Source organism: Ovis aries, chromosome 3 (assembly GCF_016772045.2).
Source record: "Ovis aries strain OAR_USU_Benz2616 breed Rambouillet chromosome 3, ARS-UI_Ramb_v3.0, whole genome shotgun sequence".
In the NCBI taxonomy this organism is placed as follows: domain Eukaryota; kingdom Metazoa; phylum Chordata; class Mammalia; order Artiodactyla; family Bovidae; genus Ovis; species Ovis aries.
The window spans coordinates 121199916-121776631 of record NC_056056.1 but is presented as its reverse complement, the minus strand read 5'-3'; the positions used below and the strand labels follow the sequence as shown (position 1 = coordinate 121776631).

General features: G+C 37.3%; 3 protein-coding genes and 1 non-coding gene across 10 annotated transcripts; 1 reads left to right on the top strand and 3 right to left on the bottom strand.

Annotated features, from left to right (window-relative positions):
* Nucleotides 1–261088: 261088 nt before the first annotated feature.
* Nucleotides 261089–284852, bottom strand: ALX1 (ALX homeobox 1). The gene is made up of 4 exons (XM_015094560.4): nucleotides 284573–284852; nucleotides 281191–281495; nucleotides 278048–278176; nucleotides 261089–263726 (listed from the first exon to the last, which is right to left on the bottom strand). Exons 1-4 carry the CDS (start codon nucleotides 284796–284798, stop codon nucleotides 263406–263408), a joined length of 981 nt encoding a protein of 326 aa, XP_014950046.1. The 5' UTR covers nucleotides 284799–284852; the 3' UTR covers nucleotides 261089–263405.
* A 16575-nt stretch (nucleotides 284853–301427) lies between these two features.
* LRRIQ1 (leucine rich repeats and IQ motif containing 1) lies at nucleotides 301428–531748 on the bottom strand. 4 transcript variants are annotated; one of them, XM_060413990.1, is made up of 27 exons: nucleotides 531381–531748; nucleotides 528913–529057; nucleotides 526758–526869; nucleotides 520629–520720; nucleotides 519029–519146; nucleotides 518048–518271; nucleotides 513132–513206; nucleotides 507259–508887; nucleotides 499778–499930; nucleotides 497298–497448; nucleotides 461619–461812; nucleotides 460977–461104; nucleotides 455962–456035; nucleotides 450076–450169; nucleotides 431971–432150; nucleotides 426939–427388; nucleotides 422187–422397; nucleotides 412904–413023; nucleotides 398955–399044; nucleotides 398192–398313; nucleotides 397574–397669; nucleotides 397236–397318; nucleotides 387055–387156; nucleotides 334351–334483; nucleotides 331624–331684; nucleotides 324338–324458; nucleotides 301428–303182 (listed from the first exon to the last, which is right to left on the bottom strand). In XM_060413990.1, the coding sequence occupies exons 1-27, from the start codon at nucleotides 531392–531394 to the stop codon at nucleotides 303040–303042; spliced, it is 5115 nt and encodes a 1704-aa protein (XP_060269973.1). In that variant the 5' UTR covers nucleotides 531395–531748; the 3' UTR covers nucleotides 301428–303039. The 4 variants fall into 4 exon arrangements, with proteins under 4 accessions (XP_060269973.1, XP_012029413.3, XP_012029422.3 ...); XM_012174023.3 differs by having other exon boundaries at nucleotides 531701–531748; XM_060413992.1 differs by lacking the exon at nucleotides 301428–303182 and adding an exon at nucleotides 320605–320844.
* LOC114114175 (U6 spliceosomal RNA) lies at nucleotides 436844–436947 on the bottom strand. The gene has a single exon (XR_003589013.2). It is a non-coding gene; the product is annotated as a U6 spliceosomal RNA (small nuclear RNA).
* Nucleotides 531749–531810: 62 nt separating the features above from the next.
* On the top strand, nucleotides 531811–563287 carry TSPAN19 (tetraspanin 19). Of its 4 annotated transcripts, none has more exons than XM_042246575.2 (10): nucleotides 531811–531868; nucleotides 536922–537002; nucleotides 540248–540339; nucleotides 540427–540499; nucleotides 542762–542886; nucleotides 548188–548262; nucleotides 552910–553020; nucleotides 558729–558872; nucleotides 560172–560255; nucleotides 562449–563287. In XM_042246575.2, exons 3-10 carry the CDS (start codon nucleotides 540274–540276, stop codon nucleotides 562515–562517), a joined length of 747 nt encoding a protein of 248 aa, XP_042102509.1. In that variant the 5' UTR covers nucleotides 531811–531868; nucleotides 536922–537002; nucleotides 540248–540273; the 3' UTR covers nucleotides 562518–563287. The 4 variants fall into 4 exon arrangements, with proteins under 4 accessions (XP_042102509.1, XP_012029428.2, XP_004006282.2 ...); XM_012174038.5 differs by having other exon boundaries at nucleotides 531811–531893; XM_004006233.6 differs by lacking the exon at nucleotides 536922–537002.
* The last annotated feature ends 13429 nt before the right edge of the window (nucleotides 563288–576716 follow it).

Here is a 576716-nt window from a genome sequence, read left to right as displayed (position 1 = left end):
ATAGGACCCATTGAACCACAGCTTATTATAATTTCCACTGAACAATAAAAGGTTTCTAGATATTATTTGGAATTTGGAATACTTAAAATTGTTTCATCTTGTTGCTATAATTTGTTTATTCAAGCTCAACTTCTGATTCTTTCACATTCAATCCAATCTCCAGGGTTGTAGTAAAAATTCAGTGTTGTCAATTTATCGAATCCCAGTCTATCTCCTGATTCTATTCTACTTTAAAAGCTTGTTTATGTTCAGACTACTTGGTTTCATAATGCTTTCTTATTCTTTTTTGCTTTTACACATTAATTATTTTTGCCACGCTGAGGTTCTTTCTTCTTCAGAGTTTGATTGGTGAAAAATCCCACAAAAATAACTCTTCTTTCCAGCTGTTTTGCTGACTTTTTGTTATATCATTATTCTTTACATCTCAGGCTTATTCCTAAGTTTATAAGGTTATGTAGGTATTGCAGAAAGGGGGACCCCTTCCAGGGCCTGAAATTGGACTCCTGTCTAACACTCCGAGGAGACACATGTGCTGACAAAGCAAGAGATTTTACTGGGAAAGGACACCCAGGTGGAGAGCAGTAGGGTAAGGGAACCCAGGAGAACAGCTCTGCCACGTGGCTTGGGTTTTATGGTGATGGGATTAGTTTCTGGATTGTCTTTAGCCAATTATTCGTCTCAGAGTCCTTCCTGGTGGTGCAGCCCAGATGGATGCCAGCGAGAAGGATTCTGGGAGGTGGTCAGACATGTGTTGTCTCCGTTTGACCTTTCCTTAACTCCTCCAGTTGGTGGTGGCTTATTAGTTCCATGTTCCTTACCAGGACCTCCTGTCATAAAACAACTCATGCAAATGGTTACTATGGTGCCTGGCCAGGGTGGGTGGTTTTAGTCAGTGGGCTTCCCCTAACATAGGGGCTTCCCGGATGGCTCAGATAGAGCAATTTGTTTTAAATGGAATTTTTCTGAGTCTTTATTTTCTTCTAGATTAGAAATTTGAACAATTTTCTACTGATCTCAGAGTTTCCCAACACCAGGGAGAGTATTCCTGCTTATATAACAGTCTTTCCCAGGAATTTTCTCACCATATTGATAGGAGTTCATGAACTTTGCTTTACCTCTTTTTTAGCATGACAGAAAACTAAATACTGAGTTAAGTAATTTTTCCTTAAAATGCATACATGAGGTTTATGGGAGCCAAAGTCTTAGTATCAGCCCATCAAGGAACATCACTCTACTGCAACAATTAAATTTTCCAGAGTTATCTAGTTATGCTTTAAAAAACAAATAAATGGATTTAGAACTTATGTGAATAAAGGAATTCTTTCTTCTTTGAGAGATGGAGAGGAACAGGTTTTGTTCTTCTCTCACTTTCACAGAAAATTTCTGATATTTAATTCTATCTTTTATCTTCAGATCAAGGCAGTAAATGGGGTTGTTGTTGTTCAGTTGCTAAGTTGTGTCCAACTCTTTGTGATCCCATGGACTGCAATACACTGGGGTCCAGTCCTTCAGTATTTTCCAGAATGTGCTCAAATTCATGTCCATTGAGTCAGTGGTGCTATCTAACCATCTCATCCTCTGCCACCCCTTTCTCCTTTTGCTTTCAATGTTTCCCAGCATCAGGGTCTTTTCCAGTGAGTGAGCTCTTCACATCAGGTAGTCAAGCTATTGGAGGTTCAGCTTCAGCATCAGTCCTTCCAATAAATATTCAGGGTTGATTTCCTTTAGGATTGACTTGTTTGATCACTTTGCAGTCCAAGGGGCTCTCAAAAGTCTTCTCCAGCACAATTTGAAAGTACCAATTCTTTGGTGCGGGGGAATCATAAAGATGAGGTGTGTGTGTGTGTGTATATATATAATGCAATATTACTCAGCCACAAAAAAAGAATGAAATCTTGCCATTTGCAAAAACATGGATGGGCATAGAGGGTTATGCTAAGTGAAATTAAGTCAGACAAAGAAAGACAAATACTATATGATTTCATTTATATGTAGGTTCTAAAAAACAAAACAAATGAATAAACATAAGAAAGCAGAAACAGACATAGATACAGAGGTTACCAGAGGGACGGAGTAAGTGGGGATGCAAAAAATCAGTTCAGTTCAGTTCAGTTGCTCAGTAGTGTCTGACTCTTTGCGACCTCATGGACCGCAGCATGCCAGGCATCCCTGTCCATCACCAACTCCGAGAGCTTACTCAAACTCATGTCCACAGAGTCGGTGATGCCATCCAACCATCTCATCCTCTGTCATCCCCTTCTCCTCCTGCCTTCAATCTTTCCCAGCATCAGGGTCTTTTCAAATGAAGGTGAGGGTTTCAAGAGGTACAAAATTTTACCTACAAAATTAATAATTCACAGGAATGTACAGTGTGGAAAATATGGTCAATAATAATATGATAATTTAAAATAAACAAAAAAACCACACTAAAATGGTGTGTATCTGCCAGCAGATATTTTATAGCTTTCTGTGAAGGATCTCCCTGAAGGAAAGGTAAATGCCAGAAGGGTCAGTTCAAACTTTCTAGGGAAGAAAGTGTCATTTATTTTAAGTTACATGGATTTTGATGCTTTAAGATAAATGAAATTATTCTTTCATAATCCAACCTATAAAAAAAAAACATATAAAATGCAATTAGACATCTGACTGGTCACATTTATAATTTAGTCCATTAAGCAAAAATAACTGTAGTAAAATATTCCTTTATTTAATTCTTAACAAGTAGACCAAATATAGGACATTTTTATTTGATTAAATATAAAGCTAGTTTACACTAGTGAAATGTGATTTTTATATGTAGCTAGAGAGTTGTATATTAATCTTTGAGTTGTTTTATCTTAGCTGTTTCTTATGGAAACAATAAAAAATACATCATATACATAAACACATCATATACATGAGCACCATTGAGCATTTGTCATAAAAAATGTAACTTTCAATGATATTTCAAGGAATGATATCTGTCTGCATAGTAAGTCCTGTACTCTCCAGAGAACTAAAGCAACACAGATAACAGGTTCCAGCAATCATTTTGGAACTATCTCTATAATATAATTGCCTCTTAATTTATAACTGCTGCTAAGTCGCTTCAGTCGTGTCCGACTCTGTGTGACCCCATAGACGGCAGCCCACCAGACTCCACCATCCCTGGGATTCTCCAGGCAAGAACCCTGGAGTGGGTTGCCATTGCCTTCTCCAATGCATGAAAGTGAAAAGTGAAAGTGAAGTAGTTCAGTCGTGTTCGACCCTTAGTGACTCCATGGACTGCAGCATACTAGGTTCCTCCGTCCATGGGATTTTCCAGGCAAGAGTGCTGGACTGGGGTGCCATTGCCTCCTCCGTAATTCATAACTAGATTATAGAATTTTTCTGTAGCTTGGAAAATGCCTCATCAGGTTGTTCATGTAAGGAAAACTAAGTGACAAGCTGCATCTTTGACATTTGTTGAGAATTCTCAGCTCAAATTTATGATGTGGGAGTTAGCAAAAGAAAAGAGCCTGTCAAACTCTACTGCAATTTGATGAAGTCAGGAGAAAGTGGAAATTTATCTCTAACTCTTTGATCTTTTTCATCTATCCAAGTCAAAATACCATGTCTGTTAAACTAAGGAAACCTTGTCTTTTTTCTATTCAGTTTGAAATTTAACAGAAAATCTTGACATAACATACTTTAGTTTTACTTCTATAATTCTCTCCTGGGAACAATTTTATTTAATTGGAATTAATCCATAAGTTTTCCTCAGAATTAGAAAGATTGATTAACAATTGGTAACACACAGAAAATGTTAAGACTGCCATTTTTATGAAGTAACTGATGTGGATCAGCAATATAGAGTAAACAAGAATGTGGGGTTTTTTTTATAATTGTAAATATACTACTACCTTGGACAATTAAAAATCTCTTATACTGTCCTTGTTTGGCCCACTTGAAAATAGAGAAGCTAATTATATAAGCTCATACATGCTTTCCATGTCTCTTATTTATGATGCTACGGGTTTCCTCACCATAGTAGTTCCAAAACAAAGGAACAACTCCACAAGCACCATTAATATTGACTTCTATTTGATTTTCCTCTTCAAGAAAGATGTAATTTTCTTCCATTCAGCAAATCTTCATTAATCAATGGATTTGTCTTTAGATCTTGTGTTTTATTTATTTAATAATTTATAAAACAGTTCTTAGTTCATAGAACATAATATTTGGTTCTTGACAATGACATCAATTATGGTTTAGAAGTAAATGTGACAGCTTCTCTCTATGGAAACCTAATAGCCTACATATAATTATCTGAAAATGTGTAAATATCAAAATTAGTTTAATAGGCTAAATGTATTTAAGGAGATAGATATTTATGTATTCTGCAAGGAATAAATAACATAGAGAAAATGACCAAAAATAAAAACATTAGAGAAAAAAGAAAAATGTGATCAGCACTAAATGAGAAAGAAATTATTTCTCTTTCCTATATCCACAAAGGTCTAGCAAATGCCAAGTAGCAGAAGTCTTTCCAGGGTAGAGTTCATTTACAGTTAAAGTAAACTGTTGTCTCAGCATTGTATGAAACTGTCCAACAGCAATTAAGAAGAGAAACAAGGGTCCAATAAGAAAAAGAATAGCAAAACTCTTGGTGAAGTATTGCTAGAAGACTGAGAAAGTTTGCATTATTGCTGGAATAAGTGACCAGTGGGCCATATGTTAATTCTTTAACAAATGTTTGATTTTTTACAATTTGCCAGTTAACTATATTAATTGCTATACTTGTAATAGTGAGCAGAAATCTACGTAGTTACTTTCTTATTTGATTAAGAATTTAGAGAAGCTAGACACTGGGGCAAAAAACAACAACAACAACCCAAAACAGACAAATATTGTCATTCAAATGAATATAATTCTTTAAGAAAACATGATCAAGGACCACGACTGGGACCAGTGTGGCAGAGCTGGTCTTTTTAGCTGAGAGCTGAAGGATGATTAAGATTGAACAGGGTGAAGGTGGGTCGCAGTAAGGGTAGTTACACAAGGCAGCAAAGAGAACATAGCAAAGGTTCTGTGAATAGATGGATTATGTGAGTTTTACAAAGTTAAAATCTTGGGATTAACAGGTACACACTCCATATATAAAATAGATAAAAAAACAAGGACCTACAGTGCAACTCAGGGAACTATATTCAATATCTTTTAATAATCAATAATGGAAAAGAATCTGAAAAAGAATATACATATACATGAATAACTGAATCACTTTCTGTACACCCGAAACTAACAAAACTTTGTAAATCAACTATATTTCAAGTCTTTAAAAGACTAAAAAAAAAAAGAATGAAAAGCAAAATAAGCAATAAAAATATAAAAAGTTAAAGTGGATGAGAGCACTGAGAGTGAAATACATGGTATAAGATGGTATTACAGCTTCACGCTGCAGAGCCTCCTAGACCATGTAAGGAGAAAGAGCTGCTCTGTACAGCTGTTCCGTAAGAGCAACTGGAAGTCATCAGTGTGCTCTAACCAAGAATATGAAGCACAGTCACATCTGAGGTTTGAAAAGATCACTCAAGTTCTGATGAGAGAACTTGGAGTAGATTTAGGGAGCACCATTAAGAAGCTACTTCAGTACTGCAGCAAAGAACAGAGCATAAAGGGAGCCACAAAGAAAAAGGCAAATCTATATATTCTGGGGGTAGTCAAGAGATCGGTACTGGTAGACTCAGTGAGAAATGGGACAAGAACAAGGAGGGAGAGGGAAGTGTCCAGGATGATTAGATAGATGGATTCATGCCATTAACTGACAGAAGACACAGTGAAAGAAGATGGAGACTGCGAATTCATTGTTGGATATTTTCCCTCCTGAGATATATTTGAGCCACCCAGATAGAGATGTCAAGTGGACAGTTAGATCAAAACAACACACACAGGTTATCAAGTAATTCAGAAGAGCTTATGGTGAAAAGTAGTGGTTTTGAATTTTGTTCTTTCCCTCTCCTCAAATAACCTTTTCTAACCATTTACCATAGTGGTGGTTGTTGTTTTTAATTAATTCTGGTGTTTTAACCCATAACTCCAGAAACTTAGCTCATCTTTCTTTTCCTTGATGTATTAACTTCAGTTACTATTAATATCTACTTGCAACTTAGGTAAGAGAAAACACTCTTCTCATCTCAGACTGATACTTTTATTTTTTATTTCCCCAGTCTTACTAGAGGCTTATTCGTAATTAAAGGTGACAATTTTCTGATTTATTCTATTTGTATTTTTACCTCTGTCCAAATTGCTCCTGAGTCTAATCTATTTAATTAATTCTGAGTTTAGATTTCCTAAGTTACTTTTCTTACTACCTTCTACAATTTATATATGATAAGAACTATTTCAGGAGTAATGAAAGCATATTACCTGAATGGACAGGCTACAAATGCATTTTCAGTTTTCACTGATAAGAATTTCTGGGTATGATTATATAGCTAGATAAAGATATGAAGAATATGTAAAATCAAGGAAGATATCTTTTTAATCTGGTGAAGGAAATGGCAACCCACTCCAGTATTCTTGCCTGGAGAATCCCATGGATGGAGGAATATTTACAAAAGGTATGGCCCTCATATTAGAGAAAAAATTTAAATACAGAATTCCACTAACAGAAACACACACATAAAGTTGAAAGTGAGGATAAAAGAATAACATTTTGGTATGAATTATCAAAGTCATTCATTCATATATTCAATAAATGTATACAGACCAGAGATTATTCCAAATGCTAGAGTTAGTTTTAATGAATTGTTAAGAGAGTAAACAAATGTATATGTTTCCTTTCTGATACTTCTGTTTTCTATATTCTCTTAAGTGTCAGTAATTTTACATATAATTACTCTCTCAAAACACTGAGAGGGCTTCCCTGGTAGCTCAGAGGGTAGAGAATCTGCCTGGATTGCAGGAAACTCAGGTTCGATTCCTGGGTCAGGAAGATCCCCTGGAGAAGGAAACAGCAAACCACTCCAATATTCTTGCCTGGAAAATCCCGTGAACAAAGGAATCTGCTGGGCTACAGTCCATGGGGTTGTAAAGACTCAGACATGACTGAGCTAATACTTTCAAAACACTGAAGCTTTCTTCCTATAAATTATGATTTTATAATAATTATATTAACCATCATTGGAAAAGACTCAGCACCAAATATGAAAGAGAATACACCACTCTCCCCTATTACAATCTAATACTGAGGAATAGAATCAATCCTCAGTATTTAGGTTTTATGTGTTCTAACTAGTTAAAGTGTTTACATTTCACTTGATTTTTGTTTGTCTTATATGAAACGTTCATAGTAATATTACTAATAATACCTGTGCTGAACAGTATGGCCTCTACTTTGTGTGCATTTTCTCAGACTTTGACTAAATTATACTATATTAATCTGCAATCCGCAAATCTTAGCGGTATAAACCAGCAAAATTTATTTCTTGTTCTTTCTTCATATATGCTATTGTTTGGTTAGGTGCTCTGTTGACGTTGTCCTGACACTTAAAACCAGGCTGACAGAGGATACACTACCAGGAACATTGAGTGTGGCAATTTATACACAGGCTCTTAGAGCTTTTAAGTGGAAGTATCAAACATCACTTCTACTTGTTGACCAAAATAAGATATAAGTCCCAACTAGATTCCAGGGGACTAGGAAGAACAATCCCATGACGTGTAATGGAAAAGATTTGGAATTGTTTGGTTGTTGGCATTACGAAAAATTCTAAATTAGATCTTTACTAGTTCCATTTTGCAGATGAAAAGCTATGTTTGAGGTGGTTTGGTAAATTTTTTGTCAAGGTCACACAATATTCATAAAATAGTGAACTATCTTATAGCAAGAGTATTTTAATTAAAAAACTGTTACTTTATAGTAAAATAATAAAAGCTGGAAAAAAATCAGCTTTTAAGGGAAATTATTCTGAAATAAGTTTTATTTTCACATGTAAATAATTCTGTTGCCTGCATTTTACAGAGTTTTTTGTAATTACTACTAGATATTTTACCCTTGGAGCAATATAACCTGTCAATCTACCATCGTGGCCACAAAATTATAACCATTAATGTTGACTCTTTTGAGCAATGTAGAAGAATTTCCATTGGAATAGGAAAACATTGTAATATATTTTATTAGTTACAAAGAATTATACAATTATATAAATACATATAAATATGTTTTCAAATGATATCTATCAGTATGTAACTATTTGGAGAGTCTTAGATAAAATCCATTTGAATGCAAAGGGAAGCATAAAACTGTTAAGGTCCTTTCTAGCATTATGATTCCATGAAAACATTAACTTTTCAACTAATTTTAGCATTTAAAAGAAAACTAAAACAGATAAGGGTGATTTGATGAAACTGAACAACATTCACTATTTAGTTTTAAATGTTAATACCAGGAATCATCATCAATATTCATGCCGTTGTCTATCTTATCTGTCCATTCCTGCATCAGAGAGTATTGATCATTCTGTAAATTGATTATTACTATAAATAAACGTATATGTCTAATAGGTAATCGGAATAAGTAATAACATAAATAATAATATGGACACGTTACAATAATAAATTTTTTTAGGATGCTTCACCATTTCAATATAAGTGCAGAGAAGGGGAGAGATTATGGATGTACAAAAATCCATGTCCCTGTGCGGCAAAAAACCACCACAATATTGTAAAGTAATTAGCCTCCAAATAAAATAAATAATTTTAAAAATGAGTATAAGAAATGGCTTTTGTCTTCAAGAGGCTAAAATTCCATAAGCAGAGAAACATTTACAAATCATTTACAAATGCATTTACTTGCAAATCTTTTACAAGAATGAACTAGATTATAATGAACTGATAAAATGTGTGGTTCAGAGAATGCAGGAAGATGTGTATAGTTAACAACAGCTACTTATTTGTCTTGGGGCTTAGTGACTTTTATCTTTTGTGACAAGTGGCTGATTCAGCACTCTAGAAGGGATCTTCATGTCCTTGTTTCAAAACAGAAAATCTTTACATTTCTTACTGAAGCCTTTAAATTATTTAAAAACCATTTTAAATATGAAAAATTTGGAAATAAGTTCTAGAAAAGATAAAATTGTACATTTTAGTACTGAAAACTGTCAAGGGGATGTAGGACCATCAACATGACCTCATTCACCTTCCTAGGAGAATACTAGCTGAACTTGAAAGTATCACCTAATCCCCAGGCACCTGACATCCCCGCCACTCAGGTAACTCACAAACAAGAGCTGAACATTTGCAATGATATGGCTGATGACTCTGATCCAGAGCATCAATTTTTGAAACGGTAATTTCTGATAATTACCCATTGACACAAGTTTTGAATACATAATGTATTAGAAAGAGACACTTGAGGATAATTATCCATCTGCTAAGCTATAAAACCCCATCAAGCTTAATTCATAAATACAGAGTGTGATTCTGAATCAGTGATAAGCTATTATATTCAATCATTCTATTAATCAATTTTAGCAATTTTTGCAACAATTTATATGATTAGTCAAAATGGCATTAATATTTATATTCTAGTTACACGGAATTTGTTACCTTTAAGATATAAGAACAACAAAAAAAGAAACCAGACATGGAATTTTTTAAAAACACATTTGATTAGCATGCTCTATTGTGTATCCCTTCCAAGATAAGCATATCCTCTCTTTCATTTCATAAAAATAAAATTAAATGCACTAGGGAGATATCAAAAAAGTTTTCACTATAAAAAGTTATCAGTCCTTTTGTTTCTAGTGATGTTCTCCTCACCCTGTAGGTCATAAATTGATTCAATCTTGAATTGAGTCACAGAGTCTAAAATATTTCTGCATTAAGTATAGCAGAGAATCGTGTTTCATCAACTCCAGAACCAGGGTGTCCACAAGGGAAATGGAAACATTAGACACCCAAGATGGAGAAGCGGCACAAGACACCCAAGGTAGAGAAGGACTTACCTGAAGGAGATCTGTGAGAGGGGCTTCCCACTGTCTAGTGTAGTGGATTACCAATGGATGAATATTAAAACACCCAGAAACTACAAAGGATTAACATATTAGCTTGCACTGGAAAGGTTAGGAACAGTACAAAATGCAAAGAGGGTCTTTGGACGCCTCAACTTCTACAGGTAGGAACCAACCGAGAAAACTACATGGCTAAAAATAAAGGCTAAGGAGAAATGACTTAGAAGGAAGAAGATTCAAAGAGGTATAGTCAAGACCTGTGGGGAATCAGTCCTAAGAACATCACTGGGCTATGATTAAGGAAATAACAACATGTACCTCACTGGATTTCAGAAGTGCTCGGAATCTATGTTTGCTGAATGCCCTTCTTTTTAAATGGAAGTATCTAAATACTGGGGGCTTGCCTGGTGGCTCAGTGGTAAAGAATACACCTGCCAATACAGGAGACACGAGTTTGATCCTGGATCGGGAAGATCCCTTGGAGAAGGAAATGGTAACCCACTCCAGTATTTCACCTGGGAAATCCTACGGACATAGGAGCCTGGCGGGCTACAGTCCATGGAGTCAGAAAAGAGTTGGACATGACTTAGCGACTAAAGAATAACAACAGCAATGATCTAAACATTACAGCTATATTGTGCCTATTTAACCACGTTTACTGGGTGCTTGTGGAGTAGCTAACAGGTCTTCCCATTGACAAAAAAAAAAAAAAGAAAAATGTTCCCAAGGAATTGGCCCTGAGGTGTTTCATCTACTCCTCAATCTAGTTTAAATGATAAAATTTGAGGTCTCTATTTTAGTCTGATGCTAAAATAAAATGCAGCTTTGGGTGTGTCTTTGGAGATAGTGAATATATTTTACACTTAAGATTATACATACTTTGTAGCCAGGGTACAGATTGTGGAAGTTCAAAAAAGTATGTAAATTAGTTGTTATTCCTCCTTGAAGAGGTGCTGTCTCTGACCCTTCCCCTTGAATAGAGGCATCTTTGTATTTGACCAATAAGCTATGAAGGGAATGAATCCCTATTACTTCAAAGTTAGGTCATGAACCATGCAGCTTCCTAATGGATCATTTGGTATACTCACTCTCCAGATGCTTCCTTTTGAGATCTCCCCTCTTGGAAACTATGGAGCCCAGGCCATATGGACGGCCCACTATAGAGGCTCTGGCTGACAATTCAAGCTGAACATAGCTTTCAAGTCATAGTATCCTAGGCACTAGAAATGTGATTCTAATGCTTCTAAATGATTCTGGAAATCACCAGTGCCTTCAGCTATTCAATCTTCCTGCCTAAGATTCAAAACATTGGAAAACAGAAACGTCACTCCAACATTGCCCTGACAAAATGTCTGACTCAAAGAATATGCGGGTTTTATTGTTTTACATCTCCTGACTTTGGATTAATGAATATATCAAATATATTGAACAATGCTACATGATCTCACTTAATATTTCTAAAGACCTAAATTTATTTTTAGAAAATTGCCTGGGTGCTATCAGTGTTATATTATATTTTGCCAATGCTACAAATAGTATGTATTTATAAAATATAAATCTATATTCCATAGCTTAGTCTTGGGTCAAACTAAAATGCAAAATTTTAAAAATGAGTAAGAAAATGAGAAGAACTTAATTTTGAACATTAGAAAGATCAGGTCACTGAATTATATAGCACTCAACAACCCTTTGCTTTGGAAAAGAAATACCTGTGTAGATATAGTAAATCCCTGGCTTCAATCAGAGGATTTGGTGAAGATGTCCCATTTGAGGCATCAGTAGAGCTACCAGGAGGGAGGAGAGCTGGGGGAGTCAAGGAAAGCAACCTCAACTTACTTTGGTCTCTTACCATATGCAGTACAGTTTTTGGAGACTCCTGAGTTTTGTAGAAATAGGCCTGTGGGGCTGTGTAGGCCACCATAGGTATGAGAGGATAGGCCTTGGATTACAACCACATGGGTCACCATGAGCAAGGTTGGTATGGGGCTGGCAAAATGGGTAGAGGACTTTCATGGGTTCACTAGGGACAGTAAATCATCCCTCTCAACTCCATGGACAATAAAGTAAAACGATGACATATATAACAAGTAAGCAAAATATTAGAAGTGATTATTGAGCAAGGAACTCAGTATATCTTAGACAAAAATTTAAGGCATTAGACTGCCAATTGATCTTTCTTCAAAGGTAATGACATGAAAAATAAGAAGATAACACGAGGGCAAGCTAGCTGTAATGCAATATCAAACTCTGAAATACTAGACACTGAATGATTTCATATACTTTTACTACTTTTAATGAAGCCTTAGAAGGGAGAAATGCACCACCAAAGTGTTTTCACTTAAAGGAAGCTTCAAACTCCAGCAATCAATTCCCCATATGAAAAGCTAAGTAAAATACAATTTAGTTTTCTTATTCCTGGAAACTGAAAGATACTTTTGTTTCATCGCAATTTTCAGAGTTTAATAGCACTGAATTGCTTTTCCTTCTTTATTGTGTACTAATTCAGGATTGAATATCACTTCTCAGTGACCCCGTCAGATGGAAAATGAACACAACCCTACAGTAGACAGCAGCCCAGTGCTTCTTACATATTCGAAAATCATGCGTCAGTTCTCTTTCTCAACTGTATTTGCTTCTTCAGAAATAATCCTCAAAGAAGACATTTCATTATTCAGCCTTCATTATACCCCGAATCTTCCAGGCTTGTTTGTAATATTACTAGCATGTTGTATAGAGCCTAACTACATGTCAAAAGAACTCTAACTTGAATAATTCCCTTAAGTGAGTAATGTTATTGTCTTTAATAGATGAGGAGAGAGAGCACAGAGAGGTTAAAAAATTTCCCTAGGTATCTGAAACAGAAAGTTCATCTCCAGGGCATACCCTCTTATTACTACCCTACAGAGTTCACAGTTACCTGTGCTTATGTATACATGTTCTTACGTTACAGATGCATACTTTATTCATATGCACATAATTTACATGCCACTGAAAGTTTTTATTTATTCAAATCATTCAGTGAGAATAAAGACCTAACTCCAGTGTTACACACCTAATAAAAATTATTAGAATACATGAATTAATCACTTCAATGATGGTAGAGAAATTTTAGGCAAAGGGACAAGAACATATGATATTTCTATTATATATATGTCATAGTAGAATTTGTTCTCTTCTGTGTTAGCTGTAAACTTATGGCTGGCGCAAGCGGCTGCAACAGCCGGCGCACTCAGCGTAAGCAGCTGCGACGGCTGGCGCACTCAGCACAGCCAAGAAGAGCTACCCCACATCGGAGGTCAGGGGCAGCAGCCGAGCGCCAGGCTGCAACGGCACAGGGACGGCCGAGAGGAGCCACCCCGCATCCGAGGTCAGGGGTTGTGGCTGGGAGGAGTCATCCGGCATCCGAGGTCAGGGGCAACAGTCTGGAGGAGCTACCCTGCGTATGAGGCCAGGGGCAGCAGCCAGGAAGATCAAACAACGTCCAAGGAGCAGTGGCTGTGCTGGCACAGGAGGGCCTAGAGGAGCTATCCCACTTTGAAGGTCAGGAACGGCAGCGGTAAGGAGATACCCCTCATCTGAGGTAAGGAGCAGTGGCTGCGCTTTGCTGGAGCAGCCGTGAAGAGATACCCCACGCCCAAGGTAAGAGAAACCCAAGTAAGATGGTAGATGTTGCAAGAGGGCATCAGAGGGCAGACACACTGAAACCATACTCACAGAAAACTAGTCAATCTAATCACACTAGGACCACAGCACTGTCTAACTCAATAAAACCAAGCCATGCCTGCAGGGCAACCCAAGACAGGCAGGTCATGGTGGAGAGGTCTGACAGAATGTGGTCCACTGGAGAAGGGAATGGCAAACCACTTCAGTATTCTTGCCTTGAGAACCCCATGAACAGTATGAAAAGGCAAAATGATAGGATACTGAAAGAGGAACTCCCCCGGTCAGTAGGTGTCCAATATGCTACTGGAGTTCAGTGGAGAAATAACTCCAGAAAGAAAGAAGGGATGGAGCCAAAGCAAAAACAAGACCCAGCTGTGGATGTGACTGGTGATAGAAGCAAGGTCCAATGCTGTAAAGAGCAATATTGCATAAGAACCTGGAATGTCAGGTCCATGATTCAAGGCAAATTGGAAGTGGTCAAACAAGAGATGGGAAGAGTAAACGTCAACATTCTAGGAATCAGTGAACTAAAACGGACTGGAATGGGTGAATTTAACTCAGATGACCATTATATCTACTACTGTGGGCAGGAATCCCTCGGAAGAAATGGAGTAGTATCATGGTCATCAAAAGAATCCAAAATGCAGTACTTGGATGCAGTCTCAAAAACGACAGAATGATCTCTGTTCTTTTCCAAGGCAAACCATTCAATATCGCTGTAATCCAAGTCTATGCCCCAACAAGTAATGCTGAAGAAGCTGAAGTTGTATGGTTCTATGAAGACCTACAGGACGTTGTAGAACTAACACCCAAAAAAGATGTCCTTTTCATTATAGGGGACTGGAATGCAAAAGTAGGAAGTCAAGAAACACCTGGAGTAACAGGCAAATTTGGCCTTGGAATGCAGAATGAAGCAGGGCAAGTTTTGCCAAGAAAATGCACTGGTCATAGCAAACACTCCCTTCCAACAATACAAGAGAAGACTCTACACATGGACATCACCAGATGGTCAACACCAAAATCAGACTGATTATATTCTTTGCAGCCAAAGATGGAGAAGCTCTATACAGTCAGCAAAAACAAGACCAGGAGCTGACTGTGGCTCAGATCATGAACTCCTTATTGCCAAATTCAGATTTAAATTGAAGAAAGTAGGGAAAACCGCTAGACCATTTAGGTATGACCTAAGTCAAATCCCTTATGATTATACAGTGGAAGTGAGAAATAGATTTAAGGGCCTAGATCTGATAGATAGAGTGCCTGATGAACTATGGAATGAGGTTCGTGACAGGAGACAGGGATTAAGACCATCCCCATGGAAAAGAAATGCAAAAAAGCAAAATGGCTGTCTGGGGAGGCCTTACAAATAGCTGTGAAATGAAGAGAAGCGAAAGGCAAAGGAGAAAAGGAAAAATATAAGCATCTGAATGAAGAGTTCCGAAGAATAGCAAGAAGAGATAAGAGAGCCTCCTTCAGTGATCAATGCAAAGAAATAGAGGCAAACAACAGAATGGGAAAGACTAGAGATCTCTTCAAGAAAATCAGAGATACCAAGGGAACATTTCATGTAAAGATGGGCTCGATAAAGAACAGAAATGGTCTGGACCTAACAGAAGTAGATGATATTAAGAAGAGGTGGCAAGAATACATGGAAGAACTGTACAAAAAAGACCTTCATGACCCGGATAATCATGATGGTGTGATCACTCATCTAGAGCCAGATATCCTGGAATGTGAAGTCAAGTGGGCCTTAGAAAGCATCACTATGAACAAAGCTAGTGGAAGTGATGGAATTCTAGTGGAGCTATTTCAAATACTGAAAGATGATGCTGTGAAAGTGCTGCACTCAATATGCCAGCAAATTTGGAAACTCAGCAATGGCCACAGGATTGGAAAAGGTCAGTTTTCATTCCAATCCCTAAGAAAGGCAATGCAAAAGAATGCTCAAACTACTGCACAACTGCACTCATCTCACCCGCTAGTAAAGTAATGCTCAAAATTCTCCAAGCCAGGCTTCAGCAATATGTGAACCGTGAACTTCCTGATGTTCAAGCTGGTTTTAGAAAAGGCAGAGGAGCCAGAGATCAAATTGCCAACATCTGCTGGATCATGGAAAAAGCAAGAGAGTTCCAGAAAAACATCTATTTCTGCTTTATTGACTATGACAAAGCCTTTGACTGTGTGGATCACAATAAACTGTGGAAAATTCTGAGAGAAATGGGAATACCAGACCACCCGACCTGCCTCTTGAGAAATCTGTATGCAGGTCAGGAAGCAACAGTTAGAACTGGACATGGGACAAAAGACTGGTTCCAAACAGGAAAAGGAGTAGGTCAAGGCTGTATATTGTCACCCTGCTTATTTAACTTATACGCAGAGTACATCATGAGAAACGCTGGACTGGAAGAAACACAAGCTGGAATCAAGATTGCCAGGAGAAATATCAATCACCTCAGATATGCAGATGACACCACCCTTATGGCAGAAAGTGAAGAGGAACTAAAAGCTTCTTGATGAAAGTGAAGGAGGAGAGTGAAAAAGTTGGCTTAAAGTTCAACATTCAGAAAAAGAAGATCATGGCATCCAGTCCCATCACTTCATGGGAAACAGATGGGGAAACAGTGGAAACAGTGTCAGACTTTATTTTTTGGGGCTCCAAAATCACTGCAGATGGTGACTGCAGCCATGAAATTAAAAGACGCTTACTCCTTGGAAGAAAAGTTATGACCAACCTAGATAGCATATTCCAAAGCAGCGACATTACTTTGCCAACTAAGGTCCGTCTAGTCAAGGCTATGGTTTTTCCTGTGGTCATGTATGGATGTGAGAGTTGGACTGTGAAGAAGGCTGAGAGCTGAAGAATTGATGTTTTGAACTGTGGTGTTGGAGAAGACTCTTGAGAGTCCCTTGGACTGCAAGGAGATCCAACCAGTCCATTCTGAAGGAGATCAGCCCTGGGTGTTCTTTGGAAGGAATGATGCTAAAGCTGAAACTCCAGTACTTTGGCCACCTCATGCGAAGAGTTGACTCATTGGAAAAGACTCTGATGCTGGGAGGGATTAGGGGCAGGAGGAGAAGGGGTCGACCGAGGATGAGATGGCTAGATGGCATCCCTGACTCGATGGACATGAGTCTGAGTGAACTCCGGGAGTTGATGATGGACAGGGAGGCCTGGTGTGCTGCAGTTCATGGGGTCACAAAGAGTCGGACATAACTGAGCGACTGAACTGAACTGAACTGAAACTTGCTCTCATAAAAGAACATTTCCTGGAGAAGGAGTGTGGATTCCATGTATGTATCTGAAATAAATTTTGAGGAAACTGGAAAATAACTAGAAAAAGACAAAAGAACGTATCAACTGCTTTCCATACTATGCCACTCAGAGTACTTTGGCTCCTTGAGTGTGAGGCTGGGGTTGCAATTAGGGAGCTAGTCAGCTTTTTGAATAGACTGAGATGGACTCTGAGCTTGCCTCTACCCTTTCAACCAGCACAGGACTCTTTCACCTACTTTATACTTTCAGGGCATGTAGCCCTGTGACCAGGAAAAAAGATGAGCTGTGAGTATGAAGGTATAAGTCCACTACCTACTCTGAAAGCAGAATATCTAGCAGGTCAAGGATTTAAGTTTATAAAAGTGTATGTTGTTGTTGCTGTGTCTAGCATCCCTTAATCTACAAAGATACTCCCAACATACAAACTCATTTAGGAGCCTCTGAGAAGCGATCCATAGGTCATAATCATTTATAATTTAACAAGAGATTAGAGACTCTGGGAATGTATCTCTCTCTCTTTTTTTTTTTTTAGTTTTGAAATTGTTTTAAATTAATTAATTTATTTTAATTGGAGGCTAATTACTTTACAATGTTGTGGTGATTTTTGCCACGAATGTACATGTGTCCCCCATCTCGCACCCCCCTTCCTCCTCCCTCCCCATCTCATCCCTCTGGGTTGTCCCAGTGCACCCACCGGCTTTGAGTGCCCTATTTCTCGGGGCCCCTCTAGGGAAAAGCTCTCAGGACCAGCCAACTCCTCTTTCTGGAAAGGAAAAAAAGGTGGTTAAATGATCTCTGGTCTCATCCCTCATTGAAAAACTTACTTTTAGCGTCTGACAATTTCTCCGGATCCAAGTCCACAACTGAATTATCTCTCGGAAAGCTAAGCAATAAAAGGCTTGAACCTTTCACAGAAAATATTTTTAAAAATATAATTATAGTCCTGGTGACAGCAAAAACAAAAAAAGGAAGAAAGAAAAAGAAAACTTCCTCTTTATTATTGTACTGATGTCAAATTATCAACAAAACGACTTTATTATACCCATTGCCAGTCTCACACTGTTCTCAGTTCACTTGGATGGAAATGCACAATTAAGGTCTTTTCCAGAGTCATTTAAAGGAAAACCTGAGGGTGATGTTGAACTAATTAGTCATATTTGAAGATGAGCAGTTTAACGATGCTCCTAAATACTTTTGATTCTTTTTTGAAAGGTAAGTGGGTGTTAAATTATACATAGAAATTGCTTCTCATGAAAAAAATATTTTATAAATTTTTTTTAAAAGTTGGATACATTCTCATAGTCAAATTTCATAAAAGAAAAATCTGATAAAGAATGATTTAAAATTTATAGTTGTTGGAAAGAATAATATTTTATCAATTAATTTTTACCAGGTAAAAAATCCAAACAATACATTTGAGGTAATCTGGGGGGAAGTAATTTTATTCATTTGGGAAAAATATTATATTTTGTAAAATAATTACAAAGAAATTGCAATTATAAAGAAAGTTGATATTTTTCACACAAATCTTCAAATAGCTAAAGGGAAAAATGAAATTTCAAGGCTAAAATTTCTTGGCATTGACAGGATTGGGGGAAAAATCTGGACATATTTTCAAGCCAAATCTTGTCCACAAGGATTATGGTAAAAATCCTACTGTCTCAGAATCTGCAAGTCAGTTTTCTCCTTTAATCTAATCACATTCATCTCTAAACCCCTATACTTAAAAAAAAAAAAAAAAAAAAACCTGGACTAATAAGCACTAAAATTACAAGGGCTATTTTCTGAAATAATTTTCTATTTCATAAAGAGAGGCCCCTTTCCAGGTTTTACTTGGAGATGGGGTTTTAGTGGGGTAATAAATTATTGAAATTAACGAAACAAATATGTTTTAGGAAGTGCAATAGTAGGGATCAGATCTTTATCCTATTTTACCTGTTTTGTATAAATTCACTTCTGCATAACAGATGTTCATTTGCCACAATTGCAGGCTACAGTCCATGGGGTTGCAAATAGTCGGACACAAGTGAAGTGACAGCGTGCACGAGGTTTAAGAGAGAAAAAGGTAGAATGCCTTTTAATAAGTGGAGGCAGGAGGAGAAGGGGACGACAGAGGAGAAGATGGCTGGATGGCATTGTCGACTCAATGGATACAAGCTGAGTAAACTCTGGGAGATAGTGAAGGACAGGGAAAAGCCTGGGGTTGCAAAGAGTTGGACATGACTGAATGAATGAACAACAAGTATTATCAATGGGGTAAACTGACTAAAGAAAAACAAAAAGAGAGGGTTTTTTGTTCCCCTGTTAAATAGGGATTTAAGGAGAAAAATATTTTGTTATGTATTCAAAGGTGGGTGCTAGGTGCCATACCCCTGTCATTAACAAACTTCACAAAAATTCTGACTAGAGTACATGACTAGATGAGATTATATTAGATTTTGTAATGGATAAAACTGATTATTTAAGAGAGATTAAGTAACTTGCTTAAAAGCACACAATTATGATGGGAAAGCTCTGACTTGACTCAAGGTAGATCCCATACCACTCAAGTTGCCATGCTGTGAACCCTGCTTCAGAAGCAGATAAATCTGAACCTCTCAGGGCATTTAGGGGTGGGGCCTTCCAAGTGTCAGAACTGAGGCTTCCCTGCAATTTATAATGCTTATTTTGCTCAGTGATGGTTAATCTCTCAGTCATGCCCAAATCTTTGCGACCCCATGGACTGTAGCCTGCTAGGCTCCTCTGTCCATGGAATTCTCCTGGCAAAGATACTGCATTGGGTTGCCATTTCCTTCTCCAGTATTTGGCTTAAGTTTAAATTTTTTAAAAATTGGGAATAAAATCACCACAGAACTTTATTGTCCCAATAGTCTGATGAATGCTAAAGAACTATGAGTTTGATTTTTTATATATGTGTGGCAAAACCAAAATTTCCTAGGAACATATTTAAAAATCACAATTATCACAGTCACTGTGCTCAGTCGTGTCTGACCCTTTGCGACCCCATGGACTATACAGTCCCCTTGTAGCTCAGCTGGTAAAAAATTCACCTGCAATGCGGTAGGACTGGAATGGGTTGGGAAGATCCCCTGGAGAAGGGAAAGGCTACCCACTCCAGTATTCTGGCCTGGAGAATACCATGGACTGTATAGTCCAGGGGATTGCAAAGAGTCGGACACAACTGAGAGACTTTCACTTTCACATTTTTTTTTCAATGTAAAGATGCCTTTTAATGCAGATTGCAACTAAGGATGAATGAACTTTGGTTCTCTGGGTTGATATGAACATCACACCTTCACGCTGGCAGGACTTGGAGAAGGCAATGGCACCCCACTCCAGTACTCCTGCCTGGAAAATCCCATGGACAGAGGAGCCTGGAAGGCTGCAGTCCATGGGGTTGCTAAGAGTTGGACACAACTGAGCGACTTCACTTTCCCTTTTCACTTTCATGCATTAGAGAAGGAAATGGCAACCCACTCTGGCGTTCTTTGCCTCGAGAATCCCAGGGACGGCAGACCCTGGTGGGCTGCCATCTATGGGGTCGCACAGAGTCGGACACGACTGAAGTGACTTAGCAGCAGCAGCAATTAAGGATGAATGAACTTCGGTTCTCTGAGTTGATATGAACATCACACCTTCACACTGGCAGGACTTATTCAGTAGAAGAATGACATAAAGCTTATTTTTAATATTGCCTTTTTAAATTAAAGATCAGCACAAATTTAGGTTGTCATGACTAAGAGCTCATGATAAAAGACTAAGAACTAAGGCAAACCAGAGTTCAAATCTGTTCTTAAATGATTAGTGATCATTAACAGTAGCTTCCTTGTACTATACCTGTTTTCTCATTTGTATAATTGGGGCAGGATTAGTTATTCTACAGCTGGTCTCTGTACCTTTGAGAGAATAGAGTTGTGTTCACTTAAGCCATTCAGTTCATCATAATTTGTTGTGGCAGCCCTCAGAAACTAGTACAGAGAGAAACTAGATTTTCAGCTATTTCAAGAAAAGATGAATTCATGGAAAGGTCAAGGATGTGAATCATAGCTAACACAGACATGGAAGGTGACAGACTTGGCCTGAAAAGTGAGGAATCGATTTGTCTGAGTGATCGTGACAGAGAGGAGGTAGTATTAAGGAAGATCCCTTGACCCAGATCAGCAATTTTCCATCACAGGATGTCCAGTTTTAAGAGTCATAAGGAACATGCAAATTAGTCTGGGAGGAGCTAATAGAACCTGGAGGCTCAGCTGGTAAAGAATCTGCCTGCAGTGCAGGAGACTGAAATTTGATTCCTGGGTCAGGAAGGTGGAAAGGAAATGACCAACCACTCCAGTGTTCTTGCCTGGGAAATCCCATGGACAGAGGAGCTTGGTTGTCTACAATCCATGTGGTTGCAGGAGTCAGACACGACTAAAGTGACTGAGCATCAACATTCACTTAGAATTGAAATTTTAAATACTTTGTCTAAACTCTTTTAGACAAAGATCCTCAGGATCTAGCAGAATTCAGTGTTAGAGTTGAATTACAATCTTGGATTTTCCACAAGCGTGTTACATGTCTTTGGAAATTCTTTACCATCCTTGAACCTCATTTTCCTTACTTATAAAATGAGAATGATATTAACTCTTGCATAAAGTCCTGAAGATTTATACAGTATGGCATATGTTCAGTCCTTCATATATTACATTCCACATAATGAAGATAGAGTAATTATCAGTTTGCTGTGAGATTGAAAATATGTAAAATACATACTAAGCTCTCTCTATATGAAAACAGTTATGTAAAATTTGCTTTTCTTCTCCCTTCCCAGGTTTAATGATTAATTACAGGTTCCAGGAGAGAAGGGTGGGAAGCTATCAGCTACACCAGATATGCCTGTCCAGGCAGTTCATTTGAGTTTCGTGACCCACCACTTGGAAAACACTACTTTAATGTATTGTCACAGGAAACTCTGAAGGCAAAGTGTTAGAACATTATAACATCCACCTTTCTTGAGGTGTGGCTAGTTCAGTGAAAACGTGCTGACATAAAAGTATATTATTAATAACATATTCTTGGAACATTACTGTATTTTGAGTCACATTTTATCATTGCACAAGTGTGTACATACAAGTAATACCAGATTACTCATCCTGAGAAATATTCAAATCATAAACACTCATGCACTATCTCTGATTTCTTACTACTCCCAGGTGTTCACAAACATTAATTTAAAAAATGACTTTAGGTAAAATAAAACTTTCCTGATAATCTTGGATAAATGACTGATAGCAGATTTACTATTGCTTAACTATATTCTCTATAGATAAACATTATGTCTATATTAAACAGTTCATATCTATGCTCTATGCTCTTATTTTTCTCTTAAGTTTTGGACCAAACGCACAATGCTATGGCACTTTTGTTGGAGCAAATAGGCAGATGGTACAGAATCTGTCCACAATGCAGGAGACCCAGGTTCAGTCCCTGGGTTGGAAAGATCTGGAGGAAGAAATGGCAACCCACTCCAATATTCTTGCCTGGAAAATCCTATGGACAGAGGGCCAGACACGACTGATGACTAGCACACATTGGAGCAAATATTCACAAGTATGTTGGGCACTGAACTATATCAGATTTGTTTTTCCCATTTCCAGGACTTCTAATGCCTTTCATTTTTTTGTTCAAGAATCAATTGTGGGCAATGACCGTATTCCCCATCCTGGTCGAGGTGCAGGGCTACAACTGCACACCAGCCATCGACATCCTCACCCTCATGGAGATGACACTGATGGAGCGAGGTTGGGGAGTGCTGGCTGAGAAGACAGATGAAAATCAAAGAAACAAATGTACAAATGAAAGAAATGCAGTAGATCATTACCAAAAACTTAGGTGATGCCTCTCACTAACAGAATCTACTAACACATATATATGGAATTTAGAAAGATGGTAATGATAACCCTGTATGCAAGACAGCAAAAGAGACACAGATGTACAGAACAGTCTTTTGAACTCTGTGGGAGAGGGAGAGGGCGGGATCATTTGGGAGAATGGCATCGAAACATGTATATTATCATATAAGAAACGAAAAAAAAAGTTGAATTATTTTACAAAGTCTTAGAGGAGGAAGAGAGTTGGAGGAAAGGTTTTCAACTGAAGATCTGAAACCACAGAGACCTGGGGAAAGAGTGGCTTGTGAGAAGAGGGTGAAGAAGGCTGACCGGGCAAGAGTGCAGAGCACAGCAGAGCGGCGGGCCAGTCAGGCTGGAGCCATATAATGGAGGTTCTCTAGAGCATAAGGATTTTATTGTAAAATTTTGGCAGGTGAAAAATAAAGAGTTTTATGTAGGGGAGTACATGATTGATTTATAGCTTAACGATTAATTTGCCTGCCCCATAGAGAAGAAATTGTATGGGAACAAGCAGGATCAGTTACATAATTTGCAAGGTGTGACGCAACACGAAAATCAGTATCCCTTTTTCAAAACAAGGAATAATTTCAAATGAGTGACAGCAGAGCATTAAACCAATGGCAGGGCCCTTCTGTAGGGGGCTGGGGGGGTCTCATGTGATTAAACAGATTTCACTTCCAGGAAGCCAGCTTTGGGTTCTTTCTCTTGTTTTTTGTTTCTTTTCTCTCTCCCCATTTGCCTTACCCTCTCTTGATTGCTGGTCTATTCTATTTACTGATAGTTTCTACTTCCCAAAATTAAGTTCACCATCAGTATAAATTCGTCTGATTTTGCATTGTTTTAATTTTAGAAGTCACAAGCATCAACTTACTCCTGAAATTCCCAAAGAGAAAATACAGTACATTCCTCATCTTCTAATTGATAGTCCTATCATGCATTGATCCTCTCCTGTTAAGGTTAAGTGAGAGTATTAAATAAGGCAAAAATGACTACCTGGACCTGCCTTTGGAGAAGAAATTTCTTCTCTGGGGGCAGTTTTTATTGAAGATGTGGTTCCAATAGGAGTTCCAAAATATATCTTGACCCACATCTGTTTTCCAGAGAAAAGTACACATTTTAATGCAATAAACCTAAGTGTTTGACTTGGTCTTTAAAAACTTCATTGTTATCTCTAACCTAAAGTAAATAATTACTCTGGAAATGTTTTTATCTCCATGATATACAATCAATAAAATGGTTAAATATTTTCGAGAAAGAAAAAGTAATAACTGTTGTTTCTGTGCTATTTATCATTGTTGAGCGATATTGGGAGAAAGCAGTAGCGATCCACTCCAGTACTCTTGCCTGGAGAACCCCACGAATGGAGGAGCCCGGTGGGCTGCAGTCCATGAGTGATATTGATGCATTTACTTTAAAATTGCTTGTATGCAACTGAGGACACAAGGCAATCAATAATTACTAGCTGTCATATATTAACAGAAAAGTACATTTAAAACTAATCGCTAGTCAAACTGAAGATTGTCAATGTATATTATATAGTAGGACCATTACATCTTATTTTTGAGCCAGAATGTGAACCGTGTAAATGTACAAAATGAGAAGTCTGTGGACATCCTTCTTTACTGTGCACCCTGATATCACTTAATCATTCCTTAACTGGTCATCAAAAGACTGGTGTCACTTTCCATACCTCAAGTACAACCAAGGGCAATGAATTTCACTTCAGCATATTCTGATTCCCGCAGGCCAAGTTGATAACAAAGATCCCAGATGACTTTGAGAAAGGAGCTCATCACATCAGCCACATTTATAAAACAGCATGGCAGCTATTTCAAACAGAAGAGTGCAGCCATCATTTTTTGATTGGATAGAGCTTTAACAAATTTTTAACATACAGTATTGGCATGGGAAACTAGTTACGCATTTTTGAACGTGACAAAATGGTCTATTTTTAAAAGCCATTTTTGTTGCCCAATTACGTGTTTGATTTTATATGCTAAATTTTCTAGTTTGTTATTACTTAAAGTATAGTACACAAGTTATCTTCATCAGAATCATGGGGTGATGGGTGGTGGGAGAGCTTGATATTAACATAGATTCTGAGCCTCACTTGAAGTATATTTACAGAATTAGAACATTTATGTTACCTTCCACTCCCTCCTCCCTCCATAACTACCACCAGAGATGAGCCAAGCATGATTCATAGTTAAGAAATGGCTCACCCTCCCAGGTCCCATCACCTAACATCAGTTTAAAGTCTGTTCTCTGTAACCCTCTTTTTTTTTTTTTTTTTTTTTTGAGGGTTTGCATTCTCCAAGATGATTGAGAATGGAAATGCTCCGTGCCTGCAGGGAAACCACAGGATTGGGATCTTTGGTTCTGACCTCATCAAAACAATTAATATCAGAACATAATACACAACCTATAGCATTCAAGATACTCAGAGTCATATAACCAGAGACTTGGTCTGCTGCTGCTGCTGCTAGTCGCTCCAATCGTGTCCGACTCTGTGCGACCCCACAGACAGCAACCCACCAGGCTCCCCCGTCCCTGGGATTCTCCAGGCAAGAACACTGGAGTGGGTTGCCATTTCCTTCTCCAATGCATGAAAGTGAAAAGTGAAAGTGAAGTCAGTCATGTCCAACTCTTAGTGACCCCATGGTCAGTTCAGTTCAGTTCAGTTCAGTCGCTCAGTCATGTCTGACTCTTTATGACCCCATGAATCGCAGCACGCCAGGCCTCCCTGTCCATCATCAACTCCCGGAGTTCACTCAGACTCATGTCCATCGAGCCAGGGATGTCATAGAGCCATCTCATCCTCCGCCTTCCCCTTCTCCTCCTGCCTCCAATCCCTCCCAGCGTCAGGGTCTCTTCCAATGAGTCAACTCTTCGCATGAGGTGGACAAAGTACTGGAGTTTCAGCTCTAGCATCATTCCCTCCAAAGAAATCCCAGGGCTGATCTCCTTCAGAATGGACTGGTTGGATCTCCTTGCAGTCCAAGGGACTCTCAAGAGTCTTCTCCAACACCACAGTTCAAAAGCATCAATTCTTCGGCGCTCAGCCTTCTTCACAGTCCAACTCTCACATCCATACATGACCACAGGAAAAACCATAGCCTTGACTAGACGGACCTTAGTCTGCAAAGTAATGTCTCTGCTTTTGAATATGCTATCTAGGTTGGTTATAACTTTTCTTCCAAGGAGTAAGCGTCTTTTAATTTCATGGGTGCAGTCACCATCTGCAGTGATTTTGGAGCCCCCCAAAATAAAGTCTGACACTGTTTCCACTGTTTCCCCATCTATTTCCCATGAAGTGATGGGACTAGATGCCATGATCTTCGTTTTCTGAATGTTGAGCTTTAAGCCAGCTTTTTCACTCTCCACTTTCACTTTCATCAAGAGGCTTTTTAGCTCCTCTTCACTTTCTGCCATAAGGGTGGTGTCATCTGCATATCTGAGGTGATTGATATTTCTCTTGGCAATCTTGATTCCAGCTTGTGTTTCTTCCAGTCCAGCGTTTCCGATGATGTACTCTGCATATAAGTTAAATAAGCAGGGCGACAATATATAGCCTTGACGTTGGTCAGGGACCCTCAATTCCAGGTTGAGCAAAACAGAAAGCCAGGTCAAGTTTTCCTGGGTCCCCAAAACTACTATGTGTACATCCTGTATTTCAAACTCTAGCTAATCTCCTTCACTCTGCACAAGTGAAACCAAGTATATTTCAGAACCACAGTGTTGTGTTAATACATTAAAATAAACATTCTTCCGCATTTCACAAAAACCAACAGCCTGCAGAGTCTCATCCCAGATACAAACTACAGGCAATTAACACAATCAAAAAGACACAAAAATAGGATCTTGCCATTTTCACTATGTGTAATGCATAGTACTTGTTTTATATTTCTGAAAATAAAGAAAAAAAAATTTTCCCCCTGAAATTTTTTCCCAAAGGTAATTCACATCTTCACTTCTTGGAAGAGAGTAAGTTTATAGCTTAGAAGGGAGAGTTTTTGCACATTGCTTTCCTGAGGGTTAAAAATAAATAAAAAGTTTGGCTTAATTTCCACTGAGAGCATTCATATTATACTATATATATAATATATATAATATATATAATATATATAATATATATTATATCTATAAATATATATATTTTTATATATATTTAAATATAGATAGAAATCTTTTTAGAATCAAAGTCATGTTAAATTATAGGTGTGTACTCAACTTTTCTTGGTCCTTCTTTCACAAACATTTCTAATGTTATTAAATATCAATACTAAATATAATTCCAGGCTTCCCTAGTGGCTCAGACAGTTAAGAATCTGCCTGCAGCGTGGGAGACCAGGGTTCAGTTCTTGGGTTGGGAAGATCTCCTGGAGAAGGAAATGGCTACCCACTCCACTAATCTTGCCTGGAGAATTCCATAGACAGAGGAGCCTGGTAAGTCCCAGTTCATAGGGTCGCAAAGAGTCGAACAAAACGGAACAACTAACACTTCCACTTTTTAAACATAATTCTAACAGTTTCACATTTATCTATTATTTGGTTCCGTATTCATTTAAAAATGTTTAACAGGCATCCTCTATATGCAAAATGCTAAGTCGCTTCAGCCATGTCTGACTCTTTGTGACCAGATGGATGGTAGCCCACCAGGCTCTTCTGTCCATGGGATTCTCTGGGCAAGAATACTGGAGTGGGTTGCCATGCCCTCCTCCAGGAATCTTCCCAACCCAGGGATTGAACATGCACCTCCTGAGGCTCCTGCATTGCAGGCAAATTCTTTACCTCTGAGCCAACCCAGAAGCCCCTATATGCCTTACAGTGCTACGTTAATAGATCTTTGATTTCAAAGACCTAGCAATCCATATCTCTCATGTTCTTGGAGTAGTTTGGTCTACAGAAGATGATTGAGAGGCTATACTTTGAATATTCAAATAAGCTATTTATAAGCTAATATTAAAATTTAGTCTTTTAGCATTTCAATTGTCTAGCAAGTATTCCATCATTTAGACTTAGTTAAACCTTTTATGTCTTCCAAACTAAAATTAAAATTCAGAATCATTCACTAAATTATAAATGTAAGATAAATATGTTAGTATAATATGTAAAATTCTCTCAAACATTAATTACACTTAAAATATGAAATATGTACAGATTACTCCCATAAGTAAAAATCAGTTCCATGGGTATGATTTAATATATAATTTTTATTCTTATTCTTGCCTGGTGGCTCAGATGGTAAAGAATCTGCCTACAATGCAGGAGGACCCAAGTTTGATCCCTGGGTTGAGAAGATCCCCTGCAGAAGAAAATGACAACCCACTCCAGTATTCTTGCCTGGAAAATTCCATGGACAGAGGAGCCTGGCAGGCTATAGTCCATGGGATCACAGAGTTGAACATGATTGAGTGACTAACACTTTCACTTTTCATACTTATTCTAAATATTTCTAAAAATATCCCAATCCATGAAAATTAGAAATTCTATGCTAATGCGCTGAGCCTCCATATAAATCCTTAAAAATTCTGTTCACATCACAGGATTGTCTATGACCTTAAAGTCACATGCTGAGCCCATTATTGGTCACACAAATTACGTCTCTAAAACTTAAAAAATAAAGTCCATGTCCTAATGCAAACCAAATTGTTACCTGATTCTTTTAGCTTTTACTCAGAGAAGTCTGAGGTCCCACTGGTTTTCCCATTTCCTTTGCCTGCTCCATTTGCATTTCTTTGCTTCTCTTAAAACATTCATGCCTCTCTTATGTCTATAAAGATTTACTAACGGCATTTGGCAGAGTTATTTGTGTCATTCTTTTGTAATTTATTGATCCCATCCTATCACTGGAGGGCGCACACTTCTACAATTTGTTGTTGTTGTTTTGCTTTTGTTGAGGTTTTTATCGTTTTGTTTTTCTATGTCTACCACATTCTACCTACATAGTGGAGCCACAACTCACAAAGCTGTTAAAATGAAATCAGGCCGAATTACTTTTACCTTACGTAGCTTTGTATATTTCTGTTGTCATAATATTCATCATGCTATTTATTTCTTTCTCTGTCCTGACACCTCCAGCCAAAACAATATTCTTCATAGACTTCCACATTTCAGTAAATGCCAGCTTCATCCTTCCATGTGCCTAAGTCCGAAAACTTAGAGATTTAGCTTAACTCTTTCTCTCATGCTTCCTCTCATATATCCAATTTATTAGTAAGTTTCTTTAGATTATGTCTTTGAAATGCATTTGGAATCTATTTCTTATCACCTCCACCACTAGTTGCCACATCCAAGCCACTAAATTTTCCTTCTGGGAGGCTATTACTGTTTTAGGCCTCTACCATCACCATTACTACTTGATAAAAAGGAATAAAAATGTTTTAAATGCACCAAACTTGATACAGATGACATCATTCTTTTGACAAAACCTTCCACTAGTTTCCCATCTCACTCAAAGTGTTTACAGTGGCTTCCAAAGTTCATGATGATGATCTGGCTACCAGCTGCTTCTCTAATTCTGTCTCCTTCTGTTTACCCTTTAGTTCATTCATTCTTCTCAGCCATAAGTTCTTCTTGCTTTTTCTCTAGCTTGGCAAGCTCATGTCTGCGTCAAGTCTCTGCCGTTTCTCTTCCCTCTGTCTGAGCAGGTGTCTCTCTAGATATCGTCATAGCTCATCTTCCCACTTAGTTCAGACACAGTTCAAGTCTCTTATAGTGAAGATTTCTATAGTCACCTGAATGATACAGCTCTGCTCTGCATTCCCCTTTATGGATTGCCTCACTTAGCCACCTAGCTTTATTTTTCTCTGTAAAATGTATTTAGAGCTCCTGTAGTAGCTCTGATGGTAAAGAATCTGCCTGCAATGCGGGAGACCCAAGTTTAATCCCTGGGTTGAGAAGATCCCCTGAAGAAGGTAATGGCAACCCACTCCAGTATTCTTGCCTGGGAAATCCCTTCGAGAGCGGAATCTGGTGGGCTACAGTTCTTGAGGTTGCAAAGAGTCAGACACGACTGATAAAATGTATTTAGTTTTTGAGAAATTCTACATGTACTTTCATTTTTTTTTAATTTTTTTAGTTTTTATTTTTAAATTTTAAAATCTTTACTTCTTACATGCGTTCCCAAACATGAACCCCCCTCCCACCTCCCTCCCCATAACATCTCTCTGGGTCATCCCCATGCACCAGCCCCAAGCATGCTGCATCCTGCGTCAGACATAGACTGGCGATTCAATTCTCACATGATAGTATACATGTTAGAATGTCATTCTCCCAAATCATCCCACCCTCTCCTCTCCCTCTGAGTCCAAAAGTCCATTATACACATCTGTCTCTTTCCCTGTCTTGCATACAGGGTCATCATTGCCATCTTCCTAAATTCCATATATATGTGTTAGTATACTGTATTGGTGTTTTTCTTTCTGGCTTACTTCACTCTGTATAATCGGCTCCAGTTTCATCCATCTCATCAGAACTGATTCAAATGAATTCTTTTAACGGCTGAGTAATACTCCAATGTGTATATGTACCACTGCTTTCTTATCCATTCATCTGCTGATGGACATCTAGGTTGTTTCCATGTCCTGGCTATTATAAACAGTGCTGCGATGAACATTGGGGTACATGTGTCTCTTTCAATTCTGGTTTCCTCGGTGTGTATGCCCAGCAGTGGGATTGCTGGGTCATAAGGTAGTTCTATTTGCAATTTTTAAGGAATCTCCACACTGTTCTCCATAGTGGCTGTACTAGTTTGCATTCCCACCAACAGTGTAGGAGGGTTCCCTTTTCTCCACACCCTCCACAGCATTTATTGCTTGCAGATTTTTGGATCGCAGCCATTCTGACTGGTGTGAAGTGGTACCTCATTGTGGTTTTGATTTGCATTTCTCTAATAATGAGTGATGTTGAGCATCTTTTCATGCATTTGTTAGCCATCCGTATGTCTTCTTTGGAGAAATGTCTATTTAGTTTTACATGTACTTTTAAAAAGTAGTTTAAGGTTCTTTCCTCCACACCAGAATGTTAGGTCCGTAAGGATAGGGGCATTTTATTTACTACTTCCTCTATACCCCAATAACTGTCTGGTATACAGTTGAGACATGTGAACGAATGAATGAATTCTTAAAGATGATGTTCAAACCAAGTAAATGATTCAAAAATTTCTACTATTACTTCCATGTAACTGATGCCAACTAAACCATTCTACTGATCTTTCCCTTAGAACACTGAACTCTCTAGCACTGCAACATGTCCCCATCCCCAGCTACTTGAGCAGTTCCTCAGGAATGTTGCTATGTTTAACAAGTGCAGCGTATTTTAGGAGTAGAGCACTGACATTCTTCTAGAGTCAGATTCATCTTTAAACTGAGCACAGCTTTCTCTGTTTCTCAAGGTTGTGATATGCTTCAAATGGGATGACATAGGCAAAACCTAAATTCCATAAAAACTGAAGTCATCAATTTTTAGTATGGTGATATTTTATAAAGCATTATACTTGGCAATGGATGAGAAAAGGGTAAAACAATAACAAATCAAATTTAATGATGCATGTTTTGCTATATACAATGACGTTCAGTATCTAACAAAGGAATTTTCTTAACTTTTCTTCTACCTTCTTTATTTCTCATAAACTGAAAATAATACCCAAGACTTGATCAGAATCAGACTAAACATTTTTTGATAATAATACTCCACGTAATATTGTGTACCATATTTTGTACCATGATAGTAAGTGCATAATGCCTGCCTGTGTCACCACTGGCAATGCTATGATTTATTACAGAAAATCTACTGTCAGCCAGATTTTCCCATTGTTCTGTGCTAAAAGAACAATGGTTACAAAAAGGTGAAAAGGTTTTTCTTCTCTGAATTTTTTTGAGCTTTAACTGATTAAACAATTATTGCAATTTGCTTTTCATCCACTGCTGAGCCACAACAAGGGAAAAAGAAAAAAAGAAACATTTATGATTCTCTCAGGTGTAATTATTATGCAAATAATTACTTATATTAACTTAAAAGCCTCTGTGAATATTAAACGGTTTGCAATTGAATTTTTGGGAAAACATTTTATTAAATAAAATAAAATAGAAGCAGAAAATTATGTAAGAGTCATATTCTTCAAAATGTTAAAAATTATATTTCTGAAGGCAATGGTTTTTCACCAAAAGTTCAGATTATGTATGTAATTTAATGGATGTCATTTTGTCTGTTTCAATCACATAATAAATTCAACTAGGTACACAGTCAGTTTATCGGTTTCTCATTGAGTCACAGTCAGGCATATATTTACACCTACTTTATATATAACTGGCAATTCAAAGAAGTAAATATCCTTAGTTTTGTTTCTTTTTCTCACTCATCAACATATAAGTGAAAATGTAAGTCAAATTTCAAAAGAGAACTGGTGGCTTAATAATTTGACTGAAGTAAAGAAAATTTTAACGTTAAGTACTATTTGCCTTAAATAACATAAACAGAGTATCTCAAGAAAAATATAATTCTATCACCTAATATACACTTACACTTCAATGACTTTATTTCCAATTTCCATCTTATTAAAGCATTAATTTAAAAGTCAGTATTCAGAGAATGAGCATACAGAAATAATCTTTTGGCTTAGTAATGATTCAATGAGTTAGCCTGAATATATTTATTATTGACTGCCAATTAATTTTAAAGAAGAGGTCAAATATTTTTCTTCCCACAAATCATCTTACCTACACCTGCTATTATCTTCAGTTAAGCATTTGAGTGAAGAGTCAACATTTAATTTGAAATTAGTCTTATAATAAAGTTGTAGTAAAGCAATGATGTATCTGTTACTAATTTCAACAGAAACTAAGTGCTTTTTCCTTCTAAACTCCACAACCCCTCTCCACACTCTAAGTATACAAATATTAAACAAACATTGCGAAAACTTAGCTATTCATCTTAGAAATTTTTTAAAAATCACAAATTAAACAAAATTTGACCATTTAGACCTACTTAATTAATCATTTAAAAGAATTCTTGTGGGGCTGCACTAAAACAAAAACTCCACTGCTGCTTAGGTGGCACTGTAAATTATGTGCAGGCATTTGGCCAAATTGAAAATTATATAGCTCTTATGTTTGATCTAGTTATTTCAATCAAAAGAATTTCTATTAAGGAAATAATTGAGAAGATGCAAAAATGTATATATTAAAGGTATTGACTGTCATTATATGGCACACAAGTAGAATTTAAATTTCTAGGAATTTAAATTTCTAGGCATATGGTCAGTAAACTTTTTGTTATCCCAAACCAACTAAATTGCTATGAAGTAAATCTCAAAAATTTTGTATATACATAAAAACTATTTTTTATTTTATATTACATACTGTAAAAGAACAAAAATGCCAACATACCTTGGTTAAATTCTTATACATTGCAGATGCATTTGACATGGAAAAATGAATACATGAAGTTAAAGAGTTATAAACACAGTAATTTTTTGGACTTTGTTTGCATAATAAATAGTTTTTTTTAAAAAGGAAGGAAAGCTATTTGCCATAGCGAATTTTACTTCTTTGATGGCTAATATTACTTTTTCATGATACTTATTTTGTGAACACACATATCACCATTGTATAAAATATCTTATATCTCCCAGAGTTTTGTAACAGTTGAATCAGAAAACCAGAATTGAGTACAGTTATAAAAAGGCAACCATAGCAAAATTATAAGTCATATAACTAATCAAAATCTATATTTTCACAACATTTTAACTCTTTCTAATAGGCTTATAAAAATACAAAATTAATGAAATAAATTACAAAAATTTATTCATTGGTAATAAGTAGGGTTTGACATTATCCAGTGTTATCCCCTATCAGATAAAGGAAGATACTAGCATAAACATGAAACTGTGGACTCCTTTCTTTTTAAAGTATGGTCCCATTAGGATCTAATATATCATGCCTAGAAATTCTGCAAAGATTTCAAGAACATCACTACAAACCTGTTTAATTTCTCTCTTTGTGAAAAATGCTTATTTTATGGGTAATATTTTTAGGTATTTTCAATTAAAATATAGAATTATATAACATACTGAACATTTCATTTCTAAAATGGAATAGCTTTTATTTTTTTAGGGCACTTACTACCCCAACTGCTGTCTGTTTTACACATCTGGATACCAGTGTTCTCTTCATACCATTTATCTTTGTGTTCACAACCATAAGTATAGTTTAATAGAGCCTGGAATTAAAACTTTACATTCTATTTCTTATTCTGTCACTGAATCAGTAAGTATTTCTATTCTGGTAAAGAAATGTTGCAAATTAATGTTGCTGCTCAAACAATGGGCTTTACTTGGCTGACGGCCATTATCAACACAATTTTCTCCACTTGTCATTTAGCCAAATTTTCAACAAAGAATATTTTAGTCACTGGTGATATAGGCTTAGTCAAATGAAATTAGACCTAAAAAAATTCATGTGTGGCAGTACAGACTAATGACTTGTTGATTATACCCTTTATGTAAGTAAAGTCTGTTCTGTTTACTATCTTTTTTCATTCTACTGTTCTCCTTCCTGTCCCTTGCACAGTTACAGTCTCATCTTTCAACTGTGAATGTGTTGATTTTAGCTGACAAGAAATGGTTAATCTGTGCCTTATAACTGACATATAATTTACGGTCTAAACTAAGACACTTTGAAAGTGAAAGACAGTTACAAATAACTTGAGGACAAGTGTTCTGAACTGGACTGACTGAGACTCAGACAAACTGAGATCCATGTGGTTGCTCTGCCTTTGTGGTTTCTACACACTTTGCTCCATGGACTTCAAACTCTCTGGTCCATAATAATGTTTCAACATCAAAAAACACTACCTACAATACCTCCAAAGTTAAGTATCAATCCCACAAAAGGATACCCAGGCTAGAATTACTGCTTATATTGATTTAAACAGAAAAAGACACAAATAGTGTGTCTAAAGTTTTCTAGTTAATTAGGTGATACAAATCTTTATAATTCAATAGGTGCTGTGCTTCACCCCAGATGGCACCAAGATGCCACTAGAAACTCAATGTTGTTTTTAACCTGGTTATTCATTAAGAGAAGACAGTCATTTTGTTTAAATGATCTTTTAAGAGTATTACATTTGAGGTATTTGATATCACAGGCTTTTTGCTAAACTTTATTCCATACAGTAAGATGAAAAGGCTTGCTGTTTCTGCTGCTGCTAGGTCACTTCAGTCGTGTCCAACTCTGTGCGACCCCATAGACGGCAGCCCACCAGGCTCCCCCGTCCCTGGGATTCTCCAGGCAAGAACACTGGAGTGGGTTGCCATTTCCTTCTCCAATGCATGAAAGTGAAAAGTGAAAGTGAGGTCGCTCAGTCGTATCTGACTCTTAGCGACCCCATGGACTGCAGCCCACCAGGCTCCTCCATCCATGGGATTTTCCAGGCAAGAGTACTGGAGTGGGGTGCCATTGCCTTCCCTGGAAAAGGCTTGCTAGTATTCTATAATTTAATAACCTCATTTGGATTTTTTTTTTCTTATTCAATTTCAGAACTTAGGGAATCCATTGGAGAAATGTGGCTAATTATAAATGACCAAGAGCCTATGGCCTTGTGTTAAAATTGGTAAGACTATGCCTCAGGGGAAATAAAGAATGTTCTCATGTCTAAGAAAGAAGTGTTTAGCTTTCACTAACCTGGGAAGAGTGTAAATTGAGATGACCTAGAGAATTACTGGTATTTCAGTGACTTCATGGAGTACCTTGGCAGGAATGTCTCCCATTGTTTTGCTGTGACAGCTCTACAGAAGACTCAGAAAGCTACTTTAACTTTACAAAAAAAGTGATGGAAAAAAATACCTGAAAAGACTGGGAAAATGAGGATCCCAAAAGAAAGAAAGGTACATTCTTAGCTCCTAAGCAAAATCTTCCAGTATTTTCTCTATATTGGAAGTTTTAAAGTGAATAAAGTATTACAAGTTAAAACTTAAGGTGAGCATAAGTCATATACAAAGTTTGGAAGGGTAGCACATAGAAGAGAAACATATGACCCCATATGCTTCTTTGTAAGAAGAAGGAGGCATACCATCCTGGGAGGTAGTATTCTTAAAGAAACTCACCTTAAGCTTAGGCACTATAAATAATACCATTTACAAAAACAAAATTTGATAGATCGGAAATTGAAGGTTTAACAGAAAGAGAACTGCCTGTCCCTTTCATATTATATTGCTCAATGCTACCAAATATATCTTTGATAATCATTAAAATTCCTAATAAGTCACAAATAAGTGTACTTGCAAAATACAGTGAATATGGGGACAGATATTCTCTGTTGATATTCCCAGGTTTAATATTTATTATATATATATGAAACAAAAAATGAGAACACTGATAAAAATTTCAATTTAGGTTTTTTACAAAAGCAATGGTTAGCCCCCAAAATGAATCTTATATTCCACTACCTTTTTTTAGGGTTTAACAAAAAATGGGACAGATAGGATGTGTGTAAGCACTTCCTCTTTAGAACAATTGGTGAACTGATCAAAATCAGCATGGGGATCGTAGTCCAGAACTAGTTTATGAGCTTACCCTCATCTAAGTCCTAGAGATTCCTAACTTTGTCTCCTCAAAAGTGAAAGTGTTAGTTGCATAGTCATGCTCACTCTATGCATCCCTCTGGACTGCAGTCCACCAGGCTCCTCGATCCATGGAATTCTCCAGGTAAGAATATTGGCGTGGGTAGCCACTCCCTTCTCCAGGAGATCTTCCCAATTCAGGGACTGAACCTGGGTCTCCTGCACTGCAGGAGAGTCTTTACCGTCTGAGCCACCAGGGAAGCCCCTTTTGTCATTAAATATGCTGTCAAGTCCCAGAGCCATTATTTAATCTTGGCAATGCCTGGTAACTCTCTGACCAATTTTAGACACTCACTACCTACTCTCCTGCCTCATGTAACATTCATTCCATCACAACAACTAATCCTGGTTATACAAATCACACAAAAGCAGAGTTCTTACAATTTCATGCCCATCATTAGAAACATTTAATGATTCTGCTTATTAATAAATTAAATATCTTTTTTTTTGGAAGGGGATGGAAGACTTGGTTAGCAACACCCAAACCTTTCTTCTAATCTTCTTTGCCAAACAACTCCAGCCAAATCCAATTCTCCAATGTATTCAATAGCACCCAGCACCTCTTGCCTTTTTGCATGTTCCACTTCATTTTTACTTATAGATTACTTACACATCCTAGGATATTTTAAAAAATCATTTAGTTACCTTTCCCCTTGTTAAAAATAAGACAATAGGCTCCAGATGGAGTCACTTATGCTAAGCTGCACATGACCAAACCAAGATGTACTTACAATTTCAGCTCTCCTAGAAATGGAATGTTATACCAGTTAATTAGGAATCTCTTGATTAGAAGTGAGGAAATCTGCCCAAAAGATCCCAGTCAACCCCTGAAGGAAAGTTACCTTGCAATAACCACTCAACTTTTGCCTAGTATAACTTTTTGGCTTCTGCTCCCTTCTGCCTACAAAATTCTTTAATTTTGTATAGCTTCTCAGAGCTCCTTTCTATATATTAGATTGGATGCTGCTTGATTCAAATTTATCTCTGAATGAAGAGACAGAGCCAAAGTAAAAACAACATCCAGTTCTGGGTGTAAGTCCAATGCTGTAAAGAGCAATATTGTGTAGGCACCTGGAATGTTAGGTCCATGAATCATGGCAAATTGGAAGTAGTCAAACATGAGATGGCAAGAGTGAACATCGATATTTTAGGAATCAGTGAGCTAAAATGGGCTAGAATGGGTGAATTTAATTCAGATGATCATTATATATATATATATATATATATATATATATATATATATATATATTATAGTGGGCAAGAATTCTTTAGAAGAAATGGAGTAGCCATCATAGTCCACAAAAGAGTCAATGCAGTACTTGGACACAGTCACAAAAATGACAGAATGATCTCTGTTTGTTTCCAAGGCAAACTATTCAACATCACAGTAATGCAAGTCTATGCCCTGACCAGTAATGCTGAAGAAGCTGAAGCTGAATGTTCTATGAAGACTTACAAGATCTTCTAGAACTAACACCCAAAAAGAGATGTCCTCTTCATTATAGGGGACTGGAATGCAAAAGTAGGAAGTCAAGAAACACCTGGAATACAGGCAAATTTAGCCTTGGAGTACAGAATGAAACAGGGCAAAGGTTCATAGAATTTTGTCAAGAGAATCCACAAGTCATAGCAAACACCCTCTTCCAACAACACAAGAAAAAACTCTACACATGGACGTCACCAGATGGTCAATACCAAAATCAGATTGATTATATTCTTTGCAGCCAAACATGGAGAAGTTCTATACTGTGAGCAAACACAAGACCAGGAGCTGACTGTGGCTCAGATCATGAACTCTTTATTGCAAAATTCAGGCTTAAATTGAAGAAAGTAGGGAAAACAACTAGATCATTCAGTTCAGTTCAGTGGCTCAGTCGTATCTGACACTTTGCGACCCCATGAATCGCAGCACGCCAGGCCTCCCTGTCCATCACCAACTCCCAGAGTTCACTCAGATTCACATCCATTGAGTCAGTGATATCCATCCAGCCATCTCATCCTCTGCTGTCCCCTTCTCCTCCTGCCCCTAATCCCTCCCAGCATCAGAGTCTTTTTCAATGAGTCAACTCTTCGCATGAGGTGGCCAAAGTACTGGAGTTTCAGCTTCAGCATCATTCCTTCCAAAGAAATCCCAGGGCTGATCTCCTTCAGAATGGACTGGTTGGACCTCCTTGCAGTAAAATGGACTCTCAAGAGTCTTCTCCAACACCATAGTTCAAAAGCATCAATTCTTCGGCGCTCAGCCTTCTTCACAGTCCAACTCTCACATCCGTACATGACCACTGGAAAAACCATAGCCTTGACTAGACGGATCTTAGTCTGCAAAGTAATCTGCTTTTCAATATACTATCTAAGTTGGTCATAACTTTTCTACCAAGGAGTAAGCATCTTTTAATTTCATGGCTGCAATCACCATCTGCAGTGATTTTGGAGCCCCAAAAAATAAAGTCTGACACTGTTTCCACTGTTTCCCCATCTATTTCCCATGAAGTGATGGGACCAGATGCCATGATCTTCGTTTTCTGAATGTTGAGCTTTAAGCCAGCTTTTTCACTCTCCTCCTTCACTTTCATCAAGAAGCTTTTTAGTTCCTCTTCACTTTCTGCCATAAGGGTGGTGTCATCTGCATATCTGAGGTGATTGATATTTCTCTTGGCAATCTTGATTCCAGCTTGTGTTTCTTCCAGTCCAGTGTTTCTCATGATGTACCCTGCATAGAAGTTAAATAAGCAGGGTGACAATATACAGCCTTGACATACTCCTTCACCTATTTGGAACCAGTCTGTTGTTCCATGTCCACTTCTAACTGTTGCTTCCTGACCTGCATACAGATTTCTCAAGAGGCAGGTCAGGTGGTCTGGTATTCCCATCTCTCTCAGAATTTTCCACAGTTTATTGTGATCCACACAGTCAAAGGCTTTGGCATAATCAATAAAGCAGAAATAGATGTTTTTCTGGAACTCTCTTGCTTTTTCCATGATCCAGCAGATGTTGGCAATTTGATCTCTGGTTCCTCTGCCTTTTCTAAAACCAGCTTGAACATCAGGGAGTTCACGGTTCACATATTGCTGAAGCCTGGCTTGGAGAATTTTGAGCATTACTTTACTAGCATGTGATGACCTAAATCAAATCCCTTACGATTATGCAGTGGAAGTTACAAATAGATTCAAGGGATTAGATCTGATAGAGTGCCATAAAAACTATGGACAGAGGTTCATAACAGTGTACAGGAGGCGGTAATCAAGACCAACCCCAAGAAAAAGAAATACTAGAAGGCAAAATGGATGCCTAAGGAGGCATTACCAATAGCTGTGAATAGAAGAGAAGCAAAAAGCAAAGGAGAAAATATACCCATTTGAAATGCAGAGTCCCAAAGAACAGCAAAGAAAGATAAGGAAGTCTTTCTCAGCGATCAGTGCAAAGAAATAGAGGGAAACAATAGAATGGGAAAGTCTAGAGATCTCTTCAAGAAAATGAGAGATACCAAGGGAACATTTCATGCAAACATGATCTCAATAAAGGACAGAAATGGTAGGGACCTAACAGAAGCAGAAGATATTAAGAAGAGGGGCAAGAATACATAGAAGAACTATCCAAAAAAAAGATCTTCATTACCCAGATAATCACAGTGGTGTGATCATCAACCTAGAGCCAGACATCCTGGAATGCAAAGTCAAGTGGGCCTTAGGAAGCATCACTACGAACAAAGCTAGTGCAGGTGATAGAACTCCAGTTGAGCTATTTCAGTCCTAAAGATGATGCTGTGAAAGTGCTGCACTCAATACACCAGCAAATTTGGAAAACTCAGCAGTGGCTACAGGACTGGAAAAGATCAGTTTTCATTCCAGTCCCAAAGAAAGGCAATGCCAAAGAATGCTCAAACTATGGTACAACTGCACTCTTCTAACAGGATAGTAAAATAATGCTCAAAATTCCCCAAGCCAGGCTTCAACAGTACATGAACCGTGAACTTCCAGATGTTCAAGCTGAATTTAGAAAAGGCAGAGGAACCAGAGATCAAATTGCCAAGATCTGTTGGATCATCAAAAAAGCTAGAGAGTTCCAGAAAAAACATCTATTTCTGCTTCATTGACCATGTTAAAGCCTTTATGTGGATCACAACAAATTGTGGAAAATTCTTAAAGAGGTGGGAATACTGACTTGCCTCTTGATAAAACTGTATGCAGGTCAGGAAGCAATGGTTAGAACTGGACATGGAACCACTGACTGGTTCCAAATAGGGAAAGGAGTACGTCAAGGCTGTATATTGTCACCCTGCTTATTTTACTTGTATGAAGAGTACATCATGAGAAACGCTGGGCTGGATGAAGCACAAGCCAGAATCAAGATTGCCAGGAGAAATATCAATAACCCGAGATATGCAGATGATACCACCCTTACGGCAGAAAGCGAAGAAGTAATAAAGAGTCTCTTGATGAAAGTGAAAGAGGAGAGTGAAAAAGTTGGCTTAAAACTCAACATTTAGAAAACTAAGATAATGGCATCTGGTTCCATCACTTCAAGGCAAAAAGATGGAAAAACAATGGAAATAGTGAGAGATTTTATTTTTTTGGACTCCAAAATCACTGCAGATGGTGACTGCAGCCATGAAATTAAAAGTTGCTTGCTTCTTGGAAGAAAAGTTATGACCAACCTAGACAGCATATTAAAAAGTGGAGACATTAATTTGCCAACAAATGTCCATCTAGTCAAGGTTATGGTTTTTCCTGTGGTCATGTATGGATGTGAGAGTTGGACTGTGAAGAAGGCTGAGTGCTGAAGAATTGATGCTTTTGAACTGTGGTGTGGAGAAGACTCTTGAGAGTCCCTTGGACTGCAAGGAGATCCAAACAGTTCATCCTAAAGGAAATCAGGCCTGAATATTCATTGGAAGGACTGATGTTGAAGCTGAAACTCCAGTATGTTGGCCACCTGATGCGAAGAACTGACTCATCTGAAAAAACTCTGATGCCAGGAAAGATTGAGGGCAGGAGAAGAAGGGGACAACAGACGATGATATGGTTGGATGGCATCACCAACTCAATGGACATGAGTTTGATTAAACTCTGGGAGTTGGCAGAGTTTACTCATGCCTGGGAGGCCTTGGTGTGCTGTAGTCCATGGGGTCACATAGATTTGGACATGACTGACCAACTGAACTGAACTGAACTGAAATAAACGTAAAAAATTTAAATATGCCTCCTAAAAGCAATTCATAGCTTCCCATTTGAATATGCATTCTGCTTTTTCTTAACTTCTTAGTTTTCTTTGATTAAAAACAAAACTGTGCTTTTATTTTAGTAATATATTCTTGAAATAAGGTCTGTTTCTTATTCTAAACATGCTGAGCTGAAATTTTAGAAATTGTTTTTAATTAAATTAATATGTTTCTGTTTAACTTAAAAATGATTGGAACATGGACAGATGCTACTCATAGGTAGATTAAAAATTTGATTTAGTATATTCATAGTTTAGTCAGCAAGGAGAACACATTGTCTGTGCTGTGTCCATGCTTAGTCGTCCAGTCGTGTTCAACTCTTTGTGACCCTACTGAATGTAGCCCACCCGGCTCCTCTGTCCATAGGATTCTGCAGGCAGACATACTGGAGTGGGTTGCCATGCCCTTGTTCAGGCATCTTCCCGACCCAGAACTTGAACCCATGTCTCCTGCGTTGCAGGTGGACTCTATGCACTGGGTCAGCCCTTTTTTTATGCACTGGGAAGCCCTTTTTTTTTAAATTATTAATAAAATGTTCCTATACGTTTTTTGAAGAGAGCTGTTAGATGTTGCAATTAAACATAGCTTTAAATCTAGCATTCAATGACAGAATATGTCAAGTGCCTATTTATTAAAAGTCCATGATTTGACAAGTGCTGTTCTAGAAAGTGACAATAGAGCATGAAACAAGACAGAATTTCCCTTTGCTTACAGATGCTACAGTGAGGAAGAGAGACAAAAAGCCAATAAACAAACAAGGTAGTTTCAGAGTGTAACAAGTGCAATAAAGGAACTAAAGCAGAAATTAGAAAAATAGATAATATGAAATTAATTGTAAATCAATATATATATATACCTGCTTTGAGGTAGTCTGTCTTGATTAAGAGTGTTTACTTATTTTTTTAGAATAATTAAGATATGCTAGTTGAGAGATAATTTTATCTTTCCATTATACCTGTGTGATACACAGCTAAAAAGATAGTTGTGTTACATGTCAATGACAATTAACCAGCCAAACTGGAATAGCAGGTGGTGCAATTAAGTATGATATTAAGTTAAGAGACCACAAAATTTTAAAAAAAAAATCTCCATGCAATTATGGATTATGAGTTTGGAGTACACACTGAAACATCAGTTTAAAGGTCTTTCATATAATAATCTGGAAACCCATACAATTCATTACATTTCATTAGTGAAAATTAGCAATATGTTATAAGCTTTCTAATATACAGGGATAAAAATTATGGAGGAGCAGATGATTCAAAAGATCATTAGTGAACGCCTCCACACTGAGTCAACTCCAGTGCTTTGGGGAACAAATGATATTACAAGACAACAACTGTTTAGAAGTAATACAGAGAAGTGTTCTTGATTTAGTAACTAATAAAACCACAATTTATATTTTGAAACCAACTCTAAAACTTGCCTGTGCTTTGTTTAACGACCCTCAAAGATAAACATCCTCAAAAAAATATATATATATATTAAAAAGTGTAGAGATTGTAAAAAGTGATTTTCTTTCTTTCTAGTAAACTCAAAGGTATTAGTGTATAAAGCAACAATAATAGCAATTTATCCCTAAATATTTTAGCAGATTCACATTTACAGATCAGGGATAAAATGTTACTCAGTAAAATCAGTGAAGTTACCTGGAGCTGATTTCCAATCCAGTAATTATTTCATTGAAAAAATATTGTATTCTCAAGGGAAATGTTGGTTTTAAATCATTTATAAATTGTACAACATCGGAGAAGGCAATGGCACCCCACTCCAGTACTCTTGCCTGGAAAATCCCATGGATGGAGGAGCCTAGTGGGCTGCAGTCGATGGGGTCGCTAAGAGTCGGACACAACTGAGCGACTTCACTTTCACTTTTCACTTTCATGCACTGGAGAAGGAAATGGCAACCCACTCCAGTGTTCTTGCTTGGAGAATCCCAGGGACGGGGAGCCAGGTGGGCTGCTGTCTATGGGGTCGCACAGAGTTGGACACGACTGAAGCAACTTAGCAGCAGCAGCAGCAGCAGTACAACATAATTTTTATTTAAATCATTCATCAAAGGAAAATGCAAAAAAAAAAAAAAGGTACGCTAAATTTAGGGTCCCTGTGTTCACTTATATAAGTTACAGTAACTTTTTTTTCCCATGAACAAACACTGAAAATCCTTAGCACATTGACAGAGACACAAACCGGGCTTTAAATTGCTATGTATACAGTTCTAATTATTGCTTAGTAGCTTTCTAAATATGTTATAAACCTATTTATTATATATAATAATTTTTAAACTCTTCTCCCATCTTGCCTCCCACTGCCTTCCAAAAATAGTTGACTGAAATAACCTTGTTCAGTTGGTCCTAATCAATTTAAACTCTGTGCCCTTACTTCATTTTAGATGCTGTGATATATTTGTTAGTAAAATTTTAACACCTTACTATCCTTACTTGTATTCTATAGCAGAAAACCACAGAAAGCTCTGCATAGTTCTTACATTGGCCCTTTTTTATCAGGTGAGCAGACACTGAACTAAACAGTACTTTTCAACAGACATTATTATTGGCGAGCAGGACCTTTAAAAGTCAAGTATTTAAGAAATCCTAATCTCTACTCTATACATGTAGCAAGCACCTTTGAGATACCCAAGGCTGTGTACATTGTTTCAAGAAGTTCTCATGGTTTTCCTTGGCTTTCTGGCCCTAGTTCACTGTAAGGCCCACTTACATCCTGGATGTGACCAACCATATCAAAAGACAGGATGATAACAGAGCTTTATGGTGAGCCATTGACATAGCACATAGCAAGGATTGGAGAAGGGAGCAATTCCTGGGTGGGAGTTAAGAGAGAACTGTTAAGAGAACATTTCATAATGCACAGAGCTTGGTGATGACAAGGGACATTCCAAACAAAGAAATGGGAGATGGGAATAGCAAATCCGAAAGACATTTAAAATGGACTCATAATAGGCTCTGGAGACTGGATGGACATGGGTAATAATTGCCCAATTTGCTTTACTCCCTGCCAGTCATATTATGACTCACAGTATGAACCCATCACTGCAAGTGGGTTTGTAGCCTAACTCTCTCTGCTCACCTTACCAATTACCACCCCCATGATGATGCATATTTACTTCTAATGTGCCTCCCTTTCCCTGCTTTCTACTTATTTTATTTTTATTTAGTTTTTCTGTACTATGAAAATCATTCTTCCTCCACAAGCATGCCAAATAGCTTCACTGATCTCTCCCTTTTTGAATTCAAAAATCAAATAGAATCTGTATTGGAATACATACTGACTTGTCAGGGGTATTGCCGTTCTCCTTGATATAACACTCTCTCCTCTACTTTATTCCCTCTCTCCCCAAACTTCTGCCATTTCCTCCCCAAAACAGCATCTCCATTTATACTTTTTTCACTTCCATCACTCTGCTCTCCCTGTCTGGGGTCTAGTTTCCTCACACCTGAGTGACTATACGAGCTACCTAGCAGAACTCCCTGGGCCTAAAATAAACAGAGCTTTCAGAATTTCAGATTTGCTGCAAGTCACTATGCATCAGGCTCTGAGCACTGCCACTGAAAATCCTCATAACAAGCCCACAACCCCATCTTACGTGTGAATAAGATGGCTGAATTCTTCCATTACAGTATGAAGGAAGCATGGTTTAAGTCAAAAGGCCTAACCATAAATCTATACTATTCATCCTATATATAGAACCATCATCCTTTCAAAGTATCTTGCACATCACTTAAGACTAAATTTGAAAAAAATTCTTTCACTATATTATAAGAGGAATAAAAAACAGAACAAAACAAAAGCAAACCAAGCATAGCAGAATATGCCTTCTAGAAGAGTGATACAGTTCCACTTATGAGTTGATGGGCCTATTTTTTGAATAAAAGAAACTGTTTATCAGATAGACAAGGGTGAAACAAAGAGAGCCTGTCTTTGTTCTGCATAACAGAAAGGGAAAATATGTTGGTTTCAACCAACCAAAGGAGAAAAGGAGGAGGAGGATCTACAACATAGAGACAGGTAAAAGAAAAATCTGTAAGGAAATGATGTGCCTAAACCAGGACCTATGAAAGGAAAGAAAGTGTAACTGTTAGCTGCTCAGTCACATCCGACTCTGTGACCCCGTGGACCGTAGCCTGCCAGGCTCCTCTGTCCATGGAATTCTCCAGGCAAGAATACTGAAGTGGGTAGCCATTCCCTTCAGGGACTGAACCCAGGTCTCCCATATTGCAGGCAGTTTCTTTACCATCTGAGCTAGTAGAGGATCACCTATAGGAAACTTTGTGTAGAGAGTTCATGAATTTGTATGAAATGGCATGCTTAGAATTAACTTTTGAAATTACTTCTTGCTTGTTTTATAATTCTATGGTTTCCCCAAATTTTTCCATAAAAGACAAAATATATATGGCAGTGTTGAGTTGGTGGTGATTTGCAGAAATAATCATAGATCTCAAATTGCTATAAAGAGAGAAAAGCCTCAGATTCAAGAGTGCTGTCAGGAGACCAGTGAACTGATGGCTAGCTTTCCTCCAAATACCAGTAGAAGAAAGCATCCCTTGGAAAAGTGTGTGTGTTTAGATCTTCTCATTGCAGAGGAGTGTGAACATTATAAAGTTTTCCAAGAGTTGCAGGAACTGAGTTTATCCAAAAAATTGTTATTATACAAACATATTTCTCTGCTCAAAATTTCACAAAATTCCCTTTTTGTCCCACTGAATCTAATTTATTGGGTGCATTTTTAAACCTCTACATAATATATTTAACTATTTGTTTATATGTTCATTCATTCATTCGCATTTCAATCAATAACCATTTTTTACACAGATTGCCTATGAAGATACCTGCCAGTATAAAAAGAACATCTCCATAAACTTCATAAACTAGACATCTTCATAAACTGTTTCCACAGTCCAAGTATTCATTCTAATTCAGAAATTCAGTTCTATAAACTGTCTTCTCAAGATGCGCCTGTGTTAATTTTCCTGTCCTTGCTATGCATTTTTTCAAGTTTTGTCCAAATTACTTTTTTTTTTTGCATTAAGCTTAAATGAACTAAATGTTCCAAGTAAAAGGATGAGTATCAGACTGAATTTTAAAAAGCAAGACTTTACTACTCAGCCATGAATAAAGATGAAGTCTTGCCTTTGAGACAATAGGGATGAACCTGGAGAGAATTATGCTTAGTGAATGTCAGAGAAAGATGAATATTTTATATTAATACTTAAATGTAGAATCTAAAAAATAAAACACGCTAATCAATACAACAAAAAAGAAACAAACTCACAGATATACAAAACAAACCCGTATTTTCAGTGGGGAGAGGAAACAGGGAGGAAGGAAGAAGATTTGGGTAGGGGATTAAGTTATAAATTTGTTGTTACTGTAGTTCAGTCTCAATAGTATCCAACTCTTTCAACTCCATGCACTGCAGCATGCCAGGCTTTCTTGTCCTTCACTATCTCCTGGAGTTTGCTCAAACTCATGTCCATTGAAATAGTGAGGACATCCAACCATCTCTTCCTCTGACATCCCCTTCTCTTCCTGCCTTCAATCTTTCCCAGCAATCAGAGTCTTTTCCAATGAGTTTGCTTTCTGCCATTAGGGTGGTGTCATCTGCATATCTGAGGTTATTGATATTTCTCCCAGCAGTCTTGATTTCAGCTTGAGCTTCATCCAGCCCAGCATTTTGTATCACATGCTCTGCATAGAAGTTTAATAAGAAGGGTGACAATATTCAGCCTTGATGTACTCCTTTACCAATTTTGGACCACTTAGTTGTTCTATGTCCCGTTCTAACTGTTGCTTCTTGACCAGCGTACAGGTTTCTCAGGAGGCAGGTAAGATGGTCTGGTATTCCCATCCCTTGAAGAATTTTCCACAGTTTGTTGTGTTCCACACAGTCAAAGGCTTTAATGTAGTCAATGAAGCAGAAGCAGATGTTTCTCTGGAGTTCTCTTGCTTTTCCTATGATCCAACAGGTGTTGGCAATTTGATCTCTGGCTCCTCTGCCTTTTCTAAATCCAGCTTGTACATCTGGAAGTTCTTGTTTCACATATTGTTGAAACCTAGTCTGAAGGATTTTGAGCATTACCTTGCTAGCATATGAAATGAGTGCAATTGTGCAGTAGTTTGAGCATTCTTTGGCACTACCTTTCCTTGGGATTGGAATGAAAAACTGACCTGTTCCAGTACTGTGGCCACTGCTGAGTTTTCCAAATTTGCTGGCATATTGAGTACAGCACTTTCACAGCATTATCTTTCAGCTTAGCTGGAATTTCATCACCTCCACTATCCTTGTTTGTAGTAATGCTTCCTAAGGCCCACTTGACTTCATACTCCAGGATGTCTGGCTCCAGGTGAGTGATCACACCATTATAGTTATCCGGGTCATTAGGATCTTTTTTGTATAGTTCTTCTGTGTATTCTTGCTGCTGCTTCTTAATATCTTCTGCTTCTGTTAGGTCCATACCACTTCTGTCCTTTACTGTGGCTATTTCTTCATGAAATATTCCCTTGCTATCTCTAACTTTCTTGAAGAGATGTCTAGTCTTTCCCATTCTATTGTTTTCTTCTATTTCTTTATATTGTTCACTAAGAAAGGCTTCATTATCTCTCCTCTCTATTCTTTGGAACTCTACATTCAGATGGGTACATCTTTCCTGTTCCCCTTTGCTTTACACTTCTCTTTTCTCATCTATTTGTGAGGCCTCCTCAGACAACAATTTTGCCTTCTAGCATTTCTTTTTCTTTGGGTTGGTCTTGATCACTGCCTCCTGAACAATGTTATCAACCTCTGTCCGTAGTTTTCCTGGCACTCTGTCTCTCAGATCTAATCCCTTGAATCTATTGTCACTTCCACTGTATAGTCAAAAGGATTTGATTTAGGTCATACCTGAATGGCCTAGTGGTTTTCCCTACTGTTTTCAATTTATGTCTGAATTTTGCAATAAGGAGTTCATGATCTGAGCCACAGTCAGCTCCCAGTCTTGTTTTTGCTGACTGTACAGAGCTTCTCCATCTTTGGCTGCAAAGAATATAATTCTGATTTCGGTGCTGACCATCCGGTGGCGTCCATGTGTAGAGCCTTCTCTTGTGCTATTGGTTTGCCATGACCAGCACATTCTCTTGGCAAAACTCTGTTAGCCTTCGCCCTGCTTCATTCTGTACTCCAAGGCCAAACCTTCCTGTTACTCCCAGTATCTCTTGACTTCCTACTTTTGTATTCCAGTCCACTGTGATGAAAAGGACATCTTGTTTTGGTGTTAATTCTTATAGGTCTTCATAGAACCATTGAACTTCAGCTTCTTTGGCATTAGTGGTTGGGGGCATAGACTTGGATTACTATGATATTGGATGGTTTGCCTTGGAAATGAACCAAGATCATTCTGTCATTTTTGAGATTTCACCCAAGTACTGCATTTTGGACTCTTTTATTGGTCATGAGAGCTACTTGATTTCTTCTAAGGGATTCTTGCCCACAGTAGAAGATATAATAGTCACCTGAACCAAATTTGCCCGTTCTGGTCCGTTTTAGTTCACTGATTCCTAAAATGTCGATGTTCACTATTGCCTTCTCTTGTTTGACCACGTCCAGTTTACCTTAGTCATGGGCCTGACATTCCTGCGCAATAGTGTTCTTTACAGCATTGGACTTTACTTTCGCCACTGGACACAACCACAGCTGGGCATCATTTCCACTTTGGCTCAGGCTCTTCATTCCTTCTGGAGTTATTTCTTCACTCTTCTCCATATTGGACACCTACTGACCTGGGCGGGGGGTGAGGGTGGGGTTTCATCTTTCAGTGTCATATCTTTCCGCCTTTTCATACTGTTCATGGGGTTAGTTTTCTGTGATTGTGGTTTTCATTCTGACTGCCCTCTAATGGATGAGGATAGAGGGTTGTGCGAGCTTCCTGATCAGAGGGACTGGCTGTGTTGGAAAACCGGGTCTTGTTCTGGTGGGCAAGGCCATGCTTCCCAGGTGGCGCGAGTGGTAAAGAACCTGGCTGCCAACGCAGGAGACGTAAGAAATGTGGGTTCAATCCCTGGGTTGGGAAGATCTCCTGGAGAAGGGAATGGCACCCCACTCCAGTATTCTTGCCTGGAGGATCCAGTGGATGGAGAAGCCTTGTGAGCTACAGTTCATAGCGTCACAAAAAGTCAGACATTACATAGGTCAAGAAACGAAAAGCAGGAATGGTTGCTTTCTTAGTTAAACTTCATTAATTCAAGGATGAAAATGAATGAGACCCAAAGGCACCATGAACAGGGAGATTTTACAAACAACCTTGTATAACATAAATAAGGTACCTGACATAATGTACAGCACAAGGATAATAGCCAATATCTCAGAATAACTACAAGTGGAACGTAACCTAAAATTGTGAATCACTGAATTGTGCACACAAAACTAATATAATATTATAAATCAACTATATGGTCAATAAAAAATTTTTAATATAAAACCAAAAAGTTTCCACTGGCTAATTACAGAAGTGTAAGTGAGAGGTTTGAAACCCCAATGTTAACTTGAAGAAGCAGGTGGTCATATGGAGAGGACCTGAGGATGGCCTCTAGAAATTCTTTAGGAGGAAAAACTTCAGGATCAAAGACTATAAACTGCACAGAGCTAGACTCTGCCAACTGTCTAGATGTGCTTCTAGAAGATTCTTCCCCAGCTCCTCCTAATTAGAAATCGGCCCTGAAGAATACTTGATTTCAGCCTCATAACTGAGCAGAGAACCTAGCCCCATCTTCTTATAATTTTGATACAGAAAAATTATGCACTAATAAATGAGTGTTGTTTTAAATTTCTAAATTTGTGAAAATTTATTATCCAGAATTGGAGAGGGAAATGGCAACCCACTCCAGTGTTCTTGCCTGGAGAATCCCAAGGACAGGAGAGCCTGGTGGGCTGCCATCTATGGGGTCACACAGAGTAGAACGAAGCGACTTAGCAACAGCAGCAGCAGCATTATCCAGAATTAGAAAACAAATACAATGACTATTTAAGCAGTGACAATAGTACATTCAGGCTTCTATAGATTCAAAATTAACTCCAAATTACAAAAATGGGTAATGTTCTCATATATGTTCAACACCTTCTAACCTTCGGTCTTAATGATTTTTAAATATTCATTAAAATATCTTGTTATTCTATATTAGCATTCCTTTGAAAGCAATTAAATTTCTGTATCATGTGTTATTAGTGTAGAAAAAGTGATTAATGTGCAATTACAACTCACCAAGGAACCCCTCTCTAAATTACATACAACCTCTAGAAAACAATTTTGCCAATAATAAGTCAATGATCATTGCTGTTTGAAAAAATGAGTCCATGTACATACAAAAATGTAATCACAAAATAGATATACAGTATATGGGAGAGGAATAATAAACATGCATGTTAATGGATGGGTAATTGTTTCAACTTTCAACTGAGCTGAACACTGGGTTCCTTGGAAATAATTCCTTTAAAATGGGGAGACTGGCACAATAATTAGGAAACAACCACATTGGAAAAAGAAATTTTGAACAATGTGGAAGATCTGTATGGAAGACTTCCTTCCCCCTATTTAGAACTGCAAAGATCTAAAATATCCACTAGCCTAATTATCATGAAAGCCATATTTACATCTGAAAAAAAGACCACATTTCCTGCAATTATACCATAAACAAATTTGAGCAATTTGTGTGCACAATACAGTGATTCACAATTAGGAACAGAAACTGAGATAAAATTGTAATATAGGCTCTAAAATCTGCATACTTGTAACCAAGATTCTATTCTTTAAGGAGCAGTTTGAGGGAAAAGCATACACAGTAATACAGAAAGAACAATTTTCAGAGAGCACATTACCTGTACCGGCAAAGGAAAGCCAAGCATATAATACAGGTTGGAGATACTGAACCAGCATAAAGGGAAATTACCAGGACAGGATAAAGGCTTTACCAGGTAAGTTTACGGAATTACCTAAAGCTATTACAATCTTCCTGGTTTGCCCATTTTAGTAGATTACTATGTTTGATTTTATAGTCTAGGTTTTTAATCTTAGTTCACTTTTAAGAGCAGCATCCAACTCAGTTATAAAAGAGAACGTGAAAGTCACTCCATCTTGTCTCTTTGCGACCCCACGGACTATACGGTCCATGGAATGCTCCAGGCCAGAATACTTGAATATGCAGCCTTTCCCTTCTCCAGGGGATCTTCCCAACCCAGAGACTGAATCCAGGTCTCCCGCATTGCAAGTGAATCCTTTACTAGCTGAGCCACAGGGAAGTCCAAGAATACTGGAGTGGGTAGCCTATCCTTGCTCCCTGGATCTTCCAGACTGAGGAATCGAACCGGGGTCTCCTGCATTGCAGGCAGTTTCTTTACCAGCTGAGCTACCAGGGAAGCCCAAAAGAAAATGAAATAATGCCACTTGCAGCAATGTGGATGGACCCAGAGATTACCAAACCAAGCGAAGTAAGTCAGAAGGAGAAAGACAAAATACCACTGTTGTTCAATCACTAAGTCATGTCTGACTTTCTGTGACCCCATGGGCGGCAGCACACCAGGCTTCTCTGTCCTCCACTATCTGCCAGAGTTTGCTCAAATTCATGTCCACTGAGGCAATGCTGCTATGTAACCATCTCATCCTCTGCTGCCTTCTCCTATTGCCCTCAATCTTTCCCAGCATCAGGGTCTTTTCCAATGAGCCAGCTCTTCACATCAGGTGGCCAAACTATTGAAACTTCAGCTTCACCAACAGTCCTTCCAATGAATATTCTAGGTTCCTTTAGGATTGAAGTGATCCACCTACAGTCCAAGGGACTCTCAGCATCACAATTAGAAAGCATCAATTGTTCAGCACTTAGCCTTCTTTATGGTCCAACTCTCACATCCATACATGACTACTGGAAAAACCACAGCTTTGACTATATGAACCTTTGTTGGCAAGGTGATGCCTCTGCTGTCTAATACACTGTTTACGTTTGTCATAGCTTTCTTTCTAAGGAGCAAGCATCTTTTAATTTCATGGTTGCACTCACTATCTGCATTGGTTTTAGAGCTCAAGAAAATGAAATCTCTCACTGTTTCCACTTTTTCCCCTTCTATTTGCCATGAAGCAATGGGACTGGAAACCATGATCTTAGTTTTTTGAATGCTGAGTTTCAAGTTTAAAATACCATATCACTTATATGTGGAATCTAAAATACGACACAAATGAACTTATCTATGAAACAGAAACAGACCCACAGACATAGAGACTTGTGATTGCCAAATGGCAGGGGCAGGAGAAGGATGCATTGGGAGTTTGGGGTTAGCAGATGCACACTATTACACACAGGATGGATTAACAACATGGTCCTACTGTGTAGCGCATGGAACTATATTCAATATCCTGTGATAAACCGTAAGGAAAAGAATACAAAAATGAATGTGTGTGTATACATAACTGAATCACTGTGCCGTACAGCAGAAATTAACACAACGTTGTAAGTCAACTAATTTCAACAAAGCAAATTTTAAAACAAAAATAATTTTTTTAAAAGTGCAGCATTCGCGATAGATAACTAGCCCTATAGCCTTGGTCAAATTGACTTACCTATCTCTGCCTCTGTTTTCTCACCTATAAAACATTCCCTGCAGTTTGCAATGAGAGAAGCTAGCTCATAGGATGTGGTGAAGGTCTGATGAACTAATATTTGTGAAATATTTAGTATAGTATAGTGTTGGTTGCTCAGTCATGTCCAACTCTTTGTGACTCCATGGACTGCAACCTGCCAGGCTCCTCTGTCCATGGGGTTTCCCAGGCAAGAATACTGGAGTGAGTTGCCATTTCCTTCTCCAAGGGATCTTCCTTACGCAGGGATTGAACCTGGGTCTCCCACACTGTAGGCAGATTCTTTACCATCTGAGCTATCAGGGAAGTCCCTAGAACAGTATAAGCACTGCATAAATGTGGGCTACAACAATGTATGAATGCATTAACACATGCATTAACAGATGTTTTAATTATCTGTTACCTGGTAGACACATCAGATGTTATGAGTGAAACAGTGGCACACACAGTCTATTTTTCAAAAAGCTTATAGTCTAGAATGGGTAGGTTGATAAATAACAAAGAAATATCAATATTCTGTGAGAAGGGATCATAGGAAATTATAAAATTGACATAATAATAGAAACAGGCTTCCCAGGTTTATTCCCTCATAACTCAGTTGGTAAAGAATCTGCCTGCAATGCAGGAGACCCCGGTTCAATTCCTGGGTTGGAAAGATCCCCTAAAGAAGGGATAGGCTACCCTTTCCAGTATTCTTGGGCTTCCCTTGTGGCTCAACTGGTAAAGAATCTGCCTGCAATATGGGAGACCTGGGTTAGATCCTTGGGTTAGGAAGATCCCTTGGAGAAGGGAAAGGCTACCCACTCCAATAGACTGGCCTAGAGAATTCCATGAACTGTATAGTCCATGGGGTTGCAGAGTCTGACACGACTGAGGGACTTTCACTTTCTCTCACTTTCCCAGGTGATGCTAGTGGTAAAGATCCCACCTGCCAATGCAGGAGACATAAGAGATGCTGGTTCAATCCCTGGGCCAAGAAGATCCCCTGGAGGAGGGTATGACACCCATTCCAGTATTCTTGCCTGGAAATCCTATGGACAGAGGAGCCTAGCAGGCTACAGTCCATAGGATCACATAGAGTTGGACATGACTGAAGCGACTTAACACACACAATAATAACAACTATTTCTAAGGTTACCACAAAGTATCTTTGCGATAATTCCTGAAAATATTTTAATACAATTCTTGGTATACAGTAATGACTCAATAAAAGTTAGCTCTTATCGTTGTGTTACAGTTTTTTGTTTCATTCCACCCTTGTCTTTCCATGGGAGCATGAGTTGTTCTGGGTGTGGGGGATACTCATCCCGCCTGCCAATGCAGGAGATGTAAGAGACTCGGCTTCAACCCCTGGGTTGGGACGATCCCCTGGAGGAGGCAATGGCAACCCACTCCAGTATTCTTTGCAGAGTTGGACTGCAGCACTCAAACACTGTCCATCACCAACTCCCAGAGTTTACTCAAACTCATGTCCATTGAGTTGGTGATGCCATCCAACCATCTCATCCTCTATCATTCTCTTCTCCTCCTGCCTTCGATCTTTCCCAGCATCAGGGTCTTTTCAGATGAGTCAGTTCTTCACATCAGGTGGCCAAAGTATTGGAGTTTCAGCTTCAGCATCAGTCCTTCCAATGAATATTCAGGACTGGTTTCCTTTAGAATGGACTGGCTGGATCTCCTTGTAGCCCAAGGGAGTCTCAAGAGTCTTCTCCAACACCACAGTTCAAAAGCATTAATTGTTCAGTGCTCATCTTACTTTATAGTCCAACTCTCACATCCATACATGACTACTGGAAAAACCATAGCCTTGACTAGACAGACCTTTGTTGACAAAGTAATGTCTCTGTTTTTTAATATGGTGTCTAAGTAAGTAAAGTCACTCAGTCGTGTCCGACTCTTTGCGACCCCATGGACTGCAGCCCACCAGGCTCCTCAGTCCATGGGATTCTCCAGGCAAGAATACTGGAGTGGGTCTGCCATTTCCTTCTCCAGGGGATCTTCCTGACCCAGGGATCGAACCCAGGTCTCCCTCATTGGAGGCAGATGCTTTAACCTCTGAGCCACCAGGGAAGCCCAAATATGCTGTCTAGGTGGGTCATAACTTCTTCCAAGGAGTAAGTGTCTTTTAATTTCATGGCTGCAGTCACCATCTGCAGTGGATAATTGGGGTACCAGATTTTGGAGTAACTTACAATTGAAGATAAAAAATTTTAGATTGTATACAAAGACCAGTATGGATCCATGTCTCTTGACTTTGCAAGCTGGAGTTCCCTTTGTTCTTAAATTTCCATGTACTGTGACCTTCATAAAGTAAGCTTCAACTTTAGGAGAATCTTCACTATGAAAGATCACAGGGTCTCTTAAGTTTGTGCCTGGACCTGACTTTAATCTCCAGTACTGTGCTTAAGCAGTATTTGTGGAATTATTTGGAAAGAATGAGCTTAGTTCAAAATTGTTTCTTACTGAAATCACAATGTTGTTGTTGTTTAGTCTCTAAGTCATGTCTGACTCTTTGTGACCCCATGGACTATAGCCCACCAGATTCCTCTGTCCATGAGATTTCTCAGCAAGAATATTGGAGTGGGTTGCCATTTTCTTCTCCTGGGGGTCTTTCCTACCCACATCTCCTTCATTGGCAGGCAGATTCTTTACCGCTGAATTGCCAGGGAATCCCAATAAAAAATCATATGTGTTAAAACAGTCCAGTGTTAAATATATTTAAACCTGTATTCTAACATGTTCGTGTGGGCTCAGTTGCTCGTCATGTCCAGCTCTTTGCAACCCATGGACAGTAGCCCAGGGAAGTAGTATGTTCCTCTTGGGTTACCAAATCCTTCCCTAGGGAATCTTCCCAATGCAGGGATCAAACCCGTGTCTATTGAGTCTCCCTCATTGTCAGGCAGATTCTTTACCACTGAGCCACCTGGGAATTCCATTCTAACACAAGAGTTCTGTTATCCCACAGGCGTGATTGTTCTAACCAGGAAAGTGAGTTTCAAACCATTTACTGTCTTGAGAAGAACTGAGATGGGATCTTGAAAATTGGGGGCAGATTTTTCCCCCATGGCAGATGAGCTCTTCCCACCATAAAGTTCTTTGTTTAAAGTATCGAGAAGTAAAAATATTTTGATCCATTCCTTAACTTTATGTCATAGAAGAAGATATTAGATATGTAACTGTTAAACATGTGACAGTCAGGATACATTGCCATGAGTTTCTATTTGTATTTGGAAAGTCAACTGTGCAATTGGTTTTGAACTGATTGATCATCAAACTAGGAAAATGAGTCTAGAAAATAATCTAAACTTGAAAAACAAATAGATTTCTTTTCTTCACCATAACTTCCCTAAGAATCTTTCCTAAAATATTTTCTTGAACATTGAATAAATGAATTTGTTATCTAGTCTTATAAGATCACACTGTATTTGTAATCTATTACTTGGTCAATACAGTCTGAATTATGTAATGGGTATGTTTTGGTATATAGTAATTAAATTATGATTAAGTAATTTTAGATGAGTATCTCCTAGTGTTTATGTTTAATTTGAATGTAATCATAGTGTTAGTCACAGTACTTGTTAGGCACACCAAACTGCCAAATGAGATGTTTTTATTAATAAATGATCACTGAAAACTATAATAAAATTCATTCCTAGCAAAATATATAAGTCAAGTCATGAGCTCTACAAATGAAGACAATTATTTTGAACTACATGTAAAGAAGCTTTTCCCCTAAAAATTATGTGCTTCAGGTGCCACTGTATATTTCTTGTACTTTCTATGACTTAAATTACTATAGACAAAAGTCCAATTCTCTGTACCCTGAGTTCATTTCTGTCCATGGGTGAGGCAGGCAGGTGAGAAGGAAAAGTCTACTTCCTAACACTGCCCATTTAATTGGTTGATTTTAAATAGAGGGTATCTCCCCAGTGTGGATCTCCACTCTTGTTGTGGTGAAGGGGCTCAATTAACCCAGTGAAGGTATAAGCCACGCTGTGCTTTTGACTATGTGGCTCACAACTGACTGGAAAATTCTTAAAGAGATGGGAGTACCAGACTACCTTACTTGTCTCAAGAAGCAACAGTTAGAACCAGACACAGAACAACTGACTGTGTCGAAACTGGGAAAGGAGATCAACAAGGCTGTATTTTGTCACCCTGCTTATTTAACTTCTATGCAGATCACATCATGTGAAATGCGGGCCAGGGTGAATTACAAGCTGGACTGAACACTGCCAGGAAAAATAACAGCCTCAGATATGCAAATGACAACACTCTAATGGCAGAGAGAGAAGAGGAATTAAAGAGCCTTTTGATGAAGGTGAAAGAGGAGAGTGAAAAGGCTGGTTTACAGCTCAACATTCAAAAAACTAAGATCATGGCATCCAGTTTCATCACTTCATGGCGAATAGAAGGTGAAAAAGTGGAAGCAGAGACAGATTTTATTTTGGGGGGTTTCCAAAATCACTGTGGATGGTTACTGTAGCCAAGAAACTAAAAGGCGCTTGCTCCTTGGAAGTAAAGTTATGACAAATCTAGACAGTGTATTAAAAAGCAGAGACATCACTTTGCTGACAAAGGTCCATATAGTCAGAGCTATGGTTTTTCCAGTAGTCATGTATGGATATGAGAGTTGGACCATGAAGAAGGCTGAGTGGTGAAGAACTGACGCTTTTGAACTGTGGTGTTGAAGACTCTTGAGAGTCCCTTGGACTGCAAGGAGATCCAACCAGTCCATCCTAAAGGAAATCAGTCCTGAATATTCACTGGAAGGACTGATGCTGAAGCTCCAATACTTTGGCCACCTGATGTAAAGTATAGACTCGTTGGAGAAGACGCAGATGTTGGGAAAGATAGAAGGCAAAGGGAGAAGGGGGTAGCAGAGGATGAGATGGTTGGATAGCATCACTGACTCAATGGACATGAATTTGAGCAAACTCTAGGAGATGCTGGACAGGGGAAACTGGCATGCCACAGTCCATGGAGTGACAAATAGCTGGATACAACTTGGCAACTTGACAACAACAAAAGAGGGTATCTCACTGTCTATTTTCTAAATTGATGGTTTCTCATCTTGTAGCCACTGTCTGTAGAGTCCAGAGGGGTTTTGTTGCACATATCCACACCCAACTGGGGGATTTTTATAAATTTGCCTCCATGTCCACTTAGCCACTACAATGTAAACATCTTAAGTGATAGTTATTATTTATCTATATTTACATAGTTCATAATTTTTTTAAAGGCTTAGCATTCAGGAATGGAAATCTCCTAATAATAAAATGTGCTTTTCATCAGTTTTATCCTCTGGTTTTTCAGTGCAATCTTTGTTTGACGATGCCCATTTAGATTTAGAAACTTCATTACATAAAATTTTCACCAATCTGGAGTAAAATGAAATAAAGGCAGCTATTGTCTCTTTTTTTCCCCTTCTGTTTGGCCAAAAAAAGCTATTTCATACTGTGATTTATAGTTCATGTCATCTAATGGCCAGTTATATAAACTAAACAATATATATGATACACTTAGGCTTACAGGAGAATAAACTGTGAAGGGAACTGGGAAAAAGAATCATTTTGTAAACTCTAAAAAAATAAAATTTGATCTTATGTCATATTCTGAAAGTGATAATAGACTCATGTCCAGTAATTTGTCTCCTTGGGGATGTTTTGAAGACTTTTGTAGGAAAAAAAAAAATTCTCTTGGTTTAAAGCTCTTTATAAAATTTATGTTCAGATATTCCCTTGATAGCCACATTGAATTGCAGTGACTGGAGCTCTTCAGTGAGTCTTCTGTCATCTGTGTTTTGGTTCTTACAAGTGAGAAATGGAAGAATTTTTGCTTAAAGAGAATTCTTTACATGATGGCAGCTTGATTTGTAGTCCAGACCTTTTAGACTGTCAAGACCAACAATTCATGTGAACAGTGAAAGAAAAAAATGAATTTCCTCACACAGACAATCCTACAAAGAATGTCTGGGTGTTTGTATTCTAAATGAAATGATGCTATAAATACAATGACCATTTCCTGAGGAACTGAAGTTTTCCTAACAGAATCTTTTATCTTTTGTCTTTTATCAATATCAATCAATATTTTAATCTTTTATCAATCTTTTATCAATCTTTTATCTTTTATCAATCTTTTATCTGAACAAGTATATAATGTTTGCATAGGCTAATCTGAGATGCTACATTTACCAGCCTTGATTTCATTTTTATTTATTTTCACATTTTTAACCTTTCAGGTATGGATTCTGTGTGATTTACTGTCCTAAGGAGGAAACTACTAAAGACATTTGGGACACTGGAAACAGGAATAAACTGGGACTGTCCTGGGAAAACCAGTTATATGGCCACACTTTCGGGGGACCAGTGAATATTCTGAAATAGTCTAAACTCTGTTTTTGTACTTCTGTGTGCATTGAGGGATCAAGGGAGAACATCCAGAGCTTCATACAACTTTTAAACATGTCTATTTCCAAAGAACTGGACTTTCAGGTCAATGCAAGAAACACAAGAGACACAGGTTTGATCCCTGTGTTGGGAAGATACCCTGGAGTAGGAAATGGCAATCCACTCTAGAATTCTTACCTGGAAAATCCCACGGACAGAGGAGCCTGGCAGGCTATAGTCCATGGGGTGGCAAAAGAGTTGGACACAATTTAGTAACTAAACAATAACAAACTTCCAAAAAAAAAAAAAGGCTAGAAACTCTTGGTTTGAGCTTTTCTGTGACTAAGAAATGGAGGAATATTGTAACACCAGGGAAAATAACTGGGGAAATATGAATGACTTGGACAGAGAAGCTGTGCAAATCATTGATTTATGAACACATTTATATGAACTATAGAGATACTCTCAATATTTTATCAGTTCTATCTACGTATCCAATTGATCAGTTACTGAAATTTCATCAATGCATTTATGTGTGGATATTTAAAAATCTCAGATTTACCAGCTTTGATTTTAAATCTCTCAAACATGGAGCACTGACTTCTCAGGGCTTTCATAGGTTAGAAATAAAAGAGATGCTCTATATTTTATTTACAGAGTCTACTTTTCTTTCTTTGAGCTCAAAAACAAGTGCGACAATGGAGGTGATGCAAGGTGCACAGAAATATATTCTATCATCCTCGAAAGTTATCTCACAGAAGCAGGGCAGATTGCAGAACATAATCAATGGCTCAGAAATTACTGGCAAAACATCCCTTTCCTGTGTTTCAACAAGAATCTGGCCCTAGGATAAATTATTATAGGTTACATTCTCAAGGAAACATATGCCCCAGACATTCCAATTCTCCTCAGGTCCCATATAAGAAAAAAGGAGAGGGATTCTAATCCCCTTCTAAGGCCAAACAAGGACACAGAGGCAGAGCTGATTGACAAAAAATGGCCCATTTTTCCTTCATGACAGGAAAATTATTCTTTCCATTCTGGTTTCTTAGTCTGCTTGGAATCTGTAACATGTTCTTACTCTTCCTTATGCTACAGTGACCTTTATCTTTTGAAGTCTCCACTTTTCAAAATTTGTTGTACAGTTTTAAGAAATAGCACACAGTTAAATTTCTACAATATGCCAACATTACCTATTAGTGTTTTCTCACACGCCTCATTCATTTTCCTAAATCCTGGGCAAAAATCCCAAAAGAAAATGTCAGCTTATAATGTTTCCTCTTTGTTAATTTTCCAATACTGAGAATGTCAATAACCTGATAAAGAATTCTCTTCAAAGTACACCACGGCATGAGGAGGACTCAGTCAAGACTGAACTTTTTCTAGAGGGTTATATTATTATTTTGGTTATTATATTATTATTACCTTTGAAAGTAATCACTGGATTTACAATTAGATTTTGTGACAATGACTGAAGTTTCCCAACCCAAAATTTGCCAGAAATCTCCCTCTCAAAAAACAAAAAAGAAGAGGAGGCAAAAGAGAAAAGTTATTTTAGACTTTTATATAGATTAAGAAAGGCTGAAATATTTTTCATCTACTATTCTCACCCTTCATAGATATTACACACACAGAATTGAAGGGAAAGAATTAAAAGTTTTAGCAAGCAAAAGCGAGCTATAATACAACTGTCCCTAAGAATTCTATTAAGATCACAGTAAGAGAAGCTTTCTTTGAGCTTTCAAAATTCTTCTGGACCAACAACCTTGCAAAGCTTTGGAGAGAAATGGAAAGATAGGAGAGAGGGTCCTCATTCTTTCTAAAAATGTTGGCTTTCCAGGAAGAAAGGTGAAGAATATGAATGGGTTACACCCATCCTCTTCCCTATCGTTGCCATTTTCTCTGAGAGGAAGTGGCTTGAGTGGCATCAGAGATGACAGAACTAAAACAGCTGGAGAATGTTCAACTCCAGCTATCTCCGGATCCGGCATCTAGCCAGACAGTGTCCCTGCAAGGTGGAGGGATGTGCAGTGTACGCTCACTATAACTCTCAAATGTTTCTAGATTCTTTTCGGGGCCTAATGAAAGCACTGGTTGAAGAGCAAGACTTTGACACTTCTTTTCACTGTGGATTCTTTTCCTGATTTCTGATCCTTATTCATATTTGAACATTTCTCATTGCACCTCTCCTCAAAGTAATACATACATCATTTGAAAAGAGTTCATGTCATAGACCGAAAATCACCCCTTTGAGGTGGTGGCAGTGGGTACTGTCTAGGTCAGTGGCATTGAAATGATCATTTCCCCAGCTTATCTCATCCCTTGCAACAATCGTTTTCTCCCCTGCCCCGGGGGTATTGTCCAACTGTTGACTTCCGGGGTTTGCAGATTTCACAAAGCTTCACAAAGCGGTACTACCTTTTCTTTTTGTCTGTGGGTTATTTCTTCAGAGAAAAGGCAATAATTTCCTAGAATTCATACAAATGTGAAGAGGAGCAGTATGTTACAGTTGTTGCTGTTGTTTTATATAGTGCAAAATGAAAAGAGCAAAAACAAAAAAAAGAATGAAAGAAAAAAAGGTGTTTTTTGAGGCCTCGGCAGGAATGAATGGATCATTCTAGGAAAACTTGTGTAGAGTTAAGCTTTCCTGGTAGCTCAGATAGTAAAGAATCTGCCTGAAATACAGGAGACCTGGGTTTAGTCCTTGGATTGGGAAGTTGCCCTGGAGAAAGCAAAGGCTACCCACTCTGGCATTCTTGCCTGGGAAATCCCATGGACAGAGGAGCCTGGAAGGCTGTAGTCAATGGAATTGCAAAGAGTCAAACATGACTGAGTGACTAACGCATTAATGCTATTTTAAGAGTTTTTGTATGGGATTTTGGATTCATGGGCTTCTATAATGCCTCTTAAATTAAGATGTGTCTTATTTTAAGATATTCTTTGAAGACTGGGAGATGCCCGTATAAGGTTAGAGGATATGTCATAAAGAGTTATCTGCTTGGGTCTGACTCTCCCAGGTACTTTCAATGTAAAGAGGTTAAAAAAAAAAAAAAACAACTATAGGGCTTTGGGGTTTAAGCAATAAGACTTTTATGCCAGAATTAAGAACCAACAAAGAGTACAAGAGAGTTGGAGATGAAACTGGATGCTTATTACAGATAAAATCTGGACTGGACTACATTGCTTAAGTATGTGGTCAAATAGGCTTGCTAACACTCAGTCGAGAACTTGGAACACCACCCAGCCTCCCATCTGTGGAGAAAACACATGCTTCCCTATGAAAAGGAATGACTAAGAAGCTGAGCAAGGAAGAGGAGTATACTCTAATGGAAACTGATTCCCAGGGAACAAGAGGTTGGGAAATATTTGTAAGCGTTGCTCAAGAACAAAGAGGTATCTCTGAGTTCTCCTTATTGCCCAAATCATGTTAATAGGGTAAGAAAGTTGCACGAGGCACAGACAGACCGCCAAGGAAGAGACAGTGTGCACTTTACTTCTATCTTACCTTTGCTGTAGCTCTTAGAAACCTAAAAATTAGAGAAGGAATTGACATAAATTTGGACTTGGTTTCAGTAAATTCCCAATGCATCCATATTTTCTATGAGCTCTAATACCATCATGTGTCCTATGAAAATAAAGATATTATGATATCCTGTAATAGAATTAAATGCCGTTTCATTTATAATTTCCCAAATTTCTTTGAGCGTGGGATATTTTGTTTTCTATGCAGCTGATGTTTCTCAGATTCACAGACTCAAATTGTGCATAGCTACTTGTTTCATAGAATACTCCAGAGAAGATGCTGGCTTTGCGAACTACACAAATACACTCAGCCTTTGTGTCACTCATGAGAGAGAAAGAAACCACGATTCTGTTTTTTCCCCATTAAAGAAGAACATTTCTCCTAAAATTACAGCATGCTTTAAAAACTTCAGATTGGCACAGTTTAACTAGCAGCACTTTCTCTTTCCTAACTCTGCAGACAATGATATGTCCTAAAACAATGGCATTTTATTGAATGAAACATCAATGGAAAGATGGGACAAAGAAAGTCTCAGTTCAATTCAGTTCAGTTCAGTCTCTCAGACATGTCCAACCCTTTGTGACCACATGGATTGCAGCATACCAGGCTTTCAATACATCACCAAGTCCCAGAGCTTACTCACACTCATGTCCATAGAGTTAGTGATACCATCCAACCATCTCGTCCTCTGTCATCCCCTTCTCCTACTGCCTCCAATCTTTCCCGGCATCAGGGGCTTTTCCAATCAGGTGGCCAAAGTATTAGAGTTTCAGCTTCAACATCAGTACTTCCAATGAATATTCAGGACTGATTTCCTTTATGATTGACTGGCTAGATCTCCTTGCAGTCCAAGGGACTCTCAAGAGTCTTCTCCAAAACCATAGTTCAAAAGCATCAATTCCTCAGTGATCAGCTTTCTTTATAGTCCAACTCTCACATCCATACATCTCACATCCAAAGCATCATGTATGGATACTTTGAGTAGATGGACCTTTGTTGGCAAAGTAATGTCTCTGCTTTTTAACATGCTATCCAGATGGGTCATAACTTTTCTTCCAAGGAGCAAGTGTCTTTTAATTTCATGGCTGCAGTCACCACCTTCAGGGATTTTCGAGCCCCCAAAAGTAAAGTCTCTCACTGTTTCCATTGTGTCCCTATCTATTTGCCATGAAGTGATGGGACCAGATGCCATGATCTTAGTTTTCTGAATGTTGAGTTTTAAGCCAAAATTTTCACTCTCCTCTTTCACTTTCATCAAGAGGCTCTTTATTTCTTCTTTGCTTTTTGCCATAAGGGTGGTATCATTTACATATCTGAGGTTATTGATATCTCTCCCAGTAGTCTTGATTCCAGCTTGTGCTTCATCCAACCCAGCATTTCTCATGATTTACTCTGCATATAAGTTAAATAAGCATGATAACGATATATACCTTTATATACTCCTTTCCCAATTTGGAACCAGTCTGTTGTTCCATGTCCAGTTCTAACTGTTGTTTCTTGATGTGCATACAGATTTCTCAGGAGGCAGGTCAGGTGGTCTGATATTCCCATTTCATGGAGAATTTTCCACAATTTGTTGTGATCCACATAAATAAAGGCTTTGGCATAGTCAATAAAGCAGAAGTAAATGTTTTTCTGGAACTCTTGCTTTTTTGATGATCCAACAGATCTTGGCAATTGGATCTCTGGTTCCTCTGCCTTTTCTAAAACCAGCTTGAACATCTGGAAGTTCATGGTTCATGTACTGTTGAAGCCTGGCTTGGAGAATTTTGAGCATTACTTTACTAGCATGTGAGATGAGTGCAATCGTGTGGTAGTTTGGGCATTATCTGGCATTGCCTTTCTTTGGGACTGGGATGAAAACTGACCTTTTCCAGTCCTATGGCCACTGCTGAGTTTTCCAAATTTGCTGGCATATTGAGTGCAGCACTTTCACAGCATCACCTTTTAGGATTTGAAACAGCTCCACTGGAATTCCATCACCTGCACTAGCTTTGTTCGTAGTGATGCTTCCTAAGGCCCGCTTGACTTTGCACTCCAGGATGCCTGACTCTAGGTGAGTGATCACACACCATCATTGTTATCTGGGTCGTGAAGATCTTTTTTGCATAGTTCTCCTGTGTATTCTTGCCACCTCTTCTTAATATCTTCTGCTTCTATTAGGTCCATACCATTTCTGTCCTTTATTGTGCCCATCTTTGCATGAAATGTTCCCTTGGTATCTCTAATTTTCTTGAAGAGATGTCTGGTCTTTCCCATTCTATTGTCTTCCTCTGTTTCTTTGCATTAATCGCTGAGGAAGGCTTTCTTATGTCTCCTTGCTATTCTTTGAAACTCGGCATTCACATGGGCATATCTTTCCTTTTCTCCTTTGCCTTTTGTGTCTTGTCTTTCTCAGCTTTTTGTAAAGCCTGTTCAGACAACCTTTTTGCCTTTTTGCATTTCTTTTTCTTGGGGATGGTCTTGATCATTGCCTTCTGTACAATGTCACGAACCTCCATCCATAGTTCTTCAGGCACTCTCTCTACCAGATCTAATCCCTTGAATCTATTTGTCACTTCCACTATATAATCGTAAGGGATTTGATTTAGGTCATACCTGAATGATCTAGTGGTATTCCCTACTTTCTTCAATTTCAGTCTGAATTTGGCAAAAAAGAGCTCATGATCTGAGCCACAGTCAGCTCCCGGTCTTGTTTTTGCTGACTGTATAGCGCTTTCTATAGAAAATCTATGTGTTCTTTTTTCCTGTGTGTGCCCAACACAGCATTTCAAGTCAAGGATATGCCTATCATCTAGCTTAGTGCCTGATACACAATAAGTACTCAAGTTTTGGGTAAAATTAAGATAAGAAATAAAGACAGGCATGTGACCTCTCTCACACTTTACAAAGAATTAGAATGTCATAGGGTTTCTGATTGGACTGGAAATACATGGTTTGTCTGAAATTGGGTAAGGTTTCCATGGCAAATTATTTCTTTCTCGCCTATGTAAAGAATGTATGTGGCTCCTCTTCTGTTGACATTAAACAATGTCATTTCTCAATTTCTATGCAGCAGAAGTTCACTGTTGTCAGTTTAGAATAGCTATGCATTATAAATGTTTTTTGGTTCCTGTCCACTTCCCCTGTATATTTTGGTCTCGGCCAAACACATTTGTGGAATATGTTTTAATTCCAAGGTTCCACCTAATTTTGATGGCTTCAAATTATATTAAAAATGCAAGAAAAATTATATTGTAATTTTCTTTTTAACTGGATGGCTGATTGGTTCAGTATTAATTTAATACCCTAGCTATGTAGGGCCATTATTAATAAATACTTTCTGTTGTCCAACAGTTGTTACAGTGGTGAGTTTCCAAATAATGGTGGATTTTCTACTATCAAATACAAACTAGTCTTATTCTATATCATAAAAATGTTCTTGTCAGTATTCAGATTCTCTTAGATCCCTAGCTGGAGATTCTAATATTTCAGATAAGTAGACAATCTTAATTGGAAGGGATGTCAAAGAATAATTTCATTATTTTTAAAAAGATAATGAATTAGATAAGCAATATGAAAGATTATTTGCTAACTTCTTATCTAAAGAGACAAGTCTTTTTTAAGATCCCCCAAATAGTGAGTTAAGATCTCTAGATTTAACCCATAAGTCCCATTGGTTAGGCCCTACCTCACCTTTCTTTTCCTTATTATTCTTTAGTTTCCATGTTGGAGGTTCTCAACTCTTCAGATTCCGGCTAGAATAAAAATTTACTTATTTTATTTTTTTTTTTTTCAGGGAGAAAGTCACATATGTCCAGTTTATTTTCCCACGATCCTGAAGATAGAAACCTTTACACAAATAGTCACTGAGTCTAAAGGTAGAGAAACCAAGAATATTAATCTGATACATAAAAAATACTAAATATATGCTCTTCTATTTGAAATAATATCAGTGCTTTTTTTAATTTTTATTTTTACTTTATTTTACTTTATAATACTGTATTGGTTTTGCCATACATTGACATGAATCCACCACGGGTGTACATGAGTTCCCAAACATGAACCCCCCTCCCCCCTCCCACCCCATATCATCTCTTTGGATCATCCTCGTGCACCAGCCCCAAGCATCCTGTATCCTGCATCGAATATAGACTGGCGATTCATTTCTTACATGATAGTATACATGTTTCAATGCCATTCTCCCAAATCATCCCACCCTCTCCCTCTATTTTATTAAAGGCTAACCAGCTTACCTCATAGTGTAGGAGCTAAATCTCTTATGCCATTTCCTATGTATATATTATATTGTCACAGAGGAGAGTCTAGGAAGAGGAAGGAAAGTGTGAGTCATCTAAATGACCCTCATTAGAGAAGTGTATTTCTTTTTCTCCTCTGTTAAAAATTATGATAGCTATATGTGGCTGAAATTTTTTTATCATATGCTTTTCTAATATATTCATTCCAAGATCATTTCCTTGGGTATACAATTGCAGTTCAAAGCATGGTTACATAGATGACTCATCAACACAGCAGAAATGAATGACTTCCACTTGAGAATACTTGGGTTTGATGGATTAATATACACCAAAGGGATAATGAAAGAGTTCAGGTTATTTCCTCCTGGGACAGCACATAAACGGCTAATTTTCATAAATACTTCAAGCCAAAAGAATCATGTTCAGACTAGATTTCTTAAGGAATCTGCTACAGTGCCTCAGTGAACACTGGATCATAGATGAATGAAGATTAGGCCCTAGAACAATTTTAGGACAACTTGACAAATATTTGGAGGGCATTCATGCAATAAAGGAAGAAAGCCTCAGTTTTGTTCTGAATCACTGATGTTCCAATCTAAAGTGCTAACATAACCAGTTCCTCTGCCAATGTGAAATACATCTTTATTCTCTCCTTTGCTTTCTATGTTGCAATTATGTCTTTCCCTCACTCAGTGTACTAATGAAAACAGCATTGGTTTTGGAGCCAGAAGTATCAAATATTTTATTAGACTTTAGTACTGGACTTGAGCAAAGCATTAAGACAGACAAAACCAAACTCTACTTTACTGTCATTTCTCTCATTGTTCCTTCCGCTGTCCCTCTCCCAAATCTCTGCCTTACCTAGCCTTTCCCTCATCATCCAGGAATTGAGAAGCCCCAGTTCTCTGTCCAAAGCCTCCTCAAAATGCACTAAAAGCCCACAATACCTTTCCAGGACACTTGAGGGGCTCCCGGCTCAGCTCATAACCGCCACCAGATCCTCTAACACACGTACTTTTCCCACTGTAGTAGACAAAAACCAAAGATATTTCTGAGTATTTTTAATTATTATTATTTGAATCATCACAATGGTCTATACTAAAAGGTTTAACAGAGCTGTCCTTGTCCCTGTTACTCTCTGCTCTGGGTTCCTAGTGGTCATCGTTGTTGTTCAGTCGCTCAGTTGTATCCAGCTCCTTGAGAGCCCATGGACTACAGCATGCCAGGCTTCCCTGTCCTTCACCATCTCCCGCAGTTTGCTCAAACTCATGTCCATTGAATCAGTGATGCCTTTCAGCCATCTCATCCTCTGTTGCCCCCTTCTCCTCCTGCCTTCAATCTTTCCCAGCATCAGGGTCTTTTCCAGTGAGTTGGCTCTTTCCCTTAGGTGGCCAAAGTATTAGAGCTTCAGCCTCCAATGAATAGTCAGGATTGATTTCCTTTAGGATTGACTGGTGTGATCTCTCTGCTTTCCAAGGAACTCTCAAGAGTCTTTTCCTAGAGCCCAAACCAAACCCAATGACTGCTTTCCTGGTGACTATCTTCCCATGCTCCTCAAAATTCTTCCCAAATGGAGAAAAGCTATATGATGGGCTTATGGGGACATGAAATGCTGGTCCCAAAGAATTTTTTAAAATTTTATTTTTTTATTTTATATCTTCCTATCTTATCACTAGATATATCATGAATTTGTAAGAATAAAAGACTCAGACATCGATGGTTTTCTGAGAAAAGCACCTCAGATTTAGAGGCTACAGCCTCAAACCATTGTGAAGAACAAGTTCTAGGTTAAAGAGAGGCAACCCGGAGTTCTCCCACCCTAGAATTCTCACGAGTGAGTCTTCTACATAGTTATATCCAGGCTAGGATCTCATAAAGATGACATGATAAGTAAGTCACACATTTTAACTTTCATACCTTACTTTATTAAATCTCACTTATCTCTTTACCTATATGCAATTCAATGCAATACAATTTATTTTCTTCTTTTTCAGTAACACCTTTATCACTAATATCTCTAAATGCGCTTCCAAAGCCTGTTCAAATATCCCCTTCTTGACAAACCATTTTACTACCAATCTGGGCATCTTTTATCAACCCCTTCTCTATTTCATCAGAATCATATTTCCAGTGTAGAATTTATAGTGAATAGTGTTTGTCATCTTCATTAACTATTAATAGCATGGTGCCCTCCACACAATAGGCCCTCAGTGATACCATGGCTGGGCTGGGTGAAGAGATAAACAGATGGTGAGCTGATGAGGCCTATTTTCTAATGGGCTGAAAACTCATTATAGGCTTGGATTCACTCCTTGACTGAGCAGGTGAGGGTAAGTCTATGATCACAGGCATTTTCTGAATTAGGGCAGTCTTGGCTCAGCACCAACATCTTGACCTCAAAGCCCACCTTACCTCATTACTCCCTTCTATTAGGTTATATTTTGATGATATCTCTTGGTCACAGGATAATTGCAGTAACATACGCAAAGTGCTAGAACAAAGATCAATGTGTATCTCTCTACCAGACTTCTCAGTTCTTGAGAACATAGTGCCCTACTGCTCCTAATTGTGCTGATTACCTGCTTATGCTTTTAACTGCAGTCTTCCTGAAATGTCCTCACCCTTCTCCTTACAGTCTGTTATTATAATCTGTAATTGTTTACAGGGTATTTTTATAAGAATGGAACATATACAATCTGGATACGCATGACAGTAATATTATCTATGAATTGGTAAGAGATGTTCTGTAGGACCCAAAATTTCGAGATGATTTTTCTGAGGGTTGAGTTACATTTTTCATTAAAGGATAATAGGAAATTTTCTGAAATGTGTTAGTGTTCAAATGCTTATGTGTAATCTCACTCCCAGATAGGTTAGTCAACTTTAGGAAAATTTTATTAAACATTTAGTTTACATTTTAAAGTTTAATATGTTTTCATATTTCTAAAGGAATATATAATGAATAAACAATATATTATTTTTTTCCTTCAAGTAGTTCCTTTGAAGAGATGGGTGACTTTCTAATATGGAGCTCCATCTAGTGGTACAACTAACAGTGTATCAAAGGCAAGCACTTTCTGGAAGAAAAGATACATTATTGCCAAATACCCTCTGTTTTCTCTTATATATTTGAAATATCCTCCAGTGTTTCTGTATGTGTTCATTAAAGCAAAAAGTTAGGAAGTAAAATTCAACTTCCCATATGATAACAATATTTTTGCGATATTTTATAAAAATGGCTGCACCAAATATTGACACACTGGTGATACTAGTGGTAAAGAATCCACCTGCCAATGCAGAAAATGCCGGAGACACGCATTCAGTCCCCGGGTGGGAAGATCCCCTGGAGGAGGAAACGGCAACCCACTCCAGTAATCCTGCCTAGAAAACTATGAACAAGAGGAGCTGGCGGACTACGGCCCATGGGGTCACAAAGAGGCTGACCTGACTGAACACAAGTGCGCGCCTGAACAAATTTCAGACTTCTTAATGCGTGTGCTCAGTTGCACATTTACTCACTTACTTGATTTTTGACTTATTTCTTATGAATACTTGTATATAGTGTACATATCAATACCAACGATAAGGGAGCCAAATTAATGAAGAGCATTTTTTAAAATCCCCAAAACACCACATTTTCTTTTTAAGTTGAATCAGTTGAAACAGTTCTTAACAATGAGTTCTGACCTTCTAAACTGGGTCCAGATAAGTGTTCTAAATCCTGTGGCCCTATTTTCTTTTCTTTTTTTATTTTTTCTTGCCAGGCAGAATTCAAGTCCATAACACAGAACATCAAAAGAAAGGCAAGTGAACTGGACCAAGGAATATAAGAAAAATAAACATCGGCCACTTCTCAACGTTTGTCACAACAAAGCTAAAGAATATACTTTATAGTCGGGGCTGAAAATGTCTTATGAGTCAAATCACACATGGGTATATAAACTTTGCCTTTTCAGAGCTAAGAAAGATGGTATTTTTTTAGCTCACACATGATCCACATAGAGACGGAAGTCTTTGCTTCATGTTGGTTTCAATGGGTAGATCCGTTCCCCTCATCAATTAGACTGCGACTAAATTGAAGATAAGGATCATATTACAAATATTTTGGGAACATATAGTTCTGTGCTTAGTCACGCAGTCATGTCCAACTCTTTGCAACCCCATGGACTGTAGCCCGCCAGACTCCTCTGTCCATGGGATTCTCCGGGCAAGAATACTGGAGTGGGTTGCCATGCCCTCCTCCAGGGGATCTTCCCAACCCAGGGATCAAACCGAGGTCTCTCACATTGCTGGCAGATTCTTTACCGTCTGAGCCACCAGGGAAACCCAATATATGGTGAGACGTCAATAATACTGTCAAGATGAGTAAGCCTATCCAATAGACCTGGTGATATACTTTAAGGACATGCAATAAGAGGTCACTTTACAGGGCCTCTTCAGAAGGAAACGGATTTATGAACAGCAACTTTTCTAGAAACAAGTATATACTGTAGACCATTTTCATGTGAATTTAAGCTCCTATTTTTACACCAATCCCAATTTTATCTCTTGGATATTTCCTGAAATGCTGTTTTTTGTTGAAATTCAAGAATAAATAGGTATCTAAAATTCCACTAAGAACAAAGCTATGATTTCTAGTATATTTCCAATTAAGTTCCCCATGAGCTATTCAACATGAAATTCTTTCAGAATTCAAGCAAACAGTAAAACTAAATTTGCCACTTAAAACTAGTCAGCTGAAAACTTCAAATCTCTCAGGAACCTGTCACATCTAAATCACTGCTCTGGCTTGGGAGTGAGCGTGAGACACGGTGACTGTGAGTTTCGAGGTGAGATATAGAATCATACTTCATTTCTATTTAAAGGCCTTAAATTTCTAACTATACCCACTGGAGTGAATCATTAGTTCCAAGCATCAGAGTAAAACTCAACTAAAAGACCTCAGGGTTTATTCATTGTAAGTCATCACAGTGTGATATTCTAACACTTAAAAGCATGGGTTTCCAAGCAGGCTTTTTGACAGTCTAAAATTTCCTGATAACTTTAATAGGAATTATTTTGTACTGTGATCCATAAGAAATTTGTACACTGCTGTGACAATTTTCCCTTGAAGATCACATTACTTGGCAATTTCACTTTCTAGTTCTGGGAAAAAAAAAAAAGACTTTTGTATAAACTACCTCAAACTATTTTCATTTCTGTGAGTTGAGGCTTTTTCATTGTTAATGAATTTTAGTAGCTAAAGGAATTTTATGGTTAGTCTTCATATGAATGATACAAAATGCAAAAAGGAAAATTGGAAAAGCAGTAGAAAGTATGCCTATGCGAGTAGATTAGACGTAAAAATCCATTCATATCTGATTCTAAACAGAGTGTACTTGCCACTGAATGTTACCTCCTTGTAGAAAGTTATAATAATCTTACTTATCACTGGATTCCCAGCACTTATCACAGAACCTAATCTAAAGTAGAAATTTAAGAAAATTTTTAGATAAATGAGTTAATGAATCAACAAGGGTTACCTTCCTAGTAAGCCCAAACTGTATTTGGGAGTAGGATTAACTATTATTGTTAAGGTAGAATTAATTTTTGATTTATGTAATTTTTTCTAAATGCAAGTCGAAATTTCAATGTTTATTTTTATAATATCATGAGATTTTAATCGTCTCTTTCTAGAAAATACGTTTTTTTTTAGCGTCAGGGTCAATTATAAATTGTGAAATTTAAGATTAACTAGATATTATAAAATGTTTCCACATCCATGGTAATGCCAGTCTAACAAAAAAGTGTTCTCACATATCATTACTCTCTTTAGGCCCATTATTTTAAAAGGGACCTACAGTAGGAAATGGCAACCCACTTCAGTATTCTTGCCTGGAAAACTCCATAGACAGAGTGGCCTGGTGGGCTGCATTTCATGGCATCATGAAGAGTCAGACCCTGGTGAGTGACTTGGGCACATTTAGAAAGGGAGGGGCAATATACATCAAATTTAAATAGTAAGTAATGAGAACAATGACCTTTCTCTTGTCCCCTTCATATAATCAATGGTTTTAGTTACTGCTTGCCTCAACAAATTTAAAAAAAAAAAAATCTTAATTCTGAAAGTGGAGTTTGGTCTTCAGTTTATCACCTCTTTCTCAGTTTGATAAGGTTACCCTGGTAGCTCAGCTGGTAAAGAATCCGCTTGCGATGCAGGAGACCCTGGTTCGATTCCTGGGTCAGGAAGTTCCCCTGGAGAACGGACAGGCTACCTACTCTAGTGTTCTCAGCTTCCCTAGTGGCTCAGACGGTAAGGAATCCTTTACCCCTTGCAATGTGGGAGACCTGGGTTTAATCCTGGGTTGGGAAGATACCCTAGAGGGGGATTTAATTTGATACTCTCCCTTTCTTTCTTCTCTCCCAAGAAAATTGACTTTTCCTTTTAATTCTGTTTCCCATCATCATGTCCTCTTAGTTGTTTTTTTTTCTTTTTTTCTATTTCTGTTCCTGGGATATTTTATAAGAGAACAGAATGAATGAAGAAAGTTAGAGTCCACTAGTTAGGTTTTGTTTAATCCTCAAGACAGCCCCAGGAAGTACACACAGGAAACTTCAGAGTGACTTAGCACTGTATCGAACATTCAGTGATTTTCAAAGTTGAGATTTGAAAACAGATTTATCTGACTCTAAGCTACTATAACAACCCATCTCTCTATTGGTGATGTTTTGGGGTCTAGCAATAACCTCCATTCCATTCTCTAAGGAATTTTTACTTTAGGCAGCCTACTAATATTTAAGTAATATATATACAGCTCCGAGGAAGTACAAATAATGTTCACGAAAGACTTGCTTTGGCCCAGGAGCTTCTTGAAAGGGGCCAACCTGTGATACCACAGGGGAGCAAGTTTGGACTTGAGAGCCGTGATGATGAGAAACCTGGAGCTGGCTACCCTTCACAGTAGCTGTCTTCCAATACTTTGGCCACCTGATGTGAAGATCCAACTTATTGGAAAAGACCCTGATGCTGGGAAAGATTGAGGGCAGGAGGAGAAGGGGACGACAGAGGATGAGATGGTTGGATGGTATCACCTACTCGATGGACATGAGTTTGAGCAAACTCTGGGAGATAGTGTAGAACAGAGAAGCCTGGCGTGCTGCAGTCCATGGGGTCACAGAGAGTTGGACACAATTGAGCAACTGAACAATAATCTTCAAATTATGTTTGTTAATGAGATATATTATGTATGAATTGTTTTTAGGATATTTGTTATGTTTAAAAGGAAACAACTCCGAAAGGGTTCAGAATTTCTGTTGGTTCATGCTCTTCTTAATATGAAAACTTTCTTTTGAAAAATTGAGCTGAAGAGAAAAATATTTAGAAGCTGTCCAACAGTGTAATTTGGCTACTATTCAAGAACTCAGGAATATCTACTACAGTGCTCCTAGACAGCAGTTTCTTCCACAGTGATACTAGGGGTACAGAGAAGCCTGGTTAGCCTTTCAATCAATCTCTTCTCCAAGAGAATTCCCTATATAATCCAAAGTATATTTTATGCAAGGAGATCAAACCAGTCAATCCTAAAGGAAATCAACCCTGAATATTCATTGGAAGACTGATGCTGAAGCTGAAGTTTGCCCACATGATGTGAGGAGCCGACTCACTGGGAAAAATGCTGGGAAAGATTGAGGGCAATGGGAGAGGAAGGTGGCAGAGGATGAAATGGTCAGATAGCATCACCGACTCAAGGGAAATGAATTTGAGCAAATTCTGGGAGATACCAGAGGACACAGATAGGGTCCTCTGTGGAGGACAGAGGAGCCTGGTGTGCTGCATTCCATGGGGTCTCAAAGAGTCAGACACAACTTAGCGACTGAACAACGAATCAACAGCAGTTATGTGTTTATGGTTTAATTATGCTAAAGATTCACCTATGCAACACTCTCGTGAATCATGTTACATACACAGACCTCACGTTGAAGAGCTTGCTACTGTATTAGATAAGTAAGCTGACAGTTAACTGACATGTCCAATTCGAACCAAAGGTCTCTTTCTATACTCACATACCAAGAGATGAGAGAGAAGGAGGATGTGAGAATAACAGAGATCAACATTCCTTTCTTCTCCCTTCCCCTCTTTCTCCTTTTTCCTTTCATACTTCTCTTTTATACTGTTATTTCCTTCCATCCTTCCTTTCCACTCCCTACCCTCCTTTCTCTACATCTAAGCAGATGGCCATGGAAAATTAATAAAAAGGACTACACACACATGCTACCTTGAAGTTTAATGTGATCGATCCAGACATAAGTATAAAGCCCTAAAAGTTTCTAGATTAAAAATAAATATTCAATCAGCCTTATTAAATTTAGCATTTAATTTAGGATTGAAATGTAAAAAACGAGGCACGTCAGAAGACACTTTTAAAATGAATATGGAGGAAGATATCAAATGTTTGTAATGGTTCATGTTTCTCTAAAAGTTTTATTTACACCATGGCTTACATGTAAATGTGGTGCTCATTAATATTTATACTTCTTATTTTTAATGTTATCTCTAAAACTGAAAAGAAAATTGGAGAACTGTCTCCACTATTAATCATTTTTGTAAGTAGTCCAGCCTTTAAGACCCAAACGATAAGGAATGTGCAATTACTGGCAGTTACTGGCAAAGTTTCCAGGAGAAAAGAAACATCAATACTAATTTTGCACTCAGCAAAAATTACAGCCTTCTCTTGGATAAACTAGAAAGGTTCTTTCTAGTTTTACTGTCTACATTCTCTCATTTGCTTTAAATCTGACATTTTTAAAGTTTAAACCATAACAGTAAAACATTTCTCATATTTTTTCATAGCTCTGCAAAAACTCATTCAAGACAACTGAAGTTTAGGGAATTTCTTTTTTCCTTGTACTTTCTCCATTTCTGCTGACTTCTGGCCTCCATAAAATTTACAGATTAGAACTCTGAATACATTTAGCTTCAGTGCTCATTTATCTTGATTCCAGTAGATGATTTTTACAATTTATTCAGCAAATTAATAAACTAGATGAAAAGAATTTTGCTTCCATAAATTGCCATTAATTACACTGTCAACGTGGAGGGCATGTTCACGGAGGACTCATTTGAGTGCTCAAGCCTGTATTTTAGAGTTACTGTTTCTTGTTGAAGATACATACACTATCAAGTTGCCTGGTTTTAGGGGTGTTGGGAATTCAGAATCCCATAAAATGGCCAGAAATAAAGAAAAGGAAACAAGTTCCATCTTTATGGCAAGAGGCACTCTGCTCTTTCTGGCTCTTTGGTCTGCTGCAGCAAAGAGCTGGGGAGCCCAATGGAAGCATGCACCAGCTTATTACGGTTGGCCTGCATTTTAATGTGCCCTGTCCAGTATATTACTGTGTAATTATCTCAGATTATCTCAGATTCAATATTACAATGCACAGCTCAATTTCCAAAACAAGGTGAAATATCTTAGTCCTTGTAATCAGCCAAATAAATCACAAAACATAAACCATGGCTCTGTTCCTGTTGCAAGGTGAAACTCAATCCACCGCCTCCTAGGAAACGGAAAACAAAATTAGCCTAACAGTGCCATCTAGTGGAGAGATCTAGTATGACCACAACAGGCTACTAAATTTTTCTACATGTGTGCTGTGCTCCGTCCTGACTCTTTGAGACCCCATGGTTTGCAGACTGCCAGGCTCCTCTGCTCATGGAATTTTCCAGGCAAGAACACTGGAGTGGGTTGCCATTTCCTTCTCCAGAGGATCGTCCCGACCCAGGGATCGAATTTGGCCTCTTGCGTCTCCTGGATTGGCAGGTGAATTTTTTCCTGCTGCACCACCTGGGAAGCCCCAACTTTACCCAGGCTTTACACAAGAGAATAATTCGAAGAGAGCCTGTTGTCCAGGAAAGTCCTCGCTGATACCTGGCAACTAAGGAGAGAAATTGAAACCTAGAGACTGAGATAATGGCTAGCATTTCCTTTTCTCTCCTCTCTTAAAAAAAAAAAAAAAAAAACAACTACTCCCTGGCTTAGAGGGAATAAGGAGCAGGAAGAGGCCTGCTGTGTGTCAAAAGAGTTGTACATACTTGTGCTCAGATTCCCGGGAGGGAGGGAGTGGTCTCACTGGGGTGACTACTGTGAGAGAGAAGAAATGACAGAAAATAACCAGGGGTTGGAAAAAAAAATGCAACTCCCTCAAGAAAAACTGACAATAGTGAAGATACGGCTTCAGTAAAGCGAATTTTAATCATGGCTGTTAGGGACTGTACAAGAGAAAGGCAGCCTAATGGGAGCCTGGAAGTCTAAAGATTGCCCTGAGGGTGGGACGCGAGAGGAGTGCAGAGACAAAGATCATTCGAATTCCAGTTCTACCGCTAAGATTCCTGCTAGGGGAAGGAGTTTGGCAAGCCCCCTGTGTATAACTATAACTTGGTTCTTTATTAACATGAAAGCCAAAGTGTTCGTGCCTCCCACATAGTCCCGAGTCTCCCACATTGCAAGCAGATTCTTTACTGTCTGAGCCACCAGGGAAGCTGATCTTTATTGGCATAAATGCCTATATTTCCTAAATAAAGATGAGTACGCTAAAAAAGAAGTGAAAGGCTTTTGCTGAACACTGTCTTTACCTAAACTTGGTAGAAAATGGGGCTCTCTTGAGCGACTCTATAAATAGACTCCATAAAGAAATAGAGCCCAAATCTCAGTACATCTAAATCTTACGGGTACTTTTAGAAAAGAGGGATTCCAGGCCTCATCTACTGAGATTTGGGGATTGATCTGAAATAGGACTTAGGGATTTGCAGTACCATTCCCATTCTGCTACAGGCGGTCTGGGACCACATTTAAGAACTTAAATGAGCCGAGACTTCCTGCCTCCAAGGAAGCAAAAGTAACACCGAGAGGCGGTGAAGTGCAGTCTATGCTGCTGCTGTTAGCTGGCTGTCCTAGGAGACCATCAGGTTCTAAGTGGACCGCCTCACCCATACACCCAGGATTTCCATTTTATTATGTATTTACTATTTGGGTCTGTGCTGGTCTTCATTGCTAGGAGGAGTCTTTTCTCTAGTTGTAGTGAGTGGGCGCCGTTCTCTAGTTGCATAGGCGGGCTTCTCATTGCGGTGGCTTCTCCTGTTGCAGCCTTCAGGCAGAGGGTGACGGCCTCAGTAATTGCAGCTCCCAGGCTCCAGAGCACTGGCTCAGCAGTTGGGGCGCCCCGGCTTCAGTGGCTCTGCAGCACGTGGGATTCTTTCCAGACCAGGGATGAACCTGTGTCTCCTGCTTTGGCAGGCGGATTCTTTACCATTGAGCCACCAGGGAAGGCTTGGGATTTCCCAGTTTTAGGACTGAAGTTGCCACACCTCGGGAGAACCTGCAACTCCAAGCAAATTGGGATGGCTGGTCTCCTCACTGAATACACCATCTTAAAAGAGTTGTATACAAGGGTAGCTACCGGAAGCAAGCTCGGCAAAGAGTACGACGGCCTCTTGAAGTCTTATACACTGAGAACCTCACCACTGGGGAATACCTGAGAAGTCACACCGATATGAGGACCTGGAGCAGCTGCCTTTGCCAACAGGAAAAAGCTGCTATGCAGAGTGCTCACTGGAGCCATCTCAGGAGCAGTAGATGGCCTGTCCTGCTAGAACCAACATTTTTTTAAGCTTTAGTATTCCCCACCCCATTTTTTTTTTTCTGCAAATCAGTAAAATCAACTCACAATAAAAGGTAGAGAGGAAATGAATTTGGCATAAACTTCTATTAGGAAAGCCACCCATTTTGATTTGAATAAGGTAAGCCTGAACTTGGTATGAAGGCTTCTGAAACCTCCAATTCCATTAACATGTCGTCCCTTTGCATCCCAGAAACAGATTAACTCTTCCTCCCAGTTTTTCAGTATGGCCCATGTATCCTCAGTCATGTTCAACCCTCTGTGACCCCGTGGGCTGTAGCCTGCCAGGCTCCTCTGTCCGTGGTTTTATTCTGTCAAGAATACTGAAGTGGGTTGCCATTTCCTTCTCCGAGGGAATCGTCCCAAGCCAGGGATCAAACCTCGATCTCCTGCAGCTCCTACATGGGCAGATGGTGGATTCTTTACCACTTAAGCCACGTGGGAAGCCCAAAAATCTCATTAGGAACTACGGCAAGTTTTGAGACCTAACAGTTCAAGTCAGTTTTATAGACCTTGACTTTACTACCTAGAGCTAAAATTGTCAATAAAGAATATGATAGAAGACAAGGATAGAAGTGCTTGACTTTTTCCAAGCACAAAAAGTGCAGTTAACATTTTATAAATTCTCTGTTGCAAATTATATCTATTTGAAGATACATGGGTTTGATAGCAATAGCCTCAATTTCACTGAGAAAATGCATGTCTACCTTTTGAATTAAATCCTAGGAAACTGCCTAACTAGACTTCCCCTTGGAAGATCAAAGGTTTCTTAAGAGCTGAGTATAAGATACTCCTTTCTTGTGCCAGTGGGAATTGAATGAGCTTGAATGAGTGTGGTAGAAATAGCCAGTTGCTCACCAAATCTAGGAGCACCTCTTCTTCTTGGACACAGAGCCAGACCATGCTTCCCTGCCTTCCTTGTACTTAAGTTTAGCCATGTGATGGAGTTTTAACCAATAGAAGGGAAGTAGAAATGATATGCACTACTCCCAAGACGAGTCCATGAACATTTACCACACAATCAATGTACATTTCCCTTCAAGGTGATAGGGATGGTGGCCCCGTAGCATATCCTCAAAAATATTTGTTGAAGATGAAAGAAACTCTGTGAACCTGGAAGCCTGGATGACCACTGAGGAGGACCTCCTATCCCATCACTCCTCTGGCAGGTAATCTATGTGAGTATTGTGCAAGAGCGATTATATTCTTTGGGGAGTACTAATAGCAAACTTATTCTACTTTCACTAATTTAAACAATTCCCTAGGACAGGCTGCATTATAGAACTTTAGAACTTTCTGTAAAAGAAAATATCCAAGGACTTCCCAGGTGGTCCAATGGTTACCTGTCCATCTGCCAAAGCAGGGGACACAGGTTTGGTCCTTGGCTCATTGAGATACGACACGCTGCAGGGAATCGAAGTTCGTGCGCCACAACTAATGAGCCCCTGCTCTGCAGTTCCCGAGCCACAACTAGAGAAACCGGCACACCTCAAGCCGGTGCTCTGAAACAAACGAAGCCACTGCAATAAGGGGCCCACACACCTCAACTAGAGAGAGCAGCCCCCCTCGCTGCAACTAGAGAAAGCCCACAAGCAGCAAGAAAGACTCTATGCAGCCAAAAATAAGTTTTCTAAATTAAAAGAAGATATCCAAGGGATGAGCATGCATTTCAGTGCAAAAGTACTTCTAAGCCAGTACATTTCCCAGCTGAGAGTGCAATGAAGGGATATGGTAGCAGGCAAGCAAGAGTTCCCTTTAACTCACTTTTGCTAAAGTAATAAACATTATAGTCTCATAACAAATGAAAAAAATTAAATTACAGTTGAAAAGGAATATCATGCTGCTATTTAACATTTATTTCCCCAAATTGAAATTCTCACTGAACATAAGTTTTTAAGTCGTAAGTTATTTGAAGGCTTCTGAATATCGTCTCCATATTTAAAGAAGTACATATGTCTCCCAAGGCCCCATAAATTGGAGAGTGGGCCAAATGTGCCAACAGCTTAAGAAAAGGAAACCCCTTAAGTGAGGGAAGTGCTGCTAATAAGTGGAAAGGTTACATTTTATTGAGTATACACATTTCCAGCCACAGTTTTAAGTTTCATTCAAGCAGCATTGCCAAGACTCAAGTTTATAATTAAATCCCCATTTTACAAAGATGTCAGTTAGTTTATTCAGTGGTTTTATGATTTAATTAATGACTAAGACAACTTATTTTAAGCCTGAGTAGTTTTAATAGTAAAGTATAGTTTAGATTACTAACTTGATGTTCCAGAGGGACTGCTCCCTTGTGAAAGAGCAATTCACTGTAAGACTTCCCTACGTTCAAACCTCTTCTCTCTCCATGTAGTGCATTTTATGATTCAGTCATGTGGTTTACACACAACTATCTTAACAGTAGCTACTTCCCCGTCCAACCCCCACCACACACACGCACACACACACACACACACACAGATGCACACGTTCTGACTTACAGACTTATTTGTATTTGTGGTGAGACTGTAAGAAGAGTGACTAAACTCCTACACACGGATGGATAAAGATGCACCTTGTCTAATGAATACCGTGAGTGCTGCTTGTCACAATTTTGCAACATGGACACACCAAAAAACCCCCTAAACTAACGAGATGTAATGGATTAGGAAAAAAAGGAAGGTAGATCCTAAAAACACGCAAAATGCTTTGTTACACTGGCCTCTCAAAGAGATTTATCTTGATGTAGGAGATGTGAGAACTTGTCCCATACATATGACTGCCTTTCCTACTACCAAGGAAAACAAAAAGAAGGAAGGTGATGGGTCTGACTCATATGAATTCAGGTGGCAGAGGAGAGTCAGAAAATCATGCAATATGTTATTAAGATCTAACATTTAAACACTTATAAAGGCTTCCCCCAGGCTCAGTGGGTAAAGAATCCGCCTGCAATGAAGGAGACACAGGAGATGCAGGTTCCATCCCTGGGTCAGGAAGATCCCCTGGAGGAACAGTATGGCAATCCACTCCAGTATTCTGATGAAGAATCCCAGAGACAGAGGAGCCTGGTGGGCTACAGTCCATGGGGTTGCAAAGAGTTGGACACGACTGAGCAACTAAGCACAGAAGCCAACACTTGTAAGGATGCATAAAATTCCTTAGAAGAATTTATACTGGGTATACAAAAACTTCATGATAAAAGCTCTTAAAAAGAGAGATTTCCTCAAGAGTGAACCCTGATGTCCTACTGTAAACTATGAACTTTGGGTAATTATAATGTGTCAACATAAGTTCACCAATTGTAACAAATGTACTGCTGTAGTGGGGATATAATGGGCAAGGCTAGGCATGGGTTGGGGGAGGTCAATGGGAAATTTCTACCTCCATTTCTTATTGAAGTATAGTTGATTTACAATGTTGTGCTTGCTCCTGCTGTACAGATTTAGTTTATATATATATATATATGCACATATATATATACACATATATATTCTTTTACATTATTATTTATTACAGGCTATTGAAAATACTTCCCTGTACCATAAGTAGGACCTTGTTGTCTATCTATTTTATATATAGTGGTTTGTGTCTGCTCATCCCAAACTCCTAATTTACCCCTCCCCTCCCCTCTCCTCCGTTCAGTAAGCACTACGCTTGTTTTCTATGTCTATAGGTCTTTTTCTCTTTCATAAATATGTCCATTTGTGTCCTATTTTAGATTCCACATAAGCAGTATCATATGGCATTTGTCTTTCTCTTCTGATTTACTTAGTATTTACCACCTCCATTTTACTGTGAAACTAAAACTACTCTTAAAAATGAAGTCTTCAATAAAAAATAAACAAATCATCTACTAAGTAAAAACTTGAAAGCAGGGTACCATACACGCAGAGATCAAGAAAGAATAAAGAAAGCGGGGGTAGAAAAGATGATGAAGAGAGAGCACACACACATAATAGCTCAGATTGGGCTACATATTTGCAAGATACGCAAGTATGGGCCTAATTTTCAAGAAGTTTCTACCAAACTGGAAAGCAAGACTCATGCAATGAGATAATAAAATGCTACCAAAAAGCAATATGTGATTAAATATCAAGACAAAACAGCATGCTACTGAGGAAAGAGCACTGTCCTGCGTTATAAAACCTGGAGACGCAAATTCTCATCACGGCTCTGCAGTCACCAGCTGACAATGACAATTTCACTTAAGCTCTTCAGACCTCACCAAAAACATGAACCACGTGATCTCTTAAAAGTTCTTTCACTTCTACATTCTAAGATTTTAAAGATAATTAGAGTAGGATGAGAACAAATGTGTTTTCAGGGGATACTGAGAGAAAACAGAACTTGAAATGGGCCTTAAAGCAAAAGCAGTTTCCAGAAAGTGTCCAAGAAACACAAGGAAGATATCCAAAAATTGAAGAAAATAAATAACACAAAATAAAAATGGAATACAGTGACTGGTATGGCATACCCATACAACCAAAAGACTTAATCTGAGTGGACAGAGAGCCATGTCAGAGACACCAGACACCAGATCATGAGGAGTTTTGAAAGTCAAGGTAACAATTCTGATAAAGCAACTTTAAAAGACAGTAGGAGAAACACAATTAGAGGGTATCGGAAAGAATCAAGTGTTAAAGAAGCAGCTGTGGAAAAGAAATGAACAGAATTACACAGGGAATCAAAAGGCTATCTTAATGATGACGGCTACTGTGCAAAGGGCTAGTTGGCCAAAGGATATGTTTTGAAAAAATTTATACACATAGTTCCATAAAATCAGGTTGAAATATGCTGGTCCTAAGCTGCTCCCAAGACAAAAAAAAATTGAAATGTAAGATTGTTCTGTGTTTGCTTATCTCATAAATAAAAAGTAGATTCTTATAATCAGTTGTACTTCTGGTCCTCATATACTCTGTTCAGGGAAAAAGCAAGCACTGGTATTGCCAATATTATGGGAAAAGAATAAAACAGAATAACCATTTGCATTGTCTTAATGTTTATAATTAACGAACATGAATTATAATGTTTATAATTAACAAAAAATAAAAGTAACTTTAAAAAGTGAGTGTTTAGCATAAGTATTCATTAAAATGTTGAAGTACATGAGGCCACTGGTAACCATACTGTTATTAGTAAGATATTTTGTCCTACAGACTATGAAAGTGAACGTGTTAATCGCTCAGCCATGTCCGACTCTTTGCCACCCCATGAACTACAGTCCACCAGACTCCTCTGTCCATGGACTTCTCCAGGCAAGAACACTAGCATGGATAGCCATTCCCTTCTACAGGGGGTCTTCCCAACCCAGGGATCAAACCCACGTCTCCTGCATTTCAGGCAGATTCTTTACCATCTGAGCCACCAGGGAAGTCTTCCTATGGACTATAGTCTCATTTTTAACATTTTCAAATTGCCCATAGCTTCAAGTATAAAAGGATCACTTTGTGTGTATTTGAAAAAGGAAGAGGGAAAGATTCTCATCACTACGCCACAGAAATTTATTAAGTTTGGCCCAGTCAGAGACAGTTCAGTGAAAAATGGCATGTTCATGTACAGCTTATGGAAACAAAAAGAAACAAGCCTAGAGAAACATGAGTAATCTTACACAGAGGAGCTAAGAGGAAATTTAAGAATTTAGCACTTCCTCTTTGTGAAAAACTGGTAGGCCAAAATTGGCTAGCAGTGGTTGTGTTAGGTAGACAGGAAGCAACCATGCACCTAAATAGCACCATGCTATTAAGTTAAATGTAAGGAAAGGTTCATTTACTCTATGAATTGTTTCAGAATACAGGAAAGAAATACAAAACATGGAGAAGTTAAGTGATGAGTTTTCATAGTTGTATTTAGAGAGGGCAAAGTTATCTCAGATGTGTGCCTGTCAAAATGCAAAAGGACAGATGAGTGTTCAGAGATTTAGATGAGAAATATTATTTCAGTAGCCTAAGAGAGTGACAAATTGTGAAGAATTAAATGAATATTGAATACATGGTTATAATTAAAATGCTGCCCTCTAAGAAATTATGATAAACAGTTTGTGTTAATTCTTATATCCTCATTTAAAAAAATCTAAACCATGCAGAAAACAAGAGTTTAATTAAGTTTAATTGCACTTTAAGCTGCAAACAAGCCACATAGATTACCACTATCTAGAAATAACCACTTTTATCATTATGTAAACATCATTATAAATATGCTTTTACTTATTTAATATACATAAATTTTTCATCATTATTGAAGTATGCTAGTCAAAAAGCAACAGTTAGAACTGGACATGGAAAAACAGACTGGTTCCAAATTGGGAAAGGAGTACGTCAAGGCTGTATATTGTCACTCTGCTTATTTAATTTATATGCAGAGTACATCACGCTAAATGCTGGGCTGGATGAAGCACAAGCTGGAATCAAGATTGCTGGGAGAAATCTCAATCACCTCAGATGCACAGATGACATCACCCTTATGGCAAAAGCAAAGAGGAACTAAAGAGCCTCTTTAGTTGAGGCTCTCAAACAAAAGTTAATGAAAGTGAAAGAGGATAATGAAAAAGTTGGCTTAGAACTCAACATTCAGAAAACTAAGATCATGGCATCCAGTCCCAACACTTTATGGCAAATACATGGGGAAACAATGGAAACAGTGAGAGACTTTATTTTGGGGGACTCAAAAATCACTGCAGATGGTGACTGCAGCCATGAAATTAAAAGACGCTTACTCCTTGGAAGAAAAGGTATGACCAAACTAGACAGAATGCTAAAAATCAGAGACATTACTTTGTCAACAAAAGTCCGTCTAGTCAAGGCTATGTTTTTTTCAGTAATCACGTATGGATGTGAGAGTTGGACTATAAAGAAAGCTGAGTGCCTGAAAAAATTGATGTTGTTGAATTGTGGTGCTGGAGAAGACTCTTAAGAGTCCCTTGGACTGCAAGGAGATCAAACTGCTGCTGCTAAGTCACTTCAGTCGTGTCCAACTCTGTGCGACCCCATAGATGGCAGCCCAATAGGCTTCCCCATCCCTGGGATTCTCCAGGTAAGAACGCTGGAGTGGGTTAGGAGATCAAACTAGTCAATCCTAAAGGAAATCAGTCCTGAATATTCATCGGAAGGACTGATGCTGAAGCTGAAACTCCAATACTTTGGCCACCTGATGCAAAAAACTGACTCATTTGAAAAGACCCTGATATTGGGAAAGATTGAGGGTAGGAGGAGAAGGGGACAACAGAGAATGAGATGGTTGGATGGCATCACTGACTCGATGGACATGAGTCTGAGAAAACTCCAGGAGTTGGTGATGGACAAGGAAGCCTGGTTTGCTGTAGTCCATGGGGTCACAAGAGTTGCATACAACTGAGCGACTGAACTGGACTGAAATACAATTATTACACAATAAACTGAAATTATTTAAAATATACCAAGTAATGAATTTGCTATGTGAAGACACCCCATAAAACTGTCACCACAATCATTACCTAATGACAGATAAAGAAAACTTTGAAGATAATATGTATGTTCATTATTTTGATTGTATATTTAAAAACACAAAAATTTTAAATAAACATTAACTCTTGTAGTTATCTTCAAAATCCTAAGAAATTGATATTATTTTTATCCCCATTTAAAAATAAGAAAATTAAGGTATAAAAGGATTAAGTAAATTCCCAAGATCATACAACTAGTAAGCATCAATCTGAATTTTACCCTTGGCATTCTGGAATATAAATTATACATTTAAGTATGATATCTATATGTACATACTGGTCGAAAGATAAAATTTCTTTTGCAAAATAATGTAACCACATTAAAGTCACATTTCAAAAGTAGTCAATTTTATTTTACTTGGATTTAAAAATATATAAACAGAAGTAGGCATGAAGGAATCATTGAACTTTAAATAAATTTTCCTTCACTAGAGATGTTATTTCTGCAAGATCCCTTAAGTTTATAAAAATAAATTATTATAAACATTAGTAGAATAAAGGGAAATTGTGACTCTAACTTAGTTTATTTAGCATCCCTTAAGAGCTTGAATGAAGATATTACTTAACTTTAATGGAAAGACTATGTAGCATATTGGTTGGGTATGTGTCACCCTCTGGGAAGTTATTTCTTTGGAAGTGAGTTTAACGTGACACAATAGTGAGAGACAAAGGGAGAAAAAGGGGGAGACAGAGAGAATGTGACACAGAGCACACAGGGAGAAATTCTCAAGTCTAAGTCAGTGGTTGAAACAAGCAATGATTTTGTGTCTCAGGGAACATTTCTCAATGTTTGGAGACATTTTTGGTTGCTACAGTTTGAGTATTTCTGGCATCTAGTGGGCAGAGGCAGGGATGCTGCTAAACATTCTACAAAGCATGGCATCAGCCTCCTTCTAACAGCAAAGCATCATTCGGCCCCAAAAGTCAATGCTACTGTAGCTGAACGTGTGTGAGAGAGAAGTCATGAGTGAGTCAAAGCGAGGGACAGAGCAAAAGGCCGCAGGGGCTCCTGGGCAGTAGAAGCTGTAACAGTAAAAGCCAAGCCAAGAGGGAAGCTAAGCACCTGCCCACAGTAGCGGAGCTCTTACAGGGGATAACAGAAACTAGAACCCTACTTCTGAGACCACAACACAAACTGTCGTGGAAGAACCCGGTCTCCGCAATGATCCTGAACCTTGACTCACATTTGAGTTTCCCCTAAGACCTGCTGAGACATGTTTCCTTGCTTTATTTATAGGTGAAACTGAGAAATAAACTTCTCTCTCCTGCTAAGCATTTAAACATTCCTTTTTATTTCTTGAAAGCTGCAAGAGACCTAAAAGCAACTCCCAGTTTGATGAATTACATATTATAGCCCTATGAGCTTTGGTATTGAAATATATATAGCTTCAAATCAGGAATTTCCCCCAAATCATTCATTCATTTCACCAAAATGAGTTCACACTGGTTTTCACATATATTGCTGTTCCCCTCTACATGACAAAATCAAACTTATGTTACTGGTATGGTCTGATCCTTTAACAGAATCTTTAATAACTGCTTGGGGCTGGTGCATGGGGATGACCCAGAGAGATGTTGTGGGGAGGGAGGTGGGAGGGGGGGTCATGTTTGGGAAAGCATGTAAGAATTAAAGATTTTAAAATTTAAAAAATAAAAAAAATAAAAATAAAAATAAAAAAAACTATCGAGTTAAAATAATTAAGATTATTTAATATTAAAACAAAGAAAGATTATTATCTCCTACTATTATTTTAATATTATTAAAGAATGAAAAAAATCATATAATAAAACTCTTCACAATTGCAAACAAAATTATGACTCTCTTGATAAAATTGTTATAATTTCTAATAAGAATTTATAACAAAAATCCATACTTTTAATATGGTGCCACTTTTCTGATTTTTTTAAGCCTGTAATGAAATTACACAACTTTGGTAAATTAAATGTTTGAACAATCTCAGTTCTCCTTTTGAGATATGTCTGCCTAATTCTTCCATATTTGTTTATGGAACAATTGACACATTTACTGTGACACAGTAATTTTGAATATATTTGAAATTATAATTTAGCATTATTATGAATGTTATTGATAAATATAAAAATTTATGGAATGGGATGAGAAATTATAATTTCAATTATAATCTACTATTTATTAAATGTATTATTAAATAAATAATACATTTATTATTAAATGTATGAACAGAGAAAATTATAAAATTATAAAATCTCTATAAATGTTAAGATTTTCTAAAAAATGGCAATCATAGGGGCTATGTCATAGCTGTTATATTGAAATAAGGGACATCGAATGTGCAACAGGCATGCATGCTTGCTAAGTCATTTCAGTCGTGTCTGACTCTCTGCGACCCTATGGACTGTAGCCTGCCAGGCTCCTCTGTCCTTGAGATTCTCCAGGCAAGAATACTGGAGTGGACTGCCATGCCTCCTCCAGGGCATATCTTTTACATCTCCTGCATTTGCAGGCGGGTTCTTTACCACTAGTGCCGCCTGGGAAGCCCCCAAATATGTGACATAGTTACTAACAAGTGCGAAGTGCTCCTAAGTGTTAGTCGCTCAGTGGTATCTGACTCTTTCCGGCCCCATAGACTATAACCAGCCAGGCTTCTCTGTCTACAGAATTCTCCAGGAAAGAATACAGGAGTGGGTTGCCATGCCCTCCTCCAGGGAATCTTCCCAACCCAGGGATTGAACCTGGGTCTCCTACATTAGTGGCAGATTCTTTACTATCTGAGCCACCAGGTAAGTCTAAGGGCTCATAAATGTCAATGATTATTGTTGCTGGCATTTTCATTATCATGATATCAGAAAAATAATTTTTATTAAGTCTAAAGTTCACTCAGTGCAATGAAAATAGCCACAAAACTACTTATTTAGGGCTCCAACTAATTTAATGCTGTTTTCTAAACCTACAGCTTATTTTAGATTTGACTCATCAATTGGGTAGGGAAAAAAAACACTTCCAAAATTGAAAATAAGTGACTTACTTTTAAATATCACTCCATTTACCTACTGAAAGCTTGGGAAATGAAGGACCAAATAAGAATCAATTCTGACAACCTTTCTTTTCAGTTTGACAGCAGAGAAGAAATTAAGCCACAAAAGTGCAACCGTTAATGATGGTGGAATTCAAATTTAATTTCCATATGACAGAGAGAAGTGAAAAAGTGCTTGTCTCTAACAGTAAAATTTTCACAATAAAGTGCGTGTGAAGGTAATTGCTCCAAACACTATGACAAATTAAGGCACTACCACCGATTACTACACTGGAGACGGAGAATAAGCTCTAATTACTACCAAGAGAAGACTTGAAAAACATTGAAGTCAACTGTCATAGAAATGCCAACCCACAGGCTGAGCTGGACTTCCAGTTTTAGAAAGCAAGTACAATTTTGAGTCATACTAGGATGTCAGTGGGGACCACAGATACTGCTCTAAAAATTTCCAATAGAAATATTGGGGATCTGAGCTTAAGCCTATGAGTTAAACAATAAAGTTTTAGAAGACTTTTCATTTCTTTATGACTCCATTCCTTTAGGGTCTATTTTGTGATCTACAGAACCATAAAGAAAATTAAGGTTTTTCTATGATTTTAGCCAGATGAAAATTGTGGTTTATTCAGATTATTTGGCAAGTCAGAGAAAAAAAAAAAAACAATTCTGGCAATTATGTTTTTGTACTGTTATTTCAGTATGATACAGCTTAGTGATTTGTTTTTTCCTCAAGAACTGGGTTTCTTCTCAGTGGAAATAAATTGTTCAGCGTGTTCAATGTAATGGTCAGGTAATTATGTTATTTTAAATCTTTCAGAAGGTGCTCTCCTGACCAATTTAACAATTTAGGAGAAAAGTTTAATTTCAAGCTCCAGATGAAACTGTTATAACTCTAAAAAATTTCAATCAGATCCAAAAAGACAGTATAATTCTTCTTGTTGGCAATGGAGATCTTTTAAGGAAGGTAGATCTCCCTATATCCTGAAGAATGGATTAACTGGACAGGTCAAGCTAGGGACAAGCCCAGCAGCCCAGTGCCCCTTTGTATTTCTGTTTAACACTGTAAGTATATGTGCCCTAAAAGTGATATTGATTAACCAGAGAGAAAGAAAGAAAGATTTTTAATATTTCAAAGAAAGAAAATATTTAATTTTTTTTATATGTACTGCTTGCATGTGAATTTTGCTTCAGTTGTGTCCGACTCTTTGCAGCGCGACAGACTGTAGCCCACCAGGCTCCCCCATCCAGAGGATGCCCCAGGCGTGACTACTGGAGTAGGTTGCTATGTCTTCCTTTGGGGGGTCTTCCCCACCCAAGGACTGAACCCATGACTCTTGTGTTACCTGCACTGGCAAGCGGGTTCTGTACCACTAGCCCCACCTAGGACGCCCTTATGTGTACTACTTGTTTTTAATTCTCACTCCATTCAATAATTGATCTAATCAGTCAAGTATTTTTGAATCCCCAGTACATGGCCTCTAATATTTTACATTCTAGTCAGCAATGGGAAAAATTCAATATAACAAACGTCTATAAACAATGTGTTGAAATAGCTATTTACAAAGTACAACAGTAACTTTGAAGATGGAGTCGTTAGATATTTCTAGTAAAATAAATGATGTTTTAATGAAAATGAATTTGAATTTTGCCTGATAAGAAAACAAGTCATTCAGACATATAAGAGGGAAGACGACATTCAGTTTATTGAAATGAAGGTAATCCATGCATTCATTCCAAATGTGTTTTGAACACTTACCACAAAGACAAACTGTTTGTGGTGCAGGGATGGTACACAGAGTAAAGTCCCTGTTCTCAAGGAGCTTAAATTCTAGTAGAGGAAAAGAAACAAGATAATAAGCAAGACACAAAATTATTAGTTGGTAAGAAAAGCCCTGAAGTCCTAGGAAGTAAAAGAAAACAGTAAGGGAATAAAGAGTGTCTTAGGGAGGATTGCTGTTTTAGAGAGTGCAGCCGGGGAGGGCCTCTCTAATAAGGCAGCATTTGAGAAGATGCCTGAAGTGAGAGCACTCTGTGCAGACAGCGTATGTGGGACAAACGCATTCAAGAAAGAGAGAAAGGTAAGTGTGAAGACCCAGAGTTGGGAACGTGGGTAGACATGCTTGCGGAACAGATTGTACAGATTAATGAAAAAGATTGTGTAAATTGAGTCTGGCTGAAGAGTGGTCAAGACAGACTGGAGGGAAGGCTAGTAATGTGTACTTCAGGTAGACTGAGTAGCATCTCTCTAAGGTCAGTTCAGTTCAGTTCTTCTCCAGTGAGTCAGTTCTTCCTATCAGGTGGCCAAACTATTGGAGTTTCAGCTTCAGCACCAGTCCTTCCAATGAATATTCAGGACCGATCTCCTTTAGGATGGACTCCTTGCAGTCCAAGGGACTCTCAAGAGTCTTCTCCAGCACCACAGTTCAAAAGAATCAATTCTTTGGTGCTCAGCCTTCTATATAATCCAACTCTCAAATCCATACACGACTACTGGAAAAACCATAGCTTTGACTAGATGGACATTTGTTGGCAAATTACTGTTTCTGATTTTTAACATGCTGTCTAGGTTGGTCAGGAGAAGGCAATGGCACCCCACTCCAGTACTCTTGCCTGGAAAATCCCATGGATGGAGGAGCCTGTTGGGCTGCAGTCCATGGGGTCGCTAAGAGTCGGGCACAACTGAGCAACTTCACCTTCACTTTTCACTTTCATGCATTGGAGAAGGAAATGGCAACCCACTCCAGTATTCTTGCCTGGAGAATCCCAGGGATGGGGGAGCCTGGTGGGCTGCTGTCTATGGGGTCACACAGAGTTGGACACGACTGAAGTGACTTAGCAGCAACAATAGCAGCAGCAGCTAGGTTGGTCATAGCTTTTCTTCCAAGGAGCAAGTGTCTTTTAATTTCATGGCTGCAATCACCATCTGCAGTGACTTTTGAGCCCCCCAAAATAAAGTCTCTCGCTATTTCCATTGTTTCCCCATATATTTGCCATGAAGTGATGGGACCAGATGCCATGATCTTAGTTTTCTGAATGCTGAGTTTTAAGCCAACTTTTTCACTCTCCTCTTTCACTTTCATCAAGAGGCTCTTTAGGCCATAAGGGTGGTGTCATCTGCATATCTGAGGTTATTGATATTTCTCCCAGCAATTTTGATTCCAGCTTGTGCTTCACCCAGCCCAGCATTTCACATGATATACTCTGCACATAAGTTAAATAAACAGCGTGACAATATACAGCCTTGACATACTCCTTTCCCAATTTGGAACCAGTCTGTTATTCCATGTCCAGTTCTAACTGTTGCTTCTTGACCTGCATACAAATTTCTCAGGAGGCAAGTAAGGTGGTCTGGCATTTCCATCTCTTTAAGAATTTTCCACAGTTTGTTGTGATCCACACAGTCAAAGGCTTTAGCATAGTCAATAAAGCAGAAGTAGATGTTTTTCTGGAACTCTCTTGCTTTTTCTATGATCCAGTGGATGTTGGTGATTTGATCTCTGGTTCCTCTGCCTTTTCTAAATCCAGCTTGAATGTCCAGAAGTTCACGGTTCACATGCTGTTGAAGCCTGACCTGGGGAATTTTGAGCATCACTTTGCTAGTGTGTGAGATGAGTGCAATTGTGTAGTAGTTTGAACATTCTTTGGCATTGTCTTTCTTTGGGATTGGAATGAAAACTGGCCTTTTCCAGTCCTGTGGCCACTGCTGAGTTTTCCAAATTTTCTGGCATACTGAGTGCAGCACTTTCACAGCATCATCTTCCAGGATTTGAAATAGCTCAACTGAGGGAAATATGATCTTTGTTTTATAAAGAAAACTGGTGGTAATATAGACAGCCAAAGTGGAGAGACCAAATATAAGCCTAGTAAAATGGTTCAGGTAAGAGAAGATGACGGTCTAAAGTCAGACAGTGGTCACCAGATGGAGAGATGTAGGAGGCAAAATTATAAGGATGGTCATGAATTGGACTTGCAGAATGAGGGAGAAGGAAGATCCAAAGAGATTCAAAACCTTATGGCTTTCACAACTAGCTAAATGTCACTATTTGCAAAAGTTTGAATTACTAAAGGACGGTTGTATGCAAACAAAAAACAATGAGTTGTGTTGCACCCAGTGAATTTCAGGGTCCTAAATAATATCCAGAGAGGGAGATTCAGTAGGCAAAAGAATGCCTGCAACTAAAAAGAATACAACAAGCTTATTTATTTTTAAATCAGGATTTGGGCTCCTCAGGTGTTTCAGTGGTAAAGAATCCACCTGCCAATGGAGGGGGTGCAGATTTGATCCCTGGATCAGGAAGATCCCCTGGAGAAGGAAATGGCAACCCAATCCAGTATTCTTGCTTGAAGAATTCCATGGAAAGAGGGGTCTGATGTGCTACAGTCCATGGGGTTGCAAAGAGTCAGATACTACTGAGCAACTGAGCATGCATAAAAATATAAACACATATGAAGGAAGACCAATGACCGATAAACAAAACTTTCATTCTATCCACGCACTTGCAGCCCAAGTTGTCGCTGGCCTGATGGAGCTGTGAGGTTGAAGGGCTGGGACAGGGCTGCCAAGGTCTCTCACAAAACATTCTCAATTTCTGCTAAATCTAGACCTTTCCTCTCTCCCCATCTGGAACTTCCATCTCTCCAAGAGACACTTGTTGATAAAGAGCTATCCAGCATTCCTCTAGTATTCAATTACTACTGCCTCTGTATCCATCACTCAGTCCAACAAAGGAAGAGATAACAGGATCCATACTCTTCAGAGAGCAGAGGAGACTGGAGTTATAAATGCATATGTGTTAATAATTTTGCCCATCCCAGAAAGCAAAGCCGTAACCAAAATGGGATAGAGATAGTATCTTTGAAGGAAACAAAGAAGATAAATTAGCTATTGCTTAAGTACTGCTTTTTGATTCATCCTGCATCTTTCAAGAGTTCTTAGATTATTTTTCTTGAGACTATTTGCCATTAAATTTGCAACTAAACTACCTGAACCTCTTTCTAATTATACTGTTGGAAACTGAGTAAATGGAAATAGTAGCTTATAATCACATTACTTTGATTTTGGATCTTTAGTAAGGTTTACTTTGAAACCCCTTGAGGACACTTAGAAACTGTCAAGCTTTTAATTTAATCCCTTAGACTGGAATGCCACAGAAAAGGTCAGAGAAACAGAAGGAATTACTCTGTCAAGAAATTAAGTCCTTTAAAATGGCATGAAACTTATTTGTGTAAATGAAAAATAAGAGGCCAACAATCATATGGTCTTTCCAGAAATTATTTATGTTCAAATCCATTTGCCTAATTTTGCTTAATATACTTGCTGTAATCACAGTATTAAAGGCATAATTGTGCCACCAGGGTTGTTAAATACCTATTCGAATCATTTTTCGGAAAGGCCTTCCTATGTCAAGGTTTTCCCCCATTTTCTCCATATTACTTATCTTGCTATTTATCTGCTACTTCTTTAAAAAAGTAATTTGACTGCTTTAGGAAAGGGAACAGGAAGTAGGCTAAAGCGGCAGTGGCTTTATTACCAGGAATACTTTTAGCTTCACATTTTCTGCATTGGAGCTTGGATTAAAAGGTCACATCTGAGAATTATAAGAGCAAAGCTGTCATCAAGACAAGTCTAAAATCCATTTCTATCTAAGTATATGATTAAAACACCCATAATTACGGGTTCCCATGGGACACCTGAACGTAATAGAACTCTGTTAAAAAAAAAGTACATAATAACTAGAATGTCTCAATTCCTTTTTTGCTCCAATATGACAGAAATGGCTGGCTTTCACAGACAGTAGTTTTCAAGTGGCACAGTAGTAAAGAATCTGTCTGCCAATGTAGGAGACAGAGGAGATGAAAGTTTGATTCCTGGATAAGGAAGACCCCTTGAGGGAGGAAATAGCAACCCACTCCACGATCCTTGCCGGAAAAAATCCCATGGATAGAGGAGCCTGGCAGACTATAATCCACAGGGTCACAAAGAGATGGGCGCGACTGAGCACATCCACAGATTTTTCAAACAGCTGCAAGAAAGGAAATGCTGGTGGCTGACAGAGGGATGAGGAAGCTCAAAATCTGGGAAGTAGGAGAGGGTAAGACCCCAATATGTGTAGCTTGATAAAATCTCTCATTCCCATTTGGTTGTATGAATAGGGTCATCTCCTTTATTTTATATCAACTTGTGCAGGGCAATGCTAAGTACGTAGCTAATGCTGAATAAATATCAAGTGACCATACAAAATATATTGTTTTATTAAATATATTTTGCAGCCTGATATAGAGGATATTCTGTTAAGCATATCTAAATATATAGATATAGCTGCAATATAGATATGAATCCTATCTAATCAATAAACATATATCATTTTAATGACTTCCTAGTACCAGCCAATAACTTTTCTGTTTTCTGAATATTGACTCCATTAAATATTTTTGAGTTAGATATTTCCATGCTAAGAAAATTTTGCATTGGAATTTGTTCGACATAGTCCCATAAATCTTATCCCCTTTACAAAGTCCATAAAATTTCCCTCACCCAAATTAGATTGATCTCAGCTTATTATATCAAAACATCTGTGTTCCTACTTTATTGCATTTGTGGATGTCTTTCATTGTTTACATTTATCTTTCCACTCCTTTTACCACTCCTGAATGCTTTCTTCTGTTAAAGCAAGGTGGAATGTAAGGCAGGTTTGCTGAATTTAATTAATGCAGAGGAAATAGCTATCCTAGCAAGAAAAACAAAGTAAATGCTTTCAGAATTTTCTCTACTAGTGAATGAGACTTTCTTTGCCAAGTGTAGATAGAAGTTAGGAATCAAGAAGGTGGAAGGAAATCCATTCACAGATAAATTACTTGAAAATAATTTTGAAATTACTGAATTATCTAAATAAAAATTTAAATATCAACGTGTAACTCCAATGATGGGATTCATCTATTTTCAATATTCCAGTTGAGAAAAAATTTTCTGGAATAATTAAGGATTTAGATATAGTATACAACTGAATATATATAAGAATATTCAAATAACAAGAATATAACATTGTGTATACTATAAAATCTTAGTGAACGTAAATTTATACATTGTTATTCAGAAGGTATGTTATGGTCTTTCAGGTTTATAAACCACATTTACAGATTATATCACATCTTATTTTTTTGTACTTGAGATGAATATTTAAAGTCAGTGAAAGCCTAAAATCTTTGAAGTAGTTAAAGCCTAAACTTTCATGTCATTCAAATATCTTATTTTAAGAACTAAAAAGTGCCCTGAGAATTGATAAAGTCAAAAAGTTGGTTAAAGTCAGAAATGAAAGCCAGGCAAGAGATGAGGTCAGAAGATTAAAGAAATGGAGTGTGTATTCCCCAAGTGAGTTGGAAGACTGTGCTTAAGAAGGCTGTGAAAGTAAAACCAGAAGGCGGCAAGGACAGAGGACTGACAGTCAAGTCTGGGTTTGCAACCTGCCTCCATCATATCTTAACTTCGTCAGTTTGAGTAAATAACACGGCACTCTGTAAATACTGGTTTCAATGATCAGTGTACTTTTATAGCCTATTTTAAAAAGAGATAAATGAGAAAATTTATAATTTCTTTAGTCTGAAAAATATGCAATCTATTAAAAGGCTGAAAGAACTCTCACATCTTTAATTTAAATTCACCAATTAGATAAAAATTTACTTCATACATAGATATAAATGTAGATAAAAGTATAGATATAGATACAGATAGACATACAGAGATTTACCTTTTTCTCCAGAAAAATCTGAGAATTACAGGTACAATGAGATCCAGTGAGTCTTTCTATCCCTAAGCATTTAATTCATTGCCTCCTAAGGACAAGGACATTGTCCTGTATAATCACAATATTATCAGAAATTGAACACTAATGCAACAATAATCCTCTAACATTAGAAATATCCCCAAGTAGTTCAACAGTGTAGTGTAGTTAGTTTTTTCTCCTCTGATCAAAGATCAATTATGGGGTTATTTTTTAGTAGTTTTAAAATTTGGAAAGTGTTTGCATAGTTCAAAATCAAAACTACATAAAAAGTTATAATCATTGAAGTCTCATCCCCTTTCTCTTTCCCTTCCACTCTCCTCTTAGCAAATACTTCACTCATTTCCGCTTTATCCTTCCCAGGTTTCTTTTTTTCCAACACTAAGAGCCAGGATTAGCTATATGATGCTTGGTAAGTTACATGCTGTTTGTTTTAGTATTTTAAAAATCCATCTTATTAGGAAATTATTAGATGTATGTAGTGAGCTAAATATTCTCTATACAAGGCAAATACGAGTATAACAAAAAAGTAAAGTGAAAAGATGAGAACAAATTGTTATAAGTTTTCTATCCTAATACAATTTCAAATAATATGTCATCCATGCTCATGTACACAACAAAAACAAATTTTACACACTTTCTCTCTTTTAACAAAATGTTGATGAATGCCTAAAGCAAACCCAATGAACTCAATTTGAAAATCACTAGTTTAAACAAAAATGTTGACTCATAAATAGCTACTGTATTATTATTACTCAATTACTGAGTTACAAAGTTTCAGTTCAGTTCAGTTCAGTCGCTCAGTCATGTTCGACTCTGCGACCCCATGAATCGCAGCATGCCATGTTCCTTAAATTTTAACAGGTAATAAGTTCATTTAGGTAATAAGTTTCCTCAGGACAGAGATATTGATTTATATAATCTATTTGGTTTCTCATTGATCCTGGTATAATTATATAATGAAAATGTTTTTAAAAGCTATTGGAAGGATGACTATATGAATGAATTATAAATAGAAGTCTGTCCAGACTGCAAAATTTACACGCTTTAATAAACTAATCATATATGCATATATAGTCACTCCATCTCCTACTTTAAAAGTTACTATTTACAGTATAATTTACATAATTACTCAGAATTCTTATAAGATAGAAATAACTTATTTGATTGGTATTTATTTGAATTACCCAGTTACCTGATTTACAAGTTTTGTCAGTTATTCTGGAACCTATAGACACAGTCTTATGCAAAAACACTCAAAATTTGTGTGAGATTTCAAAGTATCAGTAAATTATTTCAGAATTCAGTTCCTTTAGAATGCAAAAAACGTGCATTTTTCATAGATTTTTCTAAAGATGTGTGTATATTATTACCCACAAGATGGTGCTATTTTCCCACCAGCAAGCCTATGACCAGTCATGTGAGACACACACATACACAAACACACACACACAGCTATAAAATACAATATACAGGACAGAGGGGAAATAGTTTTATTTAACGGAAATCATGAAAATGCTTCTGAAACAGTTCTTAACATTCTGCCTTCTCCAAATAGTCTTTTATTAGAATAAGTCTGTTTGCTGATACCTTAGCTTCCTATATACAACTAATTGCTCAATGTTCCACACAAATGTGTAATTCATCTCAAATTCAAGTCCAAAACTGAACGCTTGATCCTCTTCATTGCCCTCCCACCAAGCTTTCACGGAACTATTGCATCTTCCCTGTTCCTTGGGCAAAAATCCCTGGACTCACACACACTGCTCTAGTTTTTTAATTTCTCCCTCTGTCCTCTCTCTCTCCTCCTCTTTACCCTCTGCCCGCCTTTCTGCTCTGTCCTCTCTCTTTTCACTTTTCCGGTCTCCCCTCTTCTCCCCACCCGCTGTCAGCTCCATTAGCAAATCCCACTGACTCTATTTTCAATGTATTACCAGAATCCACTTCTCCACACCCAGATGGCGCTCATCGTCTTAGCCATCGCATCACACAACTGCCCTCCTTCCTTCAGGCATGCTGCCCTACAGTTTCCTCTTGACCCGGGCAGTAGTCACTGGTTTCATTACCACTCAGATCACGCCACTGTCCTGCTTGAAACCTATAGTCTCCCCATTTCACTCAGGCTGAAACTCAGTCTTGGTTCCCAGTTCTCCCCCTTGCACCTCAGCTCCTACAGCTCCCCCTTCTCTTACTGGGCTCAAGTCACATGAGCCACCTTGCTTTTCTGCAAACGCAGGAGACCCACCCAGTCATGCCTCTCTTCTCTGTTCTTCCCGTCACTTGGAATGATGTTCTGCAAATTATTAGATAGATGCTGCCACAACATTTTCAAGCAGCTAATCAGATGGCACCTTCTCAATGAGGTCTAACCTGGCCCAGCCACGTTTTAGTACTTTCCTGCCACTTGATTTTTAGCACACTACAAAGACTTTTAACTTAACATTGTTAATATCTGTTCTCCCCCACGTTTATGAGAACAGAAATCTTGTTTAATTAATTTAAACCAAAGTTCTAGAATAGTGGTATTAGTAGGTGCTCAATAAACACTTGAATGAATAAACCATACTCTAGACATTAATAACTAGTATTGAGATAGTGAAGGACTGGGAAGCCTGGCGTGCTGCAGTCCGTAGGGTCACAAAGACTTGGTCACAACTTAGTGACTAAAAAACAACAGTTTGATCAAAACAAATTTGCTTTGCTGTTTGCAGGAAGTTTTTCAGATAGAAGTATGAAAAAAAAGCTAAATAAGTAAGGTGTCAAATTAATATTAAATTGGTATTAATCTTAATTCAAAAGATATTTACTTACAACCTATAATATAGGACATACTTTCAATAAATGGCTAAATGTTAACCAAAATGGGCATTGCTAAAGTTTGCAAAAGCTCCCTTGACATTACATACTGTCATTTGATGTAAAGCTTCCTTCTATAGACAAGATATTAGGAGGATGCAGTAAGCCAAACTACATTTCCCAGAAAGTATATTTTTATAACATAAATGCATGTTAATAAATGCACACACATTTTTATACTGACCAGTTTTTGGCTTTAAGTGAGAACATTTTAATATGGCTTTTATGCCTAGTCTGCACATGTGTAATTGTGGTAGAATCAGATGTGGCTGAAAAAGCCAGTTTGTTTGATTCAGTAAGACGTCCCTGTGAGAAGCTGTTCCAGAATACTCGATTTCTAACATTTACACCAAAAATGGGGCCAGGGATTCCAAACCAAAACAACTTTTGGTCACACTCAATTCTGTCACAGTCTTTTAGATATGATATGAAGCTAAAACTATGTGTTCCACCAGTTTGACCATTTTTCTTAGTTTTACTAACTACTTTGGCTAAGCATACTTGTTATTAGTAAGTTATCTGACTAAATTGAAAAATAAGTAGTTTGTAAGCTTGAAAATTAGTTAAAATGTCAAAATGAATTATGCAGACTCGGTGCAAGGCTCTTTACAAAAATTCGTGTTCGCATCTCTATGTGTAACTTCGCTTTGTAACATTTTTCCCCCACTTTCATAATCCTAGTCACATCCTTCACTATGAGAGTTATCATTATTTCAGCAGGGTGACTGAATGACTTTATCAAGTATTGTCAGTTCATAATTTTAAGATAAATTTGCCATTTATGTTTTAAACTGTGAAAGTTTTTAAAGTTAAAAATAAAAAAACGAGTTTATTTTATTCTTGTTTTTAGTGACCTATACCGCTATTTATAAATTTCAAGCTTTCAAATTGATCATTCCAAAGAGGGAGAAAGAGGAAGGAAGGGAGGGAGGGAGGGAAGAAGGATGGAACGATCTTAAATAACTTGGCAATGTTACTGACAGCTGATGGTTGGGGTTAGGCTAATAAAGTTAATTCAAGACACTTTGCCTTCAAGATGATATTTTCTGATCAAGCCCTGTTCTTTTATATGAAGGGGCTCTCTGCTGCTGCTGCTGCTGCTAAGTCACTTCAGTCGTGTCCGACTCTGTGCGACCCCATAGACGGCAGCCCACCAGGCTCCCCCGTCCCTGGGATTCTCCAGGCAAGAACACTGGAGTGGGTTGCCATTTTCTTCTCCAATACATGAAAGTGAAAAGTGAAGGTGAAGTCTCTCAGTCGTGTCCGACCCTCAGCGACCCCATGGATTGCGGCCTTCCAGGCTCCTCTGTCCATGGGATTTTCCAGGCAAGAGTACTGGAGTGGGGTGCCATTGTCTTCTCCAATTCTTCATTCTAACAGCTGAAATAAACACTACCTAGTATAAAATTACTTCAAAAATAATAAAAATAATAAAATTTTTACTTAATGGTAAAATTGTTTAGTTCTCACCACATGTACTTTGCCTCTTTTTCAGTTGCAGAAAAGACAACTTTCATGCACCCTGCAGGGCCAGGGGACAAGTATTGGCCAAATGGCTGTGAATCGCTGTCAATGTCTTATCATTTCCAGCCCACACTTTTTAGCAGTGCCTGTGAGGTCCCCATGCCCTCTCTCTTTCCCTGCAGCAGTCACCCTAGAAACCAAGCCTTGAGACAGTATGTCCCAATAGAGTGGGAGAAGTCACCTGGAGTCCCTGAGTTACTTTCTGGAGCAGGGGTTCCCAGTCCCTCAACCATGGAATGGTGCCAGTCCCCTTCCTGTTAGGAACCAGGCCACACAGCAAGAGATGAGTGACAGGTGAAACCAAAACCACCCCCCACCCCCAGCCCCAGTCCGTGGAAAAACTGTCTTCCGTGAAACGGGGCCCTGGTGACACAAAGGTGGGGGACTGCAGACGTAGAGCGATGACCTCAATGACCTCATGAGAGATGCATTAACATTTGGGAGACAGATGCGTAGTGCAGCATAATCTAGCCAATAGTGAAAAATTAAACAGTAAAGTAAAACAGTAAAATAAGGTTTATTTCTAATAAACTCATTCACTACATCATCACTATTCATCCCATGGCTCTTAATATCTTTTACATATTATCTTATCCTGCAAAATTTTAGTACTGTAGTCCCACTTGAAGGAGGCGCCTGAGTTAATTATTCAGTGAACAAACACACAGTACCTATCTGCCAAGTCACGTTATAGGACCGGGAGAACAAACAAGGGCAGTCTCAGCTCCAAATGAGTTTAGACTCTGTGGGGGAGAGAGTTGATAAACAAAAATATATATCAACCTAATCATGACAAATGTTAGAGGAAGAGTGGAGGGCAGTAAAGGCGTGTGACCTAATCTGGGAATTTAGGGAGGACTGGAAAGGGAGATCTTAGTAAGAGCTGATACTTGATGTTTGAAGCTGGGATCAAGAGCAATTTCAGAGGACTTGACCTTTGCAGAGATGGCCATCTTTCTAAGGAAGTATATCTAAAATTGCATCACTGTCTGGATCATAAAAACATAGATAATTTGTAAGCAAAAATTTTTAACTGCCAAAAACTTGATCCGGGAATGAGTACTCTAACTTAACATTTTAGAAGGGGAAAAAAGTTTATTTTCATGCCTATAAATAGAAGTCTAAAGTTGGAAACAAGCATGAGCACAGAAAATTCTCTCCCACCAACTGAAAAAACTCAAGAAACTGCATATTTGGCAGGAATATTCTAAACAGCCTACAAGTGCCAATATCAGAAGAACAATCTTTACAGTATGTAGAAAATTGCTAGTTAATCCATCTCCAAAAATTTAATTTTATAAAATGAAAGCATGTTCTATGTCTCAGTAATAGTAAACGAGTATATAGTTCTCTCAGATTGCTGGAAAATGTAAGCAAGATTTCAAACAAATTATTTCAAACTGATTTAAAGTGCAATCTTCCTAATATTATACTTCATCTCTTGTATTTAGAGGGTGATTTAGACTTTCCAAGGTATTTTTATATACATTATCTCATTTGATTCTAATGAAATATATATAATTATATATAAAAATATAAAACTCTGACAACTGTACAACCCTCAACATTTAACATGAATTGAAAATAGACCCAACCTGTCTGGGGCCAGAGTAAGCAAAATGAATTGAGATTTCCGATAGTATTAAATGGCAAAAGACAAAGTATAAAGAAAATGAGAATTGGAAGGAACCTTTATAGATCAAGTTCAAACTCTCCCGTTATAATATGATAATAACTTCATATAGTTTATAAGGCATTTTTAAAATTATGCATGAGACTTTTAGATTATAAGTCATAAGTGATGCATCAACATAAGACAATTTTTTTCTGGGCTTGCATCCTATAACCAAATGACACTTTTTAACAAGGTTTTCTCCCTTTGGTCCATAAAATGTCATCTAAATGCCTTGAAAACTATAAGCCCTTAATTAAAAACAGGATGATACAATGGTACTTTACCTTTAGGAACAGATGTTACCCCACCATCAAGTCTTACTGAGATCACCCTGTGATCAATTTACCCTTGGTCCCTTCATTCTGTTTTCAAAACAGTAGTTAGAACGATCCTGGGGAAACATTATTCAAGGTCATTTAGGGTCATACAAGGTGTATTGCTGCATTATATCCACAACTTCTACCCCTCCCCCTCCTGCTCACTCCTCCCTAATGATGGATAGTTCATTACTATTCCCCTGCAGGGCCTTAAGGACAGTAGTGGCAAAATAGAAATGCAGGCCCTCTTGTTCAAACTTTATTAATAATTTCAAGGTGGTGTGTGTCTTGTGCAAAGGATCTGGGCAGTAGCCCTGACCACACACCAATGAAGCCAGCTGTGCATAAAGGATCTGCATTTACTGTACCTTCTGTGAGGACACTCTTCCCCACTCCTTCTGGCAGAAAGTGAAGAAGAACTAAAGAGCCTCTTGATGAAAGTGAAAGAGGAGAGTGAAAAGGTTGGCTTAAAACTCATCATTCAGAAAACTAAGATCATGGCATCCGGTCCCATCACTTCATGGCAAATAGATGGGGCAATAACAGAAACAGTGAGAGACTTCACTTTTGGGGGCTCGAAAATCACTGTGGATGGTGACTGCAGCCACAAAATTAAAAGACACTTGCTCCCTGGAAGAAAAGTTATGATCAATCTAGACAGCGTATTAAAGAGCAGAGACATATCTCTGGCCATGGGATTTCCTAGGCAAGAATACTGTAGTGGGTTGCCATTTCCTTTTCCAGGGGATCTTTCCAACCCAAGGATCAAACCCGTGCCTCTTATGTCTCCTGCACTGGCAGGTGGGTTCTTACCACTAGCACCACCTGAGAAGCCCCAGCAAGAGTCATATGTAGTTTCAAACTCAAGCACAATGTAACAAATCCAGGTCTTTTTCATACACAGGAGCACAGAAGCATAGTGCCTAGCTTCTCCCTCCCAGAACTTCACTAAGAACTCACAAGCATCTCAGCACAACATTTTGACATGGTAAACAAAACTTAGTTTCCTTGCAACTTTTATTAAGCCCAGATTAGCCCACTGGACCATCCATCAGATGGAGCAACAAGTCTCTGAGGACAGTTGTATTCCTAGAGTCTGATCAATCTTGTTTTATTTGCCAGTTAAATCTGAGTTAAGATCACCATCTGAGAGTGAGAAGACTGTTTGAAGTTTGTCCAGAGGGGGAATAATGAGACACTGCTCTGAGAAAAGGAAAGAAACCATACTGACGCAGTGCAATGGTCTGTCAAGGTTAAGTGCACAGATGACGTGCTTTTGAAGGCCTCCCATCTCTTTTCAGCCATCTTTTCTTTCAGGGCCTCAGGCCACTTTTTCAAACCTATTTGAGCTTTTGGGAAATCCTATTGGGTAAAATCAGGTATTCATTTCTTGCTGGGACATCTTCGGCTAGAAGTAGAGTCAACTCATACGATATGGTAATTTTCCCTTTAAGATTCTGCTAAATTCTACTTCATCAACTGTTGTTGTTAAAAGTGCAGTTCAGAGGCAAATTGGCACAGGAAAATTTATGAGCTTGCAGGCTCAGCAAGTTTGTGTTCCTATCTCAGGTCTGCTTTTAGACAACAACGTGATTTTCTTGTATCTAGTCTAATAAGTTGAGACTATATTCAGTTAAGAAATATTTGTTGAGTGTCTCACTATATGTCTGTCGCTATTTCTGATACTAGGCATGGAGTTGTAAACAATATGGGCAAAATCATATGGGGCTACACAATTTGCTCGTAATGTGTGCCGTGCTGTGCTTAGTTAGTCGTGTCCAACTCTTTGTGACCCCATGGACTGTAGCCTGCCAGGCACCTCTATCTGAGGTGATTCTCCAGGCAAGAATACTGGAGTGGGTATCCATGCCCTTCTCCAGGGAATCTTCCCAACCCAGGGATCGAACCCAGGTCTCCTGCATTGCAGATGGATTCTTTACCATCTGAGCTACCAGGGAAGCCCATTGCTTGTAATAAATTTCTTAATTTGTGTCTTGCCTTAACCAATCTATTGAGGACATCTGCATTTCTTCTTATAAAAGGAGAGAGTAGGTCAAATGTAGACAAGAGAAATAAAAGACACATAAAGAGTGAATTGTCATCAGGAAAACAGCTGGAAGGGAGCTTACATTCTAATCGGTGTAGACAAAATGTAAGCAAATAACCAATTTCAAATAGCTGCAAGTATTGAGAAGAAAATTAAACTGAGCTGGTGGTGAAGCATGGAATTAGTAGGGGAGATTAGCTAGTTTGGGGAGATGTCATAAAGATTAAGTATACCACATGGTAAGAAAGATGGGTGCTGAGCAGAATGCCTGAAAAACTAAAGAAATATTGATGACCAGCAACTTCTTATATAAAATTTCATTCTTTGGTCTCTATTTCTAGTAAATGTGTCTCACAGAGAAATTACATAACCACACTGGCAATTTTCTTCTGGATGAATCATATATTGATATTTACAGGGAAGAAAAATCAGTGAGATCAAAAGAAAATTGAGGACAAACTACCAAAAGGTCATTTTGTCATTAATAACACATCTTTTCTCCCCAAATCTCCGGAGAACTATCATATACGTATATTCCATTTTTATATTTTACCTGTTATTAGAATGAGAGATTGTGGAGAGTAGAGAATATAGAAATCATTTTGATATCCTCCAAATGAACTCAGAACTTCAGAGTTAGAACCGAAATTCTTAAGCTCTTTTATCCAGGTGGTGCTATTGGTAAAGAACCCGCCTGACAATGCAGGACTTGGCAATGTTAGAGACGGGTTCCATCCCTGGGTCAGGAAGATCCCCTGGAGAATGAAATGGCAACCCACTTCAGTATTCTTGCCTGGAGAAATCCAAGGACAGAGGACCCTGGTGGGCTACTGGCCACAGGGTCACAGAGTCAGACACAACTGAATCGACTGAGCAGGTAGAGGTCAAATAAGTTCAGAAAAAAAGAAAAAAACTGTCACAATTTGACATGTCAATGCTGCTGCTGCTAAGTCACTTCAGTCGTGTCTGACTGTGTGTGACCCCATAGACGGCAGCTCACCAGGCTCCCCCGTCCCTGGGATTCTCCAGGCAAGAACACTGGAGTGGGTTGCCATTTCCTTCTCCAGTGCATGAAAGTGAAAAGTGAAAGGGAAGTCGCTCAGTCGTGTCCAACCCTCAGCGACCCCATGGACTGCAGCCTTCCAGGCTCCTCCATCCATGGGATTTTCCAGGCAGGAGTACTGGAGTGGGGTGCCATTGCCTTCTCCAATAGACATGTGAAAAACTTCAGATAAAATACAACTCACTGAACCCAAGCACTTACACGAGCCCTAAACTTCAGAAATCATGAAGTTTATTGGTCTAAATGCTTCTCCCTTCTCAAGTACACCATTTTGACTTATCAAAAGCAGTTTGCCACCACTAGCTTTCAAGCCTATATTTGGGAAGAGGACACTTGTTCCAGTAATAGGTCAGGAATCTTTCATCTATATCGCTGGCATTTTCAACTAAGCCATGCCGTGTGGGGCCACCCAAGATGGGCAGGTCATGGTGGAGAGGTCTGACAGACTGTGGTCCACTGGAGAAGGGAACGGCAAGCCGCTTCAGTATTCTTGCCTTGAGAACCCCATGAACAGTAGGAAAAGATGAAACGATAGGATACTGAAAGATGAACTCTCCAGTTCAGTAGGTGCCCAATATGCTACTGGAGATCAGTGGAGAAATAACTCCAGAAAGAATGAAGGGATGGAGCCAAAGCAAAAACAATACCCAATTGTGGATGTGACTGGTGATAGAAGCAAGGTCTGATGCTGTAAAGAGCAATATTGCATAGGAACCTGGAATGTCAGGTCCATGAATCAAGGCAAATTGGAAGTGGTCAAACAGGAGATGGCAAGAGTGAATGTTGACATTCTAGGAATCAGCAAACTAAAATGGACTGGAAAGGGTGAATTTAACTCAGGTGACCATTATATCTACTACTGTGGGCAGGAATCCCTCAGAAGAAATGGAGTAGCCATCACGGTCAACAAAAGAGTCGGAAATGCAGTACTTGGATGCAATCTCAAAAACGACAGAATGATCTCTGGTCATTTCCAAGGCAAACCATTCAATATCACGGTGATCCAAGCCTATACCCCAACCAGTAACTCTAAGGAAGCTGAAATTGAACAATTCTATGAAGACCTACAAGACCTTTTAGAACTAACACTCCAAAAAGATGTCCTTTTCATTATAGGGGACTGGAATGCAAAAGTAGGAAGTCAAGAAACACCTAGAAAGTGAAGTCGCTCAGTCGTGCCTGACTCTTTGCGACCCCATGGACAGTAGCCTGCACCAAGCTCCTCCGTCCATGAGATTTTCAAGGCAAGAGTACTGGAGTGGGTTGCCATTTCCTTCTCCAGGGAATCTTCCCAACCCAGGGATCAAACCCAGGTCTCTCGCATTGTACACAGACACTTTACCGTCTGAGCCACCAGGGAAGTCCAAGAAACACCTGGAGTAACAGGCAAATTTGGCCTTGGAGTACAAAATGAAGCAGGTCAAAGGCTAATAGAATTTTGCCAAGAGAATGCATTGGTCATAGCAAAACACCCTCTTCCAACAATACAAGAGAAGACTCTACATATGGATATCACCAGATGGTCAATACCAAAATCAGATTGATTATATTCTTTGGAGCCAAAGATGGAGAAGCTCTATACAGTCAGCAAAAAACAAGACCAGGAGCTGACTGTGACTCAGATTATGAACTTCTTATTGCCAAATTCAGACTTAAATTGAAGAAAGTAAGGAAAACCACTAGACCATTCAGGTATGACCGAAATCAAATCCCTCATGATTATACAGTGGAAGTGAGAAATAGATTGAAGGGCCTAGATCTGATAGATAGAGTGCCTGATGAACTATGGAATGCAGTTCGTGACACTGTACAGGAGACAGGGATCAAGACCATCCCCATGGAAAAGAAATGCAAAAAAGCAAAATGGCTGTCTGAGGAGGCCTTACAAATATCTGTGAAAAGAAGAGAAGCGAAAAGCAAAGGAGAAAAGGAAAGATATGCCCATTTGAATGCAGAGTTCCAAAGAACAGCAAGGAGAGATAAGAAAGCCTTCCTCAGTGATCAGTGCAAAGAAATAGAGGAAAACAACAGAATGGGAAAGACTAGAGATCTCTTCAAGAAAATTAGAGATATCAAGGGAACATTTCATGCAATGATGGGCTCAATAAAGGACAGAAAGGGTATGGACCTAACAGAAACAGAAGGTATTAAGAAGAGGTGGCAAGAATACAGAGAAGAACTGTACAAAAAATATCTTCAAAACCCAGATAATCATGATGGTGTGATCACTCACCTAGAGCCGGGCATCCTGGAATGTGAAGTCAAGTGAGCCTTAGAAAGCATCACTACGAACAAAGCTAGTCGAGATGATGGAATTCCAGTCAAACTATTTCAAATCCTGAGAGATGATGCTGTGAAAGTGCTGCACTCAATATGCCAGCAAATTTGGAAAACTCAGCAGTGCCCACAGGACTGGGAAAGGTCAGTTTTCATTCCAATCCCAAAGAAAGGCAATGCCAAAGAATGCTCAAACTACCACACAATTGCACTCATCTCACATGCTAGTTAAGTAATGCTCAAAATTCTCTAAGCCAGGCTTCAGTAATACATGAACCATGAACTTCTAGATGTTCAAGCTGGTTTCAGAAAAGGCAGAGGAACCAGAGATCAAATTGCCAACATCCGCTGAATCATGGAAAAAGCAAGAGAGTTCCAGAAAAACATCTATTTCTGTTTTATTGACTATGACAAAGCTTTTGACAGTGTGGATCACAATAAACTGTAGAAAATTCTGAAAGAGATGGGAATACCAGACCACCTGACCTGCCTCTTGAGAAACCTATATGCAGGTCAGGAAGCAACAGGTAGAACTGGACATGGAACAACAGACTGGTTCCAAATAGGAAAAGGAGTACCTCAAGGCTGTATATTGTCACCCTGCTTATTTAACTTATATGCAGAGTACATCATGAGAAACACTGGGCTGGAAGAAGCACAAGCTGGAATCAAGATTGCCGGGAGAAATATCAATAACCTCAGATATGCAGATGACACCACCCTTAGGGCAGAAAGTGAAGAAGAACTAAAGAGCCTCTTGATGAAAGTGAAAGAGGAGAGTGAAAAAGTTGGCTTAAAGCTCAACATTCAGAAAACGAAGATCATGGCATCTGGTCCCATCACTTCATGGCAAATAGATGGGGAAACAGTGGAAACAGTGTCAGACTTTATTTTGGGGGGCTCCAAAATCACTGCAGATGGTGACTGCAGCCATGAAATTAAAAGACACTTACTCCTTGGTGGGAAAATTATGACCAACCTAGATAGCATATTCAAAAGCAGAGACATTACTTTGCCAACAAAGGTCCGTCTAGTCAAGGCTATGGCTTTTCCAGTAGTCATGTATCGATGTAAGAGTTGGACTGTGAAGAAGGCTGAGCACCAAAGAATTGATGCTTTTGAACTGTGGTGTTGGAGAAGACTCTTGAGAGTCCCTTTGGACTGCAAGGAGATCCAACCAGTCCATCCTAAAGGAGACCAGTCCTGGGTGTTCATTGGAAGGACTGATGCGGAGGCTGAAACTCCAGTACTTTGGCCACCTGACGCGAAAAGTTGATTCATTGGAAAAGACCCTGATGCTGGGAGGGATTGGGAGCAGGAGGAGAAGGGGACGACAGAGGATGAGATGGCTGGATGGCATATCCGACTCGATGCACAGGAGTGTGGGTGAACTCCGGGAGATGGTGATGGACAGGGAGGCCTGGCGTGCTGCGATTCATGGGGTCGCAGAGAGTCGGACAGGACTGAGCGACTGAACTGAACTGAACAGGAGTAGGATATTGAAGAGTATAACTAAGACCCATAAGCACATACTCTCTCACAACCAAATATGTGCTAACTTCCCAAAACAAGCTATTTACTTGCTGACATGAAGTCAAAAGAAATACGCTTGCTGATACTTAGCTCCAAGAATTTAAAAAAAAAAAAAATGAAGTTTAACCACAAGAAAATATTTTGGACTACTTTCATATCCCTATATACTTCTAAGGGAAAAGACTTGTGTTATTTATTTTTCCTTTTAATATTCTATCTATAGAGCATATAGACATTCATTTCACCATCATTATCATTTAGCATTATATCCACCAAGATCCACGCTAGTTCATAATAACATAGAAAAGGAAAAACATTCCTCTTTCAGAAAAAAAGGTAGGAGAGTGCCTACATAATCTTGCAGTTGCTCAGTATTGCCATTAATAAATAGCAGTTACCTGTGTCAACTTCAGCATTAGAGACCTTTTTTTAAAAAAATAATTGTTATATTAGAAAAGCTGGGTAATCAGTGTTAATTCATGATAGAGGAGAAGAAAAACATTATATGAGTTAAAATCACAGAGAAAGAAAGATTTTCACAGGCACAAGAAATCATAGAAAGGTGATTATCAAAAATCTGGAGGAAATCTGTACAACCATAATTAAGATAAACATTTTTGCAGAAAACCTGGTAAAAGAGATTGGGATCAATATTTCTTTTTGATTCAAAGGTAAGGGTGACCCCTGGTGATGTCTGAATGCCCCTATTCTATATTTTTTGTTCATGATACTTATCACTGTAATTTAAAAATTATTCAAGTAATGTGTTTTTGTTTAGAGTCTGTCTCTCCCACCAAACAATAAGTTCCATGAAGGCAAGACTCACTTCTCTTTTGTTCATTGTTATAATATCACCATCAAAACTCCCCCTTTCATGTAGTAGGTATTTACCAATTATTTGTTAATGAATAATGAAAAAATTAATTATTATCCTGACTAAACTGCAGAGATCAAAGGGCAGTATATCTTACTATCTTTTCAACTCAATCTATCACAATGCCATACAAATAGGTTTTAAAAATGCTTATCCTTGGTGACATCAGCCACCATCTATTGAGAAGCTGGAGAAGGAAATGGCAACCCGCTCCAGTATTCTTGCCAGAAGAATCCCATGGACAAAGGGGAAGCCCGGTGGGCCACAGTCCATGGAGTCGCGAGGAGTCAACTGACAACTTAGCGACCGAACAACATTGAGAAGTTAGCAAACCATGAAGTGCTTTGTATGCTTGATCTAACTTAATATATTAATATAAAACCACCAGTTACAGAGACTACTATTCCCACTTTCCAAATTAGGTAATGGAAATATGGAGATGGTAAGTAAATTATTCAGTATCATACAATCTATAAATAGTAGCATGAACTTTCTAAGCCAAGTCTATGTTATGCCCATGTTCCTCTTCTCTCAACTATACAACAGGTGATGTGCCATAAGTTCAGAGAAAGAGACTCAAAAACAGTATCACCTACTTCACAGCTGTGTATTTATCTGGCTCTGCTGCTGCTGCTAAGTTGCTTCAGTCGTGTCCGACTCTGTGCGACCCCATAGACGGCAGCCCACCAGGCTCCTCCGTCCATGAGATTCTCCAGGCAAGAGTACTGGAGTGGGTTGCCATTGCCTTCTCCGATATCTGGCTCTGGATAAGAATAAAAGGTTCTAGAGGCAGCTAGAGTTTGCCCTAGGGGTGCCCTACCTACCCTAGTATGTTGCAATAGCCAAGAAATACCTAAAATAGGATTTTCACAGTAGATATACAGAAAGACAGAGAAACTGATGGCTAGAATGAAGAAGAAAACACCAACCTGGTAGGCTAAAAACTGAAGTACAGATATAATAGGAACTTCAGCCACACTCCATTAGAATCTAAATCTCTACACAAGATTTCCCGTTTACATTCAACAGCTTATATAGCACACAGCAGCTGAACATTCTTAAATTGAAATGAATGTGCTATATAGTTCCCAAAATTCCAGCTCCAGAAATAATTAGGATTGTTTGTAAGAGCTGTTACAATGGACCATACATTGCAAATCAACTATACTCTAATAAAAATGTTTTTAAAAATGGACCATAGTCACAAAGTACTATTAAGGGAAATGGTATTTTTCTTAAAATTTTGAAAGACACTTGGGACAAGAAATATCTTCCTTAAAAACTGTGAAAGATGTTGGGGGGAAAAAAACTGAATTGTAAAAAATTTATTGTGATCATCTGACCATTCTATTCATATGTTGATTAGAAATTTTTATTTTTCAAAAATTTCAGTTTACCAGCATAGATAATGAAACTCTGTATCTCAAAAGTTTCTATGCACTCTATGAAGTAGGATTCTTATCGATCATGTAGCATGAGGTACAAGTACAGTCAGAGTATATGTGACACTGTAACCTCAAAATATGATCCGAAGAATAGTTCTAAATTAGTCCATTTTAAAAATTAGATTTTCAGTTTCCAGGCTAAGCTGTCCTCAGCATTATGTCCTCTGGCGCCACCCAGTGGAGAAATGCACATAGCCAAGTTTTAAAACGGTGCGTGCGGTAATTTTCCTTTAAGTCCTAGATTCGCTATTTAAATATATAACCTCATGAACATCTGGGTGAAATCTCATAATGGGAGAACTCAGATTTTTCGTTTTTTCTGAAGCCTGGGAAGCCAGTAGGACACCATGCGGGCACCCTAGAGGAAACCTCAATGCCCTTCTGCATGCCTCCATATGGATAGAATCAACGGGCTCACCTAGCACCCGCTTACAACCAGGGACACGTATATGAACAACATGCAAGCAATCACATTAGCTCTGGGCTTCACAGTCTGCCTTTGTACAGCGTGCTCTTTACACCTCATGGAAAAGGTAGGTTGGACGAGGGCTAATATTTCTCTCCCCAGTGAAGACAGCAGGACTGCAGCTGAAGTGATGTCAGAGCTGCCAATTCAGCTCCTATTTTCAGTGCTTGAGACCTCTGCTGTAAATATTAACGCTATTAAAAAATACATATTTCGTTATATTGCATCTCAGGCCAGGAGACCATTCTTATTAAATGGTCTTGAAAAGAAATTAGATTGAGCATCACAATATTCTGCTTTTGGAGGAAGTGGGAACAAACAGAAGAAGGGATAAAAGAATTCTTTTTCTAAATTATGATGTGTGTGTGTGTGTGTGTGTGTGTGTTTAAATACCTTTTGAGAAAATAGCGGGAGGAGTCACAATATTGAGCTGGTCCAGCCCCTCTGTCAGACTTGACTCCCTGCCTATAAGAGCCTATCGAGTTATTCAGATTACTATAAGGCTACACAAGGATTTTACTCTGAAAATCTGCTCAAAGCAGCATTTTCCAGTTCTATCCTAATTGACACAAGCAAGTAATTCAGAAAATATGTTTGAACAAACAAACAAATGCCCTCCTCAGCCTGCCTGAGGTCACTCTCACTCTCGAAGTCACGACTGAGGCAGATTGAGGTTTCTGTGGTAAGGCCTCTGCCCAGCAGTACCTGTTACCCTGATAAAAAAGCACTTCAGTCTTCCTTGTGGTCAGAAAAGTTGCAATTCTGCGTACTCAATTCATTTGGGGAAAAGCCCTTTTTTTTTTAAAGATGGAGAAAACTCAGCTGTCTGATCAAGGCCTTAAATTCTCTTTTGCATGATCTGCAATTTGCTGTTTAAAATGGGGTGGAGAACCTCAGATTCCTAACTGAGGATTAAAAAAAGAAGAAGAAAGAAGAAAGCAGAAAAAGAAAACCCATGACTGTAGTATTAGGCCAAAAAAATTGTGTGTTTCTGGCATGGAAACTGCTCTTTAACTTGTGAAAACTTTTTTTTTTTTTTTTTTTTTTGCTGGATTGTTAAAGAAATAGAACAGTTAGGGGATTTTTGATGGAAGGATTTACAGCAAGAGCTAACTTGATATTCTGGGTGGATTTATTTCAACTTTTATTTGAAAAGAGAAAGAATATTTGTCATATATTTAATTTGTTTTATAGTATTAGGGCCAAGCCACAAGCAGACAAAAATAATTACATTCTAAGATTCATGTCTAACATGCTACCCAACCCCACCTCAACCTCAAGAATACCAGAGTACCCAACATAAATTTAAATTTCCTGATTTGCAAAGAAGGATGTTAGCCCTGGTGTCATCTTTATTTTTTCCTCCTGTCCCCCTGTATTTCCTCACACCCACCAATGAGGCTTATAGAAGGTTTGAGTTCTTACAAATGTGTTTTGTATTTTCATATCATTTATTTTTCTCATCTTTCTAAGCACCGAAGAATCTAAATAATTTTACATGGGCTCATGATAATGAAGGCGACCAGGGAAGACTGATTCAAGACTTCAGACGTAGGGCAGGGAGTTGGGACACAATACTTATCATCATCTCCCTGAACCTCCGACGTTATCAGTCTGCGAGCGAAATTTAATCTTGAACATAAATTGCATTTCCTAAAAAAACATAATCTTGCCTTAAGACACCAGCCTCCCTGATTACAGGGAATGTCTGTGTTTACACATTTGTAGTGAGCATGCTGACTGTATTAGAGTCCTAGGAAACAAACTGTGCGGCTCAGTCACAGACCTGCTGCAAGCTCTGAGGAGAGAAAGAAAGAGAAATTTTGAAATCAGACCCCCGATCTCTAACTCCTTTCAAATTCCTGAAGCACATTAGCTTTACTACTGCATGATGTGCACGGTAGTATTTCTTCTAATGAAATCTGACTAAAAGTTTAAATGAGTTTAATGCATGAAATGTATAAATAAAATGTGGCCTTGATTAAATTTAGACTTGATACATAACTTAAATGGGTAGCACAAGAACAGCTTTGGTATCATGTGTCCAGACTATTTTGGGCTTTGCAGAAGTTGTTTGGATTTTATCAGTTAACGGAGAGTGCTTTCTATCAGAAGCACAATATCTGTGCAGACTGGAATATGCAAAAGTACGGTGGAGAAAATACAGTGCAACTGAAAAGAGGGAAGAGTGAGGAAGTACAGCAAGAGACGAATAAAAGGAGATCGCAGAATGGAATTCTGAACTGTTGATTTGCAAAGAGCAATTTACACAATAAAGGATTTGATTTGAAGTTTTTTCTGGATGTCTCTTAGTTTCATGGCTTTGAGAGAATATCTTAATTTCATGGAGCCTCGGTTTTCATCATTGGTACAAGTGGATTGGGGTGCCTTATTTGCCTACCTCCTGGTTTGCTGGAAGGCTCAGAACACAAAAGGTCTCTGTATGCAGTGCTTTACAAATCTAAGGCATGATCATTAAAACGGGCTTTCTTAACTATAGAAATTTCCTATTCACATCTAAGAGTTACAAAATAAATACCCCTTCCTGCTAGTATATAATATATAATGCCATTACATACCGTGGTTAGGGTTAGAATCATTAGTAAAGGATAGATGAGCATTAAAAACAAAAAATCTCAGGAAAACCTCAACAACTATACAGGAAATTTCGTAAAGTAGTAGTAAAGTCTTATGGGCTTTGAAGACAGACATCCTGGACTTCCACCCTTCCTCTGCCACTTCCAAGCTATAAATAACAGTATGCAAAATTGGGCAAGCTACCACAACTTCATAAACCATTCCTTTATAACTTACAAAATGAGCAGAACAATACCTGCTTAAGGATTTTGCTCTGAAAATAATATGACACGTAAAAGTTTTATACTCTCAAGCTTGGTATTTAATAATAAGTATTCAAATAAAAATTCCACCTTCTCTTTCATGTTTTATATACCATACAAATACAATAACACACATCTCAAGGAGATCACACTCGTAAATAAGTGGAAATGATGGATCTTCAAAAGAAGATCAAAGAATTACTCTTCATTAATTTGTTAATTGGAAGACCAATACTGATGTCTCCCAAACTGAAAATAAAGAAAAACAAAAAGATTAAAAGTTATTGAAACATGAGGACAGAGTGACAGAAAATTCTCTTAGACCTCATCAGGAGGAATGTTTGAGGATTTTTGGCTAAGCCATAGCCAAACTGATTTTTTTTTTTTTCTATTTTCAAAGATTGCACAATGCCACTCAGTTTCAGGCATTTAATAGAATGAAACCAGGTGAGTTTGAGCCAATTTTGCCTTTCATTTTTCAAGTTTGTTTATTACTTTACTTAAACCACAACATTCTGAGATCTCACAAGAAAATCTGTTTCTGTGAAATTTTCAGCCTTATTTCCAAACCAGAAAAGAGGTTCAAATAAACTTGGGTCCATTTCAAAAAAGCATCTGAGATTCTGGATGTTTATTTGAAGCAATCTGGACTCCTGACCTTTTGAGGTTCCCCCACCACCAATAAAGAGAGCCTACAATGAATTTACTGTGCTAAGATCTAGTGCTTCAGCCTCTGAATGGATAAAAATCCTATTGGTATCAAGGAAAGCCACTTCCCAACACATGTGGTAGAATCAAGCCATAAGCAGAAATATTGATACCCTCCTTTTAGGAAAATGTACCAACCAATCGGTGTCCTAGCTCAGAAAGTCTGTAAATAGGTTATTTATCCAATATGCTTTATAAGTTTAAAAAATATTCCTAGGTTGACACTGTTAAGAAGGACTCTTGTTGGAGTGGGCAAAGGGTTTAGTATTTCCTGGAGCACTATAGAAAAATTCAGACCAAGCTGCTCTCTACCATACAGAGCTGCCTTTAACATCACTGTGGGACTTTAGAAAGTATGCCAGTCCTTCCCAAGTTCTTGAACCTTTTCAAAAACTGAATTCTACCACTTTTGAAACGATGAACACTGAGAAATTGGATTTGAAACCGCAGCATTAAATGCTTAAAATCCGATCCTTCTGTCAGGACCTGGGATAAATTAAACTGATGTACATTATTTTTAAAGAAAGGAAAAAAATATGGGAAGCGGATTTTGAAGCCTGAAGGCATAGAACAAAACAAGTTATGCAGGTGATACAAACCATCTTAGTTTATTCCTATAATGGCTTTCTACTTCCATATGGTGACCCTTACTGGAAATAATTCTTGGGAAAACAGGTTTGTATGTGATAAATAAAACATTATTTTAGAGATTCCTCTTTTTATTTTTCAGAGTATGCTACTTTTCAAATTCAGTGTTCAGACTGCTGTTGGATTTTTTTTTTTTTTACTTTGGTATTCGAGTTTATTTTTACAAGGAATAGTAAGTAGAGAGCGCTGAGAAGGTACATGAATGACAAGGTGAACAGTTATCAAGTGTTTCCATCAAATGAATTCAGGGCAGCTGGATGATATGTATTAGGATTCAATCAAAGCTTCAGGAATTTAAATACAAAATGGGTTCAGTTTCACTTAGGCATATTTTAGAGGTGTTGGTTACCTTGTTATTATTGGTAGATTTTATTAATTTCTGACACCAAATAATAGCATTAGTCTAAAGATAAATCCATTGTTAGGAATAAAAGCCTCTACCTTATTAATTTTGGTTACTGTCTCTGGAAAGATTTTATTTCATAAAACAAGGAGTAAACTGATTAAAAGCTTCCCAATTTAGAGAAATCTTTTAAAAAGGGCACTTCCTGATAATGATCCAGGCAGTAATGATAAGGCCAGTTCAAACATCAGAAGAGATTGGGTTATAGATAACCATCATTCAAATATTTAAAAAATCTAACAGTTTAAGTCTTCTGCATGTGTTTCTGCCAAAGAACATGTCTTGGTTCTCTGTCATACATCATTCTGATGGAGAGTATAAGCTTTTTTTTTTTTTTTTTCATATCCTGGACATTTGCACAGCAGGAAATAAAAAAAAAGAAGATGTCCGTCAATTTTCATTTTAGAAAAGATGCATGTATACATATACTTCAACACTATTACTAAAAAGAGCATAATTTGTCAATAAAATTATCATTTAAGTGAACTTCCAGATTTAGTGTGGGTTTTTTAATGTTTTCATGAATTTCAATTAAATGCCTTATTATACTGTTTAATAAAATTATTAAAGCATGAATTGACTATGTATTATAGACTTAAAAAATAAGACATTACAGAATATAAACAAACCTAAACATCCCCTGAAGGCAACAGAATATTTTGGAGAGGATATATAAAAACTGAAGTGGACATATTAGATAGGAACTTGGAAAAATGAGATGAGACAGAATTCGTGAAATATATAATCTGGACAATGAACTCTTCGAAACAGAGTACTTTATTAACTTTTCACACAGACCTTTTTATATTTTCTCAAAAATACTCCTAGCACAAGACCCAAATATCAGAGGTGGAACAAATGAATGCTTACTGGCAAAGAGAAAACTAGTTTAGGCTGTGAGCTGCCACACCTATGGAACCGCTCTTTTCAGTCTGCATTCCAAACTGCTGCATTTGATTTTACAGCATCAAAAGTGAGCAGAAAATGCACTCTCATATCAATTAACACACCATGCAATCTTTTTATACCTCTAATCTTAAATAGTGTCTGTGAACTGAAGCAAAATGTAAGGCAGATTTCCATGATTTTGACCTCTATAAGCAGTCATCAGTTAGTCCAAATCATTCAAGATATTATATCCTCAGGCTTATGATGTGTAGCATAAAGCAGTAAGATTTTTTTCCATATTACTTCATTTAATTGGGCCCGAGATTCAGGGAAAAGCTAATGAATGCTACAAATCTGAAGACTGTAAATACTAGTGTAAGACTAGATAGTTCCTGGTAGAGGATGCTTTGCGGGATTTATACTTTTGAGTCAGCTAGACTCTCCACTCTCATACAGATTGAACCTTGGTTCAAAGGGCATGCTCCTTTAAGAGGCAGCTTATTTATCCATATTCTCTTCCTGTCTTCCACAAGTGACAGATAGAGGCTTTTAATCAATCTGTGTTAATTTGTTTACTTTTTGCTAATTTATTGAAATTTAAATTTGCAATATATTGGACACATTGAAATTTTTTAAAAAATAAGCATGATAAACTACAAACAAATAGATTCCCCAAATTTTTCTCATATATGTAACGTTAAAGTGCAGTTTACATACTATATATAGGACTCACTTGATAAGACATGATTAATCCCACCTGTTATTATCCATTGCCTGTGAGAATGTACTGGGTATTTGCTATAAAAGAGGATATGTTTCAATGTATTGTATATCTAAAATCATGTGATAAGTTTCCATTTTTAAATAGCTTATCCTGAAGAATGGCATATGACTTTCTTATACACTTTCCCACAAAAGTATTCTCAAATATTTGTCTCTATGGAAGCATTAAACAGTCTTCATCTGAAACTTTTTCTCCATTGAATTTATTATTTCAGAACTGAAAATCATCAGAACTGAATACTTCAGTCTACCACACAGAAATCTATTCTCTGAATCCCTGAAGGGCTGCCTCACACACTGGGTGTTGTTAATTAACTGTTAGCTGAGGGAAGAACTATTTTTGTACTGTTATAATTTTTATCCAAAAGGGACTTTCAAAAAGTGCTTTTCAAGTTAAGCACTACCATTAAGCTGAGATGAAGCCACCCTGGAGAGGCTACGTGAGCTGTCAATCACCACATGGCCACTACCCAGATGATGGGAAACCAGCATACTTTGGCAACTATGGTAAGAACTCTTTTCATACCAAAAATACAGTGGTGTCTCTGATCTCTTAGAGCAAAGGCAAGACTGGTTGGCTTTTTCCTCAAGGATTCATCCAAAAATCTACAAGACCAAATCCATTAGTCACACAAAACCTTCTCTGGAGTTGACCACATGACATAGAAAATAGACCTTTTCAGAAACATTCAATAAGGAATTTTCCTTTGGTGCTAAAATTTGAAAAATTCCAGAGAAAAAAAAATTTTTTTTTTTTACTGGAATATAGTCCTCACCAAAATTTATGTTCATCTGGTCTCCCAAATGCTACTTTTCAATTGAAACTTTGTTTTTTTGCTGATAGTTCTCATTAGTGTTCCATATATTTGTGTGTGTGTGTGTGTGTGTGTGGTGTGTTACTAAGAAGTTAGGAATTTCTAAGAACAATGTACTTTTAGAAGCCAGGTGTTAATTTCTTGATTCTTTATAGAGAATTAAAAGGATTAAGGTCCTTCTAACTAACTGATTTTTAAATTACGACTTTAATTCTTTTTTTAATTCCCAGTCTCTAATGAGAAACACAGTAATTCACTCATTTGTAATTCTCTCATTTACTATAATAAAGGCTGTAGACAATATGGACACTGGAAAATTATTAACGCAGCTGAAATATTTCATGAGTCTGGCCTTTGTTCAGCTTGACTTTGGATCCCAAACAGGGATGAAAGTGAAATTAATTTCAAGAGCACATACTATGTGTTTGGAACTGAGCCAGAAGCTTCCCTTTCCTTCTCATTTAATCCACCACAACAAGCCTGTGAGCCTCATGGTAGACTGTAGGATTGTCCCCAATCGCTCACTGCCCTTTCCTGTGAGACAATGACACCTTCCTACTCCATACACAAGATGCCTGGGTATGTGACTTCCTCTGGGCCATCTGAAGGTCAGTGAAGGTGATGCACAAACCATCAAACAGACCCTTCTAAAGCCATCCCATGATTCTTGCATCTCTTTCTCCTCTGCCAAGAGGCAAACACATGCCAGAAGGGGCAGTTCCTCCCACCAGTAGACAGCAATCAGGGCGCAGAACTGTATCTGATCAGAAAAAGATCTGCAGTGCAAGCAAGAAATGGACCTTTGTTGTTGTGAGCCATTCAGATTTGACAATGTTTGTTGTCACAGTGTAATTTAACAGAATGCAGGTAAGTAACAAATACTCCCTTTGCAGAGGGATGTGTTAGGGATCAGCAGAATTAAGAATGATGCCCAAAGAAACAAAGATAGCAAACTAAACAAGGAGGAAACGAATTCAGAGTTGCCCGGCTCTGTATCCCATGTTCTACCTTACAGTACCTTAGGAGGTCAAAACGCATGCCAACTCATTATCCAGGTGATTCCAAATTCAACTAGATATCTGAACTGAATTATTGTTATCCAACTTAATGGCACAACTCTCCCTGGGGCGGGCCTTACCAGTGCTAGACCACCAGCTGGAAAATCTACTTTCTTCTCTTTCCTTTCCTTTCTGTTCTCTGTCATTTATCTTCTGCTTACGGTTCTTCCAAGATTAACACACATAATTTTACTACTTTCTGCATCTCAACTCTATAATTGGTTCAACCCTAGTCAGCCACATATTAGCTATTTTGCTGTGAATGAGTGAATCTGTGAGCCACAAGTCTTTGTATATATAATGGGATAACATCTTCTCACAGTCTTTCTGTGAGAATAATCTGTGAAAAATGTATTCATGGCAGGCACATAGCAAGCATTAAAACTTGTTTCTAATATAATTTCTTTCCTTCTGGTAAGGCAACATTCTCTCTAGAGAATGTTGGCAAGGAGTCATCCATAGCTGTATCCTTAAAATATTCAAATAACATTTTTGAAACCAAACTAGCAAACAAAATAATTTGCTTGACCTTAATTTTCTTAATTTTATACCTTTTAATCTTTAGTGAACTCCAAAGAGACAAACTTTTTTATTTTTGCTTTGCTTTTCTAATGAGCTTTCTAGATTATTTTATAACAGCAGTAAGTTTAGCAATATTTTTGTTTCCATTAAATCAAAAAAATCAGATCTTCTATATTAGATTCCATCGGGCATTCTTATGTCTTTATTCCAGTACATCCTATAACACAAGTGAAAACTACTACAGTTTCTAACTATAGTCTTTTTAAAATCTAATTATCAGAATTTGGAAGGTAATTTCTGTCAGCATTTTCAACATTCTTTAAGAATAAATTCAGAGTGACAGATCCATCCTTTATTTACTGCTAAACTGTTTATCTTTACATTAAGTTAGGGCATCAGTCATTATGTCTTGGGTCACTTCAACAAACTTCTAATTTTATGAGAACCATAAAAAGAAAGAATAGTAGGCCACAAGTTCAAAACCTGGGTTGAAATCAGGAATCTATCAATTCCTAGAACAAATCTGAGTCTCAATTTTCTTTTCTGTTAAATGGATAAAATAGTTTACTTTTAATGATACACAGGTATTTTTGAGTTTCAAATGAGGAAGCACTAGAAAATCGTTGTTATTAGAGTGATATTAAAGTTCTGAGAATTTTTCCTGTTGCATCCAAGTTAAAAACAGCCTTTTTTTCCCAATGCCCTGTATCATCTCAGCAATTAAATCCCAGTATTCTAAAAATATATTATGCATGCAATACATATATATTTATATATGCACATATGATACATGTTTTTAATTTGCAACAAAGTGAACTGATTTCTGTATTTACTTAAATCATATTGTTAATAGATTGATACAGGAACTACTTAATGATTTCTTAAAATGGAAATAACTTACATTAGAAGATAAGAAAAGCTTTGTATGAGTTGAGGGTATTTTAAAAACATAATTGAGTAAGACAATCTCATATTACAACTTCCAGTTGTAAATCTCACACACACACACACATAAAAAATACAGCTTTTCTGATCTTTTACCTTGTAATTCAATTTTACCTTTTCATTCTAAGATGTCCATATTATGTTCAATTTCCTTTTCCATCCTCTATCAAATTTAGTGTCTAGGTTATTTTCATTTCTGTAATTCATCACTATTCATCAGGTATTATTAGTGCTAGTATTTTCTGCTCAAACAAATGTGAAACAAATTTAAAACCAAAGGAGCTGATCTTGAAGTAATCCTAGAAGAAAACATGTTTTTAAATTCTCCACAGCCTGCACAATAAATTAGACTGAGGACAGAGAGACTTTTTACAGAGAAATGCAACAACATGTGTAGAGAACTTATATTTTTGCCTGCGTGCTCATGTTTCTAGGTTGTTTTTCCTCTAAAGCTAATAAAATGATACTTGATTTGATCTGAGCACTTTGAACAAATGGCTAGATACCAAATGACAACTTGTCCCCTCTTTATATATTACCAGATACTGTTGGCTCATTTCTGCATTTTTTTCACATACCTATAACAATGCTTAATCAACATCTCTTTGTGATTTAAGTGGTTTCAAGTATAAACTCACAAGCAAGGAAATAATTATACGTTTGTTAGTATTTCTTAGAGTCTACCAGGTTGGAATTCACCTTTTAAGTATCGCAGAACCTTGTCTTTGTGGTTGTTCAAAATGAAAGTAACGGAGTTCATAATCTTGGCTTGCCATGCTATCTGTCCAGGGTCTTTGAAAGATGGCATATTTTCAAATATCCCAGGCTGGCTCACAAATGCTGTCATACGTCACATCGGATTACCTTAGCCAGCCTGTGTTATGTTACATCAAGGATGTCACTAACATCAACCACATGTAATGCAGTAGGGTAATGCTGTCCGCCAGATGAATTTCAAAATGGTATGGTTTTTAGAAACCAGGATTTAGAAATTTCTGGTCATTAAGGGGGAAAAAAAGGAGAGATCTTTAAATTATTTTAAAAGATATTTCTTTTTTCATTTTCACTTTCAAAGGAGTTGGCCGTTGTAAGCAAATTACAACTTGCCAAACTGAGTATTCCAGATCACAGTAAAGCAGCAAAGAAACGCTAAAGTTTATATCAAAAGCATTCTATAGTACAAATAATCAAGTGAAAGTGAAGCGCAAGTACTTCAGGAAACACTGTTCAACTGACTATCTGTAAATGAAGAAAATGACTTTAATGAAAAAAAGCACAGATATTGTACAATTTAACTGTACTTTAGCCTCCACTAGTTTCATTTTATAAAATGATTATGTATTGATATATTTGTGAAGGAATAAAAGGTATACTCACCAATAAGATAATCAGAGAAATAACACAAATATTTCTAACATTCATCATCTGCTGCTGCTGCTGCTGCTGCTAAGTCGCTTCAGTCATGTGAATAGACGGCAGCCCATTAGGCGCCCCCCATCCCTGGGATTCTCCAGGCAAGGACACTGGAGTGGGTTGCCATTTCCTTCTCCAACGCATGAAAGTGAAGAGTGAAAGTGAAGTCGCTCAGTCATGTCCAACTCTTAGCCACCCCATGGACTGCAGCTTACCAGGCTCCTCTGTCCATGGGATTTTCCAGGCAAGAGTACTGGAGTGGGGTGCCATTGCCTTCTCCTTCATCATCTAAAGGTATGCAAATAATAAAAACCATTTAAAAATACCGTTAATAGTACCATGTAACTAATAATGTTACCCTACAGGATTCAGCAGATTTCCCTGCTGGCTCGGTGGTAAAGAAACTGCCTGCCAATACAGGAGACCTGGGTTCGATCCCTGGGTTGGGAAGATCCTCTAGAGAAGGAAATGGCAATCCACTCCAGTATTCTTGCCTGGAAAGTTCCATGGGCAGAGTTGCCTGGTGAGCTATAGTCCATGGGGTCACAAGAGTCAAACATGACTTAGCAACTAAAAAAAATAGGATTCAGCAAAGTCCTAACATTCTACTAACTCTCAAGGATATTAAGATTCTCTGTGGAGCAATTAAATCATTTTCAAAAAACAGGACCAAAAACTCAAATGGGAGAGATTCTGGTCTGATCAATGTCCATGTAAACACTGGAGATACAACCTTGCCCTGCTTTTTCTGAAAATAGGACCAGCAAGAACATTGTCTCTCAGTTAAGCCTATGCATGGATATGCAGGATTAACCAACTACACAAAGATGCTATACCACCGTCAGTTTAGAACTTATAGCTATTTCACACATTTATGTCTGGTAAATCTCATCTTGTACCATTTTGAATTTTCTAATCCTTCTGGCTTTATTTCTCCATCTACTTTGGACCCTACTTTGACTTATAACAGCATGTACAAATGCATTGTGTTCTTGTTATCTACTCCTATACCCACGCAGAATAATTATTCCAATTAAGGGAAATTGCCGGAGCCATGTATTTTGGAGCCAAATTATCGGTCTCAATAGGGTTCGATATTTGTCTTCTTACTCTGTATTCTGTTAGTTACTATCATTTAGGCCAGTATTTCTCAGTGGGTTGATTCCCCACACTCATGGAACATCTGCACAGTCTGGAGATACTATTGGTTGTTATCACTGGGCTGGGGGAGATGCTACTTGGCGTCTAATGAGTAGAGGCTAGGGATGATCTGAACACCCTGCAATGCACAGTACACCCCGCACAACAAAGAGCTACTGGCCTGAAGTGTCAGTCATGCCAAGGCCAAGAAATTGATTGAAACTTCACCTATACCACCTACAGAACTATGCAGTAATAATTTACTACAAATAGCTCCTTTAAATTGTTGATCTACACATCCAAAGGTCTATATAACCTTACATCTTTCATGTCCCAAAGTCACTCAAGCTCAATTTGTCGCAAACTAATTTCAAGGTCTTTCCTAAAAATCCACAACCCTAGTCATTAGTGTCATTACCAACCACTGCCTAGGGTCATGGGCTTCCCAGGTGGCTCAGTGGTAAAGAATCTGCCTGCTAATGCAGGAGACACAGGAGACGTGGGTTTGATCCCTGGGTCAGGAAGATCCCCTCTAGGAGAAAATAGTAACCCACTCCAGCATTCTTGCCTGGAAAATCCCATGGGCAGAGGAGCCTGGCAGGCTGCAGTCCATGGTGTTGCAAAGAGTTAAACATGACTGAACAAGTACAGGCATGGGTCCCTAGATGGGTCACAAGTCAGGCCCTCAGAGTCACCTTCATATCTCATCCACATGTCCAAACCATTGCTGAGTTTTATTAATACCATTTCTACAGGCCTAATATTCTCAAATGTAGCAATTTCTCTGTACTCTATTGCCAAAACCTCACTCTGCATTTCTTAAGCTTCTTTAATAGCCTAACTGGATTTACCACAACCACACTTAGATTTTTGCAGTCCATTCACCAAAATTCATCCAGAGTGATTTTCTTTTTTTTTCAGAGTAATTTTCTGAAAGTTCAAGTCTCATCAAGTATCCCTACTTTCCAACATATACGTACTTCCACAACACAGATAAAGGGTCTGCCTGTTTAGCTCCCTGCTCCCACCTCAGCCTCATTCCAAGCCTCTCCCCTCCCCCTCATTCTCTTCACAGAAGCCTTCATTGTGTCTTCCCTCAAATTCTCCTTTAATAATCTCATGCTTCGAATTTATTTCATTAATTTGACAACACACATTATCTTACAATAGCTTTTCTTAATCTTTGAATTATTTTGGACTAGTATTTGTAATTATGCTTATTTTAATAAGCATAATTACAAATTAAATTTATTAAATTTATCACTGTCCTTTTTATCAAATGTCTTCTTCATGCTTAACTTCAACTTTTCAAAGCATATCTTCATGCGTTTTTCTAAATGAAGAATTAATACTATATTTTCCAAAAAACTACACATATAAACATGCCTTATACATTAATCCAGTGATCAAATTTATGACCACATTTTTTACTCTCTTTTTCTTTTTTCTTCCTGGTATTTAAGTACTGAGCCAAGACTTTTTTTTTGGTAGAGAACTTTTTCCCTGTTTCCTGGGCTTCTTTTAAGAATTATTAAATGGGTAATTATACATATCTAAAATATTTTTGCAATCTATATCTAGTTGTATATCTTTTCTAATACTAAAAAGATTATGAGTATTATTATTAAGCCCTCAGTATGAATCAGACACCAAGCTCAGTGCTTCATATATAGTATTTAACCGTCACAGTTACCAAATGAGGTGATCACTATTGTTATCCCCATTTTACAAATAGGAAAATTGAAACTTAGAAAGTTAGGTAACATTCCCAAGGCTGTACAAATTGAGCTTGCAAAGTCGTGTCTGAGTCTTTTTTGACCCCATGAAATGCAACCCGCCAGGCTCCTCTGTCCATGAGATTCTCTAGGCAAGAATACTCAAGTGGGCTGTCATGCCCTCCACCAGGGGATCTTCCAGACCCTGGATCAAACTCGCATGTCTTATGTCTCCTGCATTGGTAGGTGGGTTCTTTACCACTAGTGCCACCTAGGAAGCCATAAATTGAGCTTGAAAGTGAAAGTGAAGTTGCTCAGTCGTGTCCAACTCTTTGCGACCCCATGGACTGTAGCCTATCAGGCTCCTCCATCCATGGGATTTTCCAGGCAAGAGTGCTGGAGTGGATTGCCATTTCCTTCAAGGCAAGATCATATGACTAGTTCTTACTAATGGAATGGTGGAAAAGTGATTCATCACTTTGGGAACAAAATGTGCATGTCTTCTCCACCCTCTCTTTCACCAACTCATCAAGTGAATGCTGATTTCTGGACGACTGTGGAAGCCATTGTTAAACAGAGCAGAGCTTCCATGAACCTGAGTCCTTGACTTCACTGAATAAAAGAGAGGGACTCCTCAATCCCAGCCAAAAATACCTACGTGGGATCTTAAGGTGAATAAAATACAAATTATTATGCTAACCAACTAAACTTTTAAATTTGTTTATGTATTTCTTTCTAAACATTTACTAAAGTTGTCAAAAATTAAAAGCTATACATGTAAACTCTTCTAAATAAAGTGTATTCAGTAAATGATATTTTCATGTGTATTTAAAGAAAATTTTCATGTCAAAAATTAATTCTGTTGGATTGACATTGGTAAAATACCTGTTCTGATTTGCCTAGTGATAGTATAGATATAGCAACACAATGTCTCTAAATATAAAAATTAAAATACAAAATATTTTCAGTATTAACAAGTATATTCATAGCTAACTACCTAAAAATCAAAATTTACTGAGGAGCTGATTGATTAAAACATTTCTGTATATAGTACACTCATTACAATTTTTAAAAGTATACTATGCTTTATAAAAACCTTTAAATGCTTAAACCTGCTGATCTCAATTTCAATTTTAGTTATATATCAAAAACAAATTCTGCTAATCACATTAAAAAGCTATGCACAAAAATATTTCAGTTGTAAGATTGGTTCATGTAAAAATTAGGCACAAATGAATTGCTCCAAAGCAAGAATTTTTACCAATCAAGTAACTGATAGTCTCTACTTTGGCAGCTTAGAAGCTGAGAACCAAAATTTGGGATTGCTTCTGGCACATGTGCAGGGCTTTGTGGGGCTCGTTTTAGGTTCTAACTTACACCTGACACATTCTCATTTTTAATCCTTATTTTACTTTCTCCTACTTTCATTGCCTATTTTCAATTTATTTTACATAAGCCTAATAGGAAAAGGAGTACGTCAAGGCTGTATATTGTCACCCTGCTTATTTAACTTATATGCAGAGTACATCATGAGAAACGCTGGGCTGGAAGAAGCACAAGCTGGAATCAAGATTGCCAGGAGAAATATCAATAACCTCAGATATGCAGAAGACACCACCCTTATAGCAGAAAGTGAAGAACTAAAGAGCCTCTTGGTGAAAGTGAAAAAGGAGACTGAAAAAGTTGGCTTAAGGCTCAACGTTCAGAAAACTAAGATCATGGCATCCAGTCCCATCACTTCATGGGAAATAGATGGGAAAATGGTGGAAACAGAGGCTGACTTTATTTAAAGGGGGGGGGGGTGCCTCCAAAAATCACTGCAGATGGTGACTGCAGCCATGAAATTAAAAGACGCTTACTCCTTGGAAGAAAAGCTATGACCAACCTAGACAGCATATTAAAAAGCAGAGATATTACTTTGTCAGCAAAGGTCCATCTAGTCAAGGCTATGGTTTTTCCAGTAGTCATGTATGGATGTGAGAGTTGGACTATAAAGAAAGCTGAGCACAGAAGAATTGATGTTTTTGAACTGCGGTGTTGGAGAAGACTCTTGAGAGTCCCTTGGACTGCAAGAAGATCCAACCAGTCCATCCTAAAGGAGACCAGTCCTGGGTGTTCATTGGAAGGACTAATGTTAAAGCTGAAACTCCAGTACTTTGTCCACCTCATGCGAAGAGTTGACTCATTGGAAAAGACCCTGATGATGGGAGGGATTGGGGGCAGGAGGAAAAGGGAACAACAGAGGATGAGATGGCTGGATGGCATCACCGACTCAATGGACATGAGTTTGGGTAAACTCCGGGCATTGGTGATGGACAGGGAGGCCTGGTGTGCTGCGGTTCACAAGGTCGCAAAGAGTCAGACACGACTGAGCAACTGAACTGAACTGAACTAAACTGATATGGGATTATGGTAGCATCCACTTTGTACAATAAAAAAATTAAGAGAGGAAAAAGCAATGTCATTTGACCAAGTTCACTCAACTAATAAGAAGCGAGACTACAAATCTAGGCAGCATGGTTTTGGATTTAAAGCTCACGTTATGTTGGTGTCTTAGAAAGTCACTTTAAACTTTTTTGTTTTTCCTAACAAACTAAAATATGGACACAATGCTTCCCAGGTGGCTTAGTGGTAAATTTTCCACCTGCCAATGCAAGAGATGTGCATTCGATATCTTGGATAAAAATATCCCTTAGAGAAAGAAATTGCAGACCACTGCAGTATCCTTGCCTGGGAAACCCCACAGACAGAGGAGCCTAGCAGGATACAGTCCATGGGGTCGCAAAGAGTCAGACATGACTTAGCAACTGAACAACAACAAAATACAGACATATGCCCAATTAAATAAATAGGTTTGGGAATGGAGAAAATTACTTTTACAAATTAGAAAATAGCCACTTTAAAATGAAAAATAATTAAAAGACGCTTCCTACTTGGAAGAAAAGCTATGACCAACCTAGACAGCATATTAAAAAGCGACATTAAAAGAGACATTACTTTGCCGACAAAGGTCTGTCTAGTCAAAGCTATGGTTTTTCCAGTAGTCATGTATGGATGTTAGAGTTGGACCATAAAAAAAAAGGCTGAGCACTAAAGAACTAATGCTTTTGAACTGTGGTGTTGCAGAAGCCTCTTGAGAATCCCTTGGACTAAAAAGAGATCAAACCAGTCAATCCTAAAGGAAATCAGTCCTGAATATTCACTGGAAGGACTGATACTGAAGCTGAAGCTCCACCTGACGCAAAGAACTGACTTATTGGAAAAGACCCTGATGCTGGGAAAGATGGAAGGAAGGAGGAAAAGGGGACGACAGAGGATGAGATGATTGGATGGCATCACCGACTTGATAGACTTGAGTTTGAGCCAGCTCTGGGGATTTGTGATGGACAGGGAAGCCTGGTGTGCTGCAGCCCATGGGGTCACAAAGAGTCAGATACAACTAAGTGACTAAACTAAATGAAACTCCACAGCAAAGGAAACCATCAACAAAAGTAAAAGGCAACCTACTAAATGGGAGAAAATATTTTAAGTCATATGTCTGAAAAGAAGTTAATATCCAAAATATATTAAAAATACATATGACTCAATAGCAAAAAAAAAAAAATTATCAGATTAAAAATGGACAAAGGCTCTGAATAGACATTTTTAAAAGATACACAGACAGCACATGGTATGTGAAAATGTGCTCAACATCACTAATCAGAGAAATGCAAATCAAAACCACAATGACATATCAACATACACCTGTTAGAATGGCTAGTATCCTAAAGATAAGAAAATATTGGGGAGAATGTGGAAAAAAGGGAAATCTGTGCACCATTTGGTAAGAATTTAAATTGGTACAGCTACTATGGAGAACAGTAAGCAAGTACCTCAGAAAGTTAAAATAGAAATACCATATGATCCAGAAAGTCCACTTTTAGGTATTGATCCAAAGAAAACAAAAACACTGCTGAAAAGACTGAAAGAGTGAAAACTACTGAAAAGACATCTCTGCTTTCACTCCAGCATAACCAAGATATGGAAGCATTCTAATTGTCCATCAACAAGTGAATGAAAATAAAGAAGACGCGGTACACATATGTGTGTATATATGTATCTAAATACAAAGGAATATTATTCAAGCATAAAAAGGAATGAAGTCTTGCCACTTGTAACATCTATGGACCTTGAGGGCATTATGCTAAGTGAAATGTTTCAGACAAAGAAGCTCAAAGACTGTATGGTCTTATTTACACGTGGAATCTAAAAAAAAAAGGAGCTCATAGATACAGAAAACAAATTGGTGGTGGGCGGGGGGGGCGGTGGGGAGAGTGGTGGGGAATGAGTGTGCCTGAATGTGTGCAACTCGATGTGACGCTATGGACCTTTTCCGCCAGGCTCTTTTATCCATGGAATTTTCCAGGTAAGTTTTTTATCCATGGAATTCTCCTGGCAAGAATACTGGAGCAGGTTGCCATTTCCTACTCCAGGGGATCTTCCTGACCCAAGGATCAAACCTGCATCTCTTGAGTCTCGTGCACTGGTAGGCGATTCTTTACCACTGAACCACCTGGGAAGCCCATGAAGAAGGGGTGACGGGGGTCAAAAGGTACAAAGTTTCAGTTATAAAATAAATAAGTCATGGGGAGATGATTTTTGAGAGTCCCTGGGACTGCAAGGACATTAAACCAGTCAAGCCTAAAGGAAATCAACCCTGAATATTCACTGGAAAGATTGATGCTGAAGCTAAAGCCCCAGTACTTCGGCAACCTGATTCGAAGAGCTAACTCATCAGAAAAGACCTTGATGCTGAGAAAGACGGAAGGCAAAAGGAGAAGGGGGCAGCAGAGGATGAGATGGTTGGATATTATCAACAACTCAATGAACATGAATTTGAGCAAACACTGGGAGACAGTGGAGAACAGAGGAGTCTGGTGGGCTATAGTCCATGGGGTCACAAAGAGTTGGACACAACTTAGTGACTGCACAACAAATTGTACATTTGAATGTTTCTAAGAGTAAATCTTAAAAGCTCATAAGAAATAAAAATTTATAACTACGTTTATGGTGATGAATGTTTACTAGGCTTAACTGTGGTGATAATTTTGTAACATACACAAATATCAAATCATTACGTTGTATACCTCTGTAGGGGAAGAGCAGATTAGTCAAGATGGCAGGGGTCAGGCTCTCTCACCCGCAAGCCCTCTGGCTCTCCCCTCACGTTTTGTAAATAATGATTATGTAACAGCTCAGCTTACTTATAGCACTCCACATGTGCGTCTCGAAGTACTCACTTGGACACGGGCTACTTTTGTTCTGTAAACATATAGAAGCTCCCCCTGAAAAGGCCCTTGTGGCCATTAGGCTGAGTTATGGCTATGTCCGCTGGGTCCACTGCAAGAGGCGAGCTTACAGCCTGTCCGCTGCTACAGCTGCTGTGCCAGCAGGACAGAATAAACATGTCTGCAGTTTCTACGGCTCCTCCTATCTTTTTCCAGCTTTCCTGCCTGCACCTGGCCTACCATGGGTTCTACAACAGTGTGCACCATGAGATACAAGACAACCTCAAAGTAATATATTGTTAGGTCAATTATATCTCAGTTCTTTAAAAATGAAATTGACTCACATGTACCTGAAGAGTTCATGAGAGGAGTCCAAAGCTGTGACTGGATCCAGGTATCTGACAATGTAAGCAAGCATCTCTCTGTCTCCTGTCTGCTTTGTTCTCTGCCAGTTTCATTCTCAGGCGCGGTTCACTGCCCTCAGAATGGCAAGGATGGTGGATGGAAACTCCGGTTTCCCTTGGCCCTTACGGCTCCTCATCTCAACAAATAGAGATGACCTTTCCCCTACAGCGTGTGTGTGTGTGGCGGAGGGTGGAGGGGGGCGGAACTGGAGAACTCTGGGAAAAGATCTCATTGGTCAATATGAGATTATGTGTCATCCCTGGACCAATCATTATAGATGCTTATTGGCGGAGCCTGGGTCTGGAACCTACACTTAGAGCTGGAGATGTGGGATTAGTCCCAATGAACCACAAAGACTAAATTGGAAAGGAGTGGGTTTTAAGGAAGGAAAAGGACCACAGAGAAGTTAAAACCACAATTGTACATAGCTGACACCTCAAGCCTAACTAGCCTACTCCAACTTCACATTTCTGAAGAAAAACAAGTACTAAAATTAAAATAAAATGAGAATATCAATGGTTAATCCAACTGCCTATGATGTCATATTTATTTTCTGCTAATATTTATTTACTTTTTCTTTTGTATAAAGAGAAGAGAGATAGAAATACATCCAAATTCTTTAGAACTTACTTTATGGGATTTGAAACCTCAGCTTTTTTCCTCTTTAAATGGAGTGATTAAAATTCCTTGTTTTTAAACAGTATTTGCATAAAAATCACCTGAGTTATCCTGTTAAAGAGCATATTATGATTCAGTAAATCTGGGATTTGCTGCCTGAGATTCTGCATCTCTAACAAGTCCCCACTGATGCTAGTTTATGTGGTTGACCAGCCACATGAGAACATCAAGGCTTTAAACAAATGAAAAAGCAGATGACAGCACCCTTAAGGCAGAAAGCAAAGAGGAACTAAAGAGCCTCTTGATGAAAGTGAAAGAAGAGAGTGAAAAAGCTGGCTTAAAACTCAACATTCAAAAAATAAAGATCATGGCTTCCAGTCCCATCACTTCATGACAAATAGATGGGGAAACAATGGAAACTCCAAGAGACTTTATTTTCTTGGGCTCCAAAATCAGTGCAGATGGTGCCTGTAGCCATGAAATTAAGACACTTGCTCCTTAGAAGAAAAGTTATGACCAACCTAGACAGCATATTAAAAGGCAGAGACATTACTTTGCCAACAAAGGTCCGTCTAGTCAAAGCTATGGTTTTTCCAGTAGTCATATATGGATATGAGAATTGAACCATAAACAAAGCTGAGTGAGGAGAACTGATGCTTTTGAACTGTGGTGTTGGAGAAGACTCTTGAGAGTCCCTTGGGCTGCAGGGAGATCCAACCAGTCCATCCTAAAGGAAATCAGTCCTGAATGTTCATTGGAAGGACTGATGCTGAAGCTGAAGCTCCAGTTCTTTGGCTACCTGATGCAAAGAACTGACTCACTGGAAAAGAACCTGATGATGGGAAAGATTGAAGGCAGGAGGAGAAGAAGATGACAGAGGATGAGATGGTTTGGTTGGGTGGCATCACCGACTCAATGTACATGAGTTCGAAAAAGCTCTGGGAGTTGGTGATGGACAGGGAAGCCTGGTGTGCTACAGTCCAAGGGGTTGCAAAAAGTCGGACATGGCTGAGCAACTAAACTGAACTTAACTGAGGCTTTGACTAAAATTGCAGCACTATTTAAGCTGATTACACTAATACCTGAAGGAGTTAATGATACTCTCAAAAGTTTTTAATTTGTGGTCTAAGAATACTTTCGGGAACAGGAGATTCTAGCTGTAAAGCATGTTAATAGCCACGCTGAGAAACAGATAGGGGTTTTCATTCATTGTGTACTTAGATTTCATTTATTTCTCTCAATAAATTATTTTAATCAAAGCTGTGCCTTATCTTGCAAACTATGGTTCTTAGAATCATGAACCCCTCTCCTGGATGACACATAAGACCAAGAAAGCTTGCATGAAAGATCTTTTTAGCAGAAATATTTGATTTTTTTATCTAAAATGGAACAGGAATTAAATTTTTATTTGTATCTTTATTTTTAGTGGAAAAGGCAAGCCACAGACCCCAAACAGATAGCTTTAGCCTGGATTCAAGTCTCACCTCCACTGCTTCATAGTTGTGGTGCTTAGGAGAAGCCCTTATAAAGCCACAATTTCCTCATCTGTAAAGTGGGAATAATATTAGTATCCACCGCAAATGTATTATGTGACGATTCAATGAGTTTAAAAAAAAAAAAACAAAAAACGGAAATGTTTGACAGTCTAGCACTTTATCACCACTATATGTTTTGTTATTTTTCTCCTTGCAATTAAAAAGTCATTTCAATATACTTGATATTAGCTGGTAATTAGGAAATCATTGATTGGTACAGACTCAGTTTAAGAACACATAGTAACATTGACTGAATCTAGAGAATTAGCCCTTATCTTCCACCAATTATAAATCATAGTTGAGGTTACAGTTTAAACACTAGACACTAACTATTCCTCACAGCGGGGGAGAATAGTTAGTAAAATCTGCAATTAGGGCTTTGTTTATACTTCCACTGGGAGGGATGATTTGTTAGTTTAAAAGAGATCTTTTGTGTTGATTACAGGTGTCAGCACATCCAAGTTTTAGCTGTGCTTGAATACCTGCTGTGAGATGCAAGACACAAGAAAATCAAATCTAATTGTTTTAATTCAAACATATCTTAATTTACAGCTGTGCTGATTGCTTTAACCTAGGCTGAGTAATTTACGTGAAACAAAACTTTAAAAATCTATGTTTTTAGGTGGCTCCATGGCACAATGGATGGTGCATTGGACTTCTAAAATCTATATTTTTAACAACACGAATAATTTGACCTTTATCAATGAATTTTCTTGTTGCTTTCTCTGCTCCTAAAAAATATCTCTGCTCCTAAAACAATCATCTTTAGTAATTAAATGACAACAGATTATTATATCCCTCTTATGTAAACAAAGTATAAGTTTAATTTTACCTTTGGAAGGGACCCGAATATATTTGTGCTTGATGATATAATCAGAATATTTTCAAAGTCAAAGAATTCAGGAATAAATAAATCAGACTCTGGCAGAAATACATTCAAAAATATTACCAAAGATGGACAAAAGAAACTGATATCATCTTACATTCATTCAATGTAGTCTCTACTCTCAGATATGAGTGTAGAGACAGATTTGAGGGGAAGATAGATACTTTCATGAAAAAGGAAGCTAGATTTCAAATGAAATCATGATTTCTATGAAATCACAAAAAGTCATTATAGGGGAATAAATGTCCTTAAAGTGACCTTACAAATATATACACAGTTATGTTCGCTTTATAATTTCACAATATGCTTAAGGTATTTAATAGGAGCTTTTTGATCACAAGCTCCTCACGATGTAACTTCAAATAACAAAATCACCCAAACATTTTGGACTTCATGACACTGATACAAGCTATCAGTTACTGCTACTATTTATTGAATGACTAGAAACAAAATATTAGATAAGTGAAACATGGAAGAAAACAAACATTTTTTTAACTTTCAAAAAAATGTCTTTTATCAACCGTAAAACTTTGGGACTCTTAGCTCAGGTTATAATAAAATAAACAGCCTAAGACTGTCATCCCTGTCGAAGTTAATTTGAATTAGACAGACTATTTACCTCTTCTTCAGATTCGTGTGACTCAAGGTTAGCCTATTTTGGAAAGCTGAGTGAGGCAAACCTAATCCTTTTCTGAAGCTCATTAATTGGAAGCAGGACCACACTCTGCAATAGCCTTTTCAAAACTGAAGGGACAAATTAAGAATTTAAATAAGGTGAAAACTCTAAAACAAGATTCTCGCAGTGGCTTCTGTTTATACAGTTACACTCTAAATATAAAGCTGACACCATTCGTGTTAAATTTCACTAGTTCACTGATAAGCTAGAGCAGAGAGGAAACTTAGCACTCTGGGTAGTCTTGTCAGTCACTCTGAGAGAGCTCGTAAATAATGCAGGAGGATTTTTACTTTATTGGCAAAACCCTTTCTTTTCAAATCCATGGATAAATGCATAGTGAAGAGTAAAATAGATAACTACATGAGCTATTTCCTGAATTACTCTTCAGCATTACTATCAGATCTTGAAGATTTTAAATATTATTTAAACTTCTCCAAGTGAAGGACATCTTTTACTGTTTCTACAGAGATCTGGAATGTGCAACCTTGCTCGTAATTGTGTGACTGAAAACAATGTCACAATCTACACTCTTTCAGCTGTCTCCACAATGAAAATCAAATTGCAAATTACAGCAGGTTGGGTAATGAAATTCTTACATTTGTATTTTAAGCCTTGTCTAGATTTTTAAAGTTGCCATTAACCATCAGATATTCTTTCATCAGTTATAACCACTCACTAAATTGCTCAAAGGTTGAGTTAGTTACAAAACAACTTTTTGACATGTTTCATCTATAGAAAAGAATAATTCCAGTGCAAATCTTTGTCCATCCTCAGTACTCAATATACATTTTGATACTGAAAAACACCAATATCCTTTATGCTGAAGCACCTTGAGAAGGGATCAGAAGCACAGGACAACCCACTTCTGAGGAGGCAGCATGGTATAGCAGAAGGAGCTTTGGCCTCAGTCATGATACCTGAAATCTAGTCCCTGATCTGCTATGAGCCAGTTGGCTGTACACAGGCAATCAACTGGTCCATCTGCCCTGCCTCCCTCACATGCAAAATGATGGTGTTAAATGATCTCTTTTGTCCCTTCTGTCTTGACTCTATGAGATCATGTTGTTTGAATGACTTTGGCATAAACAGAGAAGTCAGAGTTATACCCTTTACATCTGGAAGCCCTACCTTCCCTCTCTTTACGTTTACTCTCAAAATTCCCAAAAGACCAGTCTGCACACACTATCTCCAAAACCACCCTCTCTTACCATATTCTGTCCCTTTCAACTGCAGAATAAGATAGAGGTTATAAATTACGTACAATATTATGCAAGACTGTGGTAAATGCTTACATGTGGTTTAGGGAACAAGGGCCAAAGAGTATCATTAGATTTTCAGAGGAATCCATGGCCCAAAAAACAATAAGAATTTCTACCCTAGTGTCTCTCCTCAGTCCATCTATATATTCTATCACTAAACAATTCCATCTCCTCCTACACTTTCAAATATCTCTCTTTAAAGGAGATTTTCACGTATTCAAATATTCATAATATTTTAAATACCCACAAAATAACTGAGGGTTTGGAGTCAAAAAGAATTTGATTCAAATTCCAGCCCTAAAACCCTTTGAGAAATTTATTTAAGCTGCAAGGTATTCATTTTCAACATACAGATGAGTCTTTATGATTCTTTGAAATATTGAATATTCATTAAAAGATATTTGAGCACCTGCTATGTGTCGGTGATGAAAATGAGAGGCTTTTTGTTTGTTTTGTTTTTATATTGGATGGTTAAGCATGATCACTTTGATCAAGTGAACAGTTAAGCACGGACCTGGAAGTAAACAAGGGTCACACTTAGAAGTGTAAATTCAGGGCAAAATAAATAGCAGGTATAAATTTCTTGAGGGTAAATTCTGCTCATGAGTTCCAGGAATAGCATGAAATGAACCCCTGGGTAGGACGAGGGTTAGAGAAGTTATAGGGAGTTGGAAGGCTCACTAGGCATCTTGGTAAGGATTTTGGCTTTTTTTTATTTTGAGGATTATTAGCAAAGGAGTGGCGTAATATGACATATGCTTTAAAGGAACAACTCTGACAATTATATGGAATGATAGGCTAAAAGGGGGCAAAAGTGGAAAAAGGCCATTTAGGAGGTAATTGTATTAATATATCATATTAATATATATTAATAATAATTGTATTAATATAGTGAGGCATGATGTTTCTTTTTTTTTTATGATGTTTCTTTATACCAGTAAAGGTATAAAGTAAAGGTAATGACAAATAGATGAATTCTGGATATATTTTTAAGGTAGAGCTTACTGGATTTATTATGGATTGGCTGTGAAGTGTAAGAGGAAAATCAGGGTGGCTCCTGTTTTGTTTGCCTCAGTAACTGGATGGATAGGAAAGAGCAGAAGGAAATGGGAGTGAGAAAAGTGAAATCAAGACTTCACCTTTGGCTATATTAACTTCAAGATATCTATTAGGCGTACAAACTTCAGAGAATGTATAGCCTGTGCACTTAACTTAATGAAGCTTGTGCTTCAAGACAAGAGTGGATGCAAGATCACTTAGGGAACAAGTGTAATTACAAGAGAAAAGAGGGTCAAAGATTGAGCCTTGGAGCATTCTTTCTCATGTTTAGAGGTCAGGGATGTGAATTAAAATCAGTCAAGGGAAAAAAAAAAATTAGTCAAGCAGACCAAAAGGTGTCTCAGTGGGATATTGTGAGAATTTACATAAACTAAAGGGTATAAAGGACAGAAATGGGATGGACCTAACAGAAGCAGAAGATATTAAGACGAGGTGGCAAGAATACACAGAACTGTACAAAAAAGACCTTCATGACCCAGATAATCACGATGGTGTGATCACTCACCTAGAGACAGACATCCTGGAATGTGAAGTTAAGGAGGCCTTAGAAAGCATCACTACGAACAAAGCTAGTGAAGGTGGTGGAATTCCAGTTGAGCTATATCAAATACTGAAAGAGGATGCTGTGAAAGTGCTGCACTCAATATGCCAGCAAATTTGGAAAACTCAGCAGTAGCCACCGGCCTGGAAAAGGTCAGTTTTCATTTCAATCCCAAAGAAAGGCAATGCCAAAGAATGCTCAAACTATCACAAAATTGCACTCATCTCAAACACTAATAAAGTAATGCTCAAAATTCTCCAAGGCAGCCTTCAGCAATACATGAACCGTGAACTTCCAGATGTTCAAGCTGATTTTAGAAAAGGCAGAGGAACCAGAGATCAAATTGCCAACATCCACTGGATTATGGAAAAAGCAAGAGAGTTCCAGAAAAACATCTACTTCTGCTTTATTGACTATGCCAAAGCCTTTGACTGTGTGGATCACAAGAAACTGTTGAAAATTCTTCAAGAGATGGGAATACAGATCACCTGACCTGCCTCTTGAGGAACCTATATGCAGGTCAGGAAGCAACAGTTAGAACTGGACATGGAACAACAGACTGGTTGTTGTCAAATAGGAAATAGGAAAAGGAGTACATCAAGGCTGTAATAGATGGGGAAACAGTGGAAACAGTGTCAGACTTTATCTTTTTGGCCTCCAAAATCACTGCAGATGGTGATTGCAGCCATGAAAGTAAAAGACGCCTACTCCTTGGAAGGAAAGTCATGACCAACCTAGATAGTATACTGGAAAGCAGAGACATTACTTTGCCAACAAAGGTCCGTCTAATCGTTTTTCCAGTGGTCACGTATGGATGTGAGAGTTGGACTGTGAAGAAAGCTGAGTGCCGAAGAATTGATGCTTTTGAACCATGGTGTTGGAGAAGACTTTTGAGAGTCCCTTGGACTGCAAGGAGACCCCCACCAGTCCTTTCTAAAGGAGATCAGTCCTGGGTGTTCTTTGGAGGGAATGATGCTAAAACTGAAACCCCAATACTTAGGCCGCCTCTTGTGAAGAGTTGCCTCATTGGAAAAGACTCCGATGCTGAGAGGGATTGGGGGCAGGAGGAGAAGGGGACGACAGAGTATGAGATGGCTGGATGGCATCACTGACTTGATGGACATGAGTTTGGTTGAACTCCGGGAGTTAGTGATGGACAGAGAGGCCTGGCCTGCTGCAATTCATGGGGTCACAAAGAGTCGGGCACGACTGAGCAACTGAACTGAACTGAAAGCGTATATAAAATTGTGGAGCCTGTTTTTTCTTTTTTTTTCCTTCCAACAATGCATTGTATACCATAAGCCATCAATAAATAAAACATGTTTCATTCATTGTAACCTCTCTGACCTTAAGCTTATTCTAAACATTTTTAAATTAATTTAATTTTTATTTATTTATTTTTTTAAGCTCTTTAGGAAAATCTTTTTTTTTTTTTTAATTGAAGGATAATTGCTTTACAGAATTTTGCTGTTTTCTGTCAAACCTCAACAGGAATCAGCCATAGGTATACATATATCCCATTCCTTTTGAATCTTCCTCCCATCTGCCTCCCCATCCTACCCCTCTAGGTTGATACAGAGCCCCTGTTTGAGTTTCCTGAGCCATACAGCAAATTCCCATTAGTATCGATTGGCCAATGGCCATTTGTATTTGATTGTTTCACTAGCACCTTAAATTCAACATGTGTAAAACTGTGTTTAATTGCTTTCCCTGTCAACCAGATAATCCAATTGTGTCCTTGACTTTGCCTTCAGTCTCAGTGTTCTCCAGGCTAGGTAGAGTAAAATTAACTTCCAAAAAAGATTTTTCATATTTACTCCGTCGTTAAGTGCAGAGTTTCATAAAGTTGCTTTCTGAAATGTGATTCTATAACACAAATCCAAACTTCTTAATGATGGCATTCAAGACCATCTGGGATTTACACTGAATTTTCCAAACCCTCCCTTGTTTTTAATAGTTTGCTCCAGTGCTATCAAACCCACTCTGTGTACTGTTGCCAGGTCACCTCTATTTAGATTATCTTTTCCCCATCTGTTTGGTCCTTCTGAGGTACTACAGGCGTGACTCAGAGGGTAAAGCATCTGCCTGGAATGCGGGAGACCTGGGTTCGATCCCTGGGTCAGGAAGATCCCCTGGAGAAGGAAATGGCAACCCACTCCAATACTCTTGCTTGGAGAATCCCATGGAGGGAGGAGCCTGATGGGCTACAGTCCATGGGGTTGCAAAGAGTGGACAGGAAATGAGCAACTTCACTTTCACTTTCACTTTGGTCCCTTTATCTTTAGACTATGTGTTGCCACAACAGTAGGCCCCACCTTACTGGAAGCCAACCCACCCCTCAAGGGCTGAATCCCACGAGATGTTCTTCTCAAGCTTCCCATTCTCCAGTCAGCAGGGATCGCCCTGTCCTCTCAGAGTATTTGGCTCTTACACTGCATATAGTATGTCCTACTTGTACCTAGCATGCCTTTAAAATGATTTATGCATGCCTTCATCTCCCTTCCAGAGTCTAAACTTCTTGAGAGACCCTGAATTTCATCTACTGTTTAAGTAATTAAATAAAGAGGCCATTAGACTGAGTATGAAGCTTTCCTACCTTCAGGAGCAAACTGAAACCTAAGCCAGAGCCAACTCCTCTGAAGGCACCCGCCCTGGAGAGGACAAAATTTAAGAATAACTCAAGCACAAAGCGGAGAAGGCAATGGCACCCAGTACTCAGTACTGACAATGCCACTCCAGTACTCAGTTCAGGTCAGTTCAGTCGCTCAGTTGTGTCCGACTCTTTGAGACCCCATGAATCGCAGTACACCAGGCCTCCCTGTCGATCACCAACTCCAGGAGTTCACTCAGACTCGTGTCCATCGAGTCAGTGATGCCATCCAGCCATCTCATACTCTGTCGTCCCCTTCTCCTCCTGCCCTCAATCCCTCCCAGCATCAGAGTCTTTTCCAATGAGTCAAGCCTTCGCATGAGGTGGCCAAAGTACTGGAGTTTGAGCTTTAGAATCATTCCTCCTAAAGAAATCTCAGGGTTGATCTCCTTCAGAATAGACAGGTTGGATCTCCATGCAGTCCAAGGGACTCTCAAGAGTCTTCTCCAACACCGCAGTTCAAAAGCATCAATTCTTCGGCACTCAGTCTTCTTCACAGTCCAACTCTCACATCCATACATGACCACAGGAAAAACCATAGCCTTGACTAGATGGACCTTAGTCAGCAAAGTAATGTCCTGCCTTTGAATATGCTATATAGGTTGGTCATAACTTTTCTTCCAAGGAGCAAGCGTCTTTTAATTTCATGGCTGCAATCACCATCTGCAGTGACTTGGGAGCCCAAAAAAATAAAGTCTGACACTGTTTCCACTGTTTCCCCATCTATTTCCCATGGAGTGATGGGACCGGATGCCATGATCTTCATTTTCTGAATGTTGAGCTTTAAGCCAACTTTTCCACTCTCCTCTTTCACTTTCATCAAGAGGCTTTTAGTTCCTCTTCACTTTCTGCCATAAGGGTGGAGTCATCTGCATATCTGAGGTGATTGATATTTCTCCCAGCAATCTTGATTCCAGCTTGTGTTTCTTCCAGTCCAGCGTTTCTCATGATGTACTCTGCATATAAGTTAAATAAGCAGGGTGACAATATACAGCCTTGATGTACTCCTTTTCCTATTTGGAACCAGTCTGTTGTTCCATGTCCAGTTCTAACCGTTGCTTCCTGACCTGCATACAGATTTCTCAAGAGGCGGGTTAGGTGGTCTGGTATTCCCATCTCTTGAAGAATTTTCCACAGTTTCTTGTGATCCACACAGTCAAAGGCTTTGGCATAATGTTTTTATGGAACTCTCTTGCTTTTTCGATGATCCAGCAGATGTTGGCAATTTGATCTCTGGTTCCTCTGCCTTTTCTAAAACCAGCTTGAACATCTGGAAGTTCATGGTTCATGTATTGCTGAAGCCTGGCTTGGAGAATTTTGAGCATTACTTTACTAGCGTGTGAGATGAGTGCTATTGTGTGGTAGTTTGAGCATTCTTTGGCATTGCCTTTCTTTGGGATTGAAATGAAAACTGACATTTTCTGGTCCTGTGGCCACTGCTGAGTTTTCCAAATTTGCTGGCCTATTGAGTACAGCACTTTTACAGCGTCATCTTTTAGAATTTGAAATAGCTCAACTGGAATTCCATCATCTCCACTAGCTTTGTTCGTAGTGATGCTTTCTAAGGCCCACTTGACTTCACATTCCAGGATGTCTGTCTCTAGGTGAGTGATCACACCATCGTGATTATCCGGGTCGTGAAGATCCTTTTCATACAGTTCTTCTGTGTATTCTTGCCATCTCTTCTTAATATCTTCTACTTCTGTTAGGTCCATACAATTTCTTTCCTTTATCGAGCCCATCTTTGCATGAAATGTTCCCTTGGTATCTCTAATTTTCTTGAAGAGATCTCTAGTTCTTCCCAATCTGTTCTTTTCCTCTATTTCTTTGCATTGATCACTAAAGAAGGCTTTCTTATCTCTTCTTGCTATTCTTTGGAACTCTGCATTCAGATGCTTATATCTTTCCTTTTCTCCTTGGCTTTTCACTTCTCTTCTTTTCACAGCTATTTGTAAGGCTTTCCCAGACAGCCATTTTGCTTTTTTGCATTTCTTTTCCACGGGGATGGTCTTGATCCCTGTTTCCTGTACAATGTCACGAACCTCATTCCATAGTTCATCAGGCACTCTATCTATCAGATCTAGGCCCTTAAATCTATTTCTCACTTCCACTGTATAATCATAAGGGATTTGATTGAGGTCATACCTGAATGGTCTAGCAGTTTTCCCTGTATTCTTCAATTTGAGTCTGAATTTGGTAATAAGGAGTTCATGATCTGAGCCACAGTCAGTTCCTGGTCTTGTTTTTGTTAACTGTATAGAGCTTCTTCATCTTTGGCTGCAAATAATATAATCAGTCTAATTTCAGTGTTGACCATCTGGTGATGTCCATGTGTAGAGTCTTCTCTTGTGTTGTTGGAAGAGGGTGTTTGCTATGACCAGTGCATTTTCTTGGCAAAACTCTATATTAGTCTTTGCCCTGCTTCATTCCACATTCCAAGGCCAAATTTGCCTGTTACTCTAGGTGTTTCTTGACTTTCTACTTTTGCATTCCAGTCCCCTATAATGGAAAGGACATCTTTTTTGGATGTTAGTTCTAAAAGGTCTTGTAGTCTTCATAGAACCGTTCAACTTTAGCTTCTTCAGCATTGCTGGTTGGGGCATAGACTTGGATTACTGTGACTTGGTTTGCCTTGGAAACCAAAAGAGACCATTCTGTCGTTTTTGAGATTGCATCCAAGTACTGCATTTCGGACTCTTCTGCTGACCATGATGGCTTCTCCATTCCTTATGAGGGATTCCTGCCCTCAGTAGTAGATATAATGGTCATCTGAGTTAAATTCACCCATTCCAGTCCATTTTAGTTCACTGATTCCTAGAATATTGATGTTCACTCTTGCCATCTCTTGTTTGACCACTTCCAATTTGCCTTGATTCATGGACCTAACATTCCAGGTTTCTATGCAATATTGCTCTTTACAGCATTGGACCTTGCTTCTATCACCAATCTCATCCACAGCTGGGTATCGTTTCTGCTTTGGCTCCATCCCTTCATTCTTTCTGGAGTTATTTCTCCACTGATCTCCAGTAGCATATTGGGCACCTACTGACCTGGGGAGTTCCTCTTTCAGTATCCTATCATTTTGCCTTTTCCTACTGTTCATGGGGTTCTCAAGGCAAGAATACTGAAGTGGTTTGCCATCCCCTTCTCCAGTGGACCACATTCTGTCAGACCTCTCCACCATGACCCACCTGTCTTGGGTTGCTCCACAGGCATGGCTTAGTTTCATTGAGTTAGACAAGGCTGTGGTCCTAGTGTGATTAGATTGACTAGATTTCTGTGAGTATGGTTTCAGTGTGTCTGCCCTCTGATGCCCTCTTGCAACACCTACCATCTTACTTGGGTTTCTCTTACCTTGGGCATGGGTATCTCTTCACGGCTGCTCCAGCAAAGCACAGCCACTGCTCCTTACCTTGGATGAGGGGTATCTCTTCCCGCTACCCTTCCTGACCTTCAACATGGGATGGCTCCTCTAGGCCCTCCTGCGCCCGCATAGCCACCACTCCTTGGACCTGGGGTTGCTCCTCCCGGCCGCCGCCCCTAGCCTTGGGCATGGGGTTGCTCCTTCCTGCCACCACCCTTGGCCTCGGGCACCGCCCCTGGCTTTGGACGCGGGGTGGCTCCTCTCAGGCGCCACCCCTGGCCTCGGACGCAGGGTGGCTCCTTTTGGCCATTCCTGTGCCGTCGCGGTCTGGCACTCTAGGCCGCTGCCCCTGACTTCGGACGTGTGGTAGCTCTCGGCCATGTTTAGTGTGGCGGCCACCGCCAGTACTCTTGCCTGGAAAATCCCATGGATGGAGGAGCCTGGTAGGCTGCAGTCCATGGGGTCACCAAGAGTGGGACAGGACTGAGCAACTTCACTTTCACTTTTCACTTTCATGCATTGGAGAAGGAAATGGCAACCCACTTGAGTGTTCTTTTTTTTTTGTTTTAATTTTTATTTTTACTTTATTTTGCTTTAAAATACTGTATTGGTTTAGCCACACATTGAAATGTATCCACCACGGGTGTACATGAGTTCCCAATCCTGAACCCCCCTCCCACCTCCCACACCATATCATCTCTCTGGATCATCCCCGTGCAACAGCCCCAAGCATCCTATATCCTGTATCGAACATAGATTGGCAGTTCATTTCTTACATGATAGTATACATGTTTCAATGCCATTCTCCCAAATCATCCCACCCTCTCCCTCTCCCACAGAGTCCAAAAGTCCATTCTATACATCTGTGTCTCTTTTGCCGTCTCGCATACAAGGTTATCATTACCATCTTTCTAAATTCCATATATATGTGTTAGTATACTGTATTGGTGTTTTTCTTTCTGGCTTACTTCACTCTGTATAATAGGCTCCAGTTTCATCCATATCATTAGAACTGATTCAAATGTATTCTTTTTAATGGCTGAGTAATACTCCATTGTGTATATGTACCACTGCTTTCTTATCCATTCATCTGCTGATGGACATCTAGGTTGTTTCCATGACCTAGCTATTATAAACAGTGCTGCGATGAACATTGGGGTACACGTGTCTCTTTCAATTCTGGTTTCCTTGGTGTGTATGCCCAGAAGTGGGATTGCTGGGTCATAAGGCAATTTTTTAAGGAATCTTCACACTGTTCTCCATAGTAGCTGTACTAGTTTGCATTCCCACCAACAGTGTAAGAGGGTTCCCTTTTCTCCACACCCTCTCCAGCATTTATTGCTTCTAGACTTTTGGATCACAGCCATTCTGACTGGTGTGAAATGGTACCTCATTGTGGTTTTGATTTGCATTTCTCTGATAATGAGTGATGTTGAGCATCTTTTCATGTGTTTGTTAGCCATCCATATGTCTTCATTGGAGAAATGTCTATTTAGTTCTTTGGCCCATTTTTTGATTGGGTCATTTATTTTTCTGGAATTGAGCTGCATGAGTTGCTTGTATATTTTTGAGATTAGTTGTTTGTCAGTTGCTTCATTTGCTATTATTTTCTCCCATTCAAAAGGCGGTCTTTTCACCTTGCTTATAGTTTCCTTTGTTGTGCAGAAACTTTTAATTTTAATTAGATCCCATTTGTTTATTTTTGCTTTTATTTCCAGTATTCTGGGAGGTGGATCATAGAGGATCCTGCTGTGATTTATGTCAGAGAGTGTTTTGCCTATGTACTCCTCTAAGAGTTTTATAGTTTCTGGTCTTATGTTTAGATCTTTAATCCATCTTGAGTTTATTTTTGTGTATGGTGTTAGAAAGTGATCTAGTTTCATTCTTTTACAAGTGGTTGACCAGTTTTCCCAGCACTGCTTGTTTAAAGGTACCATTTCACACCAGTACCTCATTGTGGTTTTGATTTGCATTTCTCTGATAATGAGTGATGTTGAGCATCTTTTCATGTGTTTGTTAGCCATCCGTATGTCTTCGTTGGAGAAATGTCTATTTAGTTCTTTGGCCCATATTTTGATTGCGTCGTTTATTTTTCTGGAATTGAGCTGCATGAGTTGCTTGTATATTTTTGAGATTAGTTGTTTGTCAGTTGCTTTAAAGTCTTTTCTCCATTGTATATTCTTGCCTCCTTTGTTCCATTGATCTATATGTTTGTCTTTGTGCCAGTACCATACTGTCTTGATGACTGTGGCTTTGTAGTAGAGCCTGAAGTCAGGCAGGTTGATTCCTCCAGTTCCATTCTTCTTTCTCAAGATTGCTTTGGCTATTCGAGGTTTTCTGTATTTCCATACAAATTGTGAAATTATTTGTTCTAGCTCTATGAAAAATACCGCTAGTAGCTTGATAGGGATTGCATTGAATCTATAGATTGCTTTGGGTAGTATACTCATTTTCACTATATTGATTCTTCTGATCCATGAACATGGTATATTTCTCCATCTATTAGTGTCCTCTTTGATTTCTTTCATCACTGTTTTATAGTTTCTTATATATAGGTCTTTAGCTTCTTTAGGTAGATATATTCCAAAGTATTTTATTCTTTTTGTTGCAATGGTGAATGGAATTTTTCCTTAATTTCTTTTTCTACTTTATCATTATTAGTGTATAGGAATGCAAGGGATTTCTGAGTGTTGATTTTATATCCTGCAACTTTACTATATTCATTGATTAGCTCTAGTAATTTTCTGGTGGAGTCTTTAGGGTTTTCTATGTAGAGGATTATGTCATCTGCAAACAGTGAGAGTTTTACTTCTTCTTTTCCAATTTGGATTCCTTTTATTTCTTTTTCTGCTCTGATTGCTGTGGCCAAAACTTCCAGAACTATGTTGAATAGTAGTGGTGAAAGTGGACACCCTTGTCTTGTTCCTGACTTTAGGGGAAATGCTTTCAATTTTTCACCATTGAGGATAATGTTTGCTGTGGGTTTGTCATATATAGCTTTTATTATGTTGAGGTATGTTCCTTCTATTCCTGCTTTCTGGAGAGTTTTTATCATAAATGGATGTTGAATTTTGTCAGAGGCCTTCTCTGCATCTATTGAGATAATCATATGGCTTTTATTTTTCAATTTGTTAATGTGGTGAATTACATTGATTGATTTGCGGGTATTGAAGAATCCTTGCATCCCTGGGATAAAGCCCACTTGGTCATGGTGTATGATCTTTTTAATGTGTTGCTGGATTCTGATTGCTAGAATTTTGTGAAGGAGTTTTGCATCTATGTTCATCAGTGATATTGGCCTGTAGTATTATTTTTTTGTGGCATCTTTGTCAGGTTTTGGAGTTAGGGTGATGGTGGCCTCATAGAATGAGTTTGGAAGTTGAATTTCTCTCTGCAATTTTATGGAAGAGTTTGAGTAGGATAGGTGTTAGCTCTTCTCGAAATTTTTGGTAGAATTCAGCTGTGAAGCCATCTGGACCTGGGCTTTTTTTGCTGGAAGATATCTGATTACAGTTTCAATTTCCATGCTTATGATGTGTCTGCTAAGATTTTCTATTTCTTCCTGGTTCAGTTTTGGAAAGTTGTATTTTTTTAAGAACTTGTCCATTTCTTCCACGTTGTCCATTTTATTGGCATACGACTGCTGATAGTAGTCTTTTATGATCCTTTGTATTTCTGTGTTGTCTGTTCTGATCTCTCTATTTTCATTTCTAATTTTATTGATTTTATTTTTCTCCCTTTGTTTCTTGATGAGTCTGGCTAATGGTTTGTCAATTTTATTTATCTTTTCAAAGAACCAGCTTTTGGCTTTGCTGATTTTTGCTAGGTATCTTTTGTCTCTTTTGCATTTATTTCTGCCCTAATTTTTAAGATTTCTTTCCTTTTACTAACTATGGGGTTCTCCATTTCTTCCTTTTCTAGTTGCTTTAGGTATGGAGTTAGGTTATTTATTTGACTTTTTTCTTGTTTCTTGAGGTATGCCTGTATTGCTATGAATTTTCCTCTTAGCAGTGCTTTTGTAGTGTCCCACAGATTATGGGTTGTTGTGTTTTCATTTTCATTTGTTTCTATGCATATTTTGATTTCTTTTTTAATTCCTTCTGTGATTTGTTGGTTATTCTGAAGCGTGTTATTCAACCTCCATATGTTGGAATTTTTAATAGTTTTTCTCCTATAATTGAGATCTAATCTTAATGCATTATGGTCAGAACAGATGCTTGGAATGATTTCATTTTTTTGAGTTTATCAAGGATAGATTTATGTCCCAGGATGTGATCTATCCTGGAGAATGTTCCATGAGTACTTGAGAAAAATGTGAAATTCATTGTTTTGGGGTGAAATGTCCTATAGATATCAATTAGGTCTAACTGGTCTAATGTGTCATTTAAAGTTTACGTTTGTTAATTTTCTGTTTGGTTGATCTGTCCGTAGGTGTGAGTGGGGTATTAAAGTCTCTCACCATTATTGTGTTTTTGTTAATTTCCCCTTTCATACTGGTTAGCATTTGTCTTACATATTGCGGTGCTCCTGTGTTGGGCGCATATATATTTATAAGTGTTATATCTTCTTCTTTGATTGATCCTTTTGTCATTATGTAGTGGCCTTCTTTGTACCTTTTCACAGCCTTTGTTTTAAAGTCTATTTTATCAGATATGAGTATTGCTACTCCTGCTTTCTTTTGGTCTCTATTTGCATGGAATATCTTTTTCTAGCCCTTCACTTTCAGTCTGTATGTGTCCCTTATTTTCAGGTGGGTCTCTTGTAGGCAGCATATACAGGGGTCTTGTTTTTTTATCCATTCAGCCAGTCTTTGCCTTTTGGTTGGCGCATTCAACCCATTTACGTTCAAGGTAGTTATTGATAAGTATGATCCCGTTGCCATTTACTTTATTGTTTTGGGTTCAGGTTTATACACCCTTTTTGTGTTTCCTGTCTAGAGAATATCCTTTAGCATTTGTTGGAGAGCTGGTTTCGTGGTGCTGAATTCTCTCAGCTTTTGCTTGTCTGGAAAGCTTTTGATTTCTCCTTCATATTTGAATGAGATCCTTGCTGGGTACAGTAATCTGGGCTGTAGGTTATTGTCTTTCATCAATTTAAGTATGTCTTGCCATTCCCTCCTGGCCTGAAGAGTTTCTATTGAAAGATCAGCTGTTATCCTTATGGGAATCCCCTTGTGTGTTATTTGTTGTTTTTCCCTTGCTGCTTTTAATATTTGTTCTTTGTGTTTGATCTTTGTTAATTTGATTAATATATGTCTTGGGGTGTTTCGTCTTGGGTTTATCCTGTTTGGAACTCTCTGTGTTTCTTGGACTTGGGTGACTATTTCCTTCCCCATTTTAGGGAAGTTTTCAACTATTATCTCCTCAAGGATTTTCTCATGGTCTTTCTTTTTGTCTTCTTTTCTGGGACTCCTATAATTTGAATGTTGGAGCGTTTCATATTGTCCTGGAGGTCTCTGAGATTGTCCTCAATTCTTTTAATTCGTTTTTCTTGTTTCCTCTCTGATTCGTTTATTTCTACCATTCTATCTTCTATTTCACTAATCCTATTTTCTGCCTCCGTTATTCTACTATTTGTTGCCTCCAGCGTGTGTCTGATCTCGTTTATTGCATTATTCATTATATATTGACTCTTCTTATTTCTTCTAGGTCCTTGTTAAACCTTTCTTGCATCTTCTCAATCCTTGTCTCCAGGCTATTTATCTGTGATTCCAGTTTGATTTCAAGATTTTGGATCATTTTCACTATCATTATTCAGAATTCTTTATCAGGTAGATTCCCTATCCCTTCCTCTTTTGTTTGGTTTGGTGGGCATTTCTCCTGTTCCTTTACCTGCTGGGTATTCCTCTGTCTCTTCATCTTGGTTATATTGCTGCATTTGGGGTGGCCTTTCTGTATTCTAGGGCTTCCCTAGAGGGAAAGCATCAGAGGTTAAAGCATCTGCCTCCAATGTGGCAGACCCAGGTTCAATCCCTGGGTCGGGAAGATCCCCTGGAGAAGGAAATGGTAACCCACTCCAGTATTCTTGCCTGGAGAATCCCATGGACGGAGAAGCCTGGTAGGTTACAGGCCATGGGGTCGCAAAGAGTCGAACATGACTGAGCGACTTCACTTCACTTTCACTTTTCTGTATTCTGGGAATTTGTGGAGTTCTCTTTATTATGGAGTTTCCTCACTGTGGGTGGGGTTGTATCAGTGGCTTGCCAAGGTTTCTTGTTTAGGGAAGCTTGTGTCAGAGTTCTGGTGGGTGGAGCTGGATTTCTTCTCTCTGGAGTGCATTGAAGTGTCCAGTAATGACTTATGAGATGTCAGTGGTTTTGGAGTAACTTTGAGCTGCCTGTATATTGAAGCTCAGGGGTGTGTTCCTGTGTTGCTGGAGAATTTGCGTGGTATGTCTTGCTCTGGAACTTGTTGGCCCTTGGGTGGTGCTTGGTTTCAGTGTAGGTATGGTGGCATTTGATGAGCTCCTATCAATTAATGTTCCCTGGATTCAGGAGTTCTCTGATGTTCTCAGGATTTGGACTTAAGCCTCCTGCTTCTGGTTTTCAGTTTTATTTTTACAGTAGCCTCAAGACTTCTCCATCTATACAGCACCAATGATAAAACATCTAGGTTAAAGATGAAAAGTTTCTCCACATTGAGGGACACCCAGAGGGGTTCATGGAGTTACATGGAGAAAAGAAGAGGGAGGGGGTAGTTAGAGGTGACTGGAATGAGATGAGGTGGGATATAAAGAGGAGAGAACCAGCTGGCCAGTAATCACTTCCTTATGTGTGCTCCACAGTCTGGACTGCTCAGAGATGTTCATGGAGTTATACAGGGAAGAGGAGAGGGAGGAAGCAGACAGAGGTGGCCAGGAGGATAAAAGAGAGAAATGAAAAGGAGAGAGACAGATCCAGCCAGTAACCAGTTCCCTAAGTGTTCTCCACCATCTGGAACACACAGAGATTCACAGAGTTGGGTAGAGAAGAGAAGGGAGAGGGAGGAGACAGAGACAACCTGGTGGAGAAAAAGGAGGGTCCAAAGGAGGGGAGAGTGGTCAAGCCAGTAATCTCGCTCTCAGGTAAAATTGGGTACTGAAGATTGGGTTTTTAAATGTACAAAATTGACAACAAATACCAAAACGCAAAGATTAAAAATCTATTAGGCATGACCTCCAGCCAGAGGAACGAGGACCTCTTACCTTAACTGGAGGTCTTCTGGGATCTGAGACTGGGCCTCATGGGCTTTCCGCTGTCCCGGTTTCCAGAACGATGGGCCTTGCCTTGCGCTGGATTTTCTTCCGCCTCTACCGTGGGAGCTTCACTGAGTTAGGCTCCGGCTGTGCTTGGCCTCTTCCACGCGGAGGTTGTTTCAGCCAGGTTATATCTGAGTCACGGCACCATAGATGTCACGCGAGTGTATGTTCCTCGATTCTTTGTCTTGTCACAACAAAGATTTGGAGTGATGGACATTAAAGCCCCCTCAGTGTGTCACAGCTCTCAGGTCTTGGAAAGACAGTGTTATAGCTCTCAGGTCTCGAATGGACCATGTTATAGCTCTTAGAGAAATCAGTGTTACAGCTCAGTGTTACAGCTCTATTTTATTTAGAAGATAGCAGGAAAATCCATCTTCAAGGCGTGAGGGCATGTCGATCTAGAGACACGAGGAGAAGAGCTCCCCAGCATGTGGGAGAAAGAGAGAGCCACTCCAGTGTTCTTGCCTGGAGAATTCTGGGGATGGTGAAGCCTGGTGGGCTGCTGTCTATGGGATCACACAGAGTCTGACATGGCTGAAGTGACTTAGCAGCAGCAGCAAGCACAGGCCTTCCAAATAAGACAACCACTTAAGCTACAGCCAATCAAATAATTTCCTTGTTTTTCTCCTGCATTTACTTGTAGGAGGTGATCTAGAGCCACAGGTTCCCAATCTTTTTGGCACCAGGGACAGGTATCCTGGAAGGTGATTTTTAAAGGGAGGATTGGGGGAGGGCGATGGGATGTTTTCTGGATGATTAAAGAGCATTACAGTTATTGTGCACTATAATTCCATTACCACAGCGTCAGCTCCACCTCAGGTAATCAGGCTTTAGATTTCAGAGGTTGGTGATCCCTGATCTAGAGGATATGATTCAGAGTTGATGGGGGAGGTAGACCAATGCAGGTGCTGGGACCCCTCCGCTGTCCTTGGAATGCATCTTCTGCTCATCATGACAGTGGCTGGAGCCATTTTCAAAGTCTCAGCCTTGAGAGAGCACTGAGTTCTGAGACCATGTGGCTGGTATAGACTGAACCTCTGTACAAAATGGTAAGACACTGGCGGGCAGGTGGGAAGGAAGTGGAGATCCACACCCTCAGCTTGCAGCGCCAAGACAAGCCTCTTAGGTAACTTCCCTCGCTTATTAAACCAGCCACTTACCAGTCTGCAGTGACTGGCTCTAGCTGTCCTTGCCCTCCTTGTGCTGCAGTCTGGTTTAGATTTCACTGGGGAAGCTGCCTGAGATTTCCCGCCAGCAGTGCTCCATAAAAGCCTTTGCTGGCTCCGACCAGAGGAGTGCGCACCCAGGCCTAGCCACTTCCGGTTTGCTGCTGTGGGATTTCTATCAGTGTATGTTCAAATAAACTTGAACGTGTTAATGCCCCTCAGTTTATCTTTTAACACTTCCACCACTTTCTTAAGTGTCTTTGTGAAAAGTAACCTTCCTGGGGCTTCCCTGGCAATCCAGTGGTTAAACCTTCAGGCTTCCACTGCAGAGGGGTGCCAAGTTTGGTCCCTAGCGGGAGAACTAAGATCCCACATGCTGAACAGTGAAACCTAAAAAAAAAAAAAAAAAAAAAATTTTAAACACTGTTTTTGTAACCTCAATATTTGTTGAACTGTAATCCCTGATGGCTCAGCAGTAAAGAATTTGCCTGCAATGCACAAGATGCGGGAGACTATGGTTGGGATCCCTGGGTAGGGAAGATACCCTGAGTCAGGAAGATCCCTTGCAGGAGGGTACGGCAACCCACTCCAGTATTTTTGCCTGAGAAATTCCATGGACAAAGGAACCTGGCCGGCTACAGCCCACAGGGTCGCAAACAATCAGACAGGCCTGAACAACTAAGCACAGGCAACACACACATTCACACTACACCAACAGCCTTATTTTACAAAATGAAGTGCTGATGCCCAATGAATTTAGATACGTACTGAAGGGCACACAATGATCTTAGCAGGATTATTAGACTTATGCTCAGTTTATTTTCTTCTACTATGACATCACAGTAAATATAGATATTAAATAATCATATATTTTATTAACAGAGAAGAATTTAAAAATTTTTAATGGAGAATAATAGTGCTTGATTATATACTATCCCAAATCAATATTTCTGTCTGTTCTTGAAAAAAGGAAATATGTATTGTCAAATTGTGTGTGTGTGTATGTGTATATATATATATCTGGTAGCTCAGCTGGTAAAGAATCCACCTAAAATGCCAGAGACCCCGGTTTGATTCCTGGGTCAGGAAGCTCCCCTGGAGAAGGGATAAACTGCCCATTCCAGTATTCTTGGACTTCCTTGGTGGCTCAAACAGTAAAGAATCGCCTGCAACGTGGGAGACCTGGGTTTGATCACTGGGTTTGGAAGATCCCCTGGAGGAGTGCATGGCAACCCATCCCAGTATTCTTGCCTGGAGAATCCCCATGGACAGAGTAGACTGGTGGGCTATACAGTCCATGGGGTCGCAAAGAGTCAGACATGACTGAGCGACTAAGTGCAACACAACCCAGATAGATCCTAAGAAAACCAGTAGCATCTACCTTGTAAAGTCCTTGCAAAATGTCTTTTCATCAAGATTTTGCCTTCTTATTCTTTGACTTAAAACAAAAAAATTATTGAGTTATAATTGACTCCGAACATACAGCATATATTTAGAATACAAGTTTTTAACATATGGTTACAAACATGAAACCATCACCAAAATCAAGATAGTGAATATATCCATCACACTCAGAGTTTTCCTCAACCCTTCCTTCCTGACCCTTTCCTCAACTCTTTAGTACTCACCCCAACCCCAGCCATGCAACCATAAGGCTAGTTTCTGTCACTGTAAGAGAATTTGCATTTTAACAGCAAATTAATACGGACTCAAGCATGTACTTTTTTTATCTGGTTGCATGATTATTTTGAGATTTATTCACATTATTGCATTTCTCCATAGTTCAGTCATATTGCTGTAAGTAGTATTCCATTGTATGGATATACCAGTTTATCAATTTACCTGCTGATGTAAATGTGGCTTGTTTCTCCTTGGGGGGTATTAAAGTTGCTGTGAACATTGATGTGCCAGTTTTTGTATTGACCACCCTTATGGCAGAAAGTGAAGAGGAGCTAAAAAGCCTCTTGATGAAAGTGAAAGAGGAGAGTGAAAAAGTTGGCTTAAAGCTCAACATTCAGAAAACGAAGATCATGGCATCTGGTCCCATCACTTCATGGGAAATAGATGGGGAAACAGTAGAAACAGTGTCAGACTTTATTTTTGGGGGCTCCAAAATCACTTCAGATGGTGACTGCAGCCATGAAATTAAAAGACACTTACTCCTTGGAAGAAAAATTATGACCAACCTAGATAGTATATTCAAAAGCAGAGACATTACTTTGCCGACTAAGGTCTGTCTAGTCAAGGCTATGGTTTTTCCTGTGGTCATGTATAGATGTGAGAGTTGGACTGTGAAGAAGGCTGAGCCCTGAAGAATTGATGCGTTTGAACTGTGGTGTTGGAGAAGACTCTTGAGAGTCCCTTGGACTGCAAGGAGATCCAACCAGTCCAATCTGAAGGAGAGCAACCCTGGGATTTCTTTGGAAGGAATGATGCTAAAGCTGAAGCTCCAGTACTTTGAACACCTCATGCGAAGAGCTGACTCATTGGAAAAGACTCTGATGGTGGGAGAGATTGTGGGCAGGAGGAGAAGGGAACGACAGAGGATGAAATGGCTGGATGGCATCACGGACTCGATGGATGTGAGTCTGAGTGAACTCCAGGAGATGGTGATGGACAGGGAGGCCTGGAGTGCTGCAATTCATGCGGTCGCAAAGAGTCGGACACGACTGAGCGACTGAACTGAACTGAACTGAACTGAACCATCTAGGAATGGAATGGCCGGGTTGTATGGAAGTATATGTTTAATTACTTAAGAAACTGCCAAACCATTCTCCAAACTATTTTCCATTCTTATCATTCTTTCACGTCTTTGCCTTGACTGACTTGATTTGGTTAGTTTTTAAATTTCATCCATTCTCATAGGTGGTTCACCCTTGAATTTTTAAAAATTTATATGCCAAGCATTGGCTGCAGGGATACAGAGATTAATGATATATATGCCTTCTTTCACAGATATGGCAGCCAATGAGAAAATAAATAAACATAATTTTAGTATGTGGTAGATCCTTTAATGTAGGTATATAGAAATTCTTCCAGGAACACAGGGAAGAGAAGTCAAAGACAGTTTAGGGTAGACTTTTAGAGATTTGCTATTTGAAAGATACCTTGACATTACCCAGCTGGAAAAGAAGAAAAACAAAGACACAAAAGTACAAATACAAAAGATCACGGCATTTATAGAGACAGGTAAAGGCATGTATGCATAGAGCATGAGTGCTGGGAGCAGAGTTGGAAAGAAGAGTAAAGGGTGGATTTTAAAAGAATTTTTCCACCATGTTAAGACAGTCAAGTATCTTGAGTCTGGGGACAGGCACCTACAGATCTGTGCTTTTGAAAACATAAAACAGGCAAAGCTCTGAAGAATGGGCTGGATGGAAAAGAGGCTGAGCAAAAAGACACTGAGGAGGCTAATCAAAAGAAAATGATGAGGGTCTACATTCATGTTCTACTTTCCAAATAAAGAAAAGTTCAACCTGATATATTTTTGAAAACTATAATAAAAATTAAAAGTCTTCCTCCCTCCCTCTCTCTCTTCCTCTCTTTCTCATAAAGACATTGATTTCCCAAAGGACCGTATTCTTTATTATTCACTTACAATGGAATCCTCTGAGAGGGAAAGTTTTTGAATGCTTAACATCCATTTATTCTCCTAGAGATTTCAACTGCTATTTAGTCTTTTAATAAGAGAAAACCCACAAAACTCAAAACTCTTGGCACACGCCCTTAGAGAGTTTACAGAGGGTTTTCATTAGATTACGTATGTCTTACCATCCAGCACCACATTCTCTTCTGTAACTCTATTAAGTAGGAATAATTATTCTTGCAGTATATTTGAAAGTTCCATAGGGCAAAAGCCACAGCATATGGTTTTGACTCTGATCACTCCTCTTAATAAAAAAAAAGTTTAAGTGGTGTATGGTATAAATTTATAAGTAATATTACTGCCTGGGATATATAAAAATTCTATCGTTTATGACTAAAAATTGCAAAAAGGCCCTTTTCACAAATTTTATTTTTCCATAAGAATGAGCAGTAATTTCACAGTATAATAAAATGGCTACATGTATGTATTTCCAAATCCATCTTAATATGACCTGTATGCTAGAAAGAGCAAGAACGAATTTCAACTCTTCATTTACACGCATTCTGAAGTATGTCATAAACATAATCCGAAATATGTTTCCCATACATTAAATAGGATATGTTGTCCTACAGCGATGATTATTAACCAGTTTTGGTATAGAAAAGAATAACTACATGTGTCCTTTTACATACAGAAAAAACAAAGGAGGGTTCAGGAACAATTATTGCATTTTACCTGTTTGTTAATGTATTTACTCAACAAATATTTCCCAAGTTTCTACAGTGTATAAGATAATTAATGGAACTTCCCTGGTGGCTCAGATGGTAAAGAATCTGCCTACAATGCAAAAGACCCAGGTTCAATTCCTGGGCCAGGAAGATGCCCTGAAGAAGGGAATGGCTACCCACTCCAATACATCCTCTTGCCTGAAGAATTCCATGGACAGAGGAGCTTGTGGGCTACAGTCCACGGGATCTCAAAGAGTCAGACACAACTGAGCAACTAACACTGTTGTTTGATAATGTATTTAGTTAACAAATATTTACTAAGTTCTACAATGTATAAGACAACTAGTAGCTGGATAGACCTAGGCCCCAACTTCTTAGTGCTTAACGTATTTCATCTTTAAAGCACTCTCCCATATTAAGGTTCCTTAATGCTTCTCTACTCCAGAGTTTCTCAAATTTCTACTATGGACAACCACCAAAATGTCTCCAGATATTACCACATATTCCCTTGGGGACAAAATCAACTCACAATGAAAATCATTGCTCTGTTCAAACAAGAAGAGAGAACTATGCTTTTCACTTTAAATAATGCTGCTTTTTTTTTTTCAGGAAATTAATATGTGATATAGTATTATTAACTAACACACAGACTTTGCTCAAATTTCACTAAATTCTATTCTAGAGTCCATGGTTTTGATAACCTTATTCAAGATTCCACATTGTATTTAGTTGTATTGAACAGCTTCAGCTCCATGCAACAAATTCTGATAAATTCTTTTTTCATTTTTATTCTGCTACAAATATTTTCTAATTTTCCTTGTTATGGCTTCTTAGATATACCCATCATTTAAAATTTGACATATAATTTTCAAATATATGGGGTTTTTAAAGTATCTTTGATATTATCATTTTGAGAAATTTCTTGGTAAATTTGATAAATTTAATTTCTCACTTAAATGCTTTCTTCTCTTCCATCGCCCTCTGTGTTTTTTCAGTCTTTTAACTTTACTGAGGCTTTCAAAGGCTAAGTAAAGTTCTCTCTTGGTAAATGTCACACTGCACTTTAAAATACGTGGGCTATTTTCAAATACCTTTTGATACTAATTTCTAACATAATTCAACAGTGATAAGAGAACAGAGTCTGTATGATTTCAAAACCTTTACAGCATGAAATTTTTACACCTTATTTTATGTCCCTACATATGTTCCAGTGTCTCCCGGTTTATAGTCTACGGGAACACTTGAATAGAATTTGTATTCTGCTTTTGTGTGAAAACTGTATAAATCTTAATTATGTTGAATTGATTCATAGTGCTTTTTAGGTCTACTATATCCTTCTACTTTTCTGTCTATTCATTCTATTAATTTTTGAGAGCTTGATATTAAAACTCCAACTAAAAATCTTAATTTATTTACTTTAAAAAACAATTGAAATATATAGTAGAGCTATATGTAACTTTTTTTTGTATTTTCCAAATCTCCTATAAATGTGTTATTATACTTTCACAATATAAAAAATTAAAAATAAATAAAAAATGCTGTTTTTTAAAAATATTTAGCTGAATTTGAATTTAATACTATTTCTAAAGAGAACCAAAATCTGAATAAAAAGTAAAATAAAATTCTATCATTTGGATACTTCACAAAATGTCAATGTTGCTTAATAGCTTGATATTTATTATATGGTCATCTAAGTGTTAATAGCTTGATATTCATTATATAGTCATCTAAGTGTTACTTAGATGACTGAATATTCCATTTTCATGTGGAAAAGTAGTAAGTTTTCTTTTGAAATGTCATTTTTCATGTAACTGTTTAAAAAGATACATCTATTTATTTATTTTCCAAAATCCCATAGCAGTTTAACAGTTGTAAATCCAAGTATGTATTTCATAAACATGAACTGCTCTATAATGCAAAATCGCTACACTGAAGTCAAATTATTTTATTCAGTTTATTTGAATCTGGACAGACTGTGAGTAATCATATCATAAAGATGTGTCAATTTTGATAGAGTAACCAATGCATCTTTCCAAATGTGAACCCAGCTTTATAGTGGTGGAAAAATGCAGCTTCCAGATTTCGCATAACATGTATCAAAAAGCTCATAAAATTTTTTAAACATCAGATAAGAGTTTCTGAAAACTGAATATAAGTTATTTAACTGAATCTAAGGTATAAAACTTTCCAGTAACAAAAGTGGGAAATTGATAATGAAATTTTAAGAAAATAGAAATTATATTCTGCAATTCAAAACAAAGCATAATTTTTCATCCCCCTTTTCCTATCCTTTTAAAGGTTAATTACAATGTAATCTGCTTTTCTATATAGGTGAAGTATTATATTTTTAATTTTACCCTTAGTGCTAGCGACTCAATTGTGTCTGACTCTTTGCAACCCCATGGTGGGTAGCCCTCCAGGCTCCTCTGTCCATGGAATTCTCCAGCCAAAAAATACTGGAGTGAGTTGCCATGCTCTTCTCCAGGGGATCTTCCCCACCCAGGAATCAAACCCAGGTCTCCTGCATTACAGGTGATTTCTTATCATCTGAACCACCAGGGAAGCCCAAATTTTTTTTCCCCTTAACCTATCTAAAGTGGTTATTCTCTTCAGCCCTTCTCTGTTTAAAGTGAAATTTATTTTGAAATCAGGCATTGTTTGATTCTTCCGCTACATGCTAATACAGAATACAGTTAACCTCTTAGTAGGCAACTCAGTTTTATAAATGTATTGACTGATGAGCATCCTTACAGCTTCCCTATGAAAATCAATCTCAAATTGTTGATTTAGAAGTAATGTCTATTTACCTCAGTGAGCTAAGGTCATAATTAGAATCTAACCAGCAAAAAGGATAATTAGGTATCATAATTTATTTCCTTTAAGTTTAAAGTGATTCCTGGCATAATGCAACAAAGAATATGCACAATGGATTTTCAAGAACTCTAATTTCAGGATGTGTGTCAAAATTGGTCTTCATAGATAATTTATGTGCATTATTTTCTTATGCTTTTATTATCTTATGTAGCCAAGGAGGGACAGGTGATCAAGAGGGATATAGTTAGACAGGATCAGTTCATGATCTGATCCAGTCTGCTTTGGCAGTTGTATGATTCTATAGCTATCATTTACTGTAAATTAGGGAGATAATGACTACCACAAACCACACTGTATTCACAAACTGGGTGCAAAGCTGTTATCTATAGACTTATACTGTTTGAGAAGGTGCTATCATAAATTGCATGTTATTAAGCATGTAGCATCCATGGTACATGAGAAAAGAAGCAAAAGGCAAAGGAGAAAAGGAAAGATATACCCATTTGAATGCAGAGTTCCAAAGAACAGCAGGGAGATATACGACAGCCCTTAGCACAGAGAGATAAAAAAGCCTTCCTCAGTGATCAATGCAAAGAAATAGATGAAAACAATAGAATGGGAAAGACTAGAGATCTCTTCAAGGAAATTAGAGACACCAAGGGAATATTTCATGCAAAAATAGGCACAATATAGGACAGAAATTATATGGACCAAACAGAAGCAGAAGATATTAAGAAGAGGTGGCAAGAATACACAAAAGAACTATACAAAAAAGATCGTCATGACCCAGATAACTGCGATGACCTGATCCCTCACCTAGAGCCAGACATCCTGGAATGTGAAGTCAAGTGGGCCTTGACTTCAAGGCCTCCAGGTTCATAGGAAGTATCACTATGAACAAAGCGACTGGAAGTGATGGAATTCCAGTTGAGCTATTTCAAATCCTGAAAGATGATGCTGTGAACATATTGCAGTCAATAGGCCAGCAAATTTTGAAAACTCAGCAGTGGCCACAGGACTGGAAAAGGTCAGTTTTCATTCCAATCCTAAAGAAAGGCAATGCCAAAGAATGCTCAAACTACTGCACAATTGCACTCATCTCACACACTAGTAAAGTAATGCTTAAAATTCTCCAAGCCAGGCTTCAACAGTATGTGAACCACGAACTTCCAGATGTTCAAGCTGGATTTAGAAAAGGCAGAGGAACCAGAGATCAAATTGCCAACATTGGTTGGATCATCAAAAATGATAGACAGTTCCAGAAAAACATCTAATTTTGCTTTATTGACTATGCCAACACCTTTGACTGTGTGGATCACAACAAACTGTGGAAAATTCTGAAAGAGACGGGAATATCAGACCACCTGACCTGCCTCCTGAGAAATCTGTATGCAGGTCAAGAAGCAACAGTTAGAACTGGACATGGAACAGACTGGTTCCAAATAGGGAAAGGAGTTTGTCAAGATTATATGTTGTCACCCTGCTTATTTAACTTATATGCAGAGTATATCATGTGAATTGCCAGGTTGGATGAAGCACAAGCTGGAATCAAGATTTCTGGGAGAAATATCAATAACCTCAGATATGCAGATGACACTACCCTTATGGCAGAAAGCAAAGAACTGAAGAGCCTCTTGATGAAAGTGAAAGAGGAGAGTGAAAAAGTTGGCTTAAAACTCAACATTCAAAAAACTAAGATCATGGCATCTGATCCCATCACTTCATGGCAAATACATGGGGAAACAATGGAAACAGTGTCAGACTTTATTTTGGGGGGCTCTAAAATCACTGCAGATGGTGATTGCAGCCATGAAATTAAAAGACACTTGCTCCTTCGAAGAAAAGCTATGGCCAACCTAGACAGCCTATTAAAAAGCAGAGACATTACTTTGTCAACAAAAGTCCATCTAGTCAATGCTATGGTTTTTCCAGTAGTCATGTATTAATGTAAGAGTTGGACTATAAAGAAAGCTGAGCACTGAAGAATTGATGCTTTTGAACTGTGGTGTTTTAGAAGACTCTTGAGAGTCCCTTGGACTGCAAGGAGATCCAACCAGTCCATCCTAAAGGAATTCAGTCCTGAATATTCATTGGAAGGACTGATGCTGAATCTGAAACCCCAATACTTTGGCCACCTGATGCGAGGAACTGATTCACTGGAAAAGACCCTGATGCTGGGAAAGACTGAAGGCAGGAGGAGAAGGGTCAACAGAGGATGAGATGGTTGGATGGCATCACCAACCCAATGGACACGAGTATGAGCAAGCTTCAGGAGTTGGTAAAGGACAGGGAAGCCTGGTGTGATGCAGTCCAGGAGGTGCCAAAGAGTCAGACACCACTGAGTGACTGAACTGACTGAACTGAACCATGGTACACATGAACAGGAACACAACAGCATATTATTAACCATCATGCTGTACTTCTTTCTTTCCTGGTCTCTTGAAATAAGATCTGATATTTCATGTTCATATTTTATTGCATTTTTTAAGAGTGAGGATGTCAACACTGGTTACAATAGTAACATTTACCTATTGATATTTCTGTCTGTTCTTGCAAGCATATACTGGAGTATTCTTTGATGTTGATGCAAAGATCCCTAGTAGTTGGCAAAAAGAATAAATTCATGGCTAAAAGGACAGTTTAGAATTGTAAAACAGATAGACACTTTTTTGTTAGAAAGGATGTGGTTCAGATCTTGGCTTCCCTACTTAGCAGTTGGTCAACTTATTGACTCCATTGGAGACTTCCTTTCATTATCTGTAAATGAGAACATTCTACTTTGCTTCATCCTTTTGTTAAGATGAATTGAATCTGCCCCAATTATCATTATAATATTATTATGGCTAATAGTTCTTTCTCTAGCTATTATTATTACTATTGTTGTTGTTCAGTCACTAACTCATATCCTACTGTTTGCCATCATGGACTGCAGGACACCAGGCTTCCCCGCCCTTCACCATCTCCCAGAGCTTGCTCAAACTCATGTCCATTGTGTGGATGATGCCATCCAACCATTTCATCCAAGTTAAGATTAGTTATTGAAGGTGTATTTATTTCCTTAAATATTTATTATGATAAAGGAAGATTTCATAAAGGAGATATATATAGCTTGTAGATACAGAAGGGTAGGGAACAGGGGAAAAATAGCATCTCAGGGGCCAGAGGCAAGGCAGTGTTCACAGAATACATAAAAGACAGATTACCCAAAAAAAAAAAAAAAAAGGAAGTTTATCAGCATTCCATTAGATACCCAAACCACTTTCCTATTCAAGGTTGTCTGACATAGCCTCCCCTACAGCTGTAAGAGTGATTAGAAGTCAACCTCAAGTGTTGTTCCCTTACAATATGTTTTCTTCAAGAACAGATAGAGGGATTTTTTCTAAAAAACAAGTCAAATTATATTACTCCAGAGTTGAAATCTTCTAATGGCTTTCCATCGCAGTTAAAGAAACTCCAACCTCCACGCCCTGCCTGTGAGGCAGTTTTTCCCATCTCCTCTCACACCTCTGGGACTTCCCTGGTGTTCCAGTGATGAAGATCTTCGCTCCCACTGCAGGGGTCTTGGGTTTGACCCCTGGTTGAGGAACTAAGACTCCCACATGCCACACAGCACAGACCCTCCCCCCCCCCAAAAAAAAATGGCCTTCTCACACCTTTTCTGCCCCCTCACACTAGAATCCAGCCATGTGTATCTTTATTTCAGCTTCTCAGGCATCAAGTTTATTCCTTCAGAGCTTCTGCATTCTCTACCTGGAATTTTCTGTACAGATAATCTGCTACATATGGTCATTCAGATCTCAACTAAAAACTCACCTCCACAGGGAGATTTATCATTGCCTAATGTTTTTCATTATTTCTAATGTGCTTGTTTATAATCCATTTCACATCACTAGATGTGTAAGCTTCATGAGAACGGGTTCATGCTTGCTTTATTACTACATTTTCAGGACCTAGCATAATGCTTCAGCATGCTAGGTGCTCAATAAACATTTACTATAAAGAAGTGAATGAATGAAAGCCAGGAGGGCATCAGTTCAGTTCAGTTCAGTCGCTCAGTTGTGTCCAACTCCTTGCAACCCCATGAATCGCAGCATGCCAGGCCTCCCTGTCCATCACCAACTCCCGGAGTTCACTCAGACTCATGTCCATCGAGTCAGGGATGCCATCCAGCCATCTCATCCTCTGTCGTCCCCTTCTCCTCCTGCCCCCAATCCCTCCCAGCATCACAGTCTTTTCCAATGAGTCAACTCTTCACATGAGGTGGCCAAAGTACTGGAGTTTCAGCTTTAGCATCATTCCTTCCAAAGAAATCCCAGGGCTGATCTCCTTCAGAATGGACTGGTTGGATCTCCTTGCAGTCCAAGGGACTCTCAAGAGTCTTCTCCAACACCACAGTTCAAAAGCATCAATTCTTTGGTGCTCAGCCTTCTTCACAGTCCAACTCTCACATCCATACATAACCACTGGAAAAACCATAGCCTTGATGGACCTTTGTTGGCAAAGTAATGTCTCTGCTTTTCAATATGCTATCCAGGAGGGAATAGGGACCTTTTAAAAACCACATTCCTTTGTAATGGGAGGGGACAAAGTATGTTGCTGATTCACTTTGTAGGTCTGGGACAATTTCAAAACACAGCAAAATATTTTACATTTCTATTATTTGTTTCAAACATTTTTGACCCACAAAATGCAAAAAAGAAATACAACAATCTCTTTGAGCCAATTATTTACACTTTCCAGCTCTTAAAGCTTAACCAACATTTTTAGATATCCACATCCGGAACATTTTCGTCTAGTTACAATGCACAGTATTTTGAAAATTATTGGTCAAATACTGAAGGTATGGATACAAGGATAGGTCATATAATTAAAATAAACAACAACCAAAAAATATCCACAAATTGAGGACTGCTTTTCCTGTAGTAGAAAGCAACATCATAACTTATTAAAGAGAAAGGTGTCTTATTACAAAACCTATAACTCACTTCCTTTGCAACATTAACTGCAAAGAGTTTTATTTCAGCACATGTTACAACACCCTCTAATTCACAAATCCTGTTCAAGTTAATAAAAAAGAAGGTTTGAAATTCCATGATTATGACTGAGCACTCTTTCTTCTGATACTGCCTGTTTGATTATCTTAAATTGGGTTTACTGTAACAACGGAAAGTGTGACATGGTGGGATCTTTGTTCTTATGGCCCAGGACTTTAATTTAACTGTGTAGCTCTGACACGTCATTTTACTGCTTTGAAGCAAAGAGGACAAGTGAAGTCATTTACAAAGAAAGAGAAGAATGAAAAAAAAAAAAAACCTAGAAGTTAACTTGTAGTAATAAAGTGAGGAAGAAATTTTTTCGTTTTTTCTGTCCTTAGGCCTGTCTATCCTCACATCATCACATTTTCAGGAAGAAGGATTGGCTGAAAGCTGGCTCCAACTAAATCCTTTTTAGTGCTGTTTCACTGAAGGGCTGGAAAGTGACAATTCCTATCAAGCAGCTGGTTTTTTCTTCCCCTGCCAGACTCCAGGGCATTCATATTAAACTGAGAAAAACCACAACTCAATCCTTGGTCTTCCACTTAATTTTTCATACAAATTTAAGGTCAGACTGTGGCCTAGCAACCAGAGAGGTGCTTGTAACACGTGAAAAGTTGCACACCAGGCAGCTCCTCTGAATATGGTCACCACGTTACCTGACAATTAGAGAATGTTTCTAAGATGCTCATAGAGAAATTATTCAGTTCCAAGATGAGTTTTGAGTGCTGCACTAATTCTTCTAAATTAGTTTTTACTTCCTATGGATTGTGAAGCTTTGCCAGTAAGCAGAATTGAAAAGTTTAAATTTATTTTTATAAAAGCATTCATTTCTTTTTCAAATATTAATAATAACAATCAAATACCTATCATAGATAATTGTAGGCAAGTTATGAAGGCTGGTGGGCTACAGTCCATGGGGTCGGAAAGAATCAGACACAACTGAGTGACTAACCTTTACTTATAGGTATTTAGGGAATAAGAAGATAGCAGGAGAACTATGTATGTTCTTGAACCTGGAATTTCCATTTAAAAGCAAACTATTGTGTTGTTTCTGTTCATTTGCTGACTCACATGCTTATTATTTTTCAGTAATTGAATAAAAATGGTCCGTATGTTGTATGACATTTTTCTTCAGGAAACATTCATTACTTGCTTACGTTTTTGATAGAACCTCGAGTACTTTGATATTTTTCAACTTGATAATTCTTGTTCCAATTACTCATCCGAAGGGAAATGCAAATATTAAACTACATTCATTATGAGTCAGCTCTTCAGTTGCTCTCAAGTCTTTTGGTTAACATCTTCTATGAATTGACCATGTGATGCCTTAGAAAGTCCTGAACTCTATGTTTTTCTGATGACTAGATTGGCTCCTCAGTAACATTTGCTCATCATCAATATTCTATGAATGAGGTGGCATTTCATTGGAAGAAGCAGATTGAAAACTTGTGTCTCCTATTCTGTCACATCTGGGTAAAGCTCCCAATGCTATTGTTTTTACTTTCTTTTAATCTCACAAAGAAATGTTAAAATTGAAGGACTGACCCTGTGTTCAAAGTTATTGTCAGAAACAGTGAAGTCATAGGCTTCTGTTTTTAATAATCCCTCATAAAACACAGAGCGTCGTTAATCATAAATGACTGCAGATTCCCTAGATCCTGGCATTGCTATGGGGCCTGAGCATTTTTAAGTGTCTTATAAACTTGATCAGACAACAGCCTCATGACATTGCATAAAAATTTGGCTGTGACAGAAAGATGAAACAGTTGAAAGCATTAAGATACTTAGAAACTGAAGATAGTTTTATTACATTTCAATAAAATATGCCTAATTTTCAAATACTCTTCAACTTTCATGTTTCATTAACATATCAATCAACAACTATTTATTGAGTGAATACAATGTGTTCAGCACCATTAAGCACTGTAGGGAATACAGAGACTTATGAGAAATTTATTCATTCTTGAAACACTATTTTCAGCATCCGAGTGCAAGGCTCTATCCTGAGTGCTTTGGAAATACTCTGTGCTTCTTGAAGATAAGGTAGACATAATTCCTTTCTTCAAGAAACCTACCTCCAGTTGCTGCTAAATCACTTCACTCGTGTCCGACTCTGTGCGACCCCAAAGATGGCAGCCCACCAGGCTCCCCTGTCCCTGGGATTCTCCAGGCAAGAACACTGGAGTGGATTGCCATTTCCTTCTCCACTGCATAAAAGTGAAAAGTGAAAGTGAAGTCGCTCAGTCGTGCCTGACTTAGTGACCCCATGGACTGCAGCCTTCCAGGCTCCTCCGTCCATGGGATTTTCCAGGCAAGAGTACTGGAGTGGGGTGTCATTGCACACATAAGATTTAGGAAGGTTACAGGAGAAGCTAAACACACTGAAGTTCTGATAAAGAAACTCTCTTTCTGCTTTTGTTTTGAGTGAATATTACCTATTTGAGATGGAAACCAACTTGGGTCTTCAACTTGGAAGTCAGGTAAGAAGAGAGAAATAGATGAACGCCATGCTCTGAGTGTGCATCTCTCCACAACATTCCTGTGTCGAAATTTTAATCCCCAAAGTGACAGTATTAGGAGGTAGAGCCAGACCCATCTTCTTCCCTATTAGATTTAGCTGCTTTTTAGCTTCAATGGCTAACCTCTGATTTTCTTAAAGGGCTAGAGAGTAAATGTTTTATGCTTGGGAGCCATCCATCTCTGTCAAAACCAGTCTCCATTTCAGTGCAACAGCAGTCATAGACAATACATAGAGGAACAAGCAAGGCCCAAATCTAATAAAAAACCAGAAAGCTGGTCCACAGCCTGTATTTTGCTGACCTTGGCTCCAGACAATCAACAAAACTATACATTTTGACCCCTGTTTTGTACTTTTTTCCCATTTTCAGGGTGTAAATATTCCCACAATGGTAATTTCAATCTACCAAGTTCATATTCTTGCATGCACAGTTAATGAGATGCAAAGTAGCATTATCAGTATTTCCACCATTTAGATACAATATATGCAAATAACCTCAAGAGCATAATGGTAAAATATAGTAAAATGATTAAGATGTGATGAATTTTTAGTATTTATTACCTTTGTTTTTAATAAGACTTTTAATTATAAGTTTATATAATTTATTTTTAATGGCTGTTTGACAATTTACTAACAAAATTGTTGAAAAACTAATATTCACTCTTGGGAGTTGGAATAAACTTTCTCTATTGCCCACAAAACTTGTAGAAGGTCTTGAATGTCAAACTGAAGGGACAAGGATGTAATCCAATAGATAAGATAGAGTTCTTGAAGAGTTCTGAAATTGTGAATTGCATGATTGTGGCTGTGCTTCAAGATTTATCTGAAAGCATTGTTACCGATGAATTAACCTGGGACAAATTGAAAAACAGAACACTAATTAGGAAGTTTTTAGAGTGGTTAAAAAATATTATGTGAAAGTAACTATCATGGAGACAATAGGAATAAAAAGGAAGACACTAAGGTTAAAGACTACAGGGAAGTAAAACCAATATATCTTGGCTATTGATTGGATCTGTAGCAGGAGGCAATGCGTGGAGTTAAAGATGACTTCAATTCTAAGATTTTTTAACTTGTGTGATTATAAGTAAATTGCATTGATGAAGTTAGGATAGTCAAATGTTTATGTGCAATTTACTTTAAGATAACAAGTTTACATACAGCAAAATTAAAAAATCTTATATAAAAGGAAAAATAATTATTTTCTCACATAAATTGATGATCAAAAAATTTTTGTTACTGCTGCCCCAGTAACTAACTGAAATTAATTTGAGCAATGTATTTACTCTTTTTGGACTATAGCTTTCTCAAATTGTAAAATAAAAATTATAGTAGTAATCCACCAATAATATCCCCAAGAGGTTGTGAATTTTAAATGAAACTATTCAAATTAAGGAACTAGAACAGTGCTTGGCACAAAATAAGTGGTAAATAACATATGATATAAATGGTTATCTTTTTGTTAGCAAAAGTAAACACAAATGGAATATTCAAGACATACGCCATCTTGAAATTTTTGCAATTCATAATGTATCTATGCTCTGTCTGTTCACTTGGCTGGTTCCTCATTCTCCATCTTTTACCTTTTATTTCCGACTCTGAGAAAAATTCTCTGACTACCCAGTCAAAAATAGGTCTTCTGTTACTTTTTATCTTTTTTCTCAATTTATTCTATGATAGCATTTATCACAATGTTTAACTCTTATTTATTTGACCACCATTTTAGTCTATCATTTCTAAGTGACTGGACTTCCATGAAGGAAGAACCACTCTCTTTCTGACTAATCATCTCTCTGGTGTATCTAGGCCTAGTGAAAGTGAAAGTGAAATTGAAGTTGCTCAGTCGTGTCCGACTCTTTGCAACCCCATGGACTATAACGTACCAGGCTCCTCCTTCCATGGGACTTTCCAGGCAAGAATACTGGAGTGGGTTGCCATTTCCTTCTCCAATCTAGGCCTAGACTAAGCACAAATTGGAGAAAACCTACAAAACAAGAACACAGATTTTTTGCAATAATGTGCTATGTAGTTTCAGCAATACACAATAAGAATTTTAAAATAAAATGTTTTAAAATGCTCTTTATTAGACTTACAAGCTGAAATCTTCTAAGTCTTACAGGTCAGCATCACTTTCTATGCAATCCACAGGTAATTATTCATGTATATTGTGTGATTGGTACCATATTAGGAATTGAGATAAGTTTAAAAAATATTACACATGGTCAAGATCTTATTGTTGGATCAGAAGATAGACTTATAGAAAACAAATTGCAAATAATATGGATAAAAATCACAGGGGCAAATGAATGATGTTCATTCAGCAGTTGCTGAGATAAGCTTAAGTGCCAAAACAATAAGAGCTGTGGGTCATCATCTCCACTCAGTGAGGAATGGCAGATTCCCAGATGGCTTTAGTTTGGTGTGGCTCTGAAACACAAATATTGTACTCTTAAAGGGAAAATGATATTTCAGCATTTCTGTTCCCATGGAAAAAAAAATGAAGAATTATAATTCTTTGAAGAGGAAGTTCATTTTCACCAAGCTTTTAACCTCAGTTTCAAATGGCAAAAATAAATCCACTTTATGTTTGGATAAATATTTATGTTTCCATTCCAACAAATGACAATGAAATTAGATTTTAAGTTTGTCTCCTTGAAAAATTATTTAAATAAAATAGCTATTTCTTAAGCAAGTTACTGAAATACAGTAGCCAGAGAACATAAATTTTGGCTTTCATTCTGTCTTGTGAGCTGCCAAGTTCAATTTCATAAATTACCCAAATTTTCTAAAGTGTACCCTGGAAGATATTTCCTTAAAGTGTGTATAGATTATTAATAAAGTTTATTAGCAAATGTCTTATTTCTTAATATATCAAGATGACACACTTCTACATGATGAACTAAACAGGTACATAAAATATTTTCACATGATTATATATGTGAGCTAGAATGAAGTTAGCTATATTTCAAAATCTATTTTTTCAATAAAGAAAAGTAACTTTTTCCACTATAGTGAACAAGTTGATTTTATGTTTACATGTATTTTAAAATTTACAGTTTTAATTTATATTTCCTTTATTTTTATTGGTATAACTAAGCTATTTGAACATGAAATATTTAAAAATCCTTTTATCTATTAAATGTATGCAAATATGTTTTTAACTTCAGGATGCATTTGAATGATTAATGATTTCATACATTAGTCAAAAATGTGTAATCTTTAATCTCATGATAACTGTACTAATATTGTCCACTATGCTGTCATAGTAAAAAGACAACACATGATCAATAACCTTTCCCTAAAAGGGCTCAACATCAAAAGAATTGTTCATTACTTAAAGCCAAGGGTCTTGTTTGTGCTGTCTCTGATGATTGATATTTTTAAGATGATATTCCTCCATCTCTCTCCTAGCATCTGTAAATTTCCATTCTTTAAGATTAACAAATATAAAAGAATTTCTTTATGGAGCAAGACAAAATTGCTATCTGCTTTCTGTTCAAGTCAATGAGGTTGAGGCCAAGAAAAGTTCATAGAATTATCGAGGCAAAGTTTTAGCTATTCAGACTGTAACATTTATTTGCTTTCTGTGTTTATATGTATGCAGCAAGTGAAGCCATCCATTTTCTAACTTCTATAGAACAGTCAAATCAGGTCAGAGAAAAGCTAGAAAGAGAATTTCCATACTCTGTATGTTCATTATATAAGCAGAACTGTGCTTGATTTTTTCTTCACAACAAACCAGCGACATAAGAAAAATTATACAGAGACCATAGATTTTAAATGAGTTACAGAAAGAATTCTGCAGTACTTAAAGGGACAAGGATCCAAGACTGTAAATTTGAAAGCTATTCTGGCCCTTTCCTTGCATTCCCATTCCAGCAACAATCCACCACCACCACAAACACACACACATAGAAATCATCTGCTCATAGTTAACCAGATAAATCCATTTCTTTTAAATATAAATGTTAAAGGGTAATTTTAAAAAATACGAAGTTAAAGTTACAAAAACGTTAAACAAGAGAAAAATTCACTAGAATAAAATTCTCTAGGGAAAAAAAAATAGCTTTGACTAGATTGACTTTTATTAGTGGTGTGACGTCTCTGCTTTTTAATACACTGTCTAGGTTTGTCATAGCTTTTCTTCCAAGGAGCAAGCATCTTTTAATTTCATGGCTGCAGTCACTGTCTGCAGTGATTTTGGAGCCCAAGGAAACAAAATATGTCACTGCTTCTGCTTTTTTCCCTTCTATTTGCCATGAAGTGATGAGACTGGATGCCGTGATCTTAGTGTTTTGAATGTTGAGTTTTAAGCCAGTCCTATAATCTTGGGTGTAGGAAATGTCAAACTCACAGTCATGAGTTGAATCGTGTCCCCCCCACCTTCAATTCACTAATCCTCAGTATCTCAGAATATGACTGTGTTTGGAGATATGTCCTTTATAAGAAGAAATTAGGGTTAAATGAGTCATAGGAGTGGGCACTAAACCAATATAAATGGTCTCCTTATAAGAAGAGGAAATTAGGACAAAGACCATCTGAAGAGAGAGAAAGAATACAGCCATCTACAAGCCAAGGAGAGGGGCCTTAAAAGAGATCAATCCTGCCAATGCCATCTAACTTCTAGCCTCCAGAATTGTAAAACAATAAGAATCTAAAAAAGTGGCTAATCATGACAGTAATGGGCAGAACAGATGGAAAAGCTAAATGTAAATGTATTATTTCTGTACTGTTCTGATGTTTGAACCATATGGATATTTATACAAAAAATTACACTAACTTTTAAGAAGAGTGACTGAAAGCACCATAAGAATTTTCTACTCTAAATGCACTGAAATTTAAGAATTTTGGAAGAAAAGTATGTTCTATTGGCAAAAAATACATGGAAAAGACTAGCTTAAACAATTGAGGAATTCTTTACTTCCAGGTATTTCAAAGAATTCTGTAGGCTAGTTATTGCTGTTAGTAACCAATAGGTAGTTATTATTTGACAGCATGTGCCCAATGTATCCTAATTTAGTTTCCTCTTTTTCTTTCTTTCTAAAAGCACCTATTAACACTTGATAAACCTTATTCTATACATTAATATGGCATATTAGTAAAATGTTCAACCAAGGCAGCAACCTTGGAATACTACATTTTTGTGGTGATTTACTTAAATTGAAGCTTAAATATGTGGCATTCTTCTACAGATCTGTTCTTTTAAAGACGAGGTAAGGGGCTTTCCTGTTGGCTAAGCAGATACAGGATCCATACACAATGCATGAGAACAAAGGAGATGTGGGTTTGATGGAGGGAATGCAACCCACTCCATTATTCCATGGACAGAAGAGACTGGAGAGCTGCAGCCCATGGGGTCACAAAGAGTCAGACGCAGCTGAGTTGCTAAGCACAGAAGTGCAGAGAAGGTAGTAGCCTTTTTAGTTAAGGTGATTAGAAAAAGATTATGTGTAAGAGTGTGAATCAGCCCTTGAACTAGGGTAATGACTGAACCAGTGTAATGAATGAAAGCTTCAAAAACGTCACTCTAAGCAATAAACTGTCGGAAACACAGTCACAAAATGGGTGTTTTTCTGAGATCTTACAAAGAAATCTGTTAGCCATTTTTTTCTTTCTCTGCATGAACCAGTACTATACCATCTTCTTAGTTCTGACATTTGCTATTACAAATCCTTATTTCCTGGTCATCCTTAGAAGTCTCCTAACTGATCTTGGACATTCTACCAAATTCCCTGAAATCTTTTTTTTTCAGTTATTCAGCTGAGTAACTTTTAACCAGATTTATCTGGGACTTCTCAGGGCTTGTTTTTAGTACTAATCAACATGCCGTGCAGTATGACACAGTGGAAAGAGTCATGGGTCTTCTCACCCTCTATATTTTCTACCCAGATGAAACTAAGTGATGTTATCTTTAAACTCCATAAACCTCTGATTTTTCATTTATAAAATACAGATAGTAGCACTTATCCCATAAAGTTGCTTTGTGAATTAAAAGTTATATAAATGGTAAATTTATATACCAGTGGAAGCTTTGGTTATTTATTTTTTTATATCCAATATGTTTTTTTAAAAAATCACAGAAAGATAATTCAAAGCCCCAAGGCAGTTCTTGATTCGGAAGTGTGTGTGTGTATGTGTGTGTGTGTGTGTGTGTGTGTGTGTGTGTAATTCAATAAAGAACTAAAGCATAGATTAAAAAACAAAACTAAATTCTAATATAGTAACTGAATGATTAATGTAATAAAATGATTTCAGAAAAAACTATTTCTCATTTGAGTAATATACAAAATTAGTTATACTTTTAAAGTAGTATTTGCAATTAAGGGGTGTGTGTGTATGTGAGTGATAGTTGCTCAGTCACGTCCAACTCTTGGTGACCCCATGGACTGTAGCCTGCCAGGCTTCCCTGTCCATGGAATTCTCCAAGTAGTTGTGCATAAATTTTTATTTATCTAGAAATAGATGTCCATAGCATTTAAAACCTGGAAAATTGACTCTTCAATCTCAGGCAGTAATTCACCAGAGAAAAATAAACAATTCTGCTTTCAGAGAGCCATAATTGATTGTCAGGCCCAATCAAACCTATCATTTAGTCAATTTTTAGAATCGATGCTCTAAGTATAACTTTATAGTCATGTCTAAATTTGAAGTAAAATTATTGTTGAATTAACTGACAATTTTTCCCAGAATGATTTGAATTTAATGCTTATACTGATTGAATTAATGAATCCCTTAGCACAGCCAGAACTCAGAAGAAATTATTATTCTTTAATCCCAGTGTTTTTCAAAATAGCAGGTGATAGCTTCAAAGGTTCCCACCACTTTCATTTTCTCAAAAGGTTAAGTCAATGGGATGCTGAGTAACCAGAAAAACTGTAGGCTTTAACTTATATCTTATCTAATGTGAGAGGCTCATCATATTGTCCTGGGCACCCTGGCAAAGAGTGGGGTGTCAAATATTTGTCTTTCACCTAATGCTAGGCTCAACAGTCCTAAAGGTCTTGAATTCCCTAGCAGGGTTAGTTACAGAGTGTCTTTCATAGATTCTTAATTCTCTAAGAAAACAATTTAAAGTGGCTTCTAATTGGCCTCATGCAAGGGTATAAGACTGGTGAGATGAAGTCTATTTAGACAGAAAGCGGTTAAATTAGATCTGGAAACTTCCTGCAACAATTTATGTAAAATTTTTCTAAATTGAGTATGGAGTTTAAACCTAACATAATATTTTAGATACACGAGCTCACCTCTGTGTACCCGCATTCACGGAAGTTTTACTATTATTTTAAATATACCAGAATAACATCAACATTTATTTTTTTTTTCCTTCCATCTGTTCAAGACTCTGTTTAATGAATGTAATAATATAATGACCATGAAATTTTAGGCTTTGTATTACATCATGCATGCATATGTGTGTGCGAAGTCTCTTCAGCTGTGTCCAAATCTGTGTGACCCTATGGACTGTAGCCTGCCAGGCTCCTCTGTCCAAAGGATCCTCCAGGCAAGAATATTGGAGTAGGTGGCCATGCCATCCTCCAGGAGATCTTCCTGACCCAGGGATCAAACCAACGTCTCTTATGTCTCCTGCACTGGCAGGCAAGTTCTTTACCTCTAGCAGCACCTGGGAAGCCCCCATTACATCATAGTTCTAAATAAATGAGCATTCACTCATTATTTTGTTTAACAAAGATTTATATTTTAGCTTTATGCCAAGTGCTAAAAATAGAAATATCCAAAAGATATTCTTGTTCCCCTCATGAATATTGGTCAAGTAGGGAACAATACAATACGAATAGAATATAGAGTAGATGGGGAAAAAATCCTGTATATATAGCACAGGGAACTCTTCTCAAAACTCTGTAATGACTTATATGGGAAAATAATCTTAAAAAGAGTGGATATATGTGTATGTATAACTGATTCATCTTGCTGCACAATAGAAACTAACACAGTATTTTATTTTGTTTTTTGTTTTGTTTTGAACTTTTTATTTCGTATTCAGTTCAGTTCAGTTCAGTCACTAAGCCATGTCTGACTCTTCACAACATCATGAATCTCAGCATGCCAGGCCTCCCAGTCCATCACCAACTCCCGGAGTTTATCCAAACTCATATGCATCGAGTCGGTGATGCCATCCAGCCATCTCATCCTCTGTAGTCCCCTTCTCCTCCTGTCCCCAATCCCTTCCAGCATCAGGGTCTTCCCCAGTGAGTCAACTCTTCACATGAGGTGGCCAAAGTATTGGAGTTTCAGCCTCAGCATCAGTCCTTCCAATGAACACCCAGGACTGGTCTCCTTTAGGATGGACTGGTTGGATCTCCTTGTAGTCCAAGGGACTCTCAAGAGTCTTCTCCAACACCACAGTTCAAAAGCATCAATTCTTCAGCACTCAGCTTACTTCACGGTCCAACTTTCACATCCATACATGACCACTGGAAAAATCATAGCCTTGACTAGATGGACCTTTGTTGGCAAAGTAATATCTCTGCTTTTCAACATGCTAGCTAGGTTGGTCATAACTTTCCTTCCAAGGAGTAATCGTCTTTTAATTTCATGGCTGCATTCACCATCTGCTGTGATTTTGGAGCACGCAAAAATAAAGTCAGCCATTGTTTCCCCATCTATTTCCCATGAAGTGATGGGACCGGATGCCATGATCTTAGTTTTCTGAATGTTGAGCTTTAAGCCAACTTTTCCACTCTCCTCTTTCACTTTCATCAAGAGGCTTTTTAGTTCCTCTTCACTTTCTGCCATAAGGGTGGTGTCATCTGCATATCTGAGGTTATTGATATTTCTCCTGGCAACCTTGATTCCAGCTTGTGCTTCGTCCAGCCCAGCGTTTCTCATGATAAGTTAAATAAGCAGGGTGACAATATACAGCCTTGATGTACTCCTTTCCCTGTTTGGAACCAGTCTTATTGGGTATAGCCAATTAAAAATGTTGTGACAATTTCAGGTGAACAGCGAAGGGACTCAACCATACATATACACATTCTCCCCACCAAAACACTGTCCCATCCAGGCTGCCACATTATATTGAGCAGAGTTCCATGTACTATATGGAAGGTCATTGTTGGTTATCCATTTTAAATACAGCAGTGTGTACCTGTCCATCCCAAACTCCCTATCCCTTCCCTTCAGCAATCATAAGTTCATTCTCTGGGTCTATGAATTTCTTTCTCTTTTATAAGTTCATTTGTATCATTTGATTTTAGATTCCACATATAACAGATGTCATATATTTCTCCTTCTCTGCTTTACTTCATTCAATATGACTCTCTCTACGTCCATCCATGGTGCTGCAAATGGCATTATGTCATTCTTTTCAGTAGCTGAGTAATATTCTGTTGTATATATGTACCACATTTTATCTGTTCCTGTGTCAATGAATATTTATGTTGCTTCCATATCTTGGCTATTGTAAACAGTGTTGCAATGAATATTGGGGTGCATATATCCTTTCTGATGTTTTTCTCCAGACATTTCCCCAGGAGTGGGATTCCAGTATCTCTCTCTATTTTTAGTTTTTTAAGGAATCTCCATGCTGTTCATAGTGGCTGCTCAATTTACATTTCCACCAACAGTGAAAGAGGGTCCCTTTTTCCCCATACCCTCTCTAGCATTCACTGTTTGTGGGTTTGATGATAGCCATTCTGGCTAGTGTGAGGGGATATCTCATTGTAGTTTGGATTTGCATTTCTCTAATAATAATTAACGATGTTAGTCCCCAACATTTACAAACAGTTCAAGACACTTAACAGCATCAAAATAAACGACCCACTCAAAAAATGGGCAGAAGACCTAAACAGACATTTCTCTGAAGAAAACCTACAGATGGCCAGTAGGCACATGAAAAGATGTTCAACACATTTTAATTTGACTATACTCCAATAAAAATTAAAAAAAAAACAAAAACCTGTAGGTTCACTAAGGTGACAGAGCAAAGCAAAAATTAAAGATGGATTGAGGGTAGACCATCTCCAAGAAAAATAAATGCAAAAAAAAGCAAAATAGCTGTCTGAGGAAGCCTTACAAATAGCTGTGAAAAGAAGGGAAGCGAAAAGCAAAGGAGAAAATGAAAGATATACCCATTTGAATGCAGAGTTCCAAAGAACAGCAAGAAGAGATAAGAAAGACTTCCTCATTGATCAATGCAAAGAAATAGAGGAAAACAATAGGATGGGAAAGACTAGAGATCTCTTCAAAATAATTAGAGATACCAAGGGAACATTTCATGCAAAGATGGGCTCAATAAAGGACAGAAATGGTAGAGACCTAATAGAAGCAGAAGATATTAAGAAGAGATGGCAAGAATACACAGAAGAACTGTACGAAAAGGATCTTCATGACCCAGACAAACACGATGGTGTGATCACTCACCTAGAGACAGACATCCTGGAATGTGAAGTCAAGTGGGCCTTAGTAAGCATCACTACGAACAAAGCTCCTGGAGGGGATGGAATTCCAGTTGAGCTATTTCAAATTCTAAAAGATGACACTGTGAAAGTGCTGTACTCGATAGGCCAGCAAATTTGGAAAACTCAGCAGTGGGCACAGGACTGGAAAATGTCAGTTTTCATTCCCATCCCAAAAAAGGGCAATGCCAAAGAATGCTCAAACTACCACACAATTGCACTCATCTCACATGCTAGTAAAGCAATGCTTAAAATTCTCCAAGCCAGGCTTCAGCAATACGTGAACCATGAACTTCCAGATGTTCAAGCTGGTTTTAGAAAAGGCAGAGGAACAAGAGATCAAATTGCCAACATCTGCTGGATCATGGAAAAATCAAGAGAGTTCCAGAGAAACATCTATTTCTGCTTTATTGACTATGCCAAAGCTTTTGACTGTGTGTATCATAATAATCTGTGGAAAATTCTGGAAGAGGTGGGAATATCAGACCACCTGACCTGCCTCTTGAGAAACCTGTATGCAGGTCAGGAAGCAACAGTTAGAACTGGACATGGAACAACAGACTGGTTCCAAATAGGAAAAGGAGTATGTCAAGGCTGTGTATTGTCACCCTGCTTATTTAACTTATATGCAGAGTACATCATGAGAAACGCTAGGCTGGACGAAGCACAAGCTGGAATCAAGGTTGCCAGGAGAAATATCAATAACCTCGGATATGCAGATGACACCACCCTTTGGCAGAAAGTGAAGAAGTACTAAAGAGCCTCTTGATGAAAGTGAAAGAGGAGAGTGAAAAAGTTGGCTTAAAGCTCAACATTCAGAAAACGAAGATCATGGATTCTGGTCCCATCACTTCATGGGAAATAGATGGGGAAACAGTGGAAACAGTGGCTGACTGTATTTTGGGGGGCTCCAAAATCACTGCAGATGGTGATTGCAGCCATGAAATTAAAAGACTCCTTGGAAGGAAAGTTATAACCAACCTAGACAGCATATTCAAAAGCAGAGACATTACTTTGCCAACAAAGGTCCATCTAGTCAAGGCTATGTTTTTTCCAGTGGTTATGTACAGATATGAAAGTTGGACTATAAAGAAAGGTGAGTGCTGAAGAATTGATGCTTTTGAACTGTGGTGCTGGAGAAGATTCTTGAGAGTCCCTTGGACTGCAAGGAGATCCAACCAGTCCATGCTAAAGGAGATCAGTCCTGGGTGTCCATTGGTAGGCTTGATTTTGAAGGTGAAACTCCAATACTTTGGCCACCTGATGTGAAGAACTGACTCATTTGAAAAGACTCTGATGCTGGGAAAGATTGAGGACAGGAGGAAAAGGGGATGACAAAGGATGAGATGGTTAGATGGCATCACCTACTCAGTGGACATGGGTTTGGGTGGACTCCAGGAGCTGGTGATGGACTGGGAGGCATGACATGCTGCAGTTCATGGGATCGCAAAGAGCGGACACGACTGAGTGACAGAACTGAACTGATGGTAGAGAAGAAAATATTGAAGAGTCTTTAGCTTAGTGTTCTAAGGTGGAGATTATGAAGCCCCAGAAGGCAATAGCAGTGAATCAGGCGCTACCACCTGATAGTAACAACACTGTTGATAATCACGACAGTAAAAGCTAACACTGAGTGCTCACTCTTTGCCAGGTACCATTCTATGATCTTTATATATAGCACGTTTAGTGCTCAATAACCCCAATGTGTTTATTCAATTTTTATTTCCATTTTGCAAATGTGGAAACTAAGGCAATGAGCAGTCAAGTATCTTCCCCTGGCTCACACCAATAGTAAGGAGAAGCCCTGTCAAGCTGAAATTCAAATTCAAACGAGGAGTCTAGAGTCTTGTCTTCATAACTAAGAAAACCATGGAAAATAAAGAGTAACATGAGTCCTAGATGTTTCTCTTAGATGATACCATGGATGGTGTGCAAGTATTAAAAGTATAACTTGAGGAGAAAGAGCATGATGGGAGTGGAGGGAAGAGATAATTACATTTAATTCTTTTCTTGTTCAATTTGGGGGTCTTGTAGGAGATCAATGGAGTAGACTGCTCTTAGAAACAGGAATTTTAGCCAGAAAGAGGGTTGAAAATGATATAGATATTTGGAGGGCATTGTACTGAAGTCATAAACTCACCCAAGAGTGAATGGAGTCAAAAAAGATTCTAGAATGAAGCTAGGGATTTAAATCAGTATTGCGTAGACAGAGGAAAGTGACTGTTGGACTGTACCCTGAAGGCCTACAAGCCTTGTAGTTGCCCAACCTGGAGAGCAAAGAAACAACCTAGAAACAGCAACATCCATGGTTCACTGGACAGAGGGTCTTACCTGGCTGAAGCAAAGCATCTTGAAACAACACCCTGCTGTGTAAGCAGGCAGTGGTAAGGACATGGCAGCATCACTACTCCAGGGAGAAAGAAGATACCACTTATAAGGGGAATTCACGTCCCCTGACCCCTCAGTTACCAGGGAAACCAGTGGCTGGGGTAAACACAAAGTACTTACTGATTAACCCCTATAATTAAGATTAGTGGAGAGTCAAGTAAGTGACTGGTCAAGCAGGGCTGTATAAAAAGCAAGATAATAGCCATCTTGAGTGTCCTGACCATATGATGAGCTGGCAAAGAATTCTAAATCGAAATGGTCAGAGAAGAGTTTTCAAATGAGGAGGCAGTAGAGATGCAGAGGGGTTCAAGGGACTGTGAATATCATGCATGCTGCTGCTGCTAAGTCGCTTCAGTCGTGTCCGACTCTGTGAGACCCCATAGACAGCAGCCCACCCGGCTCTCCCGTCCCTGGGATTCTCCAGGCAAGAAAACTGGAGTGGGTTGCCCTTTCCTTCTCCTATGCATGAAAGTGAAAAGTGAAAGTGAAGTCGTGTCCAACTCCTAGCGATCCCATGGACTGCAGCCTACCAGGCTCCTCCATCCAAGGGACCTTTCCGGCAAGAGTACTGGAGTGGGTTCCCATTGCCTTCTTGAGGAATGAAAGGTGATTCTTCTTCTTGCATCTCCTGCATTGGCAGGTGGATTTTTACCACTGCACCACCTGCCTGTCAGTGCAGGAGATGCAAGATATTTGGGTTCAGTCCCTGGGTCAGGAAGATGCCCTGGAGAAGGAAATGACAATTCATTCCAGTATTCTTGCCTGAAGAGTTCCACGGACAGAGGACCCTGGTGGGCTACAGTCCTTGGTGTCCCAGAGTTGGACATGACTGAGCTACTGAGCAGCACAGGGCAGCAAGAGCAATTTCAGGAGAAAATTAAAATTTTAGTTAGCTCAATAGTAATCCTAAGTGTCTGAATAAGTAACTAAATATTTGAAATGGTACAGACGACAGGCCTGTTACTTTACATGGTGATAAAGAGGTTAAAAAATGAACACAATATCTTTTCAGTGCTCTACTTTGAGTATACAATCCTGCTCATGAATTTCTATGCTCATCTTTGCTATCTCTATCAGTACTTTGTACCTGTCCTGAATCAAAATATGTTATGTAATCAAGTACCTATGTCAAATTATAGAAAGCAGTTAAACAATCAGATGCAAAGAACCAACTCATTGGAAAAGACCCTGATGCTGGGAAAGATTGAAGGCAGGAGGAGAAGGGGATGACAGAGGATGAGATGGTTGTATGGCATCACTGACTCAATGGACATGGGTTTGGGTGGACTCTGGGAGTTGGTGATGAACAGGGAGGCCTGGTGTGCTGCAGTCCATGGGGTCGCAAAGAGTCGGACACGACTGAGCAACTGAACTGAACCGAAACAATCAGAAGCAGTGATGCTATGAAAAACAAAACAAATAAAAACAAAAATGTTAAATTCATGAAAGGAACTGCAAGGGTAAAGTTAAGCAAGTCAGGTAATCATTTAAAACCATTAAATTTATTAAAACCAGATTAGTTATCTCTTTATAGGCTCTCGACCTTAAGAAATCACTGAATGTTAGAAACTAAGCAGAGAAGGAACTCAAGGCTTTTGGAACTAAAATAATCTGCCAAAAGTCACACAGCTTTTCCTGGCAGAATATAAATTGGAACACATCTGCTGATTGCAGCGTTAGTGTTTGTTGGCGACACTATACCAAGTCCTTACAGACTTTGTAGTCTGAATCATTTGAACTTGTACCTGAAAACTCCATATACCTCAGTAAGTCAACTACGTTAAATATTTATACATAGACTAACATATGAATTGAAACATTTGATCATGTTTATGACTAAATATACTCCTGAATATGCTACAATTCTTTATTATTATTCTTGCACCTAGTAGGTAAAATCAACTTGAGGCAGGAAGCAAATGGGCCCACCAGGGTAAACCCATTGGAGATTCATTCTCTTTTGACCAAAACTCCAAGATTAATGGAATCTAGAAAGATGGTACTAATCAATTTATTTGCCAGGCAGCAATAAAAAAACAGATATAGAGAACAGATCTATGGACTCGGGGGGAGGGGAGGAGGGAGAGGGTGAGATGTATGGAGACAATAACATGGAAACCTACAATACCATATGTAAAATAGATAGCCAATGGGCATTTGCTATATGACTCAGAGAACTCAAACAGGGGCTCTGTATCAACCTAGAGGGGTGGAATGGGGAGTGAGACGGGAGGCAGGTTTGGAGGGAGGGGACACGGGTATACCTATGGCTGATTCTTGTTTCACAGAAAACAACAATTCTGTGAAATAATTACCATTCAGTCAAAAAAAAAAAAAAAAGGCAGGGCAATTAAGGGAGGGGGCTGGACCCTGCACAGACCACATATTTCTTGTTCCCAAAGTCAGGAGACATCCTAGACCATACATGTGCAGAAAATGCTCCTTGGAGGCCAAAGGGGAGTCATGTCAAGGGACATCCTACCCAGATGACTATTCAGTAGGATCTATCTTGGCTAAGAGATATGTGTGCACACATGGGAGGATCCTGAAGTGAAGTGAAGTGAAAGTCACTAGTCGTGTTTGACTCTCTGTGAACCCGTGGACTGTATGTTCTCCAGGCAAGAATACTAGAGTGGGTAGCCTTTCCCTTCTCCAGGGGATCTTCCCAACCCAGGAATCGAATCAGGATCTCCTGCATTGGAGGCAGATTCTTTACCAACTGAGCTATCAGGGAAGCCCTGGGAGGATCCTGAGATACACCAGATGACTGTGAACCAGGTAAATCAGAATGATCGGCCAAAGGAAACCCATAAGAAATACCCCATAAAAGTAATTCAAACTACTACTATGAGTGTGTGACTCAGCAACTCAGGGCCTCTCCCTCGGAGTCTACCCACAGCTACAGTACTCTTTTTCCTCCTAATAAATACTTCACATGCTTCACTACTTTCTGTCTTTGTGGAAATTCCTTTCCAAGGGCCAGGGCCCTTGACATTGACCACTGTTCTACTGGCTAGGATCTGATTCTTTCACCACCAAGACCCAACCCAATCTCAGGTTGGGAACCAAGCCCTGCTCCAAGCCGTTGCAGGCCAAGGCCACCTGAGATCAATCTGTTAATTAATAAAATGATTACTCTCAAAGAAGATGTCTATTTCCAAGGAGTGTTCAAAAAGATAACACTTTACCATTAGTTTCTTCACATTCTGGCACAGTGTTTATCCTCTATACAGAGCTGAGGAAAACCTGCCAAAGAAGAATGATCTCAAGGACTGGAAAATTTTCCCCTTCACAATGTAAATATGTCTATGGGTAGGGGTTTGGGTGGACTCTGGAAGTTGGTAATGGACAGGGAGGCCTGGCATGCTGAGGTTCACGGGATCGCAGAGTCAGACACAACTGAGCGACTGAACTGAACTGAGGCCTTATAGTCCTTCGTAATGTATCATCCAAGAGTGCTTCTGAATTCTCCATTAAAAAAAAAAGAAAGTGTACCTGAAATTTATGGAAACTAGGTTATTTTGATCAAACATTTGCTTCCAAAGGAAGGAAGGAGGAGATAGAATCCAACAATTAAAACCTTCACATTTTTTAAAAAGTGATATCCCTTTATATATATAATGTAGTCTATGACTGTATATAACTATGCCAGTTAGTCCAAAGAAGCCGATGTTTTTGTTCTGTGTACTTGTCTGTATTTCAATTAAAATCTTCATTTTTAAAACTGGAACAAGCAGGAACCACCGCAATTGCTATCGTGAAAATGGAAGTCACTCTTCGGGAGTCCATGGACTGCAGCCTGCCAGGCTCCTCTGTCCATGGAATTCTCCAGGCAAGAATACAGTACGGTAGCCATTCCCTTCTCCAGGAGATCCTCCCAACCCAGGGATCGAACCCAGGTCACCCACGTTGCAGGCAAATTCTTTACCATCTGAGCCACCAGGGAAGCCAAAGAATACTGGAGTGGGTAGCCTATCCCTTTGCCAGGGGATCTTCCTGACCCAGGAAATGAACCAGGGTCTCTCGCATTTCAGGCGAATTCTTTACCAACTGAAAAACCAGGAAAGTCATAATTGCTATTGTACCGAAGTAAAATTTGCCATCCCAAAATGTGTCCCTTTGGCATGAGAATTAATTCAGGCTGATTATTTTTAAGAAACAGAAGACTCAGAAAGTCTTCCTTTTATCTTCCCCTTCACTGCCTAAAAGAATTTAAACAAAGGGCCAGAATAGAGTTATCACCGAGATATCTATAAGAAATATGGGCCATGTATGGTGGGGGCAATGGTGATCAGAGTCCACTCTGTGTCCCAGTCTCTGCATGGCCCAGCAAATACTTGTTTATTAAACATTGTACAGGGGAGGCCTGGCGTGCTGTGGTTCATGGGGTCGCAAAGAGTTGGACATGACTGAGTGACTGAATTGACTGATTGAAACATTTGCTTTCCCATCACCATGTGAATTACTTTCCTCTCCTCTGAAGTCCCAAACCACTACCTGTCCAACCACCCCCCACCCCTCCACCACCACTACCAATTCCTCATTGGTCTTCAGATGAAAATGATATTTAAGGTGAGTGTTTCAGCTATTTTGGTGAGTTACTCAGTTTTCCTAGGTCTCTCCCATGTGTATATGTTATTAAACTGTGCTCAATTTTCTCCTGTTAATCTGCCCCATGTCAATTTAATTCTTAGACCAATCAGAAGAACGTAGAAGGGTAGAGGAAAATTTCTTCCTCCCTAATAGTGTGACTGAAGTTTGTATTTTAAGACTCCTTAATATAAGTCATGAAGTAAAACTTTTTCATTCCTAAAATGCAAGCGAAATTTTTAAACTAAAAAAAAATATGGATAAGCATTTTGGTGGTTTTATCACTGAAACAAAGATATTTTATTTAGGTAAAGAATATGAAACATTTTTGCCAAGAATATAGTTAGTATTGCTCATTAAAATCTCTTAGATTGACAACAAGCTCAGAACAAGGAGACACAAATCACTTTAGAGGATTAGGGCTAGCAGTTAGTAAAATTAATGGTCAGGAATGACTTGGGAAGATCTGAAAAATAAGAAAATCTGCATTAAGATCAATTATAAAAATGGCCAAGTAAGTAAAACTTACAAAGACCAGGGGTCAGGCTTATCACAAAGAAGAATCTATATTGGAATTTGGGAGTTAAAATTTCTCAGCAAACTCGTAATTTCAAAATGTCAAATTGGAAACTTTTTCTCCAAAATAAGCTCTTCTGGGGAAAGAGAGTTATAATGCCTAAAAAAAAGCTATTACTTTCAGATATGTCCATATAGTAAGCATTCAATAAATATTTGTTGAATAAGTAATAAAGTGTCTCCTTGGCATCAATTGTTGCCCTAGAAATGCTTTGCGTTGCATTTTAGAAATCCTAATTTTTTTCCTGAGGCATTTGTGTTCCTGATGTGCTCAGTTAAAAAAGGCTGAGGACAGCAAGTTACTAGAGAAATGCAGGTCTGCTTCACTTAGTTATCTTACCCAACGCAGTTTAGGGGAGATATTCCAGGAAGTCTCTTCATCCACATATTTTCATTATTTCATCTTTCAAGATAAGAAGAATGAGGAGAAATTAAACAAGAGAAATGAAAAATATCAGTGTATACAACCTATATAGGTATGACTTGGGTAAAGACCAACCAAGGCCAATCATATCTAGAGAACTTGATGCCAACCCAGCAGGAATGTTCCCTAGAATAAAGTCCTAGACTGTTCCAGGTATTTCTCTGGTGTTCTCAGTCCCTTTTTTCATCCCTCACCGTGTTTTTTTCTCTTCTCAAACCCTGACTTCCTGGCTTCCAGTGATCTAAGATTTCATACTACCTATCCACTTACCCCACCCCCACCTCCAAGTATAACCGGGATTTTCCACTGAGAACTTCTTCTATTTAGCAAGTATAGCCTTTTTAATAGAAGAGGTTTACTAACCGAATACAGTGTGAATATATCTCCATGTGAAACAAACCATATAAAGTGAATTATCAGCTAAAAATTCTTCTCTGAGGTAATTTGAAACCAAAGTCAGATTTGGCTGAAGTACAGAAGATCTAGTTTTCTTTAACCTGAAAATATGTAGTAGTTGAATTCCACAGAAGGATTTGGCAATGCAGTAATATGTTTCTAACCAGGGCCTAATTTCTTGCTATTACCAGTGGTTTCTGGTCAAAGTATTACAGTCAGCACATTGTAGAAGACATCTGGGAGAGGAGCTTACTGAGTGCCAAACTGGAACTGAAATTTCATTCCTGGTAGCCTATCTGCACGTATCTCTAAAGGCATCCTAGTTCTGACACTGTGCTAAACACAAACAAAGGAGGAATCAGAGTAGAAAAGCAACCTCTCTCCATGGTTTGTTTTCAAACTGGCTTTCTCCACTTGAGCGAACAAACCAACATACACTCAGAACAAATGCTGCCCAGAGAAGGGAGTGAAATTTAAGATATCGTCCAGTGCAGCAAACACAAAATTGTAACATTCACAAACCAGTTTTAAAGCCTATAATTTGTGCTAGAATGATTCAGAGTGACGGGCCTTTCATACAGCTGAGCCTGGATATTATACCAGGATTCAGCCTTTCCTTTTACTTTCTCAAGGCCTCCAAAAGCTAATTGGCTGCACTGGGGCTCCACGTAGCTGTTCACTGACTTTTTAAAGCACCTAAGGCTCAGAAGCCTATTAGGAGCCAGTATGGCGCAAAGACTGAAGGATGCCAAGATGAATAAGCCATGGTTCCTGACCCCTAGACTGCTTGTATTCAAATCTGGGTACAAATATTTGCTAATGATTTGAATTTGAGCAAGTTATTTGATCACTTGAAGCCTCAGTTTTCAGATTTTTAAAACACACACAAAAAATAGTATCTATAATTAGGAGCTGTTGAATGATGGTATGAGGTGAGATGCAGACCAAGTGTTTGGCACAGCACGTGCCCCATAGTGAGTACTTAGTGTGTACATTACTAGCAGGGTCAATTCTATACCTGATACACAGTACATAGTCTTTTATCCCAGAAAATACTATTGCATAAAAGGGGCAGCACTACAGACTTTTTAAATTATTATTTTAACTTATGCCTCTTTAAATGTAGAAAGTAAAATGTATACACGCTATCTGTTATGTCTAAACTCCTTTTTCTTTAAACAGCCCATTCTGGTAAAGCTTTCCTAATGATAATATTCTGTTCATTACTGAATTGGTTGTAGAACAAATCTAAATCTGTAGGTTATAATTTTGAAAATCACAGCTCAAATAAAATTGCTCTTTATTGATTTTTTAAAAAAGAAAACAGCATCATATAATTTTAATTTTCTGCAATAGCCTTAGTAACCTAGAGTTTAACAATGCCACATGACATCTTTGAAAACTTAAAATAAAGATCTATTGATTTGTTCACTTGCTCTTTTACCGTAAGAAAGCAAAGACTCTAACTGCAAGTAAATTTCAGCTGAAGACTCTGAAAATAAGATTTTGGTTAAAACATGCAGATATTATCAATTTTTTCTATATTTTCTAAATATAGGCTGTTGATTAAGTTGTCAAACCATCAATTTGCCATGTTTAAAAATAATTTGTATTTATGATACAACGTTCAATATTTTACAGGGATAAAACTTAGAGTTACAAGTGTTAAAGGAAATTTGAAAAAGTTATGAAATGACATTAAATATTGGTATCTAAGTGGAAGAGTAGAATCTTTGATTCTAGTATCTTTACTTCATCACAATCATTTTTTTTTTTAACTTCTGCAGGAAACATAGCCCGATATGAGAGTATACAATGGGGCCCAAAATATATTACTTGGTTTGGAAACCTTTGTTTGCTCCCTTGAACTGAGTACCAGGAAGCACATCTAAACAGGTTTTAAATGAAAATGGCCTCTTTTAACACACTCATCAATCATTTTAGCATCCAATCCAGTTCATGGTTGGTACATTTGTGATGATACATGCTTTTTCTTAAATTTTTTATTTAATAATATTTATAAAATACTTCATTCAATTGTGTTCTATTTTTATTAAATGTTATTCCCTTGTGAGCATAAATGGCCAAAATTATTAAAGAATTAAATCAGATTTCTATGTAAATCTTAAGATCATTCAACTTATAATTTAATACTGAAAACAGAATATAAAAGGCATGCATGAACTATGTATATAAAATGCATAAACAAACTATACAACACAAAAGCAAAGAGCATAGTAATCCCTGAACACAGCATTAGGTAACCCTGTCTATAAATCTGTAGCCCTCAAAGTCTGCAGATAGTTAGCAATTTGAGGGATTCTATAATTCAAAGAGGGGCAAGATGGCACTGATTCTATGGGACCAGAGAAACATGTCTGCCCTTAATAACAATTTGCCTAAAAATTGGGACCTGGACAAGCATCCCATTTCCTTATATCTTTTTTACAAGATCATGGGTTTTTATAGAAATGAATCTGATTAAGTATCTAGAAAATTCATGAAATTTAAAAAAAACCTTCCTTTACAATTTCATCAGAGAACAAACACTCGCAAGAAGAAGTGAAGAAGAACTAAAAAGCCTCTCAATGAAAGTGAAAGGGGAGAGTGAAAAAGTTGGCTTAAAGCTCAACATTCAGAAAACGAAGATCATGGCATCCAGTCCCATCACTTCATGGCATATAGATGGGGAAACAGTGGAAACAGTGTCAGACTTTATTTTGGGGGGCTCCCAAATCACTGCAAATGGTGACTGCAGCCATGAAATTAAAAGATGCTTACTCCTTGGAAGAAAAGTCATGACCAACCTAGATAGCATATTCAAAAGCAGAGACATTACTTTGCCAACTAAGGTCTGTCTAGTCAAGGCTATGGTTTTTCCAGTAGTCATGTATGGATGTGAGAGTTGGACTGTGAAGAAGGCTGAGCACCAAAGAATTGATGCTTTTGAACTGTGATGTTGGAGAAGATTCTTGAGAGTCCCTTGGACTGCAAGGAGATCCAACCAGTCCATTCTGAAGGAGATCAACCCTGGGATTTCTTTGGAAGGACTGATGGTAAAGCTGAAACTCCAGTACTTTGGCCACCTCATGTGAAGAGTTGACTCATTGGAAAAGACTGTGATGCTGGGAGGGATTGGGGGCAGGAGGAGAAGGGGACAACAAGGGATGAGATGGCTGGATGGCATCACTGACTCGATGGACATGAGGCTGAGTGAATTCTGAGAGTTGGTGATGGACAGGGAGGCCTGGCGTGCTGCGATTCATGGGGTCACAAAGAGTCAGACACGACTGAGCGACTGAACTGAACTGAACTGAAGAAGAAGATTTGCAGTTTTCATTTTAAGCATCCTGCTAGCAGAAACAACAACTAAAGTCAGCTCCACCCTGAATATTTGTATGGACATTCTTCAGGAACTAGCCAAAATCAACATGATGTTCCTGGATTGCTGGATTGCTGGACTCATTATGTGACCCATCAGTTGGCCTTGCATCTGGGTCAGCTGCTTATCTAGAAAGTGACTCATTCTCAGAAAAGAATGAAGTTTTTTAATTTGAAATAACCTTTATTTTGAATTGGGAAATACTTTTAAAAGTGTGATGTAATTAGATTTCTTTGCAACATTACTTTTGTTAACCAAAACATATTTTTAGCACAGTCAGTTCAGTTCAGTTCAGTCGCTCAGTCGTGTTCGACTCTCCACGACCCCATGAATTGCAGCACGCCAGGCCTCCCTGTCCATCACCAACTCCCGGAGTTCACTCAGATTCATGTCCATCGAGTCAGTGATGCCATCCAGACAAATATTACTGGGTTGACAGCAACAATCACAACATATACAAAAGTATCCATTTCCTATAGGGAATAAGCAATCATCAGAGAAGCCATACTGTGTTTACCATGGGACTCAAACAGTTTTCATCCTCAAACCATCATTCATGTTTTCCCAAGTTAATTTTGCACTGATGAAATTTCATTCATTGTTTATGCTCACTTCATAACAGTCTCCTTATATCATTTGCATTATTCCAGGCAGGCAATGCCTGTAACATATTTAAATGAAAGGCCTAAATCACAATTTTTTTCCTAAGTTTTTAGACGCCTCTTTAATTTTTCACCATCTTGATTCTTTTGTCTCTGATCTATTTCAGTCTATGTTGACATATATCCAAAGGAATACTTCAAAAAATATTTCTTTGTGTAATTAAAAAAAATAGTGGTTTACAAGCCTATTTAAAAATTTAATTGAGCAAAATCTTACCTGATTTAATTTTCAAATGAACATATCTACTGGTGAATATCTCTTTGCGAATTCATATGATCTGTTTCCAGCATTTGTAATATTTGAAACATTATGGTGAAAATAATTATATCCTTATCAAATATAAACACAATCCTGAAGTTTCAACTAGTTTTCAAAACTAAGGTTTCACAATACTAAATTTCATAATACTGAAATAAAACACAATACTAAGTTTCAAAATAAGGTTTTAGTTTTTATATAACTCAGTGATATCAAGTAAAATGGCCTCTGTGGATTTGAGTACTTCCTCAGAGAAGGCAAACTCACTGTGAAGACAGAATAACATGACTTTTTTCTAATTAAAGCAATGTGAAGAAGTTATACAATCTATACTTGTTGTTATGACTAATGCATATGGCGACAGAGAGAGAAATCAGTTTCTTGTTCTCTGTGCAGTTTTGGTTTGCATAATATATCAGTTAAGGTGCTTCCAGCTCTAACTGCTACAAAATTAACAGAGGGCTATGTATGGATGTGAAAGTTGGACTGTGAAGAAGGCTGAGCGCCAAAGAATTGATGCTTTTGAACTGTGGTGTTGGAGAAGACTCTTGAGAGTCCCTTGGACTGCAAGGATATCCAACCAGTCAATCCTAAAGGAGACCAGTCCTGGGTGCTCACTGGAAGGACTGATGATGCTAAAGCTGAAACTCCAGTACTTTGGCCACCTCATGTGAAGAGCTGACTCATTGGAAAAGACTCTGATGCTGGGAGGGATTGGAGGCAGGAGGACAAGGGGACGACAGAGGATGAGATGGCTGGATGGCATCACTGACTTGATGGACATGAATTTGAGTGAACTCCAAGAGTTGGTGATGGACAGGGAGGCCTGGCATGCTGCGATTCATGGGGTCGCAAAGAGTCGGACACAACTGAGTGACTGAACTGAACTGAAAGCTTTGTTCTGTGGAGAAGGGTATAGCAACCAACTTCAGTATTCTTGCCTGGAGAATCCCATGAACAGAGGAGCCTGGTGGGCTACAGTCCATGGGGTCACAGAAGTCAGACAGGACTGAAGCGACCGGACATACATGAAGTCTCTCTATTGAAAATGAAAGCCTGGACCAGCACCATCAGTCTCACCAAGGAGTGTGTAGACTTACTGAATTATAATCTAAAATTTAACAAAATTCCCAAGTGATTCAGATCCATATTATAACTTGAGAATCACTGACCTGATCAATGAAATACTTCACTGTTTCACAGAACTGGAAGGTAGGTTGCAGCTTCCCAGGCAACATCTGTCTAATTTTCTTAGCTTCTCACTCATGTTCCCGAGAATGCTGCCATCGCTCTGGACATCATGCCTTCACATGGCCTTGTTCAAAGACAGGAAGAGTGGTTTCCCTTTTTGTGTCTCTTTTTGACAGGGAGGAATATCTTTAACTAAGTCCCCGAAGGCAAACCTCTCGGGTGTAATTGGCCCCTGCCTGGTGATTCCATTAGCAAGAGGGATGGAACCGTCTAGATTGGCTAAGATATACCAGCATTCATTCTGGGGCTAAAGTGGGGTCAACTTTCCTGGGCTCACGAGCATACTAGGTTAAGGCTCTTCCACTGAGAAAGGAGAGGAGAAAGTGGGATGACAGATGGACAGACATCCACAGTGATGGCTAAAACTATTTTGCTTTTTCTGGTTCTTTATCCAACAAAGACAAGCCATGAGATCCACAAATGATACCACAGGAATTCATTTCTGTGATAATGACTGTAATTTGAATGTCAAGTAAAAGTCTTTTTTTAAGACTTATAAGGATGCATTGTCTCTTTGTATGATCTTTTTATAAACACAACGTGCTACACAGTGTGACCATACAGAAGTATTTTTTTTTTTTGCGCTGTCATGCCTGTTATGCACCGTTATTTGTACATTGAGCAAATAAGAGTAAATATTCTCTCAAATTTAATTTGAAGATAGTATACAGTGAAGAAGATAGCAGGATGTTTATGTTGAGTAAGCTCCATTCTCATAATATTTTAAATCTCCTAAAACAAACAGTTTGACATAGCTCACTTTTGAAAGCATTTCGTGCTACAATGAAATGAGTTTACAGAATTAACTAATTTAGCCAACAAACACTGAAAACTTACCATGTCCAGACATTCTAATTGTAGGTTTATAGAGATTAATGAAATAGCCAAGATCAGGGACCTTGTAATTGCACGAAAAGACAGAATAAATAAACAATCAACAATGAGAAAACAACCACTCAGAGAAAAGGAAAAGTGATATAAATTAAAATAACAGAGTGTTGAGGTAAGGAATAGACTTAATTAGATAAAACAAAGTTTAGAGAAAGTCTTCATAAAATGACATTTAAGTTAAAATTTAGAAGGTGGAGTCTGCACACTATGCCACCTGTTTTAATGTACCCTGAGTTAAGCAAGATTTTTTACAATAAAATTTTTTAAGAAAAAAAGAATACTTCATTACACAGCAAAATTAAATAAAATTCAAACGTTAGAATCCAGAAATGAAGTTTTATTACAACATAACAATGCTCTTTCATTTAAAGCTTTTGCTCTACAATGACTGAACAGCTGCAACAGAGACTATAGGATCCAAAAGCCAAGTCATGTTTACCATCTGGCCCTTTACCGAACGTTGTCCGTCCTTACCTAGAGATGAGCAGAATTCAGTCGTAGGAGGAGGCAGCGGAAAGGCATTTCAGGCTAAGGAAGGAGCATGCACAGAAGTTCTCAAATAAAGCAAACCAAGTAAGGGAGCCATAGAGACAAGTTGGAACACAGAAAGAAATTAAATAGGAGAGATGGCCAGGGACCAAGGCATGTAAATTCCTCATGTCATCCAAGTGTGACTACCATTAAGTGCAAGGGGAACCCTGTGATGGATTTTAAGTAAGGAATTATTCGATTGCTTATATCTTAAAAAGATCATCCTGGCTTATATGTGGAAACTTTATTAGAAGAAAGCCACAGAAGACAGAACTCCAAATGGAAAGTGACTTAGTGGTAAAGACCAGGGAAGACGTGATCACGACTTGGTCAGTGAACGGGTGATTACAAATCCTTGGAGACGTTCAGAAGTTAAGCATAAGCATTTAGATCCTTCCTGGAGCATTTATTATTTCTGTGACATATGAGCATTTGAACAGGAGATTGGTCTCCTGGAATAGGGTGGAGGCCAACTCAGTTTCTGTGGAAATTATGTGGTAAGTTGCATGGGCTGGGAACTGCAGACCAGGTATAGATAGAAGGACCATGTTATACAACATGTGATATGTTAGGGTGGTTACTCAAGTGGAGCCAAAAAGTGGAGGAAAAAATGGAGAAAGTATGAGCAGTTATCTATTTATGTACTGTGCTCTGGCCTTCATAAAACTATGACAGGTTACATTAGAAAGTAAGCATTTCATTCACCATCAAGAAAGGAAAAAACAGAGGGGGAGGGAGGAAGAGAAAGGAAGGAAGGAGGAGAGAAAGAAGGACGGGGAGAAGGTGTAAGGGAGGAAGGGATGAAAAATAGAAAGATGTCTTCTTTGGAACTCTGTCATGACATGACTTCCTGTTCTTTTATTTTAGTTATGCCTCAAACAGCTTTAGATGGTCTCTTCTGTTCAGAGAAATAAATTTAATTATTTTACCTTAATTCATAAGGAAAAAAAAAAGTGAAGTTTCATAAATCATTTGCAAAGTTCTATGTATATTGCATTTTTCGTTTATGTCCCTATTGTGTACTTGTGAGAATTTCAGAGTGAATATGCACATATTTGGCACATAGAATGCTGAAATTCTTACATATTATTGTTGGAAAAACGCTGGTTAAAAACTATTTGAAATGATCATACTCATTCTTGCAATGGGGTCACTCATATCAATTTCTCTTATCAGTAAAACCTTGTCACAATAGAATATCTCAGGGCCAACTCCTGAAGATTCTCTTTAAGAAATGTATTTAAAATGGAATTGATAATAATAGCACATTCAGCACATCACATAGATGTGTGCTTTTATTGTTAGTATGCTGAGCACAGTGTCAAAGTTAATGGGCAATTCATTTGAAGTTTAGAATTTTCAGCAGAAAGTAAAGGAGGTTGATTGATTTATACTAACACAGATAAAGGGACTTTTGGCAGTCATGAATTGGTTAAAGCAAATTTGTCTAAGCATGCTTCTAACCAGGAAAGATATTAAACACTGTATGTCAAAGTAAGGTTCTGAATGTGAGTTGAGAAGAATGCTCCATATTTCAATATAATAGGTTGTACACAGAAAAAAGAGCACTGGGATAAAATTCAGGAATCTAGAATTCCCCTCTATAATTTCTTAAACATGAGACTTTGAGAAGGTTTTTTTAAAATTCATCGGACCTCAGTTTTTTCAACAGGAAGATGGGGTAATTTTATTTAGTCTGTTTAAATTGCAATGATCTAATGTAGCTAAATGAGATACTGATTGAAAACATACCTTGAAAATTATTTCCACACTATTATAAAAAATGAACTCGTTAAAACAAGCTCCTAGAGTCAATATAGTTAGTAATCTACTGCAAGAAAGAAAGGAAAGCTATTCCAGGCACAAAGGTCATTGAAATCTTTCCATGGGTGTCTGGGGAGGAGCAGAGGCATATAAATCATCTCCTACCTACAACGTCACTGTTTCTTCTCATGCTGACTTTGGAATTGGAAAGGTTGCCCCATCTCCAAGTTAAGCTCAACTCTCAGACATAAGACAGATGAAGCAGGTTATCAGCAACTAGCACAGGGAGTCGAGCTTATAACTTTTCAGTTTACAACAGGATCATTCCAGAATTCCACTATAAATCTGGATACATGCATTTTGCATAACTTGTATTTTTTTATATAGCTTCTATTTTTAAGCATATATATGGAGTGGGGAAGTGAGGATTTAAAAAGCACCATTTTGTATTGTGTTGTAGCTCTCTATACCCCACTGGGAGCAAAAGACAGAACAGATGCCGAAACCAAACCCGTGTAAAAATCAGGACTTTGGGCCAGAAGCTAAAACACTCTTACAAATAGGAACCACAAATCTTTTCTGAGGTAACCTGGGTTATAAAGAAAACAGGAACCCTCCTTCTTAAAAAACCGTAAGAAATAAAATGCTATCTTTCCAGCTGAGGTTACAGATGTTTGTGACCTTAGAGCTGGCAGCAATGGAAAAATCATGTCGAGCTTCAATATGTTACTCACATGGTAGTTTTTCCGAAGGAATAAATGCACGTGTGATTCTGATGACCTCATGTGAGATATCAAGGTGTTACCTTAGAGTGGAAGACCAGCAACTCTTTACTGGAAACCTCTCACAGGCAGAATGCTAAAGATATTGCCTACACCATATAAATTACACAGGGCTTTCCAAACTTATAGCTGCCTGCTTTTAACTAAAGCTAAAGCCAGCCTTGGCTGTGGAACTTTTGCTGTTTTGACCTCCAATAGCAACAAAAGCAAGGCATGGATATTGACGTTCCAAGAAAGAGAGCAGGAAGTATTTTCCAGTGAGATTATCCTCAAGGGATATTAAATAGTACAGAAGCAACATATATATTTATGTTGCATCTGTAAATAAAAAGTTCCTCTGGGACAAATCAAGTAGACAATTAAGTGTTTGAAAAACAGAAAGCAGACACATGTATAGAGTCATTATACATAATGAAAATTAGGCAGAGTAGAATAACGATAAACTGAAATAGGCTTGTCCAGCCGAGATGCAAACAGTAGCAAATGTCTGGAAGCATTTATCTTTTCTTTGATTAATTTTACCTCTCAGTACATTTTAAAATGATGCCTCTAAAGCCATTTCTTGAGACAAAAGATAGAATCCTGAAGCTCATATTCCAGTTTCAGAAAAATTAGCTTTTCCCAACAGTCTAAGCATTTAAAAAATTTTTAAATAGTTTTGAAAGATAATACAAATATTTAATATATATTCAGAATATATATCTTTGGAAGATAATATAAATATTTGATATATACCTTTGAATATAATGGGGCTTCTCTAGTGGCTCAGAGGTAAAGAATCTGCCTACAATGCATGAGACCTGGGTTCAAAGCTTGGTTCAGGAAGATCCCCTGGAGAAAGAAGTGGCTACCCACTCCAGTATTATTGCCTGGAGAATTCCATGAACAGAGAACCCTGGCGATTTCCAAAGAGTCAGACATGACTGAGTGACTAACACTTTCACTTTAAAATATAATATATATCCAGAATATGCTATATAAATATATATATATATACTCACATGTATTTTGGCCAAAAAATGTAAAAGCTGTCATGCACACTTGTATAAGCAGTTGATAACTGACGCAGTTTTTCCAGCTGACCCAAGTAGCTGTCCATGGACATCTCATATGTTTGAATTTTTTCCAGCTTGGTCCTTGTGCTGGTAATGCTCAGTGTAATAGTCAAGATATAGCTCCCTTGACTACAGTTGTAATAAGAGCAATAAGAAAAAGAATATTCAACCAGACATGTATTATTTCGAATCATATAGCTCTGTTACTTTTTAAAAAAATCAGTTGAATCATCTTAACGCCTGTGAACAATGATGACTAGCTTAATTCCAAGAGATATTTTTCAAGGGATCATTTCAAGAGACTAGCTTTTAACATTTATACTGTATTGATAGACTTCATTCACATTTTTACCTGCTGTTAAGTCAGTATATGGGGAAAACTATAAAACATACACCCTCTCATTTTATTTAAAATAGCATTTGCTTTAAATTATGAAGGAATAATGTATTTGTTTATATGTTGCACTACAACTCTTTGCTTTGTTTTGTTATCTGTTTTAACCAGTGGAAAGAAATCCTGGGCAGCATAACTCAAAGACTCTGTTTTTATTAACAGTTCTCACATTTTAGCCTTGTGGTCTTTAGTCACTTGATGTTGCCTAGCTTTCATTTTTACTCCTTGTGCCTATGATTTTGAACTAATATTCCCTCCTCTCTTTTAGGAACTTGTGTGATTATGCACTTTCTTACTTCAGTCTTTAGAATCTTTATTTCTATTGTTTTTTCCCATGTTCTCTCCTAAATATGCTTATATGTCTCCTTCTCTGAAAACATACAAACCAACACACATATTCACAAGCAAAAACTAACAAAACTTTTCCTTGATCTTATATCCTCGTAACTTACCATCTTGTCTCTCTCTAACAACCTCAAATTCTTTCCTCAAACACTCTATGGTCATCAAAAACATGTTGGCACTACATGGAATGCTTAGCATATTCTTGTCCAGTGACCTAGGATTCCATCCCCAGGTTAAATACCCCAGAGAAACTTTCACGCTTGGGCAGCAGGTGACATATAAGAGTTTTTAGTGCTATACTGTTGGTAAAGCAAAATTCTGGAAATAAGACAAATGTCTAATAGATGGATAAAGAAATTTTGATACATTTTACATTGGACAGCTAAACAATAATAACAATTAATTGACCTCAGCTGCAAGAATAAGCCTGGATGACTCTCAAAACATGTTGAATGAAATTTTAAAAATCATGAAATAATATATGTAATAAGATTGCATTTATATAAAATTCAGAAACTAATAAAAGTTAACAATATACAAATTAAGCTTGTGTGTCTCCTCAGACAACACATTTCCTTGTGCTAGAAAAGAGTCCACTTTCAGACTCTGGAACGGGTCCCACTTCCTGCAACAAGGCTAGTGATAAAAAAACCCATCTACCAGTGCAGGAGACATGAGAGACACCGGTTCAACACCTGGGTCAGGAAGATCCCCTGGAGGAGGGCATGGCAACCCACTCCACTATTCTTGCCGGAGAATCCCAAGGACGGAGAAGCCTGGCAGGCAGCAGTCCATGGGGTTGCAAAAATTTGAACACGACTGAAGTGACTTAGCATGCATGCACCCATACTTACATTGGGCTTCCTTGGTGGCTCAGATAGTAAAGAATCGGCATGCAATGCAGGAGACCCAGCTTTGATCCCTGGATGGAAAAGAAACCATGGAGAGGGAAATGGCTACCCATTCCAGTATTCTTGCCTGGAGAACTCAATGAATAGAGGAGTCTGGTTGGCTACAGTCCATGGGGTTGGAAAAAGTCAGACACAACTGAACGACTAACACTTTCACTTTTTCATACATATATTAATACTAGAAAGCAAGACAAGTAAATAACATGCACAAAATTCATAACAGTAATTACATATATAATAAATATTGAATATGTTGTGTGTGTGTGTGTGTGTTGAAGAAAGGGGAAAAGATACACAAGAATAGAAGCACAGACTGCTTCAAAATGATTGGTAATATTCTATTTCCAATAAGGCAGTGAGATGGTTAAGTGTATGAAAGTTATATAGAATTTTTGTGGGTATGGTCTATTTCACAATTTAGAAACTGACTTGTTTCTATCCCTTTATATATTTCTCAGCCATTTCTTGCCATTTTCTTATGCCCCACACCAAGGTTTGTCTCATCTTAGTTGTTTCTTCCAAGGGAGGTCTTCCTTGATCTGAAGTAGGTCAGTTCCTGTATTAGCCCATATCGTCTTGTCCTTAGCCTTTCTTAACACTCAACTTACTTGTTAAATACCTGGTTACTCCTCCAGGCTCTATAGTCCATTAAGGAACACCGTACTTAACACGAAACCTGACACAAAATGAATGATCAATAAATATTTCTTGAGCTGAATTATTCTCTTTTGGAGTAAGCTTCTTATAGGAGCAGTTTGTAATCATCATGAAAGTTTTTCAGGTCAAATTTATTCTTCATTACTTTCGAATATGATTTCTGTCTTCATACATCTGCTGTATCTGCTTTCAGAGAGGTCACCAGTGACTTCATTAATAGCCTTTAGTTAGTCTAAGTCCTTAACCAATTTGACCTCTCTGGGATATCTGATACTCCTAAAGAGAGTATTTGGTAATTTGCTTAACCTTTGCTGAATGTTTTGTATGTGTCAGAAAATGGGAAAATGCTGCCTTTAGATTCCATGACACCGCTTTCACCTAGGTCCTCTACTTCATTTTTCTCCCCTTCTCCTTGAGCTCTGCTTGCTCCCTTGCTTTCAAGAACTTTCCCCAGCACTTGGCTCTGCTGCCGGTTCTATATTATTCTTACTGATGATTCTCTCTTACTTCGGCTCATCATCAGTTCTTGGGTGTGCAGTGTGTTTAGTCACTCAGTCATGTCCGACTCTCAGCGACCCATGGACGGTAGCCCGCCAGGTTCCAGTGTCCAGGCAAGAATCCTGGAGTGGGTTGCCATGCCCTCCTTCAGGGGATCTTCCCATCTCAGAGATCCAACCCAGGTCTCCCACATTGCAGGCGGATTGTTCACTAGCTGAGCCACCAGGGAAGCCCAGTCATCAGTTATTAAACTATCACAATACCCTCCTTGCTCCCCACGACCTGCTCCCACACCAAGGCACCTTTCCTACTTACCTGTCTTTGAAAAACCCACTGTAGGACTTCCCTGGTGGTCCAGCGCTTAAGAATCTCCCTACCAATGTAGGGGACATGGGTTCGCTCTCTGATCCAAGGGGAGGAGTCCACATGCTGCAGGACAACTAAACCCAGCGCTGCAACTACGGAAGCCTGTGCGCCGGGAGCCCACGCTCCTGGCGATGAGAAGCGTATGCACCGCAATGAAGCGTAGGCCCTGCGCAGCAACGAAGACCCAGCACAGCCAAAATAAGTAAACAGTAAACTAATTTTAAAAATTAAACAATTAAAAAAAAATCCATTCTTGTTTCCTGCTTCAAATGTTGTAATTTCCTCTTACTAGTCACAAAATGCAGCTTAAATTCATGCTCAAATCATAGGGCCTTTCACAATATCTGACAGATATCTCTGCAGCATCACCTTCAGATGCTCCCATTGTAACCACTGCTCCAACTGCCCCCAAATTATGTGAAATTTTTTAACACATCCTATACTTATTCACATGAGGGGCTCTTACTCATGTTACACTTTTTCCTAAAAGTTCCTTTTGCTCTGCTTCTTTATTAAGAAAATTCCAATATCATTGGTCCTAAATTGGAGGAGCGGGGGGAAGGTGGGGGGAAGCCAGGAAACAATTTGAAAATCTAATATAAAAGGATATCACACCCCTTGTCATATAAATACTTGCATGCACAATTTAACATAGAATTTCATGAAATTTGTGCTACCTTATCTATTTTTCATGAATGCAAATGAGTCACGAGTTGAATGTGAAAATATTATGTAAATGTGAGGTACTCGTCCTCCTTCCATTGAAAAGAGAAAAATCTTGCCACACATTTGATTATCTATAAATAGAACCCACGTTACATGGTTCCCAAGGAATTTGGAATAAATGTGGAAGATTAGGTTGGTCACGTTTTAAAAATAGATGATATAGTCTTTGTCCAGGTCTGTAGTATATTGAGCAGACAGCCATCTCATGAAAGGGTACAAACACTCCCTAAAGTCAAATTAGAGGGACTATTAGAGAGTGCTAAGGGTAGTGAGGGTCAGAAGATAATCACCTAAGGAAAGCAATAATGCACGAGATTTGGAAAGCTAGAGGTAAAGATCGTACAGAGGTGATAAGCCACCATCTCTCTCAACAACTCTAGCCTCTAAGTACAACAATTAACCACTCTACAAACATGTATCAAGAATTGCCCCAAGTTAGACTTTGTACTAGACACTTTGTAAGAGACACAAAATAATTAAAATGGTCTCTAATCTTGAGGGTGAGCATTCTTTCCATATAGTTTTCTATAAGATACATTAAGTGAACGATTTATTTCTTACCCCTGCATGTACATGCTAACGTTTATTTAAAGGAGACAGGCTGGTGCTACCTCCAATATGAGTTGGAACACCAGTGTCATCAACTCTGGTTATATTGTGCTGGGCATGTGTGCTTACTTGCTCAGTCATGTCCTACTCTTTGTGATCCCCATGGACGGTAGCCCACCAGGCTCCTCTGTCCATGGAATTCTCCAGGCAAGAATACTGCAGTGGGTTTCTATTCCCTTCTCCAGGAGAACTTCCTGACCCAGGAATTGAACCCAGGTCTCCTACATTGCAGGCAGATTCTTACCATCTGAGCCACCAGAGAAGCCCTTGGTTACCTTAATGAGTTTGAAATAAAAAAGGCTACTAAGAGAAGATAGCATAAAGATAGCACAATAAAACCTGCTAGGAAACAACAAATACACTTTTTCCACAAAAGTGTGACATGAAATATTCAATCTTACTCACACAGACAAGCTACTAATTATGACTTTGCTGCGTTAAGTTTCATGCGGTCTCTAACAGCCAATTAATTAGGCAAAAGGAAACATTGACTGGTTTGAAGAGAAGGTAACTCTGAGTTGCACCAGCAGTCTCTACTTTCTGAAGTATTCCACAGCAACCGTCCTCGCCCCTGAGAAATGCTGAGCGCATTTTGGAAGAAATGTTCTCATGACTGAGCAATTAAACCACAGAATGGTTTACTACATCTGAGAGGAAAAATGTGTTCACTGAAACTGAACATATATAGTTTTCTAAGCTAGATTTCACATTTTTGATACTTTGCATAACAAAATAAAACATAAGCACTTTGAAAGTGAGGCTAGAAAAAAAATAGGTTATGAAACAGCAGCTAAAAATCAGACGTGTCCTACTTGTTAAGCAGTTTTGAAATGTCCATTTGCTTAATATTAAATGCAACTCCGAATTTCTGAGTTTCTTTTTGTATTTTATTATTTCCTTAACGTTAAAAGCAACACATTCAGCTTTATACAAAAACTCTATAGCATAGTGAATATTCTCAGAACAGGAAAAATATATATACCTGTAGTTCTTTATCATTATATTTAGCCACATATACATCCAGAGAGAAAATATTGTGAGTGGGTATGAGAGAGTGTGTAGCCACAATCCAAAAAAAAACCACTAACTTCTCAGGGTGATTTTCTTTTTCAAAATCATAGGAAATGTCCTTTGGATAGTATTAGATCTATACTTTTTCTAAAGGAAAACAAATATAATCTAGCTTCAGTTGTGTTACATATATCAGCTTTAAAAAGCAGGTGAAAGGAAGAAATAAGTAAAATGGAATTTAATATTTTAAATGACTATGAAGTCTTTGATTTTACAAAATACGGAATGTTCCTTTAACTTTTACAGTAGTAAGAATTATGGAATTTTAATCTCAATTTTACCAGTGAGGAAAATAGGCAAGCCTTGAAGGAGCTAAGCAAGTGGCTTAAGGTCAAATATTTAACAAGTGTCAGAGTTAGGGTTTTACTATGCAAAGTCCAGTACACAAACTCATTTAACATGGTAACTGAGAATCTCATCAAGATAGGGGAAAATATCTCTTCAAGAATGGGAAAAATATTAGTCCTTTAAAAAAACACTCAAAATGAACAATCCATGAGGACAAATCACCTAATATAATTTCCAAGAATGAGAAACAGCATGATACCCTATTTGTTTTTCTCAGAGTACACCCCCTCAATCCCGCCCAGCCACGTAGGCAGGATACTCTTCTCAACCAGTCTCAGTAAATACAAATCACTAAATAAAGAACAGATCTTCTTAACACTTTCCAGTAGAATGTAAATTAATGGGGAAGTGAAAAACTAAATTTAGCAAGATTTTGTCATCCCCTTGGGTAACATTAAACCGAAGATAACAACTCTGAATTTGATCATCTAGCAAGTAGTTCTCTTACTGAAGAGACACATGGTCTAAATCAGTACCTCTTAATACACATGCCAAAGGAGACCCAGGAGAGCCTTCAACCAGCCAGCTTATTCCACAGCTGCTGCACAGCCATTCCCTCCCAATCCACTGCTGCAGAACCTGAACCCTCCCTATACTCAAGCAGTCAGCACACCTTAAAATCTAGAACTGGAGAAAGGAAGCAGGAGTTCATCCATCGGTGATGTTTGTGCACATATTCTGTCTCCTTTAGCCATCTTCAGGTTACCAAAAAAAAAGCAAACCTAGTTATTTAGACATTCAGCCTAAATTATGATAGACAATTCATGAGTCATAATTAAGCCAGTTTTCTGATAAGTTCTGAGAGAACAAATAGTAAAAGATGCGTAAATTAGACACAAAGTATGCAGGGAGAATTAAATCTAGTTGTCCAGTTTTTTTTTTCTTTTTTTTTAATGCACTGTAAACTTATAAACAGTAAATTTAGAGGCTAAACCAGTAATTCAGCAGATAAAAAGTTTTGAAGACACTGAGTAAGTAGAATTCAGTCTTTAGCAGAGTGGTGGACACATAGTCCATATCAAATATTTGTTGAATGACCTGGGAAAACAATTTTAGGATAGCTTGAACAATTATGAGAATAATGCTGATGAATTACTTCAGTTTAATCCATCAGACATTTACTGAGTGCCAGCTAGGTATACGTCAATCAACATACCATGCATGAGGAAAATTCAAATTTAAAAAATCAGATAAAAACAGTAAATTCTCCTAGGAAACTGCTTCTTAATATTTTCATGTCTCTATTATGGGATGAGTCACCACTGTCAGAAAATATTAGCAGATAGAAGAAATCTGACATTCTGAGGTTCAGAGGAAGAGGTAACTAGAGAAATTAAGGTGTCTGTTTTTTAAAAAGTATATGTGTATGGTTCATTATACATTATGTAATATGTTTTAATATATGATCATTTAAAATTATGTAGCATATTTACTCTTTGATAGTTATTTTTGCAAAGTATTTTTGCTGTCAAACAATGAGATTTTAGACAAAATTATAGCAGAGCAGTTAGTTGAAAAAATATACATTTTTAGATAAAAGAGCCTGTTAGAAAAAATAAGCCAATGTATAAAAATTATTATTGATTTATTGTGATAATTTTTACAGAGAATGACCATTTTATATTTGATTACAGCTATTTTTCTCTGAACCCTCGCTGAAATGCTTTTATACTTGAGATGTGTTGAAACTCTATTAAAGAAGTTAGTCAGTTATAGATAATCCATTGGCTAAATGAGGCTTCTATCAACAGACTAAAGTGGTAGATGCTGGAAATAAGACTGTAGATTGAATCTATTCAAGAGACTGTGTTCTCTATTGACTGGTGCTTAGAGAACTTGATCATTTAGTTTTAATTTAGAAACTATAGTTAGTGTCCCAAAACTGTACTTGAAATTTTCTTTTTCACAAGAGAGCCAAATTGTTACTTCCTCATAACTGCCCTGCAATTTTCAGGGATTACTCTAAGTGTGAATTGTCAAGTATTCCTTCCAGCTGCCTCCTGTCAGGCTATAATCCCACACTGAGCCTTGTCAGAGGTCACTGAGCTCTTGACTAATGCATTTCATTAGAGAAAGAGAGTAGTAGGATATCTCCACCTCACAAATGGCAGGAGACAGACAGCAGAACTGGGCACTGCTTAAACACACACACACACACACACACATACACACTACACTTTAAATCCATGAAATTTCAAAATGTCTCTTTCAGCATATTTTCAATTATTCAGAACAAAATCTACTATATCAAATGTTTATCATCATGTGGTATTACTTTTCAGCATCTGATACATTTTGGAATTGAAACTTTCAAGCTGGTAGCAGTGACAGACTAAAGATTAATCATTGATAAGAAAAATACTGATGCCAACAAATCTGTTTCTTCTTCACAGTTGACCCCTAAATCGATCTTTAGGATACTTAAATGTTCACTTTTCCCTGATAGATAATACTATGTTGTGAGATTTATTTAAACTTTGAAATCCTTTATGTTGAAATCTACTTTCAATGAAGGTGGAAATTTGCAAATATAGTAGTAAAATTAAAATTTATGCAAAATCTGTCTTGTGAAACCCTTTGATACATGAACATTTCGTTCTCTTAGAAAGAGATAATTAGGAAAAAAAATGTGCTCACTATCAGTGTAATAGATTTTTTAAGCGTTTCTATTTAAGCACACCAACAAATATCTGTTCTCTGTTTGGTCTTAATATTTCTCTAATTATTCTTGTGACTTAGTCATATAGGAACAATCTTGAAAAACTATTTTTTAGTTAGATATGAATGTTCATTATGAAACATTCTAAGAAATACTTTATGTTTTGTTACTTCCATTGTCAAATTAAATAATCTTAACAAAAAGTAGGACAAATATGCATCTATGGAATAATTTTATGTTGAATAAGCTAAAATAAACCTTACTCCTATATAAGTATCACTTATGTTTGGAAAAGTATCAAAATTTTTAATCACACATATTTAAACTACAAAATTAAGCTACATCGTCAAGAATTGTAAAATGAAATAACCTGTATCTCACTACCATCCTCTCTCCATTTGCAAGTAAGTTTATCACTTTGAGAAAAATCTTTCCTTTAGGAGATGTTTTACTTAAATGTCACTTAAAAGTATCATTTAGAAAGAAAAAAAAAGATAAAATACATCAAAACATGCTGCAAAATTTCAAGCTATGTATTCAAAAATTGCTCTTCTGCTTGCCCATCTGAAATGGCTAGAGTGTGCATTTTTTTCTTGAATTAAGTAACTGACTCCACAGTTGTCACATGGAATTACCCCTATAGGGAAACAAGTGATGCATCTGTTCCCTTGTTTTTTAACAAATGTAAATAGTTTGGAGCAACAATGCCTTTGGTAAGTTTTTATCACTTTATTGTTTTATTCTCCATTTCCTCTGCAAAAGGGAAATATATATTATATATAATGTTATATATCTAATACATATCTCCTAATTCAGAGACTAGGAGCCAATGTAAAACCTCATAAACATCACAATTAAAATTTACTGTGGCAAAACTAGTAAAAATTTTGGCTGAGTCTCAGTAATATTGATACATTCTAGTCAAAGGAACCCTAAAGCATGCAATTATTTCTCAATCACAGTTTAAAAAGTCACGTATCAAATCAGGGCTTAAAGTAATATCCACTGGTTTCTCATAATTACTCAAGGATCTTTCCGGTTTAAAGAAAAAGGTCATAAGTTGATGTCATTCATTTATCCTAAAGACGTTCTCTTTTCAGAATGTTTTAGACACCCAGAGAATTTTCATTTCATTTTAGGATAGTATCATAATTTCTTTCTCATCATAGTTTGTAGTCACCTTCTGGACCTCCACGGCTTTGGAACTGAATAACATTTTTTCCCCCCTAAAAGCCCAAGGCTTCAAATTAGGGATCAAGAGTAAGCTCTTCTCAGCAGAAGGCTCATGGGTCTGTGGAATTTAATTAAAGTTTTTCTAGTGGTCTGAAACATTCTCAGTTTTCTTTCTTTCACCTATATCTGGGAATTAGTTTAAAATTTTCTCTCAAGGAAACTCGTTAATATTCAATATCACATGGGAAAATGAATTATGTTTATACCCAAAATAGATGAACTACTGGAAATATAGAATGTGAAATGTAACAGTATTAAAATACTAAAATAAGTGACCATGTTACAATATATATGCATACAGATATTGGACTGTAGACTTTCTAGTTCATATCAGTTGAGGACAAAAAATGACTGAATTTGTGGCAAGTCCCAATTTCAATTGAGATTCTTTCTCACTGAAATAACCCAGGGCAATGGTTTCTTAAATATTTCAAATATAAAATGGCAGTTTTATATTATTATATTCAAATGGAAGAATTGTAGTTCTAGAGATATTTTCTATCTTCTTAGTAGATTAATATACTTGTACGGTAGACGTAAATGAGGAATCAGGAAAACGTGTACTGTGAAGAATGAGAAACTAGAGATATTTAACCAGGAGCAAGAAAACCTTGGGGCTTCCCAGGTGGCACTAGCGGTAAAGAGACTATTTGCCAGTGCAGGAGACTTACGAGACACGGGTTCAGTTCCTGGGTCAGGAAGATTCCCTGGAGGAGGGTATGGCAACCTACTGAAGTATTCTCGCCTGGAGGATCCCATGGACACAGGAGCCTGGTGGGCTATGGTTCATAGGGTTGCAACGAGTCAGATACTACTGAAGCAACTTAGCACACATGCAAGGAAGACTTGAAGGCCAGCAAGGTAGGCACCAAACCTTTTTTTCATCATTTAAATGGTAGGAAATGTGGTATATCGATTGTATTGTACCAACGAGTCGAAATAGTAACAATGAGTAGGAGTCGGAGAAATAGACATTTTTATTCAATTAGGAAGATCAAAATTGTTGAACATGGAGAAAGATAATATCAAAACATAGTGAAGATCTCTGTAATGACTTAAGGAAACTGGATTGGAGTCGATCAAGAATCTAGAGAGGGGCTTCCCTGGTGGTCCAGCAGTTAAGAATCTGCCTTCCAATGCAGGGGATGCAGGTCCGATTCCTGGGTGGTGAAGTAGGAGCCCACATGCTGTGGGGCAACTAAGCCGGCACACCACAGCTGCTGAGTCTGTGCACCACAGCTAAGCCCATGTGCCACAGTGAAGAGCCCATGTACCATATCTAAGACCTGATGCAGCCAAATAAATGAGTGATTTCTTAAAAAGAATCTACATAGGGATTTCTGCAAAGGGGAGAGTGCAGGGAAAACATAGCCTGTAGGACCCCTTTTAACCCCAAAATTCTTTGCTTCCATGTTTGGATACACAGTGAAATAAGGAAAACAAACTTGCAACTGTGAGGTGAAAAGAGCTCTGGAAACTGGTCCTGTTCCTAACTTTTGCTATAAGTCTGAACTGCAAATCTGAATCACAACTAGAATAAAGAAAAACCTTTTCTAAGAAATTTTAAAATGATTACCTGGAAATGAGCATAAATGTTTTAATTTTTGAGAATATTGCTTTCTGGTCTTCCTTGTTTCTTATTGCTTCTCTTTCTTTTTTTTTAATTCAGGCTGGAACAGGGAAAATACCAGTGAGACTAGGACATTTTCTTATACCAGTAAGCAAAAGGTGCATCATAAATGATGAAAACACGTTAAAATGATACAGAAATCATCTTAAAAGGGGCTACCAGTGACCAAACCTCTAAAAATTTCAGTATTAAAATAATTGATAGAAACTGGTTATAACACATTGCCCACCCCCTTCCCACGAAAAGAAGAAACTTGAGACCATAATGCAATAGAAATGTACTGTCTGAGCTTTTGTTGAGGAATGGAATACTGACATCATGAATACAAAATACTTTTTAATTATAAAAAACAAACGTTTAACTTTGCAGTGAAGTCTTCTTCAGTCAGGTGATCAAAATGAGTATCATCACAATAGAACTAACTGAAATTGTATAACACCTAATAGGGTGCAATGAGACAAGCCAATGGTATGTTAATTATGCAAAATCCGAATCTAATTGGAAAACATTAGACAAATCCAATTTTAGAGACATTTCAACTAAATAAATTGCTTGTAATCTTTCAAAGTATCATGATCATAAAAGGGGGGAAACTGTTCCATAATGAAAAAACTAAATCCTGGATCGGGAAGATCTCCTGGAGAAGGGATAGGCCACCATTCCAGTATTCTTGGGCTTCCTGTGCGGGTCAGTGGTAAAGAATCCACCTGCGATGTGGGAGACCTGGGTTAGGAAGAACTCCTGGAGAAGTAAAAGGCTACCCACTCCAGTATTCTTGCCTAGAGAATTCCATGGACAGAGGAGCCTGGAGAGCTATAGAGTCCATGGGGGTCACAAAGAGTTGGAGATGACTGAGCGACTTTCACTTTCACAGTGAAATAACAACAAAATATAACACATGATTCTGAATTGGTTTCTTATGCTATGATGGGCATGGTTGAAATAACTAGTAACATTTTAATGAGACATGGGTTTAATCCCTGGGTCAAGAAGATCCCCTGGAAATTGCAACCCACTCCAGTATTCTTGCCTGGAAAATTTCATTGGCAGAGGAGACTGGCGTATTACAGTGCATGGGATCCCAGAGTTAAATACGACTGACTGAGTATACACACACAGTATTACCAGTCTAGTCAGACTCTTGCAGGGATTAAATGAATCAACCCATCAAAGAGCCCCAGGATAATGCGTACCATAGTTGATAGCCATCATCTATTCCATTCATTTACCAAGTCTTTATTCAGTAATGCTTGAGTCCCTGGCATAAAACATGCACTGGGACTACAAAGGTAAATAAGACACATCTGTATTCTCAAGGATTTCATAATCTAGTGGATAGAATGCACAGTTTATGATATATGGAGATAAAAGGAGATATATATCAAGATGGGCTTCCCTGGTAGCTCAGATGATAAAGAATTTACCCGCAATGCAGCAGACTTGGGTTCTATCCCTGGGATGGGAAGATTGCCTGGAGAAGGGAATGGCTATCCACTTCAATATTCTTGACTGGAGAATTCCATGGACAGAGGAGCCTGGCAGGCTATGGTCCATGGGGTTCGTAGGGTCACAAAGAGTCAGACATGACTGGGTGACTCACACTCAGGTATCATGATGTCATGAAGAATATTAGGATAGAGACATTCAACAACTACCACTTCTGAAATGTGAAAATAAAGAAAATCATCCCTCCATTCCAATTCTAATATTAAATATCCATCATTTTCTATTATTTTATGAGACTGCTATAGAAAAATATGCTCGCAAGATGACTATGTAGGAGAAGCATGCTTTGTCAAGTAATACAGTCTTCATTTAACAGCATGATTTGGGGCTCACTATATCTGAATAAGGCTGTCTCATTCTACTGTGTTTGAAGTAAAATAATCACATTTAATATTCACTAAGATCATGGAAAAAGCAAGAGAGTTCCAGAAAAACATCTATTTCTGCTTTATTGACTATGCCAAAGCCTTTGACTGTGTGGATCACAAGAAACTCTGGAAAATTCTGAAAGAGATGGGAATACCAGACCACCTGACCTGCCTCTTGAGAAATCTGTATGCAGGTCAGGAAGCAACAGTTAGAACTGGACATGGAGCAACTGACTGGTTCCAAATAGGAAAAGGACTACGTCAAGGCTGTATATTGTCACCCTGCTTATTTAACTTATATGCAGAGTACATCATGAGAAACTCTGGACTGGAAGAAACACAAGCTGGAATCAAGATCGTTGGGGGAAAATATCAATAACCTCAGATATGCAGATGACACCACCCTTATGGCAGAAAGTGAAGAGGAACTAAAAAGCCTCTTGATGAAAGTGAAAGAGGAGAGTGGAAAAGTTGGCTTAAAGCTCAACATTCAGAAAACGAAGATCATGGCATCCGGTCCCATCACTTCATGCGAAATAGATGGGGAAACAGTGGAAACAGTGTCAGACTTTATTTTGGGGGGCTCTAAAATCACTGCAGATGGCGATTGCAGCCATGAAATTAAAAGACACTTGCTCCTTGGAAGAAAAGTTATGACCAACCTAGATAGCATATTCAAAAGCAGAGACATTACTTTGCCTACTAAGGTCCGTCTAGTCAAGGCTATGGTTTTTCCTGTGGTCATGTATGGATGTGAGAGTTGGACTGTGAAGAAGGCTGAGCATCGAAGAATTGATGCTTTTGAACTGTGGCGTTGGAGAAGATTCTTGAGAGTCCCTTGGACTGCAAGGAGATCCAACCAGTCCATCCTAAAGGAGATCAGCCCTAGGATTTCTTTGGAGGGAATGATGCTAAAGCTGAAGCTCCAGTACTTTGGCCACCTCATGCGAATAGTTGACTCATTGGAAAAGACTCTGATGCTGGGAGGGATTGAGGGCAGGAGGAGAAGGGGACAACAAGGGATGAGATGGCTGAATGGCATCACTGACTCGATGGACGTGAGTCTGAGTGAACTCCAGGAGTCGGTGATAGACAGGGAGGCCTGGCGTGCTGCGATTCATGGGGTCGCAAAGAGTCGGACACGACTGAGCGACTGAACTGAACTGAACTGAAGGACTGTGTACTACGCAATGCCCTAAGCATTCTTACGATGAACCACAGAGGTAGGTTCCATTACTTGCATACTGAACTTTTCTACCCACATACTCAAGTACTGATTTCATCTACTCTTCTTCTTTAGCATGATTTATATGCTGAACTGACTTCCTTCCTTATATCTCCAATTCAAATTTTTCCATCTAAACTCAACCTTCATATATCTCACTGCCTTGGATGAGCCATAGGATTTTCAAATTTAACAAACTGAACTAGCTTCTATCCTATTCAATAAAATTTGCTCCATAGCCTTTCCCTGCACAGTTAATGTGGACTCTTACTTTCTGCTTAATCAGACAAGATATCTTTGAGTTATCCATAAGTATATTTCCCATGAGCAATTCTCTCACAAAGCCTACGAGTTCTATTTTCCAAAATATGTTCTCAGATCTGACTTATTATTACTATCACCATTTCTACCATCTGGCCAAAGGCTTTTCTTAAACTCTTGGTGAATTTTTGCAATAACTTCCTAACAGGTCTCATTCTTCTTTCCTCACCTCATTTCAAGCTACTCTTAATACAACAACCAGAATGACCCTATGAAAACCTAAGTCCTAAGCAGGCCACAATTCTGCTCAAATCACTTTCACTGCTTCAAAACTCACTCAAATAAAGCTGGTCCCAGAAGTCACTTAAGGGGCCTTTAAGATCCCTACTTTCTCCTGCTCTTATACTACTCAGGGAGTTACACTTGCTACTCTGGTGGTGACTGCAGCCATAAAATTAAAAGATGCTTACTCCTTGGAAGGAAAGTTATGACCAACCTAGACAGCATATTAAAGAGCAGAGATATTATTTTGCCAACAAAGATCCATCTAGTCAAGGCTATAGTTTTTCCAATAGTCATGTATAGATGTGAGAGTTGGACTGTAAAGAAAGCTGAGTGCTGAAGAATTGATGCTTTTGAACTGTGGTATTGGAGAAGACTCTTGAGAGTCCCTTGGACTGCAAGGAGATCCAGCCAGTCCACCCTAAAGGAAATCAGTACTGAATATTCATTGGAAGGACAGATGTTGAAGCTGAAACTCCAATACTTTGGCCACCTGATGTGAAGAACTGACTCATTTGAAAAGACCTGATGCTGGGAAAAATCAAAGGCAGGAGGAGAAGGGGACGACAGAGGATGAGATGGTTGGATGGCATCACCAACTCAATGGAGATAAGCCTGGGTAAACTCCGGGAATTGATGATGGACGGGGAGGCCTGTCATGCTGCAGTCCATGGGGTTGCAAAGAGTCAGACATGACTGAGTGACTGAACTGAACTGAACTCCTGTCTTAGAAAGTCTTTCCTCTATACTTGTAAACCTTCTCCTCCAAATGCTGTATTCCCAGCGGAATCTTTCCTAATGTCCCTGTGGAAAGTTCACCTCCATGTATCCCTGCATCCCTTATCTGTCTCCTCATTTCTTCTTTTCCCTCAGAGCACTTCACTAACTTGTATGTGTTTTTGTTACTGTTGTCTGTTAAGTGTGTCTGCCTTCCCCCACTAAAATGTAAGGAGCATGACAGAAGGAATTTATGTTTATGTTGTTCATTGTTCTTTCCTGAGTACCTAACACAGGGTCTGGCACATACTAGGCTCTTAACAAATACTTTCAAATGTTTGATCAAGCTTGCCTCATGTAGCCAGAGGCAGAAGCGGAACTGAAACCCAGTGATCTGATTCCAGAGTCTCTGTCCTTACTCTTTGCACTGTACTTGTGAGATTACCTATAGCTCATCTCCATCTCAATCCTGATCATCCTTTCTTTTCATCACTCCTCTCAGTAAGCTGGACCACTTCCCAGAATTTCTTCAGTGTTGCAACTCTGACCATATGTATAAATTGAATTAATGAAAAACAAATAATAAATAAATAAATAAATTGAATTAATGAATGCAGAATATTGTTATAGAGAGGTGGGTGTAAGAGGATATGTATTCCTGGAGGAGCTTAGAATGTGTCAATTAGGAAGATACCTGTCTGTCAAGTCATGACAAAACTACATATGGTTCTGGAGCCAGTGCGTGTGTATATATGCTCCTGAAATACAGCCAGTAAACTCAGTAAATGGTTTCTAAGCAATAGAAAACTTTATATTTTACAGATTATCTGTAACATACACACAAAAACATTCTACTCCCACTCCCTCTAAATTGGCACTGATATTCCATAATATTCTACTCCCTAAACATAGAGACACCTGCATAGGTTAGTATGAAAGCCAGGTTGACAGCATGTTTTATGCACTAGCTTATTTCTTGGCCAAAGATTTGTTTTCTGTCGTGGAGACCAGGCTTTGGAGCTGTTTTTAATGCAGCATAATAGAACACATATAAAGAGATCTCAGCCAATTTACAAAGTGAATATTGAACACCTTCTCTGTCCAAGGTGCAATGAGGCTAGAAAGAAGGGAAAACCATAGTTGTGTCCAGGAGTTTGCAATTTGGATGAGGAAAGAACACATTATAATAAATACATAAAATAATTATCAAACAACTGAGATGAATTCTAATCCTGACTGGAGAGAATTAAAATAAAAAGATGAAACTATGAACCAAAGTAGTTAAGGAAGGCTCTGAGAAGGCATTAAAAAGAACACTTGGTAAGCACCTGCTCTGTGCCAGGTGCTTTGCATATATTGCCTCACTTAATCATCATAGTAACCATATGGGTCTGAATTATTATGTTACATTTCTAGGTGAGGAAATTGCATTGAGGCTAGTAGAGCAAGAATTTATTGCCAGGTTATTGCAACCATTTTGTATCTTTGGTTTGGCATTATGTTCCTGGCTGAAGATCCAAAATGATTATTTTCTGCCCTTTTTGAAACATCAACCTTAGCTGAAGGGCTTGGTAACAAGATAGGCAAACATAATTTCAACTGAATGTTGAATAATACTGGTAGGACTAAGAAGCTTCTACTCAAAATTCTGTGGCAACAAGAAGCTTCTATTCAAAAATGTGGGTCCTAAGGAGTTTTTCTGGAAGAGGAATGTCTTTACCGAATCTTGAGTGATGACAATGGTGATACTGTGATTTTTGAGACAGAGGAGCCTGCCAGAACAGAGGCATAGAATTCTGATACTGGATGACATGTATCTTAGTCAAAGTCATGCTAACTGTTATAACAAACCAACCTGAAAATGTATATTGGCTCAAACCTAATTCAATTTCATTTTTCTCATGCTTGTACTATCAAAGTAAGTGCACCTGATGTCAGAAGCTCTTCTGAAGGTGATGACTTGGGAACCCAGGGTCCTTCCATCTTAAATCTCCACCATCATCAGTGTGTGGGTTCCAAAGTCTTCAAACTTTTTGGCTTCAGGTTGGAAAAAGGGTAAGAAAATCTACACGTTTCCTTTCAGTGCTGGAAGCAACTGACCTTACTTCCATTTGCCTAGAACAACATGGCCACTCCTATCTGCAAGAGAGGCTGGGACTTTATATATATATATATATGAAAAATTTATTTTCATGCACATATTAGTGGTGTCTGCCAAAGTATATAAACTCTGTATTGCTGTGGAATAAAGTTCAATGAGAAAGACAGGAACAGCCCCATCATAGATAACCTTTCACTTCATAATAAATTTCAGTTCCAATCAACAAACATTTATTGAGCATAGCCAGATACTATATTTGGTAGTGAAAGTGAAGTCGCTCAGTCGTGTCTGACTCTGCGACCCCATGGACTGTAGCCTACCAGGCTCCTCTGTCCATGGGATTTTCCAGGCAATAGTACTGGAGTGGATTGCCCTTTCCTTCTCCAGGGGATCTTCCCGACCCAGGGATCGAACCTGGGTCTCCCACACTGTAGACAGATCCTTTACCATCTGAGCCACCAGGGAAGTTCAGTAATAGAGGGCAAATAAATCACACATTTGGCCTTCAAAGTGGTTATATTTTAGTAGGTTTATACTGAAAAGTACATTGGTAAGAAAAGCTTTGATTTTTATCTTGTAGGTGATGGAGACATAGGGAAGGGAGGAGCACTGAAGTAACGGGATGGCATGACCTGACTGACTTCTATGTGTATCATTTAGAACAGCAAGCATGGTGTACTTGAGAGCAAAAGCCTAGAGGGAAACAGAAAATTTTGACTTAAAATAGGTAAGCGTGAGTGGAATGGAAAGAAAAAATGAAAAGTAAGAAGTGACAATTTACTACATGTGGAGAAGGAAGGAAAAGGCATAGATGACTAAGTTTCTGACTTGAGTAAGTGAGGGGATCACTTTACCAACAACGAAGGTGTGGAATGAGGCTTGCCAGGTGGCTCAGATTTGGTAAGGGATTAGCCTTCGAATGCAGGAGTCAGACACGGGTTTGATCCTTGGATAGGAAAGATCCCCTGGAGAAGGAAATGGCAACCCACTCCAGTAGTCCCGCCTGGGAAATCCCATGTACCAAGGTGCCTGGCAGGCTGCAGTAGTCCAAGGGGCCGAAAAGAATCAGACATGACTTAGTGACTAAACAACAGCAACAAACAATAACAAAGTATGGCATACATAAGGGAAATTTGATCTAGGAGATAGGATAATAGAGTGAATTCAATTTAAAGTTTAGTTTGAAATGCCCGTGAAACATTTAGCTGGAGATATTCATTTGAATCTTAAGCACAATGCAAAGAGCCCCCAGATATGCTTATGCCTCAATGCCTGGACATTTAAACGGTAAAAAAAAGAATTTTTATGCTAATTCACGTGATAAAATGGACTTTGAGATAGGAATAAATTAAGATGCTTGAAATGGGGAGATTATCCTGGGTTACCCAAAATAATCCAATGAGCAGAGTGGCATCACAGGGGTCTTTGTAAGAAGATATCAGAGAGAGAAGATAAGAGGATGGAAGCAAAGATCAGAAAGGAGAGAAAATGACGCACTGCTTGCTTTGAATATGAAGAAAGGGCCCACAAGCCAAGGAACAGAGATTGGAAGAAGAGGTGGGAAAGGCAAGGAAGCAGATGCTCCTCTCCAACCTACAGAAGGAACAAGCCCTACCAACACCTTGACTTTAGCCCAGTGAAACTGACTTTAGACTTCTTACCTCTGGAACCGGAAGAGAATAACTTCGTGTTGCACCAAGCCATTAGAGGTTAGGACCATTATAGCAGCTGTAGGGAACTGGCACTGGCACACAGATTCACGTCCCAGGAATGAACATGCAAGTAAGCGACAGTTAAAACCAGGAAACTAGATGCATGCCCAGAAAATGTGAGGAAAATATAGAGGATAGCATCCTGGGAATCACAAACCTTTCCGAAGAAAAATACTTCTGAGGATTGAGCGTACTTCTGATACTGATGAGTAGTACAGTATCAGACGGACCAGAAGATTATGGCATCATAGAACTCAAGGTTAAAAACAGAATCAGGATGGAAAGAAGTTATTAGGAGATTCAAACGCAGGGGAAAAAGTGTCCATAACTGAATGGACATAAATTTCTTGAATGGGAACATGTAGGTGTTAGGGTGGAAAATAGATTGGAAGAGGATATCAACTCAAAACATATATATTTGGAAGTATTAATGATTCTGGGGACCTTTCTGATTTGAAGTTTTCATGTTAAATCGGATTCAGGGCCTAACTCCACTGTGGGGGTGAGATAGGGAGTGAAGAGGTTTCCCATACCTTCGACAAGCAATGTTCTAGACGCCAGCGGGGTGTCCTACAATTCAACTTAATTCTAACACTATCTACCTAGAGATAGCATCAGAGTCCACAAGTTAAGGGGTTAGAATTACTAGACTGACACCCCCCTCTCCACTCATTTCAGATGCCGTTTGCAAGCCTAAATTGTTACCTGTCCTTCTAACTGACCAGCTACAGATCAGAGGTTTCTAGTCTCCTCCTTGGATCTTAGACGCCAGTAGCCAAGTCCAGATTGTCACTTCTGAAGGAATGGCTATGAATCAGCGGTTCTCAAAACTGCCTCCTCTTGGTCAGTTAACATCCTAGGGAGGCTCACAGAATTCAGAAAAACACTTTACACACTAGCACCAGTTTATTCTGAAATGATATATATAATTCAAGAATAGCCAGATGGAAGAGATGTATAAAGCAAGGTTTAGGAAAAGGGCAATCACATTTCATGATCTCTCCAGGCGTACCACTCTCAAAGAATCTCCTTCTGTTCACCAACTCAGAAGGTCTCTGAACACTCTCCTTTGGGATTTTTACAGAGGTTTCTTTACAAAGTCAGGATTGATTAAATCACTGGATATTGGCTATTGACTCGCCTTCCAGCATTTCTCTGCTCCTGGGTTGGGGGTTGCGGGTGTGGTACTGAAAATTTCAACCCTCTGATCACCAAAGTGGTTCCCCTAGCAACCAGCCCCCATCCTTAGGTTTACCTAGCCGTATGTATCACGTGCATGCTAAGTTGCTTCAGTTGCGTCCGACTTTTTGCAACCCTATGGACTGTAGCCTGCCAATCTCCTCTGTCCATGGGATCTCCAGGCAAGAATACTCAAGTGGGTTACCATGCCCTCCTCTGGGGGATCTTCCCAACCCAAGGATCGAACCTGCATCTCATGTCTCCTGCACTGACAGGCAGGGCCTTTACTGCTAGCGCCACCTGGGAAGCCCCAAACTGGCCTAATAGTGATATGTTTACCTGGGGACTTTCCAAATGTTGCCTCATCAACATAACAAATGATACTTTTACTGCTCCTATCAAGAGAGGTTCTGAGGATTTTAGGAGCTCCATGCCAGGAACTAGGTAGAAGACCAAATGTGTATTTCTTATTATAAATCACAATATCACACATATCAAGTTCAGGCTTTTTTTTTTTTTAATCCTATTCTGTCCATCTGCATGGCATTCTAATGTTTCCAATAGATACTCCCTTTTCCTCTTTGTAATACAATTTACTTCACTGGATATGTAACTGATTTTTATTAAAAACCATGTAATGTGATACCTAACTTTGGAGGATTTTTATTCCAAACTTCTTAGAAACTAAGGTTTTGTTCTACTTGAAGGGAGACAGACATGAAGAAGGTGGGGTTTCTGTGAGAGGAAGTAGCAGGCCGATTAACAGTGAGCTCTGAATAGGATGACAGTGCTTTTCATGGTGTCACGGCTCCTCTGCACTGAACTGACTTTGCATCATTTCCTTCACATGCTGGACTCTTTATGAAAGATAGGCTAGATATCATGATCTTCAATTTACATGTGCAAAACTACAGATCTGAGAGTTTGACCAACTTGCTCAAGGCCATAACTAATCAATAGCAAAACTGGATTTTAATCCCTACCTACTTCAGTCAAAATTCCAGTTCATTCCATTGTTCTATTCTATGTTGGTCTATAGGATGAAGCAAATAAGAGGGAAAGTGTATTTTATAGACAATAAATTATTAATCTGTCTCCCCTAAGGTGACATTTTATTAATAAAAGGAAAGTCTTCAATAATTTTTAATATAATGAAAAGTTATATCATTATATTTTTTAATACTGATTAATTTTATTTGATTACTATAATAAGCTTCTCAATTGATATCTACTTGATGAGGATAAAACATAATTTTCACTATTACCACTTCTGTGACTTTAGCATTTGGTAACGGAATTTAATGTATGGAAAAGTATTTTAAACTTTATAAACTATTAAAAAATATAAACTGGGTATATATTCTGTAATATTCTCCCTAAGTTAATAACATGTGATCCTACTAGACTATACCTTTTATAAAAGCTATAATTATATGAAGTGTGCAACATATAATAATAAATTCTGACTTCCATATTTCTCAAATATTCCATACTTTTCTCTAAATGAAGTGTTTCCTCTATAAATGTTAACTGCTTTATTTTTTTCATGTTTTCCTCACTTTCAGAGATTTTCCTGCAATTTCACTTCAAGGATTGATGCAAGTGCAGCTGTGGTTTTTAAGGAGGTGTTTACACCACTTCTTGCACAAAGAGTTCATCCACCTTATTATACTCACATACTTCATGAATTAAAACAAGAATGACAATGGCAAATACATTCGACACCAAATAGGACTCCAGAAATGCAAACTACATAAGGAAAAGTTGAAGTCAACCAAGTCAAAACAAAAATATAGGGAATATGCCTATATGACCTTTTGCTCAAATGAGTGTAAAGATGTTGAAGATTTTAGTCTCCAGCTAGATTTAATATTGAATATATGCTTGGCATTGAAAAGACATTATTTTAAAAAACTGAAATGTAAAATTGAATGATTTACTTCTCTTTTCACAAATCACCATTTCCAATGAGTTTGGTATTCCTACATCCCATCCTTTGATTCAAGAAAGTGAATATAAAAGTTGCTCAGTCATGTCCAACTCTTTGCAACCCCATGGACTATATAGTCCATGGAATTCTCCAGGTCAGAATACTGGAGTAGGGAGCCTTTCCCTTCTCCAGGGGATCTTCCCAACCCAGGGATGGAACTCAGGTCTTCCACATTGCAGGTGGATTCTTTACCAACTGAGCTATCAGGGAAGCCTGCAGGGAAGAGCCTTTTGGTTCAAGAGGATCTTTTTTAAAACAGAAACATTTCATGCTCCTTTCCAATAACATGATTGATTGCCTCTGCTTCCTACAGATAAGATTAAAAGTATCTACTACAACATTCTCAAACCCTTTATGATCAATATGAGTTTTTATTCAGACTTACCTCTTATCTTTTCACTATGGCAGAATCATCATTGTATTTACTATACCCCAAAACATTGTAGATGCAATCAAATTATGTACATACTGTGTAAGAGCAAAGTGTCTGGCAACAACAACAAAGATATTTTTTATTAAAATCTATCAGAAATGTGTATCATTTTCTCTAATGCTTACTCACCTATTAGCCATGCCTCGCACACCAAATGAGATGCAACCTCTATCTAAAACCATTCTATTTAGTCCAGGCTATTCAATCCCTGGGGACATCCTTGGTGGTCCAGTGATTAAGACTCCAGGCTTCCAATGCAGGGGGGATGGTGAACTTTAGTTGGTGAACCTTGGTTGGTGGACTTTAATCCCACATACACCATGACACAGCCATGTCACAAGGCCAAGCAATGCTCAAACTTCTCCAAGCCAGGCTTCAACAGTATGTGAACCATGAACTTCCAGACGTTCAAGCTGGATTTAGAAAAGGCAGAGGAACCAGAGATCAAATTGCCAGCATCCCTTGGATCATCAAAAAAGCAAGAGAATAGCAGAAAAACATATATTTCTGTTTTATTGATTATGCCAAAGCCTTTGACTGTGTAGATCACAACAAACTGTGGAAAATTCTTCAAGATATGGGAATATCAGATCACCTTATCTGCCTCCTGAGAAGTCTGTATGCAGGTCAAGAAGGAACAGTTAGAACAGGACATGGAACAACAGACTGGTTCCAAATTGGGAAAGGAGTACGTCAACGCTGTATATTGTCACCCTGCTTATTTAACTTATATGCAGAGTATATCATGCGAAATGCCAGACTGGATGAAGCACAAGCTGCAATCAAGATTGCCAGGAGAAATAACAATAACCTCAGATATGCAGATGACACCACCCTTATGGCAGAAAGCAAAGAACTAAAGAGCCTCTTGATGAAAGTGCAAAAGGAGAGTGAAAAACCTGGCTTAAAAGTTAACATTAAATTCCATATATATGTGTTAGTATACCGTATTGGTGTTTTTCTTTCTGGCTTACTTCGCTCTGTATAATCGTCTCCAGTTTCATCCGTCTCATTAGAACTGATTCAAATGTATTCTTTTTAATGGCTGAGTAATACTGCATTGTGTATATGTACCACAGCTTTCTTATCCATTCATCTGCTGATGGACATCTAGGTTGTTTCCATGTCCTGTCTTGTGGCAGATTCATGTCAATGTATGGCAAAATGAATACAGTATTGTAAAGTAAAATAAAGTAAAAATAAAAAAAAAAGTTAACATTAGAAAAATGAAGGTCAATGGCATCTGGTCCCATCACTTCATGGCAAATAGATGGGGAAACAATGGAAACAGTGACAGACTTTATTTTGGGGGGGGGGGGCTCGAAAATCACTACAGATGGTGACTGCAGCCATGAAATTAAGAGACACTTGCTCCTTGGAAGAAAAGCTATGACCAACCTAGACAGCATATTAAAAAGCAGAGACATTACTTTCCTGACAAAGATCCATCTAGTCAAAGCTATGGTTTTTCCTGTAGTCATGTATGGATATGATAGTTGGACTATAAGGAAAGCTGAGTGCTGAAGAATTGAGGCTTTTGAAGTATGGTGTTGGAGAAAACTCTTGAGAGTCCCTTGGACTGCAAGATCAAACAAGTCAATCCTAAAGGAAATCAGTCCTGAATATTCATTGGAAGGGACTGATGCTGAAGCTGAAAGTCGAATACTTTGGTCATGTGATGCAAATAACTGACTCCTTGAAAAAGACCTTGATGCTGGGAAGGATTGAAGGCAGGAGGAGAAGGGGATGACATAGGATGAGATTGTTGGATGGCATCACCAACTCGATGGACATGAGTTTGAACAGGCTCCGGGTGTTGGTGATGGACAGGGAAGCCTGGCGTGCTGCAGTCCATGGCATCACAGAGTCGGACGTGACTGAGCAACTGAACTGAACTGATTCCCTCCCTCTGTCCTCTCATCAATTCTCTAATGGAACACATCATGCATTTCATTGAAAGCTTATGGCTACCTCTCTGTTTCCCTCATTGGACTGTGAGTTCTATGAAAATAGGTACCATGTCATCTTCTTTTACTTCAGATCCCTAAAGCTCAACATCAGTTCAGTTCAGTTCAGTCACTCAGTCGTGTCCGACTCTTTGCGACCCCATGAATTGCAGCACACCAGGCCTCCCTGTCCATTACTAACTCCCGGAGTTCACTCAGACTCACATCCATCGAGTCAGTGATGCCATCCAGCCATCTCATCCTCTGTCATCCCCTTCTCCTCCTGCCCCCAATCCCTCCCAGCATTACAGTCTTTTCCAATGAGTCAACTCTTCGCATGAGGTGGCCAAAGTACTGGAGCTTTAGCATCATTCCCTCCAAAGAAATCTCATTGCTGATATCCTTCAGAATGGACTGGTTGGATCTCCTTGCAGTCCAAGGGACTCTCAAGAGTCTTCTCCAACATCACAGTTCAGAAGCATCAATTCTTCGATGCTCAGCTTTCTTCACGGTCCAACTCTCACATCCATACATGACCACTGGAAAAACCATAGCCTTGACTAGACGGACCTTTGTTGGCAAAGTAATGTTTCTGCTTTTGAATATGCTATCTAGGTTGGTCATAACTTTTCTTCCAAGGAGCAAGTGTCTTTTAATTTCATGGCTGCAATCACCATCTGCAGTGATTGCTGCTGCTGCTGCTAAGTCGCTTCAGTTGTGTCTGACTCTGTGCGACCCCATAGACGGCAGCTTACCAGGCTCCCCCGTCCCTGGGATTCTCCAGGCAAGAACACTGGAGTGGGTCGCCATTTCCTTCTCCAATGCATGAAAGTGAAAAGCGAAAGTGAAGTCGCTCAGTCCTGTCCGACTCTTAGCGACCCCATGGACTGCAGCCAACCAGGCTCCTCTGTCCATGGGATTTTCCAGGCAAGAGTACTGGAGTGGGGTGTTATTGCCTTCTCCTCTGCAGTGATTAGTACTACTCAGTTTTAACTCCATATCTCAAATTTTGTCTTGATGGAATCCAAAATCTTTTGGATTTTGGAAAAATGATACGGTCCTATGATACGTAATCTATAAGAGCACACCCAGCTTTCAGGGACTGGATCCTGTAATCACCATTATATTTCTGAAGTAAAACAGTTTGATACTCATTAGTGTTATTTACCAAATATATGCCCATTCCTCTTCCCTTTCAGGCACAGGGTAAGATTATACATCTTGTGATTGGGAAAAGCCATCTGGCTAGTTTTGCTTGTGAGTGGAAGTGATGTGTGTCATTTCTAAATTCAACTATTAATTGTTAAAGTGAGATTGTCCATAGCTCTCTGCCCTTCTAGCATGACAGCCAGTGGTATTTGATGTGGTAGACAGTCCGCCAGCTTAGGTTCTTAAGTGATTATACCAAACCATAGAGGATGTGTTGTTTCAAAGTCAATATATTTGGATATTGTTTATTACTACAGCATAACCTAACATATATAGGTAAATATTCATACTAAATCAATAAAGTTACTATTTTCTCTGCTTGTTTCATAACATTACATATGTAAATGGTAAGAAAAATAAAATAATATAGATCCAGTAACATTTATCTTTTGCTTTTATTTTATGCAAGGGACTAGAAGCAAAAAGGAGAGCAACTAGGCTAAGATCACAAAATTAGGAAGTAGATCACATCCGGACAATCTGACCTCAGAACCTAAGCTCTTAACAACTATATTACAGGATTGATGCAGTAATTCTCAACCTAAGGAAACAAAAATACCCACTAACATTTCTTTCATTCCGTCTGTCCTGCGTCGCGTTTGTCACTGCTGCTGTGCTATGCTTAGTCGCTCATTCGTGTCCTACTCTTTCCAGCCCTAAGGACTGCAGCCCTCCAGGCTCCTCTGTCCATGGGGATTCTCCAGGCAAGGTTACTGAAATGGGTTGCCATACCCTCCTCCAGGGGATTTTCCAAACCCAGGAATTGAACTGGGGTTTCCTGCAGTACAGATGGATTCTTTACCATTTGAGCTGCCAGGGAATCCCTCATTTGTCATTACCTTAATTATTTTTTGGATCCCCACTGAAACTCTCTTTGAATTTTTTGATCCTGAGTGGTTGATTCCAAAATTTCTCAAAGAATCAGCATCAGAGAAAAACTGCTTAACCCAACAATACTATATCTGTATACATACCATTTCTATGTTGCTGATCCGTATTTTACCAGTCATTAAATACAAAGTTTATATTTTCAGAAAGTATGTCACAGACACCCATCTTTCCATTTCAAAATGCCTTTCAAGAAACACTTAATTCCATTGAATGCATAATAATAAAGTAATAGTAGCTACTACTTATAAACACATGATATCTGCCAGATGTAATACTAGGCATCTTGCATTCATTACATTACTTGGTCTGTACCACAGGTTTTCAAGTTCCGTATTCTTAAGTTTATTTTACAGATGAGGCAATAGACTCCGCACGATTTAGTATTAATAATTTACTCAGAGGTAGAGCAGTTATTTCAAATGAGATCAGGCCAGCCTGAAAGTATGTGTTCTGCATTCTACAAGATATCAGGTATTTGCATCACGATTTCACAGGTAAACAGGCCAGAAGCATCAATATTCCACATAAGGGTTTTGGAATTTTCCCTTTTTTTTTTTTGTATCTTGAGAAAAATATCATAATGGTTGATATAACAGTGCATTGCATTCCAGTATATATTTTAAAAATGAGAGAATTAATAAATATTGTCTCAGAAAACTGTAACAAATCAATTTATACAATATTGTGGCACATAAACTGGGAAGTTGTGGTTTGATTGATTTAAGAGTTTATATTATAAAATTCAAATTTACAATGAGGCATCTCAAGGAGGCACAATCATTTCTTGAGCAACAAACCAGGTACTTTTCATTTCAAAATGTAGCCCATATAAATATTCCTTACACAAAGACATACGGTCTTCCTAGCTCTTTATAGGAAAAGTATTTTTCAGCATGTGTTTTCTGTAGCTGATCAGCATCAACCAGCTCCAGTGCATATTACACTCTTAAGAGCTTTGATGAATTCAGTTTAAAAAGTACATCCTGATGAAAAGATGCTCAACGTTGCTAATTATTAGAGAAAGGCAAATCAAAACTAAAATGAGGCACCACCCCATATCAGTCAGAATGACCATCGTAAAAATGTCTAAAAATAACAAGTGATGGAGAGGGTGTAGAGAAAAGGGACTCCTCCTACTCTACAGGTGAGAATATAAATTAGTGCCCCCAGTATGAAAAATAGTATGGATGTTCCTTAAAAAACTAAAAATTGAGTTGCCATATAACCCAGAAATCCTATTTGTGGGCATATGTCTGGATAAAACCATAATTTGAAAAGATACATTCACCCCTATGTTCACAGGAGCACTTTTTACAATAACCTAGATGTTCATCAACAGATGAATAAAGAATATGGGGTATATATAGATAGATCGATACACATACAACGGAATATTAGTCACAAAAGAAGAAGGAAACAATGCCATTTGCAGCAACATGGATGGACCTAGAGATGATCATACTAAATGGAGTAACTCAGAGAGAGAAAGCCAAGCACCAAACCACATGAATCTCTCCGGGTTTCTCGATGGCGCAGTTGGTAAAGAATCCACTTGCCAACGCAGGAGGTGCAAGAGACACAGGTTTGATTCCTGGGTTGGGAAGATCCCCTGGAGAAGGAAATGGCAACCTGTTTCAGTATTCTTGCTTACAAAACTCCATGGACGTTTGGCAGGCTACAGTTCATGGGGTTGGAAAGAGTCAGACATGACTAAGCGACTCAGCACACACACACATGCGTGAACCTATGAAACAGAAAACATCTCACTGTCAAGGAGAACAGACCTTCTGTTGTCAAGGGGGACTTGAGGTGGGGGAAGGATGGAGTGGAGTGCAAGACTGGGGTCAGCAGATGCAAATTATTATATACAGAATGGATACATAACAAAGTCTTATTGTGTAGCACAGAGAAATATATTCAATATCCTGTGATAAATAATAATACAAAAGAATATAAAAAAGATAACACACACACACATAACTGAATCACTTTGCTGTACATATTAGAAATTTACACAATGTTGTAAATCAACTGAATTTCAACTTTTAAAAAAGGTGCCTATTATTTTTAAAAATTCATCCATTGCACAATTTAAAAGATGGTTTGGTAGAGAATATGACAACACCTATACCAAGAAATCTATTTCTAAGAAATTGTGGTGGTTATCAGCAGACACTGCCTAGTTTTCCTTAGGAATAAAATCTAAGCAATCAACTCCAGAAACACTCATGTCTAAGAGAACACCAGAAGCAGCAAAAATCCCCTCACAAGAGCAATAAAATACCTTTCCAAAGAAACCAAATCCAGATTCCATACCATAATTCAGGCAGCACAGCCCATCATAAACAAAAATTCATTATGCCTGCTGTGTGGAAAAATGTTAAGCAAGAAGAAATAAACAGAATGTTTTAACAAATCATATTAGCCAAATGAAAAAAAATAAAAAGGACAAAGCCACAGTTCCGAATGAGTCTGCCAATAAAGCTTACAACTGAGCCAAAATTTGGAAGAAATCTAAACATAGCCAGACCAAGTCTGAGTCTTCCTAAGACATTATATTCTGGGTTTTTTTTCCTTTCAACTATTTCCTTTAGATTTACGGGGGAAACCTTGACCAGATCTAGAGCTGTAATATTAAACACACACAGAATGAATCTGAGCCTAAACTGAGGATGCAATCGAATGAAATTTAAAGACATGAAACAGAGTATCATTCTCATACAAGAGTTACAAAATACCTAAAGAGAAGATGAAAATGTTTGCAGTTCTAGAATGCTGCCTTTAGAAAAATCTAAAAACGGTTGTTATCATCCAGTCCTCCATCCATGTGCAAAAGCATGAGTAGATGCGTTATGAATATTCTTCAGAAGTTCAGTGGCATGTTCATCATTGTTATTCATGTGATAAAATGTCCTGGTCTATGCAGCCAGTGCAATAAAAAAAATTTTTTTTTATTTGGCATAACCCACACAATAAAAAAGAGCTGCCTAAGAAAATCTAAAGAAAAATGAAAACTCCCGTCATGAAATAAAATCTGTAATTTGAGGAATAAGGCAATCATTTGGTTCTCTTCCGCCCTGGTACTTTGGTCAGGTACTCCCTGCCTAAGGCAAGTTGACAGATATAAACTGACTTCACTCCATGGCTGAGAAGGTCCTCTTCATGTGCTGGTCATTGTCCCACAGCTGTGATCTTGCAAGAGGAAGGAGATAAAGTGAGGAGGAGAAAAACGGAGAAATGAAAAGAGGACACTTTAAAGAAAAGGGTAGAATCCAACTGCTTCACCTCTGCTGGGGGGATTGGAAAGTTAGGCAAATCTTTCTTTCTTGGGGAATGTTTCTTACACGTGTGTACAAGAACAAGCTGGGCTGCAGAGTCAGGCTAAGTGTATCTTTGTGAAATATTCTTAACCACCATTTTTAACACCGTTTACTACTGGAGATATTAAGTTGCAATTAACCAAATCATGATGTTTTTAGAACACAATGCCATTAGAAACTGTCGTATATATTAAACGGAATAGTGGAAAGCCTTGGACAAAATACTTTCAAGGTATATTTGAAAGTATTGAAACAGATCTGAACAGTATTGAAACAATTGAAACAGATCCCTTTATATTCACAGTAGGGACTCTAAAAGAAACAAAAGATGAATCATCCAAAAATTATAATTGATTAGATGATTATACAAAAGCTGTGTCACATTCTTCAGTGTAGACTTTTAAAAATACTGTTCCAAATACTGAATTCATTGCTCATGGAAACATTTTTGAAGTAGATATGTGCTTTGAATCCATCTGTGTTTCTTTGCATACTTCATAACTGTGTATATTCAAGTGATCTTAAAGAGGGAAAGACAAAACAGAGAAAATGAACGAAAAATGTGTAGCGCATCTTGCCCTCATACCTGTCTTATCACTTAGGACACTTCCTAAGACAAGTCTCTCTCTCTTTCTTGTCCCTTCTTCTCACTTTTCCCTTTTATACTCTGAACCTCACCCATTTTATTTAAATCATTGTTCTCTGATCTCCCTTTCTAAAAGAAGAAAGAGGGTGGATGGTGGAGGGAAAGAGAGTACAGAAGGGAGAAACTCAATAAAGACCATGAAACTCTGAAAATCAGAATTGCTAGAAAGAAACACGGGTGTCATCATGCAGATAAAAACTGCAAATATCTGTATGTTCATTATGGTCTTAGTTCTAAACTGGGGAGGGGGAGGGTAGTTATCGAGTCAATTTTTGAAGGCAATTTTTTTAACTCCCCAAGCCTGATTTTTAGGGAATGTATAGTTTTATTTTTTTCTTTGGTGTCCTCTTTCTCACCAGAAATGCTAACAAGTTGAAATAAGGATTTGAGTTTTCTCCCTTTCTTCAATAAAATAAAATAAAGTTTTCTCTCTTTCTACAATAAAATAAATACATGTGTGCTTGTGTTTGTGTGTGTGTGTTTATGTATGTAAATTGTGAAGAAACAGTGAGTCTACAGTGAAGAATTATACTTAAAAATTAGACTCAAAAAAGCTGATACACGGTTAATTCATAAATATTATAGGACATGGCTTGTGCACAATATTTTATTCTTATAATTTACCAGCCTTATTCTGAAACACAATAAGTTTTGAAGATTACTGAATCCAGTTAAAAAAAAAAAAGGTAGTAACCTTGTTTATTGCCTGTTTATTATCAGACTTACTTATTTGCCTAAACTTTTTTAATTGCTTATTTTAAATTTATTTTTAATTGGGGGAATGCTTAAACTCTAAAAATTTGTTTTGAAAAAGGCTAAAAGAAATGTACTCATCAATACGAAGCTAAGACTAAGATTTCCTCTTTAGGTTTTAAAAATCCTAGAAAACAAAGACCTGATTATTTATTTTCATGACATCTACTATTTCACATCCTTTAAATGCTATCAGAATAAAAATTATAGCAATGAATCTTTTTCAGACTAACAGCTAAATATTCCAGCTAGAATAGACATTCTTTCTTCCATGTGCTCTTCAACAAAAGCGTTCCTTATACTGTACTCAAGGCTGACAGATTCCAGTTAATTTACCGAAACTGAAATGTCCATATTTATATTGTTAATAAATCATGTATGCTTCCATAGGCACAGAAACAAATATTTTGCTGTTTGATTATATGTATCAAGGAATCACAAATTTTTAACTTAGCCAGATTACACTAGAGATTTCAGTGATGATTCTTTATAAGCAAATGCAATGTGGAACTACTGACAAGAGGAAACATTCAGAATTAGAATAAAAAGGAAAGACGAGGATTGCTTTTTGAATACACTTCTTTACCAAATAATCTATGCTATTTTTAATTTTTCTATATCCTGTTTGGGGAAAAATGTTTGGTTTTTTTATGCTTTGCAAATAATATACAAAGTTGTGTTTTCACATGTAATATGAAATCAGATTACTGAAAAAATAATTACACTGAATAAATGTTTCATATAACAAAAATTTTAAACTTTTGAGCTATTTCTTCACTGTAAGTTATGCAGGCATATTGCATAATTTGTGCTAAGAATAAAACCCTGAGTTGGTTAAATTAATCAAACAATTATCCTAACCTGATATTCTGTTGTTGTTGTTGTTGTTGTTTAGTCATTAAGTTGTGTCTGACTTTTTAGCAACCCCATGGATTGTGGCCCACAAGGCTCCTCTCTCTATGGGATTTTCCAGGCAAGAATACTGGAGTGAGTTACCATTTCCTTCTCCAGGGGATCTTCCCAATCCAGGGATCAAACCCAAGTCTCTTGCACTGGCAAGCTAATTCTTTACCACTAAGCCACCTGGGAAGCCCAATTTAATATTTCACTCTGTATTTTAGAAAGAAAATCAATATAATTTTAAAATTTCTTAGAACTGGAAATATCTCCTTGTATTTACATTTTCATTAAATACCCACACTAATAATACTAAAACTTTGCGTTATCTATATAATTGTCATTCATTTATTAGCATTCTAATTTTTAATAGCAATTTTTAATTGTTACTTTGGGTAACAAAATATATTTAAACATTAGAATATATACATATGCAAAAAGTTTTTATATTCAGATTACATAGATATGAATACATAGAGAATAAGTATGAAGATACAAATGTAATTGATCATAAACTCCAGTGTTCACAGATCTCCTGCCAGAGGCACAAACGTAAACATGCTACCCTACAAATGCATCCACTCACATGCATATTTCTTTCCTCTTTTTCTCTTCTTCCTTTTCATTCTATTCTTTACCCTGCCTGCAAACGTGTGCTTATGATAGATCAATACATAAATACACTTTTAGATGGTTTTTACTTATCAAAGTACTAGAGTACTTAGATGGATTTAATATATTTTAGAAGTTGTAAAGTGGAAGCATTTAAATAGATAAGGGGGATCTGTATCATTTTTATATCTATATTCATAGGTATAGTGTGTATACAATGATATACATAGACATCCAGAGAGCACATGTTACCAATTAAAAGTTACATAAACTTAAATCTAAGTAAAATCTTCAAAGCTTGTTGGCCTATGAAAAATGTACATTGCTTTTAATTCAATGAAGAAGGCAAAAACTACTTTCCATAAATAAGCACAAGAATTCTATATTTATTTTTTTCCATAGATCTATAAAGTCAGGGAGGGGAATAGGCAAAAAATGAGCTATTCTCAATTTTTGCTAAGTATAACCTAAGAACTAATCATTAATATAGTAGTGTCATAACACTTTCCTTTGTAATCGGGTGTCAGATTTCTGCTGCCACTTGTTTATGGTCTTTCCTTTTTTTGGTTACTCTTAACTCAAAATTTTAATTTTGAAATCAGAATGCAAACATTCACTTATTTATAGAATACGCTTCTAGGCCCCTCCTAAATAAAAAGAACTCTATGAAATGCTAAAGTATTTTAAAAACACTCCATGTAGAATGTATAAAATCCAGCAAAGGAAACATTTGCTTGTTCGGCTAACTCTAACGCATGAAGTAATGGAGGTCTGATCAAAGTGTAGCAGGAGCATTTGAGAGACAGTGAGGAGTTCCAACTGGGGGCTGAAAAGCTGGAGACTTCACAGATATCTTTTTTAAGAAACAGTAGCAGCTGATTTCAAAGAAAATGTCATAACTTGAAATTTACAAAAATGTCAGGGAACCATGGCATGTCATAACAAACAAGACACAGAGTGATGCTGTCTAGTCATATAAACCAGTTTGATGTTTGGACTGACTTAATCAGTGAGGTCATGAGAAAAAGAGAAGGGTGTACTCTATGATTGACATGACTGGCACAGACAAAACAGTACCCTGGTGTGTGTGCATAAAGAATCAGTGTGCATCTGTGTATCCACCGCACGAGCCAATCATGTAGGTGACAGAAGTGACTATGGTGATGTACTTAAGCACCAGATTGCTCCTTACCCTGCAATGCCCCTGAAAAAAGAGATGAAAATGGTAAAAGGAAAAATAGAATGATTATTGCTAAGGAAATACAGAGAGGGATTATACAGTTAGGAGTGGAGAGACAGAGGGTCAAAGGTTAAAGAAAAGCAAGATTTAGCAAAATGAAAGGAAAGCGGCAAAGAAGAAAGAACAAGGAGGGAGGGAGGGAAAAATGTATATCAATCAACACAGAGAGGAACATGCTGAAATACTGAGGAAAGATGAAGGTGAACATCTTTAAGTGCTATGTGTTGGGGAAGAGGGAAGAACAGGTGAGCTTATGCCCACAGACAACAGGGCTCACATTAAAATGTTGACTTTGATTGTGTGTTTCTAGAAAAACTTTCTGTTCATTTATGCTAGTCTGGGAAGCCTTTGGAAAGACAAGTTTTATGTTTAAGCACTTTAAAATTTCTATTACCATTATCCATGGAAAATGCACATACAAATATTGAATAAAAATGAACCACGCAAAGATGTTTAATAAAAGAATTTGAAGGAAGCTATTTCATCTCAAGTTTGTTGTCTTTTGGCTTATGGTGATAAGGAATGAAAAATACTGTCATTTGAACAAGCAAGTGAAGTGCCAACTGCCAAGCCTGTTTTGGTCCCATAGAATTTATTGCTCCTCTTTTTTCAGCATCGTACCTTACCTAGAGCATTCTACCTGTGTTCATAAATGAGCTGTAGAAACTTCGCCTTTTTATTTTTTAGGTATTTTGACATAAAAATGAATTTGATATAATAATCATTAAATTAGAATATGTGCCATTATTTTCAAGGGCTATTTTGTACTGAGCTCATCTACTATGTAATCAGCAAAATATCAAAATTTACAGCTTTGGGAGTGCTCTTTAAAAGACAATATTTATGTAACTGATCACACAGAGCACAGCCTTGTCTAACTCAATAAAACTAAGCCATGTCTGTGAGGCCACCCAGGATGGGTGGGTCATCGTAGAGGGGTCTGACAGAATGTGGCCCACTAGAGAAGGGAATGGCAAACCACTTCAGTATTCTTGCCTTGAGAACCCCGTGAACAGTATGAAAAGGCAAAATGATAGGATACTGAAAGAAGAACTCCCTGGGTCGGTAGGTGCCCAATATGCTACTGGAGATCAGTGGAAAAATAACTTGAGAAAGAATGAAGGGATGGACCCAAAGCAAAAACAATACCCAGTTGTGGATGTGACTGGTGATATAAGCAAGGTCCGATGCTGTAAAGAGCAATACTGCATAGGAACCTTGAATGTCAAGTCCATGAATCAAAGCAGATTGGAAACGGTCAAACAGGAGATGGCAAGAGTGAATGTCGACATTCTAGGAATATCCTTTTGAACTGTGGTGTTGGAGAAGACTCTTGAGAGTCCCTTAGACTGCAAGGAGGTCCAACCAGTCCATCCTAAAGGAGATCAGTCCTGGGTGTTCATTGGAAGGATTGATGCTGAAGCTGAAACTCCAATACTTTGGCTACCTCATGAGAAGAGCTGACTCACTGGAAAAGACTCTGATGCTGGGAGGGGTTGGGGACAGGAGGAGAAGGGGACAACAGAGGATGAGATGGCTGGATGGCATTACCGACTCGACAGATGTGAGTTTGAGTGAACTGCAGGAGTTGGTGATGGACAGGGAGGCCTGGCGTGCTGCGATTCACGGGGTCGCAAAGAGTCGGACACGACTGAGCGACTGAACTGAACTGAACTGATGTAACGTTAGATGGCATTCAACAGATACATGCTAATTCATAGAGAGCACTGTTCTATTCCTGCTTCCAGAACTGGTAGAGTTGATGTTGGTGTATGTACTCTCAACTGAGAACTTCAGATGTAGAATAAATTTTTTTAAATTATTTTTTAATTGGAGGATACTAGCTTCATAACATTGTGTTGGTGTCTGCTGTACAACACTGTGAGTCAATCATAAATATATATATGTATATATATATATATATATATGAGATATATACATATGTGTATATATATATCTCCACACTCTTGGACATCCCTCCCATCCTCACCCTCCAACTCATCCCTCAAAGTCATTGCAGAGCATGAGGAGGCTACACTCCCTGAGCTATATAGCAGCTTTCCATCAGTTATCTACCTTTTAATTTCCTTTAAAATGTGCAAATATAATTTTCCCTTAAAAAACTAGAAATGGAATTACTGTGAAAAGATAAATACAGTTTAAATATATGTATATGGAAGGGGATGACCAAGGATGAGATGGCTGGATGGCATCACAGACTCGATGGACATGAGTCTGAATGAACTCTGGGAGATGGTGATGAACAGGGAGGCCTGGCGTGCTGCGATTCATGGGGTCACAAAGAGTCGGACACGACTGAGCGACTGAACTGAACTGAACTGAACTGAAACCTGTTTACAGAAGAATTACAGATAATAAGTGTAGAAGAAATGAAGGAAATAGAAATTCACCACTAGAACACCACAGTAATGATGACCACAGGCAAGATCCATGAAAGAACACTATAATTAGAGATGAAACTTTAAGGAAAAACAGGATATTTGTATACCCTCAAAGTACCTCCTCCAATATTTATTAATTTCTGTGGTGGTTTTAATGTATGTCCACAAATCCTTTGAGCTTCTTCCTCCCAGGAGGTAGAGTTTAATTACCCTCACAAACAGAGTATGGTTTGGTAAAGATCAAATCCCTTATGATTATACAGTGGAAGTGAGAAATAGATTTAAGGGACTAGATCTGATAGATAGAATGCCTGATGAACTATGGACTGAGGTTCGTGACATTGTACAGAAGACAGGGATCAAGACCATCCCCATGGAAAAGAAATGCAAAAAAGCAAAATAGCTGTCTGAGGAGGCCTTACAAATAGCTGTGAAAAGAAGAGAAGTGAAAAGCAAAGGAGAAAACGAAAGATATAAGCATCTGAATGCAGAGTTCCAAAGAACAGCAAGAAGAGATAAGAAAGCTTTCCTCAGCGATCAATGCAAAGAAATAGAGGAAAACAACAGAATGGGGAAGACTAGAGATCTCTTCAAGAAAATTAGAGACACCAAGGGAACATTTCAGGCAAAGATGGGCTCGATAAAGGACAGAAATGGTATGGACCTAACAGAAGTAGAAGATATTAAGAAGAGGTGGCAAGAGTACATAGAAGAAATGTGCAAAAAAGATCTTCATGACCCAGATAATCATGATGGTGTGATCACTAATCTAGAGCTAGACATCCTGGAATGTGAAGTCAAGTGGGCCTTAGAAAGCATCACAACGAACAAAGCTGATGGAGGTGATGGAATTCCAGTTGAGCTAGTTCAAATCCTAAAAGATGATGCTGTGAAAGCGCTGCACTCAGTATGCCAGCAAATTTGGAAAACTCAGCAGTGGCCACAGGACTGGAAAAGGTCCAATCCCAAAGAAAGGCAATGCCAAAGAATGCTCAAACTACCACACAGCAGCACTCATCTCACACGTTAGTAAAGTAAAGCTCAAAATTCTCCAAGCCAGGCTTCAGCAATACGTGAACCGTGAACCTCCAGATGTTCAAGCTGGTTTTAGAAAAGGTAGAGGAACTGGAGATCAAATTGCCAACATCTGTTGAATCATAGAAAAAGCAAGAGAGTTCCAGAAAAATATCTGTTTCTGCTTTATTGACTGTCCCAAAGCCTTTGACTGTGTGGATCACAAGAAACTCTGGAAAGTTCTGAAAGAGATGGGAATACCAGACCACCTGACCTGCCTCTTGAGAAATCTGTATGCAGGTCAGGAAGCAACAGTTAGAACTGGACATGGAACAACAGAATGGTTCCAAATTAGGAAAGGAGTACATCAAGGCTGTATATTGTCACCCTGCTTATTTAACTTCTATGCAGAGTACATCATGAGAAACAGTGGGCTGGAAGAAGCACAAGCTGGAATCAAGATTGCCGGGAGAAACATCAATAACCTCAGATATGCAGATGACACCACCCTTATGGCAGAAAGTGAAGAGGAACGAATAAGCCTCTTGATGATAGTGAAAGAGGAGAGTGAAAAAGTTGGCTTAAAGCTCAACATTCAGAAAATGAAGATCATGGCATCTGGTCCCATCACTTCATGGGAAATAGATGGAGAAACAGTGGAAACAGTGTCAGACTTTTTTGGGGGGGGGATCTAAAATCACTGCAGATGGTGATTGCAGCCATGAAATTAAAAGACGCTTGCTCCTTGGAAGAAAAGTTATGACCAACCTAGATTGCATATTGAAAAGTAGAGACATTACTTTGCCAACAAAGGTCTGTCTAGTCAAGGCTATGGCTTTTCCAGTGGTCATGTATGGATGTGAGATTTGGACTGTGAAGAAAGCTGAGCGCTGAAGAATTGACACTTTTGAACTGTGGAGCTGGAGAAGATTCTTGAGAGTCCCTTGGACTGCAAGGAGATCCAACCAGTCCATCCTAAAGGAGATTAGCCCTCGGATTTCTTTGGAAGGAATGGTGCTAAAGCTGAAACTCCAGTACTTTGGCCACCTCATGTGAAGAGCTGACTCATTGGAAAAGACTCTGATGCTGGGAGGGATTGGGGGCAGGAGGAAAAGGGGACAACAGAGGATGAGATGGCTGGATGGCATCACCGACTCGATGGATGTGAGTTTGAGTGAACTCCGGGAGTTGGTGATGGAGAGGGAGGCCTGGCATGCTGCGATTCATGGGGTCGCAAAGAGTCGGACATGACTGAGCGACTGAACTGAAGTGAACTGAGTATCCTTAATGGGAACTGGAGGAATTAGAAAGAATATTTGTAGAAAAACTAATGAATATGAGTAGGATCTATAGTTTAGTTAATAATACAGACCAGAGGATGTCCTAGGTGGCTCTGCTGCTAAGTCACTTCAGTCGTATCTGACTCTGTGCAACCCCACAGATGGCAGCCCACCAGGCTTTGCCGTCCCCTGGGATTCTCCAGGCAAGAACACTGGAGTGGGTTGCCATTTCCTTCTCCAATGCATGAAAGTGAAAAGTGAAAGTGAAGTCACTCAATCGTGTCCGACTCTTTGTGACCCCATGGACTGCAGCCTACCAGGCTCCTCCATCCATGGGATTTTCCAGGCAAGAGTACTGGAGTGGGGTGCCATTGCCTTCTCCACCTAGGTGGCTCAGTGGTAAAGAATCCGCATGCCAATGCAGGAGACGCAGGTTCAGTCCCTGGGTAGCGAAGATCCCCTGGAGAAGGATATGGGAACGCACTTCTTACCTGTGAAATCCCATGGACAGAAGATCCTGGCAGGTTACAGTCCATGAGATCTCAAGAGTCAGATACAACTTAACAACTGCACAGCAACAACACGATAACAATGGTAATGGATGCATTTTGGAAAATGTACAATGGTATGAAAAATGTCAGGGCTCCCTGATTTCCTGATAGCTTAGGCAGTAAAGAATCTGCCTGCAGTGCAGGAGGCTGGGGTTCAATCCCTGGGTTGGAAAGATCCCTGGGAGAAGGAAATGGCAAACCACTCCAGCATCACTGCCTGGAAAATCCCATGGATGGAGGAATCTGGTGGGCTGCAGTCCATGGGTTGTAGAGTCGGTCACGACAGAGCAACTAACACTGATGAAAGATGTCAATGTTAGAGGAAGCTGATCAGAGTGTAGGAGAATACTATGTACTGTTTTTCTATTCCTCTGTCCATCTAACATTTCAAAATAAAAAGTAAAAATGTCAAGTTCCTACAGTAGCCCACAGGTACCTAGTGACCGGTCTCCTTCAGGCTTGCCTTCACAGAGTGGGGCCCATCCTCCTTGGGATCTTGCAGTCATCTCCTCTGTGTCTCTGCTTGTGTCCCCTGACCATCTCGATTATAAGCACAGCCCTTTTCCATGCCCCTACCTTCTCTTTCCTCTTCGTTTTTTTTTTTTTTTTTTTAACTGAGCACTTCATAACATACCATGTTTTCACTCGATCCTTTAGAATACAACCTCCATGGGGGCAAAGAATTCTGTTCATTTTTTTAAATTTTATTTTTACTTTATTTTACTTTACAATACTGTATTGGTTTTGCCATACATTGATTGACATGAATCTGCCACAGGTGTATACAAGCTCCCAATCCTGAATCCCCCTCCTACCTCCTACCCCATGTCATCTCTCTGGGTCATCCCCGTGCACCGGCCCCAAGCATCCTGTATCCTGTATCGAACATAGACTGGCGCTTCGTTTCTTACATGATAGTATACATGTTTCAATGCCATTGTCCCAAATCATCCCACCCTGTCCCTCTCCCTCACAGTCCAAAAGTCCATTCTATACATCTGTGTCTCTTTTGCTGTCTCGCATACAGGGTCATCATTACCATCTTTCTAAATTCCGTTCATTTTATTCACCATTATATAGCATGACCTACAACAATGTCTAACATTGATGAATAAATATTTCTTGAGTGAATGAACTAATAAATTCTATAAATACTGCATTTCGGCTATGTTCCAGATTCTCTGAACAAAAAGGACATCATCCCTATATTAGTGAAAAGTGATAGTGCAATGGGGAGATAAATACAGGAACAGCTATAAGTACAATAATTGCTATAACCAGGGAAATAGAAGGTGAAGGGTGACTTTGAGCAGAACCCTAAGGTCAATGTCACAAATGGTCAGGAAAGACCTCCTGCTGTAAATGACTTTTAAGGCAGAAAGATAACTAGAAGGATAACTAGATAAGGAGAGAGAAAGACAACACGTTTTCCAGGTAAAGTCAGTAGAAAAGAATCTCAAAAGGAAGGACCGCTTCAAATGGTCCTTCCACCAAGACTCTGAGAATAATTATGAGAAATACTCCTTGCGGTGCAGGCTCTAAGATTTGGGATCATTTTCAGATCAGGATCTACAAGTGATTCACTGATTTACACAGTCCTTCTGAGGCAGTCAAGCAGATTACTTCCATCAGTAAGGACCAGGAATCCAGGCTGAAGTCACCATTGCAGATGCTTAAATCAGTCTATTTCATAAATTGACAGTCAGTTGTTAAAAAAAAAAAAAACACACAAAAAAACACCCAAACCCTAAAGATCAAAAAAGAGCATAGAGTGCATTCAGGAACTGAACAACAATTGGCCATGAGCTAGAGATGATAGCAGATGCCCAATCACAGAATCCCTTATCAACTATGTCACAGGATTCTGACATCTACCTAATGCACTTGAAGACACTGAAGAGCTTGAAGCAAAAAAGTGACTTGACATAAGATGTGAGTTTTACACCTGAGTGTGGTATAGAGCTGGGTTATGGATTGTGACAGATAAGACAAGAATCAGAGATGCAGGAATTCAGGTAGTAATGGGGACTGTTGTTCAGTCACTAAGTCATGTCTGACTCTTTGCAACCTCATGGATAGTAGCACACCAGACTCATCTGTCCTCCACTGTCTCCCGGATTTTGCTCAGATTCATGTCCCTTGAAACAGTGATGCTATCTAACCATCTCATCCTCTGTTGCCCTCTTCTCCTTTTGCCTTGAATCTTTCCCAGCATCAGGGTCTTTTCCAATGAGTCAGCTCTTTGCATCAGGTGGTCAGAGTATTGGAGCTTCAGCTTCAGCCACAGTCCTTCCAATGAATAGTAAGGGTTGATTTCCTTTAGGGTTGACAGATGTGATCTCTTTGCTGTCCAATAGACTCTCAAGAATCTTCTCCATCACCATAATTTGAAAGGATCAATTCTTCGGCTCTTAGCCTTCTTTATGGTTCAACTCTCACATCTGTACGTGACTACTGGAAAGACCATAGCTTTCACTACACAGACTTTTGTCAGCAAAGTGATGGTGATATCTCTGCTTTTTAATACACTGTCTAGTTTGTCATAGTTTTCCTTGAAAGAAGCAAGCATCTTTTAATTTCATGACTGCAGTCACAGTGTGCAGTGATTTTGGAGTCCAGGAAAATAAAATCTGACACTGCTTCTACTTTTTCCCCTTTAAAAATATTTATTATTTGCTATGTGGGTCTTCATTGGTACATGGGGTTTCTCTAGTTGTGACGAACCTGGGCTGTCTCTAGTTGCAGTGTGTGGACGTCTCATTCCAGTGGCTCCTTCTGTTGTGGACCAGGCTCAAGGGCATGCAGGCTCCAGTAGGTGCAGCAGGTGGACTCAGTGGAGCACAGGCTCAGTAGTTGTGGTTCAAGGGCTCAGCTGCTCCGTGGCGTGTGGGGTCTTCCCATATCAGGAATCAAACCCATGTCCCCTGCGTTGGGAAGCAGATTCTCCACCACTGAGCCACCAGGGAAGCCAGGAAATAGGGTCTTCATTTGACTGAATTCTTCTATAAGGTACTGGCATACTTATTAGTGAAACTTCAGTTTCTTAGGAGCTACATGAGCTTTTTAAAGAGCTAAAGTTATCTATCCCTGCCAATGGAAAGTCCAATATTAAAATACTCTTAAAGTGGGATTTTTTTTCCATTCAATCACAGTCCATTTAATGAAACTGACATCACATAAGACTGTAAACATTTTTATGATCAGGGTTGAACTATAAACCCCAGAGGGCAGAATCTATGTCTAAGGATGTATTCCTGTATCCTCCATGATACTTAACACAAAGTATATATTCAAGTTTGACAAACAGCTGTATTGTCCATATCTGACTCTAAATTAATTCACAAAATTTTATTGAGCACTTCCTATGTGCTATTGATGGTGTAATGTATTGCTGCCCGTCAGTAAATCTTGTCATCTAATTTTTTTTAGATTTTATGTATATTAAAAGAGGTGTTAAATAACATGAGAAAAAGATACATAACAATGCTAAGCAACAGAAAATAAAATATAAAATTATATTCTCAAATATAGATATGCATTTATATTTATTATAAAGTAATTATTATTTCAAGCATGCATAAAAATGGATTCCAACTAAGGTAACACTGTAAAATAGTTTGTGATAGTAGAGTTATGAAAACTTTTTCAATTCTTTATCTTTTTCTGTACTTGGAAATTTTTCTGTTCTGATCACATATTACTATTATAATCAGATAAAACAATACTGAAGTTTTCTTTAAGTCTGATATAAAATAGGAGGCAAAGACAACATATGATTTTACATCAATTTTTATTTTGTTATCGTTTAGTCACTGAGTTGTACCTGATTCTTTTGTGACCCCATGGACTATAGCCCACCAGGCTTCCCTGTCCATGGGATTTCCCAGGCAAGACTATTACCTTACTTAATTTTCATGCTGTACTGATTATTTCCTTAGAAATACTTTGCACAGAAGGTGATTTTTGGTGGCACATAAATTGGCAGCTCACACCATTAATATCATAAATGAGAGATGTTGTTTTTTATCCGTTCTTTTCTTTTCCTTTCTACACATCTACTTTCAAGAAGTTCTTCTCCAGGATCACCCTGGCCTCCAGAGCGCTCATGTCACTTGGCCTCCAAAGGTGTGTAATGAGGTGTCTGAGCCAGCGATAATCCCCAGAGGTTCTCAGTGTTCCAAAATCCCCTCTCTCCCTCCCCCCTCAACAATGAAAACTTGAGGCCAGTATTTTGGAAAAGCACTTCTGGAAGGCTGCCAGCCCCTGCCCTGGACATTAGTGAGGCTTGATTTTCATTCCATTCATGTGACCGTACTTCTTAAAAAAAAAAAAAAAAAAAAAAACACCAATGTGGTAGGTTTTTCAGAGGTGGGAGCATTGATAGCAAAGATGGTAGAAGAAGAAATTAAAGTTGTTTTACAGAAACCAAAGTGAGAGAATTCAGTTCATTTAACACTATTCTGCTCTTCTGAGGGCCGTATTATATGCATGCTTATGATTAATTGCACATTTACACTTTTTGATGACTCCATAGTAAAGGGCTTTTGCCAAAAATGAACCCTTGATACTCTGCTTTTCTGTTTGCTGTGTCAGTCTGCTCCCAGATTAACTGTACATATATATCTCAAGGCTTTGAAAGAAGAAATATCAGCACACAAAAGCTTGATTCAGTGATACAAGCTGGAAAATGCCCCAGAAACAAGTGGGACTTCCTGTGGCTGTGCCACAAACGGGAATTCAGGATGTCCACTAGATTCCAGGATTCAATCACCACTTCACCACTATATCCACAGTGAGCTTACCCTGCTCATTTTGCATCCTGGGTAATAAGACTTCACAGTTAGGTGTCTGAATGAGGGGCTCTGTAACACAACTTGTGGAGGGGTGTGTTGTGAAGTCAGTACTAGTCAGCCAGTCTCCTATGGGACCTAAAAGCATCTTAAAGGCTTATATTCAAAGTTCAAAAAGTGATTAAAGACCTGGGGGCTGTAGGTTTCTCTGAAACTTGTACCCAAACAGCCATGGAAATCAACATGGCTGGCACTTCAAAACATATGTTAAAAGTGAAAGGTTAGTGGAAGGTCAAGAGGGGTGACAGGTCACCTTATGTCCTTTTAAAATGGCTCACAGTCTAAAGTACCTTGTTTGCAAGGTTACCTAATTTTCTCCCTCTATCAATGGAATCAAAATTAATAATGCAGAGATCTCTTCCTCCTTGAGGCAGGAAGCTTCCACACTATGCCACTCATATATTCCTTGCAACTGATTAAGATCGCCTTAGATGTGGGAAAGCTGTTTCTGATCCCCTTATCACAGTGTAAAGTAAAACATGCTTGACTGGTTAATAAAAATGGAAGATGGAGTTACAAAGAGGAAAAGTTCACTTGAAAATCCAAACAAAGACTGAAGTTCTTTGGTCACACCCAAGAAAGTCAGACAAGCATATTTTGGAAATAGAGGGTTAAAGGGTCCAAGGCAAAATTTTTATATTTACTATTAATTATGAATTTATCTAAGTAAAGGGTACTCTATATTAGCTGTATGAATTCAAATACGTAAGACAAAATCCTCCAGAATGGATGTTTTCCAGGTTTTAGTTAGGTATGTATTTGCCAAAGGCATCTGTAAAAGCAATTTTTTCATATGTACAGGGAACACTAAATGAGTCCACTGTACTTCATAAGTTATTAATATGTATGATTTTAACTTCTTCTTTCATAAATCACTATTCATTCTCTCTAGATTTTCCATGTATAATAGAATCCATTTCAGACACTGAACAAGTAGTCACTTTCTAAAGTTTTTCTACAACAATTAGAATCACAGGGCATTAGCTCTTCAGTGAATCTTAAGACTCAACTAGATTTGGCCTTATTTGACAGATGAGGAGTCCAAGCCATGGAAATTAAAAACATAGCTGTGTCAGAACTGGTTCCCTAACAATGCCCTTTCCATGGAAGACCACATAAACCATGATGGTTACAAGTGTTGGCTGTGCAGTCTGGTTGCCAGAGTTTGAATCTTTGGATAAATTACTCTCTAAACCTCAGTCTCTTCATCTGTAAAGTGGGGAGAATAGCAGTACCTGCCTCACAGAGTGATTTTGAAGATTGTTGATGAAGTGCTTAGCAGGATACCAGTTAGCTCTACTAACCTTTGTAATATATCAAGCATTTTTAATAATCTCTCACTCCCATTTGGGCTGTAAGAGCTAAAACCAACATTTTTCTCCAGGAGAAGTTTTATTGAATGAGGATGTTGTTTGAAATCAAACAATCACCATAACAAATCATTTGTTTCTATATTCCAAAGCCTCTTAGCAGAGTATCTGACACCAGTAAATGTCCATTTTTTAGTAACATCAATATCTATTACCCAGTCATTCAATAAGATGCAAGAATTATGAGATCTCTGCAATGTGGTAGACCTGGGTTTGATCCCTGGTTTGGGAAGATTCCCTGGAGAAGGGAATGGCTACCCTCTCTAGTACTCTGGCTTGGAGAATTTCATGGACTGTACAGTCCACGGGGTTGCAAAGAGTTGGACATGTCTGAGTGACTTTCACTTTCACTTCAATGGGCTACTATATATATAAAAAATATATAGAAAATAATTAAAAACCAATTATGGAATATAGAGAATATTAAGCATATACTATTTAATTATTATGGTCTTCGGAAACAAGTTTTCAAGATCGAATTCTTTGGATTTTCAACAGGAGGAATGTCTTTCATGCACATTTGTTTTTAAGTAAGGAGACCCACCAACTTATATCTAGCTCTTGTCATATCACTTTGAGTATATTTTCTTAAAGCATACCCTTTTCTGTGGTTGAAAAGTTCATAAGAGGCCCCTTTCGTTTCTCAAGCCTCACATAAATGAAGCTGTTTCAGGACATTGCTAAGCACTTAGAAGAGTTTGCAATGTGGTTCATTTTAGTGCTGGGAAATCCTTCTTGGTGTTACCCTGACCTCAAGTGGTCTATTTCCTAATGCTTTTAGCAGCAAAAAAAAAAATCATATTACATTCAAACCTATTTTATTACTTATACAGTTTATAAATTAGATAGGAAACACTAATCAACTTTAAACAGCCGGAGTTTTCCTTAAAGTATAAAACAGAATTATTCAGAAGGCCAACTTGCTCTACTTCTTACCTTCTCTCCAAGAAGCATGCATCTTTTTATCATCCAGGACCTCACATTTGATGCTCCTACTTGGTAGTTTCACACAAATCATACCTTTACAGTGAAACCTATGTACCTATTCTCTCAAGACCCTGGGCAAAGCAGATCTATTTCCTCAGCCTTGGTTTCTCCCATGGTGAGAAGTTATAAGGATACCTGCATATCAAGTGTTCTGAGATCTACCAAACTGTGGCATTATCATAGCAGGGCGGGTAAGACTGCAGGCTCACAGATCAGAAGGAGATCACGTCAAAGCACTTCGCAGCTTCATACTATGCCCCTTGAGTAAGTCACTTAAGTTGTCATCATCTGCGAAGTGGCTATAAATGGTGAGGCTGACTTCAAGGGGCTGTTGAGATAACTAAATGAAACAAAGCAAGTCGAAAACGTCACCTTATGAGCAGCACACAAAGCACTCACAGAGACAAGCTACTGTCACCATCAACAGGCGAAGCAACTGGCACAGAACTTAACAAGTGTGGATAAATGAAATTATTAAAAAATTAGTGCTGAGGCACTTGACAACAATGGGAACAAACGCAGCCTCACCTCTAGGTTAATAGGAGATGCGTCACTTTCAGATGCAACGCATTGTATATTAACTCTTGGGTGACACTCAGCCTCATTCGGATGATGGAGAGAAGTACAATTTGGAAGTCAAATCTGTGGTTCAGGACTCTCAAAACTCACAGGGGCCCCGTCTTGTACTCTGATCACAAAGCAGGCCTGCCCTGACTGACTGTTGCCTTTGGGGCTTCAGCCATATCACAGGTGCTTTTCATTAGTGAGAATTGTATTTTACCTTTGAAGTCCTTGTTTTTAAATCCAATAATACTAAATATTCAGCCATCCAAATTATATATAACTGCTTTAGGATTTTACATACCTCCTTATGGGCTTACGAATTTCTGTGTCAAATACAAACTTTATTTTATATACACTAAATCCCAAAGACATTTATTTTGGAAACTCTTTGGCACTCTATTTCAAAACAGATGAATGTGACCCAATGAAGCTGCATTTATTTGATAAATTATGTGACCACATCTCTGAGTAAGGCATTCCAAAAACCTGTTTTTAACAATAAAAAGTCCAGTCAATATACTCCCTTACCCTGAGGAGAGTATCAAAATCTATATTCCTATTTCCTAAATTAGGTGTTAACTAATAAAAGAAATTCTGTGATTAATTAGACTAGAACAATTCCATGCATTATACATCACTTCCTAGAGATTCACATTAACATGTTAAAGTTCTAAAAATTCCTACAGGGCAGGAATCTGTTTAAACTAGTGTTGCCTAGCTGATAAACTTTCCTGTTTTCATTTGAGTAACACCTATTATCAATTTGAGGAACTAGTGTTCCTTGAGACATATTATGGAGAAAAAAATATTAATTCAGATGACTAATATAAATTGTTTTTCTCTTAGATTGGGTAAATGAACAATATTTGGCATCTGACCTGTCATGTCCAGCCTCTGGAAAGGAAAGAAATTCCAATCTCTTGCTACAATCTAGGTCAGTTACATACTTAACAGCCTACCGTTGAACTTTGCATACCTCTGTCTTTGCAGTTAGAGGAGCTGAGGTTGGCCAGGAATTAACTGAAAATAATTTATCTAGTTTCACAAAATTCTAAACCAAGAGCTTTAAAGTTAAATACAAAAAGGAATTTCTATAAACACATCAAAAATAGGTGCAAAATTTATCTTAATAGTTCATCTAATAGCAACCTACAACAGCAAAGTGTTAGAATTAAAGATGTCATATTCATTCATTTAAAAACACTTCAGAAATATTTGTTAAGCACAAAATATTGGATATCTAGATGCTGGAGACATGCTGTTGGAAAAGATACAATCTCTGTTCTTAAGGAATGTAGGAGAGATGGATGTATTACATGAATAACAGAAGTGAATACTGTGATGTGATGAGCATAGGAGGCTATGGGAGCATATCAGAGGGGCACTTGACCAATCCTAGGGATGCAGTTTCAGAGAAGGTTTCCCTAGGACACAGGGTTGCCAGAAAAAAAAAAAATATATAGACTGCCCAGTAACATTTGAATTTCTGATAAACAACGAATAATTCCTTAATATATGACCCATGCGATATTTGTACCTAGGTGTCCTGTGTTTTCATTTGCTAAATCTGACAGCTCCAACAAGGACATGATGTTGAAGTTGCAAACTGAAGGAAGAGTCAAATGGAGAAAGGAAAAAGAGCAACAGAAGCAAATGGACCCATATGTACAAAGACGCAGATTTAAGTATGAGCACACTGCCTGCAGAGAAGTTCAGGTCAGGATGGAAGACTTAGAGATTTGAAGGGAACGGGGAAGTTGTAAACATATTTTGGAGTGTCTGTTTTCTTTATAGGTGATGGGGGGGCATGAGATGGTTTTATGTTTAGTGTTAACGGATTTGTGCTTTAGATACAGCAGTCTGGAATAGGGCCAGACTGGATGCACGAAAGCCATTAAGAGAGTGCTGTTAGTAAACTTACTGAAAGATGACGGTGCCTTTATTAATATGGTGATAATGAGGATGAAGAGATATGAGTGACTTCAAGATATATTTAGAAATTAGTGTCATGGTCGGGGGCTTATATCCTGAAGTCAAACTGCCTTGCTGCTGGTGATCTGAGTCTGGTAATATACCATGGGGGTTAAGAATAAAAAATGTTTCAGTCTATTTAGAGAGTCCCCTCTGAGCTCAGGTTTTTACTATTAATTTAAGCCTAAATAATAGTGTGGGATTATTGTAGTATTACATTAAGTAACACATGTGGAGTGCTGAGCACAGGACTCGGTGGCTAATCAGCTATGACTGGCTATGAGAGAAAAGAGAGGGGAATCAAGAATGCCATTCAGAGTTTCCTTTGGGAAGTTAGAATAAGAGAGGGATAAAATTCACAGTAACCCAGAGGGAGACCCACACAAATATATTCAATTGATCTTTGACAACAGAGCAATGGTGATTGAAGACAGAAAGGACAGGGACTTCCCTAGTGGCCCAGTGGCTAAGACTCCACACTCCCAATGCAGGAGGCCTGAGATCCCTGGTCAGGGAACTAGATCTCACCTTCTGCAGCTAAGAGTTCACATGCTGAAACTGAAGAACCCACATCCCGCAACGGAGATCGAAGATCCTGGATGCTACAAATAAGGCCTGGAGCAAGCAAATAAATAATTTTTTAAAGCTGACTTTAAAAAAGAGAGAGAAAGAATAGTCTTTAAACAAATGGTGCTGGAACAGGTGGGCAGCAACATGCAAAAAGAGCAAATGTACACACAGACCTTACACTTCTTATGAAAATGAATGGAAAATGGACCAAAGACCCAAGGGTGAAAGCCAAACCTGTAAAACTCCTAGGAGATAATAGAAAAGAAAATCTAGGTGGCCTTTGGTTTGGTATATTTTAGATACAATTCCAAAAGCAAGGTTCATGAGAGCAAAAATGGATAAATTGGACTTCTATAAAATTAAAATATTACTCTCTATGAAAGACTCCATCAAGAGAATGAAAAGACATGACATAGAATGAGGGGGGTTGGAATCGTCACAAAACATATATCTGATGAAGAACTCGCATCTGACAAACACAAAAACTCTTAAAACTGAATTAAAGAAATCTGGCTTTTGAAATGTACAAAAGGTCAGTAGAACACTTCACCAAAGAAGATATACAGATGGCAAATAAATACATGAAAAGATTCTCAACATCATGTGTCATCAATGAATCGCAACCTATTTTTAGGAGAGGGGCATGGCAATCCACTCCATTATTCTTGCCTGGAGAATCCCAAGGACAGAGCAGCTTGGTGGGCTACCATCCATAGCGTCGCACAGAGTCAGACACGACTGAAGCAACTTAGCAGCAGTAGCATATACCTATTAGAATGTCCCAAATCCAGAATTCTGACAATACCAAATACTGTGAAAATTTGGAACACTCATTCATTGCTAGTAGGAGTGCAGGCAGAACAGTCATTTAGGAAGACAGTTTGGCAATTTGTTACAAAACTAAACATACTCTTGCTCTACAATTCAGCAATTATGCTCCTTGATATTTACCCAAAGTGAATACTTATGACCACACAGAAATCTCCACGTATGAATGCTTACAACAATTTTATTCATAATTGCCAAAACTTAGAGGTAATCAAGATACACTCTAATAGGTTAATGGATAAACAAACTGTGGTACCTTTATTCATACAATGGGATACTATTCAGTGACAAAAACAAATGTGCTGTCAAACCACTAAAAGACATAAGGAAACTCATATGCACTTTGCTAAGTGATAGAAACCAATATGAAAAGGTTCCATGGTTTCCTATACAGTATTCTGGAAAGGCAAGACTATGGAAAAAGTAACAAGATCAGTGATTGCCAGGGGTTAAGGTGGAGGGAGGCATAAAGAGGCAGAGGATAAATGATTTTTAGGGCATCAGAACTATTCTATATACTACTGTAATGATGGATACATTTCTCAAAACTCATAGAATGTACAACGCAAAGAGTGAAGTCCATGTAAGCTACGAACTTTAGTTAATAATAGTATTTCTAAATGGGCTCATCAGTTGTAACACATGTACCACACTAATGCAAGATGCTAATACTTGCCAGATGCTAATACTAGACGAGGGTTATACAGGAACTCTCCGTACTTTCAATTTTTCTGTGAACCTAAAACTTCTCTCAAAAAACAAACTCATATCTATGAGTGTATATGTGTATGTTAAGATACACATATAGACACATACCTCTCCTCAGAAGAGAGATCTGGTGTTTGGTCAAGGATATAGGTATAGCAGCAGAAGCACCTGCAAAAACTATTGAGAAGTGAGAAAAGAAGAGGACAAAGTCAAGCACCCAGAATCATCACCATTTAGACACAGAGGAAGCATGGCCTGGGGAGAATAGGGAGAGGAAGAGGATGACTAGGTGACTGGCGTGCCGTGGAAGCCAACACGGAAGAGTGCCTTTGAGGTGGAAGGGACAGTCAGAATTAGATACGCCAAATGGCTCTGAGAATTTGTATGAGTTTTTGCAGGCTGCTGTAACAAAGTGCCACAAAATGGGTCTCTTAAAACCACTGGGATCGATTGACCTGAAATAAAAGTATTAGGCACTGCAGTTCTAGAGGCCCTGAGGGAGAACCTGCCCCCCAGTCTCCCAGCATTTGCTGACTGTCAGCAATCCTTAGTGTTCAGTGGCTCGTAGACACGCCCCTCCAGTCTCTGCCTTCATCTTCAAATGATATTATCTTCCTGTCTGTAAGACAGGGAGGGAATATTATTTCTCTCTTCTTATGAGCTCAGCAGTCATTGGATTAGGATCCATCCTCAACCAGTATGACCTTATCTTTACTGGATCACAGCTATAAAGACCTTATTTCTAAATAAGGTCACATTCACAGGCACTGAGGGTTAGGACTTTTGGGGGACATAATTCAGCCCAGTACAGAATCGATCAACAAAGTGCCCACTAGATTTTGGTTGGTGATCTGAAAATGTACTTTCTACACTATTCCATACATCTGAAATGAACACAAGATTGTAAAACAACTATACTTCAATAAAAAAAAGAATTAAGGTTGTCCAAAAACATTTAGCTAAAAAGATGACATTATAAAAAATTAACAAGTTAAAGATCACTTAAGCATATTGTATCAATACATAGAATACTTAGCAGCCCTTAAAAATCCTGTTGTCAAAAAGACATAGGTGCTAAGTGAAGAAAGAAAGTTACGAGAAATTAAATAGGGTATAAAGCTATTTTTAAAAGTATGTGTATAGAATGTAAATGTATTAAAAAAGAACTGGAAGATGGGGAAAAAATCCCACAGTATTTTCCATGGATTGGTATAAATCAAAACCTAGTTATGGAGACTGGAATAGTAAATTCTAAGTGAAAAAGATATTGAGAGCAGACGCACCTTCACAGGAAGCTTTGGGGCAAATCTTCACTACAGGAAGTAATGAAGGGCCATGAAGATTTTTTTTCCCCATGGTTATTATTACTTTTTAACTTATTTTTAACCAGTGAGATTAGGTGAATGGCAGAAAGGAGAAGTTTAAACAGACAGGACATACTGTAAAAACTCTGACAAGATGGAAAGGGATGCAATACACAACAAGGATTCTAATTAGAAACAGAGTATCTCTTCCTCTACAATAAACCAGAAGAAAAATGCTTATGGATTTAGGTATGTTTGTAGATGCAGCGACAGGAAATTGACAGAGCTCCCAGGGGATTTTTCTTTTTTGTCTCATGAAGAAGATGCAGCGAGGTGGAGGAGCATTCAGGTAAAGGATCTGAAGAGTGGACAAGCATGGAGAGGTTTATGTTTGAAAATGGTAAGAAGGAGTGACTGGCTCGGGCATATGGAGGGTCCCTTTGGGACCAAAGGCCCTCATTTTTAGTGGAATTAATATACTTTCTTTTAGTGGAGATAATCTGCTTATATTCCTGATTTTCTTTCAAAGTGATCAGCCCAGGTGGAAGCGGGTGTGATGAAAGGAAAGCAGCAGGCATTGGAAGGGACTGGCCAAAGAGCAGTGAAAGAACGGGCTGTGATGTGTAAGCTGGAGAGGAAAGACGTGGATATGGAAGGGAGCGTCAGGGAAAACATGCCGAGCTGAGGGACGGGAGGATTTGATGGGGTCAGATGACAGGCACATTGAAGAAAGCTAAAATTTGTGAATGGCGTAGGGTCCTGCCCAAGAATGGGAAGGTGGAATCTCAGATTGCCAAGAATGGCACAATTTTGGGTAATCTGAAGCTCTGAGCTGTCACTAGGGACAGAGATGCCTAAAGGAAAGGGGAGGCAACAACTACTGGAGTTGATGTTGCAACACACTGAACAAGCTGTAATCTGCTTACTAAAGTTTTTGAAAGTATTTTCGACATCAGCCAGAATGTAAAATATAGTTGAACAATATTAAAAATATATTTACTTAAAAATTTGTGCAACATCTTGTCTCTAAACAAAGTTGAAAGTTGGTAAATTTTATTCATTAGCATCCTTTTCTCTTTTTTGGTGCCTCTTTTTACTGTTCCTTTGCCCTATTTCCCCCCATAACAGACCTACACATTATCTCCCCTTTGAAGACCTCTTTGCTTTCTCCAACATTACCTCTGTGCTCCTAAAACTTCTCTGGTTCTCTAACTGGAATCTGTCAGTTTTAATACCTTAGATTTTCAAGTCAGCTCTTGAAAGCTGTTGATTAGATAAATGAGTGATTCATGTCAGTGGATTAAAAGGGAGCAAAGCAGAGAGGACATACACTAGATCAAATGCCTGGGCCAATTCCTAGTCCCACCACTTAAGTAGCTGTGTGACATTAAAGAAACTTAACCTCTCTGTGCTTGTTTTCTTATCAAAAAGAGGAAATTGAAGGACTTGCTCATCTGTCATACAATAAGCACTAAGTGTTTGGAAAATAAAATGAGTGTTAATGAATTTATGCTCTTCCCTCACATAAACTTGTTGGGATTCCTGGATGTAATACTGTAACACTGAGACAGAATTCTAATGGTGGGCCTTTCACACCAGCCATGCGGTCGATGAGCGTCTCTTGTAGACATCTCTTACACCTGTGCAGTGCCATCTACTGGTAAAAAATAATAATAGGTGGATTTACTATTTTTCTCGATAAATTTTTTCAAGTTTCTGAACTTTCAAAAATACAAAGAGATCTCTGATCTTTTGCTGACTGCATATCATTCCCCTAAACGGCTTTTTTGTTTTTCAAAAGGTAGAGCTTGCCCAGTGAAAGATAAGATAAATACAACAAATGCAGAAAAGTTTTAGAAGGAATGGCTGTCTTCAAATATTCTGCAATAAAAGAAAGTGAAAGTTGCTCAGTTGTGTCCAACTCTCTTCGACCCCATGGACTGTACAGTCCATGGACTTCTCCAGGCCAGAATAATGGAGTGGGTAGCCTTTCCCTTCTCCAGGGGATCTTCCCAACCCAGGGATCTAACTCAGGTCTCCCGCATTGCAGGAAGATTCTTTACCAGCTGAGTCACAAGGGAAGCCCAAAAATACTGGAGTGGGTAACCTATCCCTTCTCCAGTGGATCTTCCCAACACAGGAATCGAACGAGGGTCTCCTGCATTGCTGGCGGATTCTTTACCAACTGAGCTATCAGGGAAGCCCACAAATGTCCTAACCTGATTATATTATTTGTGGGATAAAACAATAACTTATTTGTAACTAAGTGTCTAATTGCTGAATGGTTATACACTGATTCAGGAAGACAAGTGAAGAGCTAGACAGAAGCGAAGCGTTGCAGATCCATGGTAGGTGTGCAGCTTCCATATGGTTTATCAGCTGGGTTTACTCAAGATTATGTCATTCGCCTTAATAGCACCAGCCAAATATGCACTTTAGGCAAAGAAAGTTCTTTCTTACAGCTGCTGTGTTGTCCCAGGGACTGGGAACTGCTCTTTCCTCAAATGTCACCTAAGCCATCAGACTTGAAGAATGGGTTTTGGCTAGGTATGGGCTCCAGGAAAAAAGAGACTAGATAAAAGAAGAGGGGATAGATAAGGAGTCCGAGAAAGAAACTATAGAAGAAAGAACACAAATTAAGAGATAAGTAGATTAAACAAGCTCATACAGTGAGCTGGAGAGAGAGAGAGAGTGCAATCTTTTTTCTTAGGTACTCAAATTGAGATCTTTACCATTTTTATAATTGACTATAAATGCTGAACTCTACAGTTTTGTTGTATATGCTGCCATCAAACTGGTTTCATGGATTTCTTTAATGATTTCTGATCAATTTGACTAATTGATAATTGTGATTGACTTATGATAGCCAAGGATAAATCCATATGATTTTTTTAAGTGTCCATGAAATTCTTTTTGCATGGGAAGGCTGAAATGAGAGATGATTTCTATCCTATGTTTTAGATTCTTTTCAGGTGATCAGATTCAGCAGTCTTCACAGCAAAGCTAAGAGCACATCCAAACAGAAAAGAAAAAAAAAAAAAAAAGCTTCTGTTTGTGGACCAAGATAAAGGCAATCTTCCCCAAAGGGGTTTGTTTGTAAATTGCTTTAGTCCACTTTACAAGGTCAAATCCATTCTCCTAATGATGAATCTCATCTGTTCTGGCAGAGAAAGAAATGTTTTCTTTCACTTCTATGTGTGGCAAGAGCTCATTCATCTCAGTAAGTTCTGAAGAGAAATCTAACTACATCAGAGAGAGGAGTATTCAAAGGGCAACGGATGGCCAGAAAGATATATGGAATTCACTTTCCTGAGACGGACATTCAAATGGTAACAAGTGATAGAAAACAGCTCTATATTTCAGCATGATGTGTGTTCGCTCCCGATGATTAAACCCCCTGTGAGCCATCTGCGTTTAATGGGTTAGAACTACTTTGTAGCTGCAGTTTTTTCCTCCCAGCGCTCTCTTATTTATTTGAGAGGAGACCGAACTCCACTCTTTAAAAGTTAAGCATGTAAGAAACTCTGCCAAGAGAATCAGAAAGAAAAGGCAAATTTATAGCCTAGTGTTGTTTTAAGCATTTAGTAGTATAAATAAGAAGTGTAGATAAATGTGTACAAGTAGACGCATAAGTGACCCTCTGTTTATCTCAGTTACATTATTTGCCTAAATTCCAGAGCAGAATTAACCCAATTAGTTTATATAATGGCTAATGCTGTCCCTCAGCTGAGCTATTAGGGACATGTATAATGAACGCTAGACCAGGGATGGTGTTATTTTACTTCTAAGTCAATCCTTGGGGACTGTGGTTTGTATCCAGTGACTCGTGCAGATAAAAATCAGAATCCAGTGTGGAAATTATTGTCGCTCAAAGCAAGGTACACTACTGGTGTTATTGATACAATCAAATCGAACTTCTGGGTTAAAATGCCAATGATGATAACGACTTTCTATATGCAACCTGGTCTTGCCTGAGACATGTCACATTTTGCTAACATCTCATTATTTTTCTCTGACTTAGGAAAGTCAGCAACAATAAGCACTCAATAAATATTTGTTGAATCGAACGGAACTCTGAGAACTGAGAACTGACCGTCAGTGACACATCTGGGCTCAGCACCTTGATTCTGTTCTGCCAAACAGTTAGTGATTCCAGCGAAAGCCAACGGAAATATTACATGCAGAAGTTTAAGAGAATGTTCACACAGCTACAAACATTAATGTGAGTCCTATAGCTATACGACCCTAGGAAGTTCTCTCTTGCCATGTATTTTCACTCTTAATACATTGACTAATTTCAGGGTTTTTCCTCTTCATAACCTCTAGCTATATAGCTCTCTTCCTAGGTCATTATTTTTTTTTCCTAAGATATTTCCCTGAATAATTTCTCCTGCCTTCCCCGCTCCCCTTTCCTTTGAACCAGAAAACATATCTACGAGGGGGAGATTTCTTAGGGCTTTAAAAACATCAATCAGTTTCACAGCTGAGAACGGAGAGATCTAGATGAGAGAGAGCAGTTCTTCCATTAAACCTCTGTTTATAAAATTTAGGCAAGAGTTTTGCATAAAATGAGACAAGCTTTGACTATGTTGAGGCGGTCAAAGAGTTAAATTAAAGACACAAAAGCAAGGCCCAGCTGCACTTCTTTTTCTTTTCCCTCTCATGGAGTAGGGAGTATTTTTCCTGTAGTGACCTCAGAATCTTCTGTCTTTTTCTTGGTCAGAGATCAAGGGGTACAACCAGGGTGAAACTTTCTTACCAAATTTTTCTATCAACTCTCTGAGTGTGTATTTTGAAGTTGCACTTACAAATTTTCCTTTTATTCTGTTATACATTTCTATAAAATCTTACTGAAATAAGCTTGCTGTATTTTCATATTAGGTAAGTTACAGTGAACGTCATCTATCCGACTAAACAGACTGTTCTGTGAAGACAAAAGTCATGATTGCATTTATTCAAAACATCCATGGCTAGCATAGCCCACTGTAATATTATGAGCACATATTCACTAAATTATTTGAGAGTAAAAAACTTGGAAAATATTATTGAATAAAACAATCTCTCTGCTGAACCTGAGAACTTCAATCTGGCTAACAAAATAATAAGGAAAAGAAACATCTAAGCGGTATGATGTACATTAAAAGAAGTTTGGAAATACTTTAGTATGGACATGGCTTTCCAAGACACACTTGGATTTTCTTCAGAGAAATAGATAAAATGCTGTATTCCTATAAGTTTCTATTCATCCTTCAATGTCTGGCTCAAATGCCACTTCTTCTCTACAGCTTTCTATGACTATAAATGTTGAATTAATTGCTTTGTTACGTTTCTCAATGGTATTTTGCTTGCACGTCTTCCAAGCCATATTTTAATTATTTATTGTACTCTTTCATCTCCACAACAAGCAAGTAGTTTCTATAAGGTCTTGGCACAAAGGGAGTCCTCAATAAATGATAAGTTTAGCTTGAGTAAAACTGAATTTAAATATTAAAAATAAATTCAGAAGAAAATTAACATTGACAATAGGAGGAAACATTAGTCTGTGAAATACCATATTTCAATTACATATTTCACAGACTATGACAAAGTGTTTTCAAATGCATATTTGAATTATCTTTCTTCATAGCTTTAGGGAAAGCATGTAGAATAAGAAGACAGGAGAGTTGTTGGACTTAGAAGCTCCTTATACTGACCATAAATTTAGGTGATAATACCCACTGTCACAAAATGATGAAAGCTGGCGAAAATAAATATAAAGTGTGTTGTTAATTCAAAGTTTTATACAACTCTTTCAATCACCAGGAGAAAACTAAGGCTCAGAGGAACTGAATAACCTTCAAGACTTTAAAGCTAAAATGTGGGGGAACAAGGATCCCTAAGGCCAAACTCCTTCCACTGTGCTGCCCAAACCATTTGCCTCTTCCCAAATGCCCAGCAAATGCCTAGAGAAGGAAACAGCAATCCACTCCAGCATTCTTGCCTGGGAAATCCCACGGACAGAAGAGCCTGGCAGTCTAGACCCCCTGGGGTCGCAAAAGAGTCAGACACATCTAAATGACTTAACAATGAAGACCAGATGCCTAGCACCCATCTACGGCATCCCAGTGCCTCGGTGACCCTCACTAGAGTGCCTCATTCATTCATTCAACTGCGACTGCCTGCTTGAAAAAGTCCTGTTCTCTTTTAATCCTCCATTCAGACAATCTGATTAGGTTTTTATGCACTCTTTTATACTCTTTCCATCACATAGGACCATCCTCTAGGGTAAAAATTATTTAATCTGGAGAAATGACCCTGGTTCATCAAAAGGGTATTCTGAGGGTAGCTTTTGTGCTATGGACTCCCTCTGGTAGTTTAGCAATCTTGTAAACTCCTTCACAGATGTTTTAAATAAATAAAATGCATAGGCTTAAAAGGGAAAGCAATTATATGGAAATACAGGTGTCTAAATAGATCATGGCATCTGGTCCCATCACTTCATGGGAAATAGAGGGGGAAACAGTGGAAAGTGTCAGACTTTATTTTGAGGGACTCCAAAATCACTGCGGATGGTGATTGCAGCCATGAGATTAAAAGACGCTTACTCCTTGGAAGAAAAGTTATGACCAACCTAGATAGCATATTCAAAAGCAGAGACATTACTTTGTCAACAAAGGTCCAGCTAGTCAAGGCTATGGTTTTCCAGTAGTCATGTATGGATGTGAAAGTTGAACTGTGAAGAAAGCTGAGCGCCAAAGAATTAATGCTTTTGAACTGTGGTGTTCAAAGTTTCAAGAGAAGACTCTTGAGAGTCCCTTGGACTGCAGAGATCCAACCAGTCCATTCTAAAGGAGATCAGTCCTGGGTGTTCTTTGGAAGGAATGATGCAAAAGCTGAAACTCCAGAACTTTGGCCACCACATGCGAAGAGTTGACTCATTGGAAAAGACTCTGATGCTGGGAGGGATTGGGGGCAGGAGGAGAAGGGGACGACAGAGGATGAGATGGCGGGATGGCATCACCGACTCGATGGACATGAGTTTCAGTGAACTCCAGGAGTTGGTGATGGACAGGGAGGCCTCGAGTGCTGCAGTTCATGGGGTCGCAAGGAGTTGGACATGACTGAGCGACTGAAGTCAACCGAACTGAACTACTTACAAAACTAACTTTAGGATGTAGTAATATTTGTGAATCTTTATTGATACATAACAAGATCTAGCAAAAGAGATAAAAATTACCCTAATTTTGAAATAGTTTGAAAACTCTTCTAATCATATGATAAACTTCATCAATCATTATTTCAAGATATCATTAATACTCTATGCAAATATCTGTTCTATTGGTGACAAAGCACAGGTACTGCTAAAGCTACTCAGATTTGTTGTCCATATTTATAAAGAAAATGCTACATTTCATTCTAAGTGTTATCTGAAACAAGGACCTATTATTTTTCTATCACAGTTTATGGATCCTCTGAGTTCTATCCAGATACACCCTCTTTAATCCGCTCTCCCTACGTTATGAATTCTGCTGTAGGGGTATGGAGTTTGAGCATTTGGATCTTTTCATATTCTCTAACTGGACTGTATAAGTAACCTGTGAAAGTGAAAGTCACTCAGTTATGTCCGACTCTTTTTGACCCCATGGACTATACAGTCCACAGAATTCTCCAGGCCAGGATACTGCAGTGTGTAGCTTTTCCTTCTCCAGGTTATCTTCCCAACCCAAGGATCAAACCCAGGTAGGCAGATTCTTTACCAGCTGAGCCACAAGGGAACTGTTTTTATAAGTAACCTATAAAGGGCTCCTTTTGCTTTCCACCAAAAACTTATGTTTTGACAATTCTGGTAATTGTTTTGAATTATTGTCTTAAAGTGTATGTCAAATTAAATAGATAAGAAAATATTACTAGTATATATGATATGAAGATGCATGAAAACCTTCAGTATGTAGTGTCTCTTCCTAAAGTCACACTTGCTATAAAATAGTGTCATGATGAAATGCTCGAGTCATTTATTTGTCCCTTGAACTTGGAAAAATGCAAAGTGGTATACAACTCTAAGAAAAGAAAAACTTCTGTCAATTCTCTACTGTTTTATGCAGTAAAACTGAAGAAATCGTTAGACCTTGCTTTGGAGTCTTGCTTGCCATGTTTGCAATATATTTCCAAGATAAATGATGGCGGTATGTTTATTTAAAAAGTAGTTACTGAAATAGAACAAAATCTCATTCTAGCAATTACTATACACTGTAAAACCAGTATCACATTTATTTTTGAGATTCTGGGCCATAACTGCTGACTCTACTACCGTTAGGCATTTTACTTCTGATTTTGTTTTCATTTGCATCATTAGGGACATTACTGCCTGGCTTGTATAAAACACACGCAATATACGACAAAAACAAAAGTGTAACTTAATATATAACCTTTTATTAAATTCCCTCACAAAAGTCATACTTACCTTAATGCAGAATATGAATAGCTATAAGAAGATGTCTGTTGGATTTTTAGATGCCTAATTTCTGTAAGTAGAAATGGCTTGACGTTAACCAATTATCACTAGCGGGATAGAACCTCTGACTGCCAATGCAGGAAACACAAGATAAACTGGTTCAATCACTGGGTCACAAAGATCCCCTGGAGGAGGAAATGGTAACCCACTCCAGTATATTTGCCTGAAGAATCACATGCACAGAGGAGCCTGGGGGGCTACAGTCCCTAGGGTTGCAGAGAGTTAGACACGACTGAAGCGACTGAACACGCATGCACACACCCATGTATCTTTATAGTTTAATCAAGAAAAAGATAAGTCAGCCCAAGTTGGATCTTAATAATAAGCTGCTGCTGCTGCTAAGTCACTTCAGTCATGTCCAACTCTGTGTGACCCCACAGATGGCAACCCACCAGGCTCCCCTGCCCCTGGGATTCTCCAGGCAAGAACACTGGAGTGGGTTGCCGTTGCCTTCTCCGCTTAATAATAAGATGGTTTCCATGTTTTTCCTAACATACTTGGCAGTGAAAGTGGTCATTATTTTTAATACAAATATATCTTAACATAATCACTCATCATTTACAATACTATTTGACTTAAACGTTGAAAGACAAAAGTCAGGGTCATTGGTAAGTTTAGAAAATTCTTCAAGAATTTCAAAAGGCTTATACAAACACTGTGGTTGATCTTTTCACTTCTTATTTTTAGCCAAGGAATTGTTTAGTTACTGATAAACTAAAACTATAGCATCACATGTAAGACAGCGTTACATAAAACACAAGGAGGTGAGGAATGAACGGTACTATGGAAGTCAGATAAGGACCCAGTCCTTGAACTGAAAACACAGATACTAAAAGGAAACAGTAACATATTGTCTTTGTGAAAACTGCATTGGTCCGTCCCTTACCCCTTCCTTGGAGGTAAAACATCAACAGCCAACTGAAATGATGAAACTAATACACTCCAGTAACTTATACACATAATTTCATGAATTTCCTTAAGGTTATTCCAGGTAAGGAACCTGTTATCAAGATATGCTGTCAGGACTGAGGGCCAGGATTACAATGGCTTTCTTTCTCTGCTTTCAGAAAAAGTTACATAAGAAGAAAATAATCAGTAGTTACTATCGTTAAGAAATAAATATTTTCAAAATTCCACAAACCATTTTCTGAAATTCAATGTTTTTCAAAGAAACAGCAAACTTTAGCTAATATTCCATTAAATTTGCTTCTTAAGTTCAAACCTTAACCAACTCACTCAGGAAAAAAAAAGTATAGGAATCATCTACTAAACCATCCGTGTAAGAAAAGTGTGGAAGGGACAAATAGAGGATGAGATTGTTACAGGGACAAATGTCAAAGGGGATCAACTATATGATAAACAAAGACATTCAATTTCAATACTGTTGAGCCCACTTTTAAATATGTATATTCAACGTTTTTGTGAGTGTTATGAATTCTAGTATACATAAATTTTTTAACCTAAGTTCAGAAAGAGCAAGAGAAAATTCAGGAAGTGCCTCTATGCACTCTTTATTTTAGCTTTGTCTTAATACATCAGAAGTAATTATATGTTAATTTTTTATTATATTTTAGCAACTTGAATACATAATAAAATTTTCAGCCAATAAAAACAAAGGTTGGAATGTTAACTGAAAAAAATTCATGCAATTCTTACTGCCTTCATAAAATGTGAAGCATGATTGAGGGTACAAACTTTAGGCACATGTCTGTCCACAAAGATTACAAACTCATCAAGAACAAGAACTATGGATCCGTTACTTATTTTATTATCCCAGATAGTACTTCACACACTGTAGGCGTCAAAAAAACCCATGCTGATTGAATTAAATTTATACAAGAACCAATGCAGAACTTCAACTAAAAACATATTATTAAATTGAAGAGAATTGAGTTACAGAAGCTCCAACTAATTATTAGAATATAATGAGGGTGAAAACTTAGAGAAGGAAAAAATAAGATATGAAGTGAAATTCAAACCTGATTTAAAAGAGTTTTATCTCTCACTTTAATTAGGCAAGGGACCCTAATTTTCAATTATGAAAGAAAGCCGGAAAAAATGAACATGGACACCACTGAGTGGGGACATTTCTGAAAAGAAAATCTTACATTTTAGTTTAAGTTTTAGTTCCCAAATTTCTACTGACCACATACATGTGTGTATTAGAAGTCATTCTAAAACATGAAGGATATTTAACAGCTGCCTAAACAACCCTTGAACAAAAGCTCCTGCATGTAAGCATAATTCTCAGGGCCAAAGTTGCACAAGTTTGTCTTGGGAACAAAACTAAAAAGAGAGAACACAAAAGTCATAAAGAACAGAGTGATTATGAAGTCAAGGAATGTTTGTTTAGGACATCACTCATCTCTATCATCTGCCTAATTTAAAATTTTATTACAGAAATGTCTAACTGCTGTAAATATCTTCCCACTAGAGACACTTACCGAATTTAAGTACTTTTTCTGAAATTTAATTTTTAAAAATCAGTTAATCTTGTCCTTTAGCCTTTAGGACTTCCATTCAGATCTCTAAAGACTGTAGGAACCACAAGGAAGATTCTGAGTACAAAGAGCAGATGGTGCTCTGATCCAAGTCATGGAAGTCATCTTCATTTCAATTAATTTACTTTGCCTTTATGAACTTAAGAGTCTTTCAAGGAGGCTGACATTTCACTCATCTGAAAAAGCCTGGAATGTGACAGGGGAAAGGGAGGAGAAGTAAATCAAAGGGCTTAGCAGTTTTCCAGATGCAATGTATTTTTCTTTTCTTCTTTTCCACCAGAAATTTGAGAGGCTTCTGACATTTTAATTCCGTGCAAAACCACAGTAGCAAAAAATGTGTACAGCTTCTATGTCAAACAAACAAACACACACACGTGCACTTGGACATACTCATGATACAAATATACATTCCAATTTGCTGTTCCTTTAAGTGAATATTTCTTTGAGTGTATTTATTAGATGTTTGTGTGTAGTTTCACCGACCCCATTCCAGTTTAAAAGCAACAGCAGATTTTGCAACTTTCTTTTTCTCTTGTGTGTGATAACTAATCGCTGAGGCCATGCTGGCTTGTTCATTAGAAAAGATACTATTTATAGAAACTGTTCTCATAACTGTACTTTTAATCATATCAGGATATTTCAGTTATCACCTTTAGCCACATGGTTTCAGGAAACAATGCCCAAATAGTTCATGCAAATACTGGTCATTTCTGAAGAGCTCTTTTTTCATTGCATGGAAATTCACTAAAACATCTAGAGGTAAAAAATTTTCGAAGCCCATAGATAAATTCTCAGCAACAGAGGATATGCCCATTATGCCTTGGAGCCAGAGATGGAAAAATGGCAGTTAACTCCCCAAAATACCCTGCTTCAATATTTACCTGACAGCTTCAGTATCTTGACATTTTCCCCAGTGCATTTCCTCCTTTTTCAGATATTATTTTACAAGGGATTTCTTGTTATACAGAACTAACATAAATCAATCTATAACAGAGGAATTTGTTTAATACATTTATTCTTTTAAGAAGTTGCATGATCATATTTCATTGACTCGTACAATAGAAAGAAAAATCTTACTACTAAAACAGAGTTTGTGGAGATGGGTGCATGGTAAACCTATTTAGTCTTTTCAGAGGTTCATTCTTAGATTTTAATGTTAAATAATAACAACTATTCATTTAAGCTGGTCTCACTGTATATCTTGACCTTTAGCAATTCCACACACAGCAGCTTATTGTGGTATCCATTAAATAGGAGAAATAAGAATGTTTTATTTTGCCATTAAGAGAAAAAGAAAAAGAGTACTGTATGTTACATGGCCCATGAAATATTGGCAGCGTGCTCCTTGGCTTTCATTCGAAGAACAGCGATACTGGAAGACCTCCTTTCAAACTCTGGCTTTGTTTCAAATGCATGTCCATTGGTAGCCCCGGTAAGAAGAGAGTCAGTGAAAAAATTGTTGAGGGGCACGTGGCTGAACTGGTTCTGGTGGTTTGAAAACCCTGTGTAACTGGAATCTGTCCGAGGCGAGTGAGAATAAGGTGTCATACACGAGGAAGTGTCACGTGGTAACATGCATGAAGTAACCACAGAACCACCACTTGCATTTCCTGCCCACAAATTGTTCTGAATCTGGAATATATAAAACAACAAATATTACATTTATGCGTTCTCACTTTTGTTCCTTACTTTTGGGAAACTGAATTTACAAAGTTTTGCTAGCTGTTCTTTGTCTGCTCCTATTGGGTGGTCTATAATTTCATTCTGAGTACATCAAGCAATTACTGAAAAATAATTAGTTGAAAGATTCTTCTAGTTTGTTATACTGGAGTGGATCACCAAAACCCACATACCTGACCACATAAAATACTCTCAATACATGTCAATCTCTTGAGGATTCTTTTTACAGTCATGACTTTAAAAATGAAATCTGATTTAATCATTACTTTTAATCAATTCATGTGTTTAGAAAAGTGATTAAAATATGATTAAGTTTAAATATAGTTTTCATCTTTCCAAAGAATATTACACAACTGCATACTTTTTTAATTTCCATAGCTGACTCAGTGTGGTATTTTTCTCTGGAAACCAATGCTGATACCAGGCTGGTTGTTCTTTAGAGATATTTTAAAGCAAAATTCATTTTGGAAAATGTTTACTGTTTCATTGTTTTTCATTCCCTCTAGTCTTGAATATCTCTGTGAATAGGACAATTATATACATATTTTAAATACTTATTCTATGATTTATATATGATATAATGAGGTTGCAGCAGAATTATAACCTGTAAAGCAGACTTAGAATTCTAAAATTTGACCAATACCCAATAATGGAAGCACAACTGAGAAGAATACTCAAGTATTAGCAAAAATACTATCTGAATAAAAATTAAGTATGAGGTAACAACTTACATAAGATTGAAAACTGAGTTATCACTTGTGCCCAAGAAATTCACAATCATCACATTAAATCCCTATAGGAAACATTTCTATATTGTGCAGTATTATCAGCAAACACAAATTTCTTTAAAGTTACTAGGATACAAAAGAAACACGAAGTCAAATTTGTATAATACGAATTTTTAGGAGGCATCTTCATCTTAGACCAGCTATTTAAACAAGAGCAAGGAAAGTGATCACAGGTACTACTGAGAAGCAGAGAGAAAATTGTGACAAATGGCAGGAGGAGGGAAAAAGCAAGGAAAATGCTGCTTGGTATAGCACAGTGGAGAGACACAGCCTTGGAATACGAAATTTGAAAATTTATGCCTTTTACAATATTATTACACTAGATTTAGATTTATACTAAAACATAACAGCAGTATATATATTTATCCAATCTGGCTTTCTTTTCTTTTTTAAAATCATAATTAGAATACAATAAACAATTACTTAACACATATAGAAGAATAGTTTTCTTATATTTCTTTTTACATAGAAATTTCAGTCTACTACTGCAGCCTCTGGTATTCTGTTACAAAACTCAAGCTTAAGCCATACTTTTAAAGACAACTTATTTTCAATTAATATCCAAAATATGTTAATGAATATTCTAGATTACATTGTAGAGACGTTACTCTGTAACTCTGAAAGGGCCACTTTACCACTTTCAGGACTGAACAAATATCATCCTTCAGGTGGGGCTTCAATGATTGGCAAGATGCCCATGTCAGTGTTGTTTTTAAAACAGTTCTTTATGTAAGTATTTTCTAAGCTGCTTTAAATATGCCAAATCTGTGAGAGATATCTATAGACCTCTATCTAGCTATGTAACCAGCTGTCCATCATGATTTTCATACTTTATCAATCTTTAAATTGTCATGGGCTATGCTGTTTAAATTTTGGCTCATCCTACTATATGTACCCCACTTTACCCAAAATATGATGATTGGTGTCAGTGATTGCTGAGCTATGTATCTCAAACCAACAGGAGGGGATGTTAATGTCATTATTCTGTCAAACTAGTTCTTCTAACTTGATCTGGGTGATTTTCCTCTGACATTCAATCAAACATTGTGCTACACTGAAAAACCACAGTCACATGTCTGACAAAAGGGCTTTCAGGAAATGAAAGTGAACTTGCTTGCTTACTTTTGAAAAAAATAAATGCAAGGCAAGATAGTGGTGGAGAAAGATTATTTAGGCTTTATGTTTCTTAAAGGATTCCTCAACTTACAAAGCGTGTTGCTAGAAATTATTATTGAACTCACCTACTTGTATTCCAAATGCACAGAAACATATTTAACAACTAGGTAAAAAAAAAATAATAAGGAGAGTAAAAGCAAGGAAGGTGATCTATGAATTTAAATAAGTATTTTCACCCCAAATGAATTTAGGAAAATCTCTCCATTTTCTATGACATAAGCAAATATTGTTATTTTGATCAAAACGTCTTACCTCAACATGATCAAGCAAGTTAAATGCATTATTTTTCACAAAACAGAACCTACAGAAAGGTCTTCTGAACAGAACAGATTAATAAAGCAAGTTACTAACAGCAATACTTTAGTTTTCCTGACCAGTGAAGCTGTCACACACTTTGGCTGATATGCCCGGGTTCCATGATCTCTGTCTCTCATCTCTTTCCTGTCTTTCTTTGATTTTCAAACTTCTGGCAAGTTTTCATTTGACTTTGGGGATCTAGATGGTTTCTATATTACAGTTGGATGCAAATCATAAAAAAATAATATCCCCAGTGAACAGAGGTCTTGCTTCCTTGGAAGCATTTCCTCTGGAGGTGTCAAACATCTGATGAGGACAATCAAGCCCATGCTCATGATATCTAATAGTTATCAATTAATGGCCACGTGTCAAGCATTTTGATTAAAAGCATGATGACTTCTGAATTGTTCCAATAAACAAAAAGGTATATGCTTTTACTATCCCCATTTCGTAAAAGGTAAAACTATAAAACAGAGAGTTTAAGAATCTCACCAAAATTGGATAACTCTCAGGGAGGAGGTCAAATCTGAACCCCGGAAATCTTTTGAAATGCTACAATGACATAAAAACTAGTCTTATGAATTGAAATTATTTACTTATTCACAATCCCAAATTTGTGTGTATTTATAAATTCCACTTTCTGAAAGCAAAAGTCCCAATGATCACTCACAACTGTTTCTCATCCCCAGGCTTGACACAGTACATGATAAATCCTTAGTAGACATTTATTAAATACTGGAAAATCTCTAAGAATATGAAATTTGGACTGATTCTTGAAGATATAATCAAAATTTTGTGGACAATTTATGCTAACATATCTAAATTTTTTTCTCATGATTTGAATGCCAGAATCACCATACTACACAATCTTAACAGAAATCATGAAAATTACACAGCTAGAGACCCTGTTGACCCTGTATCTTTAGGAAGGTAATCTTTTTTCCTTTTTGTTAAACACGTATTATCTTATGTTCTGGAGATTCTGATTCATTAAGCAGGTAGTGCAGCTGAGGGGCTCTGTACTAAAATAATGGCAAAGATGATAATGGGGCTTTCCAGATGGCTCTAGTGGTAAAGAACCCACCTGCCCATACAGGAGACTCACGAGACGTGGATTTAATCCCTAAAGATGGTAAGACACAAAAGCAATTCAGAACATCAACTAGGATAAAGAAACACTACTGAAGTCCAATTTCCTTCCAAATGAAAAAAATTCTCATACATTTTCAGTTATGTTCAATTTCTGTGATAAGAAGCTCACCCTGTTTTTAAAAAAATATTCCATTCCCTCCTGGGGAGCTCTGCAAAAAGGTGTAATTTTCCTCTATTTCTTCTATTTCTGTTCCTTATACAGAATAAGCAACATCCTTCTTACATGAGAAAATCTTCAAATATCATCATGAGATTATTACGCAATCATAAGTCTCTCTTCCCTAAGGATTCTTCATATTGATTTCCAGACAGTATCATTCTAGCCGCATTCCTCTGGATGTGCTGGAGGTTGCCAATGCCCTTTCACTCTTAGAAACATCCAGCACTGACAACAGAAAAGAACATTCTGGATGTCGTCCGGCCCCTGTGGGGATAATCTAGCCGGTATCAGCTTTGTTCTACATCGTCTACTTCTATTAATGTCTGAAGAAGTCATGCGGTTAAACAGCCAAGCTGTTTGAGCTTGCAGTTTAATAAATCTACCACTGTTCAGGTGGGCTCCTTCTGTGTCTCCTTCATTCCACTCTTCTAAGTGGTCACTTTAAAATGATGTGCTAGAATCTGCAAGTCATACTGTCTAAAACTACATATTCAACAACCGAGAAGTCATACAAAAATCTTACTCTCTGACTTATTAAAAGAAATACTATATTTGCTGTTAAATTTTGAAATGAAGGAACATTATTTTTTCTAAGATCACTACTTATCTTTCTAGTATTTTTTAATACTGGTTCATAGACACTGCTACTGCTGCTGCTGCTAAGTCGCTTCAGTCGTGTCCGACTCTGTGTGACCCCATAGATGGCAGCCCACCAGGCTCCCCCGTCCCTGGGATTCTCCAGTTAAGAACTGGAGTGGGCCGCCATTTCCTTCTCCAATGCATGAAAGTGAAAAGTGAAAGTGAAGTTGCTCAGTCCTGTCAGGCTCTTAGCAACCCCATGGACTGCAGCCCACCAGGCTTCTCTGTCCATGGGATTTTCCAGGCAAGAGTACTAGAGTGGGGTGCCATTGCCTTCTCCATCATAGACCCTAGCACCAAATAAATTTTTGTAAGCTTTTAACTGTATAATATGCAAGAGATTTACAACCAGGAGCAATGTTATTAAATGCCCATATTCTTTTTATATGTGCTTTAAAAAAAGAAAAGAAAAATGGAAAAAGAAAGATTGTCTGTCTTTACATTTTTTCTTCTTTGTTGTGTTTAAAAGAAGTGGATAATCTAAAAATATTCCATGTTTTAATGTGGTTCACAGCATTTTTTAAAGTTCTGGGGGTACGTTCAAAGCATTGTCCACAGAATTTAGCCAACTGCCTCCCATTAGCATGAAAGAAAGTTTAGCTGACTTACTACTCTCCACTTTGAATGTTTGCCCCTTAATGTTTTTCTAATCAGTGAAAACCTTATATATTTAATTATTCTACAGCTTTGAATTTTGGAGGAAAAATTTTTTTTGTCTGATTCTTTCCAAACTGAAATCATTTAATGTTCACCTTCCTTCCAAGGAATTAAAAGCAATAATAGCTAAAAGGAGAGGGTTAATATGTAAGTATACATACATATATTAAGAGTTCTTCACTGGGCATCTCTATATGTCATGAATTGATGGAACAGAGTAAATCATGGATAGGAAATCATCAACCTCATTTACCTTCACCTTGGAAACTTGATATAGATATATTCTTTACATAACCAAAACTAGAAAGAAAATTTAGTATGCTAAATGTGGTATATATTTCTAACGTATTTTCTGATTTTACTGTAGTGGGGAGTTTACATACTTCTAAAAAACCTCTTAATCTCAGTTTGTTCTTTTTTCCCTTAGTTGCAAAGTAGCATGATGTGTAAAAAAAAATCAAATAGTTTCCTTATTTATATACTCTACATCTCAATGTTATGGTATTTATGGAGATATTAGCCTACGGAATTTAATTTGGATTTAATAGAAATACTGAAAAAATGTGAGAATATAGGAGTAATTTTAGAGCATTCTTAATTTTAAAGCATCTCTAAAGCCAACTAAATAACTTTTTTCCTACTAAAATAAGTTTACTTAATCTTACTCCTCCTATACATATAGACTGTTTCTTTCTGCCACCAACATTTATATGTACACGAGACACACACACACACCAGGATACACGTATTATTATACTCATACAACCTTCACATCACAGCCCCAACAGTTCCCTGTGGGAGTTAAAAGGCTGCTATGAAAAGACAGAGAGCAGGGATTCACAAAGAGGTATTTGTGAGGATGTTATAGCAATAGTTTCTTTCCATTAAAATAAAAAAGTTGATTTTGGCTTTTCCTGTTTGACAGAATGCTTACTTTTATTGACTACTCTGAGTATTATTCTATACTTACTATAAAGATTTATTACCACATTATCACTATAGAATTTAATTTACCAGATTTTTATATGGCCTCTTTTAAAAAGGCAAACATCACTTTTTACAAAAGTAGTTTGACTTTTTAAGAGACCATTATATTCTTTATTAGCATATCCCCCCTTTAAAATTCAGAGGGATAAAGTATTAATAAGAATCATATGCTTATTAACTTGCAGATATTTTTAGCTGTTGGGACCTTAGGGTCCCATTAACTTTTCTAGTAACTACCTCAGTAGGCTTCTGGCAAAGAGAAAGGGTATAGGTGTTTTTCTAAACAGTGAATTTGCTACCAGTGAATAAATAACACACACTGAGACTTTGTGTACCTGGGGAAAAAAAATCCCAAGTTGAATTAGTCACACAGTCAAAAGATAAATCTGAGCACATCTAGGTACTACTTGAGATAGAAATGAGGGTACGTTTTCATCAGAGCCCTCTTATTAGATGTAATTTTAACTAAATATATATATATATATATATACACACACACACTAAGATTTTGGAGGAATTAATTTCAAAAATTTTAAAAATGTGTTTTAAACGCATAGTATTACTAAGTTGAAGTGGTCAGAAAGTGTTTATTCATCAGAAAAGGACCACATGTTAATTGTTCATTGCTACTTTGAGTTGTTAAATGAAATTTCATCTTAGAAATGTATATATGGATTTCAAACAGGAGGAATGCCTTTTCTGTTAAAAAAAAAAAAACACTATTAGATGTAATAGTCATGTGAGACTAACAAACTGGAAAGAAATTTGCTATACAGAAAAATAAGTGTGTATCTCTTGTTAGTGTAAAACTTAAAGACTATCTCAATTAGTCTCATAAGCAATGTTAATGTCTGTAAATTTCCAGAATGATATCATATAAATGTTGTTTAAATTTTGCATTATTCAAATAATATTTGAAATATGCTCCAAATAAAATATATAGGAAACATTAAGAACATCTTTCTTTCCCTTTGCTGTCGAATGTGTTCTTAAATTTTAAATTGTGATCATTACAAAAAAAATTTTATAGGAAATCTCACCCTACATACCTTAAAATGAAATCATAGCACTTGGCATTTGCTATTTAAAAAAAATATTTATCCAGCAGCAATTATCAATTGAAGTATTTTCCAATTATTTGTCACTTTATTTTTCACCTATTTTAATGCATGCATGCTAACTACTATTGATTCATGAGTGCCTAATTAATTTTTAATGAGAATTCAACTATTTAAAAAGTTCAGAATTATAGGAAACAAAAATTATGTTTTTTTTTGTAAATTATAACCTAAAATGTAAATTAAGTATGGAAACACAAAGTATTTATACAGTATATTTTTAATCTTAGAGTGCTTCACAAGGTGTCATATACAAGCTTGCAATTTATTCTTAAAATCCTGAGTCAAGTTATCAATTATATTCATCTTATATTTGAGTTAACTCTAATTTGGAATTTTATTTTTGTTATTTTAAAATCAACTGTGCATTTGCACTAAAAAGTCTATTTAATGCTCCATAACTTAGAATAAAAATGAAAACTCACAGATGCATGTGGTTTAATAAATGTGGTGCACATACAATTCTGGATTAAAGTATATCCTGAGGTTCACACTAACAATAATGGTTTAAACTGCAGGTTTTAATCCAGAAGTTCTCGTAGACTTTTCAGACTTTGATGCTTAATTTCCCCCCTCCTTCTTCCATAAGGTAGTTTTAATATGTATGAACTATTTTAAATTTTTACTTTTTATTATTTTGATAATCTACTCAATTTATTGATTTACTCTTTCCTCTTAAAATACAAAATATGTACAACCAAATCAGTTAAATACAACACTTAACAGTGTTCACTTAACTAAAAGCAAAACAAATTTAAAAAAACAGCTAAGTTATTACTACTAAGTCAAGTCTTTAAATCACATTAAATTTGAGCATTACATTTCAAAAATAAGTCTATTTTCATAATCAATAATGTGAAAGCACTTTACTTCTAAAGGATATTCTTTACTTCTTTAAAGTATCTAGGATTACTTTCACCAAAGAGAAGAATTATTCACTGTCTGTGTCTAGCTGTTCTTTTACTTAATCAATACTAACAAAATCTACCTCCTGCTACACATAACTTAGTTTTAACATATACATATATGTGAAATACACTTTATATGTTTTTATATAAATATATATTTAATTAAATTAGGAATGGTATCCATTGTAAACACTATACTGATTTGAATAAATTATATCCTTCTGTAACTGTAAATATTTGTGCTTACTATCAGTGATAAATTGTATCACTTGTTGGCCTAGTGCGATAATACTTTGTCCTTCCATTCATAAAGGAAGTGTCACTGTACTACAATATATGACCATCTCATTGCTTGTTTGAAAGATATGGAATTACTCATTACACAATGCATCTTGTATAGCTACATTATTAATATTTTTAAAAGATCTTGGGATCTTTGTTTACTTCAAATACTTGGGAAAAAAAAAGAAATAACAGTGATAAAAACGGTATTTTTTCTAAAGGTAAAAACTGCTCCAGGTGCCTTTAAATCACTAAACCACAGTGGTTAAAGGAAACAAGCTTCATATTCTTTATTTAGCTTAAGTAAAGGCAAACTTCAAGATTAGGAGAGAAACTTGTTGATAGAAGAAGGTAGGGTAAACAATATCTTCATAATCACTATTTTACAGAAACCTTAAAATTTCCTTTTAAAAACCGTATAGCAATGTTTGAAAGAGTATATGTTAAGCTAAAAATACTTTACAGCTTTTCATCTGTTTTTTAAATTATTTTAGTGACTACAAATTATCTATAAAGTGAATCCAACATTTGCTAGGTTCAAACTCCAAGTGGCATATATTTCTAAAGGCATCAATTAAACAACAGAAAGCAAAAATACTACATGGGTCCTTTTTTACATTTGGGAAATAGATATAATTACAATTCCACTATTTACTAAGTAAAACCTTACTGAAAATTTTGGCAGGAAAACTTTCAACCTTTCTTTTGAAATTTTTTATGAAAAAATATTTTCCAAGTGAGAAAATAATTCTGGTGGATTAAGAATATATACAAATTTTCCTAAAACTACCATATTTATTTGGTCATTCTAATTTAAAGAAGAAAGTGTATTTAACTGAACTTGTTCTTTCCCTGGGATCCCCAAATAGTAAATTTACTCACAGAATGTATTGATTTAAATACTGCAACAAAAAGGGGCATTCAAACCACTTAGCTACTTCTGTACTGCAGAAAAAAAATTAATAATGACTAATAGCTATTAGAGAATCATGACTATTTATTGAGCCCTCATTATGTACTAGGAAATACTTTGCATAAATTATTTTAATTCTCAAAAATAACATATGAACTTCTATCACCATTTTATAAATGAAATGTTCCTAGCGGTTAATTTATTTGCCAAAGGTCTAAAAATCTATTAAGTGGCACAGCCAGGATTCGAACCCACAACTACCTGATTGTGATGATTGTGAAGCCCGGAGTCATACATTAATCCATGGCCCATCCCAAATCCCAGGATTTAGTTCCACAGACTATTTAGAAATCATTTTAATCCTCTCCATGACAGAAAAAGTATCATCAACATCTTCATCTACACTAAGACCACCAACTCTAGTACCAACTGTACCTCAACTTTACAAATAAAGAATCAAGATCAAGGAAGTCCAGAGACTTTTTCAAAGTCACCTAGCTAGTAAATGATCAAGTTAATGCAAGCTTAATCTGAACTAAACTAATGGCAAAAAATGAACACTTCTTCTAAGTGTGAAGGCTGGCTATAATCTTTCGATTGGTCATGTCCGACTCCTTGCAACCCCATGGACTATACAGTCCATGGAATTCTCCAGGCCAGAATACCGGAGTGGGTAGCCTTTCCCTTCTCAAGGGAATCTTCCCAACCCTGGGATCGAACCCAAGTCTCCAGCATTGAAGGAGGATTCTTTACCAGCTGAGCCACAGGAGAAGTCCATAATCTTTCTATAAAATATGTGTAACTTAACAAAAAATATTTTATTCACCAAAAATAATTATTTTAAAGATGCTTTGGTTTTAATAAATTAGAAACACATTAGAACCTAATGTTGATAGATACTTGCTTGGTTCTTAAACTCAAGGACAAAATTATGTGAGTCTCTTTTGCTGTGATAGATATAGTCTGCATCAAGAAAATGTTTGCAGAATTTGTAATATCTAACTTGCAATCTGTCTAGAAAGCAGGAGATTTTGTCTGGATCATTTGTATAAACTCTGTGCCTAGAACAAGACCGAGCATGTATCTGTTTGATAAAATGCAAAACTATAAAATGATAAAACTCTGGAAGAATATGAATTAAGCTGAAAGGGGTCTGCAAAATCTTTCTAGTCTATTTCTTTCAAAGAGGAAAAGTTAGCTGCTTAAGACCACAGAGCTGGTTGAGAGCAGAGATTCAGAAACCATCTGTTTTATTTAAAATAGACCAATTTTGTTTTATAATGTACTCCTGAAAACTGAAGTGAACCAAAACTTTTTTCACATCTATTTGGTGTATATATAATTTGCTTAATACTGTGATGATACAATGTGAGTAAGAACTGAATCATCTTTTAAATACTTTACATCCTAAATGGCGTGGCAGACATTTTTACACAATCCACCACAAGGTCGGTTAGAAAGTGACGCATTGACTGAGGGAAAATTGAGAGGAGGCTTCCAGGTTTAGGTGAGGGAAAGGGAATTCAAGATAGAGGGAAACAGATTTAGCACAAGCAATGAGACTCTCTTCTAAAGTATCAGGTAATGGAGAACATCGAATAATTTAATTTAGCTATACTGTATTGACAAATGGTAACTGATATTGTGACCCAAAGTAGAGCTTTAATAAAAAACACTACTATTTTCACTACATCAAAATATACTACCTTTCATCACTACTGACATCACAGTACTCACACTTTTATTTGCTTTCAAACATAAGCAGTTTTAAAAAAAGAGTATTTTAGTCTAAGAAGTATCTACATTTTTTAAATGTTTTATTATTTAGGCATTTTTCCTTTCCAAAGTAAGGTGATGTTTCAGGGTCAAAACTGAACTATTTCAAGACTCAGTGTTGGTTTAAGGAGAAAATGTTGCATAAGGAGCCCCGGACTCCTGAACTCAAAACACTTGGGCTCAAATTCAATGAGTTAATGGCTGTAAGGAGGAAGCCTGGCTTAAAACAAGCCCTCAACTGGTAGTTACTATTTTTACTGTTACAGCTGTTGTTACTACAGTGTAATGAAGACCAGTGAAAACAAAGTATTTATAACATTTTAGAAAGTATTAATTACTATTCATAAATAAACATTATATGTTATATATAGATACTTTATGCTAGGTAAGATTATGATACAAAGGCTTACTATTATGAGCGAGCTGAAGGAGATCATTTTCTAAACCATTTCTGGTTTTGATGTATTTCTGCGTATGCTTTTGCTTCCCTGCCAAATTGCTAATTCTTTATTTCTGTCCTGCCGCCAACTTTTTCTAGTTCCAACTTTTTTGTAATTAATAATTTTTTTCTGTAATTAGTAACAGTAACCACATTCAATGTCTTATTGCACTGAGTTGGTTAGACTCTTTCAATTCCTATTTTTCCCATTATAAACTATTTTCAAGCCACATGATTTTTTTTTTTTAAGCAGTTTCCTTAGGCTGAGTCTTGAGACATGACTTTGGCATAGTTATTTTTTCAAACAAACTAAAATAAAGTCAACCACATATTTTTAACTGAAACAGAATTTTCCCCTGACTTTCTTTAATACCTAGAGTGGGGAGTAGCAGACACTTGATTTCAGAATTTTTGGTAACCAAACATTAAATGACTTAGCAATACAGAAAAGTACTGTGGATTTGACAGTATTTTTATTATTGTTGATGAACGCACTGTCAAAATAACTTCAACATATGATGTCTGTGTTTCCACATTTAAATTTTGAGATGGTATAACCAAATATACATAAAAATTATGGAGAACCCACAAAGAGAAATTCGTGCAAAATTTTATTATCTCTGAGGGGAATTTTTTAAATTAATCCTTTGTTGGCGTGAAAAAGACCATCAAATGTACAATTTGACCATACCATTTCCTTTCCTGCTTGAGCTACTAGGTGACCTCATTCTGCTAACTGCTAATATCAAAAGCTATGAGGCACAATAACATAATGGCAAGATAATTTTAGGGGGTGACTAATATTAAGGGTGACTAGTTATAATGTACTGTTATATTAAGTTTTTACACAGAGCTTCATTGGTGCAAGGCCCTATTCTACACATTTCACGATATTCTAAAGAAGAAAGAGGGGTTAGCAACAAGGCAACTAAGAGCAAGGAGCAGAAAAGTGGAAAATAGAAATAGGAACAATGAAAGGAATGAAGACTGAAATAAGGTGAAAAAAAGGTACGCTGCAGTCAAGTGTTGTGAGAGACTTAGCAGTTAGACTGCTTAAAGTCTACATGAAAAGAATTCACAATTTGTGACTTTATTATTTCTAAAGTCATCACAAGTAGTTTCAAACTATGGAAAGTATATGCCATCTCTGTTATTTTTCTATCGTTATTTCACTGGTTGGCAGTGAATATTTTCTGCTCCCTCGAACTGAACAGCAGATCTGAATAATGCGACATAAGTCTTATGCTCTTTTGCTATTAATCATTTAATCATGTTACTTACCCTTAAGAGCCACATTGCCTCTGCTTCAATCTGAGCTTTACTACACTAATTAAAGTGAGTAAACATCTCACTTTTATTAGTGGCAATAAATACCTCGCCTCTCTGTGCCTCAGTTTCCACATATAAAAAATGGGAATTAATATCACCTACTGCATAAGGTTACTGGGAGGATTAAATGAGTTAATAAATGTACACTGCTTAGAACTGTGACTGACAGAGAGGGCTATCGTCTTGCTAACAACTAGGAAAACTACAGTGTCTGCTCCCTTGGAACTTACTGCCTAGAGGAAAAACATCCTTGCAGCATTTTGCTTAAAACTCAACTAGGACACTCAAAACATGTGCTGATGGTAAGTAACCAGGGGATACACATATTTTTAAAATAGGAGAAAATATAAAGGAACTACTTTAAGATAAACTTTCTGAAGGGAAATAAGATTCCTCTTAAGGTATGGGCCTTTATTCAAAAGGTACCCATATCACTGGTCTTTAAGGAAACTGCAGTGGCAAGGCTTAGCTGTAGCAGCCCTTTATAGACCGCCCTGTAAGGAACCACTCCTGTGATCATGGACCAATTCTCTTTCTTAACTCATCTGGGTCTGGTTTCCTGACTTTTAAAATGAAGGGACTAGGTGACCTCTAAGGCTCTTATTCACATATAATATTACATTAATAAATTTCATGAATTTTTATTCATGGACTGAAAGTCTCAAGATAGATTTTTTTTTAAATCATGAAAGGTACAAGAACACAAAGACAGCATGAAATTAAAAGACTGAATTCATGCTCACAAGGTATGAATTTACAGTTGAAGAAAATGAATATCCTTAAGTTTGGGCTATGATGATTTGTTTACTGGACTATCAAAATATTCCATCAGTATATGTGTTACATATTCATTTTCAAAGTAGTCTCTTACAACACACATCATTAAACAATAAGGAATTAAATAACAGATGGCTTGTTCCTTCTAATACACATATGCTTTATGTAGCAAATACAATTCTGAATATTACAATTCAGTAGCAGGAAAAATTAATATCCAGTTACAAAAACAAAATATATTTATGTGCATTACAAAGTACGAAAAAACAACCCTCTCTAAATTAAAAGAAAAAACTAGAGGAAAAAATTTTCTAAATACTCTTAATGAGATACAATTTAAAAATTAGGCCCAGAACTAATTCTATACATGTTTTAAGTCACAAAGGGATTAAATGTTTCCTTGAAACAGTAAGCAGTTTCAAAGCTGAAAAGACAACATGGGAGAAAAAATAGTTTTAAGTGGAACTGAAGGTTTCATCAGCCACATTTAACAGTAGGTTATGGTACAGTTCATAAAAAAAGAGCCACAGAGTCTAGCAATGTTTTATGTATTTTAAAAGTTAACAAAGGGAGTAAGTCCAAATTATCAAAATGCAGACTAATTAAGAGACATATTATTGAATGGTGCTACTTAAGTTGTTGCAATGTATACCAAAGAAGAAACCTTGAAATATTTCAAATGAATGGCTCTGGAAAAAATAAATAAAAATAAATATTTTAGCAAAATAAATATCTAACAAACATGGAAACAATTTTTGGAGATTAAAGTTTTCATTCTTAACTATTATATTAGATGTGATAAAGCTTACACTAGCCCTTTTAAGAATATACAAACCACACGTGTGTATCTCAGTGTTCTGTGCAATTTACCATACCTGTGGATAGCTGTCAGTTCTTGGCAAAACTGATATGTCATAGGTGGCAGCAAAATGGCTCTTAGCTTGTTGGATCTGGCCATAACGTTCTCTTTTTCTCCACTTGGCCCTTCGATTTTGAAACCAAACCTAATTTTTTAAAAAAGTAGAATTTCAGCTAAGGAATAGCTGGTAATGCAAATATGATGGTCAAAGACGTTAAATCAGAAAGGTAAACCAGGTCAAGAAAATTACAAAAGCAGAAATGTTTTTACATTAGAAAGGGATCCACAAGTTTTATTTTCTATTTTATTCTACCCCGATATGATAAGTGCCATGTCTACTAGGCAATACAGTTTAATAGAATCAGACTAGATGTTTTCAAAACTTTATTTAATATGTCTGAGCCTCTATTTTTTTTACTTATGGAAAATAAAAAAGAATTAGATCCTTGAAGATTCCTTATATCTCCAAATGATCATAGATAATAATCCTCTCAGAGAATGCAAGTCTGAAAGACACTCATAACTTTTTAATTTGGGGTTATGTATATAACATGAACTCAGCCAATCTATAACCAAATTAATATCTAAGTCTGTCAAAACAATTATCTTTAAAACATGTCACAAAGTGGAGGCTCTTCTGGGCTGTACCCAGACTTACAAAAACTTAGAAAAATGTAAACAAACACATTACATCTAAAACATATGGCACCAGCAGAAAGACAATGATTATTTAGAAGCAAACTAGTAGGAGTACATGTTATATTGAGTATGATAAAGATTATGGGTAAAATGGTATCATCTGAAGCTGAACTATGGTTTTAAAATATACAAATTGTTTATAACATAAATTGTGTCACTTATAAGATTTTCTCTTATAGAAATTGCTCACAAAATCTTAAAGATAATTTCTCCAATGTAAAATACTTATGGATAATATAAATTTTAAAACAAATAGGACAGATATAATCAAGTGTCAAGAAAGCCTGTGTATTAGTATGGCCTCCACACAGTTCCTAAACTATTTTCCAAATTTCTCTAACTAATTATATAGTAGAAACATCTATTCTGTCATCTGTCTTCCTCAGAGGGTTAAATATTAACCAGCTCACACATGTAAGATCTCCAGAATCTTCACTTTAATATTTTAGGTATTAAAAGGTTATACAGAAAATTAAATTCAACATGTATAATTTGATATATAATTTACATGAGCAGCTTTCTGAAAGCTGTTTAGTCTTCAGAGAACTATCTTCAGAATACAAAATATTTAGGAAAAAAAGCTGAAAATGAATTATAAAAATGCACAATGTAAAAGAGCATCTCACTAAAATTTATTTAAACTTTTTATGCTTTTTTGTATTCAATTCTACTCTTTCGTATCTTTTCCTTCACACTTATGGAGACATGTTAATATTCAGTCTGGAGTGTAAGCAAGTATTGCAAATTTAAGATGGCAGTTTGAACAGTTCTCAGAAGAAGGCAAAGAGAGCTACCTGTTCAGATGGTTTCTTAGAACACTGCTGGTAAGTGTGTATTACCCACTATATTCAGGGCTTAAGACAACATTAACAGCAAATCAAAGCAAAACACTTTTTTATTTTCTCCATAGACAGGCACCAAGAGCATACTAAGGGAATTTAGTAATGAGGGCTTTTTTCTTTAGAAGAAAACCTTGACAATCACTTTAAAATAGGTGCTGATTACCACTCTTATGCAAAAAGCAAGGAAACTACCTGAGTAAATTAGGTTCAGGCTGGCTCTCTGTGCCTGTTCTTACAGCAAAATTAACCAGCACTTGGTGAAATGTTAAGGGGAAAACACACTTTGTGCACAGCTGATCATCTAAGTGTAAACATATTTTTCTATGGTTATGAGTATAACTAATTTAAATACATGAACACTAGACCAAAAAACACACGGGTAGGGTTTGTGCTACCGCTTGACAATTCTCAAATTCTTTCTTAGGACTGACTTTCTGCATATTTACTTCCTGAACTAAGGTAAAATAATCATTTGTCTCTAAAAACTAAAGCAAAAATCCGCTGCTTGTTACTCCTGCGCCACCAGATGCTGTCTTTAACAATGTGTAAGAAACTTACAGTGGGTCAGTCTTCAGAAGGAATACTATTATTCCATTCAGAACAAAAATTTATTTCTTTATTCTAGTGGTTTATGGAAATTGCAAAATTCAGTATTACTTTTTTTTAGAGTCGTAAAAACACACAAAAAGAAAAAGGTCATTCTCCTGAATTAGTCTTACTTGAGAACTAAGAAAATTGTTTAAAACTATCAGGGCTAGGAAAAATAAAATACGTTTAAGAGGTAGAGTTTTACCCAGTATTTTTGTTTTTTCAAATTACTAAAAAATTTAGTATACTGAATCATCTAATTTGATAATTTGAACACATTTTATAGATATAACAATTGAATTTATACATTTAAAAGTTACTTTTAAGATTATTATTCCTACTGCTTTTGAAAAAAATCATGTAAGTTATCCAGATTTTAAAAATTACAATGGAAGGCATGTATTGACAATTGCTGGGACTAGAAAATTGTAGATGTGCTTATACAACTTTTCTTTAATTATGTATAGTGAAAATAGTTTACGGAATACCTTACAGCTGAGAGTTTGTGAGACTGTTGTTTTTTTGTTTTATTATAACTCCAACCTCGGTAAAATTATAGATGCTTATGGGCCATTATACAAATAACTTACAAATCTAAGGTATATAACCCAAAAAGAGCTTTATAGCTGATAGAAAAATAAAATATATGAATTACTAAATTGGAGAGCTATGGTTCTGGGTTCTTGTCCTTTAAAGATCACTTTTTGAAATCAGAGATTTGTTATCATATTCTGTTGTTTTAAAATAATCATTAGCTTTTATGCCTAAGTAATAAGTCAAGTTCTTTTCTCTTAGGCTTGTGTGTGAGTTGTTAAATCATTTGCAAGTAAACAGTAATTTTAGTAGACTTACATGCCTCTGCTACACTGTTCTCCATCTTCAGCAGGAGAATCAGTTTCTGCCTTTGTGGTAAAACTTTGGAATAAACTGTGGTAAAACTCTGTGGCAACTACGGAATCATTCTAACACTACCCCCCAACCACCTCCCCGCTCCGAACACACACAGCCGCCAGCCTTCATTGGCTCCTACCTGGACCCTGGCCTCAGTCAGCTCTGTCCTCAGAGCAAGCTGTTCTCTGACATACACATCCGGGTAATGGGTTTTTTGAAAGACCTTTTCCAGCTCCTCCAGCTGCAGGCTGGTAAAGGTGGTTCGGTGTCTCCGCTTCTTACTGCTGGATACGTTGCTGTCACATTTATCCCCAAGTTCGTCCAGTTCTCCCTTCTCTGGGATCCCTTTCACGGGAGACAGCCGGAGACTGTTACAGTTGTCCATGGCTCGATTTAGCTCTGTGTGAAGAGGCTGTCCTTCTACCTTAGTGATGCCATAGTTCACTGCGCCCAGAGAGGGGGAAAAACAGTTCTCAGCATTGCAGAACACCTTGATGAAAGAATTAAGTTGAAGTGATACAGAGCATCAGGCAGGTAGTCTGTTACGACTTATCGTGCCAGTGTGGATTTGATCATCATATTATCTACTATTGGGTTTCCCTGGTGGCTCAGCTAGTAAAGAATCCGCCTGCAATGTGGGAGACCTGGGTTCGATCCCTGGGTTGGGAAGATCCCCTGGAGAGGAGACCGGCTACCCACTCCTGTATTATTGCCTGGAGAATTCCACAGACTGCATAGTCCATGAGGGTGAAAAGAGTCAGGCACGACTGAGTGACTTTCACTTTATCCATTATTATTAATTCACTTTGGGCAAGTTTAGAATCATGTAAAAATGTGTACATGGAACTTACATAATTTGCCAGCATCACATATAGTTCTGTTTTTCAGGTTTAATGTAATATTTATCCAGATAATTTATAATCAAAGTAGTCAAATTAAAAGATGCTCTGGTTAAAAAAACAAAACTAAATGACCATAATTTTTGAAAAGTGAGCCGAATTTCACATCTTATTTACTCACAGCAGACAAAAGTAAGCTACTAACAGGGCTCAAAAAGGACATTTCGATTTTAAATACTGCCTGTAAACCAAAAGCCATACTCTTCTCAAAGTTATATTTCTTCTCCACACAAAACCTATGGACTACAAATTTAAGAAATGGCATTGTTTCTAGTATATTTCCAATATTTCAACTGCTTATCATGTCCACATTTAACATTTTAATTTTAAAAAGTGACCTACTAAGTCGAAAAAAGAATTTTTCATCCGTTTCTAAAAGTGTTTTTACAGAAAAGGATAAGATTTAAGTAGACTTCTTTAGCTTAAAAACTCACTTGGAGTTATCTAAACATGTCAAATTTATGCTTAACTCTTTTAAAACATGAAATTGTCCTAAAACAGAAAGCTTTACTCTTCCTTTCAGTAAAGCACAGAAATTAAAACATCTATTAGAAGATTATAAAGGATATCATCTGGCATTCTGTTTAAGGGTGTTTTAATTTCAGTGATTTCCTCCAGATTCGATTGTGCCCCCCACACACAAATATAATGGATACAAATAACGAAATAGGAAACATTTTTTTTTAAGTCGGCTCAACCATAACAATCATTTCCAATGAACTGCTATACTTTTTTCGTTTTTGTCTATTTTTAAATTCTCTCTTACAATGTATTTTTAGCTTTTTTTTACAATGTATTTTAGCTTTACTTTAGTCATTATACGAATGTATTGCACTCTAGTACCTAGGTAAATCAAATACCCAATTGCCTTTACGCAAAAAAAATATATGATGTAAAACTAAATATAAAAGAGAGCCTTGACTGATTAACAAACAATACAGTTTTGTCTCTGTGGGCAGAGTTAATGGGGAACTGCGGTAATTAGCGTTGGGGGAGGGGAAACAGGCGTTTGAGGGTAAGGGCATCTCAGGAAAAAGGCAGGAACTTTCCTAAATTTAGCGGACTGCTTGTTACCTACATTCATTCTCCTTACTTAAAACTTTCCTATTAAAATCCATCCTAACAGTGTGATGTTCTTTTAAAACTTCATAAAGTATCAAAAATCACCTATTTCTCTTATTTTTGGAATCCCGACAATTTAAATAAAATATTATGATTCTTATCCAGCAGTCAACAGAGGACATTTCAGAACCATTTAAAAACAAATCCTGCCCATGGAAATAACTTTATGGATACACTTTAAAATTCCAAAATATAAATACTGCAATACAGACAGAAAGCCAAAACTTCAGTATATTAAAATAAAATTATTTTTTCCCGTCTGTCTAAATAAATGGGACTTAACGGATTTTTCTCTATTGTTTGTTCCTTTATTTTTTTATTTAACCTTGCAAGTCAAAAGTAACTTGCAACGCTGAACAAAATAAGTAAAATATACGAGGCCTTTTTTTTTTTAGCTTATTGCGTACTAAGTATTTAGAAGAGGAGCTACTATGAGCCAGTGGCTCGCCAGATTGTGAACCTCCACTAAAATAGGGGCGGGAGGCTTGTTGTAAATATTTCACACTTAATTCGTTTGTTATTTTAAAGCACCCCGCTCCTTACAGCTTAACTGTGGAATATATACAATGATAAGGAAAAGTCTTCTTGGAATTGTAAACTTGCTTTAGCTGTCGCGATCTGAAAAAAATAGGTTTGTATTGGGTTACAAGATAGAAAAGATAGATGGTTTGTTTTGATAACATTTTGACTTTGAGATACTTGGCCATTCAAAGTCGAAGATTTCACCCAGAAGCATTCCGAAAGGCTTCTTAGGCGACTTCTACCGTGGAGTCAGAAAAATCAGACAATGCGGAATTCGCGAGTGAGTGATTATATCGGGGATTCTTTGCCCAAAGCTATGTAAAGTGATTTGGCGTTTAAAAAACATTTATGTTGTTGCAGAGCAAACCCAAAGAAGCAGAAATCACAAATCCACAGAAACTCATCTAGTAAGCCTCTAACTTCACAAAGAAAGATATCGTTACGTCTTGAAATATTTAAAAAAAAAAAAAAAAAAGGTTTTTCACCTAAGTTTTCTTCTTCGTGACGGCAGTGACGTCCTCTAACGAGCTGTGATGGATTTCAGCTCCCCCGGCCCGGGGCAGCGCGGCGGGCTCGCAGAGGAAGCGCGCTGTCTCGACTCAATTACGCTCTATTTAGCGCCCTATCAGTTTACGCCCGGGTCCTGGGTAGCGGGACTCCAGGGCCCGCGAGGAACGCGACTCGGCAGCAAAATAGAACCGCGAGGATGCACCCCAGGGGCGCGGGCTCCTTCCTTGGCTTCTCCCCCCCTACCCCCGCTAAAGTCTGCAGCAGCCCAAACTCCGCTTCCTAAAACCAGCACTGTTCCACTGCCCTCCTCCGCCCTCCGCCTCTCCCGCTCCCCCTTCCTTTCCTTTCTTCTTTCCTGCCTGTTTTCCTTCCTTCCCTCCGTCCTTCCCTCCCTCCCGGTCCCGACCGGTCCCCGCCCTCGGATTTGCGGGTGGGCTTCCGCGACCCCCCTGGAGCAGGGGGACTCACCGCTGCTGTCCTGACAGGGCGAGGTCCTCTCCAGGCGCACGTGATGCTCGGCGCGGGGCAGGGGCCCGAAGGCCTGCACGCATTTGCCCGCCGACGCTTTGCTGTAAAAGGACTCATTGTCCAGCGTCTCCATAACGTGCTCCAACGCGCCTCCTGCGCCCATGTAAAAATCACTGTTTTTACTCGGTGGGCTCTTGAGGGCAAACTTCTCGCTCAGAAACTCCATAATCCTGGAAGGCTGTCGCAGAGCTCCCGGGAGCTCGGGGGGCTGGAGCGCGCTGGGGGAGGGAGCGAGTGGGCGGGAGGAGGGAGGGCCGGAGAGGAGGGAAGGGGAAGCGAGCGCTGCGGCGCCTGGAGCTGCCCGGCTCCGAGCCCTTTAAGACGTCCCGGCTGCAAAGGGGGCACCCGAAGTTGCTTTTATATCTTGAAACTCAGCTGGGCTCCTCGGGCAACCTCCCAGATCTAATGAATATGAAAATAGGCAGGCGACTAAACTCCACCCCGGGCCCCCCCTCCGCCCCCCACCCTACCCCCATCTTCCCCCTACTTACCAGGGCAGGGCGCGTCCAGGCCTAGGTTAGACAGACAGCTCCATTTCAGACAAATGCCAGCAGGGACGAGGCCACAACACTCAGAAACATTGTCGCCGCGACAGTGGACTGGCATTTCGGAAGAGCTTGGTGAGATCGCAAGGCAGTTAACCTTCCACTCCCCGCGCTTTGCGTCCTCCGGGGCCACCCGCCCAGCACCGGGTCCCCACCCCGCCCCCACGCCGGCCGCTCACTACCAGAAAGATTTAGAGGCGTCTTAAGAACTTGAAAGGAAGTAATGCTCTAAGGGGCTTTTATTTCATCCGTAAATCGTTTATGTGGAAGATCCACATTAATCCGAAGCCCAAGAAGCCGGATACGTGGGCAGCTATTAACTGGGCTGGCCGTGGTCGAGGGGCCGCTGCTTCTTCCAATCCCGAGGAGTGCGGCGTCCGGGCGCTCTCGGCGCTTACGAACCCGTGGCCTTTCCTTTCTTTCTGGAATGCGGCGGCGTGTGGATGTGGTGGCAATGCGAGAGGGAGGCCGAGCAAGGCATTGAAACCATTATACCAATAGCAACCTCATTTCTCCACCCTCTCCCGCCCTCCCCTTGGTCCACGATTTTATCATTAGATCCAGATTATTTTAACAAACCCCGATAGGAAAAGTGCCTCCTAAGGGTCCTTACTATAGGCCAGAGGGGTTACACAAAGGGGTTTATGAAAGAGGAAGGCGTTCATCGTGGTTTTTAAAAGATGATTGTTTTACTTTTAAAGAGTCGCGATGGAGTTTGGAAAAGCGCGTACGGGGAGCGACGGGCGCGCGCGGAGCTGGGCGCACTGGCTAGGCGGCGTCCCGGCGCGGGCTGGGCCGGGGCTCCGGCTCCCGCCCGAGGGGATGGGAGGAGGCTGGGGAGCTGGCTGCTCTCTGAGAGCAGAGTAGCGCTACGGGGTGGAAAGCCCCTCTCTGAGGCTTTAGAACTGCCTTTGGTTTCGGAGGATCCCGCCGCGTCGGAGGGAAAAGCCTTCAGTGCCTTGGGCAAGAAAAGGCCGCCATTAGCAACAGGCCTCTTAAACTGGCAAATTTGGTGAAAACTCCCATAAGTTGGGCATTAAGGGTTGCGTCCTCCACGAGAGGCCTCCGCCCGACAGCCTTCCTCGTACAGGCCTTAGCCGCGCCGATGGCGTCTCCCCAGCCCAGCGGGGCAGCAACCCCGCAGCCTTGGGCACACCGGGCACCCCCAATCCTGGCGTGGCGAGGCCAAGCCCAATTCTGGCGAGCCTCCGGAAGGGCTCGGCAGTCTCCATATTCTTCAGGGTCTTGGCTGACCTAGGACTCACTGGAGACCGTCTTCGAGGCCACAATGTGCCGCCCAGCCGGGCAAGAACAATGATGGAGCGCTCCGCATCTCAGACTTGCACCTCAACACTGCTTTAGAAGCGCGGCGGGTCTTCGACCCAGATCGGGCCGAGTGGACCCCGAACAGGCGGCCCCGGAGCCGCAGCCTCGCTCTCTCGGGACGCTTCTCCGGAGCAGGGGCACGAGATCGGTTAGTTCACGTGGCGCCGCGCCCGGCCTGGTCTTGAGCGCTCACTCGGGTTCCTGCGAGTTGACACTATTCCTGAATGATGTAATTTTTCCTGTATTATTATTACTATCTCCAAAGCCAGACAGCCGGCATCAACCACTAATTGTTAAATCTCCAAGGGGCGCAGTCAAAGAAAAGCTTTCGGGGACTGCGGTGAGGGGAGAATTCCAGATTGCACCAAGGCGCAGGAACTCCTAGCCTGGCATCCAGGGATGGGAGGAGGGGGCAAATGTGGCGGGGGTTGGGTAGGAGGGCAATGCCAAGGAAAAGCTGGCGAGAAGGTACCCTGGAGCATCCTTGTCCATGCTTAAGGCGGAGAAGCAGGCTGTGCGCTTCCTGAGCTCCTGCCAGCGGATCCTGGACCGCCCCTGTAGGAATGTTGGATGTTATCTACTCAGTCTTATGCGGGTTGATGATTTTTTATTCTCTCCTAGCCCCTTCTGTACCTTACCTTCAGATGCTCTGAAAGTACTTTCTCTAATAGACACGGGGAGGGTAAGATAAATGGTCGTTTAATAGGTTTTTCAGAAATTCACAGCAGCAAGAACAACGCCTTGCTGATTTGAGGAAATATACAAACAACTCCTAGCTATAAACTTAGTTACATCGTAGAGCTCTGTCAGCTTGTTTATAAATATGCGTCTTAAGAGCCCTAAATTCCCTGAAAAACATTCGGTGTCTCTTAAATAAAAGACATATGATGCAAGCTCTAGAGTACTTGTAAACCAATAAAGGTCCAGCTCGCAGAGAAAACTACAGGAGAGCCAGGGTCGACAGCTGCATAGGAAAGCTGTTTCCACCCCACACCTTAACCCCACTTTTGATGGTAGTGGTTGGCGGGATGGATGCAAGGTGTCACCAACCCCACTTAGTATCCCTGAAGCCTCTTGGAAATGCAAACATATTACACAGAATCCCGTATGTTTGGGGACATGTAACCACATGTGCCCAAAACAGAGGGAACAGCTAATGACAAGCTCCCATAACGAATGCTTAATCTGCAGTTTTTGGCAAGAAGCTGGGTCTCTGGTTGCCAAGAGCTGAGTTAAATGGATTCTGAGAGGTTGAGATGCAGATTATGGTCACTTCACAGCTCTAACCATTGGAGCATTAAATAATAAAATGATACTAATTAAAACAGCAATAGTTAAATGATTTCTGGAAGTCATAAGAAGGGAGAAGAAACTGGAGGCTAATTGGGTTGGAGTCTGTCTCATTCCCCCTTAGATCTACCTGGACATTTTCTGCCTGGTGCTTTGAAGATAACCTTCTTAGAAATTGGCCACAGCACTTTGATAAATACTTGGAACTATTCTGTTCAGAGCGGACATTGAGCTTTCCTCTTCAGCAGGCTTTAAAAACCTGCTTCTAATCCACATTCCTTATCCTAGCCCTCCCCAGTTCCAACCAGTTAGCATGGCTAGGGCTCCAGGGGCCAGTACTTAAGGAATCATGGCTGGCAAGAGAGACTCAGTTTATTAAACCACATTCTCACTGGGATTTTATCTCAGCACACTCAGTCATCATTCTCAGGCCCTTATTTCCTCCACCTTTCTATTTTGCCTTGGAGAGAACTGTTCGTCACTTTCCATACCTGGAACCTGGGTTCCAAACCCAGAATTCAGCTCCCCATCTTTCATATTAGTCAAGAAATTTACCTGGCTGATGGCACTTGCAGGAGGTGGTGGGAATGGGGTGAAAGTGGAGTAGGAGAGGGGATGTAGGAGTAGGAGACAGATGGGAGACATCCACTTCTTTTAAATCCTAATAAAATTTATGACATTCTAGGATGCCAGGGCTTTCAGCTCCCTGAATAGAGCTGCTGATGCTTCTTCTTCTTCCCACCTTCTTGATAAGACTGAGGCACAGTGAGTCAGGAAGGAACGTGCAGAGTCCTGGAAAGGAAAAGGATGAGGGTTAACATGACCTACTGCAGGTCTCAGCCTCTTTGCAACACTGTTTTCTTATTCCTCTAGCACCAAGGATGCTAACACAGTGGGAAGGCTAGTTTGTGAAGTGACTCTGATGTTCCGATTTGAAGTTACATTTAACATTCTTGCAACCAGTTTGTGGTTGCTGCTGTTGTTAGGTGCCAGCTCCCCAAACACAGTGATTTGGGGTATGTTTAAAGTCTTCTTTATTTAGCACCCTTTAGAGCCTAGAATTAAAGTATCTGAGTAAACTCAAACTAGTTAAAGTCTGTTGAAATGACCGACCCCAACCCCCATTGCCCCACACACAAAGGTAATTCAGCTAAGTCAAGTTCAGATAAAGGATTGGCTGCCAGTTTGACTTATTACATTTAAAAAAATTCTCACGGTCTGAAAGCTGCTTTTGATGCTCCCCTCCCCCATGAGAATATATTTTGGGAAATGAAAAATATTTTGAGTACATGCATCAAAGCAACAGTTTTTGTGTATACCACTATGGTTCCTTTCTCAACTTATTGAAATATCACACTTATATAGTAATAGTGGGAATGTCAAGATAGGGTTGCAAGAATTCTCATCTTAGCCCTTTCTTTTTTTGGCAAGAGTTTGAGGCATATTGGTAAGTAACGCTAGAAAAAATGCGTGCTGAATTAGATGAACTATGACAAATGGAGAAAAGCAAAAGTCTGGAGAGGGGAGGGGAAGCTGGGTAGAGGGAAAACTCTCATGAAAAAGTACTAAAATAATTGAATGTCATGTATGATGGCAAGAAGCCAGCTGGCCTCATGTTTTGTGTGTGCTCTGCTGCTGTTTTCCTTCCCTGGCTTCATCTTCATCCTTCCCACAGCTCTACAGACATAACAGATACAAAAATGTATTTTGCATTGAAGCAGCTCAAGCAGTTTTCATCAAAATAATGTATATATACAAACCCAAAGAAACATTTCAGCTTTTCTTTAAAATAGATGTCCCAATCCAGCATCAGCTACTCTGGAAAGCACTCCTACAGATTAAAGTATAACTTTGTCATATATTTGAAGCTTCTGTATTTTAATTAAAAAAAAGACAGTGGCCTGAATTTTAATGATTCCTATCACAGTCTTTCAAGTGTGCTCTTAATGAAGCTCTCAAATAGGTTAAATTTACCTGTGATTTCAATCATAGTAAATATTTTGGCATTTTAGAAATCCATAGGCTTTTTCAAAGACTATGCTTGTTTTTGAATTTCAGCTTGTTTCAGTAATAGTTACTTACAAAATTGCCCTTAAAGAGAGAAATGGACTTAATTTCTGCTCTCCAAAAGGATCTAATTTAAATGTGAACGTCTAAGATGACTATTTTCCCCACTTGCAAATATTTTGACTTATCTGACGTCATTTACTGTAGAAATGTATTTTATTACAAATATTAGAAAATCATCATTCAACTATGATAATCTACCTTTATTTCTCATTATGACTCTCGTCATTGCTCCAGGAAGTTGTGAATATAATAAAATTTAAAAAAACTTAAATCTCTATGACACATACACTTTCATATATTGTATAGCTGTATTCAATTCCTAAATCCAGATTTCACTAGTATATTATTAATCGCTTACCTATAACATGTCTTCCACCGTTTTGAGATGTGAAGTATTTAAACTTCTACCCAGTATGTTTTCAATACATTTTTTCCTGTTGATTTGTTAGATATGTCTTAAAGACAGAACTTACTTTCAAGAAGATGCTGTGCACTTTGACGCGTTTAGTTTTCCAGTCTCTGGGAGAGACTTCCTAACATTGCAGTATAGGTAGAAGCAAAATGACAGGACGAATGTTACTCCTTTGGACTGGAATTACACGTAAGTCCATGGTCTTTAAACAAATCTGGCCAGGGTAGGGCCAAAAGACATAATGAAGGCAGATACAAACTGAGAGAAGCAGATTCTCCTCCCATTAGACCCCTCCAGCTACTGTGCCCCTCCCTCGCCCTCGAAAACCTTTTGCCTCGAGTCAAGAAAACGGTGTGGGTGCAAAGGAAGTGCGGTTAGAACGCGCCTCACCGTAAGTAGCTGAAAGCCATTCGTAATCGAGTTGAACCTCTTTGCCGCCGTGCTTGATAAATTCGACAGGAAGAAGAAAAACGCGTTTATTACAACAAGGATTAGCCGGGGAGTGGGGAGGAGGTACGGGAGAGAGCGCCAGCTCCTTCATTGGAAAAATCATTAAAGAACTTTAGAGAAAGCTCAACTTCAACTTTAATATTTATTCACTTCTTTGCAACCTCTCCTGCCCAGCCCCAACAATTCTGCTGTGAATTTTTATAAGGGAGCTTTAACTTGTAAAGTGCCTCAGGGATGCGGAATGAAAATGTCTCTGTGGCTCGCGTTTGGAGAGCCGAGCTGCTGGGACACCCCTCACCCGGACGCAGGCTGGACACGCGGCTGCGAGCGGCGCCCGGCGGCGCGAACCCGCATCCCAGAGCCGGCACTCCGGTCCCCCCGCAGCCGCGGTCGACCCCACGCCGGCGCTCTCCAGTCGGGAACCGGACAAGGCTGCGAGCCGAGCAAACTTCCGAAGGCCGGCCGCCGCGATCCCTGGCCCGCGCGGGTCGCCACCCGGTGCGCACCTTAGGTGGGGTGGGGGGGTAGGACCGCCCTGCCGGCTGCCGGCCGGGGGAGCCGCAGGGCACCGCCCGAGCGCGCCTCTGGGGTGAGGGTTGAGTCTTCAAACGCCGCCTGAGCTGACCTCAAAGCGGTAGGCGAAGTCACCTACCGGCGAGAATGACGCTGTGGTTGAGAGCATATGTGGAGGAATCTCTATTCTGAGCAAAGAAAATGAAGTTTCGCTTCTCCTGAAAACTTAAAAAGAGCCTCCACGACTACAGAAAGAAATTAGTGGTTAACCGATTTGCTGTTACTGTTTCATCAGTGGTGCGCTCCCTCCTTTAATGGCTAACTCTTGGGAAAACGACATATTTTAAGCTTTCCATCCAAATATTGATATTGGCAAATAGATCATCCAACCGTCCCCTGGTCAGGACAGGCACTTTTTGTTTCACAAGTTGGCAGTCGGCATTAATCCATATCACAAACTGCTGCTGATTTGGGGGCTGAAGCAGAACACGAGTCATTCTCTTTAACAGTAACGTATACTCGTGAGTGTGTGAAGTGGCGCGCACACTCACTCTTCTCCCTGCCTTCCACGGGGAATGAGCCCCTCTCTAATGGGGGAAAGCCAGATTTCGTCCTGATGGCAAGAGGCTCCTAGCGGGTGGGTTCAATGCCAGGCAATGGTCCGGTCTTCTCTTAAGATCTTGCTTTGTAGTAAACATTTCTTAACCTTTACTGGATTAAAAAAAAAAAAAAATGTCCTTTTTGTTACACTGACGCACTATCTCTAGCAGGGTGGCGCCCGCCGCCTGGGAAGATGTCTACTAAGAAGGAATCTCCTAGACCTTAGCGGATTACGTCATTTCTTAGCTCCCCAAGGCAGACGCCCCCAAGGACGTTTGCTGTAGTCAGATCAGTTAAATACTTTCCTAGGTTCACAGTTTGCTCTTATAAAACGTCATGAACGCACAATTTATTAATGACGTTCAAATATAAGAAGCAATTAAAGTATTTACTGCTGTTCTACCAAATCCTTCGGCGACTCTTTCAAGTTCCCCAAAAGAAAGGGGGAAAAAATGGCTCTAAATAATTCATTTATATTAGATTCTTTGTTAAACTTCAACCACTTGTGCAATACCAAATATATGTGTGTGTACATATATAGATACACACACACACACACACACACATATATATATAAGCTGAGTTCTGGAGGACTTTTAGTTTTACAGAACTAGTGTGAGGGGAAATCTCTTTAATGCACTAACTTATAGGGAACCCCCATATTCCCAATAAATTCATTTCAGGTTAACATTAATGAAATTATTTGTTTTGCTCTGTGTTTGGTTCACATGTCCTGCTTTTGGGGAGAGCGAGATGCAGTCATTCCTTTGCTACAGTAAGAATTGCTCAATAATTCAATTGAATTAAACAAAATCTAAGTAACCGATTACTCTGTGTTTAGTAAGAATGCCCTTTAATCTTGTATCCTTTTTCATGTTACTACAACTCTGGATGTTGTCTTAGAGTTTCAAAAGAAGTATAAACTTTGGCAAAATAAAGGAAAAAGACTTTATTAATGTAATTTTTATTTTTCATGAAATAAAATAGATCTGTGGGCAATGTTTTATTTGAATTACATGAGCTTCTTAGGGCATCTTTAAATGCTGGATCACAGTGGAGGCAAACCACACAGGATGTAAGAGCCTCTCTAAAGTATCTGATGCAACTTTTTGGCTCTAGAAGTGAACACTGAATAATCTTGTAAAGCATTTTTAAAAACTGCCTTCAAGTATGATCTATTCAAGGTGGGCATTGATTCTATTCAATGTTTTCATCAACACATATATTTATTTCATTTACAACATTTTATAAAGTATAATTTCTTAGGAGGGCTAGTTAAAGTCTTAGATTACAAGAAAAATAGGGAGGCAAATATGTTTGGAGAAGGTAGAATAGTGAAATTAAACCAGTGAAGATCAATATAAAGTTCCAAATTAAGATTTAAAAATATATATATACAGGAGAAAGACAGCAAAGCTTTATTATAAGGGGCCCATAGATTAAAGATCTGAAGACACTTTGAGACAACAGTGTGACTTAGTTGCTAAGGCAGCAACCACAAATTTAGCTTATTTGCATTAATAAAAGGGAAGCAGTCACATATGAAGAAAGATCAGGTCCTCACTACACACTGTATTATGCAGAAATCTAGAGAACAGAGCATTGCTCTGGAGCAGAAATCTAGAGAACAGAGCATTGCTCTGGAGACTTTTTACTGAGATAAAATAACAATTTTGAGCTTTGCTAGTGTACAGGGGGTGAGTCAAAGAGAATTTGGAAACCATATTATGGAAAGAATTGCTAAAGGAGTTAGTGATTTTTTAGCTAAGACCTACTAAAGAATAATTAAATTTATTCAGTTTAGCCCCAGTGTGGAACTAAGTGTATCAAGGTCAGTTAGAAAACAGCTTTTTGTTTTGTTTTGTTTTGTTTTTATGTAAGAAGCAAACTTTTTTCTTAAACAGTGATAGTTCTCTGTGACTAAAGCAGGCTGATGATCAAAGCTGCGTGCTGCTGGATAAGAGATGTTACAGAAATCTGTCTTGTCTAAGTATCTCCCAAATCAAAGCTTCCAAATCATGCTCTTAATGCCCACACTAGCATCACTTCACAACAGATTCCTGTACTATCCAGTTCCAAATTAGGATTACTCTTTTCTGTAAGAAAATATAACTTTTATCATATTTTACCTTAATTATGAGCTAAAATTAAGGACTACACTTAGAAAGCAGGTGTTTTCTGTCAAACAACCATAGTAGTCTTTTGGTCTGCTTGTATTTTTCTTATCTAGATAACTTTATCAACTTCTAGCATAATGTATATATAGACATTTCTAACATCAAAAATACTGCAAAGTACAAACTAGACTCACCCATGATTTGGGTCCAGCTCTGTCCAACACGTGCTAACAGTGTGATCCTGAGAAAGGTATGTGCCCATTAGAGATTCAGTGTCATCTTCTGTGACATGAAGCTGGTAGTACCTGTGTCAGAGGAGGGGGGTAAATATAGAAGGAGTCAATGTATATAAAGTATTTAGAGACAATGCCTGGCCATTTTATAGGCACTGAATGTTTACTATTATTATAATCTTAAAAATTCAGAATGGGGAAGCATTTTTAATATTTTTTATGTTTATGAAAGTTTTTGATTTTTAATAAAAATTAAAATATTTTTTTATTTTTAAGCATTTTTAATAAAAATTTGTTGTTGTTTAGCGGCTCAGTTGTGTCTGACTCTTTGTAGCCCGCCAGGCTCCTCTGTCCATGGGATTCTTCAGGGAAGAATACTGGAGTGGGTTGCCATTTCCTTCTCCAGGGGATCTTCCTGACCCGGGGATCGAACCTGTGACTCCTGCACTGGTAGACAGGTTCTTTACCACTGAGCCACCAGGGACACCAAATAAATCTTATGGACATAGTAAAAATAAATTAATGTTGCTAACTAGTAAAAAGTGATTTAAAAAACAGGAAATTCAATTATTTAAATTAAGGAAATGAAATATATAATTATGGCTATTTAAGAGCTAGAAAGAGGAGAAAGGGTCACATATCAGAAACAAATCTCCATGAAGATTCTATGTCCTGAGGGGTTCGTACTAGTGCAAGGTAAATGTGCTTGCCCAAGATGACTATTCATTTAGGCTGTAAGCACAGGTATTGCCTCTAACAAATTTTCCAAGATTTTTGTGACTTGGAAGACTTGGATCCTCCTCCCAGCTCTGTTATTAACCATCAATTTGTATAACCTAAAGGAAATAAAATTACTTGTTAAGGTCTCAGCTTGTTTTGTTGAGATATTCCCATTGTAAATCATGTTTTTTTTTTTTTTCCTTGAAAGACTATATTGAAGTTGTTAGAAATATAATTCTTATTAATTAAACTATATGGTCTCTAGGAGGCTGTATGGTCTGAACCTTTGTGTCCTCCCCAAATTCATAATGTTGAGACATGAATCCCCAATATGATGCATTTGGCCTTTTGTAGATAATTAGAGTCATATTTGGTTATGAGAGTGAAGCCTCATGATGAGATTAATGCTCTCTTAAAGGGATGAAGAGCCATGGGTCTCTCTCCTGCCATGTGAGATCATGGTAAGAAGATGACCTAGTGTAAGCCAGGAAGAGGGCCCTCCACTAGAACTGATCTCTGAATTCAAGATTTCAGAACTGTGAGAAATATTTATTGTTTACACCACCCAGTCTAAGGTATTCTATTAGAGCAATTCGAGCAGACTAGGACAGAGGTCCTCCAACTCTTTGATTCTAATATACTCCACATTCATACTAGAAATTCTAGCTTTTTCCAGCCATTGCTGGGATTAGAGGACTCAGAATGGTGCTCCTTCATGGACTCATTCCCTGGGGTGGAGCAGCTTGTTCAGGATGTCACTGTGTCTATACTTGGAAGCAGCTTCACTCAGATTTAAGAAGTATCAGCATATGCAAAATCAAATCTCAACAGTCTCTGAAAGACTAATGCCTCTTAGACATTCAGTTTTATTTTTTTTCTCCCACTTAACATGAATTTTTTAAAAAAATGAAAAAAAAAAATCAGTGTCCCCATAAATCAGAGACTTTGTGATAGGCGACCATACTCTATCATTTCGTATTTGAATACAGTTAGTATTTTGCCTGTGCTCAGCCATGTCTGACCCTTTGCAACCCTATGGACTGTAGCCCTCAGGGTCCTTTGTCCATGGGATTCTCCAGCAAGAATACTGGAGTGGGTTGCCATTTCCTTCTCCAGGGATATTTGGGACCCAGTGATCAAACCTGCGTCTCTTACATATCCTGAGTTGGCAGGTGGGTTCTTTACCACTCGCTCTACCTGGGAAAGATTTGCATAATCATGTTTATTATTATTTTGAAATGAGCCAGTAATTGTTGGTAATAACATTATCTGAAAATACTGCTGGTGCTGCCGCTAAGTCGCTTCAGTCGTGTCCGACTCTGTGCGACTCCATAGACGGCAGCCCACCAGGCTCCCCCTTCCCTGGGATTCTCTAGGCAAGAACACTGGAGTGGGTTTCCATTTCCCTCTCCAATGCATGAAAGTGAAAGTGAAGTCCGACTCTTATCGACCCCATGGACCGCAGCCTACCAGGCTCCTCCATCCATGGGATTTTCCAGGCAAGAGTCCTGGAGTAGGGTGCCATTGCCTTCTCCGGTCTGAAAATACTAACACCTTCCAATTTTTGAAAACTATCACATAGCAATTTCCCACCTAGAGATCACACATGTAGCCTAAACTCTCTAGACTGGACAGGTCACAAGGTACTTTATCCAAAGCTACTTTCCAGTCCCTTTCCCCAGAGTTCCGTCCCTCAGCAGGCTCTTTCGGTTCTGTCCAGTCCCTGACCTGTTCTATTCTCCATTACCCTGTACGTGTGGCTGCTGTCTCCAGGCGTTTATCAGACTGTATCCTAAAATGCTTTCCTCAAGATCAATGACTCTTTCAAGGTCAGTTAAGGAAACACTCTTTCCCTGTCCATTCTCACTTGGGAATTCCCTGCCCCAAATATTTTTTAATCCCCTTTAGGATACAAAAATGAAAGTTTCTTGTAGAGTTGTTTATTCATGTACTCCTCTTTTAAAATTATATTTGTGAAGATAATAAAAGATATGTTTTTGTTCTCAATTTAAAAAACTGAATAAATAATTGAAAGAAAAAAGATCAAGGGATGGATATCGTTTTTCTTTGTCTCCCTAAAGAGATAATGAGCCAATATTTTCCTCTGACGAGAAGGCATAGGAAGTAGAGAATTGGGACGGGAGGAAACTGTGAGCCAATCTAGCCAATTACATGGCATTCCCTTTGGGACCTGGAAGTGGAAATATTTTCTGGGTCTATTTTGGAGTATAGAGAGTTGCCTAGAGTTGTGTGCTGACGTTTCCACCTGTTTTCTAGAAATATATTTTTTATTCGTCCATGTGAAAAAATAAGTTAACATGCCATTAGCAATGTATGCCTTTTACATTTCCAAAGTGTTCTGCACACTTTCTATGGAGGAACACTAAATTCCACTTCTATTTCAAGGCAAATATTGAAAAGCTGGTTTTCAAGATCTTTTAAAAATATTTTGTCATTTCATGGAAATACTTCCTAAATAAAGTATGCAGAATTGATCCAATTTGGGGTTTAACTTTGGAAGATTGGTTTGGAAAGCTTTTCTGTGTCAAGCCACCATTTATTGAGTGCTTGTGATACCCAAGGGATTGAGCCAGGGGCTTCTCATGTACTTTGTCACTTGATCTCACGGCACCCCATGAGTTGTAGTTTTAATTTACTGGTAAGCAGACAAACTCAAGAGTCTGCTGCTTGTCCCAGGTCATGTATCAGAGTGTGGGTTAGAATACACGACAGTCAGATTACCCAAAAAAACGTGTTCCCACTTTCTTCCATATATGTCATATCAAAATATGTACTGAGCAGAACAAAATTGATGTGCTGATTTCCTACTTTGTACTATATATTATACTAACTTATTCTAAATGATGGTTTCATTTTGAAGTTAATAGAACCTCCATGGTTAGACCAAATCTAATGATGTAGAGAGAGATGAAAAACAGACCCACCTTTTCTCCCTTCTTGTAATTCTCTGTTGATACATGAATTTGGGGAGAGAAATCTTGAATAACTGTGGGAGGAAATCTCAAATCCACGTCAATGAATGAAACAGTAAAATTAACACTTATTTATTTGACTTGGAATGTGTATCAATGAATATTACTAATTGTTATAGATATATAATCAGGAATCATCTTGTTTTTAATACTTTTTAAATTTTTTCTCCAAGATAAGAAATTTTAGAGACTGGTAGAGTAGAAATTATCTCTTGTAAGATAATGTTCTTATAGTTCCATTTAATTTAAAAAATGTATTGCATATGAGTTAAATAAAATATATTAATTTTATCAATTTCTATTTACATTTGTAATGTGGCTACTAGAAACATTAAAATTACATATGTGGCTCACATTATGTTTGTATTGTACAATGCTGATTTAGACCAATACTATGAAAATTATAAAACAAGTTTGAAAGTTTCTAGTATGGCCTTTGTAGGAGAAAATAACTTTTTAGAAATTCCAAAAAAAATTGGAATTAAAAATGTTTTATTAAAAATTTTAAATATTATTTTAAAATTATTATTATTAAATAAATTTTTACATGCACTCACCTGGTTACCACTGGTGGGTGTATTCAGGCCTTTATAAGGGAAGCATGGATTTGAAGTGGCTTCTCACCATTGCTCTTGTGATATAAAAGTGGTTATAACAAGATCTCCTAAAATGTAGGGACGCTATGCAAGTTACACGCATAGTAAAAACAAACTTTTGTAATGTTAATTCAATTGGTTTACTTTTCTCTAAAACTTCATAGAAAGGATTTGTCTCTCTTCAGTGCCTTGGCTAGCTATTATCCAAAAGCAAGGATGACAAACAGCAGAGAAGCCCTCACTCTGACCTCTCAGTGCTAAAGCAGATGCAGCCAACTATGGCATTCCTACCTGCTGCTTCCTGCACCCTTCCTCACTGAGCTTGAAAGGGTCCTCATGACCCCTTCCTACTAGTAGCCATTCCAGATCTACTGCAGAGGACTCCGGCCCTTAAGTGCTGGGAGGGATACAAGTTATAAATGAAAAGTCACACCTTTTCACCTCGCTAAATTTTTGACTTCGGCAAAATTCTGGATCCTAGAAACAGTATATGAATTGCATGATATTTGGAGTGAAAGAAGATTGGTGGTCAGACTGTGCTGCATAAAGCATGCATTATAAACCCACTACAATTGTTATTTTCAAATCCATTCGATTCATTTATACAACCTTTATGTTTTAGGTCTTAAAACTGGATTTATAATATAATATGATGCCAAATATAATATGGCTCCTACTAAGAGATCCCATCTCTGTCACATTTCAAATCATATCATTTGAAAAATTAACAGCAATACAGTCCTGGGTGTTCACTGGAAGGACTGATGTTGAAGCTGAAACTCCAATACTTTGACCACCTGATGTGAAGAGCTGACTCATTTGAAAAGATGCTAATGCTGGGAAAGATTCAGGGCAGGAGGAGAAAGGGACAACAGAAGATGAGATGGTTGGATGGCATCACCGACAGAATGGACATGAGTTTGGGTAAACTCCGGGAGTTGGTGATGGATAGGGAGGCCTGACGTGCTGCGGTTCCTGGGGTCACAAAGAGTCTGACATGACTGAGCAACTGAACTGAACTGAACTGAATACATATGGAAAGCCTGATACAACATAGACTACAACGTGGATGCAAATTCTATTTCTTACCACCAGTAACTTCAACCTGACTTTGTGAGATCATCCCTTATTAAAAATCAAATTAAAATAAACAAATATAAACACATACCAGATGAGAGTTAAATTAAATAAAGCAGAGTTAAATGCAATGATGCCATCTTAAAGTCTAGAACTGCAATGGAGGGCTCTTCTTTTTTATTTAATAATATTCACTATGTTTAGCAGAATCAAAGTTTCCTTTTCATATAAACTAGGATTTTTTTTTAACTACAGTGTCCTGTAGATACTGTTTTTTATCTATTATCTTATCAATTATTTTCTACAACAATACATTATACCTAAGTTATCTCACAGAGGGATTCCCTGGTGGCTCATACGGTAAAGAATCTGCCTGCATTGCAGAAGACTCTAGTTCGATCCCTGAGTCAGGAAGATCTCACTTCCTGAAGGGAAATACCCACTCCAGTATTTTTGCCTGGAGAATTCCATGGACAGAAGAACCTGGTGGTCTATAGTCAATGGAGCTGCAAAGACTCCAACACAACTGAACAACTCACTTACCTCACAGGATAGTGTCTAGGTCAGTGGTAATTTATAGAAATGCAATGTTAAATATACATGTAACTTAACATTTTTAGTACTCCCATTAACAATTTTTAAAACCAAATGATATTATTTTAATAATACATATTTAATCCAAAATACTGTTTTAACATAGTCAATACAAAATTATAGGGCAACTGTGCATTCTTTTTTCATACTGTTTGAAACCTGCTGTGTATTTTATATCTCAATTTAGACTAACCATATTAAGAGGACTCTGTAGCTACCAGTGGCTTAATGGCTAACATTTTGGACAGCATAGATTTGAATTATAGTTTTTTATCTGCTAGAAAGAGGCTTTCTCTGAATCTCACAAATTAATGTAGAAACAGTTCCATCTGGGTAGGCAAAAATATCATGGTAGGTAATGGATTTCATCCTGTATTAGAATAGTAAGATTAAATCTCCTATTAGTGATTAGTTAAAACTTAGCTTTGATAGACAATATTCTATAGAAAGTTTAAGGATCTTCTTCCCCTAAATTAAAGCATACGCGGTAGATAACTCACTTGCCCCTAGTATAGTCATGAGAATCATAAATCTTAAAATGGTGAAAATTTTTCTTGCCTCTAAAGATGATGGAAACTGTACTTTATAGGAAATAATGTGAGTGCTGTAACACTAATGCATGAGCACAATAAGAAATTAGGATTTGGATTGCTTCCCACATAAACCAGTATCATTAACTCTCCTGTTAAGACATTCTGGAATCTCCAAACATTCTATCAGCCTTTTTGTGGTCAGAGATTTGCTTTGCCATTCTTATTAGAAGTGATTGGTGATGATTGTGATAGCACTGAGGGAGGCAGCCAGGTAGGAAGGTGAGAATTGAGAATGGGGGCTGGGCATAAAACATAGGCTGCAGCAAAAAACACAATGCCATTTTGAGACGTTCATTTGAATAGTAGCATTTCCCGAAGTCCATTACTGTCAATTCAAAATTCAGTCAACTAAGTGACAAGGTAAGCTTATATTTCTACCTTCCCAAATATTAAAGACAAATATTTGTCTTAATATCTCATCAAGAAAACAGGAGAAAGAGTATCTATCTCTTCTTTTGATTTATTTTGAGGTTTTATTAAATTTTTAAAATTAGAAAAAATTTAATTAAAATGTATTCTCTTTTAAAATTTACCTTTTCTATTATCATAAGCACAAATGAATTAGTGTTAAAAAGGTAATTTTTAACTTTGAAAGATTTTTTTCAATGACCATTTTAGGGCTGGACACAATAAATGATGCTGCAAAGAACTTCCAGTATAACTCCATAATTAGGAAACTATTTTATTGACAAATAAATCAGCCATAACCTACAAATTTAAGGAGCATCAACACCCATCATCTTCCTCAAAATTAATATTATGAAACAATTACACAGATCACAGAATAAGCAAACTAGAGATTAAATTATTTTAGGCTCTAAGGCAGTTTAATCATAAGCATCTCACTTCTTATACCAGCCTTTCCATGTTATTGATTGCACATATGAACCATAAAACCCCATCAATATCAGTTTTAATGTGGTTTTCTCTTGTAGGGCTCACATTAAGCTGAGATAAAATATTTTCCATCATTACATTATGTTGGTTTGTGGACGCTATTAGTAAAAATATGACATAACATCGTTCACAAAACAACTACACATGGAGCTTACTTCCAAAGCCTCAATTTCTAGGCCACAACATATGAATTGATGTTTTCTTTATCAATTGACAGCTCAAGGCTCGTTAACATTTCCATCTCAATCAAGTTAAAAGACATTTACAGGCTTGAGATGCAATAGAGCTCCAAAAGTAGATGAGGGGTGCAAACTACATGAATGCATCTCTAACTCTGCTAATCATTTCAAAATGAAGAATTTCAATAAAGAATAAGGAAAGCAGCAAAACAAACCAAAAGCTCACTGGATCTTATTACACAGCAACAGACTGAAAAGTCACTGGAGAATTGAAAAAAGCCCCAAACTCAGCAGAGTTAAAGATCCGGAGGGGTATGAAAGGCAAAGGCAGCATTTTGCATATTGTACTTGCTAAGATATCACAGAATATTAACCACACAATAGTAACAGTTTAATAAAACTCATCTGCAGTTTTAGAAAATATATTAACCTTATAAAATTATAAGACCAGGATTTAAAAAATTGGAAAGATTTTTTAACAATAATTATGTTAAGGCACTTAAAAAATTAGAGTACTTTTGAATCAGAAGAATATTATTAATGAACTTCAATGAGCATTTACCCTTAATAAATGATTAGAATGAAACATTACAGATAAAATATCCAACTCATTAAATTGATATTTAAATCTGTCATCTAAATTTAAATGGAACATACATATTTTTACCATAACTCTAATCTATTTAAGACGACAAACAAAAAAGCTATTTTCATTTTCTATTCTGAATTATTTTATATAAAAATTTATGTTTGAAATATACAATTATAATGATACAGTCAAATAAAATCTATTAATATATTAATAACCTGTTAATACTATAAATGTTCCAATAAAATATAGCTATATTTTCTTATGATATATTTATGGTATTACAATTTATTGTTGGTGAAAAAATCATCTCTAGTACATGTGTTATAAACATTTTAAATAAAAAAGAGATTGGATACGCAAATTCCATTACAATGTTTCAAGAACTGACTTCTGGAAGTCATCCCACATGAACACAGGAACAACAGCAAAACTGTATTTTACAGATGGAAAATAAGAGAAGTCCATCAGGAAACAGAATTGTGAAATAAGTATATTAATACAAATTAAATACAGTACTCTCAAACATTGTATCCAGTCGGTAACATGACCAGATAGCCACAGATCTCTTGAAGCCATGTGCCGTGGGTTTCGAATGATGAAGCTCGAAGGATTAGTTTGAAGTTTTCATCTTCTTTTTGCCACTTCCCCATCCACCACTGAGTTGTACAGGATTGTCACGGAATGATATACGTTCTTTCTTAGAAGATCTTGTATTTGTTATCATCGGTTCAAGTATTCCCTTAATTGAACAACCTAGACAGTGATAGTAAATGTACACATTCACTTAACTTGGTCCAAGTAAAATTATATTTAGAACTAAGAAATATTTTTGCCGGTCACATTCATTTTAGAACTATGTGGTCTTTGAGTTTAAAAGAAAGTATAATATTTCCTTTTTGTTTGCAACATAATATAATCAAAATTTAGTAGAAATTATATTTAGTTTAAATGAAAGAAAATGACTTTAGAAGTTAAATAGATATAATAATTCCTTCTATCTATAATGCAAATATCTCTGGTATTTCAACACTATGAGATATGTCTTCTAAATTTCTAGTATATTTGCTTATGTTTTCATAATTTAAATTTTTATAACTTTATATTTTGTAAATAATGAGTACATTAAAATTAGTTTTAGAAGTGGTCCTATTGAATTAAGAACTTTTTCAGAAAAAAATAATGCTTGGCAAATTTTGGGGGAAAGTATATTAGATGTAGACTCTAAAGATATTCATGGGTTCTAGTCTGCTTGCATAAAACACAGCTTTATGACTGGACAGGTCACAGCCTTTCTGAGTCTTGGTTTTATAAATGAGGGAATGAGTATGCATTACAGGGCTGTTGTGAAGATGAACTTCCTGAGTATACTGTGAAGGTGGTTAGACCTGGGGGAATGCTTTATAAACAGGTGCTATAAAAGTGGAAAAAATGATGATTTATACTCAACAAGTTAGAACTTACCCAGAGAAAAGTAACAAAAATTGTGAGAGGTGCAAAGCACATAGTCGTTATAAGAATGGGATAGCATTTTAGAAATATGTTACTCAGCAAGAACCTGAGATACCCTATCAAGAATACTAGTATAGAATTATGGTCGTCTGCTTCACGTCTCCTGAGGATTAAACAAGTGCACAGGGCTGTCTCGGGGAAACGGCCTGAGACGCAGCCGAGTGAGGCATTCCAGAGCTCCCTCAGTCCTGGTTTGAGGCAAAGGTTCAAACCACGTGATTCTTCTTCATTACGATGCTTTTGTCTTTAAATAAGTTTAGAGGGAAATATATCAATTTTTTTCAATATTAATACTTCTCCAACTTAAATTTAAAATATTTTAAAGTATATGTCCAAACAGAAAAATTTGAAAATATTAGACCATTTGTGGAATTTGGCCTGAGATTTCAGATTTGGTACAACATGAGGGGTAAAACTGATTGTAAAAGTCCACCTTATACTTAAGAACTTTTTAAAAACGGAATATTGCTTTTTTATTTTTAATCTTAGAATTGTGACTAGGAAAATAAATTCAAAAGTGTTAAATGAGCCTCTGTAAAAGGAGCAAATTTTATTAGTCCACAAAGAAAATCTTACTAAAAGGCAAGGGAAAAAAAGTTAAAAGCTATTGTCTTAGGAAACGATATTCTAGAAATGGAAAGGCTGACACTTATGCCTATAGGCAGAAGTCTGTGATGGAGTTAGAATGGAGTGCAATTTAAGAGGCCTTCACAGCTGCCACTTGTGAGGACAATCTCAGCAGAGAGACAAAGGAGAAATGCCAAGTGAAGTCGGCTTCTATGTGCCGGCCAGATTTAGCCTGTGTTAAACTACCCCTGGTAAGTTAGTCAGTATCCTTTGTGAAGCTGCAAGAACTCTTTCAAGCAACAGAATGTTACTGCTGCACAAAAGCAAGAACTTCCTAATGATAAAATAGTGACCTAAAAAATTAAGAATGCATCCTCAAAGCTTGTCCTCTATTTACTAGCTCCAAATTGGAAATATATGTATATATATTTTAAATGGAACGTCCACTTTGGTTTATTTAAAACAGCAACAATAATAGTAACAGTAAATGACTTACCCTAGCAGTAAAAATTCTTTGATGAATAAACTATTTGTTGGATAGCAAGTATCTATTTATGAGAACACATCAGTAAGGGAGAATGCTTGGGCTTGATGGAAGGTGTAGCATGCAGGATTGAGAAATGGGACATATTTAGAATTCAGGTATATTTATTTAAGACAAAAAATCGAGCTTGATAAAAGGGTAAGCGTATTTCCACAAATGGCTTAACACAAATGTTTTATTCTAATAGAGAAAGCTAAATAAAGTTCCTTGCCAATACTATTCAAGCTAATAAGCAGAAATAAGTATATATTTTAAAATACAATTTGATAACATAGTTAATTATTGGTTAAATATTTTTCATGAAAGTATCTTAATAGTATATAGATGTATTATTTAATGCCTTTATTCTTAACATAAGCTTTTCATCAAGTATGGCAGATAACGTATAAGAATGGTGGCACTTTCTTTATAAAGTATTGAAATATTTAAAAATAATTTCATGTATTTCTAAAATAACTATTTCAAAATTAAATAAAATGAATTGTGTTACAATATAGCTTTCCTGTAGACCAAATCCTGATTCTGAATAGTGTTTCTGAATTCTAAAAAATTTTTCTATTGACTACAAGTTTATGTATGGTACATTTTTTTCCTAATAGTGTTGCTGTCTTCAGTATTTTGAAGCTATTGATGAATTTTCAAGCCTTTTGTACTTGTCTACAGTGTAGCCCTATATTTAAAAGGCAGCTTGTAAGTTTTCATTGTTTAGTATAATTCCTGCAGCAATAATTATAATTTAAAAACATATTGTGTGATATTACAAAGTAGATTCATAACAATTTTGAAGTACATTTTCTTCAAATGGGATGGAATGAAAATTCTATAGGAAATTAGTCTTTAAAATTACATAAACACTTATGTGAATATATATATATTTAATATTTTAGATGTAATTAAGCTTGCATTTCATTATTTTGCTATGTGTAAATAAGCAATTTGAGCAGTAATCAATATAGCTTATTCTCTCATTGCATTTAGTGAGAGCCTTTGTTATCATATAAATTCTTGACCCACCAGAAATACAGAAATAAATTGAGGAGTAAAGCAAGACATCTACGAAGGAACCAAATACTGGCATTCATTGTAAAGCTATTACTTTGTCCTATGATTACTCTAGAAATGAAAAAAGAAAATAAAGAAGCAATTTAATAAGTCAATGTATAATCATTCTGAAATTACATACTCACATGAAAATACAATAGTGAGAGATTTTACCTCAAAAAAATGGATATTAGAACTAGACTACTGATGGGTTCCTGGAATAAAAAAAAATTATAACTAAAGGATCTTTGCCACTTTTTCTCTTTTCTGCACATTATTGTTACAAATTTTACCTTTTTTTTTGACAACAGTCTACTGCATATTTGCAGGTGACCATACAAATCAACCAACCAGTCTCTTACATATATGCTGAAAGTATGTCTTGATAAGTATGATCTATCTTCCAGTAGGTCGCTTCTTTGCCACATAATCTGTGTTCTGCTAAAGATTTGTTCTGGTCCTTTAAAAATTTTTTTGGGTTAAATCCTTGGTTCTTTAACAAATGTCAAGGTCTATATACGCTGTGTTTTGATAAGTAATTTAATATGTAAAATGCTTTGAATGACGCTCCTGGTATGTATAAGAAAAACTTCCTTAAACAAGTTAAAGTAGAAATTTCATGATGTATAGTAATACGTCATTGGATTTTCGTTGAAACCCTATGTGTCTGGACATAAAAATCATTTCAAAGTCCTTCTCATATTGTACTGCTTAACAGCAGAAACAGCAGAATAAGCATGAAGGAAAAAAAATTCAACATTTTAATGAAAGTGACCAGAACAAATTTTTTGCAGCAAAGCATTTACATCAATTTAAGTGCTGTGAGTGAGTTACACTGGGTAAGTTTGAGGTTGAGGTAGATATTACAGTGTTCAAATAACAGTTGCTTTTAAAGGTTATTGCTATGCCAAACCTTGAGTTGTAATGATCATTTACAGATAGTTTAAAGTCTAACATTAAGAATGAAAATAAAACAAATAAAGGGGTTGTTTACATCATATTTAGATTGCCTTCGTATAACATGGTGATTTTGTTTGTTTTGAAATTGTTTTCAAGGTTTTTCAGTGAATAAAAGTTTTCTCTATAACATAAAAATACTAATAACATTTTCCTGTTTCTTGAAATCCCAACTGAACGATGACATTTACAGTTATCCTTCTTACCCAATATTTAAGAGACATATAAAAAAGAAAACCAGTTATGTCTGGTACCTTTGATAGCCATAGATTACCCACGGTATTTGTTATTGTTGCTAAAAATCATGATGCCTGATGTTTCTTTTTAAATCAACATGACACATATAATTTGCTTTGTCTATGTACATTTATTTTGAAAAGGCAATTCCTAATGTGCATAAAATCTAATACATATCATAGAGGGTGAGGTATCCTGATATACGGCATAGATTTTTACTTTTGTATTTGGCACATTTCTTGATCTTTTATAATAGCTACCATTCATATCTGATCTAGAATCTTTAAGGCCTCCCTATAGTATGCATTGTTTCTGGGTTTTATTATTTTTAACACACTGTTGTGTTGATTTCTTCTTAGAGATGTGTTTGCCTAGACAAGGATGACTAGAATATGGTGCTAAAAATACTATCTAGTTTCTTTAAATTCTGTTTCTTGTACTTACATTGTTTAATGTTGTTCTCATTTTTTTCCCGTGGGAATTTTTTTTTTTTTTTTAGTGATTTAGTGATTTTTGGTTATAAAATCTAAACAGGTTTTATGATTTTTTTTTTCATAATTAGGTTAGCTTTCTGTCGTGTGACCATTAAATAACTCTTCTTTCCTGGTGTTTCTGGCTTCCCACCAAACTACTAGATGCTTATTGAGTATTTGACTCCTACTAATAAATTGACTAGGTAATAGAAAGTATAACTCAATAAGGAATTAAGAATGAAATTTAACAATCTATAAATTATCTAGGCATCTGTTTCCTTCTATATACAGTTGGTTTAAAAATCAGGTCATAGGTGCATTATTCTCATCAATTCAGAAAAAGTCTGTTCCTAGATTCTCTAATCATTCTAAAAATATTCTTTGCACTACTCTGTTTATCATACTTATAACTAAGTGTTCTTAAGTATTTGTATTTAAAGAGTAATGGCATGAATTATGCTAATAATTGAGAGTATTTTTTACACTTAAGTGATATGCATATTCTTTTGAAACAACCGAGTTCTTTGTCTTAGCCCTCTTTTCCCCATGTTAATTAATTTTGCTGAAAGTAAACATTTAGCAAAAAAATATGCATTTTAAGTCAATTCCCAAGTGTTTTATCACTGCACAGTTATCCTTTGGCATTTAAATATTTAAAACCTAAATTAGATTTTCAAGATCACTTGGAGTCTTTGAAAGCTTGAGCTCAAACTCTTCCTTTTATTTTCACATTCATTCAGTATGTATTTATTTAGTGCCTATTATGTAGCAGGCACTGTTCTATTCTGCCTTTCAATGAAGCTCCCCTGTCAATACACTTCCATGTGCCAAGTAATATTAGTAACCATCATTCCACAGTTGCTTTCCATTTCACTCTATTCTCATAATTTCATCTTTACAATCCTCATATGGAACTTGTATAAAACAAATATGTATTTCCACATTCCCAGATAGTGAAGACTTGTGGATAGGTTTCCCAAAAACTTTCATGGAAACTTTCATTATCCCTTTTCATGCTTATTAGTTCTTAGCAGGGAGACATTTGGCAACAATAAACATGACTCGCCTGAGGATTTATTATATTATTGCACTTAGTTTCATTCATTTGACAAATGCATTTCACATTTGACCATACCCATTTATTTTTGCACATTAAGCTAGTGTAAGAAATCAGTTTGAAAGTGACAACAATAACCAAAATAAAAAAGGAGTCAGTTTATTTATGAGGGAAAGGGGTAAAACCTAAAATACTACAGTTAGAAACATCATGCTTTAATATATTATCAATAGAGCATACATAGATCCTGTCCTCAAAAATGTAAAAATGTGTGTAAGTTGTTTTTTTATTACAAAGAATAAATGTAGTTGACATATGTATAACGAGCTCTCTCACAAAAGTACAGTTGAAATTTGTCTTCCTCTGGATAATATCAACTGCTGGTGAAACCACTGTTTTAGATCTGTAAATATTATTCTGTGGTTACTAATAACTGTTATATTTAACTATGTCTGGAATCATTGTTGACTGTTTCATTAGACTGTCTCAGATTCTGGAAACAGGCTGTATCGGGCTGTTAAAGGACATTAAATCAATAGCTATTTATTATGTGCCTACTCGGTGCTAGACTTTAAATATATGTCTATTAGATGTTTCCAGCAACCATGTAAACATGAGCGTGGTATAACAGTAATTAATTTTGACTATCCAGATCTGGTTACAGGAATATTTTTAGGGTTGAAGTGTTAATGTTAACGTGTTTGTTTATTCAGGGACACAATATTAAGATCTAACAAATCTGTGTTCGTAAAGGTCCTGCCAAAAAAATTTGAGATCCAGAAAAATCAGAGTTAATGGTTTAAGCAATAATAAAACAAAAGCCTTAAAATAAAATTTGTATATTGTTAGAGACCAGCTCTCGCTGAACAAACTTTTTTAAAAATAATAATTCTATGATATAGCTCTAAGCTTCTTTATTGACATGTTTCTTTAAATCAAACCTTTCAGATAAGAAACAAGAGGATAAACAAAGCCAGATTTTATTATACATAGAAGAAAAAGGTTTAACTTGGCCACAGTTGTTTATAAAAATCTTATTTACCTAATTTTTATCTGTGGAAAAAATAGAACATCAATGTCAGGATTAAAGTTTGAATATTTTAATTAAGAAGTTTGAGAGTTAGTTTTTACCTCTACAATGAATTTTACAACAGTTGCCATAGACAATGGTATTGTGGAATTATTTTATCAGAAGAATTTGTAGACTGAATGCCATCATTTACAACTATGCCAGTTAATTAAAAGTATTACTAGAGTGCATATTTTAAACAATTTCTTTATTGTGCATTTATCACAACAAAAGTTTGCACTGTAAAAAATTACTCGACTTTTTACTATCAAGTCTATTAAAAGACTAGTTTGTGCCATTGTCCGCATTTTCTCATCACACTTTTATCTTCAGTTCTGCCAATATTAGTTTACTCATGACCTGAAAATGTCATGTCTTGAAGGAGTAGCAGGGATCTAGGAGTTCCTTATGCTCCAGGCCCTGGCATGGCACTTTGTATTCACCATCTCATTTAATCTACAATAGAGCTGTGCACAATACATTATCACCCTCGTTTTAAAGATCAGGAAACTGAGGCAATGAAGTCAAAATTTTTGCCCAAAAGTAAGTGACAGTAACATATTTGAAACTTGACTTTATGTGATAAGTTTATCAAAAAGACTATCATCTTTAATTTAAAGAAATAAAGAATACCTCTAATATCATAGTACCATAAAGAAAATCATTAGGCAGCAAATGTGAGATGAATATCTTTTTTTGCATTGCTTCCAATGGAAAAAACTGTCCATTATAAAACAATATCATCCTTAATTTCTGTAAGTTGAGGAAACACAAGAGAAAGACATTTCTTAATCTGTATCCATATATCTAAATTTTGTGCTGTGCAGTGCTTAGTTGCTCAGTCACGTCTGACTCTTTGAGACCCCATGAACTATAGCCCACCAGGCTCCTCTGTCCATGGGGATTCTCCAGGCAAGAATACTGGAGTGGGTTGCCATGCCCTTCTCTAGGAGATCTTCCCCACCCAGGGACTGAACCTAGGACTCCTGCATTACAAGCAGATTCTTTACCATCTGAGCCACCAGGGAAGCCCATGTATACTGGAGTGAGTAGCTATCCCTTCTCCAGGGATCTTCCTGACCAAGGAATCAAACCAGGGTCTTCTGCATTGTAGGCAGATTCTTTACTGGCTGATTTGCCTGGGGAGCCCATCTATATACTCGTATCTATATATGATATGATAACCCTTAACATGATTTTTTAATTTAAGAATTACTTTACTAAAATATTTTTTTTCAGGCAATTTTATCCTTCAGTTATGTCACTGCTTTTCTGTTTTTTTTTTTCTTGTTCTGATGGGCAAGGCCTTGCTCAGTAAATCTTTATTTATTTATTTTTTTCTTCTAGTTTTAAAATCTTTTATTTTTCTTACTTTATTTTACTTTACAATACTGTATTGGTTTTGCCATACATTGACATGAATCCACCACGGGTGTACATGCGTTCCCAAACATGAACCCCCCTCCCACTTCCCTCCCCATAACATCTCTCTGGGTCATCACCGTGCACCAGCCCCAAGCATGCTGTATCCTGCTTCGGACATAGACTGGCGATTCATTTCTTACATGATAGTATACATGTTACAATGCCATTCTCCCAAATCATCCCACCCTCTCCCTCTCCCTCTGAGTCCAAAAAGTCCGTTATACACATCTGTGTCTTTTTTGCTGTCTTGCATACAGGGTCGTCATTGCCATCTTTCTAAATTTCATATATATGTGTTAGTATACTGTATTGGTGTTTTTCTTTCCGGCTTACTTCGCTCTGTATAATCGGCTCCAGTTTCATCCATCTCATCAGAACTGATTCAAATGTATTCTTTTTAACATCTGAGTAATACTCCATACCCATCAAGATCTTCTAGGTACTACCAGAATTTCTGAAGCTGTTCAAAGAATACTCCCATATTTCAATGATTTTGACTGAATTACATGAGCATGTATAGTAATAAAACATTAATGGAATACTGAAGACTACATATTTTTTCCTTTAAGAAAATATCTGAAGAAGGACTTCCCTCATTGTACAGTTGATGGAATCTGCCTGCCAATCTGGGGAACATGGGTTCGATTCCTGGTCCGGGAAGATTCCACATGCCAAGGAGCAACTAAAGCCCCATGGGCCACAGCTACTGAGCCTGCACACGTAGAGCTTGTGTTCTGGAATCAGACAGGCCACTGCAATGAGAAACCTTCACATTGCAATGAAGAGTAGTCCCTGTTTACCGCAAGGAAAGAAAGCCCAGGAAGCAACAAAGCATTAAAGACCGAGTGCAACCAATAAATAAATAAATAAAATATCTGAGGAAAATGCATTAGAATTACATAACTATTTAGAGTTTTTATAAAGGCTAGATACAAGTAAGATCAATATACTATTTAGCAGACAGTTGAACCAAAACTCAATTTCTTTATTATATATATATTTCAGTCTATACTGAAAAATATGCAAGTAGGGACATAAATGGGGCTTCCCAGGTGGTGCTAGTGGTAAAGAACCCATCTGCCAATGCAGGAGACATAAAAGGCATGGGTTTGATCTATAGGTTGGGAAGCTCCTTTAAAGGAGGGCATCCGCAACCTACTCCAGATTCTTGCCTGGAGAATCCCCATGGACAGAGGCGCCTGGTGGGCTACAGTCCATGGGATCACACAGAATTGGACATGACTGAAGCAACGCAGCAAGCACAGGGACATAATTAAACAGAACTTTCACTCATCTTTTGACCACTCTATGTGACAGAAAATTAAGTTAAAGGTAAAACATGTCTAAGCTTCCAATGAGGAAATAATTGATTTGTAAATTTAAGTTATGGAATGCAGGGAATCAGTTGGAAGTAGCAGAGCTGCCAAAAGGGTCAAAATGCTAGTTAGAGATTGTGGATCCTTGAAAAGGGAAATTTCAAAGGAAATACAGGTTAGGAGTAGGGTGGCAGAAGTGTTGGAGACCAGCAAGATGACAAAGGTGAGTTCACCAGTGAAGCACCAGTGACCAGTATTATATTCATAAAATAAAGTCATTTATATTTACAACTATATTCACCCAATCAAGTTTCCTTACTGCGGAAGTAGAGAGAGATGGCTGATGTGGGTTGGCCACATTAAAAATTAACACTGCAATTCATTAACAAATCTTTCCATTGGATAGAATTCATTATTAATACTCTCAGAGAGAAAAACCAAAGCTCCTTCACATGAGATATACTATTTATGTTTTTAAAATACCCGAATAATTTTGAAATACCAAAATAATAAAACTTTTAATTTTTGATTTTTGAAAAGAAATTTAAGCTGTACTTTTAAAAATATTTATAATATTTTCTATATTATATATAATTATAAGGTACAGAAGTTAACTTCTGGAAAGGTTATAATTTTGATATTTTATTGAAATTGGATATCATCTCTATTATAGACTCATGCCTAATATATAACACATATTTGTATATATGTTTATATATATATGTAAAAATGGAGAAGCTCTGTACAGTCAGCAAAAATAAAACCTGGAGCTGACTGTGGCTCATTAAGAACTCCTTATTGAAAGATTCAGACTTAAATTGAAGAAAATGGGGAAAATCACTAGGCCATTCAGGTATGAACTAAATAAAATCCCTTATGATTAATTATACAGTGGAGGTGATGAATAGATTCAAGTGATTAGATCTGCTAGACAGAGTGCCTGAAAAATATGGACAGAGGTTTATGACACTATACAGGAGGTGGTGACCAAAACCATCCCAAAGAAAAAGAAATGCAAGAAGGTGAAGTAGTTGTCTAAGGAGACTTTACAAAGAGTTGAGAGAAGAGAAGCAAAAGGCAAGGGAGAAAAGGAAAAATATGGTAAAGATCTAATAGAAGCAGAAGAGATTAAGAAGAGGTAGCAAGAATACATAGAACTGTACAAAAAGAACTTAAGGACCTGGAAAGCGATGGTGTGGTCACTCACATAGAGCCAGACATCTTGGAGTGTGAAGTCAAGTGGGCCTTAGGAAGCATCACTATGACCAAAGTTAGTGGAGGTGATGAAATTCCAGCTGAGTTATTTCATATCGTAAAAGATTATGACGTTAAAGTGTTGCACTCAATATGCCAGCAAATTTGGAAACTCAGCAGTGGCCACAGGACAGGAAAAGGTCAGTTTTCATTCCAGTCTCAAAGAAGGGCAATGCCAAAAATGTTCAAACTACCAGACAACTGCACTTATTTCATATGCTAGCAAGGTAATGCTCAAAATCCTTCAAGCTAGTCTTCAGTAGCACGTGAACCAATAACTTCCAGACTTTCAAGCTGGGTTTAGAAAAGGCAGAGGAACCAGAGATCAGATTGCCAACATCTGCTGGATCATAGAAAAAAGGAAAAGCAAGAGAATTCCAGAAAAACATCTACTTCTGCTTCATTGACTATGCTAAAACCTTCGACTGTGTGAATCACAACAAATTGTGGAAAATTCTTAAAGAGATGGGAATATTAGATCACCTTACCTGTCTCCTGAGAAACCTGTATGCAGGTCAAGAAGCAACAATTCAGTCACTCAGTCGTATCCGACTCTTTGCAACCCCATGGACTGCAGCACAGCAGGCCTCCCTGTACATCACCAACTCCCAGAGCTTGTTCAATCTCAGGTCCATCAAGTCGGTGATGCCATCCAACCATCTCATCCTCTGTCATCCCCTTCTCCTCCTGCCTTCATTCTTTCCCAGCATCAGGATCTTTTCCAATGAGTCAGTTCGTCACATCAGATGGCCAAAGTATTGGAGTTTCAGCTTCAGCATCAGTCCGTCCAATGTATATTCAGGACTGATTTCCTTTAGGATGGACTGGTTGGATCTCCTTGCTGTCTAAGGGACTCTCAGGAGTCTTTTCCAACACCACAGTTCAAAAGCATCAATTTTTCGGCGCTCAGCTTTCTTTATAGTCCAACTCTCACATCCATACATGACTACTGGAAAAACCATAGCTTTGACTAGATGGACTTTTGTTGGCAAAGTAATGTCTCTGCTTTTTAATATGCTGTCTAGGTTGGTCATAGCTTTTCTTCCAAGGAACCAGCATCTTTTAATATGGTGGCCACAGTCATCATCTTCAGTGATTTCTAAGTAACAGTTAGAACTGGACATTCAACAATGGACTGGTTCCAAATTGGGAATGAAGTATGTCAAGGCTGTATATTGTCACCCTGTTAATTTAACTTATATGTAGAATCCATCACACAAAAAGCTGAACTGGATGAATCACAAGCTGGAGTCAGGATTACTGAGAGAAATATTAACAGCCATAGATATGTAGATGATACCACTCTAATAGCTGAAAGTTAAAAGGATCTAAAAAGCCTCTTGACGAGGGTGAAAGAGTGTGAAAAGCTGGCCTTGAAACTCAACATTCAAAAACTAAGATCATGGCATCCGCTCTCATTAATTCCTGGCAAATAGATGGAAAAACGATGGAAGCAGTGACAGATTTTATTGTCTTGGGCTCCAAAATCACTGCAGATGGTGACTGCAGTCATGAAATTAAAAGATGCTTGCTCCTTGGAAGGAAACCTATGACAAACTTAGAAAGTATATTAAAAAGCAGAGACATCACATTGTTGACAAAGGTCTTTATAGGCAAAGCTATGGTTTTTTCCAGTAGTCATGCAGAGATGTGGAAGTTGGACCATAAAGAACCTGAGCACTGAAGAATTGATGCTTTCAAACTGTGGTTCTGGAGAAAACTCTTGGGAGAGTCCCTTGGACAGCAAGGAGATCAAATCAGTCAATACTAAAGAAAATCAACCTTGAATATTCATTGGAAGGACTGATGCTAAAGCTGAAGCTCCAATACTCTGGCCACCTGATGTGAAGTGCCAACTCATTGGAAAATACCTTGGTGCTGAGAAAGATTGAAGGCAGGAGAAGAAGGGAGTGACAAGAGGATGAGATGGTTGGATAACATCATCAACTCAATGTCCATGAGTCTGAACAAACTCTGGGAGATAGTAAAGGACAGGGAAGCCTGGTATGCTGTAGTCCATGGGGTTCAAAGAGCTGGACATGACTGAGTGACTAAAGAACAGCAACAACAATTTAGAGAGAAGGCCATAAAATGTTAATGGAAATGGTTTCCCTTGTTCTGGAGAAGACAATATCCATTTAAGGTTATATGAATATACGATAATAGGAGAAAAGCAACAACGGTTGGTAAATTCATTTGTTCTCTGAAGTGCTTTCTATGTGCTAATCATATACAATTCATCTTTGTACTTTTCAAAAGATAAATTATAATCTATGATATTGTCTTTTATGTTCCATCTGTACATTGAGGTAGATAGAAGCAAAACATTTATGATGCCGAGAAGCTGGATGGGAAGCAATTGATATCCTTATACTAGGAATCACAAGACCCAAATTTGAGTCTCAGCTCTACAACTTTTAGCCTCCTTAGCTCTGGGCAATTTATTTATAAAATTAAAAGCTAAATCCCACCTGTTTAGAAGTAAATCTCAGGCAATAGGTGGTGAGGAACAGCCTTCTGAGCTTCTCATTTGTTCTCCTTTTCTTTTTCCCCATTCACTTTTTATTAAGACTATTTTTTTTAAAAAGAGTACTTTCCATTCACAGAAAAACTGAGAGGAGGGCACACAGATTTCCTATATATTTTTTGTCCCACATATGCATGCTGCTGCTGCTGCTGCTGCTAAGTCACTTCAGTCATGTCCAACTCTGTGCAACCCCATAGACAGCAGCCCACCAGGCTCCCTCATCCCTGGGATTCTCCAGGCAAGAACACTGAAGTGGGTTGCCATTTCCTTCTCCAATGAATGAAAGTGAAAAGTGAAAGTGAAGTCGCATAGTCTCCTTCATTCTCAACGACCCCACCAGTAAGATATCTGTTACAAATTATTAAATTAAATTGCCAAAATAGAATCACCCAAAGTACATAGCTTATATTATAGTTCACTCTCAGGTTTGGGTTTTGTACATTCTGTAGGTCTGGAAAAATGTATGAATGGCAGTATGCAAATGGTATCATAGAGATTATTTCCACTGCTCTAAAAATCTCCTATGCTCAACCTATTCATCTTCCATCCAACCCTCTTCTACCTTTGATGATTTTACCATTTCCATACTTTTACCGTTTTAAATTACATAGTTGAAATCATACAGTATGTAGTCTTTTCAGACTTTTTTTCACTTATTAATATGCATTTAAGTTTCCATCATGTCTTTTCAAGGCCTAGTAGCTTGTTTCTTTTTTTTAATCACTGAGCAATATTTCATTATTTGGATGTACCACAGTTTATTTAGCCATTCACCCACTAAAGGACATCTTGGTTGCTTCCAAATTTTGGCAATTATGAATAATGTTGCCATAAACATCCATGTGCAGGCTTTTGTGTGGTTGTAAGTTTTCAGCTTCTTTGAATAAATACCAAGAAGCATGACTGCTGGATCGTATGGTAAGGGTATGCTTAGTTTTTTAAGAAAGTGTCAAACTGCCTTCCTAAGTGGTTGTACCATTTTGCATTTCCACCAGCAATGAATGAGAGATCTTGTGGCTACACATTTTTGCTGGCAGTTGGTTTTGTCAGTGTTCTGGATGTTGGCTGTTCTATTGATAATAGGTGTACAGTGGTATCTCATTTTAATTTGCTTTTCCCATGGATGTCTTGGTCTTCCAACTTTGTTCTTCTCCTTCAACACTGTGTTGGCTATTCTAAGTCTTGGACCTCTTCATCTTTGTACTTGCTTAATGATTCTGTACCATGCTTTACTTATTGCAGGCATGCAACTGCTTGCACTCACGATGTTGCTGTTCATTTGCTAAGTCGTATCCAACTCTTGTGACCCTCATGGACTGCAGGACACCAGGCTTCCCTGTCCTTCACTGTTTCCTGGAGTTTGCTCAAACTCATGTGCATTGAGTTGGTGATGCCATCCAACCATCTCATCCTCTGTCGTCCCCTTCTCCTCTTGCCCTCAATCTTTCCCAGCATCAGGATCTTTTCCCATGAGTTGGTTCTTCACATCAGCGGCCAAAGTATTGGAGTTCAGCTTCAGCATCAGCCCTTCCAAAGAATACTCAGGATTTATTTCCTTTAGGATTGGCTGGTTTAATCTCCTTGCAGTCCAAGGGACTCTCAAGAGTCTTCTCCAGCACCACAATTCAAAGGCATCAATTCTTTGGCATGTACCCATGATGAGGTTTATATAATGACCCACAGATATATGCAATACTATTTACATCTTAAATTTACTCACTGAGGGATTAAAAATGCATATTATATGTATATACTATAGCTATGTACAAAGTAGATACCATATATGTACATAAATATGCACAGACATACGTGAATATATAACATGCTAATAATTCTTGGCTTACAAACTTTAAATTATGTTAATGGAATGCACTTAGTAAATATGAAATAAATGTTAATGGTCATCTTTGAAATTTTTTATTTTAGCTACCACTTTTACCCTTTCAATCCCCATATACTATTGGGTACTAGCATCTAGTAAACCATGTATTTCACTTTGTACTTTTGATAGTCAGATTAATCTGTTTTGATAAGAGCTGTAAAATTATTTTGTCAATATACTGGAGGCATTGTAAAATGTTAGGATTGACTCAGAATGTCTTTCTTCAACTGATTTTAGGCTAAAACAACAAGGTATTTTCAGAAATATTTGTTAGTTTCTCATTAGCATTAGAAAAGCCCAACTCCTCCACTATATTTTCAAACTTATTTTGAAACTAGGCTTCATTTTTAATGCAACTTTATTTAACATCACTTCAGTATGTGGAACCTCTGGTCCAGACAAGCTTCTCAGTGTTTCACAAATATTATATTCATATTTTACCTTATGCCCTTGTTTAGTTGGGTTTATTTCCACTTTATCCCCCCTTAGTTAAATCCCAAATGTCAGTCTAGGTACAGATCAAGTATACTGCCTCCAAGAAGCCTTCTTCATTTCAACAACATTAGCAACTTTACTTTTGAAAAATAGTTGTTTCCATATTCAGTAAATTCAGTACCATATTATAAGGGCTTACATTTCATGAGAGTTTAGACATGTTCCTATCTTCCCTTGTGGCTCAGATGGTAAAAAAAAGCGTCTGCCTGCAATGCGGGAGACCCAGGTTCAACTCCTGGGTCGGGAAGATCCTCTGGAGAAGGAAATGGCAATCCACTCCAGCACTCTTGCCTGGAAAATTCCATGTATGGAGGAGACTGATCGGCTACAGTCCATGGGGTCACAAAGAATCAGACACGACTGAGCGACTTCACTCACTCACTTAGACATGTTCAGAGAAGAAGCTGATTTGGGGTTGGCTTTCCTGTTGGCTCAGAGGTTAAAGCACATGCCTCCAATGCAGGAGACCCAGGTTTGATCCCTGGGTCGGGAAGATCCCCTGGAGAAGGAAATGGTAACCCACTCCAGTATTCTTGCCTAGAGAATCTCATGGGCAGCGGAGCCTGGTAGGCTACAGTCTATGGGGTCGAAAAGAGTCGGACATGATTGAGGGACTTCACTTTCACTTTTCACTTTCATACACTATTATGGCAGAAAAGGAAGAACTAAAGAGCCTCTTGATGAAAATGAAAAGGAGAGTGAAAAAGTTGGCTTAAAGCTCAACATTCAGAAAACGAAGATCATAGCATCTGGTCCCATCACTTCATGGCAAATAGATGGGGAAACAGTGGAAACAGTGGCTGACTTTATTTTTCTGGGCTCCAAAATCACTGCAGATGGTGATGGCAGCCATGAAATTAAATAAAAGATGTTTACTCCTTGGAAGGAAAGTTATGACCAACCTAGACAGCATATTAAAAAGCAGAGACATTACTTTGTCAACAAAGGTCTGTCTAGTCAAAGCTATGGTTTTTCCAGTGGTCATATATGGATGTGAGAGTTGGACTATAAAGAAAGCTAAGCACTGAAGAATTGATGCTTTTGAACTGTGGTGTTGGAGAAGACTCTTGAGAGTCCCTTGGACTGCAAGGAGATCCAACCAGTCCATCCTAAAGGAGATCAGCCCTGAGTGTTCATTGGAAGGAATGATGTTGAAGCTGAAACTCCAATACTTTGGCCACCTGATGTGAAGAGCTGACTCATTGGAAAAGACCCTGATGCTGGGAAAGATTGAGGGCAAGAGGAGAAGGGGATGACAGAGGATGAGATGGTCGGATGGCATCACCAACACAATGGACATGGGTTTGGGTGGACTCCAGGAGTTGGTGATGGACAGAGAGGCCTGGCGTGCTGTGGTTCATGGGGTTGCAAAGAGTTGGACACGACTGAGCGACTGAACTCATACACTATTACAGAGGAATTTTGGATTCTCAGTCTCTGGCTAACTTTGAAAATGGAATATGTCCTGGAAAATGCAGGGATAACATGAAGAAGGCAACTGGAAACCAAAACCAGGTGTATAGTGAGCAATAATTCATCAATAAATGGCTCCAGAAAGAATGAAGGGATAAGAGGAACTATATTCTTAGTAAGCTACATGTTTTAGTCCAAGGAAGAATAGAAGACAGTATAGCACTGAGTTTGGAATGATAAAAGATGGATTCAAGTTGTTGCTTTCCTTTGCTGTTTTTTTTGTGCCAACATTCAAATAAATAAACAGTCTCTTTTATAATATCTATCAAAGAAAAATAATCATATAAGTCAGAAAAGACAATTAAAGGAAATTGGCTAAACTCTAAATTGCTAGAGCAATAGAGTTATTGTAATATATCCTTTATTTTAAGTATTAAGGGGTAAATGAATTGAGAAAACCAAAATCACTTAAGGATATCAAGTATTTTTAAATAAATATTGTTTAAATCAGGATTTTTTTGCCTAGTCACTTCATAATGCCACATTTTAAAATATGAATGTGACCTATTTCATCTATTTTCAAATCATAATATAGATTAGAAAATTTGGTAGCAGATTTCCTTGGCCTTGTGTAAGAGGGCAGTAAGACCTAAAAGGAAAAAAACAAAGACCTTAGGAAATTCTCTAAGAAAAGACATTGTTACTTTATATGGTTGGCATGGTTCTGCTATTATTTGATATACAGAAAAGGAACACAGCTCTACTTAGAAATTGTTCAAAAATAATACAACAGTAACAACACATACAATAATAACAAACAATATAAACAACAAGTCTTTACTTACTACTAGGCAATGCATCACCATACTTTATGGATATTTTTTGCTGATTTATTCCTCACTAAAATTCCATGAGACAGACATTATACTTCCATTTTACAGAGAGTAAACTCATTCTTAGAGGTTAGATAATTTACCCAAGGTCACACAACTTATCCGTGATAGTGGAGTGGGGATTTTAAACCTGAATGTATCTATTTCTAAAGAATATGTATTCCAAATATTACAGCAATATTGAAAGAGAAATAACTAGAAAAGTTCAAAAGCTGAAAAAGTTTTATAGCTGTAACCCATAAACTGCTCTCTAGATTTGGCTTGTGAAGCTGAACGAAATATTTTAGTTTTAATAAGGTGGCAAGATTTTGAGAGAAAGCTGGAGGAAAAGAGCTTTCAAAATACTGAGACTTTAAGTGGTTGGCCCAGGGCCATGGGGGCCTAGGACACAAAGACTCTGACAGTTAAAAGATTTCTATGTATAATAAGCTATGCCATTTTTTTTTTTCAGTTCAAGAACTATTAAGAGGACATTTCTTTTAAGCTGAGCTAGTTAGCCATGTGACTAGATACTACAGACTTCAATATCTTACCTCAACTGATTTTTCTTTTTTACAACAATTACAAAGAACATTTACTAAGCACTTATTTTGAGACAAATACCATTCTGAATGTGCTATCAGTTCAGTTCAGTTGCTCAGCTGTATCTGACTCTTTGTGACCCCATTGACTGCAGCATGCCAGGCCTCCCTGTCCATCACCAACACCCGGAGCTTGCTCAAACTCATGTCCATCAAGTAGGTGATGCCATCCAACCATCTCATCCTCTATCATCCCCTTCTCCTCCTGCCTTCAATCTTTCCCAGCATCAGGGTCTTTTCCAATGAGTCAGTTCTTTGAATCAGGTGGCCAACATTATTGGAGTTTCAGCTTCAGCATCAGTCCGTCTAATGAATATTCAGGGTTGATTTCTTTAGTATTGACTAGTTTGATCTCCTTGCTCTCCAAAGGACTCTCAAGAGTCTTCTCCAACACCAAAGTTCAAAAGCATCAATTCTTTGGCACTCATCTTTCTTTACTTCCCTGGTGGCTCAGACGGTAAAGCATCTGTCTACAATGTAGGAGACCCAGGTTCGATCCCTGGGTTGGGAAGATCCACTGGAGAAGGAAATGGCAATCCACTCCAGTACTGTTGCCTGGAAAATCCCATGGACAGAGGAGCCTGATAGTCTACAGTCCACAGGGTCGCAAAGAGTCGGACATGACTGAGCGACTTCATTCATTCATTCTGCTATCTTTATAGTCCAACTCTCACATCCATACATGACTACTGGAAGTGAATGCACTATATTTGATCCTAAAACAATTCTACAAGGTAGGTATTATTCCTATTTTAAGGATGAGAAAATTAAGTTATGATACAAATCTAGGCAAACTGGTGTCAGAGGTCATATCCTTCACCATTATATTACATGGAGGTTACAGTAAACTAGTATGACAAGAATTTGGCAAATAGTATTTATTCATATTCATTCTGTTATTTAATAAAAAAATATTTTCTAAAGTGTCTTGTCTTAAATTGTCACCTAATGAACATTTAGTTATTAGTAGTGTTTGCAATAATGTCACTTATTGACAACTAATGGAAACTACAGTATGAATGGCCTTATTACAGTTTCTTAGAGAAAGTGTTAAGAAATGAATTCTCTATAAAGATCTTATATACTCTAAAATCTATAACTCAGTTTTATGTAAGTGAAAGATGAAGCTTGTGCATTTCAGGATAGTTGCTGACTGACTGAGTTATTTATGTTTTAACATTCAGATAGTACATTTCAAACAGAAGCTTTGATATTCTGTAAAGTGAAAAGGCAATTTGTGTAAAAATTTTATTAGGTTTGTTTATTTTTACCCACACTACTTCAAAACAATATCATATGAGTTTGTAATATGCAATGCTTAAGATAGATATGACATCATTCACTATTATGGGTGGCACAGGTTGATTACTTCTGAAATGTTTTATATATATATAATATATATATAAAATATATAACATCTGATGTTATTACCACATTTTGTTGCTGTAAAAAATCTGTATTAAAAGAATAATTTTACATAGGTGAATTAACCTAAAATATTTCTTAACCATATTGACCAGAGCAACCTTTCATGACCAGATTCTGGGGAATATTTGTAAGTTAGATATATTAAAATTATTTTTAAATGAAATTAAAATTCATTAAAATAAATTTACACATACAAATGGACTTAAATGACTGGAATCTAATAACACCAAGCATCTGGAGGAAAAGTCAGATAATCATTTTGAAGTTTTCATTTATCTGAGGAGCACTATCTGGATTGTTGAATTTTTCATATTCAAATAAATATTGACTTTGCGTGTATATAATCATACAATCAATGAGTAATAAATCTTTTTATAGAATAACTATTACTTAAAATGAAGTATAAATTAATATGTGGATTTCTGAGGTTTACTATACTTTGGCAAAATTAGCAAAATATTATATTAAATAAATCATCTTTTGTATTAATATACCATAACACTATAGAAAATGTTTTGATATCTTTACAGTGTAAGTTAAATGAAGAGTTTGAGAAAATTAGGCTTTCTTACTCTCAAATACCCTGAGATACAGATAGTTTTTAAATGTTTACATTCTTTTCAGAGTTAAGAATTGCTTTGTAATTCTTGTTGAAACCATGATATATATAGATATAGTTATATCACCAAATTAATAAATGTGTGACAAGTTTTCAAATGTAAAAAGTCATCACTAGTAAATACAAACTGTCATCTATCCAGTGGAAATAGTTTTTAAGAGCATGATTTTGACATTATAAAGTTATTATCTAAAGTCTGCTATTTTAAAAAAATTTCCTTCAAAACAAACTTTACTTACAATATATATTAATGACAAAAGACCAAAACACATTACTTTGATATATAAATCCAACGTTTTACAATTAACCTAAACAAACCCTTTTAGAACTAAATGATCAAAGAATTCAATATGATCCATGGGGGGGGGGCGTAGAGGAGTAAATCACTGAGTCACAGAATAGAATTAAAATAAAAACTGATGCTGTTAATTTTAGAAATAATTTAAATATGTTTATATCAAAAGAAGACATTCAAAGAAGGAAAAAATTCAAATGGATAGTTTTGGGCAGTTCTGGTTGCTGGCATCCTACCCCCTTATCTGTAAAAGAATGCTGCTGGCATTAGTTTCCATCAATTCATTTGTGATTTTGAAATTAATTCTGAAGGAAACCACAACTTACTTGAAGATCCCGCTGAGTGTCTGTGTGCCTGAATGTTTTTTTCTCTCTTCACAGACAAAGCACTTCCACTGGTCATGGAAAAAAGGTCTAAATCCGTGTCTTCTCTGCTTACAAGTCTTGCCTGGGAGCAATGGGAGAGAATGTATACAATCATGAAACAAAATATGGCATTTTCTGAATGCAGCTCACATTACCCCAAATAAACAAACAGGCTCTGTCAAACAACCTTCTTCAAAATGATACCACAATCCTTTATTGCTGCCCAGGCAGAACAAATGCACTATGTCAAAGCATTTTTTGCAAATAAGAGCCGATTTTAAAATTGAGGTTTGCCATTTGAGTCTGTACAACAAAAGAAAACATTTCAGTACAGTAATTTTGATGAAAATCAATCTTAAAGGCAACTGATGAAACTTGAAATAGCTTAACATCACTTATTTACCAAGGATATTATTTAATTCTTAATTGAATGTTATAAATGTCACATCGGATTATTTTCTGCAATTTTCATGTTTTACCACTTATAAAATTCCCTGAAATGCCTTTCATCCCATATTTGTATAATACAAAGCCATGAAAGATCTCTACTTTCTCACTACAGTCATTATTAATGTAAAATACTATATGTTGTCTAATTTGGGAGTAAAGGTAGACATATAGAAATTTCAAGATATTTTAAAGACATATGTATTAGGTAATTTATTTCATCTAAAATTCCTCTCTGAATTTTTATTACTATTTTGGATTGAACTGAAGAGTTGAAAGACTCACCTCTTGGCTATAAATATTGTTTTATATAATATCTAATATCATTAAGTAAGGATTTATTGGGATTTGGCCCCTAAATGGGAGAAAATGCCATGATAGAAAGCAAAGCAGCCTCAAAGTAGCTGGAACTTCATCCAAACCACAGGATGCTTGAAATCCTGTGAGAAAGCATTGTCCTTAATATTTGATGTGTGAAAAATTTAGAGTAAAATAAAACCATAAAACCATCACTGTGGTTACAAAGCTATTCCTATATGATGCGCTACAAAAACTCATGAAACCAGAACGCAAAGATCATCTTCCTTCAAATTCAGATGTCTGCATCCCCCCTCCCACCTTCTCTCATTGTTGAATAAGCAAGTCTGCTATTGGTGAGCTCAGAGGAGAAGCCACTCTGGGGCATTAGTCACTTTTTACTTTTTATTATTTTTATTTATTATTATTTTACTTTACAATATTGTATTGGTTTTTAAATTGTACCTGGCTAAGTGATACCATTGTTTCTTCAAAAAGCCTCTGTAGAGAACTGTTTCAAGTGAAATGATGACTGGCTCACAATTTACACTTGTGATTTTTAGGATGAAAAATCTTATACATTCTTTCTGGATTTTATTTTATTAGTGCACAAGTGTATGTACTTAAGGGTCCCATTAAATGGCTCCATCAATACTGAGACATCGCAAAAACCAATCAGGAATAAGGGGGAGTGAAAAAGTTGGCTTAAAGCTCAACATTCAGAAAACTAAGATCATGGCATCTGGTCCCATCACTTCATGGGAAATAGATAGGGAAACAGTGGAAACAGTGTCAGACTTTATTTGTTTGGGGCTCCAAAATCACTGCAGATGGTGACTGGAGCCATGAAATTAAAAGACTCTTACTCCTTGGAAGGAAAGTTATGACCAACCTAGATAGCATATTCAAAAGCAGAGACATTACTTTGCCAACAAAGGTCCAGCTAGTCAAGGCTATGGTTTTTCCAGCGGTCATGTATGGATGTGAGAGTTGGACTGTGAAGAAAGCTGAGCACCGAAGAATTGATGCTTTTGAACTGTGGTGTTGGAGAAGACTCTTGAGAGTCCCTTGGACTGCAAGGAGATCCAACTAGTCCATCCAAAAGGAGATCAGTCCTGAAATTTCTTTTGGAAGGAATGATACTAAAGCTGAAACTCCAGTACTTTGGCCACCTCATGCGAAGAGTTGACTCATTGGAAAAGACTCTGATGCTGGGAGCGACTGGGGGCAGGAGGAGAAGAAGACGACAGAGGATGAGATGGCTGGATGGCATCACCGACTCGATGGATGTGAGTCTGAGTGAACTCCGGGAGATGGTGATGGACAGGGAGGCGTGGCGTGCTGCAATTCATGGGGTTGCAAAAAGTCGGACACGACTGAGCGACTGAACTGAACTAACTGACTGATCAAAGCAATACCAAGATTTTGGTGACATCCGTTACAAAATAAGGAAAGACATGCTAACCACATAAGAGACCCTCCTGTTGACTAAAGAGGCTTTAACTATAAGCCTCGGGATTTTAAAATCAGGTTTTATTTGCTTCAATTTAATGACATAATTTTACTACACCTATTTAAAAAGCAGAAATCTCACCCTCCTCCAGACAAGATGATACATACCTACATGTCAAGAAAATATTTGTGAACATGTCTTCCAAAAATCTTGTTATCATCTAAGCCATTAACATCCAGAAGATTGTTTATTCCAAAACAGAAAACAGTATCGGTTATTAACTAAGCCAAATTATAACAGAATCAAATTTAGAAGTGAAATTTAACAATAACACACACTTTAACAATGGTGCCACAATGGTGCAGTTAAATGCAAACGTAGAAATTTCATAGAGGCTAGTTACATGACTAGCAGCATATTTGACTCAACCACATATGCATTGATATTCAAATTCTATCTGTGAAAACACTGGTTTCAAATTGAACATCATCCTTTCTCTTACTGTTAAGGAGTAGAGAAATCATAAAGAAAATATATCTTTTCTTCGATGTCATGCAAAATGGATATACTATACATGCAAAATAGAATAAAATTGACCTTGCTTTTAATACTTGTTCTACAAAACTGTATGTTTAATCCCCAAACATTGTAATATTAAACATTCTTCACAGTTATAACATGATAACCAGTTTGTGTCAGATCAGAATTTTCTTATGTGCAATGCAATAGCAAATATTTAAATAGTGATTTTGCAAAACTCTTGTTGGTCTTTGTCTTCTGATCAGGTCATGTCTGTAGTGTAATATTCTTTTTTCCCATATTTTCACAATGAAATGACTGGTATGAACTCTGGAACATGACTTCTAAGCAAGTGGATCCTGTTTCACCTCCAAACCAAGCTACTTAATTTAAAATAGAGAATCTCTTCCATTTAATAAAGAACAGTCAGTTCTTTCTTCTGATTTTTCACAAACATATTTTATTAAATATTTATTTTAAAATTTTGTATTTTTAGAAGACAAACAGCACGCATAAAATAAACACCTATTTACTTATTATGCAGATATTTTTAATAAAGAGAAATAAAATATTATAAAGTGAAACTCACTTGTAAGCTTTTCAGTTTTTCTACATATAATTTGAATAAACATATTCAAAAGTTTTTAGAAAATTATTTCAAAATTAATTTAACTTCTTTTTGTATTTTGCTTCTTTCACTGTACATTACATCTGTGAAATATAGATCTAGTTCATTTAAGTGTTTGAATAATATGAAAATTATTGCAAAATTACTGTAGATGCTATGAACATACCACATCATTGTTTGTACTATTTCTAGACGTAATACCCGTGTTTTAAAAATATTTTTCTCTTTGATCACAGAAAGCTGAGGTATGCATACCCCTCCATTCATAATACATTGTCATCATTGTGAAAACCCCTTCTCTTATATGATAAGACAGAGGCCTTTTTATGTAACATATGTGGGCATGGAAGGCACTTTAAATGTTTTATAGAGCTTTAATTTATATGTAATAAAATGCACAGAACTTAAACATGAAGTTCAATCATTTTCAAAAAATTTTCCTTTCAATTTATAAGCCCCATAGAAGCTTCAAAATTGGTACTAAGAGTTACTTGTATATCCTCCACACAGCTTGTCCAAATGATATCTTGTATAATTCAAGTTCAATTAATAAAAACAGGAAATTGACATTGGTGCCATACTATTGCTAAACCATAGACCTTATTCACCAGTTTTCACATGCACTCTATTTCTTTGGTTTGTTTATGCTTCTATGACATTTTATCACATGTATAGATTCATGTAACTACCACCACAATCAGAATAGACAATTATTCCATCTCTCCAAACAACCTCTTTGTTTTCCCTTTATAGTAATACCTTCCCCCTAATCTAATAACTGGCAACCACTAATAAATTCCCATCACTATAATTATATAGTTTTGAAAATGTTATGTAAATGAAATCATAAAGAACATTTTGAAATTGTCTTCTTTCACGTAGCAAAATGCTCTTGAGATCCATGAAGATCTTTGTGTATACCATGAGTTTATTCTTGTTTGTTGCTTTTTGACCCTTTTTGTGTATCTATTGTATGCATGTACCACAATGTGTTTACCATTCACCCAGTGAATGAGATTTGGGTCATTTCCAATCTTTTCAGCTATCACAAATAAAACTACAATGAACATTTACATATAAGTTTTTAATTGAACATAAGTTCATCTTTCTAGAAAAAATGCTCAGGAGCAAAACTGCTGAGTCAAATAAGTATATGTTTAACTTTATGAGAAACTGACACTTTTTCTTTTTTTTTAAGTGGCTGTACCCTTCTTCGTAGGGACTTCTCTGTGGCTCAGTGGTAAAGAATCTGCCTGTCAATGTGGGATATGGGGGTTATACGGGTTCAGTCTCTGGGTTGGGAAGATGCCCTGGAGTAGAAAGTGGCAACCCACTCCAGTATCTTGCCTGGAGAATTCCATGGACAGAGAAGCCTGGTGGGCTACAGTCCATGGAATCGCAAAGAGTTGGACACAACTTACTAAAAAACAGCAATTCATGCATATGGTCTATGTCTTTGATGTTTTATAAGCAATGTTTGATAGGTTATGATTGTAAGGAGGCTGCACATGTTAATGTTAACATTTGTGATTTAACTCTACTGCAGTACCCCTTCTCCTTCTGTTTAATCCTGTTTTTTCCTTCCCTCAAAGGAGTTGTTCCTGAGAGCCTTCCCCAGTAAACACCCTACATTCAAATATCAGAATCTCAGAGTATATTTTCTGGAGAAACTGAACCATGAGTGTCTCCTGCAGGAAAATGCTAGCATTTTGGGAGGATAAGTTTAATAAGCAATGCAATTGTCTAGATCTATGACATGCCTTCTGATACATATTTGGAATTAAGTAAAATAATATCTTGTTTGCATTTTTCTCATTCTTGTCTGTCATACAATAACTTTATTCTTGTTTAGAAAACAGAGATATTATTTATTAGCTTCCTCAAAACCCAGCATTTGAATGTTTGATTATGTCTAATTCTGTCCTCACTTTTGAAGCTCAGTGACAAAGTGTCCTAGATGATATTTATATTTATCCCCATATTAAGAAATAACTCCACTGTCTTTTGGTATGCCTTGTTCTGATATGATGTCAACTGTCAATCTATTGTTCCTTTGTAGATAAACTCACTAATTTTTTATTCTGTCTAATCCAGGGTTCTTTTCAAAGACATTATTTTTCATTTTCAGAATTTATAATAGCCTAATTTGTATATCCATCTCCCTCTAATTAAAATTTGATCATTTTTTGTTCGATTATTTTCTGTCCTTTTATTATGGGTGGTATTTTTATGTCTTTGAGGATCTTATAGTAGCAGCTGTTGCAGTTTTTTAACATTTCAAGATTTTCCTTAGTTATGGCCTGGTCCCAGTTGTACAATTTTCTGCACAAGTTTCCTACAGGTAGGGTGTTTTCATTCCCCAACACCCTGAGAGATTTCCACCCAACTTGGCCTTCAATTACCCAGTATCCTTTTGGTATAAATCCTTGATCCATTCCCCTGTCTTGACTCAAAAAAAAAAAAAAAAAAAAGTCTGTTCTACGACTGCTACTTGTTTCGTGTTCCGATGTTCTTCTTCAATATATTTTTTAAAAAGTATTTACCATTGTTATGTATTTGTCATACATTCGTGGGTAGTGTGATATAATGGGATATGGAGGAAGGAGATTAATGTCAAAGGGTTAATCTCATAGAACCACTTTGATTAGTAATCTATCCAATCTGTTTTCATTCATTTTAGAAGTATAACAATTAAATGTAATATCCCTTTCTTTATTGTGGAATTCCTTGGCACTTTATATTCCTGATTTTTGCTCCAAAGTGGCTACTCAAAAATCTGTGTGAGAGTGTTAGTCAATAATATGTAGGGTGTTAATAGCCTGAGGTACCGCTTTTTCTAGGGTAATCTTCATGTCATTCTGCCAGAAGGATTTCTATTAAAATGCAAGAAAATATTTGTTTATTGATTATTTCAAACATGTGCATCCTTCTATAAATATTTCCATAAATAAGCACATTAATTTTAACTATTGTCCTAATTTTTCCCCTCTTTCAGGAAAACTCCTTGAATGAGTAATTCATGAGAATAACGAATATAACAGCTCTGGATATGATAATATTATTTCCCATTAGAGAATACCTTATTTTTTAATACTAAATTCTACAATGGTAAGTTAACTTATAATCAGTTTTCTTGGTGAATGTAGAGTTTGAGCAAGGAATATTCATTGGTTGATATAAATGGAAGGTGTCATAAAGTTAGGGTTATTTGATGCCCTTCATTTTCACATGCCACGGAGGTCATGCACGTCTGTCATTGGTCAGGGTACCCTCTTTTCTGGAAATTTCTGGAAACACTAACATTTCTTGTTTGGGGACTCTGTTTCTCCAGACTCCATATTGGCCATTCTCCTGCTAACATCGGCTCCCTTCTGATAGCATATCTTGCAGCTGACTTTTGAAATGCACATGAGTTATATTGTCCAGAGTATACATTCTGATCACTGTGCTAGAACTTGGTTGCTCCTAACACTCCAACCATTTACACTTTATTACTTACAATGTTTGAATACACAACCACTTTTTAATTTTTACCTGGTTTGATTTTTTGAGTCAGAGGGTGCTTTGCTGTTTCCCTCAAGTATCCTCCTTTTAAAATAGTCTAGACAATAATATTGTTTTATAATTTCTTGCCCAGAGTATCTTTTAAAATATAGTAGCATCTTGTTATTTTAAAATATACCAGATAAACTAAGTATTTTAAGATGACATCATATTTTAAAGTCATATTATAAGCCAAGAAAGCATGGTACTATTTTAATATTTAATATTTTGAGATTATCCCCAAAAGATACAGTTGTGGTATTTTCATAATTTATACCACTTATTGACACATCTTAAAGTGCCATCGGTTGAGTACTGTTGTCCACAACACTTTTTCTGAACTTTAAACACATTTCTTACCACAAGCTGAACTCTTCCACCGTTAAGTACATCTGGATCTAACTCAGGCAAGAAGTGATTGCTGCATAATGACAAAAAGAGAAATCACATTATTATATTAATGTAGAGGAAGACTATGAAAAACATGCCCAATGAAAAGTTTGGGAAAAATCAAATATACAAAATGGAAATAATTGTTTTCTTATGTTAGGTGAATGTAATTTATATTTTTTCATAGTTACTTTAAATTTCAACTTGACATAAATTTTAAATTTGCCAAACAAACACATACACAGATAAAAAATATCTGAAAGTACCAATAACCTTAGCTAATAAATTATAGAAAGGATAATATTGTACCTCATCTACTTATATATCTTACTTATAAGAAAGGCAAAACTTCTTATTTTTAAAATAGCTCTGGTATGTTTAATGCATTATACTAATGCTCACAATTAACTTCTGTTTAAGGCGAGAGCATTGATATTTGGCTTTTAAAGGACTTCTGTTTTAGAAAAAAATTTTTCTTAAAATATTATTACTTATATATTCCTTTATATATTATATTTTCAAAGGAGAAATCTATCAATAATTGCCTGTTGCATTATATGTTTAAATATAACTAATTAAAGAGTAACTGAGGTTGTTAAATGTTTAAGTATCTTAAAAATACATCCTGAAATGTTTTGTTTGTATTTTTCACATTATCTGTACAGATGCTTTTAAATCGCTAAAGAAGACCTCTTTCATCTGGTTAATATAGATGGTAAGCTGTGAGTTATGCAACATTTGGTTATAGTCCTGAAAATATCTTGTTATGAATTATGCATCAATAGGAACACTCAGCAAAATAAAAAAAAGCCTCAAATGTTGATTGCTTTATTCCTATTTTCTTTGCTCTCAATGAAATAGGATATAACAACCCAGGTTTTGAAATGTTTTAATTTCACTTTTTTCCATATTATTAAAGATATTATATGGATAGAATTGACTACATATGAAGGCTTTTTCATTTGTATATATTATAAAAAAGGTTTAATTTTTATACATTATAACATTCTGCTATATTAAGTGTTAGACCTCGTAACTGTATTCTTTGTTATCATTTAAATAGTTAATACCCACAACCCCTGGAAATGTTTCCAAAGTGTCATCTATATTTAGATTCATATTGGTTGATATATTTGAAAATGCTTAAGTAGCACTTTTAAAAATTGTTTTGTGGATATACATAGCTATAGTGAAAGTCATAAAAATTTATGACAACTGTATAATATGGGAAACTAAATACTCAGTATTCTGTAATAACCTATAAAGGAAAAGGGTTTCCCAGGTGGTTCAGTAGGTAAAGAATCTGCCTTCAATGCACGAGACCCAAGAGACCTGGGTTTGGTCCCTGGGTTGGGAAGATGCCCTGGGTGAGGGCATGGCAACCCACTCCAGTATTCTTGCTTGGAGAATCCCATGGACAGAGGAGCCTGGTGCGCTACAGTCCATGGAGTTACAAAGAGTCAGACATGACTGAGGCGACTGAGCACATAAGTGAAAAGGATGTGAAAAAGAATATATATGTGTTCTACACCTGAAGCTAACATGACATTGTAAAGCAACTATACCTTAATTAAACAAAAAAATTCAAAAATATTATCTCCAAGCTTTTATGGTTTAGTAGTTATGTACATCAATGTTTTATGTTATGTATTGTTTGGACTGAATCTTGTTCCCTCAAAATTTATATGTTCAAAATCTTGTTTTCTCAAAATTTATACATTCAAATCCTAATCTTTAATACCTCAGAAAATTACTATATGAAGACAAGGCCTTGAAAGAGACAATTAAGGTAAGACAAGTTCAAAGAGGTGGGCCCTAATCCAAAATAACTGGTGCCCTTGTTCAAAGAGGAGATTAGAACATGACTGAGCGACTGAACTGAACTGAACTGGACAGAGGTGGAAAGATGGTCATGTGAGCAGCCAGTGAGAAGGAGCCATCTGCAAGCCAAGGAGACAGACCTCCAAAGAAACCAAACTTGCTGACTCCTTGATCTTGGGCTTTCAGCTTCCAACACTGTGAGAAAACAGATCTCTGCGCTCTAAGCCATGCAATCTAGTATTTTGTTATGGTAGCCCTAGAAAACTAATATATACATTAATACAACAAAAATTAATTGATTACTTATTAGGTTCAAGGCACCTTTCTTTGCTGCTAAGGGACATCAACATTTGATAACATCAATTTGAGAACTCACCTCTATCCTGTGAGAAAGAGAGATATCATCTCACTATAAAGAGGGGGGAACTAAAACATTGAGACATAACTGAAAATCAGTTACATGACTGGTAAAGTGGCAGGATCGGGATTGAGTTTAATTTTAACTGCCAAACATACATGATAATAAAAATAACAAAAATAAAATACTATAAACACCAATACCAATGATATTTATAAACAATTAATACACACCATGCATTTTACTTTATAAAGTAGAATCATTTGTGTGGTTCATCATCACCATCAATCATTTGTGCTGATTTTTAAGCATTACAGAAACCAAGTTCTTAAATATTTTACAGTGAAAAACACAGTGATCAAATCTATCCTATATAAGAGACCATTTATAGTCTGGTAATGTCGTGTATTGGCCTTCGGCTATATAAAGTCATGTCTGTGCTAGCATAATTAACCTAGGTTTCACTTTTCAATATGTGTTTGCAATACAAAAATCTGATTTAAGGGAGATGACCTCACCATTTCATATTTCTGGAGCCAGTCGTTTCAAGAACCCCAACCTGTGTATGAAGCCATTGGTATGTATATTCTTTACTCCTTTCTAATTTTTCACTTGCAGTGGTATCCTTACACATAAATGCTTCTTCATTATCTAGGGAAAATATGAAAATATTATTTGTTTTTTAAAGAAATCAAGTTTTGGCCAAGCAGCTTAGTCTATGGCTAACAATTTTATCACAAGAAAGAAAAACAAGACAGGTCATGGGAGCTAAATCATCTGTAAAAAAAATACCGTCAGTCACTTATAGATTAAGTAGTTTTCCTGTTTGAGTTTCAAACCCACCTATTTTGAAAAGCAGAGTTGTTTTAATGAAACCAACATCCTATAGGGCTTGTTTTTTAGTGTTTTAGTTAGAAAATAGAACTAATTATTTTTGGTAGACAGAATTTAACATCTAATTGTTCTCATACAATCTTATCCATATGAAGAATTTATAATTTATATTGAGGATATTCAAAACAGATTTGTAATTTAGCATAAAACAAAACTTGGTTTATATAAGCTAGTACAATATAGTAAGTTAGGAAAATCATTTATATTAGGTTTAGGAAACCTGTGGTAATGCCATACCAATGATTACAAAGATGGAGAGGGAGAAAGGCTAACAATGAAGATGAGTATGGAAACCATGCAAAAGGAGAAATTACGCCATGTGAGACTACAAGGTAACAAATATAAAGGAAAATAAAATAGTTTAAAAAAAAGAAAAAGAAAAATCTAACCCTTATAGCTACACTTAAATATAGTATATGTATTTATATTATTCAAAAAAAAAAAAAAAAAGATCTGCAGACATTGCTGACACATCAATGCCTCCCACTTGAGTTACAGTGAAGACCTGTTGTTCTAGAGCACTTCTCCGTGGACTTGATTGTCTAGATGGCTTCTTTGTTGGTGCCATCACCATGCTTAGGGACATGTTAGCTTTGTAGGGTTCACTGACAATACACCAGAGAGGGGGTACCTACTGAAACTAACTCATGGTAAGTAAACTCACAAGAAATCTGCAATTAAAAATCTGGTATTTAAAACGTCAGTTTATTAATTTGAACTATTCTTTCAACTGGCTTCACCTAGCTTAAAACTCAACTTTCAGAAAACTAAGATCTTGGCATCCAGTCCCATCACTTCATGGCAAATAGATGAGGAAAAAGTGGAAACAGTGACAGATTTTATTTTCTTGGGCTCCAAAAGCATTGCAGATGGTCTCTGCAGCCATAAAATTAAAGGACACTGACTCCTTGAAAGGAGCTATGACAAACCTAGACAGCATATTAAAAAGCAGAGACATCACTTTGCTGACAAAGGTCTGTATTTAAAACTATGGTTTTTCCAGTAGTCACGTATGGATGTGAACACTGGACCATAAAGAAGGCTGAGCACCAAAAAATTGATGCTTTCAAATTGTGGTGCTGGAGAAGACTCTTGAGAGTCCCTTGACAGCAAGGAGATCAAGCTAATCAATCCTAAAGGAAATCAACCCTGAATATTCATTGGAAGGACTGATGGTGAAGCTCCAATACTTTGGCCACCTGATACGAAGAGTCGACCCATTGGAAAAGATTCTTGATTCTGGGAAAGATTGAGGGCAGGAGGGCAAGGGGATGAGAGAGGATGAGATGGTTGGATGGCACACTGACTCAACGAACATGAGTCTGACTACACTCTGAGAGATAGCCATGGGCAGGGAAGCCTGGTGTGCAGCAGTCCATGGGGCTGCAAAGAGTCAGGCACGTCTCAGCGGATGAACAATTCTTTCACTATAGATCCTCAAACATAGAAAGTAATCTTTTTTTTTTAATTTTAAAATCTTTAATTCTTACATGCGTTCCCAAACATGAACCCCCTCCCACCTCCCTCCCCACAACATCTCTCTGGGTCATCCCCTTGCACCAGCCCCAAGCATGCTGCATCCTGCGACAGACATAGACTGGCGATTCAATTCTTACATGATAGTATACATGTTAGAATGCCATTCTCCCAAATCATCCCACCCTCTCCCTCTCCCTCTGAGTCCAAAAGTCCGTTATCCACATCTGTGTCTTTTTTCCTGTCTTGCATACAGGGTCATCATTGCCATCTTCCTAAATTCCATATATATGTGTTAGTATACTGTATTGGTGTTTTTCTTTCTGGCTTACTTCACTCTGTATAATTGGCTCCAGTTTCATCCATCTCATCAGAACTGACTCAAATGAATTCTTTTTAATGGCTGAGTAATACTCCACTGTGTATATGTACCACAGCTTTCTTATCCATTCATCTGCTGATGGACATCTAGGTTGTTTCTATGTCCTGGCTATTATAAACAGTGCTGCGATGATTGCAGGTTGTTTGGAGGACAAATGAGACATGCTGTGAAGCTTATTTTGAATGCTAGGTGCATGGGCAGAGACACATTCACTCAGCATCTATTGTTTTGACTATGTTAAGGCAATACATTCATCATGACTTCTTTTCCGATTATACAGAGTGAAGTAAGCCAGAAAGAAAAACACCAATACAGTATACTAACACATATATATGGAATTTAGGAAGATGGCAATGACGACCCTGTATGCAAGACAGGGAAAGAGACACAGATGTGTATAACGGACTTTTGGACTCAGAGGGAGAGGGAGAGGGTGGGATGATTTGGGAGAATGACATTCTAACATGTATACTATCATGTGAATTGAATCGCCAGTCTATGTCTGACGCAGGATGCAGCATGCTTGGGGCTGGTGCATGGGGATGACCCAGAAAGTTGTTATGGGGAGGGAGGTGGGAGGGGTTCATGTTTGGGAATGCATGTAAGAATTAAAGATTTTAAAATTAAAAAAATAAAAAACTAAAATTAAAAAAAATAATAAATAAATAATAATAAAAGATAAAAAAAAAAATTTGCTGTGGTACTAGTGAAATGACTAGGTTTCAGTCCAAAGAGATACAAGTCCAGTTCTCAGAAAAGCTACAAGTCAAGATGTTTATTTCTCTAAATTACATTACTTAATTTCCTGTTAACTTCTCATGACATCTTACATTTCTAAAATGGTCATATTCCTTGTTTCCTCCGTCCGTGCTAAGTTCCTTCAGTTGTGTCCGATTCTTTGTTACCTTATAGACTGTAGCCAGGCTCCTTTGTCCATGGCCTAACCCAGGCAAGCATACTGGAGTGGATTGCCATTTCCTTCTCCAGGGGATCTTCCGCACCCAGGGATCAAACCTGTGTATCTGTTGGCAGATTCTTTACCACTAGCACCACCTGGGCTTCCTGAATTTAAGCCAATCCCTCCATAGTTGCAGAGCTTCCCTGACAGCTCAGTTGGTAAAGTATCCGCCTGCAAGGCAGGAGGCCCTGGTTCAATTCCTGGGTCGGGAAGATTCGCTGGAGAAGGGATAGGCTACCCACTCCAGTATTCTTGGGCTTCCCTTGTGGCTCAGCTGGTAAAGAATCCATCTGCAACATGGGAGACCTGGGTTCGATCCCTGGAAAGGCTATCCACTCCAGTATTCTGGCCTAGAGAACTCCATGGACTGTACAATCCATGGGATTGCAAAGAGTCTGACACGACTGAGTGACTTTCATTTTCACTTTCTCCATAGTTGCTGAACTGAAGGAGCAATTACTCTGCATTTAAGAGCTGACCACTGAATTCATGAGCAGACACCATTTTAATAAACGGCCTTCTTTATACAGAAACTAAAAAAGAGACTCAAACAAAGGGAAGATTTGGGCTTGTCACCCTGGTTACTGCATGAAGCACTAAGTTTCTTTTCCAGCAGAGTCCCAGGGTTTTATCTGCCTTTCTTGGTTGATCAGACCAAATGGTGAACCTATGGGTGCAATGACAGAAAGGAAGGACAGAGAGGAATCAGTGACCCTGATAATCAACTCAACTCACAACTGGAACTTTACTTACTCTTGATAGGAAGCAAGTGTACTTTTAGCTAAAAATAATGCATCTTTCTGCTTCTGAAAACAGAGGCATATACGTGCAATAGCTCCCTTTTAAAGTGCTCATTCTGAAAAGTTTTCCTCAATTCTACAATAACACTCCATAAACCCTAAGTGGTTTTACATCAGACTCAGTCCAGTTTCTCAATAATCATCCTCGAGTAAAGATTAGAGATTTCACTGTAAGAGTCCCACTCATATTAAGTCTTTTAACCTGAAGGCATGGATTGGTAGATTGGCATGCATTCAGTGTCAAAAGAGAACTAGCATAGTGGTGACATTGGCTGGATAGATCCGAGCATACTGTCATTCAAATGCTGCAGGAAATGATTCTGGCAAGTGACTTTTGCTACACCATTTCAGGATTACCCCTGTCACTGAGGAGAAAGTAGGATTTACTTCTTGAAGCTTGCTTTTAGCATTTTGTTTAGGAAGAATAATGGTGCCAGGTTTACTTACAGACCTTTATCATTTTCTAGTTCAGTTCAGTTGCTCAGTCGTGTCCGACTCTTTATGACCCCATGGACTGCAGCACGCCAGGATTTCCTGTCCATCATCAACTCCCGGAGCTTGCTCAAACTCATGTCCATGAAGTCAGTGATGCCATCCAACCCTCTCATCCTCTGTCATCCTCTTCTCCCGCCTTCAATTTTTCCCAGCATCAGGGTCTTTTCAAATGAGTCAGTTTGAGTTGGAGTATTGGAGTTTCAGCTTCAGCATCAGTCCCTTTCAATGAGTATTTAGGACTTATTCCCTTTAGGATGAACTGGTTGGATCTCCTTGCAGTCCAAGGGACTCTCAAGAATCTTCTCCACCCCCACCGTTCAAAAGCATCAATTCTTTGGCGCTCAGCGTCCAACTCTCACATCCACACATGACTACTGGAAAAACCATAGCTTTGACTGGATGGACATTTGATGGCAAAGTAATGTCTCTGCTTTTTAATATGCTGTCTAGGTTGGTCATAGCTTTTCTTCCAAGAAGCAAGTGTCTTTTAATTTCATGGCTGCAGCCACCATCTGCAGTGATTTTTGAGCCCCCCCAAAATAAAGCGTCATGTTTCCACTGTTTCTCCATCTATTTCTCACGAAGTGATGGGACCGGATGCCATGATCTTAGTTTTCTGAACGTTGAGTTTTAAGCCAACTTTTTCACTCTCCTCTTTCACTTTCATCAAGAGGCTCTTTAGTTCTTCTTCACTTTCTGTCATAAGGGTGATGTCATCTGCATATCTCAGGTTATTGATATTTCTCCAGGCAATCTTGATTCCAGCTTGTGCTTCATCCAGCCTGGCATTTCTCATGATGTACTCTGTATGTAAGTTAAATAAGCAGGGTGACAATATACAGCCTTGATGTATTCCTTTCCTGATTTGGAACCAATCTGTTGTTCCATATCCGGTTCTAACTGTTGATTCTTGTCCTGCATACAGGTTTCTCAGGAGGCAGGTCAGGTGGTCTGGTATTCCATCTCTTTAAGAATTTTCCACAGTTTGTTGTGATCCACAACAAACTATGACTATGATGGCATAGTCAGTAAAGCAGAAGTAGATGTTTTTCTGGAATTTTTCTAGTTAGACGTCCCAAAAAATCCTTTTGATTTTAGAAAAAACACCTTTCTGCCTGCAAAATACAATCTACTACCTACCTACTGTTCTTTCTATTTTTCTAGGTCTTCGTTAATTTCTTGTACCATCATCCTAAGACAAAAGTTCTCTTTTTGATCCATGCTCTCCCCTAGTTACTACAGTCTATATATGCTGTTTTTACTTCAGGACACACATTCTATAAATTTTATTTAAATAAATTGTTAAACTCTTTTACTATATAAATAACACATTTTCACAACAGCTAACCTTAAAAATACTGAAAAGTAAAAAGTCAAAGAAAAGAAAATCTACAAAAAGCCCACTATTCAAAGATAACCACTGAATAACACTTTTAAGGCATTTCTTTGCAGTTCTTTTTTTCATAGATTTGTTTTATAGCATTTTTTCTATTAGTACTACAACCAATGAATTCTATGTAATGGAAATCTAAACCCTAAAATGCTTTTAAGGGTTATACCCTATGATACCAACTTGTTACATGAAGGTTTTTAATTATTCTATTTAGTCCATTTTTAAGGTGCAATTAAAGATAACATGTCTGAATTTATGAATATTTTGAGGAACATGGTATAACCTATATCATCAAATAGTTTATAAAACCTTTACCAATTTATCACAAGTTGTATGAGGCTAATCATTTCACTAAGTCTCTAGTCAGCATTGGGATATTAAGTATTTTAAAGCTGTTGATACTTTGAGAAAAATATTGTCTAATACAGTCTTAATTTATATATTTCTACTGCTAGCAAAATTTAAAGTCATTCCATATGATTTCTTATCAATAATATATAAAGTATAAAGTGTCTTTCTTGTTCTTCCCAATTATCTGCTGGATTCTAGTATTTCCATTTTTGCTTTCAACTGACCATTCAAAATCCTTTATCTGTTACCACTGGTGCAAATATTTTCTCTTGCCCATTGTTTGATTTTAATTTCTACTCTATTTTCAAAAGGGGCAAATTTTTCTCTAGGGATACAAACTTATCTACTTGCTAAATATCTTCTAAACTATAAACCTTTTTCCTCTCATAATTTATAGGTTGTATCTCCCAATTTGAAAAATATGATACCTAAGATTTCAGGGACAAATTCTACACTCTTCTAATGTTTTGTCTTTCACACTAAAATATATTGGTTAACAAAATCCCATTAAGAGAACTCTAACTCTCTCAGTCTACATGGTCTTCCCTTCTCATTCCCTCCTTAATTTACCGCAATCCAATTTTGTCAAACTGGAATTATCCTTACGATGAGGACCTTAAACCATCTTATCGACCAAGCACACTTATTCCTTATCTTCATTGGCCTCTCTGCTGAATTCAATTACACAGAACATTTTCTTTGTCTTAAAACTCTCTTCTCTGTGAGACTGTGGAACATCAGACTTCAAGTGCTTCCTTTCTGGCTCCTCTACACATACTCCCTCAGAAGCTGATGCTTGTCAGTCTACAGAGTTTAGGAGCACCCTACCCTCATCACCTCATTCCATGCCTAATGTTCTGCTGGCCTTTGATGACAGTCAACTGGATAACTAGATGGTATAGTGGTGGTTTAGTTGCTCAGTCGTGTCTGACTCTTGTGACCCCATGGACTGTAGCCTGCCAAGCTCCTCTGTCCACGATATTCTCCAGGCAAGAATACTGGAGCGGGTTGCCATTTCCTTCTCCAGAGGATATTCCTGACCCAAGGATCGAACCCAGGTCTCCTGCATTGGAGGCAGATTCTTTCTCAACTGAGCTACAAGGGAAGCCCAGATAACGAGATACACAGTGTTTATCGCCTCATGGGGGTGGCAGCTTAGAGGACTGGATATCACCAGCCTCTGTTTTGTTCCTGTTCTCAGATCCAGCTGAACTGCAGAATCACAGCATGTTTTCATCATCATCCTAGCAAGTCTGCTTTTTCTCCTGACTCCCCAAGTCATTCAGACCAGATATTCTGGAGTTGTCCTTGGCTGCTCACTCCTTATATAATGACATCTAATCCAGGATTAGGTCTAGTCTCCCTGCCAGTTATCTCACTGATACCTGGCTCCTCCTTCTCATCTCCACTGCTCCGTTCTGAACAGGAGAGAGAGTCTCTGTTGACTGACTGACGTGTGTGCTTCGGCTCACTGCAATATGGCTTCCTCCCTGTACCGTTTCGCTGAAACTGTTCACACCGAGATCTAATACTGCTAGATCTTTGGGACTTTCTGAAGTTCTTACTGACTCCTCCAATATTATACATTGTGCACTTCTTCCTCCTCAGAAGGCTTATTTCCTCTGACTCTTGCTTAGTTACACTTGTCCTGTTTTTCTCTGCCCTACTGTCTAAACCTCAGTTTCCTTCAAGGGTCCCTTCTTTGGCATCTCTTCCAATCTCAGGATTCTTCTCTGGCGTAACGTCCTAGCCCCATCTTATTCTTTGGTTATAAGCTTCCTGTCAGAGGATATTCCTCAAGTTCTTCTATCGCTTTCTGATATGTATTTATCCAAAGCCTCTCTGCTAGGTATCCTACAGATAATTTAAAGAGACTATGTAAAAAGCTAAACTCAAGTTTTATCCCACCTTTTCCAAGTTCCTATAATTCTACCATCATTGTCAGTGTAAAACTCAGAAACCTGAGTGTTGTACTGAACCAGTATTCCTTCTCACACTTCTAACTGCAGATTTTACCTCCTAAATTCTTTTCATTCTGTCAAATCTCTGGTATTTGCATGGTCACTATTTTAATTCGGTCCACTATCATCTCTTCATCTCTTCTCAGTTACTGTAACAACATTCTCACTGGTCTTTTGCTTTTGACCTTGTTCCCACTTATATATCTCCATACTGCAAATGGTCTTTCTAAAGAACCCATTTAATCTGCACTTTCATAGGATGAATTCTTGGTTTTCTACTGTGTCTGGGTAATGTTCAAAACATTTTTCATGGCATACAGGCGTTCCTTATCCCTTCAGACACATCTTTTAAGCTCCTCCCTCAACCACCTAGATGTATTATAATTACTCAAAATGATCTCATTTGCCTATAGACATTGTGTTTGGGATTATATATTTCACCAATGGTGTTCTTACTTCAGGTCTTACTTTGGAATTTACATTCTTCAGAGTTAGCTCCTGATCTTCCAACACTTCACTCCTTATTCAAACTAGGTTAGAGATATCCTCCATGGATAATATAGAGACCTCACAATAAGCATTTATTACATCACAATTTACTCTTCTAGTCATGTGTCAGTTTTATGTACTAGAATATACATTTTATAAGTGATACATAGTAGGATGATGTTCAGCAAATATTGGTAAGATTAAGGAATGATTGTCATAGTTGATCAATGTTCTCTAAGAAATGGAATTTAGATTTTTAGCATGCAGACAAACCTGTGTATTGGTGAGAATAACACATGTCTAAATGTGATTAACTTTATTATTATAATAGGAACTTTAGCTCTGAAAGTTGGAATTAGATTGGGATAAAACTGACAATCAAAGGTAGCAAATTAAAAACAATGTGTGTGTGTGTGTGTGTGTGTGTGTGTATATGTATATATATACACACATATATATAAATGGCCACTTTATAAAATGTTGACAAAGTATACAATCCTAGAGAAAACCAGTTCAGCTTAAAAAAGTTCTCCAAAAGAAATTAGTCATTTTTAAATTAATGAAAACATTTTTTCTTCATGAAAAGCAAAATAAGTGTTCATTAAACTCATATGCCTCAAATTATTAAGTTTCCTAAATTTTCAATACAGCATAGTATCCTATACAGAGGAAGATTAGGATTCACTTATCATTTGGGGCACACATAAAGAAGCTAATGATTTATATTTTTAATACCTATGGCAACTTTCCCATGACTATTTTCTTTGCTTTTAATAGCCTTTCTCAGTAATATAATAATACAATATTATTGGTTTCATGCATGGAGATGAGTTCATCTCTTTACCGAAAGCTTTTGGAGGACTTGGCGGCATGCTGAGCAAAATGTTTCATATGACAGAAATATTTTTGGTAACTTTGATAAATGGCTGATTCTATGTATCTTATGCTAGGAATAGTAAAAAATATGATTTACATTATAAAGTATAAGTGGTCTGCATGTGTTTGTTAAGAGCAATTATTGCATCATACCTCACAAATAAAGGACAAATAAAATTGGAGTTTGGCATAAACAGAATTTTAAATTCATTAACATCTGTATAAATGCTTGTTGATAGGCTGTTTATGGCTTCTTCCTTAACCAATCCAATCTGTTGTTGGAAAGTTGACAGCACTGGCAAGAAACCAATAACTCTCTAAGAGCCATTTGTGTATGACAGGCAACATTTCTATTCTTTTAAAATATATTTAAATATACGTGCAATTGATCACTAAGGAAAAATGACTGTATGAACAAAGAGGAGGACTGTTAGTCCGAGAGCTTAAAAACAGAAATCTTGGGAACAGAGCCAAACTATATGTAAGGGTCAAAGGCTAATTGCAGCACTAATCACTCCTTTACATATTTCACTGTATTTTATGGCAGAGAAGGCAAAAACGTACCAGGATAAAAAATACTGGCTAGTTTCTGACATTTGAATTACTTTTCAAAATTCATCTGTTTGGGGGTGTTGAATTTATAAAAGCAAAGAAAAATAAGAGTTACTAAATTATACAGTTTAAAATACATGGATTTTTTTTTCTTTTTTAGTTTTTTATTTTTTTAATTTTAAAATCTTTAATTCTTACATGCGTTCCCAAACATGAACCCCCTCCCACCTCCTTCCCCAGAACATCTCTCTGGGTCATCCCCATGCACCAGCCCCAAGCATGCTGCATCCTGCGTCAGACATAGACTGGCGATTCAATTCTTACATGATAGTATACATGTTAGAATGCCATTCTCCCAAATCATCCCACCCTCTCCCTCTCCCTCTGAGTCCAAAAGTCCGTTATACACAGCTGTGTCTTTTTTCCTGTCTTGCATACAGGGTCGTCATTGCCATCTTTCTAAATCCCATATATATGTGTTAGTATACTGTATTGGTGTTTTTCTTTCTGGCTTACTTCACTCTGTATAATTGGCTCCAGTTTCATCCATCTCATCAGAACTGATTCAAATGAATTCTTTTTAACAGCTGAGTAATACTCCATTGTGTATATGTACCACGGCTTTCTTATCCATTCATCTGCTGATGGACATCTAGGTTGTTTCCATGTCCTGGCTATTATAAACAGTGCTGCGATGAACATTGGGGTACATGTGTCTCTTTCAAGGTAGAGAGTAGTTCTATTTGCAGTTTTTTAAGGAATCTCCACACTGTTTTCCATAGTGGCTGTACTAGTTTGCATTCCCACCAACAGTGTAGGAAGGTTCCCTTTTCTCCACACCCTCTCCAACATTTATGGCTTGCAGATTTTTGGATCGCAGACATTCTGACTGGTGTGAAGTGGTACTTCATTGTGGTTTTGATTTGCATTTCTCTAATAATGAGTGATGTTGAGCATCTTTTCATGTGTTTGTTAGCCATCCATATGTCTTCTTTGGAGAAATGTCTATTTAGTTCTTTGGCCCATTTTTTGATTGGGTTGTTTATTTTTCTGGAATTGAGCTGCATAAGTTGCTTGTATATTTTTGAGATTAGTTGTTTGTCAGTTGCTTCATTTGCTATTATTTTCTCCCATTCAGAAGGCTGTCTTTTCACCTTGCTTATATTTTCCTTTGTTGTGCAGAAGCTTTTAATTTTAATTAGGTCCCATTTGTTTATTTTTGCTTTTATTTCCAGAATTCTGGGAGGTGGATCATAGAGGATCCTGCTGTGATTTATGTCGGAGAGGGTTTTGCCTATGTTCTCCTCTAGGAGTTTTATAGTTTCTGGTCTTACATTTAGATCTTTAATCCATTTTGAGTTTATTTTTGTGTGCGGTGTTAGAAAGTGATCTAGTTTCATTCTTTTACAAGTGGTTGACCAGTTTTCCCAGCACCACTTGTTAAAGAGATTGTCTTTACTCCATTGTATATTCTTGCCTCCTTTGTCAAAGATAAGGTGTCCATATGTGTGTGGATTTATCTCTGGGCTTTCTATTTTGTTCCATTGATCTATATGTCTGTCTTATAGATCAATGGAACAAAATACATGGATTTTGTAAGATATAATTTTAATACTATGGAACTGCTAGCTTTAAGTAAATCCCTCTAGAATAATCGAATCACTCTTCTACAAAGTGGATATAGTTGTGCTTATTAAACAGTTATGCGTTCTGTACTCAATTTATAGGATCTGTTTTCCCATTTGTATTGTTCAGTTGCGCTGTACCTCCTCATTAATGTCTTTATAGTAGAGGCCCTAATACTACATGAAGAGTGGTTCTTTGGTTCTTTGGTTTCTTCTGTGAGAGCCACATAACTCAAGAAAATAGCAGGGCTGTTAACATATAATGTGTCTCCATGTTCGCTGTTAACCAGGGCTGAGGCTAGGATAAGGCAAGTGAGGCAAATGAGACACTTGCCTTAGGCACAAAATTTAAGGGAGTGCCGAAAAATCAGTAATTAAGATAAATAATATTTTAAAAGCAAAATGAGCACAAAACCCCATGATGAACAAAATATCAAAATTTTAAATGCCAGAATCTGTTAACAGTGCTGTGCCAAGCTCAATTGGAGCCTGAGATGAAAGGGTAAATCAGTAGCGCCGATCCTTCTCTGCCACGGTATTGGCAGATGTACCCATTTCTAAGTAACACTAATAAAAGTATCAACAGGATATTGTTTTTAGACCTACCCCACAGCCATTGTCTAAGATTGCTTTCTACTGTTTTTCATGAATCAGGCACACCACTGATTTTTCCACTAGACAAGGCCCTGGATCTACCATATATAGGAAAATAATTACAAAGTAATCCAGTTCATAAAGCAAAGCTACACATTACCCATCTTTCCATCTACCTAGCAACTGATTTGCACATAGTCAGCCGACCTTTCACTTACTGTGTGTCATGTTGGGCAAATTATTTATGCTGTCTCTGCCTCAGTGTTCTCCTCTTAAAATGGATATAATGACAATATAAAATAAGAAAATATATATAAGGTCACACATTTAGTATGGATTTAATAACTGCAGCCATTTTTCTTTAAGTGAAATCAGCTCTGTTATACGTAGCTTTGATGTTCTTTAGACTGTCACAAGCTAAGACTTACCTACCCTGCAGGTGGGACTATCCATATAAGTTTCTAAATCCACGCTAAGATCAAGGTTCCAGGGGATGGCTATCGGGGGGAAGATTCCAGGATTAACCACAGAACTAGACTGAACAATTTTCTGGGACAGTCCAGGAAGTCCCTCTTTCCAGAATTCTAAGCCTGCAACAAGTATTTTTTAAATGTTTTTTATGTCATAATAAATGAGGATCTTAGTGTATCTTTAATGCAGAAGAATTAATTTCCAAAAGATAAGAAGGGTACACTGTCGTAATTGATTTGAAGTTATTTCAAATAACTTCAGCAATTGCTCAGTAATAACCATGAAGGAGGTTCCATTGACATGATTCTCTCCTGTTTCACTCTTTCAATTTAATTATCCTTGGAAAATATTCCTCTATCCAACCTAGACTCCCTCAGGGAGTGTTAATATAGTAGGTCATCCAAACCAGGGCCCACCCAATAGAATAATGATGAAACTGATGATGTAAGTAAGTTGGCTTTCAAAATAACATGGTTATAATGGCTAAATAAATATTCCTGCCTCCTTTTTTTGTTGTTATTTTTTTTATATATAGCTTAGACTTTAGTTCCCTGCTATATATATCTAAAAGTTCCTACTCTTTGGTAAAAAGACATCTCTAATTCATGTATACTGATTAATTGAGGGCCAAGTAGATGGTTAATTTTCTTTGTAATCATTGTTTTTGAATAGCTATAAAACAGAAGTGCTCTAATGCATATGACTTTTCCATCCTAGGGGACTGGAATACAAAAGTAGCAAGTCAAGAGATAACTGGAATAACAGGCAAATTTGGCCTTGGAGAACAGAATGAAGCAAGGCGCAGGCCAACAGAGTTTTGCCAAGAGAGCACACTGGTCATACAAACACCGTCTTCCAACAACACAACAGGTGACTCTACACATGGATGTCACCAGATGGTCAGTACCGGAATCAGATTGATTACATTCTTTGCAGGCAAAGATGGAGAAGCTGTATGCAGTGAGCAAAAGCAAGACCTGGAGAAGGTTTGGCTCAGATCACTAGCTCCTTATTGCAAAATTTAGGCTCAAACTGAAGAAAGGAGGAAAACCGCTAGGGCCTTCAAGTATGATCTAAATCAAATCCCTTATGATACATTGGAGGTCGTGAATAGATTCAAGGGACTAGATCTGGTAGACAGAGTGCCTGAAGAACTATTGACATAAGTTCATAACATTGTATAGGAGGTGATGACCAAAACCATCCCCAAGAAAAAGAACTGCAAGAAGGCGAAGTGGTTGACTGAGGAGGACTTACAAATAGCTGAAAAAAGAAAAGAAGCGAAAGGCAAAAGAGAAAGGCAAAGATATGAAAGTAGACTTCCAGAGAATAGCAAGGAGAGACAAGAAAGCCTTCTTAAGTGACCAGTGCAAAGAAACAGAGGAAAACAATAGAATGGGAAAGACTAGCGATCTCTTAGAAAATTGGAGATACCAACAGAACATTTCATACAAAGTTAGGCACAATAAAGGTCAAAAATGGCAGACCTAATAGAAGCAGAAGAGATTTAAAAAAGGTGGCAAGAATACACATAATAACTGAACAAAAAAGCTCTTAATGACCCAATTAACCAGATGATGTGATCATTCATCTAGAGCCAGACATCCTAGAGTGTGAAGTCAAGTAGGCCTTAGAAAGCATTACTACGAACAAAGCTAGTAGAGGTGATGGAATTCCAGCTGAGCTATTTCAAATTTCAAAAGATGATGCTATGAAAGTGCTGCACTCATTATACCAGCAAATTTGGAAAACTCAGCAGTTGCCACAGGACTGGAAAATGTCAGTTTTCATTCCAATCTCAAAGAAAGGCAATGCCAAGGAATGTTCAAATTACTGTACAACTGCACTCATTTCACACGCCAACAAGATTGTGCTCAAAATCCTTCAACATCGGCTTCCACAGGAGGTGAGCTGAAAACTTCCAGATGTACAAGCTGGATTTAGAAAAGCAGAGAAACCAGAGATCAAACTGCCAACATTCGCTGGATCATAGAAAAAGCAAGGAAATCCCAAAGAACATCCACCTCTGCTCTGTTGACTATGCTAAAGCCTCTTACAACAAACTGTGGAAAATTCTTAAAGAGATGGGAATACCAGACCATCTTACCTGCCTCCTGAGAAACCTGTATGCAGGACAAGAAGCAACAGTTAGAACCGGACATGGAATAATGAACTGGTTCAAAATCGGGAAAGGAGTATGTCAAGGCTGTATATTGTCACTCTGCATATCTAAACTTATATATAGAGAGCACATCATGAGAAATGCAGGACTGGATGAATCATAAGCTGGAATCAAGACTGCAAGGAGAAATATCAACAACCTCAGATATGCAGAGGTTATCCTTTAACAGCAGAAAGTGAAGAAGAATTAGAGTCTTTTGACGAAGGTGAAAGAGGAGAGTGAAAAAGCTGACTTAAAACTCAACATTTAAAAAAATGAATATCATGACATCCTGTCCCATCAATTCCTGGCAAATAGATAGGAAAACAATGGAAACAGTGACAGAGTTTATTTTCTTGGGCCCCAAAATCACCGCAGATGGTGACTGTAGCTGTGAAATTAAGACATGCTTGCTCCTTGGAAGAAAGCCATGACAAACCAAGACAGTGTGTTAAAAAGCACAGAAATCACTTTGCCAACAGTGGTCCATATAGTTACAGCTATGGTTTCTCCGTTAGTCAGGTACCGATTGAGAGCTGGACCATAAAGAAGGCTGAGCACCAAAGAATGGATGCCTTCAAACTGTGGTGTTGGAGAAGACTCCTGAGAGTCCCTTGGACTGCAAGAAGATCTAACCAGTCAATCCTAAAGGAAATCAGTCCTGAATATTCACTGGAAGGACTGATGCTAAAGCTGAAGCTCCAATAGTTTGGCCAGCTGATGTGAAGAGCTGGTCTTTTCATTGGAAAAGACCCTCTTGGTGGGAAAAATTGAGGGCAGAAGGGAAGGGTGGCAACAGAGGATGAGATGGTTGGATGGCATCACTGACTCAATGGACATGAGTTTGAGCAAACTCTGGGAGGTAGTGATGAACAGAGAAGCCTGGCATGCTGCAGTTCATGGGGTGGCATATTGTCAGACACAGCTTAGTGACTGAACAACAATAATACATTCCGATATCTTTTCATTGATTATTTAATAATTTTCTGCATCTGATGATTTCAGTATCTGTCAAACTTAAGAATACAGATATTCTTCTGTTAGAGGTAGAGATAACATCATATGAAATACTGACTATGTATTAAAAAGTATTGCGTGTATTATTAAAAAAATTATAAGTAAAAATAACTTTCTTTCCCAATTTGATTGACAACATATGAAAGACTACTAAATCTGGACCCAGACTTATTGTTTTCCATTAGTAATAACTTAAGCAAGTATCCTATTGCCTGCTGAAGATTTAAGAATTTTCTAAATGGATACTCATTAATGAAAGATTTTTTTCTTTTATTATATTATCCTAGAAAGACAGAACTTATTTTATGTAGCAGAATTGCATTTGTAAATGAATCACGGCCTCCATTCATGAAAAGCTTTGCTGATATACTCTTGGCATAGTGGAGATAGAAGTCAAGGTAGAGATTACAGGTCTTCCCTATAAAATTAACTTCTAGCTTTAAACTATTTATATACTTAGTGATCTGTGGAGATCCATGAGTTTGTGTATCTTCCTTGGTGCTTTCAGTGCTCTGGATCTAGGCTATTCTAGTAGGTGTGTAGTCTTATCCCAGTGTTCTTTTAATGTTTTCCTCTCCGTTTTTAAAATCAGGTTGGTTGGTTTCTTACTGTTGAGTTTTAAAAGTTTCTGGTATATTTTGGATAACTGTCAGTTATCTTTTGCAAATACTTTCTCCCAGTCTGTGACTTGCCTTCTCATGCTTTTGATAGTGTCTTCTATAGAGCAGAAGTTTTTCATTATTTATTTCCTGGATCATGCATTTGATGTTATATCTATATGTTTGCCACCAAATTCAAGGTCACCTAGATTTTCTAATATGTTATCTCCTAGGAGATTTTAGTTTTGCATTTATGTCTATGATCCATTTTGAGTCAATTTTGGTGAAAGTATAAAGTCTGTGTTTAGATTCCCAGTCTTTATATTTTTTCTTTTAATTTTTGCATGTGGAAGTTTAGTTGCTCTAGCACCAACAGTTGGCATGGCTTTTTTTCTCCATTGTATTGCCTTTGTTTCTTTATCAAAGACCAGTTCACTATATTTGTCTGTGCCTATTTTTCACTTGTCTTTTCTGTTTCATTGATCTATTTGTATATTCTTTTGCCAATATCACACTATCTTTGTTAGTGTGACTTTATAATAAGTTTTGAAGTTAGGTAACATCAATGCTTCAAAAAGTATTTTAAAATGAAAGTCTGAACTGCTAAAAAAAAAAAAAAGGTAGAGAAATCCTCAGAAGTGAGAAATGATGACAAAACACACATATAAGAATGAATGAGTCTAGAGGTCTGCTGCACAACATAATAAACTATAGTTAAAAATATTGCAATGAATACTGAAAACTTTCTAAAGAAGTAAGTTTCTCAGGTGCTTTCACTACACACATAACAACATAGTAACTATATGAGGATACAGTAGTTATCTTGGTTTTGTACACATTTGTCTCTATAAATGTATACCAAATCAACAGATTGTATACTTTATATATCCGTGTGAGGATACATGCTAAGTCACTTCAGTCATATCCGACTCTTTGTGACACTGTGGAATGTAGCCGACTAGCCTCCTCTGTCCATGGGATTCTCCAGGCAAGAATAAATGAGTGGGTTGCTGTGTCCCCCTCCAGGGGATCGAACTTATGTCTCTTATGTCTCCTGCATTGGCAGGCGGGTTCTTTACCACTAGCACCACATGGGAAGCCCCTTAATATATATACATATATAAAATTTTTATTTACATGAAATTAAAATTGAATGTTAAAAAATTAGAAAAAATACAAAAAGAAAATTTGTAAGTGTAGCAAGTGACTGGGTAGGAGTTATCTCTCCATGGTAAGGGGGGAAAGAGCTCTTTAGTAACTGGCTGAAGCAGTCAAAAATCTTTCTGAGTTGGACAGGTTAAACTCACACCTCTAAAAATTTCCCATTAATCTGGATCTAAAGAACACAAACTAATTATAACAAAAGTCATTAAACACCTTGGAAATAGTGAGAATCAGAAAAAACAAACCATAGAACCAGTCCATTGCATCATGAAGGCAGTAGGTTATCAGATACAGGATAAAAATAAACATCTTTAATTTGATAAAATACACAAAATATTATGTGTCCATATACATAAAATAGTTCAGAAAAAGCATTAAAGCAATAAGAGGTGAGTAAAATTAGGAAGCTCTGAAAAACCTGGTAGCAATTCTAGAAATGAAATGTGATTGATAAAATCATAACTATAATTGACATTACAAACTTCACAGATGGAGTAAACATAAATTTAGATTAACTGAAAAAAAGTTAGTGAACCTGGTTTACTGTCATTAAGCATTATTTATAAAATTAGCCATTAAATTCCAGGGACAACACACACTATTTTTGATTGTTACCTAGTGTTGTAAATCTGAGATTTACTCAGAATTCACATGATCCGAAGTACTGGCATTTTTCTGTAGAGACTTAAGAAATTCTTTTGTCTTCTGGCTCTATAACTCAAAATAATATATTAGTGGGTATTCTTAACCCCTGTGAACATGGAAAGCACTCAACTGTGGTCTCAAACAACCCTAAACTCATCAGTTGCCTTAGCATTATAGTGCATAGGGCACAAGAATCAACTTGGCAGAAGGGTCTTGATTGTCATTAACTAGCTGTTGCATCCTCAGAAAATACTCAACTTTTCTGAATTTCAGTTTTCTTCCTTAAAAAATGATGTGTGTTTCTTTTTCGCTATGAAAGAAGTGCATTTTCATTTGTGACTTTATCTCTGAATGTAGTTAGAGTAGAATCATAAAGACTAATTGCCTATCCTTAGGCTAGTAAAAAATACGATGAGTTCTGGTAAATATCTATACTAAGAAATCGATATCTAAGATCTATTCTTAATATTATGCAGTAGCTGCTAAGGAGAAAAGAGGACAGAATGTTTGTTGGGCAACCAGAGTACTCCCTAAGGACTTCCTGTATCTCATTGTGTCTTCACAACATCCTGGGAAGAAAACTATAATTATCTCTCCCCTCACTTTTCCTGGAGAATAAAACTAAAGTTTTGAGCTTATGTAAGAGGCATATAAATTTGAACCTACATTTGGCTGACTCCAAAGCCCACAGTGTTTCCACTTCATCAAGAAGCCATATTTTCCCATGAAATTTCCCTTAATGTCAGATTTCTGAATATGGAAATAAGTGACATTTAAAATGGTCTTAATATACCAGCTGTAATAAATAACACAGAATTTCTTTTTCTCTTGTGTATAGCTTTTGGAAAATAAGGAATAATTTTGAAATAAAATTTTCCATATTTTGTCTCTGAGGAATTTGTCAATTTCTTCTAAACCTACTCAAATGTTAAATTACTGGGATAAAAAAGAACAATGGACCTTCCAGCCATAGGAAATTATGTATGAGTTGGTCGAAAACACAGTAATCTATAATGCTATACTTTTCCTATCATAAATGTTTTATGAAGAATAGTTTTTTCACACACTTGAAGAATAAATAAATTTGTGACTATCTATAAAGCATAGTTTTTGTCTACGCTCTCTGAAAAACTAATTTTTAGCTTCATGTGTTTCTATGCTACAAAAGAATTGTAAAACCATATATTTTGACCTAAAGGTGCTAGAACTTATTGATGCCTCCTTTTTTGTCTTCTCCTTTTAAACTTAAATGTGAATAGTTTAGCTTAGTGTTTGAATTTGTTTTTCAATTAAGAAAACTATTTTGTAAAGAGAAAACTTTTACAAATTGAACACTCAAAATCATAGTAACGGGACACAATATTTGGTTAGGTTGACCATAGCTCTAGGGCGGCTTTAGTCTGAATTCTCGTAGAAGGAAAGGAGAAGTAAATCATTGGTTTCACATTTAAAACTGACCAGGTGGTACTGTTGTGAGAGAGTTCTCCACTTCTGAACATCCCTGAAGTGTGGCACTAACTAACTAGCCTTTTGCTCCTGACTATTTGAAGCTGAAGTTCCAGTACTTTGGTCACCTGATGTGAAGAGCAAACTTATTGAAAAAGTCTCTGAGCTGGAAAAGATCGAGGGCAAGAGCAGAACAGGGTGGCAGAGGCTGATATGGTTAGATAGCATCACTAACTCAAAGGGCATGAATTTGGGAGACAGTGGAGGGCAGAGAAGCCTGGCTTGCTGCAGTCTGTGAGATCACAGACTCGGACATGACTTAGCGACAGAACCACCACAACAATATTTTTTCAAAAACATTTGTATACCCAACAGCCTTAGAAGATAGTGACAGTGTCTCCTTTGAGGCACAGGGTAGATTTTCTGGATGTCCAGTATAAGATAATGTCTTCTCATCAGTACAAAAGGCAAGTTAATTTGCAAATCATTTTAAAGTATTTGAACTTCCTAAACTTTCTCAGTTGTGACCTAACCCTAAACTGAGTTTCTCAGTTGTGACCTACACGTACCTTGAGCTCAGTATCCACCTGGACTTCTTCATTTTAGTCCCGTGGAAATTTAGGGGCAAAGGGAACCAACACAAATAGTCTAGTGCTCAGGCTGCTTGTTGTGAAGAATAAAGTCCTTTGTCCCTGACCTAGGGATCTTGTATCTTCTGCCAGCATTCACAAAATGATGTCAGGCTAACTTTCTACTTGAAAGGAGGATCAAACCTCAAACTCTCAGAGTTGCTGACATAGAGAAAGTTTAATTTCACAACCTAAAAGGAATTACCAATAATGGGTATATATAAGTATATAATGAATCATTGCTGCTTTATGAAATGTTGCTTAAGCTTGTGTGTACTTTATCCCATTCTTTTGATTGACTCTTTTAGTGGGAATGCAGTTAGTAATCACAAGTGTACAATTATTGCTTTTTAGCTTTACCGGAGTTTTAAGGAATACTTGACTTACAATATTCTAGAACTAACAATGTGTCAAGTTTGCCTGGCTGTGGCTATGATTTCAAGACAACTGTTATGTGAATTAGCACAAAACTTATGCCAAGAAACATTTTCTAAAGCAGAGAGAGAAACAAAAAAAGTCTTGAAATCATGGAGACCTTGGCTCAAATATCAAAATTGCCATTTCAAAGGTCTGTATCCACCAGAAACACGAAATGGTAGTAATCTTTTTTATTTACAATACTCAAAGGATTTCATAATTTTGCTTCACAGATTGGCAAGAAATATATCCTTCCCATTTTATAACTGATAAAACTGAGATTTTAAAGAGGTAACAACCAAGTTTTCTGCTTCTTAATTCAATTCTTGCCTTACCACACTAAGCTACACTAAATTTGTATCATTCAGAAATGATAGGCAGTGTTTTAGCAATGTATTTTCCAATATAGTAAAATACATTGAAAGCCAACTCTGGTTACTATTTCTTTTCCATATATTGAAAATCTTTCAGTTGTATAAGATCCCTTGACTTTAGGAAAGATGCTTATAGTGAGTACCTAGAAGGAAAACAAAAGGTAAAATTGGTGAAACAAAGTACAGAAATACTTCTTGGCAAAAAAAGAGCTATTGAGTTTTATATGTTTACAAGAAAATTTCAAATGAAAGATCCATGTTGCCAGAAGAAAAAATTCATAGATATGAAGTATGTTGGTAAAATCAAACATAAATTGACAGTATAAATAGCATAATAACATCTCTAAAATTAAATTATGTCACAAGTAAAACAGAGAAATATTAATATATAATTTAGAATTGAGCTGAGGTAAGTTAAAATGTCCTATGATTTTTATATTCCCTAGAAAGACTAAAAGATGGTGTTAACTTCATGTTAAGATTTCCAGAGTAAAAACTAAAAGGAATATATACGGATAATAGTATTTCCACATTAGCAAAAACAAGACAACAGAAATAAAAGATGTATTTAATCCAAAATGAAACAAAGAAAGTAAAGAAAATGAATACAGGGTATTCAGGCTAATAGAAAGCAGAAGATAAAATACTATTTCAAACATATCAGTAATTACATTACACATAAATATTTAAATAACTCAGTTAGCATATAACAGTTATTTCTAAATTAAAACAAAACAAAATCCAAGAGCCAAACTTAAATTACAAAGGTGCAATATGAGTGAAAGTGAAAGGATATCACGAAAAAAAACTAACTAACCAAAAGAAAGCTGGTGTTGTCATAGGAACATAAGACAAAATAGACTTTTGGGCAAAACAAACAAAAACCCCCTAAATTTGCTAAATATTTACTGTGCTCAGGTACTCAGTTGTGTCCGACTCTCAAACATCATTAAACATTAGTGTTGTTTCAAAGTGATAAAAAGTTCATTTGACCAAGAAGATAAAATACTTTTCATTTTAAGAGTATAATATAACCTCAAAAATAATATAAGGTGTCTTCTCAGACCACAATGGAAATAGATTAGAAATCAATACTGGAAAGATAACTGGAAAGTCCCCAAATACATGGAGATTAAACAACACTGCTAATCATACATAGGTCAAAGAAATAATCTCAAGAGAAATTAAAAAAATATTTTGAGTTAAATGAAACTCTGAACTAAATGAAAATAAAATGAAAACTTATCAAATTTGTAAAATGCAGGAAAAGCAGTACTTATAGGGAAATTCACAGTAATGAATGCATTTATCGGGAAAGCATGCTAAGTCACTTCAGTCGTGTTCAACTCTTTGCAGCGCTATGGACTGCAGCCTGCCAGGCTCCTCTGTACATGGGATTCTCCAGGCAAGAATATTGGAGTGGGTTGCCGTGCCCTTCTCCAGATATTAGGAAAGAAGAAAGATCTAAAATCAGTAATCTAAGTTTCTACTTTAGGAAATGAGAAAAAATGAGAAAATTAAATTCAAAATAAACAGAAGAAAAGAAATAGTAAGAATTAGAGAAGAAGTTGAAAACAAGGAATTAATGGAGAATAGCACTGAAACCAAAAGCTAGTCCTCTGAAAAGTCAATAAAATCAATAATAGCTAGGAAATTTAAGAAAACAAAGAAACAAAGAACACAAATTACCAATGTCAGAAATAAAACAGTGGACATCACTACAAATCCCATGGGCATTAAAAGAATAATAAACATATGCCATGAACAACTCTATTCCACAAATTCGATAACCTGGAAAAAATGGACCCATTTCTGAAAGACACAATCTACCATAGCTCACATAAGAATAAATAAACAGTCTGAATAGGCCTATTTCTATCTGAAAAAATTAATCGATACAGACTGAATCATCATCTATACAGAAAATCTAAAATAACTAACAAAAAACCTTCTGAAGCTAGAGTGATTATAGCAAGGTCACAGGATCTAAGGTAATATATAGAAGTCAGTCACTTTCCCATACATCAGCAACAAATAAGTAGAATTTGAAGTTGAAAACCAATATTACTTACGTTGATATCCTCAAAATTAAAGGTTTTAGGGATAAATTTAACAAGATATATACAAGATCTAGATGAGGAAAAAAACGACAGAACTCTTATGAAATAAAGAACTAAATAAATGGATAAATATTCCATATTCAGGGATTTGAAGATTCGACACTGGCAAGATTGCAGTTTTTCCTAACTTGATCTATAGATTCAACAAAATCCCAGCAAGTGATTTTGTGGATGTTGGCAAACTGACTCTAAAGCTTATATGGAGAGGCAAAAAGACATAGAATAGACACACGATACTGAAGGAGAAGAACAAAGCTGGCTGACGTTACTTCAAGGGTTGCGATAAATCTATGAACAAAGACAGTGCGGCATTGGCAAAAGAACAGACAAAGAGATCAATGAAACAGAGTAAACAGTCTGGAAACAGACCCACAAAAACATGTTCAACTGATTTTGACAAAGGGGAAAAGGCAATACAATGGAGCAAAGATAGGTTTTTCAACAAATGGTGATAGAACAAGTAGACATCCACATATGAAAAAATAAATCTAGACACAGATATTATACCGTTCACAAACATTAACTGAAAATGGATTACAAACCTAAGTGTAGAATGCAAAACTCTTAAAACTCCTAGCAGATAACACAGAAGAAAACCTATATGACCTAGGATATGGCTAAGACTTTTTAGATCCAACACTAGAGGCAGGATGTATGGAAGAAATAATTGATAAGTTGGAATTCAATAAAATTGAATTGTTCTGCTAAAGATAATGTCAACAGAAAATAGACTGGGAGAAAATATTTGTAAAACACTTATCCAATAAAGGACTGTTATCCAAAATATACCGAGGACTCTTAAATCTCAATAGGAAGAAAATAATCTGATTAAAAAATAAGCCAAAGATCTTAACACATACTTCACCAAAGAAAATATACAGATGGCAAATAACCATATCAAAAGATGCTTCACATCCTATGTCATCAAGGAAATGCAAATTATAACAGTGAAATACCACTACACACCTATCAGAATGCCCGAGGTCCAGAACTGTCAACACGAGACGCTGATGAGGACGCAAGACAACAAAACTCTCATTGTTTGTGGGAATGCAAAATGGCACAGTCACTCTGGAAGAGAGTTCAGTTTCTTACAAAAAGAAATATACTCTTACCAAATAATCCAGGAATCATATGCTTTGGCATTTACCCAAATGTGTTGCAAATTCATGTCCACACAAAAACTTATACAATAAGTTTATAGCAGCATTACTTATAAATGCAAATTTTTGAGAGCAATCAAGATATTCTTCAGTGGGTGAATGGATAAATGGTGGCACATCCAGACGACAGAATATTATTTGGTGAAAACAAATGGAAAAATAACAAAAGAAAAAAAGAGATCAGCTATCAAGCCATAAAAAGGTGTGAAGGAATTTTCAATGCATGTTACTAAGTGAAAGCAGCTAATCTGATCAGATTACCTACTACATGATTCCAACTATGTGACTTTTTGGAAAAGTCAAAATTATTGATACAGTTAAAAAAAAAAAAAGATCCGTGTTTGCTAGGGCTTAAAGCAGAGAGAGGGATGAAGAGGTGGAGAACAGAGGATTTTTAGACCAGTGAAACTATTCTGCATAATACCATAATGATGTTTACATGCCATTAAACATTCTCCCAAACCTATATAACGTACAGTACCAAGAATGAACCCTAGCAGACTATGGACTTTGGGTGATGATGTGTCAATGTAGGCCACTGATTGCTATAAACACGCCACTCTGGTGGAGGACAGTTATAGTGGGGGGGGGGCGTGTGTGTGTGAGGTGTATGCAAATCTTCTGTACTTTCTGCTCAATTTTTCCATAAGCCTAAAGTACTTTAAAATATTTATTTAAAACCCTTAAAACATTGTTTTAAAACTAGTATCTTAGTTTCTTGTGTGTTCAGTCATGTCCAACTCTTTGCAACCCCATGGCCCACCAGATTCCTCAGTTCATGGAATTTTCCAGACAAGAATAATGGAAGGGGTTGCCATTTCCTACTCTAGGGGATCTTCCCAACCCAGGGATCATACCCATGTCTCCTGCATCTCCTGCACTGGCAGGTGGATTATTTACCACTGAGCCACCTGGAAAGTCCCATCCTAAGCGAGCTGTATATAAAGGTTTTAGTTCACTAAAACTAAACTGAAATAGAAATACTGTCTGAAATAGAAACCTCTTAACAGTTACCATGGAAGCAGAAGCTCAGCAGCCCAAGACTAATAGACGATGAACTGTAGTGAGAAAGTACATCTGATATAGCTGGAGGGACATTTGGAGGTAGAGATAAGATTTTAGCAGTAGAAACAGTTATAGTTTTCTACCGAAGACTTAACGTGCCCAGCAGAGGTCACACACTTCAGTGCATTATCTCACGCTGGGGCTTCCCCGGTGGCTCAGATGGTAAAGAATCTGCCTGCAACACGGGAGACCCAGGTTCGATTCCTGGGTGGGGAAAATCCCCTGAGGAAGGGAATGGCAACCCGCCTCAGTATTCTTGCCTAGAGAATTCCATAGACAGAGGAGCCTGGCAGGCTACAGTCCATGGGGTTGCAAAGAGTTGGACACAACTGAGCGACTAACACCATAACACACACATATCTCACATTATCCCAGAAGTCTACAGCATTCTTGCCATCTTAAAGATAAGAATGTTTCAGCCCAGAGAGGTTACATATAACAATACCCAGTAAGTGGTACAGCTAGGAAATTGAAATTAATCTGAAGCTCCTACCAGAATATTTTTTAACTAATATAATCCTAATGTTTTTACATCCCCACCAGGGAAAGAACATTCAGGTCTGTTTTATCTGCCTTCATATGTAGAATTTGGGAGTCAGGAAGTACTTTAAATTTCTATCAAAAATAATTTTTGATATAGTCACTATACATATATTTCCCCCTACATTTCATGCTGTCTTTCTGAAGCTAGCTCGTGTTGGGGGGACACACTTCTACATTTCTTGTTAATTTGATATCATAACCCATATACTTTTGTTGTTCTGCTTTTCAATATGTCTCTTAATTATTCAATTACTTGATATTTTGACTTTACTCATCTGTTTTTCCCTACGTCAGTTACACTTTCCCTTCCATTTTTTTCTCAGTGCTCATATTTTGGCAAACATACAGACAACGTTTTGTACAACAGTGAAAGAAGATGAAAACCAGTCTATAAAGGTACCTCCTGGAGGGATCATGGCACTCATAGAGTAAAGGCAGGGCTGATGAGAGAGTGCTGATACTCAATGTCTTCTCTATATGGAATCTAGCCATTTGCTCTCCCATCTGTAGGCTCCACACTTGCCATTTTGGACATGCGCTACTTCACTAAACAGGAAGCTTACCCTGGCTTTCCCTGGCTGAGGGAGTGTCTTTGAAATAGTTATGTTTATCTTTTACTTGGATTTTGCTAATTTTAGCTTGATATTTCAAACCCACAAATTTTGTGCCTTGCTTGTTCTCTCTTTACGACTTAAAGCATCAGTTCAGAATGAGGTTTGCAGAAATGGAAAGGTAATGTTGCCTTGCTGAGCCTTATTTCTTCACCTGTAAAATGAAGGGATCACAACAATTCTTTTGCCTTACTCTCTGAGTTAAATCACATTTTAAAAATTGTTGTATACTAGTGGTAACAGAAGAACCTTTTTAGCTTTATGACATGGGTGTTCATCAATCAGAGGGACCTGGCTCTGAACTGGGACGGAGTTCTGGAGGGCCTCAACTGTTTAGGAATTCTTTAGTTCTGAAAATCAGCAACTTGGAAGGGGATTTCCAGGGGAGTAGCTAAAGCTGCCACAGTGCCTGGTATGGCAGTAGTGAGACGACACTCCAAGAGTAGCTATTTAAGATAAGGATGTATTTCAGCACTTTAACTAGCTGTTCCAGTCATTTCGAATATGCCAGTCTTATATCAGCTCTATTTAAGTGCTTTCCGAAGTTTAGAGCACTGATGATGCTTTGATCTTGAACTTGCTGGAAAATGACCATTAGAGGTTTTCACATACTAGGTCAACTACCACCTGAGTGAGGCTGTATGGTCTCACTGACTGTATGGCCTCTAGCCTTCCAGGTTCCTCTGAATGTGGCATTCTCTGGGCAAAATACTGGAGTGGGTTGCCATGTGTCCTTCTCTTGGGGATCTTCCTGACCCAGGGATTGGACTTGGGTCTTTTACATTTCTTGCACTGGCAGGAGGGTTACTTACCACCAGAGCCACCTGGGAAGGCTATCTTCTAAGCTTCTATCTATTACCAAATGCATTCTGAATTCAGAGAGGATAAAATATAAAAAAAAAAAAAAATGCATATCTTGGCATCAATAAAATAAGGTGAACAAATTATTACTATCTTTATTAGCACACTGTATTCTACAATATGAAATGCAATTATCCCTAATGGTAAATCTTGGATCATTAAACTAGCCTACCCAGAACAAGAAACCACGTGATATTTGATTGTTACTCTAATATAAATTTGATATACTTTGCACAGATTGCCTCATTTTTTTTATTGAGTGCCTACTATCGCCAGGTATTATTCTAATTGGTGAGGATCTAGTAGTGAACTGATAGAATACTGAACTTCAGCAGCATACAGAATAAAGACATTTTAGCTACAGCTATGAAACATATACCTCTGCATATGATAAGTACTAAAGGCAAGTAAGTCTGTCCTGGGTTCAGTGGGAATATATAAGAGGGGAATTATTCTTTGATAAAGTCTAATCAGACTAGTATTAGGTACATTATTTTTATGTTGTGCTTTGAGGAGGCATAGGAGGCTTTGCAAATGCATCTCAGTGGCTGCTATCGGAAGTAGCCAAGAGATCAGACCCACTTCCTAAACCAGAGCAGATGTACTCAGCTATTTTACACACTATATTGCATTTGGGGTAATATTTCACTTGAAGAAAGAGGTTTTCTGCTAAAACAAAGTTTGAAAACCACTGATCTGGTGGACAAAGCATGAATTTCAGCATGAAAATGTTTAAATTAAATTTCCAACTCTACTGCCCATTTATAATTTGACTTCAAATAACCCAAACCACGTCTAAACACACGACTGACAAACAAATGATTTCAAGTGATTCTGATCCTAGCTTTCAGTTAAACTGTGAAGAAAGCTATGCAAATCATTCTAGTTGGGCTGCTGTGCCTGGAACAGCCTTCACTGCATGTTGTGATTACAAGACTTCTGGAACTCTCCTGTATCTATCATGTGTCAGAATATTCATGGTCTTCCTTCTTTGTAAGGTATATAAAAAAAGCATGTCACCATAATAATAAAGATGGTAATATGTGCTAGGAGTTTGGACATGCCTTTCACATTACATTAATTTTTATTTAATTCTTATAAAAACTCTGAGGGATGCTCCCTATCTTTAAAGTGAGGAGGTTCAAAGAATTAAGTAATTTTTCATGGTGTCAGTGGTGAAGCTTGATTTAAAGTCAGTAGTATTCTCTAGTACTTATCTTCAGCCATGCCACCTCTCTGCATCAACTTTCTATAACCTAGATATGGCTACATTAGAAAGATGGGCATGGGAAGCTGTGTACTTCTCTGAGGTAGGCAAAGGGATGTATGAAAGAAACACACGTATCACTTTAAAAATGCACTGAAACAATAAACCTGCTTGAAAACAAATGAGCATTTGTTCTAAAAGTTAATAGATCACACAAACGTCTTATTTGAAAAAATTTGCATTTCGCTAGTTGTGAAATGCGACTATTAAAGTACTCAGAGATATGCATATACAAAGAATTAGCATAGTTTTTCACCATGACAGGATAGAGAGCATATGTAGCTGAGACTAAGAGGGCTGACAAATCTATGTAGGCAGACTAACCTTCCTGGCTAAGAACCAGGAGTTACGCTTGTTACATAGAACTCTCAAGGGTACCATGCAATCAGAGGTCACAATCGAGGCAACAGAAGCAATGTCACCATATCAGAGAATGGGCCAATTCAGATGTGGTCCCTGACAGTCACTGAGGTCAAGGCTTGCGGCTAATAATTGTATTAAACAGGAATATTCTCTGCACACTTTTAGAATTGTCATCTGAACAAACAAGTCCAGGTCATCTGTGGGTTAAATCTCAGTTCTTTTTCCTAGTACTTAGAACTTACTTTCTAGTCTTAATCCCTTATAATTTTTAAACTTACAACTGTAATTTTCTTTTGATCAAGTAAATGCTTGATAATTTTATTTTTGTTTTCTGATCTTAACAACAGCAAACTTTCATTTAAATGCATGCATTTGTCACTTAATTCCATTTTATTATTTGCTGCCAAATGTAATTTTAAAATTCTGACTATATGACAACAATCACAATTTAAACTTCATATTTTAGTGTATATAGCGTATTATAACTAAAATAATAAGAATAATCTTATACTCAAATTTGTGAATCTCAAATTTTAACACCACTTATGTATCATTGCATGTATCATTTATATAAAAGCAACTAAATTCCAAATAGCAATTTTATATAAAAGGTGTGAAATTTATAAACTAATTAAAATGTAACAAAAGATATCTTTATAAATAAGTAGCTGAATCATGTATTTAAATCAAATAGGGAAAATAAAATATATATGAATAGGGTCACATTTAGGTTTATATGAGATATATGATGTGCAATTTTAGTTCACATTTTCCTCAATGTAATTTGGAATTTATGAATTATACTGAAATCACACATTAATATTTATTTTTAATTTTGGTCTATGTTTTCAATTTTATGATAAATGTTTAAAACATCTTTAGTTGCCCTACTCTTTTAGTTATGGCTTAATTTAAATAAAAATCCTTGAGAGTTTATTATTTTTACTATAAAATTTTACTGTTTTGTATATTTTTCACAAATCTCACTTGGAAAACTGTATATTCTAGAGCTCTCTTTTGTTCATATAAATTCTAATGAGATGTAAGAAAATCAAGAGTTTGATTCCTGGTTTTATCTTATATTTCAATTTGAAAATGCTTATATTTAATGATTAAATTGTACACAAATATACACACACACCACACAACCTCACAGTATAGTTCCAAGTGAAATACTCAATAAACTGAATATAAGGCTATAAGATTAAAACTGGCACTAGTTCAATATTGAAGTGCATAAGACTGAAAGTTTATTTTTTCCAGCTGCATAATTAGTATATTTTCAATAGAAAACTATGGTCCTATGAGTAATAGGACACATCACATTCTAAACTACCTTCTAAAATCATACTATTCTCACTGTTTAATTAATTCTATAGCTTTTAGTTGCTTATTTTATAATGATTCTTAAGAATGTGTGAGATCAAAACTGACAATGTGTAGTTTGATAAACTGCATATCCCTGTGAGAAGTGTAAATCTCAGCTTAGTTTAAACTGCTCAGATTAAGTGTCAATTTCAGAGAGTTCTTTCCATATTTACTCTTTTAAAAGTATATTTTAAGTTTAGCTCTAATATATTTTTAATACATAAGTTTATTAACTGTACAAGGAGAAGAAGTATCAAACATATGTTAAACATTAAAACTGTTATTTTAAGGAAACACTTCTTGACCTCATTAAAATAATTAACGTTTCATAACATTATATTTCACATCCAAGTTATGAAAAAGCAAAAAAAAATTATCAAAACAAACTACAGTCAATTACATTTTCAGATCAGTAAGATGCACTTGTAAGGGTCTTTCTTCTCCTAATCCAATTGCCAAAGGCACTTTAGCAGCTCAAATAGGTGGTTAGAAGCATTTCTGCCATGATTTCTGAAATATAGAGGGCTTGGTTGTTGTTGCTATTCTTTTATGATTTCCCCTTTCTACAGCTATAAATACTAACAGAGACAGAAGACTACCCACACTTATTCACACACACATGTGCATATGTAATTGGAATTAATTTTAACATCCCTGTTCTCAAACTATTATGGTGAGTCACTGAAACACTATTAGTTTTGATTTATTTACTTATTTATTTTATAATGTGAATCACCTTAAAAGAGCAGAACTGAGGAACTGTACTATAGTTCATCTTTTTTTAGAGACACCTGGTAATTTTGCATCCTAATAGATAATAAAATCAATAATTTTGATTGCTTTAAACATGATGAACAATAGGATAGCACATTTCGTTTTGATTCATTCATATTTAAGATACATGATTTCACTTTAAAAGGAAAAACTTTAGTTAAACCGTCTTCTACTTTTTCAAATCCTGTGGCATTTGACTTGTTTCTAAAATTATCTGAGTTTCGCACTCTAGGACCTGGGTCACAACCTTATTTAGGGACAGGAAATAGTTATCAGGTCACTGAGTGGTCAAACGAAAAGGATTTGAAATGCTTCAGCACTTAGGCCTCCACTCATCGAAATGATTGACTTCTATGTTGTTTAAAGGTTGAAGTTTCTTTACTGGAACTAGTCAGATTATGCCTATATGATCACAGAGATTTTAAGGAAAATCTACAGGGTACAAACATACATAAGAGTACAAATGAAGAGCCTTATACATTTACAAAAAAGAACCAGTCTTTAGGATATGCACAGATATTTTAATTAACAATATATCTGAGTCCAAGGCTAATATAAGTTCCTTGGCATTTGAGTGCAACAAAATGGGATAAAAGCAAAGGGAACATAAGTGTGATCTCTCTATGCTGTTTTTCTTCTAGAATAGACTAAAAACATGCCACACTTTACTATCATACAGCATAAAATCATATAATTATTCCTGTATTTAATGATTAACCTAAGCCTATTTTTACATTCACCTGATGTTACTTCAAGTGAATACAATCTATCTCCGATGATGGATACAGGCAAAACAGAAGTTGGGGCAAAATGACTATATACTTGATATATCATTTAGCACTGGATCAGTTTCCCAAGAGTTCAGGACTATTATTAGAAATCAAAATGATCATTTTGCACAGTTTCCAAGGCAAGCAATGTCAGGGATTTTATGTAAAGAGAAGTTTGTGGCTGGAATAAAAGAAGTTTAATGTATGAAAGGTGATGGAAGAGAATTAAGCTGAAGTATTGCCTGCATAACTCATTTTCTAATGTTTGAAAGACTAAGCAAAGGACATTATGAAAACTGTACCAAATTAAGGTATTCCATATTTACATAACTTTTCCATATGATCACTAAAACTTGAAGAAATAGATGTTTTATTCCACAAATGTTGAAGGAAGCAATCCTATCACTGATGGATAGAAAGTTGGAAAATTAGGCACAGATTTTATTTTTAAGTTTTATTTTATAATAAGAAACTGGGCCATTAAAACTATGTAACCAAAGCTGGAGTGCGTGCACTGGAAGGCCCCTGCAGTCTTTTACAACTTTTCAGAGGCCTCGGTTGTGAACTGGGTTTGCACTCTGCCAGCAGAGCAGCTCTGACCCATGGAGAGCACTCCTTCAGATCAACACTGCCTCAGGCCTTTCTGCTTTCTCCAAGAAGTCTAACATTTCAGGCATCAAGTTGAATTTCTTCTGGAGATGATTAACCCAAACCCATGACAGATTTTTTCCAAGATATCCAACCCCTTATGTTTATTTTATCCTGGCTCTTTTTTGGATGTACTGGACACAAGTAACTTACTCATTTTACATGTTAAAGTACTGGTGGAGAGCCATTAATTCCCTTAAAAAATGAGAAAATATGTCAGTGTTCTGGGCTCTATTGTGTAAGTTCATATTAACTGTATGATTTAAAATTTTAAGAAAGATGTTTCTCCTCTAGTATAGAATTTTTTAAAGCATTTCAACACATCTCAAGATAGAGATCTTCTACTTTTTGGAAATGCATTCTTGTGGTGTATTAAAAAACACAATGTTAGAAGGATCAGTTACTGTTTCCATAAGCCCAGTTTGTAGGGGGTTTCAACTAACCTAAATCTTGGCATACACAGTTTAGTTAATAGTCAAATAAAAATATATAGAAGAGTCTATTCTCCTTCTTATATGCCAATCCTTGTCATTGTTTCTATATCAATGGTATTTTCTTCTTATCATGGATGAGATGAGCTGTAGGAAAATAATCCAGGTGTTTTTATATATTTCTCTAAGCAAAATATTTTTAACTAAGAGGTGATTGGATGACATCTTTAGAGATGACTATTAATACTTCTTTTTAAAAAAGACATTTTTTCTTCTTTGAAGAAACAGTGCAAAAAGGTCAAATTTCCATAGTTTTTTAATAGATTTTTTTTTCTGTTAGGATGATGTAAGGTTCCAAATGAAACAGGATTTTCGTCATGAACATTTGAGTTACTTTAAACATATTAAAGAAATATTTTAAATATTAAGACACTCAAATATGTAAATTAAGCACAGGAATAGAAATATTTACTAAATAACATATCTGAACATTTATTCTTCTAAAATTAATAGAACGTATCAAAGGAAAAAGACATAAAGTTAAATTTAGGGGACATTTAAAATGTAAAGCCTTGGCTTCTATATACTGTTGATAAGACAAGCAGTTTAAGGAAAAAAATGTATAAATTTGAATGTAACATCTCATGCCAAGAATAAGAACTCATTTCATGACATAGAAATTTGTATAGAGGTATACATGCACCTACATGAGAATGGACCATGAGCACAGCGTGAGATTAGAAAGCAGCTTCAAAGTATTACAGCACCACAAACACAGATAATTCCATTTCAACATAAGCGTGTCATTCATAAGCAGCAATTTTGGGGGCTAACTGAGTTTTATCTAAACTTCGAGTTTAGCATCTGGCTGATGACAAAATGTTGACTCTATGGTAAATAAGTTTTAATTTCTCAGGACTAAATCCAAATATTACTTCTGATAGTAATTCAGAAAACTAATCTACAAATAGTAATTGATATAATCTTTTCTCTTTAGGAAAATCTCTTATATAATTTAAGGTTACTGGTGCAAAGAACCATAGGACACATTTTAGAAAACTTCAAGGGATAATTTTATTTCCATCTAACATGGACAAAACACTGCAAAATTGTCAAAATGACAAATCTTAGGATCACAAGAATTATAGGAAATTAATTCATGCTCCATATTAGTATTTTTATTCTTTTTGAATAAAGTTGCAAAATAAACTTTATCTTTACAAAATATATATCAATATCTGAGAATATTTTCTCTCTAAGCGGAGGATAAAACTAAGTTAATTTTTATAATTAGATTATTACTGGAATGTTTAAAGATATCAGTTTCTTCTTTAATTCATGCTTCAATGGGCTACCCAAGTTCAAGACCTTCTACAGAATGAAGAAAAGAAATGACAAGGGATAGCGTATACATTGGGGGTGGTAGGTTAATGCCAGAAGTGTGACTGATTGATTGACTGACATGATGTTAAAAATTCTGGATTAAAGCTGCCTATCAAAGTTGTCCAGCTAAAATTTAGAGTAGAATGAATTATTGACCAGAATCTGTGTCTTGTCTATTCAGGTAAATGCATTTACCTTCACCTGAAAAATCCCTCTCTATGGAAAAATGATCAGCTAAGTAGAATAATAAATTTTCCCAATACACATATACCATATTTTAAAATATAATGTTTCAAAGTGTATGGAGTTACTATAATCAAATTCTAATTTATACAGATTTCATTGTAAATGACTACTGCTCCTGATAATAGAAATAACTAACGTGTATTGAGCTTACTATGTATTAGATACTATTCCCAGCATTTTATATGTACTGATTTATTTACTCAACTCTGTGAACTCTGCATTATTTACCTTATTATACCAATTTCATAAATGAGGAAACAGACACTGAAAGACTGAGGGTGTGATAGAGTCATACCTGCAGCAAGGGGCAGAGTTGGAATTTAAACCTAGATAGTCTGGCTCCATAGCTCGTTCTCTTAACTGTTAGGTTGAGTATTGTTTTTAAACTAAAATAATGATTTGAAAAAGTCTTATGGAAGATAATGAAGCTTTGGGGAAAACACATGGGATCCCACAGTTTTATTAAGTTGCTATAAAATATCAATGGAATATGGAAATCATTATTTTTCTTTAAACACAAAAACAAATAGTGACTTTATTACCCATCTCTTCTAGAAAATGTTTCAAAAACTATGAAACCATAAAATGAAAAGATGCTATTTATAACGAGGAAATTTTCAAAATCCAAAACTTCACAGCTGGTGGAGCTTAAGTAGGAAATGATTAAATGAATTCCAAAGTGTGCTAAGTAGATCTAAGGGGTGGCTGAGACAGTGGGACCTAAAGCTTGGATGTGAACACTAAATGAGTTGTAAGTTTAACTTGGGAATAGGCCAATATCTGACTTTGAGTAATAGCAATTGGCAAGAAGAGTGTTTCTGAGACTCCAAAGATATTATTTCTTTTTTAGAGTCAGAACTGCTTATTAATTCAACAAATACTTACTGAATGCCTAGTATAGATGAATCTAATAATGTTGCTAGGTTCTGGAGATGGGAGGAAACAGAAATATGACTAAAACTTGATCCCTGACTTTAAAAAGATTTATAGTCAGTGCAGGAAATAGACAAAAACATATAGCTATAGGAGAGTATTTAGCAGTCATGACAGAGGCCTGCGGGAAGCTTGGTGTTACTAGGAATGCCTTACAGATGAAATGACATTTATTTATCTGGGTCATGAAGGATAAGTAAACGTCTGAAACTAGAAAGGTGAGGAAAAGCATTAAAGATAAAGAAAGTGGCATGCAAATATGAGGAGCAGGGCATTTTTTGGAAAGAACAAGCACTCTATTATAGTTGGGGATATACTGAAGTAGTTCAATATCGTTACAGAGTATTGGGGGGAGAAATGATACAAGGTGGAAAGGTATGCTGGGAACAGTATGTAAAGGGTATTGTACGTTTAAGACCTTGGAATTTGTACTAGGGGAAACAGAAAGACACTGTGAAGCTTAAACAGCGGTGTGCTGTGGGAAGAATCACAGTTTAGAAAGTCATTGCTGTGCAAGTACAGAAGATAGCATTGGTAACATGAAGAGATGTGTGAATATTAAAAAGGTGACCGTGACAATATTTCAGGGCAAGAGACACTGCAGGCCATGGCTGATGCGGGGGTAGTGCCTACACTTAACAAATGCAAAAGTGAACAGAATTAAGAATGATTCTCATTTATCTAGGTTAAGCGAGTGGATGACGGCTGATGCTCCTAACAGAGACAGCAAAAAGGATCAAATAGGTGGGTGGAGTGGAATGTACATATACACATCATATCAGACATACTGGGTTTCAAGTGCCCGGGATAAAATCAAAGGGTGAAGGATGGAGGTGGATATTTAGTTGTCACTGCCTGTAAACATAAGTTATATGAGAGAATTAGGTGTTATACTCTTGATCTTTTCACATCTTGGGAACAGGTCTGATCTGTACCTCCATGATGTTTTCTTTTGCCTATTTATATGTCTCATCAACTGGACTCGAGGCTAGTTTTTTAAAAGCAAAATTATGTCTACTCATCTTTGTATCCCCTCACCTCCTATAATGTCTGGCCAAGCAAATTTCTGTTGTCTTTGTAAATAAATCTGTGGATTGAACATAGAATATCAGACACACACAAAACTTTAAGGGATGCTTCTCTTTTAGGAACAGAAATAGGCAGAGAAGACAAATAAAGAGGAGCAGTAAGATAACTAGGAGAACCAGGAGAGAACTGGAATGAGTGTGTAACGGGAGAAAAATTCTAAGGAGAGAAATTCCCAAATAAATGGCAAATAGAAAGAGGGTGCAAAAGAGGCTCCTGAGTTCAGCAATTAAGAGGTTAACACTGATTACTGTAATGAAGGTAGTTTGAGTACAATGATGAGAATGTGACCAGAATATATACTCTGCAGAGCTTTACGAAAGGACTGTACATGAGATTACAAATTTCAGTTTATCAGTTTGCCTCTTGTTAGGCTGAGTTTCTAAATCAAGACCTGATTTTTACTTCTGCTTCCAGCCTCAAGTACAATAAAAGAAAGCAGAAGCTAAAAAATGTTTTTTTAAGAGAATAAAAAATGCTCAATAAACAGAAGGTGAGAAATGAAGATACTAACTAGACTGCCTAAGAAGGCTGATAAAAAAGAGAGATGGATGGATGGGGTAGTGGCTCGAAAAGGAGGTAGCATCACATTTTCAATAATAAAGATGACACTTATTCACAGGCTGACTTTAAACAATAGATATAATACAGGCAGAAATTAAGAAACAAGGCAGACAACAACTGAACGTCAGAACATCACAGGATCTGCAGAGTAACATCCACAGCAAGGATGAAAAGTTTAGCCTTGAAAGAGAGCGAGACCACTATTTAAGGAGAGAGTTATAGTGAAGTTTGGAATGTCAAAGGGAATAAAAATGATTGCTGCCACATATTGAATGCTAGGCTAAGCAATGGTTTCGCTCCTCACAACTGCTCTATGGGATGAGTATTATTCTTTTCATTCAATAGGTGAGAAATAACTCAAACACAGGCTTCCCAGGTGGTAGCACTGCCTGCCAACACAGGAGGTGCAAGAGACGTGGGTTTGGTCCCCGGGTAGGAAAGATCGCCTGAAGTAGGAAATGGCAATCCACTCCAGTAATCTTACCTGGAAAATTCCATGGGCAGAGGAGCCAGCAGGCTACAGTCCATGCGGCTGCCAAGAGTCAGACACGACTGGGCACACGACTTAAAACACACTCATACCTTGTGATTGCTGCTTCTCTACTTTCCCCTTACATCTTCATGTCTACCGTGTTCAGCCTGCTCCAGGCTACCGTCTCCATGCTGGACTACTGCACTGACCTCCTAACTTTTCTCATCACGTTCACTCCTGTTTCCTTTCTATCTGCTCTCCATACCACATGTTTCATAATCATTACTTGAAGAACACATCTCACCATTTCATCGTCTGCTTATAATGACTATTGTTCTTGGAATACAGAAAGCCAAATCCTTGACATGGGCTAATAAGGACAAATTAAAACTTCTCTGTCCTCCACAGTGACTGTGTCAATTTATACTCCCACCAACAGTGCAAGACGGTTCTCTTTTCTCTGCCCCCTCTCCAGCATTTATTATTTGCAGATTTTTTGATGATGACGATTCTCATCAGTGTGAGGGTGTACCTCACTGGAGTTTTGATTTACGCTGATGTTTACACTACCATCTATAAAATAGATAGCTAGTGGGAACCTGCTGTTTAGCACAGAGAACCCAGTTCAGTGCTCTGTGGTGACCTAGATGGGTGGGTTGTGGGTAGGTGTGAAAGGGAGGTTCAGGAAGGAGGGGATATAGGAATACATATATCTGATTCATTTCACTGTACGGCAGTTGTTGTTCGTCATTAAGTTGGGTCCGTCTCTTTGTGACCACATGGACTGAACAGGCTTCCCTGTCTTTCATTATCTCCCAGAGTTTGCTCAGATTCATGCCCATTGAGTCAGTGGTGCTATTCCAATAAAAAGATTAATACCTCCCCTCCAAAAAATTAAGATATAAAGTTGCTCTGTCCCCTGCCAACTTCTCCAGCTTTATCTGACTTCTTGTTCTCTGGCCAAACCAGCCTTCTTTCAATTCCTTTAATGGCCAAGGCTACCCTATCTTCCGAGTCTTTCATTAGGCCCAACTTTGGCCTGGAACACTCTTTATCCACAACTTCTCTCTTTGTCTAGTTACTCCTACCCAATCTTCAAATTCAGTTCTAGAGTCACTTCTTCCCTAAATTCATAATGAGTTTCCCCTACTTTTCCTCAATAGAACTTTATTCTGATGTGTCATTATACACTTCAGTTCAGTCACTCAGTTAGTGTCTGACTCTTTGTGACCCCATGGACTGCAGCACGCCAGGCATCCCTGTCCATCACCAGCTCCCAGAGTTTGCTCAAAATCATGTCCATTGAGTCGGTGATGACATCCAACCATCTCATCCTCTATCATCCCCTTCTCCTCCCACCTTCAATCTTTCCCAGAATCAGGGTCTTTTACAATGAGTCAGTTCTTCGTATCAGGTGGCCAAAGTATTGGAGTTTCAGGTTCAGCATCAGTCCTTCCAATGAATATTCAGGACTGATTTCCCTCAGGATGTACTGATTGGATCTCCTTGCAGTCCAAAGGACTCTCAAGAGTCTTCAACACCATAGTTCAAAACCTATGGTGCTCAGCTTTCTTTATAGTCCGACTCTCACATCCATACATGACCACTGGAAAAACAACAGCCTTGACTACTCGGACCTTTGTTGGCACTTATACACTTACATGAATGTTAATAAATGTCAGTCACCCTCTTCCCTGCTTCTGTCAGACAGTGAACCCCATTACTTATGGCCTGTGTTTATTTCATTCACCACTGTATCCTCACCTCCTTACACAATGCCAAGCACGTGATAGATATTCAATAAAGATGTGTTGCTAGGTTAAATAGGAAAGACAAGGAAATAAGTCTGAGTTCCATTCTCAATTTATACCTAAAGGCAATTATATTCAATCACATTGGTCTTTTATTCCACTGCTGGCCTGCATATATCTTGATGTTTTCATTTTTGAAATTTCTGTATATTACCTTTTGGCCTCACAAGAGAAAAGAGAAAGATTTAGTCCTTTTATAACATGTCTGCCATAAACACATATACTTCATTTTCCCATTTCTTAGACAAATAACAATTTTTTGGCTAGATCACAATTTAATATTTAACTATTTATGATAATGTAAATATCATTTATACCTGAGCCTTAAATATGAGCCATGGGTGCTGTATGTGTTAGTTTCTCAGTCATGTCTGACTCTGCGACCCTTTGTAACCCTCCAAGCTCCTCTAATCAGTGGGATTTTTCAGGCAACAATCCTGGAGTGGGTTGCCATTTTCCTCCTCCAGGGGATCTTCCCAACCCAGGGACTGAATCTGTGTCTCCTGTATCTTCTGCACTGTAGGCGGATTCTGGATTCTTAACCCCCCACTGGGGTTACGAATTGAGTCGTTGGGGAAGCCCAGTTCAGTTCAGTTCAGTAGCTTAGTCGTGTCTGACTTTGCGACCCAGGAAGGGTTAATAGCTAGTTCTATGGTTTTCCTATAGTTGCAAGGAAGTGTGAGGATTTAATCCTCCAGTAAAGTAATTGTTAGAATTTAATCTCTACTGAATCCAATAAATGAGAATGTAGCTGTACCAGACCAAGCCCTCATTATTGAGATTGTTTACTGGGCTATAAGTAACCAATATGGATAAAATGCAACTGAACTCTAGCTATATACTTGCCAATGCACTGGGTTACTAGCTGATCATATACCTGAGAAGACTATATGATTAACAGTAAAATCTGCTGGGATCATCAGAGATGATGGATTGCTTTAACTCATTTTATCTACACACTCACAGACTTGACTCGACTCATGCCCACACATTTCCTAAGTGCCAAATGGAATGGTTAGGACACCACGGGTTGTGCCCAGATGTCACAATGTCCTCATTATACTCAACAGGTTTTGAGGTCTCTTCTCCTTTGTCTTCCCTTGCTGCTGCTGCTGCTGCTAAGTTGCTTCAGTCGTGTCCGACTCTGTGCAACCCCATAGACAGGAGCCCACCAGGCTCCCCCATCCCTGGGATTCTCCAGGCAAGAACACTAGAGTGGGTTGCCATTTTCTTTCCTTAAAGTTAGGTAAATTTAGTGTTGTGTGAAGCCTATTACATTTCATTCATTTAACTTTTGATTTGAATTCAAAACATACAGCTTCTAATAGAAAGAAAAAATAGCATAACAGTTACGGATTACATTTCCTTCCTAGTGTAACTGATCATTTAGTTAACCAATTTTTTACATCTAGTTAGTTTCCTTTGTACTGTCGTCAGTGTTCAAATTCTCTGTTAGAAGGGTGCATCTACCGCAGATTCATGAATTAGCATTCTACACACACATCCACATGTACATGCTCAGTCACTCGTATTCAACTCTTGGCGACCCCATGGACTATAGCCCGCCAGGCTCCGCTATCCATGGGGTTGCCCAGGCAAGAATTACCAGAGTGCACTGCTATTTCCTGTTCCAGGGGATATTTCTGACCCAGGGATCAAACCTGAGTTTCCAGCGTCTGCTGCATTGGCAGGCAGATTCTTTACCGCTGAGCTACCGGGGAAGCCTCCACAGACATGTCTAGAGGTCATTCCCAACCTCTTTTCCTGAGCACTGTATCTCCTATTGAATATGTTGGAGCATGTTCATGACGAGACAATGAAAAAAATATTTGCTCCTCAAAGATGTTGTCTGTCAGCATAGAGTATCTACTCTTGAACCCTGTGTGTGCTCTCATCTTGGGATCGCTCTTCGCCATCCCTTTGTTTCTCTCACTACGTTTCATGTGCTCTTTTTCATGGTTTACCTCTCCAGCTTTGTGGTGTGGTTAATCCAGTAGCGTCCAGACCAAGGCTGCAAGGGAGATACATTAAGACTTGATATGCTTTTATATTTTTAATTTTATTAATAATTCACCTGTTTATAGAATTATGGACTTCCCTAGTGGCTCAGATGGTACAGAATCTGCCTGCAGTGAGGGAGAGCCAGGTTGGGAAGATCCCCTGGAGAAGGGAATAGCTACCCACTCCAGTATTCTTGCCTGGAGAATTCCATGGACAGAGGAGCCTAGCGCTCTACAGTCCATGGGGTTGCAAAGCGTCTGACATGACTTAGCAGCTAATACTTTCACTATTTTTTTTTTCACTTATAGATTTCTGGGTTAACAATAACTTTGCCCAATGATGTTGAATATACTATTCCATCATCCTTTAGGTTTCAGGATTAATGTGGGAAAGTCCAGTGACTTTTAGATAACTGATCCATTGCATAAGATCTGTTTCTCTTTCTGGAGGACTTTTAAAGTCTTTCCTTTGTCCCTGGTTTTATGACATCTTCTAAGATGTGCTACAAAGGTGATTTTAATTTTATTCATTTTCCTAACATGATCCAGAAACTAGAAATTCCCTTAGTTTGGGGAATTGTGGGGAATGATTTATCTGACAGCTTCCTTCCATCTATTTGTCATTGTGTTCTTTCTGGAACCACTATCAATTACTAAGGCTGGACCTCCTGGACTAAGTCTCTTTTCTTTATGTTCTCTCTCATGTTTCTTGTCACTGTATTTTTGCTCCAGTTTCTGGGAAGTTTCTTTAACACTATCTTCTAACTTTATCTTTTGTCAAGATATTTTTGATCCCATATTTTTATTTTCAAAGACATTTTTTAGTTCTCTGAACTCCCTCTTTCTTATCATAGCATCTCATTCTTATTTCATGGATGCAATATTTTCTTGTCTCTAAAAATATTCATGGTATTTTTGAAGATTTTTTTCACCTGAAGTTGACTGCATTTGTTACTTTTTCTTAAAAGTTTCTTTCAGATGTTTCAGTTTAGTTTAGATGAGTCGCTCAGTCATGTCCGACTCTTTGCGACCCCATAGACTGCAGCACGCCAAGCCTCCCTCTCCGTCACCAGCTCCCAGAGTTTACTCAAATTCATGTCCATTGAGTCGGTATGACATCCAACCATTTCATCCTCTGTTGTCCCCTTCTCCTCCCACCTTCAATTTTTCTCAGAATCACGGTCTTTTCTAATGAGTCAGTTTTTCGCATCAGGTGGCCAAAGTACTGGAGTTTCAGCTACAGCATCAGTTCTTCCAATGAGTATTCAGGACTGATCTCCTTTAGGATGGACTGGTTAGATCTCCTTGCAGCCCAAGGGACTCTCAAGAGTCTTCTCTAACACCACAGTTCAAAAGTTCAGATGTTTAAGAATCTTCATTTGTGTGCTTACATCTAGAGGGCACCTATAAAACTGATAAGAAACTGTAAATTAACTTATTAGGAGGATAAAGCAAGTGTGTGATGTCAATCATTTCATGGTCATATATTGGTGAGGGTTTTCAGACCTGGAAGACCTTGGATTATCATTTAATTTTCAAAACATCATGAGAAGTAATGATTTGTGCTTCCAGTCTTTACAGAAGAAAACAAAGACATGGAGCATACGGCCAGTGAGTATTTACGCAAGATCATACTGGAGTCTTCTCAGTCCAATTCCATTGTTACCTCCTTATCTCATGTAGCCTTCTTTAGATAAAAACCTGCAGTCCTCAGTGATGAACTTTCTAAGATATAGTAATAATTAATCTGACACCTTGATAGGATTATTAGCTATCCCAGAAATACAGGAAGTGTCCAGGGTAGCAAGTAAATACGTAGCAGACATGTGGACAGAGAGGATTCTTTTAGGGAACAAGGGACAACACAGATAAAAGGTGCCAGGAGCTTCTCCCAGAGACACTCTCCTCCCCCATTTTGTCTCTGAAGTTTTGGCTCAGGAATCCAGACATCATCCTTATTTTCCTTATGACTGCACAAAGCAGCAGGTAGAGAGCTGGGTGGCATGAGTGCCCTGCTTTCTTTCTTTCTTTTTCCATTTATTTATTTTAAATTAATTTTTACTGGAATATGGTTGCTTTACAATGATGTGTTAGTTTCTCAGTTCAGTTCAGTCACTCAGTCGTGTCCAGCTCTTTGCAACCCCATGGACTGCAGCACACCAGGCTTCCCTGTCCATCACCAACTTTCAGAGCTTGTTCAAACTCAAGTCCAACGAGTTGGTGATGCCATCCAACCATCTCATCTTCTGTTGTGCCCTTCTCCTCTTGCCTTCAATCTTTTCCAGCATCAGGGTCTTTTCCAGTGAGTTAGCTCCTCACATCATGTGGACAAAGTATTGGAGCCTCAGCTTCAGCATCACTCCTTCTGAGGAATATTCAGGGTTGATTTCCTTTAGGAGTGACCTGTTTGATCTCCTTGCTGTCCAGGGGACTCTCAAGAGTCTTCTCCAGCACCATGGTTGGAAAGCATTAGTTACTTATTTTATACATAGTATATAAGTGTCAATCCCAATCTCCCAAATCCTACCACCTGCCTTCTTTCTCCCTTGCTATCCATATACTTGTTCTCTATAACTGTGTCTCTTGCTTCTGCTTTAAGTTTTGTTGGGTATAGACTTTCATGGTGAAGCTTACTTTCTTTTAGCACTTTGAAGGTGTCGTTACATTGTATATTAGTCAGCTTGGGCTGCCATAATAAGATACCTCAGTCTGAGTACTTAAACAGAGATACATGTTCTCACAGTTTTCCAGCCTGGAGAAGGCAATGGCAACCCACTCCAGTACTCTCGCCTGGAAAATCTCATGGACGGAGGAGCCTGGTAGGCTGCAGTCCATGGGGTTGTGAAGAGTCAGACACGACTGAGCGACTTCAGTTTCACTTTTCACTTTCATGCACTGGAGAAGGAAATGGTGACCCACTCCGGTGTTCTTGCCTGGAGAATCCCAGGGACCGGGGAGCCTGGTGGGCTGCTGTCTATGGGGTCGCACAGAATCAGACACGACTGAAGCGACTTAGCAGCAGCAGCAGCAGCAGTTTTGGAGCCTAGAAGTCCCAGATCAAGGTTGTTGGCAACTTGAGCCTTCCAGAGGCTTCTCTCCTTGGCTTGCAGATGGCCACCTTCTTGCTGTGTCCACACATGACCTTTCCTCTGTCTATGTATACACTCCTTGTGTCTTTTCCTCTTCTAATAAAATTATCAGTTCTATTGGATTGAGGCCCCACTCACCTGACCTCATTAAATCTTAATTAACTCCTTAAAAGGCCTTTTCTCCAAAGTCAGATTGAGATTTAGAGCTTCTACCCATGACTTTTGGGAGCATATGATATTTAATAATTGTCTTCTGACTTTCCTAACTTCTATTAATAAACCAGCTTCATTATTATTGCTACTTGGAAGATAAATTTTTTTTCCTTTTTTAAAATAAAACAATTTATTTTAATTGGAGGCTAATTACTTTACAGTAGTGGTTTTTGCCATACATTGATATGAATCAGCCATGGGTGTACATGTGTTCCCCATCCTGAACCCCCCTCCCACCACCGTCCCCATCCCATCCCTTTGGGTCATCCCAGCGCACCAGCCCTGAGCACCCTGTCTTATTCATCAAACCTGGACTGGTAATCTATTTCCCATATGGTAATATACACATTTCAATGCTATTCCCTCAAATCATCCCACCTTCACCTTCTCCCACAGAGTCCAAAAGTCTGTTCTTTACATCTGTGTCTCTTGCTGTCTCTCATATAAGGTCATCGTTACTATCTTTCTAAAGTCCATATATATGCGTTAATATACTGTATTGGTGTTTTTCTTTCTGACTTACTTCACTCTGTATAATAGGCTCCAGTTTCATCCACCTCATTAGAACTGATTCAAATTCATTTTTAATAGCTGAGTAATACTCCATTGTGTATATGTACCACAGCTTTCTTATCCATTCATCTGCCGATGGACATCTAGGTTGCTTCCATGTCCTGGCTATTATAAAGAGTGCTTCGATGAACATTGGGGTATCCATGTCTTTCAATTCTGGTTTCCTTGGTGTGTATGCCCAGCAGTGGGATTGCTGGGTTGTACTGCAGTTCTATTTCCAGTTTTTAAGCAATCTCCACACTGTTCTCCATAGTGGCTGTACTAGTTTGCATTCCCACCAACAGTGTAGGAAGGTTCCCTTTTCTCCGCCCCCTCTCCAGCATTTATTGTTTGTAGATTTTTGGATCGGAGCCATGAGATGGTACCTGATTGCGGTTTTGATTTGCATTTCTCTGATAATGAGTGATGTTGAGCATCTTTTCATGTGTAATAAGCTTTTTTTTTTAATGGATCTGAATTTTTTTTTCTCTTTATCTTTGGCTTTTTAGTGCTTTTACTGTAGTGTGCTACAGTAGGGTTTTCCTTGTATATGTTTTCTTTGTAGTTTATGGAATTTTTTGAATCCATAAATTGAGGTTTTACCTCACCTTAGTAAATCCTCAAATACTAACTCTTCAGATATTATTTCTATATCATTCTCTCTCACCTTTTTCTTGAACTTAATTACATGTGTGTTAGATATTTTTGCTGCATCTCACGTCTCTTTTTTCTGTATTTTCCATTCTTTTTTTATGTTGTGCTTCAACTTTAATATTTTTTTCATAGCTATTGTCCTTCCAGTAATTCTCTCTTAAAGTTTTGATTAATCTGTGGTTAAACCCACACACTGAGTTCTTTATTTCAGTTATGCTACTTTTAAGTTATCGACTTGCCATTCAGATATTTTTACAGCTTTAACATGTACACTGAAATTCTAAATTTTTTATCCTATACCCCCAAAATTATGATGTGTCTTCATTTTAAAGCCTTCATTATCTGAAATCTCCTTAGCTCAATTTCTGTTGTTTATTGTTTCTCATGGTGTTCAGTGATATTTCATTCTCCTTCTATGCCTTCTTTTTTCCCCTTTAGCGTGTGCCAAAAATTATACAGGAAAAAAAATGTAGAGATAATTCAAAGCTTGAGATGATGTTATCTGTTTTGGGACATGGTTTATATTTGTTTCTGGCAACAGGTTAGCAGAAAAGTCTCAGTTCACCAAGAGCAGTGACATTATCAAAAGTTTTGCTCAGTTTCTCAGTTCTTGAGATGTCCTTCCTGACGTATAAGTCTTAACTTACTTGTTAGTTCTTGAATGACTTCAACTAGTATTTTTTAAAACTATATTTTCCAGCTTTTAAAGCTGTTCTCAGAAGGAGAGGTGGTTTGAATTAAATAGTCCTCTATTACCAGAAGTGGAAATCCTCTTGTATTTTTAAATAAAAAATAAACTAATAATATACAACAGCCTATATATCAGGGTTCCTTTCAAAGAACTCTAAAAATTCTGAAATCCCTTTCCATTTTTATCCACATACACATCATATATGTGAAATATATATACAGCCTATGTGTCAGTTATATATATATTATGTACTTATATAGGATATATGTAAGTAACAAATGAATTACTTAGGTATATTGTGATAGTGAAAAAAAGTGTTAGTCCCTCAGTCATGTCCAGCTGTTTGCAACCCCATGGACTATAGGTTACCAGGCTCCCCTGTCCATGGAATTCTCCAGGCCAGATTACTGGAGTGGGTAGCCATTCCCTTCTCCAGGAGATCTCAATCCAGAGATTAAGCCTGAGTCTTCTGCATTGTAGGCAGATTCTTTACTGTCTGAGCCACCAGGAAAGCCTAGGAAGTTTAATCAGCTTCTCTCTGGTCATGGATTGCCATTCCCCAAAATTCCACTTATCTACAGACAAATATTTTTTTAAAACTGCAGCTTGTTTTATGCTTCACTAGACTGCAATCTCTAATCACATTTTTTTTCCTGTAGAAAGTTGAAGTGATTCCAAACGTTATACTACCAAATAGTATGATAGTGCCTAAAATATATTTAGGGAGTTTTAATTATAAGCAAGTCTCTTGTTAGGAGCATACCTTCCAGGTAGTCTTTGGTTACCGGCATTAATTTGCCAGCTCTTAATACCTAATTGTGTTGGCACTATTAGCAAATACTCTATACAGCTATGGTAACACAAGACCAACAAATAAGCAATATACATAATGTGACTCTGTGCTCTAAACTGGTATTAAAAGGAGGAAAGCTTGAGAAGAAAATGCTTGTAATCATGCAGAAAATATTGTAAGAGAACATGGTTTGATTAGAAATGCTCTGGAGTAAAAATTATAGACATTAAAGTCTTTTAATGATTTCAATACTCAAAAATTTAATACAAAAATATTTGAACTTCTATGATATATAAAGACATATGGTATGTGTGAATCTTCAGTTTTAAAGAAAAATAGAAAGTATGTTAGTGATGACAGCATCAAACTGGGAATTATGAAAGTCTGACTTTAAAGTGAAGTGAAATTGTTCTAGGGATTGGAGGAACTAAGACTGAACCTGCCTCTTTTTGAAGGCTGTTGGGCCAGATCCAATTTTTTTTTTTTCCTCCCTTGCTTGACTAGCTTCCTTTCTTGGCCAAAACTGGAAGTCCAAATTTGGCATTGGCTTCAGGAGTAGCAAATTTAAGTTTTAGCAAATTAGAGCAGTAATTTAATGTATTCAATATGATTAAAATAAAATTAAAATGTCAGTTATGACTGGAAAAAGAGGGATAAATCAAACAAAAATATAGTGTTTACTTTTGGTCTGTATGGAGAGGTTCTCATCTATATGAAAATTAGAATAGGTGCTTGAAAATACTCCTAGAATCTAAAAGATTTGGTACTTAATAATGTTAGGTAATCATAATGAAACTAGATGAGATAGCAGCTAATTACAGGTCAAAAAACATATTTATCACCATTTTGACACTAAACTGTTTCTTAATTTATGTTAATGCAAGCTATAGTGAAAGTGAAAGTTATGTCATCGTGTCCAACTATTTGCAACCCCATGGACTATACAGTCCATGGAATTCTCCAGGCCAGAATACTGGAGTGGGTAGCCATTCCCTTAGAAAGGAATTTAAAAAAATTATTTTTTCCCAGAGTTTTGGTCAGTTTTTAAATTTTTTCTTAAATATTTTGATTCTAAACTTGTATACATTACAGGATAACCCAAGAATCTGTGTTCCTTAATGTTTTCATTTTGTTTGATTTTTGCTAGCTTTGTTTTGATAAAGACAAATGTCCATTTCCCTTTAGGCATATACTCTTTGTGTGATCTTGGGCAAGTTACTTATCAAACTCTCAAAACCAGTTTCCTCTCTAAAATATTGATAGTCATAACATATAAGAGCTTCTGGGAAGACTGAATCAGAGAATTTAAGTTGAACTCATAGTATAGTACCTAGTAAGAAATGTAATGGAATATTACTAATTGCAAATAAAACAAAAGAAGCCCCACACTTATCCTTTAAAAGTAACTGTTGCCAAAGATTACAAGTTTTGAGCACCCACTATGTATATATAATGTGTACTTCAAGCATTTCCCAAGTTGAACCTCATGTAATTCTCAACAACTAGAAACTGTTAGTATTTAATTTTACAAATGAAAAATAATGCTACACAGGGAAGTTAAATAATGTCCCCAGGCACACAGTCAATAAAAGGAGTAATCATGATTTAAACTGTGTTTGACTATCTATAGAATCTACACCTGTGAAAGTGAAAGGTTGAAAGTGTTAATTGTTCAGTCATGTTCAACACTTTGTGACCCCGTGGACTGTAGCCCACCAGGCTTCTCTGTCTATGGGATTCTCGAGGCAAGCATACTGGAGTGGGCTGCCATGCCCTCCTCCAGGGAATCTTTCCAATCGAAGGATCAAACCTGGGTCTCCTGTATTTTCTGCGTTGGCAGGTGGGGTGTTTACCCTCTGAGCCACTATCAAGCTATGCCTCTTTTTACACTAGAGTGTTATCAGGCTCCAAATTGAACATTCGAAACAAACAAAAAAGGAAACATGGTGGGAAATATTTAAGGCAATAATTAAGAAAGTTTTTCAAATTTTAAGGCAAGATCAGATATTGAAACCTAAGTAGAAATCATAGGTGATATAGAATAAACCAAGACAGGTACTGGACATGATATTAATATAAATAAAAATAAGCAAATAAATCAAGCAAATCAATGTTGAATCTATAAAATGCTCAGGCTCTTAGTTTCATATCATAGGAAAAACTAACTAGTATCTGACACATAGTTATTTTCAGAACAGATGTGGTTAAAAATTCTTCAACCTTTAGGTCTGAGTCAAGGGTCTAAATCTGGCAGCTAGACAAAAATTGCCAATGACTCATGAACAAAGCAAAATATAAGGACATTTCATAAAACATGGTCTGTTAATAGGATATAATTATTTACCTCATGTCATTTAATATAATGACATTTCATGTTAAATATTCCCTAAATTTAAGCATATTTTAAATCCCAGACCAATAGGATATAACTACCATCCACTCTGTCTTGCTAGTGACCTCCAGATACAGGCAACAAAAATAATCAAAGCATTTTAGTAAAATTTATAAGATGAATCATACAAACCCCACATAGGCAATATTGAAAAGTAGATACGTAGTTTTACATTTTTTTTTTTACAAAATCAGATGTTTTATAAAATATTTTATATTATAGAAAAAACTCAAATAATACTATCATCTAATTCCAACAAAGCCAATGAAATTATTCCAGTGCCAGCATGCAACTATTCCACTATTGAGAAAGTGTTCCATATAGAATCATTCAATCTACAGTAAAATTTAATTCTGATCTCCCTCACTTTTGGGGGGGGTAAGATATTCAATTAATTTTGTTTGAATTTTTTAAGGGAAAACAGCTTTTCTCATGTTTTAAAATTAGATTGTGGTGATACTTATTAGATTAAAATTATATTTCTGTTGGGTAATTGTAAATATATTGACATTTATCAAATTATATTCAGAAAGGGTGCATCTTACACTCTGTGAATTGTATCTAGGAACACCTGGTTAAAAACGCGCCCTCCAGTGGGAAGCGGTGGTTAGTCAGGTAGCTAACTTGGAAGCTGCCTGGCTTCTAACCACCCAGAAAATACTGAATGTGTGACTAGGAGGTGGGTGAGGCCAGAGCAGCAGTTAAAGATAACATGGTGTTCAATGTGGCCGGAAATGATTAAATCATCTTTGCCTCACTCTTTTCCCATTAAACAAAACAGGCAGAAATAAACATTAGGGAAAATAATTTTCTGCTACTTACATTTTTGCCAAGCCCATTCTTAAAAAAAAAAAAAAAAGCCTTAAAGTAACTATTAGTCACTAGAATATAATCCGCACACATAAAGACCATTCAGTGAAATTAATGACATGCTTCCGAATGCACTTGAGGTTTAAAAAGAAGCAAGTAAACTAAACACATTTCATACTGAGAAAAGAAAACAAAAATGCATGTCATATCAGAAAGCATATTTGGCAATGTTCCATTTTATTTCTATCACTACTATAGTACAAAAGTCAATAAATACAGTGTATACTTATATGCCATTCTTGATAGTAACATTCACCTTTCATACATCACAGAGCAGGTTGAGATAGATTCCTTCTTTCTGATTCTGAAGTACATGTTAATTTAAAGGGCAAAAATGCCCTAACTATCTTTCTTCCTAGGCATATCCTTCCTAAAGTAATGATGCTACTACTTAACAGGTAAGATCTATGGAGTTGTTATTTACTTTAGCGGAATTTCTATTCTTCCTTTCAAAAACAGTGAAGCTGGGACTGTTACAAAGAAATGAACCCAATTAAAACTGGTCTTGTTTTATATTGAAAGTATATTTTATTTCTATTAAAATACTAATCCATAAACATTTTTGAAATAATATCGATTTTTAAACATTTAATGGTTATCCCTTTTTTAATGTTTTGCTATAGGAATTTCAATTATTAAAAAAATTGGATGTTAAAACAAATTTCCTTATACCATCATCTACTGATCAAACAATTTCCATGATTTGCTATATTTGCTTTATCTATCTTTCTAGGTATATTTTTTATTACTATATGCTTAAAGGAAATCCTAGACCCTATGTCTTCTACCTCGACTTAGCAAGGTATCTCTGAATAAATATAAAATTAGTAGCTATCACAGTTTTCGTTAGTTGAGACATTACAGAATAGAAACATAAATTAAAGTGTATCTATTTTCAGTCATGCCATGATGATGCATAATTTTTAGGATTTATTTAAAACACACAGAAGATAGGGCTTCCCAGGTAGTGCCAGTGGTAAAACATTCAGAAGACAAAGTATTAAGATTTTTGAGTAGTTCACTTCCATGCAAAATATTTTGACTCTATTTTTTCCTATTAGAAATTACAATCCAAAACTATAGGTGAAAATTATTACCATTTTAATATTAAAGAAAAAGCAACAGAAAACTTGTTTTAAGTCATATTTGCTGTTCTATTATATTTAAATATTCCTGCTTAATAAGTCCATAATTGTTCTGAATGTAGAAACAGGGAATACAATCTGCCACTGCACTTATGTATGCAGGTTTTTTATCCTAGAAGTGAGTTGGACAAGCAACAAATATACTAAAACATTTGAAATTCCAGAGTTTAATTCATAACGTTTAAATGCAATTTGCATATATTGGCAGTAAGTATATTAGAATGTAATTTCAACATGTATTCACTTCAATTGATACAAGGTAACATAGTCTGTCAGTGTAAAATTTAAATAAAGTTAGTAACACTAATGATATAGCATTATAATTTTCACACATAAATACAAAGAATTTAAATTTATATATGCCACAATACAAATACTAAATGACCATGCTAATGAATCAAGATACCAAGTTAGTATTTTAGCTCCAAGAACCACGTTTTGACTTTTACTTAGTTATGTTTTATACATAAATCTTTCTATATGTACTTTAGGACTAACGAAGATGTTTAAAATTTTTCTTTAAAGACAATTTTTCATCTTTTTAATTTCTCTATATGTCTGTCATTAAATCATACCTTCAAAGAAACCGTCTCTTTGGGGCTGTGCTTTCTCTGGTGGTTTTGTAACAGAAACTTTATTTTCATTGTTTTTGAATAATGCTAGGCGCACAGTGGGATCTAGACAAAAAGAGATGAAGACAAAAGTTCAGCTCTGGTTCTTTCCGTCTCTCAAATTGCTAAACATGTTCTATATTAATATTAAAAATAATAGCCATTCTATAAAACTCTGTGAAATTATGATTTTTAAAAAATACCTTTATAATATAATAAAGTACCCAACACCTATACACTCTTGGTTAGCAGATTAAGAACTAGCCAATACTTACTACACAGGGAAGAAACACTAATAATGAGAAAAAATTGCATTTAAGTTTTCCAGTTATGCCATCAACTTTTTATTTGTGGAGTTGTTTTACTGTTTATTTTTTTAACCCCTTTGTTAAATTCCTGATATTTTCATTTGAATACATTTTTTCATGAATATAAATAGATAAAAGCTATTGTCATATGAAAAACCATATACCCTACTTTTCTCCTCTGAACTACAAGAAGGTAAGATATAGGAGATGGAAGCAAGGCAAATGAGATAAGAAACATAAAATATAATTTTCATTGGTTTTACAGATAAATGAATGATTTCTGGTTTGTGTTGATCTGTGATATTTTACATAATGAAGATGTATAAATTCTAAGTAATTTTTATAGCCAAGAGAATTCTGAATCTATTAATTTTACAAACTAAAAAATTGTAAAAGTAGGGTCCTATAGCTTTTTATTGATAATAAATGGTTCTAAGGAATGTGAAATGGGGATTTAGTGTGGTTTAATTAAGACAAAAGGTTTGTGCTTGTTGAAGAACTGTAATAAAGAGTAGAAAGTTGTACATTTAAAGTAGGTTAATATACTTTTAAAAAGATAGGTTGTATCTGACTGATATAATGTTGTATGTCAGTTATACCTCAATAAAAAAATAAATGAAGTAAGCTAACGTAAAACCACAATTCAGCAGTCTACATTTTATTGATAGCTTTATATCATCCTGCAAGAAGAGAATTTAAGAATTTTCTATAAATATCTAGTATAATAGAAGTGAATATGTTAAATGAAAAATGAGACTTAAAATATAATAAAACCCGAATTACTTATTTTAATTAAATGTTAAGATAGCATGTTTTTTCAAATGTGAATTAGAAAAGCAGAATATTTGCAGTTATTCTCAAGTATGAGTACGCTGAAGATTTCCATTAGTCTTCCAGTTATAATTTACCCTTACTAAGCATGATTCACACATTTCAGAGAGATTTTGTTTTTCAGATTAGGGAAAATATCAGTTAATATTTGGAAACATCTCATCACTGTAACTCCAGTACTCTTGCCTGGAAAATCTCATGGACAGAGGAGCCTGGTAGGCTGCAGTCCATGAGATCGCTAAGAGTCGGATACGACTTCACTTTCACTTTTCACTTTCATGCATTGGAGAAGGAAATGGCAACCCACTCCAGTGCTCTGGCCTGGAGAATCCCAGGGCCGGTGGAGCCTGGTGGGCTGCCGTCTATGGGGTCGCACAGAGTTGGACATGACTGAAGCGACTTAGCAGCAGCAGCAGCAGCAGCAGCAGCATTGTAAGCGACCAAGGTATTGTAAGAGGTGGGTGCTTCTATATGAATTCAATATGAATTATCAATAATAATAATAATAACAATATATTCAATTGAACAAGTATTATATATCACTTAAATCAGTAAACAAATACTGGTATGTTAAAAAGAGCAGTATCGGACGTCCCTGGTGGCTCAGTGGTAAAGAATCCACCTAGCGATGCAGGAGACATGGGTCCAGTCCCTAATCCCGGAAGATCCCGCATGCCACTGAGCAACTAAATCCATGTGCCACAACTACTGAGCCTGTGCCCTGGAGCCCCCGAGCTACACCCACGGAAGCCTGTGCGCTTAGAGCCCCTGCTCCCGACAAGACAGCCCCCTGCAGGGAGAAGGCTGGGCAGCGCAACAAAGGAACAGCCCCTCCCGCAACCAGAAGATGCCACACAGCCAAAAACAAATGCGTGTTTTAATAAAAGAGCATTAGTCAGTCAGGGAAGGTAGATTACTATGGGTTTACGACTGAGCAACTTCACTTTCATTTTATTCTATGATACATTATTATAACCTTTAATTTTCCTACACATTCTCCTTTCTGGCCTTTTCATTTGATGTTTGTATTTCCAGACAAGAAATATTATTATCGTACAAAACTAGGTTAGATCCAAGCTCCAATTTTTACTAGTTGTATGATTCTGGACAAATTGGTCCCACCCTCTGCTTCCTTTTTGTCCAATAATATTAATTTTGAAATATTACTGTGCAAATTAATTGTGGGCAAAGCATCAAGACATAAGTGTAGATAGGTACTCAATAAAGGGCAGCTACTAAACAGATAATTACAAAATAAAAAAATAATAACATTTCCTGAAAAAGATCTTAAATCATTACTAGAATAAGGTAGGATATAAAGGAACAGACTATTCGATCCATACTTGACTTCATTTAATTCAGTTCAGCACATGAGATCAAAACAGTGGATCTTCTCTAAGTTCTGTACTCCTTTGGGCAAATAATAAGCTCTCCATGACTTTATTTCTTCATATGTGAACCATGGATAATGACAGTACTTTCTTCACACTACTATCATGATTAAATAATTCAACACATAAAATATTTAGAAGAGTTGTCTAGTTCTATATTCTTGAGGTAAGAATAATGGAGGGAGTAGCCATTCCCTTCTTCAGAGGATCTTCCCAACCCAGGGATCAAACTTGGGTCTTCTGCACTGCAGGCAGATTCTTTACTGTCTGAGCTACCAGGGAAGCCCTAATTTACTTAATAAGATCATTTTATTCATCAATAGCACACAAGTAATACTACATTTTTCATATTTTTATTTCAAAGCATTCTGATTCCATCACCTTAAGTGGGTTTAAAATAATTCAAGTTGCAAAGGGAATAATAATAAGGAATAATGATAAGAAACCAAAAATATAGTAATTCTAGATGGGAAAAAAATCACCTGATTCTAATGGTCCCTGGAGAGACCACCATGAATGATACCATTGCTACCTTCAAAAAATACACAAGTGAGTAAGAAAGCCAGTATATAAGGATATTGTAAAGACCATTCCAAAGTCATTTAAATCTACTCCTCAGCAATCATCAATGGCAGGTCTATGTTGCTGTTTTTTAAATTTTTGTATCTCCAAGTATGATTTGCCCAATATTTGAGAAATAGGTTGTAAATACATTTTTGTCATTTATTTAGAGAAATCCATAAGTAAACTGCAGTTCATAGGATCATAAAGAGTCAGATACGACTTAGCAATTGAACAACAACAATAAGTAAGCTGAGCTTCTATTTTGTATGTGGTTCTGTGCTTGACACTTTATATCCACTACTTCATTTAAATAACAATTTTCTTTAGGCATTACAATAGCCTTAAAATTATTTCAATCTCTTGATAGATTTTATGAAATAAAATAATTTTATTTCAATCTGTAAAGATCCCGACCAATCTCTTTACAGTTTCTTTAATCCTAAACTCAGCTCACTGGTTTATCTTACTAATGACATACATGAAAATCTGAAAATCTGGTTATTATCCATTTTCTGTATGTGCCATTCAGAGCAATAGTATAAAATAAGTGTTATGTTAAGGTTGAATGACAATAGTTCATTATTTAATAATGAGTATTATTTACTAATTTAAATTCGCTTTCTCATGGTAAAGAGTCTGCCTGCAGTGCAGGAGACCAGGGTTCGATCCCTGGGTTGGGAAGATCCTCTGGAGAAGGAAATGGCAACTCACTCCAGTATCCTTGCCTGGAAAATCCATAGACAAAGGAGCCTGGCAGGCTACAGTCAATGGGGTCGCAAAGAGTTGGACACGACTGAGCGACTTCACTTTCTTTTCTTTCTTTCTCAAATATAGGTTTCCCTGGTGGTTCAGATGGTAAAGAATCTTCATGCAATTCAGGAGACCTGGGTTCAACCCGTGGGTCAGGAATATCCCCTGGAGAAGGGAATGGCTGCCCACTCTAGTATTCTTGCCTGGAGAATCCATGGCAGAGGAGCCTGCCATGGCTCCTAGACAGCAGGCTAGTCTATGGGTTTGCAGAGGTGGACACAACTGATCAACCAAGACTTTCACTTTTTCTCAAACATATATTTTAAATGACTATAAACTACACACACAGTCATACACATACACGGAGTTATATGCCTTTAGTGATGTTTAACTTACTGCTGATCTGCTTAACAGATATTTATTGAACATTTACTATAGTATTCAAATGACTATAAAATACACTAAAATACACTAAATGACTATATTATAGGGCTTCCCTCATAGCTCAGTTGGTAAAGAATCTGCCTGTAATACTGGAGACCTGGACTCAATTCCTGGGTTGGGAAGATCCCCTGGAGAAGGAAACGGCAACCCCCTCCAGTATTCTTACCTGGAGAATCCATGGCAGAGGAGCCTGCAGGCTACAGTCCAAGGGGTCGCAATAGTTGGACACGACTTAGCAACTAAACTGCCACTATGGTATTAGGTTCAGGGAACTCAGTGGGGAACAAGTGGAGACTGAGTCCTCTATGGTTTTAGTGTTCAAATAAGTTTTATTATTGTTTTATTTAGAGCACAATGAAGTCACATTTAATCAAAATTCTTTTAAGTTCCTTTTGGGAATCACTGAGGTGAACAAAATAAATCAGCAATAAACTTCACTTTGTCAGTTTTGTCTAAGCTGTTTCCTTTTGATCCTTCCTCCTTAACGTGTCTTAATTGTCTTATCATTTTTGCAACCTGATTTCTTTGCCATAGCTCATGAACGGCTTAATTCATACTAAAAAGTTGGCTTTTATTATTTTCTATATGGCTTAATTCTTGGCTATAACTAAATGGTTCCAACACAGTCTCAAGATTTTCTCTTCATTCACATGGGATCAGCAAATATTTATTGAATGCTTTCCATGTACTTGACACTGTGCTAGGCATTATCAACAGCTGCAAGATGATTCTTATTCCTAGTAATGTGTGTGTATACATGTGTGTGTGCCCAGTTGTGTCTGATTCTTTGCCACCCCATAGACTGTAGCCCACAAGGCTCCTCTGTCCTTAGTATCTCCCAGGAAAGAATATTGGAGTGGGAGCCATCTCCAGGGGAACTTCCTGACTCAGGGATTGAACCCAGGTCGCCTGCATTGCAGACAGATTCTTTACCACTGAGCCATCTGGAAAGCCCAATATCCCTAATGGGAGTTCTGTCTTTATAATGAAATTACCTTCTTTTCTTCATCTGGTTTATCTTTCTTCTAACTCTGAAATTTGATATGCATAAATATGATAAATATTGGAAAGCCATCTTATGTTTTCATCCTTACATTCTTAGCCCTTAAACTTCCCATTCGTTCTCTACTAAAATCCCTACACACAGACCTCTCCTCTTTGAAGAAAGCTCCACATCAAAACCAGTCACTCACTCTCTTTCTCCATCTGGCTCATCTCAGTTTTGCTACCAATTATGATATTTTTAGGATATTGACCCTTAGATTTTTAATAAACCAGCAACTCTCACTTCACACATGATGTTCTTCACTGCAGTACTAACCTCCAAACTCCATTGGCTATCTGCTAAATTCCTACCCAGATCACCAAATTCTGAAATCACTTTTGTCCATGACATGACAAGAGGACAAAAAAAAACAAACAAACAAACAAAAAAAAAACAACCCAGCAAACACAAGATCAGTCATCACTGGCTCACACCTAGGTCCATCATGAGGGAAAGAGCAATGACTTACTACAGATAACGATTAGAACCCAATGCTAAACTGAGTAAATCATGGTAACTCCTCACAATTTTAGATTCCGTCCTATGGCTTTCAATTAATTCCTCCTCACCCTTCTTCTACCCATCCTCTCTCTTCTGGCAGATGACCTAATTTATCCTAATGGAAGTCACCAATATTAAAAGTCCTCCGAAGGCTTCCCACACTGCTTTCCTTAGCCCCTTGTTTCTCCGTTAATCAGTAACCTGACCGGTATTTCTCTCCCATCTGCTGCTGCTGCTAAGTCACTTCAGTCATGTTTGACTCTCTGCGACCCCATAGAGGGCAACCCACCAGGCTCCCCTGTCCCTGGGATTCTCCAGGCAAGAACACTGGAGTGGGTTGCCATTTCCTTCTCCAATGCATGAAAGTAAAAAGTAAAAGTAAAGTCGCTCAGTCATGTCCGACTCTTACTGACCCCATGGACTGCAGCCCACCAGGCTCCTCTGTGCATGGGATTTCCCAGGCAATACTGGAGTAGGCTGCCATTGCCTTGCTCCTATCTGCAACTTTCTTCAAATAACTAACCCCCTACCTTTTGTCCTATGTTCACTCTCATCTTAATCAAATATTATTGACAAAACCCTTGGTTAAATAAATATATCTACAAGATACAAACAGGAAATATTTTTAAGAGCATCATCAACAACTGAGCAACTTGCTATAAGGTTTTTCACAGTATGAAATTTGGATTAATGCTTCCATGCTTCTATATTTATGCCCCACCACCTTGAGGATTACTGCTTTGTTAGACTGAAGGGATTCCACTTAATTTTCTCTTCTCTGACTGTCCCATCTGACACTCTCCCTACACCCAGGAGACCAGCATTCAATCTCTGGGTCGGGAATATCCCCTGGAGAAGAAAACGGCTATCCACTCTAGTATTCCTGCCTGGAGAATTCCATGGACAGAGGAGGCTGGAAAAAATAGATGTGATTATAAATTAATGATAATAAGTATCAGATGAAAGCTAAACAAGTACTTGGAAAAAACAAACAAACAAACAAACAAACAAATGGGGCTTCCCTGGTGGCTTAAACAGTAAAGAATCTGCTGCAATGCAGGAGATCTGGGTTTAATCCCTGAGTTGCGAATATCCCCTGAAGAAGGAAACGGCAACCCACTCCAGTCCCCTTGCCTGGAGAATTCCATAGACGGAGGAGCCTGGCGGGCTACAGTCCATGGGATCACAAGGGGTCAGACAGGACTGAGTGACTACACCCACAGAGCTGGTTAGTCTCCCGCAGTTTTATGAACAATGTTGCCCTCTGGTGGCCTGAAATTTTCAAGTTGGCAAGTTGGACATGTAAGAGATACACATATATAACTGTATATTTGAAAATTACTAGTAAATTTTAAAGTATTTAACAGAATTAAAATGTTTAACATATAATCTAAATGCATTAAGTAATAAAAGTTTAAAATTATGGCCATCAGAGTCAAATTGAAAGGGAAAGAAAGTGAATGTCAAAGAAAGTGAAATTCGCTCAGTCACGTCCGACTCTTTACTATACAGTCCATGGAGCTCTCCAGGCCAGAAAACTGGGGTGGGTAGCCTTTCCCTTTTCCAGGGGATCTTCCCAACCCAGGGATCAAACCTAGGTCTCCTACATTGCAGGCAGATTCTTTACCAGCTGAGTCACAGGGGAAGCCCAAGAATACTGGAGTGGGTAGCCTATCCTTTCTCCAGTGGATCTTCCCGACCCAGGAATCGAACTCGGGTCTCTTGCATTGCAGGCGGACTGTTTACCAACTAAACTATAAGGGAAGCCCAAATTAGTTAATAGCATGTCACAACTCATTAATTAATTGCATACAGTAATTGATTGCATTAACACTAGAAAAAATTTTATTCTATAAGAAGAAAGACTGAGTTACAGAGTCTTAAATTATTTGCTCACATATGCAAGAAGACATAAATGCTACATCATCTACCTACTAAAGATTAAAATATAATTGTACAGGATCCCACTGATGTTCTTTTTCATCTTTAATCTTACCTTGACTATATCTATTCTGGATATATGTGGTGAAGGGGGAGTAGAGAAAGAGTAAGAAGGATTTAAAGGTCATCATTTTGTTTTACACTTCAGAATGCAAATTTCTGAAAATTGGTTTCATTTCATCAATCTGATAGTGTTTTGATAAAACACTATTTTGAGAATCAAAACAAAAGCTTAATATAAAGACGCAAAACCTCACACAGTAATAAGAATGTGATTTGGCTTACAATCATGTAACTAGAGTAAATCTCTCTATAAAAATTATATGATTGCCATTTTGGATCTTTACCTAACAGGTCATGCTTAATGACCACTGGCAAAATGCTAAATTTAAGATATACCTGTTAGCTTGAATAGCTGGTTATCCTTTTTCTTTTGTTACCCTATCATGCCCCCTTGTGACAGATAAAAAGAAGTTTAACTTTTGCTTCATAATATTATGTGTAATTTTTGACCACACAATGATTTTTATTTTTATTTTTGTTCAGCATATATTCCTTATTAAAATTTTTCTAAAAATATTACCTACTATACTGATTTATTAAAAATGTACTCAACCTAAAAAAAAACTCAATTACTAGAAATAGCAAGAAAGACCTATATATTTTCAGAGTCTAACAAGACAAAATTTTCCTTAGCTTCCCTATCACAGACTATTGCAAATACTATAAATAATTTAAAAAATTAGATCTTGAACATAAATAATAAATATGTGTTGAACATTGGCTCAATCAGTTCTTAAGCTACTTTTGGTATTTGAACTTGCTCCAGGAATTTTAGTAACTTTTATTAATCTCAAAACAGTTTTTAAATGTTGCTTTTGATACTGTTGAAAGTGAGGAGAAATATCCATCAAAGCAATATAACATTATCAAACTACCCTGAATTACTGCACTGAATTCCACTTCCCTAGAACTGAAGGAGAGTCTCACTATTTTTAGGGTTTTGGGGTTATATTTCCCTGGGTAACCACCACAGAGGGTTCAGGTCACAGAGCCCGGATGGACAGGGTAGGAGTTTACAACAAAAGAGTACAGGATGCATGAAACAATCTGATCACAAAGCAAATACTGACATTTTCTCTAAAAAGGATTGATATTTTAATTCTTTAAATGTAAAAATCTTTGAGTACACACAAAAAATCACACTTATCTTAAACAGATAAAAGATAGAATTAAGATATCACTCTATAAGGCCAAAAAAGGAAAGTTGAACACTTATGAATATAAAAATGAGTCATCAGTAATTTATCAATGGCTAGTAACTGCTGTGTTAACAAATATCAGTTATTCCTCAGAAACCAACAGTATCTTGGTTATTTTGTTTCTAAAAATTATATATGTATATACACACACACATATATTTCTTAGAATTCTAGAATTGAATTGATCAAAGTAATAAATAGAAAATTAATAAAGGTAAAAATTAATCTGAGTGTTTCTTTGTATACTGGTATAAGCTAGAACTATAGGATAAATACAGACTCCTTGCTTGTCTCAGGAGTAATGGTACTTTTATGGAAACATTTCACTGACATTAAGATTTTTATAAAGAAAATTGATGAATGAGAGAAAGCAGATAGAAAAGAATGTCATGTTACTTATATTGAGCCTATGAGTCCACGAGTAAACACAAAGTTATATGAAATATACAAATAACTTAAATTGTCTTAATTATAGCTATAAATTCATTAACCACCTATTTCTTGCTCTAATATCTACAAATTACTCCACATATTAAGTAATTTTAATAAAATAACTAGAGGTGTCCAAATAAAGACAAATGACTTGAAGAGCCTGGCGAGTGGGACGGAAGAAAGATGCCTCTGAACATTTTGCAAGTTCAGCATAACCACAAAAGATATACACTGTGCTCCTTTCCCAAAGTGTCAAAGCTGATATTCATGGAACTGATAAATGCACGGAAATAGTTTATAGAATAATCAAGCCATTTAAAAGCACACAAAGGAATAAGCACGTGAAGCAGATGCTCTTTAGAACCACCATTTGCTGAGACGAACCAGCTTAGAAAGCAATTACAGCCTAATTCTCAGTGCACAATAGATAGAATAATCAATAGCAAAGCAGATAAGAAACAGGGGAAAGTAAAAATAGTATTTAAGAGTATAATAAATCATTAAATGCAATATCATAAATTTCTCTACATTTTTCTTCTTATTTTTATGTAATATTTCCTTAGTCTCATATCGGTGCATTTTATTTCTATGCTTATTAAATACAATTTGCTAAAAATAGTTTAAATGATTATATTTTCAATGTCAGATACACAGTTATTGAGCATTGATTACCCACCTAATTTTTTCCTTAATTTCTTTGATTTCATTTTCTGTGCTCTCTTCAGCATCTGCTGAGCAGTAGAAATATCCTTAAAACCCCTATTGAAAGATCAAATTTAATAAAGGCAAAAATCCTCAGACTATATTTATATTATGCATATACATATAAACATACATATCTGAATTATATCATACCAAAACAAAATTGAATTTCCGCTTAAGAATCTAAATTTAACAGAGGTATAGTTTTTTAAAAACTAATAGAGATATTCTTGAAATCTTGAAAAATACCTGTTTTGGATATTTAAAAGTATCTAAATTTCTTAATATGTTAGTGTTAAATGAACTACATACCATTCTTCTGAAATCTTTTCTTCTTTTTCAGACTTTAGCAGACTCTTTCTGCTGGTCTTTGCTTCAGTTGGTTTGGATAAAGTTCTATTTTCTGATCTAGCAATAGGACAAAAACCACACTTGACTGAATCAACACAAGTATATCAGCACTTTTTAAAACTACAAGCTGTTTATGTTGTCTCACACTTGGAAATAAAATATATTTAAGTAACAGAAAAAACGTTATCTTGTAAAGTAATAAAAGTCAGCCATTAATTTAAAATGTTTACATTTCAATTACTTGAAGCATATTTCAATCCTATTGTCGAAAGAAACAACATTGGAATTTTTATTCTAACTCTTATCTCTACCTATATAGCAGTATTTAAAAGTCCATTTGTGTACAACAGTTAATAATATTATTTCACTGACACTTTGTATTTGCTTTAATGAATGTACGTCACACATTTTTCTTACAATGAAAACTTCATAAAATCATTAAATTTTTAATGCAAATGCTCTACCATGTTCTAAGCAAGCAAATTCATACATATTTTCAAAATCTTCCTATTTTTGTAAGGAGTATAATATTTTGTCATTCATTTAAGTTTGATCCTCTAAAAGAGCAATTTAACTTACCTACTATTAAATTGTGTGTGTTCTGATGAAAGCAAATTTTCTTTCTCATTACATAGCCATGCTTGAGCTGGACGACTTGGTAAATTAAGTGAAGTATCATCATATTTTAAGATTCCAGAGAACTTTCCAGAAAAAAATGTACATACATATAAATAAATTGGAAAAATCTAACATTTATATTATATTACTTTACATGCATATTACTGAGTAGTTTAAGAAAAACATATAAAAATTAAAACTTGTAATAAAATGAAATTTATAGACTAGCCATACAAATGTCCTTTCTTGCTGTGGTGAGAGGTATGCTTTTTGTATAGTTTGCATATACAAAATGATTAATTGAAAAGATCATTAAAAAATTCAGAAAACAAAAACTTCAAAGATTATCAAATAAATAACAGATATTACAGTCTATTGACCTCTGACTGAGAATCTTCAGCTGTTGCCCTTTTAATGCATATTTTTGTATTTTTAAAGTGCTGTAAACGAGTGATTTTATGCAGCTGAAGCATATCATATTTTTTTTTTTTTGCTACTGTGAAATAAAGTGTTGAAAGAAATCCAAAATAAAGAAAAAAAATTAGGAGCAAATGAAAGAAAAGCTACATGAAAAATTACATCTGGGGATGAGGAGGAAGTCAGAGGCTTCTAAAAGTAATTGTGTTTTTCAAGTCAATAAATTGTATTATTAATCACTGCAGCATAGCATAACCTTTAGAAATGAGCAAAGATCGAGCACTAAGAGATTTCCATGACATGTTACCTTTGGCCAGTGCAGCTGGTTTGGAAGAAGCAGTGTTTGTGAAGGGAAGCGGGCGGAATCTAAAGCAAGCCATTCCTTCTCTAAGGCAGCCTGAACAAATAACATTAATGTACATAATTTAGTTTGCATAACTTTTATAAAGATTCTTTTAAACTGTCTTACACACTACCAATGTTAAGAAAGTATATCAGCATTTCTACTTGGAGGAAAATTTGCTACTTGCTCTCGTTATGAATCTGTTTAATGCAAACATTCTAAAAAAATGGGATAAAATTTTTCATCCCCAAGTAGAATAAAGTGAAACCTTGAGTACTCACATGTTCTAAAAAATGAGAAGTACAGATTGTTCAGTGTATTTAACTGTTTGAGAACAAGGACTCTGAGCCAACTCTAGATGTAACTGAAGGACATAATAGTTTAACTTTTTATTATGCAAATTATAATATTTTCCATCAAACCTCACTATTTAAAATTTATATTATTTTAACATATTAGTATCACTTTTTTGGAAAATACTATCTGTAAGTTAGCTTTTACTTAATTTTAGTTCAAAATTTCACAAATTTTCTGAATATATGGAAAAAAAGAATTTTGTGGCAATATATGGAACATGGTTCCTGATACTATATTCTCTAATTCAAAGGCTTGAATGATAAAAATATAAAATTTGAAATGATTTTAAGTCACTTCATTCTTCATCTTATAAGATTTTTATTCCATTTAGGTAATTTCCAAGTTTTTTATCTTTCTACAATGGAACTGTCCTAGTTACACTAGTATTGTACAATTTAGGATATCATTATCTAAATTTTATTTGCTTGGCTTATCTAATATGGTTTAAATAATATTCTTTGGCTCTATAATTTTTAAAAAATCTTTAAGAAAAAAGGGTGGTCAGAATACCAATGAACTTGATTTTTAAAAGTTTCTAAAATGATCAAACATATTTATGTTTTAAAAACTGGAATGACTATAAGCTAAGACTTAAATTCAGTTTTCCATTTATATAGCTTCAGTGTTTCTTGACTGTCTCTTGAAAGACCACTGGAAAGGCAAGACTAAGACATTCGGACTACAGACCAGCAGTGCAAGGGCAGACCATTGTTTATAGCATTCAGTCTTAGGAAATCTCATCAAATTTATGTTATCTGAATATCTATGTAAAAAGAACACAGTTGTGTGCCAGTACATTGTTCCACCTGCGAAGAGATTGTTAACACATATGTCACAGTTATATACTTGTTATACCTGGTTTAAGAATATATATCTGACTTAAGAGGGGCTGCTGCTGCTGCTACAAATGCAAAATTGCAAGCAGTATGCATGGCTGAGATTTTTTTAATTATTTATTTTGTATGACAATTCAAGGAAAATTTAGTTCTATCCCAGGAAAGATTAAGGTCCAAGACATATCAGTTATTGTTAAATTAATATTCTTATTCCATAAAACTGCTAAAATGAAGAGATGTGGAAACAATACGACAAAAGGCAAAATGCCAGAGGATTCTGGGATCATGGTGGGTTAGGGAGCACCAGGAACCTGTCTCCCAACCTACACAACTGAACCCGCAGAATCTGTCTAGTATAACCATTTTAGAAGCCTAGAGTCTACAGAAGGCTTGTAATGCCCTGGGGAAAATGGTTAATTTTGGTCAATGTCAACTCTTAGCACAGTAACAGCTACCTATCTTCCATTCCCCAGCCCCAAGGCAGGCGGTCGTTCATGTGTTTCAGGAGTAAGTTGCACATAGCTTGCAGTGGTCAGGGTAGACAAAGAGGATGCTGTCTTCCAAATACTGGAGATATGTGATTGACCTTTGTTTGTTGCTTCTGATCACAGAGGTACAAAGAGGTGAGTGGCCATATCATATAGATGATACCATATAGAGGTTTCTTCCTTGGAAAAGCTACATAAAGTCTAGGGAAATTTTTAGTTCTATTGATATCTAAAAGTGCAGAAAACTTTGAAAATAGCTTTTCTCATTTTTTTTAGTATAATGTGACAGACATTTTTAAGATTCTAGAATAATTTTTTAACTTTAGTCTTTTAAAAATTTTAGAGACATAAATAGAAGGTGCAATATAAAATGCTAAAGATACTTGGTAATTATATAATCTCAACCAAAAATGTTCCCAAGACTACTAATTTATACCAGTTCAAGCTTATTAATATCAAATATACACGATAGTATCTAGTATGTTGAGGAAAAAAACTCAAAACACCAGGAGGAATTGGTCATAATTATAAATATGCTACTGTTTGAAAATGTATATTAACATGTCTTTCTTACTGCTGGGCATATACAAATTTTATTTATTGCTTAAGAAAACCTTCTGCTCAGATATTCCTTAATTTACAACTGAGAATTTGGAAAGCTTTCTGTTTATTAGAAGACTAAATCAAAATTTATTTATATATTAAAAATAAAATTGTGTCTCCTGGTTTATGGGAACTGTAATAGAATTTGTATTTTGCTATTGTGTGAAAATTGTATAATCTGAATTATGCTGAATCACTTCACAGTGCTTTTCAGGTCTAATATATCCTTCTACTTTTCTGCCTATTTGTTCTATTAATTTTTGAGAGTTTGATATTGAAACTCCAACTAAAAATCTAAATTTATCTACTTTAAAAAGTAAGTGTAATATGGTAGATCAGACAGTTAAGAAACTGTCTGCAGTGCAGGAGACCCAGGTCCGATCCCTGGTTTGGGAAGATCCCCTGGAAGAAGGGAATCGTTACCCACTCCAGTATTTTTGCCTGGAGAATCCCATGGACAGAGGAGCCTGGCAGGCCACAGTCCATGGCATCACAAACAGTAGACACGACTGACCCACTAAGCAGAGCACAGCATGGATGCACACAACTTGGAAGACTCTCAAGGGAATTAAGATGAGCGAAAAAAACAATCCACAAATGTTACAAATTGCATGACTCATTTATATAACATTCTTGACATGACAACATTATAGAAATGGAGGACAGATGAATGAATGGTTGCCAACGGCAAGAGACTGGACTGGGGAGGTGGCTGAGGCTACAGGAGCAACAGGATGGATTCTCATCATGATGGAACTATTTTGTATCCTGATTGTGGTGGTGGATACATGAGTCTATACGTGATAATATCATGATAAAACTGGAGAGAATTAAACACACATGTGAGGACAAACAAAACCAGGGAAACAGAAAAACATAAAGTTGAATTCAGATAAATTTGCAATTATGCATTCACAACATTTGAATATACATACACTGGACTTTTTATCAGAGAAGAAATTTTTACCCTATAATCCAACTTTGAAAGACTATGAAATAAGGCTATCAGAAGAGCTGGGAGTCACCTTCATGCTTATTTGCATGAAGGTGAAAGTGAAACTCACTCAGTTGTGTCCCACTCTTTGCGACCCCATGGACTATACAGTCCATGGAATTCTCCAGGTCAGAATACTGAAGTGGGTAGCCTTTCCCTTCTCCAGGGGATCTTCCCAAACCTGGGATCAAACCCACTTCTCCCATATCTCAGGCAGATTCTTTACCAGCTGAGCCACAAGGGAAGCCCAAGAAGACTGAAGTAGGTAGCCTAACCCTTCTCCAGCAGATCTTTCCAACCCAGGAACTGAACTGGGGTCTCCTGCATTGCTTATTTGCATATGTATATCTAACATTTTTCATGCCAACTAGTATAATCCTTTCATTTAACATATGAAACTAGAATCAGACTTGCTCTAAGCCACGGGTTACTTAGAGTTGAACAAGTCCTACAGATTCTAAAGCAATGTCTTGATCTTGTTTTCTTTCTATAATCCCTGACTCTGAGCCCCAACAGTTTCTTCCTCTTCTACCCAAGTTGACTCATGCCATTTTCAAAATAATCCTTTCTAACACTTCTTGATAACTTTTGTTGCACCTCAGAATCCTTAAAATCCTTGGAAAGTTGGCCGATTATGAATTTCAAAACACACTTTCTAAACCCTCCCTTCCATTATCAATGTTGATACCTTTTCAATTATCTATTAGCTAACTTCAGCCATATAGCTGTGGCCCTTGAAATTCATCTGTGTAATCTTTCTGTTTTCTGAACCATTAGAGCCTGACAGTTATGTGCCTTTTTCACAAAAGCTAACTCAACAATGAGCTGATAGACTGATTTCACAACTCTCACTTCCTTCTGTCCACATGCCTAGATAAGGCAATTTGATCAGTTATGTGGCTGTCCTCAGAAAGGGATCATACCCTTGCAGCTACTTCTTATGTAATAATTATGCAAAAATACATGGAGGATGACACAGACCTATTTTGATAGCTCAGGATTTTCTCTTGATCATTCCTAGGTATGGAATATATTTCTTTCCCTAATAGGAAGTTCCAGGCCAGCTTGATCGACACATTCTTAGGGTGAAGCCTGACAAAAAGAGGCTTAGGGTATACAAAGTTAATTCTGGTTAAGTTTTATAAAAGTGCACTCGTTCCTCTTCTGAACACTTCCAGACAAAAGGTCTAGGTGTGAATAGAGAATCATTTTAATCACCACATTAAAAATGTGAAGTTATAGCTACTGAAACGGGACATACAATCCAGTTAGAATCACTTCTTAAACTAGGAGAACTACTCATATCTTTGAAAAGAAAACCTCAGATTCTGAGAGGTATAGGGAAAGGAAGGACATTAATGAACTTCTGTCCTTCAGAACTACTCTTGAAACCTCCCACCATAAGAAAAATGCCCTTGTGGGGCCCTCCCAAGCTTGTGCAAACACCTTAAATTTAACTCACAGTTGAGCCTGCCACTCCCTTCCAGGGACTACACGGTGACAGTCATTCTCCTTAAGTCTATCAGGACATCGGGTGGTGGCCCCAGATCCTGCACCAGTCCCTGCTTCCACCCCCTCATAAAACACCTCTGGATTCTTAGTCTTCCTATGGTGTGGACGAATGCCACCTGGAAGGTGTCCTGGTCATATATCACCTTCAAATGTTTAAGAAAACACCACTATGGCCTTGAAAGCATTCAAGTAGGTCTCAATTCACTGGCCAGGGTTGTTTTAGATGGCAGAATTGCCTTAGAATTCTTCGAGGGTCAAGAAAGAGTCTGTGTAATAGCTAAGACTTCCAGCTGTACCTGGAATAAAGCTGAAGTCCAATAGGAAGTTCAATGCACAAGCTTAAAGAGGAAATGCCTGGTTCAGTTCCCTTCAATCGCTCAGTCATCTCCAACTCTTTGCAAATACATGGACTGCAGCACGCCAGGCCTCCCTGTCCATCACCGACTCCCGGAGCTTGCTCAAACTCATGTCCATCAAGTCAGTAATGCCATCTAGTCATCTCACCCTCTATCGTCCCCTTCTCCTCCTGCTTTCAATCTTTCCCAGCATCAGAGTCTTTCCCAGTGACACAGTTCTTCCCATCAGGTGGCTAAAGTATTGGAGTTTCAGCTTCAGCATCAGTCCTTCTAATGAATATTCAGGACTGATTTCCTTTAGGATTGACTGGTTGGATCCCCTTGCAGTCCAAAGGACTCTCAAGAGTCTTCTCCAACACCACAGTTCAAAAGCATCAGTTTTTCAGCACTCAGCTTTCTTTATGGTCCACCTCTCACATCCATACATCACTACTGGAAAAACCATAGCTTTGACTAGACAGGCCTTTGTTGGTAAAGTAATGTCTCTGTATTTAAAATGCTGTCTAGGTTGGTCATAGCTTTTCTTCAAAGGAGCAAGTGTCTTAATTTTATGGCTGCAGTCACCATCTGTAGTGATTTTGGAGCCCCTAAAATAAAGTCTGTCACTGTTTCCATTGTTTCCCCATCTATTTGCCATGGAGTGACAGGACTGGATGCCATGATCCTCGTTTTTTAAATGTTGAGCTTTAAGCCAGCTTTTTCACTCTCCTCTTTCAACTTCATCAAGAGGCTTTTAGTTCTTCTTCACTTTCTGCCATAAAGGTGGTGTCATCCGCATATCTGAGATTACTGATATTTCTCCCGGTAATCTTGATTCCAGCTTGTGATTCATCCAGTCCAGCATTTCTCATGATGTACTCTGCATATAAGTTAAGTAAGCAGGGTGACAACATATAGTGTTGACATACTCCTTTCCCAATTTGGAACCAGTTAGTCGTTCCATGTCCAGTTCTAACTGTTGCTTCTTGACCTGCATACAGATTTCTCAGGAGGCAGGTCAGGTGGTCTGGTATTCTGATGACTTTAAGAATTTTCTGCAGTTCATTGTGATCCACACAGTCAAGGGCTTTGGCATAGTCAATAAAGCAGAGGTAGATGTTTTTTCTGGAACTCTCTTGCTTTTCCCATGATCCAACAGATGTGGGCAATTTGATCTCTGGCTCCCCTGCATTTTCTAAATCGAGCTTAAAGATCTGGAAGTTCACCGTCCATGTACTGTTGAAGCCTGGCTTGGAGAATTTTGAGCATTACTTTGCTAGTGTGTGAGATGAGTGCAATTTTGCAGTAGTTTGAGCATTCTTTGGGATTGCCTTTTTTAAGGATTGGAATGAAAACTGACCTTTTCCAGTCCTGTGGCCACTGCTGAGTTTTCCAAATTTGCTGGCATATTGAGTGCAGCACTTTCACAGCATCATCTTTCAGAATTTGAAATAGCTCAACTGGAATTCCATTACCTCCACTAGCTTTGTTCGTAGTGATGCTTCCTAAGGCCCACTTGACTTCACATTCCAGGATGTCTGGCTCTAGGTGAGTGATCACACTATCATGATTATCTGGGTCATGAAGATTTTTTTTAATATAGTTCTTCTGTATATTATTGCCACCTCTTCTTAATATTTTCTGCTTCTGTTAGGGCCATACCATTTCTGTCCTTTATTATGCCCATCTTTGCATGAAAAGTTCCCTCGGTATCTCTTATTTTTTTGAACAGATCTTTAGAGTTTCCCATTCTATTATTTTCCTCCATTTCTTTGCATTGATCACCGAGGAAGTCTTTCTTATTTTTCCTTGCTATTCTTTGGAACTCTGCATTCAAATGGGTATATCTTTCTTTTTCTCCTTTGCCTTTCACTTCTCTACTATTTCCAGATATTTGTAAGGCCTCATCAGACAACCATTTTGCCTTTTTGTATTTCTTTTTCTTGAGGATGGTATTGATCCCTGCCCCCTGGAGAATGTCACAAACCTCCATCCACAGTTCTTCAGGCACTCTGTCTAACAGATCTAATCCCTTGAATCTATGTGTTACTTCTACTGTATAATCATAAGGGATTTGATTTAAGTCATACCTGAATGGTCTAGTGGTTTTCCCACTTTCTTCAATTTAAGTCTGAATTTGGCAATAAGGAGTTTATGGTCTGAGCCACAGTCAGCTTCTGGTCTTGTTTTTGCTGATTTTATAGAGCTTCTCCATTCTTTGGCTGCAAAGAATATAATCAGTCTGATTTTGGTGTTGACCATCTGGTGATGTCCATATGTAGAGTCTTCTCTTGTGTTCTTGGAAGAGGGTGTTTGCTATGACCAGTGCATTCTCTTGCCAAAACTCTATTAATCTTTACCCTGCTTCATTCTGTACTCCAAGGCAAATTTGCCTGTTACTCCAGGTGTTTCTTGACTTCCTACTTTTGCATTTCAATCCCCTATAATGAAAAGGACATCTTTTGTGGGTGTTAGTTCTAGAAGGTCTTGTAGGTCTTCATAGAACAGTTCAATTTCAGCTTCCTCAGCATTACATCAGGGCACAGACGTGTATTACTGTTATATTGAATGGTTTGCCTTGGAAATGAACAGAGATCATTTTGTTGTTTTTGAAATTGCATCAGAGTATTGCATTTCGGACTCTCTTGTTGACTATGATGGCTACTCTATTTCTTCTGAGGGATTCTTGCCCACAGTAGTAGATATTATGGTCATCCGAGTTAAATTCACCCATTCTAGTCCATTTTAGTTCACTGATTCCTAAAATGTCGATGTTTACTCTTGCCATCTCCTGTTTGACCAGTTCCAATTTGCCCTGATTCATGGACCTAACAATCCAGGTTCCTATCCAATATTGCTCTTATAGCATCAGACTTTTACTTCCATCATAAAAGTTACAACTGGGTAATCTTTAATGAAGCCTGGTAACCTTCACTAAATGTATAAAGAGGGTACCCTAATGAATTCTGTCTTAGCCCCTGTCAGATTATTCACAGTGGCCACTGGAGTGGCTATGTGTGAGAAAATCTGCCATATACATACTAGGGGTACATACTGTTGGGAGGGAGATAGCTTTCTTTACGTCTCTTAACACTTCTGTGTGACTTATGACATCTTTTGTTCTGGACTATCTTTCTAAAAATGTTATTATAGCTAACAGATTTGGAAAATATAGTTTCTGAGTGTCTTCTTGCAGTGCAGAGGCAAAATTTGTTTGCGTTCTGGTATAAGAAAATAATGACTTCTTCTGGAGCATAAAACAAGCAGATTTTTTAGCAGTCCTTTTAAAATGTAGGGTTTCCTAAGCCTCCCAATTCCCAAGAGGGAATTCTTCTCTATGGAACTTGAGGGCAAAGGGAAATAAATACGAGCATGACATTTCTGCTGCCTGACAAGTAATAAATGTTTCATTTCTTCTGCCAACCCCCTTGAAAGTGTGGCAGCCTACCTTGTTAGATTGCATGCAGGATAAAATCTCAGATCGCTCACTTCTCAGCATTTAAAAATTTAAGGCAAACTATGGGCTTTATGTAAGGAGACTCAACTAGTCAATCCTAAAGGAAATCAATCCTGAATATTCATTGGCATTACTAATGCTGAAACTGAAGCTCCAATACTTTGGTCACCTGGCTCATTAGAAAAGACCCTGATGCTTGGAAAGATTGAAGGCAGGAGGAGAAGGGGACAACAGAGGATGAGATGGCTGGATGGCATCACTGACTCGATGGACGTGAGTTTGAGCAAACTCCAGAGTTGGTGATGGACAGGGAGGCCTGGCATGCTGCAGTCCATGGGGTCGCAAAGAGTCAGACATGACTGAGTGACTGAACTGAAGTGAACTGATGTCTTCCCAGGTGGCGCTAGTGGTAAAGGACCCTCCTGCCAATGTAGGAGACGTGGGTTTAAACCCTGGGTTAGGAAGAGCCCATGGAGTAGGAAATTGTAACCCACTCCAGTATTCCTGCCTGGAAAATTCCATGCACAGAGGAGCCTAGCAGGCTTCAGTCCATGGGGTTGCAAAAAGTCGGACATGACTGAGCATTCACACACACATGCTTAATAAAAACCCAAATAAATTGATTCTTGGTTATCAGTGTCCCCTTGGTTAAACATTTGTTAAATGCAAACACATTTCAGACAGGCAACGAACCAATATAAAAACTTCATGGTATACTGATCCAGGCTTTTTGTTTGAGGCAAATTTACCAAGACAGATTTATATTCACTTCTTTTATAGCAATTATAATTCACTGTAAAATTCAAATATATTTCTGATATCTGCTAGATTAGGGACCGTGTTATATCTGTCTATGTACATACACTGGTACTAAGCATGGTGGCCACCATACGTAAACATTCAGTATTTGTTGTTTGGGAGTGAAAAATAAGTTTGAATAGATGACTGCAACTCTTTCGAGGATATTTTAAAGAAGAGTATAGACTTAATCCAAAGGAACTACAGTTATGACCTAAATAAGATGAAAAGGAAGTACCAGTTAGATAAATCTTGCATTTGTATATAGGAAAGTAAAAGAAAGAACAACACAGAAAAAGCAGTGACACTTTGGTAATTTGATTATGTCATCTGAAGTTGTTAAGATTATTTGAAAATTAAGTGATGGCAATTAAATAAACAGTAACAATTATCAAAGGAAAGATAAGTAACAATACCTTCCTAATTGGTATTTATCTTTAATTCTTAGCTCCCCTAAACTATAATCTCTGTATTAGAAACAAATTTATCCATTTGAAACAAATAATACATTTAACTCCTTTGCTCAAAAGCAAGTAATCATTTTCTATCACATCTGAATAAAATTCAAAGTCCCTGAAACCATATCATGGGCTTTATGTGGACTGTTCCCTGATCATTTTTATGTTTCTTCCTGATCTCAGGTTGTTCTCCACTACTAATCAGTACTGTGCTGTGCTGTGCTTAGTCGCTCAGTTGTGTCCGACTCTTTGCGATCCCATGAGAGTAGCCTGCCAGGCTCCTGTGTCCATGGGGATTCTCCAAGCAAGAATACAGGAGTGGGTTGCCATGCTCTCCTCCAGGGGACCTTCCAAACCCAGGGATCAAACCCAGGTCTCCCACATTGCAAGCAGACTCTTTACCAGCTGAGCCACCAGGGAAGCCCATGAATCCTGGAGTGGGTATCCTATCCCTTCTCCAGGGGATCTTCCTGACCCAAGAATTGAACGGGCTTTTCTGTATTGCAGGTGGGTTCTTAACCAGCTGAGCTACCAGGGAAGCCCACTAATTAGTTCTACTTGTGAATTTTGAGTTCCTTTGGTATACTAAAAAATCCCTGCTTTTTAAATTTCCATACTACTTAGCCATGTATAGTATTATCTGATGGCTATCCCTTCACTTTATTTTCACATCTCTATCAAAATACTTCACCTTATGCAGGCCTTCTCTGATTGTAAAATCAGATTCTATGCTCTCTTAATTTTTCTTATAAAAGTTTTATAACCATTTTCAATATGTAAAGAGGGAAACTAGAGTTAAAGAGTGAAATTTTATTATTTTAAAAGGGTTAATTATACAATGATTTAACTGTTCTAAATGTGTATGCCCTAATACATATCCTCAAACTATGAGGCCAAGTTTGACAGAACTAAAAACTTACTGAGAGAAACCCACCCATGTTCGATCCCTAGGTTGGGAAGACCCCCTGGAATAGGAAATGGCAAATCACTCCAGTATTCCTGCCTGGCAAGTCTCATAGACAGCGGAGCCTAGCGGGCAACAGTCCAAGGGGTAGCCAAGAGTAGGCTATGACTGAGCAGGAAACACACACAAACAATCATAATAGGAGATTTTAGCATTCTTCTGTCAGTAACTGATAGAAACCTCTCCAAATAACTAAAAATAAGATTTAAAAAAATACAACTATCAAATGAAGTAATTGAGGTTTTAGTAGCCCTAACACCTGAAAAAATGCACTTTCAAGTTCATGTGGAACATTATACCCAAGAGATTATGTGCTTAGACAAATTTTTAAGAAACAAATAACATCAATCTTACATCAAACTCTTCCAGAGAAGAGAAACATAGGAAACATTTCCTAATCAAATAGGCACAATGTTGACATCAAAATCTGAACAGAATTTTACAAGAAAGATTTACAGGCATAGTGTCTTCTTGAATATAAAGGCAAAAATCCTAAAACAATATTAGCAGAACAAATTTAGTGGTATATAAATTAATAATACATTATAGCTAAGTCAATTTGTTCTAGGAATACATGGTTTAATGCTTGAAAATCAATATCATAAGCCTGCAAAGTGATAAAATCCAAATCATGTATAGAATCATCAACATCATCATCATATATTAACTTCTTAGAAAGGGAAGGAGATGCTGAGGAGGTTAACTAAATTAAATATAGAGTTTCTAAAAGAAACCTATATTAAACGTCTGACTTTGTAGTGGAAGCTTTTACCCTGAGACCAGGAACTAGCAAAAGATGACTTCTAAAATCACCACTATTTAACATTGTACTGAAGGTACTAGTTAGGACAATAGAGCAAGAAAAATAAACACGAGGCATAAGAATTAGGAAAAAAAAAAAGAAGAAAACTGTTAATATGCTAGGTGATATGATTGTGGGTACAGAATATTAAAAAGACTTGAGAGATAAGTAAGTGATTTCAGAAAGTGGCTGGATATAAGGTTGGTATACAAAAACAAAATAATATCATAAAATGTCAAATATCTAGGAGTAAATCTAATGAAAAATGTACAACAACACTATGAAGAAAATACAAAGTATAGTGGGCAGAGATTTTAAATTAAACAAGGGATGAGTTATTCTAAGTTCATGAATGTAAAAATGTAATATTTCAAAAAAAATCAGTTCTTCCAAATTGACTTATAGATTTATTACAATCTCAGAGAAGATTTGAACATGTATTGTGCAAATTGATAGGATAGTTCTAAAATCTGTACATAAATAAAATGGATCAAAAGTAGCAGAGTAGATCTTTCTTGAAGAACAACAAAGCCGGAGCTCTTTTAAGACTAGATAATGAAATGTATCATAAATTATGTAGTAATTAGAGTACTGATATAAGGATAAACTGTAACAGAATGCCAAGAAAAATTAGCAGAACCCACACCAAGTTTCCTGAATTTAAACAATGCTTCCACTGTAATCCACTGTGAAAAGTATGCTCTATACAACAGACAGTTGTGGGTCAATGAGACAACCAAATGTGTATCTTTGAAGGAGAATTTGACCCCCTACTCACATTGCAGGCAAAATTTAATTCAAGATGCACCGCAGATTTAAACGCTGAAAGTTAAGATATTAAAGTTTCTAGAATATCTTAATGAGCTGAGTAAGCCAAGATTTCTTATATCTCATGAAAACAAAAATCTCTTGTTTTTAATTTAAAATAGAAACATTCTTTTCATCAAAATAAACCACCAAGAGAGACAAAAAGGGAAATCTCAGAATTTAGAGAATATTTTTGCAAGAGAAAACAGAATAGTATTCAGATGATAAAAAGAACTCCTACAATTGTGTCAACAAGAAAAAAGATGTACAACTGAACTTAAAAACACACACAAACACTTGATCATGTCACAAAAGTAGATATCCAAATGGCCAATAAGCAAATGAAATGTATTTAACATTATTATTTAAGAGAAAAATGCTAATTAAAAGAACTAGATACCACTACAAACCTACTGGATTGGTAGAAAATGACACGAAAATGCAAAGTTTTGGTGAGGCTAAAGCTCCTCTGAAATTCTCATATTCTGCTGATAGGACTGTAGATTGATACAATCACCTTCAGATGCTGTTAGACGTTAGCTACTAAACACAGGTTAATGATACGACTCAGAAATTCAGTTCTCAAAAAGAAAGGTGAATATGCACATCAAAAAGCATGTACAAGAATGTTCCTAGTGTCTTTAGTCATAATAGGCAACACTAGAGATAATTCAGTAACAAATAATCCATCAACAGTATACAGACTTTTAAAAATCGGTAAATTCGATGATAGATTAAAAGTAGTATATATGATATTCAAAAGAATGATATATACGCAACTATACTCATCCACATAGGTGAATTTCACAGACATAATATTATGTGAAAAAATAGTAAATACTGGTTGATTCTACTTATTGGAAGCCCAGAAATAGGCAAAACTCATCTATGATGATGGGGGTATATGATGAAGCGCGAGGAAGTCTTCGGGGTACAGTCATACGTTCTCTACCTTAATCTGAGTGGTAAATATCTGAGTTTGACTGTCTAGAAATAGACAAAACAGAATGAGCAAGACTAACGATGTAAAAGGTAAGTGCTCTGTATGCTAAGAGGGTGCTCAGTGTGATTAGAGTATGTGCACGCCATGGATGGGAAGTGGTAAATATGTCTGCAGAGTTTGCTGCCTGATTATTGAACCCTTGAAAAACGATTTGAGGAGGTTGTTCTCATTTTGCTAGGCAATAAAGAACTATTAGTTGTTGAACAGGGCATAAAATAAGCTCAGTTATATTTACTAAAGAATAATTGATAAACCATTGTATAAATCAGGTTGAAGAATATACAAGAATTCTTGTAAATATTCTATGATCACATTTATACACTATACAAGCTTGTATCCTAAATGAAGATGTTAAAATATCAGAAGCATAATTTTTCAAGTGCTATTTTTTAAAAAGTCCATAACAGAGTGTTAACAGGATGAAAACCTTAGAAACTGGTTTAGCTCCAAAAGACCAATATTTTAAGACCAATATCCTTATGTTGTAGTTAGCACTTACTTCATCAAATGTAAAATCTTCTAAATCTATTTCTTCATATTCTTCTTCAGATTCTTCGTTCTTCATAGCCTCTAGAGCTGCTGTCAGTTTCTTTCGCAAAATAAAGCCCTTCCAAACTGCCTAAACAAAAATTTAAAGCATGTTATACAGGGTTATAGATCAAACTCCAAACCAGATTCTCTGTGTTATCCCATTAGGAAGATAAAACATCTTAGACCTTAGTTTAATGGCTTGATAATCTGTTTTTTGAACTTTATGTGACATTTAAAACTGCAAGATAAATTAAATGACTGCTTGTGTCTAAAGTTCTGAATCTCAGGGGACTTTCCTCATAGTAAGCAGAAAAGAATCTTTAAAACTCCCTCAACTGCACATGTAGGTCAACCAATCAATTATCTGACAATCCCTCTAGGACCCATTCTAAACTAAGAAGAAAGAGATACAGAGGAAAACCAATTCTGTTAATTTTCAAATGATTATGTATAAAATAAACTAACATGTATTAAAGAAAACATCAACATTTATAAATGGCCCTATTAGAGACTTGGTATCCTGGCCTATAGCAATGAACTAATTTCATCTTTAAATAAACCAAGAACATGATAATAGAATTTAAAACATTAAGATTCCTCAATAATCATGGAGGAATCTTGGAGCTTTCTTAAATTTAACTCCAAGAACACTAGAGCTTTTAAAAAATTAGTATCTTTATACACTGCTAGGGGTAAGCAAGCGCCAGGATATACAGTAAGTGTAAAACACAGGTAGAAATAAGCGTGTATTGCATACCTTCAGTTATCTATGAAAACCCATATAAATATATAATAAGCACATATATTATATAAGTTTATATATTTAAATATATGTCATTGCTAATATCTACAAAGTGGAAGCACAAAGCATAAAATTAATTTCAAAAGTTATTACCTATAGATATAGTAAAGAGGGGAAGATACAGCAATAGAAGCCAGATGTCTCTGAATATACACTTTGCTTAGATTTGAATCTGGAATTGTGCACATGCTTAAGAAAATTGTAACAGATAAATATGAAACAAAAGAAACTCCTGAAAAAATATATAAAGAGATTTTATGCTATGGGCATAACCACACAGCAGTTATTTAAAGCGACTCTGAAATAGATTTATTTGGCTATACTCTTAGTGAAATGCAGTCAAAAGGTAAATTTAATTACAAAAGTTACCTTAAATATATTTTAGTAATCGTATTGTTGGCAATAATACTGGTGTTGTTATTCTGTAAAATATATATATATTGAGAAGAGGAATATACAAACAGATAATTGCCAGAACGTATATGACAATAGAAGTGACACGCAGTCTCTGCGACAACCAGCCCAGTAGGCCAAATCTCTGCAACAATTAGCCAAGAATGGTTAAGACTTGGTCAGTGACTGCCAGCTTCTCTATTTTTGTTCCCATTTCGATCTCAGGATCAAGTGGACCAATAAGAGACAGCCAAACATACTTCCCCAACCAGTCATATAAGATGCCCCATTTCTGGCTGGCCAAGGGTGTATGCACGTGTGCGTGTGCGTGTGTGCAGGTGTGTTTTTATACACACATGCACTTACATAGTGGAAACAAGGACTGCATAAATGAGAAAGAAACAGACTGTGGCAAGGGAGTCAGCCATCATTAGTTGCCTCTGGCATAGACTCAAAGGTAAGGAAGGCTGTGGGATAGATGTATATACATTTATACACTGTGATGAATACACGATTGGCACATACTAGGCTCTCGTTAAATATTATTTTCCCAATTTCTTTGTCCCCTTGTTATAAAAATTCTATTTACTTAGTTTATTGAATAAGAAAAGTGTGATATTAAACATCACTTAAAGTTTAAAATGTATAATTAATTAAATTTTTATTATTTTGCCTCTAAAGATGAATTTTGGTATAGAAAGAATATTCCAATACTTTTTAACTTGCTATGAATAAATTATAACCTCTCTGCTGCTGCTGCTGCTGCTAAATCACTTCAGTTGTGTCCAACTCTGTGCGACCCCATAGACGGCAGCCCACCAGGCTCCACCGGCCCTGGGATTCTCCAGGCCAGAGCACTGGAGTGGGTTGCCATTTCCTTCTCCAATGCATGAAAGTGAAAAGTGAAAGTGAAGTCGCTCAGTTGTGTCTGACTCTTCGAGACCCTGTGGACTGCAGCCCACCAGGCTCCTCCGTCCATGGGATTTTCCAGGCAAGAGTACTGGAGTGGGGTGCCATTGCCTTCTCCTATAACCTCTCAAGAGAGTTCAAAACTCTTTTGTGTGGAAAAGATCTCAATATGAATCAAGAACTTGAACAGTATTGGATGGTAGAAACAGAAGAGAGGATATCTTTGTGTAATGAGGAACATACTTAGAAGTATTGCCTAAGAAAGTGGACTTCCTCGTTTTAATTTACCCATATGGAGAAGGCAATGCAACCCACTCCAGTACTCTTGCCTGGAAAATCCCATGGACGGAGGAGTCTGGTGGGCTGAAGTCCATGGGGTCGCTAAGAGTCGGACACGACTGAGCGACTTCACTTTCACTTTTCACTTTCATGCATTGGAGAAGGAAATGGCAACCCACTCCAGTGTTCTTGCCTGGAGAATCCCAGGGATGGGGGAGCCTGGTGGGCTGCCGTTTCTGGGATCGCACAGAGTCAGACACGACTGATGCGACTTAGCAGCAGCAGCATGGAGAGGACCATCAGCTCTCTGCCTTCGCTTTTAGTCTCATGCAGCTGGGTTGTTATAGACCAGGGTATGTCATGTACTGTGGGTGACTGACATAGGGAATCTAGTTACCTTAGGGGAAAACAAACTATTTTTTTCTTCCTCTTGTTTAAGTCTGTTTGGGCTGCAGTAAGAAAAGTACCATACACTTGGTGACTTACACAACAAATGTTTATTTCTTCTAATTCTAGAGAAGGCTAGGAGTCTAAGGCACTGAAAAATTTATTGTCTGGAGAGACCAAGTTTCTTAGTTCACAGATGGCTCTATTCTCACTGTGTCCTCAGATGTTAGTAGGTACTAGAGAGCTCTCTGGGCTCTCTTCTATAAGGGCACTAATCCCACTCATAGGAGCCACCATCATGACATATTCACCTCCAAAAGACCCCATCTCCAAATACCAACAAAATGGAGATAAAATTTCAACTTAGGAATATCGTGGAGAATATAAACAGTCAACAGAACCCTTCATTTGGGGATATTTTTAAAACTCCTCTTTTATGATTCTTTTATCTGGCATTTACGCTGTCTTGGTTGCTAGCTACCTTTCAAAATGCTTTGCCTCAACATGGCAAATGGGCCTGTGATTTCTTCCTGTTAGGGAGGTATCCCAGTAGGGAGGTACCCTTCATATCCCTTCCTCCCTGATCTTGCGCTAACAAAGTAAAGAGCATTAGGGAAACATGTTTTATTTCCCTGGATTCTCTCTCTCTCTCTCTCTCTCTCTCTCTCTCTCTTTTGGTTACATCATCTTCTCTTCTTCAGTTATCTCTTCTCAACATCCCCTTTTTCCTTATACCATTAAGATACCAAGATTAGATGCAGTTCTAGGGAAAAGAGTGTATAAGGAGAATTCTTTAATACAGACCTTCAATGACAAGAGTGAAAGGACTGATTCATCATGTCTCACAGTGGATCCAGCCTAACTTCTCAGAGATAGGACTTCTGCAGAGCTCTAAACTGTATTTTTCTGCTGTGGCACCTATAAATACCGCCCTCCTGCATCAGTGGAGGGTCAGAAATTCAAGTCCCAGCCATGGGAAATAAAGGTAATATAAATGTGTGATCAGTGTTCAGATTCTTCTTCTAACTTATTTATTCATGTAAGGTTTCTACTTTTTTCTCATAGTCATTCATCTATAATAAATTAATCTCTTTCTCACATATTCAAATCAATTCCCTGGCCACAGTCCTATTTATATTAGATACACTTGACATCTTTTTCTTCTCTATGAGTGATAGTTGCTCAGTCGTGTCCAACTCTTTGAGACCCCATGGACTGGAGCCCACCAGACTTCTCTGTCCAAGGGATTCTCTAGGCAAGAATACTGGAGTGGGCCGCCATTCCCTCCTCCTGGGGATCTTTTTGACCCAGGGATCTAACCCGGGTCTCCTTCATTGCAGCCAGACTCTTTGCAGTCTGAGCTACAGAAAAAAGGGACCATACTAAAAAGTGCAAGGGAAGCTAGAATACCTAGGCTGGCTGTACACTAGGAAGAAGAGGAGGACTTGGGTTCTGGTGAGCAGTGAGCAGTCTCCACCACATCCTTCTTGAATCTTCCTTTTGCACCTTCTAAAGCCCAGGCTCTTTCTACTATATCACATTCTGCAAACTCACATTTATAGATGAATAGTTTAAGAAACTAGATGATTGTACTGAGGAGAAAAGAAAATGAAGTTGAGTTGACTTCAATGATTTTAAGTACCATGATGTAAATCAGGAGAGACTTATTCTAAGTTGTAAAGAAAGACTGAATTATGCTTACTTTTGTTACAGACACAAACTTAACAGAAGGACATTCAACAGATGTAGTCACTGAGCTAGACTGTTTCATCAAATAATGAACTTTACTTTATTGAATAGAATGAAGCAAACATTCACCATCAATGCTGAAAAATGTATTGCTCATCCACTGATGAGAGGAGGAAGTTTGAACTGCATAACATTTTCATTCCTCATGCAATAGAACAGTATTGTGAGACCATAACTGAGGTTCATTTCTTTCCCTCAGAGCTTCCTTGAATCCACGACGCTCCCTCCCCTCCCAAGCCATTCAGGCTTCAGCAACAGCTTTGTCTATGCATTGCCCTGAGGAATGCAGCCAAGAAAAATTAAGTCAACTAAAATACTAAATGTATTCATTAGGACTATAGCAGACACAATTCTCTTAAAAAACTATGTCTTTAATAATGAAAACCAGCAACTTAGTTATAAGGCTATTTTTTTTTTCAGTTGCTTATGCCAATACCTTGTAGGCATCTCTAACTCTTCCCTGTCTTTCAGAATCACATCACCACATACTAATATCACTAGGTATACCTTCAAAGTGTATATATATATATATTTATGCCCTCTATATAAATCAACATATATTCTGGAATGCAACTTTCTCACCACTTCTGCACTGCTCTGGTCCATGCCACCATTATCTACTATTCGGATTACTGCAATAGCTTCCTGATTTCGCTGCTTCTGCTATAGCCTTCCTAGAGTATTGTCACAACCCAAGTAACTTTGGTCACGTGAGTCCACTGCTCAGATTCCTGTAATATCTTCCCATGTCATTCAGAGTAAAAGCCAAAGTCTTCACAGTGATTTACGATTTATGAGTCCTACTCTTCTCCCTTCACCCCTCTGCCGTCACAGGGCTTCCTCCTGCTCTATAAACACTGTGAGTATGCTCCCAGAACAATGTCTTCAAATCTGATGTTTCCCTGCCTGAAATATTCTTCCCCTACATACCTAATGGTTTATCTCTTGCTGCACTGTCACCTTTTTTGGTCTTCCACATCTATTCTGTCTAAAATGATTAATCTTCCTTAGAAACTCCTATCCCGCTTCCCTGATTTATTTTCCCCTTAGTACTTATCACTGTCTAATACACTTATCTTACTTATCTGCACATCCCAGCAGGATATAAGCTAGTAAAATTTTTGTGCCAATAGAGTAATATTTACTCTAAATGAGTGAATAAAGGGAAGCTACATTTTTGGTTACTAGCATTCAATTAAGGTGCAGCACCATAAATTTCCAGACTTTATTTTAAATATTTAATTTGTTGTCGTTTTCCACCAGGACACAAACTCTAAGAGGGAAGAGATCTTGTATGCTTTGTTCCTAGTTGTATTTCTTAAACCTAAAACAGTGCTTGACAACAGTATGTTCTAAAAAGTATTTGATGAGCGAATAAATAAAGGATGAATGTGATCAGATTGAACTTCATTTTGAAATTTGGTCTTGGTGAGGTTTTGAATTTTTAAGTTAAACACATTAAGTTAAAAGACTTTACCAATTAAGATGGGCCTTCCCAGGTGGCTCAGTGGTAAAGAATCCACCTACCAATGCAAGAGATGCCGGAGATGCAGATTCCATCCCTGGGTTGGGAAGATGCCCTGGAGGAGGAAATGGCACCTCACTGCAGTATTTTTGCTTGGAGAATCCCATGGACAGAGGAGCCTGGTGAACTACAGTCTATGGGGTCGCAAAGAGTCAGACACGATTTAGTGACTGAGCACACACACAACAATTATTTTAGTAGATTTGTACATGCTTCGGTTGTTCCATGTCCAGTTCTAACTGTTGCTTCCTGACCTGCATACAGGTTTCTCAAGAGATAGGTCAGGTGGTCTGGTATTCCCATATCTTTCAGAATTTTCCACAGTTTAATGTGATCCAAACAGTCAAAGGCTTTGGCATAGTCAATAAAGCAGAAATAGATGTTTTTCTGGAACTCTCATGCTTTTTTGATGATCCAATGGATGTTGGAAATTTGATCTCAGGTTCCTCTGCCTTCTCTAAAACCAGCTTGAACAACATCTGGAAGTTCATGGTTCACGTGTTGCTGAATCCTGGCTTGCAGAATTTTGAGCATTACTTTGCTAGTGCGTGAGATGAGTGCAATTGTGCAGTAGTTTGAGCATTCTTTGGCATTGCCTATCTAAAGGATTGGAATGAAAACTGACCTTTTCCAGTCCTGTGGCCACTGCTGAGTTTTCCAAATTGGCTGGCATATTGAGTGCAGCACTGTAATAGCATCATCTTTTAGGATTTGAAATAGCTCAACTGGAATTACATCACCTCTAGTAACTTTGTTCGTAGTGATGCTTTCTAAGGCCCACTTGACTTCACATTCCAGGATGTCTGGCTCTAGGTAAGTGATCGCACCATTGTGATTATCTGGATCGTGATCTTTTTTATACAGATCTTTTGTGTATTCAGGCTACCTCTTCTTAATATTTTCTGCTTCTGTTAGGGCCATACCATTTCTGTCCTTTATTGAGCTCATCTCTGCATGGAATGTTCCCTTGGTATCTCTAATTTTCTTGAAGAGATGTCTAGACTTTCCCATTCTATTGTTTTCCTCTATTTCTTTGCACTGATCGCTGAGGAAAGCTTTCTTATCTCTCCTTGTTATTCTTTGGAACTCTGCATTCAAATGGGTATACCTTTCCTTTTCTCCTTTGCTTTTCACTTCTCTTCTTTTCACAGCTATTTGTAAGGCTTCCCCAGACAGACATTTTCATTTTTTTAATTTCTTTTTCTTGGGGACGGTCTTGTTCCCTGTCTCCTGTCAGTGTCACGAACCTCTGTCCATAGTTCATCAGGCACTCTGTCTATCAGGCCTAGTCCCTTAAATCTACTTCTCAATTCCACTGTATAGTCCTAAGGGATTTGATTTAGGTCATACCTGTATGGTCTAGTTGTTTTCCCCACTTTCTTCAATTTAAGTCTGAATCTGGCAATAAGGAGTTCCTGATCTGAGCCACAATCAGCTCCCAGTCTTGTTTTTGCTGATTTTATAGAGCTTCTTCATCTTTGGCTGCAAAGAATATAATCAATCTGATTTCGGTGTTGACCATCTGGTGATGTCCATGTGTAGAGTCTTCTGTTGTGTTGTTGGAAGAGGGTATTTGCTATGACCAGTGCATTCTCTTGGCAAAACTCTATTGGCCTTTGCCCTGCTTCATTCTGTACCCCAAGGCCAAATTTGCCTGTTACTCCAGGTGTTTCTTGACTTCCTACTTTTGCATTCCAGTCCCCTATAATGAAAAGGACATCTTTTTTGGGTGTTAATTCTAGAAGGTCTTGTAGGTCTTCATAGAACCATTCAACTTCAGCTTCTTCAGCATTACTGGTCGGGGCATAGACTTGGATTACTGTGATATTGAATGGTTTGCTTTGGAGATGAATAGAGATCATTCTGTTGTTTTTGAGACTGCATCCAACTGGACATGGAACAACAAACTGGTTCCAAATAGGAAAAGGAGTATCTCAGGGCTGTATACTATCTCTGTGCTTATTTAACTTATATACAGAGTACATCATGAGAAATGCTGGGCTGGATGAAGCACAAGCTGGAATCAAGATTGCTGGGAGAAATATCAATCACCTCAGATATGCAGGTGATACCGCCCTTATGGCAGAAAGTGAATAAGAACTAAAGAGCCTCTTGATGAAAGTGAAAGAGAAGAGTGAAAAAGGTGGCCTAAAGCTCAACATTCAGAAAACAAAGATCATGGCATCCAGTCCCATTACTCCATGGCAAATAGATAGGGGAAACAGCGGAAACAGTGACAGATTGTTTTTTGTTTTTTGTTTTTTTTTTGGCTCCAAAATCACTGCAGATGGTGATTGTAGCCATGAAATAAAGAGACACTTACTCCTTGGAAGAAAAGTTATGACCAAACTAGACAGCATATTAAAAAGCAGAGACATTACTTTGCCAACAAAGGTCCGTCTAGTCAAGGCTATGGTTTTTCCAGTAGTCATGTATGGATGTGAGAGTTGAACTATAAAGAAAGCTGAGCAGTGAAGAACTGATGCTTTTGAACTTTGGTGTTAGAGAAGACTCTTGAGAGTCCCTTGGACTGCAAGGAGATCCAACCAGTCTATCCTAAAGGAAATCACTCCTGAATATTCAGTGGAAGGACTGATGTTGAAGCTGAAACTCCAATACTTTGGCCACCTGATGTGAAGAGCTGACCCATTGGAAAAGACTCTGATGCTGAGAAAGATTGAAGGCGGGAGGAGAAGGGGACGACGGAGGATAAGATGGTTGGATGGCATCACCGACTCAATGGACATGAGTTTGAGTAAACTCTGGGAGTTAGTGATGGACAGGGAGGCCTGGCATGCTGCAGTCCATGGGGTCCCAAAGAGTCAGACACAACTGAGCAACTGAACTGAACTGAAACATGCTTCTAGAAATAGCTCTAGATGAGACCAAGAGAGACTGCTTCGACTAATCAAATGTTAGCCTATGTGATGAATGCCACATCGGAGCCCAAGTTTTAATATGATTGTGCGGTTCAGCTTGACCATAAGAATTTACAAATTACAGACTTACTTCTTCAGCCTAGATGCCAAGTAGAAGCACAGTCAACATGCAGGCACCTGCAGCGTCCGTGTCACATGAGTAAGAAATAAATCAAGGTATCTATAAATTGCTATGATTCAGGGATTGCCTGTTATACAGAATAACCCAGTGAAAGAAAACTAACACATCTCTCAAGATGAATTGTTTCACCCAAAGACTAAAACTAACCTGAATAAGAATAGCAGCCTTCTCCTTCTGTTCTTGGATATTCACGGTATTTTTAATTTTTTCTTTCTTTAAAATTGTTTGGTTTTCGATGCAAGAATTTGGCTGGGATGTCAGGGGTCCTATTGTAGCAGGGTGTAGCTTTGCAGGGGAATGAATCTGCCTGCGCACGATGCAACCACGCCAGTATGCCTGGATTACCATAGCCGCCATACTATTAAGAGGAGAAAAAAATTATTTTTAGTATCCATAATATACAGCTGCAGACAAGAGATCCTCATAAGCTATATTTATTTGTAAATTAGACTATATAAAGTATTATTTTAAAATAAGACCTGCTCTTTTATTTAACTGTAGTCATAGAAGTAAAAATAATACGGACACCTTCAAATATGAAGGAGAGAAATGGGCCAGTAACTTAGTGATATGAGTCCTAGGGATTTTTGTTTTTTTTTTTTTAAGGAGGATGATATTACCTAGACTTTGTATGATAGTGGGAATTTGAGCCAGTAGTAAGGGGGGAAAAAGTGATGATGCAAAGAGGAGGACAAAGGCAGGAGTCAGTGTTGAGTTGGCAAGAGAGGATGGGATCTTGTTTCACAGTGGGGAGATTAGGTTTTGAGAGGAAGACAGGCCCTTCTTCATTTTCAGAGAAAGGACTCATCAGGTCTTTGTGAGCTTCATTTTCCTCCCTGCCCATGGACAAATACATAAATCATTCTCTTACAAGCCCAGTAGTAAATTCTAACATTTTTCCAGTCTACGTCTATTGGCTATTATCTGGCATTCCATCAATCAACACTGTGTTTTCCCCATATCCCCATAAGCTGCCCAGCAACAATAGCAAAAATTAAACAGCAATGTAAGTAGCAGAAATATCACCAAGGTACATCGTATAGTCAAAGTGCTAACTATTATCTTAATTGCTTTTCAGACCCTTGAGTCCAGTTTTAAAAGACATATAAAGGAGAGGTGACTGCTGCACATTCACTTTCCCAGGCTCCCTTGAAAGAGTTGTCAATAATTTTATAATTGCAGAGCCCAAAGAAATGTTTTCATTTCAAACAAAGTGAGTGTAAGGCAAAGTGGAATTAAGCAATAAACTGCCAGAAATGATGGCTTCCGAGGTGGTGCTTGTGGTAAAGAATCCACCTGCCAATGCAGGAAACTTAAGAAATGTGGATTTGATCCCTGGGTCAGGATGATCCACTGGAGGAGGACATGGCAACCCACTCCATTATTCTTGCCTGAAGAATCCCCATGGACAGAGGAGCCTGGTGGGCTACGGTCCATAGGGTCATACAGAGTTGGGCACAAATGAAGCAACTCAGCATGCATGCAATATGGAATGAAGTAATCATTTTCTGTTGTTATGAATATTGTTATCAGCATCACCACCATTTTATGTAAAGCCTGTGGAAATCTTCAATCTATTTTGCTATGAATTTAAATTAGTGGATAAAATTTTCTGTCTTAAGATAAACTACTTGTACTCATGATATGAAGAAAAACCACATTTCAACAAAACATTTCCTCCTTCTAGGGTAAATGGTGCTCTTGCTCTTGCGTACTCAGTCATGTCTGACTCTTGGTGACCCCATGGATGATAGCCTGCCAGCCTCCGCTGTCCATGGAGTTTTCCAGGCAAAAATACCAGGGTAAATAGAACTTAGTAAATTTTGCTATGGAATTAATTCACATTTGATCATTCAGCCATCCAAAGCATGCTTAGGAAACAACAGCACAACTGATGATGAATCTTCCTGAAACACTGAATGGCAAGCTTCAGCAAGTGGGCATACATTAATTCATTCCTTCATCTTTTGGACAAAAATGAGTTAACAAATTTGAAAAAGAGTAGATATATATATGTGTATAACTGAATCACTTTGCTGTACACTTGAACTAACACAGCACTGTTAATTAAATATGCTGCAACATAAAATAATTTTTAAAAAAGATTAAAAAATGAGTTAAGGACTTTTATGGCACAATAATACCAATGCATATTTGGGTTATAAAGAAAAAAAATCTGAAAACATAATTGCACTATATGACTGGTAAAGAATGAAAAGTTGTTTAAAACAAAAGATAGAAAGATTAGTAAAAAACACATTTAACCTGAAACAGTGCCTTATATTTCTCTACAGATACATACAAGTTTCACGGACTGTAATCCTGAGTTTCTTATAAAGCTGACCAGTCATGTAGCACTTGAATTCCTCAGCCCACTATCTTTAAAATTTCCCAGAGAGAAAATAAAAAGGTATATGAGGAGTATTTTCCACAGTGACACGAACACTGGGACTGCTTTTCACCACACAGAAAGCAGGAAAAGGTAAAGAAGCTGACTTAGGGCTGCCTGAATGTTAGGTGCCCTCCGTGTTGGGAAAAGAAGCTCATATTATTACTATCACCAGCATCATTTTTTTTTTTTTTTTTAGTAAAAAACAATGATGCTACAATGCCCTTAGCACAGGAACATGTGAAAAGTATGCTTAGGAAACAACAGCACAACTGATGATGAATCTTCCTGAAACAGTGAATGGCAAGCTTCAGCAAGTGGGCATACATTTTCTTTTCCCTTTATTCTTTGGGTCTTTGGTTTGTCTATATTTTCAGTTCCTCATCCTTTCTTATTATTATTTGGCAACTTTATTTACCATGAATAAACAACTCAATGCTATTTATCTGAAATTTCAATAGACAATTTCTGGAGTGTTTACAGCTAACAGGATTCAAACAGGTAATATCTAGGGTACCCTGGCTGAAACTATCCCAAAACATACCAATATACTTGGCATACTGAATATTTTAGTGAAACTGAAAGTCGCTCAGTCATTTTCTGACCATTTGTGACCCCATGGACTATACAGTCCATAGCATTCTCCAGGCCAGAATACTGGAGTGGGTAGCCTTTCCCTTCTCCAGGGAATCTTTCCAACCCAGGGATCAAATCCAGGTCTCCCACAAGGCAGGTGGATTCTTTACCAGCTGAGCCACAAGGAAGCCCAAGGATACTGGAGAAGGTAGCCTATCCCTTCTCCAGTGGGTCTTCCTGACCCAGGAATTGAACTGTGGTCTCCTGCATTGTATGTAGATTCTTTACCAACTGAGCTACCAGAGACTATTTTAAGTTCAAGGGATTTGAGAAAAGGCATGTGCAGGAAGGATTTTCTGACCCTCCCTGGAGCATGTACTAAGACCGTCATATGAGAGGTCTTTACAGTATTTTAAGAACAATGTGATTGTTTGATTTCTTATTAAAAGTTCTTTTTAATTATTTAGAGATTTCTACTGCTGCTACTGGTTCCAAATAGGAAAAGGAGTACATCAAGGTTGTATATTGTCACCCTGCTTATTTAACTTATAAGCAGAGTACATCATGAGAAATGCTGGGCTGGAAGAAGCACAAGCTGGAATCAAGATTGCCAGGAGAAATATCAATAACCTCAGATATGCAGATGACACCACCCTTATGGCAAAAAGTGAAGAGGAACTAAAAAGCCTCTTGATGAAAGTGAAAGAGGAGAGTGAAAAAGTTGGCTTAAAGCTTAACATTCAGAAAATGAAGATCATGGCATCTGGTCCCATCACTTCATGGGATATAGATGGGGAAACAGTGGAAATAGTGTCAGACTTTATTTTTGGGGGCTCCAAAATCACTGCAGATGGCGACTGCAGCCATGAAATTAAAAGACGCTTACTCCTTGGAAGAAAAGTTATGACCAACCTAGGTAGCATATTGAAAAGCAGAGATACGACTTTGCCAACAAAGGTCCGGCTAGTCAAGGCTATGGTTTTTCCTGTGGTCATGTATGGACGTGAGAGCTGGACTGTGAAGAAGGCTGAGTGCTGAAGAATTGCTGCTTTTGAACTGTGGTGTTGGAGAAGACTCCTGAGAGTCCCTTGGACTGCAAGGAGATCCAACCAGTCCATTCTGAAGGAGATCAGCCCTGGGATTTCTTTGGAAGGAATGATGCTAAAGCTGAAACTCCAGTACTTTGGCCACCTCATGCGAAGAGTTGACTTATTCGAAAAAACTCTGATGCTGGGAGGGATTGAGGGCAAGAGGAAAAGGGGATGAGAGAGGATGAAATAGCTGGATGGCATCACCGACTCGATGGACGTGAGTTTGAGTGAACTCCGGGAGTTGGTGATGGACAGGGAGGCCTGGCGTGCTGCAGTTCATGGGGTCACAAAGAGTCAGACACGACTGAGAGACTGAACTGAACGGAACTGCTGCTAAGTCACTTCAGTTGTGTCCGAGTCTGTGTGACCCCATAGACCGCAGCCCACCAGGCTCCCCCTTCCCTGGGATTCTCCAGGCAAGAATACTGGAGTGGTTTGCCATTTCCTTCTCCAGTGTATGAAAGTGAAAAGTGAAAGTGAAGTCACTCAGTCGTGTCCGATTCTTAGCAACTCCGTGGACTGCAGCCTACCAGGCTCCTCCGTCCATGGGATTTCCCAGGCAAGAGTACTGGAGTGGGGTGCCATTGCCTTCTCCGATTTACAGATTAGAAGGCAAAAGGAATAATTTCACAGTTACTCATCTTCAATGAAATAATACTAGTTGCCTAAATAAGAACCTGCCAAAATTCAACCAAATTAATCTGTACTGTATTTAATAATCTGTGCATAACATAAAACATAAGGAAATGAACATGAAATACGATATGATTTAAATCCTTTACCAAATCATCCATAAAAACAATAAAACATAATGGTAAAAGAAAAATGACCTATAAAACTTACATTTTTTCGTGATGTTCGGTATTCTGGCAGTTCTCCAGTAGAAACCTTGTCCTTACTGTTTCAATGAACGGTATTCTTTTGCTGGGGAAACTGCTTGTCTTGCTGTCTTCTCTTTTCTGGTCTACTATTTCCCCCTGATTTCTTTCTTTAGTATCTTCACATAAGGAGGGGTTGGTTGATGAGGAATGACTAGGGCCAGAGTCCATCCATTTCTCAGAAATATCTGGTAAGTTCAGTTTATATTCATTTGCAAAAGAGTTAAGAACTCTATTTTGCTGTATGCTGTCACTGTGTGTAGGGGGCAAATGATTTTGCTGGGCTTCTAATTCACCTCTCCTGGTGATACTTACATCCCCATGTTCATGTACACATCGACATTCATTACTAAGTGTCATCAAGTTCTTAAAATAATAGCAGAGATTTTGTGCAACATCCAAGGTGAATATATTTCTGAGCAAATAAATAATGAGGACATTTAATAAAAAGAATTATATCAGCAAATGGTTACACCTGTACAGATTTTGAAAATATCCCTGTGTGGCCTGCTATGAATATTAAATTTTACTGCAAAATTCATTTAAACTTGATTTCTGATTGTTTTTTGTAAAAACTGATCTCATTACTCAGAAAAAGTGAAAATACATCTGTAGTTCATTTCAATCCATTAATCCAGATAAAACATCTGGAAGTTTTAGAATCACTTTTATCCTAGGTATTTTTGGTACAAGTGAATGAGAAAAATCCATGCTTTTACTGCCATAAACACGAGAAATCATGGCTGCCTAAATTTGGAGATGTTATTTATGAAACAAGATTAAAAGCACTTTGTAAACTGACTTTTGCCATGCAAAATATTTGTATTGGACATTTAAACAAATAACTTACATTATGGGAAAGTTTTTATTTCCATTTTTCTCTGGAAAAAAAATCTGTTGCAAAGATAATTCAAATACTTTAAGACATAAATGCCTGTGATTCTCCTGAATAATTGTTGGATTTAAGTATTCCAAACAAAATGAAAGTTATATTTCCTAAAATGTAAAGATAGACACTTCCTATGTTTACAAATGGAGACATTAGCATAGATTCCTCTAATATATGTTAATATATCCTTTTTGTTGGTGAATAATGCAGAAAAAGTTCACTTCAATATTGGATGTCAACTGTTTATGGTTAAGTGTTGAATTCACCACCATTTATGATCTAACATAAAAATGGTCAATTTCCAATTCTAAAGTGACACTTAATTGCAATAGGAATAAATTCTTAACAATAACTGTGAATCTAAATTTCAACACAAAGGTTAAGAGTCATCTTTACATAAAAATCGTAGGTTACCATACATACACAAGGAGATATCAATTTAGATTTACAAAAATACAAATGTAAAACAAGCTAAAAAGTAAACTATCCATAACAATTGGAATTACTTTTAAAGCTGTAAGATTTGCTTATAATCTGAATAGGCTATATTAAAAAATTTTATTTATTTATTTTTTCACTATGAGGCTATATTTCTTTTATTTTTTTAAAATTATGCATGTGTGTATAATATGTATATGTAAAGTAAGCTTACATACATGATACAAAGATACAAAAGCAGATACAATAAAAACTTATCTCTCTCCTTTTATTCAGTTACCCAGTTCTCCTCTCTGAAGGACAACCTGTACCCAGTTTCGTGGCAATTCTTCTAAAGTAAAATCCATGCGTTTGCCAACATACATGTATAAATTTCCCCCCTCTCTCTCCTTTCACTCAAAAGGTAATATGTCATATACTCTCTTCTGCTCCTTGAATTTTCACTCTCGAAGACTGTTCCAAATCCATCATATAAAAATCATCACTCTAGCTACTGTCTGCATAGTACTCCACAGTACAAATATAGCATACTTCATCTAAACAGTCTGTTAATAATGAGCATTTACTAATATTTCCAAATGACAAATAGGCAGCAATAAATGTTTCATTTGTATGCATTTTGTGCTGCACATATGCAAGATTATCTGTAGAATAAAAACCTTGGTGTTAAGATGATTGGGTCAAAGTGTGAGCATTTTTAATTTTGACAGAACCAAACTACCCTCCATGAACATTTTACTGGTTTTCACTGCTAGCAGTAATGTATGAAATGGAAGCAATGTTTTTGATCAGGACCCACTTTATATTTGTACTCCAGAAGAAATAAAAAAGGACAAATATATTCTTGTTACATGTTATGAATGTCATATATATTTTTATATATAGAAAATTAAAGTAAGAGCAAGCTGACAGTACATAGTAAACATTTCATAGTTTGTTGACAAGCAAAAAAAGTATCATCATGTTACAATAGAGAATTTCTAATGAAAACTGTTCAATCTTTCTATTTCTATCAATAATACTATCACTAAAAGTAATAAAGACTTATTTGTCTTTAAAACTACTTGTTCAATCACTTACAGAGTTTCCGTAATAAGGTTTACCACTGAACTGTTTAGTCCAATTTATCTTATGATCAGAAAAATCCGCACAGTGGTATTGACATTCAGTTGAGCTTAAACTTGGAACAATGAAGTAAATTTTGAATCACAAAGGGATGGTTAAGAATTCTTGAAAATTTGTTTCCTAATGTGCATGTGTGTGTGCTTAGTCACTCAGTCATTTCTGACTCTGCAACCTCATGGACCATAGCCCACCAGGGTCCTCTGTCCACAGGTATTCTTCAGACAAGAATACTGGAGTGGGTTACCATGCCCTCCTCCAGGGGATCTTCCCAACCCAGGGATTGAACCCAGGTCTCCCACACTGCAAGTGAATTCTTTACTGTCTCAGCCACCAGGGAAGCCCTGTTTTCTAATAAAGGGGGTTTAATTACTATGTCTAATTTTGAAATTTATATCTCATATCATTGTTATGAAACTTTATAGAACAGATCACTCTAAGCTTACTTCATCAATTCTTCATGAAAATACATTTTAATCTACTTACATTACAAATATCTAGAAGTGACAATATGAGCTGGTGCCAATGCATACTTTTTCTCCTTTTTATGGATCAGTCAACTGGTTGCCATAGAAACGTTGCTGGGAGGAGAACTATCTGGTTTTACATTCATATTCCTTAAGGTTCTTACCTCCCAAACTATGTGCTTTGATTTTTCTGTATCATTGCTATCAGTTTTATAAGTTTTTAAAGCTTTTTTCATTTTATGAATAATGTATTAATACCTAGTCTTCCAGTAAAGAATTTTTATAGCACTATTAAATATTTCTTCAAGGATTTTTTCCTGAAAATAATTTTAAGGTGTATTTCCAGAATAGCTATTTGTAAATTTGAGGACTAATTAGAGCCTTGTGACATTACGATACCCACTGTTGTAATCTAATAATAAATAAGTTTTTAAAAGTCACAGTCCACTGATATATTTACTTGTTTTATGTACTATGAAACTTTTAGAAGTATCACTTAGTATTGCTCTGTTGTTATCATTGTTATTAGAAAAAAAACTTTAAATAGCAAAAACCAACTGTTACATAGGATGAGCAGTATGAAAGTACAAATAGCAAAAATTTATTATGTAATTTAGTAATTAAGTTTAGACACTGGAAGCACATTTCATTGTTCCATTTATAATGCAGACACCATATGGAAATATAAAATAATTTTTCTTTTTAATTTGTGTTTTTTGGAGTACTATAAATTATAAAATAGAGTTTTAATATGTCAACCGTAATTCATTTATAGTAATACATTCAGGATTCATGTATCATGAATTTAGTCTCATCCCTTCATGGCAAATAGATGGGGAAACAATGGAAACAGTGACAGACTTTATTTTGGGGGGCTCCAAAATCACTGCAGATGGTGGCTGCAGCCATGAAATTAAAAGACGCTTGCTCCTTGGAAGAAAAGTTATGTCCAACCTAGATAGCATATTAAAAAGCGAGACATTACTTTGCCAACAAAGGTATGTCTAGCCAAAGCTATGGTTTTTCCAGGAGTCACATATGGATGTAAAAGTTGGACTATAAAGAAAACTGAGTGTTGAAGAATTGATGCTTTTAAACTATGGTGTTGGAGATGACTCTTGAGAGTCCCTTGGACTGCAAGGAGATCAAACTAGTCCATCATAAAGGAAATCAGCCCTGAATATTCATTGGAAGGACTGATGCTGAAGCCGAAACTCCAATACTTTGACCACATGATGCAAAAAACTGACTCACTGGAAAAGACCCTGATGCTGGGAAAGACTGAAGGCAGGAGGAGAAGGGGATGACAGAGGATGGGATGGTTGATGGCATCACTGACTCAATTCACATGAGTTTGAGTAAGCTCCAGAAGTTGGTAATGGACAGAGAAGTCTGTCATGCTGCAGTCCATGGGGTCACAAAGAGTCAGACATGACTGAGCGACTGAAGTGAACTGAATTCAGAATTCAGGGTGGGGGACAGGAAGTTCTCTTTCTTTGATATATTTTTAGGACTCTGTTCTCAGCCTCTATCCTCTGAATACATCCATGTCTTGACTGCTTTTCTCCACTATGCATCCATAATAACTTAATACATAAAAATATGTGTAATATTATTCTCTATATAATAGATATATAATAAATATTATATGTTTTATAAAACTTGACTGTTCCATCGTAATGACTTATTTAGCTAATTTTCTCTTAATGAAATCATGAATTCTTTCAGGCTAAAATGTAATACTTAGCTTCTTATGTGTCTTGTCCATCAATAATTAATGAATAAATGTATGACCGAATAATTGAATGAACAACTGAATGAATTTTTGTATGTTGTGAAGCTATCTTCACGCTTTCATTTATCTTGATCTAATTTTAGCCTTTAAAATATGCTCAAAATACAGATTATTACATTTCAAATAATAAAAGATGATGCTCATAAATTTCTTTTTTAAAGAGGAAAATATTCCTAAAACACACTGTACAAGTCCAAACAAGTAGCACTGTATTGATCAAGGAAATTTTAAATGCTATGTATAAATTGCACTATATCTTTTAATTATAAGAAGATAACAGTCTTACCTGTCTCCAGTAATATATTTTTCACTTAGTAAGTTAAATTCTCTAATTTGGGACTGACAATGTTCCAGGAAATGCTCTAATTCTAGCTGATAGTGTTCTTCAGTGTGACTTTCTGAACAAGAGGTTAGCATTTCACCATTGAGGATTCTTAGAGCAGGTAATATCTTAAGTAGAGAATGCCTATTAAAAATAGGAAAAAAATCAATAATCTTGAAAAGGAGAGTTTATATCTAAAATAATTTATGTGCCTATTATTTAAATAATATAAGCAGAGAATATATCTCTGAAACTTATTGATTTTATAGAGAAAATTCTAATTTTTAAAATTATGGTATCATGTCACATATCAAATAAGTTTCAGAGTTCTTGATACACATCTAACCATTTTCTGCTAAACCACAAATGGTAAATTCAAGCAGCAGGAAACTTGGGCTGGGAGTAGTAAATAAAAGTCTCCATTATGAGAAAGAGAGTATCAGGTATACTCTTTCTAAAATAGATAATGTAACTGAAAGCTACTGTCTGTTTCAGAAGTAGGTGTGAATTCTGACCATTTCTCAGTGAAATATATTGAAAATAGGGTTAAAACAAAAAGGGTGGTGATTACTCAATATTTCATGAGTAATAGTTTATATTTCTCCTTGAATCTTGATAAGGATTATATTAAACAAACTCTAAAATATGAGCATAAGTCTTTATCAATTTAAGAGATTAATGCTATGAAAAAACAGGTCAGAAAGCAAAAGCGTCTACCAAACCAAGCACTTTGAAGCACTTCCCAAGCTTTACACAAGAAAGCATGTAGGCTTCTTTTCACAAGGTTGTTTATGGTCACAGGGACAAACTAAACTTATTGAGTGAGTAAAACTTCTTACTAAAAAACTAACAGTTCCTATGAGGAAAATTATAAGTCACTGATAAAAGATACCAAAGAAGTCTACATAAATGGAAAGATGTCCTGTGGGAAAATAAATCTGTTGATAAGAAGATTCAATATTGTCAAAAGTCAGTTCTTCCCAACTTGATCTAGAGATATAACATATCTAATTAAAATATCAGCAAGATATTTTGTGGATATCAACAAAGTGATTTGAAAGTTATATAAACAGGCAAAAGAGGCAGATAGCCAACTTAATTTTGAAGAAAATTTGGAAGACTAACACTACCTGACTTCAAAATAATCTATAAAGCTACAGTAATCAAGATAATTTGGTAATGGCAAAAGAATAATCAGATAGATTGATGGAACAGAATAGAGAATGCGGAAATAGACCAACATAGTTAGTACAATGGAGAAAAGATAACACTTTTCAACTATTGGTGCTAGAGTAACTGAGCATCCCCCTGTGCAAAAGAATAAAAGAATCTAAACATCCAGATTCAGACCTCTTAAGCTTCACAGAAATTAACTCAAAATGGATCACAGACTTTAAAGCAAAATGCAAAACCCTAAAACTCCTATCAGAAAAAATATAATAAAATCCAGATGACCTTGGGTATGGTGATGACTTTTTAGATACAATACCAAAGACATATCTATGAAAAAATTGTTGATGAGTTGAAATTCATTAAAATTAAAAATTCCCATACCTAGGGACATTGTCAATTCGATGACAAGTCATACACTGGGAGAAAATATTTGCAAAAGACACATTTGAGAAATTACTGTTATCCAAAATATACCCAAAAAAAGCTTAAAACTCAATGATAAGAAAATGAATGTCTTGGTTTAAAAGTGAGCCAAACATATTAAAGACATCTTACCAAAATATATAAATATGACAAACAAACATTAATTAATGGATTGCAAATTACAACAACAATGAGATACTACTACCTACCTAGTAAACTGTCCACAATCCAAAACAGTGATAACACCAAATGCTGGTGAGGATGTGGAGAAACAGGAATTCTAATTAAGTGCTGGTGGTAATGAAAAATGGGAGAGACATTTTGGAAGATAGTTTGGTGGTTTCCTACCAATTAAACATCTTTCTTTTTGATCTAGCAATCAGTCTCCCTGGTATTTATTCAGATGAACTGAAAATGCATGTCCATACAAAAACCTGCCCACATATGTTTATAGCAGTTTTATTTGTTTCAGCCCAAAATTGGAAACAACCAAGATGTCCTTCAGTAGGTGAACTGGAAGATAAACTGTGATATATTCATACAGTATAAAATTATTTAGCATTAAAAAGAAATGAGCTATCCATCCATGAACAAACATAGAGGAAATGCAAATGCATATTCCTGAGTGAAAAAAGCCAATTTGAAAAAGGCATATGTTGTATAATTTCAGTTGTTCTACATTCTGGAAAAAAAGCAAAACTATGTAGACAACGAGATTAATGGTTGCTTTAAGGGGTTAAAGCAAGCAAAGAAATGCTCAAAATTCTCCAAGCTAGGCTTTAACAGTACATGAACTTCCAGATGTTCAAGCTGGGTTTAGAAAAGGCAGAGGAACCAGAGATCAAATTGCCAGCATCCATTGGATCACAGAAAAAGCAACAGAATTCCAGAAAAACAGAATTCTGCTTCATCAACTATGCTAAAGCCGTTGACTAGATCAGAACAAATTGTGGAGCATTCTTAAAGAGATGGAAATACCAGACCACCTAACCTGCCTCCTGAGCAACCTGTATGCAGGTCAAGAAGCAACAGTGGACTGGTTGGGAAAGGAGTGCATCATGGCAATATATAGTCACCCTGCTTATTAAATTTAAATATAGAGTACATCATGCAAAATGCCAGGCTGGATGAAGCACAAGCTGGAATCAAGATTGCCAGGAGAAAAATCAGTAACCTCAGGTATCCCAATGATAACACGTTTATGGTAGAAAACAAAGAGGAACTAAGGAACCTCTAGATGAAGGTAGAAGAGTGAAATAACTGGCTTAAGACTCAGCATTCAAAAAATGAAGATCATGGCACCTGATCCCATCATTTCATGGCAAATGATGATCCCATCATTTCATGGCAAATAGATGGGGAAACAAGGGAAACAGTGACAGATTTTATTTTCTTGGGCTTTAAAATCACTGCAGATGGTGACTGCAGCCATGAAATTAAAAGATGCTTGCTTCTTGGAAGAAAAGCTAGACAGCATGTTAAAAAGCAGAGACATCACTTTGCCAACCAAGGTCCATCTAGTCAAACTATGGTTTTTCCAGTAGTCATGTATGGATGTGAGAGTTGGGCCATAAAGAGGGATGAATGCCAAAGAATTGATGTTTTTGAACTGTGGTGCTGGAGAAGACTCTTGAGAGTCCCTTGGACTGCAGGAGATCAAACCAGTATATTCTAAAGGAAATCAATCCTGAAGGACTTGGAATCAATTGGAATCAATTGGAAGGACTGATGCTGAAGCTGAAACTCCAATACTGTGGCCACCTCATGCAAAGAGACGACTCATTAGAAAAGACCTTGATGCTGGGAAAGATTGAAGACAGAAGGAGAAGGGGATGATAGAGGATGAGGTGGTTGGATGGCATCACTGGCTCAATGGACATGAGTTTGAGCAAGCTCCAGGGGATGGTGATGGACAGGGAAGCCTGGTGTGCTGCAGTCCAAAGAATTGGACACGACTGAGCAACTGAACAGCAACAACAAGGGGTTAAAGTAGAGAGAGGGATGAAAGGGCAAAGCGCAGAGAATTGTTAGGGTAGTAAAATGATTCTACATGTTACCCCATGGTGGATACATGTCATAGCACATTCAAAACCTACAGAATGTAAGACACCAAGAGTGAACTCTAATAGAAATCTATGGAGTTTGGGTGATAAACGTGTGTCACTGTAGGTTCATTGACTGTAAAAATGTACTGCTTTGGGACTTCCCTGGCAGTCCAGTGGTTAAGATTCCATGATTCCAATGCAGGTTTGATCTCTGGTCAGGGAACGAAGATTCTCCATGCCCTGCACCACGGCCAAAAAATAAAAGTATACTGCTTTGGTGTGGGATATTTGCAGTGAGGGAAACTGTACATGTGTGTGTGAACTTTCTCTACTTTCTGCTCAGCTTTGCTGTTAACCTAAAATTGCTCTAAAAATAAATTTTGGTATTTAAAAAATGAAACAAACAGTTCCTAAACACTAAATGAAGGATGGCAGGGTAAGAGTACTAAAATGCTAAGAGTTAAGACGGCAAAGCCCTAATAACTGTTTTTCCTTCTATCTAGGTTGTATAGTCAGGATTGATATAGCTATTTGTGCAAACACAGTTGTAAAATATAATTTTAATTATTTTTTAATGGAGGAAGTGGTCCATTAAGGCAAAAATGCATAAGGCTAACCAAAGTCATAATGCATCCTGTGTATAGTTTATGATCTTGGTACCCTTGGTATTAAATAAAAGTCATCATAAGAGAGGTACAAATACATCTTTTAAATGAAACAAAATAGAAGAATACCACAGTTTTCCATTTCCTGGGGACACAGTTGACTAGCTCCCTACACTCCTCCAACCACTCCAGAAATACTGCCTTATTCCCCCCTTACAGATAACAAATAAGAGAAAAAAAAATAGATTTAGATTTGGTTCTTCAGGGTAATTATCAAATGCTTTACAATGTTAAGAAGCAGATAAAAGCTTTGCTAATAATACAGAGTTTAAGCTGTTAAAGATTTGAGCCCATATATTTTGAGCTTTAAAAAAATTATTTATTTTTAATTGAAGGACAATTACAGTATTCTGTTAGTTTTTGCCATACATCAACATGGATCAGCCATAGCTATACATACGTCCTCTCCCTCTTGAGTCTCCCACTCATCTCCCAACCAATCCCACCCCTCTAGGTTGTCACAGAGTCCCAGTTTTGAGTTCCCTGAGTCCTACAGCAAATCCTCCCTGGCTATCTATTTTACGTATGTTACAAAATATAGATTGGCTCGTGAATTAATGTGTCATTCTTGCATAGGGGCCATGCTAATCTCTGTATCATTCCAATTTTAGTATATGTGCTGCTGAAGCTAGCACTATTTTGAACTTTTTTAGGTGGCTTGAAGTTAGAAATGCTTATCAATTCAAAAACTACCTATAATGCTTACCACAAAGGGTTAAATATCTGGGCTATATTGTGTTTCTGTTTAGAGTCGTATGAAGATATGATTCAAAAGCAGAACGTTACCTTAAGAAATAGCTATTCATCATAGGTGATAAGGTAAGCAGAGGCATTCACCTCAGAGGTACAATATTGATTAAATATAATAGGAAATCTTTAAGGCTTTCCTAGTGGCTCAGCGGGTAAAGCATCTGCCTGCAATGTGGGAGATCTGGCTTCGATCCTTGGGTTGGGAAGATCACATGAAGAAGGCAAAGGCTACCCACTCGAGTATTCTGGTCTGGGGAAACTCCAAGGGGGTCACAAAGAGTCGGACACAACTGAGTGACTTTCAATTTCACTTTTTCATCAAAGCAAGGAAATATTCAATCCTACCAAATAATTTATTACAGTACTAAGAAAGCAACATTGTATTCTTACTATTCATAAAAATACCTAGTCAAATTTCTTTAAGATATGACTGTGATGTCAAAATAACTTATTTAATTATAAAATGTCAAGTGTGAAAAAATGATTTTTGAGAGGTGATAATAGAGAGTATTGAAAGTTAAGACTATACAGGTATTCATAATGCTTTAATTATGCTCTATTTCTATTACTGGTAAATTTAAAAAATATTAAATCCCCTAAATAATAGAGGAGCAAACAAAAGGCTTTTAATAACTTGGTGAAAATAGTTCTTGAGAATAGCAACATTTCTAATTCTTTGGGTACCAAGCAAAGATCAATCTGATACCTTGATTTCCAGGATGAACCTGATTAGCTGATGAAATGAGCTATGCCAGTGACAGGCTCCAGTCTTTGAAATAGGTTCCCTGGAGGCACAAATGGTAAAGAACCCGCCTACCACTGCAGAAGACTTAAGAGACATGGCTTTGACCCCTGGGTCAGGAAGATCCTGTGAAGAAGGGAATGACTATCCTTGGACAGAGGAGCCTGGCAGGCTAAGGCCCCTGGGGTCTCAAAGAGTTGGACACGACTGAAGCAACTGCACACATATGCATACCTTGGAAGGGAAATTAATAAAGCATATTATCTTATTATTATAATTTGCATTCTTAGGGGTTAGGTAAAGCTAATTACCTTTTCCTTGAGGGTATAATCATTTCAGTAAGTGGTTGTATACACCAAACTTTTCACCAGGATGGTGGACCCATAGTGACAGTGCACTTGTGAGACACTCGTGAGCAGTCATCTCTCAGGTCTCAATACGGCTGAATAAGGAGTCAGTAAAAAGAAGGCAATGCTCCTGCTGCTCACGTGAGAGCCTCAGGGTCTAACACTTCTGTCTTTGCCTTAAAGTGAAGTGAAGTTGCTTAGTCGTGTCTGACTCTTTGCGACCCCATGGACTGTAGCCTACCAGGCTCTTCCACCCATGGGATTTTCCAGGCAAGAATACTGGAGTGAGTTGTCATTTCCTTCTCCATGGATTCTTCCCGACCCAGGGGTCGAACCCGGGTCTCCCACACTGTAGGCAGACGCTTTACTGTCTGAGCATCAGGGAAGTCTAAGTCTTCTCCTTAGTCACTCTCTCAATTCATTGAGATGAGAATTCAAGGCAGATTTTTATGTGGGTTTTCAACCCCCAGGGTAGTGTTTCTGAAAAGCTTGTCCTTGAACTACTTCTTCAGCCATGCTTGGGATGTTTTTTGCAATGAAGAGTCTTCAACTACACATAGACCTCTACTGACAGGTTCGGGGAAATATATATATATATATATTTTTTTTTTTTAATTCAGTCTTTCTTGTGCACTTTAAAGAATAAAATCACTACATTGGGAAGAAAATAGACTATAGTATGTTATGCTAAAATCAGAGATGGTCAAGTTTAAAGTAAAAAAAAAAACTGAAACTCAAATCATTTATAAATTATCTTAAATTAAAAAAAACAGCTTGCATTTTTCTTAAGGAAACTTATACTCTATATATCAATGATATCAGAAGGGTTTGCTAAAATAAGAGACACTGTGGTCTCTGGGCAGTAACATTCCAATGGTATATCATTGGTTAACATTACCATTAGCTTTATATAAGTGGTGTGGAGGTGTTTTTAGAAAACTATCCCTGTAATTCTAAAATTCAACAGTACATACCAAATACAGAAAGAAATAATTCATAAATATGTCTGAATATTTCTGAGCAATTATTTCTATTTAGAAATAATTGATGGTTGGAATGAAGAGCCATTTTAACCAAATAAATGAATACCATCCAAGAGGCAAAAAAAATTAGAATTTGTTTTATCTGATTAAGGATCAGATTAATATTTTACCACAAATATCTTATTTAATAAAATAAATGTTTATGTTCCAGACAACCAAAGTAATGAAAGATCCATTCAGAGATAACATAGGACGGCAGAGCTGTTTCTCGGTGGTGCAACTGTCGTCATGTGGAGGCTACTGAGATGTTAATTGATGCCAGATCAGCACGGGGAAAAGTGATAGCTTTATCATCAAATGCTATATTTTGGACATAATAATAGTTACTGATACAGACTCAGTAAGTATAATATTTTAGCTACACATAATAATTCTAGAGAATGTGGGGCAACAGATCTTGAATTTTTATGTTTGGAATATTTTGATGTTACACTCATCACCTTTACATAAAATAGTTCCCAGTTTTAGTTAGACTGTTTTGAACCTTTGGATGTACACATGTAGTTTGGTGGGATCTTAAAGAGTGTGACAGTGTCTTGAAATCTGTGAGTTACAAAATAAATATCCAGATTGGAGCTAATGTTTTATTTGAACAATTTTTTTTCTTGAATCTTTTTTTAAGGAACAGTAGTCAGATTTGTATAAATTAGTAGTGCATGGATTGGCTTTAAATTCAAATGCAGCCTTATAAAGACTCTGTGATAAATATATTAGAAAGTGCTGTAACAAGTTGATTCATGTTTGAAATGAAGTATAAGGACACTGTGAGATCTCAGCCTTAGTTTTTCCAGCTGGGCTCCTCCTAGTCAAGGAATCAATATTTCATTTAGTGAAAACTTCCTGGTGAATATTCTGTCACTTAAGAAGCTCTATTAATCATTCATGAATGAAACACATTCCCAAAGGAAATTCCAAACTGAGTCTGTGGATTAAGTTTTAAAAAGAGATTTTTTTTAGTACATCAGTTTTGTTCGTGTTATCACTGGCTGGACATGAAAGTAAGAAGCCAATTGGGAAAATCTATAACTAATCCCTTTGTTGGTATCAAGGGGTTATGTAAAGTTCAGTGGAGCACACTAGTAACAGTTTGAGTTGATCCTTTCATTAACAAATCCATATCTTATAGATCACTAGATTTTAGACTATGTAGATAAGTGAATCTCTTCTTAAAATTATGAGAGCTGTATTAGGGCAACTGGATCTATATGAAATTTGACAGGTAAAATTTGCAAATTGGTTATTGTTCTAGTTCAGAAAGACTAATTTAAACATAGACAATATAACAGCTAAATAATTGTACATATAAATACTAATCTATTTTCTCTCAGTATTATTTCTAATTAAATAATTTCTTTAAAACTATAAAGTATATATACTAACTGCAGTAAAATGCAAATATTATCTTTATATATGTCTTACAATAGGTTATATCAGTAGGTTTTACAACAAGCATATTTTATTCAATTAAATAAGTGTTGATGTTTTCTACAAATAAAATAACAAAAAATAAATAAACGATTATTCAGGACATAGGTTTGCTTTTAGCTGCTACAACTTACAACATGGCAGCTGTTCAGATGGTAACAGTTACCAGATGAACTCCAGAATTCATGCCCTATTTGCCCAACACCTAATAGTAAAACCATTATCCCCTTGCTCTGAATAATGTACACAACTGCCATTTTGATTTGTCATTGTATGCCAATTCTATAACTTATTCTCTATAGTTACTTGGGAAAATAAAAATATCTCTCTAGAAACAACCCATTAGACATCTTTATAATAAATAATATCACCTGTCAAACAGTCCTTCAGACATAACTGCACTCTTTATATGGGTTTCAAGAAGTGAGGACCTGAACTTGGGGATTAGTGCTCTAAATCGCAATGAAAGAGAAGCAGTCCTAGACTGCAAGTTAGTGCACCTGTATGGGGACCTTGACTGCTTCTATTCCAGAAGATGAAGTCCTTCACCAAGCTGGCGAAAGGTCTAGAAACACAGCCAGGTGGCCTTTGCACGTCTGCACATACATTCCTTAAATACTTGTAATTTCTGATCACCGTCTGATTTGATGTTAACTAACAGTTGACATTTCCTATAATAACTTGTCCTAAGATCAGTTTCTCAGGAAACTTAGAGAATTTCCCAAATACTATGGTCCCCAAGGAGTCTGAGGACTCCAATTTTAGAACTTCAGATATTGATAATTACTGAAAATCAAGAATAATATAAATTGTCAATCGAGAAAATGACACTGTCAATCATGAAAGTAAAACTGAGTAAGTTCAATAGAAAAATTAGTGGCTGAAACATGTATTTTTTACACACTTACACATTATAATGTAATTAAATTTAGTAATATATACCTTCAACAAATAATTTGGGTGTCATCCAAGGACTCTATAAGGATCTGTACAATACCTGGGGCCACTTCTACTACTTAATTTTAGCCATTTTTAATGCTAGCATTTTCATTTAATTTGGCTACTTCTCCTTAATTTTTTTGTCAGTTTTCTGCTGAAAACAAGCTTCCCCAAACACTGTTTTCATTTTCACATAACTGTTGAAAATTTCTCTATAACTCCTTAAAAATAAAGCCTCGCATTATCAAATGTGTTTCTGTTAGGCATGGCTATAAAGTGCTACCATGTGGTAACATATATATTTACTCCTCATAGAGACTTCTGTACTCTGAAACTCACGTTCCTCCCTATGTTTCCCCGGTTTCTTTGCAGTTAGTTTGGCCATGTGATTAGTTACAGGCCATACAATATGAGAGAAGTGATATGTGCCACTTTTGAGGGCAGAGTGGTTAAATGTCAGTTGCTTTTCTGGTGGTCATTTTCCCCCATCACAATCTACTACCTATAAAAATGAAGTTATGTTCAAGCGTTGTGACTCAGAGTCACAAAACGGAAGCAGGCTGAGTTTCTGAATCTGCTTAGAAGAGACAGGCCAACCTCACATCAGACATAATGCAAACAAACACAAAATTTCTGTTTATGAAACCACACAGATTTCTAAGTTTGCTGCTGTATGGTATAACCTATATTACCCTAATGAATCTATCTTAAGAGATAGGTACTATTATTATACCCATTTTACAAATGAAGGAAGAGACATAGCAAAATGAAGCAACTTGAGCAAGGCAAACAGCTAGGAAGTGGTAGAGCCAGATACGCACGTGAGCAGTTTACTCACAAGGCTTGAAAAATACATGTTTCAAGTGTATGTTTTCAGGATAAAAGAGACTTTTTATCCTAGACATGAAATTTACTATCTGGCCACAACATAACACATGAAAAAGCAGAACACAGTGTTTAAATTCCAGGCTTCAGAACTCAAATAACACCCCTGACACTTACTTCCTAACTGAGCAAATCACAAGGTATCTAAGCTTCAGTAAATACTCTGTAAAATGAGAACGATAATTACAGAACCCAACTCAGTTGCTGTGAAGTGAAGGAACTTGTACAGTACTTAGCCCACTTTGACACACTGTAAGCCTAAGTACTTGGTTTCTTCCTTCTTTCCAGTGGTATTTCTCACTATCCTCACTTTACCTGAACACACTGGTCTTCTACAGAGCTTAACTTCATCTTTCACATTTCCTCCTCTTTTGAATATTTCCTCTATCAGAAGTGCTTTTTACTTTCATTTTGATCCTTTAATCAAATTAACTATACTTATTATTTTGATGCAGGGAAACTGCTGCACTCAATATGCCAGCAAATCTGGAAAACTCAGCTCTCAGCAGTGCCACAGGACTGGAAAAGGTCATTTGTCATTCCAATCCCAAAGAAAGGCAATGCAAAAGAATGTTCAAACTACTGCACAATGGCACTCATCTCACAGGCTAGCAAAGTAATGTTCAAAATTCTCCAAGCCAGGCTTCAACAGTACATGAACTGTGAACTTGCAGATGTTCAAGCTGGATTTATAAAAAGCAGAGGAACCACAGATCAAATTGCCAACACTCGCTGGATCATCAAAAAAGCAAGAGAGTTCCAGAAAAACATCTATTTTTGCTTTTTTTGACTATGTCATAGCCTTTGACTGTGTGGATCACAATAAACTGTGGAAAATTCTTCAAGAGATGGGAATACCAGACCACCTGATCTGTCTCCTAAGAAATCTGTATGCAGGTCAAGAAGCAACAGTTAGAATGGGACATGGAAAAACAGACTGGTTCCAAATTGGGAAAGGAGTACGTCAAGGCTGTATATTGTCACCCTGCTTATTTAACTTCTATGCAGAGTACATCATGAGAAACGCTGGGCTGGAAGAAGCACAAGCTGAAATCAAGACTGCCAGGAGAAATATCAATAACCTCAGATATGCAGATGACACTATCCTTTTGGAAGAAAGTGAAGAGGAGCTAAAAAGCCTCTTGATGAAAGCGAAAGAGGAGAGTGAAAAAGTTGGCTTAAAGCTCAACATTCAGAAAACGAAGATCATGGCATCTGGTCCCATCACTTCAAGGGAAATAGATGGGGAAACAGTGAGAAACTATTTTGGGGGGGGGGCTCCAAAATCACTGCAGATGGTGACTGCAGCCATGAAATTAAAAGACACTTGCTCCTTGGAAGGAAAGTTATGACCATTCTAGACAACATATTAAAAAGCAGAGGCATTACTTTACCATCAAAGGTCCATCTAGTCAAAGCTATGGTTTTTCCAGTAGTCATGTATGGTACAGATGTGAGAATTGGACTATAAAGAAAGCTGAGTGCCGAAAGAATTGATGCTTTTGAACTGTAGTGTTGGAGAAGACTCTTGAGAATCCCTTGGACTGAAAGGAATTCCAACCATTCAACTCTAAAGTAAATCAGTCCTGAATATTCATTGGAAGGACTGATGCTGAAGCTGAAACTCCAATACTCTGACCACCTGATGTGAAGAACCGACTCATTGGAGAAGCCCCTGATGCTGGGAAAGATTGAAGGCAGGAGGAGAAGGGGACAACGGAGGATGAGATGGTTGGATGGCATTACCAACGCGATGATTTTATGTAGGGTCTGGGAGTTGGTGATGGACAGGGAAGCCTGGCGTGTTGCAGTCCATGGGGTCACAAAGAGTCGGATATGACTGAGCGACTGAACTGAACTGACTGTGATGCATGCTGGATCTTAGTTCCCCAATCAGAGACTCAATCCATACACCCTGCAGTGGAATCTCGGAGTCTTAACCACAGGACTGCCAGGCAACTCTCTGATTTTCAATATTACCAAACTATTGGAGGATTAACTCAAAGTTTGCCTCTTAGGTGCAGGCAGTTTTGCCTGGTCTAAATTACAATATTTCCAAATTTCTAAAGCATATCTGCTGTCTACAATAATCATATGACACTTGTACTTTATTAGGTACTAAAACTTGAGTTAAGAGTAGATTTTGGAGCTAGACTGCATAGCTTTGAATCCTGGGTCTTTGACTTGCTAGCTGTGTCAAATTGGGTAGATGACTTAGCCCTTTCTGCTTATATAAAGTGGGGAAATTAGGTAGCTATTTCATTATCATATTGTGAGGATTAATTGAAAACAGTGCTGGGCACAAAGTAAATGCTGTGTCAGTATGTGTTATCATTAGCTTTCATGGTTATCATTTTTTGCATACATTTTCTATCTCTAACAAGATTATAAAAATGGACTTGAAATCATGGCTTACACTGAATTTCCCTTATAATGTCCAACATGTTAGGACACTGACTACATGTAGTAGGCATACACTAAATACTTGGTGATTGAATAAGCACCCATATACAGTCTGGTTGGCCTAGCAATAGTAAATAATAGATTTTTGTGTGCTCGCCACATTCCAGGGATTATTATCAACGGAATGTATGTATTATCCCATTCAAATCTAGTGGCTATGCCAAAGGATAGGTACAATTATTATCCTCCTTTTACCAGTGAAGATTCACAGACATAGAAAAGCTGTTACTTTCCCAGGATCACAAAGCATGGGGCAGGAAGATGTCCTTATTTAAAAACACAATGATTTCCAAACTTCAGTCCACCCTGAATCACCCTAAAGGCTTGAAAAGATTACTGGGAATCATGTGCTACTTTCTGGTTTGGTGGATCCGGGTAGAGTGTAAGATTTTGCATATCTAACAGGCTCCTAGGTGATGGTGAAGCGGCATACAGCGTTAAGAACCACTGCACTGCTTTATACTCTTTCCTCCGTGCTACACAACTTAAATCGCACTTGAAAACAGATGCTTCTAAGCCAGAGGTTGACAGGTTCTATTCTAAAACATGTGGAACATACCAGCTTTGCCTAACAAACAGGGTAATATTAGAAATCTATGTGGAAACTCAGTTTTAAAGCAAAAAGAAAGAAAAATAGATTTTCTAGCAAAAAGATAATAACTCTTCTGTGATAAACAAGTCATCCATAAGCAACAAATCACACAGGTGTTTGACTTGGTGTAAAAAGCTGCTATTTTCTTCACCAAAGGTCAATGGACAAATTTAAGCACCCAATACATCTAGAAAGAGAAGGTCATAGGTCTGCAGTGATCTTAGACAAGGGTGACAACAGGGACACTCCCTAGACTCTTATCTTGTTCTACAGGTGGCTTAAGTCAGGTACAGGGATTGTAAACATAATCAGATCCTTGGTTATTTGGTAAGATATCTTATATTCCTCTGAAATACTTAGAAAAACAAGGACCTTTCTGGCTATGGCCATATATCACAGGGAAACCAAATCAGGGCGAAAAGTCAACTGCCTCCACCCTAGGATAGATGTACACCACCCTTTTTTCAGTTATTCATTTCTCCGTCTTTATTTTGTTCATAAATGTATTTCACTATCTGATCAAACTGATATGACTTGCTAACTTGATTCAAAATTAGGATTTTTTTTCCCTACACTTAACATGTGGCCAAATCCACCTTGCTAAACTAGGCTACAAGCCCCGTCCACTTTGGCTTGTACTGCCTTGATATACCCATGTCCTGATATGATACAAATGTCAAATTTATAATTATTCATGTTAAATCATTTAACAAATGCATGCTGCTGGACTTAAAAAGAGATAGGAGTTCAGGCTATAAACATCATCAGTACTAGAAAATTCCAAATTACATATGCAAAGTTTCTCAGTATACTAGGATGTAATTCACCTAGAACTGTAAATGAGTCTGGAGGATATGTGACAGAAAAATCACTTGGAGCCAAGGGAAATAACAAGTGGGAAGCAAATGGCAGCAAATACTATAGGAACCCACAGGAGGATAGGAATAATTCTCATCAGCCAAAGTCGAAAGGATACATAGAAGAGACATTAGGCAGAATATTAAGAAAGCTGGAGGCATAGTAGTTGGGCTAAATTGGCACTAGTCTAAATAAAGATTTCTTTGAGATTTCCCTAACAGAACTTAAAAGGAAGTTTTGAAATCATCTCACTAATTCCAAGAAACATATTAAATAGATGGTGCATGTCAGAAGCAAAATATCAACATATATTATATAAAGGAAAAAATGAAAATTAAGGAATCAACAAGCAGAAAAATTCAAACGTCCAGAATATAACCAAAATTGTCTGGGCATGCAAGAAGTAGGAAAATTAGAATCAGAAAAAAGAATTAATAAAAATAGACCTCAAAATGAGGGAGATGATGAAATTAACATACAAAGATGTCAAAACAGCTATTATAAATATTATCCATATGTTCAAGATGATTCAGGAATATATGAACATGATTAAGAGAGAAACTGTAAACGTTGAAAAAAATAAACTTGTAGAAATGAAATCTACATCTAATCTGAACTGAAAAACAGTTTAGATGGGATTAACTGCAGAGCAGTTACATAATAAGAAAACATCAGGGGATTTGAAGCCACAGCGATAACTAGTAAGACTGAAATATAGGCAGAAAACAAAAACAATAAATATAAGAACAAAGCAATAGTGACTAAAAGGATACATCAAGTGGTCTAATACTGGTGAAGTTGGAGTTCTCGTAGGAGAAGATAGAAGGAAGCAGAAAAAAATACTTGAAAATAACGGCCAAAATTTTTCACAATCTTATGGAAACTATGAATCTACTATATCCAAGAGGTTCAATAAATTCTAAGCAGAACTGCAACATGGATGGACTAAAAATTATCATATTAAGTGAGGTATGTCAGACAAAGACAAATATCATGTTATATCACTTATATGTGGAATCAAAAAAGTGATACAAATGAACTTATTTACAATACAGAAATAGACTCACAGACTTAGAAGACAAACTTATGGTTACCAAAGAATAAAGGCAGGCAAGAGGGATACTCTGGGAGCTGGCTTCCCTGGTGGCTCAGTGGTAAAGAATCTGCCCACCAGTGCAGGAGACGGAAGAGACACAGGTTTGATCCCTGGGTCGGGAAGATCCCCTGGAGAAGGAAATGGCAACCCACTCCAGTATTCTTGCCTGGGAAATCCCATGGACAGAGGGGCCTGGCAGGCTGTAGTTCATGGGGTTGCAAAACAGTCAGACATGACTTAGTGACTGAATAACAACAACAAAATTAACAGATATATATACTACTATATATAAAATCAACAATAAGGACCTACTGTATAACATAGGGAACTATATTTAATATCTTATAATAACCCATAATAGAAAAATTCTGAAAAGAATACACACACACAAATAATTGAATCATGTTGCTGTGCATCTGAAACTAACACATAGTAAAACAATTCTACAGCATTAGAAAAACACTAAGCAAAAAAACAAGGAAAAAATCCTAAGGAGAGTAAATCTGTCTAAAACCACATCAAAGCATGTTATAATCAAATTGTTGAAAACCACTGATAAAATCTTAAAAGTACCCAGAGACAGAGGAATGAAGACAAGAATGTCCACAGACTTCTCCTTAGAAACAGTGAAAGCCATAAGACAGTGGAGACACATTTTTTTTTAATAAAAAGATAACAATATTTTATTTTGGGCATTCACTCAGTATTTCACAGATCCTCAACAAGTTTTGAGGTAGGTTAATATTAGTATTTATTTTACAAACTAAAACCCAGGCAGAGGTTGCATCACTTGTTGCAAACCATAACAGGAGTCCTACCATAACCAAGAATAACATGGGTTTTCAGATTAATCTGATGTGTGTGAATTTAACAGTGATAGCTTGCAAATAGTCATTAAAAACAAAACAAAACCAAAACCCCATTAGATATTACAGAAATTCTACTTTGGGTATTTTGTGATTCTTAAATCAGTCCTACAATGATTATACATGCTTTTGAATAACCTACTTACTCTCATTACAAATCTATTTATGTACAACTAATCCTTGTAATTGACGAAGGAAATGTCAGCCCACTCTAGTACTCTTGCCTGGAAAATCCTATGGACAGAGGAGCCTGGCAGGCTACAGTCCATGAGGTCGCAAGAGTGGGACATGACTTAGAGAGTAAATCATCACCAATCCTTATAGTAACAAATTAGCACATTATTGATTTTGTTGTTTTCTGCTTTTGGGGTGGGTGGAGCAGGAAGATAATTGGCAAGCTTTCCTCAGAGTGCTAGGCAGCCTTTAGGAACAGGTGCTATGCTCAACACACTATCTCTGGTGATTTGGAGTCAAAGGAAAGCAGGTATCTAAGGAAGCCAAGATCCAGAAAAGATGCCTGGATCCAAAGGAGGTGGAGGCCCTGCACAAGTCAAAAAGAAGAAAAAAGCACTATCATTCAGGCTACTGATACTCAGCATCATGCTGCTGCTGCTAAGTCACTTCAGTTGTGTCCGACTCTGTGTGACCCCATAGACGGCAGCCCACCAGGCTCCTCCGTCCCTGGGATTCTCCAGGCAAGAACACTGGAGTGGGTTGCCATTTCCTTCTCCAATGCATGAAAGTGAAAAGTGAAAGGGAAGTTGCTCAGTCGTGTCTGACTCTTAGCGACCCCATGGACTGCAGCCCACTAGGCTCCTCCATCCATGGGATTTTCCAGGCAAGAGTACTGGAGGGGGGTGCCACTGCCTTCTCCACAGCATCATGCTACAGCATCACAATTTATGGGAAGAGCTCTTAAAAGACCAGTAAATTAGAGAGAGACATTTTAAAAGTATTGGAAGAAGGTTATGAAATACTTGAAGAGGGGACTAACCACTAAGAGGAATAAGGTAATTTTTCAAGATGATAAAAAATGATTGTGATGATTTCTATACAATATTCATATTCATAAATAAAACTGATAAATTTTATTATATGTAAATTAATTCAAAAAACCTGATTACAAAAAAGATGTTGGCTATCTTGGGGAAAATGATGCTAGCATAATTTAAGAATTTCAGATTAGAGAACTTTTTAAAAAAGAAAATTCATTCAAAAATTACAAATATTACAAAAATTACAAATACAAATATTTTTTCATTTACATCTAGGTACTTACTGTAGTATTCCAAACAGAGGCCAGAATTCATACATGCTTATAATACATACTTTAACAGACAGCAACTTTCTCTTTTCAGAAATTAAATAAAATCAAATCATTACCAGAAAGGAAATAATTTGAAATGGCAAGCTATGGGATGTAGATGACTCAAAAAGTAATTCCCCAAAGATGTATTTTCTATAAACAGAAACCTAAGTCAACATCATACTAAAATTGTCATATAATCAGTGGTTTGGATCAGAATTATCATTTCAAATTTGCATTAGTTCTTACATGTACAAAAAATTTGTTTTAGGCAGAAGGTATTTTTTAAACTACTTTTATAAAATTATTCTATTCAGAATAAATTTTGAATTATTCTTTATTCACTTTTCCCAAGGAATCATTAATAATATACACAGAACAATTTTCATCAAATTGTGTTCTCTGCAATTATAATCAAGTACATACATAGGGTGCAACGATATTTATTTACCTCCAGTTTATTTCTTGAAGAAGTGGGTTTCCAGTGAGAGACAATTCATGGAGAGAAAAGCATGCATCAAACCACTTTATGGCACTTGTAAGATCTATAGAAAATAAACAATAAAAATTATTATGAGGCATTACAGATGAAAAATAGTTATACATAAATGACCACTTTATGTTTGACTGTTAAAAGCACAAAAATTATTTATTCTACAGAATGTTTTTAAAAGACCATATTAAGAACAGACTCTGCTATCATAATACATTATTTCTACCATTTAGCAGCTGTGTGAATTTATGCAAATCATACAATTGCTTGGAAATTCATATATCTATCTCATAGGGTGAGAATTAAGCGAGCATGTACACAGCTTAGAGCAAGCTTTGCCAGATCATTAACACAACATAAAAAAAGTAAAATCAAAAGTAATTGGAGAGTGGTAAAAACTGAACATTTGCCTAAACGGAATTACATTTATACTTTCAAAAGTAAAAACAGTAGGTCAATCCAGCAATCCAGGGTACATTAAGAGAAATTTATACTGGAATTGCTCTCCCACAGAAAACAATCATAAAACTGGACAATAAACACGAAGCACCTGTTTTTAAGTCTGACTTGGAAGAAAACAGCAAACACACATGGTGAGCTGACAATCACAATTTTTTTTTTTTTTTTGGCCTAAAAGTATTTAACCACTTTAGAGCAAGAAAGTGGAAATCAAGCAAAAAGGCTGTTTTGCTGAGTGATAAGGCCAAGTTTAGACATGAGGCTGGAATTTATGGTGAAAAGTACTGAGAAGAAGCTGAGTGTGTATATGTTGGTAGGAAGAGAATTGGGGGAAAAGTATATGTAAGGGTTTACCACAGCTACTTGGACGAGTGCTAGACAGGGCAACATTCTGAAACACCTAGCAAAGTTAACCTGCTATTAGGCTAAGAGCTGAGTGATGACAATATAGTTCATGCAGCAGGGAAAGACACTGGAATTTCAGCCCAGTCAGATAAGACTTAACTGAATACAGCATCTCAGAGATTCAGCTAAAATCCAGAAAGACCATGTATTAGGAGTGAAGACAATGCCCAGGGGTAGAGGAATGCATTGAGAGTTGAAAATTAAAATGATTTGCTGTAGGAGAGAATGAAATTAAGGTTGACAGAAACACAATTATCCATCAATACCTTAACTGCCTTCTAGAATTACATTTACTATGCTTTAAAAGAAAGATAACAATAGTTGGACGCAGCAAACTGTAGTATGAACAATGCTCAGCATACAGTTACAAAGTATTGGACATTAAAAAGAAATAGGAAAATATGATCTAGCATTAAGAGAAAATCAGTTAAAAGGTAGATCAAGGTGGACCAAATGGAAATCAATTTTTTGACAAAGACACCAAAGTCAATCAATGATGAAAAGTTTGTTCAACAAATGTTTCTGGAAAAACTAAATGTTGTTTAGTTGTTCAACAATAACAACACCTCGTCTTTGACTCCACACCATTTGTAAAAATTAATTTGAGGTAGGTCATAGACCTAAAAGTAAAAACTTAAGGTACAAGACCTTTATAAGAAAGTTAAAAAGCATAGAAAATTATCTCATTCTGGATGTAGAAAAAGATTACAAAGGACACAGAGAGCAAAAATTATTAAAAATAAAAAAACCCGAAATTTAAATTTCTGCTTATCTAAAGATACACTTCACAAAATTAATAGGTAAAAGAAAGACTGGGACAGAAGACCCACAAAACATATGTCTGGCAAAGAATTTCATCCAGAATACATAAAGAATTTATTCAAACCAATAACAGCAAATAGCCAAATTTTTAAAATGGTAAGATACTTGAAAAGACACAAAAAATATACAGAAATCATCAAAAAATGTATGCAAAGATGCTCAATATCATTATCCATCAGGGAAGTGCAAACTAAAACAATAATGAGAAAACACAATGATATAGCAGAACCCTGTAGAATGCAGTGATTGGAACTCTAGTGTGGGCAAGTGAAATGTACAACTATTTGGTAAAACAGTTTTACTAGTTTCTTGTAAAGTTAAACATGCACTAACGGGCTTCCCTGGTGGTTCAGATGGTAAAGAAACTGTCTGCAATGCAGCAGACCCAGGTTCAAGTCTTGGGTTGGGAAGATTCCCTGGAGAAGGGAATGGCAACCCACTCCAAGACTCTTGCCTGGAAAATTCCACGGATGCAGGAGCCTGATGGGCTAGAGTCCACAGGGTCGAAAAGAGTCAGACACGACTGAGCGACTTCACTTCACTTCTACTATTCTTGCCTGGAGAATTCCATGGACAGAGGAGCCTGGAGGGCTACAGTCCATGGGGCCACAAAGAGCTGGACATGACTGAGTGACTAATACTTTTCACTTTGACTTTCATGCAGCTATTCTATTACCCAGTAATTACATCCTTAAACATATATCCAAGAAAACTGAAAACTTATGTTACAGAAGTATTTGTACATGAATTTCCATAGGAACTTTATAATCAGAGTGCCCCAAACAGATGGTCAATACTGAAATCAGATTGATCATATTCCTTGCAGCTAAAGATAGAGAAGCTCTATATCAGCAAAAACAAGACCAGGAACTGACATGGCTCAGATCATGAACTCCTTATTGCAAGCTTAAGACTTAAGAAAGTAGGGAAAACTACTAGACCATTCAGGTATGACCTAAATCAAATCTCTTACTACTATACAATAGATTCAAGGGATTAGATATGATCGAGTGCCTGCAGAACTTTGGACAGAAGTTCGTGACATTGCACAGGAGTCAGTGATCAAAACCATCCCCAAGAAAAAGAAAAGCAAAAAGGCAAAATGGTATACTGAGGAGGCCTTACACATAGGTAAGAAAAGAAGAGAAGCTAAAGATAAAGGAGCAAAGAAAAGATATATCCATCTGAACACAGAGTTCCAAAGAATAGCAAGGACAGATAAGAAAGCCTTTCTCAGTGATCAAGCAAAGAAACAGAGCAAAACAATAGAATGGAAAAGACTAGAGATCTCTTCAAGAAAATTAGAGATAACAAGGGAACATTTCAAGCAAAGATGGGCACAATAAACGAAAGAAATGGTATGGACCTAACAGAAGCAGAAGAGATTAAGAAGTGGCAAAAATACACTGGAGAACTATACAAAAAAAAGTCTTAATGACTGAGATAACCAGATGGTGTGTGATCATCCACCTAGAGCCAGACATCCTGGAGTGTGAAGTCAAGTGGACCTTAGGAAGCATCACCATGAACAAAGCTAGTGGAGGTGATGGAATTCCAGCTGAGCTATTTCAAATCCTAAAAGATGATGATGTGAAAGCGCTGCATTCAATATGCCAGCAAATTTGGAATACCCAGCAGTGGCCACAGGACTGGAAAAAGGTCAGTTTTCATTCCAATCCCAAAGAAAAGAAATGCTCAAACTACTTCACAGTTGCACTCATCTCACACACTCAAAATTCTTCAAGTTAGGCTTCAATAGTACATGAACCAAAAACTTCCAGATGTTTAAGCTGGATCTAGAAAAGGCAGAGGAACCAGAGATCAAATTGCCAACACCCACTGAATCATCAAAAAAGCAAGAGAGTTCCAGAAAACATCTACTTCCACTTCACTGACTATGTCAAAGCCTTCGACTGTGTGGATCACAACAAACTCTGGAAAATTATTAAAGGGATAGGAATACCAGACCACCTTATCTGCCTCCTGAGGAACCCGTATGCAGGTCAAGAAGCAACAGTTAGAACTGGACGTGATGTACTCCTTTCCCAGAAAGGAGTACATCAAGGCTGTATATTTTCACCCTGCTTATTTTACTTTCATGTAGAGCACATTATGCAAAATACAGGGCTGGATGAAGCACAAGCTGGAATCAAGATTACTGGAAGAAATATCAATAACCTCAGATATGCAGATGATACCACCTATAGAAAGCAAAGAGGAACTAAAGAGCCTCTTGATGAAAGTGAAAGAGGAGAGTGAAAAGGCTGGCTTAAAACTCAACATTCAAAAAAACGAAAATCATGGCATCCAGTCCCATCACTTCATGGCAAACAGATGGGAAAACAGTGACAGACTTTATTTTCTTGGGTTCTAAAATCACTGCAGATGGTGACTGCAGCCATGAAATTAAAAGACACTTGCTCCTTGGAAGAAAAACTATGACCAACCTAGACAGCATATTAAAAAGCAGAGACATTACTTTGCCATCAAAGGTCCGTCCAGTCAAAGGTATGGTTTTTCCAGTAGTCAAGTATGGATGTGAGAGTTGGACTATAAAGAAAGCTGAGTGACAAAGAATTGATGCTTTTGAACTGTGGTGTTGGAGAGGACTCTTGAGAGTCCCTTGGACTGCAGAGAGATCCAACCGGTCCATCCTAACAGAAATCAGTCCTGAGTATTCATTGGAAGGACTAATGCTGAAGTTGAATTTACAGTACTTTGTAACTGATGCGAAGATGTGACTCTTTAGAAAAGCCCCAGTGCTGGGAAAGCGTGAAGGTAGGAGGAAAAGTGGCAACAGAAGATGAGATGGTTGGAAGGCATCACTGACCGGATGTTCATGAGTTTGAGCAAACCTCGGGAGTTGGTGATGGACAGGGAAGTCTGGAGTGCTGCAGTCCATGGGGTTGCAGAGTTGAACACCACTAAGCAACTGAACTGAACTGACCCCAAACAGCAAACAAAATATTAATCAACAGGAAAATGGACAAACTGTGATGTATTCATGCAATGGACCACACATCAGAAAAAACAAACAAAGAAAAAAAAATATTGCTGATATAAACAACTGAACAACTGATGTGGTGGAATATCCCAAGAATGCCAACCAAAATCTAGAGTCAACAAAGAACATACTACTTGATTCCATTAATATAAGGATGTAGGAAAGTCAGATTTAACCTATGGTGACAAATTTAAAACTGTGATTATCTCTTCAAGGGGACTGACTAAAATTGGGGATCGGAAGTTTGAGGGTGAGAGATTGTTTAACCAAATTAATACATCATTCTTGAATAAACTTTTTGATGGATGTCTCCTCTGTAATGGTTAGGTGTCAACAAGTTAGACAAATGTGTTTACTTATCTTCATTAGACTAATTTTTTTCCATAGGTATAGGATATATGAATTTTAAATAAGAATATAATTCTCACATTTTCCAAGGTTTACCAGAAAGATATGGACGTAATATGAGTTTAAAAGTATAAAGAAAATTTTAATTAAATTATTTCACCACACATTCAAAGGAGTTTAGAATATCTGGTACCATAACAAGCCATTCTGGCATTTTGACTATTTTAAGTTAAAAGCACTTAAAAAAAGGAGCAAATTTAAGAGCCCTCTAATCTTCCTTTTTTTTCTTAAAAGCAAGAAATTAAATTCCCATGTGAAAGATATTTTCCTATAACAGAAGCAAAGAGACATTCTTATCTTAAGGATGGGAAGCTAAAGCCAAGAGATACGTACGCAAACAAGCTTGTTAAACTAGCCTTTATTTCCTAGTCACTTTTCAATCCAATTAACTACCTTATTGCCCAAGCTCCTCGGCTTCCTCTTAACTTTCACGATTTACTACTCTTTGTCCAACTCACTATGTAAGTTCAACCTTAACTGCTTCTTGGGGTCTTAATTTTATTGTGAGAACTCTCACGTACATGTAAAAAAAAAATTAAAACTTGTGTTTTTTTTTCTTCTATTTATCTGACTTACATCAGTTTAATTCTCAGGCCCAGTTTGAAAAAAGAGAAAATTTTCCTCCTCTACACAATTTTGTATAGGTATGTTATATACATCTACCCAGAACATTTCCTTACCATACTTAGAATAGAAACCCAAAAGCATATTATTTGAGAAACAACTATGTATTTTTATAAACTTACCAGAAAGACAATTGTTGCTGACATCCAGTTTTTCCAAAGAAACAAAATGAAAAAGTGGTACGATTTTTGTCAGGCTGAAAACCAAAATGGAATTTAGAGAAAATTTAAATTGGAGTGTTCTTAATATTACTGATGTAATTATACAATAATATATTTATTTAATATAGTAACATAATGTTATAAATTATAACTCTGGATGAAATACATAACAGTTGCATTTTCACAATAAAATACAATAATGTAACATTAACTAAAAGTACTTTTAAAAAATACAGTAGTTATAAGATGCTAAATATTTATTCTATATTTATAATAATATATACAAATATATAAATATTTATATTTATTTCTAAAGAGAAATGATCATGGAATTGCTAATATCAATAATAAATATCAGGAAGCTTAATGTGTGTTTGGTATTAAAATAAGGATAAACGGGCTTTCTATTGTTTTGTCTTTGTATATGGCTAAATTTATGAAGAATTTGTAATTTCTTTGTATTTTTTCTGGCTCAAACATATAACAAACCATTCAGAGTCAAAAACATTAGATTATTTATTTTTACTTATTAACAATATAACTTTAATTAGAGTTAATAACTTTGTTTTTAATTTTTAAAAGTTTCATTTATTAGATTCAAAGTATTATAAATCCTGTAAGTATAGAAGTTACACTGGGGTTGTTTTTAAATTGGAAATATGCATTTAAGGAACACAATAATAGAAAATGTTTTCTATTGATAAAATACTTAAATTTATCAAACATATACTAATATTTAAAATTCATACTTATTAATATAAGAATGTTCAAATTCTAATAACAGTAAATTTTCTCTGGCTTTTAAAAGTTTCTATCATTATTTAAGATACAACTGTCATTAATACCTCACATTCAAACAAGGAACATAAGTGATATTGAAAATATTCACAGTATTAGTAACAAAAATCTATGAAGGGAAAATTAATTTTAGTTTGATTTGCATTTCAAACTAAGACAAGATTATACTTTCTTTGTTATACAGCATCACATTACCCTAGCTACTTGGCATTAAAAATTGTTAGTTCATCTAAATCTTTAGAAAAGATGAAAATTTCTTTGTATAAAATATATTTTCATCACAAATAAAAAAGTCTTCTGAATTAATACCCTCTATAAATGCTGAAGATTCATGCATGTTCAGAATAAGCTTTTACTAAAGGAGTACTTCTGGTACAAAACAGAAAAAAAGTATGTATTAACTTCTACTTTTACTTTCTTGGTGTTTATAATGTCCCTCCAGTTGTCCTGGCAGAGGTTTTTACATCTTTATTCCTACCAACATCTTGCCATGGCAAAAACAACAACAACAACAGCAAAAAAAAAAAAAAAAAGTACTATTATTCTAAGATCAGAAGTTTACAGGATAATATTGTGACTGGAAGCCTCATGTCACAAAGCCAACCCTTGTGCTAAGCTTAACTCCTCTTGTATTATCCTGTTCTACATTAGAAGAGAAACAGAAGATGGTACTGATGCGAAAATAGACAAAGTAAGGAGACTGGAAGATCTCTCTGATTATAGTCAATCCTAAGTACAATATTAGTATTTATACTACCTGAGCAACACTAATTCCAGGGGAAAATATCCAAGGTAAAAAAAATAAAAAGTGATCAAATATTGGTCATTACATTTGTATATATGGTTCATTATCTACATATACATTCCTTAATAGCAAACTTTACTGAAACATCACATGTATTCTAAAAAAGAAAGAAATGTAAAACTTTTTCAATACATAATCAATGGATTTGAGTCCTCATTTTATGACACTTCCTACTCAAGGCATTCTAGATCATTATTACAAGTAGGAAATTTAAGTTCTTCAAGTGAAAATACAATACTAATAAATGCATTTATTAAAATAAAATTCTTACTTTTTTTTTACCTTTAGTATATTTCTAATACTAAATCTTTGCCCTTATGCTAAAAGGATTTTGAAAGATTAATAGATACTGAGTTTTTCTCTTTTGTCAGAATATCTCATGTTTTTAACCAATAAGTTATATGTGGCAACATTTGGTAACATATAGGTTATAAGAGACATCAACTAAAAATAACCAATAAAGTTTTAAAATTGAAAATAAAATTTTCTTTGCAAAAATAAAGTATTTCTTCAGGTAAAGAAATATTTGTTTAACTACATATTTTTCATGATATCAGAATTTTATCTTTTCAGAGAACCATGCTTTTAGCATCATATTCTTTTTTTTTTTTTTTTTTTGGAAATTTTAGTCAAGAAAACTGGCTATTCATTCACCTTTATGACTATTCATTAGGATGGCAGAAACCTAATAGTAGAATCATTTTTTTTAACCTCTATAACTTTCCTTTTACTGACATTCTGTGTATATTTTTTTCCAAGAAAATTCAAACCAGAAAGACAAAGGACATTAGTGAAAACCTAATACCATTTGACCTTGTCACATTAGCCCTGGGCATAAAAAAGATATAAATTTCAAAGACGACAAAAAGCAAAAGATTTGTACAATGAGCAGCCAATGGGTAATAGTTTCCCCTTTCTGCTCCTACTTAGAGTCTCACTGGAAGAGGAAAGACTTATGAAGCTGGAGAGTCTTCCAGTTAGAACTCCGCTGAGAAAAACTTAAAACAGTCACATGTCCTAATGAAAATCTAAAACAGAAGTCAGGATGAAACAAATATTTCAAACAATAAGCAGTAAGCATCATTCTTTATATGTATTTGATTTGCTGGAAAAGAGCATATGGGTACATAATTTCTTCCTTGTGATGAAAATATTTATCAAAAATTAAAAGAAAACTATGTACATTTTAAAAGACATGCCAACCACAAATCCAAATATCACATTTATAAAATTCTCCTCAGGTTTGCAACACGTACTGACATACAGTATTGTTTTGAATAATCACAAAATCCTGAAAAATAGGTAAGGTAGGTATTACCACACATTTTGTATGTGAAAAAACTGAGGATCAGGTAGTGAGAAAAGATTTGCTCAGTGTCAACTGACAGGTAAGTCGTTAATTCAGAATTCAAACCCAGCCAGATCTATTGATCCTGAGTTTGACCAAACCTAAAGTAGTTCAAATAAGTCAACACACATGGTAAAAGCTTAACATAATATGGATAATTTCTGCAGTTAATAGTATTAGCTTCTGGTGAAAAATACCTAGTACGAAGATTATTTTTTCACTGATTTTAGGAGATAATTTAACTAATTCACATGTTTATTTCTATCAATCACATTTCCCTGGTGCCCTCAGGACTTATTCACTTATCTTCTCAAAATGGTAGGTTATTTAGCAAAAAGCTTTCAGAAACTCACACCAAAAAAAAAAAAAACCCTTCAAATATAAGTGATACTGTTTAAAAATGCAAAATAATATATATTATATAATTTTACCACTTTTTATATAGCTAAGTGCACCAGATTGTTCTTTTATTTCTAAAAGATTTTGCAGGTAAGGACATATGCTACTCAGTCTTGTATCACCCAATATAGCAAATACCACCTGAATATCCAAGTGTTATGAAGCTAATTGCTGCAAACAAAATTATAAATAAGGATTATTTGGTTTAAGTGTCCCAGTTACTGTTATCAACTCTAAAATTTTTTAAATAGTTCATTTGATAAAATTCCTGGTCGTCTATAATTGATATGAGAAAGAAGACACATTATATTGATAGGGCCAAAGTCTATTAGCTAGTGTGAACTTTAATTTTTAAAAGCAGAATATTCCTTTGATGACTTAAATTGTCCAAAGAAATAATGGAATTATTTCTCAAAAATGTTAGGGTTTTAAATATTTTCTAAATTCTTTAAGATTATTATGCTCATCAATTGGGCATGAAATCTAGTTCTATAAAATGTTAGATATGTGCTTTACTGCATCTGTCCAAAGCATAAACTGAGTATTTCTACAGAAATTGTATTTCTAACCTGAAAAATACGGTGAAAAGATCCAATAAGTTTGTGATGGTGTAACTACTTAAATAGTATTATCTGACAGTGCTGTTCAGAAATAAATATCTTTTTACAGGCAAATCAACTTTCATATTTTAGATATGATTAGAACAACTAGAAGGAATTTTAAAATACAAATTCAGTTTTTGACATGTCAAATTGTGGAATAGTTTAATGGGTAGAAGTCAAATCATTTAGGACTCAAGGGATGAGCACTATTGTGAAAGAAACTTATGTTTGGGAGGGGATATATATATATATATATATATATATATAAAACAATGAGTTGTCTTTGTTCACTTGTTTTGCAAGAATTATACCACTCTAAGAAACAACTTCTTGTAAAAGATAGCTCCTTTCCCTTACTTCTTGTTCCTTTGATGACCAAATTAATCATATTAGAGTTAATAGGCCTCAATGAAATATTAAACAGAGGGAGGCATATACATCTTGTACTCTTGTTTCAGTTTCAGTTTTAGACAGCTATTCTCTGCAAAGATCCAGATGTTTGGTGGTTTCAAATGGATCTTCTGTGGCAGGTACCCATCTCGATTTAATATTAAGGTATTTTTTTAAGTGTTACTTTATATCCTTAGGGAAATCAAATTTAAATCTGTCTTAACAGTTTCAAAAAGACATGCAAGTTGAGAGCAGATTAAAAATCGTTCTTCCAGGACTTAATAAGTACCATTTGAGAGAATGAGACATCCTCCTGAATTAAATTAACTACCTCCTATGTTTTCCAAGAAGGGTATCTTTACAAATATAAACAAATCTGCCCTGAGAAATTTCCATAAGTACATGTTTGAGAAGGAACAAAGTGAGTAAGATCAGTGACAATTAAAATCCTACTAAAATTTGAGGATATGTCAATACATGAAGTTAGATTTATAATTTATGCACCAAGTTATTGTAATGTACATTCCTTGAATTATTGGAAAAACCTAACAGCTTTTCTACTTATTATGAAGATCATACATTTACATTAATGATTCACTGCCTTTAAACTTAATAAAGCAAATTATACTTGTACCTGTTTTGAGAGATAGTCAGGATTTGCAGTAAAGGCAGCCAGTATGAAGAAAATGTTTCCACAGTTGAAATGCTGTTATCATCCAAGTGCAATTCTCTGAGAAGAACATGATTCCCCAAGAATGGAAGCTATATTTAAAGTTGAGTTATTAGCTTATATTAAGCAAAACATTTTTGTCAGTTAACCAAATTTAAAAATATAAAGCCTACCAAAACTAACAGATATATTCTGATAAACAGCATGTCATAAATCAAAGTATAATATTTGAGAGTGTTATTATAAATAAATTTCCAATAATTATTCTCATAATAAGCATATTTTTAATTAAAAGGCCTCATGACAAATCTTAATTACAATTACAGATAAATTTGGTCCCACTTATACACTGAATCATAACGGAAAAGTTATGATCTATATTTTAGTATTATAAAAAACTAATGTTGAATTTATTTGTTTATAGATATTGCAATAATGTTGAACAGCTTTTAAATAGTGAAAAGTATATAATAGTTTAAACTGGAAGTGAAATTCAGTTGATAAGCAAAAAGAATAAAAATTAAACAAACTGCTTTTAAAATGTGTGGTTGATATTTGCAGCAAAAGAAAAATTTTGTGTTAATCCAATTAATTCAAATCAATTACCTGACTTAGATAATTTCCCTGTAACTTCAGTATTTGGAGCAATCCACAGTTTTCAATGCCCTCAACTTCAGTAAGGTGATTATGTGAACAGTCCAGGTATATAAGGGTAGGTGTATCACAAAGACCTGTTGTACTAATTAACTGGTTATGGTCCACGATCAGTTGCTGAAGATTTTTCAATGATTCTAAGCCACCTGGAAGAAAAATTTTCCAGGATCACTTTATCATACATTCTTCCAAACTCTAGAGTTTCAATTTTCTTCTAAATAAATGCATCTTTTTATTTCTGAATATTCCTAATTACAAGACTTAGCTCAATTTTCTGAGGAAAAAATATGCGTAAGTGTAAAACGCATTATTATTTGAACTTATACCAAAGAGACATATTTTTGAACGACAATTATATACCACTTTAAAATTGAACAAAATACTAGAAGTCATATATCGGGCATTGAATGTTGTATTTCAAATGAAAATATAACAAGAGAGGGGGTGTAATCATCGAAAAAACAACAGTTTTAAATTCAATTTCAGAGTCTTTGACTTTTGAATGTTTGGTTAAGTTGGTTATATCTTAATAAAATGTAATTTTCATACCATTGAAATATCTACCTTAGATTCACTAATGAAGTAGGTATAATGTATTAATATCAATAAAATATTAGTATATTTTTCTAGTATTATAAGATTGTGACAGTGGCCTCCTTTTTACACAAATAAACTTAAAATCAATGATTTCCATCTAAAAAATATCCGAGGAGACTTAGATTAGACTATAGCTCAGTGACTATAAAGAAAAAAACTGAGAAGGTTGTTTAAATAAGTCAAAAAAAAGAGAAAGTCATCACTGGAAAGAGATGCTAAGGAAGTCTGTAAAAATTTCATGGAAGATATTAAAAATATTTTAAAAATTTATTTAGAGTGAACATTTGACTATATAGCTACAGTTCTCTGTAGCTACTACTATGTTATATAAAACAGGCATTTCCAGAAACTGGAAATATCATTTAAGGTTTAGGGTAAGTACTAGTAAGCAGAATGTCTTCTGCGAGTATCATGCAGATGGGAGTCACTGAACTAGACATTAGGGAACTGAACCTCATTCTGATTTTTTGTCAAGCCTGCACAAAATAACTTTTTCAAATAAATGATGAAATAGTTTTTCTACCAAAAATGTTATATGATAATAAATTAAAAGATCATCTTAAAAGAAACATAATTGTGAATACAAATTAAAATTGGGAATATATGTAATTAATTTTTCCTGAAAGAATTTAAATCATTTAATCCAAGATTTATTCCTTTTATTATATACTGTGATTTACAGAAAGGGCAGATGGTTTGTTTATATCCACAGTGGATAAATAAAAGGAGGAATCCAGTAATATTACTAAGATTACATGAGAAAACTTAATTCTCTGTATCATTTTTTAAAAATTCAGATAGTATAATAACTTGAATTCTGAGTGTATTGTAAAAATACTTCACAAAGATACGAATTAAGAATATTTTCTTTAATTACAGTATATCTAATAGTTGGAGTAAAATAAGCAACTTAATGTTATGGATGATTATTTCTCATAAAAATTTTATGCTAAAATGTAAATTTTCACATGATGAAAAATTTTGCAATACCTAAGAGAAGCAGGAAAAGGCATAGAAGACACAAAGGAACAAAACAAAGACTCAAATTTTAATTCAGACATTTTTGTACTTTTAAAAATTCTTATTTAGAATTAATGTAATGGCATTTTCCTGTAATATAAAATAGCAATTATGACCAAGAGAAAATTATTATCTGATGTTATCAAGGACTGAATTATTCTGCCCTATAAGATATTTGACTAAAATGAATGAACTATATGTTATCAACTCCAAGGTATTAGAAATAATATATAACATACAATAATAAATATATATTAGCCTCAATATGGGCTTCCCTCATAGCTCAGTTGGTAAAGAATCTGCCTGCAATGCAGGAGACCCTGATTCAATTCCTGGGATGGGAAGATCTGCTGGAGAAGGGACAGGCTACCCAGTCCAGTATTCTTGGGCTTCCCTTGTGGCTCAGCTGGTAAAGAATCTGACTGCAATGCGGGAGACCTGGGTTCAATACCTGGGTTGGGAAGATCCCCTGGAGAAGGGAACGGCTACCCACTCCAGTATTCTGGCCTGGAAGAATTCCATGGGCTGGTTGCAAAGAGTTGGACATGACTGAGCAAATTTAAAATCTGATGAACCAGAAAATACTTCAGTTTAGAATTCCTTGTAATCATATCTACTAACAGAAGCAGAAAATATTAAGAAGAGGTGGCAATAATATACAGAAGAACTGTACAAAAAAGATCTTCATGAACCAGATAATCATGATGATGTGATCACTCAACTAGAGCCAGACATCCTGGAATGTGAAGTCAAGTGGGCCTTAGGAAGCATCACTACGAACAAAGCTAGTGGAGGTAATGGAATTCCAGTGGAGCTATTTCAAATTCTGAAAGATGATGCTGTGAAAGTGCTGTACTCAATATGCCAGCAAATTTGGAAAGCTCAGCAGTGGCCACAGGACTGGAAAAGGTCACTTTTCATTCCAATCCCAAATAAAGGCAATGCCAAAGAATGCTCAAACTACCACACAATTGCACTCATCTCACACACTAGTAAAGTAATGCTCAGAATTCGCCAAGCCAGGCTTCACCAATACATGAACCATGAACTTCCCAATGTTCAAGCTGGTTTTAGAAAAGGCAGAGGAACCAGAGATCAAATTTCCAGCATCCGCTGGATCATGGAAAAAGCAAGAGAGTTCCAGAAAAACATCTATTTCTGCTTTATTGACTATGCCAAAGCCTTTGACTGTGTGGATCGAAATAAACTGGAAAATTCTGAAAGCGATGGGAATACCAGACAACCTGACCTGCCTCTTGAGGAACCTATATGTAGGTCAGGGAGCAACAGTTAGACCTGGACATGGAACAACAGACTGGTTCCAAACAGGAAAAGGCGTACATCAAGGCTGTGTATTGTCACCCTGTTTATTTAACTTTTATATAGAGTACATCATGAGAAATGCTGGGCTGGAAGAGCACAAGCTGGAATCAAGACTGCCCGGAGAAAAATCAATAACCTCAGATATGCAGATGACACCACCCTTATGGCAGAAAGTGAAGAGGAACTAAAAAGCCCCTTGATGAAAGTGAAAGAGGAGAGTGAAAAAGTTGGCTTAAAGCTCGACATTCAGAAAATGAAGATCATGGCATCTGGTCCCATCACTTCATGGGAAATAGATGGGGAAACAGTGGCTGTTTCTCTGGGCTCCAAAATCACTGCAGATGGTGATTGCAGCCATGAAATTAAAAGACACTTACTCCTTGGAAGGAAAGTTATGACCAACCTAGATAGCATATTAAAAGGCAGAGACATTACTTTGCCAAAAAAGGTCTGTCTAGTCAAACTATGGTTTTTCCAGTAGTCATGTATGGTTGTGAGAGTTGGACTATAAAGAAAGCTGAGTGCCAAGAAACTGATGATTTTAACTGTGGTGTTGGAGAAGACTTTTGAGAGTACCTTGGACTGCAAGAAGATCCAGCCAGTCCATCTTAAAGGAAATCAGTCCTGGGTATTCATTGGAAGGACTGATGCTGAACCTGAAACTCCAATACTTTGGCCACCTGATGTGAAGAACTGACTCATTTGAAAAGACCCTGATGCTGGGAAAGATTGAGGGCAGAAGGAGAAGGGGACGACAGAGGATGAGATGGTTGGATGGCATCATCGACTCAATGGACATGAGTTTGGGTAAGCTCCAGGAATTAGTGATGGACAGGGAGGCCTGGCATGCTGCGGTTCATGGGGTTGCAAAGAGTCGGACATGACTGAGTGACTGAACTGAACTGAACTGAACATCAATTAACCTGCTCAAGAAAATAAGTCATTTCAATCAAAAATGCTAATTAATATTAATTTGTAGTTGTATAAAATAAAATGTCCTTTATCAAATATTTAAATGCCTTAAGCAATCTACTTCCATAAGCTTAATATTTTTAAAAGCCATGCACATTGCTCTTAAGTTTTTCAGAGCTAATCAAGAACAGGATTTTCTATTAGCTCATTTAGAGCGGGGAATGTACTTGTGAAACTTTTCAATGGTCACCTAAGTGGAGAACCAAGTATGAAACATTAGTTTACACACTGAAGAAAGGCAAATAATCTGGCACAAAAGCTAAAAGTAAAAGGAAACAGCACATAAAGCAGGAGAATAATTGGGAAAAGAAAAGGCAAATGAGGTTCTGTGCTGATGGCAGTGATGAATAAGTATACATTTTACAATTATCAAAGGTATTTCTATTTACACTAAATTATATACAGTCGACAGTGTGAGCCAGAGTGGGTAAATGAGGAGAAAAAGGCCACTGCCTTGGCAAGTGATGATGCAGCAGAAGAATTTTGCTGGAGGTCCCCATGGAGTAATGGAAAGAGACAGTGTAGTGGAAGGGAGACAGTGAGTGTCGACTGCTTTTTAGATATTTAATAATGGCGAGAAGACCTTTCAGAGTCCTTAAAATGGCCCACAATACCCCATCTCTGAACTAACCCTCTACTATCCCCTTCTCTTGGTTCATTCTAATAAGCTGACCTCCTGGCTGTTCCTTGACGATACCACTCAGGGCTGCCTGAATATGTGAGAAACGACAATCAGGGTGTGACATGTTAGGCTAGGAAGAATTAAAGCTCATCAGCTAATTAGACTGATGCTGACGCTGCCGCTCCAATACTTTGGCCACCTGACGGGAAGAGCTGACTCATCGGAAAAGACCCTGATGCTGAGAAAGACTAAAGGCAGGAAGAGAAGGGGATGACAGAGGATGAGATCATTGGATCTCATGGTTGGCATCGTGGACTCAATGGACATGAGTCTGAGCAAACTCTGGCAGATGGTGAAGGACTGGGAAGCCTGTGTGCTGTAGTCCATGGGGTTGTAGAGAGCTGGACACAGCTGAGTGACCAAACAACAACAAATCAGCTGATTTCAGATATTAAGATGCCATGATTCTCTATCAATATACAGAGAAGGTACACTTGTCCATAGAGATTGTCAGAGATTCCAATCTGGAGAAATCATCATGATTTCAAGCCTCAGATACTAAGGAATGTTTGAGCAGGTCTACTTCTAGGAATCAATTATATAGTAGCACACACACAACTATGAAGTAACATATAGAGAGATTCCTTGCCATATTATTTTAAAGGCAAAGAAATGGATAAAAGTTAAATGTCTATCAGTAAGAGAAAAGTAAAATAAATTATGACATGAAAGTCACTCAGTCATGTCCAACTCTTTGTGACATCATGGACTATATAGTCCATGGAATTCTCCAGGCCAGAACTGGAGTGGATAGCCTTTTTCTTCTCCAGGGAATTTTCCTAACCCAGGGATCAAACCCAGGTGGATTCTTTACCAGCTGAGCCACAAGGGAAGCCCAAATAAATCATGGAGCATCTATAAAATGAATATGTATAACCTTCAATATGAACTAGTCTAGAAGAATGGCCATGATGTATTTTTGCGTGTAAAATCCAAGTTGCATACATAGGATTTTAGCTATTGAGTATACCTCATATTAAATATACACCTTTATGATTGTATTACATTGAACAAGGCCTAGATTGATTTGTAAGCAACTGTAAATAGTGGTTACTCCTCAAAATAAGAAAGAGAATAGAAGAAGCAGACAGAGAGAAGTTAAACTGTATACATTGTATACTTCTCTATGTTTTAATTCTTAAATGTGAAAGTGTTAGTCACTCAGCTATGTCTGACTCTGTGTGACCCCATGGACTGTAATCCACCAGGTTCCTCTGTCCATGGGATTCTCCAGGCAAGAATACTGGAGTGGGTTGCCATTTCCTTCTCCTCTTAAATGAGAATGTACTTATTCTATAATAATTTAAAAAACAACATTTAATAATTTTAAAAAACAACATTTTTTAAAAAATCAGAGCAAGTACTGAATAGAATTGTTATTCTATATTTAATTCTGACTACCACTATCACCAAATGGTTGTTGGACTGAACAAAAATGAGAAAAAACTGATGCTATCAATCATTAGAAGGGTTTGCTATACAGCCAAATTGTGGGAACACAGTTTATAGACAGGAGGGCATATCTGTTAGATTTCAAGATCAAAATTTTAGAGGAAATTTAGTGAAATGGCAAAAGAGATTTGGCAGGATGTATAAAACACTGGCCTAACTGCTAACAATGCGGGAGGGTGGGGAAGATGTGCACTTGTGCCTGTGTGTGTGTATGCCTAATGAAGAAAAGGAAATCATCTGAAAAATATGTACTGAGGTCTGCCAACAGCCATGTGAATGTGAGATGGAAAGTAGACCTTTCAGCCTCACTGAGCCTCGAGATGATGGCAGCCCAGTGACACCGCTTCACTGCAACCTCAAGAGAAACCCTGAGCCAGAGCCACCCAACCAGGCCAATTCCAGGTACCTGATCCACAGAAAACAGGAGGTAATAAATGTCTGCGGTTTTAAACTGCTAAATTTGGAGACACTTTGCTTCAGAAAAATATGTAACTAATACAGTAGGGATCCTGCTCTGAAGAAAACATGAGACAGAAGAAGATATGTTGAAAATGTTTGGGGCTAGGAAAGAACATTTAAAGAAATTTGATGTAATGAGAATGCAAATACACTAAAATAACAGAGGTAGGTAAACAAATGGACCAAAATAGCACCATAACAGAAGTGATAAATCATTTGGAAAAACCAGTGCACAGGACAGAGAGCTAAAGATTGGATGGCTCACAAAGAAGAGACAGCCACACTGAGAATAAAATATTTAGAAGCAAAGATAAAATGACATAGATTACATTAATTAGATAAAAACAGACCTGACAAAGTCAACCAAAATATGGATCATCTATGATTGAGAAATAGAACCAAGCAAAAAAAGATTTCAAATTTATTTAAAAAATTTTTTCCAGAAATGAAGGAAGAAAAATCTATAGTTTAAAAACATTATATTCTAAGAAAAACTTATGTGAGTTTACTGACAATAAGATGTCTTGCCGAATTTATTAATCAAGGACAAAGGATATATTATTCAGGTAGTTGAGCAGAAACCAGTTATGAAGGAGTAAAATCAAGTTAACCTCTAGTTTAACCGCAGAAACAAACATATCAAAATGCAATGGAGCAATGTCCATGAGGTTTTCTCAGGTCGTTCAGTGGTAAAGTATCCACCTGCCAGTGCAGGAGATGCAGATTTGATCCCTGTGTTCGGAAGTTCCCCTGGAGAAGGAAATAGCAACCCACTCCAGTATTCTTGCCTGGGAAATCCCATGGACAGAGAAGCCTGGTGGGCTACAGTCTATGGGGTTGTAAAAGAGTCAGACACAACTTAAGGACTAAACAAAAACAATAAACTGTTACTTCACTATTAGAATAAAAAATATATGCCCTGAGCACATCATTTTACATATACTTTAATAATCATAGGTTTTATTAAACATTTTTAATATTTAATTAAACTTTACTTAATTATCTAAACCTTCTTTAATCTTTATCCTAAGTAGATTCATTTACATAGAAAAAGTAGGCATCACTGCCTGAATTGTTACAGATAGTGTTCATTCAAGAGATTTCATATTTTGATCACATTTTTTGTATAACATATCTTCTTCATAAAGCAGGTCATTTTGTTTACCATTTTACATTTGCTATTCCTCAAAGAGTTTTGAATCTCTATTCAGGCATTAGCTATGCTTATTATAGTTTTTATTTTCTTAATAGTTATATGTGATAATTTTTTCTAATTTCCTGAAATAATAGGCATGATATATCTTTTCTGTTAACATATATAAATTATTTATAGTTTTCACATTTCTATTATAAATATGAAAATCTGTTTTTCTAAAAATAGCTTTACTTATAATATAAAATTCATAACTTCTTGTACAGTCCTAAGACTGGGTTGTGTCCTCATGGAAATAGAAAATGAATATAGAAAGAATATCTGCTCAAGTATCATTTAATTGATAAATTCAACTAGAATTTAAAAAAATATGACATGGACAATTATTCGCAATTTAATGTTAAGTGAATAAAGCTAATTTCAAAACAATATTACAATAGTGATTTTTTAAATGGATAAAAAACAATCTAGAAAGTTCATCAATACTGGCTATATCTGGATGGTGGGAATATGGATTGTTATTTTATCACTTTATATTACAATTTGTGGAAAATAAGATTGTGTAGATTAAAAGTTAGAAAAAAATACAAAATTTCATTTCCAGAATTTTCTGTTCAGATAGTGAGATCTTTAGCCTTGAAAATAACTAAAAACAGTAACTACATTTTTTTAAAGGGTTTCCAAATGAGCTGTTAAGGAAGAATTCCCAGTCCAAAATCTGAATAGATATGGTAGGCAAAGAGAAGTAAGAAGAATGGCAAAGCAAGTTTTCAGAGTGAGAAAACTTATTAAATCTGATGAATATGAAGATCAATTTCTATAGCCTCACAATTTGAGGAAACAAAACTTAAAATTCACCAATAGTAAGCAAGTATGACAGACAACCCCAAGTAAACTGGGATCCCAATCAGCTATACCCAACCAGAAGACAGGAAATTAAACTACCTATCTCAAAACCTCAATATTCAGTGAAAAAGGGAAACAGTCCTCCCTTTAAAATAATAAACACAAGATGACTCTCCCATAAGTTTGCAATTCAAATTCACAATAATGGTGAGCAGAAAACTTCCACCAAAGATGTAGCACAAATGATTCTATATTACTTCTGTCCTTTGGAATCTGAAGAAGTCTCTAAAGGACAAACTTTAATCTCATAACTAGGAAAAAACACAAAGTTTAAGTCCTAAGGGAAATAAACAGGTGACAAAAAAGCACATGAAATACACAAAGAAATAAGATGCCGTAAGAGTTATCAGCAATAACAAATTCCAGCAAAGCTAGACCCACACGAAAATCAGAATTAACTCAAAATAAAAACTCAATGACTAGGATTAACAGTAAATTAGAAATTATTAATTGGGATGTATAGAAATTAACTAGAGGAAGTAAAGAAAGACAGAAAGATAGAATATAGGAAATGTGGAGACAGGAGTCAGAAGATGTAGTGTATATGAAGTACTCCAACAAAATGAGGAAGATGACTTTTGAAGAGATAATGACTAACAGATAAACTTCAAAAGTGAAAGTCACAAGTTCAATAATTTCATTAGACCCCAGAAGGATGAATTAAAAAGAAACCGATGTCTAGACACATCAGAATACAAATTCATAACATGAATAACAAGAAAAAATACTTGAAAAGACATGGGAAATATGCTCAAATTTTCAGAAATTTAAGAGCTGACTTCTTAAAGCAACATTGAAATTTAAAAAGTAATAAAATAATATTTATAGATTATTGAAAGAAAATGAAATTCAATTTAGAAAAATACACCCAGTTAAATTATAATTCAACAATAAACATTAAGTATATTCATTTACAGAAAAACGGAATCTTCCACAAACTGGTTCTCTTCTTAAGGAAAAATTTTTAAAGTATCTGTATCATGAAGAATGAAGGTGATTCAAGATCTTAAATGAAGAAAAGAATAAAGGGCATAAAAGCAATAAACATGGGCAAATACGTGCAAACACTGACTGTATAAAATACCCATAATTATATATCTTAAAGGGTTCAATAAAAATACACTTAAAATTCTGAAAAATCAATTAACTTGAGATAAACTGAGTGTATTTTATAATTTCTTTGGTTACCACTAAATTAATAAAGTATATAACTATAAAACAATTGAGGAAGAAAGGAGGAAATGAGGAGGGAAATACCAAGTAAGTCAAAAGAAGACCTGAGGGGAGAAGGGGCAAAATAGAAAATGTAGCAAAGACATTCTGTTTACAGTAACAATGTACTAGGTAATGATAAAAAAATATAAACATAGCTGAAGGCACATAAGAATAAATGATATTATGTAGAATAAGAGGATTAAGTTCCAGAAGAGATGAGGTGAACACATGGATATCATTCAGGATATCGATTAATCTGAAAAAGGAAAGCTTGTAGCACCAGGGGATCAAAATTGACCTCACATCTCTTCTCAGCAAAAGAGGACTAAGAATCCCTGCCTTATGTATGGTTAGGACCTCCATGTGCTACACATTAATGCAAATATAGAATAGTTCCCAAGGTACTGAAGCCCAGATTAAATAATACCAATACCAAAATATGGACTTAGCTGAACAGAAATTGCTAATGCTTGTAGCTTTAAACAGCAAAGACTGCTGGAGAAAAAAATAATAATATAATCGCCTCAAAATGATTCTGTAGTTTTGTTTTTCTTAGTATTCTCTGACTTTAAAATAACAAAAAAACTAAACAGTGGGATAACATCAGGTGAAGACAGAGCCAGAAAACAACATATAGTCGAAACTATCCACAAGGTATCCAGATAATAGAGTTACCAGACACAGAAATTATCAAAACTCTGCTGAGCCTATTAAAGAAAATTAAAATGTAAAACTTATGTGTGAGGTACTATAAAATGTGAATTGAATTCTAAACCAAAGAACCAAATAAAAGTTTTAAACTTGAAAACCTATATAACTACAAACAAGACTTTTATGAATGGATCGCACGTTATATTAGACACAGCTAAAGAGAGAATTAGTGAACTATAATTTGAGTCACAAGGAAACATCCAGAATGGCACACAGAGATGCAAGGGAAATGTCAGAGAATTATAAAATATAAAGCGGGTTATAGAATACAGAGGGAATATATATCTACATCTATATATTTATATAAAGAAATGATAGCTCAGAAATTTTCATGACTGAATAAAGATGCCAAACCACTGGTTTCAGAGGACAGTGGATTCAAGCAGGGAAAGTCACTACAGTAGGAATATCAGAGTAAACTGATGAAAACAATGGCCAAAAAAAAAAAAGTCTTTAAAGGGGAAATATTTTTTTCTTCCAAGGACCAACAATGAGGTTGTTGCACATGAACCTAGGCAAGGAAAACCACGATGAAATAGGATACAATCACAATGTAGCAAATGCACATCAGATGACAAGTAGGTATCTCAAAATACATACACGCAGATGTGGGGTGTGCGTGTGTGCGCGTGCGTGCGCATGCATGGTCTTCAGGGGAAAGGGATATCACAGACAAAAGGTAGAATAAAGACCGATGGAAAGGTTTAAAAAGTGACTTTCATTGGTGTTTTTCAGTTGCCAAGTCATGTCCAATTTTTCGTGACACCATGGACTACAGCATGCCAGGCTTCCTTGTCTCTCACCAACTCCTGGAGTCTGCCCATGTTCCTGTCCATTGATGCCATCCAACCGTCTTGTCATCTGTTGCCCTCTTCTCCTGCCTTCAATCTTTCCCAGCATCAGGGTCTTTTCCAGTGAGTTAGCTGTTTGCATCAGGTGGCCAAAGTATTGGAGCTTCAGCATCATAGTTAGTCCTTCCAAACAGTATTCAAGGTTGATTTCCTAAATCTACTGGTTTGATCTCCTTGCAGTCCAAGGGACTTTCAAGAGTCTTCTCCAGCACCAGAGTTCAAAGGCATCAATTCTTCAGTGCTCTGCCTTCATTATTGTGCAGCTTTCACATCCATACATGACTACTGGAAAGACCACACATAGCATTGACTACATAGACCTTTGTTGGCAAAATCATGTCTTTGCTTTTTAACACTGTCTAGGTTTGTCATAGCTTTCCTGCCAAGAAGCATCTAATTTCATGGCTGCAGTCACCATCCACAGCGATTTTAGAGCCCACGGAGAGGAAATCTGTCACTGCTCTACCCTTTTCCCTTCTATTTGCCATGAAGTGATGGGACCAGATGCCATGATCTTAGTGGTTTGTTTGTTTGTTTTAATATTGAGTTTTAAGCCAGCTTTTTCACTTTCCTGCTTCACCCTCATCAAGAGGCTCTATAGTTCCTCTTTACTTATTGCCATTAGAGTGGTATCATCTGCTTATCTGATATTTCTCCCAGCAATCTTGATTCCAGCTTGTAAATCATACAGCCCAGCATTTTGCATGATGTGCTCTGCATATAAGTTAAACAAACAGGGTGACACCTAGCCTTGTCATACTCCTTTCTCAATCCTGAACTAGTCAGTTGTTCCATAGTGGATTCTAACTGTTGCTTCTTGACCCACATACAGGTTTCTCAGGATGCAGGATACTGTACTCTCATCTCTTTAAGAGTTTGCCACAGTTTGTTATGATTCACACAGTGAAAGACTTTAGTCAATGAAACAGAGCTAGAGGTTTTTCCTGGAATTCCCTTGCTTTCTCCATGATCCAGCAAATGTTGACAATTTGATCTCTGGTTCCTCTTTTTCTAAACTGAGATTGATCATCTGGAAGTTCTTGGTTCATGTAATTCTGAAGCCTAGCTTGGAAAATTTTGAGCATAACCTTACTAGCACGAACAATGAACAATGCAAAGAAATAGAGGAAAACAACAGAAAGGGAAACACTAGAGATCTCTCCAAGAAAACTGGAAATATCAAAGCAACATTTCATCCAAAGATGGCCACAATAAAGGACGGAAATTGTAAAGACATAACAGAAGCAGAAGACAGCAAGAGGAGATGGAAAGAATACACAGAAAAGTTGTACCAAAAGAAGATCTTTATGACGTGGATAACCACGACAGTGTAGTCTCTCCTCAGAGCCAGACATCGCGGAGTGCAAAGTCAAGTGGGCCTCCAGTTCAGTTAAATTCAGTTGCTCAGTCGTGTCTGACTCTTTGTAACCCCATAAATCGCAGCATGCCAGACCTCCATGTCCATCACCAACTCCCGGAGTTCACTCAAACTCACATCCATCGAGTCAGTGATGCCATCCAGCCATCTCATCCTCTGCCGTCCCCTTCTCCTCCTGCCCCCAATCCCTCCCACCATCAGAGTCTTTTCCAATGAGTCAACTCTTTGCATGAGATGGCCAAAGTACTGGAGTTTCAGCTTTAGCATCATTCCTTCCAAAGAAATCCCAGAGCTGATCTCCTTTAGAATGGACTGGTTGGATCTCCTTGCAGTCCAAGGGATTCTCAAGAGTCCTCTCCAACACCACAGTTCAAAAGCGTCAATTCTTTGGCGCTCAGCTTTCTTCACAGTCCAACTCTCACATCCATACATGACTACTGGAAAAACCATAGCCTTGACTAGACGGACCTTGGTTGGCAAAGCAATGTCTCTGCTTTTCAATATGTTATCTAGGTGGGTCACAACTTTTCTTCCAAGGAGTAAGCATCTTTTAATTTCATGGCTGTAGTCACCATCTGCAGTGATTTTTGAGCCCCCAAAAATAAAGTCTGACACTGTTTCCACTGTTTCCCATCTATTTCCCATGAAGTGATGGGACCAGATGCCATGATCTTAGGAAGCACTGTTGCCAATAAAGCTAATGGAGGTGATAGAATTCCAGCAGAACTATTTAAATTCCTAAATGATGATGCTATTAAAGTGCTGCATTCAACATGTCAGCAAATTTGGAAAATCCAAATGATACTGACTATATAAAATAATGTTGTCTTAAGGCATTCAAAACACACATATAGACACATATATATGCACGCAGAGTTAATAACTCACTGATAGTACATTAAGTTGGGAGGGAACAAATTAAATTTTCTAAGATCCTAGAATTGCCTTGGAATAAAGAGGAAGGTGGTAAATAAACTTAGATTTGGTAGAGAAAGAAGGAATGATATAACATCTATGCTAAGCCAAAAGAATACTAAAATAATATAAACCTGAAAATATAAAAGAAAAATAGAATAATTTAAATCCTCAGCAAGAGCAAAAGAAGGCAAGTAAAGAGGGGAAACAAGCAGAACAAGAAGAACAAATAGAATCAAATAGTAATAGAGTAATTGAATCTCAAATATCTCAATAATTATACTTAATTATTGATTACACTATCAGGGACTTAAAAGCTACAAATCAAACTGAATTTGTCTGGCATTTTAGCCAAAACAATAACAAAACAACACATTTTTCTGGTATAGTACAAAAATTCCAAGAAGAGAACTTGTAGAAACGCTGTAAGTGAAAGGTTAGAGAAAGATGTATTATGTAAACATTAAAACAGCAGTTCTCAAAGTGTGGTTCAGTGTCCCCATCCAGAGATACTTCTTAAGGATTTCATGGAGTTAAACCTGTTTTCATAAAAATTCTAAGAGGCCATTTGTCTTTTCTACTCCCATTTGCTCAAGAGTGTATAGTGGAGCTTTCCAGAGGCTACATGAGGTGTGATATTGTAGCAAATTGAATGCAGAAGGACACACGGAAATCCAGCTGTCTTAAGTTAGACATTAAAGAGATTTGCAAATGTGTGTAACAATGACCCTCTTCTTATCGTATTTTTTTTTGTTTAAAAATACAATTATTATTCTAAAACTGTTACAAATGCAAAGACTTTATTAAACTTTGAATGAATTAACAAATAAAAACAAACATCTCAGTTTTTTCTAATACAGTAAATATTGATATATATAACCCATATAAATGAAAGCTAACTGAGGTTCCCAATAATTTTTAAGAATGTCAGAAAAGTCCTGAGTTCAAAATAAAGCTGGTTTTATTTTGTCAGGCACATAAGACCGAGGAAGAAATCTCTGATACAGTTGAAAAGGGACATTAAAGATGATAAAATGGGTCAATTTAACAGAAACCTATAACAGTTAAATGAAAAAGGAGAGTGAAAAAGTTGGCTTAAAGCTCAATAATCAGAAAACGAAGATCATGGCATCTGGTCCCATCACTTCATGGGAAATAGATGCAGAAACAGTGGAAATAGTGGCAGACTTTATTTTGGGGGGCTCTAAAATCACCGTAGGTGGTGACTGCAGCCATGAAATTAAAAGATGCTTACTCCTTGGAAGAAAAGTTATGACCCACCTAGATAGCATATTGAAAAGCAGAGACAGTACTTTGTCAACAAAGGTCTGTCTAGTCAAGGTTATGGTTTTTCCAGTGGTCATGTATGGATGTGAGAGATGGACTGTGAAGAAAGCTGAGTGCCAAAGAATTGATGCTTTTGAACTGTGGTGTTGGAGAAGACTCTTGAGAATCCCTTGGACTGCAAGGAGATCTAACCAGTCCATTCTAAAGGAGATCAGCTCTGGGATTTCTTTGGAAGGAATGATGCTTTGGAAGGAATGAAACTCCAGTACTTTGGCCACCTCATGCGAAGAGCTGACTCATTGGAAAAAACTCTGATGCTGGGAGGGATTGGGGGCAGGAGGAGAAGGGGACAACAGAGGATAAGATGGCTAGATGGCATCACCAACTCGATGGATGTGAGTCTGAGTGAACTCCGGGAGTTGGTGATGGACAGGGAGGCCTGGAGTCCCGCAATTCACGGGGTTGCAAAGAGTCGGACACAACTGAACGACTGAACTGAACTGATAACAGTTATAAATTTGTGTGCACCAGATAGCATGGCCTCAAAAATTGTCTGTCCACAAAAATTCATTTGTGTTTTTCCAGTGTTACAGTAAAAATATTTAAAGCAAATAAAAAAGCTATGACAATAAAGGTCTGCAATCTACAATCATCACAGGAGTCACGTAAATCATGTTTTCTCTGGGACTATGCTAACAGGACCAGTGCCCCATTTAATCAACAAGCAGTATGGTATATATCACTCAGGCTTCCCTGATGGCTCAGCTGGTAAAGAATCCACCTGCAATGCAGGAGACTCTGGTTCGATTCCTGGGTTGGGAAGATCCGCTGGAGAAGGGATAAGCTACCCACTCCAGTATTCCTGGACTTCCCTTGTGGGTCAGCTGGTAAAGAATCCATGTGCAATGTAGGAGACCTGGGTTGGGAAGATCCCCTGGAGAAGGGAAAGGCTCCCCACTCCAGTATTCTAGCCTGGAGAATTTCATGGACTGTACAGTCCATGGGGTCGCAAAGAGTCGACACAACTGAGCGACTTTCACTTCACTTCACTTCAGGGTATATCACTAATGAACAGGCCCTGAGGCAGGCAGTCCTGCATTTTAGTAACACATACCTATTTGAAAATAGCTATACATATAAACAAGTTATTTAACTTCTCTAATCCTTTGTTCCTTTTTTGTGGAATGGGAATGATTTCATACTATTGGGAGGATTAAAATATTTTCAGTAGTATGTATAACACTTTCACACGTTTGTACTAAAAGTAATAGTTATTGTTTCCTAACAATCATCCTCATAAAAACAAGGAGTTCGTAAACTGTAATTGCAGTGACCAAATAAGGCTTCAAAGAGATATGTTTGAGCTAAAACTTGAAGAAGGAATTGGATATTAATACACACTCAGAAATGTCTATACACAACTGATTAAATGGTAATTTGATCCAGTAAACGCACTGGATCAAAAGGCAGAATCTAGATGGAAAGGAAGTTAGAATAAATTGACCCCCTGCCTCTTTTAATCTCAGAAATTCTTTGTTGTCAAATAAAGGATGAGAATTGAGCAAAACAGACCTATAGCAAGACTTATGTTAGAGTATCATTACTTCCTCAACATCTCTAAGAAAATTATTCTCTCCTACTCAAAATTTCTGACATTTCTTCTACAACCCATCCAAAATAAAACAAATAAAACCCCCAAACATTCAACAGTCTCTTTCAAAGGCCTTTCACATAATACAGAATTGCTTAAATCTTCTTGAGTCTACAGCTTCAATATATTCCTTAGTGGCCCATTAAAAGTTTTCTAGGTCCCACTAAATAAAACTGAAGTCAAGTACATTCATCCCTCAAAAAGCCATTGCCTGCGGCAAAATTAGCATTTGGCTATACTTGTTAGAAATATCTATTTCAAAGAATTCCTCCCACAGAAATGAGCCAATGGTCTAATAAAACACTCCTGCCACGGGGGGGGGGGGGGGGGGGGGCGGTGGGTCGGGGGGGGAACCTTTCCTGTAAGGAACAGCAAAAATAACGATTTTTGATTAGGCTGAAGGTTTTCACTAAATAAGTGTTTGGTAAGGTCTCCCTCCTTTAGTTGCTCCCTGACTGCTATGTTTGACAGCTATGTACATATGTGCTGAGTTACACATGAGATTTTCAATTTCCATCAGAAGCCCTTCAGGATCATACAGGTTGTACAGAAAAAAAAAAAGAATACTGAAACAGGAATCAGGAAATGAGGATTCTAGTCCCACCTATGCCAGAAGTTAGATGAAAACTATGTAGGTCTGTTTTTCCATCTGTAAAACTAAGAAGCCTGGACTGGCAGATCTGCCAAGTCCCTTTCAGCTTTGTACTAAGCATTGTGTAGCATTTAGTAAGCTAGCACCATCTAGTGGAATCCAAAGGATTCACTAAGTGTATATTGAAAAGCATTTCTACAAGCAAAATATCTACAGCTTTCTCTTATTTTACTTCATTATTTTTTCCTAATGTTCCAATGACAACATTTGGCAGCAAGAATTAATTCAGGCATATTTCTCCATGAGCCACAATACAGTAATCAAACCTGTGTGAAAATGCTGAATTAGTTCAGTATCTTTCAAACTTACAATACTAGTTTCATTTATTTCAGAAGACAGTATTAACTGAAAATAAAGCAGCAAGAAAAAACAACAACAACAACAAAAAAAACCTCCCGGTATCTACTTACAATAATATTTTCTACAAATGTGTTACCTGAAATTTATATATTAATGATTTATAAATTATTGGCCTCGAAGAAACCATTTTTCCAGATTAAAGTTTTACTAGAATAACAGAGATAGAAGCTGCATGAATAAGGAAACAAAAACAATTATATGCTTTTACACATTAACAACACACTTATTTTTATTTTTACCCAATAATCAACAAAGAAAATATATCAATTTACACCTATTTTCTTAACTTTTACACATAGTCAGTGCTCAATATATTTGCTCATTAATAAACTTATTAGTGAATAAATATTAAAATTATATGTTTCAGCATAGAGTTTATAATATGGTATAATAAAACAATAATAATCTTAAATGATACTAAATGTATATTTATGAGAGAGGCAATAGAATGAAATAATTAAAAAATCAGGTATCAGCATAGACAAGTGATTTTCAAATCCTGGCTCTATCACTAAATAATGGTGTGATTTTAGCCAACTTACTTAAACTTTGTATTTCAGTTTTATTATCTGTAAAAAAAAGAAAAGATTAAACAGTACCCAACTCATACCACTTACGTGAAAATCAAATGAGGTAATATGTATAAAGTACATAAAATAAATGCCTGGTTGGTAGTTAAAAAAAATGTTATCTATTACTATATTTGTTATACTAAGTTCTATAAAACACCTTGGTCATGAAGCATGAATTTTAAAAATTAATTTAGTTTTAAAATGTTTCTGCTAGAAAGTCAATAAAATACAACATATTTTCAGAGGATAAAAGAAAACTAATCATAATTTACAAATCACCTATTTTTCATTTGTGTTGGCTATTCATTTAAAAAAAATTTAAAAATATAACTCAAAATATGAAAGATTCCCCACAGATGAGTTTTATCAGCTTTAATGATCACTGTGGCAACATTCATTTAAGAAAAGTTTCTTTCATTTTTTCTCAACATTACTTTTAGAAACAAAATCTTATGGGAAATTTCAGGCAAAAGAAAGCATGAAATACAACGATGGTAACAAGCCTTAAAATTTAAACTGAAGTCCACCTAAATTAAAGTGAGTTATAAAAGATAAAGATTCGTGTAACTTTAAGGAAAAAACATAAAACTTTATTCAGAATTAAAAAGTATAATAAAATCTCTTTTCCCATTAAAATAAATCTGTCTTTAAAATCATCAATCTAAAGTTAATTTAAAGAGCTTAAAGCAATTATTTTGTGCATTCAAGACATGCAAAATAATCCAGATCAAAAAAGTAATCATTAAATTACTATGAAATTTATATGACCATGTATACCCAACATAGTAGCTTATTTTTTGCTACATTTGACCAGAAAATAATCTGTACCTCAATATGTAGCATATCTTATGGGTATAATTTTGAATTATATTTGAAATTAATATTTGTTATGATTAACAATTAGAAACTTTTATTTCCATAATCACAGCAACAACATGCTTAAGCAAAGTGTCAACTTCATTATTTTCTATTTATAGAATTAAATTTTAAACTTTTACTTTGAAAAAGTATAGTTCACATTATGTTTCTATTTCAACAATTAACTAGTTCAACTAGAATGAAAAATATTTAGCAACAAACGATTTCAAATGAACTGCCTTGAAGAGAATAACAGAGTTACTATTTTGATTCACTAAATGCAAATAAAATCAAATAAAACTGTGCAATATTTTCTAATAAAAAGAGTAATTAGAACTTATATCACATATTAACTAGTGTAATAATTATAGCTTAGTTAGAATTAGGAACAAATTAAACTCGAAAATACAAGTGTCGAATACGTGGTATTCCTTCCAAATTTATTTCACCTCTTTAAGAAATATTATAGTATGGAATAGTGACTTATTAACTTATAAACACAAATCTATCTTTGTGCCCCTTCATAAGAGTTCTTGGCATCAATATATCATTGAAAGACAAAATCTATGCTTTTCACTTAGCTCAACCAGAATCTCCATAAGCAGTTCCTGAAGATGAAAAACAGACTCCAACTGGTTCAGAAAATCTACTTTCTCCTGTATACTCTCCTCACACTCCATAAATACAGCATTTCATGGTACCCAACAGACAGCAAAGATGTCTTTTACCTTGTTTGCTCAAGTGTACTACACAGAGATACCTCAGGTACATCAATTAATACTATGGCAGTTTTCACATAAATCTTGCAGATATCCTATCCCAGGAAATTCACTGACTACAAAAAATCCCATACAGAACTGCTGGCAATGAAAATGGAGTGAATGGAAGTTCAAGCATTTCTTCTTACAAACAACCTTTTTCTTTCTCTCAAACTTGCTTTAGCGCTTGCCAATAAAGTAACATACATTATCAGTGCGCTTGCTTTCATTCCAACAACAACAAAATTACTTCTGTATGCATTTTAAATTAAAATTTTAATATAAAAGTTGTATCAGAAGTATCAGGATTTCCATATGGGAGAAGTCATGAATGGTCCCAAAGTAGGCAGCATGGACATATAGGCAAATAAACATTTTAAAGAGCAATATACACTACATTTTAAAAATTGTGCCTTGGAATGGTTGCAAAACAAAAGCTTGCCTTGTGAAAACAACTCTATGTGTCCCTTATTAAACAAAAAAAGGGGGAGTTGATGGTGACTGATTAGATTCAATTCTCCCCAAATCTCTGCCAGAAACTCATAAAGTGCAGCAAAGAAATCAAAATACTCACAACGTATCCTTCCATTGCAAATGGGAGACAAAGAAGTCACAAGTTACATTTTTTTTTTCCTAAGTAGGGTAATAAGTATCTGAGATCAACACAATCCAGGCTGAATTCACACTTTTACAAAGGAAATCTACAGAAACTGAAAGGATAAGTAAGAAATGAAGGTGTCCAGGGGTGGAAGAACCCATTTATTACCAGCAAAGCCTCCCTGGAGAAAGAGAGAGATTCATCCTGAGTGTGATCAGTACCGAAACAAAGCATATGAATTAAATTAATAAATCCAAACAGCCATGGTCTATATGAGAGAAAAACATTTAAGCTTGGATCAGTAAATAAAACCCCAATCCGTGCTGAATACAAGTACATACCTAAAACAAAGTGACTCAGAAAGGTTAAAGCTTTTTTTTTTTTTTAGATTAGGCAAATACAAACAAAATGAAACCTATCAGACAAGGTAGAATTCAGTCACAAAAGTATTAGAGAGACAAAGAAGGGAACTTATCATTTTCAAGGCTAAAATCCACAATAAAGATAACACAGTTATGAATGTCTTGTGTAACTGCATGGAGCAACATTCATCAAGCAGAAACCAAAGGATGTAAAGAAATAGGCTGATTAAGAATACGTTTAGGGCTTTCCTGGGGGCTCAGTGACAGAATCCGCCTGACAGTGAAGGAGGTGTGGGTTCCATCCTTGATCCACCTGGAAGTTCCCACACGCCAAGGAGCAACTAAGCCCACGCACCACAATTACTGAGCCTGTGCTCCAGAGCCCAGGAGCCGCGGCTCCAGAAGCCCGCACAACACCGCTAAGGAGCAGCCCTGCTCGTTGCATCTAGCGAAAGCCCATGCACAGCAACGATGACCCAGTGCAGACAAAAATAAATAAATTTAAAAAAAAAATTTAAGATACATTTAAACTAGCTCAACTCCTTCAGTCCAAGGTGAATCAAGTAGACACAGAAAACCAAAAATAAAAGATCACTCATGTAGAGCTAAAAGATGAAAATATATACTCTATATTCCAACAACAAAAAACCCTTTTCAAGTACACATGAAACATTCCTGGAAATTAACCACATGCTAGAAAACCACAAGATTCAAAAAGCAAATATAGCACAAAAATAATTCTCTGACTATAATGCAATAAAACTAGAAAAAAAATGACAACAAAAATGGCCTTTCCATATGGAAATTTAAAATTTTAGGTAAAAGATAAAACACTTCATCAAATTATAGAACAAATGAAAATATCCTTATATCAGGAATTGCAAAATAAATACTGCTCTGAGGAAAATTTATAGACTTAAGTACTTATGTCAACAAGAGTAAAAAATGAAAAAGAATAATTGAACTGTATATTTAACTTAAAAATTGAAAAGAAAAACATAATAAACAGAAGAAAAACAAATAAAACCCCCACCAAAACCCCAGTATTAACATGAATTAACAGGAGGAGGGCAAAATGGTATAACCTATAACCCATATAAAGTGTATCTGGCACTGTGTCCCTAGATTAAAGATACCCTTTGTCTCCAAAAGTATATGCATCAGGAAATTAACCTAAAGATATATTTGATAAAGTATGAAATGACATAGGTATCAGGTTAATCATTGTAGCAGTGTGGAAGATTATAAACCATGCACTGTCCGTCAACCAGGGATGAGTGGAACAGACTGTGATCAATGCACACAATCAAAGACTATCAAACCACGGCAAAAGAATGCTATGAAATAATTCCATACATGTTATTAAAGGAAAAGAGCAAGATAAAGAATAGTACTTAAAATATTCTATATTTTGTGAAAGAAAGGATTAGCATATATACACATTTCTTATATATATGTCTATGTATGTATATTTATAAACACATATTATATATGTGATACACATGTATTATTATACATATACACCTATATACAAAAGCAGATGGGAGAGGGGTGGTCCTAAGATGGCAGAGGAATAGGACGGGGAGACCACTTTCTGCCTCACAAATTCATCCAAAGAACATTTCAACGCTTAGTAAATTCTACAAAACAACTTCTGAATGCTGGCAGAGGACATCAGGCACCCAGAAAAGCAGATCATTGTCTTCAAAAACAGGTAGGAAAAATATAAACGACGAAAAAAGAGACAAAGGAGGTAAGGAGGGAGCTCCATCCCACGAAGGGAGTCCCGTCCTCAGAAGGGAGTCTTAAAAAGAGACGTTTCCAAACACCAGGAAACACTCTCACTGCCAAGTCTGTGGCGAGCCTTGGAAGCACAGAGGGCAACATAACAGGGAAGAAAAATAAATAAATAATTAAAACCAACAGATTACGAGCCCAGCGGTAACTCCCCCAGTGGAGCAGCAGCACAGACGCCTGCATCCGCCACTACCAAGTGGGGGCTGGGCAGGGAGGCGCGGGCTGCAGTGCTTTTTAAGAATCGGGCCGGAATGCCCCAAGTGTAACCAGAGCGAACTAACTTGGGCTAGCATACCAGTCGCTGGGATAGCTACCACGTGAAAAGCTCCAACATAAGGCACCACCAGGACCACGCACAGAACAAAGGACAGAACAGAGATAGCTGGCTGCAGACCATCCCCCTCCGGTGACAGGCAGCCAGAGCCGTAAGGGCTGGAAGGGGGCAATCGCAGCCCCGGAGAGACTTTACCTACGAAACTGCAAGCAGGCTTCTTTGCTAAGACTTCTTGGGGTCCTGGACAGTCACCATCCACCTGACAAGGGGTGCCAGAGGTACACCCAGAAAACTGAGCAGCAGGGACGGGAAAGGTGATAAATTGCAGTGACTGCGCTCGCCAAACACCTGAGCTACTTGGTCCTGAGAAGGGCACAAAATGCAGGCCCAACCGAATCTGCACCTCTGAGGACTACCTGAGAGCCGAGCCTGAGCGGCTTAGACCTGGGAGGTTCATGCAGCCTAGGGCTGGCCTCAGACGGTTCCCGGTGGAACAATGTAGAGCCTGAGCGGTGTGCACCATGTGCAGGGGCATGCCCAGTGTGCTGAGACACTGCGAGCACATGCCAGTGTTACTTGTTGGCAGCATCCCTCCCTCCCCACAGTGCGACTGACAAGTGAACCTAAAAAATAATAATAATAATAAAGTGTCCACCACAGACCCCCTTGTGTCAGCGTGGAAATCAGACAATGAAGAGACCAGCAAACAGAAGAAGCTAAAAAGAGGGAACTGCCTTGGAATTGACCCCACACTGCCCACAACACCAGAGAAAGTCCCAGATATATCTTTACTATTTTTATGACCATTCTCTCTTTTTTGTTGTTGTTGTTGATGCTGTTGTTTGTTTTTTCTTCTTCTTTTTTTAAACTTTTTAAAATTTTTAAGTCCTCTATTTCTCCTTTAATTTTTATTTTTATAACCTACTATTACTTTTCAAAAAAAAAAAAAGACCCTATTTTTAAAGCAAACACTATATATTTTTTTTTGTGGTGGTTGTTGTTTTTTAATAGTTCTCATGACTTTGTTTTCTTTTTTTCTTCTTCTTTTCTTTAATATTATATTTTTGAAAAGCCAACCTCTAGATTTTTAATCTTTGCTTTTTGGTATTTGTTGTCAATTTTGTACATTTAAAAACCCAATCTTCAGTACCCAATTTTACCTGAGAATGAGATTATTGGCTTGACCCCTCTCTCCTTTGGACCCTCCTTTTTCTCCACCAGGTGGCCTCTGTCTCCTCCCTCCCCCTTCTCTTCTCTACCCAACTCTGTGAATCTCTGTGTGATCCAGACGATGGAAAACACTTAGGGAACTGATTACTGGCTGGATAGGTCTCTCTCCTTTTCATTTCCCTCTTTTATCCTCCTGGCCACCTCTGTCTACTTCCTCCCTCTCCTCTTCCCTGTATAACTCCATGAACATCTCTGAGCAGTCCAGACTGTGGAGTGCACATAAGGAAGTGATTACTGGCTAGCTTGCTCTCTCCTCTTTTGATCCCACCTCATCTCATTCTAATCACATCTAACTACCCCCTCCCTCTTCTCTTCTCCAGGTAACTCAGTGAACCTCTCTGGGTGTCCCTCAGTGTGGAGAAACTTTTCATCTTTAACTTAGATGTTTTATCATCGGTGCTGTATAGATGGAGAAGTTTTGAGGCTACTGTAAAAATAAAACTGAAAACCAGAAACAGGAGGCTTAAGTCCAAATCCTGAAAACATCAGAGAGCTCCTGAATCCAGGGAACATTAATCGATAGGAGCTCATCAAATGCCTCCATACCTACACTGAAACCAAGCACTGGAACACACCCCTGAGCTTCAATATACAGGCAGCTCAAAGTTACTCCCAAACCATAGACATCCCATAACTCATTACTGGATACTTCATTGCACTCCAGAGAGAAGAAATCCAGCTCCACCCACCAGAACTTCGACACAAGCTTCCCTAACCAAGAAACCTTGACAAGCCACTGATACAACCCCACCCACAGTGAGGAAACTCCATAATAGAGAACGCCACAAATCCCCAGAATACAGAAAGGCCACCCCAAACGCAGCAATATAACCAAGATGAAGAGAGAGAGGAATACCCAGCAGGTACAGGAACATGCCCACCAAACCAAACAAAAGAAAAGAGATAGGAAATCTACCTGACAAAGAATTCTAAATAATGATAGTGAAAATGATCCAAAATCTTGAAATCAAAATGGAATCACAAATAAATAGCCTGGAGACAAGGATTGAGAAGATGCAAAAAAGGTTTAACAAGGACCTAGAAGAAATAAAAAAGAGTCAATATATAATGAATAATGCAATAAATGAGATCAGACACACTCTGGAGGCAACAAATAGTAGAATAATGGAGGCAGAAGATAGGATTAGTGAAATAGAAGATAGAATGGTAGAAATAAATGAATCAGAGAGGAAAAAAGACAAATGAATTAAAAGAAATGAGGACAATCTCAGGGACCTCCAGGACAATATGAAACGCTCCAACATTCGAATTATAGGAGTCCCAGAAGAAGACGACAAAAAGAAAGACCATGAGAAAATACTTGAGGAGATAACAGTTGAAAACTTCCCTAAAATGGGGAAGGAAATAATCACCCAAGTCCAAGAAACCCAGAGAGTTCCAAACAGGATAAACCCAAGGTGAAACACCCCAAGACACATATTAATCAAATTAACTAAGATCAAACACAAAGAACAAATATTAAACGCAGCAAGGGAAAAACAACAAATAACACACAAGGGGATTCCCGTAAGAATAACAGCTGATCTTTCAATAGAAATGCTTCAGGCCAGGATGGAATGGCAAGACATACTTAAAATGATGAAAGAAAATAACCTACAGCCCAGATTACTGTACCCAGCAAGGATCTCATTCAAATATGAAGGAGAAATCAAAAGCTTTCCAGACAAGCAAAAGCTGAGAGAATTCAGCACCACCAAACCAGCTCTCCAACAAATGCTAAAGGATATTCTCTAGACAGGAAACACAAAAAGGGCATATAAACCCAAACTCAAAACAATAAAGTAAATGGCAACAGGATCATACTTATCAATAACTACCTTGAACGTAAATGGGTTGAATGCGCCAACCAAAAGGCAAAGACTGGCTGAATGGATAAAAAAACAAGACCCCTATATATGCTGCCTACAAGAGACACACCTCAAAACAAGGGACACATACAGACTGAAAGTGAAGGGCTGGAAAAGATATTCCACGCAAATAGAGACCAAAGAAAGCAGGAGTAGCAATACTCATATCTGATAAAATAGAAAAGGCTGTGAAAAGAGACAAAGAAGGCCACTACATAATGATCAAAGGATCAATCCAAGAAGAAGATATAACAATTATAAATATATATGCACCCAACATAGGAGCACCACAATATGTAAGACAAATGCTAACAAGTATGAAAGGGGAAATTAACAATAACACAATAACAGTGGGCAACTTTAATACCCCACTCACAACTATGGACAGATCAACTAAACAGAAAATTAACAAAGAAACGCAAACTTTAAATGATACAATAGACCACTTAGACCTAATTGATGTCTATAGGACATTTCACCCCAAAACAATGAATTTCACCTTTTTCTCAAGTGCTCATGGAACCTTCTCCAGGATAGATCACATCCTGGGCCATAAATCTAAACTTGATAAATTCAAAAAAGTTGAAATCATTCCAAGCATCTTTTCTGACCATAATGCATTAAGATTAGATCTCAATTACAGGAGAAAAAGTATTAAAAATTCCAACATATGGAGGCTGAACAACATGTTTCTGAATAACCAACAAATCACAGAAGAAATCAAAAAGAAATCAAAATATGCACAGAAACGAATGAAAGTGAAAACACAACAACCAAAACCTGTGGGACACTATAAAAGCAGTGCTAAGAGGAAAGTTCATAGCAATACAGGCATACCTCAAGAAACAAGAAAAAAGTCAAATAAATAACCTAACTCTACACCTAAAGCAACTAGAAAAGGAAGAAATGGAGAACCCCAGAGTTAGTAGATGGAAAGAAATCTTAAAAATTAGGGCAGAAATAAATGCAAAAGAAACAAAAGAGACCATAGCAAAACTCAACAAAGCCAAAAGCTGGTTCTTGGAAAGGATAAATAAAATTTACAAACCATTAGCCAGACTCATCAATAAATAAAGGGAGAAAAATCAAATCAATAAAATTAGAAATGAAAATGGAGAGATCACAACAGACAACACACAAATACAAAGGATCATAAGAGACTACTATCAGCAATTATAAGCCAATAAAATGGACAACATGGAAGAAATGGACAAATTCTTAGGAAAGTAAAACTTTCCAAAACTAAACCAGGAAGAAATAGAAAATCTTAACAGACCCATCACAAGCACAGAAATTGAAACTGTAATCAGAAATCTTCCAGCAAACAAAAGCCCAGGTCCAGACGGCTTCACAGCTGAATTCTACCAAAAATTTAGAGAAGAGCTAACACCTATCCTGCTTGAACTCTTCCAGAAAATTGCAGAGGAAGGTAAACTTCCAAACTCATTCTATGAGGCCACCATCACCCTAAGACCAAAACCTGACAAAGATGCCACATAAAAAGAAAACTACAGGTCAATATCACTGACGAACATAGATGCAAAAATCCTTAACAAAATTCTAGCAATCAGAATCCAGCAACTCATTAAAAAGATCATACACCATGACCAAGTGGGCTTAATCCCAGGGATGCAAGGATTCTTCAATATTCACAAATCAATCAATGCAATTCACCACATTAACAAATTGAAAAATAAAAGCCATATGATTATCTCAATAGATGCAGAGAAGGCCTTTGACAAAATTCAACATCCATTTATGATAAAAAACTCTCCAGAAAGCAGGAATAGAAGGAACATACCTCAACATAATAAAAGCTATATATGACAAACCCACAGCAAACATTATCCTCAATGGTGAAAAATTGAAAGCATTTCCCCTAAAGTCAGGAACAAGACAAGGGTGCCCACTTTCACCATTACTATTCAACATAGTTCTGGAAGTTTTAGCCACAGCAATCAGAGCAGAAAATGAAATAAATGGAATCCAAATTGGAAAAGAAGAAGCAAAACTCTCACTGTTTGCAGATGACATGATTCTCTACATAGAAAATCCTAAAGACTCCACCAGAAAATTACTAGAGCTAATCAATGAATATAGTAAAGTTGCAGGATATAAAATCAACACACAGACAGCCCTTGCATTCCTATACACTAATAATGAGAAAGTAGAAAAAGAAATTAAGGAAATAATTCCATTCACCATTGCAACAAAAAGAATAAAATACTTTGGAATATATCTACCTAAAGAAACTAAAGACCTATATATAGAAAACTATAAAACACTGGTGAAAGAAATCAAAGAGGACACTAATAGATTATATACCATGTTCATGGATTGGAAGAATCAATAGAGTAAAAATGTGTATACTACCCAAAGCAATCTACAGTTTCAATGCAATCCCTATCAAGCTATCAATGGTATTTTTCACAAAGCTAGAACAAATAATTTCACATTTGTATGGAAATACAAAAAACCTCAAATCGCCAAGCAATCTTGAGAAAGAAGAATGGAACTGGAGGAATCAATCTGTCTGACTTCAGGATCTACCACAAAGCCAGTCATCAGGACAGTATGGTACTGGCACAAAGACAGAAATATAGATCAATGGAACAAAATAGAAAGCCCAGAGATAAATCCACACACCTATGGACACCTTATCTTTGACAAAGGAGGCAAGAATATACAATGGAGTAAAGACAATCTCTTTAACAAGTGGTGCTGGGAAAACTGGTCAACCACTTGTAAAAGAGTGAAACCAGAACACCTTCTAACACCATACACAAAAATAAACTCAAAATGGATTAAAGATCTAAACATAAGACCAGAAACTATAAAACTCCTAGAGGAGAACATAGGCAAAACACTCTCAGACATAAATCACAGCAGGATCCTCTATGATCCACCTCCCAGAATACTGGAAATAAAAGCAAAAATAAACAAATGGGATCTAATTAAAATTAAAAGCTTCTGCACAACAAAGGAAACTATAAGCAAGGTGAAAAGACAGCCTTCTGAATGGGAGAAAATAATAGCAAGTGAAGCAACTGACAAACAACTAATCTCAAAAATATACAAGCAACTTATGCAGCTCAATTCCAGAAAAATAAATGACCCAGTCAAAAAATGGGCCAAAGAACTAAATAGACATTTCTCCAAAGAAGACATACAGATGGCTAACAAACACATGAAAAGATGCTCAACATCACTCATTATCAGAGAAATGCAAATCAAAACCACAATGAGGTACCACTTCACACCAGTCAGAATGGCTGCGATCCAAAAGTCTACAAGCAATAAATGCTGGAGAGGGTGTGGAGAAAAGGGAACCCTCTTATGCTGTTGGTGGGAATGCAAACTAGTGCAGCCACTATGGAGAACAGTGTGGAGATTCCTTAAAAAATTGCAAATAGAACTGCCTTATGACGCAGCAATCCCACTGCTGAGCATACACATTGAGGAAACCAGAACTGAAAGAGACACGTGTACCCCAATGTTCATCGCAGCACTGTTTATAATAGCCAGGACATGGAAACAACCTAGATGTCCATCAGCAGATGAATGGATAGAAAGCTGTGGTACATATACACAATGGAGTATTACTCAGTCATTAAAAAGAATACATTTGAATCAGTTCTAATGAGGTGGATGAAACTGGAGCCTATTATACAGAGTGAAGTAAGCCAGAAAGAAAAACACCAATACAGTATACTAACACATATATATGGAATTTAGAAAGATGGTAATGATAACCCTGTATGTGAGACAGCAAAAGAGACACAGATGTATAGAACGGACTTTTGGACTCTGTGGGAGAGGGAGGGGGTGGGATGATTTGGGTGAATGGCACTGAAACATGTATACTATCATGTAAGAAATGAATCACCAGTCTATGTTCAATACAGGATACAGGATGCTTGGGACTGGTGCACAGGGATGATCCAGAGAGATGATATGGGGTGGGAGGTGGGAGGGGGGTTCAGGATTGGGAACTCATGTACACCAATGGCAGATTCATGTCAATGTATGGCAAAACCAATACAGTATTGTAAAGCAAAATAAAGTAAAAATAAAAATTAAAGAAAAAAAAGCAGATGGGAGAACAGAGTGAAAAGAACAAGCATGAAAGCACAACCTCTTTGAGTTTTTAAGTGTAGTTTGACTTTAGAAACATATATCTGTTTTACATCTCAAAAGTAAAATTGAATTAAATGGGAAAAGTGAAGCAATTATATTTCAAATTCATAACATAATCACAAGGATAAAATACTTCAAGTAAGCATACTACTTTGGGGAACAAAGTACAAGGGCCAAAAAAAATGCAAAAAAAATCTCAAAATCAATGTAGCAGCTTTCCTTTAAATACTTCTGAAGGTTTCTAATGTTGGCACTGCTGTTTCAAAGCTATTTTATATATATTATAATATATAGCAAATAGTTATGTTAGTGTTGGTATCAACCAAGGACTATAGTGGAACAGAAAAGGAATACAACTATAAAGTTCAAAAACTAAATTTGAATTGGAGATATCAATATTTTCTGTCTTTACTCAAATTCACAGGACAGGACAATTTGAACCTCAAACAGTACAATAAGAACAGAAACTGAAATATTCTGTACTATAAAATTATATGAGTTCATAAGAATACTACGAAAGAGAGAAAGCAGGGAGAGAGAAAAAATAAGTGCCAAAACAATGCAAAAAAAAAACAAAAAAAATTCACTTGGAAACATGGAAAGTAAAAAGGACTAATAAGACTTTATTGTATAGTTTGTTAATATAAAGATAGGCATATCCCTATCTTTCCTCTACAAATGATTCCAAGGTAACCAAATAGTTATTAAATAAATTATTCCAGCTTTAAAAATGTGGAAGGAAAGCTCAACTTAGAAAACTCACTTTTGTATTCCCCGTTGCATTAATAATTGATTCAGGCCACAAAAATCAATAAATGAGAGCATTAGATACAAGCTTGTTGTGTGGGGAACCTTATAATGGAGCATTCAGGCTATTACTAGCATGCCCAATATGTAACTGTAGCATCATTAAAAGCAAATAAACATTGTATGACTTCTGATGTAAGGCATTATGAAGCAACAATAGAAAATTCCTGCCAAAAATGACTAAATTTTAATTAAATCAAGCCTGTTAACTAGCTCTCATTAACAGGAAATGAAACATTTACAAGCATAATGAAACAATTTTAATACACTAAAAGGAAGTAAATGGATAAATGGCATATTAATAAAGGTTTAGGGAAATTGCCCAAACTGTATAGGGCAATTAGTAAAGGTTTGCAAAAGATCAACAGTATGGAGAAAGAAAAGTGAAAGGAGTGCAAGAGATTAAAGAGAACTCCAGTCACCCATGTGAATGCTCTATGTGGTCACTGGGTTATAAGTCAAACAAATCCTGATAATATTAAGAAAATAAGGAAACTTGCATAATGGATTATTACTTGAAAGAGAAATCATTATTAATTTTATCAGGTGACACAATGCATTGTAGTTAAGTAGGAAGGGACTGTATTATTCTAAAAAATCTCCTAGGGTATGAAAGGATGAAACTTTCTGATTTGGGGATTTGTTTTTAAAAAGAAGAAAACAAATAGTAATGATGTAACAAATGTTGAATATGGTACATGGAATCTCCATGTATTTATTTTGTAAATATTTGAAATTTTCAACAAGAAAGAAAAATGAAAGAAAAAAAATATAAGCAAACAAATAAAATTAGTATTTAGAAGGCTTAAGTAGAACCAGGCCTAAACACAGAAAGTAGGCTTACTTCTAATTTTTCATCTACTCCAATCTCATTCCCTGACAATTCAGTCCATATAACATTTCCTAACAAATGTAGGTTAGAGAAGGTGGAAAGAAGGTACCTTTTAGGGGTACAATATTTTAAGCCATTATTAGTATACCAAAGTAATGTTTTTATCTAGTTCAGAATTTTTTAAAAATCTTGATTATTGATTAACCATTATTTAAGGCTAGGTTATATTCAACCATTATATTACTCAGTACGCCAACAAATTTGGAAAACTCAGCAATGGCAACGAGTCTGGAAAAGGTCAGTTTTCATTCCAGTCTCAAAGAAGGACAACGTCAAAGAACGTTCAGACACAACCGCACTCATTTCACATGCTAGCAAGGTAATGTTCAAAATCCTTCAAGTTAGGCCTCAACAGAGTGTGAACCGAGAATTTCCAGATGTACAAGCTGTATTTAGAAAAAGCAAAGGAATTACAGATCAAACTGCCAACATCCACTGGATTATAGAAAAAGCAATATTGCTCCAGAAAAACATCTGCTTCTGCTTGACCATAGTAAAGCCTTTGACTGTGTGGATCACAACAAACTGTGGAAAATTCTTAAAGAGATGGGAATACCAGACCACCTTACCTTCCTGTGAAACCTGCACACAAGTCAAGAATCAATAGTTGGAACTGGACATGGAAAAATGGACTGGTTCCAAATTGGGAAAGGAGTACATCAAGGTGATATATTGTCACCTTGCTTATTTAACTTATATGCAGAGTGAAAGTGAAAAACGCACAGTCGAGACCGACTCTGTGACTCCATGGACTACATACACTCCATGCAATTCTCCAGGCCAGAATACTGGAGTGGGTAGCCTTTCCCTTCTCCAGGGGATCTTCCCAACCCAAGTATTAAACTCAGGTATCCCTCACTGCAGGCGAATTCTAAGTTAAGCCACGAGGGAAACCCAATAAAACTGGAGTGGGTAGCCTTTCCCTTCTCTAGGGGATCTTCCCAACCCAAGTACTAAACTCAGGTATCCCTCACTGCAGGCGAATTCTAAGTTAAGCCACGAGGGAAACCCAATAAAACTGGAGTGGGTAGCCTTTCCCTTCTCCAGGGGATCTTCCCAACCCAAGTACTAAACTCAGGTATCCCTCATTGCAGGCAGATTCTGAGCTAAGCCACAAGGGAAGCCCAACAAAACTGGAGTATGTAGCCTATCCCTTCTCCAGTGGAGCTTCCCAACCCAGGTATTGAACTGGGGTCTCCTGCATTACAGGCAGATTCTTTACCAACTGAGCTATCAGGGAAGCCTATATGCAGAGTACATCATATGAAATGCCAGACTGAATGAAGCACAAGCTATAATCAACATTGCCGGGAAAAATATCAATAATCTCAGATATGCAGATAACCCTACCCTTATGGCAGAAAATGAAGAGGAACTAAAGAGCCTCTTGATGAAGGTGAAACGGGAGAGTGAAAAAGCTGACTTGAAACTTAACATTCAAAAAACTAAGATAATGCCATCCAGTCCCGTCACTTCATGGCAAATAGATGGGGAAACAATGGCAACAGTAACAGACATTATTTTCTTGGGCTCCAAAATCACTGTGGATAGTGACTGCAGCCATGAAATTAAACAACGCTGGCTCCTTGGAAGAAAGCTATGATAAATCTACACAGTGTATTAAAAAGCAGAGACATTACTTTGCCAATGAAAAGATCCATATGGTCAAAGCTATGTGTTTTTCCAGGAGTCATATACAGATGTGAGAATTGGACCAAAAAGAAGGCTGAATGCCAAAGAATTGATGCTTTCCAGCTGCGGCACTGGAGAAGACTCTGGAGAGTCCCTTGGACTGCAAGGAGATCAAACTGGTCAATCCTAAAGGAGATCAACCCTGAATATTCATTGGAAGGATTGAAGCTGAAGCTCCAATACTCTGGTCGCTGATGTGAAGAGCCAACACATTGGAAAAGACCCTGATGCTGGGAAAGACTCAGGGCAGGAAGAGAAGGGGGCAACAGATTACGAGATGGTTGGATGGCATCACCGACTCAATGGACATGAGTTTGAGCAAACTGCAGGAGATGGTGAAGCACAGGTAAGCCCAGTGGACTGTAGTCCATGGTGTCGCAAAGAGTCAGACACGACTGAGTGACTGAACAAAAAGCCCTTATTAAGTCCTTTGAGAATCTCAAAGCTACACTAATAGAAAATAAAACACAATAACAACAAAAACCCAGAGAATTTTAAGCCAAACATGGGTGAAAAACACGAGATTTTTATTTTAGACTTACTCCACTAAAAATGTATAGAAGTGAGTAGAAGCTGAATTTCAGGCGGCAGAAAAGGGAGGTTAAGTAGTAAGACATGAGAAGTGAGAACAAGAATAGAACAGTCTTTTCACAAGACTTGACAACAAGGGGAAAGAGAGATGAGGCAGTGGCAGAAATGATTGGCAACAGGAAAAATCTGACATGAGGAAGGCGGTAAATGATGGAGGAATATACCAGAGGAGAATGTCAGGGACACTTACGGAAAACAGGAGGGCTGATCTTAAATAAGAAAAGGCACTTCCAGACAGCCAGCAAGAACCTACTGGATAGCACATGGAACTCTGCTCAGTGTTGTGCGGTGTCCTGGATGGGAGGGGAGTTTGGGGGGAGAATGGATACATGTGTATGTATATGGCAGGGTCCCTTCTCTGTTCACCTAAAACTGTCACAACATTGTTAATTGGCAAAATACCCCAATACAAAATTAAAAAAAAATTTTTTAATTTTAAGCTTTATAAAAAATATCCCACATAGATCCCCAAACAAGAAAAACACCTAAAAATAAGACATTTTCATCACTGAATTTTATGGATTACAAAGAATAAGGGTGGAAACAGCTATTGATACAGAGGTATATAGATACTGGAAAAACACATAGCTTTGACTACACAGTAGTCAAAGCACTTTGTTGGCAAAGTAATGTCTCATAATGACAGATGGAGGGACAAAGATGATGAGGGAGATTCAAACAGATAAGTTCTTTCTTTTTATGTGGTGTTAGTAGCCTTATCTAAAGAAGGAAGGGCTTCTACGTGGCTCAATGGTAAATAATCTGCCTGCTATTGCAGGAGACATGAGTTCATGCAGGAGACATGCTTGGAAGATCCCCTGAAGAAGGAAATGGCAACCCACTCCAGTATTCTGGCCTGAGAAATCCTATGGACAGAGGAGCCTGGCAGGCTGCAGTAAGGGTCAGACATGATTTAGCAACTCAGCATGCATGCACAAAGAAGGAAAGGTTAGTACAAGTTATCTATGTAGGTAAAGAGAGAAATGTCATATCAAGAAACAGTGATGACAGTTGCTGAGAAGTATAGTCAGCATGAATGTGCTAAGTTATTTCACTGGTGCCCAACTCTGTGCGACCCTATGGACTGCAGCCTACCAGGCTCCTCTGTCCATAGAATCCCCCAGGCAAGAATACTGGAGTGGGTTGTGGTGCCCTCCTCCAGGGGATCTTCCTGACGCAGGATCGAACTTGCGTCTCTTGCATCTCCCACTTTGGCAGGCAGATTCTTTACCACTAGCACCACCTGGGAAGCCCATAGTAAGCACAGGGTCTATAAAAATATGATGGCAACAAACAACGGTATATTATATATATAATAATATATATCAATATATTCCCCAGTAGAGTTCAGATCACTATTAGTTATAAGACAAGGAACAGGGAGGTAAATATACTAATTTCAGGAGCTACTAATGACCACACATTTGCCAGTGCTGGGAGCATATTCCTTTTATATATATTAAAAATAGTTTTGTTTCCTTCTGGGTAAAAGTATGGCTTGGTTAAAATTAGCAAATTAGAGATTGTGTCCTATTCTTAAAGAAGATTAAATGAAACAATATATAATCATGAAAAATAAATGTTGATAGATTCAAATCCCATTGTTCTCACCAATTCGAGTGATTTTATTACATGAAAGTTCAAGACTTTGGATATTAGTGCAGCCATCCAAACCATGAAGAGAAGTCAATTGATTTTTATTAAGAAGAACGATGCAGAGATTTTCCAAATTTTCACAGTTGATAGTTTCAATATGGTTTTCCTAAAACAAAGAACAAATGTAATTAGTTTTATTTCAATGGCTTACTAATGAAACATTTAAAGCTTGCAGAAAAGAAAAAAGATGATATACTTGAATTTAAATGATTATCTGAGTCCCTAACTTTTAAGATAACTATGTAGAATGTTATACTATCTGAATGAAAATATTAAGCAATCAAATAAATAATTAACTGATTTAAACTTATTAATCATCTTTTAAAATAGAGAAAATATAGAGGATCAGTAACAAAACATTTCAAACTATCTGAACAAGAGTGAACGATTTGGTCACAGTTGCTAACAAACTTACTTCAAAGAAATCAAACACTGAAAAATTTGAAATCTACCCATTTCCCTTCCTCAGTTCCTTTTGTGATGTCAATACCGTGAATTAGGTATATATCTTATATGAAAATTTATACTTTTACTAAATATAGATATCTCTTCAATACAGAATATTGGTCTCAAGGTCAAGATCATATGTCAGGAATACAACAGCATTCTCTGTTTTAAGGCTTCAGAAAGATAAAGTGAAAGTCACTCAGTCGTTTCCGACTCTTCGCGACCCCATGGACTATACAATTCATGGAATTCTCCAGGCCAGAAGACTGGAGTGGGTAGCCTTTCCCTTCTCCAGGGGATCTTCCCAACCCAAGCATCGAACTCAGGTATCCCTCACTGCAAGCAGATTCTAAGCTAAGCCACAAGGGAAACCCAACAAAACTGGAGTGGGTAGCCTTTCCCTTTGCCAGGGGATCTTCCCAACCTAGGTGTAGAACTCAGATCTCCCTCACTGCAGGCAGATTCTGAGCTAAGCCACAAGGGAAGCCCAACAAAACTGGAGTGTGTAGCCTATCCCTTCTCCAATGGATCTTCCCAAACCAGGAATCGAACCCAGGTCTCCTGCATTGCAGGTGGATTCTTTACCAGCTGAGCCACAAGGGAAACTCTCAGAAAGATAAATGGGCTTTTAAGAATCTTAATGGTATAGTCCCACAACAGTCTCTCAAAAATATCTATGAGTATTGTCTTTGTTAACTGGAGTAAACTTAATAAGCATAGGGAACACAAAGTTTAAAAAGAAAATCATATTGGTGGAAGCACTGTCAGTCTAAACTGAAAAGAATCAAAAATAAAATGTAACTCTAGCATCCTGCCCCCAATCTTCTATGAGAAAGAAACAGATTGAAAAAAATTCTCACTGCAATGCAAAAGGTGTGCCTTGAGAATGGAGTTAAAAGACTATTGGGCAGAACCAAGAGTCAGAGAGAACTATTCCCACGGAGCAGAACCAAGTCCTTACTAAGAACTAATGCTACTTTCTTAGCTATGGACCAAGGACTGCCATGAGCTTCTTGTTCTCTCCCATACTAAAGGATAAGGACTCTTGTAATTAACTAAAACCTGTCTCACCAGCATGCATTGATGTGGGGGAGTGAGAGAAGGCTACTTTTCCCTTAACTTTACAGATCTCTGAGTTGAAAGAACTCTCTCTGAGCAGATCATCTCCACTTGGATCTGATTTAGATGAGAAGATTCTGTGCTTCAATTCCAAGTCAGATGTCATAAGTTCATAAGACTCAGGGGTCTTTGGGACATGAGTCCTTTTGCATGTGGGAAAGATACAACTCATTAGGAACCAGGAAGCAGATTGCAGATTATTACTTTGTAAGCAGTTTCCTATAAACTTCACAACCCAATATTCACACATACAGTCCCCACCCACTTGAACTGAAAGCTTTGTGAATAGAATATAAGCTAGTATGATGCAGGCAGATGCTTGATAAGCCCTAATATTGAAGATTGTCTTTTTGGAAAGCTCACCCTGTAAAGATGCCCAAGGTGGTGGGAGGGGACAGAGAGAGACATAGAGAGGGAGGGAAATTTCAACCTCCCAAGGCACCAGACATATAACAGAATGTATTTGGATATTACAGCCCCAACTGCAAAGTACATCAGACACCCAGGCAACACAGTATGAAACAGATGGAATGCCCAGAATAAGTCTGGCCTCAATTCATGGCCCACAGAAGTAGGGTAAAATAAAACGGCTGCTTTTTTAAATTTACTAAATAATGCAGTCATTTGTTATGCAGCAAAAAGTGACAAAACAATAACTCTGTCACCTATGAATGAAGATTATTTCCCAGGTCATACCACCTAAGCATCTTTCCTGTATGGTTCTCACAAATTTTGGCCTTTGATCTCTCTAGAGCCTGAGTTACAGGCTATTTTATTAAATGTGCCTTCAAAATTGTAATTCCTTAAATGTACACCTGAATCTGTTTTACATTTGATTATAAAATAAATAATGATAGCATAGGACACACCTGTGCATCAATGTACTTCAGTTTTTTGCAGTTACTTAGACCGTGCAAGGAAGTTAATCCACAGCGCCGAAGAGACAGAAACTGAAGATTTGGACACTCTGCCAGTGTGGAGAGACTACAGCCTGGCAAGTCTTGAAATGTTATTGTTGCAACCTAGAGAATTTTAAAAAAAAATCACAGTGTATCATTATCCAAATATAATGAAGACAAACTATATTCACCTTGAAAAATTGTTCTACATTTTTCATCTAAAAAAAAAGTAATGCTCTATATTGAAACCCACTTTTATTAACAACTCAATTTCATTTAAGCTCTCTGGCCATTTTGCCACATTTCTTCCCCTCATAGAAAGGCAAAATAATGTAATCATTCATGACCAACTCAAGTTCAAAGGTAATACACACAGAAGCAATCATAATATAATCATTTATTAGTTTACTCCTTGACTTTTCACCAAATTCATTTTCCTGTTCTTCATGTCTCTTGGCATTATTTTCAGGATTGCACTATATAAACATTTAAGATCTGTGTTTGACAGTATCTTTGGAGGCTTCCCTGGTGGCTCAGACGGTAAAGCATCTGCCTACAATGTGGGAGACCTGGGTTTGATCCCTGGGTTGGGAAGATCCCCTGGAGAAGGAAATGGCAACCCACTCCAGTACTCTTGTCTGGAAAATCCCATGGACAGAGAAGCCTGGTAGGCTACAGTCCATGGGGTCGCAAAGAGTAGGACACGAGTGAGCGACTTCACTTTCACTTTGGGATATCTACATAGTATCAGAAGCCATAACAGATCGGGAACAGATTTTATAACCAAACTGCCATGCTTCAACTAGAATAGCTCAGCTCTCTTCTAAAAATGAAACAAGTTTAACTGAGAAGAGATATTACAAAACCTGTAATAAGTCAAAACATGCAAAAATAACTGAACCATGCAGTAAGAACAACATTCTATTATGTTTCTGTGTTATAAAAGTATGAATCATCCTTTACTATTGAATAATGTATATACCCAGATCATATAGAATCTGCAGTGTAACAAATCATGAATACTTATCATACATTTATAACATTTCCCATCATTGAGATGTTACCGTGCACTCACTACTTCATAAAGCTTTTATCCTAAGGAATTTTTCTCTTTTTAAGACTTTTCAAATAAAGAAAATTCAACATCAAAGAATGTATTGATCCTTATGGTAGGTATATTAAGGAATATACTTATAGTTCTATAAGAATATATCAGATATAACTATTTTGAGATTACTGAAAAGCATTCCATGAATTAAACTCAGGATCTCTCACCTAAGTAAACTTGGCACAGTAATAATGTAATGATATGTTGCTTCTTCACTATAATTGAGTCTATGCACTGAAATAAGTATATAAACTAAACTGCTTTATAGTAAGAATACTTTCATATTGCCACATTAGAAGTCCTAAGGCCATATTTCCTGTGCACTGAATAACAATTTAAAAATTATTAGCTTTATAGTGTATACTAGCATATATACTAGGGTATAACACATGCAAAAGAAATTTTAAAGGTGTTTTATTGAAACTGAACGCATTATTACTTCAAAAAAAGCTGGGGAAAGCATAAAATTCTTAAGCCTGTAACTCCTCTTCATGTGGAATATTTCCTGTGCGATAAAGTTTTACATTTACATATTTGTGTAAATGAATGGGAAGATCATACATTCATGGAAACAGAACAAAGGGATTAGTCTACCCCTTACTTTAAGTAGCAAAAGCAATATCTGGTATTTTTTTAACATTTGGTGAATGAATTTTCTAGTTTCAAAATGATTTTAGGAATTTCTCAATTACCAATAATCTAAAACAATTTTTGAAATGAATTTCTTTTTTATAACTTTTCAGAAAGAAACATATTTACCTACATGTGTCAGGATAACTGCTGCCTAATGTCCCTATGACTTGTCCAAAGAAGATACTATAAATTCTAAAATTAGAAACTAATTCTACAATAACAAACTAAACAAACTAGAATCGAACATTTAAAAACTGAAAACCCTACAGCTGAAGCTTTATAGTAACAAATGCTACTCTACCATTTATATTCTCCTGCCCAATTTAATAATATACTGCTTTGTTAGTATTGTTCAATTGCTTGGTTGTGTCCAGCTCTTTGCAAGCCCATGGACTGCGGCACACCAGGCTGCCCTGTCCTTCAGTATATCCCAAAATTTGCTCAAACTCATCTCCATTGAGTCAGTGATGCCATCCAGCAATCTCATCCTCTGTCGTCCCCTTCTCCTCCTGCCTTCAATCTTTCCCAGCATCAGGGTCTTTTCCAATTAGATGGCTCTTCACATCAGGTGGCCAAAATATTGGAGTTTCAGCTTCAGCATCAGTCCTTCCAATGATCAGGACTGATTTCCTTTAGGATTGACTGATTTGATCTTCTTGCAGATCAAGAGTCTTCTCCAACACCACAGCTCAAAAGCATCAATTCTTCAGTGCTCAGCTTTCTTTGTGGTCCAACTCTCACATCCATACATAACTACTGGAAAAACCATAGCTTTGACTAGATGGACCTTTGTCAGCAGAGTGATGAGTCTGCTTAAGTCTAGATTTGTCATAGCTTTTTCTTCCAAGGGGCAAATGTCGTTTAATTTCATGGCTGCAGTCACCATCAGCAGTAATTTTGGAGTCCAAGAAAATAAAGTCTGTCACTGCTTCCATTGTTTCCCCATCTATTTGCCATGAAGTGATGGGACCGGATGGCATTATCTTAGTTTTTTGAATGTTGAGTTTTAAGTCAGCTTTTTCACTCTCCTCTTCCACCTTCATTAAGAGGCTCTTTAGTTCCTCTTCACTTCTTGCTATAAGGATGGTTAAGTCATGGTTGCTCAGTCGTGTCCGACTCTTTGCAACCCCACGGACTGTAGCCCACAGGCTCCTCCATCCATGGAATTTTCCAGGCAAGAATACTGGAATGGGTTGCCATTTCCATAAGGGTGGTGTCATCTGTATATCTGAGGTTATTGACATTTCTCCCAGCAATCTTGATTCCAGCTTGTGCTTCAACCAGCTCGGCATTGTGCGTGATGTGCATGGAAGTTAAATAAGCAGGGTGAAATACACAGCCTTGATGTATTCCTTTCCCAATTTCAAACCAGTCTGTTGTTCATGTCCAGTTCTAACTGTTGCTTCTTGACCTGCACACAGATTTCTCAGGAGGCAGGTAAGGGGGCCTGGTATTCCCATCTCTCGAAGAATTTTTCAGTCTGTTGCAGTCCACGTAGTCAAAGGCTTTAGCATAGTCAGTGAAGCAGAAGTAGATGTTTTCCTGGAGTTCTCTTGCTTTTTCTATGATCCAACAGATTTAGGCAATTTGATCTCTGGTCCGTCTGCCTTTTGTAAACCCAGCTTGAACATCTGGAAGTTCTCGGTTCACATACCGTTGAAGCCTAGCTTGAAGGATTTTGCACATTACTTTACAAGCATATAAACACAATTAAGTTCTAGTTATAATGTAGCAACCTCTCTAATTGCAGTATAGGAGTGACAGCTGCTGCAGTATACTTGTCAATGGTGTCTACTTTTGAATATGCAGTATTTCTTGGTGTTTCCTCCTCCCTTGTACTGAACATTTAAAAATTTCCTGGGACTTTCCTGGTGGGCCACTGGTTCAGAATCCACCCTGCAATGCAGGGGATACTGGTTCAGTCCCTGGTCCAGAAAGATTCCACATGCCATGGGGCAACTAAGCCCCATAAATGGCAACTACTGAGCCCACACACCACAACTACCTAAGCATGTGCACCTAGAGACCAAGCTCCAAAACAAGAGAAGCCACCACAACCAGAGGCGTGTGAACAACCAGAGAGCAGCCCCTTCTCGCTGCAACCAGAGAAAAGCCCATGTGCAGCAACAAAGACCCAGAGCCAAAAATAAGTTCAATTTTAAAATTTCCTCATGATACAGCAATTTATTTTCTGTTGCACTTTAGATTTTCCCAAACATATGAGATCAAATAAACTTTTACACTAATAATTTTGATTGTCATTAATTTAGTTGCTAAGTCATGTCCGACTATTTGTGACCCCCATGGACTGTAGCCCCCCAGGCTCCTCTGTCCAAGGGATTTCCCAGGCAAGAAAATTAAAACTGAAGTGGGCTGCCACTTCCTCCTCCCTGGGATCTGCCTGACCCAGGGACTGAAACCACATCTCCTGCATTGGCAGGCAGGTTCTTTATCACTGAGCCACATGGGAAGTCCAATCATTTTGATACATGCATGAAAATAATCACACAAGTAAAACTGCTTTATGCTCTAAAAATTAAGGTCAATATAGAATTAATGCTCATAGGTGTTCATCAGCGTGTGATCAGCCTGATAAAAGAGCAACTGGGGCATAGTGAATAGTCACTAAGTGCTTCTCAAATAACTCAACAAATGCATTATCTTAGCCCTGTGGCAAAACTAAAATATTTTAACATTCATAGTTGTGTTCCCATATTACCAAAGGGTACTATAAAAATATTTGGAAAACTAATATTTTCGGTCTCTCATGACTTAAAAATGAACTGATTCATAGAACCTAGTGGAAGTCGCTCAGTCGTGTCCGACTCTTTGCGACCCCACGGACTGTACAGTCCATGGAATTCTCCAGGCCAGAATACTGGAGCGGGTAGCTCTTCCTTTCTTCAGGGGATCTTCTCAACTCAGGGATCGAACCCAAGTCTCCAGCATTGCGGGCAGATTCTTTACCAGCTGAGCTACAAGGGAAGCCCAAAACAGTCCATGGAATTCTCCAAGCCAGAATATTGGAGTGGGTAGACTTGCCCTTCTCCAGAGGATCTTCCCAACCCAGGAAATGAACCGGGGTCTCCTGGATTGCAGGCGAATTCCTTACCAACCAAGCAATCTAAGACTCATTCATTACATCTTGATAAAATATCACAAATTAGTTTTCCACTAAATCATCTATATTTCCCCCAAATCCTTGACAGTTTTGATAAATAAAATGACCTAAAAGAGCCACATATGTTTTTATACAGTTCACTCTCAATTACACTTGAGAAGTTCAACCCAAGCAGTGTCACTCATCTATGGTAAACTGTAATTGCCAAAGTAACAGAAGCAATGAGTGCTATGCTTTGTGTTAACAAATTCGTGATTATGCCACAATCTCAAATCTATCCAACCTGGAGAAATAATTTTGTTTAAAAAATCAGCTGCAAAGAGACTGAATCTGAGGTTTGATTAGTGGCTTAAATGAACGAGAACATAACTTCAACTAAGGCATGCAGCATCACACCACCACTCAATTACAGTCTTCCTTGAATGAAGTGAGACATTCTGACCTAAAAGTTAGTCAGCCCCTAAAATGTTATCATCTTCCATGCCATACTGTAAAGCCATAGAAAAAAGTCCTTAAGCTATACTCTTTTTTTTTCAGTTGTTATTTAAGGCTAGTTACCATTAGTAGCAAAATACTCAAAAGAAAAATGAATTAGTTAAAGCATTCTGCTACGGGGAAAAAAAAATGTTAGTTGTCAGTAATCCCAGCTCTTCAGTCATATCCTTCTGGAGTACTATTCCATATAGTAGATGATTCAGCATTTTCAACGTTCTAACTTACTTGATGAAATAGGCTAATCATAAGTCCATTGCCGTTCTCTTCAGATGTTTGAGACCACATTTGACAATGATCATTATATACATTACAAGCCCAAGACCAAATTCTTCACATACAGTATTTGAAAACGCAACAATCCTATAAAGTAGGCATTTCTCTTCCCAGTTTATAGAAGACAAAACTGAGGCTCAGAAAGAGCAAGGTGACCCAGCGCAAGATGACACAGCCAGTAAATGGCAGAAAGAAAATGAGAACCCTGATCTTATTTGATACATTAAAAATAAAAGTCTACAGTAACGTATTTATTTGTTTAATGCCTTTTTGCCTACCAAAGTCAGAAGCATAAGGGCAAAGATGGGTTTGTTTCTGTCCCTTTAATCTAACGATAAATATGGACTTGATCATATGGGATAGATGAATATTCGCTGAGTGAATGAATAAGACAATGTATACATATTAACATTAATGTTTCCTTGTCTAAGTATCTTGCCTATATCAAGAAATCAAATAAACTTTATATTTTGAGCTTAAGGCCTAAACATGTGTATTTTAATCTTAAATCTTTAATCTTAAATCCCTTCTAGTATTTAATATTCTTTCCTGTTTTTCTACACATATGTTAGTTTCTGTCTTATTTTTGATTGAAACTATGTTTTAATAAGCATAGTAAATTAGTAGCATTTGGTGACAGCTACTTTAGTTTTTGTCTTTTGTTTTTATAATGCTGTGTAATTTTTTTAAAAAATTTTTATTTTTACTTTATTTTACTTTACAATACTGTATTGGTTTTGCCATACATTGACATGAATCCACCATGGGTGTACATGCGTTCCCAAACATGAACCCCCCTCCCACCTCCCTCCCCATAACATCTCTCTGGGTCATCACCGTGCACCAGCCCCAAACATGCTGTATCCTGCATCGGACATAGACTGGCGATTCGATTCTTAGATGACAGTATACATGTTTCAATGCCATTCTCCCAAATCATCTCACCCTCCCCCTCTCCCTCTGAGACAGCTACTTTAAATTTCAGGCTTTCGTGGTGGCTCAGAGGTTAAAGTGTCTCCCTGCAATGTGGGAGACCTGGGTTCGATCCCTGGGTCGGGAAGATCCCCTCGAGAAGGAAATGGCAACCCATTCCAGTATTCTTCCTGGAGAAGGAAATGACAACCCACTCTAGTACTCTTGCCTGGAGAATCTCATGGACCGAGGAGCCATCTACCACCTTTATATAGCGCGTGACTAAATTACAAAAGGAGCCACTAGGTGGTGCTGTGGTCCAGGACTAAAACAAACCAGCTCCAAGCTGAGTATCAAGCTACAATTTTTCTACTCCAATCAACTCTACTTTTCCAGATGACTCCATTGTTAGAAGCCTAATAATGCTATAGGCCCCTCAAAAATAGGTTTCAAGATATAAATCAAAGCTCTTCATAGTGCCTCACTGAAGACGATGCACTGAATAATTTTGAGGAGATCTTTTAAGTACAACTCTTCTCAAATAGGATAAGTATTTCATTAGTAACTCCATTGACTGAGAAAATTCTTAGATTAAATAAAAAAGAAGACTCTGAGAAACAAAGAACATATTAGTGGTTACCAGTGGGGAGAGGAAAGGGGGGAGTAAGTGAGTAAGTAAGTAAGTAAGCTACAAGGATATACAATACAGGGAATATAGCCAATATATTATAATAACCATAAATGGAGTATAATCTTTAAAAATTATGAATTACTATATTGTACACCTGTAACCTTTTGTACATCAACTATACTTCAGTTAAAAATAAAAATTGCCTTATATAAAGATTTCTGAAGTTACATTTTAGAGAACCAATTAAAATTCAGTATGTAAAAAGTATTATAAAATACCTGCTGTAAAGTATCCCAAGGACCACATCGAAGAATTTCTAGTGTATTCAAAGGGGGCATTGTGTTGACTGGGCATTTTGTAAGTCTCCTTCTTCTAACAATTTTCTTCTGTTGATTTTGCTTGAAAATTTCACACCAGGGTTTAAATGATGTTATCCAAGCTAGCCGCTTTTCTTCAATAGAAGATAGAAGTGTTGGCTCTCTAGAGCAGGCCACTGTATTTTCACATTCAGCTGTGTTTTCATGACATTCTTCTGGAATTTCTTGAATCTGAGACTTAAGAGAGTTTACTTCTTTAAAAACCAAATAGTTCTTTGCATTATAGCCACCCAAATCTTCACAAGGAACATCTACAATATAATTTTGCTTGTTTGTTTTGCCTTCTACATTGATCACAGCATCATTAGTGTTAAAAACCAAGTCACTATTCAGAGCACTGCCTTTTGGGTTCTCCTCTGCTTCTTTAGATTTTAAATCAATTTCTTCTTCTTGTAGTAATGTATTTTCCCCTCTATCTTCAGGTTTTTCTAATTTCAGTGGTACCGGTTTTTGTTTTATTGTTATCACCGAAATTTCCTTTATGTTATTTTCTTCATATAATGTTCCTAACTGTCCTGATAATTTTTTTTCTACTTTTTGCATCTTATTCTGTTGGTTATCATCAATTATTTTCTGTGATTCACTGTCTTTTACTTCATCAATTTCTTGATTATTTCCTAATATCATTTGGGTTTCTTGTCTCATAGTCTCATTTATGGAAGGTTTCAAGACATCCTCTTTTTGTACTTGAGACTGTAATTCTTGCAACTGAAACTGTTCTTTGACATTTTCTTTTAGAGGCAGGTTTTCCAATTGATTTTTTTGATCTCTGTTTTCATAATTCCTTTTTGGCTTGACCAATTCTTTTGAACATTGTACTGCTAGGTTTTTATTTTTTTCTTCCACTTTAAATACAGCCAAAATTGCTTGGCTTGACATAGATTCTTTTAATTGCACTTGTACTGATTCTTTCAACTCAAGCTCTCTATCTACATTTTTTCTCTTATCTGACTCTTCAGCTAACCAAGGGGAAGCATCTTCCCACATTTTTAACTTTCCATCCCCTAGCCTTTTGGCTCCCTCATCCTTATTCTTTGATGTATCCTCAATAGATAAACGTTTGGCATTATATTCTCCCTTCTTTAATGCTCTACTTATTATCAGCTGTTTTCTTGTAGCTTCTCCCAATATCAATTTTTCCATCTTTAGTAGTTGCTCCCTTTCTTGTCTCAGGATGTTCTTTTTTCCCACATATTCTTCTTCTCTCCTTTTCCTTCCCTCTTGCATCTGCTTTTCTATCTCTTCTTCTCTTCTTTGTTTCTCCTCTAATCTTTTCCGTTTTTCTTCTTCTATCTGTCGTATTTTTGCTTCCTTTTCCTTCCACTCTTGTGCTGTCTTTTTCTTACTTTCTATTTGTTCCTTTATGATTGGGCCATATTTTTGGTAGGCCACAAATGCTTTATATTTAGCTTGAATTTTTACAGCTGCATTATGCTGCAGTTTTGACAAACGCATTTTTTCTTTTTCCTGAAGGTCTTTAAATTTTGTTCTTTCTTCTTCCATTTGTAAATGTAAGTTTCTAATAAATTCCTAAAATAAAGTAAGATATATAGTAGTCAGCATAAGCTAAATGTGAAATATTACTAAAGTATCATGTGAAATGTAGATTAAAACAAATACTGAAACTGAAATCATAATAAAATCAATAGAAAACTTACTTACAGGAACTAAAGTAATTTATTTAAAAGGGCATATTTATTTTTAAAAAATATTTAAGAGCTTCTATCCATTTAGTAAGCTGATACTCTAATATTATGACTTCAATTGAAATTGGGGAATTGAGCAATTCTTTGATGATAGAAAGCATATGCAGTCAGAATGACACAGAGAAAAGGCAAGAAAAGCCAAAATCTAAAATTTGTCTAGGAGAAAAGGACTTCAAAGTTCATAAGATGGGTGTTCTGATAAAAGAGACCCCCTAGAGCTGGCAGCACGGGGACTGCAGAGACAGGGGATGATTTTATAAGTTATAGTATAAGGAAGGTGAGGCAGGAGATACACCTAAGTCTAGTTATATATCTTATCCTGTCTATTAGGAGAGCTGATAAGCCCATAACGCACTGAGAGGTAATCCAGAGTTGGGTGAGAATATCATTGTCACTAAACACCTAAACAAAAGTAAACAGATCCACAAAATTGGGCAAATATTTAGAAAAATTAACATAACATAAATGATGTGAAGTGACAAAAATGCTTCAATAAGCAAAAGGAAGGTCCGATTTCTGAGAGAACTATTTAAGTAAAAGCTAAAGATATTTTTAAGAAAAAAATGTTTAAATAAGATTCTCATATAAAAAATGAAATGCAAGTGCCCAAATAAAAACATATGACTCACTCAAACAAACAAAAATCAGATAAATGCCTATAACAAAAATTGAAATCCTATGTGTATTGAATAGTAAATAGACATATTTTATTTTTTATTTCCACTTGAAGAGTTACATTTCATATAAAAGTTTACAAATAACGGTTTTTATTTTGATTTTTTCAGTATGAAAAATTGCCTTGATGGCATATTATGATGTAATGCTAACTGCTTGTAGAATAGTTAAACGTCAGTATTGAAACCTAATCTTTAGCTGCCATCTTATAGATACAAAAGAATGTTCACCAAGCATGTATTTTGTATTTTGTTGCATTGTACACTGCAACTAATAAGCCAAGGAATCGACATATATTAGGTGCGTGTACTGTTTCTAAAAACCACAAACTAAGAATGATAAATTATCAATATAGTTTAGTATTTGCTAATTTTACTACACTCTTTTGTTATATATATGTAGGAAAGTCATAAGGGATTATAAATTCTATTTGAGTAAAGATTAAAACCATATATTTTATGATAAAGGGCTTTTAACTTAAGATGGCCAAAGCAATGATATTATATATTTGCTGTAAAGAGAATTATAAGAGTTTTATTTTTATGATATTAAAAGTTACTTAATAAAGACTTGTCTCCATTTAAAAAAAATCAAAATTAGATGTTTCCCAAAACAATATACAAAACACAAAGTTATGAGATATACGAAGTTCAGGTGTAAAGGCAATCAACACAGAAACTTCAACATATGATTAACAGGAGTTCCAAAATAAAAAACTGAGAAAAACTGAAGAGAAGAGAATCATAGAAAAATACTTTCTAAACCAAAAACAAAGGCCTTCAGATGAGTCAATTTCGCATACACACACACACACACACACACACACACACACACACACACACACACACATACACAAAATGATGGCTCATATAGTAAACACTAACAATATTTCAGAACACTAAGGAATATAAGCTCTATGAAGGGAAGGATTATTTCTGTTTTATTCACTGCTGTATCCTGAGTCCTCACAGAGAGGTACCCACCTGGCACACAGTAGAAAACCAGCAAATATGTGTGGATGAATGCAAAAAGTGAAAAATCTTAAAGCTTCAAAAGAACTCAGTAAATGAGCATCAGATTTGCAATCAAAGACAGCATGCGCTTTGTGTGTGCTTAGTCGCTCAGTCATGTCTGACTCTTGAGACGCTATGGACCGTAACCTGCCAGGTTCCTCTGTGCTTGAGGATTCTCCAGGTAAGAATACTGGAGTGGATTGCCAAGGCCTCCTCCAGGGGATCTGCCCAACCCAGGATTGAACCCAGGTCTCCCACATTGCAGGTGGATTCTTTACCAGCTGAGCCACAGGGGAAGCCCAGAGATGGCGAGTGCAAAAACAAACATGTAATGGAGTTCTATCTTTAAATCGTTAAAACCAAATTGTAATAAACCTCCATTCTGCATCCAAGAAAACTAATCAGTCAGTTTTAAAAGCAAAATAAAAACATTTTCAATTGTGCAAACATTGAGAAAATTTCCTGTCCAAAAGTATACTTTTGACAAGTGTTTAGCTCTATACTCCAAGAAAGGAGAACTGAGTCCAGAAAGCAGAGGAAGACTGAGGATTCAAAGAACACTAATCAAAGAGAGCAAGGAGATCAAACCAGCCCATCCTAAAGGAAATCAACCCTAAATAAGGACTGATGCTGAGGCCGAAGCTCCAATACTTTGGCCACCTGACTTGAAGAGCTGACTCACTGGAAAAGACCCTGATGCTGGGAAAGATTGAGGGCAGGAGGAGAAGGGAGCAACTGAGGATGACATGGTCGGATGGCATCATCGACTCAATGGACATGAGTTTGAGCAAACTCAAAGAGATAGTAAAGGACAGGGAAGCCTTGCGTGCTACAGTCCAGGGGGTCGCAAAGAGCTGGACACGGCTAAGGGACTGACGGAACAACAATGATCCAAGGAACCCTTAACACTTAGCACTTACATTTTTTATTCTGTCGTCTTCTTTCCATCATTTCATGTAAGGAGGAACATCAGCTGCCAATTTACTGTTGCTCCTTTTTAGGTAATGCGCCTTTTCCTTGACTGATTTTAAGATCTCCCCTCCTTATCTCAAATTTTAATAGTTATACTATTCAATCCCAAGGTGTGATTTTCTTTGTATTGATTCAACTTGGGGATCTTTACTCATGTTCAAGTTGAATTTTCTAAAACAATTTGAAACCATTTCAACTATTATCTCTTTACCTATAGGTTCTGCCCCATTCTCTCCTTTCCTTCCAAATTACTATTATACACATTTTTAATATTTTCATTATGTATCACATATTTCTTGTTCTCTTTTCTGTTTTCCCCATTTTTGTCCTCTCTGTGATTATATTTGGGCATTTTCTATTGACTTTTCTTTAGCTTCAATAATGTTCTCATCTGTTTTGGCAAATCTAATGTTAAATTTATCCACTGAAATTTTACTTTTTACACTGAACTATTCAAGTCTAGAATATACACTTTGTGCTTCTGTGTTGTGCCAAGTTGCTTCAGTTTTGCCCAACTCTTTGTGACCCTATAGACTGTAGCCTGCCAGGCTCCTTGGTCCATGGATTTCTCCAGCAAATACTAGTGAGAGCTGCCAAGCCCTCCTCCAGGGGAAGAATATATACTTAGTATTACATTAAAGATTCTAATTTTCTTTTCATATCTCCTATCTATTTTGCTACTGCATAACAATTATGGGAATTTCATGGCTCTCCTAACTCCAACGTTTGGATTACCTGTGAATCACTATTGTCTTTTTTTTCTTGTCATTCCTATTGAATCTGTGTCTTCACATGCTTAACCAACTTTTTTATTTAAAGATGGATAGGATATGCCTACTTTTCCAGGAATGTGTTTATATAAACTATAAAAAAGACTTGGAAAAATACAAAGAAAGGTAATATTTGTAACTATATTACAGAATTATGGGAAATTTTACCTACTTTTTACTTGTAATTACTTAATCTTATATAAAAACTGAAGTGTAAATTAGTTAAAAATTAATAAACATGTCATGTTAAACTTAAAGGGATACTTAACACATTCAATTAGTTGCATTAAAGAAATGCAGTAACTTTTCATAACAATCCTCAATCATAATGAAATAACGGTATGTTTCCTCATACATAAATGTTTCCTCAAACATAACAGTATGTTTCTTCAAACCTTAGAAGAAATTTTACATTTACAGTTTTACATAGACATATTCACTAACTGAACCAGTTTACCTTCTGTGTCAGGATATTTCATTTCAAGGAGAGTTTCCAGTGACTAAGTATTTTTGAAACTTGAGTAAATTAAATCCTATACCAACTAGGCAATATTATTTTAAAATATTCAGTCCAAGCATAGCAATTTATTTCAAATGGAGAATGATTATTGTGCTGCCTACAAACAATAAATACATACCTCATGCTGTTTAAATCTCTCATTCCATATTTTCTCCTCTTTATGAAGTTCATCATTCATCTTGTCCTGTTCTTGCTGAACAAATGATAATATTGAAATATGATATTCACATGTCAAAAATATTATGTTTATTTTGTGTGGCTCTTACAACATATATTAGTAAACAATGGTTAAAGATAATAACTCACCCAACGGCCCCCAATTATTAGTACTGGAATAACAAATTTGATCTCAACTTAAAATATCATAAAATGATACCTAGGTTTCCCATTAGCACATGAAGATATCTGTAATCTTGGAAAGCTGTTTTATTAATTTGAGTATATTTATTTACATAATAAAATGCACTAGCTAGAAATACTCCTGGATAATGCAAAAATTACAAATGACAATGTATGTTAAGATGGGTTTTGCATTACAGGTTTTTTTTTTTCTCTCCACACTATTTCATTTAATTCACATAATAAATCTTCTCAGAGGGTAATTGTTTTCTTTCATTAATTCATTACTAGCATCTATTTTGTTAAGTCTCTGAAAAATAAACAAAAATCAGTAAAGTATAATCCCCTTCCTCAAAAACTTTACCTTTAGTAATTCTAAAATGCTATCATATGTTCACACATTACCCCAAATTTAACAGAATAAGTTAATCACAAGATAAGAACTATAAGGATTACAGTAGGAAGAGATGTAATAATTAGAGGATTATGAAAGGTTCATACAAAAGATTGTTTTTGAAATGACTCGGCTTTTAAGAGATTACGTAAACATTTGAGGCATTTATTAAAAAGTTTTTGAACTAGGAAAATGATTACAACCCAGTTTTAGGAAAATTGTTAAGTTACATTTGATAGCAGTCAGTAAAGAATATGCCTGCAATGCAGGAGACCCAGGTTCGATCCCTGGGTAGGAAGATCCCCTGGAGAAGGAAATGGCAACCCACTCCAATATTCTTTCCTGGATAATCCCATGGACAGAGGAGCCTGGCAGGCTACAGTCTATGGGGTCACAAGAGCTGGACATGACTTAACAACGAATCCACCACATTTAATAAGAAAGTAAGGCAAGGGGATCAGTGAAGCAGGTATTAGAGAAGTCCATGACAGAATCAGCAAGGGCCTTCTACAGATGAGGTCACAGGAGTCAGAAGAGAGGCAAACGCGATGCACATATGAAACTGCCACCCACTGCCCACTGACTGAATCAAAGGAAGTGGGAAAAGCTCTTTGGAAATTATCTCATATGAGCTGTGGGAAATTTTACTGGCATTTAAGCATGGAAATAACATTTTTTTTGGAAAATAATTATCCTTCTGACTGCATTACCGTGCATGAGTTTCCAGAATACAAGACCAAAAGTAGGAAGGTCAATTAGAGAGTATAGTAAATATTCCAAGCTAGACATTAGGACATCCTGAACTATGGGGTAGCAGTCGACACATGGATGAGACAGTGGATAATGAACTATTAGAAGGATAGGACCATAAAAGAGAGAGAAGAGTCAGAAATGGTACTCAACATTTTAGCTTAGTCTAAGATGAGAGCATAGCTCATCAAAATAATGACTAATGAATACCAGAGGAAGAGCATGACTCAGAAAGACAATGATCCATTGAGACAATTAGATCCATTAAGTTCTGAGTATGGAACAGTTATGTAGTTCACTTTATTTTATAACTATAGATTTGGTTCTGAACAGCCATTGCTGTGTTTGAGACTATCATGAGAGAAAATGCAAGGGATAAGAAAAGAAAGAGCAAAAGATGGAATCCAGGGTAGGACACATTCAGGGAGAAGGAGAAAAAAATTAACCTAAAAACAGATACCAAGGAAAAATGGATAAACATGTAAGAAGACAATCAAGGTAGTGTGGTCCCACAGAAGTGAAAGGAAAATCAAACAGTCAACAGATTTTTACTGGCATAAAAAGGAAAAGAGGCAAAAATAAATACTGACTGGTGGCTCAGATGGTACAGCATCTTCCTGCAATGTGGGAGACCCGGGTTTGATCCCTGGGTTGAGAAGATCGTTTGGAGAAGGAAATGGCAACCCACTCCAGTACTCTTGCCTGCAAAATCCCATGACGGAGGAACCCTGATAGGCTACAGTCCATGTGGTTGCAAAGAGCTGGACACGACTGAGCAACTTCACTAGAACCTGTGGGTGTGGTTCTAGAAGTCATTGTATTTTTATCAAAGTCAGCTTAGAAGCCAATGTTTTGTTTTGGTTTGGTTTTGTCAAAAGCAATTTAATTCACTGGGATGGAGGTGGAAGGCACCTAGAAGGTTTAGATTTGAATGAAAGATGAGGAAATGGATTGAGCACAAATAACTACTCCTTAAGAAGCCTGTCTATGATAAGTAAAGCTAAAGAGCAGCTAAAGAAAGATATTTAAACAACAGTGATCTGAGTTTTCTGTTTTGTTTTATTTCTAGGACACGAGAAAATTGAACGTGAGTATAAGCAATGAGAAAGGAGGAAGTCGTAGGAGCATTTTAACATACAGGAAACAGTAAAAGTAAACTGGAAAACGGTAGAATATAGAGCAAAGAATGCAAAGTTGGCCTTTGGCAGACGCTCTCTTACGGAGATAAGAACAAAGGCAAAAAATAAAGTTAAAAAGGCGACCACAAAAATGAATGCTAACTAGATGTGGGATTGGGGAAGGACATGGCAACCCACTCCAGTGTTCTTGCCTGGAGAATCCCAGGGACGGAGGAGCCTGGTAGGCTGCCGTCTATGGGGTTGCACAGTCGGACACAACTGAAGAAACTTAGCAGTTAGCAGATGTCAGATTAGAAAGAAAAAGAAGTTCGTAATTGAGGCAAAAATGTGATCGTTTACTAATAACAAGGAAGAGGGAGTTGGGTAGAACTCTTAAGGAAATAAATTTGTAATAGCAGTTTTAGAAATGGAAGAAGCAGCTAGCAAAGACACAGGTGAGAATTACCGAGTACGTAAATTATCTACTTAGAAGCCATCATTGTAAAATTATGGAAAGGTCCCAGTGGCAAACTTTGAAGCTCCAAGGTAAAACGAAGCACACATTTAGAAACTCATTAATCTACTGCTGCTGCTGTCGCGAAGTCGCTTCAGTTGTGTCCGACTCTGTGCGACCCCATAGACGTCAGCCCACCAGGCTCCCTTATCCCTGGGATTCTCCAGGCAAGAACCCTGGAGTGGGTTGCCATTTCCTTCTCCAAAGTGGAAGGTGAAAAGTGAAAGTGAATTCGCTCAGTCCTGTCTGACCCTTAGAGACCCCATGGACTGCAGCCTACCAGGCTCCTCTGTCCATGGGATTTTCCAGGCAAGAGTACTGGAGTGGGTTGCCATTGCCTTCTCCACATTAATCTACTAATGTCATATATATTTTTAAATCATAAATTTATGATAAAGTACAAATTGCTCTCAAAAACTAAGTTATAATTTTTAAGGGTAAGGCCCTGGCGTTAAATTTCTTTTGTAACATCAAGTGAATAGCTGAAAGTTCTGCCCTTGAAGTAGTCAGTAAATTTGTGTTACAAAACAAACTAAAAATGGCAATGAAAACAGAATTTAAAAATCAGCTGTTTTTTAGAAAATATCACTAACAATCAATAACAGTGATACATTTTGCCACAAGCCAGGAAACACTACTCCAATAATCTACATTGTATTAACTTCTATTCTGGAATGGGAAAAAAATAGCTTCTGACTTTTGAAAATAACTAATCTAGTCTGCGGAAAGGAAAATATTAACTAAAAGGAAGCTAAAGATTTGTAGCTTACTATCAGTAAAAGGCATGGACAAGCTGGTTCTGCAATATTATCATTGTTTTTAACGTATTTACTTTCTACATAATTCAGAAATGCAATGTACTCAACATGGGAGGCTAGGATACCCTGAACTACCTATGTGATGACACGCTAATGTTCTGAACATGGAAGACTCAAAACTAGTAGGTTGGGAGTAATACATAAGCTAACTTTAGTAATGCAAAACAGATGTAAGTCCTGCCTGTTACCCATACAGTCTAAGGATCCTGATGGTCCACAAGTGAGTCCCAAAAATCCACCAGTTTCTCCAGATACCACTACCATGGCCTGAGGATGTGGACCACCTGAGGAGCAGCTGGGAGAAAACAGAAAGGAAAACAACACAAAACTCCCTTATGCCAAAAATGTTCTAGTCCCAGAAATTAGCTCATTCATGGGAATGGAGCACAACTATTACCTACATGCCTGAACCACTTAAACCAAATATGTCTTACATAATCGCTAGTATCAGGCTACATAGTAAGGACATTTTGTGATGGAGAAAATTCTGTTGCCTTTTTCTGTGATTAGAAGGGCATAGAAGAGTAACAATTTATGTTGTAAATGTCAGCTTTTTTAGGACAGTCTTTGAAACTTTATAGACTTTGGGGGATCTCAAAATCCAAAGCAGTACCTGAAATTACAACGAATTTCACGGAAAATAAGCAAGGGGTCCATATTAATACTGTAAATCCCCAATGGGCTGCTTTGATTATTGCTAAGTCACTTCAGTCATGTCCAACTCTGTGTGACCCCATAGACAGCAGCCCACCAGGCTCCCCTGTCCCTGGGATTCTCCAGGCAAGAACACTGGAGTGGGTTGCCATTTCCTTCTCCAGTGCATGAAAGTGAAAAGTGAAAGTGAAGCCGCTCAGTTGTGTCCGACTCTTTGCAACCCCATGGACTGCAGCCTACCAGGCTCCTCCATCCATGGGATTTTCCAGGCAAGAGTACTGGAGTGGGGTGCCATCGCCTTCTCCAGCTTTGATTATTAGGACTAATTAAAACCCATAGAATGGAGCTCGAGCTACACCAAAATCCAAAACATCAGTACTATTCAGGAGTTACTGATTAAAAAAAAAAAAAAAAAAAAGAATGAAAAATAAAAACATGAAAACTTACCTTCCGAATATTCTCTAATTTCTTCTTTTCAACTTCAAATTGTTTCATCCAACAATGTCTTTTTTCTTCTTCTTCTTGAAACTGCTTTTCTTCTCTATCCCTCTGAACTTTGAGAGTTTCTTTCTCTTGGTCTTCTAGTTCTTTCTGTTTGTCTTGCCAAGCCTCAAAGGACTGCCGACATCTTTCTTCCACTTCACAGTATCCAAAATTTATATCAGCATCATCTGTAATCATGAAGAGAAAAAAATTTATTCAAACCAGTCAAAGCTGATTCAATATAAAATTTAAAAGTAATTTCAAAATAAAGAAATAATGTCAATATATTACCAAAGTGAAAGCGACAAGATGCTAACGCACAAAATACATGTAAACTCCATTGCAGTCAATAAGGAAATCATATAACTTGTCAAACTATTCCAGAAAACTATGTGTTTGTATCTGTGTGTGTGGGCACATGCACGCATTCATGTGTGTGGTAAGAGATATATATGGTTAAGAGACACTTAAAAAATGCAGGTCTGGGTACATCTATTGCAGTTAGCTCTACATGTGGAAAATTTTCAAATATACTTATATAAAGTTAAATTGAAAGTGAAGGTCGCTCAGTCATGTCTGACTCTTTGTGACCCCATGGACTATACAGTCCATGGAATTCTGTAGGCCAGAATCCTGGAGTGGGTAGCCTTTCCCTTCTCCAGGAGAATCTTCCCAACCCAGGGATCAAACCCAGGTCTCCCACATTGCAGATGGATTCTTTACCAGCTGAGCCACAATGAAGTTAATTTAGGAGTCATAAAATAAAAAAAAAAAAAAAAACCAACTATGAAACATGTAATTAAATAACCATAGTAAGTGTACAGTATTTTTCAAGTACCATGACTATTTTCTTCTAAATGGCAAAAAAAACTGTTTAAGGATTTTAGATAATTAAAGTGAATCACATTAAAATGATCAAAAGTATCATCAAGCAAGTTAATCCACCTGGCAAACCATGTTCATCCACCGGCAAATCACAAAGATCAGACTCCAGAACCAAATCAGGACTGCCACAATGAGTGTTACTTCTTAGAAATTCTTCTTTTTCTATTTCAGATAACATCTAAGAGGTTAAAGAAAGTACCAATGATTAAAGAAAAACAAAACAGAGAGTAAAGTTGTCATTTCAATAATGTATTAAGTATTTACACATACATATCTAGAAAATTATTTACTTCAAATTGCTCTCAAATACAATTATATAGCACATTGATGATTATTCTTTTATGGTGAAGAAAAATGCTTTTCTCAGGGAAGCAAATTGTATTTTCCCCTCCTTATATATTTCAGAATTCTAATTACTTTCTAATATTTACTTACAATATTCAAAATTAACCTGCTTGACACTCATGTCCAAATGTTTCTATTAATATTTGTTTCCCCCAACATCTTTTTATATTTCCTTTCTGCAGCAATTGCACATATATACAAACTGCTAATATATTCAATATGTTTTAAAGACAATTTTTTTCTAATTTACCTTGAAATATATACGTTATAATTTTGATTTATATTTTTCCATAATTAGGTTTCCACCATGCTCCGGCTTAAAAGGTACAGGATATCTATTCCAATGAAGTAGCAATATAATTCAAAATTAATATGTCAGGACTGAGTGCTATCAAAAAATAGAGTAAGAAACATACATACAAGTAATTTTCAAATTCTGCTAACCTCATAAAGAGCAAGAATACTGCTGCTGCTGCTGCTAAGTTGCTTCAGTCGTGTCCACCTCTGTGCGACCCCACAGACGGCAGCCCACCAGGCTTCCCCGTCCCTGGGATTCTCCAGGCAAGAACACTGGAGTGGGTTGCCATTTCCTTCTCCAGTGCATGAAAGTGAAAAGTGAAAGTGAAGTCGCTCAGTCGTGTCTGACTCTTCGTGACCCCATGGACCGCAGCCTAGCAGGCAGGCCCCTCCGCCCATGGGATCTTCCAGGCAAGAGTACTGGAGTGGGTTGCCATTGCCTTCTCCGAAAGAGCAAGAATACAGTTACATACAATTAGAGTTATGTAAAAAGAGTAAGAAAAGTGAACAAGATGCTGAGCCTGTGGAAGAGACTTTCTCTGAAATACATTTCCAGGAGTTTTACCCCAAAATCTTAGGGTTTCCTTTACTCTCATTCCTTTACAGATGTTTTTATTTTACCTTAAAAAAAAAAAAAAGACATTCTACATTTAAAGTTTCTACAGGGTATTTAAAGACTGCACTAATCACACTACATTCTTAAGCAACATAACAATATTCGAGTATATTTCATTGTTTTCCTTGGATTTTTTAGGTAAAAAATACCATCCAATATAGTTATGCTGGTCTTATTTACATTAAATTTCCAAGTATTGCTGGCTCAAATCACCATTTCTAATATTTTAAAGACTGTAATTTGCATTGCTTTATATTCTATGCCAGAAGAGAAAATAAAACCAACAATTATTTGCTTAAAATAGTTAAAATTTTAAGATAGTGAACTTTAAATCCTATATGAGATGAAAAGGAAAATTTCTAACCATATAATATTGAGCACTTTCAGTCAAACAACATATACCTTTATTAACTGTTCTGGATTTTCTTTACACTCAGTTGGTAATTCTATCCTTAAATGTATATGATTATTAGAAACTCCTCCATAACCACAGCCTATAAAGAGAAAGAAGTTATAACATTTTTAAATATTAAAGCAACACACATGTTAAAATCCCAAACTATTTTATCATCCTTTAAACTTAAATTCTTTATTATAGAATAGTCTTGATCAAAGCAATATTAAAATACTGAAGAACCAAGAACAGAGGAAATCTGTAATCTTTATTCAAAAATAAAAGCAACAGATTTTTAGAGTACTCTTATCACCTTTCATATTCTAGAACTGAAGTTCACTTTCCATGTATACAGAATAATGCTGTGTTTAATATCACAATAACACCTTGACTAGAAATCAGCAAAGGTTCAAGTCTACATGCCACAAACAACATAATCTTGCACAAGATACTGAAAATGCTTTAATAAAAGTCTCAATTTAAAACATAATGACTAACATGTTCATGAAAGAAACTTTCATTCCCAATTTTGTGAGGTTTAGTTGAATTTTAGTGTCTTTTTATCATCTGTGAAGAGGTAGTTATGTTTCTTTTTCTTGTTCAATTAGCTTGTTTTATTCCTTGGTTGTAAAGCATTTTTTTTTTTTTTAAAGATGACCATTCTGCCAATTAACTGACTATTCACAAGTATTTTGAGCAGTATTATAGATTTTCTTTTTCAACACCCATTCACAATCTCTCTGGCATGTTTTCCTATGTGAGAAGCTGAAAAGCAAAAAAAAAAAAAAAAATCTTCAGATTCCTTTGAAGGTATGTTTCTGAGGTTGATTTAGATTCAGCCAATTGATATATTTGTGCAAGTCTTTATTTTCATAAAAATATTATGTGTGAAGAAAGGCAGAGAGATATTTTCATTTTTCTGGCTCAGACTATGATAGAGGGAGCTTTGGGTTGGAGGTAGGAGTGCATAGAAGAGGATTAATATCTCTGAATTGCTTCATTTTATCAGCAGCTCCTGCTACAGCACAGTTTCACAGTGTGCATGCCTGTCTTTTTTCCTACACGTTAGTATTCAACATAGAATCTGATTTCTTCAGTTCTATTAACAATTCCATTATTTATTGTAGTTACTATTAATAGCCTCCAAAGATGTTAGTCCTACACTTCCAGGTATGTGTATCCTGTGTACTCCCCTCCCACACAGAATCTGTGCTGACCCTGTGTAACCATCAGGATGCAGTAAAGATGTTGCATGACTTTGGAGAATGTCATCTGAAGCTTTACAAGGTACCACCTTAGTCTCTTAATATTTTATTCATGTTACACTCTTTCTCAAAATCCAGGTGCCATGCAAGCTACAGAGAGAGACCACATGTAGGTGCCTCCTCCAACTGACAGCCCCACATGAATTCTCAGCCAACAAACTCCATCAACTGCAAGCCATATCAGTGAGCCATCTTAGAATTCCAGTCCAGTAAAGACTTCAGTTAACAAAAACAAGACCAGGAGCTGACTGTGGCTCAGATCATGAACTCCTTATTGCCAAATTCAGAATTAAAATTGAAGAAAGCAGGGAAAACCGCTAGACCGTTCCGGTATGACCTAAATCAAATCCCTTACGATTATACAGTAGAAGTGAGAAATAGATTTAAGGGCCTAGATCTGATAGATAGATGAACTATGAATGAGGTTCATGACACTGTACAGGAGACAGGGATCAAGACCATCCACATGGAAAAGAAATGCAAAAAAGCAAAATGGCCCTCTGGGGGGGCCTTACAAATAGCTGTGAAAAAGAAGAGAGGCGAAAAGCAAAGGAGAAAAGGAAAGATATAAGCATCTGAATGCCGAGTTCCAAAGAATAGCAAGAAGAGATAAGAATGCCCTCTTCAGCAATTAATGCAAAGAAATAGAGGAAAATAACAGAATGGGAAAGACTAGAGATCTCTTCAAGAAAATTAGAGATACCAAAGGGACATTTCACGCAAAGATGGGCTCGATAAAGGACAGAAATGGTCTGGACCTAACAGAAGCAGAAGATATTAAGAAGAGGTGGCAAGAATACATGGAAGAACTGTACAAAAAGATCTTCACGACCAAGATAATCATGATGAAGTGATCACTAATCTAGAGCCAGACATCTTGGAATGTGAAGTCAAGTGGGCCTTAGGAAGCATCACTACGAACAAAGCTAGTGGAGGTGATGGAATTCCAGTTGAGCTGTTTCAGATCCTGAAAGATGATGCTGTGAAAGTGCCTCACTCAATATGCCAGCAAGTTTGGAAAACTCAGCAGTGGCCACAGGACTGGAAAAGGTCAGTTTTCATTCCAATTCCAAAGAAAGGCAATGCCAAAGAATGCTCAAACTACTGCACAATTGCACTCAACTCACATGCTAGTAAAGTAATGCTCAAATTTCTCCAAGCCAGGTTTCAGCAATACGTGAACTGTGAACTCCCTGATGTTCAAGCTGGTTTTTAGAAAAGGCAGAGGAACCAGAGATCAAATTGCCAACATCTGCTGGATCATCGAAAAAGCAACAGAGTTCCAGAAAAACATCTATTTCTGCTTTATTGACTATGCCAAAGCCTTGGACTGTGTAGATCACAATAAACTGTGGAAAATTCTGAAAGAGATGGGAATACCAGACCACCTAACCTGCTTCTTGAGAAATCTGTATGCTGGTCAGGAAGCAACAGTTAGAACTGGACATGGAACAACAGACTGGTTCCAAATAGGTAAAGGAGTACATCAAGGCTGTATATTGTCACCCTGCTTATTTAACTTCTATGCAGAGTACGTCATGAGAAAACGCTGGACTGGAGGAAGCACAAGCTGGAATCAAGATTGCTGGGAGAAATATCAATAACCTCAGATATGCAGATGACACCACCCTTCTGGCAGAAAGTGAAGAGGAGCTAAAAGCTTCTTGATGAAAGTGAAAGAGGAGAGTGAAAAAGTTGGCTTAAAGCTCAACATTCAGAAAACAAAGATCATGGCATCTGGTCCCATCACTTCATGAGAAATAGATGGGGAAACAGTAGAAACAGTGTCAGACTTTTTGGGGGGGGCTCCAAAATCACTGCAGATGGTGACTGCAGCCATGAAATTAAAAGATGCTTACTCCTTGGAAGAAAAGTTATGACCAATCTAGATAGTATATTCAAAAGCAGAGACATTACTTTGCCGACTAAGGTCCGTCTAGTCAAGGCTATGGTTTTTCCTGTGGTCATGTATGGATGTGAGAGTTGGACTGTGAAGAAGGCTGAGCGCCGAAGAATTGATGCTTTTGAACTGTGGTGTTGGAGAAGACTCTTGAGAGTCCCTTGGACTGCAAGGAGATCCAACCAGTCCATTCTGAAGGAGATCAACCCTGGGATTTCTTTGGAAGGAATGATGCTAAAGCTGAAGCTCCAGTACTTTGGCCACCTCATGGGAAGAGTTGACTCATTGGAAAAGACTCTGATGGTGGGAGGGATTGGGGGCAGGAGGAGAAAGGGACGACAGAGGATGAGATGGCTGGATGACATCATGGACTCGATGGACGTGTGTCTGAGTGAACTCCGGGAGTTGTTGATGGACAGAGAGGCCTGGCGTGCTGCGATTCATGGGGTCGCAAAGAGTCGGAGACGACTGAGCGACTGAACTGTACTGAAGTGAACTGAAAGACTTCAGATAACTGTGACCCTAAACAACATCTGACTGTCAATGTGTAAGAAATCCAAGCAGGAACTACCTGGCAAAGCTCAGTGAACCTGTGGAACTATACAAAGATAACAACACACTGTTATTTTAAAACTCTAAGTTTGTTTTACACAAATACCCCCAATCCTTACTGCTTAAAGTGGCTAAAATAATTTTTGTATACAACTGAACCCACTCCAGTATTCTTGTCTAGAAAATCCCATGGATGGAGGAGCCTGGTGGGCTGCAGTCCATGGCGTTGCGAAGAGTTGGACACGACTGAGCGACTTCCCTTTCACTTTCCTCTTTCATGCATTGGAGAAGGAAATGGCAACCCACTCCAGTGTTCTTACCTGGAGAATCCCAGGGATGGGGGAGCCTGGTGGGCTGCCGTCTATGGGGTCGCACAGAGTCAGACACATCTGAAGCGACTTAGCAGTAGCAGCAGCATACAACTGACAGCTTTCATCAATACATCCATATGTACAAATAAAATTAGCCTCTAGTTTCTCCTATGTATGTGTATGCTATGCTTACACAGTTTTGCATCTAAAATGTGCAGTTTTTAATGAATGGAATATAATCTGAAGATTTTATGCTCCTTGATGGATTGGAACCATTCAATTACAAAATTATCCGTAGTTCCTACTGACATTTGAGAAGAAACCTCTTTCTACCTTCTTGCCAAATTACTGATTTCAGCATGTTTTCTACTTTTCCAAGCAATTTCGATAATTTGAATTTTCTTAGAAAATTACTCTATTCATTGAGACTATCAGACCTCTTTGTTAGAGCCATACACATGAGATCTTATAACTTTCTAAACCACTACTATGACTTTAGTTCTTATAATCTTTCATGTAATTAATTTTTCTATATTTCCTTTGATTTTTACATAATCAGGCTCTATAGTTGCCAATATATTTAAAATAGATTTTCATTTTATAAACCTTAGTAAACATAAATAAGCAAATTACTAAAATCCACCTTGACGATAATCACTGCTAAAATCTAAAGGGTCTGCATTTAAGAAGTCTTTACATATTCTTTCACACATGTACTCGGAACAAAATCTTGCAGTCAGTTTCCTCTTTTCCTTTCACATCAATCCATCAATAAATATTTTTGGTTATTTCTACTTAAAAATGTTTTCTAGAGTATGACCATTTTCACCATTTGTATTTAAACTGCTATCATCTCTAACCATACTACTGTAATAGTCTTGTAGACTCTTGCTACCTCAAGACATCTTCAGTACACAGTTCTCAGAATGATTGCCTCAAAATACATCTACTCTGTCACTCCTTTCTGAAAAACCTTAATATACTCAGAGCAGAATCCAAAGTCCACCCTTTGGATTTATAAGAGTCTTGTATAGCTGACCCTTTCTTTGCTTGAATATAACCACAAAGGCTGACTATTCTCTGAAGACATTGAGCCCACAGAGTGTGCCCTGGCCTTTACAATTCCCTCTTTCTGGAACACCAGCTCTCTAGATAGCTACGTGACTCACTTCTTCACCAGCATATCGCATGTGGCTTACTATCTCATTTCAGACACTACTTAAATATCACTTCCTCAGAGATGCCTCCCCTGACTTCACATATCTAAAACAGCAAAATCAATCTCTATGCCCTTATCTTGAAATCCTCCCTTCATAGAATTATCATTATTGAAATATGTGTTTGCTTATGATCTGTCTCCCAACATGGGAACACTAGAATAACAGAGCAAGATCCTTGCCTGTTTTGTTCTCTGCTGTATTCTCAGTGGCTACAACAGATCCTTTCACACACTAATATTTTTGGTATAAACATCTCTGAATACCCACATAATTTATGCCAATATAAGCATAAATGACACTGGATTTCATAATAACTTTTATAGTATACCATAAAACTTGTATTATTAAAAATGTCTTTCATTTTTTTTAAGAGTATATTGTTAGACATACCAACGTCCTGTTGAACATTTAAATTGTTGCTATTTTTTCATTATAAACGAAGCTAGGATTACTTTTAGTTAAATCTTTGTTCATTCTATTATTCTTAGAATAATTGCAAGATATAAATTTGCTCAGTTGAGGCAAATAAGGTTGTGAGGATTTTATATAAATTATATTTTTCTCCAAAAATACATATAAACTGATAATTCTAAAATAGTCCCATGCTTGGGTTCCTTTGACAGAAAGTAACAGAATGTCTGGCTTTAATTAGAACTAGTGAAACAAATTATTAGCGACTAGTATTTATTGGAGATATAAGGCAGGTAGTAATTAAAACTGATGTGTGAAATAAATTGAACAGACCAATATACTATAGAGATTTTATTAGAGATAAATGCACACACCTGTATAAGAGAAGAAATAACTTCAAGCAGTTTAATTTTCTAGATTATGAATCACTCATACTTACAGAAAACTTATCTACCGAGCAGATGAAAACTGTACTTACTTACAGCATCAGCATCCTCCAAGTCCTGAAGAATGAGCTCTTCAGCAGTTTTACTCTTATTCTTTATGATGTTGATACAGTGAAGAACCGACTCAGGTAACTCATCCGAATCCTAAAAATGCAATGAAGAAAAGGAAATGTAAAATTATTTACTAAAACTATGCATCAAAATTTGTTTTGAAATGCCAAAATTTTGACTAAAATGTGTGAATGAGGTAAAAGAGCTTCATATAAAAAGCACAGTCCAAACAAACACATTTGGTTAAAGTTTGCTTTTCATTTTCAGATGCTGTAAATTGCATCCATGATTCCGTTGGAACTTATCCTCAAATGAATAATTTCAGAACTTCTGTCTTATTTAAGTTACCTATGGATAAAAAGACATACTTAAATACTATTTTTTCCTAAAGTATTGTGTAGGTTATTGCAATCCTAATTAAAAATCAAAGTATAATTATTTCAAGAAACTTGACAAATGTGTTTTCTTGGGGAAAAAAAGCTTAGTTGAAAAGAGTTGATGCAGCCAAGCTACTGAAGGAATTTGGCCCATTTTATACTTAAAAATATAAAACCAGAAGAGGGCAAAAATTAACAGAATAATGGAAAAGAATAGATAACCTTGGATAGATTATATGTGTATAACAACTAAGTATATACAGCAGATATGACAAGTCACTTGAGAAAAGGTGGATTATTCTACAAGTGACACCAGGGATATTTGATAAAGATTTCAGGGAAATTTTAATTAGATGTACTTTTTTAAATATAGCTGAAAATAAGTTTCCATTGGATTAAGAATTTTTATATAAAAGAATGAACCCATGGATAAATTTTCTAGGTATATAAACACTGGAGGCAGAGACATTACTTTGCCAACAAAGGTTCGTCTAGTCAAGGCTATGGTTTTTCCAGTGGTCATCTATGGATATGAGCATTGGACTATAAAGAAAACTGAGTACCGAAGAGCTGATGCTTTTAAACTGTGGTGTTGGAGAAGCCTATTCAGAGTCCCTTGGACTGCAAGGCGATCCACCCAGTCCATCCTAAAGGAGATCAGTCCTGGGTGTTCATTGGAAGGACTGATGCTGAAGCTGAAACTCCAATACTTTGGCCACCTCATGCGAAGAGTTGACTCATTGGAAAAGACCCTGATGCCGGGAGGGATTGGAGGCAGAAGGAGAAGGGGACGACAGAGGATGAGATGGCTGGATGGCATCACCAACTCGATGGACATGAGTTTGAGTAAATTCTGGGAGTTGATGATGGACAGAGAAGCCTGGCGTGCTGCGATTCATGGGGTTGCAAAGAGTCGGACACGGCTGAGCGACTGAACTGAACCGAAACACTGGAGGAAATACACAAATGAATATATATTTGATTTCAAAAAAATGTAACTATTTCTTTGATCTAAAGATTTCACATACATTTTGATTTTTATGCATATCTAATCACATAACAATATACTCATGATTAAGTAAAAAAGCAGGATACTAATATATATGTGTGTCTTCCCAGGCTCAGCTGGTAGAGAATCTGCCTGCAATGCAGAAGACCTGGGTTCGATCCCTGGGTTGCAAAGGTCCCCTAGAGAAGGGAATGGCTACCCGCTCCAGTACTCTGGCCTGGAGAATTTCATGGACTGTATAGTCCATGGGGTCACAAAGAGTCTAACAGGACTGAGTGACTTTCACTTTCACTTTCCCTTGACTGCATGGTAAAGAATCCACCTGCCAATGGAGGAGACATGGGTTCAATCCCTGGGTTGGGAAGATCCCCTGGAGAGGGAAATGGCAATCCACTCCAGTATTCTTGCATGGGAAATCCCATGAACAGAACAGTCTGCAGTCCATGGCGTCACAAAATAGCTGGACATGACTTAGAGCTAAACAACAACATATATGTATACATACCTATGCATAATTATATGAATAGTAAAATCTCAATTTTGTGAAAAAATGCACATGTATACATGTGAAATTATAGGTAATTTATCAATATATTTTTATATTTAAATATCTACTAATATGCATTGTTTAAAGGTCACCCTAAGGGGAAAAAAATGAGAGGAGTATAAAAAACACACTGAGAAAAGTAGTATTTCTCCTAAAAAAGCTTACTTCAGTTAAAAGTCTCAAAAGTACAACACAAAACTTACTGTATCACTATTATCACTCTGGGTTTCTGATTTTGAATCACTATCAAAATCATATTTTTCCAAGGAAGAAATGCTGATTTTATCCAATTCAGCCTCTATTTCTTCTCTGAGCTTTATATCATCATCATCGTTGCCTTCCATCATCCTTCATAATAAAACACAGAACCATTTAGAGAAAACTGAAGAGGCTAAATGCTAGTAAAAACTATAGGTTCTTTAATGTGCCACACCAATTCAACATGTTCTATGTAAAAATGCTTTAGTTTAACAAAATTTTATCACACCTTATTATGCCTATAATACATATTAAAGATGGAGAAGGAAATGGCCACCCATGCCGGTGCTCTTGCCTGGAGAATCCCATGGACAGAGGAGCCTGGTGGGCTACAATCCATGGGGTCAAGAAGAGTTGGACATGACTGAGCGACTTCACTTTTGCTTTTCACTTTCACACACTGGAGAAGGAAATGGCAACGCACTCCAGTGTTCTTGCCTGGAGAATCCCAGGGACGGGGGAGCCTGGTGGGCTGCCGTCTATGGGGTCGCACAGAGGTGGACGCGACAAGCGACTTAGCAGCAGGAGCAGTATATATTAGAGAAAATTGCTTTCTCCCTGTTTTTATCCCTTATTTCTTTAGTGTTTGACTACAAAATGATCAAATTTAATGATACTCTTTAAATTCGCTGAAGGAAAAGTTATGTGGAATAGGTTTGGCTTACCTTCCTGAATCAAGAAACTTCATACTAAAATTCATATTTTCATGGTAATAATTAATGGCAAAATAACTGTTAACAGCTTGAGTATTCAGAAATTAATAAGAGAACATCCTAGGTCTATATATGGGGACACATTTGGCTTGTTTGCACTCATTAAATCAGAGTTGTCAATTCTACCAGATAGCCACAACAATGAAATAATGAGTAATATATGATGTATAAGTTCAACATTCATTTCATTTAAATCTTTAGGCTTATAATGGATATAGGTCAAGCAGTACATTGCAGAATATCTTCATATCATCATTGTTAACTACCATCATTAGCTTCCATGTATATTAAGTACCTGTGACAAGCCAGGCACTAGTAGATACTTGTGTGACTGATAATCTCTGGAGTAACTTCACAGATTAAAGGTCATTATAGTCATTGTATAGATGAGAAACCTAAGGTTGGAAGAGGTTAGTTAATTCCCCATAGCATTATGCTAAAAAATAATGGGAGTAGGATCCTAATTCAGATTCTGAATCCAACATCAGTGCTTTTCCCCCAATTCAAAGGGATCCAAAATTAGGAAAGCTCATTATCTGCCTAGCAGTTTTTCCGAACAACCAGTAGACTTCAAATTGCAGATGGTAATCCACTCATGGATTAAGATATTAATTTAGCAATTTTTGGTCATCTAGATTAAATGATGGGGTAGGATAAGAAAAGTTAGGGCAGGTCAGAAAAGAAACTATAAGTGCACTATATATACTAAATGTAAAAATTGTTTTAAAAACTTTGCTTCAATTATAAGTACAGGCATATGTGTGCACGTGTTCATGAAATGCAATGTAAATTTTTGTTTTAATGTGGGTCTAAGTAAAGAAAAAAGTTTGAACAATGCCGTACTAATCAGCTTTTATTTTCCAATTTTATTCATAACCTCCTTCATCCAAAACAAAACCAGAACAAGTACAAAATGCTATCCCACAATCTAACTTACTTAAAAAGCAATTCAAAAGCTTTGAATGAATATAGGGAGAAAAACCTTTGCTAGGTGGAAAATTAGATTTTTTTAAATGGCTATAAAGCAGAATTCAGAGACACACAAAACTTTATGTAGAAAGAAAGGCAGAAAAATAGGGTAAAGGAAAGGGATATTTCCATCATATGTCCATCTCAGCTCATCTACTGGCTCTTTACATCAGTCCTGTCCAATTACATATTTGAGCAACATATTTACACTTTCTAGTGGCAATTTTTTTTAATGTAAAGAGAAACAGTTGAATTTTTTATAATATATATTAATTCAATCCATTATATCCAAAATATTATTTCATCATAGAGTCAACAGAAAAGTATTCATTATATAGCCAGCTAAAAAGTTTACACTTTGTTTTGTACATTGATAATTCTTCAAAATCTGCTGTGTATTTTACATTTACAGCACATTTCAATTTGGACTTGCTGCATTTAAGCTCTCAATGGTCACCTATAGCCACAGAATTGGATACAGTAGCCTTGGATCGATCCCACTGCAAAGAGGTTAGTTAAACTACTTCAAGTTGATAATAAATCAGTTGGAGTTGGCCAAAGGTGCCAAGCGAGCTTAGTGGGGTGTCTTAATGGCTTAAGTGGGGAGTCTTCGTGGCTCAGCTGGTAAAGAACCCGCCTGCCAATGCAGGAGACATAAGAGATGCGGGTTCGATCTCTGGGTCAGGAAGATCCCCTAGAGGAGGAAAGGCAACCCACTCCAATATTCCTACCCGGGAAATCCCATGGACAGAGGAGCCTGGAGGGTTAGAGTCCATGGGGTCACAGAGAGCCGGACACGACTGAGCACGCAAACAAAGCAGCCAAAACCGGGAAATTTTAAGGAACCCCACCCTTCAATGATAGTTCTTCAAGTTCTGAGTGAACTACCAAAATTTTTCAAAACTGAAAGGAGCCTCTCGCACCACAGACTGGCTCAGCACTCCCTGGGCGCGGGGCCCCCCTTCGCCCTCAAGGCTGGCCCACTTGCGCTCCCGCAGTTTTGCGGCACCTCCCGCTCCATCAACCCCGGTCTTGAGGGGTGCTCGCTCACCCAGCAGCGGCTGAATCCTCCAGCAAGGTTAGAAAACAGTGCCCGCCTTCCAAACAAAGAGTAACCACGGCAACCGCCAATCCCAAGGAAGACGGGCTTTACAGGTGCCCCAGCAGGACAAACTATCTCTACTCCAAACGAAAACGAACGCTTCATCTAAGGAGCTCGGTGAGGAACTTACATTTTATTCCAGGTAGATTTTAATATTTAATTAATTTTGGAAAGTATTAGTAAAGAAACTACACTTTGTTACAGCTACCTAATTAGAGGTAGCCTGACTTTTAAACTGTCTCTTACCTATCGGCTTTTATTATGTGCATTTAGTGGATGTTGAGTTGCTCGTGTATGAATTGTACATTCCACAAAATCTTAGTCCTGAATAGTGATTTGTGGGGCCCGGAAGTATGGAAGAAAAGCCAATAAAGTGTTTGCCTTGCGTGACACCATTTTCTTTTAAAATAGAAAAAGAAAATCAATCAGCAATGACTATCAAAATTTTTTAAGGGAATGGATGTATGGGGTGAGAAATTAAAAAATTACATTCTGGAATATGTTTTACTGTAAAACATTTACAGTGACACACATTGTTTTAATATGACATTTGAATTTTAAGTTTATATCATAACATTTAATTTTAACTTAAAAATTCATTAAGTTCCTATTATTGGTGAAGAAAATATATTGTATACAACTGATTTTCATTTTTTTAAAGTTTGCAAATGAAGCATTAAATTCCAAGAGGAAGTAGTTAAGCGTAGTTGCAGAAGCTGTCTGATATACCCTAAGCTAAAAGCAAACAATATCATTGAGCCTTTGAAAGAAAATAGACCATGTTTCCTGGTAACAATTGAATAATAAAATACGTTGTGTCAACTTAAGAATTAATAATACAGAGTGAGAAATAAGTAGATTTTTAATATTTAAAAAACACATTCTCTTCGTTCAAAAAAGAAAATGATTTTCAAAATAAACTACTCCTGGTTTTAGAATTGAATTTTGGATATTTTCATTATTAAAGACCATACTCAAGTAACAGTTTTCCTTTTTTTAGTTTAGTTTTGTTGCTGATTTACAAACTTTCAAACTCTTTATTTAAAATGTTTGAACTAACATATTTTGTTGCAATTCACATTAAACTTAAAATTTTATTTATAAATATGAAACTATTCATGCTTTTCCTAAAGAATATAAAATCCATTAGTAATCAATTTAAACAACTAATTTGAAGATGTTGTTTAAATTTCTTTCCTTATTAATGCTTACCTTGTCAAACAAATTAATCGCAAAAAAGAATAACCTAGAAGTTCTTCTGAAGATTAATTTGTGGTGCATGTTTCTACAACTCATACTTTCAAGTTACTTATAAAAACCAAACAAACCACACACACACACACACACACACACACAAACCTACTCAGGTTAAAGGGTTATGGAAAAAAATAATATCCACTTAGGGTATAATTTCTAGAAAGAGTGCAATTAAATAGATTTTTGCTAAATGCTGCATAGTTAAACAATAGTTTCAAGTTGAATTGATTTATAGTCCATGACTGTTTGCAAATTGTTAGCAAAGCACTCATGATCCCTCACAGTCCTTACTGGGTCTACTTCTCCAGCCTTATCTGTCATCTCTTGCCACTCTACTCAAGCCCTCATGCACTTCACTCCAAAGCCTGGGAACAGTGTTCCATCTCTATTGAAAACTTCCTCTTCTAACCTGTTTTTGTCTATGTGTCTTTGTGCTCAATGGTATATGACTCTTCGTGACTCTATAGACTGTAGCCTGCCAGGTTCCTCTGCCCTTGGGATTTTCCCAGCAATAAGTGATATGTAGTTAGTTAGGAAGTTATTGTTGTTTAGTCACTAAGTCTTGTCCAGACTCTATTGCAATCCCATGGACTGAGCCTACCAGGCTCCTCTGTCCCTGGGATTCTCCAGGCAAGAATACTGGAGCGGGTTGCCATTCTTTTTTCCAGGGGACCTTCCTGACGTAGGGATTGAACCTGCATCTCATATGTCTCCTATGTTGCAACCAGATTCTTTCCTACTGAGCCACTGGGGAAGCCCCTTTTGTCTGACTGGAACCCTCTTAATTATTCTTCAAGGATTACCTCAAATTCACCTCCTTGCTGAAACTTCCCAGTTCCATTTATTCCCAGACTCTGAACCCCCAACACACAATTTAAAGTTGGCCACAAATTTGGTTCCCTAATGGTTTGTCTTATTTATTCATTTGTGTGTGTGTGTGCGTGTGTGTGTGTGTTCCCATCTTCTGGCACTTAGAAGGAACTTAAAAACAGTTATTAGAGTATTATTTAACTAATGAAAAATGACACTTATGAATAGGTGAGTTACTATAAATTGTCCTTCCCTATAGCATTTGTACTCTTAAAAATATCTCTGCTGTTGGACCATTTATTAATGAATCAGGAAATAAACCAAAGAAATACCATAGGAGGACTTTATTTAAGTTAAAAACAAATTATTTGCCTAAAGCAAAATAAAATGTCTACCACATTACAAATATTTACATAGGAACTGCACTAACTTGTGTAACTTTGTGTAAGCAAATCATTTTCACTGACAACCTTTTTAGTATGTGAGGCTTATAACTGAACAGATCAGCACATAACCTTCTCTTACCATTCTGTGCAAACATGGCTTAGGCTTCCTCACTTGTCGCTAAGACACCTGGTTTGATGTGTTCTCTTTAACTTGAACTGTTTGCTGTGGTCTGAATGTTTGTGTCCCCTCAAAACTCACATGTTGAAATCCTTACACGCAATGTGATGGTGTTGGAAGATGGGATCTTTAAGAGGAGGTGATTAGTTCCTGAGGGTGGGGCCCTCATGAATGGGATTAGTGATCTTATGGCAGAGATCCCAAAGAGGTCCCTATGCCATATGAGGATAAAAGAAGTCTGAAACTTTGCACCTTTATCTCAGACTTCCAGCTTCCAGAATTGTGAGAAATAAATTTCTGTTGACTACTTAATCTTTGGTATTTTGTTATAGCAGCCCAACTGGACTAAAGTAAAGTGAAGTCACTCAGTTGTGTCCTACTCTTAGCGAACCCATTGACAGTAGTAGCCTGCCAGGCTCCTAAGTCCATGGGGTTTTCCCAGGCAAAAATACTGGAGTGGGTTGCCACTTCTCTCTGCAGGGGATCTTCCAGACCTAGGGATCAAACTCGAGTCTCCCACACTGCAGGCAGACCCTTTACCATCTGTAAAAGCAAAACTAAAAAACAACAAAAAAGTCTCTACCACACTGAAACAAAACCACCAACTTATTTATGTCATGTAAAGCAAAGGACTGGCATGAAGATACGTGACAATGCACACAGGCAGCGTGTCCTCTATGGGTGATTTCAGCAGCAATGGGAAATATGGCACAATTCAGTTCTAGCTTTTAAAACACAAGAGCAAAAATCTGCCTGCCTCCCTACAAGATGCAGGGCCAGGAGACAGTTCTGGGTTGCTACCAGTGAAGCATTCAGTTTGCTACTTCGCCTCACACTTCTCATTCTTTTATCCACAATTAATTACTATCTGCATATAATGTAAGTCTGCTAGACCATAAATTAGCAGCTTTCGGGAGAGATACCTCGAACAGTTCTTAGGGAGGTTAAACAAATATTGTAGCCTAACACCCTGCTCTCTAACAAACATGCACACAGCAGAAGTGAAGTCTCAAGTGATGGATGGCACAGGCAGGGAGAGGGGCTTAGTCTCAATTGTAAAAGCAAAAAAATCTAAAGGATAACTTAGTGTGATCATGGGCTTTTGTCCATTCTGGAAACAAAGAAAAAAATAACTATCAAATGCCATAATCTCTTTTCTCACGTTTCAAATATCAACAGGATTTACGATCTTACCGCAATTGTTTCTCTATCTTCATGTGGTATCTACATAATTTTTTTCCCTAAAATGAAGAAAGCAAAGAACAGGCTGGTCTGAGTAATTAATCATCTTCCTCTCTATACTATCAAACCTCTGTGAACAAAAGCTTTCCAAACTTTGTGATTACTTTTAGAAGTGGTTCATTTATTATTGAAAAAGAACTACCAAAAGAAAAAAATCTAAATTTTTATCACATCCCCAAACCAATATTTTATTTTTCTAATGTAGAATTGAACAAAAAAAAAATTATTCTGCAAAGAGAACTTTCAAACCTTCATCAGTCAATAGTATAACTCTGCAACTGATCAGATTGACTCACTGTCTAAAAAGGGGGAATTTTTTAAAATTTCTGATCCAATTTTGTGATTTACCATCACTCCCTACCACATTCTTTTCTCTCTATTCTCTTTAAAGAGAGACAAAACTTTCAGAGTCCAGTTATTCAACAAGCTTTTTACTTCAGCATAAGGGAAGGGGAAAAAAAATAGTTTGACTGACATAGGTGGTGAAACATACACAATTAATAGAAAATGGTCCAAGTGGACTAAAGCTCTACTGTTTTGAATTACTTCAAAACATGACCATCCTCCTAAACAAGTCAGCTGACTTTGAGAGTTCAGAATTCTCTCCCTCTTTGACATCTGTCTCAAGTAACACTATTTTGGAAATGATTGTTTTCTCATTTCATAAAGTCTGATTTTTTTAAAATCTAGGGATTTCCCTGGCTGTCCAGTGGTTGAAACTGTATACTTCCAATGTGTGGAGCATGGGTTTGATCCCTGCGTGGGGAAATAAGAGCCCACATGCTATATAGGCGTGGCCAAAAACCAAACTAAATAAGAAAATACGTACATACATAAAAATATAAACTCCAAATTCCTAATTATGTCATTTTCTATCATCAAAACTCTGCTTATTGTAAGCTATAGTTAGTCCGTCATCTCCTTCATTTAGTCCCAAGATATCAGCTCTCTATGGATGACCCCAATTCTATATTGTCTATGCTCTCCACATGCCTGCCTTAAATTTCCAGTGCTTAACCACAAGGTTTTCTTTTATCAATTCAACCTGAATTTTTAAATATTAATAGAATTTATGAATTTTTTCAAATAATTCCAGTAATTATCATTATTCTTTCATTTTCCCATTGTAAAAAATCTTGCTGATCATCTTTGATTTCTTTTCTTATTCATAGTAAAGCACACTGAAATATGTCAAAGCCATCTTTTTCTCTCTCTGATTATCTTTCATGTCACAGTTTCCTGTTGGGCATTTTGTTTGGCTTTTCCCACCCTAATTCACTTCTTTCCTTCATCGTAGGCATATAAGTACCTCCACTTCCAGCTGAGAATTGCCATGTGACTAACTGCTGTGTGTCAAAGGAAGATAAGCAGAAGAGAAGTATGCAACTTCTACCTTACGTGTTTAAAAGATGCTCACCTAAGTTTACTCATCCTCTTCCTTTCTGCTGACTGTAGAGGACTGCACCTCCAGTAAATTTCAGTTCAGTTCAGTTCAGTCGCTCAGTCGTGTCTGACTCTGCAAGCCCATGAACTGCAGCATGCCAGGCCTCTCTGTCCATCACCAACTCCCAGAGTCCACCCAAACCCATGTCCATCGAGTCAATGATGCTATCCAGCCATCTCATCCTCTGTCGTCCCCTTCTCCTCCTGCCCTCAATCTTTCCTAGCATCAGTGTCTTTTCCAATGAGTCAGCTGTTCACATCAGGTGGCCAAGTATTGGAGTTTCAGCCTCAACACCAGTCCTTGCAATGAACACCCAGGACTGATCTCCTTTAGGATGGACTGGTTGGATCTCCTTGCAGTCCAAGGGACTCTCAAGAGTCTTCTCCAACACCACAGTTCAAAAGCATCAATTCTTTCGTGCTAAGCTTTCTTTATAGTCCAACTCTCACATCCATACATGACCACTGAAAAAACCATAGCCTTGACTAGATGAACCTTTGTTAGCAAAGTAATGTCTCTGCTTTTTAATATGCTAAGTTGGTCATAACTTTCCTTCCATAGAATAAGCGTCTTTTAATTTCATGGCTGCAATCACCATCTGCAGTGATTTTGGAGCTCAGGAAAATAAAGTCAGCCACTGTTTCCACTGGGAGCCATATATTTTAACAGGCTGGAGCAAAACCCCACATTTCTAGGATGATTTCCCAGTAGAGAACCAATTACATACCATGGACTAAGAGAGAATAAACTTCAGTTTATTTTTGTGTTTGGGTCCTTTGAAACATTTTAACCTTGACTCTAACCTGCTAACTACTATCAAATCAATAGTCAAGCCTCTTGTTCAACATTCCACACCAAAGTCCCTGTAGAGAGTTCTCACTTATTAGTCTTCTTTCTCTTTCTCATGTGTAGAGAAACAGAAGCCAGGACTTAGGGCTTAAGTAGCTTCCCTCATAGCTCAGTTGGTAAAGAATCCGCCTGCAATGCAGGAGACTCTGGTTCGATTCCTGAGTCTGGAAGATCCACTGGAGAAGGGATAGGCTACCCACTACCCACTCCAGTATTCTTGTGCTTCCCTTGTGGCTCAGCCAGTAAAGAATCTGCCTGCAATGTGGGAGACCTGGGTTTTGATCCCTGGGTTGGGAAGATCCCCTGGAGAAGGGAAAGGCTACACACTCCAGTATTCTGGCCTGGAGAATTCCATGGACTAAGTGGATGGGGTCGCAAAGTCAGAGGCGACAGCAGCTTTCACTTTCACTTTCTTGTTCAGAAGAGGATCACAGCTTTCTCATGTACTGTGGTAAATAAAACTGAAGCCAAAATGTAGATCTAAAGCATCTTGGAAATAACAAACAAAAAACGGGCTGTCTTTCCCACTGAGTGTCCCACCCAGAAAGTCCAGGCACTGGAGGAATCCACGAATAAGCCTAGAGGACAGAAAGTGGAGAAGCCAAGCAGCAGCAGAAGAGTTTGAGGCAGAGGGTGGAGGATAAAGCCTGGAGACACTCCTGAAGCTGGGGAGAAATACCTTGGGGGTTTTTTAGGAGGAATATGGCCTTAGAATGAAGTAAAGGGGAAAGTGCGTGGGTGCTGTCCTACACGTGTCTTACTTACTGCTTTCTAAGACATCTTTCAGTTCAGCAAATGAATTGGTTTCTTCCTAACTAGGGACAGACAGCTTCAAATTAGTCTTACTAAACCTGCTTTTGTTACTGAATCAAACTTGGGTCCACTCGCTCACATGCAGTAGAGCCAATCCACTGACACTGGGTTGTGCTAGAGGAAAGCGCAGTGTTTATTGCAGGGCATCAAGCAAGGAGAACAGGCCACTCATGCTTGAAAGATCCAAGCTCCCAGGTGGCTTTCAGGGAAGGGTTTAAAGGCAGCGTGAGGGAGGTGGTTTCGGGGGTATGTGATCAGCTCATACACAGTTCTTGGATTGTTTGGCATCAAGGTGAAGTCTTAAGCATCATCAGTCCTTGGGTTTCAACCACTCTAGGGTCTGTGTTCGTATGGTCAGCAGTTTTCATCTGGTGGGGGTCTGTTTCTTATAAAAATAACTTAGGAATGTGTCAGGCCTTTATTTGTATCTTTCAGGGAACTGTGAGTTCAGTGGTTCTGCTGTATGGCAGATTTCTAATCTAAATTGTTACCAGTTCCCTAGCCCAACAGCTATTCTTTGTTCCTATATCTTCACATTTCCTAATCATTACCTTTTGAGTCAGGCTTTTGAGAGTCAAAGGAAGCCTGGGAGACTAAAGCAAAAGCCTTTTCCTTCAAAGGACAGGGCCTTATATTGCTGTTCCACTTTGAAGGTGTCACTGTGTCAATTATCAACTGCATGTGTTGAAACATTGTAAACCACAGTACTTTTTAAAATATGGAGCTAGCTAGAATTGAAAAAGTGAAATAAAAAAGAAAACCCAGGAACATACCCAAGAAGAGGTAAAACCTACATGTCTAATAAACCAAGCACTCAAAACCAGTAGGATAAGTGTTGACTTTTCCATACATATTTTAGGAAAATAGGGTATCTGGAAAACAATTTAAAAAAAACCACACATTAAGTTCTTTCCCCTGTACTGTATAACAAAGTAAATTGTAAACTAGTTAAATAATATAATTCACCTTTTGATTGATTGATTCAACAAATCTGTGTTTGTAACACATGGTTCCCACTATATGTTAGACTTGGGGTTAGTATATATAGGATCTAGTCTCTGCGTAAAGGCCCTAAAGTCTACATGGGAAGGGAGACAAGATGAACCCAGGCAACAAACTGAGATTAGGGAAAGGCTTCTGAGATAACATTATTCTGGGAAAGAGGAAGGCAGTCAGATGTAAAGGAAAGATTTCTGGCAAGGAGAACAAGGTGTGTTATGACTGGAAACAAAATAAAATATTTACTTTCTGAAAACTGCAGGAAATTCAGTATGGCAGCTCTTGACATGTTATATAAATGCCCTTTGATCTCAACTGCCTGGACAAAATATGCAGATAAAGACAGACACAGTTTCAAGACACTCTTCAATATTTTCTTATATTCGGGAGAACAAAGAGGAATGTTATACTGACTGCTGGTGTGAGGAAAAAATATGCACATCAAAGATATGAGTAGGCAGAATTATTTCAACTTATTACTGTGATGTTTATAGTAAAAGTTGTGCTTATCTTTTCAGAATCATCAGTATATGCGGAGGAAAAAATGTTAAGGAAAAACAAAGGGTTGATTTTTAAATACTTTCTTAATCTCATTAATGGAGCTTTCTTGGTAAGTTTCTTCATAATTATTTAGTAAAGAAAATGCACATTTTTATTAGCAGTTAGTTAAAAAATAAATATTGGCTATTTTTTGCAGGTTCTGGGACTTTTACTCATGGGATTTGGTACCTGGCTTTTATTAGATGGAAATAATTTTTTCACAGCTTTGGGTATGTATCTATTTTGCTTTCTCTAAATCAAATAAGGCATTCAATATTAAGCAACTGAGTACAGTGACTTAATCAGCAGGTGGCAGTGTTTCCCTAAAATTTATAAAGTACTGTTCAATTTTTCCTCAGAAGGTCTTCGTCAATTGGCTCTAGAAACACCTTATTAAATAATAAGACTTAAATCCAAGACCATAAAGGAGAGAGAATTTTGAGAGAAAAGGCTAAAAACTCTGGGCAAGAGAGATGAGAGAAATAGAGTATTGCAGTTCTGCTCACTCTAGACTTTTTTACAGATTTATAAATGTTAAAAGATAATGGAAATCAATATAGTTTCACTGCCCAAGTTAAATAATCTCTTTTAAAACTCAGTTACCGGACTTCCCTTGCGGTGCAGTGGATAAGAATCTGCCTGCCAATGCAGGAGGCTCAGGTTTGATCCCTGATCCGGAAAGGTCCCACATACTGCAGGGGAACTAATCGCATTCACCACAGCTACTGAGCCTGTACTCTAGATCCCGGAACCACAGCCGGCGAGCCCACGGGTCCTAGATCAGGGAGTTGCAACTGCTGCAGCCCCAGCCTCAAGCCTGTGCTCTGCAACAAGGGAAGTCATCACAGCGAGAGGCCCGCACGCTGCAGCGGGGAGTGGTCCCCGCTCTCCACAGCTAGAGAAAGCTCGAGCAGAGTGGCAAAGACCCAGCACAGTCGAAAAAAAAAAAAAAAACCACACAACAACTCAGTTACCATATCCTATCACCATCACATGGTTAGAAATATAATATTCCCTATGTGGAAATAACTGAATATGAGGGCATGAATGGATCAAGAAGGATATGTATATATACATACATATATATATATATATAATGGATATATATATATCATTAGGCACCATCCCATGAGCTAAGGATACAACAGTGTACAAGAAAGATAAAGGGCATGTCCTCATGGAGCTTAATTCCAGTGAGGAAGACTCAAAAGCACATAATTTCACTCCTGCAAACCTTCCCAGTCTCACCTGCCTGAAACTGTTAATTGCCAGCAAGGCTAAGTTTCCTATACACATTGCAACGTTCCGTGCCTCAGAATGTTTCCACCATTCCAACGTAGAGATTTCCAATTATAATTCAGAGCCTAAACTCAAGTGTTACCTTCTCCAGTAATCTTGCCTACTTTCACCTTCTCCTCCTACTGGATTAGCTGCTTTTCTACCCAGTGCTGTGCCAGTAAGTATTCTGCAATGGAGTATTGTTTGTTTGTTGGGTTTTTATGTGCTGATTTCTGTGGTTTAAAGAATCCCAGGATGGCCAGTTTTAAGGTGCCAGTGTGGACTGAGTTAGCTTACAGATTTTGTGCAATTTTAACCCGTGGCTTTATGTGTCGGAACAATCTTGTTCCAGCACACCACTGTCCACTGCCTCTACTCTTCTCCCATAAAACCTAGGGCATATTTAATGTATTCATTCTCCCTTTAAAAAAGTATTTGTTAAGCACTACATCTGTGCCATAGCACTAAGCATTTAACAGTAAGTCTATTGACTATAGAAATATATATATAGTCTCTAGCCCAGAGAGTTCAGTCTAGATGGGGAGAGAATAAAATATACTTTTAATGGGGCCATATTAGCAATAAACTCAGGGTCTCATACAAGGGAAACAACCCACATATTAGGCTGTTGGTTAGTTGCTAATTCATATCCGACTTTTTTGTGACCCCCATGGACTGTAGCCTGCCAGCCTCTTTCTGTCCATAGGATTTCCCAGGCAAGAACACTGAGGTGGGTTGCCGTTTTCTTCTCCAGGGGATCTTCCCAATCCAGGGATTCAACCCACATCTCTTCCATTGGCAGGCAGATTCTTTATCACTGTGCCACCAAGGAAGCCCACATATGTTAGGTACTCAAACTATTTTTGATGAATGAATGAATGAATATGTAAATGTTTGGACATATGTTATACATAGAAGAATTCACTCAAGAAAAAGTTGTCTTCTTTCATAGAAGACATTAAAGACAAGGTTAACTTAAAGAGATCTTCTGAGATGGAAGAAATTCTCTATCATGTCATTAAAGGAAGAAAAGTCCTTAAGAATAAGTAAGAGGTGCTAGAATGAGATTGAAAAGAGAGAGAGAAAGAGAATCCTAGTGATTTGAAGCGACTTAGCAGCAGCAGCAGCAGCTTAGGGAAACCTTGGGTTGCTGCATTTATTATTAAATAGAAAACACATATCACTTAATAATAGCTATTTTGTGGTTTCCACAGATGAAAATAATCACTTGACAGTGTATATTTTTCGAATTTTGATTGGAACTGGATCTGCTATTCTTCTTCTTTGTTTCTTGGGTTATTTGGGAATTCACAATGAGATCAGGTGGCTCCTAATTCTGGTACGTATTTCATTTCAATAGTCTGAATTTGTAGCTTTGATTTTCAGTGTTCAAATTACCCAAGTGAGCAAAAAGGATTTATGTCACTGGAACACAGCCGTATAATGGGCTCTTGGGAGCAAGGCAATGAAGTGCCCCCTCCCAAGAATCTTTGCTTAGACAAAACTTTCTTGCTGAGTTTTCAGTGGACCAAATCTGAACCTCAACACTTAACACATTGATATTAATTTTGAAGACAGGGTCAATATGTATCCATTGCCTAAGGTGAACTACAGCTAACTAAACTTAAACATGAAGACTAAAATCAGAATAAAATGTGTTAAAGTCAATAAACATTGAAGCTTAGGGGGGAAAAGGAAACAATGGCCTGTAGTTGGCACATTTTCTCCCTGTGGGTGTACCATGTGGGATGCTAACTTATAATTGAGATCACAATATATAATTTAACAAAGAGAAACATAACTGCTGAGGGGGCCAGACTCTGGCATCTGGTTAGCACACTCTCTCCCCCCAGGCATATACATGAAAAGATAACTCATGATAAGGAAGACAAATCTGAACTTGAGCCATTTACCATACAGGAGAATGTTATGGATCACATGCCAATCCACAGATTCAGGTGAATTATGTTGTTGTTCAGTCACTCAGTTGTGTCCAACTCTTCTCGACCCCAGGCACTGCAGCACACCAGGCTTCCCTGTTCTTCACCGTCTCCTGGAGTTCACTCAAACTCATGTCCGTTGAGTCAGTGATGCCATCCAACCATCTCATCCTCTGTCATCCCCTTCTCCTCCTGCCCTCAATCTTTCCCAGCATCACTGTCTTTGCTAATGAGTAGGCTCTCTTCTCATCAGGTGACTAAAGTATTGGAGTTTCAGCTTCAGCATCATTCCTTCCAATGAATATTCAAGACTGATTTGATTAACTGGTTTGATCTTGCAATCCAAGGGACTCTCAAGAGCCTTCTCCAACACCACAGCTCAAAAGCATCAATTCTTTGGCATTCAGCCTTCTTTATGGTCCAATTTCCACATTCATACATGACTACTGGAAAAATCATAGCTTTGACTAGATGCACCTTTGTTGGCAAAGTAATGTCTCTGCTTTTGAATATGCTGTCTAGGTTGGTTATAAAATTTCTTCCAAGGAGCAAGTGCCTTTTAATTTCATGGCTGCAGTCACCATGTTCAGTGGTTCTGGAGCCCAAAAAAATAGTCTGTCACTGTTTCCACTGTTCCTCCATCTATTTGGCATGAAGTGATGGGACTGGATGCCATGATCTTAGTTTTCTGAATGTTGAGTTTTAAACCAGCCTTTTCACTCTCCTCTTTCACCTTCCTCAAGGGGCTCTTTAGTTCCTCTTCACTTTCTGCCATAAGGGTAATGCCATCTACATATCTGAGGTTATTGATATTTCTCCTGGAAATCTTGATTCTGGCTTGTGCTTCATCCAGTCCAGCATTTTGCATTATGCACTCTGCATAGAAGTTAGATAAACAGGGTGACAATATACAGCGTTAATGTGCTCCTTTCCCAATTTGGAACCAGTCTGTTGTTCCATGTCTGGTTCTAACTGTTGCTTCTTGAGCTGCATGTAGGATTCTCAGGAGGCAGGTAAGGTGGTCTGGCATTCCCGTCTCTAAGAATTTTTCATAGTTTGTTGTGATCCACACAGTCAAGGACTTTAGAGTAATCAATGAGGCAGAAGTAGATGTTTTTCCTAAATTTTCTTGTTTTCTCTATGATGCAACAGATGTTGGCAATTTGATCTCTGTTTCCTCTGTCTTTTCTAAATCCAGCTTGAACATCTGGAAGTTCACAGGTCACGTACTCTTGAAGCCTGGTTTGGAGAATTTTGAGCATTACTTTGCTAGCGTGTGAAATTAGTGCCACTGTGTGGTAGTTTGAACAGTCTTTGGCATTGACTTTTTTGGGGGGATTGGAATGAAAACTGACCTTTTCCAGTCTTGTGACCACTGCTGAGTTTTCCATATTTGCTGGCATATTGAGCACAGCACTTTTAACAGCATCATCTTTTAGGATTTGAAATAGCTCAGCTGGAATTCCATCACCTCCACTAGCTTTGTTCATAGTGATGCTTCCCAAGGCCCACTTGACTACGTACTCCAAGATGTCTGGCTTTATGTGAATGATCACACCATTGTGGTTATCTGGGACATTAAGATCTTTTTTGTATAGTTCTTCTGTTCTTTCCACCTCTTCTTAATATCTTCAGATGAAATATAGCTTTTTTTTTTTAACATTTTTAAACATATTTAACATTTTCTTTAAAACAGATTGGAGAAGGAAATGGCAACCCACTCCAGTATTCTTTCCCTGGGAAATCCCATGGACAGAGAGAGGTGGGCTACAGCTCAAGGGGTCGCAAAAGAGTCAGAAGTGACTTTGCAACTGTTTGACTGCATCAGGTCTTAGTTGCAGCCTGTGGGCTCTTCAGTTGTTTCATGCAGGATCTAGTTCCCCGACCAGGGATCAAAACCAGGACCCCTGCATTGGGAACTCGGAGTCTTAGCCACTGGACCACCAGGAAGTCCTCAAATCAGTTGTTTTTTTTTTTGTAGTTGGATTTATTTATTTATTTATTTTTTAAATTTTAAAATCTTTAATTCTTACATGCGTTCCCAAACATGACCCCCCCACCTCCCTCCCCCCAACATCTCTCTGGGTCATCCCCATGCACCAGCCCCAAGCATGCTGCACCCTACGTCAGACATGGACTGGCGATTCAATTCTTACATGAGAGTATACATGTTAGAATTCCCATTCTCCCAAATCATCCCACCCTCTCCCTCTCCCTCTGAGTCCAAAAGTCCGTTATACACATCTGTGTCTCTTTTCCTGTCTTGCATACAGGGTCGCCATTGCCATCTTCCTAAATTCCATATATATGTGTTAGTATACTGTATTGGTGTTTTTCTTTCTGGCTTACTTCACTCTGTATAATTGGCTCCAGTTTCATCCATCTCATCAGAACTGATTCAAATGAATTCTTTTTAACGGCTGAGTAATACTCCATTGTGTATATGTACCACAGCTTTCTTATCCATTCATCTGCTGATGGACATCTAGGTTGTTTCCATGTCCTGGCTATTATAGACAGTGCTGTGATGAACACTGGGGTACATGTGTCTCTTTCAATTCTGGTTTCCTCGGTGTGTATGCCCAGCAGTGGGATTGCTGGGTCATAAGAATTCACAGGCACTTTCCTGTGATGCAGATAAGAAATTCAAATGTAGCAAACTGTGCCTCTTGCCAAGAATCCCTAACTCTTATGTAGCACAGAAAGTCCTGGTAATCACTCTGGATTTTGTTATCAGTCTACACCAGTTACCATGAAAGCATTCCCCTTCCCAGCTGGTGTGGTTCCTTCAGGACTATGCACTTGCTGTTTGAATGGCCTAGGGCAGCAAACCAGGGTTGCTCTTCATCCAGTGTATACCAGTTCAGGCATATCGATGAAATTCTTTTGTGAAGGACTGGTAAGGAACAGTTACCTCAGTTCCTTTCCTGCAGTTTACCTCCCCTGAGACCCGAGATATTCAACCCTGCCAATGACACAGCAATTAAAGGAGTCATGCCTGGCAGAGGAATTAGTTGCTGCCTATTGCTAGTAATTGCTACTTGTTATTTGAATATTACCCCGGGGCAGAAGCATTTTAGGCAGATTTGAAAACCACACCTTAATTTCCCTCTGAGGTCTTGCCACCTTATCCTGGCAATACCTGGAAAAACAGACCTCACTCTCTCTTTTTATTCTCCTCAAAGGCACACCTTCAACTGTCAGTTTTTATCTTTCTCTTATTCTAGGGCCTTTAGCATAATTTTCTCATGGGACTTCTGATTTTGAATATGGAAACTGGGACAGAAATGGCTTGAAGGAAGGTTTTAATCTTATTTCTGTAGACATCTAACTGAGGTTAAAAGATAATAATTTTCAAGGATAAAATCATGAATAACCTGTATGAAAATGAACATGTGTCAGAGACTTTATTTAAATAATTAGTTAATAGGGGAACCACCAGTAAGAGGTAACAACTGGTTTAAATGAGAATTAGACTTGTGGAGATTTATATTCCCTATGAACTGTATTAATTTGTATTTTCATGAACAGTAATTATTTGTATTATGATGGGACTTTTGTATTATTGATACTATCAGAGTTCTGTAAACTAACTCTCTACAGAGTTGAATAATAGCTTAGGCAAATATAACATTTCATACTGCCATTGAATCAGAAACCCGGGAGAGTCCAGTAGACCTCAGCCAGCTTACCATTGAAAAGGAATCCAGTAACTTAAAAAAAAAATTGTTTTGCACATTTTCTCTGTCTCTACCTGTCTTCACCACTACTTCTTGATAGTGAAGATTAAATGAGGTATTGTGTTTAGAAGTATTAAAAACCTAAACTTCTAAACAGTGCTAAAGACAAAAACCTATTTTTGTCCCTGAAGATAGGAAACACAATGTATGTCGAGTAAGCAATGTTAATGGACTATCTTAAAGTATTAAATGTTTAAAATATGTAAAACTAATAATACTAATGAAATCACTCATATTTTATTTAGTAAAATTTTCAGACAAGTTACTTTAGAAGTTATTTTGAATTCTAGATAATATGTAACACTGTGGTGCTATAGTGAAGAAGACGGCAGTGGCCATTAAGTTTTGAAACAAGAAAATAGTCAAATAATGCAAAAATCATTTTGAAGTAGTTTTAGTTCTCAAAGCAATAGTCCAAATACGCATATAGACTCTACTATCTCCATTGCCTTTGTTACTTCCTCATTTTTGCTGTTGTTGTTGTTGTTGTTGTTGTTGTTGTTGTTAATGCTGTCGTTGCTCTGTGCATGATGGAATAGTTTATGTCTGGCCACAGTTTACTGAGTTCTCTAGTGTTAGCGGAATGGTATTAAGCGGAAGTCAAGATATTTAAATCCCCCTTTGAAGCGACTTAGCAGCAGCAGCAGCAGCTATGAGTTTTAGATCTGAATGAGGAGGGTATCATCATCAACTCCACTAGACCAAGTAGTCTGTTAGAGTTCTCATGAAATGTTATTACTTCTTTCTATCTTGCTCTTATCCAAATGTTCATTGATTTTTTTTTTTTTTTTTTGCCTTTTGATGTAAGGATTTCACTCATGTATATGAGAACAGGAAACGTCAGTAATACCTATGTATATTTTAAGACTGCATATTTCATATGATGTGCATTTTCCATCACTGTAGTATCTAAAAAATACATTAGGAGCATAGTTCTCATCTCTGTCTCTTTTCTCGTAGTATGCAGTACTGTTAATGTGGGCTGTTGGTGTTCAGGTTGTACTTTCAACACTCATCTTTGCAAAGAAGGAAGAGGTATGGAAACACCATCTTTTTATTTGAAAAATAGGAAAATCAGATGTTGTAGATTATTGAGACCTGAACCTATATTAAACCTATATTAAAAGCTAAAGGTAAGTAAATGTCTGTAGGGGAAAAGGGATGAAATGGAAGTACTAGAATTGTGTAATGGAAAGGAGACAAGAGTCAGATTGGAATGGAGGACAGAGTTCATGTCTTAACTCTGTCTGCAGAAGACTGAGAATGTTGTTGTAAATGACAAAAAATGTGGAGGAAAAGGAGATAATACTTAGAGTGGGGAATCCAAAACTGGCCCCCTCAGCCAACCCTCGCTATCACTAGGAACCACATCACCGTACTATATTCTATTTTTGCAAAGAAATATCTTTAGACTTTCTAAAGATACTAATTGGTACTAATTTTAAATTTAGCAATTTCATTTAAATAAGATATACTGAATAATTCGTCTATTTGTATAGTTATGGCCATAAGTGACACAATTAAATTAACAGATGATTTATATTTTCTAAGTTCAAAAAAGCACATAATAAATTTCCTGAAAACTTTTTGGTAACACAACTTACTTCTTTACTGCCTATAGTTACTTTTAATTCTTTAAGAAACTTGAGTATTTCAGTGCAGTCAAGGTCTGTTTTTGTATCCTGGGAGATTGTCTTATAGCACTAAGAGCATGGACTTGAAGTCAATCCTTAAACTTATGTCTTCATCTACTACCTTATAGAATTATCATTAACTGACAGTTGTAAAGTCCCTGTAACAGGGTAGCTATTTGAGGGCTCTCTATCTTCCCTTATTTGACTTAAAAAAAATATTTGTATTTCTGTATTTTTCGGGTGTGCTGGGTCTTTGTTGCTGCCTGCAGGCATTCTCTAGTTGCGGTGAGCGCAGGCAACGCTTCCCTGTGTTGCACAGGTTCCTTGTGGCAATGACTTCTGTTGTTGCAGAGCACGTGCTCTAGGCACGCAGGCTCAGTAGTCACAGAGCACAGGCTTGGTTTCCCCGAAGCATGTGGGGTTTCCCCGGACCAGGGACTGAACCCATGTGCCCCGCACTGGCAGGTGGATTCTTCACCCCTGGGCCACCAGGAAAGTCCTTCCCTTATTTAATTTTGAAGGAGACCCTGAGCAGTTCCTATGGTTCCTAGCCTTCAAACTCTCTCTCTCTCACTTGCACTTGCCTTCTCTCTCTCTCTCTCTCTCTCTCTCTCTATATATATATATATATATATATATATATATATATATAAAATCAAAGCAAATGAATATATATATATGTGATATATATATATGTGAAATATATATATATCTAAACTCTTAATTAATGGCCAAACTTCAACAAAATCTTTTCTATATAGCACCATTGCTTTCTAACTTCATTTCCTCTCTTGTGCTTGGCATCTGTCCTGGGTATCTAATTACCTAGGGCCTATTGTTAATGACTTGGCATTTATATCTAAAATTTCTTCTCTCCACGTGAAAAAATGTGTGTGCATGTATGTGTGCATGCACACACAGTCAAGTGAGTCCTGTAAAGCTGTCTTGATCCCAACACATCATCCTCTAACTTTTGGACCTGGTGATAGAACCTGAATATCAGACTTAAGGGCCTTTAACACATGGATATAGTTAATCAATGTCACCCATATTTATTTATTATTCAGATACTCCTCTCCACCTATTTTAAGAATAATCTATCATTTAATAATAACCACCATGTGCCAAAGAATGTGATAGGCACTTTATTGGCACTATATTACTGATCTCATAACAAATCCTAGAGATGCATTGTAAGTCTTGCTTTCTAGAACAGAAACTGAGGTTTTGAGCAGAGAAATACATGTAAAATATATCATGGCCAAATGACAGAATCTAAATTAACACTTATTAGCCAGTCCTAGAGATAGCGGCTTAGTTTATATCACCTTGACTTCTACAGTTCAAACTGGATTGAGCTCTCACAAGCTTTTAAATATTTTATGTCATTTACAACACTGACTCAATATGTGAACCGTGAACTTCTGATGTTCAAGCTGGTTTTCAAAAAGGCAGAGGAACCAGAGATCAAATTGCCAACATGCCCTGGATCATGGAAAAAGCAAGAGAGTTCCAGAAAAAACATCTATTTCTGCTTTATTGACTATGCCAAAGCCTTTGACTGTGTGGATCACAATAAACTGTGGAAAATTCTGAGAGAGATGGGAATACCAGACCACCTAACCTGCCTCTTGAGAAATCTGTATGCAGGTCAGGCAGCCCCAGTTAGAACTGGACATGGAACAACAGACTGGTTCCAAATAAGACAAGGAGTACGTCAAGGCTGTATATCGTCACTCTGCTTATTTAACTTCTATGCAGAGTACATCACGAGAAACGCTGGACTGGAAGAAACACAAGCTGGAATCAAGATTGCCGGAAGAAATATCAATAACCTCAGATATGCAGATGACACCACCCTGATGGCAGAAAGTGAAGAGGAACTAAAAAGCCTCTTGATGAAAGTGAAAGAGGAGAGTGAAAAAGTTGGCTTAAAGCTCAACATTCAGAAAACGAAGATCATGGCATCTGGTCCCATCACTTCATGAGAAATAGATGGGGAAATGGTAGAAACAGTGTCAGACATTATTTTTGGGGGGCTCCAAAATCACTGCAGATGGTGACTGCAGCCATGAAATTAAAAGACGCTTACTCCTTGGAAGAAAAGTTATGTTCAACCTAGATAGCATATTCAAAAGCAGAGACATTACTTTGCCGACTAAGGTCCATCTAGTCAAGGCTATGGTTTTTCCTGTGGTCATGTATGGATGTGAGAGTTGGACTGTGAAGAAGGCTGAGCGCCGAAGAATTGATGCTTTTGAACTGTGGTGTTGGAGAAGACTCTTGAGAGTCCCTTGGACTGCAGTGAGATCCAACCAGTCCATTCTGAAGGAGATCAGTCCTTGGATCTTTGGAAAGAATGATGCTAAAGCTGAAGCTCCAGTACTTTGGCCCCCTCATGTGAAGAGTTGACTCATTGGAAAAGACTCTGATGGTGGGAGGGATTGGGGGCAGGAGGAGAAGGGGACGACAGAGGATGAGATGGCAGGATGGCATCACGGACTCGACGGACGTGAGTCTGAGTGAACTCCGGGAGTTGTTGATGGACAGAGAGGCCTGGTGTACTGCGATTCACGGGGTCGCAAAGAGTCAGACACGACTGAGCAACTGAACTGAACTGAACTGAACTGAACTGAATGCTGACTCAGTGTTGGAGATGCCCTAGGGCTTCACTGGATATTTTTCAAATTGAATATTTGAGGGAATTTTATTTTTATAGTAGTAACCTAGATTATATATGAAAATCATTTTTACTCTTATATACTAAAGTGTGATTCATAGTCACTCTCAATCTCCCAAGTTAAGCTTTAAAAGGTAAATGAGGATATGTCTCCCTGTTATCACAACAGTATAAACTAGAAAAGCATCATTTTCTATTCTGAATAAAAGTTAACTCAGAGAATATGTGAAATAGATTATATGAATAACACATTATATCATTCTAATCTTCTTAGATGTAAGTGTGTAAGAGTTTTACTTGTACAGATGTCTTAATTATTGTAGTATTCCAACCAGTTATTTAGTTTTCATTATTCAAAGATTGCATATGATAATGAGAAAGTATTAGACTAGATTTCAAATGAATTAGTTTTAGAATTCACACCTCTTCTTCTTTCATGTAAACAAAGGAAATGATCATATTCTCTGAGTATCTGTATCATGGTTCATAAAATGAAAATACTATCTGGAATTTCTACCTTTTACTATTTTTAGGACCAAATTAGGACTTAGTTATGAAAGCCATATAAACTTTTAAATGCTTATATAAGTTCCTATTAAAAATTACCCATGCAATATCTAGATTACAAAATAGCAGTTTCACCCAAACTTTCAGATATGATTGTTTTTGCTTTAGCATTATGAAAAGATAATTTTTAAATTGAAAATGTATTTCTTGTAAAATATACAGTAGATTCAGGTCAATAATTTTATTTAACACCTTGATTAATGTGGGAACTAGTTTAGATATAAAAACCAATTAGAAGGAGAGTACAAAGAGAAGAACTGACATAAAAACTGACTTCGAAAGGAAAGGGATCAATTTCATCCCCACCAGGAAAAATTCATCAGCAATTCTCTCCAACAAAGAATCATTTGAATTGGGACATTGAGACCAACAAATGCACAACTTACAAAGTTGTAAAATAAATTAAAAACTGTGAAAAGTACAGACTCATAGAATCAGAGAACCCTGAACGTATACTAGAGAAAACCTAGTTTTCATTGAAAAGATCCTCAGTCATCTTTTCCATTTATAAGTCTTTCACAATTTTTCCTGGGATTATGAGAAGAAATGTTAGACCTTTCAGCACTGAGGAGAGCAGCACATAACTTTCTTCCTCATAAAGAAGTCTAATGTAGCCTTCCTATAGATCACAGTGTAAAATACCATAGGGATTCACATTTGCTCATTGCTAAAAATAATGATAGGAAGAAAAAAAACACTTAGAAATAAGTTGAAAACAACAAACTGAGTCTGAATACATTTTATGAAGAAGCATAAGGGAAGTTTCTATCAAATTTTCATTTTTAATAAAATTTTCAACAGGTTCACCAAGCATGGCATGATAAAATTGATTCCATCATTTCTGAGTATGGATCTGACGATTTTCCTCAAGATGTACCCAAGTGGGTGATTCTGAATGCTCTGCAGAAAATGGTAAGATGAAATTATCATAAAAGTAAAAAATTAGACACCAAAGGTGACAGCTGAAAAATGGGAAGACAAGGAAGGACAGGGGATGGGCACATGAATGAGAGGTTCTTGTATTTCTTCTAAACAAATGAGGTGGGATAGGATTGTCTAAACTTACAGATCTTGAGTTTTACTCTTCTTTTGTAAGGTGTATCTGCTTTTCTGGGTCAATTGATGTCTGGTCATTTTAACCTAGATTCATCTATAAAAGTGTTGGGAGTCTTCTGCCAAGTATAACAGTAACCTACTCGGTTGCATCCAGGGGGAGATAAATTCCAAGCCCAGTCCCTGCTGGGCAGCAGAGTATCCTGATGGTTCCCATTTGAGCCTGAACATCAGGTTTGCCATGTGGTAACTTTATGATCCTGAATAAGAAATCTTCTTAACCTCAGGTACCATATTAACAAAATAGGCAGAATAACCCCTACCTCTGGTTGTCAAGAATAAAGGAAGTAATATATATATATATAATACATAGAAAGCCTTGCATCTGGGACACAGTAGGCAACTAATATTTGTCAGCTTATGTTGTTAGGATTATTATTTCACTGTTCAGATATTTCTTGGCAAGGTAAGGGAATGTGTGTAGTCAGCCAAATGGTTACAAGAATAGATCGGCACAGGAACATAGTAAATGCTTGATTAAAAAAAAAATAGCAAACATTTTCATAGGCCTAGGTCCCTTTTTAGGCACTTTGCATATATTAACTCATTTAGTCCCCTCAATCTAATGAGATAAGAACTATTATCTTCATTTTGTAGATGAAAGTAGAGAAATTCATAACTTAGCCAGTGCCACATGGCTAATAGATGGCACAGCCAGAATTCAGTCCCTGACAATCTATAGCACTTGTGCTCAAGTGCTATACCAGAGTTTCACATAAACAGTTACTATCTTTAGTATATTTAATAACAGAAAAGCTTATTAGGAGAATTTAAATGTATTATAAATGATTTTATTCACCTTATTTTTTCTTTGGTGTATGTGATCTGAAAAGGTATTGCATTTTCAGATAGCATTATAACAGATAGCAGTGTATCAAACCATCCTATGGTAATTAACTGATAAATCAGGATAACAATTGAGCAACTTCACTTTCACTTTTCACTTTCATGCATTGGAGAAGGAAATGGTAACTCATTCCAGTGTTCTTGCCTGGAGAATCCCAGGGACGGGGGAGCCTGGCGGGCTGCCGTCTATGGGGTCGCACAGAGTTGGACACTACTGAAGCGAATTAGCAGCAGCAGCAGCACAAAAACATGTCTATATGTATGACATCACTGTCATTAATGAGAATCCAACTTATGTCTCCTAGCCATGAATATCATTGAGCATTGAGATAGTATATGTAGATTTGATTGTTTAACTAACTTTCAGTACCCAGTATCTAAAGTACTATGTTAGTCATTCAACGTTTCCAGGACTGTGGCAAGATTGTTGGCACATACTGAAACATAGTTGGTTGAGTTTAGACCAGTTCAATTCAGTCGCTCAGTTGTATCCGACTCTTTGCGACCCCATGAATTGCAGCACACCAGGCCTCCCTGTCCATCACCTACTTCCAGAGTTTAATCAAACTCATATCCATCGAGTTGGTGATGCCATCCAGCCATCTCATCCTCTGTTGTCCCCTTCTCCTCCTGCCCCCAATCCTTTCCAGCATCAGAGTCTTTTCCAATGAGTCAACGCTTTGCATGAGGTGGCCAAAGTATTGGAGTTTCAGCTTTAGCATCAGTCCTTCCAAAGAACACCCAGGACTGATCTCCTTTAGAATGGACTGGTTGGATCTCCTTGCAGTCCAAGGGACTCTCAAGAGTCTTCTCCAACACCACAGTTCAAAAGCATCAACTCTTCGGCACTCAGCTTTCTTCACAGTCCAACTCACACATCCATATACGACCACTGGAAAAACCATAGCCTTGACTAGGTGGACCTTTGTTGGCAAAGTAATGTCTCTGCTTTTCAATATGCTGTCTAGGTTGGTCATAATTTTCCTTCCAAGGAGTAAGCGTCTTTTAATTTCATGGCTGCAATCACCATCTGCAGTGACTTTGGAGCCCAAAAAAATAAAGTCTGACACTGTTTCCACTGTTTTCCCATCTATTTCCTGTGAAGTGATGGGACCAGAATGTTTTCAGAATGTTGAGCTTTAAGCCAACTTTTTCACTCTCCTCTTTCACTTTCATCAAGAGGCTTTTTAGTTCCTCTTCATTTTCTGCCATAAAGGTCGTGTCATCTCCATATCTGAGATTATTGATATTTCTCCCGGCAATCTTGATTTCAGCTTGTGTTTCTTCCAGCCCAGCATTTCTCATGATGTACTCTGCATAGAAGTTAAATAAGCAGGGTGACAATATACAGCCTTGACGTTGTCCTTTTCCTATTTGGAACCAGTCTGTTGTTCCATGTCCAGTTCTAACTGTTGCTTCCTGACCTGCATACAGGTTTCTCAAGAGGCAGGTCAGGAGGTCTGGTATTTACATCTCTTTCAGAATTTTCCACAGTTTACTGTGATCCACACAGTCAAAGGCTTTGGCATAGTCAATAAAGCAGAAATAGATGTTTTTCTGGAACTCTCTTGCTTTTTCCATGATCCAGGGGATGTTGGCAATTTGATCCCTGGTTCCTCTGCCTTTTCTAAAACCAGCTTGAACACCTGGAAGTTCACGGTTCACGTATTGCTGAAACCTGGCTTGGAGAAATTTGAGCATTACTTTACTAGCGGGTGAGATGAGTGCAGTTGTGCAGTAGTTTGAGCATTCTTTGGCATTGCCTTTCTTAGGGATTGGAATGAAAACTGACCTTTTCCAGTCCTGTGGCCACTGCTTGAGTTTTCCAAATTTGCTGGTATATTGAGTGCAGCACTTTCACAGCATCATCTTTCAGGATTTGAAATAGCTGCACTGAATTCCATCACCTCCACTAGCTTTGTTCGTAGTGATGCTTTCTAAGGCCCACTTGACTTCACATTCCAGGATGTCTGGCTCTAGGTGAGTGATCACACCATCATGATTATCTTGATCGTGAAGATCTTTTTTGTACAGTTCTTCTGTGTATTCTTGCTACTTCTTCTTAATATCTTCTGCTTCTGTTAGGTCCAGACCATTTCTGTCCTTTATCGAGCCCATGTTTGCATGAAATGTTCCCTTGGTATCTCTAATTTTCTTGAAGAGATCTCTAGTCTTTCCCATTCTGTTGTTTTCCTCTCTTTCTTTGCATTGATCACTGAGGAAGGCTTTCTTATCACTTCTTGCTATTCTTTGGAACTCTGCATTCAGATGCTTATATATTTCCTTTTCTCCTTTGCTTTTTCCCTCTCTTCTTTTCACAGCTATTTGTAAGGCCTCCTCAGACAGCCATTTTGCTTTTTTGCATTTCTTTTCCTTGGGGATGGTCTTGATGCCTGTCTCCTGTACAGTGTCATGAACCTCATTCATAGTTCATCAGGCACTCTCTCTATCAGATCTAGTCCCTTAAATCTATTTCTCACTTCACTGTATAGTCATAAAGGATTTGATTTAGGTCATACCTGCATGGTCTAGTGGTTTTCCCTACTTTCTTCAATATAATTCTGAACTTGGCAATAAGGAGTTCATGATCTGAGCCACAGTCAGCTCCCGGTCTTGTTTTTGCTAACTGTATAGAGCTTCTCCTGGAGAAGTCAATGGTACCCCACTCCAGTACTCTTGCCTGGAAAATCCCATGGGTGGAGGAGCCTGGTAGGCAGTCCATGGGGTCGCTAAGAGCCAGACACGGCTGAGCGACTTCACTTTCACTTTTCACTTTCATGCATTGGAGAAGGAAATGGCAACCCACTCCAGTGTTCTTGCCTAGAGAATCCCAGGGATGGGGGAACCTGGTGGGCTGCCGTCTATGGGGTCGCACAGAGTCAGAAACGACTGAAGCGACTTAGAAGCAGCAGCAGCAGAGCTTCTCCATCTTTGGCTGCAATAGTCAATCTGATTTCGGTGTTGACCATCTGGTGATGTCCATGTGTAGAGTGTTGTTGGAAGAGGGTGTTTGCTATGACCAGTGCATTCTCTTGGCAAAACTCTATTAGCATTTGCCTTGCTTCATTCCGTACTCCAAGGCCAAATTTGCCTGTTACTCCAGATGTTTCTTGACTTCCTACTTTTGCATTCCAGTCCCCTATAATAAAAAGGACATCTTTTTCGGGTGTTAGTTCTAAAAGGTCTTGTAGGTCTTCATAGAATCATTCAACTTCAGCTTCTTCAGCATTACTGGTTGGGCATAGACTTGGATTACTGTGATATTGAATGGTTTGCCTTGGAGACGAACAGAGATCATTCTGTAATTTTTGAGATTGCATCCAAGTACTGCATTTTGGACTCTTGTTGACCATGATGGTTACTCCATTTCTTCTAAGGGATTCCTGCCCGCAGTAGTAGATACAATGGTCATCTGAGTTAAATTCACCCATTCCAGTCCATTTTAGTTCGCTGATTCCTAGAATGTCGACGTTCACTCTTGCCATCTCCTGTTTGACCACTTCCAATTTGCTTTGATTCATGGACCTGACATTCCAGGTTCCTATGCAATATTGCTCTTTACTGCATTGGACCTTGCTTTTATCACTAGTCATATCCACAACTGGGTATTGTTTTTGCTTTGGCTCCATCCCTTCATTCTTTCTGGAGTTATTTCTCCACTGATCTCCAGTAGCATACTGGGCACCTAATGACCTGGGAGTTCCTCTTTCAGTATCGCATCATTTTGCCTTTTCATACTGTTCATGCGGTTCTCAAGGCAAGAATACTGAAGTGGTTTGCCATTCCCTTCTCCAGTGGACCACATTCGGTCAGACCTCTCCACTGTGTCCCGCCCATCTTGGGTGGCCCCACGGGCATGGCTTAGTTTCATTGAGTTAGACAAAGCTGTGGTCCGTGTGATTAGATTGACTAGTTTTCTGTGACTATGGTGGTACTGATACATAGGTGGTACTGATGCTATAACTTTCAATAACAAGTTTAGAAAATAATGATCTACTCACTTTAACTTTCTCTTATTTTCTAGGTGACAAATATATAAGCTGGTTCTTTCACATCCTTTCAACTCAACTTGATAGGATTGGAAATGAGACATTTCATAGATGATTGATCACTTCTATGACTCTTTTCCTTATAACCTTTGGGTTTTTTTGTGTGTGTGTCAGCTTTTCACAGCATACAAAATATAAAGTTAACATCTTACATTAACCCTAAGAATGTAGAAATAACCTGAGTCTCTCTATATATTAAACATATATGGCAGCATATTTTGGTTAAATCACAAAGAAAACTGTTATAGTTAGGAGAAGGTATGGCTCAAGGGATTCTCCCTCCTATGTTCTGCCTCTAAATATGATTTAGTAAATCCAGTATATCTTTCATCCTGAATGCTATAAGGTAAATCCAGATATAACAATTTCATTCAAACATAGCTCACTTATATGAGTAGAGATCTTTAATTCTGATTAATATCAACCATAGCAGCAATAGCAACAAAAATATTTTTGTTTAAACAAACGAAAATATATTTGTTTAATCTGTTATAATTCAATGCAGAATAAATTAATAAATTTATCATAAAACCACTTTGAGAAGCATAGGAGTCATATAATTAACTGCATTTTGAGTATTCTATAGTAAAACTTATAGAATCATTTTTCTAGTTTCAGTGTTGTGGCCTAAAAAATTACTCAGACTGGACCAAGAACAAGAATAAAGAAAATTCAGAACAGGTGCCATGTTCTTGCACAAATTCTACATTAAGAAAGTGGTTTTGTGATGAGCCACTGAATGCAACGTACCTACAGGTAAATATAAGCCAAGGCTTCTCCAAGTGTTCACAGTACCCTGTTTTGTTTTGTTTTTTGTTTGTTTTGTTTTGTTGCAAGTCATTTTAGAATCCTGAGCAAATTGTTGTATTAAAAACAATGCCATTCATGGTTATTAGGTTCTTAAGCACCTTGCTAATGAAAGCACAGCGAAGTGGATTGTATCAGTTACATAACAAAGTCATTAAACTTTCTGGAATATGTGATCTAAGTGTGCCTAGAACTTGGGATTCCATTAACTCTCTCCTCAGCCATCTTTTGACAGAGGAGATCCTTTTGGTGAATCTCCGTTGTATAGGATTGGTAAAGGAACTGCAACAGCAGAAATAAAGAGGCATGAGGCTTGGCAAAAAACTAAGGGAGGAAATCCCAGATGTGTCAAGGGTAGTGTTCACATAAAGGTGGCAGAAATCAGAGAAGAGGTTCATCTGTAGCAACTGCTCTTTACACATATAGGACATGATAAACTAGGGATTTCCATCCAATAACTTCGAATACTTTGTGTAGTTTAGTTTCTATATTGATGTTACTCTAATTTTAAGATGTCTTTCAATAACATAATTCATTCATAGAGAAATGGAGGATTCTCCATTTAAGAATTCCATTTAATCTCCACTTAAGGAATTTCCATTTAAGGAATCTCCATTTGGAGGATTCTCCAAGAAAGGTTCTCTTTGGGAAATATCATGTTAGGCAATGTATATGCCCTGCTGAATTTCAGTAGTGTTCAGAAAATTAAATCCCTCTCAAAACTTAATAAATTTCTGATTTCAACTACCTGACAACATCTTAGCAACTTAAAAAGTAGCAGCTGAGGCATCCTGCTATTGTAGGAAGCTCTCTGGGCTAACGGAGAAGGCAGTGGCAACCCACTCCAGTACTCTTGTCTGGAAATTCCCATGGATGGAGGAACCTAGTGGGCTGCAGTCCATGGGGTTGCTAGGAGTTGGACACGACTAAGCGACTTGACTTTCACTTTTCACTTTCATGCACTGGAGAAGGAAATGGCAACCTACTTCAGTGTTCTTGCCTGGAGAATCCCAGGGACGGGAGAGCCCTCTGGGCTGCCGTCTATGGGGTCGCACAGAGTCGGACACGACTGAAGCGACTTAGCAGCAGCAGCAGCAGCTCTGGGCTAAAAGTCCAGTCTCCAGTTAGATGTTGACTTGCTTTTTAGACTTTGATACGTTACTAATCTCTTTGTCTCTTCTCTGTAATGGAATTATGTATGAAACCATTTATATCTCCAAGTCAATCTAAGTAAGTTCTTTTCCTTAGGGTTGTGAAAATAAAATCAACACATGGTATCATGCTAATGCTTTGACATTAATTGGAATTAACTTTGGACTTTTGGCTTCAGAGGTAAGTTTTTGTTTATATGTTTAAAGATTTAAAAAAATTAAGTATAAAGTATATGGGATAGACTGTAGAACAACCAGATGGAGACCTAAGGAGACTAATTAGTCCAATAGGAGCCAGAACCCTGAAACTGTTCACACACAGGAGGTCCCAACTGAGGGCAATATCCTTAGATCAGCCTTGGTGGAGCCTGGAAATCATTGTCATCCAGGACTTTCATGGCAGTCCAGTTGGTTAAGACACCCACTTCCAATGCAGGGGGCTTGGGTTCGATTCCTGGTTGGGGAACCAAAATCCCACAGGATGCATGGCATGTTCAAAAATATATAAACACATTTTTTAAATGGCTTTATAAAAAAAATAAGTTGTTCTCCTGGGAGGTAGTGATTTCATTTCTTTGTGATTAAAAAAAAATACTTTATATCTTGGCAGTGAGTTGACCATGATGCGCAGTGTGTACACTGGCAAATTTCTTAAATATAGGCAGATGTTTGACATTAGTAAATCTATTCAATCATACGCTTTTTCATTCATTGCTTCATTCATTCACTCAATAAATGTGGAAGGGGGAGGAACACCTACTACGTGTCAGGTGCTGTACTAGATGCAAGAGACACAATGGGAAGCAAAAATCTACATATTCCTTGACTTCCAGGGTGCCAACTACAAAACTGAGGTTCAGAAATAGTACTTAATTCTCCAGTCCCAGTGAAGACCAATAAAAGCTAGTGAAGGGTATGGGTTCAAAGAAATTGTAAGACTGTATAGATTATTATTGTGTAGAGTATAACAGAATAAATATATAACATGTGATTTGGCCAAAATAGGATAGCAAATTTAATTTACGTTGATTCACAAAGAAGTATCAACAACCTCAGATATGCAGATGATACCACTCCAACGGCAGAATGCAAAGAGGAAATAAAGGACCTCTTGAAGAAGGTGAAAGAGGAGAGTGAAAAAGCTGGCTTAAAACTCAACATTCAGAAAACCAAGACCATGGTAGCCAATCCCATCACTTCATTGGCAAAAGATGGGGAAAAAGTGGAAGCAGTGACATATTTTCTTACCTTGGGCTCCAAAATTACTGTAGACAGTGACTGTAGCCATGAAATTAAAAAATGCTTGCTCCCTGAAAGCTATGACAAATCTAGACAGAAAAGCAGAGACATCACTTAGCCAACAAAGTTTTGTATAGTCAAAAGTATGGCTTTTCCAGCAGTCATGTACAGATGTGAGAATTGGACCATAAAGAAGGCTGAATGCTGAAGAATTGATGCTTTTGAATTGTAATGCTGGAGAAGACTCTTGAGAGTCCCTTGGACAAGGAGATAAAACCAGTCAATTCTACAGGGAATAAGTCCTGAATATTCATTGGAAGGACTGATGCTGAAGCTCCAGTACTTTGGCCACCTGATGTGAAGAGCCAGCTTATTGGAAAAGACCCTGATGCTGAAAAAGATTGAGGGCAGGTGGAGAAGAGGGTGACAGAGGATGAGATGGCTGGATGGCATCACCAAGTCAGTGGACATGAGTTTGAGCAAACTCTGGGAGATGGTGAAGGGCAGGGAAACCTGGCGTGCAAAGAAAGACCAGGACGCAACTTAGCAACTGAAAAACAACCAGGGCCCTCACCTAAAGTTCCATAAATGCTTTTCAGCTGGTAAGAGTGTTTAGTCTCAGGATGGTGGTAAACAAGACAGTCTTATAAGCATTGATACTCCTTTTAAATGTTTATTCTCTATTGTATTCATCCTGAGGCAATTAAGATAAGACAGAATGGGGGATGTTATTGGGTTCCAGTTTATCATCTACCCTTTCCAGACCATCTTTCATGATCCTGTAACAAAAAGAGGCAGTTTTTTGGAAGTGATGATGTTAGAAAAATGATGAACACAAAACATCAGCAGTTTATCACAGCATCTAGCCCAGTGATAGCCCATGTCATTAAAACTGAGAAGTCTATTCTTTCACCCTCTCTGTAAATGAGCTTGGTGACAGCTGGGCTACCCTGCAAGACTTACTCTGCTGACTTCTTTCTTATTCACAATGATATGTACCTTACTTGGAAATGGTCTCACCCTCCTTCCTCCCTTTTCCCTTTGCAGAATACATTTTGGTGATTATGTGGCGTTAACTTTACAAATTATTCTTACTGATTACATTTTGATCTCTTATTGTTTCCCTTTTTTTCAGGTTTTGCAATTCTCATTAACTGTTTGTTTCTTCAGACACATCAAGAATAGAATATATGCAGAAAAGTGATCACTGGATTTTAATTTGTCTGGAAGAAACCAATTAACTCTTAAAATAATCATATTGAATTCTTCTAGTCCAAAATAAAAGTTTTGAATTACATTTATTGTTTAAGATTTAATCAAGTCAGTGGTTATATGTGACACAGAATTATTGAATATAATATCATTCCATGAAATTTTTATTAATATCAAATTCTACAGTTCAGTACATTGTCATTTTCTGAATTTGGAGGATATCATTGAATATACTAATTTCAATATATGGTAAATTATCATGTATGTTTTGAGTGTCACATGTAGAAAAAGATACCTATATGATGCTCAGAAAATACTGTGTAAGCAATTATAACATATACTTTACATTTACAAATTTTAGGTAAATAACACTGATTTATAGATTTCAAAGAAAGAATGAAAATCTCCATGACACTGACCTCTACACTAAATTAATCTTTTATTTCTCTCTTCTTACAATGCTTAGAAAGTGGATAATAAATTTACAGTTTTACAAGTTTGGATATACTTAAGTGGCAATAAGAAAATATTTTTAAAAACATGAATTTTTAAATATAGTAAAAATAATCTAGTCTAAGTACTCACTGAAGTCTAATACTCATTACCTTCTCATTTTTCCCCTTTTTTGTAAGTTATGCTCAGTGAATGCATATACAATTTTTGAAGGATATAAAAATAAACTACCTGTTCTATTTTCCTAACAATGATACTGTGAGAACAGAAAAAAACTTCTTTGAAAAAATAAAAATTGCTGTACAGACATGAGGTGTTATCATATCATTGTTGTTCTTTATGAGAAAAGGCTGCGTTGATCTTGAGGAAATGAAGAAAGAATAGATTAACTAAAGATCCTGCATTGCTCCTGCTGTTGTAGAAGGCTCACTCTTATTTATATTTATTAATTCAATCATATCTATTTTCATCTGTCTAGTCAGTACATTGCAGATTTCACAGACCTACAGGCTTTTCTTTTCTTTTCTTTTTTTTGTAAGTGAAAAAGAAAATAGAGTAAACATTTTCTCTAAAGTCATCTGTAAATAGACATAGCTTCTAAATTTAAGGGAAATTCTCTTGGGATTTAAAACTCATTTTCAAATTCCTGTTTTCTCTAAAATATGCCACAGGACCACACTGATATAAAAAATATCTCTCCTACTTGGGAGTTGAGTACCAACTTATTTGTAATCAAATAAATATTACAGAAATATATTCTGATATATATAATTTGTATCAAGCAAATGAAAAAGATGTCTAGATACTAGATTGCCTATTTTTAGTTACTACAGTTAAATCACAAGATATATGCACCACTGATCAAATCTATCACCTTTATGATTTTAGGAAGTATTTTTTTAAAGGATGTTGCTTTACACGCTGAATAAAATAAAGATTTATTTGAAGACTTGAGTAGATCAGGATCATATCTCTGTCTTGTTGGTTTTTTTTTTTTTTTTGGATTTCTGAAATAGAAAACTTAGAAAGTTCTGAAAATTAATCTGGATCAGAAAGTAGGGTAACACACTATCTTGATTTCCCCCTGAAGTTGTCCTGTCACTTGCAAAACATATTTAGCTTACTTCAGGCTCCCCATTTTAATTATGTTTCCAAAACGATTTTGTGATGGTACTATATAAGTGAACTACTTTTAAATTCCTTTTATCTTCTTTTCTTCTTTCAGATAAAGATACATGCATTCAGTCAACAAGCATTTATGGAGACCCTACTATGTGCTAGGGGCATTGCTCTGTTTTGAGATATGAAGATGAATGGAAACATGTATAGTTCCTTTTCAGTGCTGGCTTCAGGGACATATAACCTATCTTTAGAAGAGGCCCACACTTGGCTTAATACTTGGCAGTTGCCATCTTCAAATTCTTAATTTCTGAACAAGGGACTTATATTTACATTTTGCCCTGGGCTCTCTAAATTGGGGAGCCAGCTCTGCTTCTATAGTTAAACTCAGAGTCAGTCATACATCCTAACATGGGAACAAATAAATTGCATGTTTGTTATAATTATTATGACTAAGAAAGAAAATGCCAAGTTTGCTTTAGAAAATCAGACAGCACTTCAAAAAAGGGAGTCACTCATTCAACAGTTACTTATTGAGCAACTGCTTTCTGTTGGGCAGTCTTCCAAGTGCTAGAGAAAGAGGATCGAGTTCGAGTAAAACAAAATAAAAAACATCATGAAAGTTACATTCAATTCAGTAGACCCAAATAACCCATAAACAACATTATGATGTCCGATGGTGGGAAGTGCTATAGAGAAAAAATAAGTCAGGCAGTAGAATAAGGAGTGTTTGGGAATTAGGATGATTGTAATTTGAGATAGGCTGTGCTAAAGTGGCCTCATGGAGAAAATGACAAAGGAGATGAGAAGATAAGGGGAAAGAGCACTATGAGCAAGAGGAAACAAAATAGGAAGGGAGAGAGGACCTGAGGTGAAAGTGAGCATGCTGAGTTCAAGGAAGGGCAAGGAAGCCAGAATGGGGAGTGGAGTGAGTGAGGAGACTTGAAGTCTGGGAGGAATGCAGGGAGTGAAATGGGAAGTATATTGAGTGAAATGGGAAGCAACTGGCAGGTTTTGTACAAGTTAAACCATCAGACATATTTTAATTGGAGTGATCTTGTTGCCATGTTGAAAATACACTTACAAGGCCCAAAAATGGAAGCAGGGAGAACAGACTGGATTTTATTTAATAATCCATATAAGAGATGATAGTCGGTTTGGCCAGAAAGTGGAGTTGGTGAGAGATGATCAGATTCTGTACATGTTTTGCGGTAGAGTCATCAGAATTTGCCTGTAGCTTCAATGCAGAGATATGAGAAAAAAGAGGAGTCAAAGATGACTTAACTGGAAGAATGGGGCAATCATATATAGAAATGGGAAAGACTCTGGTAGAAGCAAGTTTAACACTTAACACTTGAAAATCTTACTAAAGTGATAATGTTATATCTGCAGTCCACACTAGTCTGCAAGAAACTCAAGGCTAGGGGTATTTGGAGTCTCTGCAACTCCAAAACCTTGCTCATTACTTCACAATGTAGATGGCCAACAAAGGTTAATGATCTTTAATGGGTCAGATTACTTAGTATGCCACCAGTTAAAACCCCACTACTAGGAGTTCCCTGGCGGTCCAGAGGTTAGGACTCCACACTTCCATTGCAGGGGCCACGGGTTCCATCCCTGGTGTGGGGAACTAAGATCCTGCAGGTTGCATGGTGTGGCAAAAACAATAAACCAATAGACCAAACAAACAAAAAACCCTACTGCCCTCTTAGATTGTCTGACTGTAGTCAGTGGTTTTGATTCCTTCCAGGAGGCTATCACAAGTATAATCTGTCCATATTTGTTTGGTAAATAATAGTTGTTCATTTGGTTAGTCACTGCCACCTACACCTCCTATCTCCAAGGCACCTGAATGAGAAATGTTGGCAGAACAAACACTTCTTTAACAGGATTCCGCTGAAAGGAAATTTCAAAAGAACACAAACAGTTCTGTTTACTTAATGTTCGCAATATCTGTTTAATGCATGTATGTCTTTATTTTCTCTCTCTGATTTTAAGGGAGTAATTCTTCAGGGACATGAGAGCCCGGGGCAAGAAGAAAGCGCAAAAGTCTAACATTTTCACTGACATGATATACGACTACAAAAGAAAAAAAGAAAACACTTTAAATCTTTACACTACCTGTTATATTTCATTGGTTTACCTCCTTTATTTATTTATTTATTTTTTGGTCTATTCCTTTTTCTTTTGAAGTCACCCATTAAATGAAAGAGGATAATGATATATTTCCAGTAAATCTATTAATATTCATCGAATGAAAATGGGCTTTAGTACCATATAAATGATAAAACCAGAAGCAGTAGAAGCTATTCCTTGACATATCAGATTATCTTAAGATAAAGCTTTTGCTAGTATCCTGAATATTTGGAGGAAAGTAAAAGGAAACATTTTTCACAAGAGCATTTTTAGTGTGAAAACACAAGTGTATAATAATCATTGTGGAAAATTATTAAAGCTTATTACTAATTGCATTCAAGTACAGTGGACATTCTCCTGAATGAAAAGGTTTATGAAATTAAACATTCAGAACTGCCAAATTCTTTAATTAATAAAGTTTCACATTGTATTACAGAGAAACAGTATGAAAGATACTAGATCAGAGAATATGTTTGTAAGAATACCTATAGTTTTTTTAATTAGAAAATTGGTTTACTATGTCTGTAAGTATATATGAATAAATAGCATTTAAATTATTATATGCAGTAGAATTAGAAAGAAGATACTATATGAAAAAAATCAGTCATTTCATGATAATATTCTACGCTATAGAAAATCTACCCACACATAGTGTGGGTAAATCAGATTTTATAACTGATATTCTAATGTAAGTTATTTACTATAAATTCATTTATTTTATTTCACTCCAGAGGATATGCTATTTTTTTTTCATTTTTAAATGTATTTCATTATTATTGAAAAATCAGAAAACACAAAGTATTGGGAAAGAGTTAAACAACAAAATCAAATTTAACAACCAAATCAGCAACTTTCACATTGTACTAAGTATATCACTGGGCTTCCCTGGTGGCTCAGATAATAAAGAATCCACCTGCAATGAGGGAGACCTGGGTTTGATCCCTGGGTTGGGAAGATCCCTGGAGGAGGAAATGGCTACCTACTTCAGTATTCTTGCTTGGAGAATCCCCAGGGGCGGAGAAGCCTGGTGGGTTATGGTCAATGAGGTCACAAAGAGTCGGACGCGACTGAGCAGTTAAGCACACAGCATATCACTATCTTGTTGTTGTTGTTTAGTTGCTAAGTCATGTCCAGCTCCTTTTTGACTCATGGACTGTAGCCCACCAGGATCCTCTGTCCATGGGACTTCCCAGGCTAAAATACTAGAGTGGGTTGCCATTTCCTTCTCCAGGGGATCTTCCCAACCCAGGGATCACACTCGTGTCTCCTGAATTGTCAGGTGGATTCTCTACCACTGAGTCACCAGGGACGCCCATATCACTATCTAATGTGTCTAAATACCACTGAATGAAAAATGGCCAGCATGTGAAGGGGCCACAAATTTGAATCGATTGAGATTATAATAATTTCTTCTGTGTTAGAAAATACAACATGTTTTGAAAGGTCTAGAGTACTTATACAAGAAAATTTGGTAAACATTACCAACAACCTCAAAATAAGTTACAAACAAAATAGTCCCAACATTGAGAGTGTTATTTTCAAGTCTCTATAAAGATACTGAGTTTTAGTGTATACTTTTATGTGTATTGATGTTTGAGTTTCTGGTGTAAAGACATTTTCTTTCAAATCCAACCTGCCTGGATTATTCCTGGATATAACTGTGCATTAGTAATACTTACTAAACAAAAGAAAGAGATAACCTTGCATCCCATCATACCGATTTATTACTCATGTTATTATATGATATTTATCGTATCACATATTCATCCATATTCATTAAAATATTGTCCACATCATTTTTCCATCTTTCCGTTTTGGCCTGTTTTAAAGCCAATCAATCCTTTTTTCTATACTATTTCTGATTTTTCCATTTGGTCTATAGACACTGTGTCAGAAGTGAACTTTTCATCAGAAAATTCAGCTCTTTCAGAAATATTACCTATCTTTATTTTCTCTAAATTAAAATCTACAAGCCCCAGCATTACAACCATAGCTAGTGGGCCTTCTCTTTCCCTAGGTTTCTATATGGAAATTCATGTGTTATCATGAGGATGAAAGCAAGAGTCCTCTCGTTTTTCTGAGCATATGGGTTTCCTTAAGCCCTTTACCATCACCTCCCCGTAAACTCTTAAAGTAGGGTGTAGGCTAAGGTTTGCCCAGTTTACTTGCAATACCCTCTTTGCAAGACATGAAAAATGGCTTACTTTATACTTCTGAACATGAGGGTGTTTTGCAGCTATTTATTCTCAGCCCGAGGCCTCAACAACTGTCTACAGATAGATCCTTTTGAGGACTATGATTTAGTGTCTCCATCATATCACAAGTATATATCAAATAAATTAACTTATTGATGAGAACATGGATGCATCTTTCACTTGGGATTCCATACTTGGAATAAAAGGCAATAGCCTTTACCTTATAAATTCTCTGGAGACCTTCTGTGCAGGAAAGAGTCTGTCTAGTTACAGAAAACCCTGCTTGCAAGGTTGACTCTAGCTTGCACCTGGGAACTTGGCTGATAAACAGTTCCCAACAGTGATGTGAAACTTCCTTAAGTGACAAGAGTGTCTCATTGTACCTGAACAATTTGTACAAACAGTGTGGTTCATGCTGAAACCCTACTCTCCTCTGAGGACTCTAGAATTTGGAAACGTGCTAGACAGAGCTCCTATATAACCAGTCCTTAGAAAGACTCTTGGACACTGAACCTCGGCTGGATAAGGTATGTATTGTGTGACTCCATGGGCAAAAGATTCTCCAAACTTGGTTCCTGGTTTCCCCTACATTTTGTATATTTTCCCTTTCTGATTTTGCTTTGTATCCTTTCACTGTAAAAAATCTTAGCCCAGAGTAAAATTACATGCTGAGTCCTGGGAGTCCTAGTGAATCGCTGAACTTGGACTGATCTTGGAGACCCTCAACACACTCCCTGGAAAGGGGAACTTCATTTCTAGCCAAGGGCTTGAGTTTCAGGAAGGATGCTGTCAATACACAGAAATTTCTCACCTTCAGCCCAAATATTTGTTTTGCGTGTTATTAGAGTAATTTATATCATTCCTCATAACTATTTTCAATTGCTACTCTTATCCCATTCCATCATCAAATAAACCTGAACACACTTAAATTTTCAAATAATATCTATTCCTCTCCATATGTTTGCCCATTCTGTTCTCATTTCCTTGAGTACCTCTTCCAACTCTCCCACTGGCAGAAGCCTAATTTTTTTTAAGGGCCACTGAGAGACAGAAAAGGGTTAGTGCATGGTTTTGGAGCCAGACCGTCTGGGCTTAAATCATGCCACTTACTAGCTATAACCTTGAGCAAGGCTCAGTTTTATAGTAAATTCTATAGTTAATTTACTTGAAAAATGCATGTAATGAAAAGTGAACCTACAGAGTAGGTACTACTAATTTAGAATTGAATGATTCAATATTTAAAACTGTACATAGCACACTGTAAAATAACATCATTGATAGATTTATAAAACAAATTACACTGGCTTCATAATAGATCTAAAGAATATACTATACTGCCTTCCTATTTGCTTTTTGGAATGTACATGGTGTGCCCTTGGCTGAGACCGTCAAGTGAGGGCGACAGAACAGACTGAGGGAGGAAAGGGTTTGCATGTCTTGCTAAGTGACTGAACTGACCTCCACTCTCCTGGAGCAACAGGTAGAATGGGATAAGTTGTTCTGTGCCTGATTTCAGGAATGCCTTGGGGAGTACTGTTTTAAAAGGTCTAGTATACTGTTACATGGGCTTTCCAGGTAGCTCAGTGGTAAAGAATCCACCTGCCAATGTAGGAGACTCAGTAGACACAGGTTCAGTCCCTGGGTCTGGAATATCATCTGGAGGAGGAAATGGAAACCCACTCCAGTATTCTTGTCTGGAAAATTCCACGGACCAAGGAGCCCTGCAGGCTGAAGTCTATGGGCTGCAAAGAGTCTGACATTGAGCGTACAACATATGTTGTTACATGAAAATTTGTCTAACACTCCCAATAACTTCAAAATAAATTGTGAACAAAATAGTCACAGTGGTAAATAGTTTACATTTCAGTCTGTAGGATTTTAAACTATACTGAGTTTTAGTGTTTACTTCTGAGTCTACCAGTGTTTGAGTTAGAAATCGTTTCTTCTAAATCCAACCAACTAAGCTGGCTGAGCTTCTAGGCCTTCGGGATTCAGAAGACTTAAGACAAGACCAGAACAATATCTTGGCATCTGCCCACACTTCCTGCCAATTTGCCCTTATAAGTGCCCCATAAAAACATCTCTTTTCCTCTTGCAGTGCTTCTGTCCATGGACCCCTCCACACCTCACTATTCACACCTATCACCATTCTTCTCCTTTTTAAAACTTAATTAGATTCATGATTCCTAAGAACTTCTTTACAACCACACATCTCTCACTCAGTCTCAGCATCCAAATCTGTGCTGGCTCTAGTGTGCCTGAAGTTTGCTGGAGAAAATATTATGACTGTGTAGGACACTATACATCACAATCACTGACATTAAATCAGCACTCTCTACTTTCTGGCGATGCTATTGGTTTTCTGGTAAAGTCCTTTTCTCATGGGGAATAAGATTGTTTGCAAAATATTATAGCCTGGAGGAGAAATGAGGAAGCACTCTTTCAGGCACCATGAAAATGATCATAAATAATGAATATGTAAATAAATGTTCCCTGTTTATGGATTTAGCAAAAGCTCACGTTAGACCAGTATACCACGGCACAAAAAATAAGAAGTGGGAATTAAATAACCTGAAGATAAACTCTGGATCCACTTCTTACAGACTCTGGAGCCACATAATCCCTTGAGCCTCAGAAGCTCCTTCCTGTCACTTACCTCAGCTGACTGTGACAGCAAGCAAAATAACTGGAAAGCACTCTCTCCCTATTACAAAACCAGGAGCAGAAGGAAAGTCATATCTGGCTGCCTTCATGTGAAGCCAAATTCCATGTTTGTTTTCATCCTCAAATCATGAGCTGTGAACAAAGTAGCTCTAATTTAGAAGCTGTGCAAAACCCTGTTCCCAAGTCTCTCAGCAAACTGTTCCCTAACAGTTCCAGCCACTCCCTAAAACTCTTCAGGTATGCCTTACTGGAGAAAAAGCCAAGGAGACATTTGTATTTTTCCTTAAATACCATTGTTTACATGCATGCTAACTTGATTCAGTCATTTCTGACTTTTTGTGACCCTATGGACCCTAGCCTGCCAGGCTGTTCTGTCCATGGGATTCTCCAGGTAAGGATAATGGAGTGGGTTGCCATGATCTCCTCCATGGAATCTTCTTGACCCAGGAGTCAAAAACAGGACTGTTACATCTCCTGAGTTGGCAAGCAGGTTCTTTACAACTAGCACCACCTTGGAAGCCCTACTACTGTATTTCCTTAAATACCCCTTGGATTTGAAGTACAGTGTTTTTTCTTAGCTTTAGTAAAGGCCCAGAAGTTTCATTATGGTATTACGTCATTGTTTCATTTCAAACCCAAATTGCAGTACTGGGTGTACTGCAATTCTATTCTAGCACAAACTACCTGAAGTTGGCAAAGACTCCATAAGTTAAAGGGCATAGCCCCCAAAAGATTGATCTCACTTCAGATGCCAGCCACACTGAAGCAGTCGTCGGAGCCACGTGCACTTCTGACTGACTGGCTATAAATTTGGAGGTTCTCACGATCTTCTCAGGCTTAATAATTTTCAAGAATAACTCAGAGAACTCAGAAAAATGCTGTTCATATGATTATGGTATTATTATGAAGATTACAAAGAAAGAGGACCATTCATGTGAAGCGGCATAGAGGGTGAGTTCCGGGAAGAAACAGTGAGCGTTTAGGTCCTCTCCGCATGGAATCAGGGGATCTCAACTTCCCATCATATCAGTGTTTTCGTGAACCAGGAAGCTTCACTGAGTTTCCAATCCCAGAACTTTAACTGCACTTTCATTACGCAGATACAATTGACTGACTACCTGAATGAACTCGTTCTCCAACTTTGGCTGATAGCTTGCGGCTCAAAGCTCCAACCCTTTAATCACATGATTGGTCTTTCTACGGTGGCTTGCAGCATCCTAAATCATCTTTTTTTTTAAATTTAAATTTATTTATTTTGATTGGAGGCTAATTAATTTACAATATTGTATTGGCTTTGCCATACATCAACATGAATCCGCCACGATTTTACATGTGTTCCCCATCCTGAACCCCCCTCCCACCTCCCTCCCCGTACCATCCCTCTGGGTCATCCCAGTGCACCAGCCCCAAGCATCCTGTATCCTGCATCGAACCTGGACCGGCGATTCGTTTCCTATATGATATTATACATGTTTCAGTGCCATTCTCCCAAATCATCCCACCCTCTCCCTCTCCCACAGAGTCTGAAAGACTGTTCTATACCTCTAATCATCTTTTAGCATAAGTTCACTAGGGGTCACCATAAGTCATTAGTATAAATTATCAGGGCCCACCATCAGTAACAAGGAACGTCTATCACCGAGGAAAACCAAGGGATTTTGTTTCCTAGGAAACAGAGACAAAATATAATCTGATTCTTTCTTTAATTGGCGTGTAACTGCTTCACAATGTGGTGTGAGTTTGCACTACGCAACATGAATCAGCTGTGTGTACACCTTTATCCCCTCCCTCTAAGACCTCTACCCACCCCACCACCCCATCTCACCCCTCTAGGTCATCACAGAGCTCTGAGCTGAGCTCTGTGTGCTATAAAGCAGCTTCCCATTCTCTATTTCACACATGGTAGTGTATAATACATATGTCAATCCTAATCTCTCAGTTCATCACACTTTCCTCTTCCCCCACGTGTCCACATGTCATCCTCCATGTCTGCATCTCTATTCTTTAATGGTAACAACAGTTACACGGTTTGCATTACTAATAGACATAACAATTAACAGATGGCATATACGGCATATGAATTTAATACATACCGCACACAGTACTTAGTACTAATTATTGGGATTCCTGCTCCTTCCTGTGTCTTGCTTCACAGCTCTATCCTGCATCCCTTCTGACACCTCTTGAGGCAGTTTCTTAGATTCAGTGCCTCAGTTTTCTCATTTGTAAATTGTGAAAGTATCTAACTCAATGCTAATTATCTGTTAGCTATCCTAGTCTCCTGCTCATTTCTGTACATTTAATGTAACAGACTTCATCTTGTTCATGTTCATGTCCGTTCTAGTGCCTTGCATATGGGAGGCTGCAAAAGCACATTCCAGGGATTTTCATGGATTCTGAGCCCAAGGATACAGTCGTTATTTTGTGTTTCACTTACTTCAGTTACCTTCCTTTGGTTCCGGACAGGGGGAAGTTTTGAGAAGTAAGCAGAATTTTATCAGGATTCTTTCCCAAAACAAGAAATGGAAAACTCAACTCAAATTGTCTTATGAAAATCAAGAATATGGTTGTCCCTGCAACTAAACAGTCCATGGGCAGCTCTGCCTTCTGCTGTGATTTGCTCCGAGGCTGAAATGTCACAGTTCATGTCTTGGTTCTTCTTTCTCTGGGGTATCTCTATCCCCAGTCTCAACCGATGACTTCTACTACCTTCAAGCTTTCCCCTAGTGATCCTAACACAGCTGCAGAGACCTCAAATCTTCATAGTGCCACTCCAGGAGAATATTGAAGGAGTTCTTCCTTCTTAGAAATTCCACAGAACATGTAAGTACTGACTCAGATTGGATCATCTGCCTATCTCTTAAATTAATCACTTTGTTTAGTGAAGAATGAGATCTATTACAGTTTAAGCCTACTAGCTACTACCCTTAGAACTAGACATCCAGTTAACCTCATTCAAAACAAAGTTTGTAAAACTACAAAGTGTGAATTCCCCAGATAAGAAAAGTTACATTTGTCTGATGGCTTGGGGACTGATGGATATGGTGAAGGCAAACTACAAATTTTCATTTCATCCTCTGTCTTGCAAATGCCACCTTTATCCTTCACTGGGGAGACTATTACTTCCTGATATCTTTCTTTTCTCCCTCCCTCCCTTCCTTACTTCTCTTTATTTTTCTTTTTCCTTCCATCTTTCCTTTCTTTCTTCTTTTGTTATTTCTTCCTTTCATTCTTTCTAAATCTGGGATTTGACTAATTTTACTCCATCGCTTTCTTCATTTCTCACCCTTATTTTCTTCTTTCTTTTAGTTATAACTGACTTCAATTGCATTTCAGAAGTTTTGGTCATAAATGAGGGTACAGAATTAATAAGGCCCAGATATTTATTGAGCATAGAGTTGATTATTCTTATCCTGGAGTAATCTATTATGAAATGAATTGCCTTTTGGGAGAATTCTTCAGTTGAATACATCTCTATTTCAAGGAATTCAGATGAAACCCATAGGAAGGAGTTTTATCATGACCCCATTTTTAAAAATTGAACTGCCAATATGCGAAGAAGAGAGTACTCCTGACCTCGAATGTCCTGTGTCTCACTGTGTAGCTTCCTACATCACCCTGCATATGTCTGTTTTCAATAGCCTGAAACTAGGCCTCCCAATTCTCCTTTGGTAGATGACGTGTACAAAAGAGTTTGGTTTTAATATGCAGTTGTTTCGTCAGTGTAAATGCTTCTGACCTATATAGCTTGTATATAGCTTCCTCAGCTGGGAGGGAAACGCTGCCATGGCAACATATCAGCTGTTGCCATCTCTTCATGGCTTCAGTTGTCTATTCAGAAGCAAACATAATTTCCAAACCAACTCACAGTGAATCTCAGCAGCAGTAGTAGTGACTTCAGCATCATGTTGCCTCAAGAAATTATTTGTAGAAACTCTTGAATTTCTTTTAAACATATTACTCACTGTAGCCTCATGTGCAAAGCTCACCACATCTTCAATTTCACGTTCTTTCTCTTGTGTGATAGCTATCTTTTGTCAGAAAGGAAACCCTCTCTGAAACAGTGTCATGAATCTTTTCCAAATCTTGCCCAAGTGTCATTTGCTATGTCATTCTTTAAACATATTTTTCTGGCTAAAAATACCCATTTTGTTGATCTCTTGACTTTTGTTTTATGTTTAATAGTAATCTTAGAAACCGTCTTCTTTCCCTGTCCCCCTTTTTTTTTCCATAAAAAAATAAACACAGCTTTATACTTTCATGACTTATACATTTAGATGTGCTTGGCTTACTTGCTTACGAGTTAATAATTCATCCATACTAAAAACCCCCATGCACTTCCATTTCTATCCTATATGTGTTTTAGGTTCTTTATTATTTAAAAAATATGGCAATATTGTATCTTGATACCTTCTGAAATAATTCTTCAATCTGACATGCCAACTCACTAATACCTTCTTGAACTGTATCTAATCTCTTATTTTTCACAATGATGGTGTTTTTATTTTAGTTACTGGTTCTGCTCTTCCCTGTGCCCACATGTATTACTGGGAGGAGGAAGCCCATTGTCTCCACGGCATGTGACGTTGCCTCTTCAGAACCCAAGAGAAAGATGTATTTGGGAGCAGCCACATAGATGCTCACTCTTCAGATAGTGCAGTCAGAGCTTAGACGGACTGCAGAGGCTGTCAGGCACTAATTTTTTTAATAAAATTTTAAGAAATTAAAATGTTTTTAAAAGAAACTAAAATTAAGATCAACTATACAATTATTTATAACATCTCAATCCTAAGCAAACATGACACTTTTTTGGAAAAAACATACTAGACTTTCAAAAGGTTAACCGTATTTGTTTTGTTCTATTAAGTATTAGAGCCTCAGGGTCTGGATTAGTGCTAGAAACTCTATTAATCAAAAATCACATGCTTTTGAAAAGCACCACAGACTTTTTTTTTTCTAAGTAGAAAAAAAAATGGCTTGCATTTTCCTCAATAGAACAAAAGAATCACAAGTTATCTACTATATTCTTAACTGTCCATATTCTTTTGCATCTTATTATTTGTTTTAGTTTTTGCTGTTTAACTCTGGGGTGTTGTCTTAGTAAAGGAAAGAGAACAAGAGGTCAAAAACAACACATCGTTTGAAGCTTGTTATCAATACTGACAAGACATTCAGTATTATTTCCTATGTCCTCTTCCTGAAGCCCACAGTAAATTTTGCTGTCCCTACCCAGGGAACTTCCCACCCTGAACTCTCAAACTGAGCTCTGGGGTTGGTGGTTTATTCACTAATTCGTGTCCGACTCTTGCAACCCCATGGACTGCAGCACACCAGGCATCCCTGTCCATCACCAACTCCCAGAGCTTACTTAAACTCATGTCCATTGAGTCAGTGATGCCATCCAACCATCTCATCCTCTGTCTTCCCCTTCTCCTCTTGCATACAATCTTTCCAAGAAAAAGGGTCTTTTCATATAGGTTAGCTCTTCACATCATGTGGCCAAAGTGTTGGAGTTTCAGCTTCAACATCAGTCCTTCCAATGAACATTCAGGACTGATTTCCTTTAGGATGGACTGGTTGGATCTTCTTGCAGTCCAAGGGACTCTCAAGAGTCTTCTGCAACA

Coding starts and splice junctions, on each gene's coding strand:
- TSPAN19 (XM_004006233.6), top strand. CDS start 540,274: ATGTTAAGGAAAAACAAAGGGTTGATTTTTAAATACTTTCTTAATCTC. Junction 558,873..560,171: donor TGAATGCAACGTACCTACAG/GTAAATATAAGC, acceptor TCTTTTCCTTAG/GGTTGTGAAAATAAAATCAA. Junction 560,256..562,448: donor TTGGACTTTTGGCTTCAGAG/GTAAGTTTTTGT, acceptor CCTTTTTTTCAG/GTTTTGCAATTCTCATTAAC.
- LRRIQ1 (XM_060413990.1), bottom strand. Junction 497,449..499,777: donor TGAAGTACATTGATGCACAG/GTGTGTCCTATG, acceptor TCTTTGTTTTAG/GAAAACCATATTGAAACTAT. Junction 461,105..461,618: donor AGGGAAATTATCTAAGTCAG/GTAATTGATTTG, acceptor CTTTAAATATAG/CTTCCATTCTTGGGGAATCA.
- ALX1 (XM_015094560.4), bottom strand. CDS start 284,798: ATGGAGTTTCTGAGCGAGAAGTTTGCCCTCAAGAGCCCACCGAGTAAA. Junction 278,177..281,190: donor TGACTGAGGCCAGGGTCCAG/GTAGGAGCCAAT, acceptor TTAAAAAATTAG/GTTTGGTTTCAAAATCGAAG. Junction 263,727..278,047: donor GAACTGACAGCTATCCACAG/GTATGGTAAATT, acceptor TATATATTCCAG/ATTCAGAACAATTTGTGGGC.